This window comes from Rana temporaria, chromosome 13 (assembly GCF_905171775.1).
Source record: "Rana temporaria chromosome 13, aRanTem1.1, whole genome shotgun sequence".
NCBI classification, from domain to species: Eukaryota; Metazoa; Chordata; class Amphibia; order Anura; family Ranidae; genus Rana; species Rana temporaria.
The window spans coordinates 28,228,098-28,688,097 of NC_053501.1; the positions used below are offsets into that span (position 1 = coordinate 28,228,098).

Sequence of the window (460,000 nt, forward strand, 5' to 3'; positions counted from 1 at the left end):
TTTACATGTTTTCCTATGGGACACGTTCACATCCATGATTTTTTTTTTCGGCTGCTGCGTATTTGGAAAGGGCGAGGACTTAACGCAAAACGGTGCTATTTTTTTTTTTGGTTCAATATACTTCAATGGAGAAGCTGCAGAAAAGCATGTAATGTGATTTTGCTGCAATTTGTGTTTTGTAATCTGCCCAACAACCAATTGGCCCAAAAAAAAAAAAAAAAAATTTTTACAAGGCTAATATCCGAATAATCGAAACAATAATCGGCCAACTAATCGATTATGAAAATAATCTTTAGTTGCAGCCCTAAAAAAAAAAAAATATATATATATATATATATATATATATATATATATATAAAAAACATTTTATTTGGGTACAGCATCGAACGACCGCGCAATTGTCAGGTAAGGCAACGCAGTGCTGTATCGCAAAAAAAATGACCCTGTCGTGAATCTTCTGCAGCTGAAGTGGTGAAAGCGGAGCTCCATCCGAAAGTGGAACTTCCGCTTATTGGATTCCTCCCCCCACTCCAGTTCCACAATTGGCACCTTTTTTTTGGGGGGGGGTGCTGCAATAGGATACCTGTTAAAGACAGGTATCCTTTGCCACTTACGGGAGTCCAGCCGCGACGTCCACTGCGGGGCTCCCTCCTCCCCTGGCCACGGGCTAATAGGAGAGAGGAGCAGGACCTTGCGCATGCGCTGCAGGATTCCAAGCGTGAAGCCAAAAGGCTTCACGGCTGGGTTCCCTTACCCGCAATCAAGGGAAACCAGGACGGGCAAGTCTCCATTAATTAAAAGCCAGCAGCTGTAGTATGTGTAACTGCTGGCTTTTATTTATTTTTTGCTTGGAACGCCCCTTTATTAAAGCGGGAGTTCACCCGAAAAACAATTTTTTACATTAGATTGAGGCTCATTTTGTCTAGGGGAATCGGGTGTTTTTTTAAAATCGAAGCTGTATTACCGTTTTAGAGAGCGATCTTCTCCGCTTCGGGTATGGTCTTCGGGGAGCGGGCGTTCCTATTTGATTGACAGGCTTCAGACGGTCGCATACATCGTGTCACGAGTTGCCGAAAGAAGTCAAACGTCGGTGCGGCTCTATACGGCGCCTGCGCAACGACGTTCGGCTAATTTCAGAAACTCATGACGCGCTGTATGCGACGGTCGGAAGCCTGTCAATCAAATAGGAATGCACAGACCCGCAGCCATACCCGGAAGCGGCGGAGGAAGATCTCTCTAAAACGGTAAGTACTGCTTCGATTTTAAAAATAACACCGATTCCCCTTTACAAAAAAGGAGCCTCAATCTAATGTTAAAAATTAAGTTTTTGGTGTGAACCTCCACTTTAAACACAAGTACAAAGAATGCAAAACAGCTCCGTCAGTGAAAGGGTTACAGACTTGTGTACCTCTGAGCGGTACAAGAACTATTTTAACCAATGGAGTTGTGAGTGAGGTCTATGGGTTCCCCTCTGACTATGACACACAGTCCAGCCCCTAGGACACCAATGTTGGCTCCTACTACAGAAAAACACACTATATGGAGGAGAACATAGAGAGGTGAATGTAGGAAGCTGTAGGAGAACTCCGCCATCCCCGGGTACTGACAGCTCTCCTCATGTACGTGGGCCCCGCACCACCTCCTCCTCCTAGGCCGCACCTACCCCTTGCGCCTCCTCCGGCTCCTCTCATCCTCCTCCTCGGGCGCCGGAGCAAGGCTAGGCCCTGTCCAGGTGCCCAGCAGCTTGACATCGGACACGTCTTTCCCGATGGTAAACCAATCGGCGATCTGATCCACCGTTAGCCTCTTCAGCATGGCGGCCGCTTCGTCCCTCCCGCTCGGAGCTCACTGCGCACCACAAACAACTCCCAACCACGTGACCCGCCTTCTGGCGCCAAATTCTCCCCGGGCAATCCGCTATATCAGATGTGGGCGGAGCCTGCTGGACAGTGCGGCGCGTGACCAAGGCCTGCGCGACAGGCATTGGCGGGAATGGCTGATTCAGGCTGTGGGAGGGGATAGGCGGATAGAATAGAGGCGGATAGGCTTGAGTTTACTGGTTTGCTATGAGATTTAAAGGAAACCTGTCACTAAGGCCTGGTTCTCATCTATACATGTTTAGTGCGTTTTGCAATTTTCAGATCTGCATTATAAGATACCATGTTAACCACTTAAGCCCCGGACCATTTTGCAGCTAAATGCCCAGGCCAGGTTTTGCGATTCGGCACTGCGTCGCTTTAACAGACAATTGCGTGGTCGTGCGACGTGGCTCCCAAACAAAATTGGCGTCCTTTTTTCCCCACAAATAGAGCTTTCTTTTGGTGGTATTTGATCACCTCTGCGGTTTTTATTTTTTGCGCTATAAACAAAAATAGAGCGACAATTTTGAAAAAAATGCAATATTTTTTACTTTTTTCTATAATAAATATCCCCCAAAAACATATATAACAGTTTTTTTCCTCAGTTTAGGCCGATACGTATTCTTCTACCTATTTTTGGTAAAACAAATCGCAATAAGCGTTTATCGATTGGTTTGCGCAAAATTTATAGCGTTTAAAAAATAGGGGATAGTTTTATTGCATTTTTATTAATTTTTTTTTTTTTACTACTATTGGCGGCGATCAGCGATTTTTTTTTGTGACTGCGACATTATGGCGGACACTTCGGACAATTCTGACACATTTTTGGGACCATTGTCATTTTCACAGCAAAAAATGCATTTAAATTGCATTGTTTATTGTGAAAATGACAGTTGCAGTTTGGGAGTTAACCACAGGGGGCGCTGTAGGAGTTAGGGTTCACCTAGTGTGTGTTTACAACTGTAGGGGGGTGTGGCTGTAGGACTGATGTCATCGATCGAGTCTCCCTTATAAAAAGGATCACTCGATCGATACGCCGCCACAGTGAAGCACGGGGAAGCCGTGTTTACATACGGCTCTCCTCGTTCTTCAGCTCCGGGGAGCGATCGCGACGGAGCGGCTAGAAACGAATAGCCGCGCCGTCGTCCCGGATCGCTCCCCGAGGGAATCCGCCCGCCGCACGCAGCGGAGGGGGTCCCGATCGGACCCCCCACCCGCTAGAAGGCAGGGACGTGTATATATACGTCCTTCTGCCTGTCCGTGCCATTTTGCGGACGTAAATAGTCGTGCGGCGGGCGTTAAGGGGTTAAAGTGGAAGTTCACCTAAAAATAAACTTTTAACATTGCATTTATGAGATTAATGACAATTAGAATCGGCTGTTTTTTTTTTAAAAATACGTCTGTACATACCGTTTCCTATATGTGTTCTCACCGCCGCTTCCGGGTATGATGGTCGGGGCTGGGCGTTCCTATCTGATTGACAGGCATCCGATCGACGCATACATTGCGTCACGAGATGCCGAAAGAAGCCGAACGTCGGTGCGCAGGCGCCGTATAGAGCCGCACCGACGTTCGGCTTCTTTCGGCATCTCGTGACGTGATGTATGCACTTTAACTGGACTGTAGTGCAAATCTGCAAAAAGCACAAAAAATGCATAGGTGTGTTTACTTTGTAAGGCTGGATTCCCACCTATGCATTTTTACTGCTTTCTGCATTTTGCAGATTTGCACTACAGAACGCATTCCAAAAGAAACCGTGTTAAATGGGCTGTAGTGCAAATCTGCAAAATGCAAAAAACACTAAAAATGCATAGGTGTGAAGCAAGACTAAGGTCGCGTACACATGATCGGAATTTCTGATGGAAAAAGTTGGATATTCAGATCGTGTGTAGCCCCATCAGAGTTTTTTTCATCGGAAATTCCAATGAATTCCATCAAAGTTTAGATATAGAACATGTTCTATTTTTCTCCGATGGAATTCCGATGTGATTTGGCCGGACAAAAGCCGATCATGTGTACGCAGCATAAGGCTCGATTCACACCTATGCATGTTGCTTTTGAGCATTTTTGCGGTGCTTGCCGCATTTTTGGATATGCGTTTTTGCAGCGATTTGCACTGATTTTTTACACTGTATATAGCTGGTTGCTAAGGAGGGGGCTGGGAAGCTGGCCGCCGCGTCCTTAACAACCGATGAGTCATCAGTTGTCAGCGGGCTTCCCGCTGAATGTAAAAAAAGAAACAATTCCCCCCCCCCAGGTCCATACGAGGCCATTGGGTCTAGTATGGATTCGGAGGGGACCCCCCCATGCCAAATAAAAAAAATGGTGTGGGGTCCCCCCAAAATCCATACCAGACCCTTATCCGAGCAAGCAGCCTGGCCGGTCAGGAAAGGGAGGGGACCAGCGAGCGCCCCCCCTCCTCCTGAACCATACCAGGTTGCATTCCCTCAACATGGGGGGATGGGTGCTCTGCGCCCTCCACCCCAAAGCACCTTGCCTCCATGTTGATGGGGACAAGGGCCTCTTCCCGACAACTCTTGCCCGGTGGTTGTCGGGATCTGCGGGCGGGGGGCTTATCGGTATCTGGAAACCCCCTTTAACAAGGTGGCCCCCAGATCACAACCCCCCAATGTAAATGAGTATGGGGTACATTGTCCCTTACCCATTTACTAAAAAAAAAGTGTAGTGTTAAAAAATTCAGTAGACAGTTTTTGACAAGTCTCTTATTAAAAATATCTTCTTCTTCTCCACTTCTTCCTCTGGTCTTCCTCCATCTTCTGCCACATCGTCATCCTCGGGTCTTCTTCTTCCCCTCTTCTTCTGTCTTCGATGTCCGGGGTTCTTCCTATGCCACCAACGACCCTCCTCCGATGCTGTGTCCCGCTGATCTGGCGCCAATGTCCTGCATTTCTTAAAAACCGAAGGGGGCGTGGCAATTGGATTACTTCATCCGGAGGCCATGCCCCCTTGTGACATCACCGGTCCATCATGCACCGGGTGGTGACATCACAAGGGGGTGTGGACTCCAGATGACGTAATCCGATTGCCACGCTCCCGTCGGCGGGAGCGGCTGCAGAGGAGGAAGAACCAGGGCCAGCTTTTATATGGTTTGGGCCCTGGGCAAACTTTTGGGCCTTGGGCAAACTTTTTGGGCCCCCCCAATGCAATTTTGCTCTTCACCCTCACCCCAACTTTTTAAAAAAACAGACACACATAGAATTATCTAAACAAAAAACTTTGCAGACCACCTTCACAGCAGTCCCACGGTGTCCTTGGTTTCCTTTCATGTCACAGCACTCCATTACATTGCAGCCTCTTCACATCACAGCGCCCCATTACATTGCAGACATTTCCACATTATAGTGCCCCTTTACACATCACAGCACCCCAATTACATTGCAGCCATTGTCACATAACACATTCACATGTATGTGTTTTGGCGGCCCACTTTTGTGCAGGCACAACAGCCCAGGCTTTTAAATGGGCTGCCATGCCTGCGTTTCCTGCAGAAAAAAAGGTGCATGCAGCATGTAATATGCTGCGCACACCTATGCCCATCAAGCAATGAAATACAGCACTATCTGTCCATTCTGCTTTTGCAACATGTGACTTACCTGCAAGTCCTGCATCGGCAAATTTGCTGCGTTTTTTAGATGCGATCCAATTGTTGGCCAACCGAGCGTCTGATTTTGTTCTTCAGGGCATGTGCCTGGATCTTGCCTTGCAAACTAACGGTACACAATTGTCGTCCAACAAACACAAACGTAGTGACGTACTACAGGGAATTTCAGCTCTGGAGCGCCACCCTTTGGGCCCCTTCTGCTAATTTCGTGCTTGGTGAGCATTGATTCCGAGCATGCGTGTTTGTACTTTTGTGTGACTGACTTGTGTACTGACTATCAGGAAATCTGACAACCAACAGTTGTCTGCCAAAAATTTACTAGCATGTCATCCAACATTTGTTGGCCGAAAGTTGGACAACAATTTTCAAAAGGAGCATACTAACGGTCAGATTTTAGGACAACAGTCTGTCAACAGACAATCTCCTTCCAACAATCGTATCATGTGTACGAGGCTTAGGGCTGGATTTACACCTACGCATTTTTAGTGCTTTTTGCATTTTGCAGATTTGCACTACAGGCCATTTTACATGGTATCCTATGGAACACGTTCTGTAGTGCAAATCTGCAAAATGCAAAAAGCACAAAAAATACATAGGTGTGAATCCAGCCTTAGATGAACTGTAGTGAAAATATGCAAAATGCAAAAAGCACTAAAAATGCATAGGTGTGAACCCAGCCTTATGCCGCGTACACACGATCGTTTTTTCTGATGAAAAAAGTCCGACAGACTTTTTCCATCGGAAATTTCGACCATATGTGTGCCCCATCTGACCTTTTTCCGAGGAATTCTATCAGAGTTTAGAAATAGAACATGTTCTATTTTACTCCGATGAAATTCCGTTGGAATTCCGATGTGCATTTGGTCGGACAGAAGCCCAACGTGTGTACGCAGCATTAGATGCATTCAGCCGATTCTTGTGGCTGGAAACACAGGCGTATGCAAACAGCGGCAGCCGTTCAGACTGTACAAAGCAATAACAGGCTGAGAGGTGCTGTCCCTGTTCACAGTTGCCTGCTGATAGGGACAGATGTCTGACCCTGGATACAATGGATAGACAGATCCCTCCCGGGATGGATGTTCGGTAACTGCTGGTTGTGTAGATACATGTGATCACTGAGGGCTTCTCTCAGCCAGCCATTGCTTTGTCCAGGCTGAGCAGCCACAGCTGTTCACATACACCTGTCATCCCAGCCATAGGTATCCATTGATTCTTGCTGCTAGAATCCTCTGTATGCTTCTAATTGCCTGAATGAAGGGGGCCTTAGGCCATACCTCCCCATTTTTTAACTTGCCGAAGAGGGGCAGTTTTTTAAAGGGGCAGATGCAGTGCAGGGTGTTTACAGATATTCCTGCAGCAGCTTTGTTAAGAATCCCAATAGGCATTCAGTAGGGCCTGTACTTCTGAGTACAGACCCCCTAGTTAGGGTTGCCAACTGTCTGGGATTCACCCGGACAGCCCGGGTTTTGATTCATGTGTCTGGGTTTTAGGCGGACTGAAGCCAAGACACATTATTCAGACCAGGCTGTGGCTCCCCAAGTAACCAAGATAGTCACACACAAATCTGTTGCCATCCGGGAGCTGTGGGCAGCTGTCTGGGGGTGGGTTCAGTATCAGTGGGGGGCAGGGCCATTATGTCAGCAAGAGCAATTTGGCCACACCCACTGTTCGCTATGTGCACCGCATTACTGCTCTCCTTGGGGCACCCAAAGGTGTCCCATGCCTCTAAAGTGTTTGGGTTTGGCTTGAAGAAAAGGTGGTAACTATACCCCTATTACAGACCACCCCCAATGCATATACCCCTCTCTCAACTAAACCCTCCCTGAGCATTTGCGTGCCCTTCCACGCGTCGGCTCTGACACACGTTTTGCGTAATGGTTGCTACAACAAACAATAGTTGCATATGGGTTTGGTCATTAGATCATAATGTATTTGATGGGGGGGGGGGTCAACTCCCGTCCATTGGGCAGGGCAGGGACACCCCATCTGACAATTGCCCTACAATCACTATATTATTTAAGTGGTAAAGCAAGACATGGTCTTGTTGGGTCTAAGGAAGAGGCAAGCCCTCAAAACGCGTCAGCCTGTTGGAATTTGACTTGCATATATGTTAAGGTTGATATGTTAGGCACCCACAAACAGAGAGAGGAGAGGAGCCGGGCTTCGTTCACCTGCATTGCTGGACCGTGGGACAGGTGAGTGTCTGATTATTTAAAGTCAACAGCTACACTTTTTGTAGCTGCTGACTTTTATGTGGGTGGAACTCCGCTTTAAGACAAAATGGCAAAAAATAGCTAAAGGAGAAAGAATTAGGGCTATTTTACACCAGCCCTATTGGGCAGTGATGCCCATAGTAGCCCCAATACATAGACAAGGCAATGTATGAACCGTGTTGTGTGTGCTGAAAGAAATAGAGCAGGTTACATTTTTGCACAGCATCTTCCACTACATTGCATTATATGCATTATGTTATTACTAGCTTTTTACGTTTCTTGTCTTATGTAATGTCAGATTATCCCACAAGAGAGCGATATTGTGCCATAGATTCTGCCTATAGTAATATGTAGGTCAGATGCAGTCTTGCGCTCACTGAGGCTTGCATTGGGTTTAGAGAATGTTTGTATGTTAGCATGTGTTTTGTTTTACTGTTCAATGTGTTTTTGAGCATTTTCAAGGTCTCCAGTGAATAAAACCCACATCGACAATGCAAAACGCATTTCTTTCCAATGCTGGCCAATGCGACACATTTATGTAAATAGTCCATTTTTAATACGTTGGTTATTTTTTTTTTTTTTTTTTATTTCATTCACTCCAGATATCTTTATTGCAAACTTCTACTGGTCCAGCTTGGACCAATGTAAGTAAGCATATCTCATACTTGAGGGGAAACTGACAATCACTGTAGTAGTCAGTGCTGCTACGTTGATAGACACAATATTCTGGTTCCTGTGTAGAGTCTATGAGAACAGCCGGCTATATACTACACACTGACCTTAGCGGGTCACTCACTTGGCACTGCCAACATTCATAGAACACCCTGTATTTTTTTTTAAAGAATACAATGAATTCTCTGATTGGACAAGGTGGAGAGGAGAGACAGTGACATCACAATCCCCACATTGTTCAATCAGAGAGCGCCTTGTATTCACTGAACACTTGCGATTTTTTTTTTTTTTTTACCAAAAATATGTAGAAGAATACGTATCGGCCTAAACTGAGAAAAAAAAATGTGTTTTTTTTTTTAATTGGCATATTAAATATAGCAACAAGTAAAAAATATTGTATTTTTCTTTCAAAATTGACGCTCTTTTTTGTTTATAGCGCAAAAAATAAAAACCACACAGGCAATCAAATACCACCAAAAGAAAGCTCTACTTGTGGGGAAAAAAGGACGTCAATTTTTTTTGGGAGCCACGTCGCACGACCGCGCAATTGTCAGTTAAAGCGACGCAGTGCCGGAAGCTGAAATTTCACCTGGGCAGGAGGGGGGTATATGTGCCCAGTAAGCAAGTGGTTAAAGGGATAAGGTGGTAACCCTAGATGGGTACCTGTCAAAAAAAGGTACCAGCTTCCCCCTCCTTCCCGAAAGATGGCAAATGTGGCAGCAGAGGGGACGCAAACAAGCGCAGCTTCCCCTATCGGGTCTAGTTCAGCTTTAACACATCAGACAAGTGTTGAGAAAAGAGGGGCATAGAGATTTGTTTTCAAAAGAGGGACAGTCCTCCAAGCGAAGGACAAGCTGGTGGATGTGGTATTTGTCACCTTTCCTTTCTCCATATAAAGACACTAGTGCTGCGTTCGATATCCGGTAGGTGGCGATAGAGGGCAGGGAGTGCGGCGCTCTGTTCCCGGATATCGGTGGTGACTTCCTGTGCAGACCGGTGCTGTGACCTTCCTTGCTAGAACTCTACATCTGAGACGTGAAGGTGGGTTGTCATGGTGTGTGTGTGTGAGCGGATTACCTCCTCGGCGGTGCCTGGCTATTGTATTATTCTTTTTATTATGGAGGGGAGGGGAGCGAGAAGCCGCTATTTTCCCCATAGTGACCGTGGCTGACATTGCTGTCCTCTGTGACACTCATATAGTCATGGCTGGCGGTCTGTCGGGGTCACACAGCAGGTCACCTGTATTCCTAGGAAGTGGAATCTCCTGGATTGTGAAGAGACTGCTGATCGTATGTGTGTGTGTCAGTGATTGCAGGCTGGGTGGTTATTGTGACATCCAGCTTTGCATGGGTTAAGTGGGCTTTCCTGCCCCTGGTAAGTGCCAGCGTACCACCAATCCAATCATTGTACCGACATACACCAAAATCGGTGTAGCCGTAAATTCTGTATGCCATGAAAATCTGAATCCCTGGCATCAACTGCGCATATGCTGATTTCAGGCAATTGAAATCGAGCGCAGAGCTACTGCCGACAAACACAGCAGAGTTGTTTTAACCCTTCACTCGCCGAGAGATACTGCCGACGAACACTGCAGAGTTACACTGGACCTGGCTTGATCTGGATGACAGCGGCTGCGGGGGACATGACGATGGGAAACAGGCTTTTTGCGGTAAGGGTACAGCAACAAGCTGTATAGGCTACCTATGGGGGGGGGGGGGTGTCGGTCTGTATGTCACGGGGGGGGGGGGTGTCAGTCTGTATGTCACGGGGGGGGGGGGGGGGAGTCTAAATTTCATGGGGGTCTGTCTGTATGTCACGACATACAGACTGACCCCTGTGAAATAGACTCTCCCCCGTGACATACAGACCCCCCCCCCTCCCTCGTAGGTAGCCTATACAGCTTGTTGCTGTACCTTTACCGCAAAAAGCCTGTTTCCCATCGTCATGTCCCCCGCAGCCGCTGTCATCCAGATGAAGCCAGGTCCAGTGTAACTCTGCTGTGTTCGTCGGCAGTAGCTCTGCGCTCAATTTCAATTGACTGAAATCGGCACATGCGCAGTTGATACAGATTTTCATGGCATACAGAATTTACTGCTACACCGGGTGTCTGATCTGTGTGTCCAATCATCACCCCCCCCCCCCACCACCACTTTTATTAGGTACACCTGTATAATTGTTTGGTAACACAAATTGCTCATCATCGCATGGCAGCAATTCAGTGCATTTAGGCATCTAGCTGTGGTGAAGATGACTTTCTGAAGTTCAAACTGAGCATCAGAATGGGGAAGAAAGGGTATTTGTAACTTTGAGCATGGCATGGTTGTTGGTACCAGACTGGAAATGCCTTGTTGCTGTCAGTGGAGAACGGGCAGACTGGTTTGAGATGATAGATATGATGCTTTGGCATAAGCATGGATCAATTGAGGGTGGGAGGGATATTTTCTTGGCACACTTCAAACTCCTTAGTACCAATCGTTTAAACTCCACGGCCTACCTGAGTATTACACACACCTCTCCCCGTTCTTCAGCTCCTGTGACCGATCGCGGGACTCCGGCGGCGATCGGGTCCGCGGTCACGGAGCTTCGGACCGGGGTGCGCCCGCGACCCATGGCTGGGCATTTAACAATCACGTACAGGTACATGATTGTGCCATTCTGCCGACGTATATCAGCGTTGGGCGGTTCTTAAGTGTTTAAACACACACACTTCATATAGAATCTCTCAGCCCTAGAAAGCAGAGGGTGGGGATTTGATATTGCACGCACTGCAGAGCTAGAGCACAGAGTTCCCTGTAATCTGAACCTGAGTGGAGGGAAGGGACGGACACACACACACACACACACACACACACACACTCTGTACTCGGGCACATAGAGAAACCTACAGAGCTGTGTGCTTGAGGTGGGGGGCAGGCTGTATCCCAGTAGGCTATTGTGTCATCATATTATGTTTTCAGTGATTCATGAGGAGAGCTCAGAGATATCAGACTTGGTGCTTTGGATTCAGGCAAGTACACACTATAGGATGATGTGTTTTTGTTCATCTTGCACGTCTGAGGTTTATAATAAGTTTCTGCCCGGGTTATAGTCAAAGGACGGCTACAGCGCGGGCTTACTTTGCCAGGAGGGCATCCACGGATGCCTGCCCATGATCTGTGTCCTTGGGACACCGCTGATCACCAATCTCGGCCCTTGAACACGTGATCAGCTGTGTCTAGTGACAGCTGATCACGATATACATACAAGTCAATTATCTTCGTTCCTTTCCTCACACTGACAGCATGAGGAGAGGAGAGCCGATAACCACCTTGTGTGAAAGGAACATCGTCGATGATAATCGGGGCACTGATTATTAGTGCAGTCCCATCAGTGCCTCCTCATCCATGCCAACCAGTGCCACCACATTGGTGAATGAGAAGGGTTACCTGTTTTCTCAGTAGGCAAGTGGTTAAAATGGAACTCTAGCCAAAATATATTTTGTTTTGCATAGAAGAGGGAAGACTAAGAACCTCGGCCGGTTCCTTTTTGCTGCCTGTATCATGAGAAAAATCTCACCAATCGTCACTAGGACTTTAAAGAAATCTTTATTTATTTATTTTTTTTACCTTCTGAAGGGACCTAAATGTCTCGCAGGTAAAACCAATAAAATTGAATGATCGTTTTATAAAGCTGCACAGATTTTCTTTTTTCTGTTATATGTTATTTTCTGGGAAAAAAAGTTTTTTTGGGGGGGAGAGTGATAACCTCTGTCAGTGTGGGGTGTTTTTTTTTAAACCACCTGTGTCCCATTAGGGAGCTTAACCTTCACTTCTGGTCCCATAGCCACAACAGGAAATCCCTTGCTGTCCCCATTGGACTATTTCCCCTTTTTATTACTGTTGTGGGGACAACCTGAAATGTTGCTTTTACTTTCAGTGATAAAGGTAAACGGGACAATTAGAGTGGGTGATTTGGGGACAGACGGCAATAAAGATGTGATAAATGTTCTAATTCCTCTCCATTATGTCTGAAACTTACATTTTTGCCTTTTTCGTTTTATATTTATCAATAGTTAGAATAACATATATGTGCCTGCATTTGGCCTTTTAACAGGAGTATTGGAGTTTTTAACTTGCTTTACTTTTGTATCCATTTATAAATGTAATGGGGCTTTGGAACCAAACCAATAACAATGTGATTTTATTTTCCAGATGGCAGGAAAAGCTTTTGTAGGTTGGTGGTCCTTGGTGAAGCCATACTATTCCAAAGCTTATCAGGAAGTGTGGGTCGGTGTTGGACTAATGGGTTATCTCTACTATAAAGTATCATATGGTGGTGAGTATTTATTTAAAAAAAAACAAAAAACATTTTTTTCATCAAGTGACACCAAGACTAAAAGAAAAAGTTAGTCTTTACCTACTCTGCAATGATGATGCACAGAAATGCCCCCCCCCCCCCCCCCCCACCACCACTGGAAATCCCTATCAATCTGCTGTAGCAGGCAGGGTACTAAGGAAGCATCCATGCATGCACGCACCTTTTCAGGAACTGTTCTGAGTTGTAATCATCCATAGAGACGCACAATAGTGTGAATCCACGGCCACCCCGTGGCTGTACAGAATCGCAATTTCTTTGGCAGGTAAATGTACAATATTGTTACTCCATTCTTACTATAATTTTGTTTCCTGGCTCTCTAATGTCAGAATATCAATAGATTTCTCTGCTCTTCTGATCCCTTGGGACAGCCCTTTGGTAGTTCATAAATTGGTTTCCGAAACCCTCCCCAGTGTTCCTTAACTAGACAAAATGCTAGGTAAAAAGCTATGCTGACATGTGTAAGAACCGGGAAAGGAAAATTATGGTAAGTATTGAGTAGAAATTTTCCATATTGCTGGTTCACCTTGTATCCATATACCAATGTGATTTAACCAACCTAAGAAAGTTCAAGTGGGATAAGAAAAAAAAAACTGAAACCACTAGCAGCATTCATATGAAAATTTAATTTTGAGCCAAGGCTGCCTACTTGACTGTGGTATTGAGACTGCCAGGTGCCCATTGCCAGATCAATTATGTAATGCTATGTTAGGGTGTTAGGAATGTTCCAACTGGCTGCTTTTCACTTTTGATAAATCAACCCCAGAATGTAGTGCAAAACCTACTGCAGTGCATGGTAGCCAATCGGCGTCTAACTCACGTTTGTTCCATTTAAGCTTTGACAACAAAACCTGGAAGCTGATTGCACCAGATTTTGAGCTCCCCAGTTTTCTTTGGGCTCAGCAGACTTATGTCTCACCCCTTAAAAGGACAGAAGACCATCCAATATGGGGGGCGCGCGCTTATTGTGTGCAAATAAACAAGCTGATGCACGCCAGGTTTAGACACACTGGCTAGAGACAGAACACAGTGGGATAGCTAATCTATACAAATTTTTCCTTTGGTGCTTGTTGACCGGCTGCCCACATGATCCACTCCATTGCCCTGTCTGAAGCCATTGCTTTCCTTCCTGAGATTCAGCTGAAATTCAGGATAAGTGGGATTAGAACCAATAGTAACTCAGAGCTACATCAGGACATGAAAGGGAGCGAAAAAGAAAGGTGTAGGTAAAAAAAGGGAGGCACCATGACTCCATACTAAGCGCCATGGTTTGTCAGGGAGATTTGCAATCAACAGGCATATTTATATGAGATGGGTATAGCTCTCTCTGTGCTGTAGCATTGGTTTCCCAAGGACTCCGCGATCACATGGTCTCCAATCACTCAGTTTTCAGGGCAGTGACTGTCGGTCACTACTTTCAATTCTGCCTCTCCAGCACTCCCTGGCATGCTGAGCAAGAGAGGGGGTGGGTGCAGCTTGCTTTAGTTTTTAGCCACGCACTGTGAGCTGGCGCTAACTGTCAAAGCAGCTAGGTGGATCTCGACAGTATGATTGGAATCCTTCCAGAAGAGCAGCTCTGTGATGTCGGCTGACAGCAAGCTATAGGCTGACTCTGGGACACAGGAGAGCAAAAGCAAGTGCACTCTTGTGACCTAGAAGAGGAGTATGACCAAAAAAAGCTTTGGCCATTTTCTTCTTTGAATTGGTTGCAATGGTGAAGCATTTGTTTAATGCACTTGCTATCCTTTATCAGATTTTTGCACATAAAGGTTGTTTTGCTTTCTACTCTTTTTGTAACTGTGGCTCGCTGTTACTTGTCAAGAGCTTAAGGCTCCATGCACACTAGCGTTTATTATAAGCTAAAAAAAAAAGCTAGGAAAAAAAAACTGGTTAAAAAATGTACATGGCATATAAATGGTCATAAAGTACATAATCGGAGGTTAATTGACATATTGGACTTGCAGAATGTCACATAACGGATATGCTATAATCGTTCCTCGATGGGTCTATTTAGTCAATCATTGCAGAATACAATGGAGAATGTCAGGTCAAGTACATGTTTCCCCATCTGTCCCAGACTTTATTATATAAATCTATGTGTATAAATCAGTTTCCTAAATGGAAGGGCGTCATTGATCTTCCTCTTTTTCCAGAACTGAAGTGAAGGAGGCAATGCCTGCATCCATGTCTAAGCCACTGTTTTCCTGGCCAGGAAATGCATTTTCCGCAAAAACATAGCCAGGGATTTGTTTATATCTAGGTCTGGCAGTAGTACAAGTAAACATAGTTTCGGGTGTCAAGTCGCATAACAGACACCCTGGGTTACATGTAGGCTGAAAACAGGCAATTCTCTGGGGTGTTGGGTACGTCCTATGTGATGTTTTTACATCCTCCCAAGATTTCCTCCCAATCATTATGTTCTTCTAGTAGCATTTTACAAATGTCAGTGATTGGATTTGTATTTATTAGGAAGTGTCAGTCTTGCTTGCTATGACCTTTTGACTTTATTGGATATAATGAGCAAACAGAAAAATGTTCTTTGGGTCATACATGCATGCATGCATACATACATACATACATACATACATACATGCATGCATACATACATCTAATTCTTCTTTCTCTTTTACAGGAAAGAAAGCTGTACAAGACACCAGTAAGTATTCTCATGGTTTGTGTACATTAATTTGGGGTTCTAAGTTGTTTGAGTGCAGGCAGTCTGTCTATTCAGTCCAAGGACTTCTATGGTCTTATTTGAAGCCAGAGATTTTTATCTATACCTCGCAGAAAATGTAGTCCATCTTCCTACTGTCATTTCTGCTGTTCTGGTTTGATTGTGGAACATGGATTAATGTACATTTGTTTTCTTCTTATGTAATTGCTTTAACTACTTCAGCCTCAGAAGGTTTTACCCTCTTAAAGCGGGTAAAGTTCCAAAAGTGAAACTTCCGGTATAAGCACTCCTTGCCCCCTGACATGCCACATTTGGGGGGGGGGTTGGTTATTTTATTTTTAGTGGGACTTCCTGTCCCACTTCCTCCTCCTCCTTGCCCTAGGCGGCCCCTCCCTGCCAGCGATCTTCTGGTACATAACTCGGGTCCCATTAGATCGGCTGGCCAATAGGAGAGTGCGCGCCCGGCCATGAAACCGTAAGCTTCCCCGCCCCGGTGCCCACAGTTGCGATGATGGCGCCAAGGAGAGAAGGGGGGGGGGAGAAGCGAGCCTCCGGGCGGTCGCAATGCGGGACCGTGGGGCTGGTAAGTGTCGGTTTATTAAGTCAGCAGCTATGCTTTTTGTAGCTGCTGACTTGTAATAAATTAAAGCACGGGTGGAACTCCACTTTAATGACAGAGCACTTTTTACAATTTGGCACTGCGCTGCTTTAACTTCTAATTGCACACTCATGCAATGCTGTATCCAAACAACATTTGCAGGTGTTTGTTTTTATTTGTTTTATTTTTTTCCACAAATGGAGCCTTCTTTTGGTGGTATTTGATCACATTTTGGGATTTTTATTTTTTGCAATGTAAACTAAAAAACACAGAAAATTTTATATATTCTACTTTTTGTTAAAAAAGCCAATTAACGAACTACATTTTAGTCATACGTTTAGGCCAAAATTTATTCAGCCACGTTTTTGGTAACCATTTTTTCCATAAGAGTATATTTATTTGTTCAAAAGTTTATTTTTTTTAATTTTTTTATAGTGTCTACAAACTATGGTACATTTTCTGGAATATATGCAGCTTTGTTTGACTGCCTGTCTCATTTCTTGAGGTGCTAAAATGGCAGGGCAGTACAACCCCCCCCCACCCCAAATTGCCCCATTTTGAAAAGTAGACTCCCCAAGGAATTTGAGGCCATTGAATATTTTATCTTTTTGTCACAAGTGATTGAAAAATGACAATGGTTTTACACAAAGTTGTGACTGAAATTATAAATTGCTCACACATGCCATGAGTATATGTAGAATTAAACCCCAAAACACATTCTGCTGCTTCTGTGATACCACATATATGGGGATAACACACGTGTGAGACTTTTTGAGAGCCTAGCCGCGGACAGGACCCCGAAAACGAATCGCTGCTTTCAGGATTTCTAGGGGCGGAAATCTGGGATTTCACTCACTACCTATCAGTTTCGGAGGCCATGAAATGCCCAGATGGCACAACACACTTTCCAATTTGGAAAGTAGACACCCCAAGCTATTTGCTGAGAGGCATGTTGAGTATTTTGCAGATCCAGATGCAAAATACTCAACATGCCTCTTGGCAAATACCTTTATGGGGTCATTTGAGGGGGGGTTTGCACTCTTGTAAAAGCGGTCTAGTGGCTAATTAGGTGCTAGAATTGCTTTTACATGAAAGCCAACTGCTGGCTGAAAAATAAACGATGACAAGATGATACCTAAACCTGCAGGCATCATTCTGGTATAACCACTATTTTTTTTTTTTCATGCAGCCTGTGGGTTAAATGAAAGAAAACTGATTCCTCCATTAACATCGATTGGTGGTATGCCCGCCATTAGCATATCCACCCACTTCTAACAATTGGGCATACTTGCACTTTTTTTTTTTTTTTTTTTTCCTTTAGCCCATGACGGATTCCTCCATTCACATTGATGTGGATGAAGAAATCTCTGCCAAGAAAATTGCGTGTGCCCCACTGTAAAGTGTTAACCCAGACTAGTTTTGACCTCAACCACTATTGTATTGTGGCTGAGGCAGTTGGCCAATTACAGTAGAAGGCTTTTTATTTTATAGAAAGCTGGGACTAGCTGCATGTTGAAATGCCAGAGCATTTGTTCATAACTTTTCTAGCAACAGTACAAACCAGCTTGTAAAGTGTAAACAAGGCTGGAAAGAACACTTGTCTGTTTTCTGGATATGTCTCCACTTCCCGGCGAAGTGATTTTTAGGGCAGTGTTTTTCAACTCCAGTCCTCAAGGCACACCAACAGGTCATGTTTCAGGATTTCCCTCTGATGAAATGGCTGTGCTAATTACTAAGGCAGTGAAACTGATTAAATTCCCTGTGCAAAATAATGGAAAGCCTGAAAACATGACCTGTTGGTGTGCCTTGAGGACTAGAGTTAAAAAACACTGCTTTAGGGTAGGTCCCTTGTTCTGCTTAGGCGAAGGACTCGTGTGATCAGTAGTGGGAATACTAAGAATTTCCTTAGAGTGGGTGAATATTGTGCTCAGTGCTGGGTGTGCTAATCGTTGTTTCTTCTTTTTCAGAGGGGGGACACCACTAGTTCAGTGAACCAACCGCCATCTGTCCAGGGACCCTGTCTGCACTATCAGTGTGTACATGCCATTTTGAGGAAGATCCTGATGTATTCGACCATATTTAATTTGTTTTTCAAAACTCAAATCTGGCATTTGTTTTATGCTCCTTGTTGAAAATACAGTTTGTTATAAATGTTTCGGAGTGTTTTTATTTGAGTTAAAAACAACTTTCCTGTTGCCCACACTGTAACTTTCAAAAAATAAACCTCCTACTAAAGTGATCAGGTTTTGTATTTTATCCAGTAGGAATATAAAGACATTTGCTTTTTTTACTGTTTACAGCTTTTGTTTTGGTGTCAGGGGGGGAAAAAAATAACTTTTTTATTGTAATTGCCACTGCAGGCTTTTTATTTTTTACTGTAAAAGTCGGCACCCATCAAAATAAAAGTAGAAGGGATTTGTTAAAATATAGGGGGTTGAAATCCAAAGAATCAGAATTGCTTATGTGTTTTCAACCTTGCATCTTTGGTCATAATTCGGTTATGACTAAGGCTGAAACATTTAAGCAGGTCTGATTCGTTGTGTTTTTTAACCCTATGTTCTAATGCAGGGATCTTCAAACTACGGCCCTCCAGCTGTTACGGAACTACACATCCCATGAGGCATTGTAATACTTTGACATTCACAGACATGACTAGGCATAATGGGAATTTTAGTTCCTGAACAACTGGAGGGCTGCAGTTTTAAGACCCCTGCTCTTATCCTTCATATGTCTATTTTGAGCTTGCTGTATGTTGACTTTTGCTTAACTTTCACCGTTTGTAAATTGCCTACATGGGTGGTTGTCTGCATACCAGTATATTGCTCATTTACCTGCATTGAAGACTGGGTGAGTGCCATGGATCTATTCTGCCTGTGTGCATTAATTTGTATTACGCTTTTTCATTTTTTTTTTTTTTACGCTAGAATATGCCCAGCAGGGGTCACTGTAACACTATTTATTTATAACATCACAGTTCTCAGTAGTTCTGTCTTCATTGATGGTATCTGCACTTGTATCAAAATTTGCAGTAACTAATATTGTGACCCACTCCAAGAAAATGTAGTGTGTGATTGTGTGAAATAATATACAAGTGTTTTTCAAAGGGTTTACGTATAATTTTTTAAAGGGAATGTAAACCCTAATGTTTTTTCACTTTAATGCATTAAGATGAAAAACCTCCTGTGGTGCCGAGTCCTGAATTCTGTGTGAATGGACACAGATACGGGACTCGGTAGCGCGCCGGCACGGGTGTCTACCAAGGAGAGTGCTTCTCCAAAGTGGACCCTCGATACTGGGAGGAGCTAGGAGCGCTGCTGAGGGACCCCAGGAAAAAGGCTATTCGGGGCCACTCTGTGCAAAACGAACTGCACAGTGAAGGCAAGTGTCCTGCTGCATGTCATTTTGTAGGGCTCTGGCAGTGCTCATCCTGTTCCTCCTTGAACAAAGGAGCAGATACCTTCTACGGCTCTGTCCATCTCTCCTAGAGTAACTGCCTGTCTCCTGGAATCTCCTCCATGCTCTTGAGACTGTGCTGGGAGATACGGCAACCCTTCTGGCAATGACACGTATTGATGTGCCATCCTGGAGGAGTTGGACTGCCTGTGCAACCTTTATAAAGTCCAAGTATTGCCTAGTGCTACCAGTAGTGACACTAGCCAAATGCAAAACTAGTGAAAAACAGTCAGAAAAGATGAGTAGGGGAAAAAAATGTCAGACACCTTCACCTGAAAAAACATTCCTGTTTTGGAGGTCGTCTCATTGTTGCCCATCTAGTGCACCTGTTGTTAATCAGTTTCAACTGCTTTGCTATTAATGGAAATTAACAACCCCCTCTGTATAAACCCATCCCCCTCTGCTACTTAACTGACCAGATCAATATTCCAGGAGTTCTGATTCAAAAGTGTTCCTTAAATTTTTTTTGAGCAGTGTGTGTGTGTGTGTGTGTGTGTGTATATATATACACGTGTGTGTGTGTGTGTGTGTGTGTGTGTGTGTGTATATATGTATGTGTGTGATATATATATATATATATATATATATATATATTTTTTTTTTCTCAAACAAAGGTTTTTTATTGAGCATGTATAAAATAAATACAGTTTACATTCTCCAGAGCTTTTTAGAAAATTGAACATTACATGGGAGAGTACACATAAAAACCAAACAGTGTATTACAGTCAATTCCCCAACACCTTGTAAGGATTCCAGGAGACAATTCCTTCCCTATCCCTTCCGAGGCCCGTAAGGGCGTCCCCTATTCAGCTGGCAGCGGCCTTAGAACAGTCTGTCATACACCAAGTCTATTGGGGCCAACCCAGGAACATCCAGCCACTTCGCCCATAACTTTTCATATTTACTGCTCGACCCTCGTTTCTGATATACCACCTTCTCTAATCTAAGAGTGACTCCCATTTGTGTAATCCATTCCTGCACTGTTGGGGGTTCAGTGTCCTTCCAGTGTCTTAGTATCATCAGGCGGGCCTGGAACAGAGCCCTGCCTATAGCCTGTCTAGGGATAGCCTCTGCCAGGATACCCTCCGTGATCCCAAGAAGACAGACCTTGGGATCCAAAGGGACTTGGGCCTGAAAGGCCTTATTAATCGAATCCACCACCCCCGACCAGTACAAGTGGAGCTTCGGGCATCGCCACAGAAGGTGAATGAGGTCACCATGGTCCCTGCAGCATCTAGTGCAGCAGGGGTCCACCTCCAGTCCCATCCGCGCCAGCCGGGCCGGCGTATAGTGTACCCGTAGAAGGATGTAAAGTTGTGATAGTCTATGTGCCACGTTCAGGGAGCAGGCGGGGATCGCCTGCAAGGCCTCTTCCCACTGCTCATCCTCAAACGCACCCACATCCCGTTCCCACTGCGCCACCGCCTTATGCGGGGCACCCGGTAGGAATAGGTTTAGCAGCATAGCGTAGCAATTGGATATAAAACCCTTATATGTGGACACGTCTAATAAGTAATTAAATACCGGGGCTACATTCAACGCCCATATGTCATCCTCCTGCTGTGCATCGAATGCATGTTTAAGTTGTAGGTAATAAAATTGCATGGACGCAGGGAGTTGAAAGTCCTCCCTGAGTTCTGCAAAAGGTCTCAGCTTGCCCGCCCTTACTATGTGTGACATTGCGGATATACCATGCCCTTTCCATCTCGATCCGTACGGTATCTTAGCTATCTCTCGGTAGTGTAGGTTGTCCCATATGGGGCTGTATTTTGTGAACCCTGTCACGCCCTGCATCATCCTGATCTTGTTCCAGACCTTTTGCATGAGGACATATGTGGGAAACCGTCTGTTGGATTTCGCATACTGCAATGCTTCCAATCCCTCCGCCACCTCCGCCCCGGTCGTGAACCTGAGCAGGCGAACCGAAGAGTCCTTCAGGTTCAACTGGAGGTCCCCTTGGGGGGCAGACACTCTCGCAATATGCTGCGCCTGGGAGGCTAAATAATAGAGCCAGGGGTTGGGCAATGCCAATCCGCCGGCCTCCTTTGGACATTGCAGTTGTTCCAATTTGACCCTGGGAGGCTTTGCTAACCAGATTAATGAGCGGAAGAGGGAATTAATAATTCTAAATTTTTTCAGAGGGATGACCATCGGGGAGTTATGCAATATGTATAGCAGTTGTGGCATGAGGATCATTTTTATTAGATTCACCCTCCCAACCAGTGACAGTTTAAGTTTGCTCCACACCTTGACCCGGTCCCTACAGCGATTAATCAGCGGGGTAAGGTTGAGTTTAATGTAGTCTAGTGGGCATGCCGTGACTTGAATACCCAGGTACCGAAAAGATTCAGATACCGGGATATCTTGTATATTATTCGCGGGTGGGATAGATCGTCGATCAAGCAGTAGCAAGGAGGACTTGGTCCAGTTAATAGTCAGGCCCGAGTAAACGCCAAACCATCGGACCACCGTCATGGCCTGCGTCAACGACCCGGCCGTGTCCCCTAGAAGCAGCATGGTATCGTCAGCATACATCATAATTTTCTCGTGCAGGTCTCCAAAATGGAATCCCTGAATCAAAGGGTCTGCCCGAATCATGACCGCAAGAGGTTCAATGGCCAGGGCAAAGAGGAGAGGCGACAATGGGCACCCCTGCCTCGTGCCCCTGTGCAAGTCAAAAGTGCGCGACACCCTACCACCCTCCCTTATCGCCGCCACCGGGGAAGAGTATAGGAGTCGGACCCAGGAAATGAAGCCCTCTCCAAACCCAAATTTTCGCATCACCGCCCAAAGATACTCCCATTCAACACTATCAAACGCTTTGTGTGCGTCAAGAGATAGTAGGGCTCTGTCTCCCATGTTGTCCGCCTGAGATTGCATATTGAGAAAGAGTCTCCTCAAGTTTATCGCCGTCGATTTCTGCGGCATAAACCCCGACTGGTCAGAATGAATAATATTAGAAATGGCACCATTCAGCCTGACCGCCAGGACCTTGGCGAGAATCTTTACATCGTTCTGTAATAGGGAAATCGGTCTGTAGGATCCCGGGTCAAGCGGGTCTTTGTCGGGTTTGAGGATCAAGACAATGTTTGCCCTGGTCATCGACTTGGGGAGAGTGCCCACCTCCCTTGCGGCATTAAATACCCTCAAGAGGTGTGGGAGCATCAGTTCCCCGTATTGTTTGTATACCTCCGCAGGGAGGCCATCATCTCCAGGGGCCTTTGAATTAGGGAAAAGGCTAGTCGCCATCTGCAGCTCACCCAAAGTCAGAGGTGCCTCCAGCATCTCCTTATCAGAGGTCGACAGTTGCGGCAACAGGACAGGTTCCAGATAATCCCCCAACGAGTCCAAGGAGTATGTACCCCTGGACTCATAGAGGGAGGAGTAAAACCCGACCAGCTCCCCCAGGACCTGGTCCGGGGAGTTCGTCACCCCCCCACCCGAGGCGCGTAGCGCTCCAATGGAGGGAGACATCTGCTGGGCATGGGCAATGGTGGCCAGCATACGGCCTGTGTGTTCACCCTCCTCATAGTAAGCCGCCTTTTGGAAAAAGCGTTTCCTCTCTGCTCCCGAGGTCGTGACCCGGTACAGGGCATCCTGCGCCGACAACCACGCCTCCCTGTTTGAGTCCGAAGGGTCTGTAATAAATTTGGCCTCAAGGTTTTCCGCCATTCGTTCTACCCCTTCCCTAAGTGCATTTGTCCGCCCCTTAACGGCCTGGATCTCAGTTATAAACAAGCCCCTCAGGACAGCCTTGAAGGCCTCCCAAGTGACCGCCACATCATTAGTGTCTGCATGTAAGCGCCAGTATTCCTCAATGCGGGCCTCAATGTGCTCGTGTGATGGGAAAAGGCTCAACCAGAAGGCATTCAACTTCCACGGGGCCTTGGCCACCGTCGAAGGGGGACGCACCTCCAGGGACACTATCAACGGGGAGTGATCGGATACACTTCTCAAACCATACCTCATTTCTGAAATATATTTCTCTGCATTATGTGAGCACAGACATAAATCAATCCTAGACAGGGATGAATAAGTTTTAGAAAAGCATGAAAGTTGTTTATCCGCTGGGTGCCTAGCTCTCCAGGGGTCTCCCCACCCCACCTCCTCCGCTAGTTTCCTAAGAGCCGTCCGGCGGGTCCCCCTCCCGTCCCCGCCCGGTGGATGTTTGTCCACCAGAGGGTCCATGTAACAGTTGAAATCCCCGAAGGCATACAATGGCACCTCCGGGAATCTCACCTGGAACTGAACCAGAGCCCTCAATACCTGGTTGTTATAAGGGGGGGGTACATACACAAAAGCAAGAATACATTTGAAATCAAACAACTTGCACATAATAAAGACATAGCGACCATCAGCATCAACCTCAGCCTGTAATTCCTCATAGTCCAATGAGCTATGTATCAGCACACTCACCCCCCTAGAGTACGAGGTGTGAGTGGAGTGATACGCCCTCCCCACCCACCGGTATCCCATGCAGGACACAGAGTCAGGGGTCAGATGAGTCTCCTGAAGGGCACAAATAGCAGGCAGCTGTTTTCTCATCAGGGACGAGACCATAGTTCTTTTCAACGGGTCTTGCAGTCCCCTAACATTCCATGACAATACCGTTACCTTCGCCATCAGGGGGGTCGTTGCATGTCACCGGACTGGGTAAAAACTCCAACATCACCGCCTCCCACCGCCCCCCTATTAGAAAAAGATGGGTCGCCCCTCCGGGCTGGCAATTGAAACAGGCTGACATGCCAGGTGCAGAGGGAGAGGCTTGACCTCCCATGGGAAAAAAAAGAGAAAGGTGAAAATAAGACAAAAAAAGCTCTGGAGTAATTTGAAGCAACGTAGAGAGCAAAGATAGACATCCGTGCATCCGGGCACTTCGCTAATTTCTTCCGCTGCAGGCCAACCGCCTGGAAAGGGTGCGTGCCCCCCTGCTCCCAGGACCTTTGCAAACTCAAACTGTGGGGTGCCAACGGGCAGCCCCTAAAACCGTGGGACAACAGGTCCCTGTGACCTTCCAGGTAAGCAGCACCAGTGGCCGCTGCCACTGCTCTCCTCAGTACTGGGTGCAACAATAACAGTGTTTCCGAACTCGCATTTCAGAGCAACAGAATAAAGGATGTTGTGTGTTTCCGGCATAACCCTCATCCAAGGGGCAACTTTGGTAATTCGTGTGCTGATGTGAGCAAGTATCAGTCCTCTTCCGCATGGGGCCTCCTAACCTGTCGTAGTGCCCCTTCGTTAGCATCCAGCCAGTCCGAGGCGTCAGCAGGGTGTTCAAAAAAGTGAGCCTGACCATTCAAAATGACTCTGAGTCTCGCAGGGTATAACATGGCATAAGGGGCCTGCACCTTCTGCAGGCGTTTCTTTATTTCTGTGAACCGGGCACGGCTTTTCTGTACCGCCGCAGAGAAGTCCGGATAGAATGAGACCCGGGTACCGTTAAACTGGACATTCTTCTTTTCCCTAGCCAGCCGCAGTATAATTTCTCTGTCCCTGTAATTCAGCAGGCGGGCCAGGATCGGGCGGGGGGGGTTGCCCGACGGGAGAGGCCTAGTTGGCACCCTGTGGGCTCTCTCAACCGCATACAAGTGAGTAAAAGAGTCCTTGCCGAACACCTCGGCCATCCATTGCTCCACAAACTGCGTGGGGTCACGGCCCTCCACCTTTTCTGGCAGTCCGACTATGCGAACATTATTGCGTCTGAGACGGTTCTCAAAGTCCTCTGCGCGCATATCAACCGCTCTGGCCAGTCTCGAGGTGTTCTGGGTTTCCCTAATCAATGGGGGCATTCTGTCTTCCAGGTCACTGATCCTTCCCTCCACAGCCGTGGTCCTCTCCCTCATTTTCTGTATGTCATGTCTGATCAGGCCTACCTCCTCCTCCAAACTTCCAAATCTGAGCCGCAGTCCATTTACAGAGGCTGTACATTTATTCACTGCCTTTAGTATAGCAGCAAGAGTGGGCTGGTCTCCCCCCTCCACTTCAGGCTCCTCAGTATCCCACTGCAGCCCTGCGCTGCTCTCAATATGATTCAATATGGCCCCTGCTCCCTGTACATTCTCTCCCTCCTCCATCTCAGTGTCACTGTGTGGGGCACAATCATCCATGGGCTGCGCGCTCGTTTCCGGGGGTTTCCCTGTTAATTTCTGGGCATAGTACCTCATATCTTTGGGGGGGTCACCGGAGCCCTCCTTGTTCTTTTTTGGGGCTTTACTCACAGTTTCTTTCCCCCTGTCCCCTCCGCGCGCTCTCTGGGCTGATGGCGTGGCGGCGCCATCTTGGATTTCCAGCCTCGGACCGTCTTGCCTCTGTCCCCGGGTCATCATGCCCTCCGGGAGTGAGCCGAGCAATGCAGGGTGCTGGGGGGAGGTTCCCCTACCGTCCAGGGTGAAAAAATCCGGGTGTTTGAGGTGCCGGAAAACGGATGATTACAGGATCAGTGCGGAGCTCTGTGAACCAGCGTCTGTTCACATGCCGTGCTGGCCACGCCCCATATATATATATATATTAGGGCTGTGCGTTAAACGCGATATTAACTGCGTTAACGCAAACCCATGTTAACGCCGTCAATATTTTTATCGCGCGATTAACGGGGGTGGACGTGCAGAGTGTGCAGCGGCGCGGCTTACCTTCTCGCTGGATTCACAGGCAAGTTACTCACCTTGTCCCTGGATCCAGCGATGCCACCCCGCTGTGTGATCGAGCAGGTCCTCCTCGCTTGGCGGGTCCTCCTCGCTCGATTCACAGTGCCTGTGTGCCGCCGATCTCCGTTCCCTGCGACGTTACGACGCACGGGAGCGGAGAACGGCGCCAAATTCAAAAAAGTAAACAAACACAATACACACAGTATACTGTAATCTTATAGATTACAGTACTGTATGTAAAAAATACACATCCCCCTTGTCCCTAGTGGTCTGCCCAGTGTCCTACATGTACTTTTATAAAATAAAAACTATTCTTTCTGCCTGAAAAACTGTAGATTGTCCAAAAGTGTCCCTTTATGTCAAAAATGGTTTTAGATCAGCTAGAAAACAGCGATCATAAATTATAATCACTTGCAGAATTGTGCGATATTTGTGGGGAAATTCGTCATAAATTAGATAGATTAATCGTGAGTTAACTATGACATTAATGCGATTAATCGCGATTAAAAATTTTAATCGTTTGACAGCACTAATATATATATATATATATATATATATATATATATCAAAGTGGCTGGATGTCAAGTGATTAATTTTTTTAAGAGAGAATAAATTCAGTTCCCCCAATCTATCTTCATAGCTGAGCTCCTCCATTGCCTTATCAGTTTGGTTGCCCTTCTTTCCCCGATATTCTTTTTGAGAACTGGTGCTAATGATTTGTACAGGGGCAAAATATCTTTCTCTGGAGTCCATACCTTTTACCTCTTTTAATTCTTTAGTGATTAAATCCATAGCAATTAAATGTTGTTTTCAAAGATCGTGAATTTAAGAATATCTCAGGAGCTGTTGCAAAATAAAGGTCCTCACGTACCGCTCATCATCTTGTTAGAAAATATAACGCAAAGAAATTAATGTGTATTTCTTGACTGTAATTGTATGTTTTAGAACCTTTTTGGTTCATTGATCAAGTGCTTTGAATTGTGTGTTTCGTTTTTTTTATCACTTTTGTGTTTTTGATTTACATTATTAACTTATAGAATACAATTTTGAAGGAGTGACTTGACATAGCGTCTCTGAGGCATGAGCTACCATCCTCAAGCTTCATAGATCTGCTCTTCCAGTTTGGGAACACTAATCAGAGCGTGTCTACATTCAGCAAATGGCCATCAGGAAGTAAAGAGCTCAGGAAGCGAGTAGTGGAATGGGCTGTTTCCTTCCCCATAGTACACACAATGCTGAATGATTGTATGTGCATATGACAAAGGTCAGAGCACATGTTGCATAGATTATTCAGATGGACACTAATTTGATGTAGCTATGGATGGGGCAGTCAATAGAAAGACAGTTCTTACAGAGTAGAGACTCGGCCCAGCTTATATGTGAAGGAGATTGCTATCCCCCATTTTAATGGCATGGATGAAGCAGCCCACACAAAGTGAAAAAATAAAAATCCTGTCTAAAGTGTTAATGGTTTGCTCTTCCCCTTCTTTGAGTAAAAAGATGATAGCAATCCCAATAAAGTCTTTGCTGAGCTATTCACAGCTTATCTCTGGTAGAAGTGCTGCTAAAAGCTGAGAACCTATAAAGCGTTATTTGGTACTGAAGAAATTGGGGATAGCCTCTGTCATCATTGCTCTATACCGGCTTCCTAGTAATCCCTGCACCAGGGATGCATATAACACACATAGGGGGGTTATTTACAAAAGGCAAATCCACTTTGCACTACGAGTGCAAATTACAAGTGTAAAGTGCACTTGAAATTGCGCTGAAAGTACACTTGGAATTGCAGTCGCTGTAAATCTGAGAGGTAGATCTGAAATGAGGGGAAGCTCTGCTGATTTTATTATCCAATCATGATTAAGCTAAAATCCTGTTTTATATTTTCCTTGCATGTCCCCCTCGGATCTACAGCAACTGCACTTCCAAGTGCACTTTAGTGCAATTTCAAGTGCACTTTGCACTTATAGTGCAAAGTGGATTTGCCTTTAGTAAACTATAGTCAGTCACAATGGGAGGCATTTGTCACCCCATAATAGGAAATACCTAAGGAAGGACTCCCATGACAGGATCGGCATTATTTAATAACAGTTACATAATTAAAGAATTACTCCCCCCCCCCCCAAAAAATAACCATTTTGCAAAAAAAAAAAGTTCCTGACCCTTTCCAAAAACGCACTGGCTTCTGCTCACCTTCAATCCAGAGCTGCCAACCCCCCCCCCCCCCCCAGTAATTTCTTTCTGCCACTAGATGTCCTCAGTCTTCCAGGTGGAATGATGGCTGGTTCTTTCAACCAACTTCCTCTGAGTTCCAGGCTCTCAATGATTTTTCATGGATGCTACTTGGTTTAAGAGAAAATAATCCCCACCACTGCCATTGGAGAAGATGAGGAAGGACCCATGACATCACTGGACCAATATATATACTATATTACCAAAAGTATTGGATGTCTGTATTTACACGTACATGAACTTTAATGCCATCCCAGTCTGAGGCCCCGTACACACCATAGAATCCATCCGCAGATAAATCCCAGCAAATGGGTTTCAGCGGATAGATCCTATGGTGTGTACACGCCAGCGGATCTTTATCCGCGGATATATCTCCCCTGGGATGGATTCCAGCAGATCGGATATTCGCTGACATGCATAACATATCCATCTGCTGGAATCCATCCCAACGGATGGATCCGCTGGTCTGTACATACTCACCGGATCCATCCGTCCTAAGGGATCCCCCGCATGCGTCGTAATGATTTGACGCATGCGTGGAATTCCTTATATGACAGCGTCGCGCATAATCGCGGCGACGGCGCGACACGTCATCGCCAGAGGATTTCGGCGCGGATTTCAATGCGATGGTGTGTACACGCCATCGCATAGAAATCCGCGGAAATCCTCGAGAGGATTTATCCGCGGAAACGGTCCGCTGGACCGTATTCGCGGATAAATTCTCCCGTGTGTATGGGGCCTTAGTCTGTAGGGTTCAATATTGAGTTGACCTACCCTTTGCAGCTATAACATCTTCAACTCTTCTGGGAAGACTGTCCACATGGTTTAGGAGGACGAGAAGGCCTGGCTTGCAGTCTCCACTCTAATTCATCCCAAAGGTGTTCTATTGGGTTGAGGTCGGGACTCTGTGCAGGCCAGTCAAGTTCCTCCACCCCAAACTCACTCATCTGTGTCTTTATGGACCTTGCTTTGTGCACTTATCCAAATCATTTGGTGGAGGGGGGATTATGGTGCGGAGTTGTTTTTCAGGGGTTCCAGTAAAGGGAACTTTTAAGGTGTAAAAAAAAACTACTTTAACCATTTACGAACTGCCCGCCCGCCGTCGTTATACGTCGCCACTTTGAAAAGTAATACTGTTGTTATGGTAGCACCTAGCTACCATAACCCCGGTATCCTCTTCAAGAGTGGGCGGTCCTCTTTCAGATAAAAGTGGTCTCTGCGGCGGATACACCGCAAGATCACTTTTATCGGCAGCGGGAGAGGCCCCCCCCCCACTGCTCTCCGGTGCCATCGGCAGTGGTGGAAGCGATCTGGTCTGTTCCTGGCCTGGGTATGGAGACGAGTGAGGGGAAGATGGCCTATATCATTGCAGGGCAGAGGCGACATCAAAACGTCACTTCCGCCCAATGCTCTTAAAGGGACACTTTTTTTTATTGCATTTTAGTATAATTTGGCCCCCTGTAACACCTGAAATACCTGGATGATTCTGCCTGTTTCTGCCCTCCCCTCTGTAAACTGACCATGGTAAATCATGGCTACTGTGGTCAGTTTACGTGCCTTCGTCGTCCGCAGCTTTCCTGTCCTCCTTCCTCCTCAGGTAAAGAGTGGTCTAACTGAATATTGAACCCTATGGGCTAAGGCTGGGTTCACACTACTACACTACTTTCATCCTACTTTGCTCTGTGTTCAATGTTTCCCTATGAGAGCGTCTTGTAGCGTCCTACACAAGTCGGTCCGACTTCGAAAATGCTCCCTGTACTACTTTTGGTCCTACATTGATCCTACTTCAGGCCCATTGAATATCATTGAAGTCGGACCAAAGTAGTATCCTGTTCATGAAAGTAGGATGGATGTAGGACCAATGTAGGATAAATGTAGGACCGATGTAGCAGAGCAAAGTAGGATGAAAGTAGTGTAGTAGTGTGAACCCAGCCTGAGGCTGGGTTCACACTACTACACTACTTTCATCCTACTTTGCTCTCCTACATTGGTCCTACATCCATCCTACTTTCATGAACAGGATACTACTTTGGTCCGACTTCAATGATATTCAATGGGCCTGAAGTAGGATCAATGTAGGACCAAAAGTAGTACAGGGAGCATTTTCAAAGTCGGACCGACTTGTGTAGGACGCTACAAGACGCTCTCATAGGGAAACATTGAACACAGAGCAAAGTAGGATGAAAGTAGTGTAGTAGTGTGAACCCAGCCTCAGAATGGGATGCCATTAAAGCTCATGTGTGTGTAAAGGCAGGCGTCCCAATGCTTTTGCAATATAGTATATGTATAGACAGTATGTACATACTTTCTTCAAAAGCCGGGGGGGGGGGGGGGTCAGAGTAAAAGCATATTGTGACTTGTTGAGAATGTATTCATACAGCTTTGTAAAGTGCTAGGCCCTCTTAACCCTCTTGTATTTTAACAGTACCGTCTCCCTTTATATTGTAAAGTGCAGCACAAACTGTTGGCGCTATATAAATCCTGTAAAATAATAATCATAATAATAATAAAGTTGGAGAAAGGTCCACTTTAAGATGCCATGGCTGAAAATAATGATCCTTTAGGCCCCTACAATACTAGTGTATTTTTGCTGTGCCAAAACACATCTTTTTATTGTGACAAGAGCACATGAAAGTTATTTCCCTTTAAATCCTATGTAGCTGTTCACATTGCTGCACTGCATTTGCGCTGCGTTTTCAAAAGTCCTGCATCTTTGGTTTTGCTTTTCAAAAACGCATCTCTCGTTTCTATAGGCAACAAAATCGCGTGTTACATGTCACATGTCCAAGTTTTACAGGTATAAAATAAATTAATGAAATGGATGAGTTGGGGGATAGGAATTAGTTTAAGGGAAAACTATAGAGTTTAGATAAGAGGGTTACTATTAGTAGCAGTAATTGACCAAGAGACTTGATTAGAAATATATCAAATATTAGATTTATTTAGCACAATTCGTGCGATTAAAAATTGTCTAATTAATGTTTTATAGCGCGCGTAGACGGGCGCCGTTAATTGTAGTCTTTGTTAGTCTTGTCAGTCTTGTTATATGTGCTCAGGAACTTTAAAACATTAATTAGACAATTTTTAATCGCACGAATTGTGCTAAATAAATCTAATATTTGATATATTTCTAATCAAGTCTCTTGGTCAATTACTGCTACTAATAGTAACCCTCTTATCTAAACTCTATAGTTTTCCCTTAAACTAATTCCTATCCCCCAACTCATCCATTTCATTAATTTATTTTATGCTTAATAAGGTTACAGTAACAGCACCATTATTTATCGGATGACCTCATATAGGTATCTTCAATTTAGGATACCTATTTAATCAGTGACTTTACTTGCGTTTTTCTCCCCTTCCCCTTTTCCTAAAAATATTACTTTCAAGTTTTACAGGTGCATTTGGGGTTCAGGAGTCCAGGAAATGCACCAAAAATGTGTTAAAAACCTGATATACGTGTTTTAAGTGCATCGGTGTGAAAGGGCCCTAAAAGAAACAACACAAGTTTTATATCTTAATGAACTGAACCAGTTGACAGCGGTAGTAAATACCTGTAATGCTGCGTACACACGATCGGTTCGTTGGTCTGATGGACCGTTTTCATCAGACGAACCGATCGTGTGTGGGCCCCATCGTGTTTTTTTCCCCCATCGGTGAAAAAACTTACAACCTGTTTTAAAATTATCTGATGGTTAAAAAAACGATCGTCTGTGGGGAAATCCATCGGTTAAAAAACAACGCATGCTCAGAATCAAGTCGACGGATGCTCGGAAGCAATGAACTTAATTTTTCTCAGCACGTCGTTGTGTTTTACGTCACTGCGTTCTGACACGGTCGGTTTTTTAACTGATGGTGTGTAGGCAAGACTGATGAAAGTCAGCTTCATCGGATATCTGATGAAAAAATCCATCAGACCGTTTTCATCGGATGAACCGATCGTGTGTACAGGGCATTAGGGTTACACTCATACATTACTTAGTATGCAAGCATTTTACAAAGAAAATTATAACTTAAGCTAGGTCCTCTTTTACACTCTGCTGTTCATCACTTTATAAGAGAATTATTGACACTGACTACATGCACGCATGTCTATCTTTATACATGATGAGTAAGGCATAATTTGTGATGATGAATTTACATACAGTATAAAATACAGAGCAATTAATGTAATTGACAGGACCATTTATTACTTGTACTTAGTTACTGTGTTTACCCGACAGCCCAGACATTCTTCTTTTCACCATTTGATGATATCAGCTATCACCACTGTCAGTAAACATGATATGATACAAGTGTATTCAGAGATTGGAAGCCATGATTGTGGCGGGTAGCTAAATATAAAGGCAAACTACAGAGGCAGATTTATAAAGTAGGTAAAGTGGTTGTAAAGCTTTATTTTTTTATAAAAAAATAACAAACATGTTATAATTACCTGCTCTGTGCATGTGCACATCGCTGGATCAGATGGGTTCAGGGTTCAGGTTAGGAAAGGGGATGGTGTAAGGGTCAGCTGCAGCAGAGGAATTTTTTTCCACCTTAATGCATAATGTATTCTTACCTATGCATTTTTTCTGCTTTTTGCATTTTGCACTACAGAACGTGTTCCACAGGAACCCATGTTAAAGCGGATGTTCCGTCAAAAAAAAATATTAAAAGCCAGCAGCTACAAATACTGCAGCTGTTGACTTTTAATATTAGGACACTTACCTGTCCTGGAGTCCAGCGGCGTCCGCAGCAGATGACGAGCGATCGCTCGTCACCCTGCAGCTCCCCCCTCCATCCACGCTGAGGGAACCAGGAAGTGAAGTGCTGCGGCTTCACTGCCCGGTTCCCTATGGCGCATGCGCGAGTTGCGCCGCGCCCGCCGATTGGCTCCCGCTGTGTGCTGAGTGTTCCCAGCGACGGGATGTTACGGGATGTTACGCAATGCCCGTCTTTTGCCCCTGAATGCCGGGCCGGAAGTGGGTGCAAATACCTGTCTTTAGACAGGTATCTGCACCCCCCTCCCCCCTGAAAGGTGTCAAATGTGACACTGGAGGGACTTCACTTTAGGGTGGAGAACCGCTTTAAATGCATAGGTGTGAATCCAGCCTTAAAGCGGGGTTCCAGTCACGTTTTACATTTTTTTTTGGCCATTGAAATATAATATAGATAAAGTTCCCATTAAAGAGCATCAAACATACCACATCGTTGTCTACAATAATAAAAAAAACTTGCCTCCACTGCTGTCCAGAACGATTTGGCCAATTGAAACCCAGTAAAAAAAATTCACTGTTCCCGGCGAGATGTGCATGCTGGGTAAGCTTTAAATCCCGCGCATGCGCATTAGAGCGCCGCTCGTAGTGGCTATTGTTTGTGCCGTTGTCATAACAACGGGTGGCGGAGGAACGGCCCGCCCCGTTGTTATCACAACGACGATAACAGAATCCCCACACTGCTCTCTCTCTCGTCCTGAATGAAAAGTAAGGGCTTTGTGCCCTTATTAAACATGGCGCTGTAAACAGCACCTGTACTGTCCTTAGGAGCGCACAGACTCCTGGGAAATTATGACACTACATTCCCAGGAGTCTGCGCGGTGTAGGCTAGAAAGCACAAGCACCGCGGTGCAGGAAGAGGGAATATTAACTAATCTGCCTAGAAACAACAGTTTAAAAAAATGTCATTAGTCCATTAACAAAAAAAATATTTTTTTACATGCCTTTAAACCAGGGGTGTCAAACTGGCGGCCCTCCAGCTGTTCCGAAACTACAAGTCCCATCATGCCTCTGCCTGTGAGAGTCATGCTTGTAACTGTTAGCCTTGCAATGCCTCATGGGACTTGTAGTTTTGCAACATCTGGAGGGCCGCCAGTTTGACACCCCTGGTTTAAAGGCATGTAAAAAAAAGATTTTTTTTGTTAATGGACTAATGACATTTTTTTAAAACTACTGATGTACAGTTATATTTGAGGGTGGAGCTCCACTTTAAGAACCACTTTAAACATTCACCAAAAATTCCCTGCAGTTGAAACTGCCCGCTGCATGTGATTTAGGCCTCATTCTACTTGCGAATGGGACCATTTGCGATTAGCTGCAGGAGACCGGCAGGGGTTCCCTGCGTTTAGTTGTAGGTGGAAAACCCCATTCAAGGTAATCGATCGCATGTAATTGCCCATACAGCGGTTTCCTGTGGATGATCAGCCCTGGACACAGCATGAGTGATTACTGTAAATGCGTACATACACACAGCCTCCCATTGCTTTCAAAGGAGTTTCCCACCCATACAGTATCTCACAAAAGTGAGTACACCCCTCACATTTTTGTAAATATTTTATTATATCTTTTCATGTGGCAACACTGAAGATATACTTTGCTACAATGTAAAGTAGTGAGTGTACAGCTTGTATAACAGTGTCAATTTGTTGACCCCTCAAAATAACTCAACACACAGCCATTAATGTCTAAACCGCTGGCAACAAAAGTGAGTACACCCCTAAGTGACAATGTCCAAGTTGGGCTTAAAGTGTCAATATTTTGTGTGGCCACCATTATTTTCCAGCACTGCCTTAACCTTCTTGAGACACGAACAACTAGCGCCCAGAAGCGATTCAGTTCGCATGCGCCGCGCTTTATACGTTTTTCATTCATTCATTCATTGCCCTCCTCCACCTTCCATTGCCTCACAGGTGTTCAATAAGGCTTAGGTCTGGAGACATGCTTTCCCAGTCCATCACCTTTACCCTCAGCTACTTTAGCAAGGCAGTGGTCGTATATATATATATATCAAATGATAAAATCGCGCTATAAAGCTGGATGTGGTTCAGTACCAATAAATAAACCTAAAAAGTCAGAGAATAAATAGTTGTGACAGGGGATCAAAGAAAAGTGTGTTCGGAGCACCATACACCGATTCAAAGAAAGCACCAATAAGTGGGTCCTGTTATCCCACTTACCATAGATGAGGTAAAAACAGCATAAATAGCTTCTCTATGTCAAACCTTTCAAACTCCTTCAATTAGGTCCAGGGGTTTAGAACTCAATGGAGGCACATGTATGGGAAAAAAGGGGAAAGAGAGACTGCAATAGTGTAATTACACCTTATGATATGTACCCCCCAAACAGTTGAAAACAACCCATAAAGTAATGCCCGTACAGGAAATCACATAAAATGAGCAGAGTAAGGAAAAAGTGTCACCAGTTCACCGCTGTCCTCCACGTCTAGGGGTCGCGCGCGTGCTGTAAAACGATCGTATTGATGCACGGTGATTGGTCAGCGGTGGAACGCAAATGGAGCGTGTACTTCCTCCTTCCTTGTGGCACCGTTGTAGCCATGCCCTGACGCGTTTCGTCACTTCCGACTTCAGCAGAGGTCGTATATATAATAATATTACACCCTATTGCTCTAGACCTAGACAGTGTCTATTGTTAGCACTGATTACTACACTGAGTAAAATTATAAACGCAACACTTTTGTACTTGCCCCTATTTATCATGAGCTGAACTCAAAAATCTACAACTTTTTTCTATGTACACAAAAGGCCTATTTCTCTCAAATCTTGTTCACAAATCTGTCTAAATCTGTGTTGGTGAGCACTTCTCCTTTGTCAAGATAATCCATCCACCTCACAGGTGTGGCATATCAAGATGCTGATTAGACCGCATGATTATTGCACAGGTGTGCCTTAGGCTGGCCACAATAAAAGGCAATTTAAAATGTGCAGTTATATCACACAGCACAATGTCACAAGTTTTGAAGGAGCGTGCAATTGGCTTGCTGACTCCAGGAATGTCCACCAGAGCTGTTGTCCATTAACTGAATGTTCATTTCTCTACCATAAACCGTCTTTAAAGGCGTTTCAGAGAATTTGGCAGTACATCCAACCTGCCTCACAACCGCAGACCACGTGTAACCACACCAGCCCAGGACTTCCACATCCAGCATCTTCCCCTCCAAGATCGTCTGAGACCAGCCACCCAGACAGCTGCTGCAACAATCGGTTTGCATAACCAAAGAATTTCTGCACAAACTGTCAGAGATTGTCTCAGGGAAGCTCATATATATATATATATATATATATATATATATATTTTTTTAAATGTTGGTATTTTTTCGTTTATATAATAATAAAGAATTAAGAAAATAAAAAAACAGTGGAGATCAAATACCATCAAAACTTGCACTCGCTCTGTTGTCCGTTGCGCATAATTGATGAGGAGGAGTATTCATGTCAGGTCAGCAAGTGTTGTGTTTCTGTGTTTGACACGTGTTTGGAATGCACCTTAACAAAATCTAATTGACTTCAATTGAGCAGTATACATGACAGTTCAGAGGCTATGTTTGACCTTCTTTGTGTTGCATTTTTTTTAACACAGCAGGACCTATTGTCAGGTGACAAGTGCACCCTGTTGGGGTCAGGGATGCACCACAGGGTAGTGAACCCTATAGTCGACTGCTGAAATCAGAGAGGAAGCGTGAGCCCAAGATTCCCCAGGGCGCGGAGTATAAGACCCAGCTTTGTGTTCACCAGAGCCTCTAGTGGTGAGGATGGCCTTCGCTGCAGCTGGATCCAGGTCGCGACCCCTGGGATCCCCTAGGTCACGCTCCACAGGGAGAGAGGGGAAGCAGCAACCAGGACAAGCGATAGTGATGAGTAAGCCGAGGTCAAGGCAACAGGCAGACAAGGGTAACCGAGGGACAGGCAAAAGGTCAGGGTCACAGGCAAACAGGAGAAGTCAGGGACGAGCCAAAAACGGTACACAGGAAGGTAACCGTAGCACACTGCAGACAGGAACTTAGGCTAACAACAAGGTTGAACAGCAAAGCAGACCTGCAGTGCAACAGTTAATATAGGCTTCCTGGGATGGCCTGGGGTGGGGCCATACAGGAAGAAGAGATGATAAAAAGGCAACCAGAAGAGGGTCAGGCCTCTAATGCACACATGAGGAGAAGGTAAGCTGCCAGACATTATTGCATGTCCATGACACCTATTAACCACTTAAGCCCAGGACCATTTGGCTTGCCAAAGACCAGGGCACTTTTTGCGATTCAACACTGCGTAGTTTTAACTGACAATTGCGCGGTCGTGCGACGTGGCTCCCAAACAAAATTGACGTCCTTTTTTCCCCACAAATAGAGCTTTCTTTTGGTGGTATTTGATCACCTCTGCGGTTTATTTTTTGCGCTATAAACAAAAATGTGTTAATTTTGAAAAATTCTATATTTTTTGCTATAATAAATATCTCCATAAAATATATAAAAAAAAACATTTTTTTCCCTCAGTTTATGCCAATACGTATTCTTCTACATAACGTATATACTGCAGTATAAGCGGAGTTTTTCAGCCCTTTTTTTAAAGTGGAGGTTCACCCTAAAACAAATATCTAACATTACATCCAGCATACTAACGACATGTACAGTATGCTGGTATATTTTTTTTTTTCGCCGGGTCTAGGCATGGGCACAGTGAGGCAAAGTGAGACATGCAGATGGACACCCTAGGCTTATACTCAAGTCAATACGTTGTCCCAGTTTTTTGTGGTAAAATTAGGTGCCTCGGCTTATATTTGGGTCAGCTTATACTCGAGTATATACAGTATATAAAATGTGTTTCCCAGTGCTAAACCTTTCATCTGATTTCTAAATTGCTGCATTTGTAAATTCCAAAAGCCAATATAAAGGAATAGTAGCACTTGTGGGTTTAAACAATCTTGTTTTGTTTTTCTTGTACAATTCTACTTTAAGGGGGCATGTCAAGCGGTGTGTCCTAAGCCTGCATACTTTTTTTGATAGGTGTCCCTCATTGTCATCTCAAAAGGTTGGGAGGTATGTGGATGCGGTTGAAAAAAAAAATGTTTCTCGTGCAGAGAAGCTGTGCCCGCATTGTATGGGTTAACTGTTCGTTTTTATCCAGGGAATTGCGGAGCGGAGATATACTTACCTAATCTATCAATTGCAAGACTGATCCCTGCCGCTCCTGCCCTCCCCACACATGCTAGGCGGTCTTGTGAATGGGCTGTTAGTGACGTCATCACGTCAGTGTTGCCAACCTACCAGATTGAATTTTACTGGCACGACACCCGAAATTTACTGGCGCAGCCACGTTTTTACTGGCATTTCACAAAAGTTACTAAATTACATTTTTAGGTGCAAATTTCAGTATTTAGGCTACAAACAAGTACGCTAGGCAAATAGCAATGTGATTTAAGGTAGATACTAAGGTATTTCTGTTATTTTTGATATAATAAGGCCAAATTATTTAGTCACATCACCCCCTGCCACCAACACCCCCTGCGATGCCACACACTCCCCCTGCCTCCAATCTCCCCCAGGCCCCCTGCCTCCATCCCCCTTTGCGGTGCCACCAACAACCACTGTCTGCATCTCCCACCCTCTGCGGTGCCACCATCCCCCTCTGCGGTGCCACCAACACCCCCTGCCTCCACCCCCCTCTGCAGTGCCACCGCAACCACCATTACCCCCTGCCTCCAATCTCCATGCACAGTTCCAAGCCGAACCGATCTCGGCTATTTATTGGCACATTCCCGCAACCACTGACATTTACGAACGGGGGGAAAAGGTGCCTGTTTTTACGAACTGTCCGTAAAAATACGGACGGTTGGCAACACTGCATCACGCCAATAGATCGGCTCTGGATGTGAGGATGACAGGAACAGTCCACCGCTGAAGGTAGGGGTGTGTGGTTTTCTGAAGGACCAGGTAAGTACAGCTTTCCCCTGTGCCCCTAGACAAAATAATGGAAAATTGTATCAAATACTTACTGTAATTTTCCTTTCCTGACGCCAATCCATATGCTGCCATGTTGGCGTCAGGAAAACTGTATCAAATACTTACCGTAATTGTCCTTTCCTGACGCCAATCCATAGTAGCACACATTTGAATTGGCGCCAGGAAACATTCTGAGTTCTTCTTTGGAGAAGACAAAAAAAAGGGGGGTCACTGAGGATGTGATGATCTGTATCAGTGCACCACCATCACATGACAACAGTCATAGCACAGACACACAGCTCAGCCTGTTGTCACCCTGAGTCACCCATCATCCAGCACACACACACATGTCCTCCCATACATCCTCCACCTGACCTGGGCGGGGCCACAGCCACCTATTCCGCATTCCCAACATTGTTCGCCGCTGACGTCACGGCGGACCTGACAGCGGGCTGAAGGGAGCTGTCAATCATCTCCGGTGCTACCTGAGACCCCGCCCTCTTTTTCCCCGCACTGTCTCCGCCTTGCCCGTGGATTGGGCACGCCCCCTCTCGGCTCCTCCTCACTCCCCCCTTTGCACAGTCGCATCCTTTTTCCCAACCTGTGGCCGCGGCCGTACCTTTCCCCATTCCAATCCGCCGACAAGGAGAAGGAAGGAAGGAGGGAGGAGGAGGAAGCGAGAGGAGGAGGAGAGGCCTGCTCTGCGGATTTGCAGCCATTTCACGTTTGGGGTTTCCAGATCCATTCCTGGGAGGGAGTGCAGGAGAGCCAGGGCGGGGGGGACGTAGCCCAGACACCGGGCACCCCCCATCTGTCATCCCGATCAGACACACACACCCGCTGCAGAGATGATGCCGGTAAGATGTCATAGAATATGGCTGTGTGCATTGTACAGACATTGTATCATCCCAGTATACATAATGATTGTTCCAGTAATGTATAACCTGTGTGTGCTGCGCTGTGATTGGTTGTATAGAATAATACATTGTATATGTTCCCCTGGGATCTCTGTCCATATACTGAATATATATATATATATATAGATATATATATATATATATATATATATTAGATATATATATATATATATATATAATATATATATATATATATAGATATATATATATTCCACTACTATGTATATACTGATAGAGAAGACTATCAGTGCAGTGTATGTATGGGGGGTGTACAGTGACAGGTCCCTGCATGCATTGCAGAGGTTTCTGCCCATTTCCCACCCAATGAAGGACACTGCAGTGCCCAGCTGATGGCAGATCCCCTCCAGTTCTTTTTATATGGTCATTCTCCTCCTTATCTGGCAATCGCAAGATGTCATTGAAGACCAGATTGTGATGTGTGTGTGTGTGTGTGAGGGGCAGGGTGATGGCTCTGTACGGTGCTGGAGGCCTGCTGATTGCTAGGAGGAGGATTTGGTGGTATGGTGAAAGTCCTTATGTTGGCCATACATCAATAAATGATTGGGTTCCTTCCCAATCAATATCCGTATCAAAATCTAGTAATCGATCAATAAACAAAGTGATCGGTATGCCACACATAGGGAAGTGGATATCAATCAATATTGTTAGATAGGCAGACTGTAATGCAGAGGGAACCTACTGTGGGGTTGTAAAGGTAAATGTTTTTTCACCTTAATGCATCCTATGCATTAAGGTGAAAAAACATCCCGACGTACCACCTCCGCCCCCCCCCCAAACCCCCGTTTTTCTTACCTGACCCCTCGAAAGTCCCGCGTGCGTCCAAGTGATCCTCTTCGGTTCCCAGCCTGGCCGTTGATTGGCTAGGCTGGACAGATTGATAGCAGCGCAGCCATTGGCTGGCTGCTGTCAATCACAGCGGATGACGCTGCGCGCTGGGGGGCGGGGCCGAGTGATACAGTCGGCAGCTATGCCCTGCTGGCTGTATCACGGGAGCGCGCTCGCAAAAGCTTTCCACCATGCGAGCTCGCTCGCATGAAGGTGGAAAGCTTTTGCGAGGAGGAGCCTAGACAGCCGCCGAGGGACCCCAGAAGACAGGGTTAGGGGACACTCTGTGCAAAGCGAGCTGCACAGTGGAGGCAAGTATAACATGTTTGTTATTTAAAAAAAAAAAAAAGTTTGCCTTTTAGTGTTCCTTTAACTATGAACTGGAGAGTGTAAAATCTGGTGAAGCTGTGCTTGGTAGCCAATCTGCTTCTAACTTAATGTAATTTAACAGTTCCAAATCGCATGACAAGTCGCACCCTATTGCGGCAATGGGACCGTTCATATCTCAATCACCGTACCTATGTCACAGCCGTTATGAAAAAGGTTCCTGCGCTACTTTTTACAGATTTCATTGGGACTTGCATAGACTTCTGTTATCAAAATCGGTAATCTATCAATAAACACAGTGATCAGTATGCCACACTAGAAGTGGATATCAATCAATAGTTGTTAGATATGTTGTAAGTTACAGATTGTGTTTCCTAATCTGATCAATCAAAATGTGATTGGATTTAAGACCAGTGGCACCGATCATAATTCTCCATCCTGGCCGATCAGCTCCTGGCGATCTAAATCAGATTGGAAGTTATGGGCTATTTGCCATTTGATTGAGTCGTATACTAAAGTATTCTTCCATTTTTTTTTCCCCCTTTAAAAAATAACAAACATGTTATACTTACCTGCTCTGTGTAGTGGTTTTGCACAGAGCAGCACAGATCCTCCTCTTCTTCTTCTTCTCGGGTCCCTCGCCGCCGCTCCTGGCCCCTCCCTCCTGCTGAGTGCCCCCACCGCAAGCAGCTTGCTATAGGGGCACCCAAGACGAGTCACAGCTCTGTGTGTTCCTACTCTCTCTCCTCATTGGCTAACTGATTTTGACAGCAACAGGAACCAATGGTGGGAGAGTCCTTGATGGCTGATTCACTCGTGCAACATCGATGGATGCAGCCACTACTTTTTACAGATTTCATTGGGACTTGCATAGACTTCTGTTAAAAAGTTGCAACCTGTAAAAAAATTGACTGTGCAAATCGCACAAATGCGGCTTAGAAGTCGCGCTGAAATATTGCGATTTTAAAGCCACACCGATGTGAACCAGGGCTAAAACCTGGAAGCTTATTTGGTTTCTGTGCAGAGCTGTACCAGATTTTGCACACTTTAGTTTTAATATCGGGACACTTACCTGTCCAGGGATCCCACGATGGCGGCACCTGAAGCCGATCCGTCCATCGACTCCAGTTGCAGGCGCTGGCATCTTCACTAAGGGAAACCTGCATTGAAGCCTTGCGACTTCACAGCCTTTTTCCTACTGCGCATGTGTGAGTTGCGCTTCCTAAATGGTCCCGCTGTGTTCTGGAACCTGTGTGTCTCCCAGAAGGCAGCGGGGTGGAGGGGGAAATTGCGTATATCGCTCCACAATGATTGAGGCGATCTTACCCGGAAGTGGGTCTGGGTACCTGGATTTGAGAGGCATCTGATCCCCCCCCCCCCCGAAAGGTGCCAAATGTGACAGCGGAGGGAGGGAAGAAGCAAACAAGTGGAGCTTCCATTCTGGATGGAGCTCTGCTTTAACATTTCCCAAAACAGTTGAATTGAAGATGTGCTGTCAATAATGACTGTCAAAGTTGGCCTTCTTCTCAACTGAACTGTCAAGCCATCAAATAGCTCTGGTGTCATAACTGATTACATGTGCAACACCATGGCAACAGACACAGACTAAAATGGCAGCTTGCTTGGCTGTAAAGAATAGGCAGGCAAAGGACCCTTTTAAGCAGGTAAAGGGGTAGTAAATCCTTCCTGCTCCCCCCCCCCTTTTTTTTTTACCACATAGGCCCCCAGGTGGGATATGCCATAATGTGCTAGTAATATGCACTGCATACTAGCACATTCTGGCAGACTTGAATGTCTTAATGTCCCCTCCAGAGCTGCGCTGTCACTGATCCTGTGGGTCTAGACGCACTTCTTTCTGGGTCTAGGTGTTCAGCCCCTTGAATGCAGGACTGCAATGATGTCACTCCTTGCGCATGCACATGGGAGTCGCGAACACAATGGGCTGCTGTAAATGTACGCACGAGCGTGTGGTGTGTGCGCTCCAGTGTACATTACAGCTGACAGACGGGGGAAGATACCAACCGGGTCTCTTCTGTCAAAAAATCCCTGCATACCAGCAAGTTTTTTTTTTTTATGGATTTATTATTACCACTATAGTAAAATTGAAGCATGTATGGCCACCACTAGGAATGTTGTGATTTGAATGGATTACCTGTTGGAGTTGAACTGGGCAGTGTGATGGACAGGAGCTGATTGGTTGTGTCGGTGAACGGGCCTGTCCTGAAAATCTGGCCTCCCTACCATGTCATGTTAATCCCTTTAGAAGCCCTACAAGATGACAGTTCTCCTCTAGTTGTGTACAAGGACTTCCCATCTTTCTACTGCTTGGTAAACATGCTGATATTTTTTGGTAGCCTAGGGCTCATTTTTACCATGTGTGGTCCAACACGTTTTTAAACACGTTGTAAATGCCTATGCAAGACATTTTTATTTCAACAAGCCTAGTTTACACCTTCTGTGATGTGTGTTTAGAAAAAAGTATAGCGTGCTGCATTTACTTGTCCATGAACGCAATACAAACGCATGCATGTAAAACCGCACATTGAACGTGGGGGGATTTTGATGTAAATGAAACCCGTACAAAAGAAATCCCACTGAATCCTCGCTAACAGAGAAAATGGCTAAATCTCCCCTTCTGGACTATTGTATTTTGAAAGGTGGCGGCACAGGCTGTCAGAATAGCTCTGGGGTGTCAAACTGGGGGCACCCCTCCAGATTTTGCAGAACTACAAGTTCCATCATGCCTCTGCCTGTGGGAGTCTTGCAATGCCTCATGGGTCTTATAGTTCCGCAACAGCTGGGGGTCCGCTAGTTTGACACCTGTGGAATAGCTGAACACTGACTGCATCTGATTGGAAGCAGGCGCAGTTCGGGTGACCGTTTTCTGATGGGCTCCTTCGACAAAAATCAATCACACAATCAACCTTTGTAAAACAAAATGATGGTAGAAGGGCCATACAATGCTTGAAATTCTGACAAGCGGAACACGTTACAATCTGATTGTACAATCTCCTTTACATCTACTAACAACTATGTAGTGCAAGGGCCTGGCAGATTACATAGGTCCTCATGTTACACAGTTCTGGTCAATTTTAAAGCTTCGTACACATGATTGGATTTTCCGATGGGAATTATGTGATGATGGGATGTTGTTGGATAATCCGACCGTTTTGTATGCTCCGTCGAACAATTGTTGTCGGATTTTCTGCCAACAAATGTGGGACAGCATGCTTTAAAAATTTCGGACAACAAATGTGTGTAGAAGTAAAAGTAGAAACGTGCATGCTCAGAAGCAATGCTAACCATAACGCAACATTAGCAGAAGTTGCCCAAAGGGTGGCGCCAAAGAGCTGAAAAAACACGTTGTTTTGCGTTTGTTGGCTGACAATTCTTTACCGTTTGTATGCTTTGATTCATATTGGTACGACTTCAAGTTGTGTCGACTTAAAAGTAGTCCCTGCGCTAATTTGGTCTGACTTTGATGAAAATTGAGGTCCATAGACCTCAAGTCTACCTGAAACTGTGGCCGCGAAATCGCAGTAAAATTGCGCGACTTTGAAGTGTGAAAGGGGCCTAAGGGTCCTTTCACAGGGGCGTTCCATTCGTCCTCCGTTGACAGAGGAAAAACTAACACCCATGTATCCCTATGGGCAAGCGGATGATCTCATCCGTTGGCATCTGCTGACATCAGCCTTTGTTAACATCCATTTTTATTTTTTTTTAAACTGTAGAAATACCAAATTTTTCTTCCGTTTTAAAAAATGGAAGTGGACCTAAACAGATGTAAGCAGACAAACAGTCCATTTTTGCATCTGTTAGGAGCCGGTGACTTGTCCTTAATGTTCCCCTAACGGGGAAGTTCCTTCAAGGACTGCGCAGGTGCAAACTTGCCGACGGAAATCTCAGAAACTCGCCCGGCATCCAGGCTCATTCTTTAACATCCCTGTGGATTGGAGGATGTTAAAAAAAGAGCCAGGAGGCCGAACGAGCGCAGCGAGGCCGACTGGCCACTTACCTCGAAATCCATGTTGCCCTGGATGCCGGCCGAGGTTCGCAGATTTTTGTCGGCAAGTTTACGCCTGCGCAGTCCTTGAAGGAACTTTCCCGTTAGCCGGAACCATCTTGGCAGATCACATTGCCCCTGCGCAGAAACTTTCACGATAGACGGAACCAGCTCACCGGCACCCGCTGGTGTCCTAACAACTGATGACTTATCGGCTGTCAGCCAACCTGGCCCGCTCCTTGGCAACCAGCCTACTTTGCATTCAGGTGTCAGCGGGGAGTCCTGCTGACAGCTGATGACTCATCGGTTAAGGACGTGGCAGCTGGCTTGCCGACACGCTCCCTTAGCAACCAGCTATTTTTTAAATATAATTCTGATCGGTCGATTAATTTTTGACTGATTCTTATAGTTCCAAAAATTTTTAATTAGTTAGAAAATTGGATAAAAAAACGGGTGCAGACTTAGGTTTTTACACCCGTTGTGTACATCCGTTTTCTAACTAAAAGGAAACAAAATGTGCTGCAACTGATTAAGAAAACGGAACGCCCGTGTGAAAGGACCCTAGAAAAGGAACACTGATGTAGTCGCCTCTATGGACTGGTAAGCTGCATTATATTACATTTTGTTTTTTAGGTTGAGCTAGGCTTTTATTTAATCTCCTTCCAGTATGTTTGATTGGCACAGCAGTGCAGTGCTCCTGATCCTCGTCTCCCAGAAACAAGGACACTGACTGAGAGACACAGTTGACTTATCTAGTAATAAAAATATAGGGATTAATGGTGACCTTTGTGGCAGCTGCGGGTGGCATGTGTTCTTCTCAGTTGGGGTTTTGCTTTTAATTACGCCTGACTCGATGCTTTTTTTGATTACTTTATGACCCAAGGGAACATGCTTGTGGGGGGATAATCAATATATTCAACAGTTTGCTTTCTTGTAATAAGACTATATTTGTCAAAATGATTGAGGCAATAGATGACCTTGGTCAAGCAGGTGTTCTTAATTCACTGTCGTTCTTCGCGTTCAGCGGACGCTGTAATGAATCCCCATCATTAGCTGTTTTTTCTGTTACATGAGAAATTCATTGGTTGTTGGAAGGGTGGTGATGTTTTGTAGGAAGGTTAAGAGGCATTTATCAAAACTGGAGCAGTTGTGCAAGGCAACCAATCAGCTTCTATCTTTCATTTGCAAAGTTTAACTGAACACGCTGAAGATAGAAACTGATTGGTTGCCAACTTGCCATGCGCTGCTGCAGATTCTGGGCCAGATCCACAGAAGAATTACGCCGGCGTATCTATTGATACGCTGCGTAATTTCTAAGTTCCCGCGTCGTATGTTTGTTTTGTATCTACATGTATCTGCATCTGGGCTTGATCCGACTGGCGTATGTCTTAGTACGCCGTCGGATCGTAGGTGCATTTTTCCCCCCGGCCGCTAGGTGGCGTTTCCGTCGAATTCCGCGTTGAGTATGCAAATTGGCTAGATAAGGCGATACACGAACGTACGTCTAGCTGGTGCATTTTTTTACGTCGTTTGCATTCGGCTTTTTCCAGCGTAGAATTACCCCTGCTATATGAGGCGTAGTAAATGTTAAAGGGGAGTTCCAGCCAATTTGTATGTTTATTAAAAGTCAGCAGCTACAAAAAGTGTAGCTGCTGGCTTTTAATAAACAGACACTTACCTGCTCCAGCGACGCGCCGGCCTGGGCTCCGCTCCTCTCCCCCCCCCTCCCCGGCCGGCGTCTTCATTCTCAGTGTGGGCACCCGGCCGTGACAGCTTTCGGCTTCACGGCCAGGCACCCACTGCGAATGCGCGAGCGGCACTGCCCGGCGCTGCGCCGTGTAATTGGCCAGGAGATCGCCTAGGACCTGTGACGTGTCCTAGGCGATCGCCTACAGCAGCCCCTTCCTGTAGGCGATTAAGCTTAGTCGCCTACAGGAAGGAGGAAGTGGGACAGGAAGTCCCACTTTTCCTGAAGCCCCCACTCCCCCCCCCCCCCCCCCCCCCAAAAAAATTACATGCCAAATGTGGCATGTAAGGGGGTGAGGAGTGGGATAAGCGGAAGTTCAAATTTGCGTGGAACTCCTCTTTAAGTATGGCCGTCGTTCCCGCGTCGAATTTTGAATTTTTTACGTTGTTTGCGTAAGTCGTTCGCGAATAGGGATTTGCGTAGAATGACGTCACTGTCGTAAGCATTGGCTTGTTCAGGTTTAATTTCGAGCATGCGCACTGGGATACCCCACGGACGGCGCATGCGCCGTTAAAAAAAAACGTAATTTACGTCGGGTCACAACGTATTTACATAAAACACGCCCCCATCACATCGATTTGAATTGCGCGCCCTTACACCGCCAAAATTGCACTACGCCGCCGTAACTTACGGTGCAACTTCTTTGAGGATAAGGAAAATACACTACGCCGGCCGCAACAATGCGCCGCGCTACGAGGATCTGGCCCTCTGTCTGCTCCAGTTTTTTCGAATTCCCCCCTGTTGTGTTACAAATAAACCTTCACAAGTACTTTATATATTCAATTATTTTTCTTTTTTTAACTGTAGTTGCGTTATTCTTGTTTGTAGCCTAAACTACTACAGGGGTGCCCAAGGCATAGACAAGCAATTTGCCTTCCATCCTATTGGTTTGGTTCACATCCTGCTGTGTTGGCGTGTGATGAGGAAAAAAAGTAGGACAGGTTACATTTCTGCCACACAGTACACTCCATCGCAACAGGCTGTGGTGCTTATAGGTGAAGTAAAATAAAATTTTGTTACAGTTTAATAAAGTTAAAAAAAAAAAGTCAACTGAGTGAAGCATCACAACTCCTTCACACCAGCGGGTAGGCGCTATACAGAGCATAATGCTCGCCTGCTGACTTGTGCATCTGCATTTTTGTTTATTTTTTTTTGTGTACATTTTTTAAATATCTTATTTTTTTTTTCCTTTTAATTGGTCTATGGGATAAAAAAAATAAAGACTTATTGCCACATCAAACACACCTATTTATCTTCCCAAGTTGCATGGAGAAACGCACACGCTGCAAATAAGGGGAATCCTCTTGTGTTGCGCTATGGTTAATGTGTGTGAGATCGCTCTGGAAGAGCCTGTTGCTGATCATTGGAGCTGCTTGTCTATATTGAGTTTTATGTATGAGAATGCTTGTTGTTGCCCATAGCAACCAGTTTGCATGCGGTCTGCAGTGGGAAGATGAAAACGAAACCAGGATTCTGGCCAGTTGCTATGGGCAACAAGACATGTTTTATGCAAACTTTTCATGTATGAGGGAGGGCCACATGACCATACAGAAGTTTATGAGAAATAATTCTAGGTAATGGTGTCCGTATCCGTTTTTTGTTAATTTTGTTTTCCTGTCAGAATAATTCGCATAATATATGTTTTAGGTGTATAATTCAGGAGTCAAAACTTTTTCAATTTTTGTGGTTGGTTTGGTTTTTGGTCAATATTTCATGCTAGACCTAGGCTTGGGTGCCTGTTTATTTTGCTGTACTAAACTCCTCGAAATACTCGCCTCCCGGCAACGCACCGGTTACATCCCTCGCGGTCCTGCTGTCCCCTACCTCTGGGTGCTGGATTTTCAGCTTCTTTATTTGGTGGTGGGGGGTTGACACCATCTCACACATGCACACAAGTCATTTATTGCTGCACAGCCAAACTGCGTCGGGAATGAAGTGCTGAGCTGCGCATTCGCAGGTTGATGTACATTTAATGTCTCTTCTGCAATTAAGAGCTGCCTGCTGGTGATTTTGAACATTTTAGATTTAATTCCATTTTAAACCGGAGCTCCACCCAAAAGCGGAAGCTTCACTCTTCTGACAGCCCTCCCCCTCTCCACCTCCGCTGCTACATTTTGGCACTTTTTTGTGGGGAGCAGGTACCCCACGAAAAAATGTATTGTCCTTGTCCCTTTGGATAATTTTACACGAACAGTTGTGATTGTCTCTCGAAAGCTATGTACTAACCATCAGAGTATCGGACGATCGCTCCCAAAGTGGTGTGTTTTTTTTTTTTTTTTATACTAGGCTTAAACGTCTCCTTTGAAATTGTACACCGGCCCAACTGACTCAAAATAATGTGGTTAAATTGTTTAAAGTGGAGGTTCACCCAAAAACTCAATTTTTAACATTAGATTGAGGCTCGTTTTGTGAAGGGGAATGGGGTGTTTTTTTTTTTTAAATCAAAGCCGTACTTACCATTTTAGAGAGCGATCTTCTCCGCCGCTTCTGAGTATGGTCTTTGGGACTGGGCGTTCCTATTTGATTGACAGGCTTCCGACGGTCGCATACAACGCATCACGATTTTCCAAAAGTAGCCGAACGTCAGTGCGCAGGCGCCGTATAGAGCCGCACCTGACGTTCGGCTTCTTTCGGCTACTCGTGACGCGATGTATGTGACTGTCGGAAGCCTGTCAATCAAATAGGAACGCCCAGTCCCAAAGACCATACCCGGAAGCGGCGGAGAAGATCGCTCTCTAAAACGGTAAGTACTGCTTCGATTTAAAAAAAAAACACCCGATTCCCCTAAACAAAATGAGCCTAAATCTAATGTTAAAAATTGTTTTTTGGGTGAACTCCCGCTTTAAGGAAGAACTTGTACTACATTGTTGGTATAGCCAAAATCTTTATAAATTGTGCCATCAGATTGTAACGTGTATGTTTATAGGTGACCCCCCCCCCCCCCCTTTTTTTTTTTTTTTTCACCCAGCATGTGTTTTAGTTTTGGATTAAAGGGGTTGTAAAAAATAGTTTTTTATTTTCTTAATAGGTTCCTTTAAGCTAGTGCATTGTTGGTTCACTTACCTTTTCCTTCGATTTCTCTTCTAAATGTATGTATTTCTTTGTCTAAATTTCTCACTTCCTGTTCCTCCTGAAAGGGAAATCGAAGGAAAAGTTAAGTGAACCAACAATGCACTAGCTTAGGAACCTATTTAGAAAATAAAAAACTAATTTTTACACAACCCCTTTTAAGCACTAATCTGTTTTTGGTGTAAAAAGTGGATAAAAAATTTACCCCTTAACCATCCTATGGAACTCTTGACATCAGGGCTGTGTGTTTGTAAAAGTCCTGCATGCTGCATTTAATTACACCAAAAACACACCTTCCCATTGAAATGAATGGATAACTAATAAAAAAAGGGACCTGTGGTGTGTTTTTGGTTCATTTTTTTTGTCACATGCTCAGGTTTTTTAAGGCCCCTTTCACACTGGGGCAGGAGATGCGGCAGAGGCGCTTTGCCGGTGGTATAGCCACGGTTTTCCATTGCTTTCAATGGGAAGGAGCGCTAAACGCACCGATCCTCTCACCGCTCCAAAGATGCTGCTAGCAGGACTTTTAGAGCGGTCCTGCTAGCGCACCAAACAGCAGTCGCTGTTTAGGGTCGGTTTGCAGGCCCTATTTTTAGCGCAAACCGCCTCAGTGTGAAAGGGGCCTAAATAGAGCGGTGTGAAAGCATCCCAAGTTGGGGACAGTTATAACCATTATGTTTCTGCTGTTTGTGCCCCTTTTGAGACATTTTCCCTTAACTTCTTAGGCCCCATACACACGATAGAATACATCCGCTGAAAAATCCCAGCGAATGGGATCTTTTTCCGCGGATATTTATCCCCTGGGATGGATTCCAGCAGATAAATATTTGCTGACATGCTAAACAAATCTATCCGCTGGAATCCATCCGCTGGTCTGTATAGACTCACCGGATCCATCCGTCCGAAGGGATCCCCCGCATGCGTCGTAATGATTTGACGCATGCGTGGAATTCCTTATATGACAGCGTCGCGCACGTCGCCGCGTCATAATCGCGGCGACGGCGCGACACGTCATCGCCAGAGGATTTCGGCGCGGATTTCAATGCGATGGTGAGTACACTCCATCGCATGGAAATCCGCACAAATCCTCGAGAGGATTTATCCGCGGGAACGGTCCGCTGGACGGTATTCGCGGATAAATCCTCTCGTGTGTGTATGGGGCCTAACTCTGACTCCCATTACCTTGGCAGGAAATAAGGGGAAGTATCTTCAGTGGGGACACCCCTAGTGTATCGAGTGAAGGTCTGCTTTAGGTTGACCCCCTGGCTTCAATGCTTTCTAAAGCTAGGTACACATGGGCCAAATGTTGAGAGATGACAGCCAGTTTAAAAAAAAAAAAAAAGGGTCCGACGTTTGCCCCCTGTGTATGTAGGTCTGTTTGGCCCGGCTTCTGTCGGACGTGCATGCTGGAAAACCCACATTTGACTGACTTCCGATCAGCGCTCTCCACCAGTGGCAGAGAGCACTGATCAAGAGTGTTCTGGGGGGTGCGTTATCCCCCCTGTCAAAACACAACATCTCAGCGGGGGGAGATCGGTGCACTAGCCTTGCATGGTTAGTACAGCGGTTTCGACCGGAGTCGACCTTCTTTTTTTTTTTTTTTTTTTTTTTTTTTTTTTAACCCGTGGAGTTGAATGAAAAAAACGAATGGTGTGTACCCAGCTTTAGTCTTTTGACCTGAAAAACGTATGCAGAGAAGGAATTCTGATTTTTCTTGCATACTTGTTCTGGGTGAGTGACTCAAAATATTAAAGGTAGAGGGGTCAGCCTAACAGCCAGGCAACCTGCATTTTTTTAAAAGACCAGAAATGGCAGCTTGTGTATCTGCATGTAACAAGTCTAACGTTTTAGAATGCTACATTGCTGGCTGGATTTATTTGATTCTTTGCTACTTTTTTCTAAACTTCGGGTGACTTGGCAACATCTCGCTACTTTTGATTGGTCCTTGTCCTTCAAGATTGCTGTTTTGTGTGTTTTTATTAATACAGCTCCTTGTTTTGTAACTGATCAGAGAAAGTGGAGAAACAGCCAACAGAAAGCAGCAGGATTCCATTGTTTCAGCCTACAAGTACCTGCAGCCATAATTACATACAAATCAAGTTTGACACCAGCTCTAGTAAAACACACCGGCATTCCACCCATGACACTTCACACAGCCAATTACAGGGAGGATGATACCGTGGAAATGTCAGCTTGTGTAGTCATTAGAGGAAATGCATTCTGATTGTTTTACATACATATAAAAGTCTGTTCTTATTGGTGTGATTACATCTTTCGTACTGTACAAATGATGACTACATTGAAAGGTACACGCTTCACGGGATGACTTGGCGTCATTTTAGATTTAACTGGTCGCTGTATAGGCCATAAATAGAAATGCCATGCAATAGAATGAACTGAAAACCGAATGTAACTATGTTTTTTCCCAATGTCACAACTTTATTAGGCCTCATTTACACTTGCCTTGCCTTTTTGAACTGCTATTGGCATTGGATCGCATAGGGCATTTGACTGGAGGTGTTATGTTGCCTGTTTTAACCCCTTAAACCCTGCAATGCATGTTGTTGCAGGGCACCCCATTCAGTTGAATGTGTCACGTAATGCCCACCCAATGTGGCAATGGGGATAATTATTGCCATGTTGCAATGCCACAGCATATTTACACTAGGGTTGTCCCGATACCGATACCAGTATCGGTATCGGGACCGATACAGAGTATTTGCGGGAGTACTCGTACTCCCGCAAATACCCCCGATACTGAAATAGAATACTTGTCCCCCCCCCCCCCCCGTCGCCGCAAACGGCAAAGCCGCCGCCGCCGTTAATCAGCATGCGGGGAACATTACAGCTTTCTTTTGAATAGCTGTATCCCCGCCACGTATAGACACTCCCCCTTGCGTGGGATTGGACAGATGATCTGTCCAATCCCGAGCAAGGGGGAGTGTCTATACGCGGCGGGGATACAGCTATTCAAACAAAAGCTGTAATGTTCACCACACGCTGATTAACGGCGGCACGTGCGGCATCATCAAGGTATGTGGGGGGACATGGCTGGAATATGTGGGGGGACATGGCTGGAATATGTGGGGGGACATGGCTGGAATATGTGGGGGGACATGGCTGGAATATGTGGGGGGACATGGCTGGAATATGTGGGGGGACATGGCTGCATTTGGGGACACATTTAAAAAAAGTATCGTATTCGGTATCAGCGAGTACATAAAAAAAAAGTATCGGTACTTGTACTAAGTCCTAAAAAAGTGGTATCGGGACAACCCTAATTTACACCCTCCCCATTCTTCTGCGTTGCACCTTGCAGTGCAGCAGATGGGTAAGCAATAAAAACACGGCTCAGCCGGACTTTTTTATTTTTACTTTCCTCCACCCTACCCCCAAACTGCAAGGGTAAACTAGGCCTTAAGCTGCATTCACACCTGAGCGTTTTGTAGCCTGAAGCTATAAAACGCTAGAGGGGAAAAAATACATTATTCTCAATGGAGATTTTCACATCTCCACTCCAAAACGCCTTTTTTGTCTCGCGAATCGGGCTGATTTGGGCGTTTTTTGAACGTTTGTATTCCCATAGAAACTACTGGAAATGCTCGATTCAAACATCTAGCGTGACAATGAGCGTTTCTACTGGCGTTTTGTCGCTTTAATCTGTTCTGTGAAATAGAACATTCACCCAGGAAGAAGATAAAAAAAAATCTACAAACATAGCAACAAATGATGAAAGAGATGATAATTTTTCCTATTGGCTAAATGGGACAACGCTGTATGCAAACGCTCGACAAAACGCCAGAAAGAAACGACCGAATACGATACGTCATCCGTTTACATACTGGAGATATAACAGGAAGCGAGAGGAAATTTCTTAAACCACCTCTGTACTGCCATATTTGGGGGAGAAAAAAATTACAAGAAGGTGCGCATGTACAGTGCCTTGCAAAAGTATTCAGCCCCCTTGCCATTTGTTTTGTTTTGCCTTTCAACCTGGAATTAACTTGGATTGTTTGAGGATTTGTATAATTGAATTTACAGAACATGTCCACAACTTTGAAGATGTGTGTTTTTTTTTATTTATTTATTTTATTGTGAAGCAAACAACAAATCGGACAAAATAACAGAAAAAGTCAATGTGCATAACTATTCACCCCCCTAAAGTCAATACTTTTGTAGAGACACCTTTTGTGGCTATCACACCTCCAAGTCGCTTTGGATAAATCTCTTATGAGCTTTCCACATCTTACCACTGGGATTGTTTCCCCTTCCTCCTTGCAAAACTGCTCCAGCTCCTTCAAGTTGGAAGGTTTGCGCTTGTGAACAGCTATCTTTAAGTCTGACCACAGATTTTCTATTGGATTTAGGTCTGGGCTTTGACTAGGCCCTTCCAACAGATTTACATTTCCCCTTAAACCATCCAAGTGTTGCTTTAGCAGTGTGTTTGGGGTCATTTTCCTTCTGGAAGGTGAACCTCCGTCCTAGCCTCAAATCACATAGAGTGGTACAGGTTTTGCTCAAGAATATTTCTGTATTTAGCACCATCCATCTTTCTCTCAACTCTGACCAGTTTCCCAGTCCCGACTGCTGAAATACATCCCCACAGCAGGATGCTGCCACCACCATGTTTCACAGTGGGGATGGTGTTCTTTGGGTTTGCGCCATACAGCGTTTTCTTTGATGGGCAAAAAGTTTACATTTTAGTCTCATCAGATCAGAGCACCTTCCTCCATACATTTTGGGAATCTCCCACATGCCCTTTCACAAACTCAAAACATGCCTATTTGTTTTTTGCTGAAAGTAATGGCTTTCTTCTGGCCACTCTGCCATAAAGCCCAACTCAGGATGACAACAAGCCGTACGCATCATAATGTACAGATACTCCAGTCTCTGCTGTGGAACTCTGCAGCTCCTCTAGGGTCACCTTAACTCTCTGTGCTGCCTCTCTGATTAATGCCCTCCTTGCCCAGTCCGTGAGTTTTGGCGTGTGGCCATCTCTTGGCAGGTTTGCTGTTGTGCCATGTTCTTTCCATTTGGATAACGTCACCGCGCGAAATTCGTACGAAAATTCTTTGATACGATAGATTTGATGGTGCTCCTAGGAATCATCAAAGATTTGGGTATTTTTTTTTTATTTTTTTATTTTTTTTAGAACCTAACCCTGACTTGTACTTCTCAACAGCATTGTCCCTTACTTGTTTGGAGAGTTCCTTGGTCTTCATGGCAGTGTTTGGTTAGTGGTGCCTCTTGCTTAGGTGTTGCAGCCTCTGGGGCCTTTCAAAAAGGTGTGTGTGTGTGTGTGTGTGTGTCTATCTGTAATGATAGATCATGTGACACTTAGATTGCACACAGATGGACATCATTTCACAAATTATGTGATTTCTGAAGGTAATTGGTTGCACCAGAGCATTTTATGGGCTTCATAACAAAGGGGGTGAATACATGCGCACATGCCAATTACAATTTTTTTTTTATTTCTGAAAAAGTTTTATGTATATATTTTTCTAATCTTACTTCACCAACTTAGACTATTGTGTTCTGATCCATCACATATAATTCAAATAAAAAAAACATTGAACTAAAGGCTGTAATGTAACAAAATAGTTAAAAAGCCAAGGGGGTGAATACTTTTGCAAGGCACTGTATTTCAGTAAACACTCTTGGATGGCCAGTGTGCCTTTTTTATGCCTGTGATCTAAGCTGTTATTGGACAATCAATGTGACTCTGTATATTGTGATTGCTGTGACCCAATCGCAGCCATTCCAAGTGTAAACTCTAATGATGTTTACAAACCACTCCCCCTGCCTCGATTGTGGATAGAATGTTTGTAAGCACAGCAGGAAGGGGGACTGGCAGATCAAAGCTGAAAGAAGGGGGCTGCATATTTGTGTGAATTGCTACCTATATACCTGTGCTGAGAGCAGACGTGCTTCATGCTCCCAGCACAGTTATCGTTGCCTAAGCAGAAGTTTTTGGACCACGTGACAGCCAATCATAACGGTCATGTGATCTTAAGCCACGCCCGGCCTCCAGGCATCATAAACCTCTTAAAGGGCTGGGGGGCATTGACGCTAAGAGGTTAAAGTGACACCGATCACCAATGATTGTGGGGTCCTTTGGGCGGGTGGGGATTTAAAATTCCACTGACCACCAATGATTGCAGGCTTGTTTTTTGAACCGCTACCTCTTGGCCCTTTAAGAGGATATACAGGCCCTTGGTCCTTTAAGAGGTCTGCGGAGGCAGACTTTCTGATTAGCAGGTAAGTAGACAATGTTTGTTCTATTAATAAAAAAGATGACAAAGCTTTTAATGTTGCTTTTTAAGGTTTGCTCATCTCTGGGGTGTAATTGATGTAATAAGGAAATCTGGGATATAGTGATGTTTCTAGTATTGTACTAATTTTTTTTATTTTATTTTTTTCTGTAAGAATCTTTAAAGGCTTCAACATTTTTCTTTTTTTGCTTTTGCTGTTTCTATGGGAACCAAGCGCAGTCTGGTTCCAGCCTTTCTCTCGTCTCTTCTGGAAATGGTACTTTGGTTTTATTTTCTGAATTTGCCATTTTCGCTTCTGTAAAATAATCTGAAGACAAAATGGTCATACCTGTTACTTATGTGCCTCTCTCTTTTTTTTTTTTTTTTTATTATTTTTTCAGATGTGGTGTGTGTGACACCAGGCACATTTCTGTATTTTAAAGTAAAGTGTTATAAACGATGAATTCTAGATATGCAAATTTTATACATGGCGACATATGGGGTGTCTAAACTCACGTTGGTAGATGCGTTTTTTTAATGTGTTGTGCCAGTCTGAACTGTATTTAAGCCCCCGTTCACACCCCTGCAACTTGTCATGCAGTTTGACAGGTCCAAATTGCATGACGAGTCACACCCTATTGTCGTCAATCGAACTTTTTTCAAATCGATGCAACGCCGACTTTGCGGTGCTGTTTTAAAGCGGAGTTCCGGACACAATTTCACTTTTTAAATATAAATACCCCTGTAATACACAAGCTTAATGTATTCTAGTAAAGTTAGTCTGTAAACTATGGTCCGTTTTGTTAGGTTGTTACAGCATTTAGACACTTTATAAAATAGAAATTGACTGGGGCCATCTTAAGTGTGGGCATCATGAAGCCAGACTGTATGACTTCCTGGATTTCAGCCTTGCAGATCTCGCACATGCTCAGTGCTGCACAAGCAGTGTAATAGGTTTTAGATCAGGTTTCAGCACCTGTACTGTCCAAGTCGCATGATTCTTCGAGACTGGGGAGTGCACAGACTCCTGGAAAGTTACACCCACTACATTCCCAGGAGTCTGTGCGGTGTAGGTTAGGAAGCATTAAGCACCTAGGTGCAGGAAGAGGGAAGATTAACTATTCTGCCTAGCAACAACACTTTGAAGGCATCTAAAAAAAAAAAAAAAATTCTTAAAGGACTAATGACATTTTTTTAAAACTACTGATGTAATGTTATATTTATGGGTGGAACTCCACTTTAATTAATAAATATAATATTATCAGACATTACTGCACTTAGTAGGCACATTTTTTCTTTTTTTTTTTTTTTTCTATTACAGAGTTTTGCTTCACTCTCCAAAGTGCTGCCACAGTGTACATGTCATTTTTATCTTTTTGAATACAGACTTTAAACATTGGGACTTTCATTATCATCCTGATCATTACCCAGTCACTTTCTTTTCTTGTCCTCATTCCCCCCCCCCCCCCTTCCATTTTTATAACAATTCATTTATCCACTTTATTTTTTTTGTGGTATTGTGGTTCAAATTTCCCTCTTTTGCGCCTTCATTGTGTTTGTTATTACCTGGCTATGCTTGAAGCTAAACTTTACCCATAACAACTTGATGAAAGTTTGTTAGCAACATGCATACACTCCACATTAATAATTATGCTACCAAAGTTAGTGTGTGCTGGAAATTGCCTCCAACATTGCTCCTGTTTCTTCTTGCTGGAGGCCGCCATTTTGCTGAAGCCCAGAGCCCCAGCAGTAATTCATGAAGCAGAACTAAGCCCATGGTTTCAAAAAGCAGTTACTTTCCTGGAATGCCAGGATTGCTAACCTTTAAGGTGTTGTCTTGGGCTCCAAATTCTTTTGGGATGTGCTAGAAAAACAAATCCGATTTCATGTAGGCCCCACCTCGCGACTTAAAGGATTGGCTACTGACGGCTTGGTGCCAGATATCACAGCATACCCTCAGAGGTCTAGTGGGGTCCATGCCTTGATGGATCAGGGCTGGTTTGGCAGCAAAAGAGGGCCCTACGCAATATTAGGTGAATGGTTATAAAGTTATGGCTGATCGGTGCAAGTCCTTATCTGCATACTTGTTCCTGGTCTGTGACTTGGAGTACTAAAGATAGAGGGTAAGTGTGTTTAGCCAGGCAACTAGCCACTTTAGGAAAGATTGTCAATGGATGGCTGTTTTTCTCTTAACCAGTTTGAAAAAAAAATTGCCCTTCAGTAATGAAGCTGATGGCAGTAAATCAGTCAGTGAGTTGTTTGTTCCCCATTCAGCCTCATCATTGTTCTAGTACAGCCGTTTTGCTGTTGTTTAAAAAGACGGGTTATAAATTTTACTGCTGCCCTGTGCAGTTTCACAAGCCTCAGGTTATCGGGGCATGTTATACTCGCTAGCTGTATACCTCTATACAAAATCCTGAAAATACACAGATAAAATACTTTAAAAAGCTGGCTATATATTTTAAAATCTGATTGTGCAATCTCATTTAGGCCGAGTTTGCGGTGCGAACTTGCATCAAAACCGTAACCTGTTCAAACGAACCGATTGCGCGGTGTATGTTAAAGTGGTTGTAAAGTCTTTAAAGGGGAGTTCCAGCCTTTTTTTTAATGTTTATTAATAGTCCGCAGCTACAAAAAGTGTAGCTGCTTGCTTTTAACCACTTGCCGCCCGCCAATGACATATTGACGTCGGCAAAGTGGTTGTAGAATCCCGACTGGACATCATATGACGTCCTCAGGATTCTGAGCCGCTGCGCGCCCCCTGGGGGCGCGCATCTCGGCGATCGTTGTTGCAGGGTGTCAGTCTGTCACCCCGCAACACCGATCAAGGTAAAGTCTCTCACGGAGACTCTTTACCACGTGATCAGCCGTGTCCAATCACGGCTCATCACGATGTAAATAGGAAAAGCCGGTAATCGGCTTTTCCTCACTCACGTCTGTCAGACGCGAGTAGAGGAGAGCCGATCGGCTGCTCCTGTGACAGGGGGGGGGTTTGTGCTGATCGATTATCAGCACGCCCCCCCCCCCCCCCCGAGGATGCCCACTGGACCACCAGGGATGGCCATATAGACCACCAGGGATAAAAAAAAGGATGCCACCCTAGACCACCAGGGATGAGGAGGACACAAAAAATGGATGCCAATCAGTGCCCACAATGGGCATCACTGATTGGCAGGCATTGTTTGTCACTGATTGGCATCCATTAGTACAACACATACAATAGTGCCCATCGGTGCCCGTCCGTGCCGCCTATCGGTGCCCGTCCGTGCCGCCTATCGGTGCCCGTCCGTGCCGCCTATCGGTGCCCGTCCGTGCCGCCTATCGGTGCCCGTCCGTGCCGCCTATCGGTGCCCATCAGTGACGCCTATCGGTGCCCATCAGTGCCGCATATTAGTGCCCATCAATGCCACCACATGAGTGCCACCTCATCCGTGCCCATCAGTCCTGCCTTATCAGTGCCTGTCAGTGCAGTACCATCAGTGAGGGAGAAAACTTACTTATTTACAATGTTTTATAACAGAACCAAAAAAAAACCTTTTTTTCCTACATTTTCGGTCATTTTTAAAAAAAATTTTTTTGCAGAAAATAAATATCCCAGAGGTGATCAAATACCACCAAAAGAAAGCTCTATTTGTGGGTACAAAATGATAAAAATTTAGTTTGGGTACAGTGTAGCATGACCGCGCAATTGTCATTCAAAGTGCAACAGCGCTGAAAGCTAAAAATTGGTCTGGGCGGGAAGGTGTATAAGTGCCCTGTATGGAAGTGGTTAATAAACATACACTTACCTCTTCCACAGTCCAGCGACGTGCCGCCGGGTGTTTCGTTCCGGTCCCCCCTGCACCGCCGGTGCCTCCATTGCCACTGTGGGCACCCGGCCGTGACAGCTTTCGGCTTCACGGCCGGGCACTCACTGCGCATGCGCGAACGGCGCAGCGCTCCCTGTGTGGACAGGCGATCGCCTGGGACCTGTCACCTCTCCCAGGTGATCACCTACAGGGAGGGGCAGCTAAAAGGCGATATGACGCCTTAGTGGTCCCTGGGCGGAAGGAGGAAGTGGGACAGGAAGTCCCACTCCTCCTGAAGCCCCCACTCCCCCCCCCCCCCCCTCAAGAAAATGACATGCCAAATGTGGCATGTAAGGGGGCGAGGAGTGGATTAAGCGGAAGTTCCACTTTTGAGGGCAATCCTAAACACTTTCAACTAGTGTGCAGTCAGGCATGCCCTTCTACTACGTAGTGGAAGGTAAATCTAAAGGTAATTGAATAAGAAAATTGTATAATGTATGGCCAGCTTTAGTAAAATGTTACATATCGCAACTATTTTGTGCATCCAGGTGCGGTGCGCTCTCAGCACAAAGACAGATGCATACACCTATATACAGCCCCATGGAAAAAAGCGTCCAGTGGTTCCGCATGTATGCATACTGCCGGTGTGAAGAGGTTTAACAATAAATGCACAAAACGCAACACAATTTGTCTCAAGCCCTTTATTATTGGTTTTAATAATTTTTTCTTTTTTATACTTTCACATATATCACAAGGTAAACAAATAAGTTTAACCGAAATCCAAAACTAGACTCGGTTGTTGCGACTCGAGTCATATTGCACAAATCCTGAATTTTTCAACAAGCTGTTCCTTTTTCAAAACAAGGTGACCCACCACATAATATATGCCGTGACAGAAGGCAGGTGGGTGCGGCGCTCACTGGTGGTGTACCCCAAGCAGCTGAGGGTGCTCTGCACTTCTTTTTAAATGGGGTGGAAAAAAAAGCTCTTCTCCAACTTTCCAAAAGTCACCTGACCTTCTGCTGACCTATAGGAAATGGTCACCTGACCCTTTCCTCACAGGTAAACCGTCTTGGGTAAATGTGAGAGATGTGGGGAGCCTTGAAACCTGATGCTGACAGTCCCATGAGGGAAGGGGGGGGGGCCTTAAAACAGGCCTTTTCCCGCTCATTCCTCTCAGTGCGTTGGCTGGTGGTTACAGCCTTGACATCACCACATACAATGTAGGACAAAGTGCTGCATTGTAATTGAGGACACCGATCGTGTCAGAGTGAACAATTTAATGCCATCTACCGGGGGAGCAAGGGATATGGTAAGTAAAAGGCCCCCCTTTCCTGGTCCAGGCAAAAACGTGCATTTAGGCTCCATTCATACTTGTACGACTCCAAAGTTGCAACTTGGAAATTACTTTACTTTGATAATGAACAACTGTTGTATTGTAAAACATTCAGGTACGAATTTCATGCAACTTTTGAGGGTTAACATTGACGTCTATTGCCCTGAATGTCACATCAAAGTAGTACATGAAATCGCTGAAACTTTAAGTCGCACATCTATGAATGGTTATCATTGGAAAACATGGGGAACGACTTGTCATGCAACATTGATGTCCAACGTTGCATGACAAGTATAAATGGAGCCTTTGGCGCGGTTCACACTAGTGCGATGCGGGAAACCTGCGAATCCACTGTTTCCACATCGCACCTGACTCACAAGACCATACACACTGCACTATGCAAACTGCTGGGAGTGTCAATAGTGACAATCACCCCCCAAATTAGTTTGCATATCGCAGTGCCAACTGTCAGTTTGGACATGAATCGGATCATGTAGGTGTGAACACCCATGCGATCTGATTCTGGTGCGGACCATAAAAAGGGTCCTGTGCGAGTTTGGTCTGAATGCGATGCATATTCAGCCATGCGCATTGCATGTGATTTGCGGTGCGAATCGCATACGATATGACACAGCGCACCAGTGTAAACCGAGCCTTAATCCTTGCAGTGCACATAGAGCTCCACCACCACAAGGTTTATTTTAATTTTTTTCTTCAATTCCCCTGGAGTTCACCTTTTAACAAGTTAGAGCTATGAAACCCGCTCTGGTCTTTGTAGATCTGAGGACTGTGGTGCAGTGAGGACACCTGGGTCTATACCGCAGGATGCAGCTGTCTGATCTCCCACATTGTGTTTGTGTTCTCTTCTCCTGGCACGGTAGGCTGACATACAATGGGATCCACAGATGGGAAGAATGCAGCTATCACTGCTATTGTGCCTTTACTTTAGCCTAGGTTCACACTGCTGCGAATTCAAAATCGCGGTAAAATGCGCGATTTTACCGCGATTTCGCGGCTGCGATTTTGCCACGATTTCGGCCGCAATTTAATGTAAATCGCGGCCCGAAATCGCAAAAAGTAGTACAGGAACTACTTTTTGAAATCGCAGATGCGGCGTCGCACTGATTAGGACAGTGCCATTGCCGACAATTGCCGCCGATTTGAGATGCGATTTGACATGTCAAATCGCATCTCAAATCGTTCCAAATCGTACCCAGTGTGAACCAGGGCTTAAGGAGAGAGCCTGTTCCACTGTGATAGTGGTGATATTATGTAATGCTGGCTCTGTAGGTGGAGAATACAGGGTGGAGGCATGGAGAATTGGTATTAATGGATTCCTAAGCAACTTGCTGGACCAGCCACCCTTTACTGTACAGAAGACAATGCATCTGCTTACTATTTCTTTTTTTTTATGCCCAATTGAACGTTCAGTTTAAAGTGTTACTAAACACTTTACCAGGAGCCTGCATTCACTATATCTGGTCTCCCACAGTACACGGAAATTCAGTTTTTTTTTTTTGTAAATATAAACTGCTAAATACCGTTTCTCGTCAGCAGTATATAGCTGTCTTGTGACTTCTATCAATCCTTGGTTAAAGCTTGTAGGAGGAATTTTCATGTGGACCTGGTCGAGTCCGTCTGACAAAATGGACAGTTGGACTTGATCAGCCCTCTCATGTGAAAGAGGCCTGAAGGAAAATACATAAGACACTTTTTTTGTTTTTGTTTTCATGCACCTTGAATTTTTAAACTGAAGATTTGGTTGGGTTTTAACCCTTTTTCTGTCACCACCGGATGACTCTTTAATAAAAATCTTAACGCCTGGTGACGTATGGTCTTCCCAATCTTGTGACTGTTGTGATTGGCTGTCACTGTGGTCACAAGTAAACAATGACCTAGAGCAGTCCTTGACAGCTCGGTCACTGTGCTTGAAGCAGTGAGAAAGCTCTTGGCATGGAAGAGCATTACCCAAGTGATTCATACTTTATGTGCAGAGAGAGGCTCAACGTTTAGGCCCATCTGCCCTATTGCCACATATGTGCTTGTGGCCAATGGGAGCTGGTTATATACTGTGTGTGTGTGTGTGTGTGTGTGTGTGTGTGTATATGTACTAGTATCGGGACCGATACCAAGCATTTGCCCGAGTACTTGTACTCGGGCAAATGCTCCCGATACTTGTCCTGTGTCCTCCTCCAGCCCCCCCTCCCTTTTTATGCAGTCTCTCAACCTCTGTGCCCCCCGCCGCTGTTTCCTTCTCCCTCTGTGCCCCCCGCCGCTGTTTCCTTCTCCCTCTGTGCCCCCCGCCGCTGTTTCCTTCTCCCTCTGTGCCCCCCGCCGCTGTTTCCTTCTCCCTCCTGTCCCCCGCCGCTGTTTCCTCCTCTCCCCCGTGCCCCCCCTGCTGTTTCCTTCTCTCCTCCGTGACCCCCGATGTTTCCTTCTCTCCCCCCGTGCGTCCCCCGCTGTTTCCGTCTCTCCCCTGTGGCCCCCCCCCGGAACTGTCAGGATGGAGAGCGGCGGTAGGAGCCGGTAAACCCGGCTCCTTACTGTTCCGAATGGACAGAGTCAGCGATGACTCTGTCCATTCACAGAACTGAATCATCGTAACCTGTTGATTACAATGTTTCAGTTTATGAATGAAGAGAAGCTGCTGTCTTCTCTGCATTCATTTTCAGCGCAGCTGATGCTGCTGAGAAAGGGACAGGGGAATCTGTATCCCTAGTCCCTTTCTCTGTCTCAAAGGGGAGATGTCAGAGGTCTGTTAAGACCCCTGATATCTCACCAAAGCCCCCCCAACAGGGTTGATTAAAAAATAAAATAAAAATTGCAATAAATAAAAAAATAAATAAAAAAAAATGTAAATGGTAATAAAAAATTCAAAAACACACTGACAATCCACTACCCCCCCTCTAAAAAAATAAAACGCCACTGTAAAAAATAAAAATAAAAAAAAGTAAAAAAAACAAACAAAAGAAAAAAACGCCACTGTCACATCACATTAAAAAAAAAAAAGTATCGGTATTCGGTATCGGCGAGTACTTGAAAAAAAAGTATCGGTACTTGTACTCGGTCCTAAAAAAGTGGTATCGGGGATAGATAGATAGATAGATAGATAGATAGATAGATAGATAGATAGATAGATAGATAGATAGATAGATAGATAGATAGATAGATAGATAGATAGATAGATAGATAGATAGATAGATAGATAGATAGATAGATAGATAGATAGATAGATAGATAGATAGTAAAACCTTGGATTGCGAGCATAATTCGTTCTAGAAACCTGCTTGTAATCCAAAGCACTTGCATATCAAAGCATTTTTTTTTTACAGGGTATAAAAGAGAAGAGGCACCTCCTAAGTGTAACAATAAGTTGCTAAATGTTGTACCTTCATTAAATATTACCATATTGCTACACTTAGAGGCTCCTCTCCTTTTTTTATATTGAGTTGTGACATGACGCTACTCTTATATCAAGACATCGCTTGTATATAAAGGCAAATTTTATTAAAACATTTTGCTTGTCTTGCAAAACGCTCTCAAACCAAGATTTTACTGTGTGTGTAATAAATGTTTTATATATATATATATATATATATATATATATATATATATATATATATATATATATATATATATATATATATATATATATATATATATATATATATATATATATATATATATATATATATATATATATATATATATATATATATATATATATATATATTTTATTTATTAGAATATAAATGTATTAATATGTATATATTTATTAGAATATAAATGTATTAATATGTATATATTTATTAGAATATAAATGTATTAATATTTATATTTTTTTAATATATGAATGTATTAATATTTATATTTTTTTAATAAAAATATATATATATATATATATATATATATATATATATATATATATATATATATATATATATATATATATATATATATATATATATATATATATATATATATATAAAAATAAATAAAAATGTTATGCCTGGATTTACCCCATGCATGGTTTTCCCATATTTTATCCCTCTGAATAATACCAAGTACAGCAAAAATAAAAGTTTTCATTGAAAACAGAAGTAGAGAATTGAGAATTTTCTCAATGGGAACACTTGTTCTGGTGACAACGTCAGATAGGATTTCCCTACATTGGGTATGTTGTGTCTCAGGACAGGAAGTAAAGGATAGAAAGTTTGATATATAGATTATTATTTTTCTTCTACAGGATTTATATAGCGCTGACAGTTTGCGCAGCTCTTTACTTGACAGTACACATTTAATACAGTAGGAATCAGAGGGCTCTGCTCGTTGGAAAAGTGGGCCGATGAACTTAAATCTAAAGCAGACGCGGTATTGCGTGTAGGATCCAGATATTTCCATGTTTTGTGTTCCCAGCGCAGGTTGGAGAATGAATTCTAAATTCTGATTGGGAACTTCGGCTGTTAGTGTTATTTTTTTCCTTTGCTCCTTTTATTTATAAATCATCTCTGTATTGCCTTCCAGTATTCTCTGAGCAGTGACTAATATCTTGTTCATGTTATTTCGTTACTGGCGTCACACAAAGTATATACATTGCCGTGTTATTCTACAGTGCAGACTGCATATGTCATAACAATGTAATTTACAGTGTATGATGATAAATGTGAATGTTGAGTCTCTTCGGTAATGAATTACTAAGTATATATAAAGTTGTGGGTTATATATTGTTCCTTCGCTTGTTTGTCATAGGTGGAACTTGGCATGGAATCCTGGGACACAGAGCAAGCTTATTTTGTCTGCTGTCACTTGAGATCATTTGTTGTACCGACAAACGCGGAGCCGCTTTCTGGGGCGTCTTGTCAAGTAGATATTGCAGTCAGGACGGATTTAATGTAGTCTCTGTGATCCAACGGATGAATGATCCGAGCTTAAATATGTGAGCTCATATCATAAAAAGGTCAATTACTGCAGCTTGCCAAGCTTTTCCTACACCCTATTGGCCAGTAAGGCCGCCTGTTGTACTGATGGGGCCAGTGGCGCTGGGTGTGGGCAGGGCTTTTTGGTAAGCTCAGACAGTACCCTAAAGCACTGGATTGGGGTCTATCAGAACGGCCTGGCATTGGGCCATGACGGGTAAGATTGGGAGGCTGGTGCAGGTATGTGTAAGTACATCTAGGTGTCTGTACTTCAGGGGTGCCCAACCTTTTGAAGAGCGAGGGCCACATAAAGCGACTTGGTAACTGGTCGTGGGCCACAATAAGTGGAGCGGACAGAAGACAGAATCTGTGTCTGCTCTGTTTATGCAGAGCGGACACGGACACAGCCAACTCTACTCCATCCGATCCAACCAGATGCAAGGGGACAGATCCCATTCTGTTTTTTTTTTATTGGATTGGATTGGAGGTAGGTGGGTGCAAATGGAGAAGAGTTTGTTTACATCTGCCACTCCATAGAGATGAATGGAGGGTCTGCGTGGGTTGAACCGATCATGTGAAATGGACCTAAGGCTGCTTTCACACGGGTACCTGCAATCTGGGCTTGCGAACCTGCTATCCCAAAGCAGGTGGTCGCGGGCCACATCAGAAGGCTCCGCGGGCCACATGTGGCCCCCGGGCCACTGGTTGGGCACCCCTGCTGTACTTCATACCTACAGCAATGCCCTACCACCCACCCCCGCGTCCAGCATTGCATCTCTAGACAGTGTGTGGCCTAACAGTCTGTTTATAGCAGAACTCTTATTAATGCAGATATGTATCCAAAAGTATTATAGTAATACTAAAGTTTAAACAATGTTATACTCGCCTGCTTTGTGCATTAATATTGCACAAAGCGGTTCCTTACCTTCTCTTTGGCAATCCCCCACCAGCATTATCTGCTACACCCCTTCCAGGTGCCTTCTCAGCAAGCTGGATGTTAAAGCGGAGTTGCGCCCAACCCTTAAAAAATTAAAGCAGTTCCTCATACTGTAGCTGCTGACTTTAAGACCCTTTTCACACTGGGGCACTTTTCAGGCGTTTTGATGCAAAAAATAGCGCTTGTAAAGCACCTCTCAAGCCACCCCAGTGTGAAAGCCAGAGTGCTTTCACACTGGGGAGGTGCGCTTGCAGGACAGGGGGGAAAATAAGTCCTGCAAGCAGCATCTTTGGGGCGGTGAAGGAGTGGTGTATACACCACTCCTACAGCGCCTCTGCCCATTGAACTAAACGGGCAGCGCTTTGGACGCTATTAACCCTTTTAAAGCACCCGGCTAGTGGCCGAAAAGTGCTGCTATAACATCGTTAAATTGGCGCTAAAACTAGCGGCCCCTTACTGCTCACATGGTGTGAAAGGAGTCTTCATATTAGGACACTTACCTGTCCTGGAGTCCAGTGATGTCTGCACCGCAGGTAATGTTTACATCAGCTGTCGGGTGCTGCTGCCGCCATTGCTGGTACAGGAACCCGGCAGTGAAGCATTGCGGCTTCACGGGCGGGTCCCTACTGCGCGGAGCGCTCTCTTACTTGCCCAGCGGCGGGAAAGCGGAGGGAGCCGAACTGAATTTGCAGCACATAAGTGTGAACCAGCACCCCATGTCGGGCCACATTTACAGTAGGGCTGCAACCAACGATTATTCATAATCGATTAGTTGGCCGATTTATTGTTTCAATTAATCGGATAGTCGTAAAAAAAAGTGTGGTATACAATTTAGTTAATATGTAAATTTATTTTTAAATATCCATATGCAGTGGTAAATATAAATAACCAACTACAGTAATTATAATGCCTTCTATTACCTCCACTTTCTCTGGGTTCAGATGCTGATCTTTGTCTGAGTCTTTAAAGTGATATATATTTTTTTTTAAACAAACTTGTTATACTTACCTGCTCTGTGCAATGGTTTTGCACAGAGCAGCCCAGATCCTCCACTTCTGGGGTCCCTCACCGATGCTTCTGGCTCCTCCTGCCTTTAGAGTGCCTCAATAGCAAGCTGCAAAGTATAGTATAGAGCGCCCACTATAGCAAGGTAAAAGAACTTCTGCCTTTAGAACCACTCACTTCCAGGACTACATGTCCCATGAGGCATTGCTCCTCACACTTTTACATTCACAAATTCTCAGGCACTTAATGACATGTATGGATGGTGCACTGAGCTGTATGTGGGCTGCACTGTATTTCCTGATATGTAAACAAATAATGCATACTATATGCAGGCCAACTAATCAACTGGCCGATTAATCGATTATGAAAATAGTTGACAACTATTTTCATAATCGATTAGTTGTCGATTAATCGATTAGTTGTTTCGGCCCTAATTTACAGTGTTGGAACCACATGTGATTTCACTGCATTCCTGTTCAAATCACATGTGATTCTTCAGCAGTGCGATTTAATCCATTCTGTATGGCTCAAATTGCATCGAATTTGCACCAAAATCGTACAAGACCCTTTTTTAGGCCAAACCAGAATCGGGTTGCTTGGGAGTTCACACCTATGCAATCTGATTCTGCAAATCGCACTGCGTTTTGCGAACATTTTTCAGTGTGTCGTTGACATGCACGCTTGCAGCAGTTTGCATGAACGGGGTGCAATTTTTGGATGCAGTGCTGAATCTGCACAGAACTCGCAGCAGTGTGAATCACAGGCTGGGTGTAGACAGGTGACCAAGCTGTAATGCTAACCTACTGTAGAGGATAGCTGGGTGGCTATGTTGTGGGGCAGAGCTGTGTAAATCTCAGGAATGGAGAGAATTACAAATCCTTTTGATAAGTAAAAGAATTTCTGTGCGTTTGTTTCAACCCTGTCATAGGCAGTTCGCCTCGAGTTCAGCTTTGATATTCCGTTGAAGTAAACCTAAAAAGGGGATGTTTAATTTCAGGTAATAAAATGCTTAAAAAGTCAATAGACTTGAAGAAAATGGCCCGGATTCACAAAGCACTTGCGCCAACGTATCTCAAGATACGCCAATGTAAGTACAAATGTGCGCCGTCGTATCAATGCGCCGACCCACATACTAAGATACGCCTAAAAATAGGCTTTCTATGACTGGCGTAACTTACGCTGGGCGCATTTGCCGCTCTCATTGATTTTTTATGCAAATGAGGGAGATACGCCGATTTACGAACATACTTGCGCCCGACGCATAATATACGCGGCTTGCGTAAGTCGTACGTCCAGCATAAAGTTATTCCCCATATATGAGGCGCAATCCATGCAAAGGTATGGACCAGGGAACACAAGCCGTCGTATTTTACGTAGTTTACGTTGGACGTGAGTATGGGCGGGGCGTAGGTTATGTTCACGCCGCAGTGATCCGTCGTATCTTAGGCAGTTGTTTCGGCGTGATTCTGAGCATGCGCAGAAGATGGCGTCCACGTCTCGGCGCATGCGCAGTTGGCAATTCGTGTCTGTCGCTCGGCCCATCATTTGCATGGGGTCACGCCTCATTAGCATGGCTCACGCCCACTTCCGCCGACTTACGACTTGGAAACCCAGCACAGATTTGGCAGCACTGGCTTTGTGAATCCAGTGCTTGCCTCTATGCGCTGCGCTGCGTCGGCGTAAAGAAGATACGCTACGGCGGCATAAATATGCGGCGCCGTTTGTGAATCCAGGCCAATGTCATTTGCTAAATCTCCTGAGCAACTTCAGTAAATATTCCACGATACCCAGCAGAGCATTATGGTGCGTGCATTTCAGAAAAGAGATGGCTTGTTGGTTTAAATTAGTAATAGAAAAAAAAAAAGAAGGAAGAGAAGACTGAACGAGTTCCACAACAAAGGAACAATTTGAAGTCTGTGCTGCAGGATGAGAACTCAAATGGATTGTTCCAAAGACCCAGCCGAGATTCTATTATTTATCGTCGGGAACAAGAGATAAAAATAAAGCTGGAGCAGTCGGAAGACCATTTCAATAATGATTTGGAAAGCAGCAGAGCAGAAAGCAGAAAATCTATTTATTCCAAGGGACCCCAGCGAGATGCGCAGGCAGCCCGTTCTGCAGCACTGACAGCATTAGCAATAGTTAAGCAGCATTATAATAGCAAATTATTATTAGAACCTTTAGCTCTTGTATAATGCAAATTCAATTATCTCAGTGTGTCTGTATTTTTTTTATTTTTGAAGCTGATGGGTGGCCAAAGCATACCATAAGCATAAGGCCCCTTTCACACGTGCAGACCGTATGTCCGCATTTTCATCCATCCGTTGCGGATGAAAACGGGACATACATTGGTCCCTATGTGATTGCGGGTGTCAGTGGATGACCATCCGCTGACACCTGTAATCACCCGCCTCCGCAATGATCCGATTTTTCGGACGGAAGAAAATCCTATTTTTCTTCCGTCTGGCGCATCGGGTGAACACGGACGTTCGGTCCGTGTTCATCCGATCCCCCATAGGGGAGAGCGGAGGAAAGACGGGGCGGTCCCTGCACAGTGTGCAGGGACCGCCCTGTCAGCCGACGGCTCAGCGGGGATTTTACGGAGGATGCCCGCTGAGCAAAGCGGACACACGGAGGTGGATCATTACTGATTCGCCCGTGTGAAAGGGCCCTAAGAGGGCGGTCGGGTTGGATATGAACTAATTGTGTTTTAGAAAAAATATTAAATTGTACTCCCGGTCAGTAGCGTGTTGGGGAATTTTTTTTTATTTTTGTGCCTGTTTTTGTGAAATCGTCATAAAGTTAAAGGGTAACTCCGCTTTAGTGGGGGAAAAAATAACATAATATAGCATATACAATTGCGACACAAGTCATATTATAATTGAATTGTATTAAAAATTACTTTTCCTTTTTACTCTGTAGCCGCTGTAATTTTTTGAGAATGCATTGCAATAAGTCTATCTGGAGCTGTTCTGTACGGGGTGTGTACTAACCACTCCCCAGAAACGTAATTTTCTGCTTGTGTGATTGGCTCACCAATTTTCCCAGAAGTCTGCCTAAGATACAAGTCAGATTTCAGGCATCCCCTGCAACAAAAATTTAATTTTTGGTGAGATACTCCCTGTAGGAACACGTCTAAAGGGATACAGGCCCAGCAGCTATCCTCATTAGTGCCCTGCAGTTGCACACCTGATAGATAATTATGAAACCACTCCCATTAGACCCCTTTCACACTGGAGATGTTTTTCAGGCGCTTTAGCGCTAAAAATAGAGCCTGTAAAGCGCCTGGAAAAAGCCTCAACTGCAATCCCAGATTAACAAAAGGTAGGAATTTGCAACAAAGTTTGTTCAAAACCTTGCAACGTATATAGACCACCTCTCAACAAAAGTGGAGTTGCGCTTTAAAAAATATTGTATTGAGTCGAATTTCGAACAAATTTTATTTTATAAATCAGAAATCTTGTGCGTTTTGTGATCTGATGGTGCCACCATTGATTTCGAAAGTTGACCAGCCAAGCCTTCAATTTCACCTCCTGTTGCTGCAGAAAAGAATTTTCATGGCCAGGAATCTTCTTTTCCTGCCAGGTCTTTTTTTTTCGATTTATATTTCTTGCACAGTCCTCCAGTTATTGATTAGTAATTTGTTTGTTTGTTTTTCCAAAAATTTCCAACATGCCTGATCACCTAAATTCGATGGCCGCTCAGGAAAAATTTCGAAAGACAATTCTTTTGGAAATCAACCCATGCATGGCTAACTGGTCAAGCAGATTATTGATTTGGAGATTAGCACCATCTCGGTTGCTGTTTAGATGCGAGATCCATTACTTATCATTCTATAAGACACCGAATGACGTGTTTAAAGGGCTTGTAAAGTAATTTTTTTTTAATAACATGTTATACTTGCCTCCACTGTGCAGCTCGTTTTACAGAGTGGCCCCGAACCTGGTCTTCTGGGGTCCCTCGGCGGCTGTCTCGGCGAGCTCGCATGGTGTTGAGTGCTTGCGGGCGCGCTCCCGTGATACAGCCGTAGTGCGATTCAAATGCGAAGTGGGAAGTGCGCATGGATAGCGTATTTCCCGCACCACATTCTAGTGTGAACCAAGGCTAAACGCCAACAAGGTTCATGGCTGTGCTCAGTAATTCATTTGTTATGGGAGCCTGTAGCTAAAGTTCTCAGGAAAATGAACTTGCGTTGCTAAGCTGGTCCATGTGTGTACAGTTTCCCATGAAGAAAAATAAAGCTTGATCAAAGTCAAAGATTAATTGACCACAAAAGATGATTTTAACGGCCATTTTTCATCAAAGCAAAATGTGTGGGATGTCTCCGATGGAAGCTGCCATGTACGGAATTTCTAGTTGCATATTTTTTCTGAATTTAGTTGTGTGGTGAATGCATTGCTATTCAGATATTTCATTTGTGTATTTATCTTCCTTGAACAGGAAAACCTTTATGGGTATTATGTATATAGAAATACGTCTTTTTAAAGTAATAATAAGATGAGTTATAAAGACGTTTCTTTAAGAATAATGTCTGAGCGTCACAGCATTACAGTTTCGAGCAGAATCTATAGATCCTCTACACAAAGGTTGAATGTTTTGTTAGGCCGCAGTGCCACACCTCCCCTCTTCCTTCCTGGAGCTGTCTCATCGCATTATTGTCTAGTGCAGTCATGCTATTGAATGCAGGGGGGGAAATATGCCGAGATCTACCGGCCAATATCAGATATACATCTGTACCAGAGGTCAGATTAGAATACTGGTCCCTGAAGTCAGCAGAAAGCCCTGAATGTTTTCACAGCTGGGCTGATAGTGTACTTCTTGCACACCCTCCTAATATGTATAATGAAATCTTTTGTGTAACAACAAGAAAACTTGGCACTAGTAAAGAATGAATGCACGTGCCTTTTCCACCTTCAATCCCCAGGGCCCTTAGTGTGGTAGTGACACACCTCAAGTTAAAGGGTTCCAGGAGAAATGGTTTAAGGGCAAGTTCACCTTTTCACGAAAAATGAATACACACCAAACTGATACTGTGCATGGTGCACCCAAGACTCTCTACTATCAGCAGATGGATTGGGTACAGTAAAAGTGGAGTTTCAGAGAAGACAGAATCAAATGGCTTTTTTACATAATGCACAGGCTTAAAGCGGAGGTTCACCCGCACATGACACTTTTTCCCCTTTAGATTCCTGCTCGTTTTGTCTAGGGGAATCGGCTACTTGTTTTAAAATATGAGCTGTACTTACCGTTTACGAGATGCATCCTCTCCGTCGCTTCCGGGTATGGGCTGCGGGAATGGGCGTTCCTATTTTGATTGACAGTCTTCCGAGAGGCTTCCGACGGTCGCATCCATCGCGTCACGATTTTCCGAAAGAAGCCGATCGTCGGTGTGCAGTATAGAGCCGCACCGACGTTCGGTTTCTTTCGGCTACTAGTGACGCGATGGATGCGACCGTCGGAAGCCTCTCGGAAGACTGTCAATCAAGAAGGAACGCCCAGTCCCGAAGACCCATACCCGGAAGCGACGGAGAAGATGCATCTCGAAAACGGTAAGTACGGCTCATATTTTAGAACTAGCCGATTCCCCTAGACAAAACGAGCATCCATCTAAGGGGAAAAGAGAAAACAAAACATAATTGGGTGAACTCCCGCTTTAACCCCTTAGAGCCGGTTCACACACAGGGGCGACTCGTCAGACGACTTAGCCGCCTGACAAGTCGCGCTCCGTTCTGTACTATGGAACCGTTCTAATAGGTACTGTTCCTGTACGACTTTGGGACGACTTCAGGGTGACTTGCATTGACTTCAATACAGAAGTCCTTTTGCAAGTCGCCTCTGAAGTTGTGTGCAGATCGCCTTGCCGGGTCGCTCGGCAAGTTGTGCTGCCCCTGTGTGAACCAGCTCTTGGGTTCCACAGTGAATATAACAAGCATGCTTTACTGCATATACAGACACATTTTACTGTTGTGGGTTTAGTAATACTTTATGTAAACACTCGTGCATACAATCCCTTAGGTAAATAGAAATGCCATCTTCACTGTATCATTTAGTGCCAGACAAACTGAAGGGGCAGCTATAAAGTTTACAGTTTTATATTTTGAGACTAAATATTTGGGTTCTTGTTAAGGTCCAGTCATGATTGGTTCTCTTGAAGCTTTTATTTGTAATTCTATTTTGAGACTGTTGCAGTACTATGAATTCCTGTTAGCGATGTCCTTGTGTACTTTATAAACCAGTAAGCAATGCAGGTTGTTTTTGTTTTGGATGACTTTCCACCCCATGTGTTGTCCGGGCCAAGCAATTTCCGATACGTCTCTGCTAACACTTGTTTGCCTAATTAGGCGAACCATAATCCACCGTATCATCAAGCTGTCATATCCATGGCCTGTTTTTTGTCCTCTGTGCTCCTTATCAGTGTGCATAGCTGCAGCCAGCGCCAGATACCAGTAGTCTAAGAGGCAGGAGGATCGCAGTACAAGTTCTGTTACAGGGCGTTTTTTTTGGTTTGGGACCTTTTTATAAATGCACTCCTCTAACAACTGACCTACACATGAAGAATTATTTCACCATGATCCTGCAGAGCCTTATAAACAAACCCAAGGACAAGAGCCAGCCCTGTGACAAACTTGCTTCAAAATCTTGTAACAGAAAAAAGGAGAAGGTCATCCTGAACAAGGTAAGACCATTACATGGAGGGCAAAGGATTGACACAGGGATCCAAAAACTTTCACCAAGGATCTTGGATGTAGCAGCTGTTATCCAGCATGGGTTTTGTTTTATTTTTGGTGCGTACTGAATTATAGACTCCATTCGTAGATCCTTAAAACTCAATTGCTGGCTGGTTTATTGGTAGCTAATACTCAGCGTGCAAGAAAAAGTGTTCTTGATTTTATACGTTTCTACTCCTTTTTAAATATTCATTGGCTGAACATCTTAAAACTTCTGTCAGTCGGGGCTGATAATGTGAGTTCTACTGTGATGCCCACTGCAAGTCTGAACACAAAAGGAAGGTTTGTGGTGGTTGTGCTTTCACGGCATGGTACAAAATTAATGGTTGGGCGAGTCGGGACTAGAGATTGTGTGTGGTGTGTTTTTTTTTTTTTTTTGTCTTTTGAATTCTCGAATACCTCTTCTGTGATTTGTTGTATCCTCCTAACCCCCTTTTTTATTTTTTGCTTTCTTTTTTAATTTGATCCATGTACCATTCAATCGAATAGCCATAACTTCCCTTTCAACTTAGACAAATTTTTCTTTTGGATTCGATTACACAGAGTCAGTCAGCCAGGGTTGAATATTATCAGTGGTTTTGCATCAATTGGAAGCATGGTGGAAACGGCGATCGATAACTTGTGATTGTACGGACTATTGATCTAAATCCACTTCCCTGTGTTTGGTATATTGATCCAATGGGCTGTTGTTTTTAGATCGATTATTCCTATGGGACTAGATCGACCATTTAGCGAGGTGCGTATGACCACCAATACTGCTGCTTTAGTAGGTATTAAAGTGATTGTGAAGTCTCTTTTGTTATTGAAGCCCCTTTTGAAAATGTTGGTTGTCGTGTTGTTTATGTTCAATGGCTCGCTTTTTAGGCCCTGACCTGAAACTAGCATGCAGATGAATTACCGTATTTATCTTCCTATAGCGCGCACCGGCGTATAGCGCGCACCCATACTCTAGAAGGTAAATTCCTGGAAAAAAAATGAATTACTTAGTTTGTCGGTGTCTTGCCCGGCATCCATTAGCGGCCTTGTCCGGTCCGGCTGCGGCCTCGGTGGTGTCCTCCCCGCTTCTCCCGTGCTGTCTCTGAGCGCCACCGCAATCATATACCGAGACCAGTACACTCGGCTATGCTCGGCCACGCTCGGCTCCTCTCACATAAAGGTTAGGAGGCGGCACAGGGCGTGACCGCGAGCGGAGCCGAGTGCGGCCGGGCATAGCCGAGTGTACTGCTCTCGGTATATGTCGGCGGCGCTCAGAGACAGCGGATCGGCGTATAACGCGCACCCACGATTTTCCCCTGATTTTAAGGGGGAAAAAAGTGCGCGTTGTACGCCGATAAATACGGTACTTGTGATTGATCCTGATCTGTATACCTGTGTTGGGTCAGGAACTCACACTATGAAAGCCCAAGTTGGCATAATAGCATGGTGGTATGTAATGTGTCCCTTGTACTTCACTCTTGGCCAGTTTGCTTTTAAGCCCAACTGCGGGCAATAACATTTTGTTTTATTTTTTTATTTTTTTATTTTAGGTACTGTATAGCGCCATCAATTTATGCAGCTCTTCACATATGTATTACCATATACATTCACATCAGTCCCTTCCCTCAAGGAGCTTACAATCTCTAAGGTCCCTAACTCACATTCATAACTACAATATTTAACCACTTCCCGCCCGGCCTATAGCCGTTTTACGTCCGGGAAGTGGTTGTGAAATCCTGACAGGACGTTCACGAACGTCCTGCAGGATTTCATGCCGCGCGCGCCCGTGGGGGCACGCAGCGCGGCGATCGGTGATGCGGGGTGTCAGTCTGACACCCTGCATCTCCGATCTCGGTAAAGAGCCTCCGGCGGAGACTCTTTACCACGTGATCAGCCGTGTCCAATCACTGCTGATCACGATGTAAACAGGAAGAGCCGTCGATGGCTCTTCCTCACTCGCGTCTGACAGACGCGAGTAGAGGAGAGCCGATCGGCGGCTCTCCTGACAGGGGGGGTTCGCGCTGATTGTTTATCAGCGCAGCCCCCCCTCGGATCGCCACATGGACCACCAGGGAAGCCCACCCTGGACCACCAGGGTGGGCCAAACAAAAAAAAAAAAAAGCCTGCAAAAAAAAATAAAGTCTTTTTTTTAGTTGTTGCGCAATAAAAAATAATCGCAGAGGTGATCAAATACCACCAAAAGAAAGCTCTATTTGTGGGTAAAAAAGGACGCCAATTTTGTTTGGGTACAGTGTAGCACGACCGCGCAATTGTCATTCAAAGTGCGACAGTGCTGAAAGCTAAAAATTGGCTTGGGCAGGAAGGTGCGTAAGTGCCCTGTATGGAAGTGGTTAAACATACTAGAGCCAATTGGTCTACCAGCATGTCTTTGGAGTGTGGGAGGAAACACACGCAGGCACAAGGGAGAACATGCAAACTCCAGGCAGGTAGTGCCATGGTTGGGATAAAATGCAATGGGACTTAGCCTGCACTGCAAGAGTTAATAGTTCGTTTTTGTCCAGGGGGGGGATGAAAAACTGTTTTTCTTGCCTGATGATGTCAGAATCCTAGACCTATGGAGTGGAGAGGGATTAGAACACCTGTTGGATTTTTATTGCTGTCCATGTCCTTATTAAAGCAGAGTTCCAGTTATTTGTTTATTAAAAGTCAGCAGCTACAAAAAGTGTGGCTGCTGACTTTTAATAAACAGCCATTCACCTGTCCCACAGTTCAACAATTTACTCACCGCAGCCGTGTCCTCCCTCTACCAGGGCTGGGGAAAAAATCTATTTGAATCGAGTTGCGAGGTCAAATCGATTCAGATTTTCAGCAAATCAATTTATTTATTTTTCACCAGGACCTGAGGAGCTGCGGGCAGGAGTTTTTAGGCGAGACTGCGACTTTGCCTAGTCTGCAAGGCCGCAGAACTTGATTCGAATTGTGAATCAAGGTGTTTTTTTTTTTTTTTTAATCATATATTTTTTTTTGGGGGGGGGGGGGAGAAAATCGCCCAGCTCTAATCTTTACTATGGGCACCGGCTGTGACCGCTTGCGGCTTCACAGCTGGGTGCCCACTGCGAATGCGTGAGAGACGCCATGGTATGTGACTGGCCTCAAAGTCTTCTAGGATCTGTCATGTGTCCCAGAAGACTTTGGGAGGGAGAGCTTCTGCATCCGGAACGGAAGTGGGAGCAGGTCCCCCCTCACCCCCCAAAACGCCCAGCCCATTGAAAGAAATTGGCTGCGCTGTCAAAGCGCCTGTGAAGCGATTCAACAACGCTATTTGCCCTGTTTTCGGCCGCTAGCGGGGGTTAAAAGCGCCGCTTTAACAGCGGAAAAGCTAGCAGCGCTTTACCGCTAACGCCCTCACCGCTGCAGTGGGAAAGGCGTCTAAAGCGGAAGTTCCACTTTTTCGCTTTGAGGCGATTCTCCCACTCTTTGTCCTTACCATGGAAATGGTATTGTTCTCTCTGCAAATTCGCCAAAGATTTGTGTCTAGGTGAATGACATGAACAGAAAGTCATTTTTGTATTTAGTTGGTTTTATTTTGTAATAATGTGTCAGTGTATTACACAGGGGCCATCCAGCTGCAGTGCGTCCCTGGTGTTTCAGTGGACTGCGTAGAGAGAGGTGCAGTGCCCAGGCCAGCTGTGGATAGACGAACCTTGTACTGGTTGGTACTGATATTTGAGGCCATGTGTGTTCAGGTCTTCTGCATTCCGGACCTTCATCTTTGAGGATTCAATGTCTCACCTAGAAGGCAACAAACGGGTAGTTGGAGTGGGGGGACATGGGTTTCAGTTTTTATAGCAGAGTATTCCATTATCCATAGCGGTATATTTTGAATTCAAACTGCATTTATCAGCAGTAGGCTATAATATGGGCCGAAATTTTCTCAAAGAATATTGACGTTTTCTATTTGACAAAAATATATATATATATATATATATATATATATATATATATATATATATATATATATATATATATATATATATATACATACATACATACATACATACATACATACATACATACATACATACATACATACATACATACATACATACATACATACATACATACATACATACATTTTTTTATATATATATATATATATATGTATATGCATGCATACATACGTTTTCTATTTGACAAATAGAACATTGTTTAAATCTGTACATTAAAGCTGGCCATAGATGATGTGATTGTTTGCAGGAAAAAAAATCTCTTGATTCCCCCTTATTAATACAATCGATGTTGGAGGGGCAATCTCTCCCGTGGAGGAGTTGTGTTCTCCCGGTGGGGTTGGGGGGAGCCATCCCTTTTGGAAGAACACACAATAATTATTGCTAGCAGCTATAGCCCATGGCAATTATCACCTGAACAATACGACAGGCTGGTAGTACCCAAGTTGATTGATTGTGTGTACGATCAGCTTGCCCATACATGGTTTGAATCTGGTCCCTGTTTAAACCAGCTGAGATTTGAACCGCCTATGGCTGGCTTTGGGGCTTGTTCACACTTGCAGCAACCCTTGCTGCCCCTTTGAAAAGTGATCCATGGTGGGGCAGGTGGCTTGGAATTCTTTAAAACCGGCGCCACTGCTTAAATGGGTTAGGCGAACATGATAGGATGGGTATCATTTTTGCCACAGGTTGTGTAAAACCTTGTCTTGCCCATTTTTACCGCCCATGATTTCCATTTATGTATTTTAGTTCGATTTATGTGTTGGCTGTGTGAATTTCCTCCCTGTGTCTCGTTTGTTTATGCCTAGGTTCACACTGCTGCGAATTCAAAATCGCGGTAAAATGCTCGATTTTACAGCGATTTCGCGGCCGCTATTTTGCCGCGATTTCGGCCGCAATTTAATGTAAATCGCGGCCTGAAATCGCAAAAAGTAGTACAGGAACTACTTTTTGAAATCGCAGATGCGGCGTCACACTGATTAGGACAGTGCCATTGCCGACAATTGCCGGCAAATGCCGCCGATTTGAGATGCGATTTGACATCCAAATCGTACCCAGTGTGAACCAGGGCTAATTGGCAGTTTGCAACCAAATGAACAATTCTCATCGCATATATTATGGTTGTTTACACAAAATACAATTGCAAACAAACAATTGAGAGACCATCAGACAAATAATAAAATACACGACTCCCTAGATAAATATGTCCCTGTTGGATTTTGACTTCAGTTTACATTATAACATGCATCCGGCAGTGTGAATGGACCCTTAAGCCTAATTTGGGTATGCAGTGTGGTTTGATCAGTGAAGGATTGTGGGTTATGTAAATCCTCTGCTTGTGTTTTCATTTCTTATTGATTTATTTAGATTGGTTTACTGCCTCTTGTGTATTACAAGCAAGTCCCTTTTTCATATGTCACTGGAAGTTCTGCATCAACTGTGTCTAGCTCCCATCTTGCCTGTGTGTGTGTGTATGTATGTATGTATGTATATGTGTATGTGTGTGTGTGTGTGTGTGTATATATGTGTATATATATGTGTGTGTGTGTATGTATGTATGTATGTATGTATGTATATGTATATATATATATATATATATATATATATATATATATATATATATATATATATATATATATATATATATATAATAAATTATATGTATGTATGTTCATTAGGGCCGAAAAAACTAATCGATTATGAAATTAATTGATTCCAATTTTCATAATCAATTAATCGGCCAGTAACATAATGGCAATAAAAAAAAAAATTGCCTTTTTATAGTACAAGAAATCAAATCGCTACTGTAAATATTACTTTCACTGTCCCACAGTAAAAAAAATGAACCCCTTGCAGTATTAATTATTATTTGCTCTTTTTGTTCTTATTTTTGTTTTTCTAACACCATTATGTTACTAAACATCTCAGGCCTGGTGTCACACCTCTGTGTTTTTTGGTGCTTTTTGCAGAAACACACTACAGTTCATTTACATGTTTTCCTATGGGACACGTTCACATCCATGATTTTTTTTCAGCTGCTGCGTATTTGGAGAGGGCAAGGAGTTTTTAACGCAAAACGGTGCTATTTTTTTTTTTTGGTTCAATATACTTCAATGGAGAAGCTGCAGACAAGCATGTAATGTGTTTGTGTTTTGTAATCTGACCAACAACAAATTGGCACAACATTTTTTTTTTTTTTTTTTAAGGCTATTATTCGATTAATCGAAACAATAATCGGCCAACTAATCGATTATGAAAATAATCGTTAGTTGCAGCCCTAATGTTTATGTATTTGTCGAACGATTGCGTTTCTGTGATCAAGAAGTGTTAATGTTTTCATCGCTTGCCACTTTGAGATGATCACTTAAAATAACCGGCACTTACAGTGATCTATTTATAGCTGTATGGTACTTAACATTGCGCTTCTTGGGATATGTGACTGATTAGCCTTTGTTATGGCAATTTTATGTTATTGTTGTTTTGGTTTGTTTTGCAGCAGCATTCTAAAGAGTTAAGGAGGTTGGATGATAAAATAAAGCCACACAGACAATAGGAGGCAGTTCTGGGTGGACCATTAATGTTTTCCACTAATCGCTCCAAGTGTGCTAAAGTCAGAAATGTGCCTATGTTTACCAGATTGAGTTTTTCTGAATCAATGCAGTAGCTGTATGCTCCCATTGAAGTCATATGGAGCCTAAAATGTAAATTGTTGCACCAAAAAAAAAAGAAAAAGCACCTGTACCTTTTTTCCATGACACACGGATCCTCTGAATTGTGTGTTAATCCAGGGGTTGACAAATTTGCTTGGAATCTAGGAGCCAGCTTAAAAAGTTAGGAGCCAGAAAACGTGCCCCGTCGCGACGAGCTTGCGCGCAGAAGCGAACACATACATGAGCAGCGACCGCATATGTAAACGGTGTTCAAACCACACATGTAAGGTATCGCCGCGATTGGTAGAGCGAGAGCAATAATTCTAGCCCTAGACCTCCTCTAACTCAAAACATGCAACCTGTAGATTTTTTTAAACGTCGCCTATGGAGATTTTAAAGGGTAAAAGTTTGACGCCATTCCACGAGCGGACGTAATTTTGAAGCGTGACATGTTGGGTATCAATTTACTCGACGTAACATTATCTTTCATAATATAAAAAAAAAATGGGGATAATTTTACTGTTGTCTTATATTTTAATAAAAAAAAGTGTAATTTTTTCCCCCAAAAAAGTGCGCTTGCAAGACCGCTGCGCAAATACGGCATGACAGAAAGTATTGCAACGATCGCCATTTTATTCTCTAGGGTGTTAGGATAAAAAATATATATAATGTTTGGGGGTTCTAGCTAGAGGGAAGAAGATGGCAGTGAAAATAGTGAAAAATTACATTAGAATTGCTGTTTAACTTGTAATGCTTAACTTGTAATACCAACGGCCACCACCAGATGGCGCCAGCTTACACATCTGGTGGTAATAACTTGTAATACCAACGGCTCACCACCAGATGGTGCCAGCTCACCAAAAAAAAAAAAAATTATTTATTTATTTATTTTTTGCCCCCCCCCTTCCAAGCCAAGTCGCCAGGACCCTATTTCTAGTCGCCATGGCGACCTGGCGCCCGGGATTTGTCGACCCCTGTGTTAATCAATCGATCACTGCATACACTTTAATTTCAGAACACCCACATTGCAATTGCAATGACAAGCCAATATAAGCTTGCTTGAAAAAACTCTATTCAAATCGCTCCCTGAAGTCGCCAAAAGTAGTACAGGAAGTACTTTTGGTAATTGGTGCAGCGCCACCAAGTTGGCGCTGCACCGATTTCGGACGGTGCCATTGCCGACAATAGCCGCAGATTTTGCGAGTACTGATACTTTTTTTTGGTCAACCGCTCTCCAATACCAAGTAACTTTGCTGTGTGTTTGGAGCCCATACAAAATGAATGGGTTTAAATCGAACTGCAAAGAATCTCATCAACAGAAATGCAGAGTAATTCCAGTCAGCATCTCGTGTTTTCTTGCGCTATTCCCGTGTAACCCAGGTTGAAGTCATTATGACAAGCGGTGGCGGTTCGTCCATAGAGTGCGCTGGAGCGCCGCCCCCTCTGGCTCTCACCGCCACTGAGTCTAATAACGATTCTTGCATTGTACGAATCTATGTTATTATCGACGCTGCCACTGTTCTATTCAGATGGTCGGCGCTCATGTCCGGCCATCTGAATAACGGCAGCTGGTTGGCTGTACGGAAGTGCCTATCAGAGCCAACGGCTCTGATAGGCTTTTCCGAGTACAGCCCTCATGTCCCGGAAGCTTATACAAGGAACGCACTAGGGATGCGCTCCTTGGATAAGACTGACAGGCGTCTCAGCCAATCAGGTTGGCTGATTCTGACTACCGGTAACCTGATTGGCTGAGACAGGGCACAGTGGGGACAATGGGCACAGTGGGGACAATGGGCACAGTGGGGACAATGGGCACAGTGGGGACAGTGGTGACAATTAAAGGGCACAGTGGTGACAAAGGGCACAGTGGTGACAAAGGGCACAGTGGTGACAAAGGGCACAGTGGTGACAATTAAAGGGCACAGTGGTGACAATTAAAGGGCACAGTGGTGACAAAGGGCACAGTGGTGACAATTAAAGGGCACAGTGGTGACAAAGGGCACAGTGGTGACAATTAGATGGCACAGTGGCTGTGTTTGATGGCATGGCACAGTGGTGACAATTAGATGGCACAGTGGTGACAATTAGATGGCACAGTGGTGACAATTAGATGGCACAGTGGTGACAATTGATGGCACAGTGGCTGCGTTTGATGGCATGGCACAGTGGTGACACTTGATGGCACACTGGCTGCATTTGATGGCATGGCACAGTGGTGACACTTGATGGCACAGTGGCTGCGTTTGATGGCATGGCACAGTGGTGACACTTGATGGCACACTGGCTGCATTTGATGGCATGGCACAGTGGTGACACTTGATGGCACACTGGCTGCATTTGATGGCATGACACAGTGGTGACAATTGATGGCACAGTGGCTGCGTTTGATGGCATGGCACAGTGGTGACAATTGATGGCGCAGTGGCTGCATTTGATGGGCACAGTGAGGCTGCAATTTTTTTTTTTCGTTTGCGCCCCCCAAAAAGCGGTGGGGGAAACTGCTTGTGATTCGGTTAGGAATGTGGCTGCATTCCTGTTCAAATCGCATGCAATTCTTCGCAGTGCGATTTGAGCCTGTTTATTTTTTATGGGTTCAAATCGAACTGCAAAGGTTTTGGTTTCGGATATCGGCATTTGCACAAATACGAGGTACTCATGACAATTCTTAGTATCTACAACAATACTGGTATTGGTGCAACCCTAATAATTGCCGCTGCATTAAATTATTACTGTAATAGCTTAAGATTTAAGCTGTGAAGGACAGGTGCAGACAGGCAGAGAGCCCACTCACACTCCTGTAGCAGATGATGCAAGTCTGAAAAGGAGGGTCGCTGGTATCCTCCTCAAGAAGCTTTATTGGAGACTGCTCAGACAGAACCTGTCTGCAATGCTGTTCTGTCTGAGCAGTCTCCAATAACGTTTCTTATGGATGATGCCAACGGTGTGTGACCCTCCTTTTCTGCTAGCGTAGAACCGTATTCTCATTATTCCAAGCTGATGTCCAGAGCCCCCACCATCAGAAGTCAAAAGTCCCCCACCCTCAATCACATTGCAGATAATTACAGTTTTATATCTTTATGTTTGAAGCCTGAAATGTGGCAAAAGGTCGCAAAGTTTAAGGGTCCTTTCACACGAGCGGACCGTTCGTCCGTTCATTACAAGTCCGTTAACGGACTTGTAATGAATCCCTATGGGAACGCGTCTATTAGCAGATGGAGCATCCGCTAGCGTCCGCGTCAGTCGGGATCCGCTTTTCCGAACGGAAGAAACCCTATTTTTCTTCCGTTCGGCGGAACGGACCGGATGCAGACGGACAGACGGTCCGTCTGCATCCGGTCCCCTATAGGGGACAGCGGAGCAGAGACAGGGCGGTCCCTGCACTGTGTGCGGGGACCGCCTTTCCGCCGACAGCTCAGCAGGGATTCCCGCTGAGCTTTGGCGGACACACGGAGCGGACCCAGAAACGGTCCGCTCTGTGTGAAAGAGCCCTAAGGGGGCCGAATACTTTCGCAAGGCACTGTGTGTGTATATGTGTGTGTGTGTGTGTGTGTGTGTGTGTATGTATGTATGTATGTATGTATGTATGTATGTATGTATGTATGTATGTATGTATGTGTGTGTGTGTGTATATATGTATATGTATATGTGTGTATATATATATATATATATATATATATATATATATATATATATATATATATATATATACACAATGTCACATATATACATGACCTATGAAAAGTACAGTAGAATCGTGTTACAATTGCAGCAAAATTGCATGCGTTTTTGGTGACATTATTGGCAAAATGCCGATAACACTATTTTTGCCCGATTTGTTTTGGCAGCTGAAATTTTGATGCATCTCTATTACTGGGAGTAGCTGCAGCCTCTTGTTTCTTGATTCTGTGCAGCACACCTCTCATGCACCTTTGTGTGTATAGCTTCTGTAAAGATCGAAAAGATCACATTGCTACCTGCATCTTCCCAGCTTCACGTTCAGAGACACTCCTGAAGGTTGGAACACTGGGAACATTTTTGTATAGAGATTTTCTACCATTGTTGGTGTTTTAGATTAGGTTAGTTAGGTTTAGAACCTCCTTCAGGCTTCTATTTCTGCGTAACAAAGGAGGTTGCAGTTTTCTTAGCCCTTTTTTTAACATCTGGAAACTCAGGTGCAGGCATCAGATGGCACTGTATGTACATTGCAGAAAAAAACTGCATACGGATTGATAATTTCAGTTTTTTAATTAAGCTGTATTGTTTTGGAAAGCGTGCACAAAGAAGCGTGTAAGAGGCCGTCTGCGTCAAAATGGGACACCATCTGTCTTCCCCATAGAATGACGTTTTTAATATCTCTACCCTGACAGTTTGACAACAAATTGAAGTACTATTACCTATGCAGGCTTCCTGACACCAACAATAAGATTATGTAACTAGGACACAGTAGTTCTACAACTTTCAAACCCCCCATTCTGTTCTTGAGCAATCAACATCTACACATTCCATGGGGATTGGATTAACCACTAGCCAACCAGCCGCCGCAGTTATACGACGACGGGTCGGCTCGGCTACGCAAAATCACTTAGCTATACGTCATTTCGCATTGCAGCCATTAGGGGCGCGCACGAGCCACCTGCTCCTCCCTGGTGCCGACGCACGTACCCGGTGGGTGCGATCACCGGCGGGCACCCGCGATCGCTTGTTACAGAGCGAGAACCGGGAACGCACAGCTCTCGGTCCTGTCAGGGGGAGAAATGACTGTTCGTCTGTTCATACAATGTATGATCAGCGATTCCCTAGTCAGTCCCACCCCCCCTTCAGTTAGAACACACCTATGGAACAAAATTAACTCCTTCCCTGCCAGTGTTAACCCCTTCCCTGCCAGTGACATTTTTACAGTAATCAATGCATTTTTATAGCACTGATCGCTATAAAAATGCCAATGGTCACAAAAATGTGTCATGTGTCCGCCATAAGGTCACAGTACCGATAAAAATCGCTGATTGCCGGCATTGCTAGTAAAAAAAATAATATTGATAAAAATGCCATAAAACTATCCCCTATTTTGTAGATGCTATAATTTTTGCGCAAACCAATCAATAAACGCTTATTGCGATTATTTTTTTTTTTTTTTTATGAAAAATATGTAGAATACGTATCGGCCTAAACTAAGGGAAAAAATTGTTATTTATTACAGCAAAAAATAAAAAAATATTAGTTTAATTTTTTTTCAAAATTGTCGCTCTATTTTTGTTCGTAGCGCAAAAAATAAAAACCGCAGAGATGATCCAATACCACCAAAAGAAAGCTCTGTTTGTGGGGAAAAAAAGGACGCCGATTTTGTTTGGGAGCCACGTCGCATGACCGCGCAATTGTCAGTTAAAGCGACGCAGTGCCGAATCGCAAAAACTGGCCCGGTTGTTGACCAGCAAAATGGTCCGGGGCTGAAGTGGTTAAGAAACACTAAGCATTCCAGAACAAGTCCCGTTGAATGTCGCTTACTACCTCTAGCTATGCCATTATCTGGATAAATGAGAAGCCTCCACCTGTGAACCCTTCCTGCACTGACACATTTCACCTGGGAAGGGGCATAATTGTAGCATCTCTACGACTGAATCCCCCCCTGAAGAATTTTGCCTCTTCAGCTTTAAATTTGTTGAAGAGATAAATGTAGTGGGTTCAGCATGAGCATACCACGAGAAAAACCTGTATGCCAGTGTAGTCCTGTGGTGAGATACAGGTTTGCTGTTGTATTTCAGTATTGGTGTGTACCTTCTGACGCAGATTGGGCGATGTAAAACAATCTAGCTAGGGTGTATATGCGTGCTAGTACATAATCCAGGTACCCGCATGACTTTTCTTCTACATGAATATGCAATGATCGATGATGTACCACTTGGTGACCCCTGAAGAAACTTGTTTGCAAAACGCGTTGTCCTCTTGGCACTTCAGATGCTGTTTTATTGGATTTCTACTATCTATGTACCACCATGATCACGATGCCATTTATTACCGTATTTATTGGGGTATAGCGCGCTCCTGCGTATAGCGCGCACCCCTAAGTTTGCCCAGAAATTCCTGTGAAAAAAAAATTTTTGTACACAGTTTGGTGTCTTGCACGGCGGCCTAGTCGGGTCCGGCGTCCGTCTGCGGCTTCGGGTGTCCTCTTCGTCGGGTCCGGCGTCCTTCTGGGGCGTCCTCCTCGCTCGTTTCCCGCGCCGAGTTTGAATACTGCGCCGGCATATACCGAGCGCAGTACACTCGCGTATAGTCGGCAATGCTGACGTACAGGACGTGAGCACGGAAGGAACCGAGACTGCCCGACTATACACGAGTGTACTGCGCTCGGTATATGTCGGCGCAGTATTCAAACTCGGCACGGGTATCGGCGTATATCGCGCACCCACGATTTTGCCCTGATTTTCAGGGCAAAATAGTGCTCGGTATACGCCGATAAATACGGTATATGTTGACGGCCTCTAATACCATGTTTCAATACAGAGGGGTGGGTTAAGACAGGAGGTGTCAATTTCAACTGGTTTTTACTTCTAAGTGGAAACCTTACAAATGAGATGTGTTTTCAAGACTAAAGTGATTGTAAAGGCAGAAGTTTTTTTTTTTTATCTTAAAGCGGAAGTAACCCATCGATTTTAATAGTTTAAAAAACACTTGCATTTCTGGCATGCCGGGAATGTATCTGTCACATTGGTTGTGCTCTCAACCAAACTGTCAAACCATCCAATGGCTGGAGTCATAACTGATGACATGTGCAGCATCATGGCAGTTGAAGATCAAACCAAGGCCAAGATGGCAGCTTCCTTGGCTGAAAAAGATAGGAGGGTTTACTTCCACTTTAATGCATTCTGTGCAATAAGATAAAAAGCCTTGTGTGCAGCAGCCTCTCCCAGCCCCCATAATACTTACCTGAGCCTATCTAGATCCATTGATGTTGCAGGAGTGTCTCGTCCCACCCCAGGACTCTCCTCCTCATTGCCATTGGCTCCTGCTGCTGTCAATTAAAGTTGGTCAACCCACGAGGAGAGAGGGGGCAGGGCCAGGCCACAGCTCCGTGTCTTAATGGACACATGGAGCTATGGCTAAGCTCGGGTGCCCCATAGCAAGTTCATTGGGGCACTCGGCAGGAGGAAGGAGCCAGGAGTGCCGAATAGGGACCAGAGAAGAGGAAGATCTGGGCTGCTCTGTGCAAAACCACTGCACAGAGCAGTTAAGTATAACATGTTTGTTATTTTAAACTATAAAGACTTCACAAACACTTTTAATACCTAAAGCAGAAGTAGCACCAAAGCTTTTTTGGCCCTAAGTTTCCTATGGCTCACAGGACTTTGATTAATTTTCAGCCTACAGTGGGGTAAAGCTTGCTGTCTGCATTTGGCCAGTCCAGGCTCTGGATCAATCCTGATTGTATAGTCTGGATCCACCCAGATGCCTGGACCAGCACTTGGTTTAGGCTCTCGGCTAGTTTCTGAGTCGTTCCTGTGCTTCTGTGAGTGCTGGAAGGCAGAGCAGAGTGCGGTGACTGATGTTCACTGGCTCTCTGCTCAGAATGCAGGAGAAAACTGAGCTATCGGCTGTGTTTTGATCACTTAGTTCTCAGTACAAAGTTGGCTGGGCATAGATGCAGCATTGGACCGATTCTGCATCCACCCAGTATACATTTTGAACTTCTGAAACTACCTCTTCCGAACTTCTCTTTTGATATGAAATAATATATTGTTTTTATCTTTATGGTGTCTTTTTTTTTTTTTTTTTTTTTTTCCTGAGTATAACCAGCTAAAAAAAAAACAAACATTTTCTTTATTTCCTTTATTGTTGTATGAGAAGAGGTGACCTCTGTCCCTCTTTCCTCATCATTTGTCCCTCATTTTGGTCTGTTCTATATAGTTGTTGTATATAAAATGCACTTTTTTATCTTTCAAAAAGTGTTCCCCAGTTCCCAATTTCTAGATTGCTGCATTTGTAAATTTCAAAAGCCAGTATAAAGGAATTGGTAGAGGTTAAAATAAGCACTTGTGGGTTTAACTAATCATTTAATTTTTGAATAATTCCCCTATATGGAAAGGGGCATGGCAGATGGTGTCATATGCCTACATACTTTTGCTAATAGGTGACCCTTGTTCCCATATCAAAAAGTCGGGAGCTATGTAAACGGGAGCACTAGCAATTCTGGAGGCATTTTGGTAGCATAATTTAATGTGGAATGTATGTTCCTTGCTAAAGATCTGTTTTTTTTTTTTAAGTAAAGTGCCCATATGCCCCTATATAGAGGGGAAAAGTGGATACTGGCATACAATCGGATAGTATGCAGCTCTTGTAGTATGTACATATTATTACAGAGATAAGGCATGGGCATTTGCAGGGTAGTGTAGAGATGGATATAGATAATCAAATTGTTTTTTTTTTTTTTTTGTTCCAGCTATAAATATACATAACTGACCCAGTTTATTTTTGTTTCCTGGTAACAAAATTGGGGCTTTTTTTTTTTTTTTCTGCAGATAAAACTGGTCGGTCACTGGTGGGGAGAGTCCCTAGCTTTAGGGGACGATTAAACAAAGCATTTCCCTCAAGGGCCATGTCATGCATGCAATCTACCCATTTCTCCCAGCACAAGTTTGCTTTAATCCTTGGTAGAATCGGTGCATGGCATTTAGTACTTTTAGTTCAAAAGTATCTTAGTAGTGGGGTGGACTTTTTTGTTTTTCTTTTTTTTTTTACAAATTCTTTATTTTTCATTTTTCAACATATTTTTTTTTGTTTTTCTGACGGCTTCCTGAACAGATCTGACATAATTTTCTCTCTTTTATGGCATTATTGAGTTAAACTTGGCTATGTCACGAGCGCAGTGTTCATGCCGGCTAACAAATTTAAATGTTTTGTGACGCATGAGAAGACATCAACTCGGGTGACCTAGTTCTTGAGTCAGAATTGTGTACACGGTCAGACATGCTCCTGTCTGGTGTGCAGCTTCACTACATAGAGACTAAACTGCAGCAAATAAAGATGTTTCCGCTGAATAAAGTGGAACTCCAGGCTAAAAGCCAAATACAAAGTCAGAAATTACATGTGAGCCTTCTTACCTGTAATTTTCCAAATTTGGTCTTTTGAATTGCTCCCCCTGCCACATTGTCTAGCCAGGCATAGGGCACCGTTCTTTCCAATTTCAGCTTTGCTGATCTGTGTGTCACCCACCTGTTCGTTGGGATCAACACACAGCACAGCCAGGTCCTAGACCTCCAGGTAGACTATGCTGCAAATAATAATGGACCTGCTCCTAGCCTGCCAGTGTAAGTAAATTGGCACACTAATGAGGTTATCATTTTGCTCAATCAACAGTCTCTTCCTGTTGGGTGTTGGATTGACAGTACTGTGCAAGGCTCACTGACTCCACCATTACCATTGTGGTTTGTAGGAATCACTGGGGTAGATTCAGAAAGCAATTACGCCTGCGTATCCATAGATACGCAGCGTAATTGCTTAGTAGCGCCGGCGTATCTACTTTCTGTATTCAGAAAGCTAGATACGCCGACTGTAGCCTAAGATACGACTGGCATAAGTCTCGTATGCCGTCGTATTTTAGGGTGCATTCTGACGCTGGCCGTTAGGTGGCGCACCCGTAGTTGTCAGCGTAGAGTATGCAAATTGCATACTTCCGCCGATTCACAAACGTACGCACGGCCGGCGCTCGTTTTTTACGTCGTTTTCGCAATAAGGCTGCTCCTGCTGTTAGGAGGCGCAGCCAATGGTAAGTATGGACGTCGTTCCCGCGTCGCGATTTTCAAATTTTGCGTTGTTTGCGTAACTTGTTCTTGAATGGCGCTGGACGCCATTTACGTTCACGTCGAAGCCAATGACGTCCTTGCGCGCCCCTACCTGAATCTGGGCCACTGTAAACAGATCTTTGTTATTCTACCATCAATCCCTTTTTAGAATACATTTTTAAGATATATATTTATATTTTATAAATATTTTGCTTGAACTGATATTTAAAGAATATGTAAACCCAACATTTCATCATTGTATAAAAGGGAACATTTTTTTATTTTAATTTTTTATGTTCATTCGGACGTTTTTGTTTTAATTTCTATTTTAAACTGAATGGGATGTTTTACAAGATGAGGGTTCACATATACTTTAAAACGTTTTATATCTGCCCAGAGGTCAGTATTTTAAAGAGCATGATAAAGTTTTTATTAGTCTGTAGTTTTTCTTTAACTCTTAGGTTGAAAAGCAATGAACAGTGTTGTGGTATGTAAATGCAGCATGTGCATCACATGGAATGCCACGTGGCAATAATGTGATTTAGACATTCACATGCCATACAGCATGACACATTACATGGAATAGATGATCCCTCCCATTCTTCCTGATTACTCTCCCAATATAGATGGTAGGAAAGAACAGCTTAAAGTGTTTCCCACTTTTTCAGCTAATTTAATAGTAATCTACTTATTTTTGTTATATATTCCCTTTATAGATGGCATGACTGAAGAAAATTTTCTACTTAAAGATTTATTTTCAGGAATGGCAATTTTTACATAGTTACTAATGTATGTACAGTATGTGCTATACCACTGGGTTCCCCGTGGAAGCTGGAAATCAATGTAGTAAAGTGAGGTCAGCTGCTTTGGCCTCATGTTCATATCAATGCAGGTTTCTGGAAAAAAAAAAAAAAAAGGAAAAGAGTTGAAGGTTGTAACCATAATAACAACTAAGTTAATTTTGCTGCTACAGATAAAAAAATGTGATGATAAATAAAAAATAAAAATAAAATTATATATAATATATTATATTTTTTATTTATATATATATATATATATATATATATATATATATATATATATATATATATATAATGTGTGTGTGTGTGTGTGTGTGTGTATAATTTTTTTTTCTTTCACTGTTCAGTTATCAAAGCCTATTCAGTTCTTGGATCCAGTCTAACTGTCATTTTTTTTTTTTTTTATATTTTGTCTTACAGACAATATTAACAGTGTTTCTAAGCAACAATGAACAAATATTAACCGAAGTCCCAATAACCCCGGAGACAACATGCCGAGATGTGGTGGAGTTTTGCAAAGAGCCTGGGGAAGGGGCGTGTTACCTGGCGGAAGTTTGGCGGGGGAATGGTGAGTAGTTTCTAGTCCTTTTTTTTTTGTTTTAATTAATGACAGCTTTATAACGCTTTTAAAATGACTCTCTTAGCTGGATTATTAATAGATGTGATTATATGGAAAATGCAATGCAAGTTGCGGGAGAACACCCAAAATCTTTCCAATGTAGGTTTAGGAGATATTGCAAACACCTACAGGTAAGCTTTAATCTAGGCAAAACATGATAGAGAGGGTTTAAACCACTTCAAACGGCAGTAGTAATCATCGGTAAACGGCAAAAAAGAAAAAAACACTATTATAATGGGGTTAGTGGGGGCTTAGGACCAGGGTTGAAACCACTGATCTAAACCATTGCATTTTAGCTCTGGCTGTATGTTTAGGGTCGATGTCATGCTGGAAGGTGAACCACAGCCCCAGTCTCAAGTACATCCGACTATTTTTAATGGTCTAGAAAAAACGAAAACATTTTCAACCCGATTATTGTTAAACCGGCCTTGCCTACACACAATCGTGGAAAAAAAAAAATGCTCTAGCAAAGCGCGGTGACTTACAACGGCACTATAAAGGGGAAGTTCCATTCAGATGGCGCCACCCTTAGGGCTGCTTTTGCTGATTTTGTGTTTGGTAAAAGACGATTTGCGCTTTTCAGTCTGTTGCAGCGTGATGAATGTGCCATCTCCATTACGAACGCTAGTTTTGCCAGAAAGAGCGCTCCCGTCTTATAACTTGCTTCTGAGCTAGCGTGTTTTTTTCACGTCGTTAAAGCCCACACACGACCATTGTTTACGACATTAACGACAACGTTAAAAAAACATGTTCTACATTTTTAATGGCCATTTTTTACGTTGTGAAAAATGCTCTGTAGCCCGATCGTTTTTAATGACATAAAAAAAAATGTTAATTTTTTTTTTTTTTTTACATCCCGAAAAAAGGGTCATGTGTATGCGGCATTACAGGTTTTCTTCTAAGATTGCCCTGTATTTGGCTCCATCCATCTTCCCTTCAACTCTGACCAGCTTCTCTGCCCCTGCTGAAGAAAAGCATCCTCACAACATGATGCTGCCACCACCATGTTTCACGGTGGGGATGGTGTGTTCAGGGTAATGTGCAGTGTTAGTTTTCCGCCACATATAGCATTTTGCCTTTAGGCCAAAAAGTTCAATTTTGGTCTCTTCTAACCAGATCACCTTCTTCCACATGTTTGCTGTACCCCCCACATGGCTTCACACAAACTTCAAACAGGACGTCTTATTGCTTTCTTTCAATAATGGCTTTCTTCTTGCCACTCTTCCATAAAGGCCAGATTTGTGGAGTGCACGACTGATCGTTGTCCTGTGACAGATTCTCCCACCTGAGCTGTGGATCTCTGCAGCTGATGAGACCAAGATAAACTTGTTTGGTTCAGATGGTGTCAAGTGTGTGTGTGTGTGTGTGTGTGTGTGTGTGTGTGTGTGTGTGTGTGGTGGCAACCAGGTGAGGAGTACAAAGACAAGTGTGTCCTGAGCTGTCAGGAAAAAAGAGGACAGAGAGCTTAAAGGGTCACTAAAGGAAAACATTTTTTTGCTGAAATGACTGTTTACAGGGTATAGAGACATAAAAGTTAACTTATTCCTTTTAAAAATGATTACAAATAGATAAAAATCAATCATATAATGTGCCTGCAGGTTAGTTTCACTTTTAAACTGGTTTCATGTTCCTGTGAACTAGAGAGACACACAGAACAAAAACAAACAAATCCGGGGCAGTGTTTTGTTTTTAAAATTAATCTGATTGGTTCTGTTAAGTTTTAGACACACAGTAATGACAGCTTAGACCACCGTGAAAAGCTCCCAGTACTGTGGTTATAAGGAGCCAGACAAGCAGGAAGTGTGGAGATCACAGCAGAATTACAGCTACTTCAAAGCAAAAACGAATAATAAGGACATGAAACCAGTACTGCAGTAAGGTAAAGGAAGCTATTTAGCTAAAAAAAAATTCCTTTAGTGATCCTTTAAGTTATGCTCTGCACCTCCCATTAAAGCAGTGTTTCTCAATTCCAGTCCTCAGGCCCCCCAACAGGTCAGGTTTTCAGGATTTCCATTATTTTGCACAGGTGATTTGATCAGTTTCACTGCCTTAGTAATCACCACAGCCTTTTCATCTGAGGGAAATCCTGAAAACCTGACCTGTTGGGGGGGGCCTGAGGACTGGAATTGAGAAACACTGCATTAAAGCAAGCTCTGAGGCCCCATACACACGAGAGGATTTATCCGCAGATACGGTCCAGCGGACCGTATCCGCGGATAAATCCTCTCGAGGATTTCAGAAGATTTCTATGCGATGGCGTGTACACACCATCGCATTGAAATCCGCGCTGAAATCCTCTGCCGATGACGTGTCGCGCCGTCGCCGCTATTATGACGCGTCGACGGGCTCGACGCTGTCATATAAGGAATTCCACGCATGCGTCAAATCATTACGACGCGTGCGGGGAATCCCTTTGGACGAATGGATCCGGTAAGTCTGTACAGACGAGCGGATCCATCCGTTGGAATGGATTCCAGCAGATGGATTTGTTGAGCATGTCAGCAAATATCCATCTGCTGGAAATCCATCCCAGGGGAGATTTATCCGCGGATAAATATCCGACGGAGTGTACACACCATAGGATCTATCCACAGAAACCCATTTGATGGGATTTATCTGCGGATAGATTCTATGGTGTGTATGGGGCCTGAGAGCTGATTAGAGGGAATAGACACAACACACAGGAACAGAACTGAGGCTGTTACTCAGCTGGAGCTCCCTTCCCTGTCACCAATTGTTTCTTGGTGTCAGGAAAACTTGTCAGAAGTGATAGCAGAACAACAAAGCAGCAGACAGAAATGACACTTCGTGCTCTGGATAGACACAAGTACACACTATAGGGGGATATGCTTTGTTCATATTTCATGTTTGTGGTTTACAACCACTTTAAGTCATGTACTGGATATAAAAATATACATACAATGAGCTCAGTTTGGATAGAAGCTGATTGTCTTTCACAGTCAAAATATGTTCAATGGGAGCCCCCAATAGAAACCCACACAAACTCTATGCCCGCAGTAATCACAGGGGATTTGAATCCAGGACCCCAGCCTACGAGGCGATAATGATATGCACAAAGCTTCTATGCTTCTCCCATTTCCTTTTTTTGTTCCCAAATAACATTTCGGGTGAATAACAATGTTCCCTTTATAATTCCTGCTCTGATGCATCTGCAATAAGGGACAGTTTAGCTAACTGATTGTGAAGGGCCCCGCACCATGCGGCCCACGTCCCATCTCTCGGGGCACTTCGTGCTTTTTAAAGTTTGTTAGCGCCGCAGGCTTCAGCTTCCAGATGTTTGATGCTGAGCCGTATTAGCGCACACATCGGTTACGAGCACAACAAGCCGGCTTCCTGACAGAACCACTAAATAAAACCATGAACCGAACGGGGTTGACTCATGGAGTTTTGTCTAGTTTGTTCAATTCCGTACCAGTGACTCATTCTGGTTAATGGTTTTTGAACCTTAATAAATAACGTTTGAGGCTCTGTTGCTCATCTTGCCCAGACAGCTGTTAGCGTTTGGGATAATCAGCCGCAATCAAGGTCATCGAATACTACTTTTTTTTTTTTTTCTGCAGAGTTAACTTTTTATTTTAATTTAGTTGAACTTCAGGAAAATTTAAGAAGCACACGTTAAAGGACATAAATGACATACATTTTTCTCAAATATAATTTATACACATCCACAACTTAGTGGTGTTAAAGTCCTTTTTTTTTGTTTGTTTTAAGAATATTTTTTTTTTTCTTATGCTCTGTGTAATGGTTTTGCACAGAGCAGTCTTAGATCCTCCCCAGGTCCCTTGCCATCGCTCCTGGCCCCTCCCTCCTGCCAAGTGCCCCCAAAGCAAGCGGCTTGACATAGGGGCACCCGAGCCAAGCCCCTATACTTCAGACACAGAGATGCTTTTTCGGCCCTGCCCCCTCTCCTCATTGGCTCACTGTCTTTGACAGCAGTGCTAGCTAATGGCACCCGCTGCTGTCTCTGCCAATGAGGGAGAGTCCTGGACAGCCGAAACTCTTGTGCAACATTGCTGGATTGAGATGGGGCCCAGGTAAGTATTAGGGGGGCTGCTGCACACAGAAGGATTTTTATCTTAATGCATAGAAAGCATTAGGGTAAAAAACCTTCTGACTTTAGTCAAATTAAAGGGGTTGTAAAGGTACAATTCCCCCCCCCCCCCTAAATCGCTTCCTTTACCTTTTAGTGCAGTCCTCCTTCACTTACCTCATCCTTCGATTTTGCTTTTAAATGTCCTTATTTCTTCTGAGAAATCCTCACTTCCTGTTCTTCTGTCTGTAACTCCACGCAGTAATGCAAGGCTTTCTCCGTGGTGTGGAGTGTCATGCTCGCCCCCTCCCTTGGACTACGGGAGAGTCAGGACGCTCTCTACGTTGCAGATAGAAAAAGGAGCTGTGTGTTAGTGGGCGTCCTGACTCTCCTGTAGCCCAAGGGAGGGGGCGAGCATGACACTCCACACCAGGGAGAAAGCCTTGCATTACCGTGTGGAGTTACAGACAGAACAGGAAGAATTTTGTAGAATAATACGCATCGGCCTAAGCTGAGGAAAGATATATTTTTGTAGGGGCTATTTATTATAGCAAAAAGTAAAAAAAATGTATTTATTTTTTCCAAATTGTCACTCTGTTTTTGTTTATAGCGCAAAAAAAAAATGCAGAGGTAATCAAATACCACCAAAAGAAAGCTCTATTTGTGGGGAAAAAAGGACATAAATTTTGTTTGGGAGTCACGTCGTACGACCGTGCAATTGTCAGTTAAAGCGACACAGTGCCGAATCGCTAAAAGTGCTCTGGTCTTTGGCCAGCCAAATGGTCCGGGGCTGAAGTGGTTAAATATTAAGAACAATCAGTGTTCTGTACTCATGATTGTGAACATTAGGTGCATTGTTCTGTTACAGGATGAGATGGGTCCTTCTTCACACCTAACTTTCTGTCCTCCTCCACAATATTCACACCACTCTGTACCAGCAGATAAAAGCTTTTCTCCTTTTATGATGGTTACATTCTGTCCCGGTCTTCCTCCCCACATTGTTATCTCATACTTGTGTATAAAGAATGGAATGTCTTCATAAGAAAATACTTGTCAATGTAGGTAATGTCTCTAGAAAACCTTAAAGGGGTACCGAGTCCTAAGCACCGCTCGGTAACATTTTCAGTGTTTTAATATGCTAAAGTTTCAGTAAAATAACAATCGGGATATATTTTATATAAGGTTATACTTGGGGAGATTGCTTTCTATGCCTTCACCAATTTCTGGTGTGGACGGGGCCTTAAAAAGTAATTCAACTCCAAAAGTAGACTTGCCATGTATAAGGAAAATGTTAGTTTTACCTGAAACATTGTGCATTAACTGCATTTCCTGGTGTGAGGGGGTCTAGGCCAGGGCTCGACAAATCCCGGTCTTGGCTTGGAAGGTGGGCAAAAATCTGGTACCATTGGGAGCTGGCACCATCTGGTGGTGAGCCGCTGGTATTACGAGTTATTACCACCAGATGTGAGCTGGCGCCATCTGGTGGTGGCCGTTGGTATTACAAGTTAAGCATTACAAGTTAAACAGCAATTCTAATGTAAGTTTTCACTATTTTTCACTGCCATCTTTTTCCCTCTAATTCGAATTCCCAAACATTATATATATTTTTTATCCTAACACCCTAGAGAATAAAATGGCGATCGTTGCAATACTTTCTGTCACGCCGTATTTGCGCAGCGGTCTTACAAGCGCACTTTTTTGTGAAAAAATTACACTTTTTTTAATTAAAAAATAAGACAAAAGTAAAGTTATCCCCATTTTTTTTTATTATGAAAGATAATGTTACGCCGAGTAAATTCATACCTAACATGTCACGCTTCAAAATTGCGTCCGCTCGTGGAATGCTGACAAACTTTTACCCTTTAAAATCTTCATAGGCGACGTTTAAAAAAAATCTACAGGTTGCATGTTTTGAGTTACAGAGAAGGTCTAGAGCTAGAATTATTGCTTTCGCTCTACCAATCGCGGCGATACCTCACATGTGTGGTTTGAACTCCGTTTACCTATGCGGGCGCTGCTCACGTTTGTGTTCGCTTCTGCGCGCAAGCTCGTCGGGACAGCGTGCGTTTTCTGGCTCCTAACTTTTTTAGCTGGCTCCTAGATTCCAAGCAAATTTGTCAAACCCTGGTCTAGGCACTTCTGTACGATACATACAGCCTTATTCACCAATTGTATGTCTTTGGTGTGAGAGCTAAAGCCTTTCTGCCTCTGACTTCTAATCTCAGGACGTCTCTCGCAGAGTGAGATTTGGTGGGGTCATTACTAGGCTGTTCACTGGTCTACTTGCTGGAGTCTGACATGAGGAAGCAAGATGGCCACCGCTCTTTCACACCAAAACACTGTTGAGAACAAGGCATTTTTGTTCTGTAAGGCTTCATGTACACTTGACCTACTTTGACCATGGGAAAATGCAGACAAATCGTGCCGTTTTGCTGCAGGTGGTCAAAAACGTTCCTATCCTGAACGTGATTCTTCCACATTCAGAAGAGGGAGGTTGAACCTCCCCTAACCACAGCAGCTCCTAAACAAGCCTAAAAACCTATGTATACATGGACACAGGCTTTTATGGAGTTGACGAGCAAACACATACGTGAGCGGCGCCCACATATGAAAACGGTGTTCAAACCACACATGTGAGGTATAGCCGCAATCATTGGAGCAAGAGAAATAAATCTAGCCTTAGACCTCCTCCTCTAACTCAAAACATGCAACCTGTAGAATTTTTTAAACGTCACTTATGGAGATTTTACGGGTAAAAGTTTGTCGCCATTCCACGAGCGAAACACAACTTTGAAGCGTGACATGTTGGTTATCAATTTACTCATCGTAACATTAGCTTTCACAATATAAAAGATAATTGGGCTAACTTTACTTTTGTCTTTTTTGAATGATAAAAAAAAAAAAGTGAAATTTCCCCCCCAAAAAAGTGCGCTTGTAAGACCACTTCGCAAATACGGTGTGACAAAAAGTATTGCAACAGCCGCCATTTTATTCTCTAGGGTGTTGGGAAAAAAAATGTGTATGTATGTATGTGTATATATGTATGTGTGTGTGTGTGTGTGTGTGTGTGTGTGTGTGTGTGTGTGTGTGTGTGTTTTAGGCTCGGTCCTTAAATGGGCAGGGAGGCGTCGGCTCCAAGGAGTTAATTAGTACAGCATTTGTCAAAAAAAAAAATCGGAAGCCAAAGATTACATATGTTCAGAAAATAAATAATACATTACATCACTTCCGAAGTTGTCTTGTGTCGTAAAAGAATTTGAGTAATCTCTTAAATTTTGATATGAGACTAGCATGCAAAAAACAATCGTTTGTCTGATATTTTTATCGTGTGTATGAGGCTTGAGCCCATCTTTCTCAAGCCTTGTAATTGTGTTTGTTTCAATACTTTGCAATTAAACTTTTTGAAATTGCGATAAAACACACATATTCAAAATGGACAATAGTATATAAACCTTTGTAGTGTAACAATGTAGAACCATATAGCTAAAAACAAAAATTGTGTTTTTAGGTACACTTTCTTTAACGTAGACGAAGACCCTAATTTCTATATAGTCTTAGAAATAAATTATGGAATACATTGTTGGTCCAAGCCCCTGTGGAACCCGCCATCTCTCCAGTTTCTATTACTTCTTCTCTGCTATTTTTTAGCCCAACTCACCTAGTGGACACAACGACCTACAAGTACCTTGTTTAGGCTATTAGAGTGACTTGAAGTGGAAGATCTATTCTTAAAAATGTGGCCCCCTACCCCCTTTCTATTCAACCTGTATGAAAAAAAAATCTGTACCGTATATATTTTTTGTACTGGAGCCTATCTGTAACTTATCCTTCTTTTTTTTTTTTTCTTATAGAACGCCCCCTGCCCTTTGATCACCTGATGTTTGATCACTTGCAGAAGTGGGGCCCACGCAGAGAAGAGGTGAAGTTCTTTCTGCGCCATGAGGAATTCCCAGCAGAGGGCAATGATCAGAGTAAGTATGAACTTAGTTGGGACAGTTGTGTTTGTTTAGGTGTCTAACTTGTATCATGTCACTGTTTGTAATTGGACCAGACTTTCTCATCCAGGGATCCTCCAGAGGTTGGTAGAGGTTCCCTGAGAAATTAGCAATTTCTGTCTCTCTGATCAGTAGCCACTGACACAAGGGTTCACCACTGTTTAGCTAGCTGTAAGAGGGGCATTATTCCCACTGGCCACCAGTGTGATGGGTCCCTCTCCCAATTTTCATAAACATAAGGGGAGGCGGTCCTTCTCCACTAATCACCAAAGTAAGGGCACATTTCTCTGACCCACAGTGTAAGGGGACACTTTTTGACATACCACCAATGTGAGGGAACACTATGTTTTTCTTTTCATTAATAAAGTATTATTGTTGAAACAATATAAAAAAAATATTAATTTTTTATTAAAATATATTTTTTAATGTAAACTGTAAATACTTTTGTTATACCTAAATTGACACCCAGGTGTGCGCTATATGACACACTCTTTATTTGTTCATGCCAATGCACTGTAAGCTGTAGCTATAGTAATTGTTAGCAGGGATTCCCTGAGACTCTTAAGTTTATGCAAGGGTTTCTCTGTGTTAAAGTGGAATTTCCATTCCAAAATGTTTTTTTCATTATTGTGCTCATTAGTCCTAAAAAATAAAAAAATAAATGTTTTACTCATCTGGAAATGCCTGTTGCTAATGCAGTCCCCCGAAATCTGCCTTTGAAATCACCTAGGATCCTGACATCATCTCCCTCTAATGCTCCTGGGAAATGTGTGTCATAAGTTCCCAGGATGCAGTGCGCTACCCAATTATCACTCCCCATCCAAGACTTCCAGGAAGTAAGTGCTTGAGGGCTTCACAATGCCTACAAGCAAAATGACAACGGTGTGGACATTTATAAACAATCTTTTTTGAATATCTATGCGGATCGGCGGCGGATTGTAAAATAGTAAGTGACCGGATTTATATTAGAAAAACGCAGGATGAAAGGACAAACATTTACAAAATGCTAATTGTGCTTGGAACCCCGCTTTAAATAAAAGATGGATTGATTTAATGAATTTACGTACACAAATATCTTCCCCCTACTTGATGTAAAAAAATAAAAATAAAATAATAATCGTAAAGTACAGGCAACAAAACAATTCTTCTGTCTTGAGATAAGCCAAAGGAAATCAAAAAGCTTTTAACATGACACAGTTAAACGAAATGTAGGACGTCCTCATTATCACAGATCTCGTAAATCTGGGTTTAATCCTCATCTATGGTTAGTGGTCATAAAGAATGTCATTAGATCTTGGTATGCCTATCCCAGACTTGCGTGCATTCCTGACACTTCGGCAACTTGCATGCACAAAACATTTTCTTTCCTGCTGTGGTAATAATTTTTCATGCATTAACTGTTCTATTGTGTGGGGGGGGGGGGGGGGTTTAAACAAAGTGTTTTTTTTTTTTTTAATGATTTAAATCTTAAACAAAAATATAAATTTGACCCTAACCATTATGGTGTTTTTTTTTTTTTGTTTTTTTTTTTTTAATCGTGGGATGGATATATATATATATATATATATATATATATATATATATATATATATATATATATATATATATATATATATATATTTTTTTTTTATTTAACACTTTTTTTGGGTGGGGGGGAGTTTTTCACTGTTTACTATAAAAGCAGACTGTTTCCAGTCAGTAAGAGTGGTAGCGTCTCTTTAGCACAGGGTAGGAATGTGAGCCGTTTTTTGTTTTGTGGTCTGGCGGACTGCCATCTCATTTTATATTCATGACACTTTAAAGCTTGATGTATAGCAGGACTCGTGCCAAGGCACTCGGTCCTTGTGGCACGCTTAAGCTTAGCAGCTTGTCTTGCTGCAGGCAGAGGTTATGTGTGTTTATTTAAATCGGGTCATTGATATACTGCATTAATGGTACTAAATCGTGTAAGTTGAGTCTTTCTTTTTTTTAAGAAATTATTTTAAAAGTTTTATGCACGCAAGAGACAAAAGTAACGGCAAACATTTTTTGCAAATGAAAATTCAGGTTGTATCGCAGGAAACCATCTATAGGTCTTTAATTTTAAATTGTGTTTTTTTTTTTTTTTTTCTTATATTTTTGTTTAGTTGAATATCTCTAGTTGTTCTGGTTGTAAAGGAAACATTTTTTTCCCTAAATAGCTTCCTTTACCTTAGTGCAGTCCTCCTTCACTTGCCTCATTCTTCGATTTTGCTTTTAAATGTCCTTATTTCTTCTGAGCAATCCTCACTTCCTGTTCTTCTGTCTGTAACTACACACCGTAATGCGAGGATTTCTCCCTGGTGTGGAGAAAGCCTCTTGAGGGGGTGAGCAGGAGGGTCAGGACACTCTCTACTTTGCAGATAGAGAAAGGAGCTGTGTGTTAGTGGGCGTCCTGACACTCCTGCTCGCCCCCTCCCCCCTCAAGAGGCTTTCTCCACACCAGGGAGAAAGCCTCGCATTACGGTGTGTAGTTACAGACAGAAGGACAGGAAGTGAGAAATGAAAGGATGAGGTAAGTGAAGGATGACTGCACTAAGGTAAAGAAAGCCATTTAGGGAAAAAATAATCCTTTACAACCCCTTTTAACGCTGAACTCCAAAATAAAAAAAAATATTGTAGCAGCCCAGTCCCACGTTTGCTGAATTACTATTATTGCCCAGTCTGGAGTTTGCCGTTTTATAAAATGCTTCTGGACACAACCTGATATTCAAAGTCAGTCAAAATGTGTGAGTGACTGTACTGGCTACTGAGAACTGGGGTAATTAATACTGATCTGATTGGTGATTGATTAGTGTCTGGCCCTTTTTCCTTTGCCTATGTAAGTTGATTAACCACTTCAGTCCTGAAAGAATTGTCCGCTCAATGACTGTGCCATTTTTTTGCGATACGGCACTGCTTTAACAGACAATTGCGCGGTCCTGCGACGCTGCACCCAAACAAAATTGACATCCTTTTTTCCCCACAGATAGAGCTTTCTTTTGGTGGTATTTGAGCATCTCTGCAGTTTTTATTTTTTGCGCTATAAACCAAAAAAAAGCGAAAATGTTGAAAAAAAAAAACCACAATATTTTGTACTTTTTGCTGTAATTCACTTCCCACGTGGACACAGACAAACCACTCGCTCTTTAGAGTTAACAAAAGGTAGGAACCTTAAACAAAGTTTGTTAACATTCTTTCAAAGTACATAGATCACCCAGGGGATAGATCAAAAGTAGAGTTACTCTTTAAGCAAGAAAATTACTTTAAGGCAACATGAAGTCTGTCACTTTGTCTACCTGACAGTAGCATTCTAGTATCTAAAATCCTTATGTTTCTACATCTAATAACAATGTTCTGTTTCTTTTTAGCGGCCCGTCAAGCTCCAAACCAGAGAAATAGTCTGACTGGGGAAAAACGTCTTGAAAATGGGGTATGTACATTCAGAATTATAGAATCATTTTATTGATATGATCGTTGATTTTCTTTTGCACTATCAGATTAAGGACGCGTGTAAGTATTTTTAAAAGCAGTTGCTGAAATAAGGGTCTGTCCACACAAAGATCATTAAGGGGATTATAAAATGTTTTAGATTTCTTGGGGACTTTGGGTAGGTAACCTAAATCTACCCATTGGCATTGGGCTAGGTTCACACTTGAGCTTATGTTTCTTCGAGCAGATGTTTTTTATGCTTGTTTGTAGTTGCATTTTTCAGGCATATTTTTTTTTGGAAAGCTACGAACTAGGTGAAGGAGGCAAGAAATCATGTGAAAAACAAATATTTTCACACTCTTTTTTCTGGTGCTTCCATTGAAGTCTTTAGGGGCCTAAAACAGGCAACTCTGCCCCAAAGAAGCTCATGTACTGTTTTGAGTTTTGAGCAACAAGCTTTAAGTGATGCACTACCAAGGTGTGCTCAGGCACCATTGAATATATAGAGAGTCTTGATGCTGAGCAATAAAGTGCAACAGGGAAATGTGCCTAAGAACTGGTGTGAACTGGGCCTTATACCGCAGACTTTTCTTGGATCTTACAGTGCTCTACAAAAGTTGAGTTGGCCTCAAATGTTTTACGACTCCTGTCTTGTCTTTGGATAGTCTCATAACACATGATTTTTGCAAACGCGCAGGAATTTCGTTGGTTTATCTACAAGGTTTTGTTTCAATTCAGTGTTATTTAAAAGGTACTTATCCCCTGCTGGCAGTCAAGATGGTTGCAAACTATTGACACTTTGGGTTTTCAAAGGAAAATTTAAGAAATGGTGCTTGTTTCGGGGACGTCAAAGAAATTCTAAATTGTCCACAGCAATCAAAAATTTGTGGCTGCTGATGCTTTCATATTTGTTTACTCAGACAAAGGAATAGGAAACCTTGGTTTGGTGAAAATTTTATGTTGATGATATAGAACAGTGTTTCTCAACTCCAGTCCTCAAGGCGCCCCAACAGGTCATGTTTTCAGGATTTCCTTCAGATGAATAGGCTGTGGTAATTACTAAGGCAGTGAAACTGATCAAATCACCTGTGCAAAATAATGGAAAGCTTAAAACATGACCTGTTCGGGTTCCTTGAGAACTGGAGTTGAGAAACACTGATATAGAATATTTATAACTGCAAACCAACTATCCAGACGTTGGGTTAGCTTTCTCTGGCGTGAGTCCTACTTTTGAGTGTAGACTTTTAGTTACAGTCTCATAGGTCACATCCTCGCAGTGATAAGCTGGCCATACATGCTTTGAATTCCGAAATACATTTTCTACGACTATCGTAACTAAGAATTTTCTTTTGAATTTCGCACCAGTAATGGGCTGCAGCAAAACAATCGTTTTGTGCGGCCATTGAATTTGAGTGATCGGGCATATTGGATTTTTTTTTGAAAAACAAACTAATTTCTAATCATTGATGGGAGAATCGTGAGAGCTGTGACCTGGAAAGAAAAGATTCCCAGACACAAAAAAATTTCTATAGCGACATGAAGTTGAAACGAAAGCTTGGTTTGTCGAATTTTTAAATAAATGGTGGGCACCATTGGCTCACAAAATGCATAAAATATTTGCTTTTTCGAAAGACATTGTGTTAGGATTTCGACCCATGTATGGCCAGCTTTAGTCTGGTATTTGAAGTCTTTGGACATATGCTACAGAGGACGCTTCATTTGAAGTTATAAACCACATATGTGCTTGTAGTACATAATGAATTGCAGTAAATAATTTCCTGTGAATCTTGTCCTTTACTATTTTTAGGGTTAGAATCTGACACATGCAAGAGGGGAGAATTGTGACCCTCTGGTGTTTTCTTTCCCCCCATTTTTTTTTTTAACTCTATTAAAGCAGATAATTGCTGAAATTCCTGCTGACTTAAAATGCATACATGGAAAATCTCCTACAATGCTTGTATTTTACTTCAGAAACTGATGCTTTGTGCTCCCATTACTGCAGGTCACATGACCAAATGTCTGTACTTTTGTGGCATGTTTTTTTGCTGGCAGGTTTTAAGAAGGTTTTTACAGAATTAAGTTGGCTACAAATAGTGTAGCTGCTGACTTTGACAAATCAGGTTCTTATCGGTCCAAAGATTCCAGCGCCATCTTCCTGCAGCCAATTCTTCTCAAGGCTACAGGTGCCTGGTGCCACCATATTGGGTTTTGGTTCTGGTTGTGACTTCCTGAAATAACGACAGCCCACTCCCCACTGAGCATGTGTGAGATCCTACGGCGCAGCCTGTTGGGAACTGTGTCTTATTAGGGTGCACGTGGGGAGAAGGGCAGAATGAGCGATTGTCGTCCTTGCCTAGGTGAGGATTGAGAAATTAGAACGGGTACAAAAAAAAAAAACTCAGTTGTGGTTTACATACCTCTGCCACATTACAAAGCTATAAAGACCACTCTATGCTTTCATATTTACTATTTTTTGGCTCACTTCCCTACTAACTGGACATGTTATGCTGGCTCGTTGTCCATTGAATAAGTTGAAGATGCACATTTAACATATAAGGATGCATTGTCATAATGAGAAAGATACGTTTTAAATCCTGAAAGTCGCTAGACAGATTTGTAAAACCTCTGGCATGTCAAAAAGCGTGTAAGAATTTACAAGAGTTTATTTAGCTCTTTGACTTGAGTTTCATTTTCTGGGAGCACTATAGACAAGGAAGAGGGTAGTTTCATTTAATACAAGTAATAATGCCTACAGCCAGCCTTTTCCCAACAGCCAAACAAGTCTCATTAGAGGTCCACATGTTCTAGCCATCTCACTTTAATGAATTTGGAGATTAAAATGTTTTCAATCCTAAGCTCCAAATTTTTCCACACAGCCTCAACATTTCTTATTGCATAGTTGCTAAGTGCCTCTGTTCTGCAGAAGTTCATTTCAGGTGAGATTTTTGATAATCGCCTTTTAAGTGTGACTCCACTTTTGAGTCAAAAAAACAAAAAACCCCTCCAGGTGATCAATGTACACGGCAAGAATGTTGGCAAACTGTTTTGAAGATTTTTACCATTTTCTGTTCTGAATAAATTGCAGTTTTTCACAGTTCTTTCCAAACTGATTTGTGAATGAGGGGGGTCAGTAGTCATTATTAATAACCTGAGCAAATATTGGTGTTCGAACAAGGAAAGCTGCAGTTTTTTGCATCATTTTAGTAGACAAAAATCTGAAAAAGCCGAGCACAAAATCGGGGACATTGCAATAGTGCATTGAAATTGTGACCATTTTATAATGTTAGAGCAGCTGTAGGTTGAGATGGAAAGGTATTTTTATAACATTTGATTACAAAATGGCGTGTGTAGCAATTTTATATGCTATATTTTTGGGGGGAGTTTTGCTTTAAAGGCCTAGTGCACCCAAAACTGTTCTCTACATTTTGGAAGGAAAGCAACATGTTGAAGCCCCCTGCCGCTGCTACAACAGATCTGAATCTCTCTATGGGAATTTCCTCCCTGGGGATCTAGGCTCTTCCTCCTCCTATCTTTGGCTTCAGACCAAGCAAGAACTTCCTGTCTATGTGGAAAATGCTGTATAGTTGAATGGTAATGGGTGCACTACAATTACAAATTAATCAAGATGGCTTTTGCTGTTGATATGGGAGACTTCTTTATGACACTTTTGTGCACACTTCCTTTGTTATGAAAAATCTTTTTTTTTATTTGGGTAAATATAAGTAATTAAAGGGGGTAGTTGGGGTGATTTATTTTGAATTTCACAACAGAGTTATCAACATGTCCAGGGAGGGGTGTAAAAGGTAACAAATTAGGAATGCCTTGGGCATAAGACACCATAACAAAGGCTTTGTTTCATTAGAAAATGTAATAAAACCGTACTTGAAAGATTTGTTTTACAACTATATTAAAATCCAATGTGGGATAAAACTACCCCCTCTTTATACCCCCCCCCCCCTTTCACTTACCTTAGCCATGGTCACATGATCATCCAGCACTGGTCTATCTTCCCTCTGTTGCAGTCTTTCTTTTGGGCGTCCACAACACTGCCTCTATGATAACAATTTCCATTTGTAGTCCACTGGATGGGTTCTCTCAGGATATATTATTGATATCGGCCCAACGGGAGATGGGATTGGTGGTCTTCACAGGCAGAAACGGAGTCATCAGGGGGCCTTAGGTGGGTATAATTTTTCTTCAGCTGATAAGAAAATCTAAAGCTTAGTAGGGTTGGTTAAAGGGAATCTGAGAGAGGGAATATAAGGAGTCTTTGCCTTGAGTGGGGCTTTAAGTATTTGTGAAACAGAGAATGTATTTTTGGATACATCTGATTTAAGCAACATGTAGCGCTTTTTTTTTTTTTTTTAGCGCATTATTTGGCTTGTTTGTTGGGCGACCGCATTTAAGTGAATGGGCTGCCCTACTTGTGAAAATTTAGCAACAGTAACTCATACTTGTTTTTTTTTTCTTTGGCACTGAGCCAAGCACGTTTTGCCACATGACAAATTTGGGACTGCTACCCAAGTTTGGGGTGGCATTAAGTAAAAAGGGCACCACAAGTGCAGTGCGCATTTTGATGTGTTTTCGGCATGTTTCCGGAAATGCAGGCAGAAGCACGCATTTCTGTTTGCATACTGGGAGTGCTTAGTTGTAAATACAGCCAAAACATTTAAAGGGGTTGTAAAGGTAAAAAAAAATTCCCCTAAATAGCTTCCTTTTACCTTAGTGCAGTACTCCTTCACTTACCTCATCCTTCGATTTTGCTTTTTAATGTCCTTATTTCTTCTGAGAGTCAGGACGCCCACTAACACACAGCTCCTTTCTCTATCTGCAACGTAGAGAGCGCCGTGACTCTCCTGCTCGCCCCCTCAAGGGAGGGGGCGAGCACAACACTCCACACCAGGGAGAAAGCCTTGCATTACTGTGTGGAGTTACAGACAGAAGAATAGGAGGTGAGGAGGATTTCTCAGAAGAAATGAGGACATTTAAAAGCAAAACCAAAGAATGAGGTAAGTGAAGGAGGACTGCACTAAGGTAAAGGAAGCTAAGCTATTCAGGGGATTTTTTTTTTTACCTTTTACAACCCCTTTAAACTAGAAAAGGGTACCCGTTTTTGTGGTGGTTTGGGGTGTGTTAAGAAATCCTCACTTCCTGTTCTTCTGTCTGTAACTCCACACAGTAATGCGACACTTTCTCCCTGTAGAGAAAGCCTCTTGAGGGGGGAGGAGGCGAGCAGACAAGTCAGGACGCTCTCTACTTTGCAGATAGAGAAAGGAGCTGTGTGTTAGTGGGCATCCTGACACTCCTGCTCGCCCCCTCAAGAGGCTTTCTCCACACCAGGGAGAAAGTGTCGCATTACTGTGTGTAGTTAGACAGAAGAACAGCAAGTGAGGATTTCTCAAAAGAAATAAATACATTTAAAAGCAAAATTGAAGGATGAGGTAAGTGAAGGAGGACTGCACTAAGGTAAAGGAAGCTATTTAGGGCAATTTTTTTTTTTTTTTTTTTTTTTTTACCTTTACAACCCCTTTAATTTTTAGGCAAGTCTCTCATCATCAAGGCTTTCTCTGTGGCAGTAAACCATGCACCATGTTTGGTTTTAGTGCGAGGGATAGTGCCTATCAGTGGGAGGAATGCTACCCCATTGTTGGTATTCAAGGATGGAATGGTGCCCTTTCATTGGTGTCAGCGGGAGGATAGGTTTCCCATCATTGGTGTCAGCGGGAGGATAGGTTTCCCATCATTGGTGTCAGCGGGAGGAATTGTGCCCAAAAGGGCCAGATCGGACCTGCAGATTGGAGACTACTGCTCTAAACATTTACACAGCATTCCCAGAATACCAGGTTAGCGGGAACCCCAGAGGGTTTTACACGGCTTTGTTTACTCAAACAAGGCCAGAAGAAATGTAGTTACCCATCCTAATTTTTAAACTTGATCAGAGAGCGGTGGGATAAAATGATCAACTGTTGGCAGTGACGGCATTAGTCCCAGGTTTTAACAAGCAATGAAGTGTTAAAGCACTACTAAAAGACTGCAAATCCTTTGTGGCTTCCGGCATTGGAAGTGTGCTAAGCTTACCGCTGTGACTAACAGGTTTATCTGTCTATTAGTGCTCCGAGAATACACTAGCTCATACATGGCATTTTCGCAACATAATTTGGGATTTCAGGAATGGCTCAGTCATTATTTAAAGGGAAAGTCGAACAGAAATTGCTACTAATGTCCGAATGAGCAGAAATTAAATAAATTGTTAGATGGTATAACTCCCCCCAAGTGTTTGGCGGAATGCCTATAATTTGGCTTGCTTATTTAAGTACCTTTTGAAAGAATGGTTTTATCTGCCAATATATTTCAAAAACTGTTTTGGACTTCTCGTGTTCCAGTCCCCCCTGGCAAAAGAGTGTAGCCTGTTCCTTGACTTCACTTTACCTATATACATAATGCAGCTGGGTCAAAGACTTAACACAGTGAAAATAGAAGCAGCATATTTTGAAGGTCATCACTTTCCCTCAGCAAGTTTTTTCTACCGTGTTTCCCAGAAAATAAGACCTACCCCGAAAATAAGACCTAGCGTTATTTTCCAGGAGGACTGCAATATAAGCCCTACCCCGAAAATAAGACCTAGTTTAAAATGTTTGTAACATCCTATAATCCACTCTATTACAGTAGTATATAATGTGTGTTTCTGTAATATAATTGCGGGGAAGAGAGCTCCGGCGGGTCACAGGCGCTATAACGAAGGTATTTGGCACAATTATATTACAGAAACACAGATTGTACATTATATACTACTGTAATAGAGTGGATTATAGGATTTTACAAGCATTTTAACTCTGTTTACACTGGGGATTCCTGTCAGGCAGGGAGAGAGAGGGGGAGAGAAGACAGCACATTACATGGTAAGACCTACCCCGAAAATAAGCCCTACTGTGTCTTTTGTTGCCAAAATTAATATAAGACCCGGGCTTATTTTCGGGGAAACACGGTATATTACGATTACCATACCTGTACAACCAAACTGATGTAATGTGAGGACCTTCCTAAATTATGCTATCATTTTTTGATCTAGCCAGGCTGCACTATATAACTGATAAATCTAAAGGTGTACAGTGAACTTTAGATGTTTTTTTTGTTGTTTTTTTTTTATGTTCTGAGCAATACAGGTAGAGCGTTGAAGGCCAACTCCACACTTTTTACCATGTTTAGAGTGCTACATGATTGTATACACCATCCCCAAAAATCCAAACCACCACTGCCTTACCCGAATTACTGGGTGGTTCTTGATGCAACTTTGTTTTTTAAATTTAGAGTGGGTGTGTGTGGCTGCACCCGTACAGCCATGTCATCCAGGTGTAGGATTGCTCCTATTCAATTCCTACAAGTACCACCTGACACTGCAGCAGAGGAACGTCAGGTCAGTAACATCAAAGCAGTTGTGGTTCAGCCAGCTAGCTCCATAGTAGAATGTACATACCTCGGTATGGACCTAAGGTGATTCAAATTATTTGCAGCCTTCAAGACCATGTAAGCATGTATAATATGCAAATCTTAACTTTAGGGAGAATATGCAACTCCTATAGGCATCAAAGAAAAAAAAGGTTGATATGGATCTCCAGATGCAGTTTTTTGCAGGCAATTTGTCTGGGAAATGCCATCAATAATCACAACACCATGGTTGATATGTTGTCAGGATTTTAGAAACGCATTATTTCTATTTTTTTATCATAATATAAAATAGTTCAACTCGTCATAATGCACAATCTGCCACCAGATGCAGCGTGTCACTTGCCACATTGCCTTCCACCAGATGTGGTTTGTTACTTGCCACGTCACTTGCCACCAAATGTGGTTTGTCACTCGCCACGTCGCCTGCCACCAGATGCGGTTTGTCACTTCCCACCAGGTGCAGATTGTCACTGCAGTAGTGGCAGCACAGGTATGTGCATTAATCCACAGTATACAGAGGCGGGCCTGGTGTGGTTGACTCTGAGTGAGGGATAAGAGCGGTGATGTGGGTGGGTGGTTAGAGATGATCTCATCTCTCTGCTCCGCCGTCTCACCTCCTGCAGTGTAGCGGCTCCACTGTTAGGGCAGAACAACGGTGATGCAGGCGGGCCGTGAGAGATGTCATCAGTGCAGCCTTTGCGGCCCGGCGGTTGGGGACCCCTGCTGTATGGCATTAACTGCATTGTTGTATGCTATTGGGCATCTTTTATCTGTATAAACTTAATAAAGAACCCTTTTAATCCTATATTGTGTGATGTGTTCTCAAGGGCATATTTAAAGTCCCACCCCCTTTTACTTGTGTCCTTTCTCTCTTTAAAATAGTACATTGATAAGATCATTGTTGCTGCATTTACTTTTGTGTTTTTGTGAAGGATGTAGTGTTGGTATGATTTGTTTGACACATGTCATGTTGTTGTGTTGCGATAAGCTGAGCGGAGTAGAGTACCATTCTGCCTAGTCTTTGGTAGAATAGAGGGAGTGTGATTCCTGGAATTGGGCAGACTAGTGTTGTGTTTTATAGGTAATTATAAGGAGGCAAGTCCTTACCTGCTACACCACATTCAGCACTCCTGAGTACACACTGCTCTTTGTTCTCCTATGCTTCATCTCGCCACACATAAAAAATCAATCTCTTCCTTATGCCATGATCCTAAAGGAGAATGTATAATGTATTTATTTTATTCCTTCTGTTCAGTATTCAATATTTTATTTAACAGTATATTCATATTGTTTTCAATATGAACTTTTCCCATTTACCACCCGCAGCCACACAAATAAAAACTTTCTATAGGCTCAAAAGTTGCTACTGTTATGAACTAAAGCTGATTAGCAGGGAATGAATTTACACGGATGGTGAATGTCTTGGAGTAAGGGACACTTCACCCCTCTTGTCTAGCAGGGAACAGACTATTTGGATTAGTCCATTCCATTGTACAGGGCCTGCATACAGGCAGTGCTGTACTTACTAATTAGCAAGCCCAGAATTTTAGCAAACTGGATGCACATGGTAAAATATGGGTTTATTGTAAATATAAATATTTTATATAGGAAATTAAAATCCTTTTATAAAACATGAACTTTTTAAAACAAGAGCTAAATCCATTATACTTATTTTTTTTATTTTTTTGATAGTTGCTCAGTAGGCATGTCAAATATAAGTAAGGTACTTTGAGCAAAGCAATTGTTCAACTGGGCAGGCCCATGAAGTATTCAAATATTCAAATCCTTTTATAATACAACTGTGCATGGTGTGCATTCAAGAAGTAGATGGTGGAGGAGGGCTCTGTGTAAGGCAGGCTACTAGTGAATAGTGCTCACTATGACACAGGTCCTGCCCTATCTTTCCCCCAAAGCACATTATTATATGCTCTATATATATGATTTATCTAGATTGCTAGAAGTTGTAACCATTGCACCCATCTTGTACAGTCCATCAGTTGGGAGTAAGGACTCATGCACACTGCAGCTGATAAAAGGCTACTTTTACAGGCATTTGAGCTTTTATTTCTCTACCTTTTTTAAATCTGGTGCTTTTTGGTGGTCTTTCGTGCGTTTTTATTGAACTTTTGTGAGCGTGTGTGTTTTTTTTCACAAACCCTTGTTTTTAATTTTTTTGGGTGCTTGGGCATCTTTTCTGCTCGAAAGCTCCTTTCAAAAATGTGAGTTGGGTTTTTATTCTGTCTGTAAGCTTTGCATGCTTGTAAAACTCCTGAAAAAGCCAGGACAACATTAAATTAAATGTTTTAATTATACTTGGAAGCTGTAACTAAGATAAATATTACTTTTTATTTTGATGGTGATGTCACTTCCATAAAACAATGTTAATATTTTAGAGACTCTTAATGGAAAACTTGGCTTTGTGCTTCCTAAGCCCACGGCACATTTGCACATGTTAAATTCATGTTCCTATTCTCTTGGAATAATGCAAATTAAAATGTATAATGAGGGTGTCCACACATATAGCAGTAGCAAGATGGGGAGGGATGCCGTGTGATCTTGGCTCCCAGACCCAGCATGTACGGAGAGTGCAGGCCATCACACTAATCAAAGCTGACAGCTGGTTTGATCTTGCCTTGATTAGGTGTCTGACTGCTGGCAAAATCCACTAGCCTTTTCCATGTGCTGATTGCTGATCTACGCACAAGGACAGTTTTGCCTATTGTACACTTCAGTAACGGACGGACCTGCACACCGACATGAAATTTAAATTTACCATTTCTGTCTGACCGCTCCACCATTGTATGGTTTACGTGTTTAGTTACGTAATTTTTTATTTATTCGTTCTGGATTTTATTTCATTTTTTTCGCTTTGGCGACGTCCTTTTTTTGGGAGGAAAAAAAGCGCCATGGAATTGATGCGTTTGGAAAGCGTTCAGGAGTTTACTTCTAATGGGGAATGCAGCAAAATTAAAGTTTCTTCCTACACGGTCACATGGGGAAGTGTCACTACGGTAAATATTTTATATAATCTCTCTGTATTGTGTGCCATTAAAAAAAATAAAAGTTTTTAGCAAAGCTAGAAAACCAGCTTGGTTCTGTATTATTTGAGCACCTGCCAGATGTAGTGGTGCAGTATAGAACTAACTGCATCTCAAAAATGCCGTAATGCACTAATTTGATTTTAGAAGGATAAAGGTATGCAACCGCATGTCAAAGCATGTCTGAAAGATCATATACTTATTCGTCACTTTTTTGATCAGTCTTTTCATTTACCTACTTCATCTCATAGATATACAACTTTTGTCTTGTTTTCTGTTTTCTAGCAAGCCGAGTATCCTCTCGCTATCCCCATGCTGTTTGTTTATTTATTTTTTCTCTCGTGTTCTCTCTCGCTCTGTCCATGGTAAGCTTTTTTGTGGCTTACAGTATTTCCACCAGTTGATGTTGTTTTACCATGTCTTTCTGTAGATCAACAAGGAAATCTTTCCTTTAGCAATATCATTTATATGTCAATTAGATATAATTGGGCTAAGCAAAAGGCTCTCTTGCCCTCGCTCTTGTCTTTTCTTTGTTGACACTCTCGCTCTTGTCCACTCTGTGTTGGCTCTCTCGCTCTTGTCTTCTCTCGCTCCTGCTCTGTGTGTTGGCACTTTCGCTCTTGCCCTCTCTGTGTGTTGGCACTTTCGCTCTTGCCCTCTCTGTGCGTTGGCACTTTCGCTCTTGCCCTCTCTGTGCGTTGGCGCTTTCACTCTTGCCCTCTCTGTGTGTTGGCACTTTCGCCCTTGCCCTCTCTCTTTGTGTTGGCACTTTCGCTCTTGCCCTCTCTAGCCCCCTCTCTGTCTGCTCTCTCGCTCTAGCCCCCTCTCTGTCTGCTCTCTCGCTCTAGCCCCCTCTCTGTCGGCTCTCTCGCTCTAGCCCCCTCTCTGTCGGCTCTCTCGCTCTAGCCCCCTCCTCTGTCGGCTCTCTCGCTCTAGCCCCCTCCTCTGTCGGCTCTCTCGCTCTAGCCCCCTCCTCTGTCGGCTCTCTCGCTCTAGCCCCCTCCTCTGTCGGCTCTCTCGCTCTAGCCCCCTCCTCTGTCGGCTCTCTCGCTCTAGCCCCCTCCTCTGTCGGCTCTCTCGCTCTAGCCCCCTCCTCTGTCGGCTCTCTCGCTCTAGCCCCCTCCTCTGTCGGCTCTCTCGCTCTAGCCCCCTCCTCTGTCGGCTCTCTCGCTCTAGCCCCCTCCTCTGTCGGCTCTCTCGCTCTAGCCCCCTCCTCTGTCGGCTCTCTCGCTCTAGCCCCCTCCTCTGTCGGCTCTCTCGCTCTAGCCCCCTCCTCTGTCGGCTCTCTCGCTCTAGCCCCCTCCTCTGTCGGCTCTCTCGCTCTAGCCCCCTCCTCTGTCGGCTCTCTCGCTCTAGCCCCCTCCTCTGTCGGCTCTCTCGCCCCCTCCTCTGTCGGCTCTCTCGCTCTAGCCCCCTCCTCTGTCGGCTCTCTCGCCCCCTCCTCTGTGGGCTCTCTCGCCCCCTCTCTGTGGGCTCTCTCGCCCCCTCTCTGTGGGCTCTCTCGCTCCCTCTCTGTGGGCTCTCTCGCTCCCTCTCTGTGGGCTCTCTCGCTCCCTCTCTGTGGGCTCTCTCGCTCCCTCTCTGTGGGCTCTCTCGCTCCCTCTCTGTGGGCTCTCTCGCTCCCTCTCTGTGGGCTCTCTCGCTCCCTCTCTGTGGGCTCTCTCGCTCCCTCTCTGTGGGCTCTCTCGCTCCCTCTCTGTGGGCTCTCTCGCCCCCTCTCTGTGGGCTCTCTCGCCCCCTCTCTGTGGGCTCTCTCGCCCCCTCTCTGTGGGCTCTCTCGCCCCCTCTCTGTGGGCTCTCTCGCCCCCTCTCTGTGGGCTCTCTCGCCCCCTCTCTGTGGACTCTCTCGCCCCCTCTCTGTGGGCTCTCTCGCCCCCTCTCTGTGGGCTCTCTCGCTCTAGCCCCCTCTCTGTGGGCTCTCTCGCTCTAGCCCCCTCTCTGTGGGCTCTCTCGCTCTAGCCCCCTCTCTGTGGGCTCTCTCGCTCTCGCCCCCTCTCTGTGGGCTCTCTCGCTCTAGCCCCCTCTCTGTGGGCTCTCTCGCTCTAGCCCCCTCTCTGTGGGCTCTCTCGCTCTAGCCCCCTCTCTGTGGGCTCTCTCGCTCTAGCCCCCTCTCTGTGGGCTCTCTCGCTCTAGCCCCCTCTCTCTGTGTGTTGGCGCTCATGCTTGGCCTCTATGTTGGCTTTCTATTTCTACAACCAGTTAAAATGTTGTATTGGTTTTACAGCTATATCTTTCCATTGTGGTTATGGGTCTTTGGACATAATTTGTTGCCAGGATTCAACATAGCTTTGATAGTAAAGGTTTCTTTTGATGACCCCCAGAATATTTTCGACTGTTGATGCAGAAAGTTTCAAAACACAATTGGTCGTTCCTCATTCGGGTTTATAACAGTTTTTATGGCTGTTTTTTTGTTTTTTTGTGGTGAATGAATAATACTAATCACTCATATTTGTGCCCAGAGCAGGCTTTGTTCTTATAATCTGCGGAATACAGATTTGATCACTTTAATTTTCACAGGCATGTTTCCATTCTATTCCCTTCCTAGCAAATGGTGATAAACACGTCTGCCACCCATAATTTACTGTCTGCCATGCAGCCACTTTTCAGGAGTCCAAAGCTTCAAATTATATCTGTCAACACTTTGCTTGTATTATGTAGCAGAAGTGGTGAGAGATGTGGAGAAAAATATTTTTACCAAGCTTTGCGGTTTTACCTACAGCGCGTTGTATTATTGTGATATCTGTGTTTATGTAACACAAAACATGCTTTTAGTTTGTAGCTGAACTGGGTGGCCATTTCATAGACTGCTATGGGGATTCCAAACCGTTTTTGCTATTTATTTCATCATTATAGCTGCAAAACTGGCAGATGTAAATACTGTGAGATGGTAATAAAAATCTCAGTAATACAGATTTTCTCTTAACTGGTCCAGTTTTGCTGGAAAAGGAGAACCTTTTCTGGTCTTGGTAAATGATGACATGTGTGGCTTTATAGATGCAGAGGGGTTTGTCAGAAGTTTGTCAGTGTGATGTTGGGTTTACCATGTTACTCAACCAGGGCTCGACAAATCCCGGGCGCCAGGTCGCCATGGCGACTAGAAATAGTGTCCTGGCGACTTGGCTTGGAAGGGGGGCAAAAAAAAAAACATTGTTTTTTGAGCTGGCGCCATCTGGTGGTGAGCCGTTGGTATTACAAGTTAAGCATTACAAGTTAACACAGCAATTCTAATGTTATTTTTCACTATTTTCACTGCCATCTTCTTCCCTCTAATTAGAACCCCCAAACATTATATATATTTTTTTATCCTAACACCCTAGAGAATAAAATGGCGATCGTTGCAATACTTTCTGTCACGCCGTATTTGCCCAGCGGCCTTACAAGCGCACTTTTTTGTGAAAAAAATTACACTTTTTTTAATTAAAAAATAAGACAACAGTAAAGTTATCCCCATTTTTTATATTATGAAAGATAATGTTGCGCCGAGTAAATTCATACCCAACATGCCACGCTTCAAAATTGCATCCGCTCGTGGAATGCCGACAAACTTTTACCCTTTAAAATCTTCATAGGCGACGTTTAAAAAAATCTACAGGTTGCATGTTTTGAGTTACAGAGGAGGTCTAGGGCTATAATTATTGCTCTCGCTCTACCAATCGCGGCGATACCTCACGTGTGGTTTAAACACCGTTTACATATGCGGGTGCTGCTCACGTATGTGTTCGCTTCTGCGCGCAAGCTCGTTGGGACGGGGCGCGTTTTCTGGCTCCTAACTTTTTTACCTGGCTCCTAGATTCCAAGCAAATTTGTCAACCCCTGTACTAAACACACAACTAAAAACAGTCTGTATGTTCAGTAAAGCATGCTTGTCATACTCCCTGTAGAACCTAAGGGGTTAATCCTCTGTATTGTGTAAAAAGGCTGTTTGGTCCTGTCTTTTCTGACCCTCCTTTTCTTCCACTGAGTTTTTTTTATCTTGGGGTGCATGTAATCAGTATAGCCTAGGCCAATAAGCACTGTCCAGACAGGGTCAGGGGTTCTGGAGCCTCATAGGACAGTCAGAGGAGAATGAAAACTCCATCCTACAAGCTTTAATCAAACACTGATAGAAGTCACAAGACTGTTCTAACTTCAGATGAGAAAAGGTATTTTTCAGTTTATATTTACTAAAACTTTTGCATTTCCATGTTCTGTGTACCGTGGGAGACCAGATATAGTCAACACTGCTTTGAAGTATCCTAGTCCCAACTCTTATGTTGTGAATAAGCCCTTAGCCCGCATTGGGTATGTTTGTACATTCCCATCTTGTTTCATAACTTGGAGCTATCAGATTTCTGACACAATGGACTGGGACTGTTTGGGGGACTATAATAAAGCCTGGATGAAAACCTAAAGCACTGAGAATGTAGATGCTACGATCTGAATGCACCACAATGTTTCATGCTCAGTTTTGACAGCTGTGTACATTTTTCTAAGTTGAAAGTCCATTGAAAACCACTCACTTTCTTCTTTTAATTCTCAGTGCTATGATTTTTCCACATTAGTTTCTCTACCTCCTCCCACAAGGCCTTTAGCAAATGTATGGTGCTTGAAGAAGGTCTTCGTAACCATTAATAAATACTTGTCGCCTTTCATTGTAGCTAATGTTGGTTGGGGTGGTTTTTGCAAGCCTGGTGGGACAATGGATTTTTCGGCACCTAAAACATTTTACATGTGTTTTCAACGTTTGCATTCATCAGTTTTAATCTGAAATGTGTTTTTACTGATCGTCTGTTGTTTAAGGACAGAATTGAGGGATTATTGGAGTGTTTATAGAGGATCTGATGATGAATTCTAAGGGTCACCTAAGAAAAAAAAAAAGCCTTATTGCATTTAAGTATAAATGTAAGATCTGATGTCTTTTTGACCCCAGATCTCTCATTAACCACTTCAGTCCTGGAAGAATTGGCTGCGCAATGACCAGGCCATTTTTTGCGATATGGCACTGCGATGCTTTAACTGACAACTGCGCGGTCGTGCGATGCTGTACCTAAACAAAATTGACAGCCTTTTTTTACCACAAATAGGGCTTTCTTTTGGTGGTATGTGATCACCTTTTTTGCGCTATAAACAAAAGAAGAGCAACAATTTTGAAAAAAAAAAAAAAACACAATATTTTGTACTTTTTGCCATAATAAATATCCCAATTTAAAAGAAATTTTTTTTTTCCCCTAAGTTTATGCCGATATGTATGTACATATTTTTGGTAAGAAAAATTGTTTATTGATTGGTTTGCGCAAAAGTTATAGCGTCTACAAAATAGGGGATAGATTTATAGCATTTTTATTATTATTTTCTTACTAGTAATGGCAGGCGATCTGCAATTTTTATTGGGACTGCGACATTATGGCGGACACGAGAGAAAGCAGAGCCCAGTTTGTTTAGTGATGAGCCTGCTGTATGAGTAACCCAGTGATCCAGAGCAACCTGCAGCGATTGAATCAGTTTCTGAAAGGTATTAATCCGAAAATCCCTGCCCACGTGCCTGTTGTGTTAGGATATCTCCCCTCCAGCCTTCTGGGTCGTTCTTCCTCTGACCTCCCTCTAACACTGTCAGGGGCTGCTAATAAGCTTTTAACTCTGTCAGCAGCACAAGAATGTCATATTCAGCATATCGCTCCTTGTATAAACACAGCGGGTTGTAGGAAGGGCACATTGACTGCTGTGATTCCTGATGTTGTACGTAGTCCTCGCAGTTCGCCATCTTCCTCTGTCTTTACAGCAATCACTAAGTAAGGGTCTGTGTCACCAGGCTTTGTGCTTGTGTTGATGGCATCAATTTGAGATATTTCTGAGATTATTCTTCAAAATTCATTGACGGGTAAATTTGACTTGCAGTTGATCACCTTCTGGCTTGCATTTGACCTGCATCAAGCAGGTTTTGAATTCCTGTAGACTTTTATGTTGATGCAAAACCCACATAAAGCTTTCAAATGCCTGTCAACGTAGACCCTGAACATATAATTTGCCCCTTTTTTCTGACTTGTGTTTTCTTTGGCTCCTTTGTTGCATTTGGCTCCTTTATGCATTTAAAGTATAAGTAGGGCCAAAGCTCTTTTGGCCATGCTTCTCTTGTGAGGCCCCGTACACATGACCGAGTTTCTCTGCAGAATTCATCCAGAAACATCGGTCGGAGCTGGATTCTGCCGAGAAACTTGGTCGTGTGTACACTTTTCAGCGAAATAAGCCGGCGAGGAACTCGTCGGGCCGAAAAGAGAACATGTTCTCTATTTCCTCGTTGTTCAATGAGGAAAGTCGGCCCGCCGAGATCTCGGCGGCTTCCACACTGAACTCGACGAGGAACTCGATGTGTTTGGCACGTCGAGTTCCTCGGACGTGTGTACGGGGCCTGAGGCACAGCAATGCACTTTAGTTTTGCACTCCTGTGAACCGTATGCACGCCATAGCATGCCAAAATCCTCTGAACACTGATGTCGCTCAGCCAGTCCAAACTCCTGGAGTGATCCTGGAATCTATTTGGGATCTATCCAAACGGCTAACCGGCAGCTGGAACAGCCTCTCAGTGCACTTCTGAGAGCCTAAGCCATCTTCTCTTGCCCCCTGCACTGCAGTGTGCAGTGAAATAGAGTAAACACTTTTAGTACAGGAGAGAAGCCCATACAACTGATCACGAATGAAGGTAAGGCTGGAGTTCAGCTGTAAACAATTCATGCTAGGCAGTGATGCAACCTCTTTGAACAAGATTTTGTGCCATGCATTTCCCAGCTTTATGGGACTGCAGAGTGCTGTGCTTTAGATTCTGTGACCACACTGGTTGTAATTTTACAGCTAATTATTATCATCATATTGACCACTAACACTACTTGGGGCAGGATGCAGATGACTCTCACCAGAATAATAAGATGGACCACTTGCTGGTCAAGATGTCCGTTGTGTGACTGATTGTCTTACTGGGGAGGACCTCCCAAGATCGTTGTGGAATGTTATGCTTTGCCTCCTCTATGGGCTCTGATAGCATAAATATGAATGGGAATATATCCTCCTGTGAATAACAGAATTCCTTTACTAGGAGGGGTCCTATTTGGTTTCTTGGAGAAATATATTATTCTGTAAGTGTGTAGGACTCTTTCTGTAATTAGTGTTTTTTTTTTCTCAGCATATTCATATGAGTGGAATTCAGGTCCTTCTGAAGTCCGTTCCTGTTAACGAGGAGATGAAGCTTACACACCCACCCGCACACACAAGGACGCCACACACACCCAGAGCCTCTGGAGGTGAATTTATATAGCAGACAAAAGCCAACCCAAAGTGCACTTTACCCTTTGTGTGCTCACTGTATAGTAGCTGCTCTGTGCCTTCCCATACTTGGAAGTGACATTTAATGGGACAGTAAAGCTCATAGTGGCCATACCATTTACGGTTCAGTGACTCAGTTGTTGCCCTTACTTTATTTTCAGGACTTGTAGAAACACATGATGATGTAGAGGCAATGCGTTGTGTTAATTTGACTTGAGTGGCAGAAAGCAGAGGCAACACATAGAAATGATAGCAAGCAGGCCTTTTTTTTTGCAACATGCTATGGTGTGATGGGTTCTCACTGGAGTCAATGTTTTTTCTCAACATCAATCATTTTACTGGTGGTGTAATACTGGTGGTCTGCCGATTGTCCAGAAACCCGTCACTGCTCACCCCTTGTGAAAATGCTAGCTGCCTGACTGGAACTCTAATCTAATGAATTTATGTTAACATTTCAAGAATTGACAGGCCAAACTCCGCTGACATCACCACAATAAAGGCTTTATTTAGAAATTTAGATGCTCTCTGTTGTATTTTTGCTGCGTTTAGATACACTATGGTGTGTTTTTGATGTGTTTGGATGCACTCTGGTGTATATTTGATGCGCTCTGATGTATTTTATTTCTGATACATTTAGATGCTATCTGGTGTATTTTTGATACATTTAGATGCTCTCTGGTGTGTTTTTGATGTGTTTAGATGCACTCTGGTGTGTTTTAGATGCCCTCTGGTGTATTTTTAATACATTTAGATGCACTCTGGTGTATTTTTGATGCGTTTAAATGCTCTCTGGTATTTTTGATGCGTTTAGATGCACTCTGGTGTATTTTTGATGCATTCATTCCTTATTCCACCGCTAATATATACGGCCCTGAATGCACCCAGGGTGCGTCCACAAAACGATACCCGCATGGATGTCCTTTTTGGGGTAAACGCAGCCCCCACACAGGGTACAGGTTCATACACATCATTTGAGTGAGGCCTTGGACTTCTCCATGAAGGACCTCACTGGTGGGAAGAGTTCTCATTTCCTCAGCAGAGAAAGCCTAAAGAAAGCTGGAAAGACTGGAAAGACACCTCCCACCTCCTGAAGACAAGAAGAGTTCCAACCTCCCCTCATAGCTGGTGCAACACATGCCTGAAAAACATACTGGCCTCCAACCTCTCCTTATAGCCAGTCCAACACACGCCTGAAAATCATACCGGCCTCCCCTCACAGCAGGTCCAACACGCCTGCAGGAAAAGAAAGTCTATTGGCCTCCAACCTCCCCTTACTGCCGGTCCATAGAGCTGCACGATCTCCAATGCAGAGTTTGGCGGTTCTTTCATATAACAAGTGGAAAGACTTTATCTGCTCACTCAGCTGCCAGAAGAAAATATCTGTCAGTCTGACAAGTTTTTAACAGGAAACATTGTAACCTAATGCTTCCTTCTTAGATCAAAGGGATAAACTTCTGTGTGTGTAAAGAAAAAATCCAGGCAGTCTGCCAAGTTTGTAACAACATGAAACATTGTAACTAACTTTCTTTTTGGGCAAACTTTTGTGTGTAAAAGCAGGAAGTTTAACCACTTAAAGTCCAAATCTTTTTCTGACACTTGTTTCTGAAGTTAAAAATCAATATTTTTTGCTAGAAAATTACTTGGAACCCCCAAACATTATATATACTTTAGCAGAGACCCTAGGGAATAAAATGGCAATTGCTGCAATATCGCACTGTATCTGACGGACTGTTTACATGTTCAATTTTAAAAGCAGCAGCAAACCTGCTGACCTTACATGCTTGCTAATGTGACAGAACACCTCTGATTTTCACATTTAACTAAATTAACAAGCATGTAAGGTTTGCTGCTGCTTTTAAAATTTAACATGTAAACAGTCCGTTTGGATTTCCAAATACTGTATTTAGGCACATAAGCTCCGTTTTGTGTTGAAAATAACTGTTTGCTCTTCGCTGGCAAGACAGATTACCTACCCCATTGGGTGCCTAAATGGGGGGATGACAGACAAGCAATGAAAGAGAGGGGGTCATGGGGAGAGAACACTTGCCTGGGAGAGAGAATAAAGAAAAGGAGGGGGGAATCAGAGTGGTCCGGCCAATAGGCCTTAGAAACCTCTATTGAGGTAGGTCATAAGCAAAGCAAGGTGTGATCAATATTCGCCTGGGCCTTAGTCTATCCATGGGCCCCAAAGCTTGAGGTATTGAGCGTGTCTTCCAAGATTGTGTGGTTAGCCGTTCAATGTTAATGGGATCCATTTGAGTGTAATTATGGATGCAAAGCCATTAAATGTATAAAATTTCTTTTGGATGCCACTTTTGTCCCTAAGCTCAGTTTGAAGCGAAACGCGTGCGGATCTACAGTTATCAAGATTTCAAAATAAAGCTTTTATTGCAGTGACTTTATCTGAGTGGGGCTTGTCAATTTTCAGAATCGTGGACGTGCTTGTGGGTAGGCACCCAGTTTTTGGTGCTGTGGAGAGAGCAGGTGTGCTTGGAAGTGGTGTTCTCTCATATTTTACAGTACTTGCTGAGTTATTAGCCTTGAACTCCTATTATGGCAGGTGTTGACTCTTTTTTTTTTTTTAATTCTAATGCAAAAAAATTTGCCACATGGATTTTATGGATATGCCACAGGTATTTAGATTTTTTATTATTTTTTTTTTTTATTATTATCCTGGAGTTCAGCATTAGGAATTCTGGTTTAGGGACAATATGTGGATACAGACTATAGATTTGGCTGGACGGTCAGATGCACAACATGAATTTCGGAATTACATTTTACAGCTGCATATCAAGTAGGGTCAGTGAAATGCAGTCACTATCCAGCCTGAGTTATTAATATTATTATTATTATTATACAGGATTTATATAGCGCCAACAGTTTGTGCAGCGCTTTACATCAGGGAAGACAGTACAGTCACAATACAATTTAATACAGGAGGGATCAGAGTTGGCAGTAAATATGATTAATGGTGTAGTAAGTAGGTATAGCACTCAGTCTACATACACAGATCAGCCATAACATTATGACCACTCACAGGTAAAGTGAATAACACGGTTTATCCTGTTACCATGACATCTGAAAGTGGGTGGTATGAGGCAGCAAGTAAACATGTCCCTGTAGTTGATGTGTTGAAAGCAGTAAATTGGGCAAGCGTAAGGCTTTGAGTGACTTTTACAAGGGCAAAATTGTAATTGCTAGATGACTGGGTAAGAGAAATTCCAAAAACTGTAGCTCTTGTGGGATGTTACTGGTTTGCAGTGGTCAGAACCTGACAAAAGTGGTCCATGGAAGGACAGGATCCTGGGCAGTCAGGGCTCATTGATGGAGTGAGAAGGATGGCCTGTGTAGTCTGATTCAATAGAAGAGCTATTGTAGCTCAAATTGCTGAAAAAGTTAATACAGGTTTTGATAAAGATGTCAGAACACACAGTGAATCACAGTTTGCTGTGTATGGGGCTGTGTAGGCGCAGAGCAATGGAAGAAGGTATTCTGGTCCAATGAATTCAAGAATGGTTTGAGAAATACAAGTTGGAAAAAGAAGTCCGATCCATGGAGGGCCCCACCTCACAACTTTAAAGAATCTGCTACTGATGGCTTGATGCCAGATAACACAGCATGCCTTCAGAGGTCTAGTGGAGGCCGTGCATCAGTGGATTATGGTGGGTGGTTATAATGTTATGGCTGATCTGAGTATAGAGTTGTCTTAATTTTTTATAAAGATTTAAGGAACATTGATGCAGTAATTAACATTAAAGGGGGGCCCCTCCTATCCTAACAATTTTATGTAGTTCTCCTTTAAATTACACATGTTTACATCACGTAACTTTGGTTAAACATTTGAGCTTGCTTTGTTTAAATCTACAGACTATTTAAAAAAAAAAAAAAAATGCTAAAATCTTAACCATGTATATTTGTTGGAGCACAGGCTTCTGTGTTTCATATTCCAATGACAGCTGAAGTTCTGATATTCTCCAGCCTTGCTTACAGTTTGACTGACTGCTAACAAAAGCCTGGTTTTATTGTGTGGTAGCAACAGAAATAGTGTTGTACAACAAATTTTTGGGACATTTGAAAAGCCTACCTGTTGACTACTTCATGTGTACGTAGGCTGTAACAATAAACTTCTCTTATTTGGTCTTTAATTGCGCATGCTCAGAAGCAAGTTATGAGACGGGAGCTTGAATGGAACTTCCCCTTTAGAGTTCCGTCGTACTTGTTGTATGTCACCGCACTTTGCTCATCATTTTTTAAAAACGATGGTGAGTGGGCAACATCGTTTTTAATGATGAAGTTGGAAAAACTTTTGTTTTTTGGACATGCTGAAAAATTACTTTTTTTCATGCCGAAAAACGACCGTGTGTACGCGGCATTATGCTTTCTGCTTGTCCATTCTGTTATCAAATACATTGTTTGCTGAGGACTACAAAACCACTCCCCTCTATTATATGGCCAATTGGAGTAGGATGGGGTTCTGTAGTTCTATTTTGTTTCTGCTGTCTTGACACAGAACAATGAGTGGGCGTGTTCACCCTTGGATAAGGGAGTGTTACTAAAGCTTAGGTATGGATATTTTTGAATGGTTACATTGGTCCTGTTTGACTAATGTAGATATGCATGTGCCATACTTGGCTGATCCCCATTGAAGCTGGAAATCACTGTATTGGACACTGCTACTACAGTGATCACTACTGGCTTCTGGGTCCTTGCTTAATGGCTGCCCTGCTGCTTGTTGAACACAAAGGGTCATACACTCGGCCATTCATAGAATGCTTGGCATTTTCTCAGAGAATGTTAGGTTCAATAAAGTTTCTCAGAGAATGTTAGTTGTTTTTTGGTTGGATGAGGTGGAGAGGCAGGCTGGTGACACCATCCAATCAAAGTACACTTTGCTGCTAACATGTCGCCCACTACGCACGGGACCCGGAAGCCAGCAGCAATCAAGATAATGGTGGTGTCATCTACAGCAGGGCTCGAGAAATTCCGGTCGCCATGGCGACTAGAAATAGTGTCCTGGCGACTTGGCTTGGAAGGTGGGCAAAAAAAAATTGTGAGCTGGCGCCATCGGGTGGTGAGCCGTTGGTATTACAAGTTAAGCATTACACGTTAAACAGCAATTCTAATGTCATTTTTCACTATTTTTACTGCCATCTTCTTCCCTCTAATTAGAACCCCCAAACATTATATATATTTTTTATCCTAACACCCTAGAGAATAAAATGGCGATCGTTGCAATACTTTCTGTCACGCCGTATTTGCGCAGCGGTCTTACAAGCGCACTTTTTTGGAAAAAAAATTACACTTTTTTTAATTAAAAAAATAAGACAACAGTAAAGTTATCCCCATTTTTTTAAATATTATAAAAGATAATGTTAAGCCGAGTAAATTCATACCCAACATGTCACGCTTCAAAATTGCGTCGCTCGTGGAATGCCGACAAACTTTTACCCCTTAAAATCTTCATAGGCGACGTTTAAAAAAATCTACAGGTTGCATGTTTTGAGTTACAGAGAAGGTCTCGGGCTAGAATTATTGCTCTCGCTCTACCAATCGCTGCGATACCTCACATGTGTGGTTTAAACACCATTTACATATGCGGGCACTGCTCACGTATGTGTTCGCTTCTGCGCGCAAGCTCATTGGGACGGGGTGCGTTTTCTGGCTCCTAACTTTTTTAGCTGGCTCCTATATTCCAAGCAAATTTGTCAAACCCTGTTCTACAGTGATTTCCAGCTTGTACATGGATCAGCCAGGCATGGCACATACTAGTTTAAAAAATACTTCACCGTTCATCTCCATAAGATACTATGTCACCTGGATTGAAGTTTTTGCGTTCTTGCAATGTCACCTGACAAATCCTTTACCTGTTTCCCAACAGCCCAGCTGCAGAGTGCTTATGGAAGCAGTGTGCTGGGGGGAAGGATTAAAAAAATCAAAACATGCCATGGCCCAGTGGCCATAACTGCCACTACGTTCTGTATACAATGGGTTGTGTTGGGCGGCATTGACTGACACACTCCCAGTGCAGACAATGAGGCCTATTCACACCAGCATATGCATTCTGATAAAATCATGCCGGCAATGCATAGACTGTTGCAATGCACTGCCCCACTGACATGTAGTAACCTGAAGATTAATGTAAACAATTATAAGAATAATAAAAAAAAAAGCATAGTGCACACCATCATGCACTTGTTAAATGCACCAGAATGATCACTCACTAATGTGAATGGGTCCATTGGAAGAAACATGGGGGCATGTTGGTTGAAGAAAGTTTTGTTTCTCCTGCAATAAAGAAAACTGCAATTGATTTAAAATTCAGTGAGTACATTTATTAACATAATTGGGGATCGGAAATAAAAATATTACTTTACTGAGTGGTTACAGTTTAGCTTTATAACCAGAACTCTTGTAGTTAGTTGGAGTTCCTATGTCACCAGCAACAAATAATAACTCGGAGGTTGCAGGTTTTTACTTGGGTTGTCTTAGCATGGCCGGTGGCTGTCATACGTCTCGATTTTGTTGTGGTTTTGGAGAGGGAGGATCTGATGCTCAGGCACTGCTATTAAGCTTGTGGAATGTGTAGGATTATACAAGGGAGGTTGTTTGGCCTCCTTCAAGAGGAGATGCTCATTGGCAAGTAAAGCTCATCCCTCGCACGTCCCTGCTACTACCTGTCACTCATCTATGAGTCTTCCAGCCTGCCACAGGCTCTGCACCGTCTCCAGCATCCAACACCTGCTCACCCATCTGTCACAACACTGCAAGCTACTCAGGACTTGGTGGCAGGGCTAGCTGGCTGTCCCGTCATCTCTCGTTTTCCATCACCATGTGGGCGAGGAGGAGAAGCCAGCACATCATGCTTCAGGTTTTCTGATTTTTTTTTTTTTTTTTTTTTTCTTTTAAATGCTGGATATGTTTTTTACTGCTTCCCTTTAGGGCTTAGTGTGGGTGGCAGCGCATTGTTTCTGCCTCTGTAAAGCTCAATGAATTAAGAGGATTTCCTGCTGGCTCCTGGGCTAATTGTATTTGAGGATTTTCTCTCCGCTCAGTAACCCTTGTCATTCTAGGGGAGATGGGGACCTTATTCGGAAAAGAGGTCATTGCTCAAGAGTTGCTTATTGTATCGCAGTGAACTGCCAACTCTGGGTCTCTTAAAGGAGGTCTTCTGCTGTACCTGTACATTTTTAAGCAATGTTTTTTTGACCTCACTGATTGCTAAAAGATCATATTTTTAAAAGTTAATTTGTTTTAATTGAGATTCCTTCCAGTGTTTCCTGCACGCTGGTGAGCAGACCTCCGAAGCATTGTGGAAATGTTTGCACGTTACTCGTAGAGAATTTTGCCTCGGAGACACATCTCTATGATCATTTCACCTATCTCAGTCCGTAAATCGGTTAAAAGTGACTTCTGTAGCTCCAGAATCTTTTATGTTGGAGCTGGTTAGAGTGAAGGCTGCAGATAATAATGAATTGTCCCCCTGGCATGCATTTCAGTTTATATCTTCTTACAACAAAGTGATAGTTTGGAGCACTTTTATACTGTAAAACCAAATGTCATTAATAGGAACCAGAACCACAGTCCATTTAAATGTTGTAAAGGGCTAGTCACCATCATTTTTAATAAGTAGCGTTCGTTGGATAATTGACCATTTTTCATGTTTATGTCAAGGGCGTTAGTGGTGCGATAAATGCACTAACCAAAGTATAAAAGTTAAAAACATTTTTTTTTTGCTAGAACATTACTTAGAACCCCCAAATATATATATATATATATATATATATATATATATATATATATGTGTATATATATGTGTATATATATATATATATATATGTGTGTGTGTGTGTGTGTGTTCTCACACCCTAGAGAATAAAATGGCGATCATTGCAATACTTTTTGTCAGACTGTATTTGTGAATTTTTTGCAATTTTTTGTCACACGATTTTTGTACAGCAGTTTTTCAAATGCAGTTTTTGGGGAAAAAAATATGCTTTTTAGAATTTTAATGCAAAAGAACAATACATAACCCAATTTTTTGTAATATATAAAAGATGTCACCCGGAGTATCTATATTCCAAGCATGTCACACTTTAAGATTACGCATGGTCACAGAACAGCGACAAATTACATATTTAATTTTGCATAGGTGATGCTTTAAAAGCGTTTACAGGTTACCACCTTAGATGTACAGAGGAGGTCTAGTGCTAGAAGTACTGACTATAGTTCGACGTTCGCGGTGATACCTCACGTGTGTGGGGACGATCATGGTTCACTTGTGTGCGCGACCGACACACACGCTCGCTTTTGCTTGCTGTTGCTTTAAAAATGTTTTTTTTTTACTCACTTTTATTGTTGTCACAAGGAAGGTAAACATCTTAGTGTCAGTAATTGGCATGTGACAGGTACTCTTTTTGTGGAGGGATCAAATGGTCAACATTGGCTATTTTGGATACTTTTGATTTTCAAAAAATGGCGCCAGTAAACCGGAAGTGATGTCATGTCATCGCTTCTTGATGATCATAGCGGCGACCCGATCAAAGCCAATCCCGGCTTTCTTTGGGTCTCTGACTAGCCGGCTGATGTGCTGGCTAATAGCTCCAGTCACCTGGTGGGACGGGAGAGGACGTGCGAGCCGCTAGATGGGGGGGGACATCCCCTCCTGCTGCTTGTAATAACAACCGATCGTCTAAAAAAAAAAGGGCACCGGGGTGAAGCCTGCAGGGATGTAAATTGGCGGCAAGTGGGTAAGCACGCCTGTTGGTGGCAAATGGTTTATCTCAACCCTGTAACTGGTTCTACCCCACAAATAGAGATTTCTTTTGGTGGTATTTGATCACCTCTGCAGTTTTTTTTTTTTTTGCGCTATAAACAAGAGACCAACAATTTTGAAAAAAATAACAAAATGTTTTACTTTCTGCTATAAAACATATCCAATACATTTAAAAAAAAAATAAAAAAACGAATTTCTTCATATCGGTTAATATGTATTCTGCTACATATTTTTGGTAAGAAAAAACCCCCCAAAAAAGCGTATATTGATTGGTTTGCGCAAAAGTTATAGCGTCTACAAACTTTAGGATATATTTATGGACCTTCATTTTTTATTTATTTTTGTTTTTACTGGTAATAGCGGCGATCAGCGATTTTTTTTTTTTTTTGGCGGGATTGCGACAGAGAAATTTTGACACTCGGCCCAGGTTCACACTGGGTACAATTTGGTACGATTTGAGATGCGATTTCACATATCAAATCGCATCTCAAATCGGCGGCAATTGTCGGCAATGCCACCGTCCTAATCGGTGTGACGCCGCATCTGCGACGCTGCACCGATTTCTCTTAAATCGCGGCCGAAATCGGGACTGCCAGCGGGAGTGAAATCGTGCGAGTTCAGCTGAACTTTCACGGCTTCACTCCTGCAGCCCAGTGTGAACCTGGGCTAAATGATGCTTTTTGGGGACCAGTGACACAATACAGTGATCAGTACTAAAAAACAAATGTACTGTCACTGTATAAATGACACTGGCAGGGAAGGAGTTTACATCAAGGGCGATCAAAGGGTTGAGTGTGCTCATAGGGAGTACTTTTTAAGGCCCCTTTCACACTGGGGCGGGAGGTGCGTTGGTGGTAAAGCGCTGCTATTTTTAGGGTTAAAACTTCCCTGCAATGCGCCTCTGCAGAGGTGCATTGCCCTTGGTATAGCCGTGCTGTCCCATTGATTTCAATGGGCGGTAGGGGTGAAGGAGCAGTGTGTATTCACAGTGAATACTGCCTATAAGATGCGCTAGCAGGACTTTTTTTCCCATCCTGCTAGCGCACCACTCCAGTGTGAAAGTTCTCGGGCTTTCACACCGCAGAAACAGCAGCAGCTGTTTAGGGTTGGTTTGCAGGCGCTAATTTTAGCACAATAGCGCCTGCAAAACGCTCCAGTGCGAAAGGGGTCGAACTGTGTGGGGGATGGGCTGACTGGGGGAAGAGAGAGAGAGATCCGTGTTCCTGATTAGCAGGAAGAGATCTCTCTTCCTCTCTGACAGAACGGCGGTCTGCCTTGTTTATATAGGCAGACCGCTGTTCTTCCTCTCCTGTTAACGATTGCAGATGACTGACTTCCATTGCAGCCTCTGGACCCACTGATTGGCTCCCGCTGTGTCCAATCACAGCGGGAGTGTGGCTCCGACGGAGCGTGCGTGCCCCAGAGCGGATCTGAGTAATCATGTACAGGTACGTGATTTTGCGCTTAAAGGGTCACTTAGCCCCCGTTCACACCTAGGCGTATATACGCCTGTAGTGCAACGCCGCTGCAGCCCCGAGACGCCAGAGCGATGATTTAACATGCACCTCTATGGAGAAGGTTCACATCACCACGCCGAACGCCGTACGCCTGCCGCCTGAAAAAAAAGTCCTGGACCTTTTTTTCAGGCAGCTTTCGGCGTTCGGCATAGGAGATATGAACCATCTCCATAGAGGGGGTGAAGGCTGCATCACAATCGCAGCGTTTTGTCGCCACAAATCGCGGTACAAAACGCCGCTATTTGTCGCCGCAATTCGCGGGACAAAACGCCGCGATTTTGTACGCCGAGGTGTAAATGCAGCCTAAAGGAAATTTTTTTTTTGCAGAAACGACTGTTTACAGGGTATAGACACATAAAAGTTAACCGATTCCTTTTAAAAATGATTACAAATAGATAAAAATCAATCATATAATGTATCTGTAGGTTAGTTTCACTTTTAAACTGGTTTCATGTTCCTGTGAACTAGAGAGACACACAGAACAAAAACAAACAAATCCAGGGCAGTGTTTTGTCAGTAATGACAGCTTAGACCACCGTGAAAAGCTCCCAGTATAGTGGTTATAAGGAAACAGGCAACCAGGCAGTGTGGAGATCAGAGCAGAATTACAGCAACTTCAAAGCAAAAACGAACAATAAGGACATGAAACCAGTACTGCAGAAAGGTAAAGGAAGCTATTTAGCTAAAAAAAAAAAAATTCCTTTAGTGATCCTTTAAGGGCCACCCTGCCGCAGTGTATGTGGGGCGGTCCTTAAGTGGTTAAATGACTGTCAACACTTTGCCCACAACAGCATGATCAGAACGAATGATTCACACAAGTTGCAAAGAGGTTAATCGCACTTATTACAGATCCTGCTCCACATTGCTGTAAATAGCATTATGGCACACCTTGCTGTATTGTCTATTGTATGTTTTCTTTTCTCTCTGCTGTGGGTAGAAGCCTTTTCAGTAGGTGACTTTTCTGTTCTGACACACCTTTGTGTGTTTTGCTTATATTAATACCGTACAGAAGCATGTAAAATACAACTTCTTGCACATAAATGAAAAAACACCTACAAAAGATGATGCTCTGTAATGCTAACCTAAGCTTACTTAGAGGGAGACTATACAGAGATAATTTGTGCGTTTCAAATATGTAACCTCTTTTTAAATCCAAGCATACCAAGTAACTCCTAACCTTTTTACTTCTGCCTTTTCTTTGTTGTGTTTGGGAGCTGTAATCATGGAATGAGGCCAGTATTAAAACTGCATTGTTTACGCTTGGTATGACACTGTCTGCACTATGACCGCAGACCAAGACTGAAAATGAGGAAAGCTGCTGATTACCTGAAGCTTCAGGATATCTATTTAGTAATGACAGTTTATTGTCATTTTTCAAGGTAACTGTACTTGTAGAACACATAGTGGGGTGGATTTACTAAAAGTTCATAGTGCAAAATCTGGTGCCGCTCTGCATAGAATCCACTTGGCTTCCAGGTTTGTTTTTGTTTTGTATTTTTTTTTTGTCAAAGCTTAAAGTAGTTGTAAAGGAATTTTTTTTGTTTGCTGAAATGACTGTTTACAGGGTATAGAGACATAATAGTTCACTGATTCCTTTTAAAAATTATTAAAAATAGATAAAAATCAATCATATAACGTACCTGCAGTTTCAGTTTCTTTTTTGCCTGCTCTGTGATGTACAGAGACTCAGAGCCAATACAGGGCAGTGATGGTTTGTAAAACGAAACTGGTGTTGAGGGGTTTTAGACACACAGTAATCACACCTCCCTGATTAGTGACAACAGAGAGAAAGCTCCCATGACTTTTTTCATCAGAAAACAGACAACCAGGAAGTGTTCAGAACAGAGAAGGATTAGAGCAAAAACGAACAATGAGGACATAAAAACCAGCACTGCAGTAAGGTAAAGGAAGCCATTTAGCTAAAAAAAAAAAAAAATTCCTTTAGTGACCCTTTAAGTTCCGCTGATTTTTTTTTTTTTATAAAAAAAAGTCAGCAGCTACAAATACTGCAGCTGCTGACTTTTAATATTAGGACATTACTTGTCCTGGGTGCCCGTGATATCTGCACCAGAAGCCGATCTGTCCCTCAGCTCTTGGGTGGTGCTGCCACCGCCATCTTCGTGAAGCCTTGCGGCTTCACTTCCTGGTTATCTACTACGCATGCGTGAGTCGCGCTGCGCAATCCCAGTGGTCCTTGCTGTCTTCTGGGACCTGTGTGTCTCCCAGAAGACAGCAGGGGGGATGGGACGGAGGAGGCATCGGATGTGGCGTAGGTCGCCACGGCAACCTATGCCCAGAAGTGGGAGCAAATACCTGGATTAGACGGGTATCTGCTCCCTCCTCCCCCCTGAAAGGTGCCAAATGTGACACCAGGGCAGGGGGGGGGGGGGGGGGGATTCCAAAAAGTGGAAGTTCCATTTTTGGGTGGAACTCCGCTTTTAAGGCCCCATTCACACCTCAGCATTTTGTAGCTCAAAGCTTCAAAACGCTGAAAAAGAGAAAAATCAATTCTTCTTTATGGCGTTGGTTCACATCTCCACTCCAAGTTACTTAAAGTTCAAAAAAGTCCTTTTTATTTTTTTAATTGTTTGCTCAAATTGGACAGATTTTTGTGTTTTTTCTGGCATTTTTTTTTATTCCCATAGAAATAAATGTCTTACGTTTTTCTGCTCAAATGGGGGAAAAGATAATTGAAATTATTATAATATATGAATATGTAAAAATAAATACCGGTACACAAATAACAAGAACGCATCATAAATAAAATAATATATAATAAATGATAACCCCTAACTTTAAAAAAAAAAAACATTAATATGGATACTAAAATACTTTAAACCCGGGCAAAAAATAAAATAATAATAATTTATTATGAAGAAGAATTTATTTTGTGTTTTTTTTTTTATTAGCATTATTATTATTTTATTAAAGGGTTTGGGGTTAAGGTTAGGGATTAAGTATTACATAGTATTCATTGTATTTATTATACATTTTCTTTGTGTGTGTTACATTTTACATTTATGTTTTCATTTATTATGATTTAACACCCTAACAAAAATAAATACAATAAAATATTAATCCTAACCTTAAAGTGGAGTTCCACCCATAAATATAACATTACATCAGTAGTTTTAAAAAAATGTCATTAGTCCTTTACAAATTTTTTTTTTTTTAGATGCCTTCAAAGTGTTGTTGCTAGGCAGAATAGTTAATCTTCCCACTTCCTGCACCTTGGTGCTTAATGCTTCCTAACCTACACCGCACAGACTCCTGGGAATGTAGTGGGTGTAACTTTCCAGGAGTCTGTGCACTCCCCTGTCTCAAAGAATCATGTGACTTGGACAGCACAGGTGCTGAAACCTGATCTGACACTGCTTGTGCAGCACTGAGCATGTGCGAGATTTGCAAGGCTGAAATCCAGGAAGTCATACAGTCTGGCTTCATGATGCCCACACTTAAGATGGCCCCAGTCAATTTCTATTTTATAAAGTGTCTAAATGCTGTAACAACCTAACAAAACGGACCTTAGTTTACAGACTAACTTTACTAGAATACATTAAGCTTGTGTATTACAGGGGTATTTATATATAAAAAGTGAAATTGTGGCCGGAACTCCGCTTTAACCCCAACCCTAATCCTAAACCCAACTCAACCTTAACTCTAACTCCTTACCCATAAAAAAATTAATAATATAAAAAATAAAAGCTGACTGAAAAGCTGAAAAACCTAGCAACAAAAAATGCAAATGATAGTTTTTTTTTAATTGGCTAATTTAAAAAAAGAAACAAAAAAGCCGAACAAAACGCTCAAAGACGCTACACTAAGATGAGAATACAGCCTGAAAGTGTTTACAATTGACCATTATATTCTATTATATGGTTTTGGTAAATGTAAAGCAAAGTTTTACAAGAAAATTGTATAATGTATGGCCAGCCTAACACTTGTATTTGGATATAGAAAGGCTGGATTTTTTTTATCATGCAGGTCTGTAATTTGAGATTTCCGAAGCACCATGCAGAGATTACTGTGGCTTTCCTTGTTGCACTGCATGTTCTCTTCTGCCAGTTTCTTGCTCCATTGAATGTAACTGAACAGTAACGTTATACAGTTTGGCATCTCTCTGGTTCATTACCTACATTGATGATGCCTTAGAAAAGGAAATTGATTCCTCAGGCTGTGTCAGTGATTTCCTGTGAGCTTGGCTCCTTCTAATGAGGAAATCCTCTTCATGACTTCAGTTTATTCACTGCGTGTGTTATTCTTGCTGCTATATTTAAAACCATCATGTCGAAACTGGATTTCATTTTATTAATCGCGTGCCAGGTTTTCTTGCATGTGCATTAAGTCCCAACTCCATTATATCAGACAATGAGATTTTCCTTCCCTGCCTTTTAAAAATATCTTCTTTGCTCCAGGATCTTTTTACAGGATCTCGGAGGCTAACAAAAGTGTGTTTTTTTTTTTTTGTTTTTTTTTACATTTTCCAGTGAAAAAAATAAAATCCTGACAAATTTGAACCAGTTGACCTCATAGGGGTGATGTACCTCCTGTCCCTATGACACCAGTAGATGAAATGGGAAATGCAGGAATCGGCAGGACTAGATGTCTCCAGACAGCTATAAATGCATTGGCAGACGTTCTAATACTTCTAGACTCTTCTAATACTACTTCACTCTGCTAAAAAATGTATTTTCATCTGTGTGCCTGTTAGGACTTTCCCATTCATTCCTGTCCAGAAACACCTTGGGGGAAACTGCAATAAATCCTGTAGAAAAAAAAGGCTCTTCAGCAGAACCTCAACTTTTTTTTACAGGGACGTAAATGCAAATGTTCAAATACAAAAAGCATCCTTCAGTCAATATTTGGGAGCACAAGGGGGCCCCCCCTTATTTTTTTAGGAAAACCGAAAGGGGTCCTTTGTGCACCTGAAATGTTGGTGGAATGATGATTTTTGTTTTTGAACTTGTGTACATACGACCTCTGTAAGAAGAAAAAAAAAAAAAGTTGAGGTTCTGTTAGGACAGGGGTTGACAAATTTGCTTGGAATCTAGGAGCCAGCTAAAAAAGTTAGGAGCCAGAAAACACGCCCCGTCGCAACGAGCTTGCGCGCAGAAGCGAACACATAAGTGAGCAGCGCCCGCATATGTAAACGGTGTTCAAACCACACATGTGAGGTATCGCCGCGATTGGTAGAGCGAGAGCAATAATTCTAGCCCTAGACCTCCTCTAACTCAAAACATGCAACCTGTACATTTTTTTAAACGTCGCCTATGGAGATTTTAATGGGTAAAAGTTTGTCGCCATTCCACGAGCGGACAAAATTTTGAATCGTGACATCGTGACATCTCAAATGCCTCCAATTGTCGGCAATGGCGCCGTCCTAATCGGTGCGACGCCGCATCTGCGGCGCTGCACCGATTTCAAAAAGTAGTTCTTGTACTACTTTTTGCGATTTCGGGCCGCGATTTACATAGACATCTGTGCAGAAACCTGCACAGATGTCTCTTAAATCGCGGCCGAAATCGGGACTGCCAGCGGGAGTGAAATCGTGCGAGTTCAGCTGAACTCGCACGGCTTCACTCCCGCAGCCCAGTGTGAACCAGGGCTAAAGCTGGGAATTTCACTGCTGAGTGTTTTGGTATGTCATGAGGTTTCTGGGTAGTCAGCTGCTTTAAATATAATCAACTGGTTTTTGTTTAGACAAAAGTTTCCATCTGTGTCATTTGCAATACTGCCATCTGTAGTCCAAAAGGTGGCACTGCAATAATATAGTTAGGTTAAAAAAAGACAACCAAAAAAAAAAAAGTAATACTATCCCATATACACAATCCTTCACCGACAGTTGATCACGAAGAAGGGACAACAAACAAAAAAAAAAACAGCAAAGCATTCTCCAATTGGCTACAGCAGGGGAAAAAAACCTTTCTGATTTCCCGGGAGGCAATTGGATTTTCCTGGGATCAACTTTACCTATAAATGTTAATGTCCATTTATATTATGCACATTTAGGAAAGAATCCAGGCCTTTTTTAAAGCAATCTACTGAACTTGAGAGAACTACCTCTGGAGGGAGTCTATTTCACATTTTCACAGCTCCTACAGTGAAGAAAAAAAAAAAAAGTTGAGGTTCTGTTAGGACAGGGGTTGACAAATTTGCTTGGAATCTAGGAGCCAGCTAAAAAAGTTAGGAGCCAGAAAACACGCCCCGTCGCAACGAGCTTGCGCGCAGAAGCGAACACATAAGTGAGCAGCGCCCGCATATGTAAACGGTGTTCAAACCACACATGTGAGGTATCGCCGCGATTGGTAGAGCGAGAGCAATAATTCTAGCCCTAGACCTCCTCTAACTCAAAACATGCAACCTGTACATTTTTTTAAACGTCGCCTATGGAGATTTTAATGGGTAAAAGTTTGTCGCCATTCCACGAGCGGACAAAATTTTGAATCGTGACATGTTGGGTATCAATTTACTCGGCGTAACATTATCTTTCATAATATAAAAAAAAAATGGGGATAACTTTACTGTTGTCTTATTTTTTTAATTAAAAAAAGTGTATTTTTTCCCCAAAAAAGTGCGCTTGTAAGACCGCTGCGCAAATACGGCATGACAGAAAGTATTGCAACGATCGCCATTTTATTCTCTAGGGTGTTAGGATAAAAAATGATATATAATGTTTGGGGGGTTCTAATTAGAGGGAAGAAGATGGCAGTGAAAAATAGTGAAAAATTACATTAGAATTGCTGTTTAACTTGTAATGCTTAACTTGTAATACCAACGGCCACCACCAGATGGCGCCAGCTTACACATCTGGTGGTAATAACTTGCAATACCAACGGCTCACCACCAGAATGCGCCAGCCCTGAGGTTTTTTTTTTGCCCCCCCCTTCCAAGCCAAGTCGCCAGGACCCTATTTCTAGTCGCCATGGCGACCGGGATTTGTCGAGCCTTGTGTTAGGAAGTGCTGGCATTTTTTTTTCTACATGTATATCATGGTATCTCCATTAGCCATCCACTTACCAGAAAGGTGTCTAAGGTATTGAGGTGGGATGGATGTTTCGAAATAAAAACCCGATGGAGGCTTCAATTATAGCTGGAAGTGGGTTTTAAAGTATGCATTGTGCCCAAAGATGACATTTAGTTGTGGCACTGGTGAAAACAGTAGACAAGTGTCATTTTGTGTCTAGACAAACGACATGTAGAAGGCTCTGTAGTTTTGAGACTGGATAAACGGACCCTGGTTGGTGTTCGCATCGGGCTATTGGTACTAATAAAGTAAAAAATATCCTGGACTCTTAAAGGTGTACTGACACGGCATTGTTGATCAGAACCATTGCCGGAATAAGATTGTCCCCCTCCCCTGTCGGTCTGTGCTCCCACTATACTTGAAAGGAAGCATTAATTGGCACACGTCATCCCCTCTGCTGACCAGACCACTGAATTGTACCGGACTCCAAGTGAACTGTGCTCCAAACCACCTCGTCCAAGTGGGGCCTACATGTACAGTACAGCTTAATGTGCCTGGTTCAGAGGGCTTGTGCTACACCAAGACTCTCCAAACAATCTAAACAAAGGGCCAGTTTACTGTCCTCCAAAATTTAGCCCGTGGGTGTAGATCATGTTGATGCTGCATGTCTGCTTTTTGCTCTGCACACCTCAACCCACCTCAGCACTGTGCTATGATATGAACGGGGCACGTAGAAAATTTGTATTGTAGATCAGCACATCTAAACGTATGTACTGTGAATGCTCCCTTGACACTGTACAAGCGTTATTAAATGTGTTTGCTAACATCATGTAAACCATTTATATAGTTGGTCAAGTTGAAAAAAGACACAAGTCCATCCAGTTCAACCATAAAAGAAAAAAGAAAAAAAAACATACAATCCCATACACCCAATTCTATACCCACAGTTGATCCAGCGGAAGGCGAAAAACCCCAGCAGAGCATGATCCAATTTGCTACAGCAGGGGAAAAAATTACTTGTATGCCATATTTCATTTTTAATCATGTATACCGATCAACCATAATTTTATGACCACCCACCTAATATTGAGTAGGTCCCCCTTTTACTGCCAAAAAAGGCAAAAAGGAAAATTTTAACTGGCGCTGAACAAACTGTGTTTGCAGCCCAGACCGGAAGTGTTAGACCGACGTGCCTCTGACTCCGCCCTACGCGTTTCGTCTGTCTGACGTCATCAGGAACAACATGTTCACTTTCTGCCTAATATGCCATTGCAACAAGATAATCAATGTTATTCTCTTAAAGTGTTCATAGCGTTATGGCTGATTGGTGTACATTGTAAGGGCAAGACATCTTCAGTTGCCTGCTATTATTATGTATCAATTCTACTTTTACTAAAGAAGTGATTTGACCAAACCAGGGGTACAGTGAATGGGTGATACTAAACCCTTATGACAGGGCTTAGTTTTAAAGGTAAGCCACGCCCATCTCCTTCTTAGTCCATTTGGCACAATAGCTTATACTAAAAGCAGATATTCACCCCCCCCCCAACCTTCTCTACTGACAGCACTTGGGTCCTGCACTGCTGTCTTCATGTGTGATGTCATCGGGAGGCTGTCCTCCTCTTCTAGGACCCCGATGACGCGCCACTATGCCTACCCCTCCTCCTTCCTGAATGAAGGACTATGCCTCCTGGGGATATGTGACATGCATATCCCAGGAGGCACAGGGAACAGAGCGCACATCATTCACCTAGGCGAGTGAAATGCATGCAGGATGGGACAATAACTTAAAAAAATTATCTTTCTAGGATAATGATTCTGTGTAAGTGTAAGCCGTGCTAATGTCACTGAGTAATACATACATCCCAACAGCTGGAAGCCAATTTCTTTATATGCTGCCATGATTCAGTGAAGTTTTAAAAAAAATTGATAGAATAATTACCGCCTCAAGTCCGTTTTTTGTTTTTGTTTTTTCCTTTTTCTTTTCTAAGAAGTACTGTAAGCCCAGGTTCACACTGGGTGCGATTTCATTCGATTTGAGATGCGATTTCACATGTGAAATCGCATCTCAAATGCCTCCAATTGTCGGCAATGGCGCCGTCCTAATCGGTGCGACGCCGCATCTGCGGCGCTGCACCGATTTCAAAAAGTAGTTCTTGTACTACTTTTTGCGATTTCGGGCCGCGATTTACATAGACATCTGTGCAGAAACCTGCACAGATGTCTCTTAAATCGCGGCCGAAATCGGGACTGCCAGCGGGAGTGAAATCGTGCGAGTTCAGCTGAACTCGCACGGCTTCACTCCCGCAGCCCAGTGTGAACCAGGGCTAAAGCTGGGAATTTCACTGCTGAGTGTTTTGGTATGTCATGAGGTTTCTGGGTAGTCAGCTGCTTTAAATATAATCAACTGGTTTTTGTTTAGACAAAAGTTTCCATCTGTGTCATTTGCAATACTGCCATCTGTAGTCCAAAAGGTGGCACTGCAATAATATAGTTAGGTTAAAAAAAGACAACCAAAAAAAAAAAAGTAATACTATCCCATATACACAATCCTTCACCGACAGTTGATCACGAAGAAGGGACAACAAACAAAAAAAAAAACAGCAAAGCATTCTCCAATTGGCTACAGCAGGGGAAAAAAACCTTTCTGATTTCCCGGGAGGCAATTGGATTTTCCTGGGATCAACTTTACCTATAAATGTTAATGTCCATTTATATTATGCACATTTAGGAAAGAATCCAGGCCTTTTTTAAAGCAATCTACTGAACTTGAGAGAACTACCTCTGGAGGGAGTCTATTTCACATTTTCACAGCTCCTACAGTGAAGAAACCTTTCCGTATTTGGAGATAACATCTTTTTTTCCTCTAGACGTAAAGAGTGCCCCCTTGTCCTCTGTGATGACCTTAACCACTTCCCGACCGCCTTACGGCTATATACGGTGGCACTTTAAAGATGGATATCTCGGTAACGGCAGCAGCTGCTGCCACAACCGAGATATCCATCTTTAGTGTGCGCAGTCCTGTAAAAGATAACGGTGGTCTCCGCGGTGTATTCGCTGCAAGATCACCGTTATCGGCGGCGGGAGAGGGGCCCCCCTCCCACTGCTCTCCCGCGCCCTCCGCCACTTACCGGAGCCGTCGGTAGCGGCGGAGGCGATCGGGTCCTTTCACATGCTGTGTGGGGATGCGAGTAGGGCAAGATGGCCCCCACCCGTCCCCATAGCATTGCTGGGAGGAAGTGACGTCAAAACGTCAGTCCCGCCCATGTGTCTTAAAGAGACATTTTTTTGTTGGCATTTTTTCAAATGACAAAATTTCCATTTTTTTTTTTTGCATTTAAGTCTAAATATGAGATGTGATGTCTTTTTGACCCAAAACTCATATTTAAGAGGACCTGTCATGCTTTTTTCTATTACAAGGGATGTTTACATTCCTTGTAATAGGAATAAAAATGATAAAAAAAAAAATTTCCAGTGTAAAAAATAATAAAATAAATAAAAATAAATAAGAGATTTTTTTTTTTAAGCGCCCTGTCCCGACGAGCTCGCGCACAGAAGCGAACGCATACGTGAGTAGCGTCCGCATATGAAAACGGTGTTCAAACCACGCAAGTGAGGTATCGCCGCGATCGTTGGAGCGAGAACAATAATTCTAGCCATAGACCTCCTCTGTAGCTCAAAAAAGGCAACCTTTAGAATTTTTTAAACGTCGCCTATCGAGATTTTTAAGAGTAAAAGTTTGACGCCCTGCCACAAGCGGGCGCAATTTTTAAGCGTGACATGTTTGGTATCATTTTACTCGGCGTAACATTATCTTTCACAATATATAAAAAATCTGGGCCAAATTTATTGCTGTGTTATTTTTTAATTCAAAAAAAAACATTTTTTTCCAAATAAAGTGCGCTTGTAAGACCGCTGCGCAAATATGGTGTGACAAAAAGTATTGCAATGACCGCCATTTTATTCTCTAGGGTGTTAGAAAAAAATATATAATGTTTGGGGGTTTTAAGAAATTTTCTATCAAAAAAAACTGTTTTAGTCTTGTAAACACCAAATCTGAAAAACACCCACGGTACTGAAGTGGTTAAAGTGAATAATGACAATAAACACAGCTCTCCGTGGGTGTACAGTTATGTATTACTTGTGTGAACGAGGCCTTAATGACAGATATCAGAAAGAAGAAGAAAAAAAGATATCTGTTACCTATGGTATATAAAATATGTGACTTTCTCCCATTACTATTGCTGGTGCTTGGTGACATTGGATGTACAGAGGGCATATATACATTTGCTCATATCAGGGGAATGAAGGTAAATATTGGCAGCTTTTGGGGCTGCCATTGAGGACGTCTGCTTGCGCATAGCAGACATCATTTTAATGTCCCTTTTTCTATATAAATCTGCCTTTAAACCCCCAACATTTGAACTGAGGTGCGAGTCTGAAGGGATTTTCTGGATTCCCGTAGTGACGCTGGAATCAGAAGAATGTTGGGCAGCGGTGAAAGCTGATTTCAAAGCAGATTATCTAGTAAAGGACTCTGCATTTCAATTACCTCTCCCAGAACTTCTCACCTGAACGAATGTTCTGAGGTTGTTCTTTGAATGGTATGAGAAGCTTTTGCACCCAGCGTGAGGCAATGAGGCCAGAATGTTGTTTGGTTATATTTTATTACAACTCGTTTTAAAATAATGTGTATTTGTAATTGCTCTTCAACATTCCTTTACCATTCTTGTATTCTTTGTCCTGTGTAGGTGGGGAACCCACGTGTGGAGCTGACTCTCTCAGAGCTGCAAGACATGGCCTCCCGCCAACAACAGCAAATCGAGAACCAGCAACAGATGTTGGTGGCTAAGGTGAGCAAGTTCAATTCTCTTTTTGCATCATACTGTATGGAAATGGAGCTCTTTATGGCCAGCTTAAATCTGATCTTTTTATCAATGGTAGCAGAAGAAAGAATTTTACATATTCCATGCAGGTATTGCATAGTACTGACAACTTACACAGCGCTTTACATATATTGTACATTCAAACTGGTCCCTGCTCTCAAAGAACTTATATTCTAAGGTCCCTACCTCACGAGCATACATGCACAGGTCAGTTTAGGAAGGAGCCAATAAAGCAGCCCATATATTATATGTTTTTGATTCCATCATCAACACAGAATTACTCCCACAGCCCTATTGTGTTATGCTGGCAGGGAGCCCTCCTGGCCCAGCAAGGAGGGCTCCCATGGGAGTCCCATGGGAGTCCCATGGGAGTAATTGTGACTGCGAGCCTTGCAATGCCTCATGGGAAATGTAGTTCCACAACAGCTGGAGGGCTACTGGTTGCCTAACCCTGGAATAGAGACCTCAAGTAAATATATATTTATCAAATGCTTATATAAAATTCATAGATAGGACTCTGTTTGAAATTCAGCAACCAAAGGAAGTAGTGCATGCATGGGTGAGCTGTGAACAAATGCGAGGAGATAACTGGTACCCAGGAACATAGAAAAGATAATAGAATAAACACCATATTGTGTTAATTCAAAGTATGTACAAGGAGACAAGGGTTCAGGACCACCACCACAGGCTACTGCTACTATACGCATGATAAAGTGTAGATGTAGGCCATACCAGCGACATTAAAGACCAATAGTCAAAGTATACACCTACCTCTGACACGGGTCAAATACTGTAGTAAGGAATACCGATGACAATCTCACAGCATGGATACTAGGTAGCAGGGGGCCTTTATATGTAGGCTGTCATTGGGGCCATAAACAAATATGGATGTCCTATAAATGTATAAAAATATGTATATAGAAAAATTCAAGATTAAAAGCACAACATCCACATGCAAAATGAGTAATAAGCTAATAAAACAGGGAGGAGAGAGGGCTTTAATAGCCACTTACTCATTTTCCGTGTGGACATTTTCCTGCTTTAATAGCTTATTACTTATTTTCCATGTGGTTGTTGTGCTTTAAATCTTGAGTTTTTCTATATACTTATTTTTATACATTTTCTAGATGTTCATCTTTGTTTATGACCCTACTGACAGTCTAAATGGTTTTCAACATTTTTTACAGTAAACCTGTTGGTCTGTAAAAGACTTGAGACTGGGGCGGAGGTTTACCTTCCAGCAGGACACCGACCCCAAACATACAGCCAGAGCTACAATGTAATGGTTTAGATCAGGGGTGCCCAACCAGTGACCCGGGTGCCACATGTGGCCCTGCGACCTCCTGCTCTGGGATGGAATACAAGAGAATAGAAGACTGTTATTAAAGGTAAGTTTATATCAGCATATCTGTTCTGCAGCCGTTACTGGGCTGCTTTTAAACTGATCCGCAGGTGCAGAGCAGCGCACCTGCGGATTACCTGCACTGAGCCATAGACTTCTATTACCTGTGAGTTTGAAGTTCTGAAAGTGCACCACACCTACAGGATATAATAGAAGTCTATGGCAAAAGTGCAGCTAACCTGCAGGAAAGCCACAGGTGAACTGTGCTGCACTCGCGGTGCCGGTTAACAACCGTGCATCAGTGTGAAAGTAGTCTCATTCCCCTTTCACACAGTCGGTCCGACCCAATCGGACCCTGCATTCACCTCTAAGGAGTGGCAGATGTAAATGGACTATATCGCCTACCTCCAATCTGATCCGCTAAAAAAATAAGTGTAGAGTGGGCTCTATAGAGTAGAGTGGGCTGCCATCCACCTGCTCTGCTCATTATGGCCCACGACTGGTTACCAAGTCGCTTAAGTGGCCCTCACTCTTCAAAAGGTTGGGAACCCCTGGTTTAGATCAAAGCATATTCATGTGTTGGAATGGCCCAGTCAAAGTCCAGACCTAAATCCAATTGAGAATCTGTGGCACTGGCAAGACTTGAAAATTGCTGTTCACAGACTCTCTCCATCCAATCTGACAGAGCTTGAGCTAGGTTACAAAGAAGAATGGGCAAAAATGTCCCTCTCCTAGATGTGCAAAGCTGGTAGAGACATCGCCAAAAAGACGTTCAGCTGTAATTGCAGAGAAAGTGGTTCTACAAAGTATTGACTCAGGGGGGCTGAACACAAATGCACGCCACATATTTATTTGTAAAAAAAAATTGAAAACAATTTATCATTTTCCTTCCACTTCACAATTCTGTGCCATTTTGTGTTGGTCTATCACATAAAATGCCAATAAAATACATTTAAGTTTTTAGTTGTAACATGACAAAATGTAGAAAATGTCAAAGGGAACGTATACTTTTTCAAGTCACTGTATATGTGTATAGGTGTGATGGTCAGGTGTCAACAAACATAATGGCATAGTGGTTGAGTGCATGCCTGTAAGATGCAAGTGTGCTTGTGTATGTGACGTCAAATGTGGCCCAAGCCATGCCAGTGACTGATATTGCATGACCTTGGCTTAGGTTTCAGCTGGTTTAGTTGGCATTTATTCTCCTCCGCTATCTCTGCCTTTCTGCTCATCACAGTTAACACTTGTTTATTATCTTTTCAGCACTTATCTCTGTTTACTTCTGGGTCCACAGGACTAGACAACAGGGAGCCATTTTGCTCCATCAGGAAGAGGCTGCAGGCCCCAGGAAATGGCAGACAGAGGAAGCCACACAGATGTGTGGGACTTCATGTTTATATTGCTGCTATTTGTTTTCCTGTGTGTGCCAAGCTGCCAGCTTTGTTTTATTTCTGTGTAATCATGAAAATGTCTTTCCTGTACCAGCTAAGTTTTTTTTTTTTTCTTCTGCGGATGGCAGGAGCAGCGCTTGCGGTATCTAAAGCAACAAGAGCGCCGTCAGCTGCAGTCTGTCTCAGAGACTGATAAACTTCAGAAGCTGAAGGAGAGAGTGGAAACCCAAGAGAACAAGCTGAAGAAGATTCGAGCCATGAGAGGACAGGCGGACTACAGCAAAGTCATGAATGGGAATATATGTAGGTCATATTATTTATTTGAAAAAATGTTTGGACCTGCACCATATTTCTCTTAAATTAAGCCCATTGCAGAAGGCCTGCATTCCAGACCTTCATCCATGAAAGTACAGGGCCCTAATTGTGGGTTTCTACTTGGTACAGTGCCCAGCCCCCTTCGCACCCCAGGCTGCATGCAACAGGGCTGGATGCACTTGTTTCTCCCAATTGTATGGCTAATAGACAGCCCTGTATGCAAGGTGCCTTAATATTAAAGTATATCTAAAGTTCATTTTTAAGAGGACGTAAACCCTGATGGGTTTTACTTCCTCTTTATTTCCCTGCAAAGGTGAAGCATAATGGGCTACTATGCATCGCATAGTAGCCCATTATGTGTCACTTACCTGAACCCGAAAGCCTGCGATGTCACCGCTGTCCCCACTAGCAGCGAGCGTCCATCTTTGCCCCTCCTTCTTTCCAGGGCTGCGAACTCCAGAGTCGCGTTATGTCACTCCCGCGCATGCGCATGGGAGTCGCCAGTCACATCATGGCTCCTTTAGAAACAGCACGGTCTGCCCTTTCTAAACTGCGCCATAGACATCGGCGCATGGCTTTCTTGTAAATATCTCCTAACCCGTGGAGGTTTAGGAGATATTTCCAGCACCTACAGGTGAGCCTTAATATATCTATTATGTAGGTAAACGTGGTTGTACAGGGTGTACAACCACTTTAATTTATTAATGCTTCATTTATCGGAAGTCAATGTTTTTTTTTTTTTTTTTTTTAAGTTAAGAGAATACACAATGATTAAAACGTTTTTTTTTTTTATATTCGCTGTAGCTAGCATTAGGGAGATTTGACTTTACTTTGTGTTCCAGAGGCTTAACAAATTGTGAGAGGAGATCTTTTCAAATTGAGGAGAAGTCACCTCTGTTATATTTTCCATCATTTTGAAAATGTACCTTCTGATCCTCTTCTGTTAACAACCCTGAATTATGAATTTCCAGTCATTTCTATCCTAGTGACAATTGTCATCAGAACATTGGGCGCAATCTCCTCAGTGGGTGCACAGACAGCAATAAATACCCAGCAGGATTTTCTGTACTTCCCACTCCATCCAAAATTATATAAGAAAGGTTTGGTCTTGGATAAACATTGGAGTTGATTTACTAAATGCAAATATACTGTGCACTACAAGTGCAGTTGCTCCAGAGCTTAAGTGATTGTAAATTCTCTTTTTTTTTTTTTTTCCTGTGTGCAAAACCACTACACAGGGTAAGTATAACAAACATGTTATACTTTCCTGCTCTGTGTAGTGGTTTTGCACACAGCAGCCAGATCCTCCTCTTCTCGGTTATCTCTTCAATGTTCCTGGCCCCTTCCTCCTGTTGAGTGCCCCCACAGTAAGCAGCTTTCTATGGGGGCACCCGAGCTGCAGCTCTGTGTAGCCATTTAGAGACCGAGCCCCGGTTTGGCCCCGCACCCTCTCTCTCCTCATTGGCTTAACTGACTGACAGTAGTGGGAGCCAATGGCGCTGCTGCTGTGTCTGTCAATCGGACACAGCAGAAGACTTTTTATCTTAATGCATAGAATGTATTAAGATAAAAACAACTTTTGCCTTTACAACCACTTTAGTAAAAAAAGTAAAGCGTCACTTTGCAAAGAATACCCAATCACATGTAAGGAAAATTTTAAATGTAAAAAAAAGAAATACAAATTCTGCATGCACATGATTGGATGATAGAAATCAGCAGAGCTCAGATCTAAATCTACTGCAGTGCACTGTATATTTGTATATTTGTCTTTAGTAAATTAACCTCCCCGTCCATATTAGATGGGTTCTATCCCAAAATTGGGTCCTAACCTAAAATGCAGAAAATTCAACATACAATCTATAAAAGTACTTGTACAGATATCATCATATATTTACACATACAAATGCTGTGCTAATTCATTCAAATGGTTCTATAGGAGGCTACGGATGTTTGCAGGAATAACATGATTCCATCAGTACAAAAATCAATTGCATAGTAAGTTCATCAGTCAAGGTAGCGACAAAATAGTAAACACAAGGCACTTATAATACTTTAGTAACACAATAGGCAGCAATAAAAATTGCAAATGTATGAACCTTTGACAAATAGTAAGCAATGCAGAAAGCTGTTATTATACAGACTGTGTGTGTGTGTGATATATATATATATATATATATATATATATGTGTGTGTGTGTGTGATATATATATATATATATATATATATATATATATATATAATGTGTGTGTGTGTGTGTGTGTGTATATATGTATATATATATATATATATATATATATATATATATATATATATATATATATATATATATATATATATATATATATATATATATATATATATATATATATATAATAATATAATATAAACTACCTGAGACCCTGATATCACTACCCACCCCTGGAGCTGAGCTAATCAATGAGCTAAAAATTCTGAGAAGGATGCTAATGGTTTTGATGCTATTTATTGATGTTCTGCTTATGTTCTAGCAGCTGCGGAGATTGAGCACATCAGTGACATGTTCCAGGAGAAGCAGCAGGAGCTGCAGGTCGCGGTGCAGAAAGTGGAGCAACTCACGCAGCAGCTGGAAGACTTGCGCAAAGGGAAATTGAATGGATTCCAGACCTACAATGGGCAGATGACAGGGCCTGCGGCAATTGAGCTGAAGAAGCTGTACCAAGAGCTTCAGGTAAGTGGCATAGTGTTAAAACTGCAATAATTTGAACTGCTCTGAGCCAATAACGATTTGGGATTATTAAAGACTGCCGAGTGACACCCAGAGTAGCCCATTAGAAATCATGGAGAACGTTTTGTGATCAGTTTCTTGTATTGTTAGATTATTGAATGACCTTTGGTGAATTAATCTGACTTGTTAGGGCAACCATAGCTTGAACGAATCTTTGCTGATTTAGTAGGGACCAGCTGAGATTCTAGCTACCTATGGGCAGGCTGGTTGTACCCAGCCTGTACAACAAGCTTGTTGGATTTTTACATATGATTACTGCCAGCAGCTTTAGCCGCTAGCAGTAATCAATTTGTTCTGCTGGCGGTCTTTTTTTAAAGGCAAAATTCTATAACATCTGCCTCTATTTTTGGCAGAGCTGCATGCTTTTCTCAGCAGTATTTAAAAAAAATGTTTACACCAGGCAGATATTTTAAAAAAATCTGTAGTGATGCATTTATTAAACAATTATTACATGTATTGTAAATGCCACTGGAATATATACCTGAATTTAGCTTCATTTCAGCCCTCTGTAATCTACTGTACAGCAATAGTCTGGTAGACTGGTAGAGGTACTGGCAGTACAACCAACCAGGTGTACTGCATTCACATGCTCCAACAAACATGCTTACAGGTGGAGAAAGCAGAGAGCTGGAACTCATCAGTCTGTTGCTCCTTCGCTGTCCATTCATAGCTTTGGGGCAGAGAAGAGACCCAGCTGCATGGCATACTGAAGCTGCATAAAAAAGTCTGGTCACCAGACTGGTTGTGCTTTTGTAAATCTTTGCACTGTATAGATGAGAAATACAGATCCTTTGGCAGTTTAACAGCCCCTATATAAGTACTTATGTGTTTTTTATATATATATTTACCTGGGGTTCTTCATTGAAATACATTGTTTTTGTAGCTCCCCAATCCTATCAGCCTTTAGGTTAATTCCCTGTGTCTCTCATTGGCAATAGTTCAGTGTTACAAAGCCATGATAAAAGGAAATGGAGACATTTTCAGAAAGACAATACAGTTTATGTAGGCCAAGGGTGCCCAACCAGTGGTCTGGGGGCCATCGGAGCCCTCTGATGTGGCCTGCGACCTCCTGTTCTGGGATGGTGGGTTGGCAAGCACAGACCGCAGGTTGCCATCCCAGAGCATCAGTGTTGTGAGTGAAGCTCTGGGGTAGAGGAAGTAAGTGGCTGTGGAGAAGAGCCACATAAGCCGATGTTTTCTGCATAGCGCCGGCTCCTGTCACAGGCGGAGGGATACCAAATGTGTTCTGCCTGGGACAGCAACAGCCAGCAATACCTGAATGGAAGACTGTTATTAAAGGGAAGTTTTATATATTTGGCCATATATGTTCTGCAGTGGGCTGCTTTTAAACTGATCTGCAGGTGCAGTGCAGTGCACCTGCGGGTTACCTGCACTAAGACTTCTTCCATAGACTTCTGTTATTACCTGCGGGTTTGGTGCGCTTTCAGAAAGTGCACCACAGCTGCAGAATATAATAGCAGTCTATGGCAATCTGCAGCTTGCCCACAGGAAAGCCACAGGTGCACTGCACTGCACCATTCACACGTGTGCGACTTGTCATGCAATGTTGGACATCAAATTTGCATGACAAGTTGTTCCCCCTTTTTTCCCCAATGATACCAATTCATATATGCGCGACTTAAAATTGCAGCAACTTCAAAGTAGTTCATGTACTACTTTGGTCTGACTTTCATGCAACTTGCCACAGACTTCAATGTTAACCCTCAGAAGTTGCATGAAAGTTGTACATTATCACTGGTCAAAGCCAAAGACGTATCCAAGTTGCACCCATCCAAAGTTGCATCAAAGTTGCACTCCGAAGTCCGCAAAACTTTGGAGTCTTGCAAGTGTAAGTGGAACCTTAAAAACAGTTTCTGCCTCTGCCAGCTCTTGTCCTGCTGCTATTGCACTGACAATCATTTTAAAAATGAAGCAAAATATGCGTAGTTTATCTCAGGCAGCTCCTTTTCATAGGCACTCAAATCACTCAAAGGTATTCTGTGTTTCCATTTTAGATCAGGAATCGCCTCAACCATGAGCAGAACTCCAAACTTCAGCAGCAAAAAGAGTTGTTAAACAAACGCAATATAGAGGTCGCCATCATGGACAAGCGTATAAATGAACTGCGCGAAAGGCTGTACAAGAAAAAAGTTGAGGCACGTCAAAAAGAGAACATTCCTGTAAGATTAACTATTCAATGGGCCACTCTGTGTCTTTATTGGTTTTCAGATGTTTTGCTAGCTTGTTGTGGGCTCAATTCACTAAGGGCGCTTTAACACTGAGGCAGTGGGGGCAGTAGTGGTAAAACACTGTTAGTTTAAGCGTTGCTTTGCCGCCATAAGCAGTGTGCTTTTAACCCTCTTCAATGCAGTTTTGGGGGGGAGACACTGCAAAACAAAAATAATACCCCTACTCATTCACCCGAAAAATTACAAGTATAAATAAAATTATCTCTGTGACCAAGCCTCGGTAGAAGGGGGCATGGCTGGAGCAGTGCTGGCTGAGGCCGTACATAGCCTTATCCACATCTGAAGCACTGGGTCGGTTTTGAGTGGTGTCTTACCCCCACATAAGTAAAAGCATCACACAGTTTTTGACAAGTCCTTTATTAAAAAAAATGGTATGGTTCAGGGAGATGGACCGCATGTTTGTCTTTTAAAGAGGTGCATGTGTTTTTTTATCTTTACATTTCTTATCTTTGTGGCAAATCCTGCATAAACCTGTAGTGAAATGACTTTATTTAGTGAATTGAGCCCTGTGTTCCACCAACGTTTATTTTACCTGTGTCCTATCCCAGATTTCCCTTAATTTTACCACAAACTGAGTTGGATTTGTACCACCATCTCGTTTGCTGTGTTTTTTTTTTCATCATGTCATTCAAAGCAGGAGTTTTTGCTCTTTGCAGGTTGTATGTTTCTAATCCATAGCCTAGAAAATGCCATTGAAGCCACACAGTAGTGGATATGTTCAGTGGTTTAAAATGTATCTATAGCAAGAACTTTTTTTTTTTTACATTTTGTTTTAGGTTTGGATGGAGTGAAAAAAAAAAAAAAAAAACTTTTGTGAGTTTTTTTTTTGGGGGGGGGGGGGTTCCATTCACTTCTCATCCTTGGGACCCAGTAAGAAGTGCGATTAAGTCCCTCCAAAGTGAGATTAGATCCCCCGTAAGACAGTTGTCACCTGGCCAAGTGTCCCCATTGGAAGATTTCCCACTTTTTTTTAGCCAACTATAACACTTGTATTCCTCGTCACCTTCTGCCCAGGTGACAGTGTGAACCAGAACAGATAGCATGAAACTCTCCAATAAGACAAATAATATTTTGGGTGATAGATGCATTTATTCATTGATTGATATCACAGTTGCAATTGCTGCTAGGCTATTGGCATAAGTGCAATTTGAACAGGGGAACAGAAATGTCTCTGATCGGGGTTCCCAATCCTAGATATAGATGCCTTCTGCCTCCCAGAGTGAGAGAATGTCCCCAAATCATTTCTATGTATAAAAGACAAAGGGTTCATGTATATTTTGGATTTACTTGCAGCTGAATCGCATCAACGGGACACCATCTCCTCAGTCTACATTGGCATCTGGGCGAGTCGCTGCTGTGGGCCCTTACATCCAGATTCCAAGCACAGTCAATTATACTCTGCCTGCCGATCCGGTGAAGCCTCAGTCCCTGTCTCTTGCTGCTACTGGAACACATGCACGCTCGAAGTCTGGTAGGTCGATGGAACACAAGGGCAGACAACTGTCATCAACTGTTTATAATGTTTTTGTTCAACTGTATAACTTTATTTTGTAGGTTAAATTTGACAACACAAAGCTAAGGGACTTCTTGCACTGTCTATAAAACCGGTTCATATATACAGTAGTTGTTCTTTCAGATATTTTTTGAATAGTAGACTAGAAGTGCAGATTGCCTCCTTTCTATTAAACAGTTGTGTTCTGTGTATGTGATATCACAGGCATACAATATTCTTTTTGAAAGTTCTTAATATAAATCCATTTTATCCTTAATATAATAAACATGTCCCTCCCTTATCCAATGCCCTGGCACTCCCCAGTTATTTACGTTTACAAAATCGTTCCACAATAAGATATTCACAGGGCACTCTTCATTTCCATGCCTTAAGAAAATGTGAGCTTGTTCATTCAAAATGATTGGCTGATAGATTTGAAATGTTTTAAATCTCTGTAAATGTGTCAAAATAAAAAGAATTGAGAGCTGATCGTGCCCTCAATATTTTTTTGTGGGAAGATTTTGGTGATTTGGACTAGAGCAGGTGAACATTGAGACTCACTGCCATGCAGGCTGTGAACATAGCAGTTTCTTTCCGCTCCTCTCTTGCGGTGTTGTGTTACTATTCAGCGATTGAGGAGACCTGTCTGTAGGATCTTCCCGGCTCATCATTGAGAGTGTGGTGAGTACACAATAGTACCAGAGAAGTACCTACTACAGTCTCATTTTAAAAGTGTAAAAACCTTCACAAAGTCTCTTCTTCTTTGCTGATGAAGACATCTGGGTCAGCTCATTAGGGTTTGAGTTGCTGACCTAATTGAAGTACCTATTATGTAAAGTAGCACCCATCATTTCATGGTACCCCAGTATAACTGGGTTTTAATTAGGGTTGTCCCGATACCGATACTAGTATCGGTATCGGGACCGATTCCGAGTTTTTTCGGCGGTACTCAGACGCCGATACCCCGCCCCGATACACAAATAGAATACTTACCGCCGCCGCCACCGGAGCCGCAATCCGCCGCCGCGATCCGCCGCCGTTACGCCGCATCCCCGCTACCGCTGACTGTGTAATACGGGCGGGAACATTACAGCTTTGAATAGCTGTAATGATTTGCGCCACGCATAGACACTCCCCCTTGCTCGGGTGAACTGTCCAATCCCGAGCGAGGGGGAGTGTCTATACATGCAGCGCGGCGCCAATCATTACAAAGCTATTCAAAGCTTTAATGTTCCTGGCCGGCCGTAGTACTGTACACAGTCGGCGGTAGCAGGTAAGCGGGCCATGGCTGCATATGGGGGGGAGACACATGGCTGGATGGGGGGGAGACACATGGCTGGATGGGGGGGAGACACATGGCTGGATGGGGGGGAGACACATGGCTGGATGGGGGGGAGACACATGGCTGGATGGGGGGGAGACACATGGCTGGATGGGGGGGAGACACATGGCTGGATGGGGGGGAGACACATGGCTGGATGGGGGGGGGGGGACGACACATGGCTGGATGGGGGGGGGGGACGACACATGGCTGGATGGGGGGGGACACATGGCTGGATGGGGGGGGGGAGACATGGCTGGATGGGGGGGGGGGAGACATGGCTGGATGGGGGGGGAGACATGGCTGGATGGGGGGGGAGACATGGCTGGATGGGGGGGAGACATGGCTGGATGGGGGGGAGACATGGCTGGATGGGGGGTGACAATGGCTGGATGGGGGGTGACAATGGCTGGATGGGGGGAGACAATGGCTGGATGGGGGGTGACAATGGCTGGATGGGGGGTGACAATGGCTGCATGGGGGGTGACAATGGCTGCATGGGGGGATACATTGCTGGATGGGGGAAGACAATGGCTGGATGGGGGAAGACAATGGCTGGATGGGGGGATACATGGCTGGATGGGGGGAGACAATGGCTGGATGGGGGGAGACAATGGCTGCATGGGGGGAGACAATGGCTGGATGGGGGGATACATGGCTGCATCTGTGGGGGGATATGGCTGCATTTGGGGACACATTTTAAAAAAAAGTATCGGTATTCGGTATCGGCGACTACTTAAAAAAAAGTATCGGTACTTGTACTCAGTCCTAAAAAAGTGGTATCGGGACAACCCTAGTTTTAATGACTGTCCTATCCGTGTAAAAATTACTACCACTAATACAACCTGTCCCTATCTACTAACCTGCAGCCAAGGACCACAGCTCTCTATGTGAAACCAGCAGATCACCCTGCAGTCGGTCCAGTAGCTCTGCAATCCTCGGGAGGCATAAACTCTGTTGTCCTTAGCTGCAGGCTAATGGGAAGACAGAGGCTGTATGAGTGGAGGTGGGCTGACGGGGCAGGGAGAACATTGGCATAATGTTGGTGCACTCATGAATTATAGGTGCGTTTTTGTTAGATTTCAGTTTGACACCAATATTTTAATGCCAGCAAATGTTTAAATATTAATAAGAATACATAATTGCTGAAATAAAGGAAGAAATACTGTATTTAATATTTTCCTGGATAACATCAAATTATCCATTTTGTGAATTGGATATTGTTGGAATTTTACACAGATGATGAAAACCGGGTACAGCCAAAGCAGCAAACAAATGCAGTAAACATTGACCCCATAGTAGGTGCTGCTTGGCTTATACTTATGGGGGTGATAGTTCAATATGTTTAGAAAGTCTCATTAACCGCACTCTATTGGCCCGTACACACCATCCGAAAATCGTACGAAAAATACTGCTTTCAAAGCGATTGTACGATAATCTGATCGTTAGTACACAGCTTTTGAGAGCCGATTGCGTCAGTTTATTCGATATTAACCGATAAAAGAATTCTCGTATGATACCAGATCGTACAATTTTCATTTTTAAACACAATAGAAATACACTACAACACATGACATCACTTCCGACTTTAGTAACCTCTCCATTTTTTTCGATATGCGACTAGCATGCAAAAAAAAACTAAAAAAGCGCATGATCTGTCATCCGATTTCCAGATCGTGTGTACGGGCCATTTGTCTGAATGCCGAAGAAATGTAAACAAAGTATATCCCCGTTTATTTGCATTTTGCAGTCTATTATAATGTTTTGAGGGTATAGTGACTTATAGACAGAATAACTGTAACTTTTTGTGGTCATTTGTTTTATCTAATCATTCTTTGCATTCTGTTTCATACTCTAACGATCTATCTGACCATTCTCCATCATCTATGTTAACCAGCATCTGGTGTTGGGATTTTATGGTCTTGTATTTAAAGGGGAAGTAAAGGTCCTCATAGTTAAAGGAAACCTATCATGAGAAAAGCATATAAAATCTACCATTAAAGACCTCACTCAAACTGCTAGTTGCCGGCTGCAATATCACCTGTTGATTTCAGTGCTTTTAGTCACTGAGCAGCAAATAAGACCATCTTTCTTCAATGATCTGTATGCTTGTTCCCATTCAGCAAATCATAAAGCTATGAATCCAGATTTTTTTTTAATAAATTCAAATTTTTTAGGAGGGGTCAACAACGGCAGTTTTCTTTTATAAATGTCTATAAGTCCCATTAAGGCTGGATTCACACCTATGCACTTTTAGTGCTTTTTGCATTTTGCAGAACTTTAAGAGGGAAGTTTCAAGAAAAAAAACTTACCATGGCCCCCTGTGTATAACACGCAGGCACAGTTTACCCTCTATTTTCAGGGGAAAAAAGTGAGTGTTCTATGCCAATAAATACAGAATATACTGTACACACAGCTAGTGTTGCACATAGTATTGGCTAAGATTCCTCTGGCCGATACGTGAGTCCAGGCCACATAAGAGCACATGTGAATATTACTTTAACATAGCCACTTGTTTACTCAAATATTGATGTCCAGGAGCAGGTCCTGTCCAGCTTACCATGGTGCTAGACAGAATGTTTATTATTGACTAAAGAGATCGGGAACTTGCACAACCCTGTGATGAGAGAGACTGGAGTTAATTGGAACAAGGGGCAAGCTGATTCATGTTGCTATATTTTGAGGGGTCTAATAGAGTTCTCAAATCTTACCCTGTTGTGATTAATCTGGCCATCTTGCAGCTTATATGGCCACCTCATTTCTACCAGTCACAGGTGAAAATTTGAAGTAAATGAATAAAATAGAAAACAAAATGAGGCCCCATACTTCCCTTTTAAAGCTACCTTGCAAATTCAATGTTCCGTTAAAAAGTACAGTTTTTCTTTTATTTGTAGTACTATTTTTAGTGTATGTGTTGCGTTTCTCACATCACTTTTTCTTTTTGCATCCTAATGTCTTGTCCTATGTCTTGTCTCTTCATGGTCTTTGTCTCTCTCCTTTTTTTTTTTTTTTGTACTGTTCTCCTTCTGGTGATGTGTCTTTCCTTCCTGACCCTTGGGTGTCTGGCTGTACTCGTCATCCTCCACTAGAGGGAGACGGTGAGTGTGTGAAAAAGTCTCCAGGTCCTTGGAAGGTTTCAGATTTAGACATTATGGTGGATCCTAAGCTGTCATCTCCCACTTCCTCTCTTCAGTCTTCCGATCACATCCATCAGGCACCTGGCCTCTCTGGCAGTCCAAACAGTGAGTCTGCTCGGCAGGACCTCTTGTAGTTTCCATTGCTGATTGCAACTAGCTTTTATTAGTAAACCTGCCCCTGTATACTAATTCACCTCTAATTTGTAGTGGCTTAAAAGTTTTCCTTCCCCAATAACATAAATTTACTAGGTTTGTAGTCTCCCAGGTAACGGCAAGAAAGCAAATTCCCTTTAGTCTTGCTTCTCACACCTGCTGAGTTAGTAGCTTGAGCACATTTCACCCCTATTAACAGATATATCTACCCAATACTGACATTACAATTTGCAAAGGGTGATTCATCTCTTGATTCTTATACATGTGGGATCATCAACAGTGAAATCTCTGCCCCCGAGTTGCCAGCTTTGCTGTAACAACATTTTGAGTGTAGCCTCACATTAGTAATGTATGGAAAAAAAGTACCATCATCCAAATTGATATAAGAGAACTAGACAATGTGGAAATATGGAGGCAGTTGCTGATGCAGCCCAACCACATATAGCCACTTAAGGGGAGGACATACTGGACTATTTTGGTACTGATACAAAGACAATATGGTTTAGTAAAGAAAATACTGTTTAAAACATACATAAGTATTAAAAACCATACACCACAAAAAAACTACTGACGGGGAAACCCCGAGAGATTTCTGTTGGAGTGAAGTATGAAATGTTTCCTCTACCGGTTTTGCGGACTAAGCCGCTTCTTCAGGAGGACTGGTCTGTGAAACAAATGATGCAATAAACCAAAACATAAACATGAATACAAAGCAGTACAGGCAGAATATAATAAATTTATGTTTAGGTTTATTGCATTATTTGTTTCACAGACCACTCCTCCTGAAGAAGCGGCTTAGTCTGCGAAACCGGTAGAGGAAACATTTCATACTCCACTCCAACAGAAATCTCACGGGGTTACTATACCATATTGTCATTGTATCAGTACCAAGATAGTCCAGGTATATCCTCCCCTTAGGTGGCTATATGTGGTTGGGCAGCATCAGCAACTGCCTCCATATTTCCACCTCGTCTAGTTCTCTTTGCTTTGCTGTAGGTGGTATGGTGAGCTCTCATGCTTCCTATTTGTTTTTTTATACATTACAGAAAAAAAAAGTGACATTATGGAGGCTCCTCCTGCTGCAAAAGGAGGAGGGCAGAGATTAGGTGCTATGGTAGGCTTCCCTTGGATTCTCAGCAAGATAAAAGGGTATTGAGAAATATGCAGGCTGCCATTGCTGGTCTTCTGAAAACACTAGTTGCCTGGCTTGCCTCTGGCTTTAAAGTATGTTTAGCCAAAACTTTACAAGTCCAAAAACACTTAAGCACTAGACCCAGGGGAAATCTTCCATCATACTTTTACAGAATGCCCATCAAGGGTGCAGCCCTCCTTCGACTGGCAAGTCCTCTGAACACACTGTAAAAAACACAGGAGGGCACGGCATCTCATGCATTTACCATAAATAACTTTTAGTAAATCCACATAGACAAACAGATACTCGCATGCACACGAAAAAAAACCTCATACCAAACATATCTGCTCCAGCAAGATGGTAAACAAATGGTTTGTTATTTATGGTAAATGCATGAGGTGGCCGCACCCTCCTGTATGTATTTTACACTTGGTCAAAACTTGAATTGGTATAGAATAGGGAAGGACTAAAAAAAATAATAAAAATCCAATAATGTAACATTAGGTAAGTTTTCCTTCACTTCCAGACCCAGAGACATAACAGTAAGTTAGAGGTGTTCTAAAGTGAGGAGATTTCTGGGACAAATTCTAAAATTTGGGATTTATCATAACTTTATTACAACACAAATAGAGGAGCGAATGGGTACACAGGCACCAATAATAATGTGACCGAGGGTGCCTAACACTGACCTGGAACAAGCAGACAGCGAGTGAACATATATTCTGCATATTGTTACAGGTCACAGACTGAGATTATGTTAAACAGTTAAAGCCATTGGATCAATGCCAGCCAGGCAACAGACCATTTTAGGAGAGCTCACCACTGGCAGCTTATGTATTTTAGCACAGGTTTCATTAATAAGCAAATGGCTAGTGCTCACCCTTAACCAAAATTTTTTTGATTGAACTATTCAATGGGACTATAAGTGTCACAAATATGGACTATTACAATTGTAAATATATTCCTGGTGCAGCTGGAGTTAATATGCCATGTAAATGAGGCCTTAGCATTCAGAAAAAGCTAGTCTCATGTTATAAAAGATTCCACTGCATTCTGATTCCGGGTCATATAGGCACCAGTAACAGATGGGTCTTTCAGTTACCTTCTGTCATCACTCCAATACACTCCAATACACAACTGCTGCAGCACTAGGTCACTTTTTTAAAGGATAAGTTCACCTTTGGAACATGTTTCCACCTGTATTTGGGGTGGAACATGTAACATGTTTCAGCCCCTGCCTCCTCTCCACCCAATTCCCCCTTCCTGTGGCAGAGGGCGGTGGTTACTCTCCTCACACCCGCTGTCACTTTTCAAAAACTGCATGGTTGTGCAGGACTCCACCCACACAACCAAGTCATTCATTCACAGATTCCTGTAAATGAACTACAAGTGCCCTCTTTCACTGCAGCTTACGGACTTGTCGTTTCAATGGGCTGCAGGGGTGACAGTGAGTGCTCTCGTAGTAAATTGACATGTCCTCTGGCTTTCAAACAGCTCATGCAGAGGTACAGGATGAAAGCCGGAGGACATGTCTGCAGCAGCACACATTGCACCCGTGATCTACTGATCGCGGGTGCAATCCTTTTCAGGCTCATACAGGAAAAAAAAAAAATGAATGCAAATTTGTATTTCTCTAAAAAAAAAAAAAAATTCTGCTAAGGTAAACGTGGCCTTTAACCTGGCACCATAGCAGCGTTTGATCTCCTCCTTAGGAGAGACGGATGCTTATTCTGATGCCGCTCCCATTTCTCCTGAATTGTTTTAAACTGGACTTCAATTGTAATCTTCTGCATTATTGAATGAAGCACCCTGTACATTATAAAGGTTTTCCTGCTGTCGAGGTACAGCTTACATATTTAAGTGTTGTCACTAGCCCTTTTGAATTTTTTTTTTGTCCTTTATTTGTCTACTTTTGTAGTAGTAAAGTTTTTAGCAGGATCTTATTCGTGATTTTTTTTTTTGTTTGTTTTGTAAAGGGTGTCACACTCAAGATGAAAGACCTATGGACAATGACAGAACTTGATAGAACTCCCTAACTAATTTCCACAAAGTCTGACCTTGTGGAGTGTATGTTGTCTCTTGTTTGACAGAATAATCTGATTGCCTTGAAATACCTCAAATTTTTGCTGGCAGATTTGCTTCATTTAATCTGTTACTCTGGCGCAGAAGTAAGCTTCCTTTGATAAATCCACAAGATGTCTCTATATTCATTGCCACAGGCATGCTGGGACTTCTTAAAAAAAGCAGATTTACTCTAGTAATAATCAGGGAAGTAGAGGAGGCTGGCACTCAGATTGATGTCCAATGATGATGGTTTTAGTACATTTTTGGACGTTGTTGATCACTATCATAATGCCCTTGAAGGTGTTATGCTTATATCCCACAAGTTATCCAGGCGCAGGCGGCAGGTTAATTAGAAAGGGCAAAGAGACCATTCATGTGAGGTAGCTACATTGCAGAAACAGGGGAATGGTATCTTTGCTGTATTGGGTTTCTGTTGTGTAGGGTTTGTTCTGCCTACTTTCTCCCTTATTCATTACATCCTGCAGTCTTCTAAATGACAGGTCTGCTTCAGCCACTGTAGCAGCACTATAGGCCTCATTTATCAAGTGTGTGAAAGAAAGAGTGTCCGTAATGTCTGCAGCAGCCAATAAGATTTCCCCTTCCATAGTCAGACCTATGAGAAGTTGTCAAGGGCTACTCTAAAACATTGCCCTGTGACGCCAATGGTGTTGAGGACTATCTCGCTACCCTTAAATTGTACAAATCATTTAAAAGATTATATAAACATTTATTGAGAAAATAACATACAAAACATAGTCAATAACAAAGCAATAGTAAAGTTGTTGTACATTCCGTTGCATTCAGAAGGTAAAGAGCCCCACTGGTGTATAGGGACACAGATGTAGGTTCAGACGTGGTCCTCTACATGTTTTGCGACAAATGTCGCTTCTTTAGGTGGAGTCAACCATAAACGTCTATAAAGAGATACAGTACTCATAACTACAATGTCAGAAAAAACTATGTTGTAGCATATGCTACCCTTATGACAATACATTTTTGGAGTATTAGTAGACCACAGTCAGACCTAAATGAATGTAGAAGTCTGATTACCCAGTATAGGTATCTAAGGGCATTTAACCTTCTGGTAGGATTCACGTTGTTCCATGTGCATGCAGTGTGTAGTCATAAATAAGCCTATAGAGTTTACATGTGCCTTTCACTTAAAACAGTATCAGCCCTATAAGAACAAATTGTATTTCTGCTTGAAATACATTTTTTATTTTTATGCGACAAAAATGAATGTGTTTTGCTGCATCAAAGCTGACTTGTGTGAATGGGCCTTCAAACATTATTCAGTCATGAAGCCCAGGATGCCCGGGCCTGCTTTAGATAATCCCCATTACAGTTTTAAACTCTCAAATAATTGTTCTATACTTTTCTAGGTTAATTAACTAAATTAATTAATTAAATTGTTTTCTGTTAATTATTTCACCTGGAATTGGGGCAGGGAAATTAGCAAATCACAGGAAATAGCTGATACAGCCGGATACAATGAACAAGGAATGCACTTTGGGGATGACTAACAAAAACTAGAGCAAACAAAACTGGAACAAAAGTCAGGCGTTCGCCCGTACCATCTAATCAGTCCTTTACAGAAAGCTAATAATTGTCATCTCTGCTTTGGTTCCACTTTGTGTAAAACCTGCCCCAGAAATGACTGTTAATGGCTTCAGGTATACAGAACAGTATAAAACAAATACTTTGTTACCTAGATCAGCATTTTTCAACCAAGGTGCCTTCTGGGTTCTTCAGGGGTGCTTGGACAAAATGCCTAAAATTGCTCCAAATTGCCCAAAAACTGTGAACAAGCCAGCTGGTGGATCAAACCTGATTTTTTTGTTATAGAAAGCCAGAGGTTTTTATTGTGCAACTTTGAGCACTATACAGGCCAGCCACCAGCGTCCTATCAACTGTTGACCTCACTGGTTGATAAGGAAGACATTGGGCACCTGCACAACATCCTTATTTTAGTCCCCTCTTTACCCCCCCCCCCCTCTGTCAGCACTGGTGTCACCTTGGCTGCATGAGGGAGAGAAAATGAGGAAGAAGAAATGCTAAAATTGTCAGTAGCAGTGTGTAAAAGGGTTTTTGCTTTAGAATTAATCAACTCTTGGGCCCCTTTCACACAGGCAAACTGATCTGGTCCGCCTGTCCGTTTTTTAGGCGGACCCAATTGGACCATCCATTGCCAGATGTGGAGATCGAATGGAGGTCGAGTGTAAATGTAGAGGATAGCAGGCTTTGTCTGTGTCTGACTCTGCTCTGTATAAGCAGAGAGGACACGGACAAGCCATCCACTTGCTCATTGGGGATCCGCGGACTGATTTCTCACTAATCAGGCAGACTCCTGGCAGAGTCCACCCTATGTAAAGGGACCTAATGTTGGGTGTCCGCGATGTGTGGATGCTGCTGCTGCTGTGATTTATATAAAACTATTCAGTTTTCGTTTTTTACCTTTTTAGAAAGGGGGTGCCTTGAGATTGTCTAGAATTTTAAAGGGTGCCTTGACTAAAAAAAGGTCGAAACACTGACCTATAATATTCTATACATTTTATTGGGAGTAGGGGTCGTGCCATCTGCGGTTGACGTCGTTCCACAATGTCATTACCCCAGGTTTCGTTAATCAGAAGTTCAAATAAATGTAATACCATACTGAAGATGGTAAAGATGATAAATTCGTTCCCCCCCCCCCCGGTTTTTAATTCTTTCATACATGCCTTTAAGGATGAGCTTAGACATGTTCTCAAGCTGCACGTGCAGAGCCCGCCAGGAAGTGGGCACTGCACAGCGCTAATCACAGGCAGTGAGACATTTCCCGATCTCTGCAGCCACACATTGGGACAATGTCTCACTGCTTGTGATTAGCGCTGTGTAGTCTCAAAAATATTCCAATGTGATTAGCGCTGTGTAGTGTCGACTTCCTTGCGGGCTCTGCACGTGCAGCTTGCAAACACGCCGGAGCTCATCCTTGCGTGCCTTTCATGCTGAGGTGACCTGTAGCAGATTGGAATTTTGGCCCTGCTTAGGAATAGACAGACCATGAACACCAAAATTATTTTGGGTTTATGTAAGACTGAAGCTAGATATCGGTAACTCTGAGTACAGTTCAATGTATTTTTAATAGTTTTATGGGGGCAGCTGATCAAGAAAAGTATCTGAATAAACTTGTATTGAACCATTAGTGTCTTGCCCAACTGTTTGCTCAATCAAAAGTTTTGTTGGACACTATTGGGTTAAATGAAATGCAAGTTTGTCAAGTGAATTCCCAGATCTGCTGTAGAGTTTTATTCCTGTTGCTGCCATGTAAAATGAGCAGGGCAAGACACCCCCTTTCATCTTGCGTGTATATGGAGCTAGGATCTTTAGTGCCAAGATCTGTTCAGTCCTGGGGCCTGATCCAACCCTGCAGCATCTACCCAAAGATAAATTAACTGTTGGATGGACTGGGCCATAGTTTTAAATGGTTAATATCTTTAACCTACTTTTATTTTTTGACTTTGCTCAGATCAAGCAAGTGTGCAAATGTAATCATTGCCTTATAGTACCTTGCTCCTGCTGTCCTTGGCAAGTGGCACTGGGATCTGTAGTTGTTCTGCTGGTTGCTTCTTCTAGGTATCCAGCATAGTTGTGCCAGAAAAGGCATTTCTTCAAATGGACGTTCTCTCCAGGTTATCTTACAACTGCTCTACAGTTAGGGGGGGATAAAAACACACCTGAGAGCATTCCAGAGAAACCTTTTTGATATAGCTGTGTAAAAAAAAATCCTAGCTCATCTCGCCTTCCCCTGCGTTTTAGTATCTTTGCTTTTTGTTTCAGACATTTGATGATGAGTTAGTGCTGGTGGCCTTGTTTTACTAAGGAACAAGAGGCACAATAACCAAGAATTTATATCAAACAGGCGCACTTGTCCTTTAACTCTGCACCAAAGCATACACATAAATATATAAGGTTATATTTGTACTGATTAACGCTTTGTGTTAAACTTGAACAATCACATAACGTTTTCTAGTAGTCACACAATATTATACATATTTAATACTAATGAGTACAGTGTTTTCCTTCGTCATTGTGGTTCCCCAGTCAAAGTTTTTGGAGTTATTAACATTTTGTATGTTTCTGGTTTTCCAGCCAGTGACGCAACTTGGCCTGCACTGAAACAGAATGCGATGTCTGTGGTTAAAACGCCTCCGCTTAGCACTTCTGACTGGAAGGATTCAAATACGGAGGGCGGATTCAAAGCTGCACCAATATCCAGCCAACCCTTGCCATCTGCTGCAGTGGGGCCCACTGAGAAACTGGTACGTTTTTACTTTTTTTCTTTTTCTGGTCGATATTTCGAAAGCTATATTGGCAGAGCTGCAGTGTGTATTAAAAACCATGTGTACAATGGAAGATTTAGTGTATGTGCCACTAAACTTTGCTCCTCGTTTGAAGCAGGATTGCATTGTGGCCAGTTTGCTTTTAACATATAAACTTTGCTTAGCCTTGTGGCGATTTAATCGGCATTCACTACAATATAATTTCTGTGATTTCTCTTTTGGACTCCTATCTAACCCTAGACTATAACAGCGTTATCTTTCAATCACATACTTAAATTATAAAGGGGTTTACTTAACATTTAAAAGCCAAGTTCACCTTTTTTAAGGATATTACAGGTTACATGCATTTTTAGGGTGTAACCTTCTCCAGCAGTCCCCACCTCCTCCCTCCCTGACAGAAGCTGGGGGATTCTCTCCACACACCCACTGTCACTTTTCAAAAACAGCAGGGCTCTGCCTGCACATCCACATCATTTACTCACAGAAATCTGTGAATGAGAGAACTACATGTTCCTTCTGTACCACGGCAGATGGCTTGTAGTTCTCAATGGACTGCAAGGGCATTGATGAGTGCACTCATAGTTTATTCACAAGCCCTTTATTCACAAGCCCAAATTGACGGCCTATACAGAGGTACGAGCTGAAAGCTGTAGGACCTGTCTGTAGGAACCTGACATTGAACCTGTGATCATGGATACAGTGCTCTGCAGACTCCAGCAGGAAAAAATGATAAACGCACATTTTATTTTTCTGCAAAAATATTTGCATTTATAAAGGTGACCTTATCATTTAAGATGAAACTGGGCTTTGCCCATGCAGGAAAAGGCAACAGGCTCACTTAAATCCAGTACAGGAAAAGCCGCCAGCTACTCTATTTAAGTTTGTGATTTGGACTCACCACTTATAAATGGATTAAGTCTAATTCCGGAACAGTACAGGTGGAATTAAAATAACCTGTTACTTTGCCCTGCATGGGCAAAATTCTTGTTTGCTCCAAGGATTTTAGACACTGTTTAGAGTGCCAGAATGCTTTCGTTGATCTGGGGCATTACAGACTATATTTACACGTGTGTTTATATTTCCGTTTTGCATTCAGTGTTTAGCTACTGTTGTAGTCATACTTCTGAAAATCCTAGCGTTGGGCTATCATGTTGGGCTGATGGCTTTATAAAATTGAAATCGCTGACCCACAGCAATAATGCAGATCAGGTGCACTGATTTCAGTTGTTTCATATTTACTTTTTCACAGGGACTCTTTGTTGACATTTTATATGGACCTCTAGGCAACTAGGATTTTCCTGGGGTCATCGTGACCCTCTATAGATTTCTCTGATGGGTTTCCTTCAATGTCCTAATTATTCTTGGTTTTCAGTCTACAGATGGTGGGAAGCTGCCCTCTCCAATCCCAGGATTGAGTAAGACGCTGCCACACAATTACGGCATGTACCAGGGATCTCTTCCCTTGAGTGCTACAAATTCTTTGGAGAGGAGAAAAGATGGAAGCCTGACCAGACCCGGCTCTGGACCCACAGCACGTACACGCCCACTTCCACTTCCGTTACCTACCCCAAGCAATGCTCACCCTCCAGGCTCCTCCCAGCTAATCCAGCAAAGGATTTCTGTCCCACCCAGCCCCACCTACCCACCCTCTTCTTCCCCCTTGTTCCCTGGAACAGACAGTAGACCCGACCCTCCCTTAACTGTGGCCATCCGACCTTTCTTGGCCGAAAAGGGATCCAGGCCACAGTCGCCTAGGAAAGGACCACAGACCGTAAACTCCAGTTCTATTTATTCTATGTACCTTCAACAATCAACACCACCAAAGAACTATCAACAAGCTGTATATAACACCCTCAACAAATCTGTGAAAGCAGGTAAGTGTGTGTGTGATAAGTACAGTAAATAAAATGGTAATTTATTTTTTTATAACCGACCCCCTCCTTTTCATGGACGGTATTCAGAGGATCTAATAACTAAGCATTGTATTGTGTTATTGAGTAGCAGCACTGGCCCTCCCATAGCACAAGCCACGGCACCCAATCCAAGAAGACAATCAAAATTACTACAAAAAATGTGTCTGTGCAACAAAAAAACAATAGGTTTGCTGTTTTGTTTACCAATTCAAGAAGATTCACTTAAAGTGGAGTTCCACCCATAAATATAACATTACATCAGTAGTTTTAAAAAAAAATCATTAGTCCTTTACGAATTTTTTTTTTTTTTTTTTTTTAGATGCCTTAAAAGTGTTGTTGCTAGGCAGAATAGTTAATCTTCCCACTTCCTGCACCTAGGTGCTTAATGCTTCCTAACCTACACCGCACAGACTCCTGGGAATGTAGTGGGTGTAACTTTCCAGGAGTCTGTGCACTCCCCAGTCTCAAAGAATCATGTGACTTGGACAGCACAGGTGCTAAAACCTGATCTGACACTGCTTGTGCAGCACTGAGCATGTGCAAGGCTGAAATCCAGGAAGTCATACAGTCTGGCTTCATGATGCCCACACTTAAGATGGCCACGGTCTATTTCTATTTTATAAAGTGTCTAAATGCTGTAACAACCTAACAAAACGGACCTTAGTTTACAGACTAACTTTACTAGAATACATTACGCTTGTGTATTACAGGGGTATTTATATTTAAAAAGTGAAATTGTGGCCGGAACTCCGCTTTAACTTTGTGCAATAGGATGGATTTAGTGATTGTTTCTTTTACATGGAAAATTTCTACTGCAGTGTTTCAATTTGGGATGATGTACCCAAGAGGGTGGATATGTTGACCAATAGTCTGCGTGTTTTTGTCTTTTTATTGATTTTTTCTTTAATGAATTCATAGTTTTCAGCTGTTTTAGCCCGAGGTGAATACATCCAGACATGGTATGCTGCATGCAGATGAGTTACAAAATGTGGTATTTTCAGTACAGCCACCATAGAGGTGATTTATGCCTGAAGTGACCCATAGTACAGTCTTGCAGCCAGCTTATAAATTTTGCAAGACACACCAATGTCTATGAGTAAACTAAAATCGATTAGAAGACGGTTTTTCATCCAGGTCTTTTTTCAGTGTATGAGGAAGTTAGCACTTTGGGTATTATCTGGCAGTAACTGTAACCGATGGGTCTGCTGTATTTAAATGGGCTTGATGCAGGTCTCTAAGGCCCCTATCACACGGGGCGCCTCTGTATGCTCCGTAAGCTCAGCGGGGATCGCTCCGCTGTTCCCCGCTGTGCCGGCGGATGACAGGGCGGTCCCCGCACACTGTGCAGGAACTGCCCTGTCCTTTCTCTGCTCTCCTCTATGGGGGGGATCGGATGAACACGGACCGTATCTCCGTGTTCATCCGATCCGCTCTGCAGACGGAAGAAAAAATAGGGTTTTCTTCCATCTGCAAAATCGGATCTTTGCGGAGGCGGGTGATTACGGGTGTCAGCGGATATTCATCCGCTGACACCCGCAATCACATGGGGACCAATGTATGTCCCTTTTTCATCCGCAAACGGATGGATGAAAAAGCGGACATACGGTCCGCACGTGTTAAAGGGGCCTAAGACTCAAATTGACACATCAGAAAGTGCTTGCAAATGCCTCGTACACACAATGAGATTATCGGCCGAATGAACCTCCGTTTTTTTGTTGTATGCTAGTCTACATATTGAAAATTAAGAGGTTACTAAAGTTACGAAAATTCACATAAGACAAAATAAAAATTTAGAAGTGATGCCATGTATTGTATTTTTGTTCTATTTTCGGACTCTACTGATTAACCACTTAAGGACCGCCTCCTGCAGATATACGTCGGCAGAATGGCACGGCTGGGCACAAGCACGTACCTGTATGTCCTCTTTAAGTGCCCAGCCATGGGACGTGGGCGCACGCCCGGGACCCGGTCCGAAGCTCCGTGACCGCGGGACCCGCGGACCCGATCGCTGCTGAAGTCCCGCGATCCGTCCCCGGAGCTGAAGAACGGGGAGAGCTGTGTGTAAACACAGCTTCCCCGTTCTACACTGTGACGCTGTCATTGATCGTGTGTTCCCTGATATAGGGAAACACAATCAATGACATCACACATCCAGCCCCGCCCCCCTACAGTTAGAAACACAGATGAGGTCACACTTAACCCATTCAGCACCCCCTAGTGGTTAACTCCCAAACGGCAATTGTCATTTTCACAGTAAACAATGCATTTTTAATGCATTTTTTGCTGTGAAAATGACAATGGTCCCAAAAATGTGTCAAAATTGTCCGACGTGTCCGCCATAATGTCGCAGTCATGAAAAAAAATTGCTGATCGCCGCCATTAGTAGTAAAAAAAAAATGCAATAAAACGATCCCCTATTTTGTAAACGCTATAAATGTTGGGCAAACCAATCGATAAACGCTTATTGCGATTTTTTTTTTTCTTACTAAAAATAGGTAGAATATGTATCGGCCTAAACTGAGGAAATTTTTTTTTTATATATATTTTTGGGGGATATTTATTATAGCAAAAATAAAAAATATTGAATTTTTTTCAAAATTGTCGCTCTATTTTTGTTTGTAGCGCAAAAAATAAAAACCGCAGAGGTGATCAAATACCACCAAATGAAAGCACTATTTGTGGGGAAAAAAGGACGCCAATTTTGTTTGGGAGCCACGTCGCACGACCGCGCATTTGTCAGTTAAGGCGACGCAGTGCCGAATCGCGAAAACTGGCCAGGTCCTAAAGGTCCGGGTCTTAAGTGGTTAAAGGAAAATCGTACACTCTGGTATCGTATGAGTACTATTTTCGGTTTTGTCCCTTTTGGATATCAGCCGATGAACTTTGGTGATCGGCTCTCAAACTATGTACTAACCATCAGATTATCGTATGATCGCTTTGAAAACTGTATTTTTTAGTCTGATTTTCTGATTGTGTGTATGGGCCATAATCAACACTGGGGTGGGTTTACTGAAACGAGTGCAAAATCTGGGGCAGCTGTGCATGGTGGCCAATCGGCTTCTAACTTGAGCTTTATTCAATTCAACCTGGAAGCTGATTGGTTTCTATGCAAAGCTGCACCAGATTTTGCACTCTCCGGTTTTAGTAAATCAACCCCATTGTGTCCTTAAATTTTACAATGGTTTTGTGGTGCTGTGATGCTGAAATCCCTCCTTTTTTGTAATTTCTGTGTCTCCATTGCCATTTAGTGTTATGTCAGAATACTTGGAAGGGTACTTTTATCAAGGAGATTGATATCCCCCCTCCAAGTACTTCAACTTGCTGGTGGCCCTCTTCATCATCTAGTCTGCTATCCTGCCTGGGCCATGGAGGAGTACGCAGAAGTCGGTATATATGGCGGTATTCCAGGCTGTTATGATGTAACTCTTCGGCCAAAAATGCACAATCTCATTTTTATAGCCAGAGAATTTTTTGGTTGAAGAGTTTATTATTTTAGGTGTAGAAGTGGACTATGGTTAGCAGTTGTGGACAGTAAATACACCTTCCTATCAGATATTATTGGGTTGAAAGTAATAGGTGATTTTTTTTTTTTAGGCTTGTTTATACAAGAACGTGGAGTGCTTGTGAGCTGACCTATACCATAGCGGTTATGTCAAACCTGTACTAATGACCCTGTCTCCATTTCTTCCAGTATATGGCAAACCAGTCGTCCAGTCTGGATCGTCCAACTCCTCCCCTCTTCCTTTCTTGCATAGTGCACCAGCTCCAGGTGGTGACAAAGAGGCTGAAGTGGATGGCAGCGTTCCAGCTGGGGAAGGTAATGGAGTGGAAAACATCCCTCGCCCCCTTAGTCCGACCAAGCTAACCCCCATCGTTCACTCGCCTATGCGGTATCAAAGTGACGCTGACTTGGAAGCCCTCAGGAGAAAACTTGCCAATGCACCAAGACCTTTAAAGAAGAGGAGTTCTATAACTGAGCCTGAAGGTCCAAGTGGCCCCAACATACAGAAACTGCTGTATCAGCGTTTCAATACCTTGGCCGGGGGCATGGAAGCTCCGCCTTTCTACCAACAGTGTAATTCGCAAGAGTTTGTGAGTGTGTCAGCCGATGTGGACAATGGTAACACAAGCACAAATGACAATGTGGAGGAAGCAGGCTCTTTACAGCCACCCATCCTTCCCCCTGCAGTGCTCATTCCTCAGCCACCAGCTCCCGAACCACAAGTCCCCTCAGATGACAATGACAACAAGGTCTGCTCACCTATCACAGAGGAACCGGTTAGTAGTGAGCTTATTAACCAGATTTCAGATACAACTGAAGACAATAATAATAATCCAGCCATAGTCTCCTCCAATGAGAAGACGCCAAGCCCAATACTTGAAGAACCATCTCCAGTAAAAGAGGAGGTACCTGCACCAGCACCGCCACCGGCACCAGCACCTGTGCCACCACAGAATCCTTCCGTAAGTATCGCACCTAATGTCCTAGTTGTACATGTAAGAACTTCAGTTTTGTGTGGCTATATAATAGGTTCATATAAAATATAAATGCAATAGGACATTCATGGTTGGATACAATTCATTTGTATCCGCCCGTTTGTCAAACAGGCGGAATAAATGAATGGAATTTTTTTGTTTGTTATAATACCCTTTTCAACCATGTGTTTATTTATTTGTGAATGAATGTACTTCATTTTTTAATGTAAATAGCAGGAAGGAACAGATATCTGGGGGCTTCCCGATTCTGAGAAGCCCTCCCCATTGACCCCCCACATCCACTGGGCTAGGGATTTCAGGATTAGCCCCTTGCCACCATCATCATTGGTGCAATATGGCTTACTGGGGAGGGAGGGAGGGGCTGGGCATGCAGGTTTAAGGCGTCCACCAAGCATGTTTAGGAATCGTGTATTTTTAATGTTGCCATTTAAGCTATATGAAAACACCAAAATCTTTTTTTGCCCTCTAAAAAGTTCACATTCAGCTCCCTTAATCGGGGTTTGCAGATTTTATTTTTTCATGTGTTCCATAAATGTCCAGTGAACTGTCGTTTGGTTTGCTCATAATAAGTAACTATCCTAATCTGAGAATGATGCTACATAACCAGACGCTTATCGTAATATTTAGCCCCGTTTCACACTGATGTGCTGCACATTCCTGTTCAAATTGCATGCAATAGTGCGATTTGAGCCATTCATTTTGTATGGCTGAAATCGTACCCCATCCGCGCCAAAATCACGCAGGACCCCTTTTTTTGCTGCACCAGAATCAGATCGCATGAGTGTGAACACCCATGCAAAATTATTCTGCAAATCACACTGCGTTTTGCAAACCGATTTTGCGGTGACGTTAACTTAATATACACACCCACATGGTTCGCATGAATGGGGTGCGATTTTGATGCAGTGTGGGAAACGCACAGAAATTGCTGCATCAGTGTGAACCAGGCCTAAAAGTGGTTCTAAGGGTTTAAGGCTTTTTATACTAATGCATTTTTTTCATTAAGGTAAAAAAAAAACTTCTCTGCTTCTTACCTGAGCCGGATCCGATCTATTTTTTTTTTTTTTTTTAAAGTGTATTTAATGCGTGTACTCGAGAGAGGAGCCGGACTGCAGGAGTTGGGAGTAGGCAGGCCTCCCCCAGAGGCAATCTGCCACCTTTCTCCATGCCCCGGGTGGCAATGGCGGGTGTGTGAGGGGGTCCTCCCACACAGCCCGCCCTACCTGCTCCGCTTTGAAGCCCAACGGGGCAGAGGGACTGCCTATAAGGGAGTGAGAGGATCTAGCCCACTCAACCAGCCCCGTTAGTCCTTCGCCTCTCTTTTTAGAGACTGCGTGGTCAAAGTGCGTGCGTGTTAACCCAATTTCGAGTACGTGTGTAGGTGTGGTGGTTTTTGTGGGAGGGGGGTGGGCGTACTAAGCGCAGGCTTACCTTGCATAGCACACCCACCGGGAGCCGGGCTGAGACCACCAAACTCAATTCACATGTAGCCGAGACCGGGATCCGAACCCCTAGCTGCAGAGGTGAATGGCTTGTCAGCGCAGTGCCAATCGCGTTGAGCCACCGCAGCTCCCACCGATCCGATCTATTGACGTGCACGAGAGCAGCTGCTGTCTCCCTCCTCATTGGGCAGATTGATAGCCAATGGCTCCCGCTGCTGTCGATCAAATTCTGTGACAAGGGAGCGGGGCTGAGTTGCCCGGTCTGTTTAAATAGATGCAGACAGGGCAGCTCGTGAGCGAGCCACCGCAGGTTTTCCAGTGAAAAGCAGCTTTCCATGGGTACACTTGCTGCAGAGGAAGGGCCTGGAGGCGGGGGATCCCAGAAAAGGAGGATCGGGGCTGCTCTGCAAAACAATTGCACAGAGTATGTAAGTATACCATGTTTGTTATATTAATGGGTAAAACAAATAACAAGCTTTAATGTTACTTTAAACACAATGGTGATAGATGAGTGTCACAAAATGACAGGCTTGACTTTAGAAATATTTTTTGCATAGTAAAGAATTGTGCTTGGATTTGCTTCAGCTGTGTATTTAGCTGCTGGGTTAGAGTTACCCTTTAGTGAAAAGTCTCTGGACACAGTTTTCCGTTCTGCAGGATAATAAAGTAAACTTGAAGCTCTGTCCATGTTCCAGTTGGGTATAATGAACTGATGCCCTAGAGCCTGTTTGCACTGTCTGTCTAGATTCACTAATGATCCTGCAGCCTAGAGGAACTTGGCATAGAGCAGTATATCTAGGTGTGGGTACCAGTCCATTCTCATGTTTTCTCTTCCAGATCTCATTTAGCAGGTCAGCAATCATTACTGTCTGTCTGATTGCTACATATAGATGTTCTCTGTTTTCTCTGCACATCACTGATTAATGAAGCAAACTCCTCCAGGGAGTTCTGTTCTCAAACCTATAATGGCAAACAAATCGCCCATAGGCAGAAATGTGGGGCTCACATAAAAGCATCAAACGTTTGTGCAGACTGCAGCTTGTTCATAAGCCCTCAGGGTGCTCCTTTAAACTAGACATGCTTCTGGTGGGTTCTGGGACCACGCCTACTGCCACGTAGGCCTAGACTGCAGGGGCTACTTTTCGCCTCTATCTACTCGAATGGAATTGATTTTATAGATAGCAAGACTTATAGATAAGTCAATTTTTTTTCCCCTAAAGTCAGAATCAGAATACACTGATCATCGTTGCAGGCTATAGCCCGCAGCACTGATCACAGGGGGAAAATCCGTCAGTACAGTTGTACAGAAGTCGATTAGTAGATCATTTTCTGTACAACCACAGTGCCCATATGTGGGTCAGAATCTGACCAGGTAAATTTTGTTCCATGTTTCGTCGGCTTTACCAAGTTGAAAAGGGGACACAAAAAATGTTCTTGCACAAAGGCCCTTTTGGAACTAATGGCAGACAGAATTAGCAAACAAAGATAATTGTATTAGGAGCCAAATTCAAATCGGCAACTGCTCAGCAGGGGATCTCTCTGCCAATTCCTGCTGAGCAAGCGGACACAGCCCTCTGTTCTCTATCCTCTATCTGCATGTCTATTTCCATCCGACTGTCATCCGATTCGCCGGACAGATAGCGAACGTATTCCCACCCGTCTGGTTTTTAGCAGACCGGATGCCAGCGTATGACAGCGCACACATGTTGGCCATGAATAAGCACTGACCAAGTGTGAAACGCGTCGGCTGTATATGATTCTTGCTGTGTATTTGTGGTGTCTGCCTATGTTTCTTCAATAAAGACAACTCAAGAGTTCTTTGGTGTGCGGCCGTCCATCCGTCTTTTGCCACTTTTCATGTCCACCGACATCCCCCACCCGATAGAGAACAATGGGTGGTCCGATCAAGTCCGCCTGAAAAACGCACAGGCAGACCTTTATCGGTCCACTGGTGTGAAAGGGGTCTGAGAGTTGGGTTGAGCATGATGGATGTCACTTCTTTATAGCCAGGTGATGTTGCAGGCTGAGCAAAGAAGTGCACATACAATACAGTTCAATTGGTTTCTAACAAACAAAATGACAGCCAACTAAATTATTGAAGCACATTTAAATATCTGTTAATGCATGAACTCTTCGAGCCGTTTCACACTGGTGCGTTTTTTCCCCGCGTTTTCGCGGTAAAAATAGCGCTATTAAAACGCTCCAAAAACACCCCTCTCCTTTGAAATGAATTGAAAACGCGGTAAAATCGCAGTGTTTTACCGCTATTTTAACGCTCCGCTATAGGCGTTTTTGGTGTGAAAGGGCTCTTAATCTGCCAAATGATTGGGACATTATGTTGTAATCTTGTAATTTAGGCACCCCCGCCAAACGGCAAAACTCAGTAATGATCTCGCCTTTCTCTATCGCAATAAAGCAGACATTGAGAGAGAAGCAGCATGAAGAAGAGGTCATAGGCCCCCTCCTCCTCTAAGCATTTCCAAACTATTGATCACCAGTATTTCCACTATTCAGCAGTAGGGCCTTAGTTGGCTTAGAGTTTTCTGTCCCACGCTCTGATTTCAAGGAGTATAGAGAATGGCAAACTGAATTTAGGGCATTTTTTTTTTTTTACTATCTGAAGTTCAGCTTTAACCATGTTTTTTTTTTTTTGGCTTGCAGGTAAAACGCACTAATCTGAAGAAGCCAAATTCTGAACGCACAGGACATGGACTTCGTGTAAAGTTCAACCCCCTGGCTCTGCTGCTTGATGCATCCCTGGAAGGGGAGTTTGACCTGGTCCAGAGGATCATATATGAGGTACAGATACTTCCTCCATGGGGGTAAGATATAGTGTCTTTGGGATTAGTAATGACACACTGTGCCCTTATGCAGGTGGAAGATCCCAGCAAGCCCAATGATGAAGGGATTACCCCTCTGCACAATGCTGTGTGTGCCGGACATCATCACATTGTTAAATTCCTCCTGGACTTTGGCGTTAATGTAAATGCCGCTGACAGCGATGGCTGGTAAGTGCAGTCTGCTTCTAGAGTGCTTACTTGTTTTATATGGGCATGAAAGGGGACAGTTCTTTTCCAGTGCTGTATACATTGACATATCTTCTTAGATTCAACCTGTCTGCGCTGTATGGTCAACTGCTGACTTGGCACCATCCACAGGCAACTTAACTCTTCAATAAGTTTATAGAAGTTGAATCCAATGCAATTTTAATTCAGCAAATTGCAGTACAGAGGATGTTTTTCCAGTCTTTTGAAGTGTAAGAACACAATGAGATTAATTTACTAAAACTGGAGTGCAAAATTTGGTGCAGCTCTGCATAATGGTCAATCCGTTTCCAGCTTTGTTTTTTAAAACGTAATTAAAAAATATCAAGTTAGAAGCTGATTGGCTACCGTGCACAGTATTTGCACTCTACAGTTTTAGTAAGTCAACCCCAATGAGTTTTTCTAAGCCCCATCTCTTTGAATCACGAACACCTGACTGAGGGAATATGAAATAGGGAGGGGGTAGCTAGGACTGAACTAACTAGCACTAAACACGAGGACGGCGAATGATGCCAATTTACATGGGTAAACAAGTTGCAGTAGTTCAAAACTGCCACTAAATATTAGCTAATAACCTGATGTTGTTTAATACAAAACCGAACAACTGCATACAAGTGGGGCAAAACAGGAACTGTCAGATTAGAAGATGGCTGCTATTGATGGCTTGGCTTTTAACCCCTTCCCGACCGCCGCATGTACATATACGTCGGCAGAATGGCACGTACAGGCACATTGGCGTACCTGTACGTCCCTGCCTTCTAGCAGGTGGGGGGTCCGATCGGGACCCCCCCCCGCTACACGCGGCGGTCGGGTTCCCTCGGGGAGCGATCCGGGACGACGGCGCGGCTATTTGTTTATAGCCGCTCCGTCGCGATCGCTCCCCGGAGCTGAAGAACGGGGAGAGCCGTATGTAAACACGGCTTCCCCGTGCTTCACTATGGCGGCGCATCGATCGAGTGATCCCCTTTATAGGGGAGACTCGATCGATGACGTCATTCCTACAGCCACACCCCCCTACAGTTGTAAACACACACTAAGTGTACACTAAATCCTACAGCGCCCCCTGTGGTTAACTCCCAAACTGCAACTGTCATTTTCACAATAAAGAATGCAATTTAAATGCATTTTTTGCTGTGAAAATGACAATGGTCCCAAAAATGTGTCAAAATTGTCCGAAGTGTCCGCCATAATGTCGCAGTCACGAAAAAAATCGCTGATCGCCGCCATAAGTAGTAAAAAAAAAAAATATATAAAAATGCAATAAAACTATTCCCTATTTTGTAAACGCTATACATTTTGCGCAAACCAACCGATAAACGCTTATTGCGATTTTTTTTTTTTTACCAAAAATAGGTAGAAGAATACGTATCGGCCTAAACTGAGGAAAAACATTTTTTTTTTATATATATTTTTGGGGGATATTTATTATAGCAAAAAGTAAAAAATATTGAATTTTTTTCAAAATTGTCGCTCTATTTTTGTTTATAGCGCAAAAAATAAAAACCGCAGAGGTGATCAAATACCACCAAAAGAAAGCTCTATTTGTGGGGAAAAAAAGGACGCCAATTTTGTTTGGGAGCCACGTCGCACAACCGTGCAAATTGTCTGTTAAAGCGACGCAGTGCCGAATCGTAAAAACCCCTTGGGTCTTTAGGCAGCATATTGGTCCGGTCCATAAGTGGTTAAAGTTGTCGTCTTCAGCCTTTACCACTGGCATGGAAGTAGTATGTGTCAGGAGGTACTTGCTAGACTCCATGCTTGTTTCCAGGTCATTGATTCACTTGACAGTCCCCAAACCTGCATATTAAAAAACTGCACTGGCGGCCCTTATGTTCATCCAGACAAGTTCTGATGAAGGGTGGAAATCCGATTAGTGGACTCATGCTTCTTTTATATAACGGCTGCAAACTTGTTGGAAAAGGAAAGGCCAAAACTGGCAGCTGGGTAAGTTACCAAATATTATAGGATGATGGATTTTGCCACAGAAGTCAGTCCCATCTTATCTGTTCCAGGTCCTGGTAGTGAACATGAATTTACTTTGCCTTCTTCCCACAACACAACGATTGGTGCTGAGCAACCTTACAGTGGGGAGTATGCATTGTCATGTGGGCATTAGTGACGGGTGCTTAAAATTATGCAAATTGCGACCCTTTCAGAAAATTAGCCTACAAACCTCACAAGAGCTCCAGGTTGTGCTTATTGGACAAACAGCCTAAAGATGGCTGAACACGTCTTACAATCTGATTGCACAATCTCTTTAGACTCTTCTAAAAATGTATCAGCAGGTGTGTAGTTTAAGGGCTTACCTAGCCAATTTAGTTCCTGCCTCGTCAGACAATCCGTTGTACTGTATAGCCCATAGTAATTGGTACTATATCTGTCTGGTTCAATTTCTAAAGTGGACTTTCTAAGGTGTCAAACACAAGGCCCGCGGGCCGAATCTGGCTCGCCAGGCAATTTTCATGTGGCCCTCGCACCTAGGGTTTTTTTTTTTGCCAGAACCCTGCACACTGTGGATAGCACACTCCTCAACCCTGCACTCTGTACACATCTCACCCCTGAACTTTACACTCTGTACATAGCACACCCCTGAATCCTGCACTTGGTACATGACCCACCCCTGAACTCTGCACATAACACACTCCTGGTATTTAGTGCTCCTTTAAGATCCTCCTACTGGTAGTGCAATTTGTGTTCGAGTTCCTGCACCAATTCTGAGAAAAGAAAAGCCCTGGATAAATGTATGTACTCTTACAAATACAACTGGCCCTTTAAGGGCAACCATACTACTGATGCAGCCCTCGGCGAAATTTCGTTTGACAACCCTATTCTAGGACAAACAAGTGTGTGTGGAGATTGTACAATCAGATTGCTGTGTGTTTTGTATGCCAAAGCAGTTTTTCATTAAATATTTTCTGCTGATTTCAGATTGTGTCCTCACTCTCTGTGCTTTCTTCCTGCCAGGACTCCTTTACACTGCGCAGCTTCCTGCAACAGCGTCCACCTGTGCAAGATGTTGGTAGAGTGCGGGGCAGCCATCTTTGCCACCACTATTAGTGACACGGAGACAGCTGCTGACAAATGTGAAGAAATGGAAGAGGGCTACATCCAATGTTCACAGTTTCTTTATGGTAATTTAGTTGAATGCATTATAAACTTTGATTCAAAACCAGCATCTTGTTTAAACCTCTTCACACTCAGCCACTGTATATAAACAGCCAAGCAGGACAAGTGTTCTGGGAGGAAGATGTACCCGTGGGGCAGTGGTGCGATCTGTGACCAATGTGTCTACCAGACACTGCAGATCACTGATCAGCGTACCGAGCCACTGTGATTGGCCTTGGTACCATGGCACTGTGACCAATTACATCGATCACATGTCCAGTAGAAAACAATTGCTTTCATGATGCCATTGCTTACTACTTTGAGCTCTGTGATTAGTCAATGATCACATGGGTACAGGGCCAGTCACAGCGACCCTGTACCACGTGAATGCTGTGATTGGTTAGACCTATCACAATAGTAAACAATGGCATCATAAATGGATAGCAAACAGTTAGGATAGATTACCTATGCAGTGATCATCACTGTAATAAGCGATCATGCTGTCAAAAAAAAAATACCAACCCCCCTCCCCCCAAGAGCAGTACAATGGTGGCACTGCACCTGTTCTGTCACAGTATTTAAAAAATAGTAAAGTTGTCACTATGGCAACATTGTACTTCTGAAGCAGTGATTTATGTAGAATTACTGACTGTTATATCAGTGTATGTAGGTGTGCCAGTCATTGTCTGGCAGCACCAATCGCCAGATCAAAGCTGCCAGTCAGTATCACCACCACACCGGTCATTTTGTCCCTGATCACCGCCACGCCAGTTAGTGTCCTAGATCACCATTGCACCAGTCGCAGTGTCCCCACACCAATATAAGCCTGCAATGGTGTCCCTGATTGTTGCCACAACAGGCCCAGTGTGGCCAGACCAGTGTAAGCCAGCAATCGTGTTCATGATCATCGCCACACCAGTGCAATGTTGTCTCTGCCTGCCACCTGTACCATCCCTGGCCAGTTTGACCATGTTTCTGCCTGTTGCGGATCATTTGCTTGTTTGCTGACCATGTCTCTACCTGCAGCCTGAACTGACCCATCTGCACATCTCGCTGACGGCTTTCTTTTGTGAGACTCCAGTCCCGCCATCCCCTGCAAACACGTGCACTCCTAGAACCACAGTTACTCTATCGTTCTTTCCTTCTTTAGGCTCTTGTACTTCCTTGACAGTGAACATGGCATTCCTGTGGGTAGCCATATACCAGTAGGCTAGGCTTTCTTGGCTTATAGGAACTGGGGCGGCTATAGGTGATGCTACACTAAACTATAAATATGTGTCATTTATGCTCCACAAAAGCCTGAAGGTGCTCCTTGGATTGTGTCCCTCTTTATGTGACTGGGCTGTGAAAAAGTCTTGCGTGTTGGTATCGCTATACTCCAGAGGAGTAGCAGAATGTGTTTTTGGATGTAATTAGAAGTGTGCCTATGATGTGTGGTAGAAATATCTTGTTAAAATTACAACTTTGTGGGTGGGGGAGAAACTAATTGCATTTCTTTTTTTCATTTAACAAAATGGCAACTTAAAAAAAAAAAAACTCACTATGCCTCTTACTAAATACCTTGGACTGTCTGCTTTCCGAAAAATAAGTATTTTGGGGATATTTCTACTGTCCTGGTATTTTAGGGCCTCAAGAATTGATATATTCAGTCGGTACATTTGGATTGATCCGTTTTCATATATACTGTATATATCATAGTTTTGTAGACTAATTCTTACACATACTAAATAATATACACAGATTTTTATTTATTTTTTGACCAATGAAATCTGGTTCAAATTTATCAAGAAAGAATGTTTGTATAGTTTTATAACAAAAACGTGCGTTTTGAATACCTCCAAAAGCAAACTGTAAAAAAAAAAAAAAGATACAAAAATGTCATTATTGTACAGTGTTGCATAATTAGTGTTGCAAAATAGTAATTGTCATTCAAGGTGTGACAACTCTGAAAACTGAGAATTTGCCTGCACTGGAATTGGGTAAAATATTCTGGTTTTGAAGTGTCTAAGGATCTTTTAATAAATACAGAGCTATGTTGATTTTAATACTTTATAGCTACCTGGAGTTTAGCTTTAACACTCCCAACAAACCCAATGATTTTGGGACCATAAATGTTCTAACAGTTATTTATTGACCTTGCCACAGAGGAATTCCTCTAGTCAATGTGTTTTTGTGTTTTTATAATGAAGGTGTTCAGGAGAAGCTGGGGGTAATGAACAAAGGATTGGTATACGCCCTGTGGAATTTTGAAGCACAAAATGCAGATGAGCTGTCCTTCCGGGAAGGTGACGCCATCACCATTCTGAGACGCAAAGATGACACGGAGACAGACTGGTGGTGGGCGCGTCTTAATGAAAAGGAAGGATATGTGCCTAAGAACCTCCTAGGGGTAAGTGTCCCATTATGGACTGTGTAGCTGTTTTACTTTTAAAGCTTAACTCAAGTATTGACAATAAACCATGTTATAAATGTAACGCTGCTCCTATATAAACATATATATGAACAATCTAATATATAAAAAGTGGTTGTGCAATCATTAGTGAAAGTCCATCCACGCAAATAAAGTGCCAAACGTTGTTATTTCTTGCTTGTGAGGATTCCAGTGCCACTCTGTGCTCCCCTCCTGGGTCCCCCCACTCACCAGCAATATCATTTAAAACGGCAAGGTCTTTATCTTGCATCAATGGATGGGACTGTTTCCTTCCTTTCTTCTCCAATTTACCAGGTTGCCATAGCAGTTATTTGTAATGTCTATCTTGTCCCCACTTGACACGTTTTGCCCCTCCCATTTATGAAGAGGCCCAGTTGGAGGGGCGAAGCGTGTCAAGTGGGGACAAGATAGACACCTAGTTCCCTCCACATTCTAAGACTATTCTATCTGCCCTGTGAAAGGCAAGTATAAGCCTATTAAGCTGCTCCGGTCATATGATCAGGTCCCAGCACCAGCTTCAGTGTAGAGGAGGGGCAGCCGCCAGCGGTTGCCTCATAGTAGGCCTACGGGTGACGTCACTGCAAAAGCATTTGCATCCATTGTCTGTGATCTCCTCTTCACTGAAGCTTCCGCTGGAGACATCCTGTGAGGGACCAGAGCATCTTCAGACTAGGTAGGTATAAACAGCTTTTCTTTCACAGGGTAGAGTAGTCTAAAGCTTACCCGTCCTGCGACCACTGGCTGGAGGTATCCCAGACAGAACCAACGTCCACTAAATGGCATGGCTGTCGGCCAGACACACTGTGACAAGGCCATAGAGACCGGTCTTATGTGTGCCCTGAAACCTGTAGTTCCCCGGCCGCCCCTGGAGCAATGGGGCCTGTCGTGGACGACCCAGAGCTGAGCTGAGGGCCGGCACACGCTCGATGCCCGAACATGGGGGGACTACAAGAGGCAAGACCCAGCCTGTTACCCAGTCGGCTGTTGATAGAAGAATCACAGGATTCAAAAATGCAGGAACAAAACAATAAAGTAAAAAAATCGCAAAAAAAAAATCTCCAGAGTGCCTGTCCTCTCCTGACGTTAGGCAGAAAGAAACCTGAGGCTGCTAGAGCAGGGTACGGGTTATACCCGGGGAAATACGCCCCCTGGGAGGAGCTTCACTAAGGAAAGTGTTGTTAACACTTAAAGTGCTTTTTTTCTGCCTAAATCTCCTGGAAGGAAGCGGATATAACCCTAAGGGCAAAGGCTGCTGTGTCCGTCCATGAACGGAAGAGAAAAAAGTTAATTTTCCTTAGGTTTACCTTCAACTATGTAGTGCAAGGGCCTGCCTGATTGCATACAAATTGAAAGTGTTTAGATTTACCAGAACCCTATAATATGAGGTCAAACCTAAAGAAAATTGTGTTAGAATGGGGGTGGGAGTAGGCTTAGTTTGATTTTGACTGAACTTTTTAAAGAGACACGTGTAATGCATTTGATTTTGATGGTTTCAATCACTTTATGTACAGGGACGTGTGTCAGGACATGTGTTTGGGTGAGAGGAGTGTTGGAGGCAGCTCAAGGTTAGTTGGTTGAAGAGCACATCTCCCCAATACTTCTCTTTGGCACCAGAATGCTTGTACTGGGCTATTGGAGACAGATGGATTAATATTACCACTAATAATGTGTCAGTAGCAGCTTTTAAAGTATTCCTTTGAATTCAGTAGACCTGTCATGTATGGTAAAATGCACAATTCTATCGATAGATAGATTTATATTGATTGAAGTTTGCAGGCCTTCGATGTGGTGGCTGCATTCCTTTTTTCTTTTCCCAAGCTAAGAACATTTTCAACAAATGGAGATAATACTTATTGATCCACTGCCTGTGATCTGCACCAAAGAATATCTTCCTTCCTAGCTATCTTCTATAAACTACCAATTGCCATGTCCTCCGTGTAATAAAGACAGACATACAGCCATGTCTGCAGTCCATATCAGGAGAACATCCTAGGGTAACAGCCATGGTTCCCCCCCCCCCCCATAAATACAGAGGGGGGGGGGTGACATACCCACCCACGAAAAGGAAATATGGGCCAGATTCTCGTAGAACTCCGGCGGCGTAACGTATCGTGTTTACGTTACACCGCCGCAAGTTTTCAGCGTAAGTGCCTGATTCACAAAGCACTTGCCTGTAAACTTGCGGCGGTGTATCGTAAAGACGTCCGGCGCAAGCCCGCTTAATTGAAATGGGGCGTGTACCATTTAAATTAGGCACGCTCCCGCGCCGAACGTTCTGCGCATGCTCTGTTCGCAATTTTCCCGACATGCTTTGCGCGAAATTACGGCGCCCCGACGTGTTTGTGAATGGCGACGTGCGTAACGTACTTACGCCGGAAAAAAAAAAAAATGTTTTAAATTCGAAGCGGGAACGACGGCTATACTGTAATGTTAAGCAATGAAAAAGATTGCTTAACTTTGCGACGGGAAAAAAACGACGTTACACACGTCAGTAGGTTCGTGGATCGCCGTAAATGCTAATTTGCATACCTGACGCTGGAAAACGACGCAAACTCCACCCAGCGGCGGCCGAAGTATTGCAGCCTAAGATCCGAAGGCGTACGAAGCCGTAAGCCTGTCGGATCTTAGCCAAAAGCCGTCGTATCTTGTTTGTGAATCACAAATTAAGATACGACGCAGCAAATTTGAAAATACGCCGGAGTATCAGTAGATACTCCGGCGTATTTGTTCTGTGAATCTGGCCCTATGTTCTTTTCAGAGTACCCATTTGAAAATAAAGTAAAAGAAACATTAAACAAATAAGAAAATAAATGCAGCCACCACGCAAAGGACCAGCAAGCTGCTATCGATATTACATTTTTGGTTTCTAGATACGCTTTATTGTTAGAATCGCAAGGGCCTCATGTTTGAATAGTTTGGTTTATGAAAGTTTTTCCTTTGTCTGGTGGAGTTTGGTTCCAGCTGTTGAGTTGGCCACACACATTGCAAGGTGATGGTAATGCTAATGAAGATTGTACAAACCGCTGTGTTTTGTGTGAGCCGACCTCGGCATGCATTCAGCTTATATCATGGAGCCCTTCACACTACTTCTACGTCTAACGTTCCATCTGATAAAATGTATGGCTACCTTAGACCTAGATGAGGGTTGCTAAGGGCCACAGAACACTTTTTGTGTATGGAGTCCTACATTCATTGACCATTTGCATGTTTACCTTTATTTTCTCTTGCACAGCTTTACCCCCGGATAAAACCCAGACAGAGAACCTTGGCTTGAAATCCAGAAAGCCTCAAATTTCCTACTTACACTGGAAAGAAAGGCAGAAAACCAAGCTATAAACATTTCATGGACCATCAGCGGCAATCTGCGGATGCTGTCTCTAAACGACAGACATTATAAGTACAGTGTATTCCGAGATGTATTATATACCCTTGTGGGTCATTTACAGGCTGGGCGTTCATACAATCTGCTCATGGATTCTGCAGGACTATTGTCGGATCGGATTTAGCAGGGTGCAGATGTGGAGACACAACGCTGTCCTCCCGGTACCACACAAAGTCCTCGGTGTAAATAAGAATTCACCGCATCTGTTCATTCTGCCCGCTTTCCTGCCAGTAATGTTTTAGTGCCAGTGCATAGAGTAAAGGCCGGACCCCATACCATCAACTACATAAGGCACTTCCATCTCAGGCGTTTTCTGTTGTGTGTGCGTGCGTGTGCTAGTCGTTGTGGGTCTGTTTTAGCACATTTCCCAGAGGGGTGTTTTTATTTTATTTGCAAATCAGAAGTGTGTAATGAAAGATTCCGTATTCAGCACTTGGTAGAAGCAGGTGTGGTGGGACTGGTAAGTAGACGAATACCTGAGACCGGGTAGTGATGGAGGTGAGAGTATGAAGAATAAGCAGGTTCATTGCACAAAGTGTATAGAGAGGACTGGAAGTGTATGGTTATGAAGGCTGCGGAGCGATGTGTGTTTTGTTGGTGATCGATATAGTAAGTGGGGGGGACAGATTACTGTTTGCACTTTTCACGTCTAGAAGAGTTCTTGGACGTTATTTGATAATAGCACTGTGAAGAGAGCTGTCCACGGCAGTTACCCATAGCAGTGTTCTGTAGCCAAAACCAAATAAGTGGACTAGGTGCTGTGGGTTACTGCATTGTGTCCGCTCTCTTAAAGGCCTTCTCAACACAGAAATTATAGTTCACTTCTAGGAGGAAAGTAATGGGATCACTCAACTTAAAACTATTTTCCTGTGACTTGAGATGCCTCTTCAGCACCTTTTGTCTGTTACCATAAGGCCATTAAATGCATTGTCAAGTTATACCCCGATGAATTGAAATACAGAAAATACGAGGCACTGTTGGCCAGCTTCCTTTGGGGCTGAAGCCACTGGATGGAACTGGGAGTTATGGTTTGGGTTTTGGTTTAAGCCGTATAAGAAGCCAGCAGGTTGAGTTGGAGCATACTGTATATTCACCTGTCTGATTTAATGTTGTAACTTGGAGCAGTACATGGCATTCCTCTGTTTTGTTCAGTTGTCTTTGCACGGCCCTCGTAAAGTGAGCACTGTGGACTTTAAATTCAACATTTGTTGCAGTGGGAATGTTTTTTTTTTTATGGATACAAAAAGACATTTACTAAAAATGGAGCACACAGAATCTGGTGCAGCTGTGCATAGTAACCAATCAGCTTGTTCATTTAGGCTGGGTTCACACTACTACACTACTTTCATCCTACTTTGCTCTGCTACATTGGTCCTACATCCATCCTACTTTCATGAACAGGATACTACTTTGGTCCGACTTCAATGATATTCAATGGGCCTGAAGTAGGATCAATGTAGGACCAAAAGTAGTACAGGGAGCATTTTCAAAGTAGGACCAACTTGTGTAGGACGCTACAAGACGCTCTCATAGGGAAACATTGAACACAGAGCAAAGTAGGATGAAAGTAGTGTAGTAGTGTGAACCCAGCCTTAAGCTAATAAAACCTAGAAGCTGATTGGTTACTGTGTACAGCTGCACCAGTTTTAGTAAATCTACCCCAGAAGTGGGCCTTAGCACTGAACAGCCGCATATGTGTGTACCAAACACGGCTGTGATGAGAGCGCACTCCCGCCACAGTTACTGCCGGCTAACTGAAAACACGATTGGGAGCTTTCTGATCACGTGGCTGCCAATCACGGCAGTCCCATGATCATAATAAGCCCCATCCCCTGACATCTGAAACTCCTTAAAAGGCCGGGAACTGCCAGTGCCAAGGGGTTAAAGTAAAATAAATATTGGGCAGTTTTAAAGGGAGTGTACAAGGGCAATACATACATACATACATACATACATACATTCTTTATTATGGTCAGTACTACAAAAAAAAAAAAAATATATTTTTTTGCTAGATAAATGTGGCATATTGCATATAGGCAATATTATGTTTTTAATTTATCCAGCAGGTGGCCGGTTCACACAGGGGCGGCACGACTTCGGGGGCGACTCGGCCAGTCAACATGAAGACAACATCTAAGGCGACGTGCAAAATGACTTCTGTATAGAAGTCAATGCAGGTCGCCCCGAGTCGCCCCCAAAGTAGTACAAGAACCTTTTTCTAAGTCTGAGCGACTTGCGTCGCTCCTATTAGAACGGTTCTATTCACTAGAATGGAACGCGACTTGTCAGGCGGCTGCGTCGCCTGACGAGTCGCCCCAGTGTGAACCGGATCTCTTAGGCTTCTGTTTACTTGTTTCATTGGGACAGACTTTTCTGCGGGCCACTGCTCATGTATGGTATGAACAGGACAGCTAGAATTTTATTTTTATTTTTTTTTGTGGTATTCTGTCCACACCGTCCATGTGACATGCAGGAAAATGCAGATCAATGGATAAGTTATGAACGAATCCTTAAATGCTTAAGCTGAAATAAACTTCTTAGGTGGCTTCATTGCAGGTTGCACTATAACCCACAGTGCTCGGAGGTTTCTTTGTCATTTATTAAATGGTTCTTTTTACAACTAGAAATGTGTTTTTATGTGCTATTTTTTTAAATGGATATAAAAATCTTTAAAAAAAACAAAAACTTCCCTTATGTTTTTGAACCTTAAAAAGAATATGGCAAATTATTTCCTTTTAGAGAGCTGGTGCAGGCAATGGGAAAACGATTGGATATAGAAATGTGATTTTGATGCTCTGCTTACAATGTTAAATCTGTGAGTGGATTTGCACATCCATCTTTAAATGAATGGACACCTTATAAGAAGTAATTTTGTATTTTTTCCCACTCTAGTGGTTTGTATGCTACATTTATTGTAATGAGGCTTTGGTGGTACCGTTAGGGTCCTTTCACACGGAGCGGACCGTTTCTGTGTCCGCTCCGTGTGTCCGCAAAAGCTCAGCGGGGATCATCTGTCATCCCCGCTGAGCTGTCGGCGGATAGGGCGGTCCCCGCACACAGTGCAGAGACCGCCCTGTCTCTGCTCCGCTCTCCCCTATGGGGAATCGGATGCAGTCGGACAGTCTGTCCGTCTGCATCCGATCCGTTCCGCCGAACGGAAGAAAAATAGGGTTTTCTGCCATCTGCAAAACCGGATCCCGACGGACGCGGATGGTCGCGGACGTTAGCGGATGCTCCATCCGCTAACAGACGCGATCCCATAGGGACGTATTACAAGTCCATAAACGGACTTGTAATAACGGACGAGCGGAGCGGACGTCTGAAAGGGGCCTTAGACTATTTAAAACATTGGGTTCAAGGCTATCTTTTGAAGGAGAGCAATCTCAGTTGAAAACTCTTATTGGAGATTGTATTATTAATGCCAACCTGAATCACAAACACGTTTGTAACATGACTATGGAAGAAAACTCACTGCATTACACTTTTATATAGACATAGATTCTGCACAAAACGTTGTAGGCATGTTGGAAGATGATGGCAAACATAATGTAGAAAGATTGATCAAATGTTGGTAGTTGCTATTTAACTACTTCAGGCGCAGTTGGGACTTGTAGTTGTACAGCTTGAGAGCCAAAGATTGTTTAGAGGGGGTTGTAGAGTAAGACAAGAGTCAGAGTATCCATGCATAGGGGGAAATAATGCCCTTATTTTTTACTGTCTTGTAATTGGCTAAATCAGGATGTTACAGCATATAGAGGGGGGGGGGGGGGTCATTTTGCATGACTGTCAAGACTTCTGGGGTTTTTAGGGTGGTCACAAATGCTTGCTGTTGGGGGAACTACAAAGTCTAGGCGCGTGAGCCAGGATTTTGTTTTTCAATAGCTGTTCAAATATAAACTGTGTTTTTAATTTAGGAGGAGAGAGTGGTGTGTTTGTTACGTGGGCAGAGAGAGTTTTAATGGAAGGTATGCAATAAGCTATACACTGTATTGACTCTGAAACCACAAATGTCACTGGAATTCACTGTACATGCTTTAATACCAGAAGTATTTTTTTTTTATTTACTTTCCTATAAGTTTTAGGGTGTGCAGACACAGCCCTGCCACAGACCTGTGTATGCAGTTTCACATACGCTGTGCTAAGTATGCTCTTACAATGTTTGTATCAAGTGTATATATTGTGGTGATGGTGGAAATAATAAAAAACAAAAAAAAGTATTTAAGTTTATTTGCTACTGCTGAAGTTGTTTCTGAAGAGATCTAGAAAATAGGTTTCAGAACAAAAATCCAAATGTAAATTATCAATAAAAATGCTAAAGCATGTTCCCGTATTGGTTGAGAGTGGCGTCTCTTCATTGTTTAAAGGGGGGGGGGGGGTTTCTCCCCACATGCTGTGTATAATGATAGCTAATAAGGCCTGCTTTACATGGGCTACAGCTTGTATGCAGGGTGTATGCTTTTGTAATGGAGGTGAACCTCCATGGGGTTCAGGCTGAATATCTGCCGCTGTTCCAAAATTATTTGTGTGGAGAGGCGATAAGAGATCTTTATTTACACAGCCCTAGATTCTCTGTAATAATAGCGCGCTGTAAATGTATGATGGCCTCTCTGCTTAATTGAAGGTCGGTATGTCTATCTTTTTTTCCTATTTTTTCCTTTTTTTAATATTGTGCTATTCAAAATAAATGGCACTGGTCTTAAGGACCTTATCTATGCCAACAACCATTAGTAGGTTATTAAAAAATAAATACAAATTTGTTACCCATAATATCGATTGAGCTGGCAGCTGTCTTTCACACCATCTATGTCCAATGGGGTGACTTCACTGGTTTGACATTTGTCTGGTAACCAGTGAGTAATGGCAATGAAGATCTGACAGAAATGTCCAAAAGTCGCACACACAAAAAATAACTTTTAGCGGTCTAACACTTTGGTTTTAGTAAGCAGTGTTTGAAATTCTTTTGACTCGCTTTAATGCAAAAAAATACAACAACACATTGCGACAGTTGTGCTTTTTTTTTATTAACTTAACATTTTTAAACTGTACAAAAGCTGCAGAGCAGCCCTAATAAATGTAAGAAAGGCAGAAATCCATCATTAATATACAGCAATGGATTGTGGCTTAGAGGAGCTGCTTAACATTTGGAATAGTAGGAAGCCTCGGATTCTAGGAGTGGACCCGAACCACAGACAGCGATTTGTAGTGTACAAGAAATATATTAAAAACGCCACATTAGAAATGGTCCAATTTTATCTTGTAAATATTTACTTTATTTTTTTTTCCTCTTCAACTGTACCCTACCTCTGCCACAGTAGGAAATATTGGACAAGTGATGATATAAATTCACTGCTTGAGCTAAGCTGATTTTATAAAAAGTGCAGCTGGTCCATCAACTGTTCTCAAAAAGGAAGAGGGGGGGGGGGATAGTTCAGGACATCACCTTCATAAATGTAAAGCAACTTTTTTTTTCCCCTAAAGAGTTTTTGAAGAAGAAAACTTTTGTCCACAGCAACCAGCTTAAAACACAACAGATATGAACTCCATCACAATCCTATATAAATGTGTTTGATGTCATTTCAAAAGTGCTGCTTTTATTAAAATAATTTTGTCAGGGCATTTCAACTCGATAGCAAATATCTGCGCTCCTGCTTTGTCACCCCGCTGCGCACACCCATGGTTGGGACTAGAACCACCTACACACCAAGGTAGATTGTGCAGACGTGGGGGGTGATTTACAAAAGGCAAATCCACTTCGCACGACACGTGCAAACAGCACTTGAAATTGAACTAAAAGTGCAGTCGCTGTAGATCCGAGGATGCAAGGGAAATAAAAAACAGCATTTTATCTTGTACATGATTGGATAATAAAATCGGCAGAGCTTCTCCTCATTTCATATTTACAGTGACAGCACTTGTAAGTGCAAAGTGGATTTGTCTTTTGTAAATAACCCCCCATTGTCACCATCAGAAAGCAGGCCCTAAGCAATGAATGTAAAGAGGACTGAAAGAGGCTACAGGGATGAGCAACACTAAAATGCACAAAGGGGTGAAAAGTAATGGCAGTTATTCATAATACATATTCTTTTAGCAAGGGTTTACATTTATTTTAATTCTCCTGCTACTAAATTATAAGAAAAATAAATTTTTACAGATAAAAAATATATAATAAAAAAAAAAATCCTTTCTTGGTGTACATCACAGGTCACAGTGGAATTAGTTATAGCTGCATTACTGCCACCCGCGGGTGAATGGACACATGGCAGGAATCCCACCCAGGCATAGTCCTGCTTCATACTGGTGCGATGCAGGAAACCCTGCGATTCAGTGCTGGTTTCTGCATCACACACACTGGTTTACACTGAGATCTGTGAACCACTGGGGGTGTCAATGTAAAGTTAATGACACCCCCAGATCGGTTTACAGTGCAAACTGTCAAATGGTGATTGGATCCAATTCCAGTGCAGACCCAAGAAAAGTCCTGCACCATTTTGGTGCAAATGTCATGCAATTTCAGCTAAACAGTTTGTATGGCTGAATTTGCATGTGATCTGCACAGCGATGTGATGACTGTCCTCACACAAGAGAGGAGAGATTTGTGTGTCCTGTGATGTACTCTGTACTGTAAAAGATTTACAGGTAAACCCAATTCATGAAATTTTAGCTGGGCACATATATCTGCAGTATTTTGTTATCTCTCTTTAAAGAGCACAGTCCCATAGCTTTCTCCGGAACTGGTCCTCTGTTATCAGCCTGATGGCTCCTGACAAATTCTCTGACACATCAGATAAAAGAAGCCTGAAATTTCTGTCAGGGGAGGTTGCTAAAATAGATTAGCAAGGAGCGGGCTCTGTTACAAAACACTTCTGCGAGTCTCTGCCTATATGGAGAAAGGGGTGGGTAAGTTTACATCTACAGAAAACTCTGTAAAGATGAACCTCTACTGGTCCCTCGTGACACTCCCCCGATCCCATCCCACTGCAATCTCTGGGTCACCTTACACTTTAAATTTAGGAGAAGTCTGACCCTTTCGAGGTCCTTTAGGCAGAACACACAGGGAATCGCTGTCAAAACAAAGCCATAGAATTCAGATAAAGGCAAAACGGCCTGATCATCAAAGTGTAAAGCGCCTTCTCATTTGGATACTAAAAGTGAATGTAAACCCACTCTCATCCTTTTTAAACTCCTGCCATAGTGCTGATCTAGAAGGATATAGACGCCTCCTGCATGTATCCTTTCCTGTCAAATGTTTCCCTTCTGTCTGTTATAAGAACTGAAAAACTGCAGATTCTGGGGGTAGATCTGTTGTCTGGAGCTCAGTGGGTGGAGTCGTGATGTCAGTAGACTGCCCCGCCCTCCTCTACACTTCCCTTGTCAACATGCATTTTTTTTCCTATGTATTCCTTACACTAAATTCTGCTATGATCACTGACATCCAGAAAAGTAACCACATGACTTCAGAAAAGGGGTGGGAATTAAAAAATAATGCCTGTCTCCAGGCTAGTGCATGAGATCTGTAAACAACCTGTACCTGGGGGGGGTTCAAAAAAAATTGATGACTGCAGGTTTCCAAAAAGCAAACCCAAGATTGGTCCCTTGATGGTACTTAAAGCCAAGGACATCCCCAGAGCAGACAGAAGGAAAACTGGAACTTAGGAAGTTCACATCAAGTGAAATAAGCCTTCCAAGTATGAAGGGACTCCTTCCTGGAGGCCGACCTTCTAGCCCGGAGCCCAGGAATTAAATCATGTGAGTTCAGCTGAACACGCACAATTTAATTCCCGCATGTCACAGACATCTGTGTGCGTTTCTGTACAGGAGGTCAATGGAAATCACCCAAAATAGTACAGAAACTACTTTTGGAAATTGCTGCAGCATCGCACCAATTAGGATGGTGCCATTTCCGCCGATTTGACGTGTCACATCGCACCAATAAGGGCTAAGGGTAGGAATCAGAGTCTGAAACGCATCAGTTTCCCAGGACATGGACTTCAACAGCCAAGCTGTCAAAGCCAGCAGGATGGATAATAAATAGGACCCGGAGACAGCAGGACTGGCTGATCTGGAAGAGCTCACAGCTTAGCCGCCAAGAGGTCTATGATGTTTGCTTACCGCATTCTGACCTACATAGGCCTTGCTAGGAAGGACTACCAGAACACCCCCTCCACATTTATCTTATATAACAGGTGAGGAAGGAGTTGAAGGCATAGAAGAAAAACAGAGAATTGTCACTCTTCCTTCATGCAAATGGTAAAGCCCCGAATTGTGTCTCATTGTATTAGTTTACTTGACCATTCACTAGGAGAATTTTGTTTGAAAAAGTTTAGTTTTAAGAATATTTGTTTTATTTTCTAATGATTGGGTCAGTGTGGCATTTATTTTTGACCACAGTGATGAGAAAACTTGAGGGAGTAGGATGGAAAATATTTAGCTAAGAAATTAATTTCTAACCTTATTCAGACAAGACAATGTATGCATTAAAAGCATTATTAAATGCCAAACATTTTCCCCAAGATCCAGTTCCAGAAGCTCAGCATGACAGCTAGGTACCTAGTCCACTTCTCTCATGACAAGCTCAATACACTCCTATACAGCACATATGCCCCCTCTAGTGGATTCGGTCTAGCACTACAACAACAATACAGTTCAACATTTGTTAAGGAGGCCTTGGGCCATGTTAGGAACAAATTCTTTGAAATTTGTTGCTGCAATATCTGGTTCATCCATCAAAAAATTCTAATAAATTGTTTTTGAAGGGTCAACAGTCAGGTATTTTATTTTTTATTTTTTTATCATAAAGATGACAAACCTGGCACAGTATGATCAGCATAGTGTGGCATTTTCCACAATTCTGTTCTGCCCTTTAGGACAGTTTTCCCAAGTCACTGATTTTCAGACTGCAGAAACAGATCATATTTTCTTCTTTTTTTTTATTATTATTACTCAGGCAAAATTTCTCATCCACCACTATGGCAACAATATAACAAAAAAACAGCCTGGTTTAACCAAAACTGCAGGAAAGGGAGGTTTTTATTTTGCCCCCTAACAATTCAGATACCAGCACTTTTTTTCCCCCCCAAGGCAGTGATTGGCCACTATGGGCAATACCTCCACTTTTCCAATCCCCCCAGGTTTTATACATGAACAGCTATGTCATACTTTGCATTTCCCCACCCCCCAAAAAAAGGTTAGTGCTTTTATACAAGAAAGATAGAGAAAGAACCTGAGATCTAGTGTAAAAAGTCATTTTCCAGCAATCCTGGCTCTGATCCAGGCTAGTCACATACTCATGTAAGAAAACAAGGCTACCTTTAACAATAACAAAATATATTGAGAGGCTCAGTGCAGACCGCTAGTACAAAAGTAACACTGCCAACAACGACATCCAATCAGATGTAACCAGATGTGTTGGGTAAACACTTGCTTGATGAAGCGAATGCTGCATTTTTTCCTTTGTACTGTCACATTCATAAAGGTTTGGCCCCTACTTATAGAATAGTGTGGTGAAAGCATGGCCAATGGGATTTCCAGCAAGCCTGAAAATCCAGCCTGTGCACACCCCAAGTATTAGAAGAGGGTCCCCCCACCTTTGATTCAAGGTTTTCCCTTGGAGATACTGGTGTGTTTACACCTGCTGGATAAATCTAGTATTGAAACCAAATGATTCGGTACAATTGTAACTTCATACTTTGGCTTCAGTTTAAACAAAAGCAGGACATGGCTCCTCATCTGGTTTACTGAAGAGCTGTGTGAGACGGACACCTTCCTGTTCCTATAATACATGCAAGCGGTGATCTATGGGGATGGAACAATATGATTCATAAAGTCAAGAATGCAGAACACCCACCCCACCTATTCTGGGTGTAGTCTGGATTCCTAAATGAATGAGATTTTGAAGTCCACAAGTACAGGTAACTTTATGTTCCTTGTGCCATACAATAACCACACTAAGTCTTAAGTAAGGAGTCGTCTGAATGAGCCCCACAGTCTTGTGAGTCTAAAGACTGAAGCATTATTAAACTGTATATACTCTATATATATATATATTGCACAAATAAAGTGAAGTATTCTGGTTATAAAAAGAACCGGTGTACTCATCATTTGCCCACACTGACACCAGACATTTTCCAACCTGTCATTTGCAAAAAATGTACCTTTGCAATATAACAACAGCGGTACAAGCCACAGTGTAGAGCGCCAAGTCCATGTCTCTGCAATGGCTGCCTGCAGTGGGCAAATGAAAGATACACTGTAAATTAACAACATAGAAGGTTTGTTATATTGCATCAAAAATATGACAATTACAAATAAAACTTTGCACTGTTCATCTTCCTGCTTCTGTCACTGGTCACGGGCTTCATACAGGAGCTTTGCAGCCTGCAGAAATGGGAAAAAAAAAAAAGGCACATTAGTCTTTAATGAGCATTAAAGAATAAGTCCAGGGATTGACGCTGCAAACAGCTAAATACACAGCTGATCTGGAACCAAGTGTGTGCCACAAGTGCTGTCAAAGTGAATTCAGAACAGCGGCTCAAACTAAAACTATTGTATCAGCATAAAAGCCCAGTAGCTGGTATTTTAAGCGAGTGGTCCTTCTCTGGCACTGTAAACAGACACCTTGATGAAGCAAGCCCTCGACTGCTAGGTAAAGATCGTAGTTCAGATGGGAAGAGACTGAGGCTGGAAGAAAGAAATGTATCTGGTGGACAAGAAAGAAATGCTGTCTTTTAGCCCAACATAATCAGTTTGCAGACCCATTTGTCAGAGAGATGAGAATCCCAAAAGGCCTGGAAACAAGTGAAAAAGAGGACATTCACACCTCACCACCACGGTGTGAACAGGTGGGAGCAAACTTTCAAAGCCATGGAGGGGATTGTGCTGCCAGGAACATTTGGTACCAATGGGGGTCTTAGGGATTTTGGATCCTTTGTTTTAGGTGCCTGGGAAACGAAAAGACCACTTGTGCGTGAAGAAAGAAGGTCCTTGCTTGAGCCACAATTCCTTGTCCTTCCAAGACTGTAGGAGGAAGACTGTTCTTGGGCAGTGGTGATGGTGATGATTTTTTGTTGCTACTACTATTGTGCAAGAGAGCGCTGGTGTCTGCCTTGATTTCCTCTGTGCGGGAGACCCTTAAAATTGAAGATTCTAGAGGGGGCAGCTGTTCCCTTTGGAAACCATAAACCGGTGTGTGTGTGTGTGTGTGTGTGTGTGTGTGTGTGTGTGTGTGTGTGTGTGTGTGTGTGTGTGTGTGTGTGTCACTAAGGCGACTCCCTAGCCTGCCTATTTTGACAAATTTGTTTACAGGGAATGGGAGTGTCCTAAAGAAGCTTTTGTGGTACCTAAAACAATTTTCAGAGACTCTAAAAAGTGGATTGGATTGGAATAAATACTTATAGAGCGCCGAATGCGAGTTGTGAAACTCGCGTCTAAGCGCTTACCAACAAGCTGGGGGTATCCAGTTCCCAAGAGCAAAAAGAAGAAACTAGGACATCCAAGTAAAAAAGAGGGGAACAGACAATAAATAAACAGAAATATAAAAAGAAGGGGGGGGGGGGGGTGTCAGGGCACAAAAAGCCTATCCCTACTCCCTGACTATGGACCGCAGCCTGGGATTAAGGCAGAGTCCTGCTAAGGGCTTGGAAGGCCAGGTCTCTATCTGTAGGCTTGTGAAAAAAGAAGTGTTTTCAAGCCCTTACGGAAGGCCATCAAGGAGGACCTCTCCCCTAGTTGTGGACCCACCTATCTTCAGGCTTAAATTGCTGTTCAAGGACCCAGCTGACAAAAAGTCTTTAGCGGTCGCGGAATTAATTTACCGTTGCCGGCTTGGCCTTGCACCCTGTGTGTGTGATGTGTCACTGGATGTGGCCCCTTAATTCTAAACAAACATTCTGTCTCAGTGGTGTTATAACACTGTATTCCCTGGCTTAAGTGTTGAACGGCTGACCAGACTTCTTAAAAGACCCTGACAGTCACCTTTTCAGGGTAAAGGGATCTTTGGTGCCACTCTGAACCACATTATCAGGAATCTCACGGGTGGTAGACAGAGGGGAAAAGGGTCACAGCAGAATTCACTGTCCAGCTGCCACTCCAGCAACGGTGAGGAAGAGCATCACATACTCAGTACCAGTTAAGTGCAGTAAGGCAACAGGGGCGGGAGTCCAGTCATAAGCATCCCACATGATACTACTCACTGGCTGCCCATCTCATGCACAGGGTTGGCGTAGACGCATGTAGCTAGAGGTCTGCATGCTCTCGCTGGCCAAGCTGGGGAGACTAGTAGGATCTAGCCTGTTGCCCAGCTTGGCTGTTGATTGAAGATTGGAAAAACACACACACACACACACACACACACACACACACACACACACTAAAAAAAGAAAAGGTAAACCTGCCAATAAAATAAAAACCCTATGGTCAAGATTCTTGCTGGTCCGTGTCCCTCAATAAAAGAAAGAGAAAGATTGCTTTCTAGTACAAACCACAATACCACGCACAGGGAAGAAACAAAGACTCTTCCACAATGACACACACACACACACACACACACACCATAGGAGATACCTTGTGCATAGCAGCCAGCCAGGACGCTGATGTTTTCTTGTTACTATTAAAATCTTCACTTGTTGTAAACTTCATCTGTGAGAGATCATCTGAGTCAGCACTCTTATACTGAAGGGACATTCCTGTAGCTCGACTGTTTCCTCCTGCATATTGCATAAGCAGTTAGTACACATCATTCTATAGATATACACTTGCATATTCCAAGCACAAAACGGATTGTGTATGCCACACAAACCTCTAACAAGCAGCAGAATATTATCCGAGCTAAGCCTTCCGGGAATATTTGTTTGCCCCATGCTCACACTGCAGCATACAACCTGAGCAGCATGCTGGTTGGCTCATGTACACATTTTAGATATCTGACTTCACATGATACTTCCTATAAAGTTCAGTAGATGGAATTCAGTATACAAACTTCTTATGCATTAGCCAACTGGTGGTGAACTCCCTCCACGTGTGCTTCAATGTGAAGACAAATTATGTCTGCATTTATCAAGCCCCTCTGTACGGGTTATTCATTAAAAAGTGACTGCTGCTTCCAATTTTTTAAAACAGTATTTCCCTTAATGTGGCATGTTGTGGTTCAAATCCTGACTAAAAAAAACTTACCCCATGCACATGGCGTCTATCCTGATGACTAAGGCTTTTGCAGACGGAGTATGGAAAAAAATCAGCAAGCATTAGAAAATAGCACTTTGGAATCTGGCAGTGCTTAGTATTCATATTCCTGTACCTACCCGATGACAACTCAGATGGGGCTGAATAGAGTCTTTTATGGCCTCTTTGCAGTACCTAAGCAGAGGCACTTTCATTAGGCAATTACTGTCCTCAAACACTTCCTCTATGCAACAGTTAGGGAACATCTATATTGTATGCTTGAAATCTGAAGTAAGCCTACAGGAGACACCCTCTAGTACCATCTGCTACCTTAGGTTTGCTGGACAGCTCCCTGTCATGTTTCAGATATGTAAATATCAGCACATGACTAGAGGACTCCACCCACATCAGCTACCAGGCACTACTGCATTATAGGATTATGCATTTTAAGGAGGCTGAACCAGCAAAAAAAGCAAGGTAGTCTGGGTTTCTGATGGTAAGATATGGCCTGCGTTATGGATAAAGGCGTTTTACCTTTCATGCATGCATTGCATTCAGGCTTAAAATTCTACCTATGTGTTCCTGGACTGGAAAATAACCTGGATATAGGTAAAAAGGGCATTTTGTCTACACAATCCAACCAACTGAACACGCTGGTCCAGAAACATGGATCTTATGATTATGCATGGAGGAGAGAGGAAGAGACTAGTTTCCTAGGTAAAAAATATAGCGAATGGCTAAAAATACACAAGACATCCTAGGCTGGTCCTATTATGCTGCTACAGACAGGCATGAAGGTGGTTTCCCAAGCCAAAACTGAGAAGCCCCCTGGGGGGGGGGGGTGTCTTACAACTGTTGCCCTATTAAGTGCCTGACTTGACAGTAATACCACACATTTCCTCCGAGCGCCCGAGTGTCTAACTAAATCAAATAAAGCCACTCAGTTAAGAGAAATGTAAACAACCATTGGCCTTTGTTGTTCTCGCACTTGAGTGCCCAAACTTTTGAAGAGCGAGGGCCACTTAAGCGACTTGGTTAACCGATCACGGGCCACAGTGAGTGGGGGCGGGTGGAAGCCAGGTCCGTGTCCACTCTGCATTTGCAGAGCAGACTCATCCCACTCTACTCTATTGGCCCTCAGATCTGATACACCCAGATGGAAAGGGGATGGACCCCCTTCTGGGTTTTTGGTAGATAGGATTGGAGGTAGGTAGACGGGTGTAAATTTGGTATCGCTCCGCCTATGACAGGAGTTGGCACTATACAGGAAAAAGCGGCTTATGGGGCTCTGCTCCACAGCCGCTTGCTTCTTCTACCACCGTCTTCATTAACATTGATGCTCTGGGATGGCGGGTCGGCAACCCGCGATCTGGACTTGCCATCCCAGAGCAAGAGGTCACAGGCCACTGGTTGGGAACCCCTGCTCTAGAATATGGTTACATTCTTGGTTTTCATTATGGAAGGCAAAATAAAAAGGATAAAGTTGGGACATTGTTTGCAGAGACACAGCTACTTCCAGAGTTCATGCTTAAACGTTGCAACGAAAAAAAAAAACCTACAGAATGACAGCTATTTATTCAATCACAATATCAAAATATAACAAAAAAAACAGGAGACCTGATCAGAGCAATGCATTGCAGTCATGCATGAAAAGAAAACATCACTTTTGTTGAGATAAACATGATTGTAAGTTGTTGCTGCTGAGTAGATACTGATAGATACCGCTACTCCACCTTCCTATACCATGTGATACTGACTTGCATTTCTTGGAACCTCCAGGTTTAATAACCATTTGTAGGTTCACAAAAAAAAAAAAATGCTGTATTTTCTATAATATAAAATAAACCAAAAATAAAATAAAAAATCCATTAGAGAGCAGGAAGCCCTGCTTGGATTTGCTGCAGGTAGAAGGAGCTGGGAATATGTCACAAAGATTTAACATGTTGGTGCACCCACTGATAAACCATCTGAATCAATGAGACCTAGTGAATTTTTCAGTCTGGGTTGTGCAGAGAACAAATATTTACACAAAAGACCACCAAAAAGCAATAGGCTTCCAAGTTTGGAGCCCCCCCCCCCAATAAAAAACACAAAACTGTGCCACTCCACTGAGTGGTAGTAACACAGTCATATCAAAACAGGTGCTGTCTAGTGGTATAGTGAGAAACCTTACCAATCAACAGGTGGGCATTGGGAAAGGTTACCCAATAGCTCTCAATGTGGCAGCCCTCTAATACTTCCGTCTCTGCCCAGTGGAAATGTTATAAATTTGACACATATTAAGAAAGTCATGGAGGCAGGCAGCCGTGTCTATAGACCGCAGGGAGTATATGTATTCTACTCAACATACTACAGCCAACACTACAAACCTGTTTTCTCTTTTAGAAGTAATTTTACCCTCTGGTAAGTGAACCTTTTATATAGCTATTAGAGTTCAGCATTCATTGAAGAGATAAGAAACAATCTGGAACCATAAAGGCCTAATCTGGGTTTGCAATTTTACACCTGTGGACACAAATGGCAGGAAGCCACAGAAACCAATGAGAACATTTAAAAATTTGAAGGGGGATTGGTTACTGTGGATTGCTGTGCAGTGCCCTCTCAATTTCTTAAGAAAAAAAAAGCAAATATGGGGCGAGTGTAGGCATGCAGGCTAGTATCAGCATAGGCTTGCAGGAATAGTTGGCCTGAAGCCTGTAAAGAATGCTACTGCTTGATTAGCAAGTCATTAATTAGGTTGCAGTAAAATTTAAAGTGGGTGTAAACCTCATACATGAAATATGAACAAAGTTGATCCCTCTATAGTGTGTACTTGTCTCAATTAAAAGCACCAAGTGTCACTTTTGTCTACTGCTTCTTTCCTCTGTTATCAGCATCAATCACTTGTGACAAGTTTCCCTGACACCAAAAGAAAAAAGGTAACTGGGGAGGGACCTCCAGCAGATTACCAGCCTCAGCTCTGTTCCTGTGTAGATAACAATAAGTTGTCAGAGTTCTCCTCACTGAACTCAGCAGAGTGGAACTTCTACTCTTCGCCCCTTTTTTCCAGGGCTGTGGAGTCGAGGAGTCGGAGGAAATTTTGGGTACCTGGAGTCGGAGTCGGCAAACAATGCACCGACTCCGACTCCGACTGAAATTTAGATTGGAATTAAAAAAAAAAAAGCAAGTTTAAATGTCCCAATTCACAAAAAGTTATAATTAATGACTTCTCTACTGTAAGAATAAAGACCAATGCATGCAGTGCCTCACGTAACCGCAAAACGAACACGTTAAGTGACAGTGAAGAAGCATGCTTTTCATGTGCTTCACTATATGGCACGCAACGCTCAATTAGGAGCTGCAATACTTATACTTTCCATAGTGTTTGTTGTGTTCTGCTTTTACAGGGAACGCATGTTAGAGAACCAGTAAGTGTCCAAATAAAAAAATTCCAACAGGAGTTTTATAAAGCACTAAAAGAAGTTGAAAAGTATGATCGCTCATCAAAACTTACTGTTGAAGAAGCCATCCTTGTTTATCCAGAGATCATTAGTGATGTGGCCAGAATAGTTAGGGCTCTTTCACACGTCCGTTCGTCCGTTTTTTGGACGTCCGTTAACGGACCGCAATGATTCCCTATGGGCTAGCGTCCGTTAGCGGATGAGCATCCGCTAACGTCCGTTAGCATCCGTCTGCGTTAAGTTCCGTTTTTTTGGACGGAAGAAAACCCTATTTTTCTTCCGTCTAAAAAACGGAACGGACGAAAAACGGACGTTAACGGATGATCCGTTTATCATCCGTTCCGCTAACATCCGTTTTTCTATGTAAAAAGCCCCCAAAAAAAAAAAAAAAAACGGATGGAAAAACTGATGCAAAAACTGACGGAAAAACTGACGGAAAAACTGACGGAAAAACTGACGGAAAAACTGACGGAAAAACTGACGGAAAAACTGACGGAAAAACTGATCAACTGATGAAAAAAAAAACTGATCTGAAAAACTGAACTGACGTGTGAAAGAGCCCTTACTGCAATGCCACCCACCCAAGTCAGTGTCGAAAGATTATTTTCAGCCCTAAAAATAATAAAGTCTGACTTAAGAGCCTCTATGAAAGAGGATCTGGCAGAGGCAATTCTCTTCCTTAGAACTCTACATTGAATTGATTTGCATTTGCTAAGCCTAGAACTACATTTCAAGATTAATATAAACCATTTCTAGGTTTTATAGATTTTGTTTTTGGTTCATTATAGATAAGCTTTGTTTTTGTTCTAAAACAACCAAATAATGTGGTTTGTATTTTTGAACTGGTAAAGATCCTGTTCCTGATGTTTATGCCTGCTGCTACTATCCAGACACTTGATTGATTAATATTTTTTTTTTTATAAAACTTTGTTTTCATTGTGTTTGTCTTTTGCTTAAACTGTGCAATACAGTAGACTGTTGGCTTCCCAGCCAGTAGTCCTGTGGTAGGTTGCGTTTCTTCCCCTCAAGGAATGTATAAAATACATTTGCATATTAATACAGAGGAGTTGGAGTCGGAAGTACATAAAACTGAGGAGTCGGAACATTTATCTACCGACTCCACAGCCCTGCTTTTTTCTCTGAACTCTCAGACAAGCTTTACAATTCAGCACTTTGAACAAATGGAGAAGAGAGGACTGCAGATAGACAGTTACAAAGTATGTAGGAGGATTGGTTTCATCTCTATCACCTGGGGCCGCTCACTTCACTGGGTATATGTAAGGGTTTACAACCACTTTAAAAAAAGAGAATTGGTTTTGGAGTACATGGATTGGAGGTGAGAAATATCTATTTGGAAAGCAATAATCACAGGGCTGACACAACATGCGGACAGGCACACTCCCCTCATCCTCTGACCTTCTGTGATGCATTGGCTCTCCAGCAGACTGGTGTATGTGTGAATATCTTTGTACATCAAAGCAGCGTGTGCAGTGAAAAAAGAAAAGTCATTGAGCATACTATACATTCATGAAAACAGTTAATTGAAAAAGAAATGCATGTTATTGTCAGGAAAAGCTACAGTAATAAAAAGACGTGTCATTTAAAAAAGGACAAAAAAAAAAAAAAATAGAAGAATAAGGTAAAACAACTTAACATTGTGTGAATAGAAATGCAGTAAAAAGTACCAGGATTTTTTAATAAAACAAACACAGCGTCAGTAACCCTCAGCTACTGAATCAGAAGTCACGTTTTAAAACAGATATGGTAAAACAGATACGTAATAAAAGTGAAATTGGAACGGCTGTTACGGTTTATTGCACTATGCGCGTCATCAATGCAGAGTCTTAAACACCAATGTCCACACCTTTTTAAAAGGCGCAATCTTTAGGGCTGTCATCCTTATCAATACTTCACCACTTAGTGAACCACTGACTTGAACTTATATACAGGTCAGGTTTCCTGATCATTTTCTGTCTGCATCCTTGTCTCAGGTCAGTCAGCGACACACCAAGTAGAGAGCAAGCGACACACCAAGTAGAGAACAAGGATAAGTGTGAACCTGAACTTTGCATTCTTCCACAAGTCAGCAATAGCAGTTCATATTTTTCTCAGATTCCTTAAAAAAAAAAAAAAAAAAAAAACCCACACACAAGCATACGTATTACATATTCACAACTGGGAAGTGTTTTTCTGCTGAATTCTCCATTCCTTTTCCTTTGTTGAGAAACTTTTTTTACTTGCCAATAGCACAATTAGTAACATCTTCAAAACAGTGTAACTCAATTTGGTGAACTGCTTTGATGTAGGACTATGTGCTTATAACATCATTATACAACCTACTAAAGACTGCTTAAAGACCCCTTTCACAGGAGGGGCGTTTTTGGGATAAAAATAGCGCCTGAAAAAACGACTCTCCTGCAGTCTCAGTGTGAAAGCCCTCTGGCTTTCACACTGAGGCGATGCGCTGGCAGGACGTTAAAAAAAAACTCCAGCAAGCAGCATCTTTGGAGCGGTGTGCTCCTGCCCATTAAAATGCTGCGGGTGGTTTTAACCCTTTTTCGGCCGCTAGCGGGGATTAAAAGTCCCCGCTAGCAGCCGATTACCTCCGCAAAAACAACGGTAAGGCGCCGCTAAAAATAGCGCTGCTTTACCACCGACGCCGCCCGAGCCCCAGTGTGAAAGTAGCCAAAGTGGAAATAAACTCCCACCTCTGACTTTTACATATAGGTAAGCCTATAATAAGGCTTACCTATAGGTAGTGTAACTATTTCGTAAACGCACTATTTATGAGATATTTATTATACATGCAGAAAGTGACATCACTTGCACATGCGCTCTGAAGGAACGGCCACCCAGGCTGTTCCTTCAGAGCCCTGTGCTGTAAAAGGCGGTCCACAAACCCTAAAGCAATAAAAGGTGAAGATGGGAGCACCTGCAGCTCTGGCATCTCGGCGCTGGAAGGGCTTTGTTTTAAGGCAAGTTTAATATAATATTATTTACTAAAGGCAAATCCACTTTGCACTACAAGTGCAAAGTGCACTTGGAAGTGCAGTCGGTGTAGACCCGAGGGGGACATGCAAGGGAAAAAAAAAAAAAAAAAAAACCCAACAGCATTTTAGGCAAAGTGTATTTGCTTTTCGTAAAAAACCCAATGTGTTGCATACTAGCACATTATGAAATTACCTTGGAGGGTACAAAAAAAACCAAACACACCACATCCAGCGGTTTACAACGGTTTTAAATCGTTGTTTTTTTTTTTTATTTGTTTTAATATCATTTTTTTCTCTGCATGCTTTAAATAGGTGTTGCTGATTAGGGACTAGTAAGGTAGATTGCTTGGTAGAGAGGTTTTCCCATCAATATATTTATATTTAGGGAATTTACTCTTCCCCTACACTGATAGCAGGAAATGTCGCCACTCTCAAGCTTGCTTTGTATATCAGCGCCTGGACACTCAGGTGCAGGCAGGATGGGGACTTGCTATGCTTCCCACACAAACCTGACTGCAAATGCCTGGCTGTATTCATGATCTCAGCACTTTAATAAAAAAACTATTTTTTGTCCAGAACAATAAAGACGTCCCATCTGGGATTTCTCTGCCTGACACGTTTCACCCTAGTATGAAGCACATCAGAACGGGAAAGTCCAAGGCCATATTTTTTATGTCAGTAACAAAGTTTTATTGAAATGCTGAGATCATTGGTGTGCCGTCAGTCTTTTGCAGTATCCTACTCTATTGGTGACTGTTTTGTCTAGCAATTCTACACACCATGAACAATTTTTATTGATGTGATAAAAAAAATATCTGGTGTGAGGTTAGTTATTTTAACTATGTTATTACGAAACTTCTTACCTCCAGGAGTAAACCCTTCGGTGAGTATCTGAACAGCTGAAATTCGGGCAACTTCTATTTCATAATGGTTCTCTCCGTCAAGGAACAAATATCTACAGTCAAAAAAGGAACACAGTTAGTTATTTAGACCCAAAACACAAACTAAACTGTGGGGTCGATTTACTAAAACTGAAGAATGCCACATTTGTTGCAGCTTTGTATGGTGGCCAGTCAGCTTATAAAACTTCAGCTTGTTCAATTAAGCTTTGACCAAAACAACAAAAATAAACTGGAAGTAGATTGGTTTCGATGCACAGCTGCACCAGGATTTTGCACTCGCCAGTTTTAGTAAATCAACCCCGGTGTTAGAGATGTACTAAGGATTCAGTGTAGGCAGGCAAATAAAAGGAAACCTGTATGTATAAGTAGTGGGCCCACTTATTTTGAGGATTGGGGACATGCTCGGTGTCCATATCGGGCTGCCGGTGCGCCCTGAAGCCTTGGGACCCATAGGGATAATTCTAGTCATGCTCGCTATTGCTTATCTGTGTTGGTTGTTATGGTTTACCACAGCAGTTATCTTTTAGGCAATTGATGCCAGTGCCTGACTCTGCTCATTTTCTAGATTGTGTACCCCCCCCCCCCCCCGGGGCCCTCCCAGAGTTCCCAGTGGGACTGGGAGGGGACATTGCTAATTTTTTGTTTGGTACTGCCCCTACCAAACAAAGGGGAGTCCTAATAGCCTTTCGTAAATCCGTCCCTTTCAATTGTATTAAGCAGATAGCTGACCCCGAGGGCAGATACCTTGTGCTCGTGGGCACTATCCAGGATGTGGAAGTAACCATATTGACTTACTATGCTCCTAATTCTAACCCAGGACCTTTTCTGGTACTTGTCTGCTCTCTTTTGATGCTCCACCAAAAAGGGACCCTGCTTTTAGCCGGGGACTCAAATGTAGCCCTGAATCCTGTGCTGGATAAATACCCTTCAGATCGAGAGACCATCTTGTCGGCAGCGAAAAGTTTCTTATTCCCTATGCTCTCATGATCTGATAGACCCATATCATTCACCAAAATTCTGGCCAATCTGTTAAATTCTTTCCTTCCCTGCTTAATTAAAAAAAGACCAGGTGGACTTTGTCCCACTGAGACAGGCAGGGGACTCCATCAGTAGAATCATCCAATTACAACATTTAGCCCGCAACCGCTCCTTGGAAACCATGCTTTTGTCACTGGATGTGAACAAGGCTTTTGATACTTTGTCTTGGCCTTATCTTTTGAAGGTACTTCGCCATTATGGCTTTGGTGCTTAGTTTTTACGGTGGTTAGCGGCCCTGTACGATGCCCCTCAGGCTAAAATTAAATATTGCGTGTTTGAATCCTCTATTTTCCCTATCCGAAGGGGCACTCGACAGGGGTGTCCACTCTTACCTCTTCTATTGGTTCTGGCTATGGAACCATTGGCAGAGGCAATCCGTTCACATCCAGATATAAAAAGGTATCACAGTTGCGGGCTCGGACCATAAAATGTCTCTGTTCGCAGAAGATATCCTTTTGATCGTAACTTCACAAGAATCTCATTGCCTAACCTTTTCTCCCATTTGGAGTTCTTTGCGTGTGTCAGGTCTACAGGTTAATCCTACCAAATCGAAAGCGATGTCTGTGAATCTTTCCCCTTTAGAATTGACCTCCTTGAAAACAAATTTCTCGTTTCAATGGCTCACCTCGCTGCCTTATCTAGGTATACACCTTACCCCCACATACAACGGTCTATACCAGGCTAATTTCCCTCCTCTCTTTCGGAAGCTTACTGACATATTATCCTCCTGGTCCCACCTTCCGTTACCCTGGTTTGGTAGAATTTCTGCAGTCCGTATGACTTACCTTCCTAAAATTCTCCACCCCTAAACCCCCCCCCCCCCCCCCCCCCCCCGAGTGCTGCCTGTCCCGATTGCCTCCCACATATTACGTATCCACCAACATAAGCTTTTGAAGTTTATTTGGGGTCCTACCCGATCCCGTGTTAATAAGCGTACTCTGTATGCTCGTCGGATTAATTGGGGTTTCTCGGTTCCTAATCTTCAGGCCTACTATTTAGCAGCGAATATAGCTCCATTGTCCCACCTTCATGACACGTACCAAATGCCTCTCTGGGCCATTATTGACTTCACTGTTTCCCACCCTATTCCTCCCTCTTCTGTTCCCTGGCTACCTCCCCCAAAACGCCCTCATGGGTTTGGCCCATGTATGGCTCACCCGCTTCGTATCTGGGACTCCGTTAAATATTCGGCGTTAAATATTACCATTACTACGTTTCGCTCACTGCCCTTTATTCCCCCCTAGCTGTGAAAACCCTAAACAATTCTCTTGGTGGGCGGATAGTGGATTCGTGGATGTCTATTCTCTGTTCACACCCACGAGAATACTTACGTTTGAAGCTCTTAGATCCTCTCATGATATTCCCCTTAGAGAGTATTACCTTCAAATCGTTTTCTTCTGCAACTTATAAGGGCCCAACCTACCCCATATACCTCGACTCCCTTTGAAAGCATTTGTAGGGCCCGATCCCACTCTCCGGTATTAATATCCTTAATCTACTCCTCTATCATTTCCTCTAGGAAACCCCCAGTAAGAGCATATCGCCTTCAATGGGAGAAGGACCTAGGTAAAAAATTGGATCCAGAGGATTGGCAGATCATGACAGTATCCCTTATGAAAAGCTCCAGGAATGTTCTCATCTTGGACAATGCATACAAAGTTTTCCACAGATGGTATTATACTCCAGCCAGGATAGCTCGCTTTATTCCTTCCTACTCTCCTAAATGTTTTCGGGGTTGTATATTGGAAGGCACAATGCCCCACATTTGGTGGACATGCCCTAAGGTTTGCAGACTATGGGTCAGGGTCTACTCCCTTTTACGCAACATGCTCCATTGCCCTTTTATGTAAACCCATCCTTGAACTTCTCCGCTCGGAGTGTCAATTAGCTCAGCACCTTTTTAACGCCACTAAGTTAACCATTGCGAGGGCATGGAAAAACTCAGTTTTAAGGCAGTTAAAAACCACATGAATGATATAATAATTAATGAGAAACGGTCATCCTTCACTTCTGATACCCATGACAAATTTCTTAGGATATGGCAGCCATGGATAGCAAATAACCAACCCTCTAGGTTCAATATTCACTTTCTTTCAATCCAACGCCCCTGGATGCACCCTTCCCTCCCTCTTTCCTTTGTCTCTTCATCTTCCTGTAGATCTCTCCCCGCCGTACACTTTCGTCTTCTGTGACTCCTGATTTCATTGAGTCGTTTTAGTGATGATGGCAACAGAATTGCTGGATGCCCACAATTAGGAGTTCATACGCAATAAACCATAACTTTATCTCTCTGTTCTGCATGATCATCCTAGTTAATTTTCTGCAGCGTTTTTTGCCCTTTATGTAGCATACTCTGGGACATTTTTCTCTTTTACTGTATCATTGTATTATTGAACGTCGTACTTTGTGTATAGTACCCCGTTATCGGGATTCTCCCCTTCATCATATGCTTGATGTATCCTTCATGCTATTGCACTAATCTGTTGTGTCCACTTTTCTATCAATAAAATATTTGTAAAAGAAAAAACTAAACCGATTCACCCATCCACATATTCCAGATGTATGGGAGAATCCTCACTGCTGTGCTATTGTATTCTAACAGAGGGGAGACTCCCCCACTGTAGGAATACACAGATCAGCGAGGCAGCCGCTGATTGATTGGATTTATCTGACACAGCAGTTGAACAGAAGTCGATCAGTAAATCGATCTCTGTTGAACTGCAGCGGCAACATGCAGATTGAAATTCATCTGGTCCCTGCTGAACATGCCCAATTTCGATCCATCTATGGCCATCTTTAAATAGTCACATGCCCCCCACAATGTGTTAACACAGGGAGAAAAAGTATAAGCAAAGGTTCATAATTACAGATGGAACTGACTGTACCTGTGGTTGTTGGAAAGTCGACACATGACAGTTTCAGACTTCTCCGAAGATCCCTGGGTTATATCAAATGTAGCACCTGGGAGACACAGGAGGGGGGAGTAAAGAAATATTTAATATGGAAAACTATTGAAATGATTGGATAGTTTTGGGGGGTCTTTGATTTCTTTGCTTTATTGCTTTTGCACTATTTAACCTTTTTTTTTTTTCACAAACTGTATTAGGAGTATACAGACTTGTCGTTCAGATTACCCCAGTTATTTTCTACCCATTGAAAAATTAGGACTTCATTTGGTGATTCTATTTTCTGCTTTTTAACAATGATGTTCAGGGCTTCTGCTGTACAATCCCATAACTGCCAGCGTTTTAAATATTTGAGTAAACAGCAGCCAGTAGGAAGGATAAAGTGTTACTAAACCCAGGACCCTGCATTTACTATATCTGGTCTCCCAGAGTACACAGAACATGGAAACGCAATTGTTTTAGTAAATATAAACTGCTAAATACCTTTTCTTATCAGCAGTATATAACAGTCTTGTGACTTATATCAGTGTCTGGTTAAAGTTTGTGGGAGGAGTTTCCATGCTGCTCTCACGGTCTTATAAGACTGCATGACTCCTGACCTTCTGTATGGACAGTGCTGATTGTCCCTGTGCCAATCACATGCACCCTCCCAAGAAAAAAATAAAAAAACACACAACAACAACACACCTCTAGCAATACACACCAAACTGAGCATGTGCAGCTTTTCCCCCACCTTCTGTATTATCCAGAGAGGAGTTGGAGACAATGGAAGATGGGGATGATTGGAGAAGACGAGATAAAAACAGCATTTTTACACAATGCAGAAAATTAACCCCTTAGTTTCCACAGGGAGTATAACAAGCCTTTGATCGCCCCTGATGTCAACCCCTATTTTTAGCACTGATCACTGTAACAATGTCACTGGTTCCTATAATATAAATCACACATACACACAAAATAAAAATGCCATACATCTATCCCATAGTTTGTAGACTATAACTTTTGCACAAACCAATCAATATATGCTTTTTGGGATTTTTTTCTTAAAAATATGTAGCAGACTATATATTGGCCTAAACCAATTAAGAAAGTATTTTTTTTTTTTAATTAATATTGTGGGGGGGGGGGGGGAACTAATGCGCAAACCACACTCAAAAGGAGAACAGCTAAAGATAATATAATAAAACTACACATCCACCATAACAAAAATAAAAAATAAGTTAAGAGAAATGGTGGTAAATTAATAAAAATTCCTAGCAGCAGCCACAGCTAAAATAGTATTCACACACCGATAACATATGAGGAATAAGGGGGTGTTGGGGCGCTTACTAATTAATGAATAATATATTACGTATAAATATAACAACATTTATACTTAGTGCAAAAATTAGCCCATTAATATAATGTGCATAATAAAGTGCATCAAAAATCAAAATAATAGTGCCAATAATAAAGTGAATAATCTTGAGGAAATGCAAAAGTAGCAATAAAGAATAAACATAAGATCTCCATGCAGCAAATTCCAAAAAATAGTGATCCTCAGTATATAAATCCAAACTCATGTAGAATAAATAATTATGTCCATAAATCTTTATTTTAAAACATCACTGCACTATGGAGCCCCTCTTTGTCTTTTATCCACCCCTGGGGGTCTTGTACCATCATTGAGAGCTGCCGGAACATCGTCAGCCCTGGAAGTGCTCAATCCATGATGGTTTGCTGCTGCCATTGATACTGGGAGGCTTATGTTACAAGCCAGCTGAGGTGAGAGGCTTGTGAGAACGGGGTCACTTGGAGTGGAGCACATGTCACTTTGCGGTGGAATGCAATTATAATTTTGTTTCACTTTGCACTTTTTGAACTTTATGGACATAATTATTTATTCTGCATGAGTTTGGATTTATATACTGAGGACCACTATTTTTTGGAATTTGCTGCATGAAGATCTTATGTTTATTCTTTATTGCTACTTTTGCATTTCCTCAAGAATATTCACTTTATTATTAGCACTATTATTTTGATTTTTGATGCACTTTATTATGCACATTATATTAATGGGCTAATTTTTGCACCAAGTATAAATGTTATTTATACGTAATATATTATTCATTAATGTGCCCCAACACCCCCTTATTCCTCATTTTTTTTTTGGATTGGTTTTATAGCATATTAGGTTATAGTCAATCGGGAGACTGATTAAATATTGGGATAGTCTTTAGATACCAGGGGGGCATTGTACTGCTAGCTGCTGGGGATTGTATACGATATTGGCTCCTCCTGTGCGACATTTTTTTTGGACAGATATTCTAACCTTAACCTCTTGACCACCGCCCCATGTCAAAAAGACGTCCTCCTTTTTAAAGTTGAATATCTCGATAACGGCAGCAGCTGCTGCCACAACCGAGACATTCATCTTTTCAGGGGGCGGTGGTGTACACGATAACGGCGGTCTCCGCGGCGGATTCGCCGCGAGATCGCCGTTATCGGTGGCGGGAGAGGGTCCCGCCGCTCTCCCGCGCCCTCCGCCGCTTACCGGAGCCGTCGGTAGCGGCGGAGGGGATCGGATGTGTCCGGCAGCTGAGCGGGGACGGGACTGAAGGAGAAATCTCCTTCACCCGTCCTCATAGCTCTGCTGGGCGGAAGTGACGTCAAAACGTCAGTCCCGCCCAGCCTCTTAAAGAAACTTTTTTTTTTTGTCATTTGAAAAAATGACATTTTTTATTTTTTTATTTTTTTTTTGCATTTAAGTCTAATTATGAGATCTGAGGTCTTTTTGACCCCAGATCTCATATTTAAGAGGACCTGTCATGCTTTTTTCTATTACAAGGGATGTTTACATTCCTTGTAATAGGAATAAAAGTGATCAATTTTTTATTTTATTTTTTTCAGTGTAAAAAAGTATAAAACTAAATAAAAATAAATAAGAAAACCCAAAAAAAATTTTTTAAAGTGCCCCGTCCCGACGAGCTCGCGCGCAGAAGCAAACGCATACGCGAGTAGCGCCCGCATATGAAAACGGTATTCAAACCACACAAGTGAGGTATCGCCGCGATCGTTAGAGTGAGAGCAATAATTCTAGCCCTAGACCTACTCTGCAACTCAAAAAATGCAACCTGTAGAATTTTTTAAACGTCGCCTATCGAGATTTTTAAGGGTAAAAGTTTGACGCCATGCCACGAGCGGGCGCAATTTTTAAGCGTGACATGTTGGGTATCATTTTACTCGGCGTAACATTATCTTTCACAATATATAAAAAAATTGGGCAAAATGTATTGTTGTCTTATTTTTTAATTCAAAAAAGTGATTTTTATCCAAAAAAAGTGCGCTTGTAAGACCGCTGCGCAAATACGGTGTGACAAAAAGTATTGCAATGACTGCCATTTTATTCCCTAGGATGTCTGCTAAAAAAAAATATATAATGTTTGGGGGTTCTGATTAATTTTCTAGCAAAAAAATTGTGATTTTCACATGAAGGAGAGAAGTGCCAGAATTTACCTGGTGGGCAAGTGGTTAAAAAAAAAAAAAAAAAAAGAAGTTTTTTTTGTTGGAGTCGAACTCTACAATAAAAAGGTTTGCTTGGAACGTTTGCGCCGTCATCTCTCCTAAAGCCATTTTTGTCACCATTGGTTCACTAAAAGGCTCCATTTACAAATTTTTTGAGCTTGAAGCTCCAAAACGCTAAAAGGAGAATTTTTTTTTTTTTTTTGATTATTTTATAGAGATGGTTAACATTTCCCAATACAGGCTTGAAGCCAAACACCTGAAGATCAGAAGAGTTCTGGAGCTTTTTTTGTAGCTCAAATCAGGCAGATTTGTGCATTTATTAAGCATTTTTTTGTTCCATTGAAGTGCATAGAAACACATTTTTCTGCTCAAATGCAATAAATAAATGAAAATAAATACTACAATTAATAATTAAATAACAATAAAAAAAAAAAAATCAATAACTCCTAACCTAATATTAAACCCAACCTTACAAAATAAGTTCATAATTAATAAATTGACCCCCAAACAAAAAGAGATATATATATATATATATATATATATATATATATATATATATATATATATATATATATATATATATATATATATATATATATATTAATTAAAGCAGATGAAAAAAAGCTAACAAACAAAGCAACAAATGAGGAAAAAACATAATATTCTTCTCTATTAAGTAATTAAACAATGCCAAAGCTTAAAAACGCTTAAAAATGCTGTACACAAGTCTTCATAAAATCCGTTGAGTGTTTCCACAAAGGACATGCTTCAACCCCTTACCTTATCTGGGGTCCTTCACAACTTTGACAGTACTTGGTACTCATACCTATAGAATTTCTTTGTTGTAAATGCAGTGTAGGCACACTTGACATGCAATGCACGTTTTGCTAGAACCCACACTACAGATGCAGCAGGCAGATTACTTTCTATACACTGCAACCACAACGCACATTAAAGCGGTGTTCTGCCAAAAAACACACACACACACACACACACACAGCAGCTGCTGGCTTTTAATAATCGGACACTTGCCTGTCCTGGAGCCCAGCGATGTCAGCACCACGCAGCTGATGTTTCCGTCAGCTGTCGGGTGCTGCCACCGCCATTGCGGGTAAGGGTACCCGGAGGCAGTGTGGCCTTTCGACTTCACGCCAGGAACCCTGAGCATGCGCGAGGCCCTCTCATCTCTCCTACTGGCCTCGTGGCCCGGACTCCCAGAAGTGGGACAGGATACCTGTCAAAGTATCCTGTCCCCCTCCCCCTGTAAGGTGCCAAGTGTGGCACCGGAGGAGGGGAGGAATGCGATGAGCAGAAGTTCCACTTTTGGGTAGAACTTCGCTTTAACAAGCAGTTGTGAACTTTAGCTTGCCTACTTACCATTCATCAGCACTTTAAGCTGTCGATCGTAGAACTCCATCTCTTTTTGTGAAATGATGGAGCATTCCCCGCACTGGCGCACCGGATCCACAAAACACATGCGGGGCAGAGGCACTTTCTTGCTGCAGCATTTGTCACAGAAACATTTACCACATCTACGGCAGTGGTGCTAGAGGAGAGATAAGAACAAAGTAATTCACTGAACCCTATGGAACTAAAAAAGCACATCGAGACTAGTGTAAAGTCAAAGACCGCACCCACATTATGCCAGGCCAAGGGGAGATTGCAATACCAAAAAGGACTCTATACCCAAGACTCCTTTCACACTGGGTCGGATTTCTGCCAAGTGCCTAAAAACCACATCCCATTCATTCAAGTGCGACTTTTCACACTGGGGCGTTGCGCTTGAGAGACGTTCTGAAGTCCTGCAAGCAGCATCTTTGGGGTGGGTTGGGAGCGCTGTATTTAGTGCTCCCAAATTGCCCTGCTCATTGGAATGAATGGTCAGCGGTTTCAAAGCGCTGCAAAACTGGAGTTTTTTTTACCCTTTTTTTGGGGTTAAAAGCGCCCCTCTAGTGGCCTAACAGCAGCGTAAAAGCGCAGCTTAAACAGCACTAAAGCGCCATTAAAACACTCTGTGCTTTAGTGCCAACAGCACAGGCGCTCAGTATGAAAGGGGTCCAAGACTGAGCTGCAGGAACAGAAAGTATTGATCCAACAGGCTGGTTTGTATGGGGGTGGTGCATTAGCTGCTGTGGAGAAGGGAAGGGAGCTTTTGCAAAGCGGATGGAGATTTGGCAAACTCAATGGGAATGGTCCACTCCAGAGTAAGCACTTTTGTCTTTAATATGACAACACTTCTCAGCATAAGACCAAAGATGGGAATCAGGCCACTTTATTTCAATATAGGCTGGCATATCAGACGGCACTGCTTACCTTTCTGTTAATAAAGTCAAACTTTGCTTCACAATGCATACATCTTGGGCACTGAAAGACATAAAACCATGTGTTATTAATATGCAGAATGTACTGAGCCTTTTCACAAGGGAATGGCTTATTTTCAGCCCACACCCCATCTGTTATACATTTACCATCGGTATTCATACACAAAGCCAGCACTCTTATTCTGTCCTATTAAGGCTGAACTCCAGCCTTACTTTTCAGTAACATGTATGGACTTTTCTCTTGTACTGAAATTGCTTACTCCGATTTCAGTGAACACTGAGCCCCTCCCAGTGCACATCAGAAGTTGCCGTAAGGCTCGGGTCACACTGCTGTGATGGCAAAGTCATACGACTTTGTCTGCAACTTCTGACTTGATCCGACTTGGGAGCCTGTACAAGGGCTGAAATGGAGTGATCTTTTCCAAGATCAGAGCGATGTATGTAGTATCAATTAACACGGCTCATACAAGGAAACATTGAATTTGACACGTCATACGACTTGGGGTCTCACAAGTCAAATCCTATATTGCAGCAGTGTTATCCGAGCCTTAGGCCCCTTTCACACTGGGGCAGTTTGCAGGTACTATTGCGCTAAAAATAGCGCCTGCAGTGCAAACTGACCTGAAACAGCGGAGGCAGTTTCTCCAATGTGAAAGTCCTGCTAGCAGCATCTTTGGAGCGGTGCGTTTATCGCTCCTCCACCGTTCATTTCCATTGAAAGCAACGGGAAACGGCGGCTATAAGGCCGGCAATGCGCCTCTGCAGAGGCGCATTGTGGGCGGTATTATACCTTTTTTGGGCACTAGCGGGGGTTAAAACCGCACCGCTAGTGGCTGAATACCGCCGCAATTCCGACAGGATAGAGCCACTATACCACCACCACACCTCCCGCCCCAGTGTGAAAGGGTCCCATAGTCTGCCTCATTTCCTGCTTGGAGGATGTCCAGCATCTTCCACCTCAAATTCAGCATTGGGCCACATCAGCATTATGGTTACCCTTAACCACCGGGGCGCCTATTTTGGCACTTCTCTCCATGTAAAAATCACAATTTTTTGCTAGAAAATTAATCAGAACCCCCAAACATTATATATATATATATTTTTTTTAGCAGACAAATGGCGGTCATTGCAACTTTTTTTCTCGCACGGTATTTGCGCAATCATTTTTCAAATGCCTTTTTTGGGGGGGAAAAAAACGGTTTAATAAAAAAAAAAAAAAAAACAACACACACAAACACAAACACACACACACACACACAAACACACAAACACACACACACCAAAAAAACAGTTACTATTTTCGAGTTACAAAGGAGGTCTAGTGCTAGAATTGTTGCATGCGACAATACCTCACACGTGGTGTTTGAACGGCGTTTACATATGTGGGCGGGACTTGCATGCGTGTTCGCTTTTGCGCGCGAGCTATCGGGGACAGGGGCGTTTTAAAAAAATAAATACAATTTAATTTAATTTTTATTTTACTTTTTTTTTTTTTTAAAGTATAAAAAAAATGAATAATGTTTGGATCACTTTTATTCCTATTACAAGGAATGTAAACATCCCTTGTAATAGGAAATAGTGTGTGACAGGTCCTCTTTATGGAGAGACCCCACATCTCTCCCCCAAGCTTACAAGCATGAGATTGTGAAAAAATAAAAATTGACCGATCTCATGCCGACAGCCGCGATTGCGGCTTTGTTTACTTCCGGGTACTGGGCGTAACGTCGCGCCCGGGCCTCCGACGGTCAGAGATGACTGGCGACCATCTGGTCACCAGTCATCTCTATGCTTCCCAGCCAGCGCCGGCCGATTCGCTTTCCGGGCCCCTGATGGCACGGGAGAGCCCGGAGAAGCACCGGATGGCGGTGGGGGAACGCTCAAGCTGCGGAACTGCCGCTTTGATTGTTCTTATCGTGCAGAGAATCGGCGGCTGAAGACCGTGATATCTGAATGATGCCTTTAGCTGCAGGCATCATCATTCAGATATCAAAGCACAAAGGCGAGGACGTCATATGATGTCCTCGGTTGTTAAGTGGTTAAAGGGCCGTTTGTATCTAAGACTATATACATTGATCCAGGTCTTTTTTTCTCTCAGAGAATAAGTGCCGCAACTCAGACCTTTCATTCACTGGATTTTTGTTCTGTTAATCACAGAAGGCTCAGCACCACATGTTGGCATTATTTAGGGTGGTTTGCATAGGAATGCTCACTCCTCCAGGCTGACAATCTAAGGCATTTTGACATCTGCATAACTTGCGGCAGGGCCGAGGGCTCTTAAAGTGTTACTAAGCCCAGGAGCCTGCATGCACTACATCTGGTCTCCCACAATACACAGAACATGGAAATACAATCATTTTAGTAAATATAAAACTAAATACCTTGCAGGAGGAGTTTTCATACTGCACTGAGCTGTCCTATCAGGATTCAGGACCCCTGACCCTCTGATAGTTGTGATCAGCACAGAGCCAATCACATGCACCCTCCCAAGACAAAAAAACAAACAAACAAACACACACCTCTCCAGCAATACACAAACTGAGCATGTGCAGCGACTTATCAGGAAGGTATCAGGGTACAATGGAACTCCTGGATCTGTGCATACAGGATCAAACAGCCTTTTTACACAATGCAGAGGATTAACCTCTTAGGTTCAACAGGGAGTATAAAAAAAGGCATGTTTTACTGCATATACAGACCGATTTTACAGTTGTGTGTTTAGTAACACTTTGAGAGGTAGTGGGGCTGGATGCTGGGATGTTTTTAGGAAGCTTTGTACATCAACCTGTCGAACCCTCCCACCAGCTCTGATCTGTTTGAATTGCATAGAGGAGCAACCTAGTGATGAAATCACTGGAACAAAATTAGGTATGCAATTAAAAACAGAAGGGTTTTATTTTTAAATATTTATTAGCATGTTGTTGAGGGAAGAGGGTGGAACCAGGGAAGAAAAATATAACACAGATTAATTTTCAGTAGCACTGTGCAATGAAACCACTAAGAGCATTAAGAGATGATCTTGCACTCATCTGTAGCTTAGCGGTTGGTTCCCATGTGTAAATTGAGCCATACTTAAACTTTAGACCCCTTTCACATGGAGGCAGTTTTCAGGCCTTTTTCAGCACTAAAAATAGCGCCTGTAAAAAGTGCATGAAAACTGCCTCTCAAGCCACCCCAGTGTGAAAGCCCGAGTGCTTTCACACTGGGGCGGTGCGCTTGCAGGATGGGAAAAAAAGGCCTGCAAGCAGCATCTTTGGGGCGGTGTATACACCACTCTCAAACTGCATCTGCCCATTGGAATAAATGGGCACCGCTACCGAAAGCGCCACATTATGGGCACTTTTAACCCCCATCTGGAGGGTTAAAAACACCCCGCTACTGCCCGAAAAGCAGCACCAAAGAGCTTTGCTTTACTGCCAACGCCGGTGCATTGCCATGAAATGTGATGGTCCGCCTCCATCACATCCCATTGGCTCACTCATGTCATGTGACATATAGACACGTCATCAGTCTCAGCTAGGCTATCATAGGGAGAGGATCTCCTCTCCCTGTAATAGCTGAAGCTGCACGGAGCTGTAGTAGTAAATGTAGCTTACTCGCACACCCAGGGAGGTCAGCCCCCGTGCAGCTCTTCAAAGGGCTAAGAGAGAGGAGAGGGGGGCAGGCAGATGGGAGGCTGCTCCATTATACAGGCTGCCCATGGTGTGTGTATGCTGCTGGCCACACAGCCTGAGAGCAGGAGGAGGGGAGAGGCAGCCTATAGATGTGTGTGAGATCATTGTTTCTATACATTGTTACACCAGCAATGCACTCACTGCAACACAGGCTGCTCCTCACAGAGCTGTGCATATCACACTGCCTTCTCCTTCCTAACACTATATACCAGCTCCGTGCTTTGATTCTTGGATTCTGCACCCTGGAAATCCCCCATACTCTCCAATAGGACTTTTATATTATCTTTTGGTTACACGGGTATCACTCTCAGTTCTATGGAAGGAGCAGGCGCAGAAGAGGTGAAGGGGCGACACTTGAGCACTCATCCACATATATAGCTGAACATATCACAGGGAGAGGAGATCCTCTCTCTATGATAGCCTAGCTGAGACTGATGACGTGTCTATATGTCACATGACATGAGTGAGCCAATGGGATGTGATGGAGGCGGACCATCACATTTCATGGCAAAACACATTTTATGGCAATGCACCGGCACCGCCCCAGTGTAAAAGTAGCCTTAACTAGTTATTTTGTCACTCAAGGAAACAAAAACCAATGCACAGAGATAGATTATATCTCCATACACACACACACACACACACACACACACACACCAGTAACTTCCTCATACCGATTGCAGTCAGAAAATCTGAACGCTTTAATCACATGATCTCTCCCTGTGTTGCAATATTCAATATGCAAATTCACACTAGAATGCCGCGCAGGAAACCCATGTTCTGGACTGGTTTCCAGCACCGCATTCCAATCACACTGCACTTGCCATCTGCAGTGGGTGTCAGGGCAAAGTGCAATTGCAGTGCTTTTTCCAACCGCACCAGATCGCATGGTATAAAGAGGTACCATACAATCCGGTTGCAGTGCATTTCCAAAAGTAGTGCATGCACCACTTGCGGTGCGATTTCAGCCCATGCTAAATAAATGGGCCAAAACTGCACAGCAGAGAACTTTGCATGTAAACAGCACAGGAACCGCAGAGTGTTCTGTGCGATTCACATATAGTCCACAGTGTAAAGCGGAGTTCCGCCTGCAAAAAAAAAAAAAAAAAAAGTCAGCAGCTACAAATACTGCAGCTGCTGACTTTCAAGATAAGGACACTTACCTGTCCAGGGCGCCCGCGATGTCCTCACCCGAAGCCAACCCATCCCTTTGCTCCGGATGGAGGCGACCGGCATCTTAAGTAAGGGAATCAGGAAGGGAAGCCTTGGGGCTTCACAGCCTGTTTACCTACTGCGCATGCGAGAGTCGTGCTTTGCGTTCTGACCGGTCCCTGCCGTCTTCTGGGACCTGTGTGTCTCCCAAAAGACAGTAGGGGGAATGGAGGAGGGGCTGGACATGGCATAGATCACAGCGGATACTGCGACAATCTTTCGCCGAAAACCGGTTCACACATCTCTGCAGCGGCTTCGCTGCCAATTTGCACAAGAGTCATGTGCGTCTTCTGTTCCAATTCAGCCCAAAATTCAGGCTAAAAATCGGACCTGAAACAGTGAATGGAGACGCATCAAGTCCTGCTGTGAGCTGCTGTGATCTCCAGTGTGAACCCAGCCTAAGGGTTTGGATACACCTAAATCAACTGGACAAGCCAACATCTGGACTATGGGACTGTAGTTTAGTGTCCCAAATAATACAATACCAACCCCCTGACTACAGAGGAGAGTGGAAAATGCTTTCCTCGAATCCTCAAAAGTTTTTGCATCCAAGCAGGTGAAAATCCCACACAGTGAAACCAATCTTTATTATCATTTTGCGATTGGCTTCTTCTGGCCGATAGGCATCTGAAACAACCTACTACACATAAGGGAGGACAAGAGGCGCCCGGACAGCTGCACCCATGGAAACCGTCATGACAGGATGACACGCATGTGTTTACAGAGGCAGTTCAGCTTCAAGCAACAATTACTTGCAGCTGAGTGGACAGCCACTTGAAAACTGTCACAAGCAGTGACAGGAGCGAAGCACGGAATTCACAGCTGAAGCCCCAGCCTGAAGCTCTGCTGGGGTTAGGGAATATCTGCAGTCTGGTGCTGCATCTTCACAGATGTATATCTTATCATAAGGGTATGTCCAAATGAAAAATTTGCTGAATACTGGATGGATGGGGTAGGAGGCAATGAAGGATGTGGTAAATAGCAACCAAGTCTAAATATAAATCTGATACAGAAAGTAGATATTTTATAATGCAAATACTTAAAGTGTTACTAAACCCAGGAGCCTGCATTCACTATATCTGGTCTCCTACAGAACACGGTAATGCAATCGTTTTAGTAAATATAAACTGCTAAATGCCTTTTCTCATCACCGGTATATAGCAGTCTTGTGACTTCTATCAGGCTGGGTCCACACTTGTGCAATGACAGACATTGCATTTGATTCGCACTGCAATGCAGATCACATGCGATATCTGTGCAATGCAAATTCAGCCATACAAACCGTATGGTTGAAATTGCATCTCATTCGCACCAGAATTGTGCAGGACCCTTTTGCGATCCGATTCCTGTACCATTTGACAGATTGCAATCCAATCTGGGGGTGTGATTAACTTTACATTGACACCCACAGAGGTTCACAGATCTCAGTGTGAACCGCCAGCGAGCGACATGCCATGCGGGAACCCACACTGGAATTGCGCTGGTTCCCACATTGCATATATGTGAACTGGGACTCAATGTTTGGTAAAAGCTTGTAGGAGTTTTGATTCTGCACTGACTGTGTCCTATGAGGCTGCATAGCCCCTGACCCTCTGTCTGGACAGTACTGATGGGAGTGCGCTTGTGATCGGCACAGGGCCAAACACACACCAAACTGAGCATGTGCAACTTGTCCCCTAGCCACTGTCTTATCAGGAAATAGATTGGAGACACTGGAAGGAGGGAAGGATCAGAGGTGAAAGGACCAAACCGTTTTTTTTTCACAGACACACACTGCAGAGGATTAACCCCTTACGTTCCACAGGGAGTATAACAAGCATGCTTTACTGCATATGCAGACTGATTGTATGGTTGTGGAATTAGTAACACTTTAAAGTAAGATCTACTCATTAACTACTAGCCCACCCCACCCCATGATTTCAAAATGAAGAAAAAAAAAAAATGTTTTTAAAAAAAGTTACACACACACACACTATAATTATATATATATATATATATATATAATCCAACACACTTTGTATAGAAATGGACCAAAAAACAGGTGCAGTGGTGACTTGATTATCACCAGCACATTGAAGTGAAATGAATTCCAGTTCTGGTATATTTTTCCGTAGATACACTGGTCCTGCTTGGACCAATAGAACAATGTATACAATCATACCTAATCAATGCCCCCCCCCCCCCCCCTTCAGCAAAAGATCACATGACTAGCACCTCCAGGAAAATAAATGTTTCAGCAGATCTTTTGCTACTTTGTGTTTTTTTTTGTTTTTTTTATCCATACCAGCAAGTCTATTAACAAAGCTTTGTGTTAACATCCAAGTATAGGTGTGACAGATTTGCAAGATCATGGCATCTTTTCAAAAGTGCAAAGGTAGTAGTACTGATACAGAAGAATAAACTGACCCTTGCCCAAGAAAAGTAGATCACTGGGCACACAATTCTTGTAAACCGTTGAAGGAAGCCTGTGGAGAAACAGAAGCACTTTCAAAAGAGCGCCTCTTGTTTTTAAATCAGACAAAAAAATAAATAAATCCCAAGATGAAAAAAATAAAAATAAAAAAAGGGGAAGTGCATCGCTAGGCAAAACATTTTTGGCATGGGGAAAGGTTAGACCCTCTGTCAAATTTTATTATTGGTGTACCCATTGGAGAGAGTCACTCTCTGTTCTTCCCGATGACCTTGGTCACCAAAACTAAGCGAGGGAAATCCAAACAGAGAGAATTCCCTTTCATTTCGGGAGAATTTTTGACTTCGTTTCGCCTTTGGTACAGAAAGTGAAGGGAAATCTCCAAGATGTTACAAAGACCATAAAATAAATAAAAAATACCTGGCAGGGATTTAAACCTTCCCTTTTAACTAAAAACAGAAAAAAAAAAAAAAAAAAAAACACACCCCACACTCTAGCATCAGGTACCAGGGTCTGTGTTGCCAGTCTCTACCAAAGGACACACCCCAATCCCCCTATATCAGTGGTTCTCAACCTTTCTAGTGCCGTGACCCCTTGATAAAATTTCCCAAGCTGTGGGGACCCCCAACAGTAAAATAATTTTCGTAGCGTGGGTAGTCAACACCCAAGGCAAGACAAGTAATTTGCGCCCCTAACCCATGGAAATTTAGCGCTCCCCGAGTCCCCTCCAATCATACAGTATTAAAACCCCTTATGGTACATTTTAGGATGTAACGCTCTCTCTCTTTGTTCTCCTCTTTTTCCCTTTTATCTCTCTCTATCCTAATTTCTTGTTTTTTCCCCCCATCCCTCTCTAGCCGTCTTTCTTGTTTTTTCTCTTATTCTTTCTCTCCCTTTTTCCTTCTTCCTCCCCCTCTTTTCCTCTCCCTTCCATGTATTCTCCATTTTAATTCCTTCTCTTACTCCTTGGTGGGGGGAATGGGATGAGTGGCAGTATTGGGGGAGTTCTGATCAGCCAACTTAGGTGCTCTTGATCAAGGTCATCTGCTGATCTGAGAACTGTAGTGGGGACTTTTAATGGCAACTCTAATCACAGGTAGTGTTACCCAGTGTGTCTCTGACTTCGTGGTGTCTCGTAGCAGTGACACCGATGCTGAAATCAGGAGATAGGGTCTCCTCCAGCCCTTCCCAATCCTCACCAGTCAGCGGACCTCTAGTCTCTGCTCCCCAGCCATGCTGTGAAATGAATTGGTGGCTGCGAAGAGGCCGAGTTGGCCGGCCGTGTGCTCCAGGAACAGCCCAGCTGGGTGGGCACAGGCTCCGGAGACAGCCCTGCTGAGCAGCTGGGAGAGGGGTGCGGACTTTTGGAACAGCCCAGGATCTAGTGACCCCTGGCAAATCATCATTTGACCCACGAGGAGGTCCCGACCCCCAGGTTGAGAACCACTGCCCTATATTCATCTTACCTGCGTACCCATTGCAGCTTCTTGCCTCTACTTGGAAATGCCAGTAATTCTCCTTGGCTGAAGAGGGGCAAGCATGGGACCTGCTCCCTGATTATGATGGCGCTCTGACCCAGAAGCCAATTGTTAAAGCAGAACTAGAGGCAAATATTTTTCCTCATTTTGGATAGTCTAAGAGGGTTATAACCTGTCAATATAATGGTTTTGGTTTATAGACCCTTTAATATGGGAAGCAGATATCACGGGGCGGTTCAAGCATTTGCAGCCAGGATCATTTCCTTTGTGCAAAATAAACAAAGTGAAATACGCCAAGCAGTAGAATCTGCCGACTTCAGCAAGAATAAAGAACAGATAGGAAGTGGATGAGCCGTGTCTGCACAGCAAGAACCTCACCCCTGAGCCAACGTGTCAGCAAACTGGTTGGGAGCTCAGAGACAGAATGATGAAAACCACAGTGAGTGCGGTGCGGGTGTTTAGAACAACTAAATCGTTTTACCTAAAAAGAAAAAAGCAGGATAAAATTTACAAGTGGTATATCAGCTTCAACGTTTTTTTTTTTTTTTTTAAATTACCCCCAAAGGTTATGATTGAAAAAACACAGAAGAACCGTCCAAAACTCCCCCCCCTTTCTTCTGAAAAAAGAAAAAAAGGGGGGGGGGGGGAAGAGAAAAAAAAGTAGGTCTTAGAACCGATGTCCGCTTTCCTGTAACAGGGAGGGACCCTCATTTCCCTAATATCTTTTTTGGTACTACAGAGACAGGAGGAGAGAAGAAATCTCTCCAAGAGAGCCAGAAAAATAAATCTGAACCAAGTTATAACATTTCCAACTTAAAGTATTTAGAGCAGAACTCTGGCTTAAAGCCCAAGTGCAGTCGAAAACACAGACAGAAATTTAACCCCCCCCATTTAGAAATCACTTTCCATTCATAGGATCTGAAGTATGGCTTCCATGAATGCCAGAACTGGGTGGAAACGGCAGTCATAGTCAGGCGCTCTCTATGAGGGCCACACACAGCTTGTTAGTCATAATAACCTCAAGCACACTGGGAGATTACAGCGGGGGGGCGAGGAATTAGCACAAGGGACACATCCTACCAAGTTATGACTTTGTGCTGATTTTTGCCTTTTAAAATGGTATTTTTCCCCCCCTTAATTACAGCCTCAACTCGATAGCATTTGACACTTCCCGGAATGCCGTTAACCGTCGCACCCCGACAAACCGGTGTATTTTAATAAAGTAGAAGTAAAACGTCCATCATTAACTTTTACCTACAGATAAGCCTAGAATAAGGCTTACCTTGCTGTAATTCTTGCCATGTGGTCATATTTGTGTTTATTAACACTTTAAGCCATGACAGGACCAATAGTGCAACAAAGGCTGGAGGAAGGAACTTAACGAGAGACACAGGCATCCAATACTTCCAAAGCATCGAATGGCAGGAAAACTGGCAGCTGCTGCGAGCTGAAACAGGGGTAAGGTAGGAAACTCAGTACTCCAGGGAGGCGAGTATACCATCTTTTCTACTGCAGATACTTTCCTTTTTTAAATGTATTTTTATTCTGAAAGGGTCACTTTAAAATGTTAACATACTAGGTTTTTCTGACCACTTAGGCCTGCTAGGGACTGTTGTCAAAAATTTCTATACAATATAAAAAGTGTTTTTTCCGTCTTTAAAAAGTGTATTACCATCTTATGCATCTTGACATATTCAACAATTCTTGTGGAGGTATATACGGCACTTCTGCATGAATGGAAGCTCTGGATATTCTGGTTCTCCAATCCACATGGACTAAGAACAAGGGCACTTGAGCAATACACAATAAGGTAGAAGCAAACTACGAGAGAAATATTTAATAAATACTGATTGTACCGCACTTAGAAGTGCCTCACTTTCTATTATTGCTACTGTGAATTTCCATATTCAGTTATTCTGGATGTCATTTGCCATCACTTCTGAACAGAGCATTTCTCGAAAAACCAAACAGACTGCAAACCGAATAAAACAGAAAACTGACTGGCTAGGTTGGCCTGCATGGAGGTGACAATCATGACTCACCTTCAGGCAGCACATCTGCCCCTGGACAAGCCCAGCAATAAAGATGATGAAAGCACACCATGACGTGCACAGTTTTGGCTTCATCACGCAGATTTTATGACCAACATAACGAGGTAGAAGGTCTCAAATTTATGAAATATGCTCCGTATTCAACACATCTAAAAAGTTAAAGTGGCACTAAACGATATCCCTTTTTCTCCAAAAATAATCTTTTAGCAACTTAACGTGATTGTAAAGCCTCACCTTGTAAGAACCCATTCGTTTTAAACTAGAAATTAAAGAATATGTTTGTGTATATTGTAGGGCCGAAACAACTAATCGATTATGAAAATTGTAATCGATTAATTTCATAATCGATTAATCGGCCAGTAGCATAATGGGGTTAAAAAATAATAAAAAAAAAATTGGGCAAAAAAAAAAAAAATGCCAATTTTTTTTTTTTTTTAAGTCTATTGGCCGATTAATCGAAACAATAATCGGCCAACTAATCGATTATGAAAATAATCGTTAGTTGCAGCCCTAGTATAGTGTAGATAAAAAAAAAAAAAAAAAAAAAAACACACACACCATACACCCCGGGTAAATGGAAGTTTAGGAGCAGTTGGGCATTTTCTTCTTTGTCAAGTATTTTATTGAATACAATAAAACAGTACATGTTATTAGTACAGATTTTAAAAATAAAATGCGACACCACGCCGCATTCCCGCTGCCACTTGGTTAATACGGGCGGGGAACGTTACAGCTTTCATTTGAATAGCTGTAGTGTTTCCCGTCGCGCCGCGTATAGACACTCCCCCTTGCTCGGGTGAACTGTCCAATCCCGAGCAAGGGGGAGTGTCTATACGCAGCGCGGCGCGAAAGACTACAGCTATTCAAATGAAAGCTGTAATGTTCGCCGCCCGTATTAACCAAGTGGCGGCGGCAGCGGGGATGCGGCAGCATGTAGGTAAGGGGGACATGGCTGCATATATGGGGGGAACATGGCTGGATATGGGGGGGGGGGACATGGCTGGATATGGGGGGGGGGGGGGGACATGGCTGGATATGGGGGGGGGGGGGGACATGGCTGCATATATGGGGGGGGGGGGACATGGCTGCATCTGGGGACACATTTAAAAAAAAAGTATCGGTATTCGGTATCGGCGAGTACTTGAAAAAAAAAGTATCGGTACTTGTACTCAGTCCTAAAAAAGTGGTATCGGCACAACCCTAGTTATAACACACAAAATGCTTTTAAATGCAAAACGGACGTTTTAAACTTGGGTTACCATCGGTCTAGTTAAATCGTTCAGGAGAGGTTGTAAAAACATCCTGTGTACATGAAGCCTAATACCGTATTTGCCGGTGTATAAGGCGACCGGGCGTATAAGACGACCCCCTAATTTTACTGTTTTTTAAGATTTTTTGCCTTTACTCACCGTATAAGACCGTATAAGACGACCCCCCTTCCGAGGCTTCCGACGCTTCATATTCTTCTTCATTCTGGCTGGAACTGGAGCCAATCACGACGAGCAATGTATTCTATTAATAAATACAAAGACTGCTTGGATTGGCAGAGGCTGTAACATCATCAGCCCACGCCTCTCTGACTCTCAAAGCCAATCCGAGCAGGCTACTGTATGTAGCCTGCTCAGATTGGCAGAAGTTGTTACTCCAATCCGAGCAGGCTCTGTATTAATTTGAATACATCCCTCACCGGGATTGGCTAAGTGGTATATACTGTGTGTAGCCGAAGCTACATACAGTATTACCGCACATCCAGCAGACATCCGAGCAGCTGACCCGGCGTATAAGACGACCCCTGCTTTTTGGCCAGTTTTTTTAAGTGTAAAAGGTAGTCTTATACGCCAGCAAATACAGTACTTTTTTTTTTCTATGAGTGATCTCATGCCCTCTGTTCTCAGCTACATATGAGCTGGAAGAGAAGAAACAGCAGGACACTGATCTTCACAGTAAATGGCTGTGCTGGGGGTGTCAGGGCAAGTCTGGTCTGGAGAACCAACCATGGTGTGCACTCATGCCTAGTGTGGTCAGTTTTTAATAAAAAAACAGGAGGGACTGGCAGGACCACCAGGGATTTCACATACATAGGAAGCAATACAAAGAGCAGGAGGTTTCTTCATACCAGTACATGGTACAGCAGCCACATATCACAAGATGGGAATGTTGGGTTTTCATACTATTTATTCGCCCTAGAATTTATTTTTTACTGTGTTTTTCTGCCTCCGCAACCTCTGTGGGCACCCAAACCTCTCCTTTAATCCCCCACTTCCATTTGTTTGGAATGAGCAGTGCACATTAATTGCGGCTCACCACTGCCACAGGTCTCAAAGTTATACTAATTAAACAATTAGTAGACAACATCCACTTTTGCAGCCCCAGGGCACATGACAAATGACTTGCATTCAGCTTACAGGTTGAGAAAGTAATCAGCCTTAAGTGCCGGTTTACACTGAAGCTTTGTCTAAGGTCAGATGGGATTTGCATCGCGCTGCAAATCACATGCGATGTCCATGCAATGCGATTTCAGCCGCATTTGGACCAAACTCGCACAGGACCCTTTTTTCGGTCCGCAGCAGAATCGCCCATGCGATCTGATTTCTGTCCGAATTTTCAGATGGCACTGAGATATGCTGATTTGGGGGCGTCATTAACTTTTAAATTGACACACTCAGCAGTTGGCATAGGGCAGCGTGAACTGCCGCTGGGAGACATGCAATGCGGGATTCCCGCGTAGCAGCAGCAGTGTGGACCAGCACTTAAAGCGGAGTTCCAACCACAATTAGCATTTTTTAAAAGTGTGTCCTTTCATCCTGCGTTTTTATAATATAAATCTGGTCACTTACTATTTTACAATCCGCTGCCGATCCGCATAGATATTCAAAAAAGATAGTTTATAAAACTATATCAACACAGTTGTCATTTTGCTTGTGGGCATTGTGAAGCCCACAAGCACTTACTTCCTGGAAGTCTTGGATGGGGAGCGATAATTGGACAGCGCACTGCATCCTGGGAAATGATGACACACATTTCCCAGGAGCATTAGAGGGAGATGATGTCAGAATCCTTGGTGGTTTCAAAGGCAGATTTCGTGGGACCGCATAGCAACAGGCATTTCCAGATGAGTTAAAAAAAAAAAAAAAAAAAAATGTATTTTTTTCTTTTTTAGGTGTAAGCTACAGTTTAAAGCAAAATAGTTTTTTTGATGAACCTCCACTTTAAGTGTATGTAAAGGAATATTTTTTGTTGGGTTTTTGATATAGTGGTGAAGAATCAGACCCTCTGCCAATTTTTTTTTTAATGCTTTCTGTATCCTCACTGGGCGATTCACCCCTTTATTTGTCCTGGTGACTCTTGTCACCAAGAGGAAATCTAATTTTTGAGTGTGATCAGAAACCAACAATGTCAATTTCCCTCAGTTGGGGCCGGTTCACACGACAGTAGGTTACATGAATTCCAATGGCATAGTTCACACCATTTTAGTGAGTTCCAGCAATGTCAACAAAAGTTGAACCTGGTAAAAAAAAAAAAATTCATGGAACTGTACTGCAATGTAGCAAAACCCCCCAAAAAAAAAAAAAAAAAAAAAAAAAAAAAAAAAAAAAAAACACATTGGAATGCATTACACCAGAGAAAAAAAAAATAGATAAATCTGGAACACATTCAAAATAAATAAATATGCATCTTGACTGCATTTCTGTGGTGTGAACTGGCCCTTAGGGAAAACTTCCTGTTGAATCTACATGAAAGGGAGTAAAGAATTCTCCTTGGCAGGATGCAGAAAAAAAGTGATAGTAGTTATAACCCTTCACAACACAATCCAAAACCAATAGGCAAAAATCTAGGTCTATACAAAAACACTTTTGCAAACAGGGTGTATTACTGGCATTAAGATCCTACATAAAATTTTGTCCCTGCATGTAAAATTTACATGTGCACAGCGCAAATGTATCCTGTTGGTCGCTAGGACGCAGGGAACTCCTGCCACCTAGAGTCCTTAGTTGCTGGGATGTAGGCAACCATTCAGGGCTAACACGTAAACTGAGGCTCGGTTCACACTTGTGTAATGCGGGAAACCCTGCGACTCCAGTGCGGGTTCCCACATCACATCCGACCCGCAGGCAGTTCACACTGTCCTATGTGAACCGCTGGGAGCGTCAATACAAAGTTAATGACACCTCCAGATGGGTTTGCATATCGCAGTGCAAACTGTGAATTCAGACAGGCATCAGAGCGCATGGCTGTGAACACCCATTCACTCCAAATCTGGTGCGGACAAAAATAAATAAAAGGGTCCTGCACAACTTTGGTCTGAATGCAATCCAAATTCAGCCTTACTATCTGTAGGGCTGAATTTGGATTTCACAGTCATCGCATGTGATCTGCACAGCAGCGCAGTGCGAATCAAAGGTGATGTCTGGCATTGCTGCAGTGTGAACTGGCCCTTAACCACTTGAGACCCGCGCTGTAGACGAAAGACGTCCACAGCGCGGCTCTCAACTGCCGGTTGGCCGTCTTTTTTTTATTTGCATTTGCAAAAATTGTGCCCGGCGCATCGCTGAGATGCCGATGCGCGTGCCTGGCGGCCGTGATGTCCGCCAGGTACCCGCGATCGGCAGTGACGTGGAGCTCTGCCAGGGAGAGAGGAGACCGATGCTGTGTCCCTTGTACATAGGGACACAGCATCGGTCACCTCCCCCAGTCAGTCCCCCCCCCACAGTAAGAATCACACCCAGGGAATACATTTAACCCCTTCCTCGCCCCCTAGTGTTAACCCCTTCCCTGCCAGTCACATTTATACAGTAATCAGTGCATTTTTCTATAATTCATAAATCTATCCCCTATTTTGTAAGTGCTATAACTTTAGCGCAAACCAATCAATATACGCTTATTGCAAATTTTTGAAAAAAAAAATGTAAGAATACGTATCGGCCTAAACTGAAGAAAAAAAAAAATGGGATATTATTATTATTAAAACAAAAAGAAAATATTGGTGTTTTTTTTTTCAAAATGTATAGCGCAAAAAAAAAAATTTGCAAAGATTATCAAATGCCACCAAAAGAAAGCTATATTTGTGGGGAAAAAAAAATGATAAAAATATAATTTGAGTACAGTGTTGTATGGTCGTGCAATTGTGATTCAAAATGCATCAGCGCTGAAAGCTGAAAATTGGTCTGGGCAGGAAGGGTGTTTAAGTGCCCAGTAATGAAGTGGTAATTACGTAGTTGATTTTTACATGTTGGTCCTTAGCAGTGGGCAACCATTTACAGGAATAGAGTGTAAAATATGTTACGTACGCAAAAATAGGGATGCAACTTTTTTTTTTGCAACATTTTTTTTTTTTTTTTTTACGCAGCTCCAGATTTCGGAGCTTTGCACAGCGGTTTACATTGGTCCATGTAATACAATACGCTCTGCATGCAGACAATTCTACACCCATGTGTCCCCAGTGCTCAAGGCCCCTTTCACATTGGGGTGGGAGGTGCCGTAAAGTGCCGCTATTTTTAGCAGCGTTTTACCTCTAATTTTGTGGCGCTATTCGACCGCTAGCAGGGCGGGCGTACACTTGGCTTTCACATTGGAGACACAGCAGTTGCTGTTTCAGGTCGGTTTGCAGGCGCTATTTTTAGCGCAATATCGCCTGCAAACCGCCCCAGTGTGAAAGGGGGTCTTACTCTGAGAATAACCCCTTACAAAAAAAACACGCACCTAGGTAGCCACTTCTCATAGAAGGAACAAAAAAAAAAAAGGGTTCCAAAAGAAAGGGGGGGGGGGTGGGGTGCGTCATAAAGCAGAAACTCCCCTTTAGGAGGGGGATTTCTGCATTAAGTGTTCCCTACTGTATCCAAAGTAAAAAACTTTTTTGCTATACATATGTATACAGACATTAATTTTTCAAAGTTACTCAGTGGGTTTGGGAAAATGGCTGCAGGTAATTAAAAGGGTCCAACCAGTCTTTTACAAAAAGGCCCCATAAACATGCAGAAGAAAAATAGCAATGTTTCATTCCCATAAAGAAATGAGGAGACAATTAGACACTCCCAGCTTAAAGTACGTACAAGAGAAGACTTCATGATATTTTATTTCTTCTGTACACTTTTCACCAGTGCTGCTGATCTCCTGCACAGCCTGTGATGGCTGCATGGAATTTCCCAGGGTGGGTCAATATGATGGGGTCAACAGTAAAACAGGATTATAAGAGTTAAAAAATGTATAAAATTTAGAAAAAACATACGTAGAATTATTTTAAAAGTCCATATGATGGGGTGTAGGAGGGAACAAATGACTGTCACCCCATAACAGGAAATACCCGAACAAGGACCTTTGTGACTGGATCATCAGGTTTTAGTTATTTTTTTCCATTAAACACTGCACTGAAAAAAAAATCACTTTATAAAATTGGGTTGCAACACCATAAAAATTATGAGGAGCTCTTAGTGACCCGTTTTACATAATTAAAGGTGGGAACTGGCTGTAAATGGACTGGAGATTAGAGGCACGGAGATGACATTTATTTATCATACACGGTGCTTAGCAGTCAGTTTACATCAACTGGTAACTAAGCCGACTCATAACAGTGTTCAGCTCGAGGTAAAGTGATGACAGCAAAAGCTTGTAAAATATGTTCACAAAACAAATAGATTGTTAAACACAAAACACAGAGGAAGGGCAGATCATTCGTGTCTCCTCTGGCTCCACTGAATGTTTTCCAATGCAGACCACATTGCAATACTTATTTTCCCGGTTCTGCTAGCCGGGGACACCGACAGGCCGACCCGGAGTGCAAACGTGTCTCCACCCGCCATGTCGGCCCCGCAGATGGACAAGCAAGGCCTGAAAACATGGCAGGGCAGCATGGGGGTGTGCGCCGGTACCAGGGGTACATGTGCGCCAATGGGTGGCAACATAGCCGCCCGAATGCTTTCACCTGACAGGCAGGAGACGGCGACCATTTTTTTGGGGTACAGGGGCTTCTACCCCACAACCCTAGGTGGTGGCTGTAAGGGCTGAGGGCAGGGGGCTTATTGGAATATGGAAGACCCCTTTGACCACTTGACCTCTGGAAGATTAACCCGTTCATGACCAGGGCGGTTTTTGCGATACGGCACTACGTTACTTTAACTGATGATTGCACAGTCATGGGATGCTATATCCAAATAAAATGTATGTCCTACCCCCCCCCCCCCCACACACACACACACACACAATGAGCTTTCTATTGGTTGTATTTGATTACCTCTGCATTTATTTTATGCTAGAGCGACAACTTGGTATATGAAAAAAAAAAAAAAATCCCCCCCCCCCTTCTATAAAACATATCCAATTAAAGAAAAATAAAATTTAGGCCAATATGTATTCCGCTACACTTTTTTTTTTTTTTTTTTAACAAAAATAAGTATTCCAATAAGTGTATATGGATTGGTTTGTACAAAAAGTTATAGCTTCTAAAAACGGTGGATTTACTACTGGTAATCGGCGACTTTGGACACCCGAAACCATTTGGGAACCAGGGACACGACTACAGTGATCGGTCTTAAAAAATATGCACTGTCACTGTACTAATGACACAGTTTGGGAAGGGGTTAACATCAGGAGCGAACAAAGGGCTAACTGTGTGCCTAGCCTGTGTACTGTGTGGGAGATGCTTTTACTAAGGAAGGCATTGATCCGTGTTCCTGCTTTGGTTCCACAGCCGCTGGAACAAATAAAAAAAATAATGTTATACATATTTTTAATAAAGAACCGTGTGTGTGTGTGTGTGTGTATTTTTATTTATTTTTGGGGAATGATTGAGTACTCATTCTTGTTAAAGGGGGCTTCCAGATTCCGATAAGCCCCCTGCCTGCAGACATCCACAACCACTGCCCAGGGTTGTGATGAGGAGGCCCTTATCCCCCCCCCCCTCCTGGCCTGCCAGGCTGCATGCTCAGATAAGATATTTTTTTAATTGGTGTGGTTTTCCCCTTAAAAACCAGACCCAAGAGTCTCCCCCCCATACAGTTTACAGTTTTATTATTGCTGGAAAGTTTTTTTTTTTACAGTTTTATTATTGCTGGAAAGTCCCTCCCCCCCCACTTTTTTTTTCCATATTTAGCTGTCAGCGGAGCTCCCCTCTGACAGTTGAAAAGTCATCCATTGTTAAGGATGCAGCGCTCATTAACAACCAGCTAATGTTAAAGACACCGGTGGCTGTCGCCTACAGAAATTTGCCCCCAAACTAAAACAAAATATATATCGCAGCTGAACCGCTGCTTAGGAAAGTCACACCGGACATGTGTCCACCTATTAAGAAGGGACAGGCTCAACTTGTATTAACCATGCATGAGACAGACAGACATCCTTTTAGGCCAGGTTCACACTGGTCCAACAAACGCTCCGACATTGGGAGCTCATGTCGCATGACGTGTGAAAAATCAGTGTTTCCCTATGGGAGCCGTCTTAACTGGTCCGACAAAAGTCGGTATAACTTTGAAAATGCTCCCTGTACTACGTTGGTCAGACTTTGATCCTACTTTAGCCCACTGAATATCATTGAAGTCGGATCAAAGTAGGATCCTTGTCCTAACCATCCGACTTTTGACATCCAATTTGGTGATTACAGCAGCAGTAAAAGGAATTTATCTCACACTGGGATTGTTTGGATTGGTCAAAGATAGGGGTGCAACGGATCAAAAAAAAAACAAAAAAAAAAACAAAAAAAAAAAAAAACTCACGGTTCGGATCGTTCCTCGGATCAGGAGTCACGGATCGGATCATTTTTCGGATCGGCAAAATAAAAATAAAAATATCCACATCCCCCCCCCCACTGCAATATCCACACCCCCCCCCCACTGCAATATCCACATCCCCTCAGACAAGATAGCCCCCCCCCCCTCAGGCAAGATAGCCCCCCCCCCCTCAGGTAGTACAGAGTCAAAAAGTTCCAGCGGTGTGTCCGAGTGCGGGCTCCTCCTCCTCTGTGAGTGTAAACAGAGGAGGAGGGCCGCTGCCGGGTGTACCAAGATGGCCGCGGCTCCGGAGCTAGGCTGAAGCCGCGGCCTTTCCTAATGTTATTGCCGCGGCTCCGGAGCTAGGCCGAAGCAGCGGCCTTTCCTAACGTTATGGCCATGGCTCCGGAGGTAGGCCGAAGCCGCGGCCATAACGTTAGGAAAGGCCGCGGCTTTGGCCTAGCTCCGGCAATCCGCGAATCACAGTGTGTGCCGATCCAAAGGGGGTGACCCGTTCGGATCACTGATCACCTGTGATCCGTTGCAGCCCTAGTCAAAGAACAAGTCAGACTATCACAAAGTTGGATCAAAGTAGTATCCTGTTCATGAAAGTCGGATGGATGTCGGATGGATGTAGGACCAATGTAGGACCGATGTAGCAGAGCAAAGTAGGATGAAAGTCCTACTACTGTTGTGTAGTATAGTGTGAACCCGGCCTTATTCAGCAAACAGAAACACAGTTTCAAATCGAGGAGGATTTTTCAGCAAGTCCATTAAGAGGAAAAAAAAAAAAAAAAAAAAAAAAAACTCATCTTCTCATCCAAGCCACTAACTAAACTAAGTCAGTTCCTGAACCCTCAATGGTTTCCCCAAAATAATACACACCCACACGTACCTTTACAAAAAAGCAGAAGGCGCCACCATCTAAGTGTATTCATTTATTAAAAACAATATAAGAGAAAGGGGGTTAAAATGCACTTACAAAAGTAAATGAAAGCATCCACATCATCAGTCCTTGGTCACTTGAGAAGAGCAACTGAGCACATGAATAGCAGGGTGAGACTGTATCACTGGATAATAACAGTATAGGCAATTCTTTTTTTTACTTTAGCCGGTTCCCAAAAGACGGCTACAGAGCCGCTCTCCAGTTCTGGGAGGCGGTCTTTCCATGTGCCCGCCCCCTGGGGGCACACTGTGTGACCGCTCTGTCCTTTGCAGTCAGTTGACAGATTGAGGGGGAGGGGGAGGGATGATAGATAGAGAGATATCCATTATAATGAAATGTTGCAATCATAGTGTAAAAAAGTGGGCGATTGGCAAGTGTAGAACTACATGTATCAGCATACCCTGAATTTCTTAGTGGTGAAACTATAACTGCCAGAACACCTTGACTACCTGGAGGGGGGGGGATGGGGGGGAAAGGTGTAACTACAAGTGCCAGCACACCCTGACAGCCTCTGGTGAGGACAGTACAAGCCGCAGCATGCCTCATCCGCCTCTGGCGACAGCAACCTGACTTGTAGCAGAATTGTCAATATCATAAAAATAACTTCCATTTACACTTTATAGGCAGCAGAAGACGGGCTGGACAACAAAAGGCTCGCTAAAAGCAAACAACACTCCCGATTGCCAGCATTACCCCCCCCCCCCCCCCCCTTGAAATTTTCCACATTTTGTCACGTTACAACCAAAAGCGTAAATCAATTTGTATGTGATAAACCAACACAAAGTGGCACATAATTGTGAAGTGGAAGGAAAATTATAAATGTTTTCAAAATGTTTTACAAATAAAATGTGCAAAGTGTGGTGTGCTTTTTGTATTCAGCCCTCATTACTCTGATGCCCCCCCAACTAAAAACACAAGTGTAACCAACTGCCTTCAGAAGTCACCCAATTATTAAATAGAGTTCACCTGTTTGCAATTTACTCTCAGTATAAATACAGCTGTTCTGCGAAGCCCTCAGTGGTTTGTTAGAGAACCTTAGTGAACAAATCATAAAGCCCAAGAACAAAAAACACCAGACAGGTCAGGGATAAAGTTGTGGAGAAGTTTAAAGCAGGATTAGGTTATAAAAAAATCTCCCAAGTTTTGAACATCTCACAGAGCTTCTGTTCAATCCATCATCTGAAAATGGAAAGAGTATGGCACAACTACAAACCTACCAAGACATGGCCGTCCATCTAAACTGACAGGCCGGGCAAGGAGAGCATTCATCAGAGAAGCAGCCAAGAGGCCCAAGGTAACTCTGGAGGAGCTGCAGAGATCCACATCTCAGGGGGGAGAATCTGTCCACAGGACAACTATTAGTCGTACTCTCCACAAATCTGACCTTTATGGAAGCGTGGCAAGAAGAAAGACATTGTAGAGCAAGGTGCTCTGGTCAGAGGAGACCAAAATTGAACTTTCTGACCTGAAAGCAAAACGTTATGTGTGGAAGAAAACTAAAACTGCACATCACCCTGAACACACCATCCCCACCGTGAAACATGGTGGTGGCAGCATCATGTTGGGGGGATGCTTTTCTTCAGCAGGTACAGGGAAGCTGGTCAGAGTTGATGGGAAGATGGATGGAGCCAAATACAGGGCAATCTTAGAAATAAACCTGTTAGAGTCTGCAAAATACTTGAGACTGGGGTGAAGGTTCACCTTCCAGCAGGACAACAACCCTAAACATACAGCCAGAGCTAGAATGGAATGGTTTAGATCAGTGGTTCTCAACCTGGGGGTCAAATGAGGATATAGAGAGATAAAAGGGAAAGAAAGGAGAACAAAGAGAAAGAGTGGTACATCCTAAAATGTACTATAAGGGGTTTTAATATTGTATGAGTGAAAGGGACTCAGGGAGCGCTAAATGTCTGTGGGTTAGGGGCTCAAATTACTTGTGCCGACAACCCACGATAGGAAAATAATTTTACCGTTAGGGGTCCCCACAACTTGGGAAATTTTATCAAGGGGTCACGGCACTAGAACGGTTGAGAACCACTGGTTTAGATCAAAGCATATTCATGTGTTAGAATGATCCAGTCAAAGTCCAGACCTAAATCCAATTGAGAATCTGTGGCAAGACTTGAAAATTGCTGTTGACAGACGCTCTCCATCCAATCTGACAGAGCTTGAGTTATTTTGCAGAGAATAATGGGGGAAAATGTCCTTCTCTACATGTACAAAGCTGGTAGAGACATCTCGAAAAAGACTTGCAGCTGTAATTGCAGTGAAAGGAGGTTCTACAAAGTATTGACTCCTCAGGGGGGCGCCATACAAATGCACTCCACACTTTTCACATATTTATTTGTAACAAAATGTTTAAAAACATTTATCATTTTCCTTCCACTTTGTGTTGAATACAAAAAATGTAATGAATATAAAATACATTTATGTTTTTGGTTGTAACATGACAAAATGTGGAAAATGTCAAGGGGTGTACATACACACACACCAAAAGTATTGGGACACCTGCCTTTACTAACATGAACTTTAATGGCATCCCAGTCTTAGTCCGTAGGGTTCAATATTGGGTTGCCCCACCCTTTACAGCTATAACAGCTTCAACTCTTCTGGGAAGGCCGTCCACAAGGTTTAGAAGTGTGTCTATGGGAATGTTTGACCATTCTTCCAGAAGTGCATTTGTGAGGTCAGGCACTGATGTGGATGAGAAGGCCTGGCTTTCAGTCTCCCCTCTAATTCATCCAGTCAGGTTCCTCCACCCCAAACGCTCTCATCAATGTCTTTATGGACCTTGCTTTGTGCGCAGTCATGTTGCAACAGGAAGGGACCATCCCCCAAACTGTTTCCACAAAGTTGGGAGCATGAAATTGTCTTGGTATGCTGATGCCTTAAAACACAGGTGTCAAACACAAGGCCCACGGGCCGAATCCGGCCCTCCAGGCCATTTCATGTGGCCCTCGCACCTCCAGCCCCCTGCTTTCCAAGCAATGCATCCAGCTTCTTCCCAGCAGCAGCATAAGGAAAAGGGGGGTGCACTGTGATGTAAGGGGGAGTGGGGGACTCAACTTCTGATGGTGGGGGGGTTCTTGACATCTAATATATGGGGAGGGGATCCCCTGGACATCTAATCTTACAGATACAACCGGCCCTTTTGAGGACAATCAATGCTGATGGGGCTCATGATGAAATGTAGTTTGACACCCCTGCCTTAAAGCGGAGGTTCACCCTAAAACAATGATATACCATCCAGCATACTAAGGACATTAGGGTTGTCCCGATACCACTTTTTTAGGACCGAGTACAAGTACCGATACTTTTTTTCCCCCAAGTACTCGCCGATACCGATTCTTTTTTTTAAATGTGTCCCCAAATGCAGCCATGTCCCCCCCACATATGCAGCCATGTCCCCCCCCCCCCCCCCATCTATTTAGGTATCGGGGGCATTTGCTGGAGTACAAGTACTCCCGCAAATACTCGGAATCGGTCCCGATACTAGTATCGGTATCACCCTAAAGGACATTTACTGTACGCACATGTTTTTTTTTTCTCTCCGTACATACCGTTATATTCTGATTTTGTCCAGGGCTTCCGATGACTGCGGGACTGGGCGTTCCTATCCTTGGGGTAGATGATTGACGGCTTGTGAAACAGGTCCCCTGTCGTACAACGCGCGTCACCAGATTTCCGGAAATAGCCGAGCTGCGAGTCGGCACTATATGGCGCCTTGCGCCCGCCGTGTAGAGCTGACTGCGCACCTGGACGCATTCAATTCTAGTTTTTCTATTCGCACCAAACTGCATGTAACGTAATCGCACGCAAACGCTGTGTGTGAATGGGGCCATAGGAAAACATTGTGTGCTTTTAGCTGCGGTAGAAAAATAGAAAATCCGCAGCTAAAAGCACCATTCTATCCGTCCGTGTGAAAGGGGCCTAAGAGTTCCCTTCACTGGAACTAAGGGGGCCAAGCCCAACCCCTGGAAAACAACCCCACAACATAATCCCCCCTCCAAATGATTTGGACCAGTGTACAAAGCAAGGCCCATAAAGACATGGATGAGCGAGTTTGGGACGGAGGAACTTGCCTGGCCTGCACAGAGTCCTGACCTCAACCTTATAGAACTCCTTTGGGATGAATTAGAGCTGAGACTGGACTGGACCTTCTTATCCAACATCAGTGCCTGACCTCACAAATGCACTTCTGGAAGAATGGTCAAACCTTCCCATAGACACACTCCTAAACCTTGTGGACGGCCTTCCCAGAAGAGTTGAAGCTGTTATAGCTGCAAAGGGAGGGCCAACTCAATATTGAACCCTACGGACTAAGACTGGAATACCATTAAAAGTCCATGCGCGTGTAAAGGCAGGCGTCCCAATACTTTTGACAACATAGTGTATCTGTATGGAAGCATTGAGGTGGTTGAAGAAAGAATTGCATTCTGGGAAATGTACAAGTACCCCAACAGAGGATGTCCCCCGACTTCCGAGGGCTCTCCTCCCACTTCCTGGTGTGTCTCCAGGACAGGAAGTGAAGGAAGATCTCCCCCAAGTCTGATTTTTGTTATGGTTTTTGTCCATTTCCAGCTGCACCCAGAATGAAGGAAAGTTTAGCCCCTCCCCCTGTAGAGTCAGCTGTAAAGGGATAGGTTCTCTCTATATGTCCCGTGTATGAAGGGGGCGTCCTCTATGAAGGCCTCGGTCAGGCTGGGACTTGTAGTAGCCGTGTCCCTGGAGAAGCCCCTGGAGCTGCACGCCACAACCTACCTCCTTATCCGGCACCCACTGCGGCTCCTCCAGGCAGAAGGGGCTGCTGTACGCCCGGTTCTCGGGCAGCATGCGGAGCCCGCTGGGGGAGCGGACCAGCTTCTTACCATCGGTGGACATCTTTCCTCCCTCACAGCTCCTCACAGTGCCCAACCAATCACCTTACACATCTCCCGCGACTGACAGCCCGCCTCTGACCAATCACAGTGCAGCAGGAGGCCTCCCCTCCGCACAGGATTGGCCAGGACGCCTGTACCAGCCTTTAACCCCTTGTTGGATAGGCGGAGCTGGATAGGCGGAGTGGACTGGCTGGCACGTCACTCCCGCTGGCACCAGAAGAGTTAAACCAAGTCCTGCGTAAGAGAGATGGCTCCAATGGGAGCGGAATTCGGAGAGCACGTGACGTTTGTTGTCCCTGGTCACGGCCAATGATTGGAAGGGGTGGCTGATGACGGGCGGCGAGGTGGTTGGTGATTGGATGGGAGCTTTGTTTGTCTGGAAGGTGATTGGCTGCGGAGAGGGCGCGGTGTTCGCAGTGAGTAGAAGATGGGACAGGCGGGTGCAGGAGCAGCGGTGTGTACTGTGGGGACCGCGGAGGTGAGCTGAGACCCACCGGGGCCCATGGAGCCCGATACAGGGGATGTGTTATGGTGCTTAACCACGTGACTACCGGGCACTTTTACCCCCTTCCTGCCCAGGCCAGCTTTCAGCGCTCTCACACTTTGAATGACAACTCCGCAGGCAGGCAACACTGTACACACATTCATTATTTTATTTTTGCCACACAAATAGAGCTTTATTTTGGTGCTACTTAATCACCTCTGGGGATTTTTTTTTTGCTAAAAAATGTCTTAGTTACTGTCAGAAAATTGTGTGAATAAGTAATTTTTCTCCTTCACTGATGATGGGCACTGATGAGGAGGCACTAAGGCTGCACTGATCGGTGATGATGAGTGGGCAATGGTGGGCAGCGCTGAGGCTGCACTGATCGGTGATGATGAGTGGGCAATGGTGGGCAGCGCTGAGGCTGCACTGATCGGTGATGATGAGTGGGCAATGGTGGGCAGCGCTGAGGCTGCACTGATCGGTGATGATGAGTGGGCAGCACTGAGGCTGCACTGATCGGTGATGATGAGTGGGCAGCGCTGAGGCTGCACTGATTGGTGATAAGCGGGTGCTGATGAAGCAGCACTGGTGGGCGCTGATGAGTGGATGCTGAGGCGGCGCTAATGAGGCTGCACTGATCAATAATGAGTGGGCACTGATTGGTGATGATGAGTGGGCACTGATGAAGTAGCACTGGTGGGTGCTGATGAGGCTGCATTGCTCAATGAAGAGTGGGCAATGATGAGGCTGCACTGATCGGTGATGATGAGTGGGCACTGGTGGGTGGCGTTGAGGCTGCAGTGATCGATGATGAGTGGGCAATGGTGGGCAGCGCTGAGGCTGCACTGATCGGTGATGATGAGTGGGCAGCACTGAGGCTGCACTGATTGGTGATAAGCGGGTGCTGATGAAGCAGCACTGGTGGGCGCTGATGAGTGGATGCTGAGGCGGCGCTAATGAGGCTGCACTGATCAATAATGAGTGGGCACTGATTGGTGATGATGAGTGGGCACTGATGAAGTAGCACTGGTGGGTGCTGATGAGGCTGCATTGCTCAATGATGAGTGGGCAATGATGAGGCTGCACTGATCGGTGATGATGAGTGGGCACTGGTGGGTGGCGTTGAGGCTGCAGTGATCGATGATGAGTGGGCGCTGATGAGTGGATGCTGAGACGGCACTGGTGGGCGCTGATGAGGCTGCATTGATCAATGATGAGTGGGCACTCATTGGTGATGATGAGTGGGCACTGATGAAGTAGCTCTGGTGGGCGCTGATGAGTGGATGCTGAGGCGGCGCTAATGAGGCTGCACTGATCAAGGATGAGTGGGCACTGATTGGTGATGATGAGTGGGCGCTGATGAGGCGGCACTGATCAATGATGAGTGGGCACTGATTGGTGATGATGAGTGAGCACTGATGAAGCAGCACTGGTGGGCGCTGATGAGTGGATAATGAGGCGGCGCTGATGAGGCTGCATTGATCAATGATGAGTGGGCACTGTTTGGTGATGATGAGTGGGCACTGATGAAGTAGCACTGGTGGACGCTGATGAGGCTGCATTGATCAATGATGAGTGGGCACTGATGAAGTAGCACTGGTGGGCGCTGATGAGGCTGCATTGATCAATGACGAGTGGGCACTGGTTGGTGATGATGAGTGGGCACTGATGAAGTAGCACTGGTGGACGCTGATGAGGCTGCATTGATCAATGATGAGTGGACACTGATTGGTGATGATGAGTGGGCACTGATGAAGCAGCTCTGGTGGGCGCTGATGAGTGGATGCTGAGGCGGCGCTAATGAGGCTGCACTGATCAATGATGAGTGGGCACTGATTGGTGATGATGAGTGGGCACTGATGAAGTAGCACTGGTGGGTGCTGATGAGGCTGCATTGCTCAATGATGAGTGGGCACTGATGAGGCTGCACTGATCGGTGATGATGAGTGGGCACTGGTGGGTGGCGTTGAGGCTGCAGTGATCGGAGGTGATGATGAGTGGATGCTGAGATGGCACTGGTGGGCGCTGATGAGGCTGCATTGATCAATGATGAGTGGACACTGATGAGGCTGCACTGATAGGGTGGCGCTGAGGCTGCATTGATCAATGATGAGTGGGCACTGATAAGGCTGCAGTGATCGGTGATGATGAGTGGGCACTGATGAGTGGATGCTGAGACGGCACTGGTGGGCGCTGATGAGGCTGCACTAATCAATGATGAGTGGGCACTGATGAGGCTGCACTGATCAGTGATGCTGAGTGGGCACTGATGAAGCAGCACTGGTGAGCGCTGAGGGGGCACTGATGGGCAATGAAAGGCAGCACTGACCGGCACTGTTGGGGCGTCACTGATTATGTGTACACGTCTCCCCTGTGAGGAGATGCCACTGATCGGCTCTCCATTCCTCACACTCTGTCAGTGTGAGGAGAGCCTATTACCTGCACTTCCGTGTTTACATGTGATTGGCTGTGATTGGACACAGCCGATCACATGAGCAAAGAGCCGTGTCATGCTTCTGTGAGGTGTGGTGCACGCCCTGCCACTGCAGCAGAAAACACGGAACAGAGAATCTTCGGATCGGGAACACACCCACACAGAGAGTAAAGTAGAAATATAGTAAATATTGTGTTTTTTTTTGTTTTTTTTATCATTCATGAAAGTGTTTTTTGTTCCCCTCCCAAAAAATCGCATTTGAAAAATTGCTGTGCAAATTCTGTGTGACATAAAAAAGTTGCATCAACCGCCATTTGATTCCCTAGGGTCTCTGCTAAAATATATAAATAAATATTTGGGGGTTTTGAGTAATTTTCTAGGAAACAAAATGATGCTTTTTTTTTTTTTTTTTTTTTTTTTTACATGTAGGAGAGGAATGCCAGAATTGGCCATCTGTGGAAGTGTTTAAATGACAGGTTTGCCTTATGGCCGATACACACCACAAAAATATTCCAGATCCGCTCCGGACACGTTTCTGCATAAGGCTTCATTCACACCTAGGCGTTTTGTCGCCTGTAGCCCGACGCTACAATACGCCGGAGGGTTGAAATTGCATTGTTCTCTATGGAGACTGTTCACATCTCCTAACGCAGAACGCCGTACGTCGATAGAACGCCGAATTTCAAAAAAGTCCCGGACCCTTTTTCGACGCGCGTATCGGCGGCTTAGGCGTTCCGCATAGCCGACGATACAATGTAAAAAAAAACGTGGTTAAAAACGACGCGTTTTGTCGCCGCAAATCCACGGGACAAAAAGCCTATTTTTTGTCGCCGCAAAACGCATACGCGAAGGTGTGAATGCAGCCTAAGTGTTTTTGGAGCCTTCCAGAACATTTTTGATGTATTTCCGGGTGCATTTTAGATGCTTTTTTTTTTTTTTTATTGTACTAGGGTCCAGTGCGTGTTTTCTGTATATCTCCTGTCCTGGACTCGTCATTGGCAAACCCTGGAGCTGAATCTTATGACGATGATAGATAACCACTCTGTGCGGACACCGCCATGGGCTGGATTCAGATACGAGATACGACGGCGTATCTCTGAGTCCGGCCGTCGTATCTATGCGCCTGATTCAGAGAATCAGTTACGCATAGATTTCCCTAAGATCCAACCGGCGTAAGTGTCTTACACCGTCGTATCTTAGGCTGCATATTTACGCTGGCCGCTAGGTGGCGCTTCCGTATATTTACGCGAGGAATATGCTAATTAGGTATATACGCCGATTCAGAAACGTACGTCCCGCCGGCGCATTTTTTTACGTTAGGCTTTTTTCGGCGTATAGTTACCCCTGCTATATGAGGCGTAGCTAATGTTAAGTATGGACGTCGTTCCCACGCCGAGTTTTGAAAATTTTACGTTGTTTGCGTAAGTCGTTCGCGAATAGGGCTGGGCGTCATTTACGTTCACGTCGAAACCAATACGTCCTTGCGGCGTACTTTGGGGCAATGCACACTGGGATATTCTACGGACGGTGCAATGCGCCATACGTCAAATACGCGGGGTCACAGTTAATATACATAAAACACGCCCACATCATCCTCATTTGAATTAGGTGGGCTTACGCCGGACCAAATACGTTACGCCGCCGTACTAAGGGCGCCAGTTCTTTCTGAACACGGAACTTGCGCCCAAATTTACGGTGGCGTAACGTATCTAAGATACGTTACGACGCCACATAGATAGACCATTCCATCTGAATCCAGCCCCCCGTTTTTAACAAATAATGTTTTCTTTCAGAAATCCTCATGAAGACATGGACTGGACTCAGCTGGATGTGCATCCTCGTATCATCTCCGCTGTTATCAAGGGTAAGATGTCTCATTGAGATGCAGATTTCTTGGATCATGCTTCTGGTTACAGCATAGCTCTATATTTTATTTATTCATATAGTGGGGGCCCATTATCACATTGTTGGACCAGTGGTGGTCCGCTTTCTTGACATGGGGGGGGGGGGGCAAGTGTGGTTCATGAAACAACAGCAGATATGATACAAGAGATGAATAAGTGAGGAAAAAAAGGACGCTACCTAGTACCTTGTCAATATCACAAAACTGTGTGCTCAGTTTATAACATGCCTAATTATTATAAAACCATAAATATAAAAAAATGCCATACAAATTATAAATGGTGTAGTACCAAAAGAAAAATACTCTATTGTGACAAAAAACATTAAAAAATATATATTGAAAAAATATTAAAGTTCTGTGTAAATAGTCCAAACATTGAACTCCAACTTGTGTTTGTCAAATCCAGCGCTCCACCCAAAGCGAGATAATCTATTGCGCTCACCAGAAACATTCGGCCAGCAAGCATGGATATGTGTAAATCTTGCTCCTCAATCGATAAGCCAAAATAAATCCATTTAATCTTCTTTCTCCGTTCCCAATCACAGGCTCTACAAAGACGGCTCCACCAATGAGCCACATATAGGCAGATGATAGTGTAATAACGTTTTTTATTTTGGATGGTTCTTAAAACAATTGTGTATTGTACTTACATATATGCAGTCTTTGTAAGGCACCAACATGTTTGCAGCTCAGGGATCTGTGAAATCCGATCCGTCTGCCCTGCGCAAGTGGCGTGCGTTCCAAAAAACACAGCAGAACTCAATCGCTCCTAAGAATATGCGTCTTAAGCCTCTCTTCTATGCATTTCACGCATGCGCGCGTCATTAGGAAGTGTTTCACACAGCTTTGTGATATTGATATGGTAGTGCCCTTTTTTCTCACTTATGCATTGCCATTAGTGCCTCACAGCAATGAATCTGTGGGCGGGGGGCTTATCCCCCAGATCCCGCCCCCCATGTGAATGAGTATGGGGGTACCCATGCACCAAAAAAAAAGTAGTGTAGTGTTAAAAAATACAGTAGACAGTTTTTGACAAGTCTTTTATTAAAAATGTCTTCTTCTTTTGTCTTCTCTTGCCCCTTCTCCTGCTTCTTTTTCTGCTCTTCTTCTCTCCCCCCTTCCTTCTCCTTCTTCTCTTCTTCTCTCCCCCCTTCTTCTTCTTCTTCTTCTTCTTCTTCTTCTTCTTCTTCTTCTGCTCTTCTCTTCCTTCTTCTCTTCCCCCTTCTCCTTCTCCTCTTCTCTTCCCCTTTCTCCTTCTTCTTCTGCTCTTCTCTTCCCCTTTCTCCCTCTCCTCCTGCTTCTTCTTCTCTCCCCCCTTCTTCTTCTTCTGCTCTTCTTCTCTCCCCCCTTCTTCTTCTGCTCTTCTCTTCCTTCTTCTCTTCCCCCTTCTCCTTCTCCTCTTCTCTTCCCCTTTCTCCTTCTTCTTCTGCTCTTCTCTTCCCCTTTCTCCTTCTCCTCCTGCTTCTTCTTCTTCTGCTCTTCTTCTCGTCCCCCTTCTTCTTCTGCTCTTCTCTTCCCCTTTCTCCTTCTCCTCCTGCTTCTTCTTTTTCTCTACTTCTCGTCCCCCTTCTTCTGCTCTTCTTCTCTTCCCCCTTCTCCTCTTGCTTCTTCTTCTGCTCTTCTTCTCTTCCCCCTTCTCCTTCTCCTCCTGCTTCTTCTTCTGCGCTGCTTCTTCTCTTCCCCCTTCTCCTTCTGCTTCTTCTTGTCTTCCCTCTTCTCCTTCTTCTGCTTCTTCTTGTCTTCCCCCTTCTCCTTCTCCTCCTTTTTCTTCTCTTCCCCCTTCTCCTTCTTCTTGTCTTCCCCCTTCTCCTTCTCCTGCTTCTTCTTGTCTTCCCCCTTCTCCTTCTCCTCCTTCTGCTTCTTCTTGTCTTCCCCCCCCCCTTCTCCTGCTTCTTCTTCTCTTCCCCTTCTCATGCTTCTTCTTCTGCTCTTCTTCTCTTCCCCCTTCTGCTTCTTCTTGTCTTCCCCCTTCTCCTTCTCCTCCTGCTTCTTCTTGTCTTCCCCCTTCTCCTTCTCCTCCTGCTTCTTCTTCTTCTTGTCTTCCCCCTTCTCCTTCTCCTCCTGCTTCTTCTTCTTCTTGTCTTCCCCCTTCTCCTTCTCCTCCTTCTTCTGCTTCTTCTTGTCTTCCCCCTTCTTCTCCTTCTCCTCCTTCGTCTTGTCTTCCCCCTTCTTCTCCTTCTCCTCCTTCTTCTTGTCTTCCCCCTTCTCCTTCTCCTCCTTCTCCTCCTCCTGCTTCTTCTTGTCTTCCCCCTTCTCCTCCTTCTCCTTCTCTTCCCCCTTCTCCTTCTCCTTGTCTTCCCCCTTCTCCTTCTCCTCCTTCTTCTTGTCTTCCCCCTTCTCCTTCTCCTCCTCCTTCTGCTTCTTCTTGTCTTCCCCCTTCTCCTTATCCTCCTTCTTCTGCTTCTTCTTGTCTTCCCCCTTCTCCTGCTTCTTCTTCTCTTCTTCTCCCTTCTCCTGCTTCTTCTTCTTCTGCTCTTCTTAAAAATGTCTTCTTCTTTCTTCTTCTTTCCCCCCTTCTCCTTCTCCTTCTCCTCCTGCTGCTTCTTCTTCTGCTCTGCTTCTTCTCTTCCCCCTTCTCCTTCTCCCCCTGCTTCTCCCCCTGCTTCTTCTTCTGCTCTTCTTCCGGTCTTCCTCCTTCTCCTCCTTCTTCTTCTCCACCTGCTTCTTCTTCTGCTCTTCTTTGTCTGGTGTTGTTCTTCCTCTGCCACTGTTCCCGACGGCATCCCTCCTCCGATGCTGCGTCCCGCTGATCTGTTGGCGCCAATGTCCTGCATTTCTTAAATAGCGATGGGGGCTTGGCAATCGGATTACATCTTCCGGAGGCCATGCCCCCTTGTGACCTCACTGCCAGGGCATGATGGTGTCAACACTGCGCATGCAAAGATAGTCTTGGTCGTTATCCGACAATCTGCAAAAAGAGAATGTAATCGTCAGATTCTGCCCGCCTCATTGCTCATGCAGGAGAATTGACTAATCTCGTGACAGGTGGATTTCGATGTGTTGCACGATTACATTCTCCATTTGCAGATCATCAGATAATGGCTCAGACTATCTTCACATTCGCAGTGTTGACGTCATGCCAGCTGATCAGCATATCAGCTGGATCTGCGCATGCGTAGATCGTCGGATGCATTTTTCCATTGAACACCGGCCATAAACAAAACTAAATTTGTCCGGTTTAGCAGGAACCGGTCTAATTTTGATCCATCTATGGGCAGACTGGTTGTACTAAAGTTGTTCTATCAATCAACTTCAGTACAACCAACCTGTCTGGGTTTTTTTTTGTGTGTGATTACTGCTGCCCGCTATAGGAAACAAGTGATTTTCTTTGCTGCAAACCGTGGATGAAGGAAAGAAAATTGCTTATGTATGGTCAGCCTAAGTGTGATTGGAAGATACTGGCCACTGATAACATGTTGTGTCTTATTTTCAGCAAACATTAAGTCTCCCAAAGACCTTCTTATTTCCTCTATTGGGGATTTGCAGAAAGTGACTCAGCTCTCCATTACTGACATCTATGACTTACAGAAAGCAACTGGCGCAGCTCTCCAGAAACATTCAGCACTTACAGGTAAAGTCATCTGCAGCTATTTATTTAAAATGTATACTGGAAAAAAATCAAACCAAATGAACCTTCGTTAAGCTCTGCACAATTATTTTTTTTAAATGGTGTCTACATCATCCTGGACAGCTACCGAAAGGTTTGCAGCACATTACAAAAGCTAAAATCCTCAGTCAGTCATTTAACCCCCTAAACAAATCTTAAAGTGGTTTTAAACCTCAGTCATGAAATCTGAACATATATCTGTAGTGTTTACTTGTCTATCTCCAAAGCTCTAAGTGTTGTTTCTCTCTGGTGCTTGGTTCCCGAAACACATGAGATACATTTGCGATGGGGAAGGAGATCTCGGCATACAGCTTGTCTATTCACAACACAGCTCTGCATGTTCCTTTGTTCCTGTGCTGTGTGAAGGAAGGGTGTCCCTTTCCTCCAATTGGCTCATAATATATTGTACAAGCGCACTAACTGCAGCTCTCCGCCCCCTCAACTGTGATACTGACAGATGAAGAAGGATTTTATGGCAATTCTGCACTTTTGAATGGATGTAGAGAATAGACAGTTGCAGATAAACAAGTAAGACTTATGTAGGGGGATTTGTTTCATCTCTATGTTTTACCTGAGGCTATTCGCTTCACTGAGTATATGCAAGTGTTTACAACTACTTTATTGGGCTGATCATATGTAGCGTATTGTGTGTGATCTGTGATTGGTCATCAGTGCTCACATGGTACCCAGGCCAGTCACGGCACCCTGTACCATCTGATAGCTGTGGCCAATCGCCTCATCATAATAGTATTAATTGTGAAAGCCATTCATGACAGTTGAAATGAGTAAAGAAAAAAATCCCTGATCACCCCCTTCACTTAGAGTAGTACAGTGTCACTATTGTGACGCTGAACTACCGTGATGACAGTATGTAAACAAAAAAAATATGTTAAATTAATATGTATATATATATATATATATATATATATATATATATATATATATATATATATATATATATATATATATATATATATAATTATTTTTTTATATATATAAAAGTTTTTATTTAAATGTTATTCTTTTACATACCATAACCAGTCGGTATCCCTGATCACTGCCATGCCAGTCATATGATGACGCTGTACTGCATTGCTGATGGTATGTAAAAAATAAAAATTTGAGGGGAAAAAGAACACATTTTATTTAATTTCTTAATTTTTTCCCCAAAAATTACTACTTCAAAAAAACTCATTACGCCAATAACTAAATACCTTGGACTGTCTACTTTCCAAAAAGAGACCATTTTGGAGGTATTTTGTACGGTCCTGGTATTTTAGGGCCTCAAGATATGACATAGGCCGTCAGTACACCCGGATTCATCAATTTTTATTAAATATAAATACCATAGTTTGTAGACTCTATACTTTCACACAGACTAAATATATTCCGTTTTAGGTTTATTTTACCAAATAAATGTAGCAGAAACAGAAATTTAGCATTTTGGCCTAAATTTATGAAGAAAGATTTGCTTGCAAAATTTGATAATAGAAACTAAGAGAAAAATTTTGTTTCTTTTTCCCAAATTTTTTTATTTTTTGTTTTTTTTTGTTTGTTTATATAGAATAAAAAAAAAAACCCCAGTGGTGATTAAATACTATCAAAAGAAAGCTCTGTTTGTTTGAAAAAAAAATTATATAAATTTAATTTGCATACAATGTTGCATGACTGTGCAATTGCCAGTAGCACTGTACTGAATAGCAAAAAATTGCCTGGTCATGAAGGGGGTATAACCTGCAGGAGATCAAGTGGTTAAAAATCTAGGCCCAGATTCTCAAAGGACTTACGACGGCGTAGCGCCATGTACGCTGTCGTAAGTCCGAATGAGAGCCGTCGTATCTATGCGGCTGATTCTTAGAATCGGTTACGCATAAATTTGGCTAAGATACGAGCGGCGTAAGTCTCTTACACCGTCGTAACTTAGGGTGCATATTTACGCTGGCCGCTAGGTGGCGCTTCCGTAGATTTCCGTGCCAAATATGCTAATGAGCTAGATACGCCGATTCACGAACGTACGTTAACGTAACGTAAAGTTACCCCTCATAAAGCAGGGGTAAGTCATGTTAGGTATGGACGTCGGAACAGCGTCGTGTTTTACGTCGTTTGCGGAAGTTGTCCGTGAATGGGGCTGGACGTACGTTACGTTCACGTCGACTAGGCATTGAGCGGGCGTAATTTAATTTGAAAATTCGACGCGATACTGAGCATGCGCCGTTCGCAAAAAAAAGCGTCATTTACGTGGGGTCATAATTTAGTTTACATAAAACACGCCCCCCTGTTCCTCATTTGATTCAGGCGCGCTTACGCCGGCACATTTACGCTACGCCTCCGTAACTTTAGACGCAAGTGCTTTGTGAATACAGCACTTGCCTCTCTAAGTTGTGGCGGCGTAGCGTAACTACGATACGCTACGCCCGCCTACATTTACGCCGCTGACTGTGAATCTGGCCCCTAGTGTATACCACTATTCTAGTGATGCAACTCGAATACCCCAAACCCAACCCCCCCCCCCCCCAAACCTGTTGATAGGGCCTGTATGCCTTTACGTTTGACTTGAAAGGGACATGAATTTTTTTTTCTGACCATTTTGATGGATTTCAGCTTTGCAGCTCTACACAGAAAAGTCCAGATTCCCCGCACAGCACCAGAAACTGAGCCTCGGATGTGGAGTTCTAAATAATCTGCTGAGAGGAGGGCTCCCCCTGGTGGGCATTACAGAGCTGGCAGGAGAGAGCTCCGCAGGAAAGACTCAGATAGCCCTGCAGCTGTGCCTTTCTGTTCAGTACCCAGAGACCTATGGTGGTCTTGGAGCAGGTAAGCCTCAAATATATGGATGTGTAAAATATAAAAATAAAAAAAAGTTCAGAATTGATCAAAAATGGTGACATTGTAATCTGTATGTTTTTATTAAACTGTACATAGCGGAGATCTTGCGGTGAAAGTGTATTTCAGTGATTAATAAAATTGGGTGCAGTGTCTTTCTAAATTTTTGTTTTTACTTTCTATAAAAGTAAAAGAAGATTACTAGAATATGAGGTATATGTATTTCACTGATGTTTGTCACCTATACCAGTTTTGCATTGCCATGTAACTGGCATTGAGCACCCTGTCTTTTAATCTTATGAAATGAAAAAAACTCAACCTATAAAACCTAACTTTTATTAGTTTAAAAAAATATTCTTTACAGTCCCCGGGAGGTTTATGCTTTATTGTGCTATTATGCACAGCAGCACATGATAGACTTACTTGCATGCGCACAGGAGTCATTTCTTCACGGCACAAAGCAGGTGGCGCAATGTACTCTGAGCTGCGCATGCATGTCAGCGGTTTAAATTTTTTTTTTTTTTTAATACAGCTTTAATGCATAACTAAAGTCGAAAAACGTAAATTCCCAATTCATCCTGTTTCTTAATGTTGGCCCGGATTCAGATACGAGTTACGACGGCGTATCTCCGGATACCCTGTCGTATCTATGCGCCTGATTCTTAGAATCAGTTACGCATAGATTTCCCTAAGATCCGACCTTGGTTGCATATTTACGCTGAACGCTAGGTGGAGCTTCCATAGATTTACGTGAGGAATATGCAGATTGGGTAGATACGCCGATTCAGAAACGTACGTCCGCCCGGCGCATTTTTTTACGTCAGGCTTTTTCCGGCGTAAAGTTACCCCTCATAAAGCAGGGGTAAGTCATGTTAGGTATGGACGTCGAAAACGTACGAACAGCGTCGTATTTTACGTTGTTTGCGTAAGTCGTTCGCGAATAGGGCTGTACGTAAGTTACGTTCACGTCGAAAGCATTGACAGTTTGCGGCGTAATTTGGAGCATGTGCACTTGGAAACGTTCACGGACGGCGCTTGCGCCGTTCGTAAGAAACGTCAATTACGTGGGGTCACAAGTAATTTAAATAAAACACGCCCACATCATCTACATTTGAATTAGGCGGGCTTACGCCGACACATTTACACTACGCCTCCGTAATCTAGGGCGCAAGTTCTTTCTGAATACAGAACTTGCGCCCTAAGTTACGGCGGCGTAGTGTATCTGAGATATGCTACGCCCGCCGATGGATACGATAATGTATCTGAATCCGGGCCGTTGTGTCTACATTAACACCTTTCCTTTCTGCATCAATTTCCTTTGTCTACAATTCATTCTGCTCTCTCAATATATCCCTTATACCTTCTACACACAATCGTAATTTCCATTGAAAAAAGTCAGACGGAATTTTTTCATCGGATATTTCGACCGTGTGTGGGCCCCATCTGACTTTTTTCCCGTCGGAGTTTAGAAAGAGAACAATTTCTATCACAAATTCCGATCGTCGGTGTGGAACTCCGACGGAGAAAAAAACACGCATGCTCAAAATCAAGTCGACGCAGGCTCGGGAGCATTGAACTGAATTTTTCTCGGCTCGTCCTAGTGTTTTACGTCACGCGTTTTGGACGGTCCGAATTTGGTCTGACTGTGTGTATGCAAGACAGCTTGAACGGAATTCCGATGGAAAATTCCATCAGATTTTATCCCATCGGAAATTTCCGATCGTGTGTACAGGGCATTATTAGTCACCCATTCAGATGAACTGAGAGCAGAGAGTGAAAGTGATGACAAGTAATGGGTCCAAGTGAAAGAGCAAATCCCCGGCAACCCTTTAAACAAGCCAAACGATCAGATTATCTTGCAATCGCTTTGTGGTGGACACTGCAATAATATGTCAATCTGCTCCCACTGACTATACACTGTACCTTCCTGTTAATTCAGACAATGATATTTTGATCTAGGGGCTGTATACATCTGCACAGAAGACGCCTTCCCAAATAAGCGCCTCCTACAGCTGATAAAGACTCAGCACAGACTGAGAACAGATGTTCCGGCTGATGTCGTTCGCAAAATCCGATTTGGAGATCATGTTTTCATCGAGCATGCGGCCGATATAGTAAGTTACAATGATGTTGGGCAAGTAGGTCTCAAGAAGCATATATGGGCATCCCACGGCTTTCCATTATATTGAACATCACCAAGTTCTGGCATACTGGTAAAGGACAATGACGAGTTTTTATTCATTGATACAAAACCTTTTTTAGCTGGAGTTAGGCTTTATTTGTTAGTCACTTATGTAGAGTCCATCTAAATCTACTAGCTAGTTTCTGTCTTCACAGGGGCATATTCATGCTGGAACAGAAAAAGTTGGAAGTTCTTGTCTAAATCTTCTAGTCTGTCTAACACTGGCCAAAGGTGGATTTATTTTTATTTTTTTTTGATCAGCCAAGTGACCAATCAAAAAGGAACGGAATCCTTCACCCACACAAGAAACATAATATAAGGTCTGGTGTCACCCCCAACATCACCCCAACCCCTATTACAATATATATATATATTAGGGTTGTCCCGATACTGATACTAGTATCGGGACCGATACTGAGCATTTGTGCGAGTACTTGTACTCGCGCAAATGCTCCCAATGCTTTACCGATACTTTTTTTTTTACCCCGAGAGCGGGCGGAGAGTGGAGCAGAGCAGTCCGAGTATGGAGGAGAGGAGAGCTGCTGCCGCCTAGTCCCCTAAGAGAAAGCCAAAAGCCGGAAACTTTGATAGGCAGATCACCCGTCCCAGGATTGGACGGGTGATCTGTCTATCAAAGTGCCCGGGCAAGGGGGAGTGTCTATACATGATGAGGCGCGGCGGGGAACACACAGCTATTCAAATGAAAGCTGTTATGTTCCCCAGACGCAAATCAACTAGATGTCGGCAGGGGTGGGGGGGGGGGGGCTTGGCTTTCTCTTTGGGGACACAAGGCTGCATTTAGGGACAAGGCTGAATTTAGGGACATGGCTGCATTTGGGGACACATGGCTGCATTTTAAAAAAAAGTATCGGTATTCGGTATCGGCGAGTACATGAAAAAAAGTATCGGTACTTGTACTCGGTCCTAAAAAAAGTGGTATCGGGACAACTATATATATATATATATATATATATATATATATATACACACATATACATACATACGGTTCGCCCTGGGACTTTAAATGGAGGTGAATATGGTAAGCCAAAAAAACATATCATGGTAGTAAAAACGTAGATTTATTACAGTTTGTTGCACATATAAGACATAACAGCAAAAAAATATGCATATCATGTGAACATGGGTCAGTCCACATACATGCAAGCAAAGTGGATAAAGGAATCCTCCCTGCCAGCGGGACGTCTCCGCATTCCTCCAGTTGGCTGCAGGACTGATTAAACAAGAATTTCCCAACATTCCCATTTGCGGGAAACCAATCAAGAGATGGATTTTTATCTAGCAGTGACTCTGCTGAACCAGCCGAATTTCGATCAATCTATGACCACTACTTTCTCAAACAATGCCGCTGTCCAATAATGTCTCTGTTGCTCTTCAATAGAGCCACTCTAAAGCCTCATACACACGATCGGACTTCAAACAAACTTTTCTGTGGATTTTTGTTTGAAGGGAGTTGGCCGGGCACACCCAGAGCATACACACGGCAGGACTTTTCTGCAAACTTTCCCAACATCACATGTTTTTTTTGCTATTTACCGCCACCCTTTGGTCAACTTCTGCTATTGTTGGTTGATTTTAACATTGGTTCTGAGCATACGTGTTTGTACTTTGGACAAAAGTCTGATGGATTTCTGTACACATGATAGGACTTTGCACCGTAGGACTTTTGTTGCCGAAAAGTTTGTTAGTTTGCAGAGCAAACTTTTGTCCGATGAAAACCGAAAAAGTTTGTCCGATGGAGCGTACACACGGTCGGATTTTTTTGAAAACCTGCTCAATTTGAAGTTTTTATTGTCAAAAAGTCCTACCGTGTGTATGGGGCTTAAGACAGGAATTGTGTTATTGGTAAGATCACCAGGTCAAAATAAAGGAAAGGAAGTTTAAAAACATAAAAAAAAAAAAAAAAAAAAGCAGCGACCACACCTACCTAAGGATTGGTAAACCGCAATATAAAAAAAAAATTGTGGCTTAGATACACTTTAATCACTTGACAAAAAACAGCTTTGTAGCTTGTAGCACGGTCATCCAGTTATGGGAGGGCATCTATTGACTTATAGAGGGTCCATGGTTGATATATTCTAGTAATTTTTTTATACATATGTTGCTTATTAACCTCTTCCCGCCATCCGTCCGCATATATAAGGCCTCTCGGCGGGTGGGCTTTAACACAGAGAGGCCTCCTATATGCATCTCAAATGTAAACACCTTTGTGCTGAGATGTGCCCTCCCAGCACACATACAGGTGAGTACCAGAAAGCTCCCGATGCCTACTTGCAATCGGGAGCTTTCAGATCATGTGACAGCCAATCACAGCGGAATGTCCGCCTCCACCTCCCGGCATTTAGAGCCTCTTAAAGGGCTGGGAGGTGGTGACGGGAAAGGGTTAAAGCATGTGAAAACCACTCCAATGGTCTTGCAGGTACACAAGTGGCACACTTTCTCCATTATGTAACTTTGTTTTATGAGCGATTGCAGCTGTATTGCTGCACTGTCAACTTTTCTTACACTGTATGGCTCATGTTCAAAGACTACAGACCTTGTGGATGTGTCATTTTGCAGGACATGCTCATCGAGTGCATCACCAAGAAGCTTCCCATCCTCCTCCTCCGGGGTCAGGTCCGTCTGATCATCATAGACTCTATTGCTGCTTTGTTTCGCTGTGAATTTGCTGCAAAGGATGCAGTCGTGAAAGCAAAACATCTTCAGACGATTGGGGCCAAACTCCACCAGTTAAGCCGAGACTTTACAACTCCTGTATTCTGCATTAATCAGGTATTCAGTATGTGTCAGTTTTTCTTTAAAAAATAGATACAAAAACTGAAAAAAACTCAAAGGGGGTGGGATTTTTAGGGCAACAAATATTAACCTCAAATTCATAAAAAATGTATATAAATTTATTACATATTTATAAATATAATAAAAAAAAAATACCGACAATAAGACAATGAACAACTCTGCAGGGTGCCCAAACTTTTGCAGACGCCATTTTTTTGTTTTCTGTCATTTTGAAAGTGTAAATGATGGAAATAAAATCTAACTTTTTTTGACCTATTATAAGAATGTCTAATCTGTAATTTGATGCCTTTTGGAGATTTTTCCATCTTTCCTTGGCTTCGTTATGCACATTAATACAATTTTTTACCTGGGGTGCCCAAACTTTCGATCCCCACTGTAAGGATGTATAAAAAGATTGTATGACAAAATGATACTGTCTGTCAAGCAATGCCCGTCACCAAGGGGCTGGCACATAAGACGGATAATCCGACGCGTTTCGAATGTATAGCATTCTTCTTCAGGGTAATTTACAGTATCAAAATCTAAAATGAAAAATACAAATAAATACAAATTAAACATTTCAGAAAAATAACCATCACCATCCCACATCCCCAGCTGTAGACATAATGACTCGATTTTCCTTAAAAAGTATGTACCCAGTGTCTCAGGGTGTGTCCCTCACAATGCTCCAAGATGGAGGTATTCACTTTTTGCACCATGCATTCAATAGCTCCCCATCCCTACAACCCATAGGGAGGCAGAATAGAAAAAATTCAACGAGATGGCGTCTAAGATTCCCTCATCATATCACTGTAGTGGGGGAGTTTCCGGTTTCGGAAACGACCTCCGTGAACTTTGTGGTATATTATCTCCCTTTTTTTGGGGGGGTTTTATGCCGCATTCAGATCTCCCCCTGCCCTTGGGTTTGTTTGCCTCTTCATCTACATCGTGACATGGTGGTTCCTCAATGTGAGTAGCTGCCAGGTCTCAGATGTGGCAAAACCCAGGAGCAAGATGGCCGTGGCGGAGTTTCCGGAGATGATCGCTGCGGACTCTGTGGTATGTTACTTCCCCTGTTTTCAGGGGATTTCGTGCCGCATTCAGATCTTCCCTTGCTCCTGGGTTGTTTCGGCCTTTCCATCTGCATCGCGACCTGGTGGTTTCCCTAATTGAGCGGCTGCCAGGTCTTGGATGCGGCAAACACCCAGGAGCAAGATGGCCGCGACGGAGCTTCCGGAAATGACATTCGCGGAAGCCGTCCAATGACGGCCTTCCATGCACGTCGCGTCTGATTGACGCAGCGTGTTACTGGCCCAGCTGTGTTGCGCACCTTAGTGTGCGCCACGGTCGGGAGGAGGGGAGAAATCATCATCACCTGAAACGAGGATAGGGTGAGTATTTAAGGATGCCAAGGGGGGCATTTCGGCGTCATTCCCTCTCCATCTGTGGGAGGATTAGGAGGCGTTTTTGAGGTCACCTAACAGGTGTTTCCTCCATTCACAATAGTATCTGCCAATTCTCGTCTCCCTTTGGGCCTTGCTTTAAGGACATTTTGGGGATTTCTTCCATCAACATATGGTAAGCCCTCTACTATTGGATATTTAGATGAGTTTTTGTCTCTCTCCCTTGGTGGTCCATTTATATATTAACCCCTTTTTTGGACCTGTTTATTCCCTTTCTCCCCCACTACAGTGATATGATGAGGGAATCTTAGACGCCATCTCGTTGAATTTTTTCTATTCTGCCCCCCCTATGAGTTGTAGGGATGGGGAGCTATTGAATGCATGGTGCAAAAAGTGAATATCTCCATCTTGGAGCATTGTGAGGGGCACACCTCACTTTAAGGAAAAGTGAGTCATTATTATGTCTACATCTGGGGATGTGTGATGGTTATTTTTCTGGAATGTTCAATATGTATTTATTTGTATTTTTCATTTTAGATTTTGATACTGTAAAATGCCCTGAAGAAGAATGCTATACATTCGAAACGCATCGGATTATCCGTCTTACGTGCCCCATCAGCCCCTTGGAGACGGGCATTGCTTGACGGACAATATCATTTTGTCATACAATCTCTTTTTATATATCCTTATGTCCTATTGTTCATTGTTGGTATTTTTTCTATTATATTTATAATAAATGTATATAATTTTTTATGAATTTTTGAGTTTAATATTTGTTGCCCTAAAAATCCCACCCCCTTTGAGTTTTTGATTGAGCAAGGGATGATGGCAACCACATGCCGCCCTACATGAGTTAATTATTTCTAAAAAAAAATAAAAAAAAAATAGATACAGCCAAACGTATTTACATTTTGGTGAACGTGCTCAAGAGTTTGATCATTTGTCCTCCTTTTTAATCAGTGACCCCAGAGAAACTTCCCAACCACCTTCTGTCGTACAAGACCACCAAAACTGAAAGTCTGCTCTGGGGGGTTCTCACTGAAGTGCATGTACATAAATTCTATTCAGAATTGACTTCTGATACCAGTATTATAATCTTCAGTGAGTCAATAACCTCTAAAATAGTAAAAACACAAAGGAGGGCACAGACACCTAGTGCATTGCCACCACCAACATTTATTGAATTCAAAAGCTAAAAACATACTCAGAACCATGAGACGGAACAAGCGCAGAGCTCTGATGAAGAGGGTATGTCCCCGGAAACACCTCAGCCTTCAAACTGCAGCACACATGGCTCGATGACATCACCTATGACCAGAGTTTTATTTGGTGGACTTGAAAACTGCTATGAAGAATGTATGTACCCACCCTGTGAAATGGTCACATGCTTCTTTTCTAGTGTAATATAGGTGAGTGAAAAGGAGAACCTAGCTTGTACTTTACTGTAGCTCCATTGTGTTCATTTGTAGGTTACAGATGCCATGAAAGAAGCAAACTCTGTGCCGATCCATATTGGGTAAGATCCCCACTTCTGGTTTAGACTTGCATGGTCACTTTGCCTTCTCTATGCATGTTAATGATCGAGCATATACAGTACCTCATCCTGTGATCCAGTGTGTGCACTGATGTCAAGGAACTATTGTAATTACACTAGTGATACCCAACTGCCCCCTTTTTCTCCTCCCCCCCCCCCTTACCTTTTTATTGCTTTTCAAAAACACATACCCACACAGCCAATTTGGGTGTGTGCGTTGCAATCTGCTGTTTGAGTTCCACACGGCGGGTCCTGTGCCACCATCTTGCTTCTCTTTAGACTGCCTCTTCCCACTGCAGGCAACCAGCTCCAGTGATGTGCTAAACCCACCTCCCAGCTGCTGAGTGTGCCAGTTCTGCAGCCTCCTTGGAGATGTGATGCGAGTATCCCAGGAGGCTACAGGACCAGGTACACATCAAACTGGGCCAGAATAGTAGTGGGTGATGGGGTTGAAAAATACAAAGAAAATTTAAAAAATTCCCACAATTATGCTGAAAAGTGGGTAGGGGAGTGTTAAAGCAAAACTAACTCTCTTTTGGGAGTTGGGTTCAACTATAAACAAATTCTGAGTTCTATACAATATCATTTACTGCATCCACATCAATCAGAGCTTTTCTCACTGTAGCTTCATATCACAGCTCGGGGCTTATATAGCCTCCATCTCATGCGGTGTGTGTTTTGTAGGTGGTGCTTAAAGGGGTTGTAAAGGTTAATTTTTTATTTTGTAAATAGGTTCCTTTAAGCTAGTGCTCACAGCGTCTCTCCGCAGGGATGTAAACCCAAGGGAGGGGGCGAGCACGCTGACCAACCCCCAGCCAGAACGGCTCGGATGATGGGGGCAAGCTTACTGAGGAGAAACAGGAAGTGAGAAATTCAGACAAAGAAAAAAAAAACATTTAGAAGGGAAATCAAAGGAAAAGTTAAGTGACCCAACAATGCACTAGCTTAAAGGAACCTATTTAGAAAATAAAAACCTTTACAACCCCCTTTAAACCGAGGAACCCACAGGACTATAAATGCACAAGCTCAGCATCAGTATAATAGGCTGCATTCCCTGAGTGTATTTGAAAAAAAAAAAATATAGAATTTTTGTACTCACTGTAAAATCCTTATATCTGAAGTTCATGGACAGACACGGCTCCATTAATTCTTGACATTAGGGTTATGTTCCGTCTATCAGGAGAGGACTAGAGCATAACCCTAATGTCAAGAAGTAATGGAGCCGTGTCCGTCCATGAATGAAAGAGAACATTTTTTTTCCCACTTTTTTTTATGTAATTTCACTAAGGCTGCATTCACACCTGAGCGTAGCGTTTTGCGGCGTTTTATGCCGCGACAAAACGCTGCGTTTTTTTCTGCGATTTGGTACAGGTCTAGGGTCACCAATGTAAAACGCTCAATTCGAGCGACAAAAAAAGGTCCGGAACTTGTTTGGGCTTCAGGCGTTCGGCGTCAGGCGTTTTGTAGTGGAGATGTGAACCATCTCCATAGAGAATAATGTATTTTTTTCCCCTCTAGCGTTTTGGGCCCTCGCGCTTCAGGCGACAAAACGCTCAGGTGTGAATGCAGCCTAAAGGATAATTTTGTGTCCCCTGTTTAATATATTTCCTGTATGTATTACATTTAGATTGGAGGATAAAAAGATGCTACCGGCCTTGGGAATTTCTTGGTCAAATCAGCTTCTAATGAGACTCATGGTGGCACGGACACAGCGCGAGGCTCCTCCGCCATTCATTGGCTGCATTTTACGGACAATGGAAGTCATCTTTGCACCGCATATTCCACAAGCCACCTGCTACTACACAATAGACTTGGAAGGTGTGAAGGGAGTAGAAGTACAGGGCATGTAACTTATATGAATCAAAGGTGGCCAACTGAAAGGACTATACAGCAGAGATTCCAAGCCCCCTAACTGATGAAACATTTTCTTTTTCTTTTCTTTTGAACTGGGTACTGTACCAATGAATAATGCACAGATATCTTTTAGAAGCTTCTCACGAATGGTTATTGAAGACTTTTAAAGAATATACATAAAGCCATGGTGCCCCAAAAAGAAACGTTTAATATGTTGCAGCTCACCAATCCTTGGATGTGGTGGCTGCTTTAGTTTTCTTTTTTTTTTACTTTACCTGGACAAGATAATCTAGCAAGTAACACACTTCCTATCTTAGGATGGCTCCAGTCTATGTACACTTTGTCCCATGGGGGATGGGTGCGGAACAAGTTTAAAAAAAAGTAGATAATTCTTTAAGAATTTGACCTGTTTTAACCAATGACTTCATTGATGATCAAACGCGTAGGGTGTAGTCACAGCGTGTGACCTTGCACATCGGGAAGAAGCGCCAATTTTTTTGTTTGGAAACAACATTGGTATTTATGACATGCTTATTTTATTTTTTTCTGCTTTTGCGAGTGTTCTAGTTTTTAAATGTTATTTGCTACACTCTGGGGGTTATTTACGAAAGGCAAATCCACTTTGCGCAGCAAGTGCAGTCGCTGTAGATCTGAGGGGAAGCTCTGCTGATTTTATCATCCAATCGTGTGCAAGCAAAAATTCTCTTTTTTTATTTTCCTTGCATGTCCCCACTCAGATCTACAGCGACTGCACTTAAAAATGCACTTGTAGTGCAAAGTGGATTTGCCTTTCGTAAATAACCATCTGTGAGCTTTTTCCTTTTGATTATCCTGGGAGTTCTTTGATCTTTTTACTGGACTGGCTGGTGATAATAATGAGAAAGCGGTGTTGGGGGAAGAAGCTGGCAAACCATCCATACCTGAGTGAGTGACTTGTATAGCGCTGACAAATGCAAACCGAATCGTCTCGAGGCTCCTTATGTTAACCAAGGATTTAAACTGTGTTTTAGACCATTACTTTGGGAGGATCAAATCTTTATGGTAAGAGACAGAGGGGGTTATTTACGAAAGGCAAATCCACTTTGCACTGCAAGTGCAGTTGCTGAAAATCTGAGGGGTAGATCTGAAATGAGGGGAAGCTCTGCTGATTTTTTATCATCCAACCATGTGCAAGCTTAAATGCTGTTTTTTATTTTCCTTCCATGTCACCCTCAGATCTACAGCGACTGCACTTCCAAGTGCACTTGTAGTGCAAAGTGGATTTTCCTTTAGTAAATAACCCCACAGTGTGATTAGGTGAAGGTGACAAGTCTTGCTCTTCTGTAAATCACCCCCTGTGCATCTGTGCATCTTCAAGTCCTTAATATTTTGCAAGGACTCTTGTAGTGGACTTTAGGCTTCATTTCCTTGGACGTTTTTACAGCCACTTTTCTGAGCGTTTTTTGCAGCTTAAAAACGTCTCTCCATGTTAGTCTATGGCCTCATGCCCACCATGACGTTTTTGAGCTGTAGATGGCTGAGCCGTTTTAAGCTGCAAAAAAAAAACCAGGACCAGTGCGTTCTAAAGCTCCAGTGTTAGAGCTGTAAAAACGCTACCGCTGCGTTTTTGAGCTCCAGCTCAAAAAATAAATTAAAAAAACATGGACAGGCGTTTTCAAGCTGTAAAAAAAGTGGCTGTAAAAACGTCTAGAGAAATGAAGCCTTAACCTCTTTTATATATTTTCCTGGATAGCATGAATGTTTTTGTGATATGCTAGAGCTCCTTTAGCACTGCAGTGTGTGATTAATTGAATATAAGCCCATATTTTTGTGTGGAAAGGCTACACCAAAATTCTTTAGTGATCATAAAGAATATGTTCATTTTTTTTTTTTTTTTTTTTAGAAATATCAGACTAATACTGGCAATACACTCTACGAAAAATCGTCCAAACGAACTTTCGAAAAACGAACGTTCGGCCGTGAGCAGCAAACAATATGGCCATCATGTAATGACCGATAAATTGTTCAGTGGACATAATACATTTTTTTTTTTTTTACATATACCTAGTGCAGAAAGTTTGGACGGGAAACACATTAACATATTACAAAATTTGTAAATTTACAAGTGAACCTTATTGATTACTAAAGCAGCGCTAGTTGTCACTATTCAAAACGTGACCCCTCTTTCCTATGATAGTGCATATGTGGCAGAGTCCAGTGAAAAAGTGCTTATGGGATATGGTGTGCTTTCCACTGCAGGTGACTTCCACCGTGTAACACTCCACTGCAAAAATACTTCTCCCGTGTATCACTCTCTCCTTAAGGGTATCTACTCACCAGAAGTCAAAATTTTAACAGGCACTGATAAACTGCATCATCAGATCTTCCGCCACATCCAAACCATGATCGATCCGTCGCCATTCCACGAGCGGGCGCAACTTTGAAGCATATGTTAGGTATCAATTTACTCAGCACAACATCTTTTACAATATATAAAAAAAAATTGGGCTAACTTTACTGTGGTCTTATTTTTTTTAATTAAAAAAAGTAAATTTTTACCAAAAAAAAAAGTGAGCTTGTAAGAACGTAAAAGTATTGCAACAACCGCCATTTTATTCTCTAGAGTGTTAGTAATTTTTCTAGCAAAAAAAAAAATGGAACTTGTAAATAAAAAATCTCAGAAAGAGGCTTGGTGCTTAAGAGGTAAAACAGAACAATTTTTTGGTGGTATTAAATCAGTTTTCGTTTGGGAAAATTTGTTTTTTTTTGCAAATATGGCATTTTTTCCTTCCCTGATGTGTGCCGATGATGCAGCTCTGATGAAATGGCACCAATGATAATCAGTGCAGGTCTCTCGTGTTGGCTCTGCCGTCAGTGTGCCGATAACCGGTATTTCCTTGTTTACATGTGATCAGCTGTGATTGGACACAGCTGATCACATGGGTAAAAAGCCACGTCATCGGCCCAGGGACATAGTACGCCACCAATTGCTATACACCCCTGGAAAGCGCGGCGACACCAGATGTCTTCCCAGATGGAGAGCCACCCTGCCGCTCTCATTTGTCTATACAGTGAGCTGGAGGTGGTTAAAGTGGCTGTGAAGGCTGAAGGTTTTACATCTTCATGCATTCTATGCTTGAGGCTGGGTTCACACTGGTGCAAATCAAGTAGCTGAACAGAATTACAAATCTTTTCCAGGAGAAGACAGCACATGCTATATATTAGCTATTTACCTGCAGGTAATTCAAATAATCAATGCCCACCCAAAACTTAAATGACAAATGGTTTGTCAAGTCATTAACACTTAAATAATACTAGTAAGAGCCAATCTAGCGATCTTTATTAGATAATGTATTTTTACTGGATCGTCTGGGCGTTAAAAGAGCATAGATGACAAAGTAATACACATTTCACATTAGAATACAAATGACACATTCATAAATATAGTACCCCAGGTACTACATGGAGCAGAGGGACATTTATTTACAATCAGTTTTCAGTCCTTCCGACATGATTTCCTGTGTCCAACATTCGGGTCCAGATTCCAGCCAAACAGACGTGGAAAGAGTGGTCATGTGATCATCCTGCAGAGGGAAATAGACTTCCTTTTTTTGCAATATTTTTTTTTTTCCGTATATACAAGGTTTGGAATTCTCATTTTGAAGCACAGTTGAGCAGCTGACATTCTGGTAACCAGATTTTGGTCATCCAATTACATTCGTAAGTCTTACAGCAATATGGTATTTATTTAACGCAGTAACCTTATATATCACTGTCTTATTTTTCTAGATACCTCACTTGAATGCACAGTGCCTTTGTTTTGTATCCAACATATATATATATAAAAAAAAATGCGGTAGAGTACTTAACATTTATCAGATGCCCTGTTTTGTTAAAATACCCAAAATGAATAAAACAGTTGGGGTATGTACACACAGTGTGCTCTCAGTAAGTCTGGAAAAGGATGTATTTTTTTTTTTTTTTTTTTGCACTACAGTTTAGAAACCTTAAAGTTTTTTTCAGAACGCAAGCTGAACTCCAGGCATATAATACAAAAACACACAATTTGTCCCATTCATATGTTTTAATTAGAAAAAATTGCATCTTTAGACAGAATTAAAAATAGATGAAATCTGTCCCGAAACCAGCTTCTTGTAGCCTCCTGAACTGCAGCACTCACACTGGAAGAAGGGTACCACCCTAAGCCACTTAGAGCGGTCAGTCACAACATAGAACATACTGACAGGAGGGGAGAGCAGGATAATAACAGCGTGCATTCTCCAGTCCAATCACAGGCTGGAAGGTGGTGACCAAAATATATTGGTAAATTACAGTAAAGAAAATAGAGATCGATCTGGCAGGACTGCCTAGACAATAAACATTTGTGGTATTTTAATTGTGTATTTAGACATTTGTCTGGAGTTCCACTTAATTTTCCACAGAGCATTTTTATGTATATATTTAGGCCCAGATTCTGAAAGGGCTTACGATGGCGCAACGCCATGTGCGCTGTCGTAAGTCCTAATCTGGGCCGTCGTATCTATGCGACTGATTCTTAGAATCAGTTACGCATAGATAACCATTAGATCCGACAGCCGTAAGGCTCTTACGCTGTCGGATCTTAAATTCCATTTTTATTTTCCGCCGCTAGGTGTCGCCTCCGTCGTTTTCCCGATCGAGTATGCAAATTATCAAAATACGCAAATTCCCAAACGTACGCGTGGTCGACGCAGTGAAGATACGACGTTTACGTTAGATTTGCGACGCGTAAAGTTGCCCCTGCTATATGAGGGGCAACCAATGTTAAGTATGGCCGTCATTCCCGCGTCGAAATTTAAAAATTTACGTTGTTTGCGCAAGTCGTCCGTGAATGGCGCTGGACGCTATTTACGTTCACGTCGAAACCAATGACGTCCTTGCGACATCATTTAGCGCAATGCACGTCGGGAAATTTTCGGGACGGCGCATGCGCAGTGCGATCGGCGCAGGAACGCGCCTAATTTAAATGATCCATGCCCCCTACCCGGATCATTTGAATTAGGCGGGCTTGCGCCGGAGGATTTACGCTACGCCGCCGCAACTTTGCAGGCAAGTTCTTTGTGAATCAAGCACTTGCCCGTAAAAATTGCGGCGGCGTAACGTAAACGAGATACGTTACGCCCGCATAGATTTACGCCGAGATACGAGAATCTGGGCCTTACTATTTATTTCTATACAATTATTGGATGATGTGAAACATGCTTTTACCAGTCTAAATGAAACCATAATGTTCGCAACAAAACCTATGCCGAAAATATATATATATATATATATATATATATATATATATAGATATATAGAAACCCCCTTCATGTGCATGTACCCTTATACACAGGAAGTTTTAAAGTAAATCTGTACTAACAATAATACAGAGGGTGCCCTTGCTGACCACCCTCTGAAAATGCTAGTTTTCTTGCGGTTTCTGATTTCAATAATTTCTAAGACCACTAGTATGAAAGAAGAATGCAGATCAGAGACTTCAAAAGTACCAAAGCCAATGGCTTACCTCAACAGCCAGGAAACTAGCATTTTGAGGGCCCGTACACACGAGAGGATCCATCCGCTGGAATTGATCCGCGGACCGCCTCCAGCGGATAGATCCCCTGGATCTGTTTCCGCAGATTTTTATCCCCTGGGATGGATTTCCAGCGGATAAAAATTTGAAGACATGCTTTAAAATCTATCCGCTGGAATCCATCCCAACGGATTGATCCGCTGGTCTGTACAGACTCACCGGATCAATCCGTCCGAATGAATCCCCCGCATGCGTCGTAATGATTCGACGCATGCGTGGAATTCCTTATATGACAGCGTCGCCACGGCGCGACACGTCATCGCGGATTTCGATCCGATGGTGAGTACACTCCACCGGATCCAAATCCTCGAGAGGATTTATCCGCGGAAACGGTCCGGTGGACCGTATCCGCGGATAAATCCTCTCGTGTGTACTAGGCCTCAGAAGACAGCATCGACAGACGATGCTTCCCAAGCACAGGTTTCCTTAAAGCAAAGATATCATCTTAGGTGACACAATTGCGCTTTTCTTATCTAGTATGAAAACTGCTTGGGCTCCATATAGCTTAAGTTATTTGTAACAGACAGCGCTGCATTTAAAAAAAAAAAAAAAATCCAAAAAAGGTTCCTAACAGTCCCAGACTGGAAAAGAAAGCACTGTGCAGTTTCAGATTCTGTAGAGGTTACAAGATGTCTTTTACCCTCCTTGCAAGTCAAAGCCCTTTCGAGTGTCTAATCCTGTATATTACAGTGATAATCTTTCCACTTTGAATGGTACTTACCTATATGACATTAATGACGCATGTTGCCATTCGCTCCTACTAAAAATGCTAGCTGCCTGGCTGCAATGTCAATTGGTATGACTCAGTCAAGTCACTAAACAAGTATGCAGATTAGTTCTGACATCACAGAACTGAATGGTGACGCAAACAATCACAGCCAGATACAATTTTTAGGAGTCTGGCAACAACAGCTTACCTGCCTAATTTAGTGCAGGAAGCCATAAGGGTGTACTACACATTACAGTCACCTGCCTCAGCTGGTGCACCCCATCTATGACCAAATGCCCCCATTGTCCTACTCCTGGAAGTGGGGTTATATTCCAGCACTGCATTCTATGAAGACCAAGTAATGCTTGTCTGGCCCAATTCCACACCCGTGGCAGGTGACCAAAGTCTTGACGGATTCCATTAAGACAGAATTTTTTTTAAAGCCCAACTGGTGTCTTACAAACTTTGATAGCTCTGTACCCCATGCGTTATGGTTTGTGACCGATTTATCTTTGCAAAAGCCTTAAAATACCTTTAGCTCTAGGTGAAAATGCCTAATATTGCAATGCTCTATACCAGTGGTCTCCAAACTGCGGCCCAGGTGCTTGCTTTATCCAGCCTTTGGGGTACTTTTTCATCCACGGATACCAACAGTAGGGCATAATTCCCCTTACTGAAACAAATCAAGGGACACAATCCCTCCCAACGACACCAATGATGGGGTCCAAATTCTTCCAATGATGCCAAATTCCTCCCAATGACACCAACAATGGGGCGCAATTCCTTCCAATGACTCCAAAGTTGGGGCATTGTTTTTCCTACGGACATCAGGAACTTTTCTATGCCCAGTGGCCACAGTCCAGCCCCCCTAATCCTGAAAGACCATAAACCGGCCCTTTGTTTTTCTAAAGTTTGGAGACCCCTGCTGAATACCAATAGGGCACACCCCTCTGCACAAGTCTTCTTACACAGTTTTGCAGAGAAGGGGAGAGGGTGTGTCTGATGCCTACTGTTACTAACTTTGGTGTCCATTATACCGCACAGTCCCAATTCGATGCCATGCACAAATGCTGGCACAATAAATTAGAAGCAAGACTAGGAAAACTGAGGTCATTATTTACAATCACCATCGCACTACGTCTATCCTGGTGACCTTAAGTGGGCTTTAAAGAAAACCTGTCACAACAGAAATGTGTTCGCCATCACTCAAGATAGAAGCTTGGTTGTCATGATGATGCAGTGCTTTCTAAGCCATTAACCTAGGACATGTATGCAGAGAAAGAATTCTGACTTCCTTAATCTTTATACCTGTTCCAGTTCAGCGACGCAAAGCCAAATGTTGGTATACCAGCCTGGCAACTAGCATTTTTGCAAGTCAGCAAGCTCACAGTTATTTTTCTCCTTTACACAATAATTATGAATTTTGAGAGTTGCGTAAAACTCCTTTTATGTAAAACATGCAAATAAATATCTATAGACATTTTTTTTGTGTCTCCAGTGCTCTTCACGCATTTAGTCCATTTCAATTTACGAAGTTACCAGTAACCCGTTCTCCGCCCTTTGTCTGGCTGGTGTAACAGTGACCCACTTATTCTGTAAGGTATATATTACATTTCTACGGACAATGGTGCAAGCAGCAATTGATATATACATACACATCTATAAATAAAATGTTCCATTTAAAAAAAAAAAACTAGTTACACTAATTTAAAAATCTATCTTCTTCTTTTACCCTTTTAGGAAAGTAAAAAGTTCAACCTGTATTCAAAACACAAACAAGCCGGCTTTATAAGTTTTAGAGTGTCTCAGTGCGTCTTCGATGAAAGGCGTTCTAGCTAGTCGCTCTGCATGAACCTTAATGAGCCAAGTCAGTGTGACTAGCACTCAAACCTCTCGAGTCTGTTAGACAATTATTTCGTTCCTGTAAGAAGAATGGGAGAAGGTGGAAAAAAGGAAATCATTACTTGGTATTGAAACAGGATTTATATAGCACTAGCATACCTTTTCCCTTCATAAATTTAAACTCTGATGTAATGTATTCTGTATTGTATTAGAGCATGTGAACTGTGGACATAAATCGTAGAACCGTCACCAAGTGCCGTTGGGAGGGAAACTGCAGTTTTTTCAATCAAATGCCTCCTACACACGGTCAGGCCGCGTACACATGGCCAAAACCAGCAAGAAGCTTGCCGTTTTTTTTTTTTTGGCCAAGGAAACCGGTCGTGTGTACACTTTTCGCCGAGGAAACCGACGAGGATCTCGTCGGGCCAAAAAGAACATGTTCTCCATTTCCTCTGCGGCAATGGGAAAATTTGGCTCGCCGAGATCCTCGGCAGCTTCACAAGGAACTCGACGAGCAAAACGATGTGTTTTGCCCTTCAAGTTTCTCGGCCGTGTGTACGGGGCCTCAGACATTTGACCATGCCAAAGTCTGTCGTGAGTAGGTCGAAAAGATAGAACAGGTTCTCTAAGGTCCGACGAACTTCCGACCAAATAAGTCAGATGGAGGCTACAGACGGCCGGACTTTCGGAGAAAAAAAAGCCTGTCTGACTTTTTTCCCCTCGAAAAGTTTGACCGCGTGTACGAGGCATTAGGCTGGTCATTAAGGAAAGCGTTGCCTAGTGGCTATCCAGTAAGAAAGCCCCATGGATGAAGCAGCATCTGAGGCTGAATGCACAGAGGCCTGTTGTGCGGGTTTGTCTGGATGAACAATAAAGGGGCCTTGGCCTCTAGGGACAAGATGGTGTGCCACATGTCCACCAAGTGAACTCTTCCAGCAGACATGTCTACTTTGGTTTCACTTTCCTGTTCCTTCATCCTATGGGCAGGTGGTTTTGTGTGGCAATTTTCAAGCAAGAGGTTCCTAGATGACCAAACAGGCCTTCCCCAACAACCGAGTTAAGAGGTGCGCTCTTGGATGAAAATCCCACGATTTTATGTTCATGTTTTCCTCATTTGACCGAAATATGTTCACACGACAGCCTCTTTAATTATTTGTCAATGCCACGGCTCTTTCGATTCTACACCAGTTTCAAACTCTGATTTGTGCTCTAGCTTTATGTATTATTTTTGTAACAGGTTCTGAACACCTTTTTTTCTCTACACTCACCGCCATGTCTTTTTGCAAGATTCCATTTGAAAGTCAAAAGTAACAGTCATTGGTTAAGCTTCACCAACTGCCACTGCATTGTCCTACAAAAGTCCCATTAAAGCAGAACTAAAACATAACTGTTTCCCAAAACAGTTCAAATCAAAGCATGCCGTGAATGATAACTCACATTTTCTTTAGCCTCCAACCAAACTGCCAAGTCATTGTGGCTGGTGTTGCAACTAATCACGTATCCTTGGCAACTGCAAATCAAATAAAGGCTAAGACGGTAGCTTCCATGGCGGTAAAGATTAGGTGGGTTTAGTTCTGCATTAATGACCGCGTCTCTAATTCAACAGTGGAATGGCTAAGCCTTGCCAACTACCCTTATATTCTCCAGAAAAAGAGCCCTTTCTGACCACTGAGGTAGTCTCTGGAATGGCAGTTGGCAGAGCTTAGATCTGAAGTCAGGGAAAGTAGGATCCCAGTAGGGAGCACAGAAGAGATTTTTTTTTTCTGCCCAATAAAAGCCACGTCAAGATATCTTAAAGTGTCTGTCTGCCCTTGGCAAAAGTTTTAGACATAGGCAGAATGTTTATGAACACACTGTCGGAATTTCCGACAAGAAAAGTTCGATGTGAGCTTTTGGTCGGAAATTCCAACCGTGTGTAGGCTCCATCAAACTTTTTCTGTAAGCAAAAATCTGAGAGCTGGTTCTCAAATTTTCGGACTGGAAAAGTTATTGTCGGAAATTCCGTCTGTATGCAATTCCGATGCGCAAAAATCCTACGCATGCTCGGAATCGAACTTAATTTTTCTCGGCTCGTCATAGCGTTGTACGTCACAGCGTCCTTGACAGTCGGAATTTTGTGTGACCGTGTGTATGCAACTCAAGTTTGAGCCAAAATTCCGTCGGAACAAAATCCACGGTTTTCTTGTCGGAATTTCCGATCGTGTGTACGCTGCATTAGAGTGGAAAATATGGTTCACTTTAAGCAGGACTAAACCCTATCCTTCAGAGCCCTAGTGCCCAACTTGCAGCCAAATGGCCCTCTGTGGCAGTGTGTTGAGCACCAGGGCTCTATATGATAGTAGGGTTTAGTCTCACTTAAGATGCCAGAGTGGCAGTGAGGTGTCAGGCCCTGAAACCCTGAAAGAGACTGTACTGTGGACAGTTATTTCCACCCCACAGTAAAAGTGAAGTCCTAGCCTGGGGAGCAGGAGAGTGGCATGGAGGCATGCGATAGGAACCTGATCTATGGGGGTGAACTCTCACTGCCACTGACTTCCAATGTAGGTGGGAGCTTAATTTAACTGCCATAAATAACCACTTATGCAGGGGTGGGGTGTTACCCTTCACTTCACTGACCACCAATGCAGGGGGGGGGGGGGAGTTAAATTTCACTGACAGTGACCACCAAATTTAATAGCACCGACACTAATCAAGACTATTCTTACATTCACTGACACCAGTGCTGGGGGTTATTATTGCATCCACGGATACCAATGCTGGGGTTGTTGCGTCAATTTATAATAGTGCTGGAGGTTAATACAGTCACCGACACCAAAGCTGGGAGCCATTACTGTGTCCGCCAACACCAGTGCTGGGGAGCCATTATTGCATTCACCTACATTAGTGCTGGGGGTTCATTTTTCATTTACTGACACCAATGCTGGGGGCTATTATTCTGTTCACCGGTACCAATGCTAGGGGCTATTATTGCATTCTCTGACACAAATGTTGAGGTTATTTTATGCCAAGATCATCCATGTGCATTGCGATACGCTGAAAAAAAAAAAAATGAGACAGGGCCAAAAATGTGCTGTTATTGGGTAGCCCTCTGGTGGTGTCAGGGGCCACACTTTAGGCCATCTATAATTTTTCAGTTGACCAGCACTGCTTTAGAGTGAAGGAAGCTGCCATCTTAACCTTTGTTCGGGATCCAGCTGCCTTGATGCTGGCACGTGATCAGCTATGACACCAGCTATTAAATGGCTCGATAGTTTCAATGAGAGCACAAGAAACTGTGAGAGTTCTCTTTCATGGCATGCCTTGTATGTACCCATTTTGCGAAACAGTTAACATGATAGGTTTAGCTTCGCTATAAGATTTAAAAATCTCTCTGCAAAAGTCTGGAGGAAGTTTAGACCAAACAAATTATGGTTTACAGGTAATGAAAAAAATCGGCAGTATTGGCCTTATGCATGGAAATTGCTAGTACTATGGGTTCAGCTACTCATAACAATCAGTCTCTCAGACTCAAACCATTGATGGAACATAAAAATTACAAACTTGTTTGCACAACACCAGTTAGATGTTACTCAGAAAATTAGGGGCAGTGTTATGACAGGGACAATATGAGCTTAACAACAATGTTTCTCTACTTTCTTCTCAAAATGGGACCATTCAACAAGTGCTGGGAATGTGTGAAAGTTATGCAATTCAACCAACCAATCTGAATTTGTTCTTATAGCCAGATCAGTGCAAGGAGCATTCTGATTGGTTGCTGTAGGTTACTTAGTGCTTTATTAAAATAACCTATATGCTTTTTTTTGCCAGTGGTATATGACATTAGAACCTTGTGTCATATTAAAACTAGCAGTGTCCTAGAAAAAAAAAATAGCCATATTTTTAAAGCCGAAGTTTAGGTATGCTTATTTTTGCATAGTTACATTGGTCCAGCTTGGTGCAATGTAAATATGCATGTTCCATACCTAGATAATCCCTATGGAGCCTGGAAATCACTGTAGTAGCATCACTACTACCGTGATTGCTGCTAGCTTCTGGGTCCCGTACCAAGAAGCTGCTTAGTGAACAGGAGTTCGCATGCTCAGCATGGATGCCATTTACAGAGTACCTCATCCAATCAGAGAACGTTTTGCATTCATTGAGAAGATGCAAAGGTTTCTCTGAATGGTGTTCATACCGAGAGACTACCCTCCGTTATTCACCAAGAAGCTGGTTCAGCAAATTACCCAGAAGCTAGTGGAGATCACTGGGGTAGCGGTGCCTACTAGAGTGATTTCCAGCTGCCACAGGAACCAACAAGGTATGGAACATACCTGCTTACATTAGTCCCAGATGGAACTGTGTAAAAATACCGATACCTAAACTTCAACGTTAAACCGTTAGATAGAGAGATTTGCATTTACACATCGCAGATATAGGTTATTAATATAATAAAAAACCTTACATTGTGTCAGTAATATGTTTATAATTAGATGTCAAAACTTTAGAGTTTTTGATAGAGTGGGAAATAGTTTCTATCTCTGTCGGTTATATTGCAGTCTGTGTCATCCATTGGAGAGATTCTCACTTCCTGTATGTAACCAGGACAGGAGGGGTACAGAAAGTCTCCCCAACAAAGACAGAAAAATCAATATAAAGGAATACAATTTTTTGGATGTCATCCTACATCTCTTTCCTAATTCAAGTTCTTAGTTCAGTAAAGTGGAAAATGGTTTTAACTTTTGTTGGACCTTTAATAGAGTCCTTTACCCCCATTGGGGATATCACCCCTAATTTCCTGACCAATGGTCATACGAATGTGAAAAAAAAAACGGGCAAAGACAGCATTAAAGACTTGGAAATTTTCTATCCCTTCCCTCTAGCCAAAACTATTTGGACTGGAAATCCACATTGAAATCTTAGTTTGTTTAAACATGAAGGCCTTTAATAAAAACAAAATCTAGCCATGTGTCCGAAATTACCCATCTCGGGTCCGATAAACTGATGAAACGGGTTACGATATACTCGTCTGATCTTTATGTATGTAAAAACGAAGCATTTATACTTCAACAGAAGTAGATTACGCGACAATGTGTGCACATTAAAAAGGATAGGACAATGACAAATCATCATGTTAGCAACATTTAGAAAGCCAGATCTGGCACAAGGTTAGGTAAAAGGGAGTTAAGTGCGTCAGTTAATACACAATGAACAGACATCACAGACAGAATGAAAAACACAATCTACCACTAATCTGTGATACATATCTAAAATGTTTTAATTCTACAGTAGGCCTACTCTTGACAGCTGGCAGGAATTGTCTTAAGATAAAATTGAAAAATTTATCTTTGGAGGGTAACGGCTAACTTTATGATGGCACCTAGAGATGAGCAAAGGGCTTATCGCAGTACAATGTGTACCTGGCTCAATTCTTAACATTTGAATTCCTCAAGCTCTTGAAGAATGTTTCCAAACAGGGACATTTGGAGTGTGGACTGCCTCCCTATGACTGCTACACACAGAAGACTTTTTATCTTAATGTATAGAATGCATCAAGTTAAAAAAAAACTTCTGCCTTTACAACTCCTTTAAAAGAATTCCTGTAACTTGTCGGTCACTGCGACTTTTACAAGTTAGTATCTGAGTAAGCAAAGATATTCGGTCTATACAAACTGAATTTATGTCATGTTAGGCTATTGAGGAGAATATGGAATAAAATAATAGTAATTTATGTGCCTGGAATTCAGGTTTAATAAAGGTATAGTCAAAGTATTTCAGAAAATACAGCCGTTAGATCTATTTAAATAAAGTAGATCATCAACATCGAATTTCTAGGTTAAGAAATATCTTTAAAAAAAGTTTGTGTGCCTGCAGTCTAGCTTTAAAAACAGGCAACGGTATACATGTCAATCTATGTATATACATGTACAAAATGTCCTTTTCCGACAAGGATGTATACCTCTTTCTCTGTGTGAAAAATTGGCACTGACTTCATCCCTGTCCTTTGACTAATACAGTGACGTCTACATCGCTACACACATACTAGTACTAAATGAAGATGTAAGAAGATGATGGGGCGCCTTACTTGCAGATGGTCCTCAGCAGCCTTGCCACCCGTGTTAAGAACATTCAGAGAACTGGCACGCTTCATGCTGCAACCAGGACAGTGGACATGCAAGGACAAACCAACCAATGAGAATCACAGCAATCAATACAAGACATACTTCCTCCTCCTAAGCACAGTTCTGTTCCATCAGTGCTGGTCTCCGAATTTGCAACTTTCCAGTAGAATGGTGTGTTAACCGTGAAAACTGCAACATTCCATCAACAATAAAGTGGACTCATCTGGCCTAAACCTTTAAGGGAAACCTAATGTGTAATTGAAGCTTTCATTTTATTTGCCAATATGGTAGGGGCCGATTCTAATTTAATATTAAAATGATACCTCCATTGGGCCATTCAGAAAAGGAAAGGAAATAGGCAATTTGTGGGAAAATATAGCTGTGACATTGAATTGAAAAGTCCACCCAAAACTAGAGCTGCAAGATTCTGGAAAAAATGTGAATCATGATTTATTTTATTTTTTTGCTTAGAATAAATTCTCGGTGCAACATTATCTTTCACACTATTCAAAAAAATTGGGCTAACTTTTCTGTTCAGTTTTTTTTTTTTTAGTGCATTTTTTACCCAAAAATTGCGCTTGAAAAACTGCTGCGCAAATGCAGTGTGACATAACATATTGCAACGACCGCCAAATATTCTCTAGGGTCTCTGCAAAAGTAAAATGTTTGGGGTTCCAAGTAATTTTCTAGGAAAAAAAAAATAGATTTTTAACTTTTAAGCAGCAAGTGTCAAAAAAGGCTTAGGGCTAGATTCAGTAAGAATTTACGTCGGCGTATCTATTGATACGCCGCGTAAGTTCTAGGATGCGCCGGCGTATCTTTTTTCTGTATTCAGAAAGCAAGATACGCCGAAATTTGGCTAAGATACAACCAACGTAAGTCTCTTTCGCCGTCGTATCTTAGTTGCATATTTACGCTGGCCGATAGGTGGCGCTTCCGTAGATTTACGCGTCAAATATGGTAATGCGCTAGCTACGCCGATTCACGAACGTAGTTGCGCCCGGCGTATCTATATAAGTCGTTTGCGTAAGGCGTCGGACCGACGTAAAGTTATCCCTGCTATATGAGGCACAGGCAATGTTAAGTATGGACAGCGTCAAATTTTCCGTCATTTGCGCAAGTCGTCCGTGAATGGGGCTGGGCGTAAGTTACGTTCATGTCAAAAGCATTGACTATTTGCGGCGTGATTTGGAGCATGCGCACTGGGATACTTTCACGGACGGCGCATGCGCCGTTCGTTAGAAACGTCAAATACGTGGGGTCAACAGTATTTAGCATAGAACACGCCCCCAACCAGCCTATTTTGAATTAGGCGGGCTTACGCCGGCCCAGTTACACTACGCCGCCGTAAGAGCGCAACTTCTTTGTGAATACAGGACCTGCTGCTCTAACTTACGGCGGCATGGTGTATCTGAGATACGCTACGCCCGCTGAAATCTTGCTGAATCTAGCCCTTAGTCTAAGTGGTTAAACTGACCTCATGTACAGACCAAAGTTCATCCATTTTATCTAAAAGAACCAAACATTTTTACATTGTTTATAGATATCTCCCAGCGCTGAGAAATGTTAAGGCCCCTTTCACGCACTATGATGTGTCCCACAATTTGGGACTGCAAAGTAGCGTGACAAGTCGTTCCCTATGATTTCCAATGACAACCATTCATATTAGTACGACTTCAAGTCTTTCCGACTTTAAAGTAGTCCCTGCACTACTTTTGTCCGATTTTGATGGCAATTACACCGGCATTCCCTAAAATCGCGCGACTTTGAAGTCGTGAAAGGGGCCTAAAAAATTGCCGGAGGTTTTTTTTTGGACAGCTATGAGTGAGCAGAGAATGGCTCTGTGTGGTTTACATAGAAATTGTGGAAATGCCGGATAAAAATCGTGAGGGGGTTGAATCGATATCGCAATTTTTTAAACCATTAATCGTGCAGCTCTTCCCAAAACCCATACAATTTTGGAAATTAACAGTTATATGGAATCATCTTCTGTCCATTGAAGACTTTGCTCATAGATCAACTGTCAGATTTGAGTAGACTTTCCAGTTCATTTTTATGGTGACAAGTCCACTTTATGTAGCTATCCTAGACTGACTGCATTCTTAAGGAGCGGTAGAGATGACGGTGGCACACAGCACAATACTCCATAGCAATCACAACTCTCACAAATGGTGATCTATGGATTGCTACACAGCCATCATTTTGACTGCAAATGAATGTCCCGTAAAGGGCATTTCAACTTATTTTATGGGTGACAAAGAGCAGCTAGATGTGTTCACAGATTTCGCTCACCACATGCTTTCAGTTCACTGAATGAAGGAGATCACACAGTACATGGATGCAACAGAGATTTTCACATTCTGCTCAGACCTTTCAGCCGAATTTTTTACACTTCATTTGATGCCACAAAATTCTGAGCTGGACTAGAGCTTGTAATGTCCCATCTCTTGCCAGTGGGCTGACCTAGTACACTATGAATACACTAGAATCCCATGACATCATATTCGCTCATAAAATGGCATTTCTTTTGACTTTTTGGCTGCAATAGGTTACCAATTCCTGCTCTTTGACTTAACCCCTTTGTGCCAGAACATCCGAAAACCTCTTAAAGGGGCAGCGTTTATGATCATGCGACTGCCACAGCAATCACATGATCTGAAATCTCCCGATCGCAAGAAGTGATCAGGAGCTTTCCGTTAGCCACTGGTAACGGTGCCAGGCATGCGTTCTCAGCAGAAATGTGTCTAATTGGTACTCCAATATGCGACCACTATGCGCCACCCACCGAGAGGCCGCATATTTGCGTATGGTCAGCACCTAGGGATTAAACTCATGAAACCCATCCAACAATATATCAATTTTTAAATAGACATATTGTGAGGCATAGCCATCTTCAGAGCAATCAGCACCACATTCTGAGTTATCATCATAAAAAGTAAATCTGTAAAGCCCCATACACACAGATGTTTGTCTTCAGATTTACCAAAACCATACAATATGAGGCCAAACCCTAAGGCCGCGTACACACGGTCCAACATGTCCGCTGAAACTGGTCTGCGGACCAGTTTCCGCGGACATGTCCGACCGTGTGTACGGCCTAGCGGACAGGTTTCCAGTGGACAAAAGTTTTAGCAAGCTAAGAAACTTGTCCGCTGGAAAGCTGTCCGTCGGACATGTCCGATGGTTAGTACACCTAATCGGACATGTCCGATGGTTATGACGTGTAACCAGCGTCCCGAAATCCCGCGCATGCGTCAAATTGATTCGACGCATGCGTGGAAGCATTGCACTTTCGTGTTTGAGAACGTCGGTGTCTTCTACGTCACCGCGTTCTCTGTTCGCTGGGATTTTGGTCTGATGGTGTGTACACACATCAGACCAACGGTCCATCGGTCCACGGTCCGTGGACCGTTTTCATCGGACATGTCTCCTCGTGTGTACGGGGCCTAAGAGTTTCAATTTGTATGCAATCAGGCAGGCCCTTGCACTACATGGTTTTGGTAAATCTGAAGACAAAAAATGTGCAGAAAATCTAAGTGTGTATGGGGTTTAAGGCTAGAAATATGTATTGCCGACTTGTTTTTAAAAGTGCAGGCTCCAGGGCTGTCATCCTGATCCTTGCTTCACTACCTAATGAGTCAATGATTTAAAACAAGCACACAGTCAGTAGAGTCTAGAAGGTTTGACCTTCCATTCTGTTCCAGCTTAACAAACCACTAGTGAAGACTGCATCATAACAGCTCCGGAGCCTACACCTTTAAAAGCAATTTACAAATGGAAAATTCCACATTCATCTGGAGTAACCGTCAATGCACCACAGTCAGCTCTACAACACCCCTTCCTAGGTCTTTTTAACTAGCTGGCAAAGTTTGATTTTCCTGAACATTCAACCAAATGTAAAGCAATCAGTAGACATCACAACACAAAAAGCAATAGAAAAAAGACAAATATTAAACTGGTGAAGGGCACTGGGTTCTCATCCACTGCTCCCCGGGCTCACAGACTGTCACATGCATTATATGAGCAGCAGTTAGGAAGAGGCTTGACCAATCAGAAGTCCTTACAGAACATAACAAATACACAATGATAGAAAGGAATAGACAAAAGGTTTCTTAATGTGGAGTTCCATCCAAAAATTGAACTTCCGCTTTTCGGATTCCTTCCGCTTTTCGGATTCCTCCCCCCCTCCGGTGTCACATTTGGCACCTTTCAGGGGGGATGGGGGAGCAGATACCCGTGTAATCCAGGTATTTTCCGCAGTATCCGCGGCAATCTACGCCATGTTTGGACCCTCCTCCGTCCCCCCGCTGTCTTGGTAAAAAATAAACTATTAACACTTCTATTTCTAAAAGCATTCCTAATTTACAGCATTTTTTCACACCTACCTAAAACATTTGCACAGTACTGTAGCTCTACCAAGATTGATTGAATGCTAGGGAGGTCCTATGCCAGAAAAAAAAGGCATAAGGGTGGCAATGACCTGACCCAGGGATCGACAAATCCCGGGCGCCAGGTCGCCATGGTGACTAGAAATAGTGTCCTGGCGTCTTGGCTTGGAAGGTGGGCAAAAAAAAAAAAAAATGTTATTTTTTGTGAGCTGGCGCCATCTGGTGGTGAGCCGTTGGTATTACAAGTTAAGCATTACAAGTTAAACAGCAATTCTAATGTAATTTTTCACTATTTTCACTGCCATCTTCTTCCCTCTAATTAGAACCCCCAAACATTATATATATATTTTATCCTAACACACTAGAGAATAAAATGGTGATCGTTGCAATACTTTCTGTCACGCCGTATTTGCGCAGCGGTCTTACAAGCGCACTTTTTGGGGAAAAATGTACACTTTTTTTTATTAAAAAAAAATAAGTAAAGTTATCCCCATATTTTTTTATATTATGAAAGATAATGTTACGCCGAGTAAATTCATACCCAACATGTCACGCTTCAAAATTGCGTCTGCTCGTGGAATGCCGACAAACTTTTACCCTTTAAAATCTTCATAGGCAACGTTTAAAAAAATCTACAGGTTGCATGTTTTGAGTTACAGAGGAGGACTAGGGCTAGAATTATTGCTCTCGCTCTACCAATCGCGGTGATACCTTACATGTGTGGTTTGAACACGGTTTATATATGCGGGCGCTGCTCACGTATGTGTCCGCTTCTCCCGCCGCAAGCTTGTCGGGACGGGGTGCGTTTTCTGGCTCCTAACTTTTTTTAGCTGGCTCCTAGATTCCAAGCAAATTTGTCAAACCCTGACCTGACCTCACACAATTATATTTTAATGGTTTTGTTTTAATAGTTATTTTAATTTTTAATAGATTTGCATGATGAAAAAATTTAAGTTAGAACTTCCTTTTGTGTCTACTTGTCTCAAGTCACTGACTAAGAAGTATTGATGCAAGAAGGCCAGCATCACAGTGTCAGCCAAGATTTTTCTTTTTTTTTTTTTTATTAAGGAGGGTATAGCCTCCACGTTTCTCATTAAATGTTTCCTGAGAGCAGCAATAACACATTAAAATTTTATGGAGGAGTTAAAACAATGAACATACTTCAGCTGGCACTAGTGGAAGAGGATTGAAAAGGGAACTTGCTAGAATGCTTCTTTGACACCTCCAAGGCCAAATGCACCATACAAAACATACAAGGGTGGTAAATGTACTTCCCAGCCAAGTCCGGTTACAGTAAGGCGGCATGAGGAGTTCTGGTTGGACAAGCATAGTCTAACTTTAGTGTCTATTCTTTGTAAATACAGCACAGCAGGTGAGCCCAAGGACTAGGATTTGCTATCCATATTTATGCAGCCTGTGAACTGGTTAATCATTAGCTGGAAGCAGGCAGAACATACACATAGAGCATAGTCACATCAACAGTGGGAATGAGAGCAAGGACCATGCATACTGATGGCCTGAGTGTCTAAATCATTTGAACAGACACATTCAGCATTTGACCTGGCAGAAATAACATTGATCAAAACAGACATGTGTTTTAAGAATATAAATTAAAAGTCAAAGAAAAAACGTAAATTGTGGTAAAACATAGGACATTTATTCATTAACATTCAACATGAGATCCATAAAAAATAACGGAATATTTCATTCGCATTTCTCTTCATATTAGATTTTGTCCAGCAAATAGTTAATTAATGCAAAATATTTGTTCTACAGAGTGACTTTTAAAAGCAGAATTAAATTTACCCATTTTCCTCATGGAGGGTAGCTCAATTTAGTGACAAAACTAATTATTATTCCTTTTTACCGCACAGAGGAACTTTTAGATTAAATCAGCTAAATATATCCCAGCCACTTTAAAAACAAAATGTTGTGCAAAGCCTGAGTAAAAAGAAAAAAAGAGATTTTTAATACAGCTTACCTGTAAAATCTTTTTCTTGGAGTACATCACGGGACACAGAGCGGCATTCATTACTATATGGGTTATATGGAGTACCTTCAGGTGTAGACACTGGCAATCTTCAAACAGGAAATGCCCCTCCCTATATAACCCCCTCCCATAGGAGGAGTACCTCAGTTTTGTAGCAAGCAGTATGCCTCCCAAAATGGTCCTCAAAAGAGGGGTGGGAGCTCTGTGTCCCGTGATGTACTCCAAGAAAAAGATTTTACAGGTAAGCTGTATTAAAAATCTCTTTTTCTTTATCGTTACATCACGGGACACAGAGCGGCATTCATTACTATATGGGATGTCCCAAAGCAATGCTTACAATGAGGGGAGGGAGAACATCTCCAAGACAAAAGGATTTAATTTAGAGATATACTCAAATCATAATAAATCCAACTTATTTGAGAAAAATAATCTTAAATTTTAAATTTAACTCAAAAAAAGAGGAGCCCCCGGAATCCGAGGGTCTCAAACTGCAGCCTGCAGCACTGCCTGCCCGAAGGCAGTATCAGTATTCCTTCTTACGTCCAACTTGTAGAATTTTGTAAACGTGTGGACAGAAGACCAGGTTGCCGCCTTGCAAACTTGAGCCATAGAGATCTGGTGGTGTGCTGCCCAGGAGGCGCCCATGGCTCTAGTAGAATGAGCCTTTAATGATACTGGAGGAGGCAACCCTTTCAAGCCGTAGGCCTGAGTGATTAATTGCTTAATCCACCTAGAAATGGTGGACTTTGCAGCTGCCTGCCCCTTCTTGGGCCCATCCGGTAGAATGAACAGCACATCTGTCTTCCGGATCTTCTTTGTAGCTTTAAGATAGGCCTTCATGGCCCTGACAATATCCAAGGTATGCAGCAACCCTTCCTTTCTGGAAGTAGGTTTAGGGAAGAAGGATGGTAATACCAAATCCTGGTTCAAATGAAAACTGGATATGACCTTCGGAAGGAAGGAAGGATGAGGGCGGAGAACGACCCTGTCCTTATGAAAAACAAGATATGGTTCCTTACAGGATAAGGCTGCCAGCTCCGAAACTCTTCTTGCGGAAACTATGGCAACCAAAAATACTAACTTCCTTGTCAGTAGAACCAAAGGAATATCAGCCAACGGCTCAAACGGTTGTTTCTGTAAACTTGACAGAACAAGATTTAAATCCCACGGACAAAGCGGGGATTTAACTGGAGGTCTAATACGTAAGACCCCTTGAAGGAAGGTTTTAACCAGCGAGTGGGTGGCCAGCGGCCGCTGAAACCACACTGACAGAGCAGAAATCTGTCCTTTGATTGTGCTTAATGCCAATCCTTTATCCACTCCTAGCTGGAGAAAACTTAATACTCTATCGATGGTAAATTTGCGAGAAAGCCATCGCTTGGACTCACACCAGCCTACATAGGCCTTCCAGACCCTGTAATAAATCACCCTAGAGACCGGTTTCCTGGCTCTGATTAGGGTAGAGATTACTTTCTGAGACAGACCTCTACCCCTGAGAATCAGGGATTCAGCTTCCAGGCCGTCAAATTTAGATGCCGTAAGGCAGGGTGGAGGATCGGACCTTGCGATAGCAGGTCTGGCCGTAGAGGAAGAGTCCAAGGGTCTCCCACTACCATCCTTAAGATTAGTGAGTACCATGCCCTTCTGGGCCATGCTGGAGCTACCAGGATGACTGGTATGTGCTCCACCCGGATCCTGCGCAGCAGGCGGGGTAGTAACTGGAGCGGGGGAAACGCATAAAGAAGTTTGAACTGATGCCAAGGGCAAACCAACGCATCGGTTCCGCAGGCCATCGGATCCCTTGAGCGGGACATGAACCTGTCTAGTTTCTTGTTGAGTCTCGATGCCATGATATCCACGTCCGGCACTCCCCATCTTTGGCAGAGTGCTTGAAAGACTTGTGGATGCAGAGACCATTCCCCCGGCCATAGAGTCTGGCGGCTTAAGAAGTCCGCCTGAAAGTTGTCCACTCCGGGAATGAATATTGCCGATATGCAGGGCACATGAGCCTCTGCCCATAGGAGAATCAAGCTCACTTCTCTCTGAGTGGCCTGACTCCTGGTCCCCCCTTGGTGATTTATGTATGCCACTGCCGTGGCATTGTCTGATTGAATTCTCACCGGGAGCCCCTGCAATTTCGACGTCCAAGCCCTGAGGGCTAGTCGAACAGCTCTGAGCTCCAAGATGTTGATGGGTAAAAGCTTCTCTGGCTTTGTCCAAATACCTTGGCGAGTGGAACCATCCACAATCGCTCCCCAGCCCGTCAGGCTGGCGTCTGTGGTCACTATCTTCCAAGCCACTGGGCTGAAAGACCTCCCCTTCAGTAGATTCTGAGGGTCTAACCACCAACACAGACTTTGTCGGACTCTTGATGAGAGAGGCAACGGGATATCCAAGGCCTGTGGCCTTCTGCTCCATGCTGACAGGATGGCTGCCTGCAGGATGCGAGTGTGGCTCTGGGCGTATGGCACCGCCTCGAAAGTAGCCACCATCTTGCCTAGTAATCTCATACATAGGCGAATAGTCGGTTCTTTCTTGCTTAGAACCAGTAGGATTAATTCCTTGATGGCTTTGACCTTCCTCAGAGGTAGGAACACCCCTTGTTGTTCTGTGTCTAATCTCATGCCGAGATATTCCAACTGCCTTGTGGGCTGGAATGCTGACTTCTCTCGATTTAGGACCCAGCCGAACCTCTCGAGGTATTGGACCGTGAGGGCCACTGCTCGTTCCAAGCCGGGAGACGAGTGGTCTATGACTAGGAGGTCGTCCAGGTATGCTAGGATCGTGACCCCTTGGATCCTTAGCTTGGCTAGGATTGGAGCTAGAACCTTCGTGAACACCCGGGGGGCCGTAGCCAACCCAAAGGGAAGTGTCACGAATTGGAAATGACGCGAAGCCACCATAAAGCGTAGATATCTTTGATGTGGCTGATAAATTGGAACATGAAGGTAGGCATCCTTTATGTCTATGGACGCCATGAAGTCGTCCTTTTGGAGTGTGGCAGCTGCTGACCGCACGGATTCCATCCGAAATGAGCGGATTTTTAAGTATGCATTTACCATCTTTAGGTCCAAAATTGGCCTGACATCTCCATTGGGCTTTGGGATGATGAATAGGTTGGAGTAGAAACCCAGCCCCTGTTCCAGGACTGGTACCTCCACTATCACTTCCTGGGAAAGTAGATGATCTAGAGCCGACTTTAATGCGGCTCCTTTCTCCAGATCGTTTGGAATCCTCGACTCCTGGAAATGAGGAGGAGGAAACCTTAGGAATTCTAGCTTGTAGCCTGTGGCCACGGAAGACCGTACCCACTCGTCGGGAATGCTGGCTTCCCAAATCTCCGAAAAGAGTCGCAGCCTTCCCCCCACCTTCGTGGGTGGGGGCGCCCCTTCATGAGGTAGACTTGGGGGCTGGTTTTGCCGGCTTGCGAAACCACTGCCTCTTGCCCCTAACAGCCTGTCCTCTTGATCTGCTGTTGAAGCCGAAGTTTGTTCTTGCAGGAGGCCGTCGATACTGCTTGGCATTAGAGGGCCCCTGCCCAGGGGAGGACTGTCGTTTAAACGCAGGCCCCTGAACCCTCTTCTTAGTTGGCAAGAGAGTACTCTTGCCGTTTGAAATGGTCTGAATGTATTTATCTAAGTCCTCTCCGAAGAGCCGTCCTCCATGGAAGGGAAACCCTGCCAGGAGCTTCTTGCATGGGGGCTCAGCCTCCCAGCTTTTTAACCATAAGAGTCTTCTCATATGGATAAGGGATAATGATAAACGTGACGCTTGTTGGATAGAATCCTTGATTGCGTCTACCGTAAAACATATGGCTTTAGGGACATCCGAAAATTCTTCTGCCTGCTCGGCAGGAATAAGTTCAAGCATTTGTTTAAATTGATCCGATAAAGCTTGAGCGACTCCAATCGCAGCCACGGCTGGCTGTACTACTGCCCCTGCAGAAGTGAAGGAGTTCTTAAGTAGGGCTTCCAAGCGTCTATCAACTGGATCTTTGAAAACCTGTACGTTTTCTACAGGACATGTTAACGATTTGTTAACACATGAGATGGCTGCGTCTACTGCAGGAGAAGCCCATTTCTTGGAAAACTTTTCTTCCATAGGATATAAGACAGAAAATTTCTTAGGTGGAAAGAAAACCTTGTCTGGTTTGTTCCACTCTTGGAACAAGACTCCCTCTAAGAGAGGATGGATCGGAAACACAGCCCTGCTTTGAGGCGCCCTCAGTGAGCCCAAAGCTGAAACCGTCGATACCTGGAGATCTGGTACAGGCAGGTTGAATGCCTTATGGACCAAGTCCGTCAAGCCCTGAATCCACCAGCTCTCCCTCAGGGAGACTGCCCCAGACTCCTCTGTATCCGGATCTTCGATCCCTGAACCTACTTGGTCTCTGTCCAAGAGGTCGTCCAATTCCCCAGAGGAAAGGACCTCCTCTTCCGAGGGTCCGCGCACGGGTGACGGAGATCTATTCCGCTTACTACCCCGCATGGCTGCGGCTATCATTTCTCCCATGCTTCTCCGCATCTCATTTAAAGAGGCGAGTAACACCTCTTCCGTGACCACCTTAGGGTTGGGTTGACTCGCGTCAGCTCTAGCCCCAGACCCCGATGGCCCAACGGCTCCCTGTGGGGAAAGCAGCGGCATAGCTCTATCCGAGACCTCAGACTCTGCGGGGGAATCCCCACCTTTTGTACCCTCTGATCTTGATGCCATAGTACAATACCGAGGTACACCTGCTACTTATTGGTACCTGGGACTTATAATAGTTAAATGCCCAAACACCTGTTTGGGGAATAAAAAATGTTTCCTCTACCCTAGATGACACCTTTTTTTTTTTTTTTTTTTTTTTCAAAGAAAAACTTTTCTTCTTTTTTTTTTTTTTTTTTCAATCTAGGCAAGAAAAAACATTCTATCCCCCTGAGTAGTATTGCCAAAGAAAAGACTATGAGATGGAAAAGAAAACCAGCCTATTCCTAGGCTAAACCACAATCTTCTGAAGACTGTAGTATTCTTTCTGGCCACTGTGTGTCCTCAGCGCCCGTGCTTCCCTCCAGTCCTTCCTCCCTTAAGCCAGAGAAATGAATGAGCTGTGGCATCTAAGGAAGGGCCGCCCCTTCCTTTAAACCACTGACCCGCCCTTCCCCCCCAGCTAAAACGGCGCCAAATGCGTCTATAACACGTGCACGCGCACCGCGCGCGCGCCCGCGACGGGGGGTTGGGAGGAAGGGCCTCTCTGTTCCTGCAGCCGCAGGCCTGTGAACACACGAGGAGGTCAGCGTTTTGCCTGCCTTGCAGGCATGAGGGAGAGGACTGGATAGAGCATCGCCTGGAGGCTTGCAGGTAAGCATAGCTCTCTGACACACACATACACTTGTACATAAAAGGCCCCACTCACAGCTTTTACAACACTACCAGGGAGGTCACTTTTTATGGGGAACTATAACATATAGAGCCATCCTATCTTCATGATATGTGACTGGTTTGCCAGATGCAATGCATAACCTTTAGGCATGTCCCCTGTGACCTCCCAGAAAAAACTTGCTAAGAGCCAAGCCCCGCAGGTTTTTCCCCTTACTTACCTGCTCCATGCCGCAGGACTTTGCCAAGCAAGAGGTCCAATCTTCCCCCATCTCCGTGGGGATGTCTAGACCTTCAGGCCCTGGGAACCTTCTTCTTCCATGAAGGATCCACTGTCCTGGGCCCATACAGCACCCTGGCAAACAGAAAACATTAGGCGCCCCAAAGGTTTCTAAGTTCTGGGCCCAGGGTCCAGCTCTCTTAAAAAGAAAGCATTATGGGCTATACCCCAAGGGTTTGGGGTCCGGTTACTGACCACTTTAGCGCGCAGGCTTTTTTGGACAGAACCGGTAGCTCACCTAATCCCAAGGATGCGGAGGCAAGCTAAACCATGACTAACACCTAAGACACTGGCGTAAAAACTGAGGTACTCCTCCTATGGGAGGGGGTTATATAGGGAGGGGCATTTCCTGTTTGAAGATTGCCAGTGTCTACACCTGAAGGTACTCCATATAACCCATATAGTAATGAATGCCGCTCTGTGTCCCGTGATGTAACGATAAAGAAAAGGTCACCTGCCAGCATGTTGTAGACAAGGAAATTTGCTCTGTGTGGAAGCAGTGATCTCTCTGCACAGGTCTAACATCACCATAGAGGGGGAAGTCAGAGTTAGAGCTCTACAATTAGCAAAGCTCTAGAGAGCTCTAGTTGTGCTTTAGTAAGGGCCATGGCAGGGCTCTGCAGAAAGGCCACCGCTTGCACACAGAGCAAGGGTCCTTCCTTCCAGTATGCGGACAGGGAAGAGGCTTTCTGCTCATGCAGTAGTTCCTTTATAAATAAAAAAACTGTAAGATGCTGCATGTCTTATTTTAATGCACCTAAAATGTATTTTAAGTGAAAGCTTAGTTGGGCTTTAAATTAAACCTTTCCTGAGACAAACAAGGATACTGCTATTGATGATTATCATTCTTCTAATGCTCATTACCCGTCTTTAATTCTGCCCCTTCCTGACTCCTGGATTCAATAATCAGACACTAAACCAAAATATGCATGTAGAGACTTCTGGTCCTGATCAGCATATGAGTTCTGGTATGTAGCATTCAATCGTTCAATCGCACCTGAATCTCTCTTTGGAAAAAGCTTTAAAACAAGCCCTCACTGATCTCCATAGCTACTTGTACTGTGAAATAATTATTTCTCAAAGATCCCCACAGATTACAAGTAAAGTAAAGTCTAACAGCTTAGAAACACCTGCTGTATCTTTACATTAAAGAACTAACAGACTGCCAAGATTCTTTAGCAATAAGAAAGAATATAATAAGAGCTACAATTTTAGTGTGTCAGTTGCGAACTTTGAAGAATAATTTTTCCACAATACCTATGGCTACAGAGTTGAATGGAAGCTTGATTTAAAGTGCTTTTACTGATAGTTCAAAATGTGTAATACTTTAGTTTGCATGGTATAGGCACAGGTTTACTTGACTGGCATGAAGCATTGTTTTAGAAGAACCAAACATGGTGGCAGATCGGCATGTAGGTGGTAAATTTACCCAGATAAAAAATAAAAAAATACATATCATAGGCCAAAATATTTAAGCCTTGACCCAAGATATGCATAGTTCCTTAGCAAAGCATCAAATTATTTTTTTTTAAACAGGATCTGCTTTGGAAACCCACAGAAATCAATGTAAGCAGAAAAAAAGCCAACTGCAGCAATCTTGTTCTGCCAATTAGGTTCCAATAAATAACTACTGGTGACCCTAGAGGGTGGTGAGGTCTTGCTGTCTAAAAATACTACCTCATTATTGAGATAAAAAAAAAAAAAAAAAAAAGAGAGAGACCAACTTCAGTCAAACCAATTGCCCCTGGGAGCAGCTGGAAATCAGTGAAGTAGACACCGCTACCCCAGTGATTTCCACTTGCTTCTGAGTCCTGTGTTCAACAGCTGGCCTGATGCATTCTGAATACAGGAGGTCAGCTACTCGACATGGGTGCCATTATGAGAATGCTTTGCATTTTCAGCAATAATGAAAAGCATTCTCCGATTGGACAAGGTGGAGAGGCAGGGCAGTGACATCCTGCAACTGTAGCATAAATGCACCTGTAACAACTTTTTATATTTTGATCACATGCTCTACATGATCAAGGGTTTTACATGTGGTCAGTCTGAAAACATAGGATGACTTTTATAGAGTACTAGCCCAGTACATGAATGTTAGATTTAAAAGCTATATTCCAGGTATGGCAATTTTTACATAGTTAACTTGGGCCAGCTTGGGACTAATGTTAGTATGCGTGATACCTGCGAGATCCCCTGGAAATTACTGTAGTAGGCACAGCTTACTCCATGGGCGATCATCTGTTCCTAACCGAAGGTAATTGCTCCATGTGCAAAATACATGTAGTCAGATGGGGCCGCTTTCAGCCTACCATGCTTTTGTATAGGCTGAATAAGCCACAGCTGCTCATATGCATCTGTGATTGCAGCGGTCCACTGTATCCACAATCGTAAATGCCAATAGGTGAAATGCACCGCAGAACTTACCTCATTAATTAATTTCTAATGAACCAGCATTAGTGTTTAACGTTCAGTTTTAAGCTGCTATGGCAGTTCCTATGCCGAATAATAAAATCTTTCGGGATAGTCATTTAGAAATTCAATATACAAATTTACTACTTACAAAAAATATATTCTCAAGATCCTCAAAAATGTACTGGTCATTTTGATCTACAATATATTCTTCAAGGAAAGTGCAGTCATTTCAGCAATTAACTTCAAACCTAAACACCTGAAAGCACCAACTCCAGAGGTCACATTTTATACATGAAGATTGGGCTATGGAATAAATAGTATTTATTAGCTGTAATGTTCCTTTGAGCATCCAACCAAGAATTTGACATGCATCCTATTACTGGGAATGATCAAATGCTTTTATCCCGTCACCAACTACAAAAAATGCAGGTACAGCAGAGTCTCTGAAATGCTCTTCTCAGGTCTCTTAGTAAACCCAGATATGGCATTCCATAGACTTGGTTGCATTTCACAGACAGTTCTGTCTGCAGTTTCCACTTGGCGCCAAAAATGTGAACGAACATTTCCTACTGGATAAGTAATAAATACCATTTGTAACACTTATTAGTCATAAGCAGGGAGTTTTGCTTTCAGGATTCCATTCTTTCCTGTTAAATATATTGAGTCACAGTGTAATATATATATATATATATATATATATATATATATATATATATATATATATATATATATATATATATATATATATATATATATCTGAACTGACCTTTCTTGGCTACAGTGCTACAAATATACAAATTAATAGGATTAAGAATTGTCTAACTTTTCCTGCTGCTTTGTGATCCCTTCATTTAAGTCACAAAACACAGTCTTAGGAAACCGACTACTTTCACCACAGTGCTAAGCTACAGGACGCACAAGCTGGGACACCAGAGGCCCTCCTAGAAATGGATAATTACCCAGGATTCTTTGGTTCACCATCTCGTGAACTGCCTCCTTTCAGCTTCCTGACCAGCTTCTCACTGCTGCGTCTTATGGAAGCGCGGAGTTTGCTAAAGGACCCGCTGCGTCTTAAAGATCCAGTGCCGTCCTAAAACAGAAGGTTAACATGGCATGAATATTTGTTCAGATATGGAATACAAGTAGTGCTGTGTAGCAAAACCACCATACAAGCTCCTTTGACTAACGTCAATAGAATCTGGTAGGTACCAGAATAGCAGTAGCACACATCTACCCAGAAACCTGTCCGAAAAAAGTATGTACAATTATGTGTTTGAATGTATCACCCAATAATGTAAATCAATACACTTACCAACATCCCCCGTACCATTTATCATATACCAACAAAAAAATACAATAGAGAACATTTTTTTTTTTTTTAATAGCCTGGTGGTTCCCTTTTCCGATCCAACGGTAGCCACAGACATACAAAATCATGTGATTAAAGTGGATCTCCCACGCCAGATACGTTTTTTTTTTTTATTGGCTATGTAAAACTTTAATTACCTTAACCTGCAACTCATGTGTCCTGTCCCCGCCGGCCACCCCCCGCTTTGCAGTGTGAAATAATAAGTTATATTCCCCCTTCCGGTGTAGGCACCATTTTAACTGTGGGCATAAGCCCACAGCCCAGCACTTCCTTTTCCAGGTGGATGCTGATGTCCCAGCATCCACCGCTAGATCTCGCGCGAGCAACGGTGACCGGCTTTGGCGTCTGTGTTGCCATGAAATCGCGCGATATCTTGTCTAACATGAGAAGAATACGATATCAAGGGAGCTATGAAACGAGCTCCCAGAAGACACTACGCGGGACAGGAAACAAAGAGAAACCCGAGCAAAAACCCGAGGAAGGCAGACCGGAAGACCATCTAGTTTTATGGTACTGTGAATATTATTTTTATTGAAAATATCGGTTTCTGCATTGTTTTGGAGCATTATTAATTATGCGATCATGTTAAATTTTGGGTGGAGATCCGCTTTAACAGTGGCCATCTAATCACTAGTGAAACATAAGGCACACCTTACAAAAACTTGATCGGTTTCGTTTTTGACCCTTCACCTTGGGGCAATGCTCATTTTTATTCCAATGAGCAGGCCGGTGATGGACAGATGACACAGGAGGTTACAAAACCTCAACAGTGAATAATGGTGCGACTATATTTAATCTGTGTACTTGCCGTTTAGCTGGCATTCCACTTCAGTCCTGGCTTTATATCAACCAGTTATACGTTTAGGTTAACAGTATTTGTTGGCTATATTGAGTTTCAGTTGCAAAATTAGGGGACATCAAAACACAACCTTATTTTAAAAATAATTCTGTCTAAAACAATCCAGATTGGTTTTGGTGCACATAACAGGGGTACCGTGTAAAATGATAGATTCTCAGCCATGTAATGGTGTAGCCTTCATCAAACTTCTCATAGGATTCACATTGTTCTTGCCTGCCTGCTTAGAGGATTCCCAACTTAAAATGGACCTATACTCATATGTTTGCATAGTCTTGATGGGATGGATAAAGCTTAAAAAGGGGTTGCAAAGGTTCCTTTTTTTTTACTTGCCACCTCTGTGTAAGGGTTTTGCACAGCGTGGCCCCAATCTTCCTCTTCTGGGGTCCCCTACCGATGCTCCTAGCTCCTCCTCTTCGAGTGCCCCCACGGAGTGCTGCTTTCCATGGGGGCAAGCGCCTGAGTTCTGCTGCTGCATCCATTGACACAGACAGCAGGACTTGCCGCCGCCGCCCCCGATCCTGTGTCACTGCATTTTATTGATAGCAGTAAGCGCCAATGGCTCCTGCTGCTAACAATCTATCCAATGAGGACCCGAGACAGCTTTTTTTTGCATGTTTTGTTGTACCTTTAGTTACAGCTTTTTTCATGTGTTAGAGCTCAGGCAGTTTTGTATTAGTCAATAGAGAACAGTATCTGTGACATCACTGGTTGCTGTGTGCGATAACATAAAAATGCAAATACTGCATGTTTTCGCACAAACTAATGCAATTTTATGCGACTCAAAATGCTGCACTCTGCCCGATTTGAGCGACAAAAGAAGCCTCAAAACTTGTTTGGCTACAGGCGTTTGTGCACTCCGGTGTGAACAGACACCATAGAGAACAATCAATTTATTTAAGTCGGAAGCTGGGTACACACTAAATGGGCAACCGGTAATTAAATATATAGCACTGTATTCGTGACACCACACTGTTCCGGTTGAAGCCACTGTACTAACCATGCAAGGTTAGTACAGCAATATCCCCTGCTGAGCTATTGGGTGGGAACACACCTGCCAGAACGCTCCGATAACTGCCATTGGCTGAGAGCGCTGTTCAGGAGTTGGTCGGCTGCTGTTTTTCCAGCATGCATGTCCAACAGAAGCCAGCCAAAGAGTTGGCTTCTGCCAGACAGACTGACATACACACGAGCCGAATGTCTAAAAAAAAAAAATTTACCACCCGTGATCTCCCAACATTAGGCCCGTGTGTACAGGGCTTGAGCGTTATGTAGCTTAAAGTTTCAAGCTACAAAATGCTCAGGTGTGAATGCAGCCTTAATATCATTACCTTTCTAAAACAAAACGTTGTTGCAAAAAGGATTCCGTGCTGCATGTATAATATATGCCAATGGTAAAGAATAACCTCCAGCTGACATGAAAAGTGACTTCACACATCTGGCCAGCACTGAAAGAGGCCTGCAGCACATGCTTCAGGAAAGGTAGATGTTTTCAGTGCTTGTATTACGCCTTATTTGTCCACCCAAGAAAAGCAGTTAATGTAGCTTTTTGTTAGCATTTGGAGTACAGATCCACTTTAATGAGTTTGACACCGAAATTCCAAATAGCGCACCAGAGAAGAATGACAAAAGGAAATTCATGGGTTTGACATTGTGGCTTCAATAACCAGCATCAGATTCAATTCAGCCTGTCCCTCCACCTAAAATAAAACCAATTGCTTTGGGTGGATGCCTTATTTTCAATCACATCATCTCAATACAATTATAATACACCCAAAAAAATGCCATTGTCAAATGATCAATGGATTGAAAACATACCACATCCATATACCAGGTTATTGCGACCCTTATAGCTTTAGCCTATGTTAAGACAAATTAAATATTATTCTAACCTAAATGTGCATCTTCTAGATCAGTGAGGCTGGGGATTAGTGTCAACTGTTAATGCTTACACCTTTAAAAAGGAGGTATAAAAATGCAGCTTTAAAAGAGAGAAACCCATTTATGCAGGGACTTGTGTTAACCAGCAATGACAACCCCCCCATCCCACTCCAGACAATCAGATGTTAGAATAAACTTGTCATGAGGAAGACATGGAGGTTACCATTGTTGCCCATTTTGCTTCAATACTTCCACCAATAATGCAGGCAAGGACATCAGACACTCTTTTTTATTACTGTGTTTCCCCGAAAATAAGCCCGGGTCTTATATTAATTTTGGCAACAGAGGACACAGTAGGGCTTATTTTCGGGGTAGGTCTTACCATGTAATGTGTTGTCTTCTCTCCCCCTCTCTCTCTCTGACAGGAATCCCCAGTGTAAACTGAGTTAAAATGCTTGTAAAATCCTATAATACACTATTACAGTAGTATATAATGTACAATGTGTGTGTTTCTGTAATATAATTGTGCCAAATACCTTCGTTATAGCGCTTCTGTGACCCGCCGGAGCTCTTATTATATTACAGAAACACACACATTGAACATTATATACTACTGTAATAGAGTGGATTAAAGGATGTTACAAACATTTTAAAACTAGGGCTTATTTTCGGGGTAGGGCTTATATTGCAGCCCTCCTGGAAAAAAGAGATTTTTAATACAGCTTACCTGTAAAATCTTTTTCTTGGAGTACATCACGGGACACAGAGCGGCATTCATTACTATATGGGTTATATGGAGTACCTTCAGGTGTAGACACTGGCAATCTTCAAACAGGAAATGCCCCTCCCTATATAACCCCCTCCCATAGGAGGAGTACCTCAGTTTTGTAGCAAGCAGTATGCCTCCCAAAATGGTCCTCAAAAGAGGGGTGGGAGCTCTGTGTCCCGTGATGTACTCCAAGAAAAAGATTTTACAGGTAAGCTGTATTAAAAATCTCTTTTTCTTTATCGTTACATCACGGGACACAGAGCGGCATTCATTACTATATGGGATGTCCCAAAGCAATGCTTACAATGAGGGGAGGGAGAACATCTCCAAGACAAAAGGATTTAATTTAGAGATATACTCAAATCATAATAAATCCAACTTATTTGAGAAAAATAATCTTAAATTTTAAATTTAACTCAAAAAAAGAGGAGCCCCCGGAATCCGAGGGTCTCAAACTGCAGCCTGCAGCACTGCCTGCCCGAAGGCAGTATCAGTATTCCTTCTTACGTCCAACTTGTAGAATTTTGTAAACGTGTGGACAGAAGACCAGGTTGCCGCCTTGCAAACTTGAGCCATAGAGATCTGGTGGTGTGCTGCCCAGGAGGCGCCCATGGCTCTAGTAGAATGAGCCTTTAATGATACTGGAGGAGGCAACCCTTTCAAGCCGTAGGCCTGAGTGATTAATTGCTTAATCCACCTAGAAATGGTGGACTTTGCAGCTGCCTGCCCCTTCTTGGGCCCATCCGGTAGAATGAACAGCACATCTGTCTTCCGGATCTTCTTTGTAGCTTTAAGATAGGCCTTCATGGCCCTGACAATATCCAAGGTATGCAGCAACCCTTCCTTTCTGGAAGTAGGTTTAGGGAAGAAGGATGGTAATACCAAATCCTGGTTCAAATGAAAACTGGATATGACCTTCGGAAGGAAGGAAGGATGAGGGCGGAGAACGACCCTGTCCTTATGAAAAACAAGATATGGTTCCTTACAGGATAAGGCTGCCAGCTCCGAAACTCTTCTTGCGGAAACTATGGCAACCAAAAATACTAACTTCCTTGTCAGTAGAACCAAAGGAATATCAGCCAACGGCTCAAACGGTTGTTTCTGTAAACTTGACAGAACAAGATTTAAATCCCACGGACAAAGCGGGGATTTAACTGGAGGTCTAATACGTAAGACCCCTTGAAGGAAGGTTTTAACCAGCGAGTGGGTGGCCAGCGGCCGCTGAAACCACACTGACAGAGCAGAAATCTGTCCTTTGATTGTGCTTAATGCCAATCCTTTATCCACTCCTAGCTGGAGAAAACTTAATACTCTATCGATGGTAAATTTGCGAGAAAGCCATCGCTTGGACTCACACCAGCCTACATAGGCCTTCCAGACCCTGTAATAAATCACCCTAGAGACCGGTTTCCTGGCTCTGATTAGGGTAGAGATTACTTTCTGAGACAGACCTCTACCCCTGAGAATCAGGGATTCAGCTTCCAGGCCGTCAAATTTAGATGCCGTAAGGCAGGGTGGAGGATCGGACCTTGCGATAGCAGGTCTGGCCGTAGAGGAAGAGTCCAAGGGTCTCCCACTACCATCCTTAAGATTAGTGAGTACCATGCCCTTCTGGGCCATGCTGGAGCTACCAGGATGACTGGTATGTGCTCCACCCGGATCCTGCGCAGCAGGCGGGGTAGTAACTGGAGCGGGGGAAACGCATAAAGAAGTTTGAACTGATGCCAAGGGCAAACCAACGCATCGGTTCCGCAGGCCATCGGATCCCTTGAGCGGGACATGAACCTGTCTAGTTTCTTGTTGAGTCTCGATGCCATGATATCCACGTCCGGCACTCCCCATCTTTGGCAGAGTGCTTGAAAGACTTGTGGATGCAGAGACCATTCCCCCGGCCATAGAGTCTGGCGGCTTAAGAAGTCCGCCTGAAAGTTGTCCACTCCGGGAATGAATATTGCCGATATGCAGGGCACATGAGCCTCTGCCCATAGGAGAATCAAGCTCACTTCTCTCTGAGTGGCCTGACTCCTGGTCCCCCCTTGGTGATTTATGTATGCCACTGCCGTGGCATTGTCTGATTGAATTCTCACCGGGAGCCCCTGCAATTTCGACGTCCAAGCCCTGAGGGCTAGTCGAACAGCTCTGAGCTCCAAGATGTTGATGGGTAAAAGCTTCTCTGGCTTTGTCCAAATACCTTGGCGAGTGGAACCATCCACAATCGCTCCCCAGCCCGTCAGGCTGGCGTCTGTGGTCACTATCTTCCAAGCCACTGGGCTGAAAGACCTCCCCTTCAGTAGATTCTGAGGGTCTAACCACCAACACAGACTTTGTCGGACTCTTGATGAGAGAGGCAACGGGATATCCAAGGCCTGTGGCCTTCTGCTCCATGCTGACAGGATGGCTGCCTGCAGGATGCGAGTGTGGCTCTGGGCGTATGGCACCGCCTCGAAAGTAGCCACCATCTTGCCTAGTAATCTCATACATAGGCGAATAGTCGGTTCTTTCTTGCTTAGAACCAGTAGGATTAATTCCTTGATGGCTTTGACCTTCCTCAGAGGTAGGAACACCCCTTGTTGTTCTGTGTCTAATCTCATGCCGAGATATTCCAACTGCCTTGTGGGCTGGAATGCTGACTTCTCTCGATTTAGGACCCAGCCGAACCTCTCGAGGTATTGGACCGTGAGGGCCACTGCTCGTTCCAAGCCGGGAGACGAGTGGTCTATGACTAGGAGGTCGTCCAGGTATGCTAGGATCGTGACCCCTTGGATCCTTAGCTTGGCTAGGATTGGAGCTAGAACCTTCGTGAACACCCGGGGGGCCGTAGCCAACCCAAAGGGAAGTGTCACGAATTGGAAATGACGCGAAGCCACCATAAAGCGTAGATATCTTTGATGTGGCTGATAAATTGGAACATGAAGGTAGGCATCCTTTATGTCTATGGACGCCATGAAGTCGTCCTTTTGGAGTGTGGCAGCTGCTGACCGCACGGATTCCATCCGAAATGAGCGGATTTTTAAGTATGCATTTACCATCTTTAGGTCCAAAATTGGCCTGACATCTCCATTGGGCTTTGGGATGATGAATAGGTTGGAGTAGAAACCCAGCCCCTGTTCCAGGACTGGTACCTCCACTATCACTTCCTGGGAAAGTAGATGATCTAGAGCCGACTTTAATGCGGCTCCTTTCTCCAGATCGTTTGGAATCCTCGACTCCTGGAAATGAGGAGGAGGAAACCTTAGGAATTCTAGCTTGTAGCCTGTGGCCACGGAAGACCGTACCCACTCGTCGGGAATGCTGGCTTCCCAAATCTCCGAAAAGAGTCGCAGCCTTCCCCCCACCTTCGTGGGTGGGGGCGCCCCTTCATGAGGTAGACTTGGGGGCTGGTTTTGCCGGCTTGCGAAACCACTGCCTCTTGCCCCTAACAGCCTGTCCTCTTGATCTGCTGTTGAAGCCGAAGTTTGTTCTTGCAGGAGGCCGTCGATACTGCTTGGCATTAGAGGGCCCCTGCCCAGGGGAGGACTGTCGTTTAAACGCAGGCCCCTGAACCCTCTTCTTAGTTGGCAAGAGAGTACTCTTGCCGTTTGAAATGGTCTGAATGTATTTATCTAAGTCCTCTCCGAAGAGCCGTCCTCCATGGAAGGGAAACCCTGCCAGGAGCTTCTTGCATGGGGGCTCAGCCTCCCAGCTTTTTAACCATAAGAGTCTTCTCATATGGATAAGGGATAATGATAAACGTGACGCTTGTTGGATAGAATCCTTGATTGCGTCTACCGTAAAACATATGGCTTTAGGGACATCCGAAAATTCTTCTGCCTGCTCGGCAGGAATAAGTTCAAGCATTTGTTTAAATTGATCCGATAAAGCTTGAGCGACTCCAATCGCAGCCACGGCTGGCTGTACTACTGCCCCTGCAGAAGTGAAGGAGTTCTTAAGTAGGGCTTCCAAGCGTCTATCAACTGGATCTTTGAAAACCTGTACGTTTTCTACAGGACATGTTAACGATTTGTTAACACATGAGATGGCTGCGTCTACTGCAGGAGAAGCCCATTTCTTGGAAAACTTTTCTTCCATAGGATATAAGACAGAAAATTTCTTAGGTGGAAAGAAAACCTTGTCTGGTTTGTTCCACTCTTGGAACAAGACTCCCTCTAAGAGAGGATGGATCGGAAACACAGCCCTGCTTTGAGGCGCCCTCAGTGAGCCCAAAGCTGAAACCGTCGATACCTGGAGATCTGGTACAGGCAGGTTGAATGCCTTATGGACCAAGTCCGTCAAGCCCTGAATCCACCAGCTCTCCCTCAGGGAGACTGCCCCAGACTCCTCTGTATCCGGATCTTCGATCCCTGAACCTACTTGGTCTCTGTCCAAGAGGTCGTCCAATTCCCCAGAGGAAAGGACCTCCTCTTCCGAGGGTCCGCGCACGGGTGACGGAGATCTATTCCGCTTACTACCCCGCATGGCTGCGGCTATCATTTCTCCCATGCTTCTCCGCATCTCATTTAAAGAGGCGAGTAACACCTCTTCCGTGACCACCTTAGGGTTGGGTTGACTCGCGTCAGCTCTAGCCCCAGACCCCGATGGCCCAACGGCTCCCTGTGGGGAAAGCAGCGGCATAGCTCTATCCGAGACCTCAGACTCTGCGGGGGAATCCCCACCTTTTGTACCCTCTGATCTTGATGCCATAGTACAATACCGAGGTACACCTGCTACTTATTGGTACCTGGGACTTATAATAGTTAAATGCCCAAACACCTGTTTGGGGAATAAAAAATGTTTCCTCTACCCTAGATGACACCTTTTTTTTTTTTTTTTTTTTTCAAAGAAAAACTTTTCTTCTTTTTTTTTTTTTTTTTTCAATCTAGGCAAGAAAAAACATTCTATCCCCCTGAGTAGTATTGCCAAAGAAAAGACTATGAGATGGAAAAGAAAACCAGCCTATTCCTAGGCTAAACCACAATCTTCTGAAGACTGTAGTATTCTTTCTGGCCACTGTGTGTCCTCAGCGCCCGTGCTTCCCTCCAGTCCTTCCTCCCTTAAGCCAGAGAAATGAATGAGCTGTGGCATCTAAGGAAGGGCCGCCCCTTCCTTTAAACCACTGACCCGCCCTTCCCCCCCAGCTAAAACGGCGCCAAATGCGTCTATAACACGTGCACGCGCACCGCGCGCGCGCCCGCGACGGGGGGTTGGGAGGAAGGGCCTCTCTGTTCCTGCAGCCGCAGGCCTGTGAACACACGAGGAGGTCAGCGTTTTGCCTGCCTTGCAGGCATGAGGGAGAGGACTGGATAGAGCATCGCCTGGAGGCTTGCAGGTAAGCATAGCTCTCTGACACACACATACACTTGTACATAAAAGGCCCCACTCACAGCTTTTACAACACTACCAGGGAGGTCACTTTTTATGGGGAACTATAACATATAGAGCCATCCTATCTTCATGATATGTGACTGGTTTGCCAGATGCAATGCATAACCTTTAGGCATGTCCCCTGTGACCTCCCAGAAAAAACTTGCTAAGAGCCAAGCCCCGCAGGTTTTTCCCCTTACTTACCTGCTCCATGCCGCAGGACTTTGCCAAGCAAGAGGTCCAATCTTCCCCCATCTCCGTGGGGATGTCTAGACCTTCAGGCCCTGGGAACCTTCTTCTTCCATGAAGGATCCACTGTCCTGGGCCCATACAGCACCCTGGCAAACAGAAAACATTAGGCGCCCCAAAGGTTTCTAAGTTCTGGGCCCAGGGTCCAGCTCTCTTAAAAAGAAAGCATTATGGGCTATACCCCAAGGGTTTGGGGTCCGGTTACTGACCACTTTAGCGCGCAGGCTTTTTTGGACAGAACCGGTAGCTCACCTAATCCCAAGGATGCGGAGGCAAGCTAAACCAAGACTAACACCTAAGACACTGGCGTAAAAACTGAGGTACTCCTCCTATGGGAGGGGGTTATATAGGGAGGGGCATTTCCTGTTTGAAGATTGCCAGTGTCTACACCTGAAGGTACTCCATATAACCCATATAGTAATGAATGCCGCTCTGTGTCCCGTGATGTAACGATAAAGAAATAACGCTAGGTCTCATTTTCGGGGTAGGTCTTATTTTCAGGAAAACACAGTATTCTACTTGTTTTAGGCCAGCTACTCACTGTTATGAAGTAGAGGGATAACAGACAGGCAACAATTTTTTAAGAGGGAGGTCTTTTTTAGCAGCTCCAGCCATCGAGTGATCTCTATGGGTTTTCACTACTGTAGCTGCATTGCACTGACATAAAAACAGATACTACTGGAGCCGTCCTCAAAAGGCTGTAGAAAAATCTGCACTCCATATACCCAAGGAAGTAACCCACACTGTTTAGCACAAGTCCCTCCACAATGTGGCAGGCAAGTTTAGGCTTGCATCAGCCCACACTACCATATTTTTGAAGCCATTGTGCAGAGATCCAAAAAGGTATAGACAAACCAATGCAGAATTCCAAAACCATGTCATCCAAATGGAGAATCAAGAGTTACATTTACAGAGCCACTGAGAATGTGCTTTCATTGATAACATGAGGATGCTAAACGGTTAAACCAGGGCTATTACAAGTTATTACCACCAGATGTGTGAGCTGGCGCCATCTGGTGGTGGCCGTTGGTATTACAAGTTAAGCATTACAAGTTAAACAGCAATTCTAATGTAATTTTTCACTATTTTCACTGCCATCTTCTTCCCTCTAATTAGAACCCCCAAACATTATATATATTTTTTATCCTAACACCCTAGAGAATAAAATGGCGATTGTTGCAATACTTTCTGTCACGCCGTATTTGCGCAGCGGTCTTACAAGCGCACTTTTTTGGGAAAAAAATTCACTTTTTTTAATTATAAAATAAGACAACAGTAAAGTTATCCCCATTTTTTTTTAATATTATGAAAGATAATGTTACGCCGAGTAAATTCATACCCAACATGTCACCCTTCAAAATTGCGTCCGCTCGTGGAATGCCGACAAACTTTTACCCTTTAAAATCTTCATAGGCGACGTTTAAAAAAGATCTACAGGTTGCATGTTTTGAGTTACAGAGGAGGACTAGGGCTAGAATTATTGCTCTCGCTCTACCAATCGCGGCGATACCTCACATGTGTGGTTTGAACACCGTTTACATATGCAGGCGCTGCTCACGTATGTGTTCGCTTCTGCGCGCAAGCTCATCTGGACGCAGTGCGTTTTCTGGCTCCTAACTTTTTTAGCTGGCTCCTAGATTCCAAGCAAATTTGTCAAACCCTGGGTTAAACGATACACCAGCTGTAATTTTTTTTTAGGACACATTGCTTACAGGATCTTGGGATTCACGCACAAGTGCTAATACTTTGGAGTTGGTTTATTAAAGGTTCTAAATACGTAAATTTTCCACTCAATATAACTCAGTAAATTAGGTGATGCTATGCCTCATTCAATCATGTGCAGGCACAAGTCCAATTTTTTCCCTCATTGCATATGAATGAGCATTTTTTTGGAAAGTTATTTTTTAATCTAAGACTAAGTGAAAATATAATTTGCAAGTAATTCTGCTCTGCACCTTTAGTAAATCAACCTCATTTTTACACAAATAGAAGCAGTTATTTCGTTTTGCTTGATTAGATTTATACATTTGCAAAAGCTCAGTCTCATTACTTAGAAAATTACAAGGGAACCTGTCCTGGGAGTAATGTGGAGCCTGCCACAGCTGATAACCTGAAAACCCATAAATCAGTATTCGATGACACATGGGCTTTGCTCAGCAAATTCTTTTACCCAGACATGTAGATTTGTATATTTTTGTCTTTGTTTGTTCACTTGTTCCCAGCGAGATCATTCAGATGTAATCAATGTTTGAATGTTAGAAATGTACATTCAATTATGACAGACTCTCAAAACAGCCTAAAGGTGTAAATTTGATTTTAAATCTAAAAGGAAAGCAAACATGATTTTTGAAAGAGTAAAAAAAAAAGACTGTTTTGTTGCCTGCTTTTTAAATACCAGAGCAAGCATTTTGTGGTCAGATACACTCTTAGCTGCTACAGTAGTCACTAACATTTAAGAACTCCCAAGACTCCTTCTATGAGTTCATGACCCATCAAGATGATATGGGCAATGTTTTCTGCACATTGGCTGGTCTGTGCTAGTAAAAGTTACCATAAAAAAAACACACTGCATCACAATCCTACAGCATACCAGAATGCCAGAGGCAAAAATAAGCTGAACGAACACCATTTATAGTAGTGGTAGTCACATACAAAGCAAATACGTTAAAAAAAATAAAAAAACAGAGCAGTTAGTACAAGACAGACATTTATAGGTAAGCTTTTTAAGAGAATAGTTGTGCAATTTTATCACAAGTACACATTTTAAGCTCTTCGAGGTTCTTCTCTTGTAAATTGTGTTAATGAGCTGTGCACAGTAGGAGTTTGCCATGTTATATGAATCGTTTTGGTGCAATCTCACTTGGAAATGGAAGTATAAATCTGGCAAATTTACATCACAAATGGCAGGAAATGTTTAAGATATTATCTTTTGTTCTTCAGTCTTTTTAAATTATTTTAAACCATTTGAAAAGGAGTAGTGATAGGTTATAGACCTTTGTCAGTCATTTACTGTTGTGTGGGAGGATTGGACATCATGCTCTCATCATACCCTGATACACACGTCACCAAAACCGTAAAGTGAAGGGAAAAAACCTGAAGTGTGGGTACCAACGCCATTTAAAAATGGGGGGGGGGGGATTATACGACTGGAGTTGGGCTTAAAGTGTATGTAAAGCTGAAAGTTAAATTTTTTTTTTTTAAAGTTTAGTATTAAATATGGAAGGGTCTACGAAGGGTCTTCAAAGAGTTTCAGAACTTTTCTATACTTCATCGCGTTAAAAAAAAAAAAAAAAAAGCATGGAAACTTTTTATACGAAGGGTCTTCAAAGAGTTTCAGAACTTTTCTATACTTCATTGCGTTAAAAAAAAAAAAAAAAAAAAAAAGCATGGAAACTTTTTCAAGAACCTCGTAACGTCGCCACCTTTTCCAAAACTACTGGTATTGGGCTTAAAGTGTATGTAAAGCTGAAAGTTTAAATTATTTTTTATTTTTTTTTAAGTTTAGTATTAAATATGGAAGGGTTTAGACTCTCCAACAGGATTTTATTGCCGTCTGTGTTCCCACTGGATTCACTGTATTGGTACCGGTGACCAAGGATAAACTTGTTTAGACGACACCCAAGAGGGGAAATTCCCTTTGCTTTGGAGAGACTCTTACTTCCCAATTTGCCTCTTGGACTGGAAGTAAAAAAGGGAAATTTCCCTGACTGGAGACATCCATCAAAAAAAAATCACAAACAGGAACTGTTTCTTATTCCATGTGAAACTTAAAAAAAACAATTAGTGGCTTTACATACACTTTATAAATGCAGAGGTACAATTCCCAAACTGTGAAGCGCTCCCACAATAGAAATGAATGAGCGGGGGCAAAGAGACATTTTTGAAGAGGCGGGCCATTTAAAAACAATTGGCAGGGAAATTTCTTAAACTATGGGACCCATGGCTCGCGGTACCTGGGCTGAGCCCCTTGGAACTAGTACAGGCTAGGCTACTCGGTGGGGTGTAGGGGCAGTAGGAGGCATCAGATAAGGTCCCTTACCTATACATCTGGGAGGATACATGGACAGTGGAGGGGTTGGGAGGATACATGGACAGTGGAGGGGTTGGGAGGATACATGGACAGTGGAGGGGTGGAAGGCAGGGAGCGGACGGAGAGCTGGCAAAATGGGTCCATCTGGTCAAGATGGTGTATAACATATGGGAAGTGTTTTGTGGATATGCTTTTGTTGTCCGACCAGCAATTCTGTTATTGTATATACTGGAATGCAAGATACAAGATGTCATTCTGTTTTCTGTTTCCCTGTAACTGGATGTTTTGTGAGCAATAAAAGCCTTTTGATTAAAAAAAAAAACACAATTGGCACCTTTCAGACTTGGCCAGCTTTACAGTCCAGAAGTATGGTGAAAACAGAAAATTGTTCCGACAAGCACCAAAAAAAAATTACATCTTTGACGCACAATAGTCTCTTCTTAGAACAGAAGGTATTTAAACATCCTATTCAAGTACAAATCCCAAAAATAAGAGTAATATTTCCATTTTCTGAAATGTGTTTGACAACTAGTGGGGAATAATCTCATTCTTGGGATTTGTCATGACATATAAATGCCTTCTTAGGCGTTTCTATTGTGGTACGCATTGGTTCAGTGTACGGCTTTTTGGTTCCTTTTAGCCCACCTCACCATAACCTGTTTATATTTTGTTTTAGTATTGTTAGAAGCCCATTCACAAAAGTCATCGATAGACCAAACATGCCTTTTAGGATTGAAGTTTAAGAAAGAACTATGGAAGAAACAAGGCAGAAGAGGAGAGACACAGGCTGGGGTCAGTTGGAGAGTTTATTAGAAGTTAGAAAGACATGTACACAAATCACCATACACTTTGAGGATTAGTAGAAGAAGCACAACTGCCAAAAAAGTCACACCAAGACTGAAATAGCTCTATATCCCATTAATACTCGTTTCGGAAGATCCATTAACATCCACAGTTGATGGTAACCACACAAAGGGTCTCCACTGACAGTATTATCAAGCTTTTGCAGTACATGCTTTTATTTCTACAGCGTACAGTTTCTGTGCAGAGGTCCTTGACATGCCACTAACGGACCTCAAGATATTAAATTACCTTCAGTAAAAGAGCAACTAGCTTAGAAGTGCTTTCCTAGGGACTGAATACACTGGAATAACACATCGCTGTATGACTGGATTACAGATCTTCAAAGCTAGACAAAGCTACACATGTACAGTGTTGAGAAGGGGAGGGAAAAAGTAGTGTAGGAAGAGGAAGAAGAAGTGTCAGCTCTTTCGTTGAGAATGGGAAATTTACAAAGGAAGTGTGTATGACAGCTCAGATGGAAATCCTACAAAGAGGTGCTAGAACACATCGGTCAGTACTGGAGAGAGAGGTTAAAGCTTGAGATGGAGCGCATCCGTCATGCAGGAGAGTTAGAGTCACACAAGGCATCTAGGCCTGTGGAAAGGAAATGAAAAACAAAAAGACATCTCCATGAAAGCACTGGAGGCTGCATTAGTGGATTTACCTTACAGACAAGCTCAAACAGTATTTCTAGGTCACGTGTTAAAATGCATTTTGAGGACTTGGAAGTGGGCAATGCAGACTTCATTTAGAACCTGGAAGCTCCTGGGCGATTATCCTCCAGCTGCTCTTCACGAGTCACACTTCATGAGTCAATGACCTATCGACATTCAAATGCAGATCAAAAATTCACGCTGGCCCAAAATTTCACACAAAACTTTAGTTGGAGGATGACAGCCCAGGAAACTAGCAACCCCTGGCTATGACAGCTCTTAATGCTTTCAGGACAGCATTTTGTCCCAAAATTGCACCTGTGGACCAGATATAAGCATTCAATAATTTACATATAAATTGACAAGCCAATAAATGACCTTAGATACAAGCCCTGGACATTTCTAGATGCAGGGACTGTGTAGCAACTCATCCTCAAAGACCACAACAGAGAATCAGAAGTTCAGTTGCAGTTTAAATCACATGCGGGTTGTTTACAATAGAAAACTGGAACGTCTTTGCAGCCGGAGAAAGAATGGGACGAGGAGGGGATAGATTTCAGTGCCCCTGTTGTAAACTTTAAGGATTGGTTCACACATATGCAAATTGGATGCATCCAATTTGCATCACAGGAGTGTTTGAACGGCTATCGATGGAGCCGGTTCACAGCTCCAGGGCGGCCACGGTCCACATTTAAAAAGGGTCCTGTGCATCTTTGGTTTCGATTTAGGTGCAAATTTAGGCAAAAATTCGGACCTAATTTGCACTCGAAATCGGTGAACAAGGACATACCGGACCCCATGCTGTGGGTTGCAGCATATGCGAGCCCAGTCTAAAAGGTTTTTTTTTTAAAAAAAAAGCCGAAGAGGTCAACATTGGATTGTGTTAAAGTCCATGGACTGCTTTTTAAATGCTTGAAAGTTTGAATGTCCATAACATGGCCACAGTTCCACTTTAAAGACTAAGGGGCCAAGTTATATAGAAAAATCTAATCGAAAATTGCTACCCATGTGTCGCTGTAATGGGCAATTGCTTCATTTTTTTTTCCTTCCGGTTTTCATAAATTAGAGAAACAAGATCAAATTGAAAGAAAAATCATGTAAAAATAAAGCTTTAACTTCTGTCCAGATGGTAGGGATTTGCACTAAGACTAGAAGCTACACATTTGCTACTACTTCTGTTTAAACAGAGGAATGGATTTCAAGAAAACAAAGGAATGAAAAGGAGCAAACCAGTTATTACAGTCATGGTACCCTCTTATATGTGCATCGTGTGTAAATACGTATAGTATAAAATAGCATGCTAGAAAACTGAATTATAAAGAAGGTCTATTGTATAATATCAGGTCCGCTAGGATGTAGGACCAGTTGATTATTCCAAAACATACATCAGCAGCCATAGCACGCGGCTTGTGAAGACCAAAGTTACTGACGAAAAGTCCATTAAACAGCTCGGTCTCTTCTTGTGTTCAAGAATTTCAGTTTGGCAACTATGGTTTGGATAATGGTTATTGGCTCTTTGATACGAGTCAAGTCACCATCATTTCAAATACTTGTACCGTCCAGACTGTTTTAACTGGTCTTTCAACACAAACAGGATAGATTTAGGACAGGATATCAGTGTAAGGTGAGGTGAGCATGTAGTTCAACACTAAAAACATGACGATGATAGTCAACATAACAAACATGCATGTCATGATCAGATCCTCTCATGCAAAGGTGGTCCAAGAAAGTTTCGGTAGCTTAGAGCACATTAGATCATTTCTCTTCCGTTCATAGACGGACACAGCCTTCATTGACATTAGGGTTATGACTCTCCTGGTAGGAAGAAGCATAACCCTAATGTCAATGAAGGCTGTGTCCGTCTATGAACTCAGAGAAATGGATTTTACGGTGAGTACAAAAATCCTATTTTCTCTTCCGTTCATAGACGGACACAGCCTTCATTGGCATTAGGGTTATGCTTCTTCCTACCAGGAGAGTCATAACCCTAATGTCAATGAAGGCTGTGTCAGTCTATGAACTCAGAGAAATGGATTTTACGGTGAGTACAAAAATCTTATTTTTCTGGCAAACATGGAATCGGCGCTGAATACAACCAATAAAGGCAGAACACCTTCAGCTACACCAGCAGAATCAAGGTTCCACCCAGATGTCCAGCAGTAGTGCAGATCAGACTGAAGAACTTTGCCAGCTACCATAGTGCTAAAATAAACGTGAGAAGCGCAGTAATCACACCCGTAATCAGAATTCATTTAAAGCAGAACTCCAGGCAGATAAAATTACCTACATTAGATTGCTTTTTATGCAAAACATTCATAAGTATATAATTCTACCTCTGGGTTAGTGGTAAACTGGAAGAGGAAGGGTCAGCACTATAAGCCAATAAGGGCTCTATTGCTTTTGGGGGAACAGGTTTACAAAAAGGGGGTTAGTGAGGTGTTAAAGTGTCACTACACCTACAACAGTAAAATCAGTCTGTATATGCAGTAAAGCATGCTGGTTATAGTCACTGTGGAACCTAATGGGTTAATTCTCTGCATTGTGTAAAAAGGCCGTTTGATCCTGTCTTCTCTGATCCTCCCCTCCTTTCACTGTTTACAATCCATCTGCTGATAGAACAGAGCCTTAAAGGCACTCTGCACATCCTCAGTTTGGTTTGTATTGCTACAGAGTTTTTCTTTTTTTTTTGGAAGGGTGCATGTGATCAGTACAGGACACATCAGCACTGTCCAGACAGAGGGTCAGGGGTCATGCAGCCTAATAGCACAGTCGGGGGGGGGGGGGGGGGGGGGAGAATGAAAACTCCTCCTCCAAGCTTTAACCAGCGATTGACCAGACTCTGGTAGAAGTCACAAGACCGCTATATACTGCTGATGAGAAAAGGTATTTAGCCGTTTATATTCACTAAATATAACCAGATATAGTAAATGCAGGGTCCTGGGTTTAGCAACATACATTTTAACAATGTGCAGTTGCTTCATAATTGTCCAGTCACAGACATGGGAAGATTTTAGGCTGCATTCACACCTGAGCGTAGCGTTTTGCTGCCTTTTTTACCGCGATAAAACGCAGCGTTTTTTTACAGGTCTAGGGTCACCAATGTAAAACGCCCAAATTCGAGCGACAAAAAAGGGTTCAGAACTTGTTTGGGCTTCAGGCGTTCGGCGTCAGGCGTTTTGTAGTGGAGATGTGAACCATCTCCATAGAGAATAATGTATTTTTTCCCCTCTAGCGTTTTGGGGCGTCGCGCTTCAGGCGACAAAACGCTCAGGTGTGAATGCAGCCTAAGGCCAGGATTGTGCTGCTTAATGGCTGCGTAGTCTACAGCAAGGTCCAGAACATGACTAAGCTGACCTGATCACAAAAGACTGGTCGAATATAATTCTTTGGCAAGCATGGATTCTAAATGTGTATTCATTTGTTTGCCTGGAGTTTAGCTTTAAATTAAACCAGTACAGGTAAATGATGATTGTCTGCTATGGGGTGCTGCACTTTGCACACCATGCTTTGTTTTCTGCACGGTTTTATTTTATTTGCCTCCATGTATCCGAGGTCTTGAAGTCTGATTTTTTTTTTTTTTTTTTGGCGTATAATAGTTTTATTTAGAGAAGGGCGGTCACTCGCATCTGTGTCTACTATTTAATTCCTATAAATTGCCATTACAGTGAAAGGCAGTAATAAGCAAGAGGAACAATAGGCTGCATAAGCAGAAAAATAGTAGTACAGAGTGACCGTTCCAACAATCAAAGCTGATGGATCTGGTGGATCCAAGGCTAGAGTGTTCAAATCAGACTCTATTCTTTCACCCATAAGAAAGTGTTTACAGGCTGGAGGGGTTCACACACCTCATGCAAATTCAAAATGAAAGTGATTAATGGGAAACACAAAAGTCATGCAGATTGAGGCATGTCAATCAAGCAATATGGCATGCTATAAAGTTCATAAAAAAATAAAATAAAAAAAATGAAGAGGTTCTCCACACACCAAATATTAAAAACCACTTTCTTGTATTCAGAATATTATATATATATATATATATATATATATATATATATATATATATATATATATATATATATATATATATATATATATATATATATATATATATATATATATATATATATATTATAAGTTCTTCATTTTAGAAATCATCGAATAGTATTCTCAGACAAAAAAAACTCACTTGCTTGACAGGGAAAGATTTCAGAATGTGAACATTGTAAATCAGGTTACATTCCCTTACAGAAGATCGGACAGACGCTTCCTCTTCTGTAATAGAATGATCTGTGTGCCCCTCTCTAGTTACAACATAGGGTTGCCTCTGGGTAGCAGCATGCCCTGCACTGCAGATAGCTCAGATCAGTTTCCTTGCCTGGGGGGGGGGGACGTTTATAGTGCAGATTTAAGCTGGACATAGCGCTAGCAAGGTCTCTGCATCCAGTCATGCAAGATATTGATCAAATAAAAAAAACTTTCTGCATGGAGAACCTCTTTAAACTAATAATAAAATAAAAAAATAGACATTCGCAAATATCATTAGTAATAAAATTACATCTCATTGCTAAAGCCCAATTTTACCCATTTTCTTCCAGGAAAGTCCTAGGAACCAACACATTTGATACCAGAGAGGGAGAAACACTGGCCAGACATATGTGGGTTCTCCCACTCTTGGTCAGACGCAAGCTGCACAGATCCTTTCTAGAGCGTGCGGTATGGGCCAAGAAGTCAAATTTTAGGGCTCGATCACACCAATAGGCGAGTCTGAACAAGTACGTTTTGTGCGTTCCAGTTTAAAACATTTTAGGATAGCCTATTAAAGTCAATGGGCTACCCTATGTAATAAAAAAAGAAAAAAGTGGTGCCAGCACGATTTTTTTAAAACATGCTGTGCCAAAACGCATAGCACTGTGCGATTTTGTGGAATTTGGCAGGCACAATAACACACTCACTTGCTAGATGCATTGGAATGCCAATAAGAATCAATGGCACCCACACGCATCTGCAAAACAGAACGTTTTGTGTGCAGTGTGGGAAAATGCGCGATTTTGCAAGCGTTCCCGCACTGCACCTGATGCAAACAAGCCCTTATACCAGTAGTGATGCAAGGTGATCTTGCCATTAAATCCCACAAGCAGGTTGTAAAAGCATCAGCTAGGGAAATTATGCCATGCTAGACACGTGCCCGTACTTATTTGCGGCCATCACAGTATTGTCTACTATAGGTGGATCCACTGCTCAGATAAGTGTCCTTCAGTACAGACACCATTGTCTTTAAAAGCAGAGCTTTACCCAGAACAACTTTAGCAAGGAACATACATTCCACATTGAATTGTCAGCAGATCGGCCTCTTTAAAATCCAGTAATACCCTGCTCTGCACATGCTCGGTTTCTCTCTATTTTTAGGCACAGCTGATTTTATACAGTATAAGCACCTTTTTAATCTTTTACATAGCTATACCTGCAAAAGCGACCTGCCTGAAGTGATCTAGCAGGACTTAATTTTCTGACGAAAGTTCCACTTTAAAAGAGAAAAATCCCTCTGGTGAATGTGCATAAACGATGTACTTGAACAGGCATTTTTTAAGCAAGTTGGAGCATTTAAAAGGGGTTGGTAAAGGTAACAGTTATTTCACCTTAATGCATTCCATGCATTAAGGTGAAAAAACATCTGCAGATTAGAGGCCCCCCAAACCCCCCCCCCCCCCCTTTACCTACCTGACCCCTCGAAAGTCCTGCGCCGTGAATGCGCAGACTTCTCGGCAGTCTTCCCGAGTCATTCATTAGTTGATTGACAGCAGCACGAGCCAATGCTGTGCTGCTTTCAATCACATCCAAAGACGCAGCGGGCTGGTGGGCGGGGCCGAGTTATACAGTCGGCGGCTATGGGAGCACGCCCGCATAAACTCAACACCATACGAGCTCGCTCGCATGCATGCATGAAGGTTTTGAGTCCTTGCGGGGGGGAGCCAAGACAGCCGCCGAGGGACCCCAGACGACCAGGTTTGGGGCCACTCTGTGCAAAACGAGCTTCACAGTGGAGGTTAAGTATAACATGTTTGATGTTTAAAAAAAAGGTAACTTTAGTGATCCTTTAAGTAATAATGACCCTTTCCAATAGCCAGACTGTTAACACCTCCTGGTTAATTAATGCTCAGATGGATGCATGGCTTGCAAAACATAAGGCCATGGATGACCACCCTACCTGGCACAGGCTCATCATGGTAGCAAGAGACCCGCATGCTTGCTGAGCCTCCAACTATAGTTTTACAACGCCACAAGCTTGCAATGTAATTCCAAGGACTGAAGGTGGATCGTACTTTAAAAAGTTGGACACTTTTTAAAATACAATGCACCACCTATACCCAGTCACTTGAAATATCAGGTGTTGTCAACTAGGGTGCTGTGGCACCATCTCACATCGTATAAAAAGTTCACTCATCTCCTGTTACCATCTGCATCAGGTGCTCCATGGTGATTTACCAAAAATAATTATGAGCTTTAGCATGAGGCAATTGCATTAACCAGGTGAAGTCACTTTTTAGAGGTGGATAAAAATAAAAGGGTAACATACATAAGCAGGCAAAGTCATGCATAAATGTATCATGAATGTGGGATGTCACATTAAAACACAAGTATATGAAATGTGGTACTGTTTCCCCATATGACAAAATGACAATGTAAAATAATGCATGTATTACAAAACCAGTTAATAAATGCAATGAACATAAATAACTTCTATTTTTACAATGTATTGAAAAAAATATAAAAAATTCTCAGAGACCTAGAAATACTGTAAATTCTTTGTGTTAAATAACAAAATATTAACTCACCGAACAGTAACAAGCTGAAAACGGCACAACATGCAGAAGTACAGAAGAAATGAAGGGAAGAGTACAGTACACAGTATAAATCAGCAGATTAGGCAGTATCCATCCCATGCTTTTCATCGGCATGATATTGATTACAGGAAATTGCATGAAGGTGGAATATATGCTGATTGATTGTCCCATTGTAAAGAAAACAGCATGAAGGATTAATTAAAAGAGAGGGTAAATTAAACACATTTTTATTAGCCCTTTTTGGAGGAGTAACCGATTAGGGAATGATGGGCGATTTCATGGAAAGGGAAAGTAAAATGGTTAGAAAGAGCTGGAACGTGGGTGTCTCCAGAGCGCTGCATGCACCACCAGATTTGCTTTATAATTTCCAGACAAACTAGAACCTGTGATTGGGCATGCTGCAAGGCCACAACAGAATTCATATGGTCAGGATCTGGAGTATTAGGGGTTGCAGTCGGCAAAAATAAATAAATAAAAATCATAGGTTCTATAACCTTTCACTAAGAATGGGCTTGTGCGTGTTGGGGATCCAAGTTCCAACCCACCTACCTACCTAATCCATCCCACCAGGAAGCCGACACGGCAGCAAGACATTTCAGGCTCCGCAGCTGCACAGATCAGGAAATGTCTAAGGCCCCTTGCACACTGGGGCGTTTTTCATGCGGTACAGCGCTAAAAATAGCGCTGCTATACCGCATGAAAAATCATGCCCTGTAGTGTTCAATGTGAAAGCCCGAAGGCTTTCACATTGAAGCGGTGCGCTAGCAGGAGCGCACCAAAAGTCCTGCTAGCCGCATCTTTACCTTGAAATCAATGGGAAAGCGCGGTAATACCGCCCGCAACGTGGGCTGTATTAACCCTTTTTCGGCCGCTAGCGGGGGTTAAAACCTCACCGACACCCGAATATCGCGGTAAATACGACGGTATAGCTACAAATAGCGCGGCTATACCGTCACCGCGGCTGCACGCCTCAGTGTGAAAGCAGCCTAACTGTCTGTGTCTAGCGATGTGCCATGTCGGCTTCCTGGCGGGATTGGGCAGGTGGGTTGGGACTAGGATCCTGAAGACACCCAAGCCCATCTTCTACTCCTCACTACTATCCAGAACTTAAAATAAAAATAAAGTATTTAACTTTACGCTCTGTACACATGGACCAACTATTGGGTGGTATCGAGCAGTTCAATAGAAACCAGCTGACAATTGACCTATATATAGGTTTTGCAAGAACTCTCTTGCACAGTCCCAAGCCTGCTGCAGCCCCTCCAGCCCTCCATAGTGCCCCTCCAGCCCTCCATAGTGCCCCTCAGAAACCTCATCTCCTATAGGGCAAGTCTGCAACAGAGACCCCACTACTCCAAAACCCCCACCACCCCTTCCCAACAGTGACACCTAGCCACATTCAGAGTCATGCAGCATTTAAAATGCATATTTTGCATTCCCATACTTTTAATACATTTTATTTTTTGCTACTGGGAGGTATGGAAGGTTTTTGGAAGACCCTGGTCTCAAAAAGGTTGAGAACCACTGATCTAAAAGATCAAATGGCCTACATTTTAGTCACAAGAAGACTTGAATTCCATACTCCCATACAAAATAATTTTTTTCAAGCAAGGTTTGCTTACCATCCTCTAGATAGAATATGAATTTGGGGAGAAATCTGACAGTGTGAAGATCAAACGAACAACTAGCAGGATTAGAAGTCAAATACTACACAGACAACAGCACTAAGCATTACAAATGACTAACAGAGCCACCAGTTTCCAGTTTTATTTCTAATAACTAGAGAGCTACTCAGACTTCCATAATGCAGAAGCATTAACAGCAATGCTGAGCAAAATACAGCAATTCAAATTTCAGCTTACTTAAAGCCCAATTGAACACAAGTATAAAACGGTCAACAGGGTTCTGATGCAGTATAATGGCATGTGACCAGAGCCTTCTAGTTTAGCTAGTAATGCAGCCACAGCCATAGTAAAACAGCCTGACAATGCCATCATGCTGCTAAATAGAACCGTCATGTTCTGTTTTTGAAGCAGCAGCCTCTCTGCAGTGGTCTGACCTACCCCCTGAAAGAGTTCTTCAATCAACCGGAGACATGAGCTTTGCCGTCTGGAGATAACTAGCCTTAACACACACAGAGGGCATGTCCAACTGCTGCAGAGGTGCTACTGCTTCCATGCAGAAAGTAAAGGTCCTACTCTGTAGCATGATACCATAGGACAGGCTGTTTTAAGCCCCATTCACACCAATTTGATATCTCCTGCATCTGCCATTGCGCTGCCATGCAGGACAATGGAAATCACAATATTCTCTATGGTGCCAGCTCACATCAATGCAACATGGCGTGGGGTGATTTTTGAAAAGATGCAGGCGCTTCTTTTGGTGCAGCATTGTGTGACTTTAATAGAAGACTAGGAGCACATGTAAAATTCATGCACATGTGTTTTTAGTGCATGCTTGTCAGAGTTTTGTGTATAAAATCCATTCTCCTCCTCCAAGAGAAAAAAAATGGCACACACCAAAAAAAAAAAAAACACAAGTCACCACTTTAAGCACATAGAAACACATGCAAAACACAGGATTATGCAGCAGCATTAGCAGGAACCTGGGCTTACGAGGATTCTGGATACCATTATATTATGCCAGGAAGCTCTTGGCATTGGTCATATACCATAGTTCATTTGGGCTTTAAATAAATATTGACCTTTGGTTGCAAAGTCCAGCATTCTGTAGCAAGCTGCTGTCATATTACTACCATCTACTCTACAGGGAAAAAAATAAAACAATAAAACAGGACATTCAATCAGCATCATAAGACAAGGGAAAGAGGCCAGATAAAAGATTATAGAAATATCAGCATAACAGGTAGGAAGTTTGCTGTACATGATTACTGTTATTACAGAATAGGATTATACCAGCATGCGGATCACGTTAATGTGTTTTAGATTGGTTATAAAGCAAGATTGTCCATTATTTGGCCACACTGTGTACTGCACTTACCCCGTTCCACTCTACGCTCATACTCACTTCCTCCCCTCCGTCTGGACCGCTCTCGTACTTTACCACGTCAAGGCTCTCCCGGCTTCTCCTCTTCTCAATGCTTTCTGGGTCATTTAACACTTCAGCCACTCGCTGCTTGTGGACATTGTCTAGTCCCTGTGAGACAGGACCCTTGTGTTACAAGTAAAGGGAGAAAGTCCCTGAGATTTATGTTCGGAAAAAAACAGAGTGACTGTAAAAGGTCAAGGCCTGGAAAGGAAGACCTCAAAAGCGGATTCTGGTTTCCTTTCCAGGGACAGAGATCTGTAACAGACTCCGATACCTTGACATAATCATAACATGAAACATTCCACAGAGCTGCCACCAGAACTCGTGTGATGACACAGAAAAGGGCCTTGTTTAGGTTAAGGTATAAGACACGTAGGCGGAAAAACAGAATGGTAAAAGGCACTAGCCCCATTTTAGTGCATCTCTGAAGCCTGCAGCAACTGCATGGCCAACTACAAATTGAAAAAGACAATAGGAGATTTGTAGTGGCTACAAATCTAAACCATAAAATTTGATAGTGGCTATCCCATCACAATCTACGCATTAGATGCCCATAGCTTTACATGGAGCCGTCCCCCACCCTACTGAGGGTTTTTCTTGCAAAACAACCTTTCACTTTGCCTTAAGAGTTTATTATTATTTTTTGCCCTTCGTCTCCCTCTTGGAGATTGCTCCACTTCCTGTTAAAGTGGAGGTCCACACAAAAATGGAACCTGCGCTTTTTGGAACCCTCCCCCCTCCCTTCCCGGTGTCAAATTTGGCACCTTTCAGGGGGAGGGGGGGTGCAGATACCTGTGCAATACAAGTATTTGCGCCCACTTCCGGTCATAGATTATATGTTATGACCAAAGCTCAGGAAATGCCTTTTAGAAAGAAAGAAGGGAGAAGAAAGAAGACGAAGAAGGGAGAAGAAAGAAGACGAAGAAGGGAGAAGAAAGAAGACGAAGAAGGGAGAAGAAAGAAGACGAAGAAGGGAGAAGAAAGAAGACGAAGAAGGGAGAAGAAAGAAGACGAAGAAGGGAGAAGAAAGAAGACGAAGAAGGGAGAAGAAAGAAGACGAAGAAGGGAGAAGAAAGAAGACGAAGAAGGGAGAAGAAAGAAGACGAAGAAGGGAGAAGAAAGAAGACGAAGAAGGGAGAAGAAAGAAGACGAAGAAGGGAGAAGAAAGAAGACGAAGAAGGGAGAAGAAAGAAGACGAAGAAGGGAGAAGAAAGAAGACGAAGAAGGGAGAAGAAAGAAGACGAAGAAGGGAGAAGAAAGAAGACGAAGAAGGGAGAAGAAAGAAGACGAAGAAGGGAGAAGAAAGAAGACGAAGAAGAGAGAAGAAAGAAGACGAAGAAGAGAGAAGAAAGAAGACGAAGAGAGAAGAAAGGAGAAGAAGGGAGAAGAAAGAAAGAAGAAGAAGAGAGAAGAAAGGAGAAGAAGGGAGAAGAAAGAAAGAAGAAACAACTATAACTTGGCCTGTTCTCTTTATCTTAACATGAGCAACTAAAACAAGCCCACAGTGATTTTCGAGCTTGATCCCTTTTCTCAAACCCAAGTTTGTGTTGGAGATGGAACATGATAAATCAGACACCACATTTTTGCATCACACAGAGTTCTGTAAGCCAGCAGGGAAACACTGATTCAGTCACAAATCACTTCATAAATGGACTACTGAACACGGCATGCCAACACCAGGACAATGAGCACAAATTCCACATGGTCATATACACCAATTAACAGAGATCATGCACTTCTATTTTACTGCATATGATTTTCTGACTGAGGTGACAGCTCTATTCTTTATCAGTGGGGATCAGAGTAGACAGCAAATATGAGGGACCTGGATCTGTGTCCAATCAGAACATGTAAGAGGGCAGAATAATCCCCAGTTGAAACGTCGACACAATGTCGAAACATGTCAGGCCTGCTATCTTTTGCTTCCCACATTTCTTTTACTAGTCGTGGTCACTTTTATACCAGGATTGTCTGTCCCATCTTTCATTAGAAATTTTGAAATTCCCGCCGTGCTTTGCGCGGAGTGACGTAATTTTTTTGAACGGCGACGTGCGTTAACGTACTTTCGTATTCCCGGACGTCTTACGCAAAAAAATGTTTTTGAAATTCGACGCGGGAACGACAGCCATACTTTAACATGGCTCCTCTAAAGTTAAGCCATGTAAAAGCATGCTTAACTTTGCGACGGGAAAAAATTACTAGCGACGACGTGACGCAACGAACGCGAAAACCTTCGTGGATCGCCGTAAAAGCTCATTTGCATACCCGACGCTGGAAAACAACGCGAACTTCACCCAGCGGTGGCCGAAGTATTGCAGCCTAAGATCCGAAGGCGTACGAAGCCGTAAGCCTGTCAGATCTTAGCCAAAAGTCGTCGTATCTTGTTTGTGAATCACAAATTAAGATTCGACGCGGCAAATTTGAAAATACGCCGGAGTATCAGTAGATACTCCGGCGTATCTCTTCTGTGAAACTGGCCCTTAGTGCCTGCACTAGGTGTCTAGTAGAATACATAACTGCCTCTGCATAACAAATATATTATGAGAACTCAATATTGGTCTCACTATTGCAAAAGGGAACAAAAATAAAAAAACTAAATTCTGACTGGCTGCTATAGAGCTTCACAGCTTTTTAGCCATAAAGTCACGGGCTTCTAAAATACTGATGAAAAGGTAATGCTCAAATGGGCCTACTTGATAAAACCGCAATATGCTGAAGAGCAATAAGCTACAGAACCTAGACAAAGGACACCAGATACCTCACTTACCTGTTTCCGTGACCTCATCGCCGCCTCCTCTAGTGTTTCTGCAGCTTCAAACTTGCCCTGACGTCTGTAAAGTGCTCCAAGGTTTTTCAGGGTAGTGGTCACTGTGGGACTAAGGATAAGGTAACATTATGTAGATGGTATGGAGAGAATTATATGTTTTAACAGCAACTTTACAATGCAGTAATTAGCTGTAACACATACATGTGAATAAAGAATGACAGGAAAAAATATGGTTTATATATAGTCAGAAGAATTTTACATTTTTGCCAGGGGCTTGGATGAGGTTCTAGCTTTTACAACCGACAGCCAGAGCAGCAAATAGGAGAAAATTCTGACCAAGAAACAGTGCATCTTAAGCTTCACTTACCTGTCAACTTTGCATGCTTTATACCAGCCTCCATACTCTCCGAATGTGCCATCCTTCTGTTTACCCTAAAATAAAAAAAGATACACAAGAGTAAAGAAATGACATTCTCCAAAATTCCCAAATATTGGCATGTTCCAAAAAAAATAAAATCCCATATTTTGTGTAATGTAATTGGAAAGGTTTTCTTTTTTTTTGGTCTATGTTTAGAAGGGATCCATATTATTCAGTGGGGAAATTTGGTCTCCTGCAGATTTTGTAAGTTTGCCCATTTACAAAGAAATGAAGGGTCTATAAATTGTTTATCATAGGTGTATTTTAAATGACAGACAGAATATCAACCAAAAATCCAGGATAAAAATGTGATGAATGGGTATGCAGTTTAGTGAGTAAAATATGTATTTGATCCCCAAGAAAAACATGACATAGTATTTGGTGGAGAAACCCTTGGCAAGCCAGAGGTAAGACCTTCCTTGTAGCTGGTTACCAGGTTTGCACACATCTCAGGAGGGATTTTGGTCCACTCTTTACAGATCTTCCCTAAATCCTTAAAGGTTTCTTGGTTGTCGCTTGGCAACGAAGTTTTAGCTCCCTCCATAAATTTTCTATAGGATTAAGATCTGAAGATTGGCTAGCCTACTCAGTGACCTTAAAGTGGAGGTTCCATCAAAAAAACAATTTTGCTTTAAAATGTAGCTTACACCTAAAAAAGAAAAAAAAAAAAAAAAAACTTTTTTTTTTTAACTCATCTGGAAATGCCTGTTGCTATGCGGTCCCACAAAATCTGCCTTTGAAAGCACCTAGGATTCTGACATCATCTCCCTCTAATGCTCCTGGGAAATGTGTGTCATCATTTTCCAGGATGTAGTGCGCTGTCCAATTATCACTCCCCATCCAAGACTTCCAGGAAGTAAGTGCTTGTTGGCTTCACAATGCCCACAAGCAAAATGACAACGGTGTATCTTTTTTGAATATCTATGCGGATCGGCAGCGGATTGTAAAATGGTAAGTGACCGGATTTATATTATAAAAATGCAGGATGGAAGGACATACATTTAAAAAATGCTAATTGTGGTTGGAACTCCGCTTTGATGTGCTTCTTCTTAAACCACTCCATTGTTACCTTGGTTTTAGGTCATTGTCATGCTGGAAGACCCACCCACGATCTTCAGTGTTCTGGCTGAGGGAAGAAGGTTCTCATCCAAGATTCTACAATACATTGCCCTGTCCGTTGGCCCCTCAATGCGGCAAATTTGGCCTGTACCTTTAGCAGGGAAACAGCCCCAAAGCAGAGGTTTCCACCTCTGTGCTTGACTGTAGGGATGGTGTTCTTAGGGTCATAGTCAGCATTATTCTTCCCCCAAACACAGCGAGTCGAGTTAATACCAAAGAGCTCAAATTGGTCTTATCTGACCACAGCACCGTCTCCCACTCATTTTCTAAAACATTTAGATGTTCATTGGCAAACTTCAGACGAACCTGTATATGTGCTTTCTTGTAAACGGGGACCTTGCGAGCACTAAAGGATTTCAATCCATGGCGGCATATTGCGCTACCAATGGTTTGTTTGGCAACTGTGGTCCCAACTGCCTTGGGATCATTCCCAAGCTCCTCTTGTGTAGTTCTGGCCTGATCCCTCACTTTTTTTCATCATCCTTACCCCATGAAGCAAAATTTAGCATGGAGCTCCAGACAGTGTGATTGATGGTTATTTTGCATTTCTTCCATTTTCGATAAATCATTCGAACAGTTGTCTCACCAAGCTTCTAGGTCTTGTAGCCAATTCCAGGTCTACAATCTTGTCCCTTACCTCCTTTGACAGCCCTTTGGTCTTGCCCATGATGGTAAGGTTTAAATGGAATAAAGATTCTGTGGACAGGTGTCTTATACACATAACGAGTTGCTGTTAAGAGCACCTTCTTAAATCTGTATCACATACTGTAGCCAGTCTTCGGGAGCCAGAATTATCAAATACTTATTTACTCACTGAACTGCAACTCAATTTAGAACATTTGTATTGTGCTTATCTGGATTTTTGGTTGATTTTCTGTCTATTTTTTTTTTTAAATATAACCATTATAGACGCCTCATTTGAAAGTGGGCAAACTTACAAAATCTGCAGGGGATCAAGCAATTATTTTCCCCACTGTAGAAGGAATTGGAATAGGTAAGGAATTAAAATTCACATTAACAAGTGCTAAAGGACATAAGCACATTGTTAAAAAAAATAATAATTGAAATTGGTATCTAATCTGCAAAACTTACTTTGAACTTTTCTCTTTCTTCGGCGTGCATCCAGATAGGTTTGTTCTCATCTGTAAAAGCATAAAAGCATAAAAACAAAAATGAAGACAAATCCTTTACTGGTGAAGCAGGGGAAGTTAAGTACAGCCTGTTAATTTTACAGGTTTTCCTCCACTGCTTGAATGAACAGTATCTCACAAAAGTTAGTACATCCCTCACATTTTTATAAATATTTTATTATATCTTTTCACATGACAACACTGAAGAAATTACACTTTGCTACAAGGTAAAGTAGTGAGTGTACAGCTTGTATAACAGTGTAAATATGCGGTCCCCATAACTCTAAAAAAATTCCTTTTTAAAACACTGGCAACAAAAGTGAAAATTTCCAAATTGGGCCCAAAGTGTCAATATTTTGTGTGGCCACCATTATTTTCCAGCACTGCTTCAACTGCCTCTTGGGCACGGAGTTCACCAGAGCTTCACAGGTTGCCACTGGAGTCCTCTTCCATGAAGTCATTGAGCTGGTGGATGTTAGAAACCTTGTGCGCCTCCACCTTCCGTTTAAAGATGCCCCACAGATGCTCAATAGGGTTCAGGTCTGGAGACATGCTTGGCCATTCCATCACCTTTAATCTATATTATGTGTAAATCAAAAAGATAGTGCTGGCTGCGTTTCATTCCATATTGGGTAGTAGTTTTGGTAGTGCAGATAACCCCCCCCTATGTTTTTTATAACAAAAAAGTATGTCCATGTACAGTATAACATTGCACTCGGTACTTGGTCAGGGCTCCTTTTGCATGAATTACTGCATGAATGTGGCGTGGCATGAAGGCGATCAGCCTGTGGCATGGCTGAGGTGTTATGGAAGCCCAGGTTGCTTTGACAGTGGCTTTCAGCTTATCTGCATTGTTGGGTCTGGTGTCATCCTCTTCCTCTTGACAATACCCCACAGATTCTTTATGGGGTTAAAGCCAATCAAGCACAGTGATACCACGATCATTAAACCAGGTATTGGTACTTTTGGCAGTGTGGGCAGGTGCCAAGCCCTGCTGGAAAATGAAAATAGGTATCTCCATAAAATTGGTCAGCAGAGTGAAGCATGAAGTGCTCTAGAATTTTCTGGTAGAGGGCTGCGCTGACTTTGGATAAAACACAGAGGACCAACACCAGCAGATGACATGGCTTCTCAAATCATCAGACTGGAACATTTTGCATCTCATTTGGAAAACAAGGTCTCAGAGTCTGGAGGAAGAGTGGAGAGGCACAGAATCCAACTTGCACGAAGTCCAGTGTGAAGTTTTCTCAGTCAGTGATGGTGTGTGTGTGTATTTATATTACATACTTTTTTTTATCATTGTTATTTTGGGCACCAGATTATAGTTTTGTTCTGAGCTATATGATGCCATGCACTTCAACTCTCTACTAGAACACTACAGGCAGCTGTTGGGAAGGGGAAAAACTAAAAAAAAAAAAAAAAAAAAAACTTTCCAAGATCTGCGCAGTATGTCAATACTACGGGATCTTTTAGGTACAGGATTTTCCTGAAGGAAATTATATCGCTTCCTTTCCAGGGGACAGCCATGGCTTTGTCATCACTGGCTTTAGAGAAACTAAGAAGCAGAAGAGAAAAAAAAGGTGTAAAAAAAAAAAAAAAAAAAAAAAAAAAAAAAAGCATAAACATTGGCAATTTCATATCAGCATGAAGAGATACAGGCTGATGTGAAAGTTAGGGAAAGGTTCACTTTGACGGCATCACTTTTAAAAATAGAATGTCATTTTTAAAACACCTTATACAATCGAGCTGAAGTCTATGATGAAATTTTTCAATATAGTTTAAATTAGACCCATTTTATTAGTTAGTATCTTTTATAACGCAGTTCTCACCGTCAACTGATCCAAACTCCCTTTCATGTGCTCTTGTCAAGATTTCTTTGTACAAAGTCTCAGCTTGCTTGAACTTGCCTTGTTTCAGATAGCAAGAAGCCTGGAACACAGAGGCATTATTAGATATACTTTAGAAGGAAAAGTCACACAGAATGGGTGAATTAAAAATAAAAAAATAAAAAAACATTAAAAAATATAAAATTAGAATTAAGCTTCAAGAGTAATAATTTGAATGAGGTTGCACGGATCTGGCTGCTTCTATTCAATTAACCAGTTGCCAACCGTGCGCTGCACATTTACTGCTACAGTGCGGGCCGGCTGCACAGAATAACGGGAATACACTGCATTTCCGGTAGGATGGCACACAAGCCCAGCTGTGCAACACAGCACATGCTGATCACCGTGACCCGGCCAGTGAAACGCAGTACACACAAACAATTGTTAGACACATACTAAACTCTTTGATCGCCCCTGATGTTAACCCTTTCCTGCCAAGTGTCATTAGTATAGTGAAAGTGCATATTAGCACTGCTCACCGTAATAATATATATTTTTTTTTAGGTTTATCTTCATATATGTGCAATGAACAGATGTGGCATTTACCCCTATGAGGATATAATTTCTGATGAAACGCGTTGGCTCCAGCTGAGCTCATTGCATGCTACTTGGGATTATATTTTAACAGCGCTGTATACATCTTTCTTGTAAGTGTTCTGTACTTTTTAAATAAATTTGTCAGAGTCATACACAGGCACATTGTTTTATAATTGTGACAATGGGTGCAGGGAGAGGATCCCCCCACCCGCTGTCACAATAAGGGATTGGGAGAGGGTGAGGGCAGGTGCATTCTTTTAACATGTTACACCTTAAATACAGGTGTAACATGTACCATATAACAAAGGTGAACTTATCCTTTAGCGAAGAGTAATTTCTATGCAAGGAAGACGAGATCCATAACTTCAGGACACTAGCAAAAAAAAAACTGAGGACTTACAGTTGGGTAGGGTTATAGGTGAGGCACCCAGTGGGTGTGTCCTCAATTGCTTTACCAGCGTCCAAACACCTGAACGTACAAGCTTATAACCCAGAGTCTATGATCACTGTACAAGATAAAAAAAATTGAATCATTTAAATACTGTTTTGGGGACACTTGACAGCATCTCCTTTACTTGATAGACCCAGGCTATCTACTTGGATGGGAAAAAGAATGTATAAAAGGTTTAGTCCTGCCACACCTTCTTAGCGTTTTCCAAATGACTACACACAGCTATAACAAAAAATATTAATATTCAAGGATTATTAATATGATTGGATGCTCCATTTCCCCGATTTTATGATGGGGGGGGGGGGGGGGGTACTGCAAATTTAGTAGTTCACCAAGCATAGGGAGGTTGTCTGCTGTATAATGCATACAACCAAGAGTCTATGGTTTTTGTCAATTTGTTGTTGTGGCCCAGCTAGCGGTCTTCCATGCTCATTAGCCGAAAGCCAATTATCAGTAAGCTATTAAAAAATTTATTTTTGATGAATAATCATAAATGTAGTGACAACAAAGGATTTGGCCTTTTGCTACATGACCGTTTAACCACTTTGCATCAAAGTATAGTGACACCCTTTTAAATAGTTGGGTTCAGGCGTTTCCAATAAACGTTATTACAGCACATGTTATAATATAGCACGCTAAGATTTAAAACAAATGTTATTTTCTCTCTAAAGGTTACCAGGTTGTTCTTGGTTTTTGCCACATTTGGATCATCTGGCCCCAATTTGGTCTGGTAAATCTCTAATGCCCTCTGGTAATAGTATTCCACTTCCTCATATTTGCCTTGGTTCTGACACAGTAAGGCCAAGTTGTTCAGTTGTTTAGCAACGTCTGGGTGGTCCTTACCCAATACCTACACAGGAAAAAAAACAAAAAAAACAGATCATTCATCTACCAGAGTAATGCACCTTAATATAATGCTACAATAATCAAAAACAACACCGTGTCTAGAACACAAAGTTCACAAAATTATTCATGCCTATTTATCACAGCCGTGGTGACTGGGACACCAATCAGAAATTTGCCATTTGTGAAATGAACAAAGATCAAACAGAAGTTTTATCCCTGGCCCAGTTTTCAAAGTTTGGTTGGGCTTTAAAACCAAACAGAGCAAAGCCAAGGTCTTTGGAAAGGGTCCGCCTATACCCACCTTACCAGTGATCCCTCACCACTCCTTCCTCCATCCCAGCCAGAATTATAAAGAGTGGTGTCAGCAACTGGTGGGAGTGGCTACAACACTTCTCCAGTCATGCGATAGGAATTTGGCTACTAAAACGGATTAATGTCATAGGTTAGGAGGTCACATACTCCTCCATACCCAGAAGTGCCAGGTGTTGACTACAGCTGTGGCCAAAAGTTTTGAGATCGACAGTTAGCATAACAGACTGAAAGCTTTAAAAAGACGTTTGTGCTCGAAATCATTGTCCTTCCTCTGTTAACCATGGTTACCTGCAAGGAAACACTGGCAGCCATTATTGCTTTGCAAAAAAGGGATTCACAGGCAATGATTTTGCCGCTACTAAGATTGCATCTAAATCAAACATTTAGTGGACCATCAAGAACTTCAAGGAGAGGGGTTCTTGGTTATGAAGAAGGCTTCAGGGCACCCAGGAAAGTCCAGTAAGCACCAGGACCGTCTCACAGTTGATTGAGCTGCAGGATCGGCGCACCGCCAGTGCAGAGCTTGCTCAGGAATGGCAGCAGGCAGGTGTGAGTGCATCTGTACCCAAAGTGAAGCAAAAACTTTTTAAAGATGGCCTGGTGTCAAGAAGGGCAGCAAAGAAGCCGCTTCTTTCCAGGAAAAACATCAGGGACAGACTGATATTCTGCAAAAGGTACAGGGATTGGACTGTTTGGGGCTGGGGTAAAGTCATTTTCTCTCATGAATCCCCATCCTGATTGTTTGGGGCATCCCAAAAAAAAAAAAAACTTGTCCAGAGAAGAAAAGGTGAGTGCTGCCATCAGTCCCGTGTTATGCCAACAGTAAAGCATCCCGAGACCATTCATGTGTGGGGTTGCTTCTCAGCCAAGGAAGTAGGCTCACTCACAATTCTGCCCAAGAACATAGCCATGAATAAAGAATGGTACAAAAACATCCACCGAGAGCAACTTCTTCCAACCATCCAACAGTTTGGTGACGAACAATGCCTTTTCAAGCATGATGGAGCACCTTGCCATAGTGCAAAAGTGATAACTAAGCAGCTTGGGGAACAAAACCTCAACATTTTGGGTCCATGGCCAGGAAACTCCCCAGACCTTAATCCCATTGAGAACTTGTGGTCAATCCTCAAGAGGTGTGAGAACAAAAAGAAGAAAGCCCACATTTTCTGACAAACTCCAAGCATTGATTATGCAAGAATGGGCTGCCATCAGGATGTGGCCCAAAAGTTAACTGACAGCATGTATGGGTGAATTGCAGAGAAGGGTCAAAACAGCAAATATTGACTCTGCATAAACAATGCAATTGTCAATAAAAGCCTTATGAAATGCTTGTAATTATACTTCAAGTGGTTGTTAACCCATTTATATAATGTTATATAAGCCCTCAGTCCTAATAACAAGTGCTCCTGTCTGTGTGCTTTTTTTTAAAATGCCTCCTTTACCCAATTTCACAGCGGTTGCTCGCTCGCTCTTATGCCCAGCTGACAGATGCAGTGGGCGGGGCAGAGATTCCCCCGCTGACGTCAGCCAGGACGCGAGGCGTAGAGGAGAGAGCAAGCCGGCCGGTCACGTAATCATGGGGAACCGCTGTGAAAAATCGGTAAAGGAGGCATTTTTTTTTAATAAAGCACACAGACAGGAGCACTTGTTATCAGGACATAGAGGGGCTTATATAAAAATTTAACAGTTATGAGAGCAGAGGGGGCGGGCTCTGATACAGGGGCAGACAGGCAGGGCGGGGTGGAGGACAGGAGAGCTGCGGGTGACAAAGGCACGTAAACTGACCATGGTATCAGGGCTCAGAAGCCATGATCGACCGTGGTCAGTTTACATAGGGGAGGGCAAAAACTGGCAGGATTAGCCAGGTATTACAGGTGGCCAAATGACATGACACAGCACAAGTACTATGCTGTATAAAATGCTTTTTTCTTCTTTTTTTTTTTTTTTGGGAAGGTTAGCACTTTCAGTATACTATAGTGAACATCTGACAAAAAGGATCTAAGAACAATGAAGCAGCACAATGTAAAAATTTATATTTGTGGCATCCTCTAAACTTTCGGCCATAGCTGTAGGAAAGAAAGAAAAGGAAGCACTAGTAAGGGAACTCATAAAAGTGTAGCAGTGTTGGAGAGGGGCTTTTCTGAGCCCTGCATGGCAAGGTGACACGCTCTCCAAGTGAAATGTTGATAAAAAATGCAAAAGAAGTTAAAAGATAATTAAATATCATTGATGTTACTTAGAAGCTTAAAGTGAATATTAAATACACAATAATTATTTGAAGAAGTCATTATTACATTCTTTCAACAAAGCAATAGAATGGACTCTTTCTGGCACTTGTACATATGGAATGTGTGCAAGCTGCCTCCTATTGCTGCTAGCCAGTATTCTATGATCAGTTGCTTAGCAGTTCATTAGCTTACCTTTTCCCGAATCTCCAGGGCCCTCTTACATAATGGTTCTGCTTCTTTGTACTTCCCCCTCTTCCCATAGAGCACAGCTAGGTTATTGAGAGTGGCTGCAACCTGTAGAGGATAATGCACAGATTAATATCCACAGGCTTCGACCATTACATTACCAGAACACCAAAGAACGAATTGACTCAAAGGATCAGCGCTGATTGAAAGAAAATGGATTCAGACTGAGAAGAAAGAAGATAGACTGATATCTGCAGAAAGCATAAAGAAGGACTGTCTGCTACTTTGAAAGGATGCAGGTTAGGCAGAAAATCTGTCACATATCTATAAAGGCGCAACAACAACAACTAGAAGGCATATTCATAAAATAACTGACCATAGAGTGCTGTAGTGATTACAGTAAAGTCATCAAGACAATTAAAGCCCAACTCCAAGATAAACCCCCCCCCCCCCCCCTTTCATTTCTCCCCACTGGAGGAACCCTAATCATGTTTTCATGCTTTTGTTTTCTATATACTTAACTTTTCCAGAGGTCTTCAGTAGGGTTGTACCGATACCAGCCCTCCCCCACTGATCCTTTCACTTTAGGCAAAGTGACAGTGTTCGCAATCAGCCTATCCAAACTACTCCCAAGATTTCATGCTTACCCAGCCACTGTCTTTCTGCCTACTCATTGCAGAATTCCAGCTTGTCTAAGCTCCAATGTTGGAATTTAGGACAAGGGGATGATGACGACACAGGTCCATCAGCAGGAGCTTGATGGGTCACTCATACCTGAGCACCGTCACATGCAAGAGGTCATGTGCTCCCTCATACCTTGAAGCCTAGCTCCTTTAGTGAGGGATCTGGGGTGGTGTGGCTCGGCAAGAATAACAGCCCGAGTGGAAGGATGATCTGCAGTCACTGTCACTCCATGAATTGGCAAAGTGACAGCGCCTCTATAAAATGTCACAAATGCTACTGGGTTTGACAAAAGTGGTTGCAAAGGCTTTTTTTTTTCTATTAAAAAATAAGTTACTTACCTGATCTGTGTGTGGCTACTTAGCTCCTCTTCTGAAATCCCCTCCCAGCAGTGTCGGCTCCTCCTTCCCAGTGGGAAACCATGTACTGAGGGGGCACCAATGCACACGCTCTCCTGAGCTGGGCTGTGTGTGTCTTTAGACACACAACACTGCTCAATCACACCCCCTGCTATCTCTTCACAGGATTTGAAAGAGCTGCATGAACCACCGGTTCCCACTGCTCCAAGTCTCTGAGACCAGGAAGAGGGAGCAGAGCTGCTGCAGTCGGGCACATCGCTGGATCGAGTGAGGTAAGTAAGTGTCTAGGATTAGGGGGAGCAGGTATTGAATTTTTTTTTTTTTTGTAAACGAATTGGGAAAAAAAAAAAAAATAACACATTGGAGGAGGCCCCCCCAAAGAATTAAAAGTCAGCAGGTACAAATACTGTAGCTGCTGACTTTTACTAGAAGGACACTTACTGTACCCTGTTCAAGAAACCAGCAATGTCGGCACGTGAGCCGATTCTTCAATTGGCTTTGGGTGCAGGCGCTGGCATCTTCATTAAGGGAAACCAGCAGCGAAGCCTTCAGACTTCACAGTCAGTTTCTTACTGTGCATGTGCTTTCCGAATGGTCCCGCTGTCTTCTGGGACCTCTGTGTCCCCCAAAAGGCAGCAGAGGGAAGGAGGAGAGGCCGGACATACTCAAAGATCGCAGTGGCAATCCTACCCAAAAGTAGGTGTGGGTACCTGTCAAAACCAGGTACCCACTTCCCCCAAAAAGTGCCAACCGTGGCAGTGGAGGGTGTGAACAAGTGGAGCTTCCCCTTTAGGGTAAACACTTTGAGTTTATAACCACTTTAAGGTTGGGTTCACACCTATGCAAATTAGATGTAGGGTTTCCCCGCATCCAATTTGCATAGTAGGAGATTGGAGCCGGTACACATCTCCACAGCGGCTCCTGTGGTCGTCTTTTGGTCCATTTCAGGTCCAAATTCAGCCAAAAATGCAGGACTAGAAACGGTGAATGGAGACGCACAGGACGCATGCGGCTTAGATGTGAACCCAGCCTCAAGGTCATCATACAATCCAATCATACAATCTTTTTAAAATCAACTTTAGATTTATTTAAAACTACAGTATGTAAAATGAGGACCCAACGACCCAATCAATCTGTATTCAATCAGGCAGTTGTTAGGATAGCTACAGGAAATTGTACAATCAGATTGTAACATGGAGGTGAGTTTTAGATCCATGAACATTTTTAGCTCCCATTAAAATTGTACTAGTTTACGTATTTATTATTGCTACCAACTAGAATAATTGGCTTAGGCAGTCTTGTCAGCAATGGACAAAGAGCTTGGTACTTCTAATTAGCAATTAGACACTATTCGCCAAGGTAAATACATCTCACTGAACAGTCATAATCTGGAATTATTTTCAAGCCAGCAAGATAGACTGCTACACATAGAATTAATGTGTCATTTATTATGAGGGATCAGGTTATATCTACTAATTCTATATGATTTTTCAGTGAGAAATTTTCAAAGTTTGCACTATAATCATAAATTTAAAAAGGTAATCAAACTGCTAATTTAACTTTAAAAGCAACAAGTTCTGGTAAAGTAGCAGTTCCTCTAATCCACCTTTTCATAATCTCCCACTAACAAGTCCTTCTGCCACTTTAATGTAGTGTCTTGCGTTTACATCTGATATTGTAAGTGCATCTAAAAAGTAAAAACTTTTTTAAACTTCTGAATCAAGTGCTGCACCATTGCCGTCAGATACATCTGTAAATACCTGGTCCTTCCAGGTATGGAGGAGTGTATGATGACCTCCCAGGATGCAGTGTGCTTGGCCATTTCTTAACGTTGATCTTGCTTAAAGAGGTTGTAAAAGGTAAAAAAAAAAATCCCCTAAAAAGCTTCCTTTACCTAAGGCCCCTTTCACATTGGGACGTTTTTCATGCGGTACAGCGCTAAAAATAGCGCTGCTATACCGCATGAAAAATCATGCCCTGTACTCTTCAATGTGAAAGCCCGAAGGCTTTCACACTGAAGCGGCGCGCTAGCAGGAGCGCTCCAAAAGTCCTGCTAGCCGCTTCTTTACCGCGGTATAGGAGCGGTGTGTTCACCGCGCCTTCCCATTGAAATCAATGGGAAAGCGCGGTAATACCGCTGTAATACCGCGGTAATACCGCCGCAATGCGGGCGGTATTAACCCTTTTTCGGCCGCTAGCGGGGGTTAAAAACCTCACCGCTAGCGGCCGAATATCGCGGTAAAAACGATGGTATAGCCGCGCTACAAATAGCGCGGCTATACCGTCACCGCGGCTGACGCTTCAGTGTGAAGCCAGCCTTAGTGCAGTCCTCCTTCACTTACCTCATCCTTTGAAATTGCTTTTAAATGTCCTTATTTCTTCTGAGAAATCCTCACTTCCTGTTCTTCTGTCTAACTCCACACAGTAATGCATTTCTCCCTGGTGTGGAGTGTCATGCTCGCCCCCTCCCTTGAGGGGGGAGAGGGCAGGCAGGAGAGTCAGGACGCCCTCTAACACACAGCTTCTTTCTCTATCTGCAATGTAGAGAGCATCCTGACTCTGCTGCTCGCCCCCTCCACCCCACACCAGGGAGAAAGCCTTGCATTACTGTGTGGAGTTACAGGCAGAAGAACAGGAAGTGAGGATTTCTCAGAAGAAATAAGGACATTTAAAAGAAAAATTGAAGTATGAGGTAAGTGAAGGAGGACTGCACATAGGTAAAGGAAGCCATTTAGGAAAACAACTTTTTACCTTTACAACCCCTTTAAATGTATGGGTATTCCTGCATGACAATGACCCAAAACACACAGCCAAGGCAACAAAGGAGTGGCTCAAGAAGAAGCACATTAAGGCCCTGGAGCGGCCTAGTCGGTCTTCAGACCTTAACCCCATAGAAAATATGTCAAGGGAGCTGAAGGTTCGAGTTACCAAACGTCAGCCTCGAAACAGGCAATGACTTGGAGAGGATCTGCAAAAAGTAGTGGGACAAAATCCCTCCCGAGTGGTGTGCAAACCTGGTGGCCAACTGCAAGAAATGTCTGACCTCTGATTGCCAACAAAGGTTTTGCCACCAAGTACTAAGTCATGTTTTACAAAAAGGGTCAAATACTTTTTTCACTCATTAAAATGCAAATCAGTTTATAACTTTTTGGAAATGTGTTTTTCAGGATTTTTTTGCAGTTTTCCTCACTGTTAAAATAAACCTACCATTAAAATTATAGACGGATCATTTCTTTATAAGTGGGCAAACGTAAAAAAAAACAGCAGGTGATCAAATACATACTTTTTTCCCCCCTCACTGTATATCACCTAAGGCGTGTCACCTCACTGGGTATATGAAGGGGTTTACAGCCACAGAAACCTCATGGTTCCCTGGAGATTGATCTATTTCCTTGTTCTTATTTTATTTTTTCTTGTGAATTTCTCATCTCAAACTCCGTAAAAATATATAAAAAAATTATAATGAAATAAGCCACCAAAACATAATTTAGGTCCAGAATGCAGATAAAAAAATCCTTTATATTTAGTCCCTACAGCAGTGGTCATCAACTCCTGTCCTCAGGGCCCACTAGCAGGCCAGGTTTTATGTATTACCTTGGAGAGATGCAGACTAGAATACTGCAATCACTGAGCAGCAAATGATATCACCGGTGATGGATTTCAGTTATGTTGCAAACCTGGCCTGTTAGTGGGCCCTGAGGACAGGGTTGATGACCACTGCCCTAGAGGATGAAGCTGGTGGTGTTGGGGAACTGCTACTTTAACATACATGTGTGCATCTACAACATATAAGGTCTGATTGGTTATTGATGTTCTCAGTGCTACAGAGTCATACCTGCTACATCTAGGCATCAGCCAATCTATAAGCATTCTCTCCTGTTGAGTTTAACATTAAGGTTAGTTAACACCAATTTAAGAAAGGGAACGTGTTAGGAGGAAAAACAAATCTGTAAGAACACAGTGAAAAAAAATTCATATACAGACCGCAGGGTGATCTTTTCCCAAAGTCTTTTCTCGGATGGCCAGGGCATCGTTTAATAGATTGGCAGCATCTTTGTATTTGTTCTGATCCCTGAAACAGAATTTATGGAAGAGGTTAATCCGATTTGTACTCCATTCATCCTTCCATTAAAACCAGGGCTTGGTTGAACATTAAGGGCTCTTTCACGCGGAGCGCATCCGCTCCGTTAGCCCGTTTGGCTCAGCGGGGATTCCCCTGTTAATCCCCGCTGAGCTGTCGGCGGACAGGGCCGTCCCCGCACACAGTGCAGAGACCGCCCTGTCTCTCCTCCGCTCTCCCCTATGGGGAATCGGATGAATACGGACCGTGTGTCCGTATTCATCCGATCCGTTCCGCCGGAAGAAAAATAGGGTTTTCTTCCGTCTGCAAAAGCGGACCTTTGCGGACGCGGATGGTTGCGGACGTTAGCGGATGCATCATCCACTAACGTCTGCAATCCCATAGGGATACATTACAAGTCCGTAAACGGACTTGTAATAAACGGACCGTTTGTCCGTGCGTGTGAAAGGGCCCTTAAGTGTATCAGTAGTTTATAAAAATAAAACGGTTTTATGCTCATAGTTTATCTTACAAAGTGACAAGGACATTTCTGTCAAGATCTCTACGTATTTTATGTACCTTGTACCTAAATATTAGCCCAAAAAATGAAGAATGCAGCCAGCACTGGCATATTACATTTTAGTTTTTGGGTTTAGGTATGCTTTAAAATGTAAAATATAATCAAGCAGGTGTTTAAAAAAAAAAAAAAAGGCAATAGAATCATCATTATGTGCATTCAGGCAGGCCCAGGCTGGAATTAAACACCTTAAAAGACTAGTAGCAGATTAACAGGTAGATCTGGTCTTTCTTTGGTTTATACAAAACTGAGACCTACCAACAGGTCTGCATTGTCCACAGCAACCAATTTCTCTAAAGTGCTTGAAAAGTGACAGCCGCCAATCTCCAAACTCCTCCCATTCTTGCTGTCTGTGCGCAAGAATATTTTTAGTCAAACTCTCCCCAGCTCCAAAAATAGAATAATCATATTTTCTTGGCCAGTGACATCAGACCAAAAAAAAAAAAAATGCTCCATGTGTTTGTCTGATGGAGGGATCTGCAGCTCTCACCACTTTAGATCCTTGTGTACATAAGACTTGTCACAGAACTACATTTCCATGGTCCTTCAGCCTGCACATAGCTTGTATGGACGAGCTCAGACCAGTCCCAGGGGGCATTATAAAGCCAGGTATACACTGGCCAAATTTCGGGAGACATTTGCCGGTAAAAAAAAAAAAAAGCCTGACATCGTCTGGTTTCCTTCCACACCCCAAAGACATGCTGGTAGGTTAATTGGATACAGTCTAAATTGGCCCCAGTATGAATTGAGTTAGGGACCTGCAATTGTAAGCTCCTTGAGGGCAGGGACTGATGTGAATGTACAATAAATTAAATTGCACACAAACATTTTTATTATAAAAAATATATATATATATATATATATATATATATATATATATATATATATATATATATATATATATATATATATATATATATATATATATATATATATATATATATATATATATATATATATATATATATATACACATATACACATATACACACACACACACACACACACACACACACACACACACACACATATACTCGTGTGTAAAGCACTGCATAGATTGATGTTATACAAGTACCTGAAATAAATAAAATGTTAATGAATATAAATACTATTTTATTTTAAATAATATTTTTCTTTTAAATGTCCTTATTTCTTCTGGCTTTACAACCACTTTAAGTCACATGACATGGGGGGGAAAAAAAATAAAAAAATAATCACATTGTTTTCGGAGGGGTCTATTCACATCATCACAACTCACTCAGCATTGAGCGATTTTGGAAAATATTTCTGTACTTCTTCAGTGCGATTCAAGTGTGATTTTGGCCCCACTGAATATACAACCTTATCAAAATTGCATCCAAGAAGCAGTACATAATTGCACTGAAAGCCAGGTCAAAATGGTATCTCAGCAATGTGAACCTAGTCTTAGACAGGAACTAATTAACCTACCAGCACATTTTTGGAATGAGAGAAAAGCAGAGAGATGATTCAAAAGTCATAGATATACTATCCGGTTTGGGATTACAATTAAGGACCTCAATGCAGGCATGCCAACCACTGAGAAGCTCTATTGGACCCCTTCAGGCAAGGGGCAAAATACTTAACCTTTGTGTAACCCAAATCTGCTGTTTTGTTAGGGAAAAAAAAAAAAAAAAAATCTGTATTAGTAAAACAAAGCTTTATTTTACCATATAGACATGTAACTCACCTGTACACCAGAGCCAGTATATTGAGCATTGTAGCGACATCAGGGTGATCATGGCCTGAGGTCTTCTCCAGGTCTTCCAGGGCTTGCTTGCAGAGAGGTACGGCCACCTCGTATCTCCCTTGGGATGCATACTGAATCACAAGATTGTGAAGAGTTCTTAACCGTGCAGGGATCTCATAGCCTCCTTGCTGTGCGGCAGCTGCTGCGCTGCTGTGCTGTTGTTGTACTACAGGAAAGGGCACACAATTCAGATTTAGTGATGTTTGCTGTTGGAAAAGTGCTAATGGTTAAATCAGCCATGGTCTCATTACTTTGGGAGTCCCAGATTCTGATTCTGCCTGCATAAAGTCTTTCCCTTCTTACTGCAGAACGACCCTCTATGCTCTTGATGGTCTTCCCAATCAAACAATGAAAAAGCAAACAAGAAAATGATGGCAGCACTTCCAAGGGACCAGGACACGGCTTGATCTCCTGGAAGTTCGGCCCCCTCCTCCTTCCTCCGCCGCTGGGCCCATCAGAAAGCGCAGGACGCTTCGCACATGTACAGCAGGGAACCAGGCATGCTGCCAAAAGGCTTCACTGCCGGGTTCCCTTACCTGGAATGGCAGAGGCTGCACACGACAGTCGATCCGAAGATCGGCTGGGGTGCCAACATTGCGGGCTCCCTGGACAGGTAAGTGTCCATATAGTAAAAGTCAGCAGCTGCAGTATTTGTAGCTGCTGACTTAATGTTTTTCCCCATAGCGGAACTCTGCTTTAATACCCTGCCTGGCTATGTCTGGTCTTGGCGATTTATGTGCGTTGTTTTTCCAAGTCTTTTTTAGACACTGGCTTCTGTTAGCCACAGGGGTACATTCAGGGATGTCATGTGTTACCAACGATACAGTCTATTACTATGCCCCTCCACTTCCTTTGTAAATACTGAGAAGAATGCATTTAGTACAGTCAGTTGCCGCCTTCTTCTCAGTAGTAACCAACTTCCCCTCATGATCCTTTATTTGTCTAATAGGCTCGGACTTCACTTTCTTACTATTAAAAAAAAATATATAAAATTGAAAAAAAAAAAAATAATTCACTCTCCTCTACTATGTCTCTCATGGTATTTATGTTTTTATTCCTTGTAGTGTTAGAATGCAGACAGTGACCCTTTTTATATATATATTTTTAAACCATTTATTTCCTCTTTTAAATGCTTGTTTAACCACCCAGGTTTAACCTTAGTCTTCTTATAGTTGTTGACCATTGGAATGCATTGGCTAACACCTTTATTTAATATGTTCTTAAAGCATTTCCATTTTTCATAGTCATAGTGTTCAAAGTTTCTAGAATGTAATCCCATTTCATATCTAGTCTTATTGCGTGAAGTTTAGAAAAGTAATAGAATAGCAAATTGCTGCATTTGTTGCAGGAAGAAGTAGGAATCATTAACACACTTACTTCCAGGTCCTTGGTCGTCGTCATCATTAGGGAAGAGGTCATCAAGAGGCTCCTTAGATGAATCACTGTCCTTATCATCCTGAAAAATAGAGATACTATGAATTCCACCACAGTCATATCCAACATCTCTCCTCATTATCACACATACAAAGTACCCAATGTATAAATATTCAAGATACACAACAAAGCCAATGATTGCACACTCAATGGCGTGTCCCCATAAGACAGCACTGGGGCCTGGTGACCGAGCTATTCAGGGTGTCACATGCTGCTCAAACTGTCAAGCTTTTTTTCAGAATGGCAGTAAAGGCAGGTATAGCCACCAAATGGATACCAAAAAACTGAGTGGGGTTGTGAATATAGAAATTAAAGCATATACATTTAAAAAAAAAGCTGCAGGGAGGAAAAGGGCCCCTTATAATGACCACGGCAGGTGGAGAGGACCTAGGAACTCAAGGGCATAGATGTCATTACTACATTCTCCGAATTTACCTTCCCCAGCATCTACTCTAAACTGAAATGGCAGTTTTAGTTGGATTAACACTTTTAGCCCCCTTTCACACTTGTACGACTTAAAAGTACCGCGATTTCGCGGGCGCGATTTTGCCGCGATTTCGCGGCCGCGATTTTGCCGCGATTCGCGGCCGCGATTTCAATGAATGCCTGTGTAAGTGGCATCAAAAATCGGACCAAAGTAGTGCAAGGACTACTTTGAAGTAGGCACAACTTAAAGTCGTGCCAGTATGAATGGTAGTCATTGAAAATAATGGAGAATGACTTGTCATACGATTTTGCAGTCCAAAATCGTGGGACAAGTCGTATAAGTGTGAAAGGGGACTAAACCAGGGGACTCGAATTGGCGGCACTCCAGCTGTTGCAAAACTACAAGTCCCATGAGACATGACAGTTACAAGCATGACTCCCACAGGCAGAGGAGATATGATGGGACTTGTAGTTTTGCAACAGCTGGAGGGCCACTAGTTTGAGACCCCTGCTTTAAACTCTCTTCCATCATAGAAGATACAGAAGTGTAATGACCATGCTCAAAAACTCACTCAATGTCAATGGAAGGACTTCTGTCTTGCCCTGAGAAATATAGGAATCCTTTAATAGCATTGTGTCAGGGAGCCATGAAGAGGCTGCTTCTTGACAAATGGGCTACCAGAAAGGTGGGCAACATTGCCTCCTATACATAAAACAGGACCAAGCACTGAAGTCAATTTAGGGCAGCGCATTCACTTAAAGCGGAGTTCCGGCCACAATTTCACTTTTTAAATATAAATACCCCTGTAATACACAAGCTTAATGTATTCTAGTAAAGTTAGTCTGTAAACTAAGGTCCGTTTTGTTAGGTTGTTACAGCATTTAGACACTTTATAAAATAGAAATTGACTGGGGGCATCTTAAGTGTAGGCATCATGAAGCCAGACTGTATGACTTCCTGGATTTCAGCCTTGCAGATCTTGCACATGCTCAGTGCTGCACAAGCAGTGTCAGATCAGGTTTCAGCACCTGTGCTGTCCAAGTCACATGATTCTTTGAGACTGGGGAGTGCACAGACTCCTGGAAAGTTACACCCACTACATTCCCAGGAGTCTGTGCGGTGTAGGTTATGAAGCTTAAGCACCTAGGTGCAGGAAGAGGGAAGATTAACTATTCTGCCTAGCAACAAAAAATGTCATAAAGGACTAATGACATTTTTTTAAAACTACTGATGTAATGTTATATTTATGGGTGGAACTCCACTTTAAATTGAAGAAAAAGCTGCACCCACCACCACATATTTGTATTTTATTTTTTAATTGCAACACAGCAACCCTATGCGTTGCAGCATGTTGCGCTGCATTATTTAACATTGCAACATGCTGCACTGCATAAAATGCAACCTGCTCTACCCCCCCCCCCCTCCCAAGGGCAAACCAATGCAGTGGGTTGGTGTAAAATGAAGCAATTGGACGTAGAGCAAATGGCCTTGTCTGTGTGTTAAGCAGCACTGCCCAAGACAGCCCACCAGGACTGGTGTGAACGAGTAAATACTAAATAAAAAAAGCTTTGCTAATATTTTAATCAAAACATATAAAACCTTATTATATAGTGCAATAAAACCATGCATCCTGTGTCTAGCCATCCATCCTGTAAAGTCAATTAGCTTAAATTAGAAGCCATTTGCCAAGCTATAAATAAAAGCATTGTATAGATACATGCGATTTCCTTCATTAAATTTGCTGTAAATGTTTCATGGTATTTACAGCCAGGATGACAGTTTCCTTTCTAGGAAAGGGAGTGGACACAATTCACAGATTCTATACAATCCATCTCTGGGGAGGTGAAATCCTCAAACATACAGACACAAATCTATACAATTGGAGGATAGGAAATGCAACGTGCAGGGTGTGACACAAAGCATATACTCAGATCTGCAATAATCACTTATCTAGCGGAGATTTAAAAAAAAGCCTGTCCGGAAAGAAACAAGGGAGCCATCACTGACGACTTTTTTTTTGTTATATACACACACAAAAGTATAGGCTTCCATGGGTGCCAACCTTACCTAATAAGTCATCACTGAGACAATGCGTGCATGAGTACAAGCTTCACTGGCTACATGCTTGGAACGTTCAGGGACTCCCCAAACCATAAAGCCAGAATCAGGTTGACAGCCTGGAGCCAATATCCAAATTATGGGTACCTTTAAAACAATTTCACTAGAGGTGCCTGTGCCATTGTATAGAGCTCAGCAGCATGCTTTTTTTTACATGTCAACAGCTCCAAAAACATGCATGTTTCAAATGACCTTCAGGCATAAAAATCATGCACCAATTACAAAAATCAGTACAGGCCACCAAAATGGATATATTAGGCATTGATGAATCCTGGACAAACCCGCCTCATGCTTTTTATGACTTAAATACTTTAAAGTTCACATTTAGTGACATGTACATGTAAGGCACGTATTTAATGTGTAACATGTTACCATTAAGCACCCCCCATTGCTGCCTGTGATAGCAGACAGAGGATCCTTTCCCCGCATCTGCTGTCACATTTTAAGCCGCATCATTCCTTTACAGGAATAAGTAAATGAATAAACTACAAGTCCAATCCTCCACCATGGATGACAGCTTGTAGTCCTCAATGGACTTAGTGTTGACGAGAGCCCTTGTTGTAGTCCACTCACTCTTCTTCCATCTTTAGAACTTAAAGCCTATATATAGATTATTGGAAAAAAGCTAGAAAGAGTGTGCAGGAGGCCAACACTGAACACACAATACACTGAGTGCAGGTGAAATACTCTGCAGGCTCCTGAGAAAAAAAACTGCAAAAACATGTACAATTGCATATTTTTTCAAAAGGTGAACTTGGCCTTTAACAGGGAGATCTCCCCAACATGTACCCTGTCCACCTGGAAGTTTTTGGTAATTCCACCCACTTGTGCGTTACAGCTTCTTCTGTAACATTTTACATACTGACAAATTAATATATATATATATATATATATATAACAGTGGGGCAGTAAGGCAGACCTGGGAAGTCAACACATCTGAGCCAACCAAAAGGAGGAAGAAATTGTCAGGCGATTTCACTTTCCAGGAAAATGTCAGTTTGGGTCCCTGCATGCGTCAGGGTCCCCATCAGAGTCCAACCTTGCCTTACATACTTGAGGGAAAGCCGGAAAAGTGCAGGTGGCATGTTTGTTCCACTATATTATTGGCTCAAGTTTTATGGGATTTCTTTGCTCGGTTTTATTGAAGCTTTGTTGTTCTGAACCATGTCATGCCGATTACAAAAAAGCTTCAAGTAAAAAACGTATTCATTTAAATTGTATGCATTTAATGCCCTGGGAACATTTGTTAAATATATAATGTGGCCCTCATACTGAAAAGTTTGAAGACCTTTATCTTAAGAACAAGCTGTACTGCTTAATTGCAGTGGAGGTAAGGAACCTGGCTATGCTGACCGGCAAGTACAGTAAAACCTTGGTTTTAGTGTAGTTTAATTTTAAGAGAGTTTTGCAAGACAAGCAAAATTTTAATTCAAAACGACTTGATATACAAGCGATGTCTTGATATACAAGTATCGTCATGTCACAACAGAGTAAAAGAGAAGCAAGGCGCCTCCAAGTGTAGTAATATGGTTACATTTAATGAAGGTACAACATTTAGCAACTCACATGGCTGATGATTAAAATAGGCACATCCAAGAATGCAGGCATCCGGGGTAAAGGTGTCCACAAAGACCATCCGCCGCACCGCCATTGATGTCATCCCTTCCACGCTGCGCTCCACAAGCATTTCAAGCCACGCTTTCAGATCGCTCTACTGCAGGGTAGTTCTTCCTGGTCACAATTGCAGACTGACAGCAGTGAGAGGCGGCAATGCGGAGGACGGTTTATGTGGACAGCTTTACCCCGGATGCCTCCATACTTGGATGTGCCTCTTTTAATCATCAACCATGCGAGTTGCTAAAGGTTTTACCTTCATTAAATATAACCATATTACACTTAGAGGCGCCTCTCTTCTCTTTTATACTCTGTAGCTCCTGCTGGATTTTCCTTCTAATCCTCTTGTGGAGGCTTCCATTTGCAGATGGACATTTTATGGTTACACAACCTGGTCACATTGCTATAATCTTTTAAATTGACTATTAACTGAAGGACTTATGAATTAATGATTGTGGAACGAATCATTTGAGTTTCCATTATTTCTTATGGAAAAATGTGCTTTGATAAAAGAGTGCTTTGGATTACAAGCATGTTTCGGGAATGAATTATGCTCGCAAGCCAAGTTTTTACTGTATATCTAAAATCCCCAGACTGACTGAACAGATTTAGAAATCTTTTGGTTGCAGAAAGATCAAAATATGTGTATTTTAACAGTATATTTGTACATATTCCTCAGACTACCGACTTCGAGACAGCTGAGGCTGCCTGTACTGGGCCTATGGCAACTAGTTATTGTAAAAAAAAGAGAAAATAAAAAAAAAATCCATATATAAAACTTGCACAGCATTCTTAGGAAAATCCTGACTTTAGTCAGAATGGAAAAGAAAAAAGCCACACACCGATGGAGAAATGTCATCATCGTATTTTTTCAGCTGATTCATAAACTCTAGATGTTTCTTCTCCTCCTCCAGTTGGGCCACAGACTGTTCACTCCTTTGCAGTTTCTGCTGTGTGTTGGCAAGCTCATCCCTCAACCACTGGTTCTCCTGGCACAGCCTCCTCACTTGAGCCCTCAGCTTCTGCTTCTCCGACTCCACGGCATTCAAGTGGTTCGATAAGGCCATCATAACCTACAAGAAAAATACAAATCACAATTGTGTTTTCTCCCTTTCAGGCGCCATGGCGTTCCTATGAGCGGGCCTCATTTACACTTGCTTCATAATGTGCCATTTGACCAGCGTTTTTTAGCACTCTAAAAACCAATACAATCACCATAAAAAAATAAAAAAAATGGCTAACTGGCAATTCTGTGCACAGGCGAGTTTGGCTTCTGTGGTCCCCATGTTGCTTTCATCATGCTTTTCTGCATCTTACAACCCCAAAAGTTATTTATGGCCTCATTTAGACTTGCTTTGCTGTCTGAAGTGAAATTCACATTTTGATCACTTTTCTTACAGGGACCAGAGTAATATTTTACGTGCTATATTAAGACCTTCAGATGACAATACATGGGCAGACATACTTCACTGGCTTTACGTGACTTAATGATAAAATAAATAAAAAAAAGGAAAAAACCCCATAAAGATCACAGCCATGATGGGGGGTACTACTGTGGGACAAATGTGCTACTGAGCCCAAGGGGTACTACTCAGCCAGGAAACGACTGAGCTATAAAAAAAAAAAAAAAAAAGAAGAACACCATCAGATACCACCTCAACACCTGACCATGCTTCAAATCGAATGGCTTCCTCGTCATCATTTCCACTTAAAGCGGTGGTTCACCCTAAAAAACAAGTTTCTAGCATGCCATTCAGCATACTAGCGCGAGCTACAGTATGCCTTTATTTATTTTTTTGGCGCCGTACTCACAGTTTAATCGCGTAGTAAAGTTTCAGACTCCCCGCGGGGAATGGGCGTTCCTATGCAGAGGGAACGTGATTGACGGCCGGCTATGGCGCGTCACGCTTTCCGAAAATAGCCGGAGTAGGACTAGGCTGTTCACGGCGCTATACGGCACCTGCGCACAGACATCGGAGCTGACTGCGCAGGCGCCGTGAAGAGCAAAGTCCTATTTCGGCTATTTTCGGGAAGCGTGACGTGCCACAGCCGGCCGTCAATCACGTTCCCTCTGCATAGGAACGCCCATTCCCTGCGGGTAGTCTGAAACTTTACTACGCTATTAAACTGCGAGTACGGCGCCAAAAAAAATATAAAGGCATACTGTAGCTTGCGCTAGTATGCTGAATGGCATGCTAGAAAAAAAAAAAAACATTTTACGGTGAACCCCCGCTTTAAGAACGAGAGGAACCTTTTCCTTTAGACCCCTTTCACACTGAGGGCATTTTGCAGGCACTATAGCGTTAAAAATAGCACCTGCAATCCGCCCTTAAACTGCTTGGTTCACAATTCTCCCAACACAGTGGGCTCATATCTTGTCACCACATGAAAAAATTTCAGAGGTAAGCAAAAAAAAAATTTAAATATGTTTTTCTTTTAAATATAAATTTTTGAACAACCATCCAGCAGGAATAGCCATGCAGATTTTTTGTTTTATGGCTGCAAAGAATGGAAATGTTTAGTTCTGCTTTAAGTCCCCATTTGCATGAAGCACATCACATTCTTTGAGCATGGAGACAGTCCAGCTATACAGTAAAAAAAAGCAGTAAAATGCAAAGAAATTAACAATTCTGTACAGCAATAGGCACATGAAGATAGGTCAGCACAAACTGAACTCCAATCTCCAGGATGATTAAGAGTAAGAAATATTAACATATAGCAAAGTAAGAACGTTGACTGGAGGTGCCCTATAGAGGCGGCATGCTACTAGGCTCTTCCTGCAGCCTCAAGGGCATCCTAATCATGCAAACAATTGCACAATCTACATCACTTTACAGCTCACCAATATCTCAACAGTCAAAACTGGAACCATTTGTGAAGATCATGGATTTATTTTCAGTAGGTAGCGAGGGGGTTACATTCTTACTGCCAAAGGCCACACTAAACCCAAAACATGTCCCATCAATAGTTTATTAGCAGTACCTGGGCTTCGCTGAGACCCAGCTCCAGCATTTCCAAAGACTTTCGGATCATGATGGACTTCTCTTCCACCAAGTTACTCTCGTCATCTTTCTTCAGACACTTCAAGGTCTCCAGGAGACTCTGCAGGATGGAGTTGTGCTCATTCTTCAAGGCCTCCAGGCCTTGGATCACCTGTTTGGTCTTTGAAATGATCTCATCCTGTGAGAGTTTCTCCAACTTATCTTCCTTCAGAAACACCATCGTGGACATGTTGTCATACATTCTGTAAGGAAAAGCACAATGGAAATTATTATACACATAAGAACACAGACGTATACAAAGATAGATATACAAAGGTATACAAAGAATCTGGTCTTTGGTAGGAGGCGGCAAGGGCAGCAGCACATTTAATAAACTGAAATTGGGAATCGTACCCAACAATTTTAAGTACCTTGCACCACAAAGACATAAATGGGCCTCTACTGTTGGGGCATGGAAGGTTTTGGAAGATAATTACAACACCTCTAGGTTGAGAACCACTGTTCTTACAAAACACAATACATAGTAGACGCTAGGACCTACCTATACAGCCCATCAGTAAAAGCAAATGCAGGAAAGACTTTAAAAAAGATGGGGAATGTGTCGTGATAAAAACTGTTATTCTGAGAAAACTAGTGTATTTTAGGAACAAACGCATACAGTGCATCTGGAAAGTATTCACAAAGAAGCAAAGATCTCAAACCGACGCCCTCACATTGTCATTATGGGGAATTGTTTGTAGAACTTTGAGGAAAATAATGAATTTAATCCATTTTGGAATGAGGTTGCAACATAACAAAATGTGGAAAAATTAAGAGCTGTGAATACTTTCCGGATGCACTGTATTGTTTTGTTATAAATTAGAACTATGGGCAAAAACTTGCACTGTTTAGGGGATGTTCACTGTATTAGCATGTGCCGACGTCATCGGCACATGCGCACTGAAGAAACGGCTCACTCGTGCCATTTTTTCAGCTGCTGTGCCGTTACCGGCAGCTCCCGTGCACATGTGCGGGAGTGACGTCCCCGCGGCTCCAGCTCTGCCGGAGCCCACGAAAGCCGCAAATAACAGACATGTTGCCAGCCCCCCCCACAGTGTGCAGTGGAACCAGAGTAAGCCATTTTAGCAAAGGAGAGGAGCCTGTACAACTGTGCAGGACTGAAGGGTGAGGCTGGAGTTCAGCTTTAAGAATAAACTACAAAGAAAGCAAAGTCTTCATAAATGATGTGGAAACATGGCTGCACCCACATATATAATTACAAAGTATACATTGAAACTATTTTTTTAATTTAAAACAATATCACGTACTTAAAAGATTACACTAAGCTGCGCATATTAACACTCAAACCCAGATTTATTTTATTAAACAGTGTATTTTGCAATAGGAAAGCTTAAATACGGAAGTGGGTGGTTTCAGTCACGCAGAAAACAAACCTGAAGTAATGACAACCATCTGTCCCAGACAAGAAACTTCCTGAAGTTTGCATTTTCCAAATTCTCTGTAGTAACCGTTACATTTATCAGTCACTAAATTATGTTTTCCGATAGATACACCCTTTAAAATGTCTGCCTAGACGTCTAAGGCCTGCTTCACACAAGTGGTTTTAATGCAGCATGTAGAAAAAATTGAATAGAGATAGAGATAGAGATAGAGATAGAGATAGAGATAGAGATAGAGATAGAGATAGAGATAGAGATAGAGATAGAGATAGAGATAGAGATAGAGATAGAGATAGAGATAGAGATAGAGATAGAGATAGAGATAGAGATAGAGATAGAGATAGAGATAGAGATAGAGATAGAGATAGAGATAGAGATAGAGATAGAGATAGAGATAGAGATAGAGATAGAGATAGAGATAGAGATAGAGATAGAGATATATATAAATCAGGCATACATTTCCCATTAACTTTGAATGTGATATGTAAATAGACAAGGCCCTATCCCTACAAATCCCTGAAAAAACTGCATTCATCAACAGAATTGATGGACAGTTTAGATGCAGACCTGCATGTGACGGTACAATAAACCATACCTCGTACGGATAGGCAGTCTCTCACAGTCTCACCGTTTTTCGGACCACCCCACGCACATATACTGCGGCAGGGCTTGGTACGTGATCTGACACTTCTGAGTCTGGGGCGCGCATAGCCGGCGACCTGCTCTTGCTGTGACTGGACACAGCGGGAGCCAATCAGCGGGTTCCAGCGGACGCAATGTCCGCTGGGACCTGCTGATCGTTTGGGAGACAGACAGAAAGGTGGTCTACCTATGTAAACAAGGCAGACCGCTGTTCTGTGAGAGGGGAAGGTTACTGCTAAGCAGGAACATGGATCTTTACCCTTTCCCCAGTCAAAGACCCTCTCCCACAGTTAGTAAGCACTCCCAGGGAATAAATGTAACCCTTTGATCGCCCGATGGTAATCCCCTTCCCTGTCAGTGTCATTAGTACAGTGACAGTGCATATTTTTGGCACTGATCACTGTATTAGTGTCACCGATGCCCAAAAAGTGTACGTCAGGTGCCCAATTTGTCTGCCGCAATATCACAGTCCCGCTGTAAGTTGCCGATCGCCATTACTAGTTAAAAAAAAGGGAGAAGAATAAAAATATCCCATAGTTTGTAGACGCTATAACTTTTTTGCACACCAAACGCTTATTGGGATTTTTACCAAAAATATGTAGCAGAATACACATTGGCCCAAATTGATGAAATTCGGTTTTTCTTGGATATGTTTTATAGCAGAAAGAAAACGCTTTTTAAATTATAGTGCAAAAATAAAATAAAATGCAGAGGTGATCAAATACCATCAAAAGAAAGCCCAATTTGGGTACAGCGTCGTGCAATTGTCAGTTAAAGTAACGTAATGCCGCATCACAAAAAAATGGCCTGGTCAAGAAGGGGGGTAAATAGCTGAAATGATTAAAAGTAGTGCACCCTTCCAAACAGAATTCATCTGCTGGAAAAACATGACCACGGTGTCGCCTCCATGTTCACCAATGAACGACGTACCAAGATTTTAATCAGATGATATTTGATTTTCGACGCTTGGCAGATGGGTTTTAGAAAACATCTGTTCGTGAATTAAGGATGGCGCATACACCAGTCGAATCTGTGGCCAGGACCAGCAGTTTATTGCACCACTTTGTAGGGTTATTATCTCTCTGTTCACATCCTCCTCCACCTAATGAGCAGAAATACAAGCCGTGCCAACATCTACTCCAGAAATATTGTAAGAATGGCATCCATGGGTGATCTAGAGCTGAGCTCTCCATCTCACCAATATGAACACAATACTCTAAGCCGGGAATATGCAATTGGCGGACCTCCAGCTGTTGCAAAACTACAAGTCCCATCATGCCTCTGCCTCTGGGTGTCATGCTTGTGGCTGTCAGAGTCTGGCTATGCCTCATGGGACTTGTAGTTCTGCAGCAGCTGGAGGTCCACTAATTGCATATCCCTGCTCTAAGCCAATCAATAGCACAACATACACATATGGATACACATCACTGACCTACATTTACAGAGCTGAACACCCAATTAGGCATTTCTTTAAATGTCATTATCAGGGGTTGACAAATTTGCTTGGAATCTATGAGCCAGCTAAAAAAGTAAGGAGCCAGAAAACGCGCCCCGTCCCGACGAGCTTGCGCGCAGAAGCGAACACATACATGAGCAGCGCCCGCATATGTAAACGGTGTTCAAACCACACATGTGAGGTATCGCCGCGATTGGTAGAGCGAGAGCAATTATTCTAGCTCTAGACCTCCTCTGTAACTCAAAACATGCAACCTGTAAAAAAAATTAAATGTCGCGCCCCCCCCCCCCCATTCCTTACCACATTACTTGTAAAATGTGTCCAATACTGCAGTCATATGGTCACCACTCTGGCTACTGTCTCACATCCAGTACTGGCCAATGAGCAGATAGGGCTTGGAACCTAATTAAAGTGTAATATTCCCCTCTGGGTTATCCATGTACATTGCAGGGATTTTAACAAACTTTGTTGCAGATTCCTATCTTTTGTTACTCTGAAGAAATCAGTTTGTTCCTCTGTGCCAAATAAATCTAATGGGAGTGGTCTCATAATTATCAACCAGCTGCTGCACCTGCAGGGCTCCAATGAGGAAAGTGGCAGGGTCTGCATCCCTTTAGACGTAATTTCCCATAGGGAGCAACACCAAAAATCTTACTTGTATCCTAGTGCAGACTTATGGGAAAAATCAGTGAGCCAATCACACAAGCAGGAAATTAGGTTTCTGGGGGGGTGTTCTGTACAGAACACCTTCGGGTAGCCATATTGCATTTTACAGAAAATTAAAAAAGTAATTTTTAATAGCATTTAATTACAATAGGACTTGTGTCGCAATTGTATGTAATGTTTTATTATTTTTTCTTTTTCCATCCCCCCGCGAGATAATGGGGAAGAATTATTCTTATGGGTCTCGTTCGCCTGACTGGGGTGTCAGTAGCTGCCTTGTGCGTTCGGGAATGGAATATCCTAAACGGCATTAACCCCTTTCGTATTTGGGGTGCAGTTACACTGGTTATATCTACCAATGGTTGCCATGCTAGAATGTCATAGACAAGTGGCAAGATTATACTCTGGGTGGGGAATTAAAATCTTCACTACTACCAGAAACGAATGAAAAAAGTGCAAGGTGAGCACCGTCTAGGATAAAAGGACACTGGGTATCATTCAACTCAGAATTAAATGGCACTTATCCATTACAAGTAACTGTTGGATACAGCAGGGGGAACAGGTTACATTTACCATAAGCTTTCTTAGTGGCTATAATAAAAAAAAAAAAAAAAGAGCAAAGACTTTTCCCGCTTTACCACAGGTACAGCAACATATTCAAATGAATGGGCCGCTGTTCCCACGCAAACATGAGCCACATTGGGTGGAAGGAAGGGTTTAGATTTAAAAAGGGCTTTAAATTTCTTCTAAAGTGGAACTAAACCATTCAATGCTTTACAGACAAAGGAAGCTGCCATCTTAGTCTTTGACCTGCAGTTGCCATGGTGCTGCAAAGCGACCTGAAAAAGCCGCTGCTTTCACACTGAAGCAGTGCGTTAGCAAGACCGTAAAAAAAAAAAAAAATAAGTCCTGCTAGCCGCATCTTTGAGGCGCTGTGATGAACTCACCGCTCCTACAATGGGCAGCGCCGCTGAACCCCCGGCAACCCTTTTTCGGCCGCTAGCGGGGGGTTAAAAGTGCCCCGCTAGAGGCCAAATAGCGCCACTAAAAATAGCGGGGCTTTACCGCCAACGCCCCAGTGTGAAAGGGGTCTTACTGTTGCGATGACATAAAGGGAGTGAATTTCTTTGAAATTGTAGTGGAAATTTCAGTTACTACTTCATGCCCCGGCTTCCACTGAAATCTTAAAGAACCCGTCAAAACTTTAGACAGACCTTAGAGCAGGCAAATAATCGCACCAGCAGCTCCTGTGATCACATTGTCCAGAGTGACCCGGGAGATCTGCAACCTGGGGAGTTCCAATATGCAAACGGTGACAGATCCAACATTTTACTAATAAGGCTGAACAGCGGGATAAGAAGAATGGTAAAGAACCTTGGCATTCCCTGGACCAATTACAGAACATTGCTGAAGCTGGTGTATCTTAAATCCATATTAGGCTCTTGGGGAACCAGAAACCAATAGCTTATTACACTGTTCATATTTGATTTATCCTATAATTAACAAAGATTGATTCTGACAGACAGAGGTCAAGGGGAATGTGCCCAGGGGAACAGACTGAATGCTGAGAGACCGTCTGATATGGGGGAAAAAAAAGTGACAGCCACCTCTGTTACTGGAAAATAAAATGTGTCAACGTGTCCAATAATGTGCTGAGGCACTTGGATCTCTGAGCGGGAAAGAGCAAATCCAAGTAGGAGCGCTATACAGACAGAAGCATGTCATCCAACACATACAAAGCCCTACATGCGTGACATTCTATAGGTTCATTTCATAAAATTAGAATATCAAAAAGTACCCATATTTATTGGCATACAACACACACCTTACTTTTATGAGGGAAGTTTCGGGGGGGGGGGGGACCTTACATTTTAAATAAAGAACTGTAAAGCAACATAAGGGTCAGTGCCCATCAATGCAGCCTGATCAATGCCCATGCAGCATCAAAATTGCCCATCAATGCAGCTTGATCAATGCCCATCTGCAGCTTCACAATTGCCCATCAATGCCCATCTGCAGCCTCACCATTGCCATGAATGCAGCCTGATCAATGCCCATCTCGGGGGGGGGGAGATGATAGACAGAACTTCTAGCGAAAGACAGAACACTGGTCCAATGCCGGCCCGGAAGACGGGACTTCCTATTACAGAGGCCGATGAGTCAACAGGAGATTCTTAGTGCAGGGGCCTGCCTGATTCCATACATGAAAGTGTTTAGGTATGATGACCTCATATTATATGGCTTTTGTAAATCGACTTGTATAATGTATAGCAAGCCTTTAGGCATAGATTGTCTTCAACTGTCTTCTACAAACAATTACTTTCTATGCAATTGTGATAGGGACATTAAATGGTAAGATCCTTCAGGGGCAGGCACTGATCTAAACAGTTTTGTATTTTGCAAGCCACAGGTTATCTCGGTGCCAGATCAAGAAATCAAATTACCAATTAAACCAACGATCCGTACTTACGTCTCATGCCTTGATGAAGGGAAGCTGCTGGCAGATTCGTTTGCTGTAACCTATCCCAGAACATGCTCTGTATCACATTACAATGTTATGGTTTCCAGGCTCCTCTCATTCAATGACCCAAAACTGGCCTCCCACTAGCCGTCCACAGAGACCTTTGTCCTAAAAGGCCATCCTGAGGGGGAGGGGCCAAACCTGAACGACAACTGTCACATCACTTGGCAGTGACAGCAGTCTGAATTCCTGCGCAACTTTCAGGGAGGAATCAGAAAGAAGCGAGATCATGTGACTGACAGTACGAAAGGAAATAGGAAGAACAGGATACTCAGCATAACATTCTGCACATGACTTTCAGGGGTGTATACGAGAACTCATCACAGGAACACAATGCTGCGTCCAACCACAAATCATTCTTTCCAGAACAGGATTTCTGCAACACCGAGGATATCATCACCCTGTGGGTCAGTCATTCCAAGCACAGGAACTTCAGAGTAATGGAATACAGAGTACGGAATCAAATGAAACTCAAGATTAAACTTGCAAGAAGTCATTGTAGAAATGTATGCATGCATGTATAAATATATACACACACTTAATTATTTTATTCCATCTTTTCATGTGACAACACTGAAGCATTATAAAGGCGCCAAACATGTCTCCAGACCTAAACCTTATTAAGCATCTGTGGGGTATCCGTAAACGGAAGGTGTAGGAGCGCAAGGTCTCTAACATCCACCAGCTCATGTTTTAAAGGAAAAAAATTTTGTTGCCTAAATTAATGTCTGCAAGGTAGACAGACAGAATAGTGTAATGATTCTGTTAAAAAACGAGTAAATACCTATTAAATTCCTTTATATCACCTCCGGCAGTCTAGATTCTGTTCTATCATTCACTTCCTGGTTTGCATCGCTTGTTCCAGAAACATGCTTGTAATCCAAAGCACTTGTATATCAAAGCATTTTTTTTTTACAGGGTATATAAAAAAAAAAAAAAAAAAAAAAAAAGAAGAAGGAGGCACCTCTAAGAGTAGTAATACGTTGCTAAATGTTGTACCTTCATTAAATGTAACCATATTGCTACACTTAGAGGCGACTCTCCTTTTTTATACTCAGTTGTGACATGACGCTACTCTTATATCAAGACATCGCTTGTATATCAAGTCAAAAGTCATTTAAACATTTTGCTTGTCTAGTAAAACGCTCTCAAACCAAGGTTTTACTGTAGTTGTTAAAGTGTCCAACACTGGTAGGAGCTCTGATCCATTTGAATTTTTGAAACTATCAAAAATGGGCAAGTGCACATGTACAGGGCAATAAATTAACAGTACACTTTGAAGCAAGCCAGTAAAAAAAAATAAAACACCACACAATCTGTTCCCAATAGTCAGATTAAAAACACAGGTTTATATTGCATACATTTGCAAATACACATGGAAGCCACACTGCCGTGCCAAGACACCACTGATAAGTGTGGTTTTCACTGCAGATAAGCAGTATTACTTTTAGGGCAGGGCTTGGAATCTAGGAGCCAGCTAAAAAAGTTAGGAGCCAGAAAACGTGCCCCGTCCCGACGAGCTTGCGCGCAGAAGCGAACATATACGTGAGTAAACGGTGTTCAAACCACACATGTGAGGTATCACCGCGATTGGTAGAGCGAGAGCAATAATTCTAGCCCTAGACCTTCTCTGTAACTCAAAACATGCAACCTGTAGATTTTTTTTAAACGTCGCCTAAGAAGATTTGTCGGCATTCCACGAGCGGACGCAATTTTGAAGCGTGACATGTTGGGTATGAATTTACTCGGCGTAACATTATCTTTCATAATATTAAAAAAAATGGGGATAACTTTACTGTTGTCTTATTTTTTAATTAAAAAAAGTGTAATTTTTTCCCAAAAAAGTGCGCTTGTAAGACCGCTGCGCAAATACGGCATGACAGTATTGCAATGATCGCCATTTTATTCTCCAGGGTGTTAGGATAAAAAATATATATAATGTTTGGGGGTTCTAATTAGAGGGAAGAAGATGGCAGTGAAAATAGTGAAAAATTACATTAGAATTGCTGTTTAACTTGTAATACCAACGGCCACCACCAGATGGCGCCAGCTTACACATCTGGTGGTAATAACTTGTAATACCAACGGCTCACCACCAGATGGCACCAGATGCCCCCCTTCCAAGCCAAGTTGCCAGGACCCTATTTCTAGTCTCCATGGCGACCTGGCGCCCGGGATTTGTTGAGCCCTTTTTTAGGGTGACAATGAAAAGGAGAGCTGCTACTTCCTGTTGTGACAACCTAGAACAGAGTTGTCACCCAATAACTGTGCCTTTGAATATTGACAGCGGGAACATTTCCCGTCACCAGAATACACTGATCAGTGCTGCTGGCTGTAGCCAGTGGCGCTGATCCTGCAAACATTTTTTAAACAGTCTGGCTCTACAGAAGTGGATTCATATATTGACTTCTGTCAACACATGGATTGAAATTTGGCGTTTGCTGAAGCGGTTGAATTTCAATCCATGTACAGTATGACCAGCTTAGAACCCATTTTTTCCTCCAGCCCTCTCCCATCTCCTCCGGATCTACTGCTGCTGGTCCTGCATCCTCCAGAATGACATCAGAGTTACGAGGAGATCAGGCACATGAGGAGCCTGCAAGAACAAGAATACATCACCCTCTTGGCAAAACAAGCAGTTAAAAAAAGTAGTATTTGTTTGTTTTTCCTCAGGAATCATACTTACCTAGGTGGGTGCAGCATCTGTCCCCCACCGGCTCCAACACTGAGAACCGAGCGATCTAACACTGCTGATCACTCGGTTTCAGATCTCCGTGAGCAGAGAGCTGGTAACTGTCAGGAACTCTCTTCTCTGCCCCCCACCCCTATCCCCCCACACTCACTGGAGCGCTGGTTTGTGGGGGCGGGGGCATCTGTCTTAGGCTCTCAGTGACTTGCTGAGAGGCAGAGCCAGGTGCCAGTCCAGGATTGTGGGCGGATCCCAATCATGTTGTCATGATCTTTCCCCAGCCTGGAACAGATCACAGGAGTACAGAACGAACTGCACTATGATCCACAGTACAGCTAAACTTGCTTAGGCTGTACTTCTCCTTTAAACCATTTTTGTGAGGGGGGCTCACTGCATGTGGAATCTTGTGTGGCCCCCCCAAGAGTTCAACATTAAAGCCCATCTAGGAAGCCAAGATTTGTAGCTTAGATGGGATTTTCGTAATTGGGATACATATACACTAATTTATTGATGTTTGATTGACTACAGCATCAGCTTTAAACCTTATAACTCAAATATAAGAAAAGAAATGCAAGCGATTCCACGTCAATGAGCCGATCCTGCAGCATTTAATAACTCTGGGGAATAGATAGTCGATTTGCATTTGACCTTCAAGAGGTTTTACGATCAAGAAAATTGCTTTCTTGCTGCCTGCTTTTCATTTTATACACTAATAAAGAAGAAGAGCAAATGTGCTGCGCGTACAAAACACGCACACTGCCGGTGCCGATTAGAAGACATGGCAGAGCAGATGATACCGCCGAGGAAAATCGCATCTCCCTGCACCAGGAACCGCCCAATTGGGGGGCAAGGCAAAAACTGTTGATAAAAGGATTTTCAGTCTCAGCATACTTGAGACAAACAGTCACAAGAAGTAACTTCCATCTGAGCGCGACACTTCTATCCACAGCGCTTCTGTTTTACTGCGATAATTCAAAAGGGATCTACAGAAATAAAAAAAGATTAAAGAATGAAAGTGGAACTCCAGCCACAGCTTTCTGGTCTGTAGTTTGTTCTGGAAGCAGATTAAAATCGGTCAGGCTTTTATAGATGCGGCGATTTCCTCGTACTTCCTGTGATGGTTATCTCTAAAGCTAGCCCTACAACCGAACTTCAACTGGTTCCCGACGAACCGCCCAAAATTCGCTCCGTCAGCCCGTCCAACATCCAATCAGATGCAGCCAAAATCGGGCATGCCGGCTTTCAGAATACATTAGCCGCAGTGGGAGACTCATCCCTGCATTGATTAGCGTGGATGGAAGAATCTATTAAAACGGGTTGTAAAGTTTGTTTTTAATTTTCTAAAAAGGTTCCTTTAAAGCGGAGGTTCACCCTAAAAAACAACTATGTACCATCCCATCCAGCATACTAGCGTCAGCTACAGTATGCCTTTTTTTTTTGCGCTGTACTTACCGTTTAATCCTTCAGTTTCTTTTCAGACTCCCGTGGGCAGTAGGCGTTTCTATGAAGAGGGGAACATGATCGACATCCGGCTATGGCGCGTCACTCGTTCCGAAAATAGCCAGAGTAGGACTCGGCTCTTCACAGCTCTATACGGTGCCTGTGCACAGACTAGGAGCTGACTGCGCAGGCGCCGTATATATCCGAGTCCTATTTCGTCTATTTTCGGAACGCGTGACGCGCCATAGCCGGACGTCAATCATGTTCCCCTCTTCATAGGAACGCCTATTTCCCCGCCGGAGTCTGAAACGAAACGGGACGATTAAACGGTAAGTACAGCGCAAAAAAAAAAAAAAAAGGCATACTGTAGCTGACGCTAGTATGCTGGATGGGATGGTAGATAAAGAACATTTTTTTTAGGGTGAACCCCTACTTTAAGCTAGTGCATTGTTGGTGCTTACCTATTCGTTTGATTTCCCTTCTAAATGTTTTTTTCCCCCCCCCTTTATCTGAATTTCTCACTTCCTGTTCCTCCTCAGTAAGCTTGCCCCCATCATCCGAGCCGTTCTGGCTGGGGGTTAGTCAGCCAGAACAGCTTACTGAGGAGGAAAAAGGAAGTGAGAAATTCAGACAAAAGGGGGGAGAAAAAAAACACATTTAGAAGGGAAATCGAAGGAAAAGGTTAGTGAACCAACAATGCACTAGCTTAAAGGAACATATTTAAAAAATAAAAAACAAACCTTTACAACCCCTTTAAGCCAACTATAGAAAGGCCACTATTTTCTTCAGTCAGCGGGCTGAAGAAAAGAGGACCAACAGAAAAAGTAGATGGAGGAATCCCCTCTGCATGGAAACTATTCTGACAGCTGCATCGGATGCACAGTTATCACTGGAACACAAGTCAAGGGGAAGAAGAGGGGGGGGGGGGGGGGGGGGGGGGACAACCATCACACAAAAGCACATCAGTCACTGCGCCACTTCATCATTTTGTGTCCCACCAACAGAATTAATCAATAAAACAGTGACCCAAGTGTACCAACTATGGCAGCCAATCAGAATGCATCTTGTACTGGTCCAATTTTAGTAGATAGCCAATAGGGTTACACCCCCTCAGTAAGTCGTAACCAACATTGTGAAGAGGCAGTGGTTTAAACATGTCAAAAACTTACCTGCTCTGTGCAATGATTTTGCACAGATAACCCCCAATCCTCCTTGGGTGGCACTTCTAAACGCCCCCCGCCCTCCAAATGGTCCTGTAGCAAGCCACTTACTATGGGGCACATGTGTGTGCTCATTCCCAAGTTTTGCGCGTCCAAAGAAGTAGAGTGTGCTGCTTGGGCCCATTCCCCGCTTCCTCCTTACAAACGGTGATTGACAGCAGGAGTTAATGGCTCCTGCTGCTGTATCTAAGCCAATGAGGCGAGAGAAAGCAACAATGCTCCTCTAGTGCACATCGCTGGATCGAAATTGGGCTCAGGTAAGTATAAGGATGGGCTGGGGGGGGGGGGGGGGGGGGAGCGGCACACAGAAGGTTTTTTACCTTCATGCAGAGAATGCATTAAGGTAGAAAAAAAAAAAAAATTACTTTCTGCCTTTACAAGCACCTCTGCAGAAATATATGGGACTATACAAGACCAATATCCATCATACTGACAGCGGTCTTTTACAAGTGTAAAGCTGGGTGTGGACTGTTCCGGGATGAAGATGGTAAATCTGAGTCAGTTGTCAGCCCATGTGTGAGTGAGCTCATGTCCTCTGCTCCATACAATGCAGACACCCTTTATAATAAACCTGTCATTAGAGAAATACAAGGGCTTGCCACTGCTGACCTCCATCTGAAAACGTTAGTTGTGTGCCCATTATGCCATGCAACCGATATCAGGAAAGTCAGCAAAAGTTCAAGAGTCTTTATCCGCATGCGTGTTCCAGGGTAAGAGATTGCAAGTATTAAAAAAAAAAAAAAAAAAAAAATGAATAATCATAAGGCCCCTTTCACACGTGCGGACCATTCAGATCCACCTGTCAAGTTTTTTCAGGTAGACCTGTACCTCTATGGAGCGTCGACACCCGATCAGAGGGGGGGGGGGGGGGGGGGGGAGAGAGAGGGAGAGGGAGGGGGAGAGGGGAAGAGGGGGGGGAGGGGGGGGGAGAGGGAGATGATGTCATAGGCCTAGGCCAGTGATGGTGAACCTTGGCACCCCAGATGTTTTGGAACTACATTTCCCATGATGCTCAACTACACTGCAGAGTGCATGAGCATCATGGGAAATGTAGTTCTAAAACATCTGGGGTGCCAAGGTTTGCCATCTCTGGCCTAGGCTTTTTTCCCCAGACAAGAAACAGGAAGTGGGCTGTACAAGATATTCACTGGCAAAAAAAAAAAAAAAAAAACTCATACTATCCAAAGTTAAAACAAGGCCAGAGGATTTAATAGATTGAAAATATATATACTGAAGTTCCGCTTTAAGTAAGATCCCTTTCACACTGAGGAGTTTTTCAGGCGGTACAGCGCTAAAAATAGCGCTGCTATACCGCCTGAAACTCCTGCACTGCATACTCAATGTGAAAGCCCAAGGGCTTGCACACTGAGGCGATGCGCTGGCGGGAGAGAAAAAAAAAAATCTCCTGCCAGCAATGGGAAACTGCGGCAATACCGCCCGCGATGCGCTGAGCATAGGGCCCAGGGCATAGGCGCATTGTGGGCGGAATTAACCCTTTATGGGCCGCTAGCGGGGGTTAATACCGCACGCTAGTGGCCGAATCCCGCGGCAAATCCGACGGTATAGCGCTGCTATTTTTAGCAGCGCTATACCGCCACCGCGCCTCCCGCCCCAGTGTGAAATGGGCCTTAAGTGTAATATAATAAAATCACAAAAAAAAAAAAAAAAACTGGAAAGTCAAGCTGCAGCCCATCAGTAATTAAAAAGCAATCCTGAAAGCAAATTCATATCAGCTGGTTCAGTCTCAACTGATGAAGGCGTCTCATTACCAAGGTGTCACACAAGAAACATCTCATGATGGGTAAAAGCAAAGAGCTCTCTCAAGACCTTTGCAACCTTATTGTTGCAAAACATACTGATGGCATTTGTTACAGAATGATTTCTGAATGCTCCAGTAAGCACTGTTGGGGCCATAATACAGAAGTAGAAAGATCATAAGTTCACCATAAAAACGGCCACCAACAGGTGCTCCTCGCAAGAGTTCTGACAGAGGAGTGAAAATAATTATTAGAAGAGTTTTTCAAGAGCCAAGGAAGGAAGAAAGAAAATAAAGCGGCTAGAATGGCCCAGCCAATCACCTGACTTGAATCTAATAGAAAATCTATGGACAGAACTAAAGATCAGAGTTTATAGAAGAGGCCCATGGAACCTTCAAGATTTGAAGAACGTTTTGTGGGGAAGAATGGGCCAAAAAAAATAAAAATCACACACCCGAGCAATGCATGCAACTAGTTTGTCCATACAGGAGGCTTATTGAAGCCGTCATTACCAACAAAGGATTTTGTATGAAGTATTAAATACATTTCCATTAGCGTGTTCAATACTTTTTCCCTGAGTCATTCCATTTTGTTTACACATAAATAAGTTCAGAAATGTAGTTGCTTTTGTTTCTTTGTATGTATGGGTTGTTACCAACAATCTTTTCATGCGACAACACTCGCTACTTTACATTGTAGTAAAGTGTCGTTTCTTCAGTGTTGTCGCATGAAAATATAAGATAAAATATTTTAAAAAAGTGTGAGGGGTGTACCATTTTGTGACATACTGTATATTTACCTTGAAAAACGGTGTTCAATACCTATTTTACCCGCTGTAAGTTGCACAATCCGGTGCCTCCATTTTGTTAAGCAATGCGCAAACTGTTGGCGCTATATAACCCAACAAACAGCGCAGTAAAAGAAACAAAAGGTCATTAACCCACAGCAACCAATCAGAAGACTGGTAGGTAACATTTGACTGGTTGGCATTCATTTTGTGCTTCGCTCCTTGCACCGTTTTGCTGAAGAATTGATAAGTAAAAATTCTAATGGATTAGTAATCATGGATGGCTATCCTCCCTCGGCATGTCATAACTGGCAATGAAGGGGACAGGCATAGACATAAAAAGGCTCCCACTGACACATGGTTATCTTAAAGCAGGGTGGGAACAACAGGTTATTCTTGTCTGGCATGGATTATATTATAGTAGCAGCCTTGCCTACCTCAAGACCTGGTTACATTAAGGGTGCATTCCCGCTTGGGAATGCACCTGTATTCCGATTACATGCAAGAAGCCCAGCGGGGGTACCCACGATCAGCTGGGACACGCAGACTGCCTGCTTCCAAGTGCCAACAATTTACGAAGCACTTCAAATATATATTGTGCATTCACATCAGTCCCTGACCTCAGGGAGCTTACAATCCAAGGTCCCTAACTCACATTCATACATACACATACCAGGTCCAATTTAAATAGGAGCCAATTAACCTAACATCATGTTTTTTGGGGTGTGGGAGGAAACCAGAGTACCTGGAGGAAACCCATGCAAGCACAGGGAAAGCATGCAAACTCCAGGCAGGTTGTGTAATGTTTGGGATATGAACCGATAACCCTAATGCTACTAGGTGGAAGTATTACAGTGTTCGCCATTGTGTGCTGCATGAGAGATTACCGTACACAAGAGTAGGCTTTCAAAAAGGGGGCTGCCTCTCAATGGACACCCCTGCTGTGGTTCTTGCATGTAACCCAACTACAGGTGAATTTCACAAATCTGAATGCACCCTTAGGCTCCATTCACATCTAGGCAGACAAATTTGCGGTGTTTTGTCCTGCGAATTGCGGCGGCAAATAGCGGCGTTTTGTACCGCGCTTTTGCGGCGACAAAACGCCGCGATTGTCCGCCTAGATGTACCCCTCTATGGAGATGGTTCCCGAACGCCGAAAGCCGCCTGAAAAAAGGTGGGACCTTTTTTCAGGCGGCAGGCAACAGGCGTTCGGCGTGGAGATGTGAATCATCTCCATAGAGGGCAATGCCTTTTCATCCCTCTGGCGGCAGCGGCGTCGCACTACAGGCGACAAAACGCCTAGATGTGAATGGGGACTTAGGCAGGCCATACACCGAGCATATTTCTTTCCTGCAGCGACAGGCTTCGAACAATTCCCCCAGCAACACAGACAGTGCTGACAGCGGAATCCCTCCTGACAAGACCTAGCGACAGTCGTTGGCGATAGTTGCAGGAGAATCCGGCAGGCCCAAGTTGATCTATCGATACTCAAATCTGATATTTTATTACCCAACAACTGTCTTCTGGTTGTTGTAAACAGCCGCTGCTGCTACTGAGAAAAGTTGTGTTGCATGCTGCCTGCTTCATCTTTTAAAAGAAACCATATTACTATTCTCACACGATGCATTCTGTTCTATGATTGGACAGTAGAGATCCCATCATTCGACTGCTTCTCCGCCACTCACAGAGAATGATGATGCATTGTGGGTGAATAATGCTGCTGTAAATGGCATAAGGGATGGGGTGGGGGGGATGCAACTTTTCTCAGTAGCAGTGGCAGCTGTTAACTCTCACAACATTGTAAGACAGTGGCTCAGAACAATTTTAAGTGGGTGGCTCTGATGAAGGCACTAAACAAAGGTAACGGGATACACGCCATCAACCAATGCGTTTGGCGCTGAAACAGCAAAATAAATAAACCTTTGCTCTAAAAAGGTGACGTACGTTTCACAACAAACAATCTACTGCCTGCTGAATATTTACTTTAAATCTGTTTTAATTGTATATAAAACAAAGAAATAATGCAGTATTTCATGCACATCAAAATATAAAAGTACAAACAATACATGACAGACCGAGGTGTTACAAAATATATAACCACAAGCACATAGCCCATTTAAAGGGTAACCACAAAAGGTGACAATTACCTTTAAAAGGACCCAGCTTAGGGTAGTTATGCCATACATAGTTGGGGGTCAAAAAGTACTGTGGCATGTTATGCCAATCAAATAAAAGTAAAAGCTAAAAGGATCCCAGAGATTGGAGATCCAGCAAAGAAAAAAAAAAAAGGAGGAAGATTTGGACTGAAACAGGTGGAGACGTTTGTGCCTAGCTTTAGTGGCGCTTTACTGTAGTTTGAGAAGCGCTTTTCGGCCACTAGCGGAGCACTTTTAACCTCCACTAGTGGCCGAATAAAGGGTCAATAGCGCCTACAAAGCGCCGCTGCCCTTTGCGGGTGCTTCGGCGCCGCTGCTCATAGATTTCATTGGTCAAAGCTTTCACACTGTAGGGACAGGAGAGACGCTTTTGCAGGTGCCATTTTTAACACTATAACATCTCAGTGTGAAAATAGCCTTATGCAGCAATCAGAGCTAAAAAATAGCCACCAATTACTGTATAAATGTCACTGGTAAAAAAGGGGTTACCAGTAGGGAGCGATCAAGGAGTTAAAGGGGTTGTAAAGGTTCGTTTAAGCTAGTGCATTGTTGGTTCACCTACCTTTTCCTTCCATTTCCCTTCTAAATGTCTTTTTTCTTTGTATGAATTTTGTATGGAGGGAGGAGGAGAGACCACTGTTGCTGATCACCAAGAAGAGGGGGGTCTCTCTCTACTTCACTGTCAGAACGGGGATCTGCTTACATTGACAGATTCCCATTCTGGCTCTGAGGATCGATCGCGGGCGGACATCGCGGCTGCTGACTTTTTATTGCACCTGAATTGCATGGGTGTGAACACCCCTGCGATCCGATTCGGGCAATAGCACTGCGTTTTGCGAGCAGTTTCAGGGTGTCATTAATCTAACATTACAAAACAGATTATAGCGCACACATACAAAATATAGATAAATGTCATTTTTGTATGTGTGCGCTATAATCTGTTTTGTACTGTATTTGGTCTTATAGCAGAACCATCTTAGATGTATAGCATTTTTAGGGTGTGCCCACCAAGTATCTTTTTGTATTTTGTATAGACCCTGACCAGGTCTCTTGGGCTGGAGCACCCCTCCCCCTCTTCATTACGTCACATTAGTGGCCACCATTGTATAGGAAGAATCCCTTCAGTTCTCCCACATAGAGGAGTTTATCTCCCATGGTTGAGACCCAGGTTCTATCATTCTATTACTAGGGTAGGACCCACTAATTCGGGGTACTTTGTCGCAGTAAGTGGGCTTAGCACTATATAGTGTGACCAAACCCCCATATTTTTTGAATATGTTCAGGTTTTTTTAACTAGCCTTGCAGGATAAATTTCATTTTTGTATGTGTGCGCTATAATCTGTTTTGTACTGTAGTTGGTCCTATAGCCGCACCATCTTAGATGTATAGCATTTTTAGGGTGTGCCCACCAAGTATCTTTTTGTATTAATCTAACATTGACACCCACAAATCACATGGACGCCTTGCAACTTCTATGAGGTGCGGGAAACGCATAGGATTCACTGCTTTTCCTGCATCGCATCAGAGGGAACCTAGGCTGAGACTGGATTTACACTTGTGCGTTGCGGACACCACATGCAATGTCTGAGGTACGTTTTGAGACATATTTGTACAGCTCAAATCGCAACCGCACCAAAATGGTGCAGGACCCTTCCCCCCTATACAATGCTATTCTGGTATTGCATCAGTGTGAATCTAGGCTTGAGGTGGTTTTTACTACAATACAATATATACAGTATTTTCCACATGCATTTTAGTTGGTCTACAAATGGTAAGCTGTAAGGTCCTGACACAGTGGCATGTAAATGTAAATATAAGGGTGTGGCGCTCTCAGCGTGTCTAGATATGACAAAGCTGTACATTTTCTTAGTATTGTGGGAAAAAAAAAAAAAAAAACACCACTGCATTTCATACAATACTAATTGAGGGATCGTGAGATAATCATTCAATAGAGGGCTTTGTGAGTAGATCTCCAGAAAACACAATTTATCTCTTGCTCTCTCTCTAATACAGTATAAAGCGGACGTCTCCTGATCCGACAAGGGTATTGTGCCGTGTAGCAATTCAATAATGCAGCTGGCTACATAGAAACAGCTGCATAAAGAATATACTGAGCTATTAACAGTCTGAAAAAAGTACTTTGTTTTTTCCACAACTTATCCTTTCACAGCAAGGCCTCCCCGAAGAATGATCTTGGGTGTAAAAGTGGCCGTGGTGTTTAAACAATGCTCAATTGGTACCAAGGGGCCCAAAGTGTGCCAAGAAAAAAAAATCACCCACACATTACACCACCCTCACCAGCCTGAACCGGGGATACAAGGCAGGATGGATCCATTCTTTCATGTTTATGCCAAATTCTGATCCTATCAGCTGAATGTTGAGTTTCCCAATCTTCTATTGTCCAATTTTGGTGAGCATGTGCGAATTGTAGCCTTAGATTTCCTGTTCTTAGCCGAAAGAAGTTGCCCCCAGGTGTGGTCTTCTGCATATCTTGGTTGGTTATTTGGAGTTACTGTTGCCCATCATCTGGAACCAGTTTTCCCATAATAGTCCGACACCAACAAGGCATTTTTCATCCACACAACTGCCGCTCACTGGATATGTTCTCCATTTCTAACCATTCTCCGTAAACCCAAAAGATGGTTGTGCGCGAAAGTTCCAGCAGTTTTTGAAATACTCAGACCAGCCGGTCTATCACCAACAACCATGCCACGTTCAAAGTCACTTAAGCCCAGGTTCACACTGGGCTGCGGGAGTGAAGCTGCGCAAAATCAGCTGAACTCGCACGATTTCACTCCCGCTGGCAGTCCCGATTTTGGATGGGATTTAAGAGACATCTGTGCAGGTTTCTGCACAGATGTCAATGTAAATCGCAACCTGAAATCGCAAAAAGTAGTACAGGAACTACTTTTTGAAATCGGCGCAGCGCCGCAGATGCGGCGCACCACCGATTAGGACGGTGCCATTGCCGGCAAATGCCGCCGATTTGAGATGCGATTTAACATGTTAAATTGCATCTCAAATCGTACCCAGTGTGAACCAGGGCTAAATCTTTTTTTTTTTTTTGTTTTGCCATGCCCCTTTCAGTTTTGTCTTTGGACTACCCTGCAGTGCAAGGGTTAAATGCTCATTTTTGTCTAGGGTACCATAAAAAAAAAAAAATAACGGCCCGCACTCTTCCCTTGGTGTTGTGGGTGAGTGCACAGCACCCTCACTTACAATGCAGGACTGCTGGTTCTGCACTGTACATGGGTCAAAGTGCCAAAGAGAAGCAGCTTCAGAGAAGGGAGGGCTCACAGAGAGAAGAATGCCAGGGAGATCAAGGCATAGGGTAGTAAAACTGCTTTTTATCAGTACCCTAGAGAAAAAGGAGAATTTACTCCTTACCGCATGACAGAAGCCTCACTTACAATAGGTAGTTTTGAATATTCCCAGCTGCCTTTTGTTGCTTTCCAAATAAAAAAAATAAAAAAAATAAAAAAAAGGTACAAATCTCCAGACATAATTGCTATGTGGGTAATACAAAGCTTAAAATGACATCTAATAACAGCCATTAATCCACCAAGCTGTACAACGGCTGCTGCTCACAATTGTCAATCAAGAAGCAGAAAATATGATTTAATTGGTCACTGCTGCCCACAGGAACCCCAAGTATAGAACTCTGCATTGCTTCTGTATATCACAATGCCCCGAAAACATTGGCATGGCTTGAATACTGATGTGGGCATGACGAGAGTACAATTTTGTATGCTTTTCAGGTTCCTTGCAATCCACAGAGTCAGGCTGTAATGGTGTACGTCTTTGGTGCCAGGCTCTTTGTTAGAATCAGCAGCACTGTACCCAGATGCATTGCGGTCAGGGTGTGTCACCGAGGACCAGGCCCTGATGATGCTGCCATAAGAGTTCTGTGCAATCCAATACGGCAGGTTATGTATATGCCCACATGCATGCCAACACGGGATTACATTACAGATATAAAGATGACAATGACATGCAGAGTGCAGGTCTAAAATGATTAAAGTCACATCACTAATGGATTCTCATTGGTTGCTATGGGTTAATGCAACCCGGGCAGATACAAAAGCCACAATAACATGCATCAGTGGCGTCACTAGGGTAGGTGTCACCTGATGCGATAAAACATGGTATCACACACCCCCCCCCCTTATTTTTTCCCCCAGAATTGGAGCTCCATGCGTCAGTCAATAAGGCCTGCAGGGCAGTATTAGGGCTGGGGGATAGCAGTAATGGATAATGACCTCTCACCAGACCCAGCAAAAATCCCTTCAGCTGGACGTTCGCTCACTCTGGGTTGCCCGGTGACTCTGGTCAGTACCCGCGACAGTGGCTCACTCTCTCTTGCTTTCCCCAGCACAGCACTCTTTTTTGTAGAGAGCCTCTCTCTCTCTGGGCTGTAGTCTGTGTACAACGGGGCAGCCAATCTTCAAGGACTACATGTCCCATGATGCCCCCTAGTCTCTTGCGATTGGCCCTCCGCTGTAGCCAATAGGGAGGGAAACTGTGTGGGCGGCAAACCTGATGAGAGCTGCTCTCTTTTTCTGCAACAAGAGAAAAGGGGGTGCGAGCAGGGGAAACACCGACTGTCCGCAGCTCACCTTTCCGTCACAGTGCCGCTGCCGAGTTCTCTGGTGGACTAAGCGGGGGAGGGGGGGGGGGGCTGGAGAGAATCCACTGTCACCACTTCAATGATGGAAGGGGGGGGTTGGACAGCCCCTGCTACAACAGCTTCATTGATTATGTCACCCGGTTGCAGTCCATACCGCCATAGCGACGCCACTGAAATGCATCACTAAAAAGTTTTTTTTTTTTTTTTTTATAATTTAAGTACCTGAATTTGACCTTGTATCAGCCCCTTGCATTTCCCTGTAGAGCAGGAGTGTGATAGGAGGAAGCCTAATAAGATGCCAATCCATTCATGTGTGCAGAAAAGAGCACACTGATGGAGAGAGGAGCTTACTGCGAAGTTGATTCTCCTTTCACTGTCCAGTCAAAACGTGGGTCCTGAAGGATGTTGGCTCAGAGGAAGCCGACTAAATGATGCTGGCCATCAGACAGAGGACATCTAGTGGCAGAAAAGAAAAGTGCCACAAGAAAAATTTCTAAACTTAAACTGAATCTTGCAGCAAAACCCATTTCATCTTTTAATGGTTATTGATTTTTAATTTTATCTTGATTTTTTGGCTGGAGTTCTGCTTAAATGAGGATATGTCAAAATAAACACTTATTCAAATATATCTGTATAAACCCCATGGGGCCAGACTCACCTGTGCGTGTTGTGGCAATGTGCTGTGACAAATCACGACCTATAAAACATGTGTTTTTACAGATCGCCATCGCAAAGCACAAAATAGAATGTGGCGAGGTGCTATTTATTTTGAAAGGCACCCAATTGCACTTCAACATGTTCATTATGAGGAGCTCTGCTAAAGAGATTTAAAAAGTGATTTGAAGTAAACAATCACCTTGTGAAAAAAACTCATTCAGTTTAAAATATAAAATGAAAAGGCAAAAGATTTTTGTATAGATATAAAAAAAAAAAAAGGGGGACACACACACACGCGAAGCACCGAAATTTAGGCGGCTGCAAATGGTGTTATCGACCAATAAGAGAAAAAGGTTCCAAAAATGGCACCGAAGACGCATACGATTTTGCCGCATTTTACTGTGCTCATCATAGGGCATTTGACTCAAAAACCACAAAAACTTAACACAGGTGTATTATTGATGCTTTTTCAATGCATTTCAACAGGGAGGAACATTTTTGGTGCGCTCTCTTAACTCACCAAAAATTAAGCAAGCAGGATTTTTAACACCGGAAGCGCAACTATGTGTTAAGACATACATAGAATTTGATGGGATACATTTTTCTTGCGCTAAATGTGCCAATAATGGCAGACAAATTCATATTCATTTAAAAAAGTTAAATGCAATTATATATAAAATATTAATATCCATTTGGTGCACCTGTAAGTGATTACATGCCCTCTGTTCTCAGCTGCATAAGATGGAACTGCCATTATGATCGTTCTTATGGTGCGCAGAATCGCCGGCTGAAAAGAAGGATATCTGAATGATGCCTGTAGCTGCACCCATCATTCAGATATCCCCCCCCCCGCCCCCCTCAATACCAGGACGTCACATGACGGTGTGCGGTATTGAGGTGGTTAAAAGCAGTGTTCCAGCCGAAACACTGTAGCTGCTGACTTTTAATAAGGACATGGATCGCGTGCCGGCACCGCCATCCTAACTAAGGGAAACAGGCAGTTTCCTACTACGCGAGGTGCTATATATATATATATATATATATATATATATATATATATATATATATATATATATATATATATATATATATATATATATATATATATATATATATATAAAATGGAGAATGTTAATGTCATTTTTTATTTTAGGGTGGACCTCCGCTTTAATCTCTGTATCACCTGAGGGTAGTCACTTTACTAGGTATATGAAGGTTTGCAACCACTTTAATCTGCATAAATCAATGTGGGCTTGATGCTAGGGAACACACAGAACGATTGTTTTCTATAGGTCCCAATCACACCACCACGCTGCAATTAGGAGGGCCGCTGTGCAATGCGTAGCGATTCTGTATTTTTTCGAACCGCACCTAACCTCAAGTCAGTGCATCTAGTTGCACCACAGCTCTACTGAATAAAATGTCATTTTGTGATATTTAAATAAGTAAAAAAAAAAAAAAGGTAAACAATACACTGCAACAGCGAAAGTCTCTGCACAATAGAGGCCAGCTTACATGCTAAAAACGGTCCTTCTTAAGGCTGGTACACATGAGCCAAATATCGGCTGGTATCGATCTGTTCATGAGAAACCAGCCAACATTCGGCCAGTGTGTACAGCAGCATGTCTGGCTTGTCGTACGGCATGCTAGAAAATCAATGGCTGTGAGTGCTGACCGGTGTATTCTGGTGGTGGTGGGAGGGGGGGGGGGGGGATTGTTAGAACACAATAGCTCAGCAGGGAGATCAATGTACTAAAATCCCATAGTTAGTACAGCGAGCTTTTCAGTTTTTCAATTTATAAAATAAAAATATTTGAGAGATGCAAACCTGCTTTTTACTTCCAGCTACACAAATAGTAAAATGACTCCAGGAGACATCCAGGTTACATAGTAAATGTCGCTATATCCTATGGCGTTCACTGCAGTCCTTTGTGCTGTATGTGCCATGGATTCCTGGCTGTGCTCTGCAATATTCCAGATCGTTCTCGTGGGTTGCCTGCGAGAGGAGCAGGGAGGGGATTGGAGCCTGGCACTGCCTGCACACAATGCATAGGGCGATAAAGAGATCAATGACGCAGCTTTATCCCCCGAAGGGGAGTGACAAGATACAGAGCCTGGATAAAAGCACAACCCATCACTGCAATTACCATGTGTCAGGGGAGCACAGGAGGAGGAGCCACAGCTTCATAACAAGGCAGAGTCTCCTCATTGGAGGACAGGTGACTCAACAATGGAAGAGAAATAGGTGACAAAATGTCTCACCTAGGTGCTTATCCACCTGTTCTCATCAGAGATCTGCTATGCAATTACCACAGGGATTCTAGGAGGCACAAGTCATATATAAAGATAGAGAGCTTGACAACAACAACAAATAAGAGCAGAATCTTTATCAAAATGCAAGGCGTGCTTATTCTGTGAACCCTAATGTTAAAAAGCACAATAACATGAACAACTTCAGCTCTGGCAGATTTAGCCCCCCCCCCCCCCCCCTTTCCTGACCAGGCAATTTTTTTGCTATACGACACTCTGTTATTTGAACCGACAATTGCGCGGTCATGCGACACTGTACCCAAGAAAAAATGTGGTCCTTTTTTTCCCCCCACAAATAGAGCTTTTTATTGGCATTTGATCACCCGAGTTTATTTTTTGAGCTATAAGGGTCCTTTCACATGTGCGGACCGTTCGTCCGCTTTTTACAAGTCCGTTTACGGACTTGTAATGCATCCCTATGGGATTGCAGACGTTAGCGGATGATGCATCCGCTAACGTCCGCAAAGATCCGCGTCCGTAAAGATCCGGTTTTTCGGACGGAAGAAAACCCTATTTTTCTTCCGTCCGGCGGATCGGATGAATACGGACAAACGAGGTGAAGAGAACTTACCTGGTCCACGCCGAGCGAGATGTCATCTTGCTTCGGCGTGTCTTCCGGGTATCGCCGCTCCAGCGCTGTGATTGGCTGGAGCGGCGACGTCGTCACTCCCGAGAATGTGTGCGGGATCTGCCGATATGGTTCCGGCTATCGTGAAAGTTCCTGCGCAGGCGCAATCTGATCTGCCGATATGGTTCCGGCTAATGAGAAAGTTCCTTTAAGGACTGCAGGCGCAAACTTGCCGGACGGTAATCTCCGAACCTCGGCCGGCATCCAGGGCGACGTGGATTTCAAGGAAAGTGGCCAGTCAGCCTCACTTCACTCGGACGGCTCGCTCCGCTCGCTCGGCCTCCTGGCTCTTTTTTTAACATCCTCCAATCCACGGGGATGTTAAAGAATGAGCCTGGATGCCGGGCGAGGTTCGGAGATTTCCGTCGGCAAGTTTGCGCAGTCCTTGAAGGAACTTCCCCGTTAGGGGAATCTTAAGGACAAGTCACCGGCCCTTTAGCCGAGGATCCCCGCTGCGCATGCACCACTGCAATCAGCGGCGCATTGCGAGCGGAATATCTCCTAAACCGTGCAGGTTTAGGAGATATTCTTTATACCTACAGGTAAGCCTTATTATAGGCTTACCTGTAGGTAAAAGTTAAAAAAATGCCTATACAAACACTTTAAAGAAAAATAATGCAGACACAACATCTAAAGACTGGTAATCTGTAATGAATTACATGTTTGCTCATGGGTTTAGATTAAAAAAAAAAAAAAAAAATTCTGGAGGGGAAGATCCACAAGATTAGCAATCCTTGTATTTTGATGCAAGGCCAAATTTTTAATTCGCACATGGGACTGAAACTGGTTCTAAAGGCTGAAGGGTTTTTACCTTTATGTATTCTATGCATGCAGTTAAAAAAAAAACCCTATGTGCAGGCAGCAGCACCACCATCAGCACCTGCAGCAGCACCACCATCAGCACCTGCAGCAGCACCACCATCAGCACCTGCAGCAGCACCACCATCAGCACCTGCAGCAGCACCACCATCAGCACCTGCAGCAGCACCACCATCATCCTGTTCACAAACCCGATGCTGGTGTAATTTATATTTTTTTCTGTATGAAAAAAAAAACCCTATGTGCAGCACCCCCCACCCAATCCTTACCCGAGCTCCCCCCCGATCCAGTGATGTTCATGATCGCCTTGGCCATTCTTGGACTTTCCCTCCTCAATGTCAGAGACAGCAGCGGAAGCCCATTGGCCTTCTCTGAGGGCACTGCTCGAGGTGAAAGAGCCAGGAGCGCTGGCAAGGACCCGAAAAGGATGGGATCAGGGCTGCTCTGTACAGAAAAGGCAGCACCTGCAGCAGCACCACCATCAGCACCTGCAGCAGCACCACCATCAGCACCTGCAGCAGCACCACCATCATCCTGTTCACAAACCCGATGCTGGTGACTGGTGTAATTTATATTTTTTTCTGTATGAAAAAAAAACCCTATGTGCAGCACCCCCCACCCAATCCTTACCCGAGCTCCCCCCCGATCCAGTGATGTTCATGATCGCCTTGGCCATTCTTGGACTTTCCCTCCTCAATGTCAGAGACAGCAGCGGAAGCCCATTGGCCTTCTCTGAGGGCACTGCTCGAGGTGAAAGAGCCAGGAGCGCTGGCAAGGACCCGAAAAGGATGGGATCAGGGCTGCTCTGTACAGAAAAGGCAGCACCTGCAGCAGCACCACCATCAGCACCTGCAGCAGCACCACCATCAGCACCTGCAGCAGCACCACCATCAGCACCTGCAGCAGCACCACCATCAGCACCACCACCATCATCCTGTTCACAAACCCGATGCTGGTGTAATTTATATTTTTTTCTGTATGAAAAAAAAATGCACATGACCCCAGTGTTGTGTGAACATAGAAAGAACATCCACAACTCTGCCCTGAGCTACATCACCAATCTTGTCTTCAAACATATCCCAAACCGTCCTCTCTGCTCTTCTCAAGACCTCCTACTGTCAAGCTCTCTCATCTCCAGGATTTCTCCAGAGCCTCTCCCATCCTCTGGAACTCACTACCTCAAGCTGTCCAGCTATCCCCTACTCTTGCTACCTTCAGGCGATCCCAGAAAACTCACCTCTTCAGGGAAGCCTATCACACCTCCAACTAATCTTTTACCACTTCCATCAGCTCATTCCCCACAGTTACAACCTTTTGTACCACCTGCCCCACCCTATTAGATTGTAAGATCTTCTGAGCAGGGCCCTCTTAATCCTCTTGTATTTTTATTGTATTGCCTCCCTTTTATATTGTAAAGTGCTGAGTAAACTGTTGGCGCTATATAAATCCTGTATAATAATAAAAATAAAATAATGTGCCCTTTTGGAAACATTTACGTTGCATATTTTTGCACAGAACAAAACTCACGCAACACTATAGTGTTTTCCTGTGAACAAGACTCATAGAAAACAATGGTTTTCTCCATGCCCCTTCAGAGACAGGAAAATGCAGATCTGTGCACATGGTGTAAGACAGGGATCGACAAATCCTGGGCACCAGGTCGCCATGGCTACTAGAAATAGTGTCCTGGCGACTTGGCTTGGAAGGTGGGCAAAAAAAATAATTTTTTTTTTTTTTTGTGAGCTGGTGCCATGTGGTGGTGAGCCGTTGGTATTACAAGTTAAGCATTACAAGTTAAACAGCAATTCTAATGTCATTTTTCACTATTTTCACTGCCATCTTCTTCCCTCCAATTAAAACCCCCAAACATTATATTTTTTATCCTAACTCCCTAGAGAATAAAATGGCGATCGTTGCAATACTCTGTCACGTCGTATTTGCGCAGCGGTCTTACAAGCGCACTTTTTTGGGGAAAAAATTACACTTTTTTTAATTAAAAAGTAAGACAACAGTAAAGTTATCCCCATTTTTTTTAAATATTATGAAAGATAGTGTTACGCCGAGTAAATTCATACCCAACATGTCACGCTTCAAAATTGCGTTTGAACACCGTTTACATATGCGGGCGCTGCTCACGTATGTGTTCGCTTCTGCGCGCAAGCTCGTCGGGATGGGGCGCGTTTTCTGGCTCCTAACTTTTTTAGCTGGCTCCTAGATTCCAAGCAAATTTGTCAACCCCTGGTGTAAGAACATGATATGGGAAGCATCTTTCCCAGGTACAATTGTCAGTACCAGCATTACAGGGTGTATTCAGCTATATGGGAAGCCAGCAAACCATTGTAAATATTAAAAGAGCATAGAAGGCTGTATACCATCAGCAAGGCGTATGGAAGACGGTACAATTCTGAATGCTACAAGCTGCTTTGTCATACTGGATCAGCAAGTTCTGCTAATGTACAAGACCAGTGATCTGCCGATATGGTTCCGGCTATCGAGATGGTTTCTGTAAGGACTGCGCAGGCGCAATCCTTGCCGACGGAAATCTCTGAACTTCGGCCGGCAACCAGGGCGATGTGGAATTTGAGGAAAGTGGCCAGTCGGCCTCCTGGCTCTTTTTTTTTTTTTTTTTTAACATCCTCCAATCCACGGGGACGTTAAAGAATGAGCCTGGATGCCGGCCGAGGTTCGGAGATTTCCGTCGGCAAGGATTGCGCTTGCGCAGTCCTTACAGGGACCATCTCGATAGGGGAACCTTAACGACAGGTCACCGGCAGTTGCGGAGCATGTTTGAAATGCCAGAATTAATACTATTCTACAATTTTGCAAGCAGTCAATCGCCACTCATCAGACATAAAAGCATACAGCTTCACTACATCAGTATAAGAGAGAAGTATGGTCAAAGCTTTTTTTTTTGCCCACTTATTTCTGCACTCCTGGGATTCATATTCAGCGGACTAAGGCCCGTGTCAGGTGATGTCAGAGAGCCGGCCCAGGATCTGCAAGGATCCCAATTGTGATAGATAGATAGATAGATAGATAGATAGATAGATAGATAGATAGATAGATAGATAGATAGATAGATAGATATCAAGAGATTGCTTAACGTTCACTTTAAAGGATGCAATTGAGATTTCCATGAAGTCCTTTAGATACACCTCCAACCTCAGGTCCTAATAAAGCTGCCACAGTTACAATATTGGGGGGAGGGGTTAGTATTGTACTTTTCATTTGCACCAAGGACCCGTTTACACCTGCGCTGGTTTCTGAAAGGCAATCTGTGGCTTAGCTATAGGTACAGTAAATATCTACTAAATGTGTGGCGTTTAGGAGATATTTACTTTGTACTGCGCTGATGATGTCATTGGCACATGCGCTGTTAAAAAAAAAAAAAAAAAACCTCTGTGCCGTTATTCCACTAGCGAGTGCCATGACTGGCGGCTCCAGCGGGCATGTGCGGGAGTGACATCACGTGACTCCAGCCAGTCACAGAGCCATAGTCCGCAGCCCCGGAAGCAAAGAGGGCCGAACATGGATGTGGCCTCCAGCAGGGACAGCGCAGGCTTCATTTGCAGGCAAGTGTCACACAATGTGCTAGTATGCGATGCATACGGTCACATTATGCTTTTACTTTGCTGGAACAAAAAAGAAAGTAATCACCATCGGGGTTTACTTCCTCTTTAAAAGGGGTTGTAAAGGTTTGTGTTTTTTACCTTAAGGCCCCATTCACACCTCCGCGACAAAACGCCCGACGCTCGTGCCGCTGGAGGGGAGAATTCCCATTGCTGTCTATGAGATGGTTCACATCTCATAGACGCTGTACGCCTGCCGCCTGAAAAAAGTCCTGGAACCTTTTTTTCAGGCGGCATTGGCGTTCGGCCATACAAAGCAATGGGAAGACTTTGTTAAAAAAAAAAAAAAAAGTTACACACTCGCGGCAAAATACGCGGCGTATCTTGTCGCGGAGGTGTAAATGCAGCCTAATGCATCCTATGCATTAAGGTGAAAAAACACCTCATCATGGGCCCCGCAGCCCCCATTTTACTTACCTGAGCCCGTTCACTTGCTGTGCGCGTTCGCCCGGCATCCTCTTCTCCACGGAGTCTGGCTGTTGATTGGATAGATTGATAGCAGCGAAGCCATTGGCTCCCACTGCTATCAATCACATCCAATGACGGGGCGGGACTGAGTCATACACTCGGCATCTATGGACGCCAACTGTATGACACGGGAGCGAGCCCGCAAGCTAACCCCCTCAGGAAAGAGCTTCCTAGAGGGGGGTTAGCTTTACGGGGGAGGAGCCGAGACAGCCGCCGTGGGACCCCAGAACAGCAGGATCGGGGCCACTCTGTGCAAAATCAACTGCACAGTGGAGGCAAGTATGACATGTTTGTCATGTATTAAAAAAAAAAAAAATTTATATATATATATATATATATATATATATATATATATATATATATATATATATATATATATATATATATATATATATATATATATATATATATATATATATATATATATATATATATATATATATATATATATATATATATATATATATATATATATATATATATATATATATATATAATGAACCTTTACAACCCCTTTAACCCATTTGATCTGCAGTTGACATGGTGCCGAACATGTGATCAGTTATGACACCAACCATTTGCTGACGACAGATTGGTAGAGAACACAAGCGACTGTGACAGTGTTTCGGGAAACCGTAAAATTGATGGGTATAGTTTCACTGTAACCTTTACCTGTGCAAATAATATTAATTACCACAAACGATATTCAGGTGCACCAATACAATTACCTTACACAATGATTGGGTATAATATTTCTGATTCTATACAACCCGACATCAAAGACTTTAAAAGTGACTTTTCTTTACAGATCATTTCAAAAGATCTCACGCAAGGATTATCCTATATGGCTCATGCATGGCAAACGTATCCAAGATAAGAAAGACCTGTGTGCTGCACTGGATGGAGCAGAGATGACAGCTTCATTACAAGGCCATCAGGGACCACATTTCCTGCTCCTCCCCCCACCCCCTCCAGCCGATCACAGAAAAACGTTCCATCCCCCGGCCAAGCAGATACAAATACATGCAGGACATTATTACATCACATCAAGCTGCATACAGGAGATCCTAAATGAATGTCATAATATGGCAACAGACTCCATTCTCTGTGTCTGCCATCCAAAGCACACCCTGTACATCGAGTCATCAAACACAATGTGATTTGTGGTGAAGAACCTTCATTGTCCCCGGTATGTACCTGGAGCAGGATCATGCTTCTAGCACTGCCTGGGCTCTGAGGACAATACAGCGGGCAGCGGCACAGGGACCACCCAGGACCCGGCCTCCTCCAAAATAATGCTGCATGTCCCCAACACCACGCTATTATCTCCACCCCTCCATGGTACCCGGATGAACCGTGACAACACAAGCTGCAACCACACCATGAGCACTTGGGATCAGACTGGCCTATACACAAAGGATGACATGCAGATCCAGCACATGGACCCGTCCAGGCCAGCCCACTGCCAGTCTTCTTTGTTGCAATGTACATCACTCGTGCTGCGATCCCACATCCTGTCTAGTTCTGCAATGTCCATCAAATCACCTTGGATTCTCTCTTCTTATACACATCCCAGTACAAGTCATCCTAGGCCCAATGGAATATCAGACTAACTATAAAATCAGAGCGATTGCATACCCCTAGACATGCAGTCTTGTCATATCCCCCCCCCATAGCATGCAGTCTCGTCATACCCCCCCCCCCCCAAGCCCATTGACAGCACATTCCCCCCCCCCCCCAAGCCCATTGACAGCACATTCCCCCCCCCCCAAGCCCATTGACAGCACATTCCCCCCCCCCCCCAAGCCCATTGACAGCACATTTCCCCCCCCCAAGCCCATTGACAGCACATTCCCCCCCCCCCCCAAGCCCATTGACAGCACATTCCCCCCCCCCCCCCCAAGCCCATTGACAGCACATTCCCCCCCCCCCCCCCAAGCCCATTGACAGCACATTCCCCCCCCCCCCCCAAGCCCATTGACAGCACATTCCCCCCCCCAAGCCCATTGACAGCACATTCCCCCCCCCCCAAGCCCATTGACAGCACATTCCCCCCCCCCAAGCCCATTGACAGCACATTCCCCCCCCCCCCAGCCCATTGACAGCACATTCCCCCCCCCCCAAGCCCATTGACAGCACATTCCCCCCCCCCCCAAGCCCATTGACAGCACATTCCCCCCCCCCCCAAGCCCATTGACAGCACATTCCCCCCCCCCCAAGCCCATTGACAGCACATTCCCCCCCCCCCAAGCCCATTGACAGCACATTCCCCCCCCCCCAAGCCCATTGACAGCACATTCCCCCCCCCCAAGCCCATTGACAGCACATTCCCCCCCCCCCAAGCCCATTGACAGCACATCCCCCCCCCCCCCCAAGCCCATTGACAGCACATCCCCCCCCCCCCCAAGCCCATTGACAGCACACCCCCCCCAAGCCCATTGACAGCACATTTCCCCCCCCCCAAGCCCATTGACAGCACATTTCCCCCCCCCAAGCCCATTGACAGCACACCCCCCCCCCATTGACAGCACACCCCCCCCCCATTGACAGCACACCCCCCCCCCCAAGCCCATTGACAGCACACCCCCCCCCCAAGCCCATTGACAGCACACCCCCCCCCCCAAGCCCATTGACAGCACACCCCCCCCCCCCCAAGCCCATTGACAGCACATTCCCCCCCCCCCCCCAAGCCCATTGACAGCACATTCCCCCCCCCCAAGCCCATTGACAGCACATTTCCCCCCCAAGCCCATTGACAGCACATTTCCCCCCCAAGCCCATTGACAGCACATTCCCCCCCCCCCCCCCAAGCCCATTGACAGCACATTCCCCCCCCCCCCCAAGCCCATTGACAGCACACCCCCCCCCCCCCCAAGCCCATTGACAGCACACCCCCCCCCCCCAAGCCCATTGACAGCACACCCCCCCCCCCCAAGCCCATTGACAGCACACCCCCCCCCCCCCAAGCCCATTGACAGCACACCCCCCCCCCCAAGCCCATTGACAGCACACCCCCCCCCCAAGCCCATTGACAGCACACCCCCCCCCCAAGCCCATTGACAGCACCCCCCCCCCCAAGCCCATTGACACCACACCCCCCCCCCCCCAAGCCCATTGACAGCACCCCCCCCCCCCCCCAAGCCCATTGACAGCACACCCCCCCCCCCAAGCCCATTGACAGCACACCCCCCCCCCCCAAGCCCATTGACAGCACACCCCCCCCCCCAAGCCCATTGACAGCACACCCCCCCCCCCCAAGCCCATTGACAGCACACCCCCCCCCCCCCAAGCCCATTGACAGCACACCCCCCCCCCCCCAAGCCCATTGACAGCACACCCCCCCCCCAAGCCCATTGACAGCACACCCCCCCCCCAAGCCCATTGACAGCACACCCCCCCCCCCCCCAAGCCCATTGACAGCACCCCCCCCCCCCCAAGCCCATTTACAGCACACCCCCCCCCCCCAAGCCCATTGACAGCACCCCCCCCCCCCCAAGCCCATTGACAGCACACCCCCCCCCCCAAGCCCATTGACAGCACATTTCCCCCCCCCCCCCCAAGCCCATTGACAGCACATATATATATATATTGCCCATCCTATTCCATTGACAGTACAATCCCCATCCCATTCACCGGATATATATTCCCTGTCACACTGACCACACATTCCCCCACCCCCCTGACAGTATATATTCCCAGACACTGAATCTGGTCTCCCTGTATGACAATACACTCCATTTATCCAGGTTTCCTCCATGCACGTGTTCTCTTGGTACATCTCTTCCCAGACTCCTCATCTCTGTATGACATCACAGCATCCTACTGCAAACTACCCATCCATCATCACTCTCCTCTTGTATGGGCAGTATAACCCCCGGCCTATATCAGGTCTGATCATGGACCAGACATCCTATATTACCATACACCCATCATGACATCACATCCTCCCATTACAAATCCCCTGCAGTGTCTCCTCCCATTACCATACATCCCCATCCTACAGCACCCCGATCTGTATGTACAGCACCTACCCCAGATCCCCCCTGACACTTCTCAGCACATCCCCCATTACCATACACCCCCATCCTACAGCACCCTGATCTGTATGTACAGCACCTACCCCAGACACTTCTCAGCACACCCCCCATTACCCTACACCCCCATCCTACAGCACCCCTGATCTGTATGTACAGCACCTACCCCAGACACTTCTCAGCACATCCCCCATTACCATACACCCCCATCCTACAGCACCCCGATCTGTATGTACAGCACCTACCCCAGATCCCCCCTGACACTTCTCAGCACACCCCCCATTACCCTACACCCCCATCCTACAGCACCCCTGATCTGTATGTACAGCACCTACCCCAGACACTTCTCAGCACATCCCCCATTACCATACACCCCCATCCTACAGCACCCCGATCTGTATGTACAGCACCTACCCCAGATCACCCCTGACACTTCTCAGCACATCCCCCATTACCATACACCCCCATCCTACAGCACCCCGATCTGTATGTACAGCACCTACCCCAGATCCCCCCTGACACTTCTCAGCACATCCCCCATTACCCTACACCCCCATCCTACAGCACCCTGATCTGTATGTACAGCACCTACCCCAGACACTTCTCAGCAAACCCCCCATTACCATACACCCCCATCCTACAGCACCCTGATCTGTATGTACAGCGCCTACCTCTGATGACCCCAGACACTTCTCAGCACATCCCCCATTACCCTACACCCCCATCCTACAGCACCCCTGATCTGTATGTACAGCACCTACCCCAGACACTTCTCAGCACATCCCCCATTACCATACACCCCCATCCTACAGCACCCCGATCTGTATGTACAGCACCTACCCCAGATCCCCCCTGACACTTCTCAGCACACCCCCCATTACCCTACACCCCCATCCTACAGCACCCCTGATCTGTATGTACAGCACCTACCCCAGACACTTCTCAGCACATCCCCCATTACCATACACCCCCATCCTACAGCACCCCGATCTGTATGTACAGCACCTACCCCAGATCACCCCTGACACTTCTCAGCACATCCCCCATTACCATACACCCCCATCCTACAGCACCCCGATCTGTATGTACAGCACCTACCCCAGATCCCCCCTGACACTTCTCAGCACATCCCCCATTACCCTACACCCCCATCCTACAGCACCCTGATCTGTATGTACAGCACCTACCCCAGACACTTCTCAGCAAACCCCCCATTACCATACACCCCCATCCTACAGCACCCCTGATCTGTATGTACAGCACCTACCTCTGATGACCCCAGACACTTCTCAGCACATCCCCCATTACCCTACACCCCCATCCTACAGCACCCTGATCTGTATGTACAGCACCTACCCCAGATCACCCCAGACACTTCCCAGCACATCCCCCATTACCCTACACCCCCATCCTACAGCACCCCTGATCTGTATGTACAGCACCTACCCCAGACACTTCTCAGCACATCCCCCATACCAGACTCTCCTAGATCCCTTTACAGGAAATATATCATCAGAGCAGATCCTCTTCTTAGGTCTGACCACAAATCCCCACCCCAGATCCCCTGTATTCTGTGTGTTTATAGAACAATCTCCAATGGCACATCTCTGGGCATAAGCCCCACTATGGTGTATGTTCAATAAACCTTCCTATCCCAGGAAAATACATAAGATGCAATAAAAATCTGTCCCAGCACCGCCCAATCACCAGAAATCCCACCCGATACCTCTGATCTCTATGGGAGAATACAGCAACCCCCCACCCCCCCAAAAAAAAATCCCAGCACCTCCCAGTTATAACTATACCCCACCCTTACATAGTAAAGAACCAATACAGACACCCCTACATTTTGCATACCCCCCACCCTGTTCACCCTGTGTTATAATACACTGCCAGTCCTGCCCCCCCCCCCATCCGAACCCTCCAATATGACACCCCCCATGTAGTATCCTGACCCCCATGTCATAATCTGCTCCTAATATGACGTCCCACCCATGCAATATGCTGACCCCCCCATGTACAATGCTCCCCCAGATGGAAAACACATAGGATGGATGGTTGGTGCCCTCCTCCTCCTCCCCTATAGATATGACGAGCTCTGTCAGTCCGGACACGCTGGGATTTGTGGTCCCCCCTCCCCCAGCCGTACCGTTCAGCGGGCAGTTGTCAGTGCGGCCTCAGCGCGGTGTTTGGTGGTCGGTGTGTCCGGGGAGGGTGAGCCTCCTCCCAGTATCAGGCCCGGAGCCCAGGCCTCTCCTAACTGACAACCGAAGTTCCGGAGCGCATCCTCTCCTGCCGGTAACCGCCTCTGTCTGCTGCAAATGGCGAGCTCTCCTCCCCGCCCACAATGCACCGCGCCTGCCTGCCCGATGACGTCATGGCTGGCAACGGAGGGGTGGGGAAGTGACAGTACATGGCTGGCTCTACACTGACTGCTGGAGACCCCCCTGTATACATGGAGCTAGTGTCCCCCCCCTGTATACATGGAGCTAGTGTCCCCCCCTGTATACATGGAGCTAGTGTCCCCCCCCCTGTATACATGGAGCTAGTGTCCCCCCCCCCCTGTATACATGGAGCTAGTGTCCCCCCCCCCTTTATACATGGAGCTAGTGTCCCCCACCCCTGTATACATGAAGCTAGTGTCCCCCCCCCTTTATACATGGAGCTAGTGTCCCCCCCCCCCCTGTATACATGGAGCTAGTGCCCCCCCCTGTATACATGAAGCTAGTGCCCCCCCCCCCTGTATACATGGAGCTAGTGCCCCCCCCTTTATACATGGAGCTAGCGTCCCCCCCCCTGTATACATGGAGCTAGCGTCCCCCCCCCTGTATACATGGAGCTAGTGTCCCCCCCCCTGTATACATGGAGCTAGTGCCCCCCCCCTGTATACATGGAGCTAGTGTCCCCCCCCCTGTATACATGGAGCTAGTGCCCCCCCCCCTGTATACATGAAGCTAGTGTCCCCCACCCCTGTATACATGGAGCTAGTGTCCCCCCCCCCTGTATACAAGAAGCTAGTGCCCCCCCCTGTATACAAGAAGCTAGTGTCCCCCCCCCTGTATACATGAAGCTAGTGTCCCCCCCCTGTATACAAGAAGCTAGTGTCCCCCCTTTATACATGGAGCTACTGCCCCCCCCCCTGTATACATGAAGCTAGTGTCCCCCCCCTTTATACATGGAGCTAGTGTCCCCCCCCCCCTGTATACATGAAGCTAGTGCCCCCCCTTTATACACAAAGCTAGTGTCCCCCCTTTATACATGAAGCTAGTGTCCCCCCCTTTATACATGAAGCTAGTGTGCCCCCCCCCCCTTTATACATGAAGCTAGTTGTCCCCCCTGTATAAATGGAGCTAGTGTCCCCCCCCCCTGTATACATGGAGCTAGTGTCCCCCCCCCTTTATACATGAAGCTAGTTGTCCCCCCTGTATAAATGGAGCTAGTGTCCCCCCCCCCTGTATACATGGAGCTAGTGTCCCCCCCCCTTTATACATGAAGCTAGTTGTCCCCCCTGTATAAATGGAGCTAGTGTCCCCCCCCCCTGTATACATGGAGCTAGTGTCCCCTCCTTTATACATGAAGCTAGTTGTCCCCCCCCTGTATACATGAAGCTAGTGTCCCCCCCTTTATACATGGAGCTAGTGTCCCCCCCTTTATACATGAAGCTAGTTGTCCCCCCTGTATAAATGGAGCTAGTGTCCCCCCCCCCTTTATACATGGAGCTAGTGTCCCCCCTGTATACATGGAGCTAGTGCCCCCCCTTTATACATGGAGCTAGTGTCCCCCCCTGTATAAATGGAGCTAGTGTCCCCCCCCCCCCTGTATACATGGAGCTAGTGTCCCCCCCTTTATACATGGAGCTAGTGCCCCCCCCTTTATACATGGAGCTAGTGTCCCCCCCTGTATAAATGGAGCTAGTGTCCCCCCCCTTTATACATGGAGCTAGTGTCCCCCCCTTTATACATGGAGCTAGTGTCCCCCCCTGTATAGATGGAACTAGTGCCACCCCCCTGTATACATTAAGCTAGAGTCCCCCCCCCCCTGTATACATGGAGCTAGTGTCCCCCCTGCATACATGGAGCCAGGGCTGGACTGGGACAAAAATTTGGCCCTGGACTTCATCCAGACTGGCCCACTTTGACTGGTCTCTCCCACAGCGGCCGGACAACTCCCTTTATACATGGAGCTAGTGTCCCCCCCTTTATACATGGAGCTAGTGTCCCCCCTTTATACATGGAGCTAGTGTCCCCCCTTTATACATGGAGCTAGTGTCCCCCCCTTTATACATGGAGCTAGTGTCCCTCCCTTTATACATGAAGCTAGTGTCCCCCCCCCCTGTATACATGGAGCTAGTGCCCCCCCCCCCCTGTATGCATGAAGCTAGTGTCCCCCCTGTATGTATGGAGCTTGTGTCCCCCCTGTATACATGGGGGTAGTGTGTGTCCCCCCCTTTATACATGGAGCTAGTGTCCCCCCCCCTGTAAACATGGAGCTAGTGTCCCCCCCTGTATACATGGAGCTAGTGTCCAATAAAAGTGTTGCTGGCGCAAGTGAAAATATACTATAATAGTGGGTATGCTGCAATCAGAAAAAAAGGGGCAGGACACCCAGTGGTGCCTGGTCCTTAAAAAAATGGATGTGGTATGTGAATTGCGCTCCCCTAGTGGTTCATCTATCGCCACCTACTTCTGGGCAATGGTTTTTAGTTATTAGCCCCCAATACATATCACCTCCATTTGGTAATAGACCGAATAAATATAAATGTGTATTGTTATTGCAGAAACTGGCACTGATCCTGGGGGTTGTTATTTCCTTGGGGGGGGGGGGACTCAATTTTTTATGATGTTGTTCCTAGTTGCATCAGGTTTCTCAAACCTTTGCATGCCTGCTCTTTAAGTAATAATGACTAAGCCCCTCCCCTTCATGACATTGTCAAAAAGGGACCGAGCATGGATGACCTTAAAATGATGCCCCCCCCCCCCTGAAAAAAGTTAAGGGGACGCCCATGTATACAGGCCTCCTCTTACCACCGGCATCCAGAGCACTGTGCATTACAGGACTCTCCTCATACCACCATCCAGCACTGTGCAGCATTACAGGCCATTTAGACCACGTCCCAGAGCACTGTGCAGCATTACAGGCCTCCTCAGACCGCCGTCCCAGAGCACCATGCATTACAGGCCTCCTCAGACCACCATCCAGAGCACTGTGCATTACAGGCCTCCTCAGACCACCATCCAGAGCACTGTGCATTACAGGCCTCCTCAGACCACCATCCAGAGCACTGTGCATTACAGGCCTCCTCAGACCACCATCCAGAGCACTGTGTATTACAGGCCCCCTCAGACCACCATCCAGAGCACTGTGTATTACAGGCCCCCTCAGACCACCATCCAGAGCACTGTGTATTACAGGCCTCCTCAGACCACCATCCAGAGCACTGTGCATTACAGGCCTCCTCAGACCACCATCCAGAGCACTGTGCATTACAGGCCTCCTCAGACCATCCCAAGTGGTTAAATCTGTATCTATGAGTTTGTTCAAACCTTCAAGGCCAGTTCACACCAGATGCAGTTCCATGCACTTTTATTCCGCCCTAAAAATGCATGCACAGTGTTTTCCATGTATTCCAATGGCTCTAGTTCACACCAATGCAGTCAGTTCCAGTCAGAAACTGACTGCACTGGTGTGAACTAGAGCCATTGGAATACATGGAAAACACTGTGCATGCATTTTTAGGGCCATTTCACACCACAAAAATGCACTTCGGATACGTTCCGGTTCAGTTTTTGCTAACTGTTCACACCACACGCAGTCATAGTGTGTTTTTGATACAATTTTCTAGGTACCAGTACAGTTCTGTGCAGTAATAATTCAGCACGCTATACTTTTCTTCCCCCTGAAATTGACTGCACTGGTGTGAACTAGAACCATAGGAATACATGGAAAACACTGCATGAAATTTTAGTGCAGAAAAAAGCGCACAGAACTGCATCTGGTGTGAACTGTAAGCAAAAACTGAACCGGAAAGTATCCGGAGAGCACTAATACCATAAATAATAACATACAGTATTATAAGTCTGAGGGATCAGGAGTAAAAGACACAGAATTTAGAGGGCATTAGTAAGTGACTCAGACTGGGCCACATTTAACAATTAACCCCATTAGGCCTCTTTCACACAGACGTGTCCGTGTACGAGGCTCCGCTTTGCTCAGCAGGGATTGCTCCGTTGATCCCCGCTGAGCATACAGATGGCAGGTCTGTCTCTGCACACTGTGCAGGGACCGACTTGTCAGAGCGCCGCTCTCCTCTATGGGGGATCGGATTAAGACGGACCATAGAGTGCGTTTTCATCCGATCTGATCCGCTAGACCAGGGGTCTCCAAACTGCGGCCTGAGGGCCAGATGTGGCCCTTTGCTAGCCTTTATCCGGCCCTTGGGGCACTATTCCTCCCACTGACACTATGTTTTCCACTGATACCAACAATGGGATACTATTCCTCCTTCTAATACCAATAATGGGGCACTACTTCTTCTACTGACCACCAACCCCAAAGCCATATTTATTCTCACTGATGCTGGGCTCTGCACATTTTCTACCCCTGCTGGCCACAATCCCGGCCCTCCTAAAGTCTGAAGGACAGTAGACTGGCCCTTTGTTTGAAAAAGTTTGGAGACCCCTGCGCTAGACGGATAGAAAAATAGGGTTTCCATCCGTCAGACTTTATCGGAGCAGGTCGGATGTCAGCGGACATGTCACCGCTGACATCCGTCGCTCCATAGATCTGTATGGAGCGCCCATTCAGGTCCGCCTGTCAGTTTTTTAGGCAGACCTGAACGGTCGCTCGATACAGGTCTATGGAGCGACGGATGTCAGCGGTGACATGTCTGCTGATATCCGACCCGCTCCGATCAGCTAAAGTCTGACAGATGGAAACCCTATTTTCCATCCATCCGTCTGGCGGATCAGATCGGATGAAAACGGTCTCTATGGTCCATCTCCATCCAATCCCCCATAGAGGAGAGCGGCACTCTGACAGGTCGGTCCCTGCACAGTGTTTTCACCCGTGTGAAAGGGGCCTAAGCCATCAGGTTTTTTTTTACTGTCCATTTTTACATACCATAGGAGCAGTGGCGTCACTAGGGTTGGTGTCACCTGGTGCGGTAAAATATGGTGTCACCCCCCCCCCCCCATCAAAAATTTCAAATATTTTTTACCCTACTGTTTGCTCTCTGTTCTCCTTTCTTCCCCTTTTCTCTCTCTCCCTATCCATCTTTCTTGTGCGTTCTATCCCTTCTTCTTTCTCTCCATTTTTCTTTGTCCCCTCCCCCCACCTCTCTTTCTCCAGAACCGGAATTCACATCTCAGGAGCCTTCAGGCCAGGGGCGTACCTAGAGCATTTGGCACCCGGGGCGGATCCAATATCTGGCACCCCCCCACACGTTAAAATGTAAAAACACCCCACTGTGCCCCCTGCATACCTCTGCATCCTTCAATATCTTTTTGTTACTACTGTGTACCCCTCTCCACAACTGCACCTCTGGACCACTATACATTGCACAGTACCCTGCACCCCTTTACATTACACAGCCCCCTGCATCACTGGACCCCTTTACATTACACAGCCCCCTGCACCACTGGACCCCTTTACATTACACAGCCCCCTGCATCACTGGACCCCTTTACATTACACAGCCCCCTGCATCACTGGACCCCTTTACATTACACAGCCCCCTGCATCACTGGATCCCTTTAAAATTACACAGTATCCTGCATCACTGGACCCCTTTAAAATTACACAACACCCTGTATCACTGGACCCCTTTACATCTCACAGCCCCCTTCACCTCTGGACCCTTTTACATTACACAGCCCCCTGCACCACTGGACCCCTTTACATTACACAGCCGCCTGCACCTCTGCACCCCTTTACATCACATAGCCCCCTGCACCTCTGGACCCTTTTACACTACACAGCCCTCTGCACCCCTTTACATTACACAGCACCCTGCACCTCTGGACCATTTTACATTACACAGCACCCTGCATCACTGCACCCCTTTTACATTACACAGCCGCCTGCACCTCTGCACCCCTTTACATCACATAGCCCCCTGCACCTCTGGACCCTTTTACACTACACAGCCCTCTGCACCCCTTTACATTACACAGCACCCTGCACCTCTGGACTCCTTTACATTACACAGCACCCTGCATCACTGGACCCCTTTACATTACACAGCACCCTGCATCACTGGCCCCCTTTACATCTCATAGCCCCCTGCACCTCTGGACCCTTTTACATTACACAACACCCTGCATCACTGCACCCCTTTTACATTACACAGCACCCTGCATCACTGCACCCCTTTTACATTACACAGCCGCCTGCACCTCTGCACCCCTTTACATCACATAGCCCCCTGCACCTCTGGACCCTTTTACACTACACAGCCCTCTGCACCCCTTTACATTACACAGCACCCTGCACCTCTGGACCCTTTTACATTACACAGCCACCTGCACCTCTGGACCCCTTTACATTACACAGCACCCTGCATCACTGCACCCCTTTACATTACACAGCACCCTGCATCACTGCACCCCTTTTACATTACACAGCCGCCTGCACCTCTGCACCCCTTTACATCACATAGCCCCCTGCACCTCTGGACCCTTTTACACTACACAGCCATCTGCACCCCTTTACATTACACAGCACCCTGCACCTCTGGACCCCTTTACATTACACAGCACCCTGCATCACTGGCCCCCTTTACATCTCATAGCCCCCTGCACCTCTGGACCCTTTTACATTACACAACACCCTGCATCACTGCACCCCTTTTACATTACACAGCCACCTGCACCTCTGGTCATGTCAGCTAAAAATCGGGATGGTGTCACCCCTCTAGTGGGTGTCACCCGGTGCGGCCCGCACCCCCCGCACCCCCTAGCAACGCCACTGCATAGGAGAGACTACTGAGTCTACTAATGGTATTATTTACTCATTCCCCAATATTAAATCAATCCTGGACATACTTCCCTTCCCTGGTGTCAAGCATGAATAAGCCCTAATTTGAGGGTTCTTAATTCTACATATATCTACCCATCCAACCTCCTCGATAAACTTCCCAAATTTACTCTTTTCTATACAATCCTTTATCAAAAATTGTAATGCATTCAGTCTAGCATATACAAATATATATCTCCCCTCTGGGTCTCTTTTTACTCGCATACATTCCCGGGATACCGTCTGGTGTACCATTAAGGTAATTCCCCTTGAATAAGTTGTATGGTACGCATGGTCTAACCACTGAACCCATGTTTTTTTTAACTGATGGGAATGCTCTTTTATCATATCTGTTTCCTGTAAGCATATTAAGCAAATTGCATCAATCACTATTCTAAATTCAACTCTATAATTTGTGATATATCATAATTAATCATTGTGTTCAAACCTTCATATGCATGTGCTATACACCCCGCCTCTCCACAAAAAAAGAAAAGGAAATTAATCGAAATCTATTATATAATCACTATCAGTCCAGCACATAGCATTTCTCGTTAACTTTTGTCTCTATTTTTCAACAATCAAATCTTAGTCACTTCTCATCTATACAGTTCATACTTATTGATCCATTGATTTGGTACTTAAACTCATCCACTGTTGGGCTTGTTCTGGGGTGTTGAAAAAAAAAGTCTTTCCATCGTCCACCACTCTTAATCGAGCCGTATACATCATTGATATTCAATTTCTTTTTCCCAAAGTTTTCGCTTAATTTCATTAAATGTTGCACGTTGCTTCTGTAGCTCCAACGAAAAGTCTGGGAATATAGATACTTTGTTATTCTCAAACTGTATGTTTCCCTTTTGTCTTGCCTTCCGCAATACCAGATCTTGATCCTTACAATTTAGCAATCTTGCTAATATTAGTCTTGCTAGTGCACCTGGTTATGGTGATCTTGCTGGAACTCTATGAGCTCTCTCCACTCCAAATGCCATAGAAAACTCTGCATCCAAAAAGATTGTTTCTATCCAACTCTCCATAAATTGTCCCACATTCAACCCTTCTACTTTCTCTGGCATACCCACAATTCATATATTATTTCTTTGCATACGATTTTCTAAATCGTCCTTTTTTTGCCACAGTACCATTTGTTTTTCCGTTTCTGCTACTTTTTTTACTTCTGGGGGGGAGTTCTCCAACGTTGACACTCTATTCTCCACTTCAGTCACCCCCCCCCCCCCCCGCATATTCTGCAGATCTTGCCTGAGAAATCCTATATCCTCCTTTAATTCCTTGATTTCCCCCATTAACAGTGTTCATCTGATCCAGCGTGAGTTTCTTTTCCATTTTATCAGCCGGGAGAGGGGGGAGTACTTGCTTTTAATGTTTCAGCTACCAGCAACCCGCCACTCCATGTCTGTGGAGGGCTGCGTCCATTCTGCTGATTCTCGGTCCTTGCGTACTCCCGCAGCCGATCCGCCGCAGTTTGTCTGTTCATACCAGCCACCTCACGCCTTCAGCCTTAGGATGATGCCGTTTTAAGTCTCTCAGAGCTGACATCCCATCACAGGATAATGCCAGATGCTAAAGTCTGGACGCAGAGCTCACGCTAAACTCCTACACCTCCATCCATGTCAGCAGAGGCCAGAGGAACCATGCCCCAGGAAATGATGAAAGGGGTTACCACCTTTTTAACACATTTGGCTCTATGATAGATGACTCTAGGTCTATTAGTCACGAACCAGACTTGGTACAGAAAGCTTTTCAGGATTGTCATACCTATATTCCCAAAGATAGAATCCAATCCCTGACAATTTCTTCCAATGTAAAGTTCATCACTCAATATCAATATTTTTTTTTAAATATTATCAAATAAGGTGGGTATACTTCTGCAGGACCCTAAGCTAGGTCAGAGTCTGACTGGTAGACCTAGAGTCATCTATCGTAGAGCCAAATGTGTTAAAAATATAGTAGCCCAGAGTAAGATCCCCCATTTCACGAGTTTATCCCAAAAGTCCATGGTCACATTTTTTAATCTAACTGGCATGTTTCAATGCAAAAAGATTAGATGCAAGATGTGTCGTTTTGTACAACATTGCCAAAAATGGTTAGAAGATAGCTCAGGTAAGAACTACTCTCTCTTAATTCTTTCAGTTGCTCTACAGAATTTGTAGTTTATGGTCTTTCATGCCCCTGTCGCCTCCTCTATGTGGGCTGCACCACTGGCCCCAGTGAGGGAACATTTTGGGGAACACAGGAGGTTCATTGAAAAGGGTGAGGAGGATCATTGTGTCCCTAGAAATTTCCTTACACACCGCAACAAATCCAGGGAAGGACTGCAAGTTTGGGTAATAGAGTCCCCAATGGAGTCACAGAAGTAGAAAAAAACAATAAAACAAATAGGATCTAACCTTTGGATTATCCAAAACGTGAAAAAATGATTTGGCCAGTTTCATCCCAAAATGTTCATGATAAAAACAACCCATTTTTCGTCTTCCTTGCAGCATTGGTTCCATATACAGATGCTTTCCCTTACCTACACTCTCTTTAATCTAATAATAGTAACAAATGCTGACCATAGTTTTTCTGTGTTGCTACCAAAATCAATACACTTTATTTATAACAAGCTTTATATTAACGGGACAAGCAGCAATGATATTGCAAAAAATAATATCTTGATTAGACAAACATACTATCTATGGACAGACAATATTTAAAGGAAAATGAAAAAATCTTACTAATTCGCTGCTATGGAACTATCGTGTATGAATAAGAAATAAATGTGATGAACTGCTGCAACCACTCTAAAAGTGCACTCACTCACTTAAACATAAATTAATTCATTGACATAATGGTGCGCTGTTCATACTCTCAAACAGTAAAATTTACATATACATTATAAAGTACCAAGTGATAAAAAAAATATATATATATATTAGTGCTGTCAAGCGATTAAAATTTCTAATCGTGATTAATCGCATTAATGTCATAGTTAACTCACGATTAATCGCCCGATTAAGGAGGTTCACCCTTTAAAACATTTTTTTTTTGTTTTCTTATTTTATTTTATTTTTTTATAATATTAAATTGTGTTTTTTTATTTTTTTACATTTTGATCACTTTTATTGCTGTCACAAGGAATGTAAACATCCCTTGTGACAGCAATAGGTGGTGACAGGTACTCTTTATGGAGGGATCGGGGTCTAAAAGACCTCCGAGCCCTCCTTTGCACTTCAAAGTATTCAGATCGCCGAAAACGGCGATTCTGAATACTGTGTACTTTTTTAAATCCGGCGCCATTGGCAGCCGAGAAACCCGGAAGTGACGTCATGACGCCGCTTCCGTGGTTTCAATGCGGAGACTGAATCAAAGCCGTTTATGGCTTAGTGTCAGTCTCCGCCTGAACACAGAACGCGGCGGATGGAGGATCGGGTCTCCCGGTGGGACGGGAGGCCCGGTCAGAGCGGCAAAAGGCGGCGGGAGGGGGGGGGATGTCCCCTCCCGCTCTTCCGGCATAACAACCAAACAGCTTTTAGCCGCATCGGTTGTTATGTTTGGATAGCCGATCGCCCGCTCTAAACAACGGTACCGGGATGATGCCTGCGGCTGCAGGCATCATCCCGGTATAACCCCCGAACGTTAATCGCGCGATAAAAAAGTTTACGGCGTTAACATGGGTTTGTGTTAACGCCGTTAATAACGCGTTTAACTGACAGCACTAATATATATACAAAAATAGTAAACGATAGTGCGAAAAAATGCATAAAAATATAAGGTGAAAGTGTTCAAAAAGTCCAAAATTATAAAGTGTTCAAATATCAATCCACACTCTTCAAAGTATGAGCAAAGTTAGAAAGTGATATCCCAAAATAGCTTGTAACCACCTTGTCACCTCTAGGTGCAGTGCATGCTCACCTTAGTATTTTGACCTGCGGAAAAACACCCAATACACTCTGGCCTGCCTGTGTTCCAACATTGGCCCATGGTGATAACGCCCCCTACAGGCAAACAATGGGAAAACCCTCCAAGCACAGCCACAGCCGGAACAGAGGCTGATTTAGCCTTAATCAGAGTCTGAGCTAACTATCAGCTCAGACACCCAGTAAATTTAAACATAGCCCCTGGTCATCAGGAGCAGGGCGCTACATATGTTTAATTTTGAGCTGCAAAATTGTGCAAGGTATGATCCCCCATCTTAAGGGCTATTTCATATGAGAGGAAGCCACTCAATGAAGGAAACCAGGGGAGGACCTGTCCTGTGGAGGACCAAGCAGAAGGCTGGTATCTCGGGAGAGGCCTGGTAACTTTATTGGAGGATACACCGTATTCTATGATGCCTTACAGTGTTCCCAGGTCGGCTTAAAGGCTCTAAACTGTACAGCTGGAAATCCGGGTACTAAATCCTGTGGCAGAGGATTCCGAAACAGTTTATCTGTCACCAGGTGTGGATTGTCACGTCGCCTGCCACCAGGTGTGGATTGCCACGTCGCCTGCCACCAGGTGCGGACTGCCACGTCGCCTGCCACCAGGTGCGGACTGCCACGTCGCCTGCCACCAGGTGTGGATTGCTACTTGTCATGTCACCTGCCAACAGGTGTGGATTGCTACTTGCCATGTCACCTGCCACCAGGTGTGGATTGCTACTTGCCATGTCACCTGCCACCAGGTGTGGATTGCCACATCACCTGATGTGGTTTGCCACCTGCCATTAGATTTTTTTGTCACCTGCCGTGATGGCAGCACAGGCCAGTGAGGGAGAACAGCAGTAATGCGGGGCGGGTGGTGAGAGATGATCTCATCTTTCTGCTCCCCCACCTCGCAGCAATGTAGCAGCCCCGCTGTGTTGGCGGAAGTGCCATGATCCTGGCGGGCGATGAGAGATGTCATCTCTCTGCTTGCCTGCCACTGCACCTCACACAGTGCAGCCTTTGCGGCCCGGCTGCAAATAGGCCACGGCCCAGCAGTGGGCCGTGGACCGGGGGTTGGGGAACCCTGCCTTAGGTGATACACAGAGATGAAGCAAATCCTCCTGCATAAATTGTACCTGCTTATCTGCAGTCTTCTCTTCTCTACATCCTCCAGAATTTCTGTAGTCCAGAAAGTACAGCATAGAGAAGGGAGCCGAGTGTAACCTGAGACCTGAGTGGAGGGAATAGACACATCCCCTCTACACAGTCTTCTAACAAAATATGCTAGCTGAGCCTATCAATCATCCGCTGCGTGCTGGTGGGGTGACAGGGCCATCTCGCAGGATTGTCTAGTTTCCACAGTCAGAGGTGACTCATACAGATAGCAGAAGAATGAGATAGGAGACAGAAATCACACCAGGTGCTTTGGATTGAGGCAAATGCACACTATTGAAGCATATGCTTTGTTCATTTTTTATTTTAGAGGTTTACAACAGTTTTAATGACCCAGTAATCTATTATTAGTTAAATCATATTTTATTGAGTTTATAATTTCCAAAGAACATGGGAAGAACACGGTAAAGACGTGGAAAATAATAAACAAACACACAACAAATAAAAATCACATGGTTTTAGCTCATGGGAGTATTTGAAGGTCTTACAGCAAGGTCTTAGAGCCACAAGACAGCCAGGTTAAAGCAGAGTTCCACCCTAAAAATGAACTTTCTATTAACAGCTTGCCTTTAATGTAAAAAATAAATAAAAATAAAAATGTTACTCTATCTGGCTGTTACTAGGCAGATTTCGTATTCTGCCTACTTCCTAGTTTTAGGTTGTTCAACTTCCTGTCTTAAGATCCCATTGCCTCCTGGGAAATGAGTCCCTGGGCATTACTGTGCCTAAAAATCACCCAGCATGCACCTCTCCCTAAAAACCAGGAAGAAAAAGGAACTGGGCTTCACATGCCCACACATATGATGGATATGGCCACAACATGAGCTGGAGGATAAAAGGCAAGTGTTTGCAATGATTTCGGGAACGATTGGGGAGCTATTAATATGTTTTAGGGACTATTTAATGTGATAAATTTTAGCTTGCAAAAAAATAAATAAATAAATTATGCCCGGAAACCCCGCTTTAAGCATTACGGCATCTTGGACTAAGATGCATACCCAAATCAAATATGTGAAACAGCATAATAAACATCAGGACAGATACAGCTGTGGGATATTCAAACAATTTGTTTAGGAACCTCTCGTCCATCGATTTGAGAGCATAAAATGTAATGGAAGGATTGGAAATGCTCGGGGAAAAAATCTCACGTCTCTCAGGATAAAAAGAAAAAAGTGGATGATACATAAAACAATGAAGTGAACAACTCAGGTGGAGAACATGTCTCTCTTTAATCTATATTTCATTAAAGTTTCAATACAGTTTCCTTTTCCCTCCTCACTTCCTGTTTGGAATATGCAGTGCAGTGTGCACTTTTTTAATGCACGCTACAATTCTTAACGTCCATAGTCCATTTTAAGAATAAAAAAAAGGAGGGTGAAGAAAAAAATAGGACCGCGAAGAATGAACCACCCTCTAATAGGAAGTCAGATCACAGGAGTAAAACAAAAAGGAACGTAAAGATTTGGAGGATGCTGAGAGCAAGAGAAGGGACTTTTTTTCAGTTAACAAAACATACTTGAATAGAATATATTTTTTTAACTGCTTGCCAACCGCCCACCGTCAATTTTACGGCGGCAAGTTGGCTCCCCTGCACGAGAGCCCGTAGTATAACGTCGGCTCTCGCGCAGGCCACTAGGGGCCCCCCGTCTCCCGTGCACATGCCTGTTGGGCGCGATTGCCGCCGGGCACTCGCGGTCGCTCGTTACAGAGCGGGGACCGGGAGCTGTGTGTGTAAACACACAGCTCCCGGTCCTGTCAGGGGGAGAAATGTTGATCTTCTGTTCATACAATGTATGAACAGAAGATCAGTCATTTCCCCTAGTGAGGTCACCCCCCCCCCAAGTTAGAACACACCCAGGGAACATACTTAACTCCTTCACTGCCAGTGGCATTTTTATAGAAATCCAATGCATTTTTATAGCACTGATCGCTATAAAAATGCCAATGGTCCCAAATATGTGTCAAAAGTGTCCGAAGTGTCCGCCATAATGTCGCAGTACCGGAAAAAAACACTGATCGCCGTCATTACTAGTAAAAAAAAATATTAATAAAAATGTCATAAAAATACCCCCTATTTTGTAAACGCTATAACTTTTGCGCAAACCAATCAATAAATGTTTATTGCGATTTTTTTTACAAAAAATATGTAGAATACGTATTGGCCTAAACTGAGGAATTTTTTTTTATATATATATATTTTTGGGGATTATTTATTATAGCAAGAAGTAAAAAATATAAATTTTTTCAAAATTGTCGCTCTATTTTTGTTTATAGCGCAAAAACTAAAAACCGCAGAGGTGATCAAATAGCACCAAAAGAAAGCTCTATTTGTGGGGAAAAAAGGATGTCAATTTTGTGTGGGAGCCACGTCGCACAACCGCGCAATTGTCAGTTAAAGCGTAGCAGTGCCGAATCGCAAAAAGTGCTCTGGTCTTTGGGCAGCAATATGGTCCGGGGTTTAAGTGTTTAATGTAGAATTTAAAGTACAGAATTTAACTAAAGACAAAACGTATTTTTTTACTGCTGTCTGTCCACATTACCATTATCATTGAAAGTGAAAGTAAAAGAAAAATCACACATTTTGGGTTGTCCCCAGAAAAGTAATAGAGGGGAAATCTTCCAATGGGGACACAAATTCTTGTGACATGGATTTCATTAATTTGCAGAGATTTCCTCTCACTTCCTGTTTGGCTATGGGATGGGAGGTGGAGGGAAATCTCTCCAATGGGACACAGATGGCAAAATATAAACTGACAGGGGTTATCACTATCCCTAATGCCCTGTACACACAGTCGGAATTTCGGATGGAAAAAGTCAGATGGGAGCTTTCCATTGGATATGTCGACCGCGTGTATACGGACTTAGATAGAGAACATGGGGCCAGATTCACAAAGGGGATACGACGGCGTATCTCCTGATACGCCGTCATATCTCTGTTTCTATCTATGCGACTGATTCATAGATATCCATAAGATCCGACAGGTGTAATTGTTTTACACTGTCGGGTCTTAGGATGCAGTACCGCGGCCGCCGATGGGGGGAGTCCGCGTCGTAAACCAGCGTCGGGTATGCAAATTAGGAGTTGCGGCGATCCACGACGGATTTTCGCATTCACTACGTCGCCGCTAGTCTAGTTTCCCGTCGCAAATTTAGTCGTCGTTTTGGGTGCCCTAACTTTAGTCAGCAATTGTATTGCTGTCTAAAGTATGGCCGTCGTTCCTGCGTTGAAATTTAAAATTGAACGTCGTTTGCGTAACACGTCCGGGAATACGGAAGTACGCTACGCGCGTCGCCGTTCACAAAAATGACGTCACGGCGCGCAAAGCACGACGGGAATTGCGAAACGGAGCATGCGCAGTAGGTCCGGCGCGGGAGCGCGCCTAATTTAAATGGCACACGACCATTTGAATTGGCCCGCCTTGCGCCGGAGGCCGCCGGCGTAGTTTTCATCGCAAGTGCTTTGTGAATCAGGCACTTGCGATGAAAACTTGCGGCGGTGTAACGTATCTACGATACGTTACGCCGCCGCCATTCTACGTGAATCCGGCCCATGTTCTCTATTTTTCCGACGGAAAAAAATCGGAAAATCCAATTGTCTGTATGGAATTCCAACGGGAAAAAAACACATGCTCGGAAACAATTTGACGCATGCTCGGAAGCATTGAACTTAATTTATTTTTGTTGGCTCATCATAGTGTAGTACGTCACCGCATTCTTGATGTTCGGAATTTGGTGTGACCGTGTGTATGCAAGCCAAGCTTGAGCGGAATTCCGTCGGAAAAACCATCCGATTTTTTGCCTATAGTTCTACTTTAATGTCACTTCACCTTTAAGGGGAAAAAAATTAAAAAGTGAAAAGCAGAGCATAAAAACTGCTGAAAAAAAATGTAAAATAATGTTCCCCACTAGTTATAGTAAAACAGCTAGCTATGCATTACAAAGTTCCAAGAAAAATTACTACTCGAGGTAGTGACAAGGCAGACTTTTTTAAGGCAATCACAGGGACATAGGAGTTTAGAAAAATATATAAATATATAAATTTAATTACAAAAAATACATACAGTATACATACTGTATGTATTTTTTGTAATTAAATTTATATATTTTTCTAAACTCCTATGTCCCTGTGATTGCCTTAAAAAAGTCCGCCTTGTCACTACCTCGAGTAGTAATTTTTCTTGATTCAATATTTCGGATGTTGGCAAATGTGAGTGCTTTTTTGTTTCCCCTCCCTACCTTTTGCATTACAAAGTTCCTCATATCCAACAGTGTGTCTCACATTCCAATCTGCTTTCGTGTGGGATGTAAATAACAACACTAACAAGATGATCAGAATGTGTATCATCGGATGTACTGTATGTGTGAGCTCCTTAGAGCTAGTGTAAAATTCCACAACCATCTGACGGGTATGATATGTCATTATCATATCAGCAGCTGCCATCTAATATTCACCCACAAGCACAAGTGGTAAACTGAATGGAGAACAAATAAAACAGCAATGATTTGCATTGATTTTTTTTTACTTGCTTTTCCAAATTTGTATAGAAAAGACATGAAAGGATCATGTCAACCAAAAGGCAACACTGGAAGAACTGCTCCCTACAGGAGGGTTGCCACCTTGTCTTCAAGCCAAACCTGAACACTGGCCAATTTTTTGTCTTCATAGTATAAAATGTAGGATTATAAAAGACATGGGACACCTTTGGGTGCCCCGGGATGTAGTTATGTGGCGCGCATAGCACACGGTGGCAAACAGTGGGTGTGGCCAAAATGCTCTTGCTGACATCAACGCCCAACCTCCCAGTGATGCCGAACCTTCCACCTGACAGCCGCCTACAGCTACAACCCCCAAATGAAAGCCTTAACTCAAGCTCCTTAAAGCCTAAGGCCCAGATTCTCAAAGGGCTTACGACGGCGCAACGCCATTTATGCCGTCGTAAGTCCTAATCTGGGCCGTCGTATCTATGCGACTGATTCTTAGAATCAGTTACGCATAGATATCCATTAGATCCGACAGGCGTAAGACTCTTACACTGTCGGATCTTAAATGCATTTTTTTTTTTGCCGCTAGGTGTCGCCTCCGTCGTTTTCCCCTTCGAGTATGCAAATTAGCTAGAAATACGCAAATTCCCGAACGTACGCGCGGTTGACGTTTACGTTAGGTTTGCACGGCGTAAAGTTGCCCCTGCTATATGAGGGGCAACCAATGTTAAGTATGGCCGTCGTTCCCGCGTCCAAATTTTAAAATTTACGTCGTTTGCGTAAGTCGTCTGTGAATGGGGCTGGACGCCATTTACGTTCACGTCGAAACCAATGATGTCCTTGCGACATCATTTGGAGCAATGCACCCTGGGATATTTTCCGGACGGCGCATGCGCCGTACGTTCGGCGCGGGAACACGCTTAATTTAAATGCTCCACGCCCCCTACCCGGCTAATTTGAATTGAATAGGCGGGCTTGCGCTGGGTGATTTACGCTACGCAGCCGCAACTTTACAGGCAAGTTCTTTGTGAATAAAGCACTTGCCTGTAAAACTTGCGGCGGCGTAACGTAAATCAGATATGTTACGCCCGCCGAGTTTTACGCCATTCTACGAGAATCTGGGCCTAAGTTTTTTTTTTTTTTAAATCAGCACAAGGTATAGACCTTTCATTCATCTGCCCATCCTCCATTCATAGAGTGCTTTCATTCATGGAAGCTGTAGTAAAGCTTTTATAAATGGAGGAATGGGGTGGAAAGGGTGGGCAAAGCCAGTAATCTTGATGAATGCCTGCCACAGGTCAAGCTAGGTCGTCTTAAATATTGATTGGACCCTGGGCAAAAAAAATTCCCCCCCCCCTTCCATGCAATCTTGCTCTCCACCTGCTCTAAACATACAATAAATAGCAGCTAGACTCAAAATCAGTTTCCTGAATCAGATCAGGCAGTAATTGCAATTGGTTGCCAGAATTTGCAGTGTATCATTACCAATCACTGACTGCTAGAGGTTACAGCACCCATTATGGCTCACTGATTATTTTATAACTTCACACTGAGATATCGGGATACAGCATGGGACTAAAACTTCAGGGGACAAGGATATTTTCACTGGGATAATTGGCAAGCATGAGGCAGCTGCTCTGGGCCCCACAATGATGAGACCCTGGACAGCTACCCCTTTTGCCCTGTCTTTAAGATGGCCCTGGGTCAAGCACTGGTAGTAACCCCTGCAGGACAGGAAGATTAAGGCTATAGTGACTGCATTCCCAAAAACTGTATATTCAGCTGACTTCCTGTCAATGGAGTCCAAGGGCCTATTCACAACACTGTGTCGCTGTAATGCATGTGCATTAATGCAGTTCAATGTCGTAATGTCATTTTGAAAGGAACCGGAACTCACCTATGTTTCAGCACAACACAACACAAGGTAGAACATAACCAGGCATTGAAGTGCACTGTGAAAGAAGAAATGCAACAGTTATCAATGTGCGTTACCAAGCATGCATTAACTGTAATTGACTTGACATGTATAAATGGGTTCCCCTATTAACCACTTAAGCCCCGGACCATTTTGTTGCTAAATGGCCGGGCCACTTTTTACGATTTGGCACTGCGTCACTTGAACTTACAATTGCGTGGTTGTGCAACGTGGCTTCCAAACAAAATTGACATCCTTTTTTTTCCCACAAATAGAGCTTTCTTTTGGTGGTATTTGATCACCTCTGCGGTTTTTATTTATTGCGCTATAAACAAAAATAGAGCGACAATTTTGAAAAAATGCAATATTATTTACTTTTTGCTATAATAAATAGCCCCCAAAAATATATAAAAACATATTTTTTCCTCAGTTTAGGCCGATATGTATTGTTCTACATATTCTTGGTAAAGAAAATCGCAATAAGCATTTATTGATTGGTTTGCGCAAAAGTTATAGCGTCTACAAAATAGGAAGTAGTTTTATGGCATTTTTATTAATAATTTATTTTTTACGAGTAATGTCGGTGATCAGTGATTTTTATCGTGACTGTGACATTATGGCGGACACATCGGACAATTTTGACACATTTTTGGGACCATTGTAATTTTTACAGCGACCAGAGCTATAAAAATGCACCGATTACTGTGAAAATGACACTGGCAGTGAAGGGGTTAACCACTAGGTGGCGCTGTAGGGGTTACGTGTGCCCTAGTGAGTGTTTCTTACTGTAGGGGGGATGGGCTGTGTGTGACATGACACTGATCTCCGCTCCGATTACATTACACAGAGCAGAGATCAGTGTCATTGTCACTAGGCAGAGCGGGGAGATGCTTGTTTAAGTTAGCATCTCCCTGCTCTATCTCTCGGTGAGACGATCGCGGGTATTGTTCTGCATACAGACGGCAGAACTTTTTCAGCCAACATTCACAAAACAATGTGGTTTTTCAGCTCTTTAGCGCCACCCTTTGGGCAACTTCTGCAAATGTTGTCCTATAGTTAGCATTGGTTCGGAGCATGCGTGTTTGTACTTTGGATTTTAGTCCGAAGGATTTGTGTACACACAATTTTGAGAGCATGACCATCCAACATTTGTTGTCGGAAATTCCGACAAAAATTGTCCGATGGAGCATACAGACGGTCGGATTATCCAACAAAACACGTCTGTCACACAATTGTTGTCGGAATACCTGATCGTGTGTACGGGCCTAGAAGACTCCATCACCAGGAAAAACAAAGTTAAATAGCTGTTTAATGTAATTGCATACATTGTCCATGCTCATTTTCTAGGAATGATAGATAGCATGTCTTTATTGTATACATATATGGTAATACTTGTATGCATATTTTGTAGGTACAGCATTTTGTTTAGTAAAGCGCATTAATACACTACAGTTTTTATGCTTCCTTGCTTTTAGCGCAAAATGACCATAAAAGACAAAGCAAAGCAATGACAAGTCACAGGAGCAATCCTGTCGCTGTGTTATGGTGCATTGTTGAAGTAAAATGGTATATTGCGCTGCCAGTTCCCCACTCATAATTAAAGTGGTTGTATACACGCTGACACTTTTTTTTTTTTGGTACACCTGTAAGGCAAAAGGCATAATGAGCTAATATGCGCCGCATACTAGCTCATTATAAAATACTTACCTTATAACGAGGCGTCGGTATCTCAGCCGGTCCACGCCGAGGGAAATTACATTTGCCTTCTCGTGTCTTTCGGGTATCGCGGCTCCAGCGCTGTGAGTGGCTGGAGCCGCAATTTTGTCACTCCCGCACATGCACTCAAGAGACCTTTTTCTGGCAAGGTCCGGCGTCTGCCGGGCTTTCAGCCGAAAATTCCCGATGCACATTCGCCGCTGGAGTTAGTGGCGCATTGCAAGGGGAGTATCTCCTAAACCGTACAGGTTTAGGAGATATTGGGGCAGATCCACAAAGAAAGTACGCCGGCGTATCTAGTCATACGCCGGCGTACTTTCAAATTTCCCGCATCGTATCTTTGTTTTGAATCCTCAAAACAAGATACGACGGCATCTGGGTTAGATCCGACAGGCGTACGTCTTCGTACGCCTTCGAATCTAAGATGCAATTCTTCGGCGTCCGCTGGGTGGCGTTCCTGTCGTATTCCGCGTTGAGTATGCAAATTAGCTATTTCCGACGTTCCACGAACGTACGAGCGGCCGTCGCATTCCTTTACGTCGTTTCTAGTCGGCTTTTTTCGGCGTATAGTTAAGGCTGCTATCTGGTGGCGTACGCAATGTTAAGTATGGCCATCGTTCCCGCGTCAAATTTTAAAAATTTTATTTTGTGTGCGTAACTCGTCCGTGAATAGGGCTGGGCGTAATTTACGTCCACGTCAAAACCAATGACGTCCTTGCGACGTCATTTAGAGCAATGCACGGCGGGAAATTTAGGGACGGCGCATGCGCAGTTCGTTCGGCGCGGGGACGCGCTTCATTTAAATGAAAAACGCCACCTACTCGCCGCATTTGAATTCCGCGCCGTTACGCCGCGAGAGATACACTACGCTGCCGTAACTTACGGCGTAAAATCTTTCTGGATTCGAACCAAAGCCAGGTAAGTTACGGCGGCGTAGCGTATCTCAGATACGCTGCGCGGGTGCAGATCTATGTGGATCTGCCCCATTCTTTTTACCTACAGGTAAGCCTTATTATACAACCACTTTAATAGGCTATCTTAATGCAGCACACTTGAAAGCATGAAAACACTAGTTACCGCAAAACAGAATGTAAATGGGACCTAAAGGAAAATTTGGCCATATGTGACAAGGATTCAGCACCATTCTACTGTAATACTATAAGTAATAAGTATTAATAATTAAAATACTTTTCTATTGCTATTATCAAGCTAACTGCCCCAAAGAAAAATGATACGTACCGTTTCTCGACAATATAGGCCAGAAATGCTTTAAATATGATATGTGCATATCCTATTCCCATCTCCAACTCTTAATGACGTTCCCAGGAAGGGTTTCATTTGTTTGAAGGATGTGCCGAGTCGGTTAATTAACAATTTGTTTGAAGGATGTGCCGAGCCTATTAATGAATGCATTAATCAAAGCTTTTGGAAAGTCCTGTTTAATTAAAATTATGGACGAAGCAAATCGATGATAAGAACATATTCTTACAGGGAACAAAGTTAATATTTTCTGTGCAATATTTAAACATTGAGATGACATTACATAGGAAGGAAAGACATATTACACTTCAAAAGGGCTCGTGTGAATAAAAAGAAAGACACACAGATAGCAGCCATGGTGGCTCAGCACGTTCTCCTGCAGGACAAACATGGATATGTCTGCTTTTTTATGTTATTTTAAAGAACATTCCACTTCGATTTATTGTGCGTTGGGTTTGACCATGGTCTGTAAGCTTGTATGGGCAGGGCTCTCTTCTTACGTCATGTTTTTTTATTTTAATCCAGTCTGTAGGTGACACACTACACCCTTTTATCTCTGTACAGTGCTGCATAATATGTGGGTACTATAAAGATGAGGGATAGCAAAAATAGAATAATTATCTTTGTTTGAGACCTTCGGACACTCATGTTTCCCAATTTGAGAAATGTCTAGATGAGCTTTCCCTTTTCAGATTTGTAACTTGTCCATACACTGTGGGCTAGATTCACATAGAACCGCGTATCTTTGCGGCGGCGTAACGTATCCGATTTACGTTACGCCTCCGCAACTGAGACGGGCAAGTGCTGTATTCTCAAAGCACTTGCTCCATAAGTTGCGGCGGCGTAGCGTAAATCGGGCGGCGTAAGCCCGCCTAATTCAAATTTGGATCAGGGGGGCGTGTTTTATGTAAATGTCCTGTGACCCGACGTGATTGATGTTTTTCCCGAACAGTGCATGCAGCGTCTGTGGAATTTCCCAGTGTGCATTGCTCCAAAGTACGCCACAAGGACGTCATTGGTTTCGACGTGAACATAAATGACGTCCAGCCCCATTCACGGACTACTTTTTCAAATTTCGACGCGGGAACGACAGCCATACTTAACATTGGTACGCCGCACTTACGCCACCATATAGCAGGGGTAACTATACGCCGGGAAAAGCCTAACGTAAACGGCGTAACTTTACTGTGTCGGCCGGGCGTACGTTCGGGAATTCGCGTATCTAGCTAATTTGCATACTCAACGCGGAATTCGACAGAAAAGCGCCAATGAGCGGCCAGCGTAAATATGCAGTTACGATATGACGGTGTAACACAGTTACGCCAGTTGGATCTACAGGAAATCTATGCGTAACTGATTCTAAGAATCAGGCGCACAGATACGACCGCGCAACTTAGAGATACGACGGCGTATCTCGTTTAAGAATCTGGCCCTGTATGAATTTCAGGAACTGGCCTAAGTTTGCTTCATAGGTGACCCGGTCAGCCCTCACCTAATAAACATCCTTTGATTTGAAAAAAAAATCAACTCCATACACATATGGCGCTGGTTCTCAGAATAAAATAGCCTGGTAAAGGGAATTTATCCACCCTTGTTATTAGCGTGGATGAAGGAATCTTAAGATTTATTTTGTTCAGGCTTGTAAGAAAAAAATAAAATCTATGAGTGTATCGCCAGCTTTAGCAGTAACATGCATGCTTGGGCAATTTGGCAACATGCATGCTTGGGCATGTATGTTAGGCCTTGTACACATGGGCTTTACTTTGTACATTTGTATAGCTTTGAAGCTATCCATTATAAATGACTAATTCTTCCACACAATAGTGATGAAGATGTCTTTGCTATCCAAATCAGGGGACTAGACCAGTGACAGCCATGGCTCCCTCCATAGATACATTGTGAGTGAGCAAGCATAGTACTGCATGCGCAGCTCTGTGTACATTCTAATGAAGACTGAACAGGCAGGCAAGATTGCTTTATTGCAGAAGAGACATAACACGCCCAGAGGGAAATGTGTCATAATGTGCAAGTGTGCTATGTATATTTGCACATTATGGCAAATGCTGGCCACCCCCACTACCAAGCTTTACGTCCACTTAAAAGGCTTTAAAAAAGCCTCCTGTCCTAAAGCAATACCAATGAAGTGAGGGCAAGGCAGCAACAAGACAACGCCAACAGGCCCATTGCGACAACCAGAAGGGCCAGGGATCCAACTAAAATAGCCCGAAGCACCTTGCAAACCACAGCCAGCATCAAAAAGGTAGTCAGATCGTCTAACGGAGGATGGCTGCTCGGTAGACTAACAGCTTGAACCACATCCAGAGTGTGAAGTACCACCTCTGTGGAGGGGGACAAAAGAAGTAGGGTTGCCACCTCATCCCTTTAAAACAGAACACATATTAATTACACAGGTTCTGTGGCTAATTAAGGTGGTAATTAGACTTATTTGGTGCCTTACCTGCATTAAATTAGCCTCAGAGTAATTAATATGTGTTCTGTTTTAAAGGGATGAGGTGTCAACCCTAAAAAGAACAGAAGAACTATGCCCCGATTAAGGTGCATTGAAGACACCACCTTAGGCAGAAAGGAGACCTTAGGTTGAAGGATGGTCTTATCCTTGTGAACCACCAGTAAGGGCTCCCGACAAGTTAAGACAACCAATTCGGATTACCTTCCAGCAAAGGTACCGGTAACAACAATCAGGAACTTATCTTACTTTACCAGTGAGGCCAGACAAGGAGATATCTCTGATGACTCAAAAGGAGGAGCCTGCAGCACCTATTTCCAGTCCTACTTCACCACTAGAGGCCATCTAGGGGGAATAATATTAGTGACCTCTTTCACAAAAGAATTTACCAGTAAGTGAAATGCCAGCAGCTGTTGAAAGAGAATAGCCAAAGCCAAAATCTGGTCCTTGATTCCACTCAGGGCCAAACTCTTATCCAGCCCCAATTGAAGGAAGGCCAAGACATGCCACAGAATAATGGCAAGGATTAACCTTCCGCTGACTGAGTCAGCCAGATCTCTATCTCTAAGGAGTTGATCCTCAGCATCCAGGCTGTCAAAGCCAGTGTGGTAGCGGCCATGGAATAGGACACAATGCTTTAAAGTTGTAGTAACCCGCCAACCCCTCCCCCTCAAAAACTTCTGCAAGACAATAGCATTATGAAATTCTTACCTTAGAACGAAGCTCCTGCAGCTCGCCTGTTACCCCCGAGGGGGCTGACATGTTCCCTCTGCATTTTTACCGGGTTCGCAGGCTCCGGCGTTGTGAGTGGACGGAGCCACGATAATATCACTACGTTCCGGCACAAGCCGCCGGACCTTTTTTGAAGGGTGAATATCTCCTTAACCGTGCAGGTTTAGGAGATATTCATTTTATCCTCAGATAAGCCTTGCCAAGCGGGCAATAAAACCGCTTTAAGACACTAGAAAATAACTATGGCTTGCTGGGAGCAGGAGTCCGCACAGGAGTCCGCACCTGAGGTGCTTGCCTAACCCAAATGGTCTCCGAATCTGCCTGCATCCTGTACTGTATGAGCAAGAAAAGAAAATATTATTGATGCCAAATCATTCCTCAACTTCCCTTTAATGCCTATACAGGCAATTATAGAGCCAGCCCTTTGACCTAAAGAGGCCTTTACTCCCATGTCTGCCCAATTGCAACAAACTATTTAATCTGCCTATATAACTGTGGCATATGTACATATGTACAATCCATGAGGGATGAATAGGATATCACAAAACAAGCCCTTTGATGTGGTTGATCTCCAGATGAGGCTTCTATTTTAGACTTCCCATTCCACTTATAATTTTCCATTGAATACCATGTACTTTCACACTCTGACCTGTTAATGTGTATCTTACAATTTCTGGCAAAGTTAATTATCTGCTAATAGCAGAACCCCTGCAGTGCTACTTACATGTGGAGGAGGGAAAATTAATACGACTAAGTTCACAATAATAGAGCCTCACTGTCAGATCAATGCAAGCAACTGATGCTTGTATTAGTCACCTTAGCCGTCATAGAGTTACATTCTCTACAATACAAGATGAAAGTCAAGAAATCAACATTGACTTTTTATTTCAGATACAAGAAAATCTAGACATTGAACAGAGCTTCAGATACATCTCATGAATAGTTAATGAGTACAGCACTGCAGAATGTTACAGGTCTCATTATGTGCAATTTGTTAACATTGCTATGTAAGAATGATTTAAAAACTGCTTCCCACACATTTTAGACGTTACATTTTCAAAGTCAACTCTTTTTTATCCCCTCCTATTGTAAAATGCGTCTTTAATTCCGCTGTATATAAAGCCCCTTCCTTTCCAGGCACCTTTCCATTAATATTTCAGAAGAAGAATGCAGAATCTACTCTTCACTAGGCCATGTAAAAGACAAAAGGCCTTAAAATATTCATTATGTTTTGGTTACAGGGCTAAAGCAGAACTTTTGCCAAAGAAGCCCACTGGCCACTATGGAGCCCACTGGCAATGGAAGGCCTGATGGAAAATTTCTCCTTGCCAAAGACTTCCTCTGCAGACTGTTGGAGCAGTTCTACCGGTTTATACAGAACAGTGTTTAAAGTGCTCCCTTTTTTCCAAATGTGCCTCCAAACGTACTAAACAAAAGGCCAGTTTACTTCAAAGGGGCCAGACTGGCCAGTAGAAGTAGAAAATGCCCCATCATTGGTTTTAGTAGAAGGAATCCTCATTGTTGATATCAGTGGGAGGAAGAGCACCTCATTCTTTTTTTTTTTTTCCAAATAACAATTTATTGATCTTTCAGAAAAAATAAAACAGTAGAACAGTGGTACAAAAATGGCAAGTAGACATAGGCAGTATTAAAACGAGGGCATCGTCTAGTATGCAAGTGTCGGAGCCCTGAAAGAGGGATCCTCCTGTAAACCATAGCATTGCATAAAATAACAATAGTAACACTGTCTCTAGAGGGATATGTAGCATACATTGCCTCGAAACTAATGCCTCATTCAACTTTTCATAAAACACTTTAAATATACTACGAGGTGAGAAAGGAAAGAGAAAAAAAGGGGGGAGAGAAAGAGAAGTAGAGAAAAAAGAAAAGGGAAAAGAAGGGGGACCAAATGACCAGCAAAATAAGGGGGAGAAGTACCTTCCAATGTCGACCACCGGATCAAGGTGGATCCTCCTGAGAGCGCCACCGCTCCCATACACTGTCGTGGTCGTCAAGTCTGTCTCTCAGTCTGGCCGTCATTTTCTCCATTATAGCACCTCATTCTTGATGTCACTGGGAGGAATAGTGCACCTCCATTAGTCTCCGTTGTCGATTGAATAGTGCCCCAAGGGCCGGATAGAGGCAAGCAAAGGGCCACATCAGGCCCCAGTTTGGAGACCACTGACATAGTGGAACTTCAACAATATGATCCATCTTGTCTTTCAGATTCACCTCTCCCCAAAACATGCAGCTTGAACAGCCCTGTTACAGATACATAAATGTAGACTTTTTATGAAATGTCAACAGCTAAGCCCTCATTTCCATCTCTAGCCAACCTTTTGATGCCGATATTGCAAACAGCAATGACACGTGACTGTCACAGAAAGAGCAGAGGTGTCTGGTGGGATTTACAACCTGGCCTCACTTTCTTTATGAACGACCCTGGATGCAGAAAGATTGCGGCCAGGGTCAGATATCTGTCCTTAATGGCAAGTAACTGCTGCTTGTGCAAATACGTGCAAACAGCCACAGCACCTGCCAGCCCATTGCTTTGTACAGGCTTCTGGGCTGCAGCTGTTTGCTTACACCTGTGGTTCCAGCCGCAATAATCAGCTTTCTTGCTGTAGGAATCCAATGTATGCCACTAATCACCCATATGAATGTAGCCTAAATAAAATGTGTAGACTGCATATTTTTTTTAGCGTTCACATTAAGGTTATTAATTGGTGTTAACATAAAAAATAAAGGTTCTGATCATCCAGGAGGCAATTGGATAATCCCTGGATCAACTAGATATGGGAGCAACTTTATTTGCTCATTACAGGCATTTTTCCCTGCAGTGCAGCTCTACACAATGGTTGTGCTTTATTGCTCCTCTTTACAATATACTGTACATACTATGAGTTAGGTAGCCCATACAGAAATCATTTTTTGTCCAACCAGCGAGTTGAATGAAACAAAATCCCCAGCCACACATTCGAGGTGAGTGGGGGAATCCTCCCCGTTAAGCCTTTGTATTCTGACAGTCGGAGGACTTCCCTGCCATGAGAATACACTGATCAGCACTATGGGCTATAGCGTAACAAAAATCCAACAAAGAGGTTGAACAGAAGTTGATCGGTGCATTGAATTCTGTACAACCTGTCATGCCCTTACATGGATCGAAATTCGGCTGGTCCCTGCTGAACCGGACAAATTTGAACCCAGGAATGGCCAGCTTAACCTGATGAACTGAAAATAATTCACTCCCCATGCAAAATCTTATGTCAACAGTTGGTAAAATCACACTAAACTCTGGTTGGAAAAATAAATCTATCCAAGCATGTAATAACTCAGAAAAAGTACCTTCTATGCCTACAGCCACTGCCAAATTCCATTTTTTTTTTTTGCTGTGGTAATCCAACTTCCTGGCTATATCTGTTCTATATAGTCCCACTGTTTGTAGAGTGTAGTCAACCTCTCTTGCTCTTTCCTGAGATGGACTAGAGACTAGGAATTATGGGATTTGTAGTGTGCATAGAGCAGTAAAACAAATAAAATTAAAATTAAGAAGCTTTCTTACCCAAATTGTAGGTTATACAATAGTCATGTTTCTATGAAAACATGATGGAATGAAGTCTGTGGAGGATTCTTCATTGTCCATGTTGACCCTGGTAACATGAACACTTCCCAAAAGTCGCGGCATCAGGACACAGAACAGGAACAAAGATTGTCTCTGGACAGCCGCACACTGAACAAATTATAGCCGTTATTGAAAAAAGGACAGCACTACAAGTCACAGCAACGTAAAATAAAATAAAACCCAACTACTGACGCGTTTCGCACTAACACTAGTGCTTAGTCATAGCTAGCAATCAATGACTAAGCACTAGTGTTTGTGCGAAACGCGTCAAAGGTTGGGTTTTATTTTACGTTGCTGTGACTTGTAGTGCTGTCCTTTTTTCTATAAAGGCTATAATTTGTTCAGTGTGCGGCTGTCCAGAGACAATCTTTGTTCCTGCTTTGCTAAGTGCATTGCCTGCACCTGAGTTGTCTGCAACGGTGGATGTTCGTCTGGGTTCCCACCTGGAGTGGCTATTCCCTTTCCCATCAGGACACAGAAGGCAGGAAAAAAGATCGGTTGGTGTTCCTGGATGCAAAAAAATCCTGTGTAAGCTCCAAACTAATTTGTCTGAGCTTATACAGAACTAATGAGTCTCTTCTTGCCCTCATGTGCTGAACCAATCCCCAGGCACCAATGCTGCCATGTGGGGGGAAGGAAAGCAAGCTCACCCATATTCATAAGAACTGAGTATTTTGTTCACTCTTGGGAGGCTTAATAGACCATCAGGGAGCTGAATAAAAGGTGAGTATGCGCAGCTTTGGAGAGGAGGCCTTGAATGGGCAAAATATTTGGTCACTTTAAAGAGAGCCTATACCCAGCCCAAAAATGTTAACGTTTTACTTTCTATATAAAAAAATTTTTTTTCACTTGCAATGTACTTCTGAACTTACCAGCACATGTCACTACTTCAAGAAGAAATTGCCTGGCCCAACCCCCTTCTCTTCTGGGGGTATCCGATTACTATCAGTGCTGGCCCAGGTCATTCGCCCCCCCATCACCTCAATATGTATTCTTTGATGTAGCTGCCGTGGAAGATGGGGTGTGAGGGGAATACTATAGAATGTCACTTGAATGCTACCTCTGACTCTACTAGCATCACATCCAAGATGGCGGCACCCAGCAGCAGTCTCAAAGATTTTGGACAACTAAACAAGGGAAGCTTTTTTAAGGTAAATAACATGGTTGAAATATGGTGAAATGCACATATATAGGTAGATTCAGTAAGAGTAAGGCCGACTTATCAGTAGATAAGCCGGCCTAACTCAGAATCTACGCCGACGTATGTTTAAGCGTATGCTCAAACAGAGATACGCTTAAACATATCTAAGATACGACGGCTTGCGCCGTCCTATCTTAGATTGCAATTTTTCGGATGGTCGCTAGGTGGCAATTTCCATTGCGGTCGGCGTAGATTATGTAAATGAGTTTGTACGCCGATTCACGAACGTACGCCCAGCCGCCGCAGTCGATTTACGCCATTCCCGTAAGGCCTTAGGAGGCCTAAAGTTATTCCACCTATTAGGTGGAATAACAATGTTAAAGTATGGCCGCTGTTCCCGCCGCGAGATTCAAAATTTTAACGTCGTTTGCGTAAGTCGTCAGCGAATCGGGATTTACGTTGACGTCGAAATCAATAGGCCCGTGCGGCGTACGTAACCGCAATGCACACTGGGAAATGTAGTCGCCCGGCGCATGCGCAGTGACAAAAAAACGTCAAAAACGTGAGGTCAAGCCTCATTACCATTAAACACGCCCCCCCCAACCCATTTGAATTAGGCGCCCTTAAACCCCGCCGCATTTACACTACGCCGCCCTAAGTAAGGAGGCAAGTACTTTGTGAATCATTTACTTGCCTCTCTTACTTAAGGCGGTGTAGTGTAAACACGCTAGGCTACGTCGACCTAGATTTGCGCGCCCCTACCTGAATCTACCCAATAGAATTCTATAAGAACATTTTCCTTGAGATGAATGGTATGGTGACAGGGTTTTTTGTAGGGAAAAAACTAAAATAACTAAATACAAGCTTAGTGTAATTACACTATACTTTCCCTTTAAAGTAGCGATCTCTTTCCAGGCCACTGCCACAATAAATATAAAATAATGCTGCCAACTGTTCCTTAGCAGCATCTCTGTTTTTAAAAATGATTCAAAAGAAGGAAATGACTAATGAGCTTTAACGCAGCCAACATTAGCAGCCATGAATGAACACAGATCACAGCAGTAAACATTCAAAGTCTTTTAATATTTAGAAATATACACCCTTTAGTATACAGCTCTCCCTGGTTAAAGAACGGATTTGGCATCCTTGGGTTGAGGTTTTACAATATAGACATTTTCGGATTCTGAACACTTGTCCTATCGAAAAACTTGAGCTGAATGTCAATGTGAGGTAATCTGAGACACTGTTAGGAAAAATAAACCGTCCAGCCAGCAGAGATGACGTCTGTAGACTCGGCTGTATTCTTGTAAATGACGGCAATTTTTTTCCCACTTAACAAATATTGTCAATTTTCTTGTTTTGTCTATTCCCAGCCGATCTTTCTCAGTGCTCTCTGCAGTTTGACTTTTCCCATAAGAAATGTGATTTCTAAATTCCTTTTATACCACTCTCTGAAAAAAACAAGCAAGAAAAAAATAATAATAAGGTAGAACATTATTTGATGCGTTCAATAATATAACCGTTCTGCATAACTTATTCAAAATGTTTCCTCAAAGCTCCAACTGAATTTGGTATTTTAAAGCACAGCAATGCAATGAAGCACCTTGCAAATAGTATCCATTACATAGAATGCTCAGTTATGCCTGTACAGCCTTTAGGTATCCAATCTAATAAATCCTTTGCCACATAGAAAGAATAGAAATAGGTGCCACCAGTTATTTATTCATCCCTACAATCAATACATTTTGTTTGTTTTACTGATTGTACAGATTGAGAGAGAGAGAGAGAGAGAGAGAGAGAGACTTGTAAAGCGCAACACATGCGAACTGAATCGCCTCTGGGCGCTGTATCCATTTCAGGGGTAAGGAACCCTTTGACCTCAGAAGAGATGGGTTTTAATCTTTCTCCTGAAGGCCAAGTGGTCTATTGTAAAACACAGACACACTTTGGTTAAGGTGAAAATTCACCCAAAAATTACGCTTTCAACATTAATGATTACCGTAGATTTAAGGTCAAGTGGTTAAAACAAACTCACACCAGCAGCAGCTGCCGTGAACTTGGCATCTTTTTTTTTTTTCTTTAAAGTGATCACGTTTATGCCCATTTCATACGACCGTTCAGATCAGGTCCGCCTGTCAGTTTTTCAGGCGGACCTGATCAGACCCTCTATTCACCCCTACAGACCAACGTCCGTTTACACACGCCTACCTCCAATCTGATCAAGTCCACTAAAACAAAAAGTAAAGGATTACGTTTTCTTTCATGTAGGTGGATCGGATTGGAGGGTAGTCTGTGTAAACGGCAGAGCTTTTTTTCTCAGAAAATAGGTGCAGGAACTCAACCACGACCGTTCAGATTTCACAAACAGTAGAAGGGTCTTAAAGGGGCATTAAATACCAGAATTGCATTACATACAGAGTGCAGAGTTCAGGGGGTTACAAAGCTGTCACTTGTAAATACAGAAACCAGACTTCTGTGTTTACAAGTGATTGTGGTGAGCAGGCACCAAAGGGTCTGAGCCAGAGGTGGTGGAACTGAGTTCCCCCAAGTTCCCCCTGAAAAAAAGCCCTGGTAAACGGACAGCAGAGTTTGTTTACAACGGTCGCCTATAGAGCAGAGCAGGCTCCGTTTATGTCCACTCTGCAAAATCTGAGCGGACACAGACCTGTCACCCCCCTGCACAGATCCTCTGCTGACCATACTGGAGTCCACCCTGTGTAAAAGGGGCCTTATAGTACCCCGCTATCCCCATAAAAAGAACCCGTCGCTTGCTATTGCTATCCCATAGGAGCTTTTTAGCCCCTCTTCTCATAGCAGTAAAGTTAAAGTGGTTTTAAAAGGCAGAAGATTTTTTATCTTAATGCATTAAATGCATTAAGATAAAAAAAAACCTTGTGTGCAGCAGCCCCCTTAATACTAACTTGAGCCCCATCTTGATCCAGCGATGCTGCACGTGAGCCTTGGCTGTCCAGGACTACCCTTCCTGACTGGCTGAGACACAGCAGTGGGCACCATTGGCTCCCGCTGCCGTCAAAGTCAGTGAGCCAATGAGGAGAGAGAGCAGGGCTAAACCGCGGTGGCTCCGTGTCTGAATGGAAACGCAGGGCAGCGGCTTGGCTTGGGTGCCCCCATAGCAAGCTGCTTGCTGTGGGGGCAGGAGGGAGGTGCCAGAAGCAAAAATGGGCTGCTGTTTAGCAGATGTGTGGGGATGCTATTAATTCTTAATGGCACCCCCATGCATTGGAACCATTTCGCATTTTCCTGTGTGCTGAAACAAATTGCACTGTGGCTGCGGTTTTAGAAAAGGCGCTAGGACCTTTTCCCTGCACTTCCTGCAGGTACAGCAACCCAGTTCAAGTGAATGGGCTGCTCTTCCAGCGCAAACATGGCCACACTTCATATATTATGAACCTAGCCTTAGGGCTCTCAAGTTGCATGAAATTAGTTTGGCACAGGCTGATTAATCATAGTTTTGCAATGTGATCTTTATACCATTTCCAATAGAAGTTGACATGCTATAAACTTCAAAGATTTTTTTTTACAGCCTGTTTTTAATTTGATCTTACTCTAGATTTCAGTGCAGAGGCTATCAATCAGTGTAATAGGATACCAACATGTCCTTTTATCAGACCAATAACACATCTGTCTACAAGAGACCTCTACTGAGTATTGTTGGGAGATTAGCCAGTTTCTCTTTGCATAAAAAAAAAAATCAACTCAGGTATTTTGCCAAAAAGAGAAATAAGCATTTTTGGGGATTAGTTTAAATCCCAATTCTCACTATATGGCAATACATGTTTAAAACAGAGGTTTATTTACACTGTTATTTTAAGTCATATAGCTTTCTATTGTAACTTGCTGAATGTGGAAGGCCCCGCTGCTATTCCAACTCCTCTACCTGGAAAATGACATTCAGAAAAGACATGTGACCATTACCTGTTATAGTGTGTATGCTTCTCAAAGTTTTTACTTAGGAAATCCTGATAAAAATCTGCCATTACGTCTGCATCTAATGTCCTTTTACGTCCTGTGAAGGAAAGTTGGGATGTTCTCAGTATGTATTTACTAAACAGTTACAAGACATCACTTGCTTAAGGGAAGCTATACACGAGATGTGTGTTAGGTTTATGATTCCTGAGCATTGAACACTTTCATAGGCCTTTATATCAGAATTAGGGATGTCCCGATACCGATACTAGTATCGGTACCGATACCAAGCATTTCCCCGAGTACTTGTACTCGGGGGAAATGCTCCGATGCCTCAGCCGATACCTGGGCAGGCAGGGGAGTTGCAAGTCTTCTCCCCCCGTGCTGTCTTTCCCCCGTGCTGTGCTGTGCTCTTTCCCCGTGTTCCGTGCTGTGCTCTTTCCCCCGTGTTCCGTGCTGTGCTCTTTCCCCCGTGTTCCGTGCTGTGCTCTTTCCCCGTGTTCCGTGCTGTGCTCTTTCCCCCGTGTTCCGTGCTGTGCTCTTTCCCCCGTGTTCCGTGCTGTGCTCTTTCCCCCGTGTTCCGTGCTGTGCTCTTTCCCCCGTGTTCCGTGCTGTGCTCTTTCCCCCGTGTTCCGTGCTGTGCTCTTTCCCCCGTGTTCCGTGCTGTGCTCTTTCCCCCGTGTTCTGTGCTGTGCTCTTTCCCCCGTGTTCCGTGCTGTGCTCTTTCCCCCGTGTTCTGTGCTGTGCTCTTTTCCCGTGTTCCGTGCTGTGCTCTTTCCCCCGTGTTCCGTGCTGTGCTCTTTCCCCCGTGTTCCGTGCTGTGCTCTTTCCCCCGTGTTCCGTGCTGTGCTCCTTCCCCCGTGTTCCGTGCTGTGCTCCTTCAGCCGTGTTCCGTGCTGTGCTGTGCTCTTTCCCCCGTGTTCCGTGCTGTGCTCTTTCCCCCGAGTTCCGTGCTGTGCTCTTTCCCCCGTGTTCCGTGCTGTGCTCTTTCCCCCGTGTTCCGTGCTGTGCTCTTTTCACTGTGTTCTGTGCTGTGCTCTTTTCCCCGTGTTCCGTGCTGTGCTCTTTTCCCCGTGTTCCGTGCTGTTCTCTTTCCCCCGTGTTCCGTGCTGTGCAGAGGTAGGAACCGCTAAACCCTGCTCCTACCTTTTCATAATGAACAGAGTCAGTGATCACTGACTCTGTCCATTCATAAAACTGAGCATCGTAACCTGTGTTTACGATGCTTCAGTTTATGAATGGAGAGGAGCTTCCCTCCATTCATTTCAGCAGAGGCTGCAGAGAAAGGGACTGGGGAATCTGTGTCCTTAGTCCCTTTCTCTGTCTTAAAGGGGAGATGTCAGAGGTCAGTTAAGACCCCTGATATCTCTCCAAAGACCCCCAACAGGGCTGATTAAAAAATAAAAAAAAGTGCAATAAATATTTTTTTTTTTTAAATAAGTAAAAATAAAATACACTGACAATCCACCCCCCCTAAAAAACACAAAAAAAAAATCACTGTAAAAAAAAAAAAATATGTAAAAAAAAATTGTAAAAAATAAATAAATATACTGTCACATGACATTAAAAAAAAGTATCGGTATCGGCGAGTACTTGAAAAAAAGTATCGGTACTTGTATTCGGTCTCAAAAAAGTGGTATCGGGACAACCCTAATCAGAATACAAGGTTTACTTGAGGAAAGGAAATTTTGTGAAACAAAGCTCAGCAATAGCAGCCTCCATATTTCTCTCATCGGAGGCCTCCTTTATGCCAAAAGCAGAATGACACTCTAGGCCGCAGAGCTTTATTTGGTGGCTATTTTACAAATGTCCATATTTAATATAATAACAAAAACATATGAGCAGACATCTAACAAACTGCAAAAAAGGCTTATAAAAAGGGCTCAAAAAGTAAACATGTAAATAACCTAAAATACATGACGTGGCCGGTCTCTTGCAAGGTCTCTCTATCCCGCACTTACATCCTTACAATTAAAAAAATTCACTGGATAAAATAGTGTTCCCCCTGCCCGCATCCTCCAAACATTTACAAGGTTACTTAGTCCTCTGACCAATGCGGATCAACAGCAATATGATCACTTTATGGCTAATTACATGGCTGAGACTCTTCTCACCTCCCTTAAAGTGATTGTAAAGTCTGCTTTTTTTTTGGTTACAATAACAAACATGTCATACTTACCTGCTCTGTGCAGTGGTTTTGCACAGAGCAGCCCTGATCCTCCTCTTTTTGGGTTCCCCGCTGGCACTCCTAGTTCCTACCCCCTCCACCGTTCATGCTAGCTTCTAAACCCCACTGTGTGTGTCCAAAGGATGGACGCTCTAAAGGGCATCAAGCCGATCCCCTTGAGAATGTCTGTTCAGATGAAACGTATGTCGAGGTGGAGCCTGTGCTGACATCACTGCACAAGCTGGAGCCAGCATTAGCGGCGCTGTACGTTGGTTTGATATGCACATTGTACATAGATTCCCAGCTTTTCCAAGCAATAAATGTAGCAGTTTTACACTATTGGAGGCTATCGTTTGTTTCCTTTGCCGAGTTGTCAATTTTGGAGTGAAGGAGATATACAGTGGAGTATCCAGTGGATGTGCCTCATATTTCCCTATGGTGGATGATCCATTACCACAAGGTAAGAGGCTGCGTGTTACAAGCTGGAGAGATTGACTGGTGGCATTTCCGATTAGATATATCATGGATTAATTTAAGGACACTGTTTTACACATGATTTTAAAGGTCAATTGATTTAATTAATTTGTCACAAGTGGTGATTGTAACCTTTATTGAGGTTTTGTGTAACAGTGAGCACTTTTTATATTTAAGACGATTGTAAAACACAGTGCAACAGAATAGGAATTTTTACACTTATATTTTTGTGTTTCTGAGTTCAGCGATCGTCTGTTTTTTATATGTTTTTAGGCACTTAGCATACTTTTTATATAATCCAGTGTTTTCTCCGGCTCTGGCGTTGGGTATACCTACCTTCTCTAGAGATTCTCCTGTCATACACTATTTAATCAACACTACAATGGCACCCATATCAACAGCTTAAATCCGTCTAAAGCCCCGTATGGCCCATGTGTATGTTATGTCGGTCGGTCCAACAGAAGCCAGCTGTCTGGCCAGCTTCTGTCGGACGAGCATATTGTTAAACCAGCAGCTGACTAACTCCCGATCAGTGCTTTTAGCCAATGGCTGAGAGCGCTGATCGGAGTGTCCTGAACACAACAACTCAGCGGGGGAGATCGTTGCATTAACTTAGGATCATTAGCACAGCGGCCCCGACCAGAGCTGGCAGTTTTTTTTATTCAACCCGCTGGGTTGAATGAAAAAAAACTGTTATGCCGCGTACACACAGTAGTTTTTTGTGATGAAAAAAAATGTCATTTTTTAGCATGAAAAAAAAACGAAGTTTTTCAAACTTAATTTTAAAAAACGACGTAGCCTACACACCATCGTTTGTTCACTTTTTACATGTAAAGCAAGTCATAAGTGGTACACTACAGTGCTTCATATAAAGATGATATTATGAAACGGCTTCCTGTTTTAATTTAACACATCTTACCTTGTTCATCTTTCAGCCCCAGACCTAAAGCGCTAAGTTTTGAAATTATAAATGCTTCCTTTTCCTGAAAACACAAAGTAAATCTCAGTGGAATTGCATCTTACAAACTGAAGGGCAGATAGTTGTTTTGGTACATTTATTAAAAAAAATTTAAGAGCTAGCTTAAAGCGGTGGTTCACCCTTAGAGGGCATTTTTTAGCCTTAGATTCCTGCTCGTTTTTACTAGGGGAATCGGCTATTTGTTTTAAAATATGAGCTGTACTTACCGTTTACGAGATGCATCCTCTCCGCCGCTTCCGGGTATGGGCTGCGGGACTGGGCGTTCCTTCTTGATTGACAGTCTTCCGAGAGGCTTCCGACGGTCGCATCCATCGCGTCACGATTTTCCGAAAGAAGCCGAACGTCGGTGCGCAGGCGCAGTATAGAGCCGCACCGACGTTCGGCTTCTTTCGGCTACGAGTGACGCGATGGATGCGACCGTCGGAAGCCTCTCGGAAGACTGTCAATCAAGAAGGAACGCCCGCTCCCGAAGACCCATACCCGGAAGCGACGGAAGAAGATGCAGCTCAAAAACGGGTAAGTACTGCTCATATTTTAATACAAATAGCCGATTCCCCTAGACCGAACGAGCAGGAAGCTAAGGGAAAAAAAAAAGAAATGGTTGAACTCCCGCTTTAAGTTTGACTTTTTATATATTCTAAAAGGGAATGGTGCACCATTTCAATCAGTGTATGTATCCTAAACACTATGGCCCAGATTCACAAAGCACTTACGCCAACACATAACAAGATACGCCGACTTAAGTGCAAATGTGCGCCATCGTATCTGTGCGCTGGACCCACAAACTAAGATGCGCCTAAAAAAAGGCTTCATCCCGCCGACGTAACTTGCCTACGCCGGCGTAGGGTGGGCGCACATTTAGGCTGGACGCATGGTGGCGCTTCCATTGATTAGCCATTCAAATATGCAAATGAGTGAAATACGGCGATTCACGAACATACGTGCGCCCGACGCAGTGCACGTCAGTTGTACGTCCGGCATAAAGTTATTCCCCAAAAAGGAGGTGTAACCCAGCAGCAGACATGCAAAGGTCTGCATCAGGGAACACAAGCCGGCGCATTTTATGTTGGACGTGTCTGGCTGGGCGTAGGTTACGTTCACGCCGTACGCAGTGATCCGACGTAGTTTAGGCAGTTGTTCCGACGTGGTTGTGAGCATGCGCATGGGGATGCGTCCACGTCTCGGTGCATGCGCAGTTCGTGATACATATCTGTCTGGAGCTCGGCCCATCATTTGCATGGGGTCACGCCTCATTTGCATGGCTCACGCCCACTTCCACCTATGCCGGCGTACGCCTTCGAAACCCAGCGCAGCGTTGGGAGCACTGGCTTGGTGAATTCCACCATTATTCAAGTGAAAAGTAGTCCCATAGAGTACTGCTGAATCTAAGATTCTTCTTTAGACATTTTGCTCCAATAGGTGCAACTTAGCGCTAAAATTCAGTGGGCCAGATTCACAAAAGAGATACGACGGCGTATCTCCTGATACGCCGTCGTATCTCTGTGTTACGGCCGTCCTAACTATGCGGCTGATTCATAGAATCAGTTACGCATAGCTAGCCCTAAGATCCGACAGGTGTAATTGAATTACACTGTCGGATCTTAAGGATGCAATTCTAGGCCGGCCGCTAGGTGGCGAGGCCATTGCGGTCGGCGTAGAATATGCAAATGACTAGTTACGGCGATCCCCGAACGTCCGCGCTGCCCGTCGATCTAACTTTACGTTGTTTCCGTCGAGTTACGCCATGTAAAATTAGGGCTGAGCCCTAGTTGTTCTAAGCCATGTTAAGTATGGCCGTCGCTCCCGCGCCGAAATTTAAAAAACCACGTCGTTTACGTTAACGTCAAAACAAATGACGTCTGTGCGACGTCATTTAGCGCAATGCATGTCGGGTAATTTACCCGACGGAGCATACCCGACGGGAACGCGCCTAATTTAAATGGTGCCCGCCCCATTTGAATTGGGCGGGCTTGCGCCGAGCGCATTTACGTTACACCGCCGCAAGTTTACAGGTAAGAGTTTTGAGAATCAGGCACTTACGCTGTAAACCTGCGGCGGTGTAACGTAAATCAGATACGTTACGCTGCCGTGGAACAAAGTAATTGTATCTGAATCTGGCCCAGTGATTTTAGCGCTAAGTTGCACCTATTGGAGCAAGGTATCTAAAAAAGAATCCTAGATTCAGCAATACTCTATGGGACTTTTTTGTGTTTGGATACATACACTGATTGAATTAGCGCACCATTCCCTTTTAGGATATATATAATAGGTTACCGTAAGTGTGAGATCACTATTTAAATGGTGCAACTGTTCTAGTTTCACATTATATTATTTTGACATAGCAGTGCTCTAGTACTCTTTATATTATCAAAGTTTGACTTTGCTGAGTCAAGAGAGGCATGTGCAATAAATATCAGTCTTTCCCCTGTTAAAATCGAAGCTGGGCTACCTGTCAAGAGGCCTGCTGGTTGTAGACTCAGGTAACCTACCAATTTTTTTCTTTTTATAGGACAGTAAAGAAGCAGCAGCCTAAAGATAAGCTCATCTGTTTTAGCTCTCCTCCCAGGACCCTAGTGCTGTACAGGTGGTACTACAGCAGGGGGGCTTCAAACTGGCGGCCCTCCAGCTGTTGCGAAACTCCAAGTCCCATGAGGCATTGCAAGGCTGACAGTTACAAGTATGACTCCCACAGGCAGAGGCAACAGCTGGAGGGCCGCCAGTTTGAGAACCCTGTACCAGAGGGTAAGGCAAATTCAAATTCAGGCGCTCGTATTTGACTGCATAAAAATGAATATCTGAATTGTTATTACTAATACTTAAAGCTGACCTCCAAACACTTATTACAATCACCTTAAAAAATGAGAGATTCTGGTTTTCCCAAAACCTTTGATTCCATTCATGTGTTTCCTGTCTCAGTTCTCTGAGTTTTCTTTCCAGATGGGACTCATCCTTAGGAACAAAGAATTTTATAGGTCGCAGATTGGAGAATCGATCAGGAGGGCCAATCCAGTCATTTTTAGATTGTGCTGGAGGACAGAAGGTGATGGCCTGAAACACAAACATACGGAATATTGCTTGGCACAATTCAAAACTCATTTCACATGAAAGAGAAATCTAAGCTGTATTGTGTTACGAGTCACACCAAATCTTGTATTTTTGCGGTGCGTTAACTGGTTGCCGACCAACCGCCGTCGTTTTACGGCGGCAGGTCGGCTCCCCTGCGCGAGAGCCCGTAGCTATACGTCGGCTCTCGCGCAGGCCACTAGGGGCGCGTGCGCACCGCTGACTCCCGTGCGTGTGCCCGGCGGGCGGGATTGCCGCCGGGCACACGCGATCGTTCGTTACAGAGCGAGGACCGGGAGCTGTGTGTGTAAACACACAGCTCCCGGTCCTGTCAGTGAGAGAAATGCTAATCCTCTGTTCATACAATGTATAAACCGAAGATCAGTAATTTCCCCATGTCAGTCCCTCCCCCCCTACAGTTAGAACACACCCAGGGAACATACTTAACCCCTTCCCCGCCCCCTAGTGTTAACCCCTTCACTGCCAGTGGCATTTTTATAGCACTGATCGCTATAAAAATGCCAATGGTCCCAAAAATGTGTCAAAAGTGTCCGAAGTGTCCGCCATAATGTCGCAGTACCGAAAAAAATCGCTGATCGCCACCATTACTAGTAGAAAAAAAAATAATAAAAATGCCAGAAAAATACCCCCTATTTTGTAAACGCTATAACTTTTGCGCAAACCAATCAATAAACGCTTATTGCGATTTTTTTTTTACGAAAAATATTTAGAAGAATACGTATCGGCCTAAACTGAGGGAAAAAAATGTTTTTTTATATATTTTTGGGGGATATTTATTATAGCAAAATGTAAAAAATATTATTTTTTTTCAAAATTGTCGCTCTATTTTTGTTTATAGCGCAAAAACTAAAAACCGCAGAGGTGATAAAATACCACCAAAAGAAAGCTCTATTTGTGGGGAAAAAAGGACGCCAATTTTGTTTGGGATCCACGTCGCACGACCGCGCAATTGTCAGTTAAAGCGACGCAGTGCCGAATCGCAAAAAGTGCTCTGGTCTTTGACCAGCAATATGGTCCGGGGGTTAAGTGGTTAAAAGACATGATCACCCCGTCCATTCAGAGCAAGGTAACAGTGTCCATAGGAATGCATTGACCTTCTGATTAGGTCCACATGTAAAACTGACAGGCAGACCTGAACGGATCACCCGCGTGAAAGGGGCTTTGATCAGCTGATGCTCTTTCAGAGTTCTAATGAGGAAAGCTGCAAGGTCTGCATCCCTTTAGAATTAACACTTTGGGAGTATCTCACAAAACAATGAGATTTTTGTTGCAGGTGCCCGGAAATTTCTGGGGAAGTCCTGCACGCCAACGGTGTACAGAATGCCTCCGGGTTGCCATATTGCATTGAATTTTACAGAACTGGAGATTGAAAAGTAAATGTCATTTTTAATAACATCAAAGTAGAATATGGCTTGTGTAGCAATTGTATGTGCTATAATTTTTTTCTTTTATTTGCTATATTTTTTTCCCAACATAAGTGCAGTTACCTTTTAAAGGCTACGTTCACCTTTATTCAAAAAATAATAAAATGCTAATTTGTGCAAGTAAAAAGTGTGCATTTATTATTCTTTATCACAGGTCACCAGGATGAATAAAGAAGGCAACACTACCCAACCAGGACAGTCAGCAATAAATAAACTGACTGGGGTTCTAGTGATTCTAAAGTGAAACAAATGCCTATACATAACCTTTAATGTATTTTAATAACACTAATTCTATATATGGAGAATCTATAGCATATGTATAATACGATATATGGAGAAGGTGCAATACAGCCATTATGTTCATTTTTTATAATCATCTATAGCAACAGTGACATCTGCTGGAAATTGGGCGCTATAACAACGAAGCAAAAACAGTTTGTAACATCTTTACTATATCGGGAAAATTGAGTACTGCCCGTGATTCTTTTTTTATTTGCAAGAACATACAATTTTTCATGACAAGCTTTAAGGTCCAAGCATTTCTCAATGTTCTCTGTCACAATTGCACTAATACGGCTACAATCACCTTTACTACATTGAAGCAGCTGTAGTGTCCTGCACCCCCCCCCCCCCAAAAAAAACAGTGTCTTCTGCCCCCCATTACATCACCCCCCCCCACTGTAGCATCCTGTACCCCCTAAAACAGTGTCTTCTGCCCCCCTTCACTTTAGCCCCCCCCCCCGTAGTGTCCTGTACCCCCCAAAACAGTGTCTTCTGCCCCCCCTTCACACCACCCCCCCCCCCCACTGTAGCATCTTGTACCCCCTAAAACAGTGTCTTCTGCCCCCCTTCACATCAGCCCCCCCCCCGTAGTGTCCTGTACCCCCCAAAACAGTGTCTTCTGCCCCCCCCTTCACATCACCCCCCCCACTGTGGCATCCTGTACCCCCTAAAACAGTGTCTTTTGCCCCCCTTAACATGAGCCCCCCCATAGTGTCCTGTACCCTCCAAAACAGTGTATTCTTCCCCCCTTCACATCACCCCCCCCCCCCACTGTAGTGTTCTGTACCCACCCAAAAACAGTGTCTTCTGCCCCCTTTTACATCATGCCCCCACTGTAGTGTCCTGTACCCCCAAAAAACTGTCTTCTGCCCCCTTTTACATCACCCCCCCCACTGTAGTGTCCTGTACCCCCCAAAAACAGTGTCTTCTGTCCCCCCTTACATCATCCCCCACTGTAGCATCCTGTACCCCCAAAACAGTGTCTTCTGCCCCCTTTCACATCACCCTCACCACTGTAGTGTCCACTGTCCCCCCCCCCCCCCATAGCAATGTCCTCTGCTCCCCACAAAGTGTCCTCTGCCTCATCATCCCCCAAAGAACTGTCTGTCTATTTCTCATCACAATGCCTCCCCCCTGACTGTAGTGTCTTCTGCCCCCCTCCGCTCCATACACACAGTGCTGTGTAGGCAGCACTCCAAATTGGGCCCAATTAGCCATTTTCCCTCCCCAATGTCATGTGACTGATTAGTGTTACAAGGTCTCAAATGTGAATGGGGAGCAGGTGTGTTAAATTTGGTGTTATCACTCTCACTCTCTCATACTGGTCACTGGAAGTTCAACATGGCACCTCATGGCAAAGAACTCTCTGAGGATCTGAAAAAAAGAATTGTTGCTCTACATAAAGATGACAACAAAGCCTGGGGAATGCCCAGGGAAAAACCAAGCATACTTACCGACCAGCTCGCAGAACAACCAATTAACCTGTCTAACAGTATGCGTTAAAAACAGGGGTTTTGTCCGCACGCATAAAGATAGCCTAGGCTATAAGATTGCCAAGACCCTGAAACTGAGCTGCAGCACGGTGGCTAGGACCATACAGCGGTATAACAGGACAGGTTCCACTCAGAACAGGCCTCACCATGGTCGACCAAAGAAGTTGAGTGCACGTGCTCAGCGTCATATCCAGAGGTTGTCTTTGGAAAATAGACGTATGAGTGCTGCCAGCATTGCTGCAGAGGTTGAAGGGGTGGGGGGGTCAGCCTGTCAGTGCTCAGACCATACGCAGCACATTGCATCAAATTGGTCTGCATGGCTGTCATCCCAGGGGGAAGCCTCTTCTAAAGATGATGCACAAGAAATCCTGCAAACAGTTTGCTGGAAACAAGCAGACTAAGAACATGGATTACTTGAACCATGTCCTGTGGTCTGATGAGACCAATATAAACGTATTTGGTGTCAGATGGTGTCAAGCGTGTGTGGCGGCAACCAGGTGAGGAGTACAAAGACAAGCGTGTCTTGCCTACAGTCAAGCATGATGGTGGGAGTGTCATGGTCTGGGGCTGCATGAGTGCTGCCGACACTGGGGAGCTACAGTTCATTGAGGGAACCATGAATGCCAATATGTAATGTGACATACTGTAGCAGAGTATGATCCCCTCCCTTCAGAGACTGGGCTGCAGGGCAGTATTCCAGCATGATAATGACCCCAAACACACCTCCAAGGTGACCACTGCCTTGCTAAAGCAGCTGAGGGTAAAGGTGATGGACTGGCCAAGCATGTCTCCAGACCTAAACCCTATTGAGTATATGTGGGGCATCCTCAAACAGAAGGTGGAGGAGCACAAGGTCTCTAATATCCACCATCTCTGCGATGTCGTCATTAAGGATAAGCGCCGGCGTGTTCGCAAACCCCACGTGCAGAGCCCGCCAGGAAGTTGGAGCTGCGGCAATCACAGGCAGTGAGATATTGTCCCTGATGCGCGGCTGTAGAGATCGGGAAATGTCTCACTGCCTGTGATTAGCGCAGTGCCAACTTCCTGGCGGGCTCTGCACATGGGGTTTGTGAACACGCCGGAGCTCATCCTTGGTCATCATGGAGGAGTGGAAGGACTTCAGTGGCAAGCTGTGAAGCTCTGGTGAACTCCATGCCCATGAGGGTTAAGGCAGTGCTGGAAAATAATGGCAGCCACACAAAGTATTGACATGTTGGGCCCAATTTAGACATGCTTTTCACTTAGGGGTGTACTCACTTTTGTTACCAGCGGTTTAGACGTTAACGGCTGTGTGTTGAGTTATTTTGAGGGGACAGCAAATGTACACTGTTATACAAGCTGTAAACTCACTACTTTACATTGGAGCAAAGTGTCATTTCTTCAGTGTTGTCACATGAAAAGATAAAATATTTACAAAAATGTGAGGGGTGTACTCACTTTTGTGAGATACTGTACAGTAAAACCTTGCTTTGAGAGTAACTTGGTTTGAAAGCGTTTTGCAAGACAAGCAACATTTTTAAATATATTTTAAATTGCTATAAAAGCGATGTCTTGATATAAGAGTAGCGTCATGTCATAACTGAGAATAAAATAGAAGAGAGGCGCCTCTAAGTGTAGCAATATGGTTACATTTAATGAAGGTACAACATTTAGCAACACACATAGCTGATGATTAAAAGAGGCTTAAAAGATCTAAGTATGCAGCATGTGGGGTAAAGCTGTCCACATAGACCATTCTCCTCACCGCTATTGATTTCATCCCTTTCACAAGCGGTTCAAGCCTCGCTCTACTGCAGGGTAGTCTTCCCGGTCGCGATTGCAGACTGACAGCGGTGAGAGCCGGCAGTCAGGAGGACGGTCTATCTATGTGGACAGCTTTACCCCGGATGCCTGTATACTTAGATGTGCCTCTTTAAATCATCACCCATGTGAGTTGCTAAATGTTGTGCCTTCATTAAATGTAACCATATTACTACACTAAGAGGCGCCTCTCTTCTCTTTTATACTCTGTAGCTCCTGCTGGATTTTGCTTCTAATCCCCTTGTGGAGGCTTCCATTTGTGGCCGGACATTTTATGGTTACACAACTTATCACATTGCTATAATCTTTTTATATGGACTACAAACTGATGGACCTATGAATAAATTATTGTGGAATGAATCATCTGAGTTTCCATTATTTCTTATGGGAAAATTTGCTTTGATATACAAGTGCTTTGGATTACAAGCATGCTTCCAGAACGAATTATGTTTGCATTCCAAGGTTTTACTGTATATGGTTACTGTTTGTTACTCTTTTCCACAGAAATTTTGCAGTAAAGACTGTATGTGTTTTATCATAACATGTGTGTTTCTCATTGGTCCTTGCACTTACACTATTGCCAGGTGTGCCAGAGGGGGCTGAGGCTGTTATTAGGGTTGAGAGGCAGAGTAACAGACTGAACAAACTTAAAGCGGTGTTCCACCCAAAAGTGGAACTTCCGCTCATCTGATTGCCCCCCCCCCCTCCGGTACCACAATTGCCACCTTTCGGGGGGACAGGATCTTTGACAGGCATCCTTTCCCACTTCCGGGAGTCCAGGCCACGGCCCGCGATGTCACTGCGGGGCTGCCTCCCCAGCCACCGGTCCGGTAGGAGAGAGGAGCGGAGGCTCGCACATGTGCACTGGGGGTTCCCGGTGTGAAGCCGAAAGGCTGCACTGCCGGGTTTCCTCACCCGTAATGGTGGCGGCAGCACCTAACAGCTGATGGTGACCACGTGTCCCGGATTACCTGGGACAGTCCCGCATTTTTCAGGTCTGTCTCGGGCACATTCATTCCAGGACAATACAGTGTCCCGGAATGAAACTGACACAGCCACCCCCCGGCCAATCTGATGCCCCCAAAAAAGGCTGCCACACAGGCATGGACTGGCCATTGGGACTACAGGGAGTTTCCCGGTGGGCCGATGGCTTAGTGGGCCGGTCAGGTGCAGTCCTCGAGCCGCTCCTCTCTGACAGTGAGTAATCGCGATTTCACTCCTGTCAAGAGAAGCAGCAGCCGTCACTTGCTGGAGTGAGTATTAGCCTTTCTGCTCCCTCCCGCCCTATAGGGGGGAGATAGACAGCCGGCAGACTTTCCTTCCTCTCTCCCCTTATCACTTATCACATGACTGGAGAGAGGAACAATGCTGCCTTTCTGGAGAGCTGTGAATGAGTACATGTGGGAGGGGGAGGAAAGGGGGGACACTTTGATGGGGGACACCCTGGTGCAATGGGGGACACTCTGATGCAAGGGGGAAGCTCTGATGAGGGACACTCCAATGCAATGGGGGACAGTCTGATGCAAGGGGGGCTCTCTGATGCAATAGGGGACACGCTGATGTAAGGGGGGACACTCTAGTGCAAAGGGGGCTCTCTGGTAGAAGGGGGGACACTCTAATGCAAGGGGGGCACTCTGATGCAAGGGGGAACACTCTGATGTAAGGGGAGACACTCTAATGCAAGGGGGGCACTCTGATGTAAGAGGAGACACTCTAATGCAAAGGGGGCTCTCTGGTACAAGGGGGGACACTGATGCAAGGGGGGACACTCTGATGAAAGGGGGGCACTCTGATGCAAGGGGGAACACTCTGATGTAAGGGGAGATACTCTGATGCAAAGGGGGCTCTCTGGTACAAGGGGGGACACTGATGCAAGGGGGGACACTCTGATGAAAGGTGGGCACTCTGATGCAAGGGGGAACACTCTGATGTAAGGGGGGGGACACTCTGATGTAAGGGGGGGACACTCTGATGTAAGGGGGCTCTCTGGTGCAAGGGGGGACACTGAAGGGGAACACTAATGCAAGGGGGACTCTCTGCAAGGGGGATCTCTGATGCAAGGGGGGACACTCTGATGCAAGGGGGGACACTCTGATGCAAGGGGGGACACTCTGATGCAAGGGGGGACACTCTGATGCAAGGGGGGACACTCTGATGCAAGAAAAACTCTGATGGGGGACACTCTGATGCAAGGGAGACTCTGATGGGGGATACTCTGATACAAGGGGGCTCAGATGGGGGGGGACACTGATGCAAGGGAGACTCTGATGGGGGATACTCTGATACAAGGGGGCTCTGATGGGGGGGACACTGATGTAAGGGGAACACTTAAAATTAAAGTGGGCCGGTCTGGATGAAGTCCAGCCCTGCTGCCACATCACTGCTTTACTCACTGACAGTACTTGTCCTGGCCAGGATTACCTGGAGGAGCACAATCCCGCCCCTGCTTGTGATTGGAGAAATCCTAAATCCCGCCTCTTGTGTCCAATCACTGTGCTGTGATTCGTTACAGCACAAGCTGATTTTTGGGAAGGGAATGTGTCCCCAAATAGTAGTTTTGGAAATGTGGTCACTCTAAAGAGGACGTATCGGCTTATAGGGCTCTGCTCCACAGCTGCTTTCTTCCTCTACCACCAGCTTTATTCACACCACTGATGCTGTGGTATGCCGGGTGGGCAACCTGCGATCTGGGCTTGCCAACCCACCAGTCCAGAGCAGGAGGTCGCGGGCCACATCAGAGGGCTCCCCGGGCCACCCCTGCCCTAGATTATTGTAGAATAACACTTTCCTAGGTGGATTCAGCATCGATCCAATGCTGCATCTGTCCCCCCCGGCACCTCTTCACTGAGAACCGAGTGATCAAACATCGCCAATGGCTCGGTTCTCTTAACTCCCCGAGCAAAGAGCTGCTGCCTGTCAATCAGCGGCTCTCCTACTCTGCTCCTCCACTCTCATTGGAGCGCTGAGCTATGGAAGGGCGGGAAGCCGGGTGTCAGTCCAGGCACCTGGCGGATCCAGACTCCCAGGGGCAGATTCAGATAGGTCAGCGGATCTTTAGATCCGCGGAACCTATTTGAGTTACGATCCGCCGCCGCAAGTTTTTGTGGCAAGTGCTTAATTCAGAAAGGACTTGCTTCTAAACTTGCGGCGGCGTATCGTAAATCCCCCGGCGGAATTCAAATTCCGCGGCTAGGGGGAGTGTAATATTTAAATCAGGCGCGTCCCCACGCCGATCGAACGGCGCATGCGCCGTCCGCGATTTTTCCCAGTGCACATGCTCGAATTTCCGCCGCAAGGACGTCATTGGTTTCGGCGTGAGCGTAACTTGCGTCCGGCCGTATTCGGAATCGACTTACGCAAAAATTCAAAACTCGGCGCGGGAACGACGGCCATACTTAATATAGGATACCCCTCACGTAGCAGGGGTAACTATACGCCGGAAAAAGCCAAACGCAAGCGACGTAAAATAAATGCGCCGGGTGGTCGTTCGTTTCTGAATCGGCGTAAATCGGCATTTGCATATTCCTCGCGTAAAAAAACGAAGCGCCATCTAGCGGCCGGCCGGGAATTGCAGCCTAAGATCCGACGGTGTAAGTCACTTACACCTGTCGGATATTAGGGGGATCTATGCGGAACCTGATTCTACGAATCAGGCGCATAGATACGACGGCCAGACTCAGAGATACGACGGCGTATCAGGAGATACGCCGTCGTATCTCATATCGGAATCCGGGCCCCAGAGTCGGGACGACCCCGCGCCCGGACTGATCTGTGTGATGTCAGCAGATAGCGGACTTCAGACCATTTTTTTTTTCCACAGAAAATATGGATTTGATAAAACAGTTGTACAAATATCATTCAATAAAAAATTGCATCAAATATCTTTTTTTATTCTACAGGTCGCCTGATTTCAGAAAATATAGAATATTTTGGGGTTTTTAATTTCACAGCCAAAAATGAAGAAAGGAGAATGCTGGGGGGATATATAATAAATATAGCTTTGTTTGGCTCCTCTAATGGGTTTAGTCCTTGATCAGTCCCAGCACAGTCCCTCCTATGTACGCCATTCTGACCCCTCCACAGCCATATCCCCAAACACAGCTCAGCCGCAGAGCATTCTGGGTGAGCCCGCAGTGACGTCACCTGTGGGGCGCTCCGCTCAGAGCCGGACGTGTCTCCGTAGCGCCGGTACCGGCAGAATAGGACGAGCCGGGGACGGAGGCAGGTCACACGCACACAGGGCGCTGCCATGTTCCAGCGCCGCACTGCGCGGCTTTACGGCAGGACGTCACCTCCGGAGTCGCCATGGCAACGGTGAACTGCGCAGACGTCTGCAGCCTGCATGTCAGACAGTTGGGCCCCGGTGAGCCGCCGCTGAGCGGTGTGCCTGGGAGCCCGAGGAGGGGTGTGGCCGGCTCTTCCAGTGACCCTGACTGGGTGTGAGGTGAGTGCAGGCTCCTTTATGTCAGGGACAGTAGTGGGGGAGGCATGGTGAGTGTGCTGGCGTTAAATCGCACTCCTGACGCCAGCGAACGCCCCTTGGCGTCGAATGTAACCAGCAAGCGCAGGTTTGATTAAGACCGTCTGCTGCGTTCGCTTTGCGTCACACGGCGTGGGCTTGTTGGCTTACGTGGTGGCCCCTGTAGAGTTTTGGATCCAGAACCCCGCCGTGGTCATGTGTTTCCGCAGCTAGCGCCAGAGCGTGCGAGCCAATAAAATCGATGGATACATCACATGAAGGCTGGGACCCTACGCCGCCTTTGTGTGTGCGCGCAGGTGTTCCAGCAGGGCGCGCAGCACGTTCTTGGGTTCACATTGGCTGGTTCAGGTGTGCGGAGAAGTCAGAGGGTTGCTTAAAGCAGAGTGCCACCCTTTCCATAATCCAGGGCCGGCCTTTTGGGGTGTGCGAGCTGTGCGAACAGGGGCGCCGTGCAGCCATCACAGCTTGCAGAATGTGAGTCGCAGTCGCTGCCAGGTCCCCCTGCCCTGGGACTGGGTGAAGTGCAACACATCGGTTGCGGCGCCTGAAAAAAATGGCTGCTGCCGGCCCCGACAGGCACACTGCGCATGCGCCGCCGCTGCACGGGAAAGCCAGAAAACGCTTGGCTATTCTCGGGCAGACGGCGCATGCGCAGTGGCGTCTAAGCGCCGGGCGGTGCCATTTTTAAATGCAAAGCCGCACCGTCCACCGAAAGGTAAGTCAGTTTAGGTGACCAGGGGTGAAGATGGGGGGGCGCCACAGGATTAGCTCGCACAGGGCGCCTGAACACCTAAGGCCGGCCCTGCCATAATCAGACTCCTTTAAACCTATAAAGAAACATTTGGAGGAAATTTATATTTTTTATACTTGCCAGAAACGCCCTGTTGCTATGTAGTCCTCCTAATCTGCCACTTCCTGGTCCGCGGCGCTCCTCGTCACTTCCTCCCTCGCCTGTGGCAAATGATGTGTCGTCATTTCTCAGGAGTCTGTGGGCAGTACTGTGATCAAAAATCGTGTTATTTCCTGACAGGAAATTATGCGATTTAAGGCAGTGGCCATAACAACAGGGCGAGACCTTCCTCCATCGCTGCCTGTTGTTATGGCAACTTTAGAAACAATTGTCGCTACGGCTGCCGGTGTATTGCGCGTGCGTGAGATCGAGAGGTGCACCGATTGTTTCTAAAGTTGCCATAACAACGGGTGGCGGCGAAAGGGAAGGTTCCGCCCTGTTTTTATGGCTACCGCCTTAAATTGCGTAATTTCCTGCCAGGAAATAACGGGAATTTTCGATCACACTACTCTCTCCAATGCTTATCCCAGAACGGTTATCGATTGGGCTTCACATGCCCGCAATCATGATGGCAACGGCCGCAACAGGAGGGACAAACTGGTGAGTAATAAAGACCCTGATGGGTTTTACTTCCTCTTTATTTCCCTGCAAAGGTAAAGCATAATGGGCTCCTATGCATCGCATACTAGCCCATTGTGTGTGACTTGCCTGAACCCAAGCCTGCGATGTCACCACTGTCCACTCTGGCACGAAGCGTCCATCTTCACCCCTCTTCCTTCCGGGGCCACGAACTCCGGCTCTGTGACCGGCGGGAGTCACATGATGTCACTCCCACGCATGCACGCGGGAGCCTCCAGTCACGGCATGACTCCTTTAGAAACGGCACCGATTAGATCGGCACACTCGTACATTGTAAATATCTCCTAAACCGTGATATTTCCAGCACCTACAGGTAAGCCTAAGGCTGCATTCACACCTGAGCGTTTTGTCGCCTGAAGCGTGACGCTCAAAAACACTAGAGGGGAAAAAATACATTATTCCCTATGGAGATGGTTCACATCTCCACGCCTGACGCCGAACGACTGAAGCTCAAAGTTCCGGACCCTTTTTTGTCGCGCGTATCGGGCGGTTTGGTCGTTTTTGAGCGTTTCCATTTCCCATAGAAAGTAATGAAAACGCTCGATTCAAGCGACTAACGCGACAACGAGCGTTTGTTACGGGCGTTTCGTCGCTTTAATCAATAGAACTTTTCACCCAGGCAGAAGATTAAAAAAATCTACCAACATAGCAACAAGCGATGAAAAGATGATAATTTTTCCTATTGGCTAAAAGAAAAAACGTCGGACGACGCTGTATGCAAATGAGCATGAATACGCACGACAAAACGCCGGAAAAAAATACCGAACGACCGATGCTCAGGTGTGAATGCAGCCTTAAAGCGGAGGTCCACCCTGAAAAAACAACGTTTTATACTTGCCAGGAATTGCTGTTACTAGGCAGATCTTCCTAATCTGCCTCTTCCTTGTCCGTGGTGCTTCTCGGTCACGTCCTCCTCACATTGTCTTCTGGGGAATGGGGCGCAAGTCAGCCGCCCATTCACAAAGTGCCGCGCTTGATTCGCGCATGCACAGTAGTTAATGGGCAGTGAAACCGCAAGGCTCCTCTGCCTGTTTCCTTTAGTGAGGATGGCAGCACTGGGACCTGCCACGATCGGCCTCGGGGAAAACCTGGACAGGTAAGAGTGCTTATTAAAGGTCAGCAGCTACAGTGTTTGTAGCTGCTGACTTTAAATTATTTTGTTTTTTTAAATCTGGACCTCCGCTTTAATATAGGCTTGCCTGTAGGTAAAAGTGGTTGTACTGCGTTTACAACCACTTTAAATTCATATATTAGCAACATCCACTATTAACCTTTTGTATCATCGTTTTTTATTTAATAATGAATTATGCTTGGATTAATAAAAAAAAAAGTGTCCGGAACTCCGCTTTAACATCGCCAGCAGCATCTGCGTGGCATCAGACTACATGATCTAGCTGAATTCTATAATAAATGCGGCCATGGAGGCGCTGGGTGGGGGAGGTTGGATTTTACCTCCAATGCCCCCACTGCACCAGACAGTAAAGTAAACTAATAGATAAACCTGCAACAGGAAGGAGAAGCGGGAACCCTCTGGGCCCCAGGAGCTCTGACGCGTTTTGCTAGGAAACTACTAAAAGGATGGGCTCAGGCGTGTTCACAACTCCACGTGCCCACGCCCACCAGGAAGCTTGCACTGCACAGCGCTAATCACAGAGATATTTCCCGTTCTGTGCAGTCATGGATCGAGAAATGTCTCACTGCCTGTGATTAGTGGTGTGCAGTGTAAGCTTCCTGGTGGGCTCGGGCAGGAATTACTTCTAATCCCCCAAACATTATACATTATTTTTAGCAGAGACCCAAGGAAATTAAATGGCGATAGTTGCCATTTTTTGTGTCACACGGCATTTGCGCAGCAGTTTTGCAAACACAATTTTTTTGAAGGAAATGTTTTAAACAAAGCACAACATTTATCGCAATTTATTTTGTACAATGTGAAAGATGACGTTACACCGAGTAAATGGAAATCTAACATGTCGCGCTTTAAAATTGCACACACTCGTGGAATGGCGACAATCTAGTTAAAAACCTCCATAGGCGATGTTTAAACGCCTTTACAGGTTATCAGTTTAGAGTTACACAAGAGGTCTAGCGCTAGAATTTTGTCTCTCGCTCAAACGGTGGCGAGACCTCACGTGTGTTGCGAAATGCGAATACCGTTTTACATATGCACGCATGACTTATGTTTGCGTTCACGTCTGTGCGAAAGCACGGCGGGATAGGACACTTTAAAGTGTAAGTGCACCTTTACAGAAAATCTGTAAGGTGAACTTTCACTAGACCCTCTCCCCATCCAACTCCCCCCCCCCCCCCCCCCGGTCCCGCTAATCTGGGGTCAAGCGAGACGTGACGAGGTACATTTTGGAGATTAAGCTGCAGGGGATTTGTAAGTCCCGGACCGGCGAGGTGGCAACTCGATGTCTCCTATTGGGTGATACTGGGAGTGAACCTACCCTTAAAATGTATTATATAATTTATTTTTATTTTTACACGGTCTGTTTTTTAATTACCGTAATTATCGCGGTATAACGCTCTCCCGCGTATACCGCGCACCCCTAAAGTGACCCCCAATCCTGTGGAAAAAAAGTTATTTTTGTACTTACAGTTTTGGTGTCTTGCGCGGCGTCCTTCTTCGGCGGGTCCAGCGTCCTTCTGCGGCTTCGGTTGTCCTTCTGCGGTGGGTCCGGTGTCCTCTTCGGCGGGTCCAGGGTCCTCTTCGGCGGGTCCGGTGTCCTTCTGCGGCGTCCTCGCGGCGTCCTCCCTGCTCGTTTCCCGCGCCGAGTTTTGAATACTGCGCCGGCATATACCGAGCGCAGTACACTCGGGCAGGCTCGGCAACTGCCGACTATACCCGAGTGTACTGCGCTCGGTATATGTCGGCGCAGTATTCAAAACTCGGCGTGGGAAAGTGGGTATCGGCGTATATCGCGCACCCACGATTTTGCCATGATTTTTCAGGGCAAAAAAGTGCGCGATATACGCCGATAAATACGGTACATTTTTAAAAATTTTTTATCACTTTTATTCCTATTACAAGGAAAGTAAATATCCCCAAATCTCTTTACCTTTTAAAAGAAAAAGAGGCCAAATTTTTTTTTTTTTTCTTAATCTTTTGCCTTTTAAAAAAATATAATAATTACTGACTTTCTGCCTGGACCGGAAGTGATGCATCACTCCAGTTCTCCAAGGCCATCAAAGTCAAAGACTTGGGAGCAGCTGGTCACACTGTCAGATTGTTTCTCAGAAGAACCGGTGAAAACGGAAAGCCCGAGAAACCTGTGGGGGGGGACACACGTTTCCTCCTGCTGCTACGGAAAAGGTCAGTAGCTCATGAGCTGCTCGAGAAGGCTTCATGAGAAAGCGATCCGCCACCTGCAAAACAATGATACCGAGGTTATGGTTGATATCTTCAGTAGAGGTGCACCAAAATTTCGGCCGCCAAAACATATCGGCCAAAAATTGTTTTCGGTTGAAAGACAAAAGTGCTGATAATGGCACTGAACAGGGAGTGGTCTGCCCCGGGTGCCGCACATTGCAGGGGGTGTCATCCCCGGCGCATCAAAGTCCTCCCCTCCCTCCTCTCCTTGTCACACAGAGTGTCACAGAGCTGAATTGTTCGGCAGCCGCTGTAATAAAGTCCTGCCTCCTGTGATAGACAGCACATTGAGTCAGTGCCGGGAAATTGAATCAGTGTGATGTGTATCATAGGAGGCAGGACTTTGCTACTGCGGCCGCCCGGCCCGGGCAATTAAAATCCAGCTCTGTGACACAGTGGGAGATCGCCGCTCTGTGTGATCCGTGCACTGGTGAGGCTGCATCTGATGGGCGCTGGTGAGGCTGCATTGATCTCTTGTATCATGTCTGCAGGCTCTTGCCATCTCCTGTATCATGTCTGCTAGAGGTGCACCGAATGAAAATGTTTCTAATACTATTAGCAGTGTGTTTAAAGTGGTTGTAAACCCATTTAAAAAAAAAAAACTACTTAACACCTGCAAGACAAAGGCATAAAGAGATGGTATGCATAGCATACTAGCTCATTATGTAATACTCGCCTGAGATCGAAGCTCTCGCTGTGGTGCCCCTATGCAACACCGGCCGGCACATCACTCCCGGGGGTTACTTCCGGGTATCGCAGCTCCGGCGCTATGATTGGGCAGAGCCGCGATGATGTCACTCCCACGCATGCGGGCGGCAGCCGCCGGTAACGGCGCACTCACTGAAGCAACGGCGCATACGTGCCATTACTTCAGTGCGCATGTGCCGATGACATTGGCAAATGCAGGGGACAGAGGATATCTCCTAAACCGTTCAGTCTTCCACTTGATGCAATTGGTGTTGTGGTGCAGCACTGATCCAGGTGTCATGACACCTACTTCCCTCTCCATATAAGACAGTCGTGTGACTACTGAGCCTCCTGTATAACTTCTTCAGGTCTGAGATGGCTGCTGCCAAGGTATTTTTAAAGTGCATCGCAACCGATATCGGACATTTTAGGCATCTGGCTCAATAAGGAAAACGTGGGCTTGGTCCATGAGCCCTGTGCCAGAAGTCTGCATGCTTGTCACCTTGTCCGGGAGTGGGGAGATTGAGCCTTAAGAGTAATCAGGAGGTTCAGTGGGCTGTGTGCAGAATATTTCCGGTATGTTCCACCTCAGTTGGGAATAGGGAGTCTTTTGTGGAGGGGATCAGAGGTCCAGCTTTCCTCATAGTGCATAAAATGACAGGCTTGGTGCTTGGGAATCCAATATCCGACACTCCATACCAGAGCTTCTTGGGTAACTAATTTCAGCTTTGGTGGCACATCCTTGCTCTGGACTGGTTCCTGATAGTAACAGTGAATTGCACAATTCGTGTAAGCAAGGCTGCTTGTAATCAACACCTGCGATGCATGTGACAGGCTGACAAGGAAGTAGGGGTTGACCGATATCGTTTTTTCATGGCTGATACCCATTTTTTCAGCCGCCTTTCAGTCCTATAGCTGATATCGGGTGCCAATATTCTGTACATGTTTTGGAAAAGGTGGCTGGCCTGCACCCTGCTGTGGGTGGCTGGCCTGCACCCTGCTGTGGGTGGCTGGCCTGCACCCTGCTGTCGCTGGCTGGCTGGCACCCTGCTGTGGGTGGCTGGCTGGTACAGTGCAACCTGCTGTGGGTGGGCGGCTTGGCCTCCTGCTGTGGGTGGCTGCTGGCATGCCCTCCCTGGCCTTTTTGTGGCATGCACTGTCCGAGGCGAGGAAATCGGCGGTGGTCTTTTGCCTATTCGGGTAGAAGAAGCCAGTACTCTATCAGAACATTTTCAAGCCCAGTGCGTGGCACCACATGCACACAACGTCATTACGATTTGCGCTGCAAACCTTCAGAGTCCTGGCTTCTTCTACCCGGGCCATTGACATATTTGCCCCAAAAAGATGGTCGCAGTGGCAGGGGGAGACCAATATCGGTAAGTTTGTGGCCAATACTGATTATTTAAAAAAAAATAAAGAATATCGCCCCCCCCCCCCCCCCCCCCCCAATAATCTGCCACACCGATAATCAGTCGACTCCTACAAGGAAGAAAGACAGTTAGACGGTGGTCACTCCACAACAGGAAGTGCTAGAACATTGAACTTTATGGCAAGATCACCAGGGATTGGTCTAATACAGCAGTGGTCCTCAACCCTGTCCTCAGGGCCCGATAACAGGCCAGGTTTGCAAGACAACTGAAATACATCACAGGTGATATAATTTGCTGCTCAGTGATTGCAGTATTCTAGTCTGCATCTCCCCGAGGAAATACATAAAACCTGGCCTGTTAGTGGGTCCTGAGGACAGGGTTGATGACCACTGTAGGAATGGAAAGCTTTCAGCTAAGACAGCAGGCACCAGCACAAGAATCACTTTTTGTTGAAGGTAAGTACTGTTCCTTGTGCTGATAAAAAATAAAACATACAAAGTAATTGCTTACATTTTAATGTAGGATAGTTTTATTCCCCTTTTGACATTTTGCGTCAACTGTTTTAGCGTATTAAATTGAGATAAAGCTGGGTTGGTGAGGACACAGATTAGCACTATGGTGACTTTTTCATACGTATGCAGTAGTTAAAATTTAAAATGATATTGTGTTTGCATTTAACACTTATATAGTAAACACAAATGTTGCCTACATGACTCAACGTAATTGTTGGAACCTGGGTATTAAAGCTTTGTGCAGTAGTTTTGCTCCAATCCTCTTCTTTTCGGGTTCCCCGCAGGCGCTTCTCCCCATCAAGCAGGGCCCCCAGAGAAAGCCACCTGCCCTGGAGGCACGGCTGGGTGCTTGCTCCTGAGCCGCCGCTCTATGCGTTCATAAGACACATAGAGCCCTGACTCTGCCCCACCCCCTGCTCTCTCCTCCTTGGCTCACTGGTTGTGATTGACAGCATTGGGAGTCAATGAGCTCCCGCTCCTGTCTCAGTCAATGGGGAGGGAGAGTCCGGGGACAGCCAAGGCTATCGTGAACATTGCTGGATCAGAGGAAGCTCAGGTAAGAATTGGAGGGGGGGGGGGGGGGGGTCTTATTTTAAGGTATTTTACCTTCATGTGTAGAATGCATGAAGGTAAAAACCTTCAGCCTTTAGAAATACTTTAATCTGGGAAGGGAATTATTTTCTTTTTTTTATTTAGTGATCTGTTGCTACAGCTGCCCTTATGTATAAGGTAAAGGTCATTAGGGCTTGTGAGACCTAAATTTAGAGAAGAGGCAACAGCAGACTTGTATATTCATCTGTTATCTCTTTCCCACCAGGGATGCTTCCAAATAATTAGTTTAGCAAATAATTATCTGTGAGCAATCAATGTCTGATTTCATTGGAATGTAACGTGAGCCAAAAGTCATTGTTCCTACCTGAGTAGCTTGACAGATCCTGCTCCAAAAATAATGCTGTGCTCCACCCTGATTAAGACCTTGCCCAACCCTCACAGAACAAGCTCAGCCTCTTTCAGGTAGAAGAAAGATCTATTTATATTCCTAGTAGAGCGCAAGCTTGCCTTGCAGCACATAGCTCTTGGTGGAAGCATCACCTAGAGTGTGGCAGAAGCTTCACTGACAGGTCCTGTTTAGCTGTACCGATAGCACAATTGGGGATACACCTCGGCAGGTAGGTAAGGAATAACATCTCTAGAGAGAGCTGAAAATGTATGTAAGAAAGCAGTTGTTGGGTTTTTTATGATAAAATTTAACGTGGTACATTCCATTGCTAGTGCTGACATGTTAAAGCTTTGCAGAGATGATGTACATACTAATCCTTATTAGGGACAGGAGACTATACTTCATATTAGAGAGTGCATTCTGTAGGTAAAACTTTCAGTAAACATCATTTGGGAGTTTCAGATTCGGTGTGGATAAATACCCCAATAATGAAGAAAGGGTTTTAAACTCCAGAGCCGTGGTACGTTTACATTGTTTAAATAACAAACATGTTATACTTGCCTGCTTATTGCACAGAGCAGCCCCGAAGCTCCTCTTCTGGGGTCCCCGACTGGCACTGATCGTCCTCCTCTTCTGTGTCTGCGGGCTCGATCCTGAGCCATGCTGTGTGCATCTACTGACGCACAGTGCGGCTTGACCCTGCCCCGCTGCTCCCTCCTCACAAGATTTAATTGACAGCAGCAGAAGCCAATCGCTCCCACTGCTGCCTACATGTCCAGTGAGAAAAGAAAGCAGCGACACAGCACTCAGGCATAGCACAGGATCGAGATCTGGCTCGGGTAAGTATTTAGGTAGGGAGCTGACCATTATTTTTTTTTTGTCTGTAATGTGCAGAATGCATTAAGGTAAAAAACCTTAAACTGTTACTAAACCCACAACAGTAAAATCAGTCTGTATATGCAGTAAAGCATGTTTGGTATACTCACTGTGGATTCTAGGGGTTGATCCTGCACATTGCGTAAAATAGCTCCAATGGATGACTTCTGCAGAAGAGAAAAGTGGCCATGTGATCTCTGTGGCTGACGTCAGAGGGAGATCATGGCCCCTCCTGCAGAAGACATCCACACTGCCCAATGCACTCTAATTGAGCTGCTCAGATACTCCTTCACTAATATGTACAGCTAGCCATAAACTGCTGGGATTTTGGCTGATTCCTGCTTGCTCAGGCTACATTTGTGTATGGTGCTGCTGCTGCTCTGTCAGCTCTTTGAGTTGGCTTTTGTTCAAGGAGCCTATACCAATATTCACAGTTGAACAGCACCTGCATCCAATCAGATGCAGGCACTGTTTAAACCAGGGTTTGACAAATTTGCTTGGAATCTAGGAGCCAGCTAAAAAAGTTAGGAGCCAGAAAACGCGCCCGTCCCGCCAAGCTCGCCCGCAGAAGTGAACGCATACGTAAGTAGTGCCCGCATATTTAAACGGTATTCAAACCACACATGTGAGGTATTGATAGAGCGACAGCAATAATTCTAGCCCTAGACCTCCTCTGTAACTCAAAACTTGCAACCTGTAGAAGTTTTTTAAACGTCGCCTATGGAGATTTTAAAGGGTAAAAGTTTGTCGCCATTCCACGAGCGGATGCAATTTTGAAGCGTGACATGTTGGGTATCGATTTACTCGGCGTAACATTATCTTTCACAATATAAAAAAAATAAAATTGGGCTAACTTTACTGTTGTCTTATTTTTTTATTAAAAATTGTGTATTTTTTCCCAAAAAAAAGTGCGCTTGTAAGACCGCTGCGAAAATATGGTGTGACAAAGTATTGCAACGACCGCCATTTTATTCTCTAGGATGTTAGAATATAAAATATGAAATAAGTAATAGTGACTGCGCTGTGTGACTGGGGAAAGGTGGAAACAAAGAAAAAAATCCCACCAGGGTGGTCGCTGAAAGCAATATGCGATCTGGGCGGTGGAGCTGAGTGTGATAACCCAAAATAACAAAGTGCAAAATTATCAAAATACAAACGCAAATATAATGACACAGTGCTATAAATACATTATATGTGCATATAAGTCCAAGATTTGTACCACCAGACCTAACTTTTGGTACCAAAAAATATAAAGTGCAGGATCCAAAAGAAAAAACAAAACAAAAAGTGAAAGTCTAACATGCAAGGGAGGGTACAGTCTTAGGTGGACTGTAGACGGTGATGTAGTGAAGAACCACACTCCAGTGTTTAGAAAAGGACGAACTTCGGTGCAGACACCTCTAGTGGCTGAAATGCTCACCTCAAGGCCATAGCACGGACAGCCTGAAAGAAACACTTTAAATATATTCAAGAGTCCAGCAGGGCTTGTGGCTGGGTGTAGGCTCCGCATCAGGTGGTCATGTTGAAAGAAAAAGGCAAAATGGCATAATACTGTGGGGATAATCTGGAAAGTAATGGATCACATGCACATGCACTCACATGGAGTCCGTGAACAGTGGGCCTATCTCCACGAACAGCGAGTTCGCAAGGTCCAGTCAGTAATCTTGATGTTTAATTATCCTCTCGCATTAACTTCCACCTTGACATCCGCTGGATACTGGCACATAAAATGCTCAAGGGATATGGATGGATAAAGGGAGAAGGAAAGCACATAGTGCAGCTCCGCATATAAAATGTTTAATGTAAAAAAGACAAATAAAACTCACATTTCCAATGAACAAGACGTTTCCAAACAAAATCGAGCAGCGAGCTCGTGTCCCTGCCGTCAGAGTGTGTGAGGTCTAGTACTTCCTGTCCCTACGTGTGTCGTCACGCCACGTGACTTCATCAGTGTTATCGCACCTTTTTGGGTTATCACACTCAACTTCACCGCCCAGATCGGATATTGCTTTCAGCGACCACCCTGGTGGGATTTTTTTCTTCATTTATCTTTTGTTTCCACCCTTCCCCAGTCACACAGCGCAGTCACTATTACTTATTTCATTCACTCTTTTATGGCTAGGACAGATTTCAGGTGACCGCAGCAGTGCCCCCTAGGTTTATAGCACCGATAGTGCGAGAGCTCTTCCATTCCATTTGAGAATATAAAATATATAATGTTTGGGGGCTCTAATTAGAGGGAAGGAGATGACAGTGAAAACACTGGGGAAGCTCCATTAGAATTGCTGGTTTACTTGTCATGCCAACGGCCACCACAAGATGGCGCCAGATACAGAAGGAAGCTTAGGCCTGCAGATGGCCGCAAAGCCCCAGCCTTAATTACCGGCCGGCGCGGCCCATCGCGTGGCGAGGGAGGTGGGGGCGTACGGAGACTCAGGAAGGGGTATCCTGTGTCTCCGTGCACCCTCACCTCCCCTGCAGTGCTGGCCGGTAATTGAGGCCGCGGCTTTGCGGCCTTCTGCAGGCCTAAGCTTTTCGGGTGCCAGGTCGGTTTAAACACAATAGCTGTAGCAGTAGATTCATCCATCCTTCCTGTTTAGTGTGGAATCTGTTTGTTTTCTTTCTTCCTATACATGTATGGCCATCTTTTACAATTATTTTTTATAAATGTATGCAAAAACAGCCCTGGCAGTGAAAGAGTTAAATACAGTGGCGTGGGGCTGCACAGAGGGGGAAATAAGACAAGAGGCATCAATTGGACTTTCAATCTCTACTGAAGAAAATACTGGGGTCCCTCATGTGACCAATTGCTTGGGCACCATTTGGGTTAAGGCTGCTTCATATATCATTCCTCAATACTGCAATCCTGTGCTGCATTTTGCTGCATGCTGTCCTGTGTGAGCATTTTTTAGGATGTATTGCAGCAGAGAAAGGACAGCAACCTCCCCCAATACCGTGAGTCAGCGTTATCTCCAACCTTGAAGGACAGTGGTTTATTTATGCAAGGTATAAATCTGACTTTCTTCTGTTGATACAAATTCTGATTGGCAGAATTTTTCCTTTTGTCTCCTTTTTAGTTTATAGTAGATATAAACCCTATCTGAATGTTTAGTTTGTTAAAGTACTGTGTATCAGTCACCATGTATATTTTTAATAAAATACTTGTTTCTGCCATTTTTAATACTTTGTTTAACCACTTAACGACCGGCCCATAGTAAAAATACGTCATTACTTTTGACGTTTATTACCGGGGTTATGGCAACAGCTCGCTGCCATATCCCCAGTATAATTTTTTTACTATGGCCGGTTCTGCGTCTAATAAAAGTGGTGGACCCGCGTGTGGATTCACGACAGGATCACTTTTAGAAGCGGCGGGAGGGCCAACCCTCCCGTGTTTCTAAATGTGATTCCGTGGTGAATTCCTGGTCGTTATCAGGGTTACCTGACCCATCGGTAAAGCCTGGAAGCAACCAGATGCAGGAAGTCGAGTGAGGCCAAAATGGCCACCGCTCTTTTCTATGCGCTTGGAGGACCAGAGCAAACTCTGATATAGTTTGCAGTACTCAGGCAATGATAAATTATTAATATTTTTTATTTTTTTGCTTTTAAAGGTAAATAAGATTTCTGTGGTCTTTTTGACCTCAGATCTCGCTCCAAAAAAAAAGTGGGGTACCTGGCATCCTTATTTCTATTACAAGGGATGATTACATTCCTTATAATAGAAATAAAAGTGCCCTATTCCTCTGTGCTCACATGCATACGTAAGCCGTGCCCACATATGTAAACAGTGTTCAAACCACACCATGGTATCACTATGATCGTTAGAGCACATGACCTTCTCTGTAACTCTAAACTGGTAACCTATAAAAATATTTAAAGTGTCGCATATGGAGATTAACTATCGTAGTTTGTCACAATTCCACAAGTGTGTGTGCTCAATTTTAAAGCATGTCATATTGGGTATCTATTTACTCGGTGTAACGTTATCTTTCACATTTACACAAAAAAAATTGGGATAACAATTATCTTCTCTTTTTTTTTTTTTATTCATTAACCACTTGCCTACCAGGTTAATTCTGACAATTGTCTCCCTACATGTGAAAATCATCATTTTTTTTTTTTTTTTGCTAGAAAATTACATAGATCCCTCAAACATTTATATTATATATATATATATATATATATATATATATATATATATATATATATATATATATATATATATATATATATATATATATATATATATATATATATATATATTAATATTTTTACCAGAAACCCTAGAGAATAAAATGGCAGTTTTTTTTTTTTATCTTGCACAGTATTTGTGCAGCAATTTTTCAAACGTTTCATGCTTTAAAAAAAGAAAAAAAAAACAGTAAAGTTAGCCCAATTTTTTTTTCAGAATGTAAAAGATGATGTTACACCGAGTAAATGGATACCCAACATGCTACACTTCAAAATTGCACATGCTTATGGAATGGCGCCAAACTTCGGTACTTAAAAATCTCCATAGGCTAAGCTTTATTTTTATTTATTTTTAACTGGTTACATGTTTTGAGTTACAGAGAAGGTCTAGGGCAGGGGTAGGCAACCTGGGGCCCTCCAGCTGTTGCAGAACTAAAAGTCCTATCATGCCTCTGGGAGTAATTGTAACTGCCAGCTTTGCAATGCCTCATGGGAAATGTAGTTCCACAACAGCTGGAGGGCCCCAGGTAGCCTACCCCTATCTAGGGCTAGAATTATTTCTCTCACTCTAACGTTTGCAGCGATACCTCCCATGTGTGATTTCAACACCGTTTACATACGAGGATGTGACTTACGTATGCGTTCACTTCTGTGTGCGGGGACAGGGGCACTTTTTAAATTAATTTTTTTTTTTTTGATAATTTGACTTTTATTTTTCTAGTTTGTCACTTTTATTTGAATTTTTTTTATCACTTTTATTCCTGTTACAAGGAATGTAAACATCCCTTGTAATAGGAATAAGCATGACGGGTCCTCTTTACAGTGGGATATGGGGTCAATAAGTCCCCACATCTCACCTCTAATCCTGTGAAAAAACGATCTTGGCTTTCCAGCCGAGGCGGCACAATTTCTTTTGAATGCAGAGGCCGGGCTTGACGTCATAACATTGTGCCCGGCCTCCGAACGATCATAGAGCCTCCGGGCACCATCTCATCGATGGCAGGGGTGAGTCGGTAGAAGCACCGGAGAGTGGCGGGAGGATGCCCCTTCTCGCCATCCGTAATATTGATCAAGTCGCTATGATCATTCTTATGTTGTAGGAAATCGCTTGCTGCAGGCATCATTCAGATATCACCGCTCAAACCCGATGGTGGACGGGAAGCGGTTAAAGTGTACCTTTCTCTGCACCAGCGGGGTCTAAAAGTTTTGCACAGAGGTGTAATATGTAAAATAACGGAGTATTTATCTGTTTGCCTGATGTTCCACTTTAGATGCAGAAATGCTGAGTCCACACTTTGCCCAGTCAGAATTGTATTTGCTGACTTGATGTTATGCAGCCACTGCAGAGCAGCACACCTTCTTGCCGTAACTTGTCTTAGAAACAACTGTCTCCTATTTATACCAGTCCAATCTTTTTTCCATGACACTGTACAGTATTCACAGCCTGTGGATTAAAAGCACATCCCTGCAAACAGATTCAAAACGGCATATGCTTTCTCTGCTTCATCACTGTGTTGCTGGCAAAGCTGCAACTGCTATTTTTAGTTGGCTCTATTGTGCCTTTTAATTTCCCTTCCCTTGTTAGTAGAAAGATGCATTTAATGTCTTTAATGTCTTTACTTGACTACAAAAATGTTAGGGGTGTACTCACTTTTGTGAGATGCTGTATTTGGCTGTAATAGGTCCCATCATGGCATTAAATGTATAGAGCAGTGGTCTCCAAACTGCATCCCTTTGCTTACCTTTTATCTGGCTTTTGAGGCACTCTTGCTTCCACAACAAGGCAATACTTCCTGCACAGATACCAATGATAGGGCAATATTCCTCCACTTGCACCATTGATGGGGCACTGTTCCTTCACTGACACCAATGATGAGGCACTATTCCTCCCACTAACACCTAAGTGCCGGTTCACACTACCGCGACTTGGGATCCGACTTGTGTCGCCCGACATGAGAAATTACATTAAAGTGAATGACCGTGCTGTTGTGATAACTGGAGGGATGTGTGTTATGGCCATGTTTTCTATATCTTTGTATTGCTGTTTCTTAGTTCAGCCAATGTGTCTGTCTACATTGGAACTTGTTTTTCTTTAATAAAAAAATACATTGAAATATAAAGTGAATGAGAGCCGTCTTAATGCACACTACTGAAGTCGCTCCGACTTTAGAAAAGGTTCCTGTACTACTTCAAGGTGACTTGTACCCATTGATTTCAATGGAAGTTGCTTTCAAAGTCGGATCAGTGTCTTGACTGAAGCATCTATACAGGAAGAGAAAAAAAAATTCTCGGGCAACACCCTCCCTCCCACAGAGCTGATTATTGTTTGATTGGCCACTGGCAATGTTGCCTGTCCTGAAGGCGACTTGAAGTTGCCTCGCAAAGTCGTGCCGACTTTTATGTCGCTGTAGTGTGAACTTGGGGTCCTTTTACATGGGTGTTCAATTCTTTTCACTTTGTTTTTGCTAAAAAAGAAAAACGTATACGATGTAAATTTTTACATTCGTTTTCATGTCCGCTGACATGCGTTTTTCATCAGTTTAAAAAAAAAAAGACTGGACTGAACTAAAAAAAACATAGTGCCCATGCTTTTTGGGTGAAAAACCTAATGTTAGCGGATGTAGGCAGATGTTGTCCACTAACATCCGTTTTTCATCAGTTTCATTTTTTAAAAATAGGGTTTTCTTCCGTCTCAAAAAAATGAACTTAACGGAGGCTGATGTCTGCGGATGATCATCCGCTAACGTCTGCGAGGAAAAACGGACATATGGAATGTCTGTTTGAAAGGACCCTAACCGTTGGACACTATGCCTTCCACTGACCCCTAGAATGAGGCACTATTCCTTCCACTGACGCCATTGAAGGGGGGGGGGGATTAGTGCTCCCCAATAATAAAAATGAAACCTTGATTACTTCCACTGGCCACAGTTCAGCTCCCCTAAATTCTGAACGCCAGTGAACCGACCCTTTGTTTAGTTTGGAGACCCCTGGTATAGAACATCAGGGAAGGGGAGGGGAATTTTTATGTTCTACAATATAAATCTGCTTTTGCTTGTTCTGATAACTTTTTTTTTTTTTATATAAAACAAATTTATGTTTCTAACATTTTTGTTTTACTTTACAGTTTTGACTATAACAGGGAAGTCTTTCTGAGAATGGATATGGGCAACCAACATGCTTCGATTACAGCGCTTCAAGAGATCCAACGGAAAGTCAAAGACCTTGAGCAAAGCGTGGCTACCTTCAGTGGGTTGCAGAGTGACCCCGAGTATAAAAAACTGGAAAAAGCCCTGACCAAGCAGCTCTTTGAAATTGAGTCTATTGATACAGAAGGGAAGGCCAATATTTCACAAGCCCGTAAAAGAGCCATAGAAGAAGTTGAGAGGCTTATCAAAGAATTGGAGCAGAATGCAAACCACCCCTGCCGATTGGCGATTGAGACGATATTTAAAGAGGCACAATGTCTTGTAGCCCAGCAAATAGCCCCTATGTATGGAGGTAGAAGATGTATCACAGAGGAATTTGAAGAAGGTATTCAGAATATATTAATGAGACTTACACAAGTCAAAACAGAAGGCAAAGCATCCCTAAGAAAAGCCAGATATCGCACCCTTACTAAAGTTCTTGCAATTCAAGAGATACTAGAGAACTGTTTAAAACAACAGGTCTTGGCACTTCCTCTCTCTACAGATGCACATCCATCCATATTTAAAATTAACTCTGTTCTTCTTGAGGTAAACAAGGCACGAGGCAGCCTCATTGCACTTCTTGCTGGTGTAAATGAATGTGAAACCTACAGACATCTATCTTGCGTTCTCTCTGGACTCATTGCAGACCTAGATGCATTAGATGTTTCTGGCCATGTGGAAGTAAGGAACTATAGAAAAGAGGTAGTGGAGGAAATAAACAACTTATTGAAATATCTAGATCTTGAGGAGGAAGCTCGTTTTACTAGTGCTTATGACCTGGCCAAAAACCAGTCCATTGTCAAAATTGAGTCCATTCGTAAAAGATCTACAGAAATAAAAGCCTGTGTTTTAGAGAGGGGGCACAATATGTATGACATTCATGTGGGAACTAGATCTGAGCTTCAGGTTCTCATTGCCCAGCTGGATGAAGTAAGCGTTGAGAAAAATCCTTGTATACGTGAAGCAAGAAGGAGAGCAGTGGTGGAAGTCCAAACTGTTATTAGCTATCTCGACCTCAAGGAAGCTCTAGAAAGGAGACAGAGTGTCTGTAATCAGGCCAACCCAGAACATCCATCTCACACCACTGTTTGGATAGTTCTTGGGAACCTTTCGGATCTTCAGAAAGAAGTCCTCTCTTTTGACGGCAGCCGAGCAGATAAAAATTACAGGCGACTGGAAGAAGAACTCACTAAACAACTCCTTGCTCTAGATGCCATTGATTCCCAAGGAGACGACCGCTCAAAAGAAGCCAGAAAACAAGCTGTAAAGTTTGCCAATAATATCCTTAGTTATCTAGACATGAAAACCGATGAATGGGAGTATTAGATTTTTCTTTAACTAATATCGCACATGATTTATGATTGTATGGGAGTGGATTGTGGTCGCTATGAAGTTTCATCAAGCTTTAAGTTTTTATTTGTACACAGGACGTACAAAATATGTTTTTAAATTTGCACCTCAGATGTTCTGTGTTCACATTCCTAAGTCAAAAGGCAGAAATATTCATATGCCATACGATAAATGTTACATTGTATTGCATTATGGTTTATATTATTTATCACTTCTATTGACGCATCAAGAGGTTGGAACGGAAATTATTATTTAGAACCTTTTATTTATAACAACTGACAAATTTGTGTTGCTAATACTTGTTTACTTAAAGTGACTCTGCTACTAAATTAGATGCTAAAAATATAGTTTTTCCCACCAAAAAAAAAAAATTACGTACCTTTCCAGCTGCCTGTGTCGCCAATATCTGCTAAAGTGAGAAGCAACCGTTGGGGAGTCAATTTTCCAGTCACCTGCAGCGCTCCATGGTTAATTTCTGCCAGCTCCTATGCTGTTGCTGGGGATGAAACCACAGGGAGACATTGGAATAAACCTTCCCAAACGTGTCAGATTGTGTATACTTGTCAGCCAGCAGTTTATTTTTTACTGTAGCCAAAACTGGCAGTACAGGCAGTGTAAGAGGTGCGTATTAACCACAGAATGGATTTTGAGAAAGCCTGTGGTGAAGGGGTATGGAGTTTACATCTCCTTCTGAAAATACTAATACTCTGGCTGTTAAGTTTATGGCAGTGGTTTAATTACTTTGAATGACATTGAGCAAGTCTGCATATTGGAATTTTTTACTTTCCTAATTCTTGGGTTATTGTCTCAAAGCACTGAAACCATAGCCAACAAAGAAGAGGTCAGCAATGGCAGCCCCTTGGTTTTGTCTTAGTACTGGATTTATTTAAAGAACACTTGTCACATGAATAAAGTTATTGAAACGATAGACACTAAAAGCAGGCAGCTAGAGGTTCCTGCAAAGTTTTAGTTTCTACAGTAACCCTGAAGCCCCAGAACAGAAACGCTGTCGGCATATATAGACTTTACAGCCAGATGGTTAAAGTTGGACCATGCCCAAATAAACCAGGACGGGGTGTGGGGGGTAGAAAATGTGTAACTTTGGAAGTAGAGATTGTTCAGAATCTTGGGTTCAGGACATTCTGGAGGAAGACTTTCTCTGTTACAGGCTTGCTTTAACCACTTAAGACCCGGACCTTTATGCAGGTAAAGGACCTGGCCAGTTTTTGTGATTCGGCACTGCGTTGCTTTAACTGACAATTGCGTGGTCGTGCGATGTGGCTCCTAAACAAAATTGGCGTTTTTTTTTGGTGGTATTTGATCACCTCTGCGGTTTTTATTTTTTGCGCTATAAACAAAAATATAGCAACAATTATGAAAAAAATTCAATATTTTTTCCTTTTTGCTATAATAAATATCCCCCAAAAAGATATAAAAAAAACTTTTTTTTTCCTCAGTTTAGGTCGATACGTATTCTTCTACCTATTTTTGGTAAAAAAAAATCGCAATAAGCGTTTATCGATTGGTTTGTGCAAAATGTATAGCGTTTACAAAATATAATGTTATAAAAATGCGTTGTTTACTGTGAAAATTACAGTGCAGTTTAGGAGTTAACCACTAGGGGGCGCTGTAGGGGTTGTGTGACCTCATATGTTTTTCTAACTGTAGGGGGACGGGGCTGGACGTGTGACGTCATTGATCGTGTTTCCCTATATTAGGGAACACACAATCAATGAAGCTGCCACTGTGAAGAACGGGAAAGCTGTGTTTACACACAGCTCTCCCCGCTCTTCAGCTCCGGGGACCGATCGCGGGACTCCAGCGGCGATCGGGTCCCGTGCCCGCGACCCATGGATGGGCACTTAAAGAGGACGTACAGGTACGTGCTTGTGCCCAGCCGTGCCATTCTGCCGACGTATATCTGCAAGAGGCGGCCCTTAAGTGGTTAACATACATTGGAAAAATCCTGACTTGTTGCATTAAGCAGGACATTCTGTTTTAACTCATCCACATAAGTTGGCCTCAAGTGCACTGAACAGTGATTTATAACAATGAGCAATCAAACACATCAAGAGATAACCCATAGTGAGGTCACTTTTAAAAGAAAGGGATCGATTACCATAGTTTACATTATGTATGCTTTAACCAGTTGGAGTTTTCTACTTGGAACTGTTAGGGTTGGTAAGAGGTTAAACGGTGCTGGCAAAGCTGAAGACCTACTGCATTTTTGGCAAGAGGAAAAGCTGCAAGCCTGATTATTGGGGGAAAAAAATTGCATGGTGATTGAAGCTAAATTCATACAAAAAAAACCTTCTTGAACTGAACTTTAAACTCCCATGTTTCCAATGCTAAATTATTCCCGGTGCTTCATTAAGGCTGGGTTCACACTTATGCGAATTGGGAATGCGGGTTTCCCTGCATCCAATTTGCATAGCAGGAGAATATGACTGGCTCTCTATGAAGCCGCTTTACATATCTCCGCAGCAGGTCTGGTGCGTTTGGCAGGAAAAACGTGTGCCTTTTTTTTGGTCTGAATTCAGCTCAACATTCGTCTGAAATCGGACCTGAAACTGTGAACCAGCACGCACTGGACCACTGCTGTGCGACTGATGCGGCTCATATATGAACCCAGCCTAAGGGCCTGTGTACACTCCTTTGCTCCAGAACTGCTCTTCCCAAGTCACCAAGAATACAAAAGCAGTGTGATGCAGCTTAGAAGGTCGTCAAATGCAGGTTGCATGTTCCCGTAAAGAAATTCAGAAGCGTCTCAAACATAAGTTGAATACACTGGACCACATTTTCCCATCTATACAAACCCCTAAAGGAGAGTGAATTGGTCATTTTTTTTTGGAAACCTGCCTATTTGCCTCCTATGTTAATCTGAGACTGTTATATAGGATATATGGTAGGATGTGCCCTTTCTAACTTTTTGTACTGCCAAGGCAACCTTTAAGTGGTGGTGTCATGGAAAATGCCTAAAAAAGAAGGCTTCATTTTTGTGTCTGCATGCCTTTTTCAAATACTGCAGATAAGCTCTAATGCAAGGGTCTCAAACTGGTGGTCCTCCAGCTGTTGTAAAACTACAAGTCCCATCATGCATCTGCCTGTGGGAGTCATGCTGGTAACTGTCATTCTTGCAATGCCTCATTGGACTTGTAGTTTTGCAACAGCTGGAGGGCCGCCAGTTTGAGACGCCTGCTCTAATGCAATCTCAAAGCCTGTTTTGATTAGCATTCACTATACTGATCAATGTTTTGATTGGCTACTTTCTGAGATGCAGCATCAATATTTTTTTGCATCTGCCTTTTTTTTTTAATTAAATGACACATTATTCTTTTTAGCATAGTGGCTGCTTTACATTAAAGCATGGATATGACTGAAGGAGTATTTGAATACATTTCCTTGGTCCTAATACTTGATTACTGTGTTTCCCTAAAAATAAGCCCGGGTCTTATATACATTTTTGGCCACCAAAAACACAGTAGGGCTTATTTTCGTAGGGCTTGCCACGCAATGTGCCAAGTGTGAATAATGGCAAGTGCTTGTAAACTGCCAGAATCCTCGCCACTACAGCAATATACAATGCAAAAGGTGTATGTCTCACCAATAGCGTTGCTCAACGCTTCCATGACTTGCCTGAGCTGTCTTCCTTGCACCGAACACTGCGGAAGGGGGGCCGAGATTCCCACTGATAGCCAGAAGAGAAGGGGAGAGCAGTGCAGATCAGCTGAACTGCGCTTTCATGACCGGCTCCGAGCAATGCAGAGGGAGGGGGAGGTCGGGTCCCCCTACTGACAGCCAGGAGAAGGGGAGAGCAGAGCGGCGCTTCCATGTTCTGCTCTGACAAATGCATGGGGGGAGGGTTTGAGATCCCCCACTGACAGCCAGAAGAAAAGGGGAATGATATAGTGGCGCTATAAGAAGGAACCTGATTAAGCCAGACCTTAGAAAACACATACCTTCCACACTATACAACACCGCAGTAGTGGGGATTCTAGCAGTTTACAACCACTTTAAACTAGGGCTTATTTTCAGGGTAGGGCTTATATGGCACCCTTCCCGAAAATCTAGGTAGGTCTTATTATCGGGGTAGGGCTTAATTTCGGGGAAACCCGGTATTAGTACATAGAATGTGTATAAAGAAACACACACCAGTTTATTGAAATTATTTATAAATTGGCTTAAAAAGGCTAAGGCGGTCCTATAGTAGAAAGAATAGCAATTTGCAATGTTTAGAAACCCATTGGAACCTATGAGCTTTATTTCTGTGTTTTAAAATGGGCATCCCTCAAACACCTACTCCCCTTTTTACTTTGCCTTTCTTCTGTCGAGAGAGAAGTCTGGGTGATATCATTCCTGGGTTCCTAATCTTTTAGCTTTAGAATGCATTAAGATAAAAAACCTTCTGCCTTTACAACCCCTTTAATAAATAAGCCTGGTACACCTTATGCAGCAACGCCAGTAGTAAAGCAGACACTTGCATTAATCTCTAAAATAAAATCCACACAGACCGCTTTAAATAAGTAACCAGGGTGTATGTAGATCTGCAAAAGCTGGTGGTCGGCCAGTTTGACACCCCTGCACTACAGCAATAGTATAATCCACATGTGCTACCGCATTTCGGCTGAAGCCTTCCTCATAGCATACCATGACAGGGGATGTGTCTGTACAAATAAAATATATATTTTTACATAATTGGATTCCAGCAAATAAACTTGAAAATCAATAGAAACCCTTTGCAACCTCCTTTTAAATGTTGTCTACTCTTCCTGTTTTTGCTAGCCACCACTTGGGGCTTCAGCATACACTGGGCTTTTGCCAGTTACAACTTAGATTTTCAGCATGCACACAGCTCTTTGCAATCCATCCACTTGCATCTGTGATGGTGGAGTAGTGTGACATGACTTGAAACATTGCACTGTTGGCATTAGGACTACACAACCTCTTCTACTGAGGTGTCTGTGAGGCAACCAAGGTCAAGTATAGGCTCTAACGCTTTTCATTGGCCAACTGCTTGGGCATATCGGGGCTTGGCAATTTTTCAACAGGTCGATTTCCCCAGCTTGAAAGATTTTTTTAATCAAAAGCTTTACATTTCCATTATGAACTCTGTCTACTACTGCTTTGTATGTTACTTGAAGTATAAAAATGTCAACAGCAGGTGCAGGCTTTACTTCCTTTTGCCACCCCAAGGCCGGGTCCTTCAATGCCGCCCCCGCAGTACAGGGAGGACATTATCCGCCGGGGGACTTTTTTTTTTGGCAGGACACTGAGAAGCGGGGGGGGGGTGTGCTGCTGATGAAAATTGCATTGAGAAGCGGGGGGGTGCTCACCTCCTCTTCCCCCTACGTTTTCTCTCCTCTCACCATCCGTGACATGACAGGGGGGAGCTCCCGAAATTAAAGTGAAAGTGTCCTCTCCTCTCAGCCACAGTGCTGCCCCTGCACCCACTGCCGCCCCGAGGCCTGGCCTTGTTGGCCTTGTCTGGAATCCGGCCCTGAGCAGGTGTACTGTATGCAAAATTATCTTTTCTGTCCTTGCGTCTGGCATAAACCTGTATAAAAGAGAGGGAGAATACTGCCCATTTCCATGACATTTCTTTGATAGCTGTAATTTCAATCACAAGGGGGTTAGAGAACGTGTTAGAAAAGGGCTTTGACAATTTTTCTGTTCTATTGCTTCTGTCTCCCTTCTGTCCCTTGGTATGAACTACAGTAGAGAGACAGGATCTCTAAAGTCTGTCTGAACTTAATATAATATCTTATTAAAAAGTGTGGAACCTACATGTAATTCTGCTGACTAGCCCACAAGGCCTGAACATATCATTACTATGCTGTTTTGCAGTTCGTATTGTTCTTTGTAGTGTTGCCTGTTGAACACCTTTATGTGTTTTTTTTTTTTTTTTTTTAATGGAACTGTGGTTAAGCTATGGACATTTCCATATTTGCACATTCTTAAGAAGAAGTTAATGAGCTTTAAAACAAGTCCTCACTGATGTCTATAGCTGCAGGCACTGTGGAGTATCGCTTCCTCAAAGTCTACAGCCAAAGCACTTTTACCTTTAGCAGCTCAGCTCACCTAACTTGAATGACTTCACAGCTTCTCTTGTGAACCTTGAGGATACATTTTTCCACAATGCCTGTAGCTACAGAGGTCAGTGAGAGCTTGTTTTAAAGCTCTTTTTTTACGACCTGTTAAGATATGTAACTATATGAATGTCCTTACCATAGGTTTACTAAAAACGTCAACCCACCTAAAAAATATGTTGTCACCCACTGACTTGTGTGTCTCAGGGTGCTGTGTCTAAGTACCTAGCTGCCCCCTCCCCTTTCTTCTCGTTGGCCATTACTAGGAGGTCACATTTTCTTTGCAGGATTCCTATTTAGTTTACGTTCCTAAGAATTCCTCAGATGATTGTAATTAATGGCTGCATTGAAACTGAAAGGTGGAAACCTCAAGATAATCTGTCCTGTTGTGTGTCTGATCAGTACAAGAGGCTAGTGGGTGATTCCTCTCGTGATTTTAATATCATTGGAATGTATTCATTTTTTAAAGCAAACCTGTCCTGAGTTTGCATAGTTTGTAAAATAAACCTTCTGCCTAAAAATCTGCATTTAGGTAAGCCTTACAGTAGGGCCCTTGTAAGTAAAAGTTCAGCAGGTATAGGAAATGTCCTATGCAGTTACTGTTGTGTTCCATTGTCCTTTCCTGGGTTACAAGGAGGCTCTTTCAAGTAAACTCTGCATTAGGTCATTGACTTCCTATGTTAGAACTCCACCCCACCATCCACAAACCAACGGGACCCAAGAATGGCAAAGTTGTGGAATTTGAGACTTATAATCATTGTGTTCCTGAGTTCAGAGGTGCTTTGTGGTTTTACAGTAAAAAAAAATAATAATAAAAAAATGAATTCTATATGGAGACATCATGTGATGTAGAAGCTGCTATTGGCTGACCTTTGCTTAGGAAAATGCCATTTGCTTGTCTGTCCAACTGACCCTCTTGCTCGGTACTTGCTTACTTTTTATGTCAATGAATTTTTAGAAGTAAGTCAGCAATGGCTATTCCCCCATAATTATCCAATGGCAGGATTGCTTTAAGCATTAAAGTTGCTTCACAAACACTAAAAAGCCTGCAAGGTAAAATCTATAGTCTATTCGTTAAAATAGTCTTATGCCGCGTACACAAGTTCGGAAATTCCGACAAAAATCCGATGTGAGCTTTTGGTCGGAAACTCCGACCCTGTGTAGGCTCCATCTGATTTTTTCTGTCGGAATTTCCGGCCAGAAAAATTTGAGAGCTGGTTCTCATATTTTTAGACGGGAAAAGTTCTTGTCGGAAATTTCAATCTTCTGTATGCAATTCGGACACATGCTCGGAATCATTGAACTTAATTTTTCTCGGTTCGTTGTAGTGTTGTATGTCACGCGTTCTTGGCAGTCGGATTTAGGTGTGACTGTGTGTATGCAAGACAAGTTTGAGCCAAAATTCCGTCGGGAGAAAAAAGCCATGGTTTTCTTGTCGGAATTTCCGATCGTGTGTACGCGCCATAATAGGTTACAAAACAAACGTATTTGATATCATTGAGTTCTACCACAATGTATAATGATCTCCATTTTAACCTGTGTATATTTAACAGCAACTAAAGTTCTCATATTTATCTTGTAGACAACATAGTTGCTACAAGCAATTTATTTGCTGTGTTACCTGTACACCTGATTCATATTTATTTTTATTTAATGCTGGTTCCACCCTTCAAATAGTGGGGGCGATAAAAATTGACTTTTTTAATTCTTGAATATCCTAAAAGATCAGTCCACCCAATAATATTTCAGTTTTTGAATCTTGAATCTCTGCATTCCAGTGACTATCTCCCTGCTCCTGTGCTCCAGGTCTGTACATCTGCCTTGGCATGTAAACAAACACATTTACCATGTTAGAATTGTCATTTATTTTATGTGATTCAAAATGAAACTGGAGTAGTATTATGTAATGCTGTGAAATTCCTCAGGGGGTCTTGATGCTGGAATCGCCCCCCAACAGACTGCCATTGATACAGAAAAGCTCAAGTAACCAGCCCATAGTCTCCAAATGTTTGTACTATATTGATCAAGATGGGTACATTTTGTTTTTCATTAAGGGAATATCTTATTGGCCAGTTCACCAGGCACTGCCTCAGTTTTCCAGGTTACAGTATTCGCTCCAAGTTCAGTGAATGTAAATCAAGACACCTTGCCCCCTTCACCACAGCTTACATGTCCTGTAAACTCGCTTTAAAAAAAAAAATTGAAGACATGCTGTTATAAGATCCCCCATACCCTTGGCTACCTTGCCCCCCCCCCCCCCAACTAATGAACAGTAGACGAAGGCTTGAAATATCTTGGGTGGGAAAATTGTGGTTTCTGAATCCCATTAAGCCGGTCCAATTGCAAGTGAAGATCATGTGACCAATTACCAAAGGATTTCATATCTGTGATTTCTCCAGCTAACATCAGTATATTATACGTCTTCCGCTGATATTTATGTTAAAGGGAAACTGTAGTGCAAGTTTACCGAGGACTGACATTTTTTTTTTTTTTTTTTTTTTTTTTTTTTATTGCAGTAATTTTTTTATTGTTAAATCTAGAGATTTGTAGATTTTGTGCAGGTATGGTCTCTGCCCCTTAGGCACTTATAGAAGCATACAAATATTCTTAGAGAGACGTGTTTAGAAGAGAAGTATGGGGATTTTATTTTTTGAATCCTACTAATCTAAGTGGATGCTGCCTTTGTCCCCCACTGGCTTGAAGGCTGAGAACAGAGTGATCAAACACCGCTGATCGCTCAGTTCTCCTTGGTGATTGTCAGTCAATGGCTTTCTGCTCTCTCCCAGTGCTGTGGGGGGCTGGTCAGGCATCTGGGTGGATCCCAACGGCTCTGTGACTTCAGCCAACAGCGGGCTTCAGGTCTCTGTCTGCTGAAAACAGGTCACAGGAGTGCAGAACGCTGTAATCCACAGGAGAAGTAAAGTCCAACCAGATTTGGCTGTACTTCTCCTCCAAAGCCTACAACCTCTGGGCTGTACAGCTTGCAGAGTTCAAACCAAGAGATTTTTGGGCCCTGTTGCTATGCCTGCACAGAAACTGGGAAAAGCCACATGACATTGTTTTGCAAGTGTACATATATGCATCATTTTTTAATTTTATGAGTTTGAACAAAAAGACGTTCTGCTTTAAATGGAAAATTCTGTTGCACTTTAAGGGCCTTTCAGTTGGGGTGCACCCTCCGAAAAGCTTTCCGCTGTGAATCACTGTTCAAAGAGCAGTGGTTGCCAGACGTTCAGGAGGCGATTCTGATGCTTCTCAAATGCCCTTTTATTTTTATTTTATTTTTATTTATTTTTTAAAATTCCAAAGCAGTTTTGTCTTTAAAATACAAATAATCTCCCTTTAAATAGGCAGGATGGCAAGGGGTCTTATGTTGCTAAAAGTTCTGCTTTAAATTCAGTCCTGCAGTGTGGGACCATGCAAACGTGGTTCAAGGGACATCCCATTAAGAAATGAACGTCCTCTTGCTTTTTGGCTTACTGAAAATCAGTAATTGTATATGGCTTTCTGCATTAACGTGTGTCTTATTTTAATAATGCAGTATGACTGTAGTCATTTTCTCCGAGCTGAATCCTACAGCTGTCCTAACATTTCATGCAAACAGACCATTTGATACTTTTGTAGATGTACTATAGAGTTTTGTTTTTTTGAAAAAAAGTTAAGAAACTGCTACTTGCAGCATCTTAAATAAAATGACTGAATTTGTGCTGTTCTCAAAGCTTTGCTTTAATTAATGTTCATTTTGATGCACTGTCCAGTAATTGTACTTACTGAAGAATGTCAAACCAACTGTGTTTACTTGGACACTGGCATGGATTAATAAATGAAATGTTTTACTGGACTGGAGATATATTTCCTCTGTGTATGAAATAAAATATTGCCTGCTTTCAACTAGGCACATGAAAGGAGAAGTACTTTTATTTATTATTTTTATTAATTTTTAACCATAATGTTTAATTTTTCAATGCGATTCTTCGTACAGGACACATAGTTAGGCAGCACTATAAATCGAAAGGTTTAAATTGGGAGCCAGCAACCTGTCAGTTGTGATATTTTAATTGATCATGGGTAGGTGACGGATCACATCCTCATCTTGCCAATCATCTTTTTGAAATTCTCCTTCCCCATAGCCATGCTGCTTCCCTGTGCAGCTCTGTATATGTGTCCTGCTCCGAATCCACTATTCATCTAAGATGATTGTATGTAGGGGTGCAACGGATCAAAAAAATCACGTATCGCATCGATCCTCGGATCAGGAGTCACGGATCGGATCATTTACGGATCAGCAAAAAAAAAAAAAATCTTGTTACACCCACCTAATCACTATCCACCCCCCTCCACCCTGGTGTCACCCCCCCCCTCCACCCTGGTGTACAGACATGCTCCCTAGGTGATGGTGTAGCTCCTACCTGCAGGTGCAGAGCTCACCGATGCTGTCTCCACATGTCTGCAGGCAGTTCCGGGTCTGTAGTGAGCGCGCTGAGGCGGGGAGGCGTGTCACGCTGTGCTCTGACAAGCACACGGGGTGGAGCAAGATGGCCGCCGCTTTGGAGCTAGGCCTAAGCTGGGGACTTTCCTACAGCCGAGGCTCCGGAGCGCTCCACGGATCGCGTGGTGTGCCGATCCGAACGGGGTGACCCGTTCGGATCACGAATTGGTGACGATCCGTTGCACCCCTAATTGTATGTGACATCACATGGATTGGACGAGAAGGGAAGGATGGCAGGGATCAGCACACCAGAACAGGTAGTGATGTGTCACTGCCACTTCCCTTTGCATGTGGGGGAAACTGCAGTCTGCCCAGCAAACTGTTGTGCCACTTGTGCAGTGCCCTTCTGAACCTGTATTATTCTCTAAAAATTCCTGACCCCCTGTACCCTGCCCTACAAACCTCTCTACACCATCCTACAAACTTCTGACCCCTGTACACTACCTTGCAACCTGCTGACCTTTGTACCTTGCCCTACATACTGTTGACCTGTGAACACCGCTGTACATACTAGAACTCCTGGTATCGGTGGCAGTGCTGGGGGGAGGGTGTGATCAATGGCAATGCTGATTTTTTTTTTTTTTTACTGACTACCAATATAAAGAGGAGTTTCAACACTGGTCACCAATGTAATCGGGGTTTACACTGACCACTAATGTAATAGAAGCATTCACAGTAACCATCAATGTAAGGAGGGTGACCTTTACACTGGCCACTAGTGTGAATAAAAGATTTTACACCAAGCCCCAATGTAATGAGAAGATTTACAATGACCACTAATGTTAAGGAGATTTACACTGGCCACTAATGTAATAGGAGCATTTACGGTAACCACCAATGTAGGGAGGCATTTACAATGACCACTAATGTAAGGGGGGGCTTCACACCAGTGGCGTAACAACCGGGGGGGGGGGGGGGGGGCGCCGGTGTGTCTGGTTCTTTGTTTCCATCAGGACTCAATATAGATATTGATCTAAATTGCTACATTTCTATTAGATATGTAGATTAGATTATTCATATCATATTGACGTGGCAATCATGATTTAACACTAGTGTGATTATTAAGACCCCACACCTGTTTTTTCTTTAATTTAATTTAGAGAATTAACTCGCATTAATTTCTTAATTTAATACAAGGAATACATTAATTAATCGTATACCATTAAAGTCTAGATATGGTTCAATGAGATTGCTGGTTGGAACAACATTTAGATGTAATGTGTGATCTAACCACAAGATGACACTATAGATATATTGTATGGGAACTAAATGATTTAATGTAGTTTTTATTTTTTCCCATTTATATTCAACTATGAATTTAGACTTTATGATTTTTTTTTTTTCTATGGGTCCGGGGTTCTTTGAGT

At 43.6% G+C, this 460,000-nt stretch overlaps 7 protein-coding genes across 21 annotated transcripts in view; 3 read left to right on the forward strand and 4 right to left on the reverse strand.

Annotated features, from left to right (window-relative positions):
• Positions 1-1,904, reverse strand: part of TDRD9 (tudor domain containing 9) — a 195,750-nt gene extending 193,846 nt beyond the window's left edge. The window contains exon 1 of the mRNA XM_040333083.1: positions 1,664-1,904. Coding sequence (XP_040189017.1) covers positions 1,664-1,815 — 152 coding nt within the window. The 5' untranslated portion in view covers positions 1,816-1,904. The remainder of the gene's footprint in view (positions 1-1,663) is intronic.
• A 37,694-nt stretch (positions 1,905-39,598) lies between these two features.
• PPP1R13B (protein phosphatase 1 regulatory subunit 13B) lies at positions 39,599-186,859 on the forward strand. Of its 7 annotated transcripts, none has more exons than XM_040332548.1 (18): positions 39,599-39,881; positions 92,489-92,636; positions 100,590-100,709; positions 104,102-104,163; positions 143,945-144,046; positions 146,941-147,115; positions 149,635-149,834; positions 151,907-152,071; positions 153,434-153,611; positions 158,043-158,051; positions 165,568-165,737; positions 167,131-167,632; positions 171,363-172,135; positions 176,272-176,409; positions 176,485-176,618; positions 179,619-179,785; positions 181,949-182,148; positions 185,423-186,858. In XM_040332548.1, the coding sequence occupies exons 1-18, from the start codon at positions 39,873-39,875 to the stop codon at positions 185,462-185,464; spliced, it is 3,294 nt and encodes a 1,097-aa protein (XP_040188482.1). In that variant the 5' UTR covers positions 39,599-39,872; the 3' UTR covers positions 185,465-186,858. The 7 variants fall into 7 exon arrangements, with proteins under 7 accessions (XP_040188482.1, XP_040188481.1, XP_040188477.1 ...); XM_040332547.1 differs by lacking the exons at positions 39,599-39,881; positions 185,423-186,858 and adding exons at positions 74,491-74,845; positions 183,702-184,202; XM_040332543.1 differs by lacking the exon at positions 39,599-39,881 and adding an exon at positions 74,498-74,845 and having other exon boundaries at positions 185,423-186,859.
• A 7,406-nt stretch (positions 186,860-194,265) lies between these two features.
• Positions 194,266-241,300, reverse strand: ZFYVE21 (zinc finger FYVE-type containing 21). Of its 2 annotated transcripts, XM_040332358.1 has the most exons (8): positions 241,057-241,300; positions 215,821-215,871; positions 214,885-215,053; positions 209,983-210,058; positions 206,021-206,112; positions 203,584-203,631; positions 198,131-198,273; positions 194,266-195,946 (listed from the first exon to the last, which is right to left on the reverse strand). In XM_040332358.1, exons 1-8 carry the CDS (start codon positions 241,174-241,176, stop codon positions 195,911-195,913), a joined length of 735 nt encoding a protein of 244 aa, XP_040188292.1. In that variant the 5' UTR covers positions 241,177-241,300; the 3' UTR covers positions 194,266-195,910. The 2 variants fall into 2 exon arrangements, with proteins under 2 accessions (XP_040188292.1, XP_040188293.1); XM_040332359.1 differs by lacking the exon at positions 203,584-203,631 and having other exon boundaries at positions 241,057-241,296.
• A 98-nt stretch (positions 241,301-241,398) lies between these two features.
• On the forward strand, positions 241,399-276,685 carry XRCC3 (X-ray repair cross complementing 3). 2 transcript variants are annotated; one of them, XM_040332357.1, is made up of 8 exons: positions 241,399-241,653; positions 245,890-245,960; positions 249,433-249,570; positions 252,208-252,420; positions 254,389-254,543; positions 257,189-257,401; positions 260,277-260,323; positions 276,333-276,685. In XM_040332357.1, the coding sequence occupies exons 1-8, from the start codon at positions 241,505-241,507 to the stop codon at positions 276,385-276,387; spliced, it is 1,041 nt and encodes a 346-aa protein (XP_040188291.1). In that variant the 5' UTR covers positions 241,399-241,504; the 3' UTR covers positions 276,388-276,685. The 2 variants fall into 2 exon arrangements, with proteins under 2 accessions (XP_040188291.1, XP_040188290.1); XM_040332356.1 differs by lacking the exon at positions 276,333-276,685 and adding an exon at positions 261,969-262,634 and having other exon boundaries at positions 241,406-241,653.
• On the reverse strand, positions 268,685-380,944 carry KLC1 (kinesin light chain 1). 7 transcript variants are annotated; one of them, XM_040332351.1, is made up of 16 exons: positions 380,757-380,944; positions 344,646-344,907; positions 342,506-342,736; positions 337,448-337,526; positions 336,011-336,236; positions 333,650-333,737; positions 328,632-328,733; positions 325,730-325,903; positions 324,009-324,108; positions 322,142-322,191; positions 319,880-319,944; positions 319,513-319,621; positions 316,698-316,853; positions 291,825-291,955; positions 276,401-276,467; positions 268,685-270,418 (listed from the first exon to the last, which is right to left on the reverse strand). In XM_040332351.1, the coding sequence occupies exons 2-16, from the start codon at positions 344,904-344,906 to the stop codon at positions 270,353-270,355; spliced, it is 1,905 nt and encodes a 634-aa protein (XP_040188285.1). In that variant the 5' UTR covers position 344,907; positions 380,757-380,944; the 3' UTR covers positions 268,685-270,352. The 7 variants fall into 7 exon arrangements, with proteins under 7 accessions (XP_040188285.1, XP_040188286.1, XP_040188283.1 ...); XM_040332352.1 differs by having other exon boundaries at positions 316,725-316,868; XM_040332349.1 differs by having other exon boundaries at positions 316,698-316,868.
• Positions 380,945-411,094: 30,150 nt separating this feature from the next.
• Positions 411,095-429,949, reverse strand: LOC120921078 (cytochrome c oxidase assembly factor 8). Its single transcript, XM_040333716.1, has 5 exons — positions 429,806-429,949; positions 420,430-420,627; positions 417,520-417,583; positions 413,969-414,059; positions 411,095-411,483 (listed from the first exon to the last, which is right to left on the reverse strand). The coding sequence occupies exons 1-5, from the start codon at positions 429,911-429,913 to the stop codon at positions 411,396-411,398; spliced, it is 549 nt and encodes a 182-aa protein (XP_040189650.1). The 5' UTR covers positions 429,914-429,949; the 3' UTR covers positions 411,095-411,395.
• On the forward strand, positions 429,925-448,247 carry BAG5 (BAG cochaperone 5). Its single transcript, XM_040333715.1, has 2 exons — positions 429,925-430,106; positions 446,645-448,247. Exon 2 carries the CDS (start codon positions 446,676-446,678, stop codon positions 448,032-448,034), a length of 1,359 nt encoding a protein of 452 aa, XP_040189649.1. The 5' UTR covers positions 429,925-430,106; positions 446,645-446,675; the 3' UTR covers positions 448,035-448,247.
• Positions 448,248-460,000: the final 11,753 nt, after the last annotated feature.

What these genes read in the sequence shown, in the direction of transcription:
- BAG5 (XM_040333715.1), top strand. Translation starts at nt 446,676, where the DNA reads ATGGATATGGGCAACCAACATGCTTCGATTACAGCGCTTCAAGAGATC.
- XRCC3 (XM_040332356.1), top strand. Translation starts at nt 241,505, where the DNA reads ATGACGGGCGGCGAGGTGGTTGGTGATTGGATGGGAGCTTTGTTTGTC. An exon ending in TCGAGCATGCGGCCGATATA is followed by an intron (nt 254,544 to 257,188) that starts GTAAGTTACAAT and finishes GTCATTTTGCAG; the next exon opens with GACATGCTCATCGAGTGCAT. An exon ending in CTGTATTCTGCATTAATCAG is followed by an intron (nt 257,402 to 260,276) that starts GTATTCAGTATG and finishes GTTCATTTGTAG; the next exon opens with GTTACAGATGCCATGAAAGA.
- PPP1R13B (XM_040332543.1), top strand. Translation starts at nt 74,720, where the DNA reads ATGAAGAATTATTTCACCATGATCCTGCAGAGCCTTATAAACAAACCC. An exon ending in CAACAAATCTGTGAAAGCAG is followed by an intron (nt 167,633 to 171,362) that starts GTAAGTGTGTGT and finishes CATTTCTTCCAG; the next exon opens with TATATGGCAAACCAGTCGTC. An exon ending in TGCCTAAGAACCTCCTAGGG is followed by an intron (nt 182,149 to 185,422) that starts GTAAGTGTCCCA and finishes TCTCTTGCACAG; the next exon opens with CTTTACCCCCGGATAAAACC.
- KLC1 (XM_040332349.1), bottom strand. Translation starts at nt 344,906, where the DNA reads ATGTATGACAACATGTCCACGATGGTGTTTCTGAAGGAAGATAAGTTG. An exon ending in ATGATGACATTTCTCCATCG is followed by an intron (nt 337,527 to 342,505) that starts GTGTGTGGCTTT and finishes TCTATTTTTCAG; the next exon opens with GATGATAAGGACAGTGATTC. An exon ending in TGAGCGTAGAGTGGAACGGG is followed by an intron (nt 291,956 to 316,697) that starts GTAAGTGCAGTA and finishes CTTCTGTTTTAG; the next exon opens with GACGGCACTGGATCTTTAAG.
- LOC120921078 (XM_040333716.1), bottom strand. Translation starts at nt 429,913, where the DNA reads ATGGCAGCGCCCTGTGTGCGTGTGACCTGCCTCCGTCCCCGGCTCGTC. An exon ending in AGAATCTCTCATTTTTTAAG is followed by an intron (nt 417,584 to 420,429) that starts GTGATTGTAATA and finishes TTGTGTTTTCAG; the next exon opens with GAAAAGGAAGCATTTATAAT. An exon ending in AAGCATACACACTATAACAG is followed by an intron (nt 411,484 to 413,968) that starts GTAATGGTCACA and finishes TGTTTTTTTCAG; the next exon opens with AGAGTGGTATAAAAGGAATT.
- ZFYVE21 (XM_040332358.1), bottom strand. Translation starts at nt 241,176, where the DNA reads ATGTCCACCGATGGTAAGAAGCTGGTCCGCTCCCCCAGCGGGCTCCGC. An exon ending in GAGCCAATGCATCACAGAAG is followed by an intron (nt 198,274 to 203,583) that starts GTCAGAGGATGA and finishes TGCAATATGCAG; the next exon opens with GAGGAAACAGTCGAGCTACA. An exon ending in GGCTGGCTGCTATGCACAAG is followed by an intron (nt 195,947 to 198,130) that starts GTATCTCCTATG and finishes CCATTTCTGCAG; the next exon opens with GCTGCAAAGCTCCTGTATGA.